At 40.2% G+C, this 576,716-nt stretch overlaps 12 protein-coding genes and 1 pseudogene across 22 annotated transcripts; 7 read left to right on the plus strand and 6 right to left on the minus strand.

Moving 5' to 3' along the window:
- The first annotated feature begins 4,309 nt into the window (after positions 1-4,309).
- LOC131592692 (retinal cone rhodopsin-sensitive cGMP 3',5'-cyclic phosphodiesterase subunit gamma-like) lies at positions 4,310-5,735 on the plus strand. The gene is made up of 3 exons (XM_058864375.1): positions 4,310-4,496; positions 4,739-4,779; positions 5,659-5,735. The coding sequence occupies exons 1-3, from the start codon at positions 4,357-4,359 to the stop codon at positions 5,733-5,735; spliced, it is 258 nt and encodes an 85-aa protein (XP_058720358.1). The 5' UTR covers positions 4,310-4,356.
- An 18,754-nt stretch (positions 5,736-24,489) lies between these two features.
- LOC131572560 (cytosolic carboxypeptidase 3-like) lies at positions 24,490-33,515 on the plus strand (annotated as a pseudogene).
- Positions 33,516-37,213: 3,698 nt separating this feature from the next.
- LOC131592689 (transmembrane protein 140-like) lies at positions 37,214-42,800 on the plus strand. Of its 2 annotated transcripts, XM_058864371.1 has the most exons (4): positions 37,214-37,367; positions 39,640-39,762; positions 40,314-40,469; positions 41,226-42,800. In XM_058864371.1, exons 3-4 carry the CDS (start codon positions 40,447-40,449, stop codon positions 41,809-41,811), a joined length of 609 nt encoding a protein of 202 aa, XP_058720354.1. In that variant the 5' UTR covers positions 37,214-37,367; positions 39,640-39,762; positions 40,314-40,446; the 3' UTR covers positions 41,812-42,800. The 2 variants fall into 2 exon arrangements, with proteins under 2 accessions (XP_058720354.1, XP_058720355.1); XM_058864372.1 differs by lacking the exons at positions 39,640-39,762; positions 40,314-40,469 and having other exon boundaries at positions 37,217-37,367.
- A 137-nt stretch (positions 42,801-42,937) lies between these two features.
- On the minus strand, positions 42,938-44,651 carry LOC131592690 (cell cycle regulator of non-homologous end joining-like). Of its 2 annotated transcripts, XM_058864374.1 has the most exons (3): positions 44,279-44,648; positions 44,118-44,184; positions 42,938-43,812 (listed from the first exon to the last, which is right to left on the minus strand). In XM_058864374.1, exons 1-3 carry the CDS (start codon positions 44,395-44,397, stop codon positions 43,588-43,590), a joined length of 411 nt encoding a protein of 136 aa, XP_058720357.1. In that variant the 5' UTR covers positions 44,398-44,648; the 3' UTR covers positions 42,938-43,587. The 2 variants fall into 2 exon arrangements, with proteins under 2 accessions (XP_058720357.1, XP_058720356.1); XM_058864373.1 differs by having other exon boundaries at positions 43,690-44,184; positions 44,279-44,651.
- Positions 44,652-46,132: 1,481 nt separating this feature from the next.
- LOC131592693 (WD repeat-containing protein 91) lies at positions 46,133-64,578 on the minus strand. Its single transcript, XM_058864376.1, has 15 exons — positions 64,397-64,578; positions 62,586-62,765; positions 61,397-61,604; positions 60,506-60,588; positions 58,240-58,364; positions 56,286-56,463; positions 55,859-56,017; positions 53,613-53,812; positions 53,025-53,175; positions 51,473-51,567; positions 50,981-51,149; positions 50,167-50,275; positions 48,636-48,748; positions 47,704-47,901; positions 46,133-46,770 (listed from the first exon to the last, which is right to left on the minus strand). Exons 1-15 carry the CDS (start codon positions 64,517-64,519, stop codon positions 46,606-46,608), a joined length of 2,256 nt encoding a protein of 751 aa, XP_058720359.1. The 5' UTR covers positions 64,520-64,578; the 3' UTR covers positions 46,133-46,605.
- Positions 64,579-64,864: 286 nt separating this feature from the next.
- On the plus strand, positions 64,865-80,167 carry LOC131572995 (stimulated by retinoic acid gene 8 protein homolog). The gene is made up of 8 exons (XM_058826486.1): positions 64,865-65,115; positions 66,679-66,773; positions 68,916-69,000; positions 69,398-69,550; positions 72,434-72,716; positions 73,984-74,060; positions 75,725-75,836; positions 79,363-80,167. The coding sequence occupies exons 2-8, from the start codon at positions 66,758-66,760 to the stop codon at positions 79,435-79,437; spliced, it is 801 nt and encodes a 266-aa protein (XP_058682469.1). The 5' UTR covers positions 64,865-65,115; positions 66,679-66,757; the 3' UTR covers positions 79,438-80,167.
- A 626-nt stretch (positions 80,168-80,793) lies between these two features.
- Positions 80,794-114,857, minus strand: LOC131573682 (solute carrier family 23 member 1-like). 4 transcript variants are annotated; one of them, XM_058827872.1, is made up of 13 exons: positions 114,202-114,857; positions 102,556-102,689; positions 98,861-99,010; positions 97,424-97,581; positions 94,367-94,526; positions 92,873-93,054; positions 89,405-89,525; positions 88,923-89,079; positions 88,484-88,737; positions 85,353-85,517; positions 84,413-84,521; positions 83,272-83,367; positions 80,794-82,135 (listed from the first exon to the last, which is right to left on the minus strand). In XM_058827872.1, the coding sequence occupies exons 2-13, from the start codon at positions 102,607-102,609 to the stop codon at positions 81,867-81,869; spliced, it is 1,875 nt and encodes a 624-aa protein (XP_058683855.1). In that variant the 5' UTR covers positions 102,610-102,689; positions 114,202-114,857; the 3' UTR covers positions 80,794-81,866. The 4 variants fall into 4 exon arrangements, with proteins under 4 accessions (XP_058683855.1, XP_058683854.1, XP_058683858.1 ...); XM_058827871.1 differs by lacking the exon at positions 114,202-114,857 and adding an exon at positions 113,308-113,413; XM_058827875.1 differs by lacking the exon at positions 102,556-102,689.
- A 7,823-nt stretch (positions 114,858-122,680) lies between these two features.
- LOC131573131 (CCR4-NOT transcription complex subunit 4) lies at positions 122,681-198,374 on the minus strand. Of its 6 annotated transcripts, none has more exons than XM_058826762.1 (13): positions 198,163-198,374; positions 165,283-165,526; positions 157,629-157,826; positions 154,817-154,903; positions 154,180-154,281; positions 153,309-153,434; positions 148,567-148,691; positions 144,347-144,502; positions 141,693-141,750; positions 141,008-141,257; positions 138,663-139,160; positions 123,773-123,985; positions 122,681-122,990 (listed from the first exon to the last, which is right to left on the minus strand). In XM_058826762.1, the coding sequence occupies exons 2-13, from the start codon at positions 165,454-165,456 to the stop codon at positions 122,689-122,691; spliced, it is 2,289 nt and encodes a 762-aa protein (XP_058682745.1). In that variant the 5' UTR covers positions 165,457-165,526; positions 198,163-198,374; the 3' UTR covers positions 122,681-122,688. The 6 variants fall into 6 exon arrangements, with proteins under 6 accessions (XP_058682745.1, XP_058682741.1, XP_058682742.1 ...); XM_058826758.1 differs by having other exon boundaries at positions 197,966-198,316; XM_058826759.1 differs by lacking the exon at positions 198,163-198,374 and adding an exon at positions 197,317-197,413.
- Positions 198,375-214,978: 16,604 nt separating this feature from the next.
- Positions 214,979-261,060, plus strand: LOC131592752 (nuclear pore complex protein Nup205). The gene is made up of 43 exons (XM_058864496.1): positions 214,979-215,109; positions 218,090-218,232; positions 219,260-219,431; positions 220,368-220,512; positions 221,376-221,535; positions 222,469-222,697; positions 222,852-223,016; positions 223,788-223,963; positions 225,944-226,060; positions 227,252-227,389; positions 228,455-228,605; positions 229,379-229,584; positions 230,938-231,120; positions 231,755-231,805; positions 232,352-232,561; positions 233,378-233,477; positions 234,961-235,098; positions 235,349-235,538; positions 236,215-236,335; positions 236,827-236,908; positions 237,344-237,508; positions 239,588-239,712; positions 240,639-240,753; positions 241,736-241,885; positions 242,882-242,956; positions 243,680-243,837; positions 244,820-244,900; positions 245,698-245,889; positions 247,512-247,782; positions 248,239-248,337; positions 249,486-249,634; positions 250,364-250,555; positions 251,312-251,433; positions 252,499-252,640; positions 252,847-252,973; positions 253,890-253,966; positions 254,785-254,913; positions 255,452-255,578; positions 256,315-256,481; positions 256,887-257,010; positions 257,832-257,960; positions 258,672-258,745; positions 259,772-261,060. The coding sequence occupies exons 1-43, from the start codon at positions 215,082-215,084 to the stop codon at positions 259,922-259,924; spliced, it is 6,048 nt and encodes a 2,015-aa protein (XP_058720479.1). The 5' UTR covers positions 214,979-215,081; the 3' UTR covers positions 259,925-261,060.
- Positions 261,061-261,224: 164 nt separating this feature from the next.
- On the plus strand, positions 261,225-267,201 carry LOC131592753 (ADP-ribosylation factor-like protein 1). The gene is made up of 6 exons (XM_058864497.1): positions 261,225-261,485; positions 263,285-263,422; positions 264,526-264,607; positions 265,628-265,739; positions 266,457-266,635; positions 266,824-267,201. The coding sequence occupies exons 1-6, from the start codon at positions 261,482-261,484 to the stop codon at positions 266,852-266,854; spliced, it is 546 nt and encodes a 181-aa protein (XP_058720480.1). The 5' UTR covers positions 261,225-261,481; the 3' UTR covers positions 266,855-267,201.
- Positions 267,202-267,660: 459 nt separating this feature from the next.
- On the minus strand, positions 267,661-331,779 carry LOC131592751 (small subunit processome component 20 homolog). The gene is made up of 62 exons (XM_058864495.1): positions 331,659-331,779; positions 330,983-331,063; positions 329,827-329,893; positions 329,502-329,634; positions 328,835-329,023; positions 327,766-327,847; positions 326,527-326,664; positions 325,995-326,150; positions 324,225-324,371; positions 323,581-323,715; positions 322,087-322,164; positions 321,248-321,426; positions 319,146-319,301; positions 318,514-318,602; positions 312,819-312,924; positions 311,486-311,636; positions 311,017-311,079; positions 310,547-310,705; positions 309,263-309,339; positions 308,341-308,420; positions 307,430-307,673; positions 306,636-306,851; positions 304,859-304,949; positions 303,055-303,140; positions 302,392-302,517; positions 301,684-301,850; positions 300,954-301,162; positions 298,075-298,218; positions 295,660-295,739; positions 294,484-294,710; positions 293,393-293,537; positions 292,860-292,947; positions 291,645-291,788; positions 290,984-291,034; positions 290,742-290,894; positions 290,062-290,217; positions 289,539-289,679; positions 288,615-288,752; positions 287,246-287,385; positions 286,649-286,728; positions 285,536-285,825; positions 284,915-285,054; positions 284,297-284,453; positions 283,419-283,517; positions 282,662-282,829; positions 281,783-281,949; positions 280,756-280,897; positions 280,355-280,471; positions 279,388-279,558; positions 278,755-278,883; positions 278,155-278,265; positions 276,828-276,907; positions 276,009-276,078; positions 274,803-274,985; positions 273,857-273,988; positions 272,580-272,712; positions 271,323-271,522; positions 270,884-270,955; positions 270,237-270,503; positions 269,400-269,526; positions 268,416-268,561; positions 267,661-268,064 (listed from the first exon to the last, which is right to left on the minus strand). Exons 1-62 carry the CDS (start codon positions 331,701-331,703, stop codon positions 267,909-267,911), a joined length of 8,394 nt encoding a protein of 2,797 aa, XP_058720478.1. The 5' UTR covers positions 331,704-331,779; the 3' UTR covers positions 267,661-267,908.
- Positions 331,780-344,175: 12,396 nt separating this feature from the next.
- LOC131573508 (sodium-coupled monocarboxylate transporter 1-like) lies at positions 344,176-374,185 on the plus strand. Its single transcript, XM_058827517.1, has 15 exons — positions 344,176-344,906; positions 346,931-346,996; positions 350,902-350,953; positions 352,463-352,530; positions 353,397-353,551; positions 354,948-355,088; positions 359,089-359,218; positions 360,721-360,809; positions 362,149-362,261; positions 363,554-363,621; positions 363,912-363,998; positions 365,014-365,207; positions 366,414-366,517; positions 368,232-368,317; positions 369,796-374,185. The coding sequence occupies exons 1-15, from the start codon at positions 344,574-344,576 to the stop codon at positions 369,925-369,927; spliced, it is 1,818 nt and encodes a 605-aa protein (XP_058683500.1). The 5' UTR covers positions 344,176-344,573; the 3' UTR covers positions 369,928-374,185.
- A 2,727-nt stretch (positions 374,186-376,912) lies between these two features.
- Positions 376,913-477,977, minus strand: LOC131572561 (anoctamin-4-like). Its single transcript, XM_058825809.1, has 27 exons — positions 477,848-477,977; positions 477,596-477,706; positions 471,950-472,086; positions 467,336-467,494; positions 443,120-443,220; positions 442,762-442,863; positions 440,008-440,052; positions 435,253-435,384; positions 425,604-425,710; positions 423,648-423,703; positions 422,991-423,112; positions 416,527-416,661; positions 415,682-415,778; positions 415,103-415,163; positions 408,325-408,407; positions 402,968-403,108; positions 400,745-400,909; positions 397,130-397,166; positions 394,605-394,716; positions 393,540-393,597; positions 390,647-390,744; positions 388,096-388,238; positions 386,941-387,093; positions 385,556-385,703; positions 382,990-383,109; positions 379,917-380,022; positions 376,913-377,104 (listed from the first exon to the last, which is right to left on the minus strand). The coding sequence occupies exons 1-27, from the start codon at positions 477,975-477,977 to the stop codon at positions 376,913-376,915; spliced, it is 3,051 nt and encodes a 1,016-aa protein (XP_058681792.1).
- Between the last annotated feature and the right edge of the window lie 98,739 nt (positions 477,978-576,716).

Consider the following 576,716-nt stretch of genomic DNA (forward strand, 5'->3'; position numbering starts at 1 on the left):
AGCACCCATCCACACAGGCTGGGCACATCAATGAGGAGTTTATAAAACGATGCTGTACCTCTGCTGTTACTGAATCCTTTCTTTCAACTGGGATAGTCTTTCCAGTGATCCCCATTTGGGAATCTGAGTATTCAGAGGAATACTTTTCAGGGAAAATTCAGGGAAACTGAGGAATACAGTTCTACTGTAAATGAGTTTCTGTGTCTTAGAGTTCACCCTCTTTCACCTGTTCTTGGTCTCAAAACTGCTGCTAGAATGAAGGGTTTGAAATCCTGTGTAAGACACAGGAGCAGAAAGGGCTGAACCTGCAGGGACTTTGTCCCATCACTATGATTAGCTACCTCAAGCAATTGAGACTGGAGCTGTGAGACTCCTCAAAGGCACTGGATTCAATACACCCTGACAAAAACCTGAAAGGATGATGCTGGTGGCTCTCCCGAGGCCACAATCTGAGCGTGCAAGAAACCCGTAAAAAGAACACTAGCACAAGGATGTCTCCTCTGGTTTCTCTCTACTCATGGAAGAGTATCTGCATGGAGGGCCATGGCTTATGGAGGTTCTGTGTCTGGCACCCTGAGGCAGCTTAAGACAAGTGCACACGAAGGAATCTATATTTTTGAAGGCTTTGGACAGGGGAAGATGAGTTCCTACACCGAAACAGTCTGAAGAAGATCAAGTGAGGCATCTACATTATCTTCCAGGGACATTTTCCACAGAGAGTCAGAGATTAAGGATGGGGCAGATTAAAGAGTCAGAATTTGTCAGTAATATTCAAGCCCCTTTAAATTTAAATGAAACTAAAAGAAGGATGCTTAACCTGGCCAACAACCCCGAGGTGGGATTTCTGACGCAACTGAGATAAGCCCATTAATGCGTATTAGGTATAATTAGCACTCAGATGCAAGCAAAGCTCTTACCTAGAGTATTAAGCCCTTGACTGAGCAGAAATGCTGTCAGGGGCAATTAGGTAACACCTCATCAGAAAGAGTGAGCAGAGGAAGTGCATGGCAGAGGATCTTATGCCTCAACAGTCTTTGCACCCACAGCCATCAGCTCTTGCCCAGGAGCTGCATGCTGGTGCTGGCAGCAGAAAAACAGCTCTGGCAGACCAGGAAACACTGGGAGAAGGCAGCATAGCACTTGCAGAGATCTAGAGGAGACTCAAAACGTTTGTCAAGCCACCTGACTGATCTGGTATCAAGGACTATCCAAGTAACCAGGTACAGTAAAACAAAAGGCTGTGAAATTCCCATGGGACGAAGCTGCTGTTGCCATTTCTCTCATATCTGTGATCCTGGGGTGTTTGTCTGGCTGTGTGTAGGGGCAGTTCGTTCCCAAGGTGTGGGAACTGGGGCAGGTTCTATGCTGTGGGGCAGGGCCCACTCCAACATAAACGGAGAATTCTTTGACTCTAAGGATGGCAGGCAAGTCCCACCAGCTCTGTGGGGAGAAGGCAGCTTGATTTCAGCGGCAAGAGGAAAGCTGTTATGTGGCATTAACGTTGCTTTCCATCCTCTGTCATTTTTTTAGTGATGCATGGAGAGAATAGAAGTAGAGGGAGATTAGTATGGAAGAAGTTAGAATTGTCCCTAATGTTAGAAATGTCGCTAACAAAAAGTTTCATTGAGTGTTCTTTATTGAATTCATGCAGATGAGAGAGGATGAAGTGTGATTTGGGCAGATCCTTTTTCCTACCAAATCCTGCATTATTGAATATCTGGTTGATGGATACAACTACTTCAGATTGGGGCGAAAATAAATTTCAAGGGCTGAATCTTTTCATCAGCTATTCCTCTACTGAGTGACATCAGGGACAAATTGTGGACTCAAGGATTTCAAAAGTTTTGACCCTCAAAGACATATTTGTGGTTAAGGTAACATGCCAGTGCACAACAGAGGTTATTGAAGCAGGGTAGGAATTGGAGATAGAACTCAAATGCATCTTTCAAGTTTTGGATGTCAGTCCTAAGGGATGGAAATCTGTTAACTGGTTTGCTTTTTCTGTTGTCCTTTTGGGAGTAGCCTTTGAGAAGGGGACCAAGTAACTTGGATGTCACATTAACACGGTGCTTAGAGTGGATGAGTGTTCCTATTAGTTCAAGAGTGGGGTCTAGCACTGGGACAGACAACATATGATGAGAATTGCACCTGAGGCAGAGACATAATAATAGACTTTGGTGCATTATCAAACATGCTATGGAGCAGCTTTCTGATGCAAAGCATTTTGTTGTAGGGCAGTATCATCTGAATTCCTCCCATCCTGAGTAAGAGACAGGGACCAAATTCTGTCCTTGTTTTGGAGGCAAAATGCCTTGATCTCCCGGTTTGACCCTAAAAATCTGTGGGTCAAAAGATTTCATCTCTCCTCCTAGCAGTGCAGTCCAGGTCATACCTATCACTGCACTTCCATTCTCATTCTGTAAAAGAAGGTGTCAGTGTTTGCCTGTCCTGCCACCATTCTGTGAGGAAAAAGAAAAAGCTGTAAATACTGGGCAACTGTTCAGGCGCTGCAGAGATGGCAGCCAAATAAGTAACTTCCACAGTTTGAGCTGATCTCTGTGTTTGTGGGCACAGTGTGTGCTTAGGAAGCGTTGTGTTACACGCGGGGGAATAGCATCTGTGCATGCTTCAGCTTCAGACACAACCATCTGCTGCTCCATTTGGGGCTGCTGGAACCTGTCCAGTCTCCTGCTTGGGATATTACAGCTGAGACAGAAGCCTGACCACAAGCGACAGAAGAACAAGCCTGCCTCTGGGTGCTATCATTTGGAGCCATCCTACTGCCACCACAGATGGAAAGATGTCCTGGGTGAAGTATTTCCAGACTGCCACAGATACAGAAATATGGCTCTTCACCTTGCATAGATGTGGAAGTGACACAGGAGGATTGCTCAGATTGTCTTTCTCCTTGTATATAAGGATTACTTTCCAACACTGGCTATTTCAGGAAAAAAGGAATGAACTTTCTTTAGACTAAGGAAAAAATCTTTGATGACATTTATAGTTCTGAGATTAAAAGTCCAGAGTGTCACGGCAGGTGATGTTGGGGATTAAGCCAGAGTACTATGGTGACCTAATGAGATTAGTCTTTAGAACCAAATCCTGAAGTTAATTCCATCAGCGATTACATCAGCCTGGATGAACAGGGACAAACACCTGGAGATAAGAGATATATAACAGTCATGGGGAAGAACGTGACTTCAAGGAAGAAAGAAAAAAGCTGCATTTATTTTTATCCAAAAATGCACTTGTTCAGACCATTCTGGCATAAAAACTAGCACAAAATTTGATGAAGGGCTGGGAGCTTCCATTTGGGCACTGGTGAGAGTTATTGCTGTCCTCTCTGGGAAGGAAGCAAAAGGCTCAGAGTGCAGCAGTTCTGTCATCTAAGAAAGGAGACATGTCTCCCGAACAGAAATTGCTCCCTGATAACTATTTATCCCCTGTGGAGTTTGGCTCATGTACAGTGTGGTGAAGAGGGATCAGCACATGTAATATAATGCTCAAAAATACCAAAATGGGCACATCCTGAGGAAAGTTACAGGCTTTACTCCTCTGAATCCCGAGGAATTTGCAAAATTAACTTCTGCCTAAAAGATAGTCTCCAGTGCATTGCCTCAGCCTTCTGGATAATCTTGCAACAATCTTGTGCTATTTGCTGTAAGTTTGGTATTGACAAATGTTGGGCCCTAATTGCAGCTCCACCCAGACAAAGGACCCATCCAGCCCAGCATCCCATGTCCATCAGTGTTCTAAAGGAAATGCTTAGGCACGAGTATGAGAACAGGTGGAGTAAGTATATCATGGTGATTCCCAAGGAGAGGATATTTCTCAAAGCCATACATGTGTCTTCATGGCTCCTGTAGTAGTCAGATCCTGAACCAGTAAACAAAAACCTCAGCAATCCTATTCCAAGGCTAGCTAGAAAAAAACCCCAGCACTGCAATTTAACTTCCTATTTTACCTAAATTGTTGGACAAGCTTCTGCAGCAACCTGCTCCAAGAGTGTGACTGTGTTTGAGACAAAAGAAGATGTTTGTCTCCATGACTCTGCAAGACGTTGCATCATGGGGTAAATGTCTTTTTGGCCTTAGCTCAGGTGTTCTTTGTTTGGGATCTTAATTCTAGCATACCAGGTGAAAGGCAGCGCTACCCTGCTTAATTTGTACACGTTACAATCTTTCTTTATCTTTAATACTATTATCTTTTATCCTGCCACAATTTTATTTTCCATAATTCTGTCAGCTGACTACTGATACCTAGAAAAGACAATCAGAGTGTTGTGTCAGTCCTTGCTGTTATCTTGCAGACAGAGGGATCTGAGAGAGGCACGTGCCTGCCACACACAGCCCAGCGATGAGTGAGACCCCGGCTGCCAACCTCAACACTGGAGATGCCCCAGCTGGTCCCACCACACCGCGTAAGGGGCCTCCCAAGTTCAAGCAGAGACAGACAAGGCAGTTCAAGAGCAAGCCCCCCAAAAAAGGAGTAAGAGGGTAAGGGAATTTCAGAAAGAAAAGAAACTGTGCTAGTTGGGTAAATTCCCACTGCTGCATTGTGCTTCTGTGCATCTTCCCTTGGGCAAGGAGCCCCCAGGTGCCATCGGCTCTCCAACCTGGAGCTGCTTCTCTTCTGCTCCCTACTCACAATTCTTCTTCCTTGGCTGGTGGTTTAGGACATCTCCTCTTTCCTTGCTGGTGCCCCAAACTCACTCCTTACCTTCTCTTTTCTCTCCTAGGTTTGGAGATGACATCCCAGGCATGGAGGGGCTGGGCACAGGTAAGCTCTGCAGGATGTTGTTGTCATGCTCTGCTTTAGCACTAGAGCAGACAAACTTGGTCATGGGAAAGGGGTGGCCTCTGTTTCTCTGGCCTGTCTGCAGCTCTCAGGGTCACCAGAAAAGACTTGTTCTGCCTCCCCAAGCTGCCACATTCATGCTTATGCTTATATACACTACGTGAAGGAAAGGCCATTTATGTATGCTTCAGCTTCAGACTATTTACATTGGGCTGCAGAAGTGCTTGTTTGTTTTCTGCTAATACTCTGGCTAAGAATTTCAGCAGCATGAGATTTTCAAAGAAATGCTAAATGCTAAGCTATTAATACCAAAAAATCACAGAAATTAAATCCCAGATGGTTAAGTATTTGTGTTGTCATCAGAATCCTAATTTTAAGAATTTTATGTACCCATCTGGGATTGAGAAACATGCATTGGATGAGCTGTAGCCAGTCAGAACTTTGAAGTATTATAAATACTGATAAAGCTGATAGAGTTATAGATCCTGAATATTGTAGGCCAAATTATTCAGCAACTGATCTAAAATTGTACATGTCTTTGAGGAGATCACAGTTTGGCTACGGTTAATTTATAAGAACAGGAGAAACCACATAACTGGAATGAATTTTTACATCAGTTTACACAGCCACTAAAGAGACTTGTAACTGTTGGCTTGCTTTTGCTCACAGAGAGAAAGTACACTAATCTGGTTTGGTCTGACAGGTAGTACCAGATTTGAAATGCTCACCTACCCATTTAACCTTCAAACGGAATCCCATTCTTGTTAATGCTTTCTGTGTAAATCAGCCTTTCCATTAATGAAAGATAAATCTGAGGAGTGCATTGACAAGAACACATTTGTCATTTTCTCTCTTTTGCAGATATTACCGTGATTTGCCCATGGGAAGCTTTCAGCCATCTGGAACTGCACGAGCTGGCCCAGTTTGGGATCATCTAAGGTGTCAGCATCTCTACTGGTGTCACCTGGTGACTCCACAGATTCCAACATGGTCTTTACCACCTTTGACACTTACTTTTGGCCCTTGCATCCACTTGCTTATGGGCAGGGTGGTTTTGTAAGAGCTAGTTATGAGAAACTTAACTTTGCAGATTAATTTGGCAAAGAAGTTATTTGGGACCCTGAGCAGACGTCATGTTCCATGTGATGAAATTACTGAAAAATGTCTTAATGTCTCCCTGCACCATATTCTTTCTTATCTCACTGTCATAGATCTTCAATGTTTATGGTGATATGGGGAGGCTGCATTCGAACTTTTTTCCTGATTAGCTGAGATATTGTGTGCATGTATGTCCAGACCTAATTAAATCAGCCTATTCTATTTTCTTCCTTCCCTCCCTTTCTTCAGCTTTCTGTATAGAATTTCCATGGGTAGGTCCCCTTGTTATTTGGGCCACCAATTATTTGCTCCGAGTACATCTGTAGAGAACAGCATTAGAGTCACCAGTCCAGACATTAGGCTGTTTTCCATAGGAGATCCTTCCCCAGCGGCTCACCATAAGGAACGTGCTGCTAAGATTTACCTCATCAGCAAATAGGGAAAAGGGCTTGAAAATGCTGTCTGTGCTGTACTGCCCACAGGCTATGAACCATGAGAGTCTGGCTGTTCTCATAATGTTAAATGAAAATGTGTGTGTCTGAGATCAATAGCTAAGTGAATTAATCCTATTATTCATTCCTTTGCGGTTGCAGTTCCAAAGAAGCAACACTCCAAATGATGCTGCGTCTCCTCTCCTTTGATGGGAGGCCCTGTGTGACACTTGTCCCCATGCCCATACACATTTACATGAGACATTTGCTCCCCAGGACACTCTTGCTGCTCATTAAGATAGAGAATCCTTATGGTCTGTCACCAGCCTGTGCCAGCGGTCCTGCCACATCCAGCAGAAAATGATCCTGCAGTAATTGCTCCCTCCTCTCTGTATTTAGCATAGGGTGAGCCTCCCCTCACCCTGCCCCTCATAAGCAGGAAGGTTTTTCTCTCTTCACTCCCTGGCAATTTCGAGCTCTGGAGCTTGTTTGGACAAGCAGGCAAATGGTGTCCCCAGAGAGAAGTAACAGCAGAGCAGGTGGGCAGGCAGGGGAAGGGTAAGATGTGTCCATGCAGGCAAGCACAGAGTGAATCCACTTAACCCCATCGACCTGTGTCTGCTGGTCTCTGGCAGCCTGAGTGCTGCAGAGCAGTGAGGCATCCCTAACCATTTAAAGGTCCAGGGAAGGCACCGATATTCCCTATGGCCCCTGCACTAAGGAAGGGCTTTTGGCTTGTTTGCAGGCAAGGAGCAAGATTTATTGTAGCTACATAGTATTCATAAGAGGAGGCGGAATTTTTAATCATTGCCTGCAGCTTAAGGAGCTTCATCACATAAGAACTGCCTCCCCCTATCTTATCTTTCCTATGCTGAACATGTTCACAGGAGCAAGGATTGTGGAGAGGAGAGCAAACCCTGTCTAAACGATCGATCCCCCCACATAAAGCATTGCTATAAATCCATGGTGGTGCCATAGTTTTCTGCTACTGTTATTCCAGAAATAAAAGCTAGCAGTTTGCAGTTAAAATATAGCTTGAGCACCAAAAACTAAAGGAAATTAATTCCTGTTGGCAGTCCAGAGTACAGCTTTTATTATTCAGCACTACTGCCATTAGGCGCAGCAGTAAACCACGGAGTGGTTCAGAAGCGCAGCACTATTGCAGCGCAGAAGTCCTGTACCATTTAGCTAATTGCAGCCCACAGCTATTTCCTTGGGCAGAGGCAGTCTGTCCTTTCCACTTACTTCCAATTTCTCCTGCCTTTCTCACCTTTTAATGCTTTTCTTCTTTCCCTAAGTGTTCTTTATGTAAATGACGTCTTATTTAGCTTTTACTATAGGGAACTGATTTGATTTTCTTTCAAGCTCATGTACTAGCCCTCTCCTTCTGCAGTTAAATGTGAATGTTCCTATGGCAATACTCTGATATTCTCTCTCCCATTATGCCATCCTGTTACATATGATCCTTATTCCACCTTCTCAGTCTGTCCTCTTCTCTCTGGGAAAAGACCCATTAGACCCAGTTTTGAATCCTTCAAGCTGGCTGCCTCTATTGTAATTGAGTTTTCCCTTTTTCTAAGCTTTTTTAAGCAGGACAAAAACAAGAGAAGGAAATTTTAATTAGTCCTTTTGCTCCCTCTTCATCCCAGACCTCGGGAAAACAGTCCACAGACAGTGAGATACTTTACCAGAAAATACTGTGGTAAAAGCAAAATTCTCCTTAGTCCAGGAACTGAAGTTTTAGCAAATTAGAAGGTCCTGATGTAGTTCCACATCTGATTGCCATAGTCCCAGTTCCCATCAGAGAACTACTCCATTCTCCTTCCTAGAGGAGTCCAGGAATGCACACATAACCCAGCTCTCATGCCCAGCTGATGAGCTGTATCAGAAGATGGATGTTTTGAGCCAACACAGTTTGTTAGTTATTTTAAAAATAATTTCTATTCATTAATAGGGATTACATTCATTCCTTGTAAGGAATTTTGAGGCTTAGAAGAAGAGTCTTAAAACACACTCACGGTTGTTTTGTCAGAGGTTCTAAGTTTTTTCTAATGCACCATAATTCCTGAAACTTCCATTTTTCAGTGAGAGATGGCCGTGGTGCAAGAAAGAAAATGTGTTAAAGTAGCTTGTTGAAGGGCTTCGGTCTATATACATTGTAATATGTTATTCTCTGTTATTTTACTATAAAAACATGTCAAAAGGTATAAAAAATAATAAAAATTGTTTTAAAAATCTTAAGAATGTAGTCTGACTTGCTTACAAAATATAGCCAGGAAAGACTTAACTTTTCCTTCTGAAATCCTTTCCTTTCCTGGGGAAAGCCCTGAAAGTCACTTATCACTTCTCATTAGAGAAAAACGGCTATGCAACAAACAATAGGCAATAAAGACTGACTGTAATATCATCTGAGAAGCAGTTTTTTCCTGAGTGATGACTGGCATATTCTCCCAAAAGTGTTGCACATCGTTTCCTTCAGGCTGAAATCTTTTGGCCAGTTACATTTTCCATGACTCTGTGAAAATGAATGGCAGTGTGTTTTCTACCCCATAGCAAAAAAAAAAAAAAAAAAAAAAATTCTGAGATGTGAATGCCACTTAGATCCTTCTCACTGCCATGACTGCAGGACAGAGCTGCAAACACTCATCTCCTCTTGCTTCTTTCTGTTGCTGAACTTTCTAGGTGTTCATAGGGGTTTCAAGATGGTCAGGTGCAATTGCCTTCTTGTGTTATGCTGTCAAATCTCAGCCTTAGAAGTGTTTTCCTTCCTCATCACTGAGTGGCCAATTAAAAGTCTTTTGTCTTTGAATGTTCTTTATCTTGTGAGATATGAGTATGAGTTGTCCAGGACTCCCTTTTTGAGGGCTTTTTATAAACCCCTTCACAACCACATTTTGAAGGCCAGGAAAATATCTTCTCACATAGTTATGTCTGCTTAAAGCTGTAAACAACTTTTGAGTCCCATCTTCACTGACCCCGGTTTCTGACTCTAATGAGAAAATTAATTAAAACCAAATCTCCGCAAGAAAAGAAGAACAAACCTTGGGAAAAGTGAGAAGCACTCATCTTGCTTCCCTCTCCACCCACCCCCTCAATATCTAAATCACCTCAGGAATCTCTGTTAAAAATAAATAAAAATAAAATAATAATAACAAAATAAAAAATAAACCCCCAAACTCTCAGTGTAAGTTGGATTCTTCAGGAGACCTGAAGAGCACCAGTGTAAAATTACCATCCTCCAACAGTTTTCAAATCAGCACCTCACTCAGTATCAAGCCACTGTCACATTTTCCTATGGTATTGATCAATAAGGTGTAGGCTAAAGAATGTACCCTGACAATATCACTCTGTGTTTTGTGGGGCACTTTTCAATTTTATAAATGGGATTTTGAGAGTTAGGTACACTAAGAGTACCCACCACCTTTAGGTCTTCAATACTTGATTTTTCAGAGTACTTAACATTTTCTCTTGAAGTTTAAAATGCAGCTGTCATGATCTGTGGTTGCAGCTGTAAGTACTCATTAGAGAATCTCATTCTCTCTGAGTCAAATCTCACTCAGACAGTATGATCCAGGGCCTCAGCTTGGAGATCTGAGGAACAAGAAGTCTGTATTTTTGAGAGAATTTATTTAATGCTCCATAGGGTAGGCAGGTTATTCCAGCCAAGTCTGTTTCCCCACACCATGTGATGCAAATCTAGACAGATTTGAAAAAAAAAATTAAAAAAAAATAAAAAAAGAACATAAGATTATGCAATTAAAATAAAAGATAGTATCACATGTTATAAATGTGCTCAACTCTGGAATTTCCTCATACCAGACTGCTTAACATTGAAACTTTATTCCTAGTGCTGTCAGGGCTGTTGAAGCTGCCATCAGCTTAGTACCCTAATGTTAGGCACCTGCACCTCTGAGGTTTGCCCTGACAGCCCAAGGCAAGGAGCATTTATGGCTTTGAGCTTTTTCCACACCAACTGTGATCTGCCTGGAGGGAATGGGATGGCTGAAGTCTCTGGGCTGGGGGTGCATAACAGTTGAATTCTGCCAGTTGCAACTTCCAATTTACCTTTAACATGTGCTCTCACATTTTATGTTGCTCCTCTTCTCGAAGTTTAGCACAACTATGGTGAGAATTTTGGTCGTTGCTGCTCCTGCTGGGGGACAATAATACCTTCTCTATCAAGGCCTTCTGGAACTTTCAAACGCTTTCTTGCCTCTGGCATTTTTCTGAGGGCCTCTCACATTCCTGAGGCTGTAAATGAAGTGTCTGAGCATAGCAATCAGCAGCACATACTCAACATACAACAGACTGTCCAGATGTCAGAGCAGACAGGGTATATGACAGAAATAGATGAACTACACTACCCTGTGAAGAGCAGGACTTTAGACAGGGAGGCACTGGACATGAAGAAAGCTTCTGGTACCCTGAGACCTTGGTCAGGACGGTGGTCAGCACAGGAAAAGTCCACAGGAAGGAAAGATGCCTTCAAAAACAGGGAGAACACAGAGAAGGAATGCAGTGAATAGCCAGAAAGCTGCTTGCCAAAGCTGTAACACTGGGCTTTGCCCTGTGGTCTGTGCCAGACAGGGAGGGTATAGCAGCTGGCCAAGGAGCACTTGCAGAAATTCTGAGCCTGTTATGATACTGAAGAAGAGCATCCTCACAGGGCACAAATAATTTACAAAGCACTGAGCAAGCTGAACTTGGTCCCTTACAAGAGACCTTGCTCCCTCTGGGAGGCAGTGGCTGAACAACCATCAAGGAAGGAAGAGAGCTTGGAGAAAAACACATCAAAGTGTGGGAGCTCCAGACTACCACCACGCTGACCTTGTAATCATTGGTGACAGAGTAGGTAAGCAGGAATAACACCAGTGGGAGAATCTATGTCTTGTGCTATTAGAACTCAATAAACCCATGTTTTACTTCCCCTCACCCCTGGACAGGACACCAAAAGGAGCAACAGATAGAAATCTCGGGATCATTAAAACCCCCACCACTGAGGGCTGCTGGAACACATCTCTTGAAAGTATGGCCTAGGCAGGTTTACAGGGGCTGTAGAGGGGGAAACAGGCAGATGGAAGGCAAGGCCAGTTCCTCAGCCATACACAGGTTTCTGCCCCACCAGTGACCTGAGGCACAACTCTCACTGCTTGATCAAAACCCCACATTGGTTTCTCTAGGCTCAAGGAGAAGGCAAACTCATTTGCCCATCTCACAAGAGATATCTGGATTTAAGCCAGCTCAAATCTGTATCATCCAGACAGCTGCTGGCATGGGCATAGCAATCTTGCATCTGTCTGTACCAGGGAACTGGCTGCAGGTCTGAAAGTAAGGGAAGAAAAATAACAGAAGTTCAACCACGTAGAAAATAAGTTGTATTAGATCTGGCTTTAGCAACTGCAGTTTTACCAGAAACATTCTCTGGGATCAAGGTCTTTCCATGCTAGGCACTTTCTAAGTAAATCACTGTGAACTAATGAATTAGTTATCACTCTGGTCTCCAAGCAAGTGTATTACTCCAGCCTGTGGATACTGAACTTCACTAAAAAGGGGCCACTGCAGAGATGCAGCACAGTCAGTCTTGAAAATGTCAGTACATGGCCAGGTCACCTTTAGACAGCTGGGATGAGGAACACACAGATGGAGGCATTGGGGAAAGTCCTTTCAAACACAAACCTTAAGCTAGATGAGCTGGTAAGCACCAGCCTCAGACAAGAGCAAAGGGAAAGCAAGACAACAATTACATTGGAATGAAATACGGTCAGCAAAGGAGGCAATTTTGAACTAAAGTTGCCTGTATGGAAAGAGTACCACAAGGAGCTATATATTGTTATAAATCTGAGAGGATCTTGACACCATTGCATCCTCATCCAAAAGGCTCCATTCAGTCCTAGGAGTTTTGAGGACAGAAGCTGATAAACTGTTCCATATTTTGAGCTCATGTAGAAGGGGGATGAAGAGTAAACAAAAATGAGGACAGGAGGAATAAGGAGTCCACAGGCATCAGGGAAGTTGTTCTACAATGCACAGCCCTCTGAAACAGTCAAATGGAGTTATGATTCCCACCTGGAGGTAGCTGTAGCTGTAGGGTATAGATATTAGGGAGGATGAAACAAGGAAAAACTATCTGAAAGTAACATCAAAATATTAAGTAGCTGTTATCAAGAAGTCTTGACAAATACCTTGGGAAAACATGGGCCCCATGGGGACTGGGAAGGCTCTGATACTCAGTATATTTGTGACTGTGTTGTAGAAAGCATCCAAGAATCCCCTGCAGAAAACATCTGGTACAGAGCAGGCGTAGTTCCTGCAGGAGTCAGGGCAGTCACACCGGGCCATTTCCATTGCTGCAGTCTCTCAAGTTATACACTAGTTATGCACAGAAAGTAAGTTTGCTTCTTGTATGAAATTCATGCTTAGCCATTATAATATCAAAGCTAAATACACAGAAAGCTCTGTTTAGCAGCCATCTGTAAGCTTCTGATAATGAGACACAAAGTAAGATGCCAGGTTCTCAGCTGCTGAAAAATAATATGGAAAAAACTGCAAAAATCTCAAGCTCAAAACAAAGAGCATGGAAGCACATGAGACATCTTCATTTCACTCTTCAGTGAGAACTGCTTCTTTGGAAAATACAGTAAGATTTTCATTCTACATCCTACCATTAGTGCCAGATTTCTCACTTTGGAAGGCACAACATGCTCCTCGTTGTGTGTAATGCTATCATAAGTAATTTTTTTTTTATTTTTTTTTTATTTGCTTCAGTTCTGAACCTTTTCTCTGAAATGTGGAATAAAGCTTTGAAGCTTTATCCCCACCATGTAAACTTTCTGCATTCATTCATAGTAATGCCTAATCCCACTTTAATCTTAATAAGCTCTTTAGTGCAATAATATCCTATGGAATTAAGACATAGTACTTAATTCCTTGAATTAAAGCCAGGATTCTGTTTGGAGTTTTTGCACTACCTTCCATAAGCCTTGGATCAGGTCAACATCCAAAAAAAAACCCCAACCTGCTGCAAACCATTGAACTAGCTGATTGAAAAAACTTTATTATTTTATTTTCTCTTACAATAGCTTTTCTATGTATATAAAACCTGCACTCATAAGAATTCCAGAACTCCAAGCAGCATTTAACCAAAATAATTAGCTACCCTAATGCCAAGATGCTGTTGATAAACTCTTCAGGAAGAAATATTTCCTTATCCTCACTACCCCGGCCCAGAGCTGATACTGTGATCGAGCATGAGAAGCTTGAAGCCTTTGGGTGCCTACTCTCAGAAAAATATTATTTCTTGATCTCTCCACATGAGCCAGTTATGAACTGGATTCACAAGTTCCTTCAGACAAAAATGATAGAGACAAATTTAATATGAACTAAATTGCAAACAGGAGGAAGTTGTTGCTAGTTATAATTATTTAGTTACAGAGGAAATTTTAAATCACCTCTTTCTGAGGTGATATGTCTGAGAAAAGTCATATTGTGGGAACCACCTGGAATTTCTCTCTGAACCTCAAATAAATGTCCCAAGTGTTCCCAACAGTACAAATCCTCTGGCTTGTTTTCAAACTGTAATTGTGGCTGGGAGCTACACAACAGTGCAAAATCCATTCTCTGCCCTTCCCATGTCTTCACTTTGACTTTACTTAAAAATGAGAAATCTGTATCATAGCCCCTTCAGTCCCTTGAGCTTTGTGACAAGGCACTGAATGTACACAGAGAGGATAAATCAGTCCAAAGCTCGGACACAAATCCAGGTTAAGGGGGTTGCTGCTCACTGACTGGGTTAGAGAAGGTGACCTCTTTGGCTGCTCCAATTGTCAAATAAAATGCACTTCACGGTGACTGAGGCTTGCACATACCGTCTCTGCTTGCAGCAAGCTCGGAGCAAAAGGGCAACTCACTGCTGCAGCTCAGCTGCTGAACAGTACTCAGTAACTCAAAACAGCTTTGTTATTTTTCATCAGAGGTCCTTAACCCCTGTTTAGTTTGCTAAAGAGATGGCCAAAATGCCATTTGATCAGACCCAGAAAAGTCTTCATGGGAGGGTATTTCTGATAGGAGATGAGTCTTTCTTATATGTAGCAGGAAAGTGAAATCATATCTGGTGGCTGGTTTGTCAAATTCAGATAAGAGCCACATTGCTAATTTCTCAGAGGCAATAATGAAACTCAGAAACAACTTTCCACATGATGTGTGCCCTGTAGGTCTTCAAACCAAGAGTGTGTGACAGGAAGGTGGATAGATATGTTGAGGGTAACTTCTGTGACTCAAGCATTTATTTCAGAGCTCTTGTGCAGGACCACTGGAGAAGCTTTCAAGTCAGAACTGTACAGGATGTCATTAGGATGATACCAGCTGTATTTGACAGTCTAATACCCATGCTTACCCACTGGTGCACAGGTGGGATTCCATGAGCAAGAACTGTATTTGAATGCAATAACCTGTATACTCATCCAAAAGCATTTGGAAGCATGGAGATTAACATGTATGTTAAGCTAATGCCACTGAGCCTGACACAGGCACTACAAAATTTCTAGCCTATTGCTATAGAACAGGCAAAATAGGTCTTCATTGCTGCCTGCAGTATGTCTAACTTAAATGAGAAATGTGCAGAAAAGCACAAGAGTTAAAAGTCTCTACCAAATCAGAAAAAAAGTCCCTCAGACCCAGTACTTTGTCTCCAGCTGTAGCCAGTAATTGCATATATAACAGCACACCACTAACATGCCTAGTAGCTTCCAGTGATTTGCACTCAAGGACATCCTAAGCCAGAGATGATGGCTTTGTGTACAACAGCACTTGGTAAATTTTTCCTTCATGATGCAGCAGAGACACTTTCTGAACTTATAGAGACCTTTACTATCTATGGTACCCCTGTTTAAGGAGTTCTCACAATAAATCCTCATACCTAAAAAAAAAAAAAAAAAAAAAAAGATCTGTGGCCTTTCTCTCTCAGAATGCATAAAAACCCCCATACCTCATTTTACTTGATGCTACCTTCAAGTTTCCTCAGAAGTTTCCTCAGTGTTCCCCACTTTTACTGTAGAAAAGCAATGTATTCCTATCACTTTTGGTGCTCCCAGGAAGAAGATGTCGTGGTCATTCATTTTTTGGCCAGTGGTAATCAGCTGCAAATGCTGGGTTCCAATTTAGAGTATTGTTACTTGAAAACTATTAAAACCCCATATTATTTCTTACCTAGAGGGGTTGGGACACCTTCTGTATTTAAATACAGTTACAAAATTCAGGGGGAGGGTGGTTTTTCTTTTAAGTCAGTGTTACTTACGAGCAGCATTTAAAGAATTCAGATAGAACACGGTGAAGATAAAGTAGAAGTTAGTGGAAGTTGGTGAAGCAAATTTCCTATGGGCAGATAAAATAATCTTTACAATTACTGCGTTCTAGCAGCAGTTTCAAGATTAAAAAAAATACACTTTGCAGCCATTCTCTGCACACAGGATCAGAACCACAGCTGCTGAAAATTGACCTTGTTCCCATAAGTCACCATACATTTACTGCAGCTGGTCACAAGACCAGATTTTTGGGTCCTTCTGAGATGCTCTGGTGGTCTTGTGTGTGCTGTTTCAAGGAACTGTGTTTTCTTCCAGCAAGTAGTCTCTTTCCACATTTTACTGTGGAAAGAGACATAAAATCCTTAGCCTTCATTAAATAATTAGCAAGAAGGAACACTTTAAAGAAGAAGAGGTAGCTGTTGGTTTAATACTTAAGCCATCTGTAGCAAACCAGAGGAGACTGCCTCAAGCTCATTAATATCTTAACTGAGCATATTACATTTTATGGGTTACTCAAAGCAAAGTTAAGGTGGGGAATTACTGCCTCAGAAAAGCTGGCAGAACACACCTAGGACAGAAACTGGGTGATTAACCCAGCAGGTGCTGTGCCCAGCAGGTAGGGTCCACACTGGATATAGCAGAGGGAGAACTGCAGAGTCCCAAGGGATTCAAAGCACAGATGCGCTACTAATTTATTCATCACAAATAAGGTTTCATTAACAAGAGGGTATCCAGGACACCCCTATTCCCTCAGAGCAAAGTCCAGCTGCAGAAGCAAGGCCATGTCTTGGATTTGCAGTCAGTAGTAGCATGCACAGACTGTGACAGGAGCTCTTGTTCCAGTGCTAGAGGCTGCAGGTGCTGCTCCTTCCCCAGACCCTGTTCCCAGCTGCCTCCCTTAAGCTCCCTTTGGAGGATGGTGACAGTGGCTGCCAAACATGTCCTGCTCTCCTGGGGCTGCTGATGTGCTTGTACTGGTTCTGCCTGCTGCTCCTCCAAGGGTTACTGTGCCTGGCTTCCCCTCTGCGCACAGTGCTGGCCGCTCAGCTCCTGGCCATGCCAGACTCCAGGAGATCTCAGCACAGATGTCCTTATTGAGGATGAAGCCTTGTATGGTTAGACAGTAATGTCTGTGGTGTATTGTGAGAACTGGAGCTATAAATACAAAAAATAAGGGTGACTTTGGTATGTTTTCCCACATAATTTTTATTGGACTTTTTAGAGCCAGAAATATCAGAAAGCTCCTTTAATGACAATGGCATTCTTTAAGAGTCCCTGCAAAAACTGAGCCCTAAAATCTCTGCCGTACTAGCTCATGCTTCTCTGGCCTTAAGGCAAAATCATTCTGAGTGAGGCAGTGCCAAGTGATGACCCTTCTGAGCTTCCCATTTCTGACTCTGAAACACATGGAAGTTCTCCATCCATAGAAACATTTAGGAGCTTTTCCAAAGCTGATGGAACAGGAATCTTAGGATTAGTAGTACTTGACATCTGATTGCAGAGCATAAGGAAGTCCAGCTGCCTCCCCAAACCACCCTGTCATGCAGGAGAGGAGCAGTACCATAGGACCTGGGGCCAGGAGCAGCACAGAGGGGTCCAGGATGCTCATCTACAGTGATGTCTTTGTATCTCAGGATAAATTCTCCCTACATGGGTACTAAGCCCCTCCTCAGCTGCTGGGATGGGGTTGCTTGGAAAAACACAGTGTTATGAGTTTCAGCTTTTGGCTGTTGCATAAATAAGAACTTTCTCTTACTGGAAGCAAAGACAATGAGGTTTTTTGAAAATACTTTGTACCTTTAACACCGTCAAGTATTATCCGAGTTCTCCACAGCTGCAGAAGAAAACAGCTGCTGGGTCCTGGTTTTGACCAGAGAAAGTCATAGTCATGACATTGAATTATACAGAGATACAAATAGCTTGTTTTTATTTATTTTGTTTTCTGAAATCTATAAAAATAAACATCTTCAAAACTATGAGACTTTGCCAAAAGTTAAAAATATAACTGAAGAATAAAGTAACAGCCACAGACTGTTCTTAACCCAAATTTAACATTAAAAAGCCCCAACCTAGCCACAGCAGAAGAACTCTAACCAGTGTTTTCCACTCATAAAAACTCATTTACCTCTCACCTCATAAAGAAAATTTTTGAATGTAAAAGGGAAATAATAACATAATTCATTATCATACTCTAAATGTCACTTAGCCGTTTTGTTGTCTATCAGGTTCTTTTTGCCATACACACTCCTCTGTGACCTAAAAAACACACCTTCTCTCTCAAATAACCTATTAAAGCATTTGTGAGGCATCACCCTGATTTTTCTGCTGAAGGGAATGCTATGTCCCAGGAATCTGCAAGGCACATGCAAAGAGAATTATTAAATGATTTTCAGTCTGTGGTCTACAGTCTGCAGAGACTTCATGAACTATTTCTAAAGACTTCAGGAAAAACAACCAAGGCAAGCAAGATGCTTGTCACTGTTCTTTGATTTCCTGGTCAGTCCATTAGGAAAAAAATTTAAATGTTTAGGGAGAAGATAGAACAAATCATCCAAGGTTGGATGCAGTCTAGAAAAGTCCATGAAGCCACCTGAAGAGCAGGAACTTGTTTCATATATACTAGTTTCTTGACTATAAGTGTTTCAACTGTCTGAAATGTGAACCTATGGTGATTTTATATAGCTTCTCAGCAGCATTTTGCAGTCCATGCAGAATTCTTACTGCTTCACCAATTTTCTCAGCAGCATCCATGGCAGATAGCTTAAAGCTAGTGCATTGGTTTCATTACTTTTTCAGTGCTACTCTATTTGAGCTGTTGTCATTTCAGTGAGCCAAGAGGCTTTGCTTTTATCTTAAAAGTAAGAACATTATTGAATTTTTTGGTTTTTGCCTTATAGATCTGCTATGCCAATTTACACAGCCAGTCCCAGATCTTCTTGACTTATTAAGCATCACCAGATCTACTCCATGTTGTCCTAATCTGGGTACAGCTATCTTGCAACAGAGAGATTAAAATAAACTCAGCTGCGTTAGTTTTTGTCATGTTGTCTGTTATATCAGAGCTCTGCTTGGTGCAGAAACAGGCAATAGAGCCTGGTGCAAAGGTTGCAGAGTTAATGCCCAGCAAAATAGTTCTGCCTTTGGGAACACCTCAGCACAGCAGCCTGGTCAGCTAATTTTCCTGCAGGGAAAAGGAGTCACCAGGGAAACTGCTGCGCTGTTCTCTACGTTCAGACTGCTATCTCAGCACAGCACTGCTCAGGTATTGCAGCTCTAACTGGAGCTAGCTCAGTACATCCGAGCTGTGAAATACAGACAGGACACCCATGAAATCTCTGAAGACATGTGGAGTATTTTACACAGACCACATCACCTCTAGACAACGATTCCAGAAAGAAGTAAATGAGAAAATAACAAAATATGTTTCCATCTCTTGTGCTGTGGAAATGTTAATCCAAGTTCATGATGTTTAACAGGCTACACAATTAGGATAGCTGATCTCTAAATGCTCCTGCTTATTGATGCAGTGCTGTAGCATCAGAGTTTGCCATCAGTAGGCATATGCTGTCTGCTCACCTTCTTTTTTGTAAAACAAAACTTTTCATGCCCAAAGCATCTTCCCCATCAGCTCTTCTCACTTCCCCCTCATTTCTGTGCCATTCTGGAAAGCTGGTCACTATTCCTCCCAGCACTGGTGTCATATTGCTGCTCATAATCTGCCTGCATTCTACAATTTTGGGGCATAATCTCTGAGCTAAAAAAGACTTCTGGCTGCACTGTATCTTACAGAAGCCTTTCTAAGAGACAAGACCCTTCACAGCCTGGTTATCCCAGGGCATCCACGTGGATCACTCATCCTGGATGGCTGAATAATAAATCAGAGACAATCTTTACTGCAACTCACAAACTCAGACTTTGTACCAACACTGAAATTCATCAGCCCTGCTACCAGTGTCTTCCACCAGCCCCTGACCACCCAGATGGCTATTGGCACAAGGATAGCACTGGGAACAGCAGCAGGGATTAGCCAAAGGGGAGGACAGGGCAGGGGGAGAAGAGGTGGCAGAGGGGGAAAAGGGAGATAAATTGTCATCTGGAGCACATGTTTTGCCCTAGATGTGGCCAGCTCTGTGGACATGGATTCACAGAAGAGAAAAAATCGAGAGGAGACCCTTTGCTGGGCAGGGGGACAGTCCCTGCAGCCCCCAGCCCTCTGATGGGGATTGTGTTAAGAACACTCCACACATCATCTTCCTATGCTTAGTTACACAGGCAGCATGGCACCTGTCCCTTAGGATGGGTTTCATCTCTCCTGGCTATAGGTATCTACAGCAGGACTGCCAAGGGGGATCTGGTCAAAAAAACCGCTGGAGCTGAAGGATGTATTCATCTAACCAAACACAGGCATCTGTTCAGCATGAGATGAGTTGTGCTCTAGTCTCAGCTACCCTGATTAACTCTTCACAGACAAGGGAAAGACGCTAAGGTGCCTAGCTCAGACAGGGATGTTTGCATTTGGTTAGAGGTCAGTGCCATACTCAGAATCCAAAAATAAAGTAGACTAGAATGTAGTGAGGACCAATCCTGGCAAAACAATGACAGTGACAGTCACACCAACACATAGCTGAGGAATGTGGATAAAAATAAAACCTGTGGGAACAAAACAAATTCTGAAAGCATTACAATAACCATCGGTTAAATAGCACAATATTTACTAGCATTGCCATAACATCCAAAAACTTTTAGCAGGGTTCAAAGCTTTGCTGTGCTAAGCACTGCACAACCATATAAATAAAAAGACACTGCCCATCTCTCGAGATCATGTGCAGGAGGAGTAAGACCCATGTGTGGTCACCATCCATTTTCTGTGACTCTGTTTTTCCCCAACCATTTCCAAAAGTTTCTCAGCATTGCCCATTTCTCTCAAGGGATTGTGCTGGAATACAGTAACATGATTTGGGCAAGCATTTGCGTTCAAAGAGCATTGCCTCAGAAAAAGGCACACATTGTTGCATGCAAACTTTCTGACATTGCAAGGCCAGGTTTGAACCATGGCATTTCAGATTTCCTTTCAGGTGATCTCAGGTTGTTTCAACATGCCGCAAGAACTTCAGTCAAGACTTTAAAACAGATTGAAGTGATAAAGAAAAGTATTAGAATTATTCCCCAAGTACATGAATAAACTTCTCTGTATATACAAGAACCAGAACATTTGGAGGAAAATAGGAAAGAAACTTATTTACAGACCTCCATTATATCTCAGTGAACACAGGAAGGAATTTAAACATTACAACGGGCTCAAAGCAACCTGTTAAAGAAAGCAAAAAATATTTTATACATTTTTTACTTTTTCTGTGTACCAGGTTTGAGTTCAGGTGTGTGTCAAGTACCCAGCTCCATGTATCTTCAAGAACTCTTATGTTCAGTCATTAAAATAAAGCCTTTTAAAACATTTTTAATCCACATAGAAGACTTGTAATACACAAGGGTTTCTTTGCTGCTGCAGATGAAATCTTCAAAGAAAGCCCAGGAGGCTTATTGAAGTTGGAACATGAAAAAAAAAAACCAAAAACAAAAACAAAAAACCTAAGCATGGACACAAGAATCAGTATTGGCTGCTAGGGATGTGACGCTGTGAGATGGCCTGAGAGAATAAAATGTCTGCAAAGATCAGAAAATAACAAAGCAGAAATAACTGAATTTAAAGGAGATTTCTTGACTTGGAGCTTCTCAAATACCTGTAAAATTCATAGAGATTTACCAAATCCCCTAAGTGAGCCAGTTGTATAAGTATCCAGAGAGTATATTATTTTTATTTAGCTAGAAGTATCTGGAATATATGTATATTCTTAAACAGTTTGCTTTCTGTAAAACGGGGGATGCACCTTCGAGAATTGTGCAATCAAAGGAAAACATGGAAATTTAGTCAGAAATTGGAAAATGTGTCAACAGTTGCATCAGAGCTAAACTGTTACTTTCAGTGCAGCATTTTATCCCCTTGTGAGCTATATTATAGCCAAAGGAAAACAGCAAAGAAGAGAATCAGGTCAATTCCAGACACGGTTTATTTTGAACCTTCTCTGTAGCATGTTTAACATAACCACGTTTCACTGTGCTGCTAAGAATAGTCCTATAGAAACCAAGAGAAATCTAAAGCATGTGTGCATGTTTGCACTGGGCAAAAGGCACCTCGTACAAACCAAGTCTTCATTTTTGTGACATAAAGTGACATTTAGACTCCTCCTTTGCCTCGAGGGACAGAGTCTCACTGAGTAATGAACGGGTATTTAAATCATTAGCACTGAGGAAAAGGCTGTTCAGACTGTTGGTTATGGCTCTCAGTAAGCAAATGATCATGACATTTGGTTCCATACAAATACTGATACCATTTTGCTGGCTTTGAACTTTTAAACTGCATATGCTGGAAGGTGTTTAAGTATTCACATCTGAGCACTGTGCCTAAATGAAACTGCTGCTGTTTGCAGCACAACCAGCATTTGTACACAGAAGTGCAACAAGAAGAGCAGGCCTCATCTTCCCTGCAGAGTTAAATTAACTTTGTAATGTTGTAAATTGAATGTTGCCTTTAAGTCCTGCTGCCACACAATAACCTCACTCAAGCATGATGTAGAATAGATACAAGATAGATAAGTGTTGCCAGCCTTCACACAGCTTCCCATAAATTCCATGCATCAAAAAAGGATGAAACGCTGCCAGAATTCACAGTAGTTTACAGAACAATCTCTTGTATCTTTTCTGGTAATTGCAATCCAGACCAAAATTATCCCTGCAGTTCTCTCCCCCAGCAGTCTGTTAGAAGTTCCCCTTTTTCTTTTATCTTTCAGCAGAAGCAGCAGAAGTAAAATCTATTTTTTCCCCAATAAACTGTGTGTTTGGGCACATTAATAGGGGTTTGCACATTGCCAGATCACTCTGCAGCACGAGTTTAATCTTGATCACATGTGGGCATATGACTGCATTTCTGTCAAACCAGACAGGGCACATGATGGAGTTTTCACTGTCTCTTTCTGTTAACATGAAGTTTATGTCAGCCAGGGGAGAGCAGATGACACCTGATCTCTCACAAGGCCAAGCTGTAAGAAATTAACCCCTTGTATTACTCTGAGTGGATCCGAGAGGGCAGAAGGGGTTTATTGCAGGTCAGAACTCTGCAGCCTGGGGCTGTGCGATCCTGGATGCCACGACAGCCCAAAAAGGAGGACTGAAGGAGCCAGCCAAGGCCTCACAGCAGGACACAATCCCAGATGTCAGCTTATGCTGGCAATTTGTAAATGGATTTGCACTTGGCATCCTTGCTTGAGTCACGGCGCACCAGCCTATGGTGCTACTCTTAATTGCTTTACCTCAAAGTGAAATAATTCCAAAAATTAGTTCTAAAATAGCTCTGCTTGCACACTGCAAATGTTCCACTGTAAGGTACAAGACACACAGGGCACATTTGCCTCTCTGGATCAAGAAGAGAAGCTCAGCTCCATCTCCTGGCCTTCTCTGACAGACTGCTACCATCTCGTGGCCGTTCTTGTTCTCTCTGTTGGCAATAGAACCTGACCTCTTTAAAAGCCAGTTCTGTTTTTCCCTGCCCTCCTAGCTGTTCCACTAGAAATAAACGATTCCTTGGGAAAGAAGTAGCAAACCCAAAGGGCTTTAGTGCACTGTGACACTGTAAAAGGAACAGTATTAAAGAAAAACATGTCAAAAACATTTTTCACAAAGTTTACACAAGGATCTGAAAATAGCACCTATCTCTTCATTTTGCAAGAGTAAATAAAACTCCTTTAAGGAAATATAACACAGATCCTTTAAAAACAAATTAATAATTTGTGAAGGACAATTTCTTCGATATCAAACAAAGCTTTAGTGCATTCATCCTGAATTCCTGTCATCCTTGATTCACTTAAAAATAAATTAAGACTTAGAGAGAAAAACAGTTAGCAATATAAAGCTTAAAGAAAACATTTTAAATCAAGCTGCTACCAACATAAGATTTTTTTTTTCCCAAGAAATAATACAAAAACTCTCACCAGAGGTACCCAAACTTCCTGGGGATCCCAGACTAAAGTTTAGGCTGTGAAGTTGCCCCTGTCAGCAGCAAACTTAAGAGCTCATGTAAGGGATAATGCTGCCCAGTGGACAAGACAGATTTATGGCACAATTTTCATCAGCAGTTCTTCCACTCCAAACTCTGGGCAGTCGCTCCTGCCTTCTATCCCTGCCCTCTCTGCCCCTCCTGGTCACTTCTCTAAATGAAGGGTGGACTCTTACCAAAACACTGCTTACACATGATTCTGATTGATATGATGATTTTTTTTTTTAGTATGATGACAATAGAAACAAAACTGGATAATTGAAATAAGACCATATGACTGAGTTTATTTGTTTTGTGATTAGGTTACAGAAATTACTGTTTATACAAGGGAAGTAAATCTGATCATTCAACTGGCATTTTGGGAAAAGAAAAAAAGTAACTCTGAAAATCACAGGATATTTATCATTTAATATTATTTTTCATCCTGTAAAATAGAATAATTTTAAGGTCAGTATTGTGATTTTTTTCCCACTATTTGCTCATATTACAAGGATTTTCTTGCAGCACACACTAGTACTGTACATACATATTAAACACACAATTTTATCTTACTATAAGTAGGGAAATCTTATGGTTCAAATTTATTTTCTCAGAGATATAATTTATTTCAAATAGTAGCATGGCCCAGATGTTCCACACCTGCTTGCCTCTCAGGACCACCTTCTCTACAGAGACAAACACATCCATTGCTTTCCAGAGCTGAAGGTTCAGAGTTGGACTCTAGAGGGGGTTGTGTAACCATACCTGGAGTGTGGTTATGACCACAGGGAGGAAGAAACTTTCTGGTATGTATGAGGAACCAGTGTCCTTGTGTCATGTACAAACTGATACAACCACAACAAATATTGCTGATACAGAGGTCAAGGTGTTCATCTTGTGGCAGCAAACAGCAGAATTCCCATGACTGTTCAGCCCCAGAGACTCTTTGTGGAGCTCATAGGTTTTCTGTTATATCCATGATCAAGAGCACACATTATCATGCTGAGCACTCTAAGAAGAAGGTTTGAATTCTTCCTTTTCTGCTCAGTAAAGAACACACCACCCACAGCCCCTTCTGTGGCCATGTACCCCCTTTGTGACTTGCTTTGGGCAAGGTCTAGGGGCTTGACAGTCATGCCTACCTGCAATTCAGAGAAATCCTGGGGATGTGTATTCCCACATAACCAACTTGGACTCCTGTGTTAGCCAAGGAACTCATCACTGGTGCCTCTATAACCAGTCTTCCAGGAAAAACAGGTCTTCCAGAGAGCAAACCCAAGCAGATCCAAAACTGTGTGCTCTGAATTGTTCCTCATGAGTACATGCCTTCCATGACAACAGAGGAAGCTGGAAGAGTCCAGCCAATTTGCTTAGGTGGCTGTGACCTCCAACACCGCAGTTATTCCTCAATGCCTGTGCAAATTGACCTTTCTGTTGGGCCTTCACCACATAACCCACCAGACTTTCCTGCTCATGCCTCCTCAAACAGCTGAAAAGCAGCTCGTCTCAGTTATACAGGGGCAGGAGTATAGTCCAGGCATGGGATAGTGGTGGAGTACACAGTTTACAGACACTAGGTCTAATTCTTCTGCAGGCCATAAAACAGAAGAGGCAGCTATTCTCTGAAAATAAACAAAACCAAACTGTCCTACTATGTACTTTCAATTCTATTTAAGTATTTTAATTTAATTGGTTTAGGATGAAGACCTGACCCCCCTGCACCCCAGTTAATCTGTGACTGAAGAGAGTCAGCACTGTTCTTACATACTAAGACCCTTTAAATTATTCCCCTACATTTTCCCTGTAAAACCTCAGGGTGAAAGATTAGGCAAGGGAAAATATATTAGTGATCATATTACTGTGAAGCTCTAAACAAAATTGGAAATCATTCTACTCATACTTAACAGTTCATGGCCTAGGTGAGTATTTATCTCGGTCTCACCTTGCAGCTCACCCTTAACCACCAGGTACTGAGCCAGGCATCCCTTAGAGTTAGGTATCCACTGCATTTAAAAATGGGTTCATCTGTTCTGTGTTTAATTCCTTTACTTCTCATATATGGTGTCATCTACACTTGAAACCATATCCTTCAGATGAAAATCTTTTATTTATTATGGGGTTTTGTCTCTTGTGAAGAGAATTAAATCTAGAAACCAGGCCTAAAGCAATGAGAAGTGTTTTTTCTAGTAAGAAATAAGTAATAGTGGTGCTGGTATCTGATTCACACCCAAAGCAAATACAAAGTCACATGAAACCAAATTTCTGTCTCTTGGCCTGATATAAGGAGATGTAGGAAGGATAGGGAATGCTTTGAAAGGGGATCCTTTCATATCTATGATCCTATGACAAGTAATTAACTCTGAGCAGTGTTGCAGTCAATGCACAATACCAGCAGTCCTGATCATCCAATTAAGAGATTTTTTTCAAAGTCTTTTCTCTGCCTATCATGTTTTCATTTGAGTGGCTTTTCCCAGCTTTGAAGAATTCCTTGCTGTCAAGCAAGTAACCCCCATTGACTTCAGATGTATCTTTGTTACCCCTAAAACATGGTTTGTCCAGCTGTAGGCCTGCATTTCCACACAGAACTCCTCCTTGTTACTGCTGTCTGTATAAGCCTATGTGTGTACCACACAAAGGCAAACGAAATAAAATACCCATATATGTCAATTAAAGAATTGCTGTCACAGCTAAATTAAGTGAAACAAAGCTGTGAAGAGATAAAGTTCAGACTTTAGTCTTGAGGTCTTACAGATTCAGCACAAATCTCATGTCTGGTTATTAGCAATGTCAATACTGTACTTCAGGGCTACAGGGTTAAATACAAATGTCAGCTAATAATAGATTTTATGCAGTCTGTACAGATGTCCTAGTGCAAGCCTATATTGAGATAGTGAAGACTAAGGCAGTTTTTGTGCTTTATATATACAACAAATTGCAATTCAGAAATAATTTAAAAATTGGAAATGCGTAGAGGTGGGACATCTATGCCCTTATTCTGCTACCTTTTTCAGAGTGGATACTCAGTACACCTGAATCATTGTACACTACAACAGGTTTGGACACAATGCTGCCATAGCAAACTCCTGACAAAGGAGTTGTCATCTGGAAGTGATTTATCTAGGAGAAGATGGGGACATCCTAAGAAATCTTGCTGTCAGATGTTGGTAGATGAAGCACTTACAAATATAATTCAAAGCCCGATGAAGCAATGTGATTTTCCTTGTAATTTTAAAGCACTTGGGAATAAATTATTTTCCCATAGATGGGGGAGGAAACTAGTCACATAGTTACACATCTGCCTCAACTTCTTTAAATTCTCCTTGTTCTGTTACTTATTTCAGAAGTCCAGCTCGGCTCAAGCCATTGTTCTCAGTGAAAAACAATATGAACCAGCTTAAAATTAGTTTGTTGAGAAAATACGAGCAAAGAAAGATAAAAGCCAAAAGAGAAAGTGAAAAATATGAGAGCTGTGTAACAACATCAACACTCAAGTCTGTGCTGGAAGGATATTTTGTTTTTGCCAAAATGTATAAACAAAACCTGGTCAGATTGGATCAGTTCTTGAATACAGGCTTCTCATCCTGGCAAAGATTCATTGGACAGAATTAAAGGAAGTTAGTTGCCTTATTCCATTGTCACTGGTTGAATACAAGTTTTGAATATTTATTCTTTCCTGTGTTTGCTAAGCTCATCCAGTTGCCTTGGATGAACTTGGAACATGTGTCAATTGTTGATTTTGGTCCTGGGATACTTTTACATGGATAAGAAAGGATTATAACAGTTTTGTAATCCTAGGAGAACTAGCTGTGGCCACAGAAGCACAAAACTGAAAGGGATTTAGTACCTTTCTTGAGGCAAATACAGTTAGTAAAGGCTTGTAATACACAGAAAGGCACTGGTACTCTTTGACATGAGTTCATTTAGAAATCAGCTACTTCTGTAGTATGGGTATATTACCTGTCACAAGTAGGTTGCTATGCTTGGTGGCCAGAACTGGTAAACTGCCGTGTAGGAAGGAACAGGTGTCCTTTGCAACTGGATGTGCTAATTTACTGCAAGGGATGTGGAGGAACACTCGGAATCTCAGCTCCCTGTCCTTTTACAAACAAGGGCAGGGCTTTCTCTTACAGTCTTTTAGTTGCTGTTCTTCAAAAATGCAACTTTCCAAGTTTTTATTACTGACTTGAACCTCACACACAGGCAACTGGAAGTGATACTTATTTCAGCCTGAACAGCTCTCCAGCAAAGTGGGTGTTGTGGTATCGTGATTCTCAGCCTTCATTGATGAAACTTGACAACCAAGAAGAAATCTGCTGCCTTTAAATGTGGCCAGTTGGCCCTGCTGCTCCTGAGGAATGGCATGCAGGCACTTACAAGCAATTCCTGGGACAGCAAGCATCTAGCTGCAGTAGGACATGAGTGCTGGCTTGGCACTGAATGTGTTCTCTAGGTGATAATCTAACACACAAACTCAACACATTTCCTAAGCACCTCCTTTTATAGTGTGGAGATTGTTTTATGATGCTCTAGTTATTACTAAGAGTTCTAATCAAGATTCCAGTTGCGTTACTGACATGCTTGGTGACATTAGGCACCTTTTCCCGGCAGCTGCTTAGACTTTGATTTATAACACTGTGAACCAGATTTGCACCTGATTCACTGCAGGGTGCTTTTTCATGGCCTTGCACATTATTTGACAGTACTCCATGCTACAGTGCTAATCAGCATCACACTGTTTGTCTGCTCTTTGCCTACTAATTCTGTATTTGAGTACTGGCTGACCCCTCACCGACCTCCACACAAAGCACAGACACACACAGTGTACTGCTTCCAAGCAAGCAATACACAGGCAGGGATGCCTTAGTGCTTCACTACTGACAACTTTAGCAAGTAAACAGCCTGTACAAACATGGCTTGTGGCCACTGTTGTACTCAAAACCCAGCACTAAGGAACAGCACAAGAAATGGCTGGTAAAGGACTGGAAATAAATCAAGTATTACGAAAATACCATGGGGCAAGACAGACATAATTTTTTCTCACTGACTTGGATCTTCCAGTTCCCTGACCAAGTCACCTGCTACATTGCCCACTACTATCCTTACACCTACAACAACCTGCAGGAGTACCCAGTGGCCATCTCTTAAGGCCCAGTGTCTAAATTCTGCAAGATTCACATCTTATGCCATTCACTGTGAAACACAGTGTATGATTTAACTATCACCACCACTACCCCTCTCCAAAAGTGGCAAGGGCACTGAGCAGAAGACTGCAATGCTGATACTGAGGGTGCATCCAGGAGAAACTAAGAATTCCTGGATAACAAAGGGCTTTATGGATTTCATTATTGGTGACTCAAGCAAAGCTCAACTCCTGCAGACAATTTTGTCTTGAAAGCCGTACCTATGTTGAATCCACATGGTTTGATTGTGGGAAATCACCACTGCATTTTAACAAGCCAGGAGCTCTACTTCAAAAACAGATCTATCATGAAGAAATGTTTCCCTTCCGTCTTGTATAATCAAAGCATGGCCAAAAAGTAATCTCATTTTCTTTCCCTTTAGAATACCCTATTCTCCTTTACACTATATCTTTGTTAATTTGTTGTTTCTATGACCCTTATTGTTTTGGTTTGTTTACATCTTTGCACCGTACCCAAGCCTTTCCGACTGCTTTTTTTAGGTTAAGCTACTTTTCAGAGTGGGTTGTTTTGTTCTTCAGTATTGTGCAGGTTTTCACTTAATATATTTTTTCCTTTCTGGTAATATCTTCAAAGTAAAAGAGTTTTCTTCAAGACAGTTTCAGCATATTTCTCCCCATGTCCTCTGCAAAAAAATTATTTATCAAATTCCTTATTTCTTTCATTTTTTTCTTTTCTGGCATACAACCACTTTCAAGAATGAAGTTTGGTTCAAAATAGATCCCAGATGTCCTTTTGACAGCAAAGATTGCCAAGTTTGCTGTATGTTTTTCTACAAATGGCTCTGATTTCTTGTGCAGACTTCCACTCACAAAGACATTGATACACTGGATATAAAATTAAACCTTCAGGTACTAAACTAAACTTTAAACCAGTAAATTAAATCCCTCTAGTCTAACTTCTATAACAAATTAACACAAAATTACTCTTGTGCAGGAAGCCAGTGTCAGTATATTTAATGTTTTTTATCTTGTTACAGCCTGTCTTAAATAATGTTTGTGTTCTTTCAAATTAATGTTTTGCCCTGTAAATCCCTAACTTACAGGAGACTGATGCTTCAGGCTGCAGACAAAACACTCCTTTCAATATGAAAGACTTAGAGTCCATAGGACAGTATTTCCACAATGTATTCTTGGACTACTGTGTAAATAACAAACAGGTAAAGGAAGCTTCCCCTAGGCCTTTTCTCCTGCCTCATTAATCCAGCTGTGAAAAACATAATTGCCTGTAGGTTTATTGCAATAATAAATTTGATAATGGCTTTCTCTAAGCAATACACTAAATTTGTGGTATCTCTTATTATTATCTATGTCTGAAGGAACATGAGAAGGTAGTGAAACTGCAAGCCAGGGTGAATTCCAAGGTCCTGAATTCTGATGTGTTAAACTGGAATTCCAGGTAACTTAGAACTACTCAGATATGCCACCGTCTATTATATCTTCTCTGTATCTCATAAAGAATGAGGGAGTAAATGTTAGAAATGTTACTAAACTAGACTTTGGAAAGTCACACTATTTAACACTTTTAAAAAGATTGCACATAAACCTTATAGTCAAATGTTAATAGGCAGTTCACTGGAAGAGGCAAAGCACTGTATCTGTGCCAGGTGGCCTTTCTGAGGAGAAAAAAACTGTGATGATACAGAGCTTTAATCTAAACCAATACACTTTTTTTTTCTGCAGCCTTACATTTTGCAGATCAGTCTAGGCACAACAGGTGCATTATTTGGTTTTGTGTAAACCTTATGTCATTAACCATGGAAGACACTATTTTGATTGCTTAGCAAAGTGGTTAAGTTCAGGGTAACTGACAGCAGAGCAAGGATCTGTACTCTGACCAAATGACACACCTATTAAACACGATCAGCTCCTCCTATATAGACTGTGAGTACTGGGAGATCAGAGGTGCACGTGATTTTAGAGAGGTGAGCATCGTGTGTTATGAAGAGCTATGGCCCTAACATGGTCATTTATTAGGGAATAAAACTTTTGTATGTTTCTTTTTTATGGAAACATTAATAGGTTGGATCTACCTCATCAAATTTAAGATGTCCATAGTACAGGAATCAAGATCCGATCTACACAACTGGTGATGAAATGTAAATTAATAAAAAGACATGTGCATAAATTTACATTAGATATTAGGAAAAAATTCTTCACTATGAGGGTGAAGACTCACAGAACAGTTTGGCCAGAGAAGCTGTTGATGCTTTATCCCTGGAAGTGCTCAAGGCAGGTTGGATGGGACTTGGAGCAAACTGGTCTAGTAGAATGTATCCCTGCCCATGGCAGGAGAGTTAGAACTAGGTGATCTTTAAGGTCACTTCCAACCCAAAATGCTCTGTGATTCTGTGATAGTTCTATGCTCTTGATGCATTGTCAAAGAACTAGGTCAAATGAGCAGTGCAGACCAGGAGTATTCATTTTCCCTGTAGCTTAACCCTGACCATCCAGAAGGCAGTTGTTATTCTGAAGAAGGTGGCCTTCACCTGTCAGCTTCTGCAGCACAGCTGAGTAAGCAGTCACAGGGTCAGGATGGGGAGGGCTCTGGCATTAAGCACAAGAAGTATCATGTTCATGTACTTTGGTGCCAGTCATATTTTGCAACACCAGTTCAGAGTGTTCAGGAGCTGTGTCCTCCTCTCACACATGCAGAAGTCATCACAGTGTCACTAAAGGCCCATTGACTACATCTAATCTAAGCTCACAGACAAATGTTGCCTCAGATTTAAAAGAGTGATTTCAAAGGAGGACAAAGAGACATTTTATTTTCCTGTAACCTAGATTTACTTGTTTTGCTGAGGCAAACAATGTTGAAGCATGTTTTTCTCCTTGTTTTCTTGGTGTTCGTTTCTTTGGTGCCTGTGATTGACATTATATTACTCAAGAGGTTTCCCATAGATATGCAAAGCAAACTCTTGTGAGTGAATTACTTTTAGAAAGCTTGGGGATGAAATTTAGCCAACAAAAATAGTTCCTGGAAGTTGCTGGTTCCTGCTTGTGACATGAATACTGTAAATAAACAACAGAAAAAGAGAAAATTTAGCAGAGGAGGAGATGTTCAGGACTGAACACCATTTAGGCCCCCTAAGAGCCTGACCCTGTAATGCTATGCTTGCCAAGACCTATAAGCACCAGTATACATTGCAAAACTGTTTGTCAGGTCGAGTTTCACTAGGTGCTGTTCTGTCATTTTGGTGCTAAAATATAAGTGAACACATCTTTCATGCAATGAAATTGTATTGATTGCATTCATACACCTTTCGTGCAATGAATAAAGTTCTTTTGCTGGATATGTACCAGAAGCAAAACATGTCAGGGTGATGCTGTTACTATGTAAAGTAAATAACAACAGTTTATCAAATAGATCACAATCCTTTCAAGAAACTTCTTAATTCTCTTCCTCTCATGATTATGTTCATTTTCCCATGTGGATCTACCTCAGTGACTAAGTAAGTTTATTAGATCAAAAGACTTAACAAAGTTTTTGCTGTTGATCTTAATGAAAGTTGTTAAAAGCATTTGAAAAAAGGTGAACAGCAAGGAATATCACAGTTGCAGTAGAATTTTTGACATCATTCTGGAGCTGTATGTAGCCCTCTACAACATTTTGCTGATATTCAGCCTAGAAAACTATATGGCCCCAAGATGTAAAATAGGACTCTTATTGTTAGCTAGAGAAAGCAAACTGTTCTTTGTAAAGAAGTCACATTGATATTTCAATGGGTAATATTTTTTTTTATGTACATAAACTTTATAATGCTGACTGATTTATTAATGCTGGTTCATTAATTAATATTGGTTCAAGAGGTAGACCAGCATTTCTTGAGCTTTTTGCATTTCATGTCAATTCTTGTTTTTGGAAGCCCAAACATATGAAAAACAGAGCAGTGGCAATTAATACTACTGAGAAAGAATAGCTGTCCAGGTTCCCAGACTGAAAATAAACAAACCATTCTGAGTAGGAAGTGAACTGCCTTGTCAATAAATGTTTGTATCCAGGTTCATAAATATTTAAAAAGAACAGATAAGGGATTCAACCTTGAGCAGCTTTCTTATGTGTACTCCGTCTGGCATTGTGGTTATTATGTTTATTTGCAATTGTTGGTTTGGTTTGTTGGGGCTTTTCAATTTGTAACTGTAATATTCCCTTATGAATCACAATGGTTACCAAGACACACAAAAAAGAAGTCCCTAAAATATTAGAATATTTTCACAGCATTGCTAAGAACAGAAGTCATAAAAGCAAAAATACCTGTATTTTTTTGTCCTAGAAGGAATATGCTGTAGCTATATGGGTATTTTGCTGACCAGAGACAGATATATGACAATTTAATTTAATCACTGTAACTCTACACAAATAATTTTATCACCAAAAGCAAAATACCAGTCTTTACATGATAACTGTTTCCCATTAGTTATTGAACTCCTACCAAAATTGCACTGTCCCAGCCTGGGACACTCCCTGAACAGCCCCTAAGTGCTGACTGATAGATAATACCTTTTTGTCAACCAATCTTTTGGAACTTGTTAGTAGTAATAATTCATTCCTGTTTCTATTCTTTTTCAGGCACTACTCAAGGCACTACTTTGTTTCAGAGACTTGAGGCACTGATACTCAACCTAAGATATTTCAAGTACCTGAGCCAGTGAAAAAAAATAAGTGTTACAGGTTTGTTTAATTCTTTAAATATCAATAAGCCTTTTTTTTTTTTCCATAATCTCAAGCCTCAGTACAGAGTATGTTCCACAAAGATAAGTACAGAGTTCTTTGGCTGGGATTTCCCTCAATCTCAGCATTTGGAAGAGCTCATTTTTCTGTAATTTAAACTGTCTTCATCACATTACTACACCATGATTTACTGATTGACAGCAGTCTCACTGGAGAAAAAATAAACCCAAGGCAAGTCCCAGAGAGCTTAAAAAATATTTTCCCCTATTGGCAGTAGGGTACATGCATTTGTAATAATGTGCTCATTGGGTTGAATATTAAAATTCATTATCAGCTGTAAAAGCCACCTCTTTGCCTAGAATAAAAGGTGTTTAAAAATGTATAGATTCTTTGTTTCTCACACCACTCCGTACACTGTCAGACCTGCTTCATCTACCTGTTGATCATGGACCTCACCCAGCGGTTCTGTGAGGTGAGGTACATGCAGTGCAGCACTAAAGCCAACTGCAGCTAACCTGGCCCATGTCCAGCTGGTGAGACACATCTGCTGGGTCAGGTCATGCTGAGAGAGAGAGCCCAGGGGCCCGGCCTGCAGCACAGATTTGGGCACTTGAGGACATGGTGCTCACCTGCCATCCCTGCAGGGGCTGTGCCTGTCACACCAGCCAAGGTTCTGGAGATCCAGATCTTGAGAAAACAGACTTATCAGCCACCCACAGTATGGAGGGAGAGATGAAGTTAAAAGGGAGACCACTTCTCCCAGCCTCTAAGTCTGGGCACAGGTCATTACAGATGTAATTGTCTTCCGTGGGACAGGCAGCCCAGCTGAGTTCAAGTACAGGTTAAGTATTGTACAGTTGAGTACATTGCAGTGTTATGATCAGTAAGAGCTTGCCTGCCAAAGAGGAGATTAATACAGAATGTCTCTTTAAATGTTTTTGCAGGCTTGACACTTCCTTCCCCAGCTGCAGATTTCATTCCTAGATATTGTGTACCATACCCAAGGGTAGAAATGTAACATATCACATTCTTCTAGGCTTTCCCAGAATTGGCATCACTTAGAGGAAATTTAACAAACAAATAAATTAATATCCTGGCTTTTAATATTTTGTTTCTGTGTTTTATAGACAGACTGGAGTATTATCCCACAAAATCATATATGGGATAAGGTGTTGTAGTTTATTTTAAAAACAGAAGGGTAAAATAAGCAGAAAATTTTGGAAAGTCCCACTTCATCTCATGCTTTCCTTGTGATTGCTAATATTACTAAACTGCTGAGTGTTTGCTTTAACTGCACAATGAGAAATCAAGAACTGCAGAGCAGTTAATTCCACTTTTAAGTCACATAAACCTTCTTAATGCACACCAAAAAATGGCATCTATTTCAAGAAACAATTCCAGGAAGCAATGCTCACACAGGAATTTAGTAGAAGCTGGCTCCTGAAACATGCTGTCCTTTCCCACCCACAGAAAACAGGACCCAGCAGCCCAAATATTCCATCCAATCTCTCCTACCTCCAGGCACACACAAATAGAAGCCCTGCTCTCATTCTCCTCTCCCTTCCCATTCTTTCTCCATGAGACATGTAGATGATCATTCCCCTGCTCACCCCAACCCCATCAGACTTATCTTTCCCAACCACTCCATCATCAGATGGACTTCGGCACTGGAAGCCCATGAGGCAGTCAGAGCATTCCTGTGAAATGTCCCTAGGAAGGAGAATGGAAAGGCATACTGCACCCTGCCCAGCCTTTGGGCACAATGTTCCTTGCCCAAACACCTGGAAGGAGAAGGCAGGGGAACTACCAGCTAGAGGGGCAGCCAAAGGTGTGGAAGGAAGCCTCCAGAATCAGAAGGTCAGCTGGGACCAAGGGCAAGTCTTGAGTCAAATTTTGACTGGACTTCTCCCATTTGGCAGCTATGGCATCCCAGGAGGCATTAAAAGCAGCAGAGACTGAGACCCTGCTGGGGAGGAGACATGGGGCTCCTCAGGCAACCAGCTCTGGCCAGTGAGATGCCACACTCCAAGAGTAACATTCCCAAATGGTGTATTGCACACATTTAAGCTTTTTAAACATCACCTCCTAAGGGCACAGTAGCCAGCAATTCCAAAATGTTGGAAATCAAGCAGATGAGGCAGCAGACCAGCTTGGCTGAACAGGGATCTTCTCTTGGGGAAAAAGGCCAAAAGAGAAAGGTGTGTGCCCAGTAGAAGCAATGTCAGGTTACATGGTGTATGGTGTTGGAACAGCCATCCCTCTAGGGGGACAGTGGCTCCAGGGAGAAATACTCTGGCATGATGAAGCAGACCCACTGTGGCAGTCATCCTGATTATCCCAGCAAACAGGTCCCCAGTGTAAAAGTGAGGACATTTTTGAAGGATCTACTTGTGCCTTCTGCCCATGGCAGTGAAACAGCAGCTTCACTTGTGGTGCTAAGATCAGCTAAGGAGTTGGTTGATCACCAGATCAAAATTATAAACCCTTTTTCATCCTGAATGACAGAAAAAATGAACAGCACGTTGCTAAACTGTGTGACCCTGCTTCTTGGAAGCACAAACATGTCTCCTGCCAAAGCATGTCACTTCACTGGAACAGAGGTCTTGCCTCAGAAATCTCTTATTCCTCAGTTTCCCAGCCATCAGCTTCAATGCTAGAAGATGGCCCCAAAGCTTCCTTCTCCACTTTCAGCTCAGCAGCTCTGGACTGCTGGGCTTCATTTGCAGCAGGATTTCTGTCCTCACCCACCAGAACCCATGCCTAACCCCTGCCATGATCTGAACTCCTTTGATCCAAACCCTTGTACCTCTCCACACTCAAGTTATTCCACACACAAAGGTACACAGGAAGGCATCCCCCCACCACTTGCACCTCTCTGTTCACCGAGCTTCTCTTAGGACTTCCATATTTCTCTTCACTTTGTGCTCTTGGATGTGAGTGCCGGTATTACAGGCTCAAAACGTGTGTACCACATGGAGATTTCTACACTGTGCCTAAACATGGAATCACTGGGTGAAAATCTGTGAACAGTTTCATGGCTAGGTGTCCCACATGCAGCAACCCCCAACACACAGCCCTCCCTACAGACCCACCACAAGACTGCTAGTAGGACAAACAGTTCCAGATCTGCCCAGGAGGACTGAAGGAAGTTTTGTCCCTAACATAACTCGAGGTTTCAGTGTTTCCCTGCAGCAGCAGGCACCTTGACACCTTGCACTGTGCCTGTGTAAGCACGGTGGCTGCAGGCGAGGGAACTTGAGCCACACTGTGTCTGGGAAGCAGAGGTGAGGATCAGTGTCCAAAGTGCAGGAAGGGCTGTGTTGGCAGTGAACTCCGGCAGTGCTGAAGGACTGAGGTCCATGCTGTGATAGTCAGTCACCTCTAAAGAAGTGTCAAAAAAACTAAACAAATTCATCTAAGGCTTCATGGACACCCATGCTACTCTAATAGCACAACAGTCTGGGTGAGCTTAGCCCAGTCAGTTATTCATGCTGGTCAGCACAGCCGGGAGAGGGAAAGGAAATGCAAGCTTGACCCTGGCTGATTGAGGAGCTGGGCTTGGCTTGTTTTCTTGGTCACATGCAACTGACTCGGTATCAGGAAAGAGCACGGCCCTCAGAACTGAAAGAGAAAGCAGATAACTATCTGCATGTGATAAAACAGGCTGTGGTGACAGCAAACAGCCAGAACAGGACTGGCAGCAGCTGCAAACCCACTTGGCTCCTAGAACAGCAGCACAGCCCTCTCCAGCGTGGTTCAGCTCCACACCCAGCCAAATGGGCAGCCTGTAAGTATCCTCCACTGCGATCCTCACTTTTTTAATGTCGCTGGCACTGGGGAGAACTGCCAGGAGAAGTGGTGTTGCAAGGTGCAGATGTCTTGGAGGCTTCTTCACCTGCTGTAAGACGCTTTAAGGGCAGTTCCCCTGCAGTCTGTTCCATTTGCCACTGGTTGGTTTCTGCTTACCAGCAATCCTTAGCTTGTCAGTGGCCTTTCTTCACCCATGGTTTCTCTGCAGCTAATCCTGCCTGAGGAGGAAAGATGATCCGGATAGCTGGGGTGGGGAGGTGCTGAAGGGACAGGACCGATGTCTTGAAGGAAAAGCATCACATCTAAAGCTTGACACTTTCCCATCACTCTTGTACAGCATTTCTCCCCTCAGCAGCCAGGGAGAGGGGATGCGGGAATGTCATCTGCAGGGCTCTTCAGTGCAAAAGGAAATGCCCCTTCCCTTGCCCCTTTGCACTCAGTCCCACTGCAGTGGCATCCCAGAGAGGCGCTTGTCCCTGCACAGAGTCCAGACCCTGTGACAGAGCTCTGCCTTCCTGTGCCACTGTCATACACAAAATGATTCACATGGACAAAACTCGAGGTGTGGTGAAAGAAGAAAACACATTTATTTGTTCTTTCAGTATTTATAGGTTTTTCACAATGACCAGGGATTGGATAGTCAGGTTACCACTTTCTTAACCGCACTGGTCATGAGAGACGTTCATCAAAAGGTATATCTTTAATGGAATGTATAAACACCTATATTTATAGTTACTTTCCTGGGAAAAGGGATAGAAATTATGAAAACAATATAGAAAGGTCTGATTCTCAGGGCGACACTCCTGTCCCCTTACCCAGGCACTCCACCAGCTGCTTTCTGGAGGAAAGCACAGCCTCAGCCTGGGAAGGTTGCCCATCTGCCTGTGAGCAGCAGAGGAAAGGGCTGTGCAGTCCCAAAAGCACAGAGGGTGCCTAGGAGCCTTATCTCCCATACAAAGACCTCAGTTTGCTCCTGAGCCATTCACATGGGGCCTCTCTCTGCCGGGGACACAGAGCTCTGATGGTGAAACCAGTGTTTCCATCAATGCCAATCCAGGAACAAGGAGGATTAATCCAGGCTGGGGCTCGCTGTGTCATGTTCAGGTTCCTCTTTCTTGCACCTTTGAGGAAGAGCCACAGAGTCTCCCATCCAAAGGCACAGATACCTCCTTAGAAGCAGAAAGGCTGTTGCTGTCTGGGAAAAACCCAAGCTGTACACTGAGTACTGTCACTGGGTGAGAGCTCTTTCCTGTTTGTCCCTTGCTTCTCATCCAGGCTGCTGTCAAACCTGCCTCAGGGATGAGCTGCAGAGCTCACAAATGTCCTATCTGTGGCTGCACTGTGGCAGGGCGCCAGGTCTCAGCCATCACTGCCTCCAGGCCAGTCGCGAGTTCTCTATCCAGTTGGCACAGGGCCATCCCAGGCATGTTTCTGGTCACACATAGGGACAGGGATTTACCTACTGGGTTGGGCTGGGCAGGGGAGGCAGCAGGAGGCAAAGATGCCAGCAATTTGGCAGTAAAGAGGATGACATCACTGGGAAAATATGTCCTTACACATATGGGTCTCAAAGCAGAGTAGAGGGCAGAGATATCATGGGCTTTCTCCAGATCCTCCTGCATGCAGAAACCACACAGCAGCACAGGGTCTCTGAGGTGGCTGTCCTCCATCCCTGCCATATGTTACCACAAACCTGATAGGAATTTAATTCTTTGTCTCCTCTCTAGCAAACATGTGCAACTAGGACAATTTTTAATAGCTTTTATATTTCATGGACACCAAGGGAGTGTGTGAGATTATTGAACAAAAAGCCACATTTCTACAAGCCTGCCTTCCTTAATAACTGGTCTAAATAAATACGACAGCGAGGGTGGGTGGGTGGCTGGGTGTGTGGAAAGGGCCAAGAGCTGGCTGGGCTGTTGTGGTCCCAACCCTGAGGTCTAACAGAAATCCCTGGAGACCTGGTCAGCCAGCCAAGAGCTCCCTCCAAGTGCAGCTTGTTCTTCCTCTGAGGGTTTTGAGGCAGGACAGTAGGGAGAACAAAGAGTGGTGTGAGCCCTTGCGGAACAGGGAGAGGAGGAACAGCAAAGCCTGGGTGCAGGAGACCATGCGTAAGACAGGCAAACCAAGGGGATATACTACAGGCAAGACAAACCATGGTGAAATTACATCTGCTGGAGGTCTCATTCTGCAGCACACTCTGTGCCCAAACACAGATATTCTCCTGGTTGCTTGTGTCTTCCTTGCAGATTCAGAACAATGGGCATGTGACCTCCATGTGACCTTCCAGTCTCTCCAGAAGCCTATTGTGAAGAAACCTCCCAAGAGATCCTACAAGAAGTGAGGGAAAAGTGACCAAAGGAAGTGGACAGGTTGGTGTCTGATGCTGTGACACCCACCCCCCTTCCATATATATGTTGCTCCAGGGAGTTTAGGACTGAGAAGCTTCATCTCTGTGCTCATTTAACAGAGGTGCCCCACTTCCAAGTTTCCAGGGAGAGAAGGAGCAGGAGGGGGATGATGAAAGGTCACCAGTCACCAGCAATACCACCAGGTGCCGAGTACAGATTGAGTGGAGTCTCTCCTGGCACTTTAAAAACTCATAGGCTGTACCAAATTCACAATCAGCTTTGGGTGATGGTCTAGGAGGACATCCAGGATATCACAGATTAGTAGACTAGTCGGAACTGGAAGGGACTCAGAGTCAAATTCTTAAGTAAATGGCCCACACAGGATTGAAGAATGATATACTATTGGGTAATAGGTAGTGGTAGGCCATGTGAACTTCTTGAAGGAAAGTGGGAAATGATTCTCAGCAGATAAAGCTTGTCAAAAGGAGGAAGAGCTATTTGCAAAGCCTCAAGCCTGAGGCTGAGCTTGAAGCCAAGGATACCCTTTCCCAGTGCCCTTCCCTGTTTTTCAGTGTGAAGCAGAAGCCTTCAAGAGGGCACTGAGGACAGTACACATTCCAGGGAAAGGAGCAGAGTCAGGTTTGCCAGGCAGTCTGAGAGAGAAGCAAGGTAGATGGCAATCACAGGTGTTTCTCAGTAGCACCCATGTCCCTGGGCCTCAGAGGAAGGTGAGTGGCTGCAGGTGGATCCAGGGTGCCTCTCTGAGCTGGGCACCTGTCTGTCTGTGTAGGGGACTGGTCCCCAGGCAACCAAGACAGGAGCAGCACCATGTCTGCCAGCCTCAGTGGGTAGCAGAGCTGAAGGTATTCACTTCTGCTGTGCTCAGAAATCTACAGGCGTGCAAGGACCTGCATGTGGAGCTCAGATGCTGGAAATGGCTGGTATCAATGGCACAGGGTGTCCCAGAGCTAGAGGACAAGAGCAGGGAGGCAAGGGGAGCCCTGCAGCTCAGATGCTGTCATGTCTGCACTTTACTCAGTAGTCCAAAGATCACAAGGGATGTCCTTGTCTGATAAAAACTGAGAGGCATTATCCCAGAATAGCTCTTATCCTATCTCTTATCTTATCCTGCGTCTTACCAGACAGCAGTTTTTCTCTCCTCCTGTCCCTGCAGTTTGCTGGTAAATGCCTTTTCCAGTGAGACCATGGTGCAAAGGGCATGTGTGGGCCAGAGTCATACACTCCTCCCTGTACTGGTCCACGCACAGGACATCATTAAGCCATGTTTGCTGTGACCAGAAGTGCACCAAATGCACCTTTGCATTAACCCACTAACATATATGCAACGCAGTCCTAGGCAGGACTGAGACACTCCTATTTGCAAGGGAGTCCCTAGACCCCAGCTCTAAGGCTCAGAACCCATCTTGGGAAGGGTGCCATAAAGGGCATCAACTGAGGGGTCCCCCTTTCGTGTTTTGCAACAGGCATCCCCACACTATGGTAGCAAGAAACGATGCAGGCAGCAGGATGGGTCTGCTGCAACAGAGGTGTAACAAGAACCTGTTCAGTGTGCTGACTTTACTGGAGATGGTTGGGACCTCGGCCTTGATGACCTACGCACTGCTGTATGAAGCTGGAAACCTGGTGAACCTCCCTGACAAACGGATTGGCTTTTACAACTTCTGCCTGTGGAATGATTCAGCTGGGAAGCTGCAGTGCCTGGACAGCAACCATCTACAGGCAATGTACATCAGTCTACATGGAATGGCACTAGCCACAGTTTGTGTGTATGCCTGCCTGCTCGCCATCCTCTTCCACATCCTTTATCTTTTACTTACGAATTGCCCATGGCAGAGAGGGGAATGGAAGTGGATCCGCATCATAGCCTTCATCGAGATGATAATCTTGTCTGGAGGCCTGGCTATATTTCTTTTACAAACCTCACAGTGGATTCATCCCTCTGATTTCACTGGAGGCTTCCTGGCACTGCTTGTGACTCTGGTTCTGCTACTGCTCCAGATTCTCACTGCCACTGTGTACCTCAGGTGGGGCAAGGAAAAGACTGCCTAAGCCACCTAACTGAGGAGGCCCTGCCCACTAAGATTTGACAGTGAATGCAAGAGCTATTGGTAACATGATTTAAAATAGTCATCCAAATACAGATTTGCTTCCTAGAAAAAATCTGATTCCCAGTCCAAAGGCTCATGTCAAGCCATGTTCTGGCACATTGCTGTGTGCAGCACTCCTGCATCAAGCTGGTAGCAGACACCAGCAGCCAGAGCACAGAAACTTCTGAGGTAAAACAGTGCGTAAAAAAACTCAGTTTGGGGCACAGCATCAAAGTGACAGCACTTCTGGCCCCAAAGAGCAGTGAAGGTAGCAGAACCAGCACACAATGGACACAGCTCTCAGACCATGCCTAGTCTAAGGTAAAAACGTTGCTAGTATCTCATAGGATCACATAGGATGAGATATCTGTAACTAACAAAATGCTTTTAACACCTTTTGCCCTACCATGTAACAAAGATAAAGGGAGTTTAAAAACAGGATCTGTAGATTATGTTTAACTAGGAACTAACAAATGTTCAGGAAAATGTAACCAAATAGGTAATTTCTTTGTAAGCAGACAGGATATATCACTTAAAATAAATAAGCAGCCAACCAACCTTCAAATCTGTGAAGAAAGCTACTAGGACAACACAGAAATAACACCAGAAAGATCCAGTTTTGTAGTTTGAAAAGATAACAGACTGAGCATGCACCAATTAAGAAAGTGCAATAAAAGGACAAGTGAGGAAGACGATTGAACGACCACCAAAACCCCCAAAGGGGTTGTAACAACCTCTAAAAGACACTAGATGTAGTGTCCTTTAAAGGACACTAGATGGCAGAAAAGGCTGAAATAGTTAACTTGATATAATATTTTTTCAAAATAGGCATTTTATGTTACTGATTGGTCTGTGCAGTAAATATGTAACAGCCTTGTAAATATAAACTGCATGAATTCATCCAGTGGCTGGGAGAACTTATGTAAATAAAGAACACCTCCTTAACAGTGATATCCTTTGTTATTGAATGAATTTGTTTCAAGGGACATGAGGGTCTGTTTTCATGTTTCAGCCTTCGTGAGGATGAGGCTGGTGATGCTGATTTGACCAATTCTTCATTTCAATACATGCTCTCACACCTGGCCTCAGGTGGTTGGTTTGTCCCCTTTTTGGATTGGGAAGAGGATACTGAGCCATCTTCATCCCTTCCTACACACCCATGCACTTTGCCATGGGGTCAGCTTCCTCAGGGCAGTGCCGGCCCCTGCCAGGCTGCTCCTGCACGTCTTCCTCAGCATTGGGAGGACTGCAGGAGACTGGAGGCAAATTCAGCAGCAGGCCCAATGGGAACAGCCTGCCAGGACCCACTGCAGCTGTGACAGGAACCACAAGGACAAGGGAGCCCCCAAGACTGAACCAGGACCATGTTGCTCTGCCAGCAAAGGTCTTCCAGGTCAGCAACTCCCTGCTCCCCTCCATGCCCAACACCAACCCACCAAAGGGATACTCACAGAAATCCAAATGTCCTCTTTAATCTGTCCATGCTCTGAAATGTGGAACAGAAACTAACACACCTGGACCCAAAAATCCCCCTGAGCCCAGCACAGGGTGGGAGAACTGTGTACCTCCTTCCTTTGTCCCTGTGGCTTGCATGGGTATCCTACCAGCTACACAGGGCACCAACACAGTAGATGGATGCACAGCCCCCCCCAGTCCCTCCTCCCACCGCTCTCAGGGCCGCGGGAGGAGACACGCTCCCCATTGTGCCCTCTTCTCCTGGGAATTCAGAGAGAAGCTGTTAGCTGAAAAAGATCTCCCTGACGTATTTCAGGACATCGTCCTCAGAGTCCTTCCCGCCTGTCCTCTCTGCGTCAGCACCAGCACCAGGAGGGGATGGAAGTGCCGGACCGTGCTCACTGCCTTCATCCGTGTTGGCCGTGCTTCCAGGAGCCTCGTCAGGTGCTGGTGGGAGCTCCTGCTCTTCTTCGCTCCTGGACCGGGCCTTCTCTTCACTTTCCTCGCACTGTGGATTCCGACCAGAGGGAAAACAACAGGCCGGCCGTGCGTGACTTCAGGCCGCGAGCACCCCAAGAACTAGGAGGGCAGCCCACCATGCCCTGAGCCGCGCCTCGCCAGGCCCGCCGGCTGGGACAGGAGAGGCCCGGGAGAGCCATGAGGCACCCGGCAGCGCCCTCCGACCCGCCTGGAGCGGGGCCTGCAGGGAGCCGCGGGCAGCAGCGCTCCCTGCCCATCCTCCGGAGCCCTGCCGCCCGGCCGTGCTCGGGTACGGCCAGGGCCGCGTCCCCACCCGCGGAGGTCCCGGCTCACCTCGGCCAGGACGGCCAGGGCCACCTCCACCAGCTCCGCCTCGTTCATGCAGTACAGCGCCGCCGGCCTGGGCAATGCACAGGGGACGCTCAGCGCGGGCGGCGCCCGGGCTCGCCCTCCCGCCCGCCGCCCCAGCCGCTCCCCCGCCCCAGCGGCGCTACCTGCGCCCCGCCGCCGCCCGCCGCCGCACGGCCTTGGGGGCCGGGGCCGCCGCCGCCCGCTCGTCCCCCGCCGCTCCCATCCAGGCCGGGAGCTGCCGCCGCCGCGCTCCCGCCGCCATGGCCGCGCGGGGCGGGGCCGCCCTAAAACCCAAGTCACGACAGAGCCCCGTGGTTGATCAGGCAGGCGGGCGGTCAGTGAGGCCCGGAGTCCCTCGATATTCCGTCAAGAAGTAAACGTGGCTCAGGGCCAGCTGCCGAGCAGACGGCACGTTTGGAACGACGCGAGGACGCCCGGCGCCACCCCCGAGCGCTGCGGGACGGGCCCGCGGTGCCGCCCCGGGGCCCCGGCTGTGCCGATCCGCTGGAGCGGGGGATAGAGCCGGCAAGCGAGGCCAGGGATGGAATAAAGGCTCCTCCGGGAATGGAGCATGTTGAGCATTGTTCTAGCAAAACAACGTCTTCATTCCTTCTCTCCAGGCTTCTTGCACAGTATCAATGTTGTGATAATGCATCATTTTGGAAAGCAGCTTTGGGCTGGCACGTGTTTTTAAACTTTCTTTCCCTCTTTGGCGGTTTTTGTTTTGCTTTTAGTCCTACTGATGATGTAAACCTTAAAGTAGTTTCTCTCCAGAAATCTCAGCTGACCCTCTGTGCGGGCTGGAAGATAACATGTGGAAGAAAGTAACATCCGTGGTGGTAGTGTTCAAGGCCACGCTGAATGAGGCTTTGGAAAACCTGGTCTAGTGGAAGGTAGCCATGCCCATGGCAGAGAGTTGGAACTAGAAGAGGTTTAGGTCCCTTCCAACCCAGACCGTTCTATAATTTTGTAATTCTAAATCCTAAAACAACTGTGCAATGTAGTCAACCCTGCAGGACTTAGAGTACAACAACAATCTCTCTTGGTCTTTTGAGAGGCCGACAAGGGCTCTCATTTGAGAGCTCTCTCAACTCTTGGACTAACCCTCGGAGTTCCTGAAGCCAGTTTGAAGTCAGCACTGGCTTTGAGGAGACATTAGCTCACACTGGCATGAAGAGGAGCTGCACCATTAGTATCACACAGCACTGAGGTGGAAACCCTGTATTTAGATGTCAATCTGGCACAGGACCTGTTAATCTTGGAGGCCTTTGACACGGAAGGTGGGGTTACGTGAGTGTAGTCAGCAGGAGCAAGTTGCTCCATGGACAACAGATACCTGTAGCATGAATAAGCCTGTAGTGAGGATTTCAGCATCCAGCAGTGTTGCCCTTGAACAGCTGTCCATGAGGATGGCTATCCATATGGTTCATGAATGGCTGTTCATTTTCCAGCAGTGTGTGCTCTGCCAAGGAACAACAGTACCATAAGCTCCCAAAACAGGCCAAGGACATAAGCAGCAGAAAGCTCCATGGCAATGTATAAGCAGATGAAATGTATCTGCTGAGTCCATTCAAAGACTATGCAATACCTGAGCACAGCACTTGCCCTGGTGATTGGGGCCTTAGGGGGAGAAACAGCTCCAGTGACAAGAGAGCCCTATACAGGGCCAGACTGGTCTTGGTCTCCCTCCCCCTATCCACCATCAGGTAGCTGCTAGACGTTATGTAGCTTCTGAACTCCAGCACAAGTATTTCAAAGACTGATTCAGGATTTCTGCTCTGGCTGCTAGCAGATACCTATGGCAAGGTAACACAATACATCAAAGTAAATGCAGTTGTTTTTGTTCCTGGATGTCTGGTTCACCCTGGTGTGTATGTCTAGTGCTGGAAGCACCTGGTGAAAACATAAGGGCTTTTTTGCATGCAGGAGATTTGGCATATCACTGCACTCACCACCGTCCATGTTTTGCAGCAACTGCTTAACAAAGCATAGAGTTCAAATGCAAGGGAATATTTTCTTTTTATGGAAAAAACAAATAAAAACAAACTAACAAAATCATAACAACAAATGTTATACCCAAAGAGCACTCTGGTTTCTTATCAGCCTTTCCAGTTTGAGTCATCATCATGCACTGTGCTGCCTCATGCTTGCTTCCTCCAGCCTCACCTTCTTCTGCAGAACCCTGACGTGACCACAGCCTTTTAGCCACGTGCTACTCAAGACTCCCTAACAGAGGGAAGTCCAGCTGCCACAATGGATTAGTGGAGACTTATTTTTCAGTGCTGCCACTGATCCAGTTCCATACTGGCATTCTGTTGCACAGTGGTTTGGCAAACATATTTATCAAGAGGCAAAAGCTACAATGAGAAGAGGGACTTTGCTTTGCCTTCTCTCCCATGCAGTTTGTTCCTGTGAGTTAACACTGGTTTTGTCAAGTCTATTGCGCTTTCCCCCTTCAGTGGTGTCCAGGTTAAGACTTTTGAGCCAGTAAGGTTGTTAATTTAATTTTCCCATCCATAGAAGCAGTGAGGCAGGTCCCGCAGTCCATGGCAGTGCTCCAATCCACTGTGACAACAGGAGCTCGGTGTCCTCCCAGGGAAAGGCAGCTCTCCAGAACCTTTTCCTCACCATTTAACTAAAAAGAAGGAAAGTGTAAGACTTTAAGGAAGTATGTTTCTGCAGCGGGGGCAATGCACCAAACAAGACAAGCCAAAGCCTGATAAAGACTCTGTATCTCTAAGAGCATGCATAAGTAAGCAGAAAATCAGAGAGATACTGAGATGTGTGTAGCACAGACAAGAAAGGGAGCTTCCAGTCTCACTACAGAAGCACGTGTTCTCAAGCAGCTCAACTTTTGACATCAGCTGAACTGCAGTAATTGAACAAGGCAGGCTAAGAGCATAGTGCTCTTAGCTTCTGATGAGAAGCACATGAGCCTAAACTATAGCTCATTCTTAGTTCAGGTGCTCTACAGTGCCCCAGATGCAAAGTAAAAATTCCATCTAACCTGCCTTGCAAAAGCATGGACATGTGATCAGTAACACTTGTTACTGAAGCACAGAAATTTGGGCACTCAGAACCATTGAGCCTTACCCTTCGTTTGATTTTAGTACAGAGTAAGGGAAGAGAATCAGGCTGGGTCTAACAGAGAATCTAGCAGGTATCTATCTATCTATCTATCTAGAGAATCTAGAGAATTCTAGCAGGTACAGAGGGCAGATTGAACATGAGCACCAGTCAACAACCATACATTTTACATTGAACTGGCATGCATCCATATATTAGAAAACTAATTAAAACTTTATCCGAGGCACTTGGACACTAAAAACTAAGCTTTAAGAAGGAGCACAAATACTCCAGCTATAGGACCCAAACACTTGCTGTACACCACACACTGCCGTACACCACACACTGCTAAAATGCACAGTGTGAAACTGAGCAGTAACTTTGACAGAGCAAGGATGGGTACCTGCTGCTTAAGAACTTCCAGAGGCTGCTGTTGCACCCTTGTAATCAACAGGAGCCATATGGATACTTAAGAGTACTCCCCTCCACTTCTCAGACTTACCTTAAAAATTACTCCCCCAGTAGAAGAACACGTCAACATGTAATTGCCCTCAGAGTCAAAAGCAAAAAGCCGTCCTCGTGGGAACTGGACTTGCTTGTAGCCACTGTACCCAGACAGAATAAAAGGACCTGTAGCTTCTCTGGGAAGGTCATACTCAGACACCTTCAATCCGCTTTTATGGATATTCCACTGAATAAACTAGAATGAGAAAAAGAGATGACAAAAGTCTAAAATGAAATTAACTGGGATGCAAATAGAGTTGCCTTTTTTTGCTTTTAAGCAAAAAAGTGGGTATTCCTCACAAACAGAAGATGGCATTTTAGCATCTATATCTAAGTGGCTATATTAATAAAACACAGGCTGCAAAGGCTGTAAGAGTGCCTTCTATCCAGACTAAGATATGCCCTGCCTTCCTCAAGCACTACTACCTATGTGTCCTTCCATACTGCATGCAGTATGCTGGTGAGAACTTGCTCAACTCCTCAGCCAAGGTCTCTCTCTGAGCCACACTTCTACTGCTGAAAACTGAGGAACTGCAGAAATTGAAGTGTTTATTATAAACAACAGGGAGCTGCTGACAAGATTTATGCAAAGTGGTCAAGGATGTGCTTCCCTGTGAATTCCAGATCTCAAATGTAGTGATCTCAGAGGCAGAGAAAGGTCATCCTTACATGGACTATCTAGGAAAGGGATGTCACAAACAGTAGGATTCGCACACAAGGTCCACGACAGCTCCAACTATTGACACATTTTTTCAGCCACTCTCTCTGCAGATTGTATGGAGCACAGTGGTACCGCACACCTAAGATGGCAGTTAGCAGTCCACATTTCCAGAATCTGAGAGTATTTTTACAATTGTTTCCACCATATGGAGAAGACTCCAGAAGTGATCTCTCTGCCAGTTGACCAGCAGGAGGTCATCCACAGCCTACCTTGCCATCCTCGCCTATGCTGTAGACTGTGTTCTCATCATAGCTGAACTCGACGGAGTAGACTTCCCCATCATGTGCCTTCCAGCTCATGGCGCACTCATGCTGCTGCATATCTGAGGGGAGAACCAGTACCGAACACTCCTCATACTCACACAGAGCTCAGGTGAAGAGAGGGAGGCCTTTTATGTTCCTGAGGTCTCGGTGACAGCCCTCCAAACCAGCCAGGGGGAGCCCAATCCAGTCCCAGCACCCTGTGCCTATACTCCCGCTTTCACTTTGGCCACAAAAATCATTGTCTATAACTATTCGACTTCACAGGGCTGCTCGCATGCTCACTGTCAACTGCAGGCATTCTGCATCCAAGCACCACTGGCACTCCTCCTCCCTCCCTTGTTATCCTACCCATCCTCCAAGCTGCTGACAGCTCTGTCCTCCCAAAGACCTGGGACTGCTGCCTGCACCTGTGCCAGAAGCAGATTCCCCATTCAAAGGTAGGAGGCCTGAACTGCCTTTATTGCAAGGACAGGCTGAAGAGGACAAAAACATGAGAAACAGAAATTGTTCCAAGGAGGGGGACTGATGTGAAGCCCTTGCATTTAAATGGATGGTCTCACATTAATTGCTTTCCTCACAACTCAGCTGCTACTTGGCACAGCACAAGACCACTTGGCTTAAGGGGAAATTCACTCTCCTCTTCAGCAGAAGAGAAACAACAAATCCAGCAGCATTACCAGGGTCTCCAGCCAATGTCTTCCAGAAAAAGGCTATGTCAATTCACTCCTGAGAGCTCCTGTGGAGACAATAGCTTCCACCTTGGTCTCCAAGCCTATCCTACAGCTGCCTCCCTGCTAAGGGCATCCAGATGAGGACTAGTGGCCACCTCACTACTCAGTTTCACAGGAACATTTAAGTTAGAAAAGACCTCCAAAATAATCAAGCCCAGCTGTTACTTTAACACTGCCAAGTGTACCACTAAACTATATTCATAAGTGCCAAATCTGTAACATCTTTTAAATACTTCCAAGGATGATGACTCCAGCACTTTCCCAGGCAGCCTGCTCCAGTGCTTGACAATCCATTTGAGGACAGAAGTTTCCCTAATATCCATTCTAAATCTCCCCTGATTCAGCTTGAGACTGTTTCCTCCTGTCTGATCCCTTGTTACCTGGGAGAAGAGACTGACCACCACCTGGCTACAACTTCCTTCCAGGAAATTGTGGAAAGAGTAAGGTGTCCCCTCAGTCTCCTGTTCCCTAAGTTAAAGAACCCCAGCTCCTGCAGCCGTTCCTCACGTGCTCCACACCCTTCACCAGCTTTGGTTCTGTTCTTTGGATACACTCCAGCCCCTCAGTGTCTTTCACATAGTGGGGGCCCAAAAGTGAACAAAGTTTGAGGTGCAACCTCAGCAGTGCCAGGTGCAGGGGGACAATCACTTCCCTCGTCCTGCTGGCCACACCACTTGTGACACAAGCCCAGATGCCAGTCCTGGCATCACAGCTGGCTATCAACCCCAGGTCCCCTTCCACCGTACCAAAGAGACGAACAATCCCATCTGCAGCCCCGGTGACCAGAAGGTTGCCATTGTGGTTGAAGGCTGTGCAGTTAATAGCAATGGGCTCAGGCTCCAGGGAGAACTGCAGCTGGAAGGGAAAATCTGCATTAATGCTGAGAAATGGACCTCGGGGTGCTGAAAAGATGAACTCCAGGGGAGGGAAGAAAGAAAGGAAGAAAGAAAGAAAGAAAGATGGTATTTAGTAACAAGAACTCTGGTTTGGAGCCCTACACCTTTAATGACTACAGACTTCAAGGTCTGGCAGCAGCATTTTACTGTCACACTAAACCAGCAATTCACCTCAGCCAAGCTTTCTTGGCCATAGCCTCAAGGTTGCAAAACCAGCTTCTGGCAGGCATTAGCTTGAGTATGTTGCTTTCTCCTACATATCAGGGACAGCACTTCACTTAAAAACATGGAAGGCAAGGGCAAGAGCAGCAACAAAAACCCTTCAGTACAGCTCAACTGGAGAAAGCTTAAGCAAAGCATCATTCAATTCATTTGGGATATTTCCAGTCACAAACTGTGCAGCCAGGATAAAAACAAGGCCATGGACTATTCTGAAGATTTCCTCAGAAAAACCCCAACACACCAATAAAACAAAAAAACTTCACCCAATCCAGCAGCTACTTATATAATTTATTTTTATCCTGACAGAGGGGAAAGGAGGAAGGAGGAAAAAGAAGGGTGTTGAAAAGAAAATCAGCAATATTTAGAAAGAGGGCTCCTACACATTGAAACAGAAGACATTCTCAGCAAGCACACTGAGAAAGGAAAGAAACCCAGCAAGTACCTGCTGCTTCATTGTCTTAGTGTCCCACAGTAGCAGCTTCCCAGGAACTTGGTTCATGCTTTTGCCCCCAGAGTTGATTGCTGAGAAGTCAATGTGGGAGACGAGGCTCTGGGCTGCTGCAGAGCAGACAAAGGAGGCGCCACTTGGGCTGCAGGCAAGCGAGAGGATCCTGAAACACAGGCACATGGTCTGAACCTCTCTCTTGCAGATGCTTCAAGCAAAACACTCACCTACGAGCTCTCCCATTAAGACCCCACAAGACAGGGCACTCTGTGAAAGAGGGCAGGATTCATGTGCTTAGTTTTTGAGTGCCTCCCATTTAACTGGGCAGTTTTGTTTTATGCTCAGGCAAGGACTGCCCTCTAGATGAAGACTGGATAGTCCTGCAGTTGCAGAAAAGCAGCGGCAACATTGAGATATTCACTATTAAAATCAACACCATTGATTTACATTTATTTACATTACTTCTAAAAATCAGTATTCCAGAGTTACCTGGGCATGTCTTCATCAATGCTGATTTCGCAGAGATTCTTCTTTGCTTCTGTGTCATAAAGACGAACCGTCCCAACCCCACTGCCAAGCAATAGCTTGAAACCAGCAAGGAAATAGATTGAAAGAGTGTGAGTGAGCAGTACAATGATGCTGGCCAACAACCACCAAGACTTAGTAATTTTTTTTTTCTATTTATGCATTCAGACTAAATATTGCTCCATTATGGTACATCCTGTCTTCCTGTGCAATCACACCGAGAAGGACTACCTCAAAGCCACAGAAGTCAGAGTAAAAACCCTGCTTCCCAGAAAGAAAAAGATCTAATAGGCCCCAAGGTGGGATGAACACCGCCTTCCAGGTCATGGCTCAACCCTATAGGATGCAAAACATGTATGGAGTCTCAATATCTAGGGGTCCAAGGAAAGAGAAGCTTACGATTGTTAACTGTGTGCTAAAGAGAAATATCAAGCCAACTCCTTTCACCCCAAAGAGCTCACACGTGCTTTATCAGTGGTGTTACACTTCCAATTAAAATTTAAGTCATGGAGAGATGCATTATAAAAGAAAATTGAGCAAGCCAGATCTTTGTCACTTCAGTGCCTAATTTGCTGGTGAATCCTACATGTATTTCAGAATGAAGAATCTTTCTGTTAGCAAGAAGGAAATAAATTCCACAAAGCAGAAGAAACATCAACACAACAAACAAAGCACAACAACTGCATCAACAACTTGCTTTCTAAAAGCAAAAGAAGATACAAGCTGTAGCACCAGCTCTTCACAGGTGGCATTTTGGGGTTAGCAAGCCACACACTGTCAGTGCCAAAATTCAAAAAATACTGCCTCATTTGCAGGCCAGCCTTCTCATACAGCCCTGTATCTGCCAAGGGAGGGCATGGAACACTAGCAACAGTTTTAGGACTCAAAGGAATGCATATATTTTAAGGTTCCTCTCTAGTAACAGAACTAGAGAAAAAGGGATATAGGAAACATTTAAACTGCCGTGTTATTTAAACAAGCTCCAAGCTCCTTATGCACACACAAACCCTCAGCTCCTACGACACCAGTCTAAAAGTGGCCATGGAGCTTTTTTCACACCTGCACAAGTAAAATGCCACCCCTGCAACCCTGTTTACCCTCCTCTGTTGCTGGCTCAGGGTATGAGTAAAGCTCCACAGCTCTCTGCTGCAGGCCTCCCACAGGCTGTTGTACTCAGTTGCCTCTGCCTGTCTTTACAAGTTGCTCTGTGATCTGTGTGGAGACAGGCATTTCTCTCAAAGGCACTACTTCTATCCAGCAGCTGTACCCACACTGCAGCTTGGGAATTTCCGTTTCAAGGCAAGTGGTGGTGAACTCCTTGCTCAATACAGAGTGTACATTCCCCACTCTAGTTCTTCCTAGACCCTAGAGGCTTTGGTTCCCTGTTTCCCACTAAAAGTGGAAACTAACTGCTGCCCCAGTCTTATCCACAGCACAGCTGTCTAGAAGTGAATGTGCAACACGTAGCAACACAGCCCCAAATCATCTGCTGTGCTTCCACACGCGGACTACTCACCAGCCGATCGCGCTTGGTGGCCCATTCCAGGGACAGCAATGGAGATTTGGAAATGGATGAAGCTTTTGTTTGCATTATGGGGTTAAAAGACCAGACTTTGATGACCCCATCCACATCCAAGCTGGCCACCCTCCGTCCAGAACAATCAACCCTGTGTGTAGAATGAAACTGATGGGATATTTTTCTCCCTCAAATTCTCAGATGCAACCCACTAATCCTTCCTTTCCTGGCCACACACCAGTTCCTTCTGCAGAAATTAGAACTTCTTTGCACCGCTTCCTGCTCCCTTCACAGTAATTGGCACAACGAACTGCACTAAGCCCCAGACACAAAGCATAATGCCCTTAAGCAATACCTGCTTTCCAAGGGAGTTTCTTCCTGGCTAGCATTGCCCAGTCACAAAAATCTCTGTCCATTCTCACTGCACAAGCTACATGCTATTTTCAGTCACACTGACTAGACTGCCCTACAACTGAGAGTACATGTCCACTGTGCTGGACAGAATAGAGGCTGGGAGAAAGAGGTCAGACACAGCTGATCCTGCTGCAGAGGCCTCTACAAGACAGCTCTCTTCTGCCAGTGCATTACCTGCAGTACATGATGGATGAATGGTGCTCCCCATACTCCTCCTGGCTCAGGACGATGAAAGGCTGTTCCTGCCGAACCCCCACAGCCTCTGCACTGCTGCCAGGCATTTTGGTTGAAGTCTCTGTTTGCTCAGCATGCAGCTCTGAGCATGGTTCTGCCTCAGCTATGTTAGTATCTGTTTTCTTCTCAGCACTTTGGCCCTGAAGGAAGAAATCCTGTGTGAAATACAAGGAAGCAGCTCCATATCAAGCTCCTCAGCTACCCCAGCCTGCTGGGAGAAAAAAAAAAAAAAAAAAAGAAGCTGCAACAAAATAGAAGCATTGTCAGCCCACTGTTCTGCCAGGGACCTTTCTGAGTACAAGGACCATGTGTTGCACAATTGCACTATTTAATATGACCTGCTTAGTTGTCATGGGTGGGATGACAGTCCCTTACATCCCACTCCATGTGCCCAGCTCTACACTTTTCTGTAAGAATTAAAATAACCACAACATTTCTAGCATACCTCAGCCAATATCAGAGGCCCATTTACATGCCATTAGAGCACAGATTCACAAGTAAATTAACATATTTCAAGAAATTCCTGCATTCAGCAATATAAGTTAAGTCTGTATAATATGCAGCTCAGCAAACTTGCACAAAAACTTGGCTCTCAAGCCCCAGTGTATGGATTATTTTCATTTGCCAGAGATTTAGATTGTGCACACTGAAGCCACCACTGCAGCCAACTGACTGATGACAACAGTAGAGCTGACACATGAGTCCAAAAGCTTAAAACCCTATTTGACAGGGCAAACAGAACAAATGGAGTGTTAGAAGGTGACAGTATCTGGATGAGACAAGAGCTACACTGCAGAAATATTTGGAAGCAGCTTAGCCTTCCCTTGCCACCAGAAGTTGAACAAGAAGCAGATACAGCACATAAGGTGGTAAATCATCTGCAAGCATTCTTTTGATAAACCATCCTCTGAACATTAAGTGTCCCCAAAACGGTACTGGTGGTTATGAATTCCTGTTCTGTCCAGCACATGCTTGACTAATGTACAGTAGCTTATCATCAGGACCAATGGATCAAGCACTGCATAATCAAATCATCTGAAATCAGAGCTGGAAAAGATTGGGAAATAAATACAAGAATTATTCTGCTGGTTAATGTGGGGAGGCAACAACCAGTGAGTAACACCAGTGTGAAAGAAACAGTGCCACCTTTCAGTTTCCTTTTTTCTCATATGCTTAATACAAAAGAAAGTTAAGAGTATCAAGCTTCCCCAAGAGCACAAGGACCAATCTTTAGACAGCCCAAAAATCACTGCCCTAACCTGGGATAATGTAGAAAAATTAAAGTCAAATGAAACTTACTGGGAAATCAGGCTTTGCAATTTTCCAACCAATGCTGAAAGTGTTTTAGATGAACCATGAATAAAAAGTCCTCTCAAGGCCTTGAATGATGAGTGATAGAGGAACATCTCTTTAACCTCCCACACACAGAACTGTCACACACTGACCAATGGGCAACAGTCCCTCAGCACTGTCTCTCCACAAGGCACAATGTCTCATGCAGACAAAACAACAGCAGCTGAGATGCTGCCTGTGCTCTGTATTTTTTGACAACATGGCTTCTGAAAGCCAGACAACACACAGGTGAACAGAAATAGTGTGGTGACCTTCTGCAGTTAAAATCCAGGACACAGTTTTATTCTTTCATTAGATTTTAAAGCAGGGCATACCACCAGGCAAAACTGTGACAATAAAGTACAAAAAGCTCCAAAAAGCAAATGTTGCTAGGAAAGCAACTTCCATTCCTATCAAGGAAAGTTTTCTATTAGTTTTCACTGCCCCACACAAAGCCTGCAAAAATCAACATAAGAACCTACAGGAAGAGAATTCACTTTGGCTGGATGAGTGAGCCAAGTTCATTACCACTGAGGAATGGGGATTTTAACAAGGTAGTTGAACACAACCATTAAAAGCAAATGCAACGTTAATGAAGCCTCAGCAGCAGGCTGCTGAAAAACATGGAGACAAAAGACAGCTCTTCTTCCATTTGAAATGCCAATACTGATTAACTTGCCGGGACACAGAAATAAACCAAGTGCAGAAGGAGCTGATTATCTACAGACCTTCACCTTTGATACAGTTATTTCTGCCCAGCAATTCCAAAGCCTAAAGGAAACACTTGCATTTGTTTTACCACTTAGTTTTACAGCTATACAAGCCTTCTGCTTCCCAGCCTTGCAGTGCAGTACCTGGAAGGTCCCTTTTGACAACAGTTCCTTCCTTTCTTTCCCATGCTCTTGCAAGCGCTTCTGCCGCTGCTGCAGGGAACTGGACTCGCCCGCCCCCAAACCACTGAAGTGGCTCTTCCCGTCCTTACAGCTCACTGTTCCTTCTTTTCCTTTGGCACTCTGGAAGGCAGAGAAGTGATTGGGCAAAGTTATGCTTCCAGTAGGGTGCAGAACAAATAGCAAAAGAAGGAGAAAAGCAACCAAGCACCTGCACGGGCTCCACAAGCTCTTAGAAGATAATAGCTGTTCTTGTGCTACATTCAAGCCCAGCATACATTTGCAAGGCAGGAAAGGACTTTTAATTTTTCAGGTGGAAGCAAAAGCTTGGAGCAGTGCCATGCTGCAAGTTAACTCCTTGGAGACTGAGCAGCTTTCAGTCAAGAATTACCTGGTGATTTGTGGGCTCTTTCTTCCCTAGCAGCATACTGCCAGTCTGCACTGAAGAAGCCCCACTTGAATGGGTTGGTCTGGAAGGGCCCTTTTTACTTTGGGAGAGAAAAGAGGACAGAAAGCCTCCCCGGGACTGAAGAGAATGTGCTGTACTCCTCTGATTGCAGGTCATATCACTAATGAAAAAAACAAAACACCACCAAATAGAGTATGCAAATGTAGTGAGGCAACTTGATCAAAGACCACCCAGTTAGTGAAGTGGCAGTTGTCTGAACAACTAGAAGACGGATGTTCGTTTCCAAGCCAGTGCACCACTACTGTGTAGTAAAAAACTACTGGAAAATATCCTGTTAGTGCCTAGAGCAGGTCATTATAGTCACTGTAACCAAAATCTCACTTCTCAAAAATGCCACTGAGATAGTGAGCTCAAACTGTTGCTGAATCCCCTTGTAGCCTTAAACTCCTTCCACTGCATCTGGTTTGTTTAGAAAAAACCCTAACGGAAAGGCAGGGGAATTCAGAATTCTGTAGAACTTACTTAGATGTGACTCCTAATTCAAAGCATAAAACAGAACTACTTTGAGAGACATTCAGCATCCAATATTTCACTGAACACCATTTGATAATCAACAAATCATGTTTAACAATTATACAGCACAGGCCCTCAATATCTCAAAATTCAGACCCAAAGAAAATAAGAGAGCTACAGCCCATTTCTATGATTATAAACACCTCCCTTCTCAGTCCACATTGCCAAGAGCAGCAGCTGCTTCCCAGAACATAACTGTCTGACCTCACTCTGCTACAGCTTCCTCTGAGAGCAGAGTGGCAGCAAGGGCAAGGAGAATACAATAATCCTCACTATCTCTATCCACTCTTCAACGATGGAACTGGTCTGCCAAAGATGGGCTTTGGCTTAAGCAGAGACATGAAAATAAGCAACCAGAACTGGCCCCCAGACTAAGAGACAAGTTGCACATGCAAGAAAGGCCACTTCTTAGGCAAGCTTTTCTAATTTAAATGGACAAAAATAAATACAAACAATTTTGTCAAACATTTTGTCAAATGGACAAAAATAACTAAATTACCTCATCCCTCATATCACACTCCTCCATACACACAGATAGCATCAGGGCTTTCCACACAGTTAAAAAAAACATATCACAAACTAAACTCTGTAGCCTGTCCTGTGCAAAGACTGCAAAGCACTTATCAAGGTAGTTGAATAGACACTTAAGTCTATTTAATCAGTCAAAATTTAGGTTAGAACATTTTGTGTGTGGTACCTGCAACAACTTCTATCTGTCACTGGATAATTTAATCAATCCTATTCCTGTCCTGGGATAAAAAATAACAGTTAAAGAGGTTGTCTCAACTGTGTATGTTGCCTAATTTCCAGAGACAGGCACAAAGTACAGGTAGCTATAAAATGCACATTTAACTGCAGCAAATTCATGGGGAATTCTGTGCATAACTGAACCTCACAGAAGAGAAGCTCCTCTTCCCTTGACTTTGCAAAAGCAAGAAAACATCCCTGTGTAACAAGAATCCCTTTGGGTCATACAGTAACAGTATCTACAAAACAACACAGGGCATTCACCTATGGCACTGCAGGCACTCAAGTAAATTGGAATCAAGAGACAATCCATTTCATTTGAGCAATACTGCAGGTACTGCATTGCTACAGTGCCCTAGATGCCCAGAACACCTTGGTGCAATGCTGACAGCAGAGCAGAATCACTTCCATGTGTGCTTGGGATCTCACTGGTTTGCAAGAACCTCCCAAATGACGGGAGAGTCACCCGTCATGAATTCTATTACACCTACTTAGCTCACCATAATTTCTGCACTGAATCCCAGGGCAAGGGGCTTGGAAATGACCCTCCAGGAACCTCTCTGACCCAACAAAAGCAGCAGAGCCTGTCCCCAGCTCTTCTCCTGAAGGCACTCACAGTTCAGAGTCCCCTAGTCGATCCATGTTGGCCACATATGCAGGCAACTTGTGATGCATAACTGTTTGTTCCACCTCCAGTTCCTCTTTCTTCACGCGGGAGGACTCAGCCTGCAGAGCAAACAGCTACAACAGGAGAAGAGAGCCAAGTGAACACAGGGTCACTGAGATTCACCTCCTTCCCACTCACTGAAGCTGTTTACTCCTTTTATTTCAACAGCTCTAGAAGGGTGGAGAAGGAAAAAAGTTGCTCTGACCAGCCTAGCACCACATTAGCCCAATTAGTCAAAACAATCAGTACCTTACACACATGAAACTGGAGCCTACTTAAAACCCTTCACGCCTCTCCTGGGCTGTCACTGTGGGGACATTAGTGGTGCTGGGAAACAAGAGCTGGGCAGGGCAGAGCTTACCAGTCCCTCTCCATGCTGGCGGTTTGAGGCCAGGGCACTGCAGGCACGGAGCCCACAAGGTAATCTTCTTCCCACAGCCAAGGGTTTGCTGAACTGGCAGGGTACACCAAGATCAGTGAAACCAGGTCACCCTGAAATCCAGCTCCATACTCTGTGCAACTCCTTCCCAAGCATGACAGTGAGATTAATCCCCACATTATGGAGAAAGAAAACCCATCTTTTTTTCCCTTTAGCAGAGAGGAACCTCAGGATGCAGCTTTCTGGAACATATGTGGTTTATGCCTGTGACTCTTACTCACACAAAGAGTTCCTCAGGCTTTTCTGTTTCTGTGCATTTGTTTTTCAGATATATTTATTTTTCTTTTTAACACAGTATTTAAGGAAAGAAAATACAGGAAGAAATATGAGCTTTAGAAATCTACCTTTCTATTTATGTATTTGCATTGTTTCAGCAACATAAAACAAAATCACTAGTTAATTTCAGCTAGCGTAAAATTCAATACTTATTGGCATCCTTTTTTAAAACCTGTATTCTAGAGGTAGCTGGTTCCCCCTCTGACCTGACAAGTTGACTAAAAGGGAAAGTCTAGTTTTACTTCTGTTGATTTGCCAGAAAACTCTTACCCAGTCTGCAAATTATATCAGCCAATGTGCAAAACACAAACCATAGCTTTAGTATGACAAAGTAGAGAATACAAAACTTGAGTAAATAATAGAGCTCTATTTCAAAACATACCTTATCCTCTGTCCCTATTCACTGACCATCTTTGCAGAACCCTCCTGTCAATGTTGACCCACTAACTCCATACACAGTGACAAATCTTGGGTTTTTTCCCCAAGAATTACCTCCTTTTTGAAATAAATTATTTTATTTTACTTAAATTTTTAGGACAGTGTTGAACAGCTATTAAAACAGTACAAACAGGAAACACAACATACAACAATGTTTTGTAACACAGGAGATAAAGCACAAACTTTACTGAAGTATTTATACAGAAAGAGCTTTTCTTGGTATGTTTGAGGAAGTGAAATTAAAGTTCTGCTTGCATGAATAAGCCTTCCTACTCGTATGTGATCAACCACATGTGATCTATAGTTCAGAAAGTTCTTAAACTGCAGATTTTACAAATTTCTCTACTAGAAGTTATACTTGGAAATGACTGACCTGTGTTACACCCTTTCCCTAAGTATCTGCTGATGATACTGTCAAACAAGACATCGAGCTGGGCAACATTTTGAACCAAAAGACCCTTTTAGGTTTAGGGTAAGATCTAGAGCTGAGAAACAGACATTCTCAACATTTCCATCAGCTGATCTAAACTGCTTTAAGTGCACATCAAACATGGTTGAAGGGGCCATGTCAGAAGTAGCAGTTTCTGTCTCTTTGCCAGAATTTACTGCCTGTTTCTATTGCTTCTATTGCTCTATCAGCTAAAATCTGGAAGTGACCAAATAGTATTCACAAAATCATCCATACATCCCTTCCAACCCATTGCATAACTACAACATACACCCTTAACCTGCCACCAGTTTCACCCTGTTTTGACTTCGCAGTGTAACAGAAAAAGAGTTTGTATAGTATTCAATCACCTGTCAGACAGCACAAGGAGGGGAGACAATCACCTCCAGCAGAGGGACAGGAATATCCTAAACACACATTTCACCATATGATCACAACCCAAAGGTTGCTGGAGACAATTGAAAAAGAAATCAAAATAAAACAAAATACTTAAACAATCTGCCTTAGAGTAACTGCACCAAGCAGAACAGTTACAATGTTCTCAGATGGATGGAATCAATCTTACAAAGCTCACATCACACAGTCAGCAGTTCAAGAGCGATCTCAGTTCTGACCTTATGCCGCAACGATTCATTTTCCTCTTGTATGAGACTGCTCCTGAGACATTCAGCTTCAAAGTTCAGTATGACTGGAACTGGTAAGCAATGTTAAAGAAAATCAAGACAGTAACTTGTGTGCACCTGGCTTAATTCTAAAAGCCATAACTCCATACCAGCCATTTATCTGCAAAAATAAAGCTGCCCAGTCCATACAATTAGCAAAAAGCATGTGCATGACCAGAAGATTAGCAACAGCTTAATTACTTAAGTCAATTTTTTGCTTTGCTCTTGCACCAACTATTTTATGTGGACTTTGCAAGGATCTTTAGATTATTTCTTTTCAGAGTCAGAAGTGGAGGGCAAGACAGTACTGCTTTACTGCACCCTTTACTGTACCCCAAAGAAACAGGTCAAGATGAGTTGTATTCCAGCTACAGCATAAGCCTGCCCATCACCAAACAAGTAAGACAGAACTCTGTAGTGTGGGGAAAAAGAAAGTGTTTCTGCCAACAATCAACTGCTCAATTAGAATGAGTTCCAAAGGTAGAAGATGCCAGTACAGTTATGGATTATGACCCAAGGTTGTATGCCTGTTTTGTACTATGTCAAGCAAAAGTAAAACCATTTCAGAACAAGATGTGCACAACATTTTTGGTCACTAGCATCAGGATGATACAGCATCAGCAATGACCACAATTGTTTTCCCCTGGGAATACAATATATTGTCAGATAATTGAGCAGTAACTATTCCAACATCCTCTGGTAAACACTAACTTTCTATTAAGTCTTGGCTGTAAAAAGTCACCTGAAAGCAGGGAGTTCTACAGTACTATATCCTTGGCATGACTGTTGAAAGTGTAACACCAGGGCAAGGGAGATTTAACTATTAGTTGCAAAAAAGGATATGCATGCACTGAAATAAGACGCTCAGGAAGTTGTGCAGAGACACAATGAATGTATCTGCCCACTGGCGTGAGAAATAGGTAGCAAAGGTGGGGTTGGAGTCTGGAGCAGGGAGGAAGGGCAGGACAAACCAATCCTTCCACTCTGCCTGGTTCTGGAGCTCGGAGGCCTGCTTGAGGAAAAACTCTTGCGCCTTGTCATTGCGGCCATTCTGAAACACAGCAAAAAGAACAGGGCTCACACTTCCATTAACGCCACCACGTTAGGTCTAGGAACATTTGCTTTTTCTTATGAACACAACAATTATTTTCACCACCTTGACAAAACAAGTGGATATTTACAGATTCATCAGGAAACAAAAGAATCCCAAATACGCTAGAAGCTTACAAATGCACTTAATCCAACCTTCTTTCTGGTCACCACAATCTTGTTTAAAGGCTGAGACCAGTTGAACCAAACACACTGATTTCCAGTTAAACCAATGCAGAGTGCATTGATATGAGCATTCATACACAGGACCAAAGCACAATCCAAATTACTCAAGTCCACAGCAGATGTAGCTTGAAAATGTTTCCATCTGACACATTATTCAGACAGGACTGTCATACCTCAGGGTAAGCAATGGCAAAATAAACCATGAAAAAACACACTTCTGGAAAGATGCATTCGATTTTGACTCCTCCACCAACACCCAGATCTTCAGTCGGGGAAGAGAACCAAGAAGAATCAAGGGGAGAATATAATCCATTGACTTTCCAGGTTTTGAACAGAAAAATCTCTGTTCCATTTTAAGCTCATTATTTTCTGTTCTATTCGAAGCAAGCAAAAAGGCATTCATTTTCTCTCCCACATTTCTGGTCTGTTCTGGTTTGAACCTCGTGTTCTCTGCCAGTATCTAAGTTAACTGAGCAGGACTGAGCTAGTCCTATCCTTTCTGAGGGAAACCTGTCTTTATATGACTGTATCCTGCACCCAGCTATCCCATGTCTCCCTCTTGCCTGAGTTTCCCTATCCCACACACAAGCTTGTCATGTGAGTCTGCACAAAACTCCACACTACACTCCTGATCACGACACACGAATTGCTTGTTCCTGATCCAGCAGGCCTGGCAGAGGCTCACAAGAGCAGCTTATTCCTTTGCTTTCAGAAACCAGGATCTTTATAAAGTAGAAGCCTAAAAATCAAACACTACCTGAATAGCATGGACAAGGTAGTAGCGGAATAAGCTGGTTTTGAGCTTGTTCACTGTTGGCCGATACACGTCTTCCAAACGGCTGAAAAGGCGTCGGTCCAGATAACTCCAGTAATCCCGCAGGGCAGCCAGATCGTAGCTCTGAACAAACTGCTGCAGCTGGTCCACTATCTTATCCACCTAAAGAGGGCAAAACAGAGAATACTTCAGCCACGTGAGGGCTCTTGAGGCACAAGACTTATTGTAACCTAGTGCTGAGAAGCTTTAACTTCGGAAGTAGTATGGTACAATCCTTATCCATTAGCTGTTTTCTAATCCTGGAAACATTCTGCATTTTGTATTAGCATTCTTCCACTCTGCAGCACATTGCAAATGAAGGAAAAAGAAATATGACAGAGCATAGCCAAACAGCTTTTGACGGAAATATCACATTTTGTTGAACCCAACTGATGTGTTTTTTTGCAAGTAGGCAAAACTTTCTACCTCTTTCAAAAGTCAGTTTATAATAATAATAATAAAAAAGTATTATTTTTAGACTAAAAGGAAAAATACCTGCATTTAGCCAACAGAAAGAACTCAGTTCCGCTCCACTGCAATCTTTGAAATGTGTTTATCTTTAGTAACATCATCTACTAACAGGGCAGGCATAAAATTTTGCAAAAGGATTTTTCTTTTTTGTCATTATGTCTCTTTGGAAATTTTTTCTGCAACATGAATAAGGTGGAATGGTGGTGTGGGAATAGATTTTTTGTTCAGTGGTTTGTGATGGCCAAGACAGTCATAAAAAAAAGAAAAATCTCCATCCTGTATAAAATTAAACTAAGGTTGTTTAATATCTGGTTTACTCTCCCCTCATGAGCCAGTATCTTCGGACATACCCAACTTTTATCTCTGTGGCTTCCTACAGATATAGAAAACTGAAGTTTGTGACCCCAGCAGACCATTCTTGGACAATTCCGATTAAGTCAGCTGTTTGCCGACCTCTACGCATTAGCAAAAGTGCTTTTAAAAAATAAAAGCAACATGCTTTATTAATGATAAAAGTAGTGCTTATATTGCCGGTCAAAGAAAAATCTGACTGCTCAAAGCACTACATTCGGTGCCTAAAACTGTTGCTACAGGAATACAAGCTCACGCGAAGGACTGAAACTCTGTTTTTGAGACTGGCAAATTTTGTGCCTATTTCCACACGTTAGTCAAGGCAGCCGGTACTCAAGACATACAAACTAAAGAGCGGAGCTGCAAAGCTGCCGGATGAAAATCTCATGACCGAGAAAAGATGCAGGCAAAGAAATGCCTTCCTGCCCTCTCGGTCCACGGTTCTCCTCCATTCTTCTCGTCTCGCAGCCGAGAATCCGCTGGCGGGATTCGGACGCAGTGTCCGCGGAGGGCCGGGCTCGCCAGCGGCGCGGGCCGCCTGCCGGGAGCTGCAGCCCCTGGCTCGGAAGGCAGGCGAGGGGATGGAGCCCCCTGTCCTGCGCCGCCGGCGCTCCGGAGCCCAGCGGGAGGGGAGCCTTCATCCGGCTACGGCCCCCGCCCGGAGGCTGCCCGTCCCAGAGCGGCGGCAGAGCGGGCCGGGCGCCCCCGGGACGCGGGGGTCCCGCCTGTGCGGCCGGCCGGGCCCCGGCGCCCAGCCCAGCCCAGCGCACTGGGCCGGGGCTCCAAGGGCTCCCCCCGCCGCCAGGCCCGCTCCCCTCGCCCAGCCCCTGGAGCGCGGAGAGACGCCCGCGGCCCGCCCGGGAACCGCGTCCTCCCCGGGGGGCACCCGCGCCCAGCGCCCCGCCGGGAACGGGGACGCGGTCGCCGCTCACCCGGAAACCCTTCTCCCGGTCCGCCTTGATTTCGGCGTCCAGCTGCTTCAGGGCGGCGGTGAAGCCGCGGAAGAGCAGGTACTCCCGCACCAGCTCGTCCGTGCGCTCCGCTGCCGCCGCCATGGGTGCCCCGCGGCGCCGCCGGCTCCGCCCGCCCACGGGCGGGGAGGGGACGGCCCGGCCCTGCCCAGCGCCAGGGGGACTACAGCTCCCAGCGTGCCATGCGTGCCCTGCCGGCCTCTTGCCCGCCTCATTCCCCCCTCCGCCGGCGCGTCCGGCCCGCCTTTTTCCCTCCTTCTGATTGGCCGCGGCCGGGCGCCGGCTGCGTGCCGATTGGCCGGCCGCCACGTGCGGCCGGTGTTGCTTGGCGCGGGCGGCAGAGGCGCGGCGGCGGCGGCGCGGGCGGGGTCCGGGCGGCGCGAATTGATTGACTGATAGATTGATAGACAGACCCAGCCGTCCCAGAGGCTCCCGGCGCGGCCCCTCACGGGATTTCCCCCGGCCGGCCTGTCCCTCCCGACCTCAGAAGGAGCAGCAGGGGCGGGCACTCTTGCTTCTAGGCTGTGCTTGCGGTCGGTAGCGAGGCAGGGGGCATTAATCCAGGGGAAGGCCGGGAAGGGCTTTCCAGGCGGGCGCCTCAGGCTTTGTCAGGCCGGCGGGGCAGCTCCAGCAGGCCCGTCTGGGCCTGGATCTGGCTCTCTCGTGCAAGAGTATGCCTGGTATCGTTGCCCACACCAATGTGTCACAGTTTATTGGGGAAAAAAAACAATCAGTGTTATAAAAAAGTCTGTCATTTAGCAACATCGGTGGGAGCAGAGGAGTTTCAGTGCTTTGTGAAGCCAAGCCCTGGATATTCCATGGAAATGAAACAGATCCAGTGTAGGGAAGGTTGCAGGAGATGGGAGGCTGGCTTCAGCTCGGTTGCTGTTAATTATTAGTGGCGAATTAAGTTTTAGTAAGTACTGAATAGGCAGGTGTCTCTCAGGCAAAGAGAATATTTCAAATTCCCATGATTTTCTAAGCCAGATAAACCAGATTTTTTCTTTTTGTCTATCCACTATGCAGGCTGTAAGATTTCTTTCTCTTCACTTACATATTTATTCAGTATAAATAAATGTTGCATTGCAGCTTTCAACAGGCACAGCTGGAGACTGTAGGAAGACACATGCCAAAGTGAGTGTCAATCCCCTGAGACACCTGCAAGAGGTAGAACACTGCATGGCAAAGCAGCACTTGCCACAGGTACACCACTGGGTTCCTCTGGCAAGACTCTTCAGCAGCTTGCGGGGAAGAGTTTTATCCCAGTCAGACAACTGTGCCTCAAAGGTGCGGAACAGTGACTATTTCTCTCTGCATCATTCTGATACATGAGTATGTTCAGATTTAACTAGGTTTAGGTTCAATCTGTGAGGATGTGTCTTTATGGGTGCCAGCATGTGTGTAATTTCACTGTATGCACCTTTTCTGGATCTCTTTAAAGCTGCCAACTCAGCCTAAGCGAGTTGTCCAGTTTGTAGTTGCTGGGTCATGGGTTTATCATGTGCCTTATCTGTACTTTCCTTGCAGGCTTTTTTATGGCTTTGCATTTACTTTTATAGTATTTTGGAAACAAACCAAGAGATCCCATGATGAGGCTGATGGCACAGCATTTTGTTCTGAAATCAGAACAGTGAGTTTAGAAGGAGTTAGAGGGGAAGGAGCAATTCATTCAGCTTTATGAGGTTCACTTTGTCTTCAAGACACTGGAAAAATAAGTTCAGGAATAAAAACAAGCACTGCTGCTGTTTCTTGGCATCTACTAAAGGAAGAAACTATTAAACCAAAATTGTTTATAAAGATTTTTTATAAAGAAATTTACTCAAAATACTACTGAAAAGACTGAAATTACCATGCTCCAGGGAGAAGAGTAAACATCATTTGAGTATTTCCCCAACTCTGCCACTGATTCGTTTAGTTACATTGGTTACCTTGGGTTTTTCAGTTTGTAAAGTAGAGGGAGTAATGATTGTTTAGGACAGGAATTGTCCCTCAAATATGCTAAGTACCACTAAATGTGGCCTGTGCCTGCTGAGTCCCTTAGCCCTTGTGTAGGCTAAGGTAAGAGTTCAGTTTGCCATATTCTGAGCAAGATACAAGTTAACCTGAAGTCAGCAGGATGTCAGAAGCCAAGCCTAAACATCCACTTCCTTTGCCTGGTCTAAGGGGACGGTGTTCACATGCCAGTTCTTGAAATATCTTTTTCATAGTGTCTTATGCCCCTTGTGTGACTCTTGGGAGCCAAGGAAGTTTGATATCTTAAAAAACCTTAATACAAAAGGTTGGTTGTAACCCCAGTTCTTCGTGCCTGGCGAAATATCCAGCATGAAAGCTCTGCAAGGTAAATATGGATGGTCTCACCACGCACAAAAATCTTGAAATATTTTGGAGATGTGTATGTTTAAATGCACTGGCCATATGTTTTCAGTTGTGCTTGGTATAGATGATGAAGGGATGATGTGCACCACTGATGTTAATCCTGTTAATCCAGACTTTTGCTAGGAGAAGCCTTTGCCATGTTCTATGCTGCTGTAATGCAGGTTACAGCAATGTAGAACATGGCAAAGGCTTCTCCTAGCAAAAATCTCATGGAAAATCATTAGTAAAGTCTTATGCCTTAAGTTGGTAGGCATCCAACAAGACTTCACAGCATGGTATTTCTGGACATGCTCCAAGAAGAGAACAATCCAAATAAGACCATTTGCTGATGACAAAAGATCAGAGTAAAGTAGCAAATGTCTGTGTGACTGGGTGTTATGTGTATGTATTGCATAATATATCTCCAAAATATTTATATTCTATATATATTTACTCTCCTATTAATTCTTCCCCCTTTTCATATGTGTAAGGGTAGCTATTAAAACAACACAGAGACATGGAAATTACTGAAGGTAAACATGAAGGAAAAGCAAAGCAACGAAGGCATGTTAAAACATGAATCTAGTTAGAGCAGAGAACAATCAGTTCTGTTTTCTTCTTATGTTTAGTATCAGGTTTTGCGTAAGGCTAAGACATCTATCCAGAAGCTGGAGCAAACCTTGTGTTCTTTGCTGAAGATGAAAGGTAACTATGCAAGTATTTTCTTGACAGAGAGCCTGGATTTGTTTTTTATGTATTTGTTAAATAGAGACAGAGGTACACAGCTGAGCCCATTAAAGCCTTGCAGCCAGCTTTAGTTTTTAGGCTTTAGTTGTAGCAATAAGTAAGGGATAGTGAGAAGTCTGTCAATCCACTGGGCACTGTATCTCAGAAATCCCCCTCTGACTCAGTCTTTCCTACCCCCTCCCCAGCCTAGGTGAAGGAAGGAAACAAGCAATCCCTGCTATCCCATGGCAGCAGGCCATTCAGGCTGAGTACCCTTGGCTGCTTCACCCCAGCAGGTGTGGGGCTGGCATGTGTCCCCAGGCTGGATCCTTAGGCTTCCACTCAGAGCCTGCAGGAGCTGTGTGCTCCTCCTGGCCACAGCAGAGTGGCACGGAGCGAGCCACAGCTGCCACCAGCCCTGCCAGAGCTTAGACTGCACAACAGCACCCTGCAGTGTGAGGTAAAAGGATTTCCTAGGGTAGGAAATGGAAGCCTCTGGTTAAGAATGTACTCTGATATAAATGGTTAAAAGAGATGATACAGTTTTGTTTTCTTTCAGCTTGGCGGGCCATCCTCACACCCTGCTCTTGTGTCCGTTCTGCACTTGTGGCAGCTCCTGCTGTGGAGCCTCATGCCCAAAAAAACTTGCCTTCTGTTTAGTGCTGCTGGCCACAGCCTCTGCTGGCAGCAAGCAAGACTAGGGGCTGATAGGATAGAGGCTTTGGTCATATTTTTTTGTCCCTTCAAGTGTCCAAATTCCTGTTAGCTAGAAAAAAAATTGCTATTCATGTGACTTGCACCTCCAATAATTTGTATCAATTAGAAGTGTCAGTGCTTAAAATTAACAATCTCATCTGAACCCATATCCTTGGATAACCCACAAAAATGAGTCACAGGTAGAAAGAATAGTTTGAATGGGCAAAATTGAAAGGATAACAAGCAGTGAGGCTGGTTGAGCAGAGTTTGAGGCAAGCTTCCCCTTCTATGTATTTGCATATATGTAAAATCCATAGTGGTAGTGAATCACAGGTTGGATGTCAGGGTTTTTCACATGCAATTTGTTCATCATAAGGTACACAAAAAATATTGCATTGACTAGTGTGTGCCAGGAGTTTGATTTGTAGGTTGTTTTCACCATCAGTTCTATAAAATCAGTGTTGGGAAGAAGGCATTGATTCTAAGCTCCTCATTGTTCATAAACTCCCTGTAAACTAACTGTAGTGCTAGTTATGTTGTAGGAGTTATGTTGTAGGAGAGACAGATGCTTCTTCTTTCACATAATTTTTTGCCTAATGAAAAGCTCTGGATTGTGAAGTAGCATTTTGCTTGGTTGGGGCTGAGGATGAGAGAGAAACCAAAAGTGCCATTGATGTGACAGTAATCTTTCTGCTGACAACAGCGAGCTGCAGTCTGGAGGAGGGGAGCCCATCCAGCTTGGAGGAAGTCAGGGAGGAATATGTCAGGAGGCAATTCGGCAGTCCCAGGTAAGGGCTTATACCAGTCAAGAAAAGATTATAATATTTTGCACTTGCTTTCATCCCAGCATCTCTGAAACTCTTTGTCATTGCTACTGTATTTCCAAACAGAGGTTTTTCATCATGTGGAAAGGACAAAGAGTTTTCACCTGGACCGCTGTAATCCCATGGAGTGCACAAACATTCTAAGCATGTTGTTGGTCTCATTTCCAGTCAGTGGTTGTATTTCTTTTCCCTTCTATGTAGCTGATCTCTGGCAAGGATTTCTGATTGACTGAAAAGCAAAAGAAGGAGGAAAACCTGACTTGGGAAGAATGGCCCTAGGCTCTGGAGTGACATGACAAGGGCATTATCAATCCAGTTGAGAAGTTATTCATGTGTCTTTTTCCCCTTGTGCTCTTTCCAGCACTACATCAGCCTCAGAAGATATGAGTGAAAGTGACTCTGCCATCTGGTATTTGCTTCAAGAATGTGAAAAACAAACACTGGAAGAATATGGGAAGCCAGAACTGACCCAGTTTTCAGACACTGGATCCCCAGATCTAGTGGAATTTGAACGGTAGGTGCACCCCATGTTGCCTACAGGTTTTTAACTTGTTTGCATTATCACTATGCATCCAGGCATTGCCGTTCATGCAGCCCTGCTGGAGCCTGCATCTGCCTCACAGAAGCCTTGTGCCAGCAACTTTGGCCCTGCTGGTGATGAAGCTGATGACTTCCTAAGTCCCTGCAACTTGCACATGAATGAACTCTTACAGTTGTGGCAGTCCCCAGCTTTTCAGGCCTTGGTAAATCCCTGAGGATTTTTCACTGCTTAAGAAAAAGAAGAAAATTTTTTTCAAGTGTGTCCGTCCCTGTGTTGCCACGCTTTACCACTGTATCCCTGCCATGGGGCTAGATTTTAGGAGGGTAAGGATTGCTGCACCAGATGAATTTGCCAAGAGTCTAGGTGTATGTGTTCCAGGGAGGTGCAGGAACCAGAGGTGGGCACATTATTTTCCTCACGCCACATTGCTCATCCTTCCTCTAATGCCATTGTTATGAGGAGCTTGAACACTGTTGCCCCTTCCAGAAGCAGACCCTTATCTCCTGACACTTCAGAGTACTTTTTTAGTGGGATCAGAGTAGGGTAAGACTGGATCCAGCCAAGGAAGTTCTTGTAGTCCTCAGCCTCTGGGCTGCAGAATAGTGGTTGTCTGGAAAGTACCAGGAGGCATTCTGCAACAATGCAAAACTGCAACACTGGGGAGGGGGGAGGAACCTGAACACTTGTGTAACACAAGTGTGTTACACTTGGAGCTAGTGGATGTGAGTCTGTAAACCCTTTAAGCTCCTAAATACCTGGTGTGGGTCCTAAAAGTCAAAGACCACTGTTCTCATGTCAGTTGTCCATGTATTTTATTTGGAAGTCATAATGGTAAAATTACTGTTTTTTTCGAAAGTTACTGGTATCTTAAAACTGAGTATTATACTCCATGTTCTCCCCCTTCCTGTCAGACAGCACTAGGAGGTACTTAGAGGTTTTACCCTGAATTTCCAACAGGATAAACGATTAGATTGCCAAGATATGAGAAATCAATGCATGTATAATTGATCATGTACCATCAAGCAGTCAATTTCACCCTAACCATTCCACAGTTAACAACAATCAGTGCAGGAGAATCTAGAGCTGCAGCTGGCATCCTCTTCCATGGCATCACCACTGTAACCAAAAACTTCTGCAGTTCCTTCTTTTCTTTTCTTTTGCTCTGAGCTGCTGTGCATTTCCAAAACCCCCTTCGATCACCGGGTTTTTCCTCAAAAGGAGACTGCAGCTGGACCAGCAGATGGCACCAGCTTCCCACTCCTGCTCCTGCTTTTGCTCCTGTTAGAATTGGCGGTGGCTGTAGTTAAGCTGTCGTTTAGAAGACCTTGAAATGTGCTGAATCCAGATTTTCAGGATTAGAAAAATCTGCATCATCAAAGACAGCACGACTGAGCCATGTTTATGGCTTACATGTTCTTTACTGACGAGGTAGACCAGTGCCTGTACTGTGTAGACTCTGGCGCTTACCCTGTTGTCCTAGATTGCATTTGGTTTATAGCTAATTCTTGTCAAAAAATTACCTTTCATAACAGGCATAAAACGACAAGGACTCTTCAGCAAAGAAAGGAACAGCCTTTTGGTGATCATTTAATCACATTATTTGGGAAGCATCAGAAGTGCTTTGAGCTTAAACTGTCTAGATTTTTTTCCCATGCCCAGCAGCAGGAGATACATTGGTAGGACCTCACAGTACTCTGTCCCCTGCAAAATGTGATTGTCTCCTTCCAGCTGGGAAGGAAGTAGCTGAGTCATGCTTCAAGCTTAATTTCTATAGCAGATCAGTCTAATGGTGGTTCATGTTCTTCTGCTTGAGAAATTCCAGGTCGTTTGTTTGGAGCTGGACATCCAGAAAGCTTAGTAAGTGCATTACCTTACATGATAACACTTATTTCCCTTCCAGTATTTTGTCTCCAGCAGTGGTGGAAAATACTCCAGAGTGTGGAAACTGGGGTTTTAACAGCTTGCTTACAAAATTACATTTTCAATATTGGTTTGCTGGAACAAATATTTACAAATAAAAAAGAAAAGAATGACCTCTTTTGAGTTACTTTCTCATGCAATACTGTTCAGTTAATCAGGAAATGTGCTCATTTGGGACATCTTCCAAGGAATCATTTTGAGCCCAAACATAGTAACAAAGACTGCTGCTTATAGAACTCTTGGTTTATACTCCTTTGATCTTTTTATTTTCATCTGAGACTCTCTAAGCATATAATTAACGTTAAATAACCTTCGGTGCAGCTTTTTGGAGTTAACATTATTATCCTTGGTTCACTGTGCCACACAGCGCTAACAGAAGAAGCAGGCTTGTTCTGAGATTTAGTCACTGGGTTGAAATTATGACCCCCTATGTTCCACCACCAGTTTCACTACAGACTGCATAGAAGTCAGTCTTGGGGATGTGTTTCCTTAGATATAAAATGGAGGAAGTGGAACTCCCATTATGTCAGAGCATCCAGACCTGGGCTGGTGTCTTTCTGTCTGCATGTACAGTGCCTAATGCATCAGGAGATGACCTCAGCCAGGGCTTTAAAGGGTATGCCAGTAAATGTATAAAAAGTGACTTGCAGTGCAAAAGGTTCAGGATACAAAGGCAAGTAACTGAAAATTTATTAAATTCCAGAGTAAGGTTTGCCCATGCAACCCATACAGCCTGCAGTGCCTGGAGCTTCTGCTGTGAGGCAGTCCTGCTGAGGCTGAAGCTGGAGCCTGCTTTTGTGTTGGGCATCATTCAGTAATTGTATGGTGTCTTGGAGCAGAGTCAGTGAAGTAGCTATGGATCCCAGTAGCTGATTTTCAGTAGATGGCTGCCTTATAGCCTGCTCTTAAGAGATACTTCCTTTCCTTTCCTTCCAGATACCTGTATTTTTATAAGCACACAGTGGACCTGCTGATAGAGCATGGAGTTGTTTGCACTGGAGAGGTGCCTCTTCCTGAGGTCTCCACAGCTATTTCCCATCTCTGGCAAGAGCTTTCTGAAGAGAGCAGGGACAGCATCTTGCAGTACTGTAGCCAGAGAGATTTCCTCATGGATCCCAAGGCTGCTTGCCCAGAGCCTGCTTGCACTGAAGGTAGTGTGAGGGACAGCGGAGGTAACAGTGAGGAAGCCAGTGGTTCCTCAGTCTCCACACCAGAGGAAGTAAGTGCTCAGCAACATTCATAGTCTGCCTCTGAAACTCCAAGCCTTCAGATGACAATTGGCTCTGCAGCTTTTAATTGCAAACATACAGTAATTGTAACTAAGCTTCCTCAAGATCACTTGAATACGTAAGTGGAGACAATAAGCAGTCTGAGTAAATGCACCAAATTTTCTCTTGGTAGGATACCTAGCAAGCTACAGTAGTGCAGTGGTAGTAATCCTGCTAGTCTCCACTGGCTTGTGGAGTTCCTGTGCTAAGCAACAGTTAAATTTTCTCCTACCTTGCTCTAGGGACAGGGAGCAAGAACAAGAATTATACAGTTACTGTGCTCTGCACACTCTCCAAAGAGCGTAGATGATATAAATCCAGAAGGGATACCTAGTTTGCCAAAAGCCTGCTGTGTTTTGGGTTGGGTGGGGTTTTTTCATCCAAACACTGGGTAGCAAAGAGAAAATATTTTTAGACCAGTCCCAGTGGTACAGGGGCCAATGACTGCCTGTACCATGCACCTCTGCAGAGCCAAGAAGTCAGTGACTGAGTAGACATGGGCATTTATTAGTAAGAGATTGATTAAATAACAGCCAGTTCTAGAAATGGTTCCTGGAGCACTGATTACTGAAGTAACTAGCTGCTGGAAGAGGTATGTGTAATTTCATTAGCTGCAAGGAAGGGACAGATGTTTACCTTTAGCATGTAAGTCAGTTGCATTGGCAAGTTCTTTTTGAGTCACAGGACACAACTCATATTGCTCGTTGCCTTAGGAAGTGTGGTGGGAATGTTCCCTGTACGGTATTTCTGGCACAGAAAGTGTGTGAACTGCATTATGGCAGGGTGAACTAATGAGTTTAGTGGTCTGGCATAAGGAGCATCCAATCTCCTTCGTAAAGTCAGTTTTGGAGAGACTGGCTGGTACAGCTGAGATCTCCAGCCATAAGCAGCAGTCCACAGTCAAATCTCTAAAGCACTGATACAATTCACAGTTTTTATTGATTTTTTGGGAGATGTAATGTGAAGTCTAATTCCTAGAGGCTGAAGCACACAGGCTTAAGGGAGTGGACTGACCTTGTGTTCCTAGCCATGAAATACAGTTATTCCGCATTATTCCTGTCTCCACAAAACCTCTTGGTTTACTCCAGCTGTAACCATACCTGTTAAATGTAAAGAGAGAATATAACACTTTTAAAGACTTCATTATTAAGAATTATGCCCTAGATAAAACTTTTAGTTGGCTGGATATGCTGACTTCTGAAATTATTTCTCTGCTAGGTGATGTTTGAAGATGCATTTGACGTTGCTGCTGGTTTCCTTGACAGAAGCAAGGCTCAGGGAATGTCCAGCCAGAGGTAAATTACAAACACTCCCCATTTGGAGTATTAGCACAGTATGTCAATAACCCACTGTCAGAACTCCATGACAAGTGCTCTGTGGAGTAAGACAACAGCTCTCTTTTGTAATAAATGGTCAGAATAGCAGCCTCCAGCAACTGGGCTCACAATAATACTTCTTTTTAAGAGGAAAAAGTGAACAACTAATGGTCATTTACAGCAGAATCAGTAAGAATCACTTATTAAGAGCAGCCCATCACTTCAGGATAACTGGGGTCCTGATTTTCTTTGCCACTCTGCACAGCTTTCTGTCTTTACAATTTACAATACTCGTAATGTTTTCCTTTTCTCTCTGTCACTTACCAGGCCTGTGAGGACCAAGAGGCATTCCCTGATAAATCAGCTCATCATAAACCATACTCTTATTTAATGAGACAAATATGATAATTTTGCAACATTTTCTCCCTTGTCTTACCCTAATTCAGTCGCATGGAGGTGATCAGGTTAAAGTGTGGTTGACCTGAACAGTAACACCAAAGAACCACAGGACCTTTTAAATAATAACATCTCTTTCCTCTTCAGTTCAGATGAGTTACCTAGAAGAGAACATGTCAGATACAAAGCTGGCACTTCTTTTGATTTTTCCCAGTAAACCAAAGAAAGAAAAGCATTGTTTTCTTCAAGAGGAAAATCACATTATGATTAATCTTTTATGTATTCTTTCTACTTATTCTTTGTTAGGATTGTTTCTCTTTGCAAATAGTGTTTTTAATCTGTGGGGATTTTATCACATTTTCTGCTTATTTTTCAACACTTAGAGTGATCTTTAATGTGAATCTCTTCCTTTCACCACCACTCCAGGTTGTACTTCCAGAAGAGAATAAATTAAAATAAGGTTGTTTTGGCTGATGATCAGAATATACTGGAATGGATGAAAAAGCTTAACAAATATTTATTTATTAAATAGCATTTATTAGGTCACAATTTCCATTTTATTTTAAAATAAGATTAAGTAGTCCTTAATACAGCAAAGTATTACTATAATCTTTAAAGTCTGTTTTAGGTACCAAATTAGTTTGCTGTTTCAATAGTCAACATTTATTGTGTTCTCTTTCTTGCCTGTTGTTCTGCCCATTGTAATGTAATGAGGTGTGATGGCAGAACTTTGTAAAATAAGAAGAAAGAGGTGAGGTCCAGAATGAAAAGCTTAGCTTTGTGCCACAGTTACCTGAGAACAAACCTGCCAGTTATAGCTAACACATCAGTTCATGACCACAGGTTATTGCATTCACTCCAAAACTTTACAGAGGAACTCAAAGCTGTTCTCCTGAACAACTCTACCAAATACACTCCCAAATAACCATTGCTGCTGTCTGTTTTAATGGATATTTACTTTTCCCCAAAACAGTGTCACTATGCTGTAATGTATCAGCAGATCTCCTTGTGACACCAGTTTCTTGTATTTCTGTTCTCTGTTCTTACATATCTACCTTGCTCTTGGCAAAGAGTTATCAATACATCCATCACAACTCCTCCCTGTCTTGCTTGGCTATTGTCTTTAATATCAGAGCCATCTTGAAAACAATTTGAATTTTTTTTTTAATTTACAATAAAAATGTAGAGGAGAGAAAGTAAGGAGAACAGAACAGAAAATTAAATACAGTATCTGATTCCATTTTCAGTTCAGCATTTGCAAGCTGCACTTCTGAAAATCCAGAGGATCACCAGAGACTCTATCTGCAGGTCACTGACTTCCTAAAACACCTCTTCTTCACTAATGCACAGTTTTCCCAGGTAAGCCTTGCCAAAGGATTTCTTATAGAAGGAACAATGTATTTCAGAGCAATGTCAGGAAGGGATTTTTGTATTCAAACTTCTGATCATATTGTCCAGAATGATTACGAATAAGAACTTGGGGTTCATCATTTTAGATGTGTCATTCCAAAAGGCCAATAGGATTGCCTTTGTAAGAGGTTAAGTGTGAGCAAACACTGCTTTGAATATTATTCAAAATGGCAAATGACATGAGGAATTGTAAAAAAAAAAAAAAAAGTATTATTATTGTTTGCATGAAAGTTCTTTGTGGAAAAGCTTTAGTGATCTCCTCTGAGGAGGTAAATCTCACTTTCCAGTTCTCCATCAACCCCCAGCTGCTTCATTCTGACCATTCAACCACCTTCTGCTTGTCTGGGTACCAGGTTCCCTGCCCTGAGCCCTCCACTGGCAGGCTCTAGAAGCAGGACATTCGTGTTCTTGAAAGAGCTGGTGAAAAGTACCTGACCTTCCTCTTCAGCCTGCTGTTGCAGTTTTGCTGAGCCAGAAGTCTTTGTGTTTGCATTGTTCTTCCTCTCCTTCCTGTCTCCCTGCCATGGAGGTGGCTCAGAGCTTGCACGTGGGTGCAGAACCGAAAGGGACATACCCCTCAAGCAGAGCGTGCTTGTATTGGTTCAGAGTCAGTGGTGCCTCCACAGTAGCCCCTGGTTTGCTGGTTTCTATTGCCTAGCTCCCTCCTGGTCTTTGAGCAGATGTTCCTTTGAAGGCAAATAGAAGGTTTGTGATGAGGGGTAGTTGTGACAGAAAACAAAGCAGAAACTAGTGTTGCACCACTATTGGAATCCATCACAGAGAGACTGCTGAGTGCCATTTAGTTCCCCCATCCTGGAGAGAGTAGCACTAGAGAGGTGCAGAAAATGGGAGCAAGCACAGGAAAAGGCATTGAATAGAAACTGTTAATAGTAGGACTTTTCTACAAAAAAAAAAAAAAAGACTGAGAGGCAATGTAAGAGCATTTTATTTGTACATGGTGGGGATTTGGTACACAGAATGATTACTCATTGTGTCTAACACCGGAAGAACTAGAAAGCACTAAATAAAATTTAAAAAACAACATATTAAAAATATTTGCATATACAGATTACCACATTTAGACTCCAGGGTCATCAGTCCATGTGCAATTACTAAATCTGAAGGTCCAGATTAAATTTCCAGTGCAGGAAGGCCTCACAGCCCAGTTTGCCATAATGTACGAGCATTTATTGTAAAACAGAGCACACTGTGTGCACAATTCTTGCACTTTTTTCTAATCTTCCCCTGCTGACTGTTGTCAGAGACCAAGCACTGACCTACACAGCCCTTTGGTCTGTGAATAGCTATGTTGTGTGTAAGAGCAGGGTTCTTCTTGTGTTTAAGTGAATTACTATGAACTCAACAGGCCTAGAAAAGAAAGAAAAGCTTTAGGCAAGATACAGCATTTCTGGTTTTAAATTTCTTTTGTGAGTGTCATGCCTGGCATGGTCTCATCTTGTCCTTCTGCTTGGGGCTGCCTCATTATGTGTGAGCCCAAGTCTATCTCACAGATGAGGTGGTATGGGAAGAGGTAGTGTCTCTTTCAAGGTTTAAAGAGGCACATTTAAAGTAAGACTAGAAGAATGGGAGTGATGGGAAGACAAGCAGAAAAAGAGCCCAAAGTACTGCAAATTGGCAGTTGACTGTACTGTGTGGATCCACAAGGAAATAAAAAGCTGCACAGGTTTCTTTTATGCAGGAACTTTTAGTTATCTGTGATAAGACAATACAAAGGGAGTTTGAGCAGAAATCACCCAGGCTAGATAATATGGAGGTTACAGTCTGTTTTGATTTAGAGTGCAGAACAGCACAGTGCTACCAAGAGGCAAAAAAGTAGAAGAAAGGAAATATGACTGACAAGATATTTTTTGTTTTGAGAGCAGAAGTTCGGATCCATCTCAAAGCAAACAGATTGAGACAGTTATGAAAGTGGTTGCAGAGCAGGGATAGAAGATGTTCCAGCTAGCTTGAAACACACCAACTCAGGCAGCAGCAGAGAGATCAGTATAGGCTACTCACCTTATCCCAGAAATTGGGCTACTCAGAACATCAGAGACTTCTGGACTTGACAGGGAAAGGAACCCATCCTGCTTACTTTATGGGTATGACTGAACCTCTGCAGACCATTCCCCTTCCCCTGATGTGGTACCTGTGCTGGTGCTGTGCTAGCACAGGAGTTTGGGCAGTGCTGGCATAAATTATCTCAAGGATAAAGCAGTGTCCCAGTACACTGTGCACACACCCTGTAGAAGATACAGAGGTGGGTAGCAAGTACAGTAAGTACCAAGGTAAGGCATGCACCCCACTGAAATACAAAAGGCAGCCCATGGTCTCCTTTCCTTTCACCTGCAGAGCTGACGAGGTGATGGATTTTGTTGCTGGTCATTCATGCCACTGCCATGTTCTGTCATTTCTGGTTAACTGTCCAGGTACAACTACAACTACTGCTGTTGGATTGTGGATGGTCACTGTTTCACAGTCACAGAGCTACTGAGCACAGCTCCTCTTGAGCCGCTGCCCTGGCTCTCAAGGCTGCCAAGGGCATGCACTCCACTGGAATAAAAAGCTTCAGAAAGATTCGCACGAGAGGAGGGGGGAAATAATTTGGACGAGGAAAGGAAGAGGTCTTAAAAGGGCAGGGACTCCAAAATGAGAACAGGAGCATGCTTCTACAGTATGTGATAGAGAAATATTTCTAAGCATGAGATCAGTTATGCAGTCCTGTAATTTTTCAAGAGCTGTTGTCTTAAGATCATATCATGTGAGAAGCATAGCAGCAAAGGCAGGAAAGAGTTAATTTAGACTGAGATCCAAAGGTTTTACCTGAAAGAAACTCAGTGGGTTTTTTTTTCCTAAATAGTACTGAGCACCTTTGTGTCTTCAAAGGCACGCTTTCTTTTAAAATTATGGATTTTAGATGAATCACTTGACAAGCAAGTGGTATTTAGTGCTCCTTAAGCTATACATTTTTAAACAGCACCTATTTTTAAAAGCAGTATTTTATTGAAGATTCTTGCATCAATGCAGAGACGGACTAGATGGACTGCAGACATGAACACTTTTATCTTCCAGACTTTGATTTTCAAGAGCCACTTTTTCTCTGTAAACTGGTGAAAGAGAAGACCATTTCATTCTGTTGCTGTAAGTGGAGAAAAGCCTGAAGTTGGTAGAACTCAAGGCCTCAAGGAGCCTGTTATATGACATACTTGCTACCACAGTCAGTAACAGCTGTCTAGATGATGTAAATAGACACAGGGTGAAGCCCTGTGATTTTAGGAGGAAATTGGCAGAAAATTTGAGCCATTCTTCATCAGGCACCTCAGGAACTCACCAAGTGCTGGTGGCTGATTCAGAGAGGAGGGAGGGCTCATGCTGCATTTGCTGGTACATCAGTTTTTGACCAAGTCACTGTATATTTGAAATCCAATGAACTCCTCTGGTTTTTAATCCTGCTTGACTTTGGGTGGGCTTTCAGGAAGAAGATCTTCCCTATGATCATGAGACAGTGATGCTACGGTGCACTGAGACCTTCGATGATGAAGATTTCTAAACAGTATCTCCACTAATGTTTTGCCAAGCACTGCCAGGTACACCAGGCATGTGAGGAGGCTTCACCTCTTTCAGTGAGCTGCCTCTCTAAGCAGTGTGGAGACACTGTGTTGAAGTGGTTTGTTACCATTGATTTCTCCTTCCCTCTTTAGTACTTCTTGATATATCAGTTGAGTAATTTATACTTTTTAAAGTTTTTAAAGGTCTTAGCTATTTATTAATAAATGTTTTTACCCATTGCTATTTAATGTTTAGCCTTGCTTCACAAAGAAACTGAGGCATGTACAGTTAAGTGACCTTGCCTAGCATAAGGTGTGGGAAGAGCAGCAGGGAGGCCAGATCAGTGGCAGTCTGCACACTCCCACAGGATGCAGTCTCAAACTGCAACCTGCAAAAGCCTCCTCCTGACAGTGATTACTTTTCTAGTGCAATTTTTCATCTTGGGCTGACAAGGAAAGAGGGATTTCCTCACAGAGAGTGGGATGAGGCTCTTCTATCTCCTTTTGAGGACAGCAGCAGTGAGCACCCACTCCCCAGTCACCCAGAAAAGTGCAGGCACAGTAGTACACTTTGGATTATTTACCTTTGTGAAGTGTGTAAAGCCAAATGATCTGGCCCTCTGCTCTTCTTCCACATCTAATTCTTGGATTAGCAGTGCTGCTCAGATAGTGTCTTGGAATTAAAAATGCTGTGAAATTGAATAAAGTCCTTCACATCTCTGAGTTATCATTAAAGGCTCTCTGCAGACTTGAACAAACTGTGTTCTGATAGTGATTATGTTGAGGTCATGCTACCAGCCATCACAAACTGAAAGGATGGAAGTTTTATTTTAAAACCTAAACTAAAGCTGGCATGCCTAGCTATCCAGCTCAGCAGCCAGCTTTTAAATTGAGTCCAAGAGGCCTGGACTGTGGCCCAGCATTGCCTTGGTGCATAAAAGCATGACACATTCAGGCAAAAACACGTGGAGCTGAGTACTGAAGTACAAGGGAAGAGTAAACACTACAGAGCCCTTTCTGTTCCTGCACTTGAGACTGTGGTAACACCCCAGATGAATGTTTGCCATGCTGCCGTGTTTGAAAGTGGGGGTGCAGGGGTCCTGTTTGGGTTTAAGAGCTCTTCAGAGCTCTCCAGGGTGCGGCCTTGCCATTCCCTGGCCTTTCCAGTGTGCTTCATTTATGTAGGCAGGCATTGCTTTGAGGCTAGAAGCATTGTCATGACGTTAAGGAGACGATGAAGAATCCATTACTGTGGTGCCTCCTCTTGCATGACCATAGTTTACAAGAGTGCAGGCCTGCAAGTGACTCTGAATGCCACTTGCCACCCTGAGAAATACCATTACAGAGTTCACTCCATTGTTTATTATTTATTATTTATTATACATACAAAAAGCAAGTATTAATCTCAGTGAAGGAAACACAAGCTTATCCTACAGCAACAATGTTATTACATTTAGCAACCAGCTATTACATTATTATTACACCAGTTACTACATTACAGCAACCAGGACCACATGTGATGCACACCTGTTTTCCAGAGTGACAGAGCTTGTCACCACCCAATCACCATACCAGAGCAAACAGGTACAGCAAGGGCACACAGGACATAGCAGTAGCACAGGGATGCGTACGATTGTGAGCAGAAGTGTTTTCTTCTTTATATTTGATGAGGATTCCTTCATCTTTGTAGGGCAGGGTGCCCTACAGCAAACTGGTTCATCTGAGACTCTTCCCAGCACTCCAAAGGTGGGATACATTTCAGTGAAGCTGTTCTTTTTTGTTAGGTCAAGAACCTAACTAAGGTCTCTAGAGTCCCTTTGTGGTCTGAGGCAGAAGAGACAGGTTCAGAAGACAATCCATCTCATTAACTTTAGATGCCTCTCTTACAGCAACACTCACTTAGCTGGCTAAATGATGGGAATATGGAATGAGAATGAATCATGACTTAGGAGCACCTGCTCCTTCCCCTTGGCCAAGGTGAGAGGTGAGTGTTGCTTTAGGGTGCTGGGGATTGACTTCAACCCAAGGGATGCCTGAGAGTGGTACAGGGCTCACATCAGGGATGCTTTCTCCATTGCCTCCTTCAGCTGCTACATCAGGGCACAGGAAGCCTTTCTGCTTCAGCTGACCAGCTGCCCCTTAGGGTGCCCAAGGGTCACTGAAAGGAAGGAAACAGAACATCTTTCCTAGGCATTTCTTGGGCTTTGGTGTTCCCCAAGGAGGGATTAGGCTCTTCCTAGAAGTGAGCAGGCAGGAAGAGAGAAAGAAAAAATTACTTCTTCAAGACTATCAGTGGTGCAGTCAGCAGAGCTGGGAAGAGGAAGACATTGTCCTTCTCCTGCTCCCCCCTCTAACAGCTGCCAGCTCATGCTCAGATGATGGGGGCTGCAGACCTCTGCTTCTGAGATGAGTTCATTTGCAGGCCAGGTGTTTATATCCTTGTATCAGCACCAATCTCAGAGTTTCTTTCTAAGCTTGCTTTAATACTTTTTTTCTGCTCAGCAGCCTTCAGTTCATCCATTCTCTTGTCACAAGACAGTCTTTTGGGGCAAGCAGGGAGATAGTGAAACCAAGAGACATTGCAATATTTGGTGCCTATGCCAAACGGAAGATCATAGACCTTGGAAACGAGCTGAGAGCTCTCCGTCCCTCCCTCATGGCTTTGCTTCCATGCCAGGAGCCCCCGCTCCTCCTGTGTTCCTGCAACAGCAAAGTGAGATTGTTGTGTTTAAAACAGCAGGTGTTAGAGCATAGGGCTGCTTTTTGTGCCTCACCCACTGCTCAAATCCCAGCAGATCCAGTACAAAATACAAATCCCTTCTACTTGAACCCTTCCAGCTCCAAAGAGCTCTACAAATATTTACTAACAAGCTTCCAGACAACACCCTTTCTCCTGCAACAGCTTCCAGATAAGCAGCCTTCTCCACTTTTTCCATGGGAATCATGTATACCAAGTTTTCACCTGTCATAGAAGATCCAAAAACTGTTCAAAGAGGTTAGTGCAGGGTGTTACTGCCCAAACACTTCAGGGAGGATTTAGCTAGCAGTTACTAGTCAGTCACAGGTATTTACCCTATCCAAAGGAATTCCTAAGTGCCTGTAACTGCTGTGGCAGCAAAGTATCTCTTGGGAAAGTGAGTGAGCATACCTGTCAATTCTGCCCAGAGGAGCTGACAGTCGAAGGCTAGAGGAAAATTAATGAGCCAAAGGGAGATTGGCTTTCCAAGAAGCCTCAGACAGTAACAAACAGTGTTCTGTAAACAGTGTTCTTCCTTCCTGCTCTTTTCCTGCAGCAGAAAAGAGGGTTTCCTCTCCTATTCTTATGCCCTCCCTCCCCATGCTAGATGGAAACCCAAGGCTCTTTGCTGCCTGTGAGAGCCAGCTGTAGGTGGCCTGTCTTTCATCACCAGTCTTTCCTACTGCTTTCCACTGCTGTGGCTTTAGTTCAGCCTCAGTTTTAGCAGCTCCCATACAGGCACACGTTGGCTACTTCCTGTTCTTATAGCTGCTTTCCTCTCTCTTTTAACCAGCAACATCGTTTTAGGTTGGCATTTTCCCTGAAAGACCTATTTGCCAAACAAACCTTTTCTTCAGCCTGGGTTGTTCCTGACAAATTATTTAATTTTTGACAAGCTGCTGCTGTTTTCCAGACAAGGACCATTTCAGTGATGTTTCTCATCCTGTTCCTCACGCCTCTCTGGGAGGAGTGCAGTCACACAGTGTTTCATGGCTGCTAGCACAACTCCTATCCATAGAACAGGAGTCACGAAGATGAAAATACCAGGAACAAGCCCTAGGACAGGCACAAACTAGCAGCTCATTTCAGCAAATCCTACCTGGAATGGTATTATCCAGGATAAAGCCCAGAAGTCCACCCACAAACATGCCAGTGGTGAGAAGCACCAGGATCACTTGGTCAAGCTGGATGGTTCCTAGCAGAAAAAAAGCCTTAGATCATGGTGCAGGAAGATGCATTTTACCTGTTTTACCAGCAACATTTCTGGTGCCAAGAAGCTACAAGCTGCATGCTTGCTTGGACAAGACTTGCAAATCCAAAGCTGAGTGTAAGATTTGGCAGTGGAAGGGAGAATGATCTCACAGCCAGTTTCAGACCTACAGTTTTGTTCTACATGATTATGCACAGACCCACAGTGGGCAGGAGATGGCTCATAAATACATTAAGAGCCTATTAACACAGCAGACCCCAGCACTGTCCGAGAAAAAGCCACCTTTTGCTCCAAACACATTCAGCACCTCCACAATGTAACACCCAACAGCTCCCCACAGGAGCATGAGCTTTAGTTCCCAAAGAAATATGAGTATATTTAGCATGGGATTTCACCACAAGTTCATCAGGTGTGATGTTTCCCCTGGAGGGCTGATGGCCATGGGCAAAGCCCAGTGGCACTGAGCATCTGATAGAGCATCTGTAGAGCATGTGGTTTGTGGGCCCAGCTCTTTAATCAGCCCACCCAGCAGACCACATATGCTTTAAGAAAGGACACTCTGGCCTTTGTGATGTAGACATTAGTCACACAAGGCCAGCTGTTGGAGAACTGAAAATTTCAATAAAGTGATCTTGATGGAATTTAGTAGAGGAGTATGCTCTTGCATTTTGAAAGCACAGCATTTTTATTGTGTATGAGCACATTAGAAAGCCTCATTCACTGAGAACCTTGATCAAGATTCAGCCCCGGAGTATTCTCTTGCCCTGCCCCAGGAATGTGTCCCAGGGAAGTGCTCTGCAATCCTTAGCCCAAGAAGAATCTGATGAGGTGCAGTCATTGACAAAAAGCAGAGATTTCTGTACCACGGCTGTGCATGAGAGCAAAAGGCAAAAACAGCCCTCACACAACAGGCAACAGTCAAAGCACAGGTTTCAGCATTTTATCAGGAAAAACTATTTTAAGAGATTTATCTGATCAGCATTTCCTTCAGTATTATGCTACAGAAAATGTTTCTGATGTCACTTCTTACCTGTTTCCAGCAGCGTACTATTTTTGCTTGCCCAGCTGGGAATTGTGAGGCCAGCAAAGAGAGAAAATCCAAAGATAAAGATGTTTCTTGAGGAATTCATATCTGTATACTGCACAGAGAAATTTCATACATTACATGCATAAAACTGTGGGTTACTGTTGTGTTCATGAGACATGGTGGGATGCAAACACTGGAATTGGGAATGGACCCAGTCCTGGTGCTGCTGGAGCATTTATGATCCTGCAGCCCCCAGTCCCAGCCAGCCCTGCCCTTACCAGGGAGCCCTCTGTGATTTAGCCCCTCTGGGTTCAGCCCCTTATTTTTACCTGAGGAATTGCCAACATAAATGTTTACATTTGCTGCAGTGTAGTTATAGCTGACTTAAAACTGGGGGTCCTGTGTGCAGTTTTGGGCACCACAATATAAGATATAAAGCTATTAGTGAGTGTCCAGAGGAGGGCCACAAGGATGGTGAAGGGTCTGGAGGGGAAGCCATATGAGGACCAGATGAGGTCACTTGGCTTGTTCAGCCTGGAGAGAAGACTGAGGGGACTGCAGTCTGCAGCTTCCTCAAGAGGGGAAAAGGAAGGAAAGGTACTGATCTCTTAACCCTCATAACCTGTGACAGCAAATGGCATGAAGCTGAGTCAGGGGAGGTTTAGGCTGGATATCAGGAAAAAGCTTTTCACCCAGAGAGTGTTTGGGCACTGAACAGGCTCCCCAGGGCAGTGGTCACAGCACCAGCCTGACAGAGCTCAAGAAGCGTTGAACAATGTTCTGAGGCACATGGTGTAACTCTTGGGGTGTCCTGCACATGGCCAGCAGTTGGACTCAATGGTCCTGATGGGTCCCTTCCAACTCAGCTTTTTCTGTGATTCTCTGTCTCAATGAAATTAAGTCCCCTTCAGCAGGGATGAAGCAGTGCTCACACAGCTATTACCTGTAAATTGGAAATCCCCACTGCCGTGATAACTCCGAACATCACAAGGAACATGCCTCCAATGACAGGGATGGGAATGCTGGCAAGCATTGCCCCAACCTTCCCAAAGATGCCGCTCAGGAGCATGGCACAGGCACCAGCAATGATCACCATTCGACTCCCTACCTGGGGCAAGAGGAAGAGGAGGCAGTCATGCATTGACCAGCAGGGAAAGGCGAGGGGTAGCAGGCTCCAGCACCAGCCTGTCAGACAGGTGTGGCAGCTCTGGCCCCAGCACTCCATGGCATGTTCAGGAACAGGTTTGGATACAGCTGCTGGTGAGCTGGGATACTGACACTGAATAGGAAGCATCAGTATTTGTGCACCATAAATATTTATCATGAAATGCACTCTGAGAGCACCAGACCTATTTACTCAGTGTTATCCTCTCCCTACTATTGACAGAACTTCAACAGTTTGCTATTAAACTGAAATAAAAACAATTAAATTAAGAGCACAGTAATCCCCACTTGTTCTTGCTTGTTCCTGGCATTGCAAACCCCCAGTCAATTCACTGGACAATCCTTCCACCAGGGTTTGGATTGCCATCCAGAAATGACTTCCAGTGAGGTGTCCCACAATGATCCCTCCATTCCCTGGAGACCAAGATTTCAGAGACCAGAGCTGGCTGGCTACTCCATCCTGAGCTCTGGGTTCTGATATATCCTTTCTATGGTCAAGCAATAAGAGTAAGAAGTGAGGAAGTCTCTTGATCTGTCCCTATCTCTCATCACCCGTCTGTCTTCAGTAAAACCATTTTTCTCTCATTTCTTCCCCTAGGAAGAGTCAGGGTGGCCTTTCCTTGGTTGAGCACTACAACAAAGATGGGATGAAGCACCAAGCCATGTCCTTCATTCAGATCTGCTAGAGCATATGAATAGGAAAGAAAAAGAGTATCTGCCAAACAAAGGGTTGAAAGAGACATTTATATGGAAAGTGAAAAGGAAAGCAGTAATATTTATTAAACTTCCTAGTCAAGATGTGTCTTGCTCACACCAAAACTTGGACTGCCTAAAGAATCATGCTAAACTTACAATATTTGTGTCAGGGAAACTCTATAATCCTCTGCAAACATTTTCTAATTCAATTAAATATTTTAATCCCTCCCTTTAAATATCTGAAGAATGTCTAATTACAGGACAGGCTTTTTTTGAATCCTTTCAACGAAAGCATTCTCAGTAACTAATAGTGTCTCTTTTAAAATATTTCTTAAACACGTCCCTTTAAAATATTTTAAGTCTTTCTTGCTTTTGAAAGATAAATGAAAATTATTCGGTGTGGAGTTTCCAAATAAAATCATGCATTGCCTTCAGGTCTTTTTTGTACTCTTTGCCTTAAAACCTTGTGACACTATTACGATCTAAATGTTAATTAATAAAAACCAACTGATCTATTTGTTCCAGGATTAGAACAAAGATTCAGTCTCAATTTGCTAAAATGTTGAATTACCATGTATATGGAGTTGGCCTTAAGGGCAAAAGACCTAATCCAGTGATAGCACTGTGACAATATTCTGCTAAAGCCACTAGTTTGGAGTTTGTTTCAATTATGTCAGGAAAACAATCAAATCAAATCAGTACTCTTTCTTAAGGCTGAAGAAACTACAAGGTTCCTGACAATATGTGGTCACTCTGAGGCCTTTACCTCTCTTTAAAATTCTCCTTTTCTTGGAAAGGAGTTCTCAGTACTGGCATACTGGGCCTGATCAAGCAGTTTAAATGTTGGTGCCTGGTGTCACGTAAGATGTTGCATCTTACAACAGGCAGCTTCTAGCAGCTTCTCCTCGCCTTCTCTGTCAGCCCCTGTATGTATCTGAGATCTCCAAAAATTTCTCAGGTGGTGCTGAACTTCTCTGTTTAAGTAGAGGAAACAAGTCCCTTGTGTTTCCACTTGTTACGGAAAAATGTGTTTCCCATGTTAAAAAAGAAATTAAATCTGCCTTGTGCTCTCGGCATCCCCATCTGTCCCCAGCCAGAGTGTTTACACTGATTTAAATTGACTGAGATGACACTATTTTCAGCTCTTTCAAGTGTGGACAGAGTGAGCAGAGGTGGGATCCAACGGAAATATCTCTCCTGAATCAGCAAGTATGGCAAGTCCTCCTGGAGCATACATTGTGAGAATATATGTCCTATAATCTAGTAATTATGAATTTGGGCAGCATCCCATACATACAATGCATGCAGCAAACTACCCATCAGGAAAGAACTAGCTCAGGTAGATGGTTATTATGCATAGACTTCCTAGTGACAATGCACACGTGGTGATAGACTAAACTGGGCTCCATGCAGACATCCAGACAGCCCTTGGTGCTCTAGGGCAGCCACCTCAAACGCTAACACTGCAATGAGTGAAAAATGGTTATTGTGAGTGACGTTTATAAAATCCAGTAAAATAAGCATTATAGAGTGAAAGCTGTAAGGAAAGTGCATTTATTTATTGAACTCACAGCTCTTCTGACACGAAATCACTTATTTGGTAATGATTTGAAAATGTCCAGTTAGCAGCTAGACGTCTGTCAGCCTATCCTCTGGCTGCAAAGCTTAGTGAAAATCTATGATCTGATTATCAAGCTTATCTCTGGAAATTTCTTTCCCTGATAAGTGCAATTAATATACTCAAGGGGCTCACAAAACTTTATAGAGACATAAAAACACAAACCTTTGCTCTCACATTTTATAACCCTGAAGAAACAGTCTACCTTTCACGTGATTGCCATCCTCGGGTTATAGAAGTTGTGGAATTTGAAGGCCTATTAAATATTCACCCTCTCCTCTCCCTCTCCACACCTGTCCAGGTTAGCTCAGATGTAGCATCCCTTCAGCCTTACCCAGGCCAGGTGCCACGAGTGAGTGCACTAGTTCCCTATGCAGGCCAGAAGCAGAGAAAGGGAAGCATTGCCCACCTCCATTAAGTCATTTGTAGCGCTGCGGTGCTGGTCAGCAGCGTGCCAAGGCACGATTTTCCAGAGCGCCTTTCGGGAGGTGTGCTGAGATCACTGCCCAGCTCCCGCACACGCTCTCCTGTACACACACACCCGCGGGGGAGCCCTCCGGGAGGCACCAGGGCCACCCCGCTGCAGCGAGGCTCACCTTGGTGATGCCCAGGGCCCCCACGTTCTCGCTGTAGGAGGTGGTGCCGCTGCCCGTGCCCCAGGCCCCAGCCAGCAGGCAGCCGATGCCCTCCACGCCGATGCCGCGGCTGATGGCGTGCTGCGGCGGCGGCGGGGCCCCGCACAGCCGGGCACAGGCGTAGTAATCCCCCACGGACTCCAGCATGGAGGAAATCACCCCGGCTAGGATGCCAAAGATCCCGGCCGGGCTCACCGTTGGCGTTCCCCATTGGCCTGGAAGCAAAAAGCTCGGTTTAAGTGAGTGGGGCACTTTTGCCTTGAAATCTGCCCCGGGGGAGGAAGGGCAGCAGGAATGCTGTGGGTGTTCGCCTGATTTCTGACATTTCATCTCCACCTGATCGTCATCAGTGGAGGTGCAAGCAGGAGCAGGCAGGATGGGGAAGAGGAGGCAGCGGTACCTGGGTAGGGCAGCCGAAACCAGGGAGCCTGTGACAGGGCGTCCCCACGGCTGTCTGTCCGGGCCAGGTGGCCGTAGGCAGTGGGGGCCGCAGGGAGGACGCTGGTCACTGTCAGCACGTGGCAGAGCAGCCAGCTCAGCGAGAGCCCCAGCAGCACCTGGCCAGCACAAGCAGCGGTGAGGGCTGGTTAGGGTATGGCTGCATCTTCAGCAGTTTTCACAGCTAGGGTACCCCCGCCCGACCCTTTTCCCTGCACGTGGAATGAGGCAAAGAGGCAGCAGAACCTCCTGGTGGCCCTCCCTCCTTCTCTCCCTCCCTCCCTCCCAATGATCAGGGCCGTGCGGAGCTTTTCCCCCTCTGCCCCTTGCCACACAGGCTCAGCTGGGAAGCACTAACACGAGTGGAAAGAGTCCAGGCAGCCCGGGGTGAGTGAGGCCAGTCCTTCTGTCACAATTCCCTGGTATCCAGGAACCCCAACGTACCGGAAAGATCTGGAAGAGGTAGATTGGAGAGAAGTGGCACTTCTTGCCTCTCTTGTAAGATGGCAGCGGCACAGTAACATCTTTCAAGTACTGAGAGAACAGAACTATGAAAAAAATAGTCCTAGAAGGAGGGAAAATGAGACCATAAACAAAGTGGGTGCCCAGCTGCCCACCTGTCCCCACATTAAGTGAACACTTGTTACCCAAGAACCCAGGACTCCAGAGGACCTATAAAAACAGGCTCTCAGCATTAGAGGGTAGCTCCCCACTCCACCAAGCCAGACATGGAACAAGCTTTCCATCATAATCTCCTGATAGCTCCACATATTTGCAAATAACTCTTTTATCCTTATTGTTTCACAACTGACAACCCAGGTAGTGCATCTATATGACACAGTTGCAGAAAGGTTAAAAATGCCTCCTAAGTAAAAGAAAGACCTGACAGACACGCAAGGTTCAGGTTCTGCCTGTGTAATTCAGATGTACTAGAAATAAAGGATTTACTGTTTCCTGATTTCAGGTTTACCTGTGCTGTTCTTCAAGGGGCAAAAAGCTCCTGTAACACAGAGTAAAAGAAGAGGATTTGGTTTGGCTGTGCAAATCCCTGTTTTGAAAGAAAAAAAAAACATGGTGGGACTGTGGGGCTGCACATGGTGCCCACAGAGCCCTCCCAGCCAGCCAGGAAGGGCAGAGCACGGCTCTCTGTCTGCGAGGGCTGCGCGATGGACGGGCCCTCTCCGGCAGGGGTGTTCCCGTGTGTTCCTGGCAGCACCTGGGGCTCGTGCTGGTGGAAGCAACTGCTGGTTCAGCTCTTCTCCCATCCCTTGTGTAGTGAACATCTGTGAACAGCAGCACAGCCTGCCCCCCATGTGCCTTTTGCCCAGAAAGGCCAACCAGATAAAGCTGGAGGCTACCACACATGGGGAGAGGGCAGGGACTGGGCATCCCACTTTGACTGCTGAGCTGGTGGAAGAGCATGGACATTTCCTGTGTCAGCCAGGCCTCTGAAGGCCCCCTCATTATTTTATAACAAATGTAAATTTTATACATTGAATGAATTCATCTGGATAGTATTTGGTGAGAAATCAGTTGCACCAGCTGAAGTGCACTGACTTCACTGGAAAACTGGTAGTTTTCCCCATGTGAAAAGGTGATGAACTGTAGGTGCAATAGTCAGGGACAGGCAGAATTCCAACAGTGCAAAGAAAACTCTATCCTCACTTCTTTGCAAAGGCACTCCATGACATACACAATTCAAAGCACTGGATGACTGGAGGGAAAAGGTCTGAGGAGGAGCTGGTTTCCATTTGTGGTTTCTAATGCTACAGAGTCCAGACGGACTGTGAGAGTGCACATTTTGTGCATCTGCATGAACAAAGGTGCTCAGCAGCCCTTATGACTCACCACAGAACCCTCATCTGTCTTAGGGAAGTTTCACTGCTCATTATTCAGGTTGCCTGACACATTCTATTAACAAACTCTATTTTCAATTGCTTATAGTTTTACATAACTTTACCCATCCAGGATGAAAATTTCTGTGGAAAAATGCCTGCCTCAGGGCAAATATTTTTTGAAAAATATGTATCAAACCTATTTCAAAGAGTGACATTCAGGAAATAGACATAGCATGTAGCCTGCATTCAAAAGGTCATTTTGCCTTAGGCAATAACAGGATCTTTTTATGACCTGAAGCAGAAATTTGAGATTTAGTAGAACCTGTTCTCTGGGGCAAGGGATATTGTTGTTTCTCACAAAAATCTGCTCAGGTATGCTCAGTCTGCAACAATGACTCCAGGTTCCAGGTCAGCAGAAACATCTCAGGTTTTCACATTTGCAGACCATAAAGATTCTGAATCTTCTGAGTATATCCAGGCCTTGCCCAGTGATTAACTGTATGTGCATCATCACCAGAGAGTAAGTCACCACACACTAGAGAAGTTTCTTGAGGCAGTAGTGGGGATCTTCCATCACAAGAGCTCTGGGATGTGGTGGGGGTGAACAGCAGCCCTGAGAGCACATGGCTCATGTCTTCTTCTTTCTCCATCCCTGCTTTCCCTCTTTCACTAACAACACCCATGGAGTATGGAGAAGGCAGCAAAAGAGGCCACAGCTGGGATGGCTCAGAGCACAGTGATCAGGCTGGGGCTAAGGTGTCTGAGTCAGGAAAGAAAGGAATTGGATTACCATGGGTGGAAGATGGGACAGAACTGAACAGGACAGAAAGGTGATTTGGGCTGAGAACAGGCTGAAGGACTGGGACCCCATTAATGCGGGGGCACAGTTGGGCAAAGAGGTCAAGTGTGAGTCTGAGGTTGGGAGCTAGTGGCTGGAGAAGAGCAGCAGAGAAAGGAGATATAGAAACATACAGTTTGAGAAGGAAAATTCACATTTGCTAAGATAAGGAGTTAGGACAAATCACTAGAGCTGGAGAACAGGACAACAAGCCAGGAATATGATGGAACAATGGTGAAAAGACAGCTGGGTTTTGGGCAGGGTTTGGAATTGTATGAGGTGCTGATGAAAGAGACTAGTTGGGTGAGGAGCTGGTGAAGGAGAAGTGGCTTTAGGGTACTGGGAGGGCAGGTGCAGGGAGGAGAAGAGACCAGGAGAGAAGTGTACTGGAGCATGTCCTCACAACAATGTGCTGTCTTCCAAGGGCTACAGTCAAGCCTGTGTCCCAAGTCTCCAAAATCAGCTCTGAAAGCAGCGGCAAATAACAGGATAGTAACCCATAGAAAGGTTAACAACCTACTCTTGTTGCATGCTATCCCATGCTGAAGTCTACATTAGGGAGCTGAAGGTGCTAAGTCTGCAAGGCAACCATGCAGTGGCATTTCTCCTTTTCTAATTCATTTCTGAAATACCAAGGAAATTTTGCCACAGTCTGCAGTCATGCACAGGGGCAAGCACACAAATATCCCTAAAAGAGCACTCACTGCTACAAAGCTACATATGTAAATAGGCCTTTCCAGACCCCCTTAGGTCCTCTCTGGAGGGAACAATTCCTCCTACTCATGTGAAGACAATACATAAAGCACCAGCTATTTCAACATAGACACCTAACTCTGAGTGCTCAGCTTTGTCATTTTAGGAATGTCTTTAAAACTTAAATAATGGGTGTGTAAGACAGTGTGTGCAGACAACTATGACAGAGACTACACACACACACACACACACACACACATGGAAAAGGCTTGTATCTCTACTGACCTTTGAACTTTGGATTTTTACAAAAATCAGGGTTTTTAAACTCACTTTTGGGCTTTGCTTTGTTGCTGAGGGATTTAGCCTCCTGGGGGTTGGAGGAGAATGACTGTCACATGGCTGTCTTGCACAAGCCTGTCACATGTTGGTGCTCAACAAATAAACCTGAACCCAGGGGAACTCTGCTACAGACTGTGTCGGTTGGTTTCATATTAGAGGCAGGTGATTTGTGTACTCAGTTTCCCACAGAGATGTGAGACTTACATGAATGCTATGCCCCAGTGCTGCCCAGCCATATCCCCAGCCGGCTCAAACAGAGGTAGTGCAACCAAGGTGATGGTGGGGGCAATTGTCAGGGGGCCGATGAACCTCATCAGAAATCCAATCAGGCCAGAAAATCCAACGAAGATTTGAAAGCAAGAAGCTACAATGATAGTTCCTTGCACCTGGAAAAATGGAAGATGAAAACTGAGGTTGGAAGAAGCTCCAGCTGTTGAGCCTTTTCTTTATATCAGTGCAAATCCAGCGTGAGAGCCAGGCTCAGTCTCCAGTGACAGACTGGCATAGAGGCCTCCTGCTGACAACAGTAAAACCCGGCTGAGAATTACATGTGGGAAGGACTACCAAAGCAGCAACACAGCAGCTGCCCGCTTGGCTGATGGATTAAGTCCTCACCAGGGCTAATTTTGTTCCAGAGATCACCTCCTCCCAGTCCTCTTGAGCCACCCAAGCATGCGTCACCTGCCTGTACTCTCCTGCCTGCTGCCACAAGACAGGGGAAAAGCTCTTGCCCCAAAAACAGGAGCAGGGCCATGGTATCTACTGATCTCCCTTTTGGGAAGGGCTTGGCTCTCTTCAGCACGCTGATGGGGGAGGCAACTCATCACAGCCTCTTTTTTTTCCTGAGTATCAGTTTCACTCTGGGAACACATTCCTCACCCTGAACTTGCCAGTGTTTGACAATCACTGCCAAGGAGGCAGCAATTACATTCTGAAATGCTGCTGGCTTCAGTGTCAGCTTCAGGCAGGGGTGTGGCTGCTCTCTGCCTTCGAAGATTTGGTGACAAGCCCAGGTTGGGACCTCTGTGGTGCTGAGCACCTTCCTTTCCCCAGCTTCAAAGGGAAGAGAAACACAGGGTGAATGACCCAGGTTGAAAGGAGATTTCAGCGGTGCCCTTGTGATAGATTTATGTGCATCGCAGAGAGCAGCCTGTGCTGCTCAGCAAATGAGCTTTCAACACTTCCCAAGTGATTTGGAAAGCACACCAACAAATGGATCAACAGAGGCAAATTCAGTCACTTGCTCTGATAAAGGCAATCGATATAGAATAAGGCAGTGAGACCCCTGACATTTCCTCTTCCTTTTTTATTACCTAAGAATGCCCTTTTCCTTAATATTTAAAGTAGGTTTTGCCTTGCATTTTTTTTACTACGTTTCCTGTGCTTAGATAGGGCTCTTTCCTTGAAAATATTTTCCCTCCCTTTCTTCTTCTAGGCTAACCATGCTCTATGGAGAAGGGATTTGACTGGACCAGTGGAGACTTTGCAAGGACATAAATCACATGAGGAGATCTGCATGTCCCCCATTCAGCAGCAGTTTTGATAGAGAATAGATGATCAGGAAACTACAACAGCATGAGGGCCAAGGTTCATTTGGAATAGAAGTTTCTCCAGCTGTGATGGCCACTACATGGTCAGGCACTTTACTGAAAGCAACAGCCCTGATACAGAGCAGGTGCCACTGAAAATGTAATATACCTCTCGCATCCGTGTCTGCCAGACTTGGATGAATTCTGGTGAAGAGGCATCCACCAGGGTGGCGTTCTGTGTCCAGGCAGGGCACTTCCAAGTGGGGAGAGACAGCATTGCCAAGGTGGGGGTCAGGAATGTGAAAGTCCCTCCTTGAATAATAGGCAGCCTGGAAGAAAAGCAGAGGGAAAAAATGGCAAGTGAAAATGCTAGAAACTCCGCTCCATAAGGGTGAGAGAAAGGAAAGCAAAAATGAATTTAAAAATCAGTCTGCCTGTGGCATCTGACAGTATCTTTTGAATTGTTGTGGCAGGTCACTCTCACTGACCATGGTTAGGAATTGCTGCCCATTGCATGCAGGAGCAATGACATGGGGCAAGAGCTGAGGTTCAAATAGCAGCAATGGAGGGGCACATTGGTGCTGCAGTCCAACCCTGTAACCCCATATTAAGGAAAAAATAGTACTTTCAATGGCTGATGAGACCACAGACCTGCACAGAGTAGGAAAAACCTGATGGAAGGGAGAAGACCAAGGAAGAAAGATGGTGAGATGCTGAAGAAAAGCTTAGCATCAGTATTGCCAATATCCAGTTGCTTCCTCTGTCCTCTTTGGCTGCTTTGGTTTTCTTCACAACTCTTTACATGCTCATGCACACAAGGACATGCACTAACTACTCTCCAATGTCACAACAATCCTCAGTCTGAGGGTGACAGAAAATGTGACTTGACTTTCAGTACACCAGGTTTTAATGCAAATTCCTCTTCTGCATTTCCACTGAAACTAGGAAGGAAACCTGCACGGAAGGGTCTGTGGGCACTGACTGGGTGAGACCTTGGCTCTCCTCCCACACCACATGTCTCCTGGCTTAGACTATCTCTCCCTCTGGGAATCCCTCGGGCTAGCAAGGAGCTTTCATCTCCCAAGGAGTTCAGCTCTGGCTTCATGCAGAGATTTATACAGCAGAGCAATGCCCTTTTGAGCTACACCAGCCTCTTTTGCCATGCATGAAAGAAACAAAGAAAGACCTAAAAGGCCTAACTCAAAGCCCCACACAAGCCTCCACTGAAGTGCAAGTTTTTTTAACCACTCTTCTAGTATGCTTTAAAAATCCTAAGCTGTCTGAGGGTGGGTACAGCATCCCTGAAACAGCCAAAGGAAATCTTCAAGGTGCCTCTGTTGAAACAGAGGCATTTCTACCATTCTTGAAATAAGAGATGTTGTAACTGCAACAGACCATGTCTCTGTCACCTAAACCAAATATTTATACTAGTCATGCATAACTGAAGCACTGTCAAAGCTTTGAAACAATTTTGCTGGGCAAGGCACAAAAAAACAAACAAAAAGAAAGAGAAGGCCCAGGGCCATGCCTTAGAATCTAACAATAGATTTATAGTTCCTGCTGTGTTGGTCCTTAGGACATTTCACAGCCAGTGTTGGAATGGGTGGGCTCAGAGGAGAATGGGGTGCCAAGGTAATGCTTATGTGGCACACTGGACTCTTTCCTGTGGGGTTTGCAAGAGGGAAAGCTACAGAAATAGGGAAGGCAATATTATATTCTGATAATCAGTATATGATGTCCAAGCATTTACTAAGAAGGGCTCATCATAACATCAAATGACCTGTGTGTCCCCTCAGGAGCCTCTGATAGTGTCTCCAGTGACTGTCTAGGACCCACTGCTGCTTTTTCACACTGTGTAACATGACTGAGCTGCAGGGTGCAGTGGGTCAGCTTTTCCCTTGATTATTGCTTTATGAATGTCCTCATGTCTTACAGCTGGGGTCAGCAGCAAGGCAATTGCACCCTCAGCACAGTAAAAGCCATTCAAGTTTATCCCATGGGAACAACTCCTTACCACTTAATTTGATCTGTTGTACCTCAATTAGCTATTCAGCCATGGGAGAGAGAGAGAGGCTCTCTGCTACTCTTTCATCTCCAGCTAACAGAGAGCAGGGAACATTACAGCTCTCAGGAATTCACAGAGGCATGTTTTGGAGAGTGCCTGGGAGAACTCAGAATGCCTGAATTGCACCAGCAGTGATGGTCATGCACTCCAGGCTGAATTTGGATGAAGAACCAGTTTCTCTGTTTTTTGTGGTCAAGGTGCTCCACTCCTCCTTCCTCCACTAATCCTGTAACAAGGTAGGAAGTTTGTCTACAGACACCTCTTAAGACTTAGAGAGAAAGAAAAATTACAATACTGAATGAAGCAGGAGGAAGAAAAACATTTTGTAGAGCTAGCAGTTGATGAGTGATTTGATGGCAGGAGTTTTAAGCAGAGTCCCTCAGATTCATAAGCCAAAGAATGTGTAACTTTTGTCTTTGAAGCAAGAAACACAGGTTCCCACCATGCTGGAGAAAAAAACAGCCTGTGGAAAGAGAGAGAGACAGCCCAGAGTTACGACAAGGGGAAGAGAAGAAATTTTTCAAGGTCAGCAAAGATATAGGGTCTGTCTGGAAAAGGGGAGTACTTGCATTCATCTCTCTCATTAAATACTTCTTTTTCTGGGTACTGAATGGCAACTCCATGCTCATCTCACTGCTGGCTGCTCATCAGCAAAGAATTTACCTTTTATGCCACAAATCCCTGAGCATGGGAAACGGCATCACTTAACAGGACATGCTGCTGAACTCTTCCCTGAGTCCCTAAGTGGTAGCAGATGGACTTCAATTTCATCTAATTATCCCCTCCCCTAGAGTTTCCTGTAGAATCTGTGCTCTCTTGACCCCAGGTACAAATCAGAAGGCTCCTGCCTCAGCTGGAGGATCCCTGGAGTAAGGAGCAAGCAGGTACATTTCCTGCATGTTGCAATGCTTTATTATTTTGAGGAAGATTCCTTGTAAGCCAAACAAAAGGTATATGAAGTATCAGAGATATAAAATTTGGGACAGCAAGGTAGCCCGGTAAAGCTGTCAGCAGTTTCAGGGTGCTTTGGCATGGACCCTGATTGCCCAAGGGTAACAAACGACTCATTGATAAACTCTATAACAGGGTGGTGGCCTAGCACACAGTAATTTATTTAAGTGAGTATTTAAGTGACATTCCCACTTCTTGCATTTGGCCTACCTGACTCCAAAGAGGACTTGCAGAAGGGTGCAAATTCCTGAGACAAAGAAGATGGTGCTGATCAGGTGGCTCTGGGTCAGTAGGTCATGCTGGAGGCAAAGCCCTTTGGAGAGGATCAGCGGGATGGCTACAAGACCTCCCATGGCTGTCAAGAAGTGCTAGGAGCCACAGAGAAAGACTGGGTGAAGAAGGACACAGGACTGGCTCTATGTTATTACCATGTTGTTGAGAGAACTCACAGATTTGTGCTTGGGTGACACTTGCATTTCCCATTCTCTCTCCTTTTTTTTGGGGAGCTTTAATGCTCAGTTAGGGGCTATTCCAAAGCACCTACAAGAATTTCAATGCACCCACTGAAAAGTCTCCTCCTTTACAAGTCCAAAGACCTTTCCTAGTGCTCTGGACTTCCCAGGCCACTGTCAGACACAACCAGCTTATCTTCAACACCTGCAGACAAAGCTGTTGGACATACTTTTCCAGGAAGCTGGGGACCTCCCCAGGTACAGGGAGAGAGCAGTCAGGCAAAGTGAATGCAAATATTTCAGTCCATCTTATTTGCACCACAAAGGATGACAGAAGAAGGTGGCACTTTGGAGCTACATGATTTTTGCCATCAGTAGCTTTTCTCACACAGTGCAATTATGGATTAATCATAAAAAAGTGAGTGCCAAAGAATGGAAGAATTGGGCATTGTATTTGTCAGAAGAGTCACAGACATATTTCTACAGTGACCTGTAGTTAATGACTAAATCTGAAAATAATTTTTAAAACATTTTTGTTTTAATTATTAACCTTTGTTGTTTGCTCTCACTTTGTAGCACAGAACTGCAGTGGTGGAACTGGTGGCACTCAGAAACACACTTTATTCATTTCAGGCATGTTATATTAAAAGTATGATGCAGATGTGTTAAGTTGATACACTCTAAATTTCCATTTAAGGAAACGAAGTACAGAATTCCACCAACCTCCAGGCACAGTCTGTCATTATCTTAATGACTCTGAGGTCTCTTTTCCCTCAGGCTTCCTACCCAGCACAGCATTGGTGGCACTGGGTCATTTAACACACCTGGGCAAAGACCAGCCAAAGCTCTGTGTGCCCTGCTGCTGAGTTTTTGGTGCCATGGGAAGGCAGAAGAAATTAGTTTGGCTACTTTCAGCCAAGGTACCCAACATGTTCTTATTAACTATCTGACCCCAGTCCCAGCACTCTGACTGACCATTTGCACTTCAGAGGGTGCAATGTAGCCATGGGCATGATGATAATAGTCAGTGCTCAGGATGTGGACCAAAGGACTTGAGCCAAGATCCAGCCTCAGAGCTCCACTCAAGCCCTGTGAAAGTAAAGCACTCCCAAATTCAGGTTTCACCCCAATTAACTGGCTGAACAGCCATGTAACTTTCACCTACTCCCAGCCTCTACCTGCTTTCCTGTCTCACCTGAATGCCCAGCAGGATGCACAGATACCAGGGAGGCACATCTGTGACAGTGTAGGCAAGCTTGGTCCCACTGTGGCCAGTGCCCCCACCTTCCTCTGGGCCCCAGGCAGCATGAGCTGGTGAGGAATGGCAGTGGCTCCCATGTTCACCCTAGACAACAGGAGAGACACTTTGTTAGCCACAGCCTGGCCGTGCAGCCACCCAGCAGCCACCTTTCTTGCAGCCACGCTCCACGTCTGGCAGGAATACCTCCTGTGTAGCTTTCAACAATGCCACGATATTAAAAGAAAGAAAAAAAGAAAAAAAAAAAAATACCAAGGAGGGGAAATTAAAACAGAGGTTCAAAACACATCTGGAATTTTTTTGTATGTGCTGGTGTGTCTAGGCCTGAAGAAACATTAGAGGGTGTCTCAATCTCAAAGGGACATCCAGACAAAGTGTGTTAATGTCATTAAAATCTAGTTAAGGATGAAGATACTGCAACCAGAAGCAAGGAAGAATGTGCAGTGGGCTTGTCAGTGAAAGCTGCATTGTCCTCTGGTCTCTGTACCTCCTGGCAATTCCACCCAACCGACATATTTTATAAAATATGCCTAAAACACCCGGCTGCCACTAATTACTGAGTAGAAGCATGTTTTATATTTCATTTCCTTGGTCTTTTCTTTCAATCTCCTTATGGTCACCTGTACCAGTGTTCTGCCTTGATAAAGACACCTGCCTTTTGTCTTACTAGAAAACCCTGCTCCTACAGAGGAGCTGTATGAAACACAGGGACACCAGTAGATGGGAAATCCCAGCATCCATGCTGAAGGAGCTGGCTGAAACTGCTACCCAGGAAGGCTCAGGTCTGTTCCCAGGCATCCAGAAGCCCCAGGGCTTCCCAGGGAGCTGTACACCTTTCAGAGTTTATTTATATAAAGATGCATTTTGCCAAGAAAAGCAAAGTAGTGCTTTGCTTCATTTGCCACAGCTTTTAAGTTGAGCACATTCTCCTTGTTGTTTGTGCCTCCTTCCAGCCCACTCTCACCCCTGTGCGTACACACACGCACACATGCAAGGTGGAGGGAGGCTGCCTGGGAAACCACAACATGTAGAGCCAGATGCAAAAGCTAATTAAGATCCCAAAGTATTTGTTTCATTGACCCATCTCCAACCAGCAAGTTCTCAGCATCCTGGAAGCAGAGAGCTTTTCTGAGCTGAGGTGCCCAGCTCTATCAGGCAGGAACAGAAACCTGCTGTCTGGAGAAGCTTAACCAGTTTGTCTGCACCAAACTTCTTTTTGTTTTTTTATCCTCCAAGTTCTGCAGGAACCTGAAGACACCAAAATACCCAACACAACAGCAAAGTGTCTGCAGTAATTCCCCCAGCCTACCTACTGATGGAGGCAAACAGGTAGTGCTGTGGTCAGGAACAGAGACATGAAATTATTGTTGCATTCTTTTGTAAATTTTGCAGGTGTGGCAGATATCACTGAATTCATTTGCCTGGAACTTCCAGGTTTGCATTCTCTTGGCTGAGTCTCTGAAGTCCCATTTTAGGTCACACTGTTGATAACAGGCCATGTAATCCCTAAGACCCCAGATCCTAATATTGTTATTGATCTGAATGGTTGTGTGAGGGGTAGGGAACTCAGGTTGTAAGAGTACAATTGCCCATTAATTTCTTTGTTCAAGATCCCTCCCCAGCATCACCCAGGTTGAGCTGTTTCTACTGGAGTACCACTCAAATAAACTACCTTAACAACTTAAAGCCTGAGACTTTGCTACAGGATAGCTATGATGGAGAAGCCTCTTTAACAAACACAGTGTTATTTATCCAGCCTAGGCAAACTGGGAGCATTACAGATACTTCAAAATAGATAGGTGAAGGCAGAGTTAATTCAAACTGGACTCAGGCATGAACTTCAAGACCAAAAGGTGTTCCTTAATAACTCCCTGTGCAGACATTTTCATTTCAGAACAAGAGAGCCTGAGCCATGGATTAACAAATGTACACCAAAGTACTTAAGACTGCCCATGCATGGAGTTATTTGGGGACAACTACTCCTGAATAACACCACGGGTAGACAAATGCTAAGCTAGGCAGACAGCAGTAAGCTCCTTTCTTTTCATTGCAATTTTCCCCATATTAACCAGGAGGCATATTCCAGCCAGGCAGAGCCAGTAACAGCCCCGCATGACCATCACATGAGTGCCTGGTTCTCCCCAGGAGCTGGAGGGGAGTGAGCAGGGATCATCAGGAAAAGGATGGAGTGGAGATAACAGGATGAAATAGGAGCAGAGGCACTGGACTGAAACTGAAATGCAGGAGGTACCATCTTAAAATCTGAAAACATTTTTTGCTGTAAGTGACCAAGCACTGCACAGGCTGCCAAGAGAGGTTCTAGATTCTCTGTCCTTAGAGATACTAAAAAACTGTCTAGACACAGTTCTAGGCAGCTGGCTCTAGGCAACCCTGCTTGAACAAGAGTTTGGAGAAGGTGACCTCCAAAGTTTCATTCCAACCTCAGCCAGCCTGTGAGGCTGAGATACTGGCAGGAGGACGAGGCAGGAGCAGTCTGGAGCAGGGAATGGAAACCAGTGTTAGGGGTTCTCATCCCAGCTGCTCCCATGAATGCAGGGAACTAGTACACCTTCCATGTGCCAGTCACAGCACAAGGGTCCTCAATCATGTCTTAAAGAAGTGCATCAGGAAGTCAGTGAGGAGCTGAACTGCTTGAACCACAGGTAAAAGACCTTTGTCTTCTACCTTCTTTAGGGTAATTCAAACCATAAGAATTCACAAATCTGGTATGTGTTATGGCAGAACAAGTTAAAATGGAGAGCTTGTTAAAAAAAATGAAAGAAAACTGATTGAGCACTTTCCTGAGGCTCTGGCCACAGCACCCCCACTGCACAAAGCAAGCTCATCCAGAGCTACCCAAGAAATGTGGGACTTGTACACTAGGAGGTTAAATGCTTCCTCCACGGTAGCACAGGCAGCTGGTCTGTACCAAGGTAGCAAGATGTTTGCAGGACCCCACTCCTTCACACCTGCTGACAGAAAATAAGCAGTTTTTTGTTTCTAACAGAGGTGATCCCTGCTTTGGGATAGGAAAGGGGCTTCCATGTCCCAGGACCTTGCCCATGGCTGTTATAGCTAGCAGCATTCTCAGTGTACCACACACCCCTGGACTGGCACATCATTTACAGCTTTTACTACATTTCTATAATTCTACAGGGTGTCCTCCTCAGATAACACCCAAATCCCTTCCTCACCCACCTTTCTAACAATTCATCTCACTAGAAATAAGTCCAAAAGCCAAAGAAACACAGTCTTAACCAGGCTAAATTTCTATTTTAATTTTTCTAATTAATACATAAGATGCTTTACCCAGGAACACAGCCACAAACTCACTTGCTTTTCAGTACAGATACACTTGTGCTGACATTCATCTACATTATCATTTTAGAAATAGTGGAGAGAAAAGAAGTTAAAAGGGTGCCAGAGAGCAGAAAGCATGCTGAGTCTGCAGCAGCAGCAGGGGCTGTAGTGAGGAAATCATTCTTTGGATTTGTGTCGGTAAGAGCTGAGACAGAAGTTTACCACACAGCAAAATCACTGCAGCAGCCTGAGCCCCTCGCTTTCCCGTTCTCCTCCTGCCACAGGGTTTGCACCTGTTTATGCAAGAATTACCCTTCAGAGAGCAGACTCACCACAAAGCTGGGTTTATCTAGCCCGTTGAGATCTTTGTCTGAAGATGGAGTCATGCCTTCACCGACTGCCTTGAAAAAAGCCAGTCAGAAGAGGAAAGCCTCCCAAATTCCCACTCCTTCCAGTCAAAACAGCCCTAAAGAAATGGGGTGAGAAGATGCAGAAGCTGGATTTCAGGAGCCAAACAGCACTCAGCCCTAGCTATTCATGTGAGCTGTACTGCAGAAGCATTTCCTTTTCTTTGGCTTATATAAGTGACTCCTTTTCTCCAGCTGATTAGAGGATCAGCATTCAAATCAAAATGGAAAACAGCCCTTCCCTGGAATGAGACAATCAGTAACTGATAACAGAAAAATCTTCATCCATAGGTAAGGATGCTGGAGGATATCAGAGAGGCATCCCACACAGCCTTGTAACTTGTTGCTTCATTACTATTTCAACAGCAACTTGCATTTTTTTGTGTGGGTTGGGCCTGTTTGAAGATCTTTGTCGTCATCTTTGCGACATTCAATTACTAAATAGTTTCACTTGTTTCATATGTAAACTACTGTGTATTTTTGCTTAGGTACAAACATTGTCTTCTTGTAGGATACTCCTATTACAGCCTGAAAAGAATGAAGCCTTTACTGTGAATTTATTTATGGCAGCAATCAATAACTAATTGTTGATATATATTAGTTGTTTAGCTTAAATAAATTTTTAATAGAATGAGTCATGGTTGAAATATTGTGTGATTTAGAATACTGTTTGCTTGGCTTTACTTTCTTAGCAGGAGTAGCTGGGTTTCCTGAAGCCTTGGGCCACAAGCTGTGGACTTTCACAGAGATATGCTTTTGGCTGAAATAAAGTTAATTTTCCTAGTAACTGGCACAGTGCTATGTTTTATCTTTAGTATGAAAAAAATACTGATAATACACTGATGATTTAGTTGTAATATTTATCCTGAGTCTAACACTTTTTTAGTTTCCCATGTTCTGCCAGTGAACAGGTGCACAAGAAGTGCAAAACAGAAGATGAGGATGCTACAACCATCAACTCAATAAAATAAGGCAATGGCCTGTTTACATGAAGACAGAGAAAAAGTCCAATAATACATTAGAAGACCCAGACCAAAAATCACCATTGGACTAAAAAACTGCATTAAGAGCACATGAAGGTCAGGTGTGTGATCTTAAGCATATAAATGCCTGGGAATTTCTTTGTTCGTGGTCCCTCTCCTAAGGCATCCAGCTCAAGCTGATGTGCTGCTGAATTTCTCTATTAAATTCTTTATTTTTATAAATTCTGATGCTAGAGACTTGTAGGAAACCTATGGTTGAGCCTGGCTCATGGAACTGCTCACTGTGAAGGGATTTTGGTCTCTGTTGTTATAGTCTTGGGGGGGGGGGGGGCGCTGTTTGTGACTCCTGGAACAATCAGGCAGCAGCTTCTCATTTCACACAAGTCATCAGAACGCCACACTAAAGAGGTCTAGAAAACATAAGACTGAAAGACAATGACTTTGAGTCATCTGATTATCCTCATGCAGCTAAGGATCCTAGCTCAGGACCATCAGATGGCCCAAAGCATAGATACCCTTTTCTTAACAAGTGGCAAATTGTGTTAATGCCCCATCAAACCATTCCAGCCACCCCACCCCTACTTAGATTAATTTCTGTTTAATTTAATGGCTTTCTAAGGCAGTGAGCTTCCCAGACCAGTTGCAAAGAACTCCTTCAGCAAGGAGCATGTTATCACCTACACTTAGTGATCAGCCATTGGCAATATCTCCTGGTTTCCATGAAGGATGCAGTGGAACTGAAATAAACTCCAGTCCCTATTCCTTCGGTAGAGCTTTGTTATTCTCAGATCTTCTCTTGAGATTGAGACTTCATTACAGGATAGGACAACATCTCCCTAAACATTGAGTGAAGTTACGACCTGCTGGACAGATAAATTCTAAGACATCAAAATCATTGAATCATAGGTTGGTTTGCATTAGAAGAGACCTGAGAAGGTCATAGAATCATAGACTTAGAATGGGCTGGGTTGGAAGGGACCTTTAAGATCATCTAGCTCTAAACTAGAATGCTACAATATTCCTCTGGGGCTAGTCTATCTTCCCAGTAAATTTTTATTTTTATAAAACAAATCTCCTACCTCCTAATTTGAGCCCAGCATCTGTTCAATGACTTCTCAGTCCTGCCATAACCTTGTTTTCAGATGAGACCCAGGCATTCAGTAACCAGAGCTTCTTAAACAACTTGTATAAACTTGTGTAACATCCAAAAGGCATGGGTGCACAACAACACCTGTGTCACCTAGACTAGCATGTGAAACTGCCCACACCATTGCCCACTTTCTGCAAGCAAAGAGGATTACCCATGGTCACTGACTTGAAGCTAGTACCTGTGTGTTCACTGAATCATAGAGTAGTTTGAGTTGGAAGGGACCTTAAGTGTCACCTAGTTCCAAGCCCCCTGCCATGGACAGGGACACCTTTCACTAGACCAGGCTGCTTCAACCCCCATAGAACCTGGCCTTGAACACTTCCTGGGATGGGGCATTCACAATTTCTCTGGGCATCCACAACTCCTCTGTAGTTCAGAATTCAGTAGTGGGAGTGTGGGAGAAGGACACTTTCGCAGAGGGAAGATTTAAAAGGTTCAAAGAGGCACAAGAGAAGGTAGGGAGAAATGCCACTGTGGCTCAGGAAAGCTTTACCCCTCAGTGCATCCCCATCAGCCAGCAGGGAGATCTGTGTGAAAACACAAGAGACACTTGAGCCAGCATTGAAAACCATCAGCTGAGCATTGCCTTGAAGGCTGCTGTGATGGAGAAGCAGCCCTTGAAGGAGATCACCCACAAGGAGTATACCACAAAGGTGGACAACCCCAGTCAAGACTGTTGAGCTAGGAGAGCTGCAGCCTCATGGCCATGACAGCTTCCCCACTAGCTTCTCCTTCCTCTTAGCACTCCTCACAAGGAAAGGACTTGCTGACCTAGGGCATGGACATGGTCCTCTCCTGAGCCCAGGGTCGCTCCCTGCAGGAACAGCCTGGTGCCCTGCTCTGGTGCCCAGCTCTCCTGCTTAATGCAGATGTCTGCCTCTGGAAAGCAGGAACTGGGAACTGCATGGAAATCCCACTCCAGCAGGATATTGATTTTGTAATAATAAGCCCCTTTATCTCCCTCAGCCACAGGCCAGCTTTTAAGAGCATTAGCAAAGGGTTAATCCATGTCATCTACTCAGCATTTTGAGCATAAGCATGGTTATTGTGCCACAGGGGTTTTGCTGAGCCTGTTCATTCCCTGGCATGCGTGACAAGACTTACTGCTGCTGACCCTGTGCTGAAGGCCATGCTTTTGGCATGTGCTCAGTCCGCAGCTATTTCACATCGGGACACATCCAGCTGCAGGGAGGGGCACTGCCTTAGGTTCTTCCCACTGTCCTCCAGCCATCGGCAGCAGAGGGACCAGCTCATAAGCGCCAGCAGGAGAAGATTCCAGGCTCAGGTTCAATAGAGAGACCACTTCAGGGTCAGTCCTGTCCTGACAGATGTATTTCCAGATGTATTTTCCAGACTGCCTGCACTCCAGCTTCTGCTGCCAGGAGATGTGCACCCTGGGCATGCCCCAAGGCAGGCTCCTCTGCCATCAGTGTTGCAGTGTCACACAGTCCAGCCTGCCTCAAAACTTACACCTTCATTGCACGAGCGAAAAACAGCAAAATCCCTGCAGTCAGACTGAGAAAAGAAAAAAGAAAAAAAAACCAAAAACTCCCAAGAAACCAGCAATATTCACTGAGACAGGGAGGAACACACCTCCTTGGTCTGTTCTCCAGGGGGAGCCAAGGAAAGGTCACTGTTTAAGAAGGATTAACCAGAAAAGTAAAGAAATGAAAGTAGTTTCTGAGCAAGATCATTATGAGTCATGGGAGCTTGAAACAGGTTTTTCTGAGAAATCAAGTAAATCCCTTGGAGAGAAGCCCAGAAGTATCAGCCCAGCCAAAACAAAAAAAGGACTGAGATGGATGGACAGAGCAGGATTAAGGCGTTCCCACATCTAAAGTCCCATGGAGGTGACAAGAAACCTCTCTGCAAGTGCAAGGAGGGCCAGAGTACTGCTGAACTACCCCAAGTGGGAGCAAGAGCAAGCCCCAGTGCTGGGGAGGAAGGCAAGCAAGGACCAGCCAATGCCTGACGCCACAACTCCCTTCTGCTCTGCGGACACCCTCATCTGCACCCGTGTTGGGACAAGATGTAACAAGAGTTTGATCCTGTCTGACGTTTTCATTTCTTCTTTGTGCACTACAGTAAATCACACTTAAGATTGTAAGACCACTGTTGGGTTTTAGAAATAGAAGCAGCTCACACATCCAAGGCAACATTCCCCCCCACAGAACCAACTTGGGCAGCCATAGGCAGCCAAGCATACTGGCTACAGCTAAAGGCCACAGATATAAAAAGAGAAATGAACAAAAACTGACCCATCTCCATACAGAGTTGTATTTGTTCCAATGCTGCTAATGAATAACAGCCTCTAACACTCATATCTGCAGTAAGTCCCAGGACAGGCAAGGATGCAGTATAGAAGAGGCATAGGGGACCCACAGGGCTGGGGAAGCTCCAAGGGATGCAAGGAGGGGAGAAGAGAGCCACAGCAGGGGATGCTCCAAAAATCACCTCACAGTCTTGCTGGTCACACAGCTGGTGTACTGGCTGCTGGGGATTGCCTGCTCCAAAACATCTGGCTCTCAAGCACTCAGGCAACATGGAGCATCTTTTCTCTTCGTGGGTGTACACAAGTGACCAGGCAGGAGTAGGTAAGAGCAACATACATTCCAGGAGGCAAGAGCTGGTTGCTACTGCAGCCCCTCCAGCTACAAAACATCACAGCCTGAAATGACAGGCAGAGAGATGCCAAGCAGAGAAAAGGAAAAGGAAAAAGAGATTTCTCTGCAGCTCCCATAGTGGCAAAGCCAGTGGAATTGCTGCTATGAAACCCTTTTGATTCCCACGGTTCATATCCTACTCGACTGCTGTTGACAGAAAATGAGCCCCAGCTTCTTGCAGGAAGAAAGAGACGGGCACAGGAGGGTCTGCAGCTCAAGAGTCGAGCATGGATTTTGGCAGGTAGAGGAGGAGAAGGAGTAGGGTGCCCGATGTGCAGCTCCAGCACCTGGACAGATGCTAACAGCCAGTCTCTGCAGATGGGGGCTGTAAAGGATGGATCCTAGGGGTTTGCTCTTTCTCACTCCCTTTCCCACGCCTGTTTTCTTTCTCTGCGGGGCTCTGGAGCCGAGTGGCCAGAGCAGGGCTGGGAGCAGGGACACAGGGCTTGTGCCGACGCGGAGGAGAGGCAAGCCCCGGGGGAAGAGCGGCTGCTAGCTTTGCTGCTCAGGGCTTAATGCACTAAGAGCCCAGCTGATTCCTGCTCAGACGCAAAGGGAAACCGCAGGCACTCGGGGCGGCCAGGCACCCAATGGTGCTGCGTTTCCCCAAACCATGACGGGACAAAAGTTCGGGAAATGCATCGTCCTTTGCCTGCTGCCCTGGAGCTGCCTGAGCTTTGCCTGGAGCGATGCTGCTGGGCCCGGGACCGCCTCACTCGGTGCAGGACACGTCAGAAAGGGGCTGCCCAGAGACGCCGCCAACGGGACCGATGTGCAGAGCAACATCTCAGGTACGAAATGAGCGCTCGCCCGGCTCTCCCTCGGCGGGCTGCCTCGGGCCCCTCGTGCAGGCACACGGGGGAAGGGTGCAGGGACGAGGTGATGGAGGCACGATGGTGCTTCTCTCGTCGGACACAGCGGCACTCCCAGGGCATGCGCAGGCTTTGTATGGTGGCCACAGCAGCTTCTGTGACATGGGAGAGATGCGTCCCATCAGAAGCAGTCAGGAGGCGCAGGGAGGAAACTCGACAGTGGATATTTTCCTTTGAGAGTAAAGTCCTTCTCCACGTTACCATCTATGCACATCATGATGGACCAGCTGTCTGCTCAGGGTGTGGGTGCACTGAACATCCCTATCCCCATCCCCAGAAGCTGAGCTGGGACCCTTGGGAAGAAATGGAGATTTTTTTCTTTAAAAAAATCCACAAATAATCTCCAGCTGCTGAGGGTGATTATTTTTCTTTAATCCACTTTCTAGGGTAAAGCACGTGCCACAGTGAGACACAGCCTCAGAGCTGCTGTGGGGTGACCTGGGGCTGGCAGCAGCTCAGAGAGCCCATGTTATACTCCAAATCATGGTGACTATTGGCAGAGGTCATGACAACCAGTGCTGGACAATGCAATCTTACAAGAGATCCAATCCAGGCATTCAGCAGCTTCCCTGGCACTGCTGAATTAACTCATATAGACATCTGCACTACCTGATAACAGCCCTGCTGAAATTAGAGAAAGTCTGATCTGACTTAACCTGATTTGTTTCTAAGCAGCCCCACTGGACTAGAAGCCTATGTCACCTCAGTAAAAGTAGAGGGAAACCAGACCTCTCTCTCACATTAGCTTTACTATTCCACTTGGAATTCCCCACAAAAGTTCCTCCTGAGCTAGATAATGCACATTTCTGCTTGCAGGTTTTAAGCTTGGTTAAATTAGAGTTGATCAAAGTGTTTTCCTTTTATTTAGGATATTGATATCCATAATACCTGTTACCACAATTTCTTGGTCTTGTGGTAGAATATCTGTGCAGGGGGTTTGCAAACACATGGTCAGACTGCCATTCTTTTTGGAGCCCACCTCACTTTTGGCTCTCCTTAGGTATCAGTGCAATGCAGAAGAGATGGTCTAACCAGGATAACTAAGTAGCTCTGAATAGCTGTGAGTTACAAACCAGTTAAAAAATTAAAGTCTGGAATGAAAAAAGCCTCTCTCTCTAGCAGAGAGTAATACTTCTTTGTTTTGAGTTCCAACCAACAGTATTCTCCCAGAATGTTGTGTTATTTAAAAAAAAAAATTATTTTCCTTTCTCTCCTAAAAATTGCTCTCTGCATACTCTTCCCCAGCCTGCACCTTTCCAGTCTCACTTCTGCTGTTCCGTAGCTGCCCACACTGGAGAGTCTGCAACTGAAAAAACTTGTTTTCCAGATAAAGCTGCTAGACTTTCTAATGTATTTCCTTTGGACTATACAAAACAACACACACAAACAAAAAACAAACAAAAATGGACAAAAAAAATCCTATAGACTTACAGGTCCCGCAGGACTGACACAGCGGCCTGGCAGCCCTTCGACAGCGTCCATGGGGGGGCTTTGTCATCACCTACACTTAACATGTCCCCTTCTCCCCCCCAGTGCCATGTACAGCTCTCCCCCCGCCACGCTATGGATACTACTACGTGGACAGAGGCTCAGGCATCTCCTTGGGCTCGGTGCTCGTGTACTGGTGCCAGGAGGGATACCAGCTGGTGGGCAGCGAGAGGCTCACCTGCCTCCGCCAGGAGAGCACTTCATCCTGGAGCCACCCGCCACCCCAGTGCCAGGGTAAGGAGCCCTCGGGGGCAGCGCTATCTCGGGTGGGGAGGAGCAGCCACCAGCCCTCACACAGGCACTTCCTCACTCTGACCAAGCCAGAGGGCAGCAGGAGGTGGGGACACCCGGCCGCCCTGAACGGGGACAAGGAAGGTCCTGTTCAACCCAGTCGGTTGTGGGTCAGCACCACTGAAATGCCTGCTCCAGCAGCAGCCCTGCAACAGCATTTCAGGAGCTGCAGAAGGCAGGGGGTGCCAGGGGGTGAATTCACCTGAGACCAGCTCAGCAGATATCCAGACCTTCCCTCATTCCCAGTAACTGCTGCTCAAGTCATCAGGCTGGGGCGTCAAAACCAGGTATTGGCTGACACCTGACTCCTGGTGCCAGGCACAGGGAGTCCAGGGCACTGCCAAAAGCTTTCCCAACAGGAGGAAAACTGAACTTCACAGTAACCCGGTACATGATCAGCATGTGCCAGTTGCAAGTGGCCCTCCTTAATACTTTTCAAATTTTTTTTTTTTTTTTAACATTTTAACTCTTCCCCCTTTTTAGCTGCTTTCTTTTGCCCTTTTACATTTTTTCTTTTTTACATTTTTTCAACGTTTTTTCCTTTTCAACTCCTCTCCCTTTTAAACATTTTTCCCTTTTAAACTTTATTACATTTTAATTTTTTTCTCTTTTTCCTGTTTATACTTTTTCCTTTCTATTCTTTAGGACCTAATTTCTACTACCTTCATGCTTTATTGAAGACACATCAAATACTTTATATTTTCCACCCCGTGTGATTATTTTATATTATCAGAAGAAAATATGTTAATATGGGTTTTTTTCATTAACTTTCCAGTGTATTGAGCCGGCGTGGCATCAGCCACGTTCACCATTAGCTTTTAATATGGTTATTAATAAAAAGTCTCTGGAACTTTGGGGTTACCTGCAAGGGGGACGGCGGCCGGGAGCAAGGGGGGTCCCTTTCCCCGGCCCCGCTCACCGCCCCTTGCCCGCAGCCGCCCCGCAGCCCTCGGGCACCGGGTCCCGCATCGCAGTGGCCGCCTCGCTGCTGAGCGGAGCCGTCATCCTGGCACTGTCCGTCTCCTTCGCCGTGTGCTGCTGGCGGGACAGGGCGAGGAAGAGCCGCGGGGGGTGAGTATGGAGGTGGTGAGGGGAGCTGGGGGGTGGGTTCGGCAGGAGTGAGGAGCAGCGGCGGGAGCTGAAGGAGTGTCGCTGCTGCCATCTGCTGAGACACGCGGGTTGCACCCACTCGGGACACTTGCGACCCACCTGTGCCCTCCTGCTCACACAACTGGAACTATCAAGCATAAAAAAACACTGCTCTAAAGCCAAGGTATGTTTGACTGTGGAAAGGGTTCCCATCAGTGGGAATGCTGCTGCTGATTGCAGAGGGTTCTGGACAAGCTCAAGAAGTGAGACCATGAGGTTTAACAAGACCAAGTGCAAGATGCTGCACCTGGGTCAGGGCAATCCCTGATATCAACACAGACTGAGGATGCACAGATGGAGAGCAGCCCCACTGAGAAGGACTTGGGGGTTCTGGCGGATGACGAGCTGGACATGACCCAGCAATGTGCACTCAGCTCAGAAAGCTGATTGTACCCTGGGCTGTATCCAAAGGAGTGTGGGCAGCAGGGCGAGGTAGGGATTCTACCCCTCTGCTCTGGTGGGACCCCACCTGCAGTGCTGCATCCAGCTCTGGGGTCCCACAAAGATGATCAGAGGGCTGGAGCACTTCTCCTATGAGAAAGGCTGTGAGAGTTGGCATTCAGGCTGCAGAGAAGGCTCCAGTATTTGATGGGACCCTACAAGAAAGGGGGATACAAGCTTTTTAACAGGGCCTGTTATGATAGGACAAAGGGCAATTATTTTAAAGTGAAAGAGGGTTGGCTAAGGTTGAATATAAGGAAGACGGGTTTTATAAGGAGGGTGGTAAAACACTGGAACAAGTTGCCCAGAGAGGCTATAGATGCCCCATCCCTGAAAATATTCAAGGTCAGACTGAATGAAGCTCGGAGCAACCTGATCTAGTTGAAGGTGTCCCTGCTCATTGCAGTGGGGTCACTTTAAAGGGTCACTTCCAACCCAAATTATTCTATGATTCTGTTAGCTTGGTGATTTACACAAAGCTCTCCATTATCAGACAAAGAAGGAACAGACAATACATGGAAGATAGTTGATAGGAATATCGCTTTTCTGAGGCTAAGTTCAGTGCAACTGTCTGCACACAGCCCAGGGCGGGGGAGGGAAAGGAAGAGCATTATTCTCTGGAAAGGACTGGGAGAAAAGTCATGGTGAGAAGCAGGACTGGACAAGCAGGGTAACAGGACCACAGTTACAGAGCATCATCTCTGCAGCAGCACTTCCCAGTTTTCCTGGCCTACACTACAGTCCAGCAGGGCCTCTTTTGTACCCTGGGCAAAGGATTACAGTAACAGGGACCATGCATCCTAGGAATGCACCTTTAACCAAGAGCCTAACTCATTATCAGAAGTGCACAAGGACAAGGAGGAGGAAAAAAAAAAAAAAAAAAAAAAAGGAAAAAAAAGGAAAAAACCCCACAAGCAAGAGAAAGCATCTCAGTCTTTCAACAGGCACCAACCATACCCCTCCCCACGGGCCTGCTCTTCCCTAGGTGATGCAACCCTTTTCTACAGGGCTGAAACAGTGCCAGTCCTTTCCTCTGGGAACAGAGGAAGGGGACAAAAACCATTGGGTGACAGCGTTGCCTTAGGATACAAACATGCCAGATCTTTCCAGGGGTGTGAGTAAATAAAAGCCAGACCACAAAGCACAAAGCAAACATCTGTATGGGCATCTCTCTCCCACCACCCTGCAGGCAGCAGCAGCAGCACAGAAGGAAAGGCAGAGGACGGAAGCGCGACCCCTCCACCCCCGAGAGGGGCAGGAATGCTTTTGGAAGACTCAAACACTACCACCGGCGCGATTACCACCTCTCGGCTGTCTCCAGCTCTGTGTTCCCAGGGGCATTCGCAGGCTGCAGTAACCTGGCTTTCCAAAGGTACCGCTCAGCACCCCCCCCTGCCGCTGTCCTCCCAAGCTCCCCACACAGGGCCCAGAGCTGCTCCCAGACCGCCCGGAAGCAGGAGCTGTAAAAAAGCTCCAATTGCTTGGGCAGTCAATCCCCGGTTTCACCCTCGGACGTGCTCCCCACCTAGCAGCAGTGAAACCCTTGCACCCGCTGTGTTTCGAGAGGGAGGGAAGCCAGAGGCGCAGGGCTCCGCTTTGCCCTGCCTCAGCATCGCCTGCGTGGGCTGCAGCCCCCTTACCATGCCCTGTCCCGCTTGCCTTTCCCAGCAGCCCTGCCCAGCAGCCGAAGGTGCCCTTGGAAAGATGGCGCTCCGGGGCCCCGGCCTTACCCGGGCTGGTGCTGCCGCCCGGCCCGGCCCCGGCCGGCGGCCTGCCCGGCCTCCTGCCCCGCGACGCCCTGCTGCCGGCCCACCTCCACAGCGACCTGCTGCCCCTCTACTGCAGAGGCCTGGAGGAACACAAGGTCTTCAGCAAGTTTGGAAAGCCGGTTTGAGAATTTAAACTGCCATTCCACTTTCCTTCCTTTTCTTCTTTTAACTCTGATCAACTCCTTGAGCTCAGGGATTTCAGAAGAGCCAATTAATGCACCTGCGTTTTCAAATGGAGAAAATCTGATACTTCATGCTGAAAGACATTTTTTTATGTAACTCTTTTATTTCTCTCCCCTGTCCAGCAGTGCACATTTCAAACAGGAGTTTCTGGGTTTTAAACTTAATTGATCATTTCTGCATAAAGCATAAAGCCAAGTCTGAGCAGCCCCAGTTTAACCTGCAGTCTGTGTGTAGGCTTCTAGGTTTTGAACGAGTCTGATTTTCTGTTTAGGGCTCTTCTAAAGGCCAAAAGTGAAAATAGTTACCAGGAACAAATAATGAGATTAAGTATCTGGAAGAATTTACAATTAATTGCACTTGAGTACAGATGGAGACTTCAAGAGTTTTTTTGCTGGCATTTAGAACTCACCGTATCCTCCCATTTGTATATGGACAATGTTAGACTTGGAAGATGTATTGACAAGAGTGCAAAGCTATCCAGTCAAGGGGAAAACATGAATTTATCTTTAATACAAAGAACTGAGCACATCTGAAAACAAACAAGCAAAAACCATCCCGTCAAAAAGGAAAAAAGCCACCAACCTCTTGAGGGTTTTTCATCCCTTCTCTCCAGCATTAGAAATTCAAATCACATGTACCAGGTCCCACAGCAGGACTCAAAGAGCTAACCTAAGTGCCATCAATTGCATTCAGAAAGCAACGACCCTATATTTCTGTCAAACATTTCCTGGGTGGCAGTCCAGGGGCATGTTCCAGGCAGCACATGCAGAGCCTGCCAGGCAGCTTCAGGACACCTCAGCCCGTTTGCACCCCAGGACAGAGCTCTGCCTGCACAGCACGCCCGAGGCACTCTGGGCACATGGGGTTTGTTGAGTAAAGTGGCAGCAGGTGTGCACAGAGATGCTGCTGGTATCTCGGGCGATGCTGTTAGGCAGAGGAGGGACGAGCAGCCCCAAGAACTGTTGCATGCACGGGGCTGGGAATAAGAACGAGCACCCCCAGCAGGCCCGGCTTGCTCCAAGCTGCGATACTCAAACAATCCTGCTACAAAGGCTGGGAATCTTAGTCTGCTGACTTAATTTCTGCCAACATTTGCATTACATTTGAAGGAAAGAAGCCTTAAAAAGATGCAAGGTAGCATTTCCTTGTGATAAGACAAGGTTTGATAGCAGATGTTGATACCACTGCCATTTTTCCCTGGAGTGAGGGCTAGGGACACTGTTTTTTCTATTTCTAATAAAAATAAAGGAATCAATCTCAATTTCAAATCCTATGTCTTTTTTTTTCACATGACCAAGCTGTGAGAAGTCTGGAAGCAGGTGGTAAACCTTTTACAGATCCCTGGAAAATGATGATGTTGTACTGCACCAGAAGGAAGAAAAATCTTTCATTTTCCTAAGGCAACTGATGCCTTAGGACAGGGAACACAAGACCTGCTCTGAGCTTCCCTTCAGCTCACGTCCTAACCTTATCTTCTCCAACCTCTTTTTCCAGCCAAGTCTAATGCACAGGGAGGGGAATAATCCTGCTTCAAGGTAAGCTGTTCAAAAGAAAAATTGAATAGGATGGGAATGAGACTTTTCCTATCCATTTCTTTCTCTGTTCCTCTCCCTTGTTATGTTTTAATGAATCCAAAAAACCTCACTACAATCTCCTCTCTCTCTAAAGAGATTTTTGTTCAAAAAAATATATTTGGGACTTAGTTTGTTCTTCCTTGGAACTGAGTGAGGCTTTAAAACAAAAAGTGGGATTTTTTTTACTACATAATCTTAGAGATTGATACCTGCTTTCACTACAAACTGAAACTGCACATTTCAGATATAAAAATCTCTTGCCACATGTCCAGAAAGTTGCTGATTTTGAAGTGTCATGACAAAAAATTAGCATGTTCAATAGAAAACTGACACTAGTTTTTTTGTACTGTCAATTTGAAACAAGCATTTTATGCAATTTTATATAGTTGATATTAAAAAAAATTATTTACTTGACAAAATTGAAGTTTCCTTGGAGTAACATTTTCCTGACTTTTTTTTTTTTCCTGCATGTAATGCAAATCTCAGCTTAACAAAACTATTTGATCCCAAAACATTGTCTTGTCTTCCAGCAAGGAACAGTACACAGCCAGGTCTTCCTCAAAAGTCATCAAAAGTAGCAGGAGAACCAAGTGAAGAAATGTGGGTTAAGGGCAGGAAGGTCAGCTCTACTACAAGTTTCCCTAGCTACCCTTTAGTCTTTGCCTCCTCAGTTCCTTGGACCAGTGCAGCAAAGAGCTGAGTTCAAGTGTGAAGAGCCACGCTCAGCTTCAACTCAGGAAGGCACCATCAGTGAGGCAACAAGAAGCACACTTTGCATTTACTTACCAAATGAGGAGGGAGGAGGAAGGCAACTTTAAGTAATTTGTAAAATGGAAGAAGCTAACCTCATAGACTATGATCCCATGCATTCTTGCCATGTTACTCAGAGGTTCCTGTTGGAGCCAGCATCCACTGGACCACATATATATATATATTTTTTTTTTTAATTTGAATTATATATATTCAATATTCTGCAGAGAGGTGGACCTTGGAACTGAAGGAAATCACCTGAAGAGGGATGGAGCTGCAAGGCCAGCTCATTGCCCATTCTGTCCCAGGCAAACCTCACAAGCAGTAGCTTTCTGCTGAGTGTCTGAACAAAGCACCCTTCTTTTTTTAAACAGGATTTTAAGCAACACTGTAAACCTCAGCCTGCATGCTTATCTCAAAAGAGCTAAACAAGTTTTGGTCACACAGCTTTAAATTCTCCAGTGAAGGTTGGTGTACCAGCCTCCTGTGACTGTTTAGCACTGGCAGAAGAGGTCTCATACTCTCTGGAGATCTGGCCAAGATTAATGCTGGGACCTGTAACATCCAAATGCTGAAGCCATGAAATTCTAAAAAGATACTCATGAGCTTGAAAAGAACAGCCACCTTCTGGCAGTACAAGCTTTCCAGAGTAACATATCAAGTGCTGGTAGGAAGAGGAAAGAGCTGAGCAAGTCTCATTCTCTCTCCATGCACCTCAAAACCACACATTATTTGTCTTTTTTTTAAGTCTGAGGACTGGGAAAAAGAAATAGCAATCTAGCAAGATTTCACAGCAGACAACAGCAGTAACTTTGTGATGCCTGTATTCCACTGAAAGACTCATCTGTGTTGCAGGAGGTGGAACCTCCTGACATCAGATGTCAGGCAGATCACTCTCGCATAGATTTTAGATTAAAAAGGACTTTTCTGTACTGTTTTCCTCTGCAGTGACACCAACCTCTGTTCAAATTACTTCCACACCTAATCGCTGCATTAGACCACCTTAGACCTCTACTTTGCATCAGCAAAGCCAATAACAAATCTGCAGCTGCCAGGTCACCCAACTCACCTCAAACCTTCACAATGCAGCCATTCGGAGTCCCACAAGCCACTCTAGCTCCCTGGACTTGTATGGCAACAACTTCATATGGCCATTTACATCTCCAGAGCCTTCAATTTGCCACAGAAACATAACAGCAGTATGTCTAGGGCAAAGGCAAAGCCCAGAAAGTAGGGAAGATGAACATCTCGCTCTCATTTACAGTACTCTTGTGTGTAGATCACAGCATTCTGAGGCTATGCCTTTTCTTACACTGCAACCCAAAGCTATGATACTTCACTTTTTTACTCTTTACAAGCTTTGCTTATGGTCTCAACTAGTAAGAGAACTCAAGAGCTCCTTCCTATTGTTGCCTAGAATCAAAAGACAAAAACTTTCCAAACAATATTAAAAGTGGTTAGATAAAAAGCAATCCTTTAATGAAAGCTTTCGGGTGCACAGATATGGCAATATACGCCCCCGTGATAAAGGATTTCTACAATTTTTATAAGGTTAATTACTTAGTGTATCTAGCAGGTATGTTCAATAGGAGATCAGCTGCCCCAGTAACCCACCCTTAGGTCAGACCCTTGGAGTTGGTCCAGGGGTTTCTTTGCCCTATTTCTTGTTATGTCTGCAGCTCTGGTGGAAAACAAGATGTTCTTGTCAAAAATTCTCTTTTTAAGAATAAGACTAAACAGAATTTCAAGAATGTGTTAGGAAGGTTTAGCTTGTTATTCTAAAATGTGAGAAAGGGCAGGAAAAGTACTAGAAACAATACAACTGTATCTTAAAAAGCTACAAATATATGAAAAAGCTAAGAACTTTTTAGGCATGACTATCAGTTGAACATCCCAAAGAAGGAAAAAAATGCTGGGAAAAGAGGAAGGAGCACAAGCTCTTACAGTTCCTGCATCTTCATTCAGCTTGAAGAGATGGCCATACACCAGTGAAATGGAAAGCACATCCACAGCTGGCCGTGCAGCCACACACTGCTGGAGATGTAAAGCAACAAGCACTCAAAGCACAGATTTCATGCTGAACAACACTTTACAGTACATGCTCTGGCCACACTGAAAACTCACATCACCAACAGCTGGACTGGAGGAGAGAATCTCCCTCAAGAAGTTACAAATACCTACAAACCCTTCAAGTAGGGCTGGTGACAACCCCAGTCCCCCAACCCTTCAAGCACTCTGCCCGCCACCTCTCAGTTTCTTGACACACCTCAGGTTCTGAACAGTGAGTTTTTATTCCAGCACAACAGCTTTCCCCAGAGGGAATTAGTCCCAGGCAATGCAACACCTGCCATGCACTGGATTTATGTCTGCTAAAGTGCCAAGTTCCTTTGCAACTAAGGCAACTTCCACATGTTCTGAGGGATGAACAGTAAGCACCCAGAATTCCAAGCTTTTCAAGTGTATTTTTCTAAACTCCCTTGCAAACATAAGGATGGAAACTGATGTGTGATCCTTTCCCTCCCACCAGAAGGAAAAAAGCCAGAAATCTCCACAGCAGCATGACCAGCTCTACCAAACTATAAAAAACTCTGAACTAAAATAGAACAAACAAAAACACAAAGCCAAAACCATCCCACATTTTCCCTAAAACACATAATCTTCAATATTTATGATTAAATGAGCATCTCAGGGGAAAAAAGCAACTTACTGGACAACAGTCTGTGATGGATGACAAGAAAAACAAAAGTTGAGCTCAGCAGATTCCCAAATGGGGACAAGGAAGGTCCTGCTCAACCCAGTTGGTTGTGGGTCAGCACCACTGAAATGCCTGCTCCAGCAGCAGCCCTGCAACAGCATTTCAGGAGCTGCAGAAGGCAGGGGGTGCCAGGGGGTGAATTCACCTGAGATCAGCTCAGCAGATATCCAGACCTTCCCTCATTCCCAGTAACTGCTGCTCAAGTCATCAGGCTGGGGCGTCAAAACCTGGTATTGGCTGACACATGTGCCAGTTGCAAGTGGCCCTCCTTAATACTTTTTTAACTTTTCTTTTTTCAACATTTTACCTTTTTTTCCCCTTTTTAAGCTGTTTTTCTTCTCCCTTTTATTTTTTTTTCCTAATTGTGATTAAATCAGCTCTGTCAAGACACTGCATTTACAATGCCACATACCTGCTGCCACTTGATTTCCAACTAGTCAGTGAAAGTTATTAAAGAAAATTATTAAAGAAAAAATAATTCATGCAATGGCTCTTCACCTCAGCCAGAAGGTGACATTTTATTCCTTCTTGTGATCTATAAAAACAGCATTCTCTTGATAGATATTAAAAAGATGGGGGGGCGGGGGGAAGCCATAGGGCAGGAACCTTTACTATCAATCCAGGGCTGCTCACCCTCAAATTACTACACTCAAATCATAAATTTGTTGAAAATGCCACACAGCTTCTTTTACCAACACATTTATGGCAAACAATTCCCTTCCTTCCCTCAGCATACACTCATACACATTTTAGAAGAGGAGTCTGGCTCATCCTTTATCTTCACCAGACATTATCTACCAAATGCATTGCTAGTCCTGGGTCACCAGCCTATCAGTCAAGCACTGTTCTTTGCTTAATACATGAAAGAGCTGCAAGTATCCATACACTGTAAGAAAGAACAGACCATGAACTAAGATGATCACATGGATGTTCTCTTTTCAATAAATGTTTCTGTACAGAACTTCTTGTTATAGGAAAACTCCATCAATTAAAAAAAAAAAAAATCAAAACAAAACCACACCAAAACCAAACCCCTAAAACCCCCAACAATACAAAACAAAACCCCACCTTCCTCCCTGCCACCAATAAACCCAAAACTTCGGGAGAAAAAAAGCAGGTAAACTCCACACAGTTGAACAGAGTGCAACACCAGGTTGGTTCCCAACTGAGGGGATGCAGATCAAGACAGTATACAAAACCAGGCTAAATGTGACAAAAGCTGCACCCTACACACATCAGTCTGATTGCTGATACACTTCACTGTTGTAATGCCAATGTTACCCACCAAAAAGTCTTTCTTGGGAAAGCAGGACCACAAGGAGAAAAAGTCACTGTAGCTGCAAACTTTCTTCTGAAGGCTAAGGGTTTGTTGGCAGGCCAACTACACAAACTGCTGCATGGCAGCAGAGAGTAAGCATCTCCCAAGCAGCTAAAGCCTGGTTTCCAGAGGCAGCAGACCATGGGCACAGGGTTGCCACAGCACCTCCTAAACTGCAACAAAGGGACAAGTAACATACTGAAAAAGGCAGCAGCTTCAGGAATTGCTGTGGTACATAGACAGCTGGAGCTGCTTTGGGAGCCTTGCTAATTTTCAGAGTCAGGAAAGGCATCCTTCAAAAACAAAATGTTAAAGGTGGAAAAACATCTAGCAACTGTGGAAGGAGACACAAAAAAATCCCAAACCAATACATCTTCACCAGCACCTTCAGCAGACAGTTCCTGCTGGGTTGCAGCCCCAGTTCAGGGGCAGCAGTAGGCACTGCCACAGATGAGGCCATTCCAGCCCACAGCACTTCTCTTTCCACCACCAGCAGTTACAGGAGATGGCTGGGTGACAAAAATATAGTTTGCTTTTTGGGGAGCACTGGCATCAAAGGTTGTGCACATTCCTCCAAGTAACCAGGGCACATGACTCATCTGCAGCAAGGCTGCCAGTTCAGAAACAACACATACATAATACAGAGTAATAAATACAGCACTAAAATGGCAACACAGGTGAGACAAGAGCAAAAGCATGTAGTCACCAAGTGATATTCTGTGTAACAGGTTATTTAGAAGCACTTTGTACAGATTCAAGACTTGGCTCTTCTGCCCAGTGACTGATTCAGGATTTGTTCCCACTTCCTGAAAGGACAGTTCCTCACCCCACCCCATCCCCATTTAGGTGTTCACAGTTCATCAGTGGAAATTCCCTTCCTTACCCCTGCCAGCAGCAAAAATTTTCAGAAGGCTGCCAGCCTGAAGCAAACAGCTTGCACCAGGTGAGAAACCCTTCTGCACAGGCATCTTTAGAATTTCAGGCTCTCTGCCACCCTCATAAACTACATCAATCAGCAGCAGCACCACAAGGCTGCAGGTTTTCAATATGTCTGCTTGCAAGTATAAAAGCTTATTGGAGGCCTTCTGTCCATTAAGAGCTCTTCATCCCATTGTGCAGTGACAGTATTTTACACTTTTTTATGCAAGGCTGCTGATGAACACAGGGAGTCATAACAAATTCTCTGCCGTATCTTCACACATATTATTGCATGCCATCTATCTACCCTGAGTGCCATGGAATTTAATTCAGAAAATATAAAGATTCTCATGCTTCAGATTTAAAAGGATACCACCAAAAACATTTAGAGACTGCCTCTAGCTATTGCCATGAGCGAAGACAAGAGAATCCCTTTAAAAGATTTAAAGTGTTATGCTTTTTCTACCCTTCAATACAGAAGTTACCATACAAAGCAGTATTTCCAATGATAAAGTAGTTCTGGTTTAGATGAGTAAGAAGAAAACCCCAAACATGCAATGGCATACACTTTTTACCAGGTGTAGTAATTAAAAATCCAAGGTTAAAAAAACCAAAAAGCAAACATGAAGTCATCATCAAGTTTTCTGTTTTATTTAAGATTTTAGTTTTAATTTTGAAGAAAGAGGTACATTTCCTTGGTTTTAGTTTTAGCGTCAGGTTATAACCATGTTTATTTATCTGTTTTCTTTTTTCCTGTCTTTTCAATACTGCACAAACGTCCAGAAACTACAGGGTTAAGTAAAAGCTGCAGGCAGAGGAGGTCAGAGGTTGCTCCTGATGGTGATCATGTGGCCCCAATGCAGTGCTATCCCAGAGTGCCCTAAACAGGTGAATCTTTTTTTTTCTTAAAAAAAAAAAGAGAGACTGACAGAGGAGACAGAAAGACTGAAGTAAATATCACTCGTGTTTCAGCTGCTTATATTATGTATACGCTAGGTATTAAATCTGTGAATACTTTTAAAACATTAAAGTTTACTTGAAATCTAAAGCCAAAATTAAAGAAAAATCTTATTCTCCCCTCTTTAAACCACTCTTTAGCAACATGCCAGTTACTCATACCTATAAGTGTTTTGTCTTTCAACACACTTCATGTCAAACTCTGACTGATGCAATAAAATCCCCTGCTCAAAAAAAAAAAAAAAACCAAAAAAAAAAAAAACCAACCAAAAACCAACCAACCCCAACATAGCAATTTCCCTGTGTAGTGCCACACTGAATGCAAAATAAATGCTGGGCCACTGCTTGCCCCACATGTTTAGTAACTTCATTTAAATTAAATATCTTTTTTATGTTCTTGCATTTGATTCTGCATTGCACTTTTCCCCCTACTGCAGATTGACACTTTTCCACTAGGCAGAAATACTCATGTGCAAAAGACATAAGACACTAATATTCTCCTTAAGCATTGAGACTTGCATTTTGATTTCTCTCTTTTTTTTTTCTTAGAATGGTTAGAAAGTATTTCAAACAGTGTATTTCAAACACTGGTTCTGCAGAAACTTAACAAAAAGAATGGTCATGACCCTGTGATGGCATTGCATTTGGGGGGGGAAGTTTGATCAGGAACTGGATTCTTCAGAAAGAAAGATATGACAGGGAACAGTAGGTGGGCATGGGGAGGAGTCAGGGTGGGACACTTCCTGCATTTCTAACGTTTTGGGTCTTATTTTTCTTTTTTTCTTTTTCCTCCTTTCCTAATGACGATCCAGCGCTGAGCTCTGTAGTAGATCTGTGGGGGTTTTACTGGGGGGTCTGAAGGCTGTCTGAAAGCCTGGAGGTGGGGAATGGAAGCTGGTGGGGTTTGAAGGAGGAGAGTAGGGATTCCAACTGGCTCTGTGCAGAGGGATCTGTGTGCCGAAGGGGTTACTGTGGTGCGTCTGTGATGGTGCTGCACTGGGGCCGTCCACCTCTGTGAGGGCCTGAAGAGATTTTAGCCAATGTGGAGGATTGTCATCTTGAAGGGTGTCTAAACTGTTTCCTGTGGAGGCTGGGATACCTAAGAAAAGAAGAAAAAAACAGGGATACAGGCAAGTCAGAGGAGAAGCAATAAATCGACCATGAAGGAGGTCAATTTAACCTAGCAAAAAGCAACAATGAAAAAACATGATTAGTTTGTACAGAAAATGCATTTTACATTATTACTAACCTGGCCGCAAAAACACATAACATTAAATCGAGATAAGAGAAAGTTCACCCTCAGAGCACTTCTTCATAAAACACACATTTTTCTACCAAACATTCTGCTCGAAAACTACATCCCTGTCAACATGACCTTACCACACCAAGCTGCCAGTATGTTGGCACGTACATGCTTCACCTTTTACTCTGCCTACTTGAATCATGCTTCAGCCTCTCTAACAGGGAAACACAACCAGACAGCCTTATAAAAGAGAGCTTTATAAACAAGTGGAGTACGTCCCTTTTTAAATAACAATAGTCCAGTGATTGCCTTCAGTGCCTCAGGACCAGCGACGCACATACCGGACATGCCATCCAGCAGAAGGGACACCTTATAGATTGACCCTATAGGAAAGCACTGACCCACCTGACTGCCTGTAAAGGTCCTGGGCATGCATTGCAAAGGCCTAAGTGACGCTCTGTTATACCTAGAGGTTCCACAAAAATTCCTGCACCCTTGAGGTTTTGTGGATGGAAGCTGGAAGAGACCACCGCATACTGACTTTTTCTTTTTTCTTTTTTTTCCAGATGTAAATCAGTTTGTGCCAAATACCCATTTGATGGTTTGCCAGTGGAGCTGAAGGAGTGAGAAACGGTTACCTGTGATGATTGCGGGGTCCATCCAGCTGCCAGGGCTGTCCCAATTCAGGCTGTCGGTGGTGGCAGTGTTGGACGTTGGTACACTGTGGTTGGCGTTGGAGGGGGAAGAAGCATTGGGCAGTCCACCAAAGTTGATGTTAATGTTCGGTAGAAGTGCCCTTAGCCCGTCCTGCCATTCCTTCATATTTAAACTCTCTACAGAACTGCTGTTGTCTGGGAGATTTACCAACAAAAAAAATGAAAGATAAAAAAATAAAAAGCTGAAGTTAGAAACAGATGTCCTTCTTTGGTGGGGTATGGGATTTTGCTTTTACTTTTTAAGCTAAGCATTTAATATTTTCCCTATCCAAAACCTAGGGTCAATGCTTCCAAGATTGATGAATTACTCAGAGGGGCTGGCAGGTTTTAAACAAAGTATAAAGGAATGGGAGAAAGATATAACTCCTCCCCCAATATCTATCTCCCCATTTTGATTGAGAGACTCAAATAATCAAGGACACAGTGGCTCTCCTCTATTACTAACGGGAAAATCTACCAGGTACTTGATGAGAATACCTCTGCTGCAATTTGGCTGCTTTATTGATGGGCAGCAGGCTCAAAAGGGTTGTTTGTTTGATGTATATCAAAATGAAGAAAGGCTAGGTAGGGCTTTGCAATAGAAATGGAACGTGAGAAACCAGGGAGGCTGAGGAAAATCACAGATGTCTTTTGTTTTGTTATAGCTGGCTCATTCACAGCCCTATAGATGTTCTTCCGAAGGAAATGGTAATGAAGTTGGAGGGAGTGAAATTTCCTCTTGCAGTTGAAGAACAGTAGTGAAAATTCTTTCAAGACCTTTCAGAATAACTTCCGACACAGCAATATCCTCAAAATTTTGGTAAGAAGCAAACCAGCTGGACACCAAACCAGTCTCAACTACTTGCCTGAACATTTCAAGACATATCGCTAAAGGACAACAGAATAATGTGGCTATCAGCACTACAGCAAACGATCCCTCAACACAGAAGTTACACCATGCTATCTAGAACAGACTATCCGGTTCTGTGATCCATCTCTCACTTCAAGTATCTTAAAGCAGGACAAACCAGACATGAACATTCCGGTATTTATCATTCAATACAGGAAGTCATCCTTTATTAGCTTGTGGTCAGTTGTATTTTGAACAGAAGTTTTAGGCAGTGTGTTGGCTCATGGTTGTCTTTTTGACAAATATCTAGAATACAATCTTTTTTTAAAAGATCTCTGCCCATGCTGATTGAAGAAAGGACCTTGATCTCCATCAGAATTGTTATAAAGAGATACTTTCACAATACTGCTACTTTATCAACAACATAAGAGATTTAAGTCTTCCTGGAAAATTAGAGGATAACTCACAACCTTATGTTGGAGAGTAAAGAAAGCAGTCAATTGCTATCAAAACCTGCCCTGGCAGTTTTTGTAAAGCTGAATGTTTCAGAAAAAGTGGTGTCTTGAGCAATTACCTTTTTGTAACCAGAGGGAGGGGAAGAAAACCTCCAAAACAAACAAAAAAAACCTACTTCTTGAAACCTTGTCCTTTCACAGCTCCTCCTTTTTCCTTTGCAATACTAATGCACAAAATAAATGTTTTTAAAGAATTCGGAGCCATACGTTTTTCATTGAAACTTACCATCTTGATATTAAAATTAATAAATCAAAATTAAAATTTGAGAAAGTATTAATGGAAAATGTCCTCAAGAGATATCTGTTCACAACCCTCTTGAACATCCATAAGCCCATTCAAGACAAGTTCTAAATTAACTTTTTGTACCAAGAGTAGCAAGCTCACCATCACAGAAATAACTGCACCAAATTCTGTGTTATACACCATTAGTTTCCACTTTTTTTTCCTCACTGCTGCTTCAAAAAGCTTGTGTGAAGAAACACAGCTCTGTTTAATTATTCATTCCTACTGCAATGCAAAAAGCACACGAAGATGATTACTGGGTCCCTGCATGAGTGAACATACTCATCTCAACACCTGTGAGCTAGGGATCTGCAAGGGTCTCAGTCACCAACTTCACTAACGCCCAACACACCCTTTTCTTGTGTAAGAAAAATTAAAGTGTAGTACACTACAAGCAACATGTCTTGGAGGAAGAGTAAGACAAAGCCTGCAGGCTGTTATAAGGAAGAGGATAGGAAAATTAATACCACAGGGCATTAGGCTTCCTTGTATGTTTTTGTCGTGTTATTCTCCATTTAAAAAAGACATAATACAACACACATAAGGGTCAAGAAAGGTAGCAAGTGTTTAGATACATGACTCTCATGGAATGGAAAAGGCTGGCACTTTCTGGTGAGGAGACATTGCTGTCTGAGGCAGGCATAGTGCACCACTGCTGTGTACCCTCTCTAACACAAAACAACAGGAAATAAGAAACTGAGGGACACTGCTCTTTACCTCAACTGTCTGAACAAAAATCAAGAAGTCAAGAGATGAAAGGCCTAAAATGAATCAGTATCTACCAAAACATTGTTGTTTGCCATCAATAGGAAAGTTACTTTAATAAAATCTTGCGCTCCTAGGTATGAAAGTGACAAAATGGAGAATTACAAAATTTTATTGTCTTTCCCAAACAGGCGTATTTGTGAGGCTGCAAGGCAAGCCAGGATAAAAATATTGTCCCCTGATACAAAAAAAAACCCCAAGCAGCACATGTCTTTGCTGGAATCTGGCAAGTTTAAACAGCCTAAGTGAAAATGCAACTCCACCCCAGAGACAAAAGTTACTTCTACTAGGTAGAAAGGAAATTAATTTCTTCAGAAATCATTACTCATCCCTCAGCTAGTTTATTTTTCCTGTTAAATAAGTCTATGATTCATGATGAAGCTAGGACCGCAGTTAAAAATGAGAAAAAGCTAGCTGTCAGTTAATACAGACCTATTAAAAAGGGCACTTGCCTATTACCTTTCCCTACTTCTAAAGTTAACAGGTTGGAAGGAGTAATTTTCTGACTATTAGCAGACTTCTCAGTTGGACATTACAACCTAGGGGTGTGAGAACAACACCATTTCCCTCTCTCAAGAACTGAAAATGCTGTCTCCTTCATAGGCTAATCTTAAAAAGGCTTAAAGCAGCATGCCCACTGACAGTGGGAAAACACAGAAGACAACAAGGTAAAATCCAGATGACTGCAAGAAAAGTATTTATATACCAAGATAAATATGAGATTCCTCCCCTCATGCCCTAGCTTTGTCTCCCAGAAGAGAGAATAACCTGGTGAAGCACCACTGAAAGCACCACTATTGCCATGAAAAACATTCTCAAACACACACCCTGAACTCTGGTCTTCCCTTGATATACATGTCATAATCCTGTCTGGTCTAGTGGAAACTTGGGTTTACAGGGGTCAAGAGATCCCACAGTTCTAGCACTGAAATTTTCCTGTGTTCTGAGGCAGTATGTCAATGTGAAATAAAAGCACTTGCATGTAAAATTTGCAAAGTCAACCACTGTCTTCGAATGAGAAAAAGGAAAGAATAAAAAGCATTATCACAAATGCAACTTGTCCATCCAATCTAAATAAAAAAAAAAAAACAAAACAAAAAAAAATCTGAATCTCACTTAAGAAAAAGACTATATCTGAGAAGCCTGAACATAAATTTGTATAAAACTAGTCATTTAATGAATTTCTAAATAAAATCACTTCCCCATTATCACATCCTACCAGACCGTCAAATAGTTTTACCTCTACCTGCAATGTCTTAACACTATTTCTTCAAATCAGGCTAAGCAGTGTGTATTTGGGGGAGAGGCCACGAAGAGGATTAATGGCCTAGCCAGAATACTGTTCTGTTGCACATAATCAGTACTTTTGAAGATGTTTGCACAATTGTCTGCTGCACTGATACAGGCTGTTCTGTGACTTCCAGAATTCTGACAATGACACTGCAATAGAAACCCAAATGATGTTTCAAATTTGGCTCTATCACTTCGGTGACATTGATGCACTTGATCTTTTATACTGGTGCGATAGCAGAGCTTCCAGTTTTCTTGGTGTGAGACAAGCCCACTAAAATGAATATTCCACAGTGACTAGACCATTTCAAATCATTGCCCCCAGTCTGATATAAGCCTATGGTAAAATCCAAAGCAAAATTCAGCCAGTACATGCTTAAGTAAATACAACCAATAGGAAAGATCATGAGACTGTTCCATTAAGTGCAAAGCAAGTGTTAGCTCCTTGCTCTATCAAACTTACATTTCAAGCCATTACAGAAGCCTATTTTCATGCTAATTAAGTAAAAACATTAAATACCTTTACTCCAAGTCTTAAATATTCTAGTCCCACTGAAAAGCAAAAAGTCCTGCAAATCTAGGTTGCAATTATTTATTTTTAAAGAACCCATCAGTATGTGTGACCTAGACACACAACAGTGTGTCAACTACAGAAAAGCTTCAAATAAGCAAAATAAAATCAGAGGAAAAACATCATGAGAGACAGCCGATGCCACATACCTGACTGCAAAGAGAGGCAACAAAAGAAGCCAAGAGATATTAAGGTGTATTCAGTAATGGAATAGCTATTTCAACAACCTGCCTGTAAAAAGGCCCTTGTGAAATCTTCAAGGACACTGTTCAACAAATTTTGAAGCCAGAGAAAAATGAGAGAAAAAAAGAACAGGAAAGACTACCAGGAGTTCACCAAGAGTCTTTCAGCTCAATTATAAACAATTGGGGCTACCAGAGAAGCACACCCTTTCAAGTTACATCTCTGGTCCCACTCTCTGCTTTGTGCTACCATGTTCACAGAGAGCACAAATTGTACATGCTTTCCCTGAAACAGCCCTATTCTGAGAAGCAACTGAAGCTTCTCTATTTTAATCTCAAAATGACTTTTCACTATTGGTATTTCTGTTTTGAAAACAGTTGTCCAGAACTTTCCTTCCTTTGAGGGGGAAAGAGAAGGAAAGGACAATTTGTTGCATCCAAAAAAGAAATTACGACCATCACATTACATCAACTCAAAAGCTTTTCACCCAGAGCATACTTAAACATCAACAAAACAGTTATAAGAACTATACCTGTTTCACTTTAGTATGAGTAATAAGTTTGTTTGCTCATGATTTTTTTTAAGCATGAATAAAATCCCATTTAAACTTCTATGACCTGAAGGATTTCTCTCTGTTTCATTGACTCTCTACATCTACAATTCCTAGTAATCCTACAGTGTTTAAACCAAACAATTTAGTTTCATCCGTTCACAGAGGCCTAAGAGTGTAACTGGCAGATTAGAGAAGATGGAAACTGTCCACATTTGAAAAGAAGTGCTGCCCATCAGGAATACAAGTAGCTACTTCATCATATTAGGGAGACATCAAGTGACAGGAGCACTAGAAGGTAAAGCTGTTTGCAGTGAACCTTTAAAAGCCTCACAAACATTATTTATACATGGGAAACAAATTGACAATTTACAAAACTCAGCTTTATAAGTGTCATTTCACAGTGTGAATTTCAAATAAAAGTCTTACAGTCATTAGAACTGGGGAAACAAAAGATGCACACCTACAATTTATGTACATACACACACCTACAAAATAGGCTTTGGTAGACAAGAGACATCAGTCTGCCCTCAGCTTTAAAGTACTGCAAATAAAGCACATTTTATCTCTATTCCGTATCAATTTCCACAGTTATAGTAATTCCACTCAATTTGAAAGACAGCCATGTAAACAGAAAAAAACTATTCTTCAATGCCAAATAAATCCAACTGCAATTTATTTTGTCAGTTCGCCCAACTATCAAGTAGAATATATTAATTCTAAAGTATACATTTAAAGGGTGGAAAACATGATTTTCTAAATGAACTTCCTTTTTGATGATGATCTGACAGTATAACTTTCAAGCTTTCTGTGACTAAGTAAGTGTTATGAGTAAGAAAATGTCATTTACTTTCAGGGGGAATCCCTTCTACAGCATTAGCACAGGGACAGTAAGAACACTCATATCTGCTTGCATGTACAGTGACAGAATTTTATTAGGCTTGAGAAAAGCAGTTTTACATCAAGTATTCTGGAGAGTTCTTGTGATTGACTTACACTTACCACAGCTCAAGAGACCAAGCCATAATTATAGAAGCCAGCAGCCCAATTTTAATCTATAAGCAAATTTCAAATTGAGATTCCAAGTTGCTTTGAAAAACACGCTTGACTTCCTACAAAACCTTTTCAGAGAATCCCACTTTTTTATTACTGACTCTGTAAGAAAATACATTTTGGTGCTTAATCTATAATAGATAATAATCTGATAACCTTTAATATTACCATAAATCTAAACCAAGGGCACAAAGACTTAAGATACTGAAACAAATGAAAGAGATACTTCCTACATACAGAATCCTACACACAGAACAGTTTGATTAAAAAGCTCAGAAAGCATGCAATTCCATTCATCTGAGAAATAAAGTTCATTTTCACCTAAACTGCTTCCTCTTGCATCATGCATCAGGGTTCAATCTCACCAGATTACCCTGTCTGTCAACAGAAAAAACTTTGACTTCAAATGAAAAGCCCATGTGTACAAATGTACTGTGGGTACTTGGATAGATACATGCATAAATAAAAACAAAACATTTGAAATTTGTCCTATAAGGCAATGCAATAACTAGAAATAGCAAAGAAAAAAAAAAAATTAGATCTTCAAAGCTATGGTAACAATCAGCAAGAGCCTCTCTTGTTAGACAGATTCTCGATTCCAGAAATATCAAACCAATCAACCAACCCTCTGAGTTCAGACTGCGAGACCAGCATTAGCACAATGAAAGCATACTCTGGCAAAAGTTAAACTCATTTTTAACCTTCCCACATCTGCAAACAATTAAGGCTGATATATATTTATAGACTATTTCAATAATTCTGTGGGAAAATTAGATAAAATTTCAAGAAAGCCAAGTTTTCACCTTCCATGACATGAAATTCATTCTGATTACCAGATGCTGTCTTCTAATGGAAGTGACCAATTTTTTACATAAATAGATTATTAAAATTAATTCCTCTGAGGACAAAATTAAGTTCAAACGAGGCTGTGTAGAAGAAACCAAGAGATAGCAAGGGATTTTTTTTTTCTTTTCCCTGAAACGTAATTTGGCAGTAATGGGAGGAGAAACACTATTTGCAAAGCTGCTCTTCCAGTTGCTGCTATTCCTTTGGGATTCATTTATGCTCCTCCCCCAGTACAATTTTAAAAAAGATTATGTTTGTGCTCTCAGTTGTTTTTCAAGCTGGAGCACTTAAAAAGAAGTTAATGCAGAAAGCCTTTGAATCACTTGTACTTTTTGCTGAAATGCACCAGACATTATTGGCATTTTCTTAAATGGACTTAGAGTCAAAGTTTCAGGTCCATGCCAAGGCACAGCTTTTTGTTAGACACTGAGGTGGCAATGCCAAGTGCACTCACTTTCCAGTCTTCAGAAGTAAAATGCCATGTTTTAACAACAGTAAGACAGTTGCACCTTGTAACTCATGCCAGTGACCTATTGCATATTTTGAAGTGACTTCAGAAAAGCATCCAAGAGAACACAGCATCCCAAGGCTAAGCGTCTGCTGCCTGGAGGAAGGAGACACATCACGTAAGACAACAGAACTTACACCTCTTACACCACTGCAGGGCCATCCTAAGATCTTACCCGTGAAAGGAAACAATCTTTCTAAGTTTTGGTGAACCAGTCCTAAAGAGCTTCTATTAACAATAAATGTAGTCTTCCATCCCTAAAACCTTGGCAAAAGCCAATATTTAGTGTAGCTGAAGCTCCTTTGGTGATGCTACTACAGACACAAAGTCTTGAAATTTGATGTGAAAAACCTCCTGTCTGCTTGTTTCTCCCTGTTTCTGGAAAGTTATCAAAAAAAGCTGTCAGGACTAACAGTCCAGAACACAGACTGGGTCAGCTACTCAGGACACCTATTTCAGCCAGCCCCATGGTTATTTTAAATGTAGTAGAGTTAATGTGATTAGTCACTCCTCTGATACACTGCAGCCAAGTTGAAGGATTTTTTTTCCCCCATTTTTTCCTTTGTCACATACATATTCTTCCAAAATAAAGTTACACATTTAAAAATAGGCATCTTGCTACCCAGAAAAGGAGGATGCCTGTGTTTTACTGTCATGCCTAAAAATCTTGCAATCAAAGATTAAAAAAAAATCTAAGAGCTTAAAACCAAGCTAGAGAGACGAAGACAGATATTTATGTATCAAGCCTTATTTGAAACAGTATCACCTATATAATCATAGGAAAAAAATTCAACAGGATTTAGAAAACAGTTGCAGTACTAGCACTGAAAAGGCACTGGAAGGAAAGGTGGGCGTGCAGGATAAGATTTTGAAACAGAGAAGTAGCAGGACTTAAAGGACAGGTGCTGTGGATGACATTCTTCCAGAGATCATGATAAGATGAAGATTATACCAAAGAAGCCAGGCCTTTGTAGTAAATGTTGGCAATGTTTGGGAGTTAAGGGACAAGACACCAGAGCTAAAAAAAGGAATATCCACAGCGGATTTAAATCTTGACACTTATTCAATATTTTGGAAATTAATCTGAAATCCCACTTTCATTTAATTTAGTTTAAACCTGGATGCATAAAAAACCCCACTAAACTCCTCCAGAGAAACAGAAATGAGCAAGCCAAAAGTTTTCAAAATGGATTAATTCCATATTGTGCTTAACACTACTTCTCTACCAGTGAAACAGAAAATTAGTTATGATGGAAAATAAAAGAATTAATTTCAAGGTGGGGATACACACAGACACAAAGCATCTCCTTGAAGAGGAAGGTAAGAACCTCCATGGAAAAAATGGGGTGCTGTGAGCAAAAGGACTGATGAGAATAACAAAATGTTCAATGGCAAAGGCTGTACAAACAGTCATCTTTGTTGAGGAAACCAGGATATACAAGAATCAGTAGAAGCAATAATGGAAACACCTGAGGGTTGTTTAGAGAAGGTATTTTTCATTTTACAATTTCAAAGCAGCTTCAAATGAGGAGTGACCCTATTATCAGGGCAACACATCCATTTCTGAGAGCAGCTGCTCTGCACTCTGGAAAAGATACAAACCTTTGGAAATGCCATACGTGGCACCTACAACTATCAGTTGTATCAACCAAGGTGTTCACCAGATTCCCCATTTTCAATATTTATCCCTAACCAGAGAAAGACTTCAGACAGGCATAGATCTAACCAGGGTGCACAGAAATCATATCCAGCTGCCGTGCTTTCTGCCCAGCTGCTGTTGGAAAGCCAAATATCAAGGAAGACCACCAAGTGAGCAAGGACAGAAAATTGACTAATGTCTCTCTTACTGCTAAGTATGGAAACCAATACTTAAAATAGGCATTAAAACTTTCATATACTGTCAGGTCAAGAGGAAAAGTATTGGAAAATGTTCGACCATGGCATCCAAATAAAGGGATGTGAGGCACCACTGTTTAAGTCACATTCTTGTTGCTACGGTATGGGATTAAATGCCTTTTTTACACAGCACCTGGAGAATTTTTACAGCACGCTGACCTCAACACCCATACCCACATGGCCCAAAGCCTCTTTTAAAAAGGCACAGTAACAGAAAACACACAATACTCCATATCAAATTATTATCCTGAGACCACAAGAAAATGTCAGCTGCTACACCACAAATTCTCTGTTTCCTTCCAAGAATGTATAAAACAAGGCATGGGGTATGTGTTTGTTTGTTTGTTTTCAGGAGATAGAAACAACCCAGAAAGACCAAATGAATATCACAAATGGAAATGCAATTATGTTATGGGAAAACAGCAAGTCAGACAAGGAAACTTAGTATTAAAGGGGAAAACATGTTAACCCTTATTCTGATATCTCATCCTTTTCTGTGCTGCAAACAGTCTTTAAATAATATGACCACAGCCAACATAAAGGGATCTTCCCTTGTTTTACTAAATCTTGTCCAAAAGGTAGCATGAGACAAGAAAGGATTTGGTGTTCAAGACAAGTTCAATGGCTGGGGGCATAGAGGCCAGAAAACTTAAAGAAGCAGAAAATGCAACACCATAAATTGTTCAGAAATGGAAGAGCTCAGTCCTTAAAATAAGAGGGAAGATGTTGGACCTTCTTAATAAAACTGTCATTGCTTTGTCCTCTCTGCTACCAGCTACTGCTTCACAAAAACCTAAATGCAGCCAAGACATGAAAACATGCATGCTAGTCTGTCTGGATAAGGAATGCAACACCACTACCACTGACACTGCTGGGGGATACCCAAAATTAATAGAGCTGTCTACCCATTTATTGTCTCACCTTTAAATGTATATAATATCATCAATAAGGATGCACATTTTCAACAGAAGTAAGCCACAACATCAAAACTAAAAGGTCTTGAAAGAATGAAATTTTGATTCTCCATTATATTCTATTACACAGACTTATTACATTCAACCCCATGTTTTGAAATATCAGGAACAGCTCACAGAAACCTACAGCAGCTCTGTATCAGTCAGCTGAATGGTTAAAATATCTCAAACTTCACAATGGTTATCTACAAAGACGATGAATAAAACATTTTTTTCCCAACCTAAATAGGGTTTAATTCTTTACAGTTCATATCTGTGTCCACTTGATTCTTACCTCTATTTAGATTTTTAATATATATACATGAGATATACATAAATCACCTCTGTTCAACAAGGATTTGGACAATGCTTTGAGACATGATTTAATTTTTAGGCTGCCCTGTGCAGAGTCAGAAATTGGACTTGATGATCCTTGTGGGTCCCCTCCAAATGAGGGGTTTCAATTATTTCTTTGGGAAGAACATATTGTGTAGGAGTAGTCTTGGTAGAGTTTGAACTACCTCATTATTATGGACTACAGAGAGCTTACAATTAAGTTTTACATTCAGGGTAATTATGAAATTAATAAATGAAGTAATAGCCAGTGTTTCAAAATGCCTTCAAAATGAACTCATGGGGAAAGTGGAGTAACCATTTTCAACTTTTTCCTAATAGTTTTAACAATGTGAGTTCGTTACTATATTTCTATGTAACAAAATCAACGACTACCAACCGCTCAGTAAATTCAAGAAACAAAACTATGTATTTGTATTTTCAAATTAATATGCTTACATCTCATTTGGTAAGCATCTGTCTCCAAACACTGGTAATCTGAATCCTACCTTCACAGATCTCATACTATACCTATTATTTCTGAATACACCACCAGGCAGTAGGGTAGCAAAGATGATAGTGTACTAGCTATCAAATAACAAAGAGTTTCCTGTTATCCTATAGTAAAATAAAAATAAAGGCACACACCCACCCACACTGCTGTCAGTACATCAACCTTTCTCTCTGCAGAACAAAGCATAGTTACTGGCCAATATTCTTAAGATAGCTTGCTAACAATCTAGGGTAAGATTGCTAGAAGCAACAATTACACTGTCCATAAAGAAGTCACTGAACTTTACTCCTGAAGCACTGTTATACATTTATAATTTCACAGCAAACCATCTAATCAAGCCCACTCCAGAGAGCAGCAGTAAGCTTAAATTGTCCCTGAAAATGACAACGTGAAATATCTGCTACAGTTTGAAAAATGATACAGTGGGGGAAGGAAAAAAAAAGTTACTTTGGTAATCAATCAATCAAAAAGTTCATTTAAATACAGGTTGGGGACAAATGTATGCCTGATGAATATGACACATTTCAAGTACATGCATAATAAATCTATGAAGTCAATGATGTGCCATTGTGTCATTTCACTGGAAACTGTACAATTAGTTAATAAATAATACTTCCTCTGAGAAATAAGCAACCAAATTCCACATAGAAATTATTTTTTAAGTGAGAACTTAATTATAAATAAATAAATGTAGGTAGTGCCTGTGTTCCTCCGTTTAAATTGAGTACACATCACAGAACAGCCCTGCCTGAAGCTGTGAGCTTACAGCACAGCTCTGATTCTCAAATAAACAAAAGGCAGTTCCAGCAAATCACATTTAACATGTCACACATGAGCATTTCAAATTCATGTGAATAATAATGCCTAAAGCATAAACAGCAGCAGTTTGAAAGATACCATTTTCTTAATACAAGCTTCCATACCACAAATACACCTAGTGAATTGAGAAAGCCTAGAAAATACTATACTAACATATGAATTTATACAAGTTATCAGATCTGCTTGTTTTGACATAAATAAAAAGCTTCAAAAGGGTTGATTAAATAGAGCAGGCAGACAGACTAATGTGCCTCTTCTCATATTAATTTTGTTTTTCACCAGTAACTGGTCCAGTATTAGCTACTTTAGGAATTCATAATCCTGTAAAAAACTGGGATCAAAGACTGTAAGAAACATGCAGCTTTTACCACAGTAGAGGGTCTCTGCTACAAGACAGAAAGTCAAGTTTCACCTGCACTGGTTTCTTTTCCTGTTACATCTGAACCAGCCAAGTTGGTAACATTTACTAAAACACCTGAATATAGACTAACAAGAGCCAAGAAAAAGGAGCTTCAGGTGTACTACAGCTAACTTCCATACTGCTAAACAGCTGTTATGATATGCACTGCCTTTCTAGAAGGTCAGCTAGGGTATTTATAAGCTACTGTAAATAAAGTCTTAAACACGTGAGTTCCCTATACTTGCACACCACTTTCTTCCCCCAGCCCCACCAGACAGATGTATCTGTAAATTACATGATGAAACTAGGAAATTCTGTAATTAAATACTTGCTTCCGATAGATTAAAAGCAAATATAGAACAGGAAATAGTTTTTCAAACAGAATATAAAAGGGATTAACTGAGAGATTGGTACTGTAGATGCAGATAAAAAAAAAAAAATCATTATATTGGAAACTATTAAGTCAGCACACAAGAAAAGAGCTATGAGGTCATCTCCTGACATTCAAATTATTTGTACGTCAGAAGCAGTTAGAATACTAAAATAAATATAAATAATACAAACCCATAACCCAACAAACTAAAGCAGAACTGAGACTTCAGCTGATTTCTGGCAGCAAGAAAAGAAAAAGGAGCAATCTGTCCTTGTACAAATTACTCTTATTTCAAGACATATCAAAGCTGATGTACATCAGCTGAGAAGTGTTTGCACTGCAGCAACTGCTATCTAATTGTCAGCCAGTCAACTAACAATGTTTTCTATTACAAGAGATTAAAACCAATGCAAAGGAACTTTCCACAGTTACTACAGCAGATGTTTATTTTGGTTTTAAGATGGTATTTGCCAAAAACATTTTTAGAGTAATTGGTTATAGCAGTTGCATACAAAAAAAGGACACAAATATCAATTCTGTTACCTTAAAACATATGGGGAACTACATGGCCTGGGCTGTGCATCAACAAGTACCACACAACCTGCTCGTCAGAAATTGAAAGATCTACAAGTCTTCTACAAACACAAAAAGTTCCACTTCCAACCTGCTAACTAAAATTAAAATAATGCAGTACTTTTGCAAACCTAGAATCAGCCTGCATTATGAACAGATCTTTTTCAACACTAAAGGATTTTTCTGGTCCCCCAGGCCATAAAATAGCCTTATTACTGACCCCTCCAAGTAGAAGTTTTACAATTGAGTGGTAGAGTTGAAAAGTGATGTCCTGTTGTTTTTCTGCAAGTTCTACATAGTTTAGGGGAAAGGGAGCAACAAGGCAACTGTGGATGCTGTACTTTGTTACTTCATGCCAGAAACAATTTGTGCAACCAGTATCAGTCATTTTAGGCTTAAAACTTTTCAACTGCCAATATAAAGAGCTTTGAACTAACATTTGTAGTATGGACCATGTTTATACTTGAATCAGTTTATACTTGAAACACCTTACAGCAGTACGACAGCTGCAAAAAGCCTTCAAAGAGGACAAAGTAGAGCAAAATAACAGCCAAAATTAGTTCTTGTACTAGAGCATCAAAAAACCACTAATTTTTCCTAGGTCACTTATAGTAAAGCTAGTCCATCTAAAACCCATGAAAAGAAAATGCTGGCAACATCTCAAGGAGCAGTTTTCTCCACCTCAAGGCTACAAAGAACTAACAGTGACTTTCTACCTGCAGTTCATTATCCATATACAATATTTTATATTGTATATCCAATACAATATTTTCCCCTGTTACAAGAAGAGAATTTGTTTGGGACAAGCTAAATTGGAAGTATGGAAGGACTTCAAACCCCAGAAGTGAATTTTTAATCAAGACAATTATTATTACAATTAGCTCCTTAGTCGTAATGTTTGATGCAAGAGCCTATTAATCCTCTCAAGGCAGCCCAAACTGGCCTGACTGCACATTTCTTTTTCTCCACCATCACAATTCTCAGAATCAGGATGAATCCTCTTACACACATTGCAAGCATCCATTCAGTGAAGATTAGCATAATATTAAGGCCATCTGAAGTACAGAAATGAACAGCACTGAATGTTTTATCGTGTAGCCATTCGGTTATGCGCAAGAGGGAACAATCCAGCCAAGACACATGGCACAAATTACCATCATTACAATTTTTTGCATGACTTTAAGAACTGTGGTCAACACCTGCATGCCAACATGAAAGTCACAATGCACTTCCAGGGCCTATTCTTAAGTAAAGCCAGTCTGGCAAGACTGAAGAACCAAAATACCAATCTGCTTTGGCACAAAATTAAGCGGGCACATAATACTCCACCTTCCTTATAAAGCTCAATATTTACAAGGCTAAATATCCAGTTACTTTAAATTTTTTTAATACAAAGGACCTATTTAAAACAATATTCCTCCATCTATTCATAACCTAGTATGACAGTCAAGAAATAACAGTCTACTGCTTGTTGCTGGCTATTTCCTTTTCCTGTTCTGACTCAGAGAAGCTGAGAGCATGAATTAAGTCATATTCACTTCCGTCCCTATTCACCTACCTGATATAGGGATCCCTCCCAGACCTGTGCTGTGTTGTGGTGGGAGATTCAAGTCCAAGAAATTACTATTTGAGGTGGGATTTGCTGTGTGGTTCAAGTGCATGATGCTATTGCGTGGGAAGGCCATCCAAGGATAGCGAGCTGCTTGGCCTGGAAAACTGAAGGAGTTGTAAACTGCTCGATGCTGTTGAAACTGTGGAAACCTCTGTGGCATGACTGGAAAGGTGCTACTGAGAGAGTTGGCATTTGTGGGTGCAGCAGGATGCAGGAATCCAGAACCTGGCCCTTTGGCAGTTGTAGTGTGTGGGGTAGGGTTCTGAAGAGATGTGGGCGAAAGGGAAGGTTGGTCTTGGACTGACAGTTCCTTCTCAATCAGGTCTGCTAAGGCTTTGCGGGTGATGTCAAAGGGATCAAACCCTAAGTCGTCCTCTTGCTGTTTGGAGGAACCAAACCCAAAAGCTGCTTGCCAGTCTGTGGAGGAGGATACTGGTATAGTTTCTGTTGGAAGAAGAAAGGAACAGGATTTAGAACAAGAATTAGAAATCATCTTCGCATATAAGAATTTCAGCCTGTGGTCTTTTATCTTTCATATAACACTACTTTATACGTTCCCCAAAGACACCTTATTCATCAGCTTAGAATGCCATTTTCAGATCAAACTGTCATAGACTTCTACTAAAGGTGAAGTACTAGAAGTAGCAAATAACATTTTTACTGCACAGTTGCTCTGTTCCTGAACTACAGAAAAGCCTTATCCAGAAAGTATTTTCAGGAGTAGTCCTACTTGCCTAGAACCTTCTTTACCCCATATTACTTCATGCAAGTGTGAACAAGCAGAGTTTAAATAAGGTTGTTACTCAGTTCAATATTTTGATTTCACTATTAATATTGTGCAAAAAAGATAAGCAGGATGCTCCCTCTCAAAAGATAGAACCTCAGAGCAGTAGTTCAAAAAACAAAACTAAAATCAACAAAGAAATAAAAACCACCAAAAAATCGCCTACTGTCTACCATTATGAAGAGGAAAAAGTCGAATTCTTGAGGAGATACAATGATAAAAAAAGGGAACTGCATTACAAGATATTGTTAAATATTTTGAGGCAGTGTTGCAAAAATAGTTATCAGAATTTCTCTTCATTTTCAGTTACTACTTCTTTTCATTATTTTGTCAAGTTTGTTATTTATGGTCAGTGAATACCAGTCTATCTTCACATTATTTTTCTTCAAAATTGTGGTCAAATAAGCTGCTAAATTCAGGCTAGCATCACTTGCAACATTAACTCCCTCTGCTGGTAGGGACCTGGTCTGCAGCTTTAAGAAGGTTCAGTATCCTCTCAGAGTAGAAATCTATGCTTTATTTTCACTCTAAAATCCATGATGATAGATAAAGAGTTGCTACGCCAACAAGAACTTGTCCTTTGCATTCTCATTTAAACAGCAACAATATACTTCATGTTAACTATGATCTCTACTGCCTGGAAATTCTCTCACTGCTACTTAATCCTCACAAAATTGGTGCATCAAGTGCCTTAGCAGAAAGGAATTTCCTTGGCAATAAATATTGTTTACAAACAGAATTATGATATTCAGGAGAAAGATCAACATCAGAAGATGAATAATCACTAAGTAAACCAACTATATCATAACGTATTATTTACATTCAATTTTTTACTGGTATTTCTTCATTTAGTTTTCTAACAATTTCCTCAGACTTAAAATTTGTGAGCTCTTAAATACCGTTAACCATTCCCAAGACTATGTAATTACAACGAAAACTACGATTCATGCATATGACAAGGTGTTTCATAGGGGAGTAACTGAAAAATACAGGTATCTTTCAGCTGATGAAATTAAACATAACTTGTCTGAATTTATAGAATCTCATCTCAGAAAGATTAGATGCTTTCAGGTAACTACGCAGGATACTAAGAAAATTCTGAATTCTACAGAACAGCTTCTGATATTAGCATTACAAATTATCACACCAATATATACTAATACCATGTATTTTCCCCACTCTCAATAAAAACCTTTAACACTAAATATTAAAGTATACATATCACATCCTATGCATGTTTATAAGAAAAACTAAAATAAGCACTCTGATAATTTAGCCATGCAGCTTGAAAGCTCTGCGAAGTTTCTTTAAGAAACAACCCTTTGGTCAGTGCAATTCATCTGCAGTTAAGTGACAAATTTTAACTATTTGCAAGGGGGAAAAACACAGTATGGAACAAATCCTAGAGTTTTAGGTTCTACAGAGTTTTAAGCTCTGTACAACTCTGTACAAGTTTTTAGCAACTACAAAAGCAAGCAACACCCAGCCATGTAAGCTGTGGATGTACCTGATGTGAAGAGGCTCTGTGGTTCTGGTGCTGTGGGCCAGTCACTTGAAGTCTGTGGAGAGCTGGGGAATGGAGGAAGCCCACTAGGGATGGGGTTGGGGTGTCGGAAGTTGTCAGAGAAGAGTGACTGTGATTCTGTTACAGCCCCTTCAAAAGGAGACCGTGCACTGTGATTAGATGAACTGATGGGTATAACTGGATTGGGTTTTGTTAAACCAGGTGGTGGTGAAGGTGTGTCACTGTTTGTTATCTACAAGCAAGAGAGAAAGAGAAAAATTAGGACATGAGTTGATATATTAAATATTCTTCACTAACTCAGATGAAAAGTTTCCTCAAAACTTCTGTCCACAATTAGGTTTGTTAATATATAGCTCAGCACAAGGTCAAACAAAAAATCAACTTAGCAATAGCATTTCTAAATTTTGTTTAAAATCATCACAGAATCAACCAGAGTGGAAAAAGACCTTGGAAATCATGACGTTCAACCTATGACTAAACACAACCTTGTCAACCAGACCATGGCACTAAGTGCCTCATCCAGTCTTTTCTTAAACACCTCTTGGGACAGCCCATCCCAATGCCCAATTATGATACACTTCAGAAAATGCTTGCTTCTCCAACTGAAAGTTGCACTAAGTCCTCAAACCCACTTGCTACTTTCAGAGTACCTATCTTTGTGCCTTACCTGTTGAGAGCTGTCACCATTTCCTATACTGAGGGAATCTGAAGGTTTATCGATAGGGCTGCAAAAGTGGGAGGGAAAAAGACAGTAAGAGACCCAAGTACTTAACATGAAAAATCAACATTTGCTTTTGTAGTGGAAGAAAAGCCTTAAAATAAAGACAAAAATTAAGAAGTAGGAATTAAGAAGGAAAAAAGTGCACTTATTTTTTATGAGACTGCTATTTTAATCATAAGCATTCCAATCATTTGTCATATTCTGTAATACTTTTCACCATTCTCTGTTCTGCTTGCTGACCACCTAAGGAACAAAAGAAAAGTTTTGAACATGCTCATAACAACTCTATGCCATACAAAACCCCAGAACTCTATACTATGACAGCATTCTATAACAGTCAGTTCCATCTACTTTACTACTGCAAAGAAACTTCAAAAGATTTATTTTCCAAACACAACTTTTCAGTTTCTGTACACATCCTAAATAAATCTGGGAGAGATAAAACCTTAAATTAACATTTTAGTCTTGGTGGCAAGTTAAGCTTCCCACCAGCCTTTAAGATTTTAACTGGAAAATATTAGTCCCAAGTTAAAAAAATTGAGGTTTGAGATGACAGAAGGGGGGAAAAAAACATAGCATAAGAATCTGCCAAAAATGAGAATAATACAAGATACTGCAAAAAAACACCTCAGAAAACCATTCTCTGCAAATTATTGTGATTTGGCTGAAATAGCCCATCTCAGGTTTCAAGATTCTTATGGGCATTTGTGAGTTGCCTCAATCATGGTAAATACAGCACTAATGAAATGGCATTATTGAAGTTCACACTAAAATCTTTGCTTTAAAACTTCAAGGTACTCATTTTCATCTACCAATGAGAAAAGATGCAGAAGCATCAGGCTGCACAGGCCAGTACACAGATTTTACAAACAAGCATCAGAAGTAAGAACATGAACTTCAGTTCCACTATGAGGCCACAATGTGATACAAGTCAAATTATAGTCATGATGCTGAAAGATATATGTAACCATTTTCTTTCAACTGGGTGCAGACTTCAGATTCTAGATACACCTTGTTTTTGAACAGCCCCTGCTGCTGCAAAGTTTAATTACTGCATATAGCCATAAAAAAGATCCATATATAAGATTTGTTCCACGTGCAATTTTTCCCCTCACCCCAAAATGACTAATTGAAACCCAGCAAAATTACTTCTCCATTCTAAAAGAAACTGTGTAAGAGTAATCATCAATACATTCTTTTTGTGAAAAAGAGCACTGATTGAGTCAGTATCTCAAACAGATAAATTAAGCTGAAATATTTATGACTATAAAAGAAAAATCACTGTGTTATTCCAGTGAACATTTACAACTACTTAGTGATCCAACAGCGTGAATAAATCTCTTCCATTTGAAACATACTGCTTTTGGTTAGTAATTTCTAAATACCTATAGCACAGAAGTTTGCTGTAGACTCTTCATTACACAATCAATTCTGATTGAAGAGCTGATATTCCAGTTAAATTCTTTTCCTACAGGGCTAACAGTCACAATACTGCAGTTTAAAAAGGTATGAGCAAGACAACTTTTATTGACAATCTAAATGATGAAAATGTTTATTATACTTGAACCTGCCTAAGGAGTCTTTATTTGAAAGACAGAGTTCCAGCCATCAGGAATGAATAAGGCTTATTATCTATTGACTACAATATTTTTATTTACATTAAATACGTTCTTTTTAGAAAAAAGAAGAATTGCACATCACTACTGAGATGCAATTCACAGACTCTGATTGCTCCCCAATGGGACTGCTGTTTAGCCTAACAAGAAGGTACGACTTTCAACAACACTCTCCATTTTAATGCATTGGTTCAATATTGATTTAAAATGAAGATTGGCTGCCTAATCAGCAGCAACACTGCTTGAAATATTAGTGTTTACCTTGCTTTTTTCCCCATCCAACCTCTGAATGACCCTAACGTTTATTACCTAAAGTGGTCCGTAAAGAACAAACTAGACTACAGACTAAGACTGTAAGTGATGCATAAGGTGGAAGAGGACACCAGTTCTATTAAAGAAGGGCATCAAAAAAAAAAAAAAAGTTGTCTGGCAATAAGCAATTATTGTAAGCAGATTAATTACTTCCTCTACACAAAGAAGCCTCAGTTGAATCTGCTGCCCTGTTGTCCTGAGTAGTAACTGGGGAACCCTTTCCTCTGTGCCGCGCTTCTGGAACACAGCACTGGAAGGAAATGACAGGTATTTTAGCCCTAACATTTAACTTCCCTCTACTGAAGCCTTTCCAAGTGACAAGCCTCCTGATGTACAGCAAATAGCATGTTAGTTTTGTGGAAGCTTCTATACAGAAAAAAAGGAAGGGCTCAGCTCTGACTGGGACTGTGCAGCTGTACAAGCTGTTGATCCCCTGATTTTTCTGTTCCACTCAGCCATTAGCTGTACTGTCACTTACAAACTTCAAGTTTGACTCCTGCAGAGTCTGCCAATCAGTGTTTTTAACATGGGCTAGACTAAGCCCAGCTTTTTGTGACCTGATCAAGGTTTGTATCCAGCTCTCCATCCAGAGAGACTGAAGAATCATTCCCTCCACACCAATCAGTGAGAGAGAAAGCAAGCTATCTGAAGTATAAAAGGCAGCACAATTACCCGAAATCTGAGTCTGCACCATCTGGAGTCATGTGTTCTGGGTCTGTGCCATTTTCTAATATAGGAGGCGTTTTCCTGTGTTCCATTGTTAAACCGTTGGCTGATTTACTTGAACTCTGTAATGATGGCCAGGCATCTTTGTTATTACTGTTGGGTCTGGAAAAAGGCAAGAGTAAAATAAAGAAAAAAATAAAAATAGAAGAGTTCAAGTTATGAAGAAAGTGTTTTAAAAATTGTAAACACTGGGGAAATAAATCCTTGTGCCAGACAATCCATAAGAATAGATTTATCTGGATATTATTTTTCAGATTTAAATGGTGATGACTTAAAAAAAATAATTAGTGGGATAGGCAGGGTAGAGAGAAAACCAGAGGTAATTCTGTTTTCTTTCCTGAATAGACAGCTGCTTTGCCAGTCCTAAAGTCCAAACTTGCCCATTTGAGGGAGAGTAAAAAAAGTAAATAAAAATTAAAAATGCCATCAACAGTTCAGGTGTCCAGACCTCTGCGTACCTCATTTAGAATTACTTTCTATAGCCCAGAACTATTTTTAAGTTCTGTAAGTCATGAGCTAAGTCATTCTTTTTTTAATGCATATTTTATACTCCAGGTTCTATCAAGCCTGGCCACAACAGATGAAGTTTTATGTTTTACATCTACACAGGAGTCCACAGCTTTACTAACAGACCATGAGATCAGCCAGACAAACACACTGTTCAAGTTACTGCTCCCCTCATTTCTAGTTTAAAGCCATAATTACTTCCCTTTTATAAAGTAATGTTAAATTTCATTTTAGAGTGCACATTAGAACGCAAAAAAGTTCAAGAGAGGACTCAAAGCCCAAGATTTTGTTGTAAATAGTTACGTTCTGTACTAATTTAAGCAAAACGGAATACAGTCTATAACCAAACAGATTCAAATACAGTGTTGTCTGCTAACCCTGCAATCTTATTATAGAAGATCTGCTTTTGTGTTCTCAAGTTCTTCTACATTACCTGTAGCTTTTTATTTGCTTCTATTAAGAGAAGTTTTAGTGTCCAAGACCTGTCTTCGTAAGGAAGCAGCTTTCACCAATAAAACTTTTTAACATATGTCCTTCCTGCTGTTCCCCTACGTTAGTATGTTCCTATTACATGGTCCAACACTTACTCTGCATCTTTAGGTCAATTTTCTAACTTCACAGTCACAATCTGGAAATTTCAGTAACTGCTTATAGCAACACAAACGTTTCCTAGTTCTGTTCAGATAAAATTAGCAACAGTAGCTCCACTCAAATCTCAGTATTTTAAGATTTGTTTTTCTGTATCCATCTTTACACTCAAATACCTATACAATATGTACATAGATGGGTACTTGATCCGATTTACAGATCTCATCTTGGCTTCGCTCACATTCAGATTAAGTTAGAGCTGGTGAGTTGATTAGATACAGAACATCAGGGAAACGAAGAGACAGCAGCAGCATATCTGGCATTTAATAGTCTCACTTGTACAAAAATGAACTGAAATCCAGATATATCAAAATTGTCATTCCATTAACAGATTTATTATAAATATCTAAATTTATGTTCACTACACAGCAAAGCCATCTCTATACCAAAACTGACTTTAAAATGCCAGTTAAAAGTCAGTTTTGCATCCAAGGAGAAAGGGAAAGAGAAACAGATTAGTTTATGTTTTCAGGTGGGGGGTTTTGAGTGTGTGGGGTGGGTTTTTTTGTTTCAGTTAAGTTCAGGCTGCATGTCTCTGAAGGGCTGTTCTCTAAAAGATCAGCACATGCTTAATAATTGGCTCTTCTTGTAGCGTAAGAAAACTTAGTTTTCTTCCAGTTTCTGAAGAAACTTTCAGTTCTTCAGAAAAATGTCATCAAGAAAATAAAAAAAGCTTCATCCATTTTAAATGTGGAAAAATCTCCAATTTTAAGAGAACATAGTCACCATGATTATCAAGTAACATACCAAGAGATGAGCACACAAACTGGCCCCAGGGGATTTTAAGAGTTGTCTTCAGCAAGAATAAAAGGTCTGCAAGTAGGACCTTTCAAATTAAAACAATTGTAGAAAAACACTTACCAGAGTTTAACAAACTGTTTTCTACTACTGGGTATTTCTAATTAAGCACCTACTACACTTAGAACTCAACTTCTGTTCCATTCCATTATGAAACAGAAATTCTGCACCCCAGAAACACAAGAAGCATTTCAGAATTGCCAGAAGTTGTGACAAACTGCTAAAAATATGAATATTGTATCAATGAATCCTATGAAAAAAAATCTTACAAGAACCCAGCTGGGTAGAAACTGTGAAAGAACAATGTGCATTCACTGGTGTAAAAGCTACATTTTGTACTGATGAGATGGGTCATGATGAAACATGTCAAAATCCCAGCTGCAAGAAATGCACTCTGCAACCCTAAAGGTGGTACCTAGGCATTAACAAAGAACAGAGTCCAAGCTGTGATTAAGCTGTTCAACTGACAAGAGAAATTACCTCCAAAAATTACCACTTGCTGCCATTAGAGTAACATGCCATTTTTTCCGTAAGTGTTAAATGTTAGCACCACAGACTGGCCAAGCTCCAACTCCTAATTGCTTCTAAAAGGCTTAAAAGTTTGGTGCAGTTTCAGATAGCGCATTCTTCCCGTGCTGGTATAAGTTGTTTGCTAGGATCTAATACGGTTTCAAATTAAAATTAGTTCAAATTTCAAACATAAAATAATCAATACCAAATTCAAGAAGTGGTGTATTTGTTTTGCTTGCTGTACTTTACCTTTGAAGTCAATATTGAACCAGTGCCTGAGAAATAAGAAGCAACTCTGTCCTTAAGAAAAAAAAGATCCCTCTGGAAGCCCTGGCCACTTGCAGTCAAAGTGCATATGAAACTGCCTCCAGAAATTAAAGAAAATAGTCCCAGTATACCACCTGGAATACCAGTTCTCAGAATTGTATTCTGCTCATTCAAGATACATTGACAGTATTTTAGATACAGAACCCACTTTCTTGCTTAGAGGGCTGTGCAGTGATACTGCCACCAGCAAACTACTGTCTGAAAAATCCCGTAGTGCGTGAACTGGCACACAACATAAACCCTGAATACAAGGCCAAGGTACATATGAAGTGCAATCTAACTTTCACATTTTGCTCTGCCCATCTCCTTTATCAAACTCCTACAAAAAGGAGTGGAAGAAATTGTAAACAGTTTTTATTTCTTTATCTTAAATATGACATTTGAATGAGTAATTAAGGACTGGTATCCACAGACTTTCATTTATCGTTGTGTGACTATATACTCATATGGATAGAAACATTTTCACAACTTATTGAACAAACCAACTCAACAGAACATTATTTTAGCAAGCCATAGTAAGTGATATTTGCAATTACAATATAGTAAAGAATATATGGACAGCACTATAAATTATGATGTAAAAAACCGTATTAAGGTCGTGAGGTTTCTCAGTAATAAAAATAGAGACTGCAGTTATAATGACACCATACCAAGAAGTAGACATCTGGTCTTTAAAAAATACATTTGGTTTTGCAAATATAAAATACAAGGTGTGCTTTCAGAAGACCTTCTTCCAAGCTACTGATTCAAATGCAGAAACACATTCCTAAGACACACACTGTTTTGGAACCAAGTGGTGCATGTGTCCTGGTTCCAACCAGGACAGTGTTAATTTTTGCACTGGACAGGAAGGGGCATAGCTAGGACAAAGAGGTATCAATCCTATACCACCTTAAGTTATTTTCTGGGGACTGGGGAAGGACTCTCTTATGGGTCAGCATAGCCTAGCAGAAAAAGTGGTCAGGACTGCTGGGGGCTCACCCTTCACTGTGGGGTGAGAAATCACTTGTGAATCATTTGACTCTTATACCCAGTGTCATTTGTATTGTTGCTGTTACTGTTTGTTTTCTTATTTCACTGCTGTTTCCAGTAAATTGTTCTGATCTTTACCTTCTGTGCCTCCAATTCTCCTCTCCTGCCTGATACAGGGGAGGGCAAGGGGGAGGAGTGTGGAGTGGCTTCAGAGGGAACATTAAATTGGAGAATATTGCTCCTGACCAATATGTCTCTCCACACAGAAAACCTATCAGATTTTATCATATAATAGGTACTAAAAACAGTAGGCAATTTGGGGAATCAAATAGGAATAAAAGTTTCCTTTGGAATAACCAGAAAGAATAACCAGGCAGTCCAGCATCAGTACTTATGCATCCTACCTCTGCAGTGCTGTCACTTTGTTCTTATTCTTGTCAACTGTACCCGTAGATAATTGGAGAAAGTTGGGGTTTAGTTTGTATAATTCTTGCAGTAGTTTCTGTTCGTATTCCTGGTGCTTACCCGCCTAAGGAAAGAGAAACCCACAATGAATGGTGGTTTAATATATATATTTATAGTTACATATTTTTATATATATATTTAATATGCCCGTATATATATATATGGTATGTCCCAAAGCTTAGTAATTTAGCATTTACAACTTATCAGATCACCCTGTCAAACTCAAAACAGTGCTTCTCACCCTCAGTATAGATGTAATCTCAATGGCTCTAAAACTTGCGTAGAAATCATTTGGATGTACCTACCTATTTATAATTTTTTGAGACCTCTAAAGCAGAAAAGCACCAATAACCCTATTATAACTTGGTCCTCAGTTCTAATCAAGAGCTTCACAAATACACCACTAGAAACCAGAGATATCTCTGAAGGCAGTCTGCATTTCATATTTCAACCATACTAAGCTTTTCAGCAATGGGAAGGAACAAAAAGTTCCGTTTAAACAAGAAGTTCTTCCAAAATGAAAGTAATCTTATATTGGCTTAATAAAACAGCTGAGGTGTATGACACAACAAGCAGTATATTCTAAGCAATAACTGATAAATCATTCTTTTTAATAACTAAAAAATTGAAATATTCTTTCAGCTAATTAAATTGATTGAGAACAACTTCTTGCTTTCAGAAATTGTGGAGGTCCAATCCAACTCCAGAGTACTAGAATTTGGCAAATGAAGGAAGAGTATTTTTCAGTCTAGCTTGCAGATAACATTGTGGCTTAATTTATAAAAAAAGCCCAGCAAGATCTACTCCTACCCCCAACATTTAAGGTAACATCTGAAATTCAAGATGAGGATTCATAGATTTTGTAGGCTGTTATGACACTCCAACCTAAGAATTACTACTTGCAAGTTAAGTATTATGAGCTGAATCAAGATATAAAATAAAACAGTGAATTTGAAGTGGTCAGTAGCTTTTCTCTACAGATTCCAAATACTAGAAGATGTCTAGCAAAGGAAACAAGTGCCAAGATTTATGGTCCGGTCTTCTAAATCTTAAATCTCAAACACCAAATTTATTATCTATCACATCTTCATTATTGATTCAGAAGCTCTCACACTACTTGTACACACAAAATTTAACTTTTTTCTTACATTAATTAATTCCTTAATGTTTTGTTGGAACAAGAATGGAATTAGTGCACAGGCAATGTGGACATACCCCTAGAAAAATTTTACAACCTGAAAGAAAAATGTGACTTGTTTCTTCAAGAAAATATTACACATGAATAGACAAAACACAAAAAAATAGTACTTCGATAAACTACAATCCCTTATGCATACCTGTAGAAGGCCAACTGCATATCTCACTGGAATACTTCAGGTCAAACCCTATTAATGCCTCCATTATTCTCCTATTAAATTCTCCAGTTCTCCATTGCTGTTTGATTCTGAACATGTCCTTATGTAGTCAACTTATACCACCTCCCATGAAGGACTGAAACATCCGGTGTATGCATCATCTTACTCACTTTGTCAGTGTCTACACCCAAGCTGCTACCTGTAGTAGGAAAAAGTGTGGTTCTACAGTATGGCTCACCTAAATGCAAACCTTGAGATACTCTGCACCCTGGAAATGCTTCTTTCACCATCCAACTATGACTGTAGCAACTACGTTGATGCACAGATTTGCACAAGTAATGATTTTCAAACATTAAGCAGCTAAGTAAGAAGAAACCTCTCTGGATCTTTCAACTTGCTTCAGTGACTAAAGACTGAATATCATGGCCAGGTACATCGGGGTCAGTCTTAAGTTCATTTACTTGCCACACAAATGCAAGAAAGAAACAAGATTAAAATCCTATAAGGGAGCTTGCAGTAATTGTGTTTTATTTATAACAGACAAACCAGAGGCCAAACTCAGCATCTCCAACCCACCTTGAATTCTCAGTTTCACTTTCTGAGACTTCCTGGAGTTCTATTAATTCTTTTTAGTTTGCCACAACATTTATATCTATTAATCATTTAACCTAGAATGCAAATTCATCCATTGACATTTTTTTTTTTAAATACAGAGTCCAAGTCTGCAACCATGAACATTCAATCTCATTAAATGGACCTGGAAATTCACTGACACTAACCCTATTGCAGGAAAGCTGGCACACTGAAAGAACAACGTACCTAACAGGTGCATAATTTTCAATTATGTTTAGGAAAGCAATGAGAAATTCAAAAAAAGTTTAAGCAATATAACAAGGAACAGGGAAGGAAGATTCATGTAAGTCACCAAGATGATGTAAAATCTACTCAAGACTTCTGAAGAAACTCATACATGAAAATTAAATCCAACCAAGGTATGTAGCCTATCAATTTTAACTAGCAGTCAAGCCAGAGGACTGACAGTTTGCCACTGACTTCTCCAAAAAGGGCTGCAGAAAAGGTTCTGTGAACTACAGCTGCTAAGTAAACCTCCATCCTTCCAAAGATTACAGGGTAGCAAAAATAATAATAACGGTAACGATTTTTAACAATAGAAATTCACGGATAAACACAAAGCACTGGGATTGAATCTTGAGTATCTTTTATAAAGGGAAACTCTGCCTCACTAACATCAATTCTTTATAGAGTCAATAAGCATAAATAAAGAGGCTCCACAAAATTTTAAAAGAAGTTATTAATCTGCCATGGAAGAGAGTGTGAATTGAAGATAGTTCAAAGTATAACTTTAAGGGTGCAGAAGCAAGCAATGAGAACTGACGACTAGCATCAGTTCTATGCAACACCATCAGCATGCACGAGGAAAGACTGAGGACCAAGTTCCTTGCTGACAATAATAAGTTTTTTGGGTAATAAACTGCCACGTTGATAATAAGGAGCTCCAAAAGAATCTCAGAGAAATAGACGAACAAGCAAATGGTGGAAAATAAGCTTCAACACGGACATGTCAGATGACATAGGAAGGAAAAAGCAGTCTAGACGATAGTAACCTACTCCTTATCTGTGAACTGGCTGTTAGGACTCAGAAAAAAGATGCTGAGGTTACTGCCAGCAGACCTCTGAAACTGTTAGTTGATTATGCACTAGCCACAAATGATGTGCTGGCCATCACTAAGAATGCCACTTCAAATAAACTAAAACAAAATGAAAAAAAAGCACATATGGCACAACATATAACACACTGAGAACCGATAAATTAAACTTGGCTTCCCTCATATCATGCATCTGAGCTCTGCATCTCAAGGAGGACGCAGCTAGAAAATATAGAGAAGGGCAACATATTACCACAGAAATGGAGCAACTGCTTTAAAAAGAAGTTTAAAAGACCAGAAACTATGATTTGGAGAGAAAGCCAGGAGAGACTAGATCAAGCTTTGCCACCTCACAAATGCAATGAATAAGGTGAGTAAGGGGTTTTGCTTTAAGCAAGCACTACAAAGCTAAGATTAAGGCGTACTTGACAAAACTAACTGGTTAGCAGTTTAACACATGCAAAAGAAAGCACTTGACAAAACAGTTAGTGAATTTCTGGGGCTTTCTGCCACAAAAGACTAAGGGGTTGGCAGTATCGACAGGCTCAAAATGGATTAAATAAATTAATGGCTGACAGGCTTATAAAAAACTAAAAAGACTAGACAGGAACGTATCATCAAACATGTATATGTAACGGATCTAGATGGTGGGAGAAATACAGGGAAACAAACAGGGAAAGCGGACTGGTTTGCAACTTGTCCTGGAATTTCTCCTTCTATTGCAGTTAACTACTGAAATCCTTAGAAATAATTTGTGGAAAGCATTTAGTAATAGAAAGTAATAGATACGGGTGTTCTTTATTCTCTGACTTACATCAGCCTAACACATAAAAAAAATTTTACTAGAGCAACATTTGTGCTGGCACTGAGGGTGGGGACCCTCTGCTTCATGGACAGACCACATGCAAAAATTGCAGCATGGATGCAAGGCTGGCATACTTGAGTTTAAAAGCTTTACCATACCTCATGTAGAAGGAGGAAGGCAGACCAAAAAACCTCAGAATGCATCCATTTGAGACAGTAAAGCTATCCATTTACTTGGTTCCCTGTCCTAGACAATAAGCATTTTGATGTTGAGATAGTAAAAAAAAATAAATCTCAGCATCGTTTTTCATGTGCTATTATAGTTACCCTCAACATTTTATTTGCAAATGGTTTCTAAACGCTTCACAGGCTGGAAGAGTTATCAGGGTTCAGACACCATGGTCAGTCACAAGCACGAGAGCCAATCCTCAATAACTGTCCACATCCACCAATTTGACAGAAAAACCCAGATCTGCACTGACTTTGTTCACAGAAATCTAAAATGACACTACCTTACTTTATTTTACTAGTATGAAAAAAGGGAAAGTAGTTAGCTCAGGTTGTTTGAATTCTCGGCTAAGAGTTTATCTCCATCTTTTTGGATCCATCTTTTTTATCTCCATCTTATCTCCATCTCATCTCCATCTCATCTCCATCTCAGACTTTAAAAACCACATGCAATGAAAAAAATTGAACTAAATGTTCTTTGCAATATCCAACTGGTTAACCACCTTTCAAATTTCAAAATTCATCACTGCCATAACATTCAGCAAACACATTACACATACTAGACTAAATCATAGACATTAAGACATACATGCCACATTTCATGTGTTTCCCATTCATTACACTTACCTGCATTTCTTCTTTTGTGAAACTGGCTGCTTCATCACCTAGTTCATGTAGATACATGCAGTCTGGTTTTGGACACTGCATATTTTTTAGAAAATAACTGCAGTATTTTGTTGTACCTAATGATGCCTGAAGGAAAAAAAAATAAAGTACTGGAGGTTAAGAGTGCCTTTAACCATATAAAATAAAAAAAAGTTTTATTTTTAAAAAATTACCTCAAGATTTGAAATTCCATCATAATGCATTTTTGATGCAGATGGAATAAAAAGTACATTTGTGAGAGATCTATATATTCTTGGGGATTAGATAATTAGGATGCATTCTTATTTTCACCCAATCTAAATAAATGCCTAAGTAAGAGCCTCAGTAAATATCTGCATAATCATAAGGAGGATAAGTGGCAGGGTCAGGAAATTAATACTAACTAGATCTTCTATAGCCACCAATTTGGTCAAATCAGCCTGAACGCCTGTTTACACAGGCACCAAAAGGAAAATTTTCTAATTTCCCAGAGAGCTTTTGAGAGGTGTGGCATATGGACTACAGAAATGTTCTGTAAAAGCAAACAGTGGGTTTTCACACTGTACTATTATGCTATACAACAGAAAAGCCACTCTGAGCACAGGGAGGAGGTAGATACCTTTGACTCAAAGTTTATCTTAAAGAGTCATCTGCTAACCCACCAAAACACTGCCTGCTGGATGCTCACTGAACTTCCATTTTGAGATTAATAGCAGGAAAAGAAGTCAAAAGCCAATGAACTGGACATTCTTGTTCAGCAATACAAGCATACCCATTACAACAAAACTGTATACTAATTCCTGATATTAGTGATCTAGAACATATCTGCAAGAACATAAAACTATTACCCCACCTTAAGTGTTCTGCCATCTACCACCACATTATTGACACACTGTATGGCTCTGAGGGCATCTTCTGACCGGATGTAGGTTACATATGCGCTGGCACTTGGACCCTAGGAAGAAAACATACACTATTTACTTATTTTTCTTTCCCCAGACAGATCTGATCATTAAGTCACCTTTTTAGCTGCTCACTTCATAAACTGGTATATTCAAGAGCTTAACATTTTTAACAAGCAACTGCCAAAAAAAGGCAGAAGCCATAAAAACTCATGTGAGTGATGCATAAAGAATGAAGAAAAGAGGAAATGCATCAGTATGTTGCATGAATGTTCTAAAAATACTTAAAAGGCATCTTATCCCCAAAATACCGATTAGTGACTAAATGCCATATTGCTGTTTCTTTAAAGTTTCTCATCCTGTCTCCCAATTTTCAATCTTTCTACATTGCATTTTACATCTAGCTTTGAGAGTCTGGTTGGAAAATGCCTCAGTAACTTAACAGTAATTTGGTTCTTACAAGGCCTTTTTTCCTTTTTACACTCTTACCTGTTGCTTAATCAGAAATAGGGAGCCCTAGATTCACTCTGCACACATGTATTCTCTAAAGGAATTGAAATAAAGAAATTACAAAGACCTCTGACTTACCTGTGAGCCTGCATATGATGTGCTGTTATTAATGACAACTTTATGTATTTTACCAAACTTCCCAAAATATTCTGGTCGTTTCAAAACCTACAAGAAAACAAAGTTCAAGTGGTGTACTTATAATTCATACAGGTGTACTTATTCTTCTGTAAAACTATGCAGCTAAAGCCTTTAACTAATAAAAACCAGGTCTCTCCTAAAAGAGCACAAGGATTTAGATTTGTTTTCCCACATAAAAACATTGTTACTTGCAATACAAAGTATGTTGTCACTGCAGAACATTAATGACAAATACCCTGCATTTCATGTTGTATTTTAAAAAATTCTTTCAGTACTCTGATTACCCAAATCCCACCCTGGCAAAAAATATCCCATTCAGCAGAAAACGTTCCTGTATATATCTGTTTTATAATTTGATTTAAAAAATAAAAATCATATTCATTCTCATTCCCAAATAACCATACACTTTAAACTTGAATTCAGCTATATTAATTACTATGTACAAAAAGCTGAATCCTGACTGCCATGCCCCACACTCCAAAGAAAAAGGGAGTAAACCAATCAGCTCAAGATAATCTCAAGTTTTCCAAAGAACAGACTAAGTAAAGGAAAACAATAAAGGAAAATTTCCAAGGACAACAAAAAACATTTTGGAATTGACATCATGTTGAAATGAATGAGTGACTATCACATCTGGAAAGGAGGAAAAATACTCATCTTGCCCTTGCTGGAATCAGTTAGTACTAACACATCATTTAGGGACCCTGTGCAAAGCAAGAACATCACCAGCATATTAAACAACTCTGCTGAATAACTATTACCTGTGTACCAATTAAATTGGCAACATATTTGACACATTTATACCAAAAGACTTTTTTCTCCATCCATTTCTGTGATGGAAGATGGTGCAAAAGTACTGACTACTGAAGCTACACAAAATAGGGGCATTTCTGGTTCTAGATAATAACCTGAGAGGTTATAAAGGAAGATTTGTTTCCCCTGCTCCATCTTCATAGTAGCATTGACAGTGCAGTTAAACTGTACTGATCCAAGAAGTGAAGTACCCCTTCTCCCTTCCCAAGTGAACAACAATGCCTTCAAGAACTAACAGCATCACACCTGGAAAATCCCAAAGAACTACAGGGTGTGTTGTATAGAGAACCAGTCATTCACCGGTCTCTTCTGACTGCTCTTCACTTGGTCTACATCCCCTCTTGAAACATACTACACCCACCCTCCAGGCATCATTACAGAAGAGAGAGACAAACCTAAAGAAACTTCCCTTTTACCCAAGCATACTGCAGATTATACTCCTGGGTACAATATGACAGCATAACCTTCACAACTCTAAGAGCATGTCAACAGAAGAGGATCCACCTGTACAACATTATGATCCACAGACCTATTTCCAGAAACAGCACATAGCAGCCAAACTCTCATTCCAAATAATCTCAATTTATGAAGAAGTTTTTTGCCTGCTTAAGTAGAAAGCTTGAATGCATTGTATACTTTTTTAACTCATCTCTCCCAGGCTAGGTTCTTAATCAAGTCACCTTGTGCTATATGTAACATTCAGTAAGTACACATTATTTTCTGGTATGTCATTGAGAATACTGCTACCAGTACACCTAGTGCATCACATCCTCACCCACCAAACAAACCCATTCCTAGTTACTTCAAGTATTCAGTGTAAAATTATATGAGGTTTTTAAATAAATAAATAAACTGTATTTACTACTATTTCTCTTAATTACAAATCCTCCATCTGGTCAAAGAAATAAAATTTCAGTAATAAATTCATATTGCATTCTTCAATGATAAATAGCCCCAAGCCAGTACTGACAGCTGCTTGCAAATACTTGCTGCTATACTTTACTACATACTGAAGTGTTATACACCAGTTCAGTTTTAACTTGATTTTTTTCTCTTCCCTTCTTATCCTTCTGTTTTTTCTCCTTCACTAAAAGCAGCTTTTCACAATTGTTCTTTACCAGTCTACCAAAATACTGACCATACTCTGGGACTTCAGAAACGGCCACTTCTGTTTGAGACTTCTTTGGATAATGTAGTCTGATAAAGTGAATTTAATCTGGCACTGTAATTTTGAAGACATCTACCTTATCCTGTAGTACATTTCCTCCATATTCTAATTAAAGATACTTTCGTGCATTAGCACTTACTCCATTGGCCACCTGCAGCTACAACTGATGATGGAAGTAAATAAAGCATTTTAAACATAATCAGTTTTCTCAAATGAAAACCTTATTCTTGATGATGTAGAGTTGTAAGTCAACTTTTTCCAGGGTCTTCCTCTTACTAACTTTTTCCCCACAACTTCTTAAGGACAATCCTTATCCTAGTATATACTTCCAAGTGTTGGCTTTTTTCTTCTGATCTGAAATCTACAGATTTGTTGATACTATATATCAGTCCTTTGTAATCCAACCAAGCTCCCATTTTAGAATTGGTGATTCATGACATAACTGTGTAGTGCCAGCAGATCCAGCCTAGGAAAATGAGTACCTGAGAAGTCCTTATGCTTATTTTTAGCTTAAAACAAAACTCCCTTTATTAAACAAAGAACAACTTCCCCCCACCCCAAAAAAACCATGGAGCATCTGTACTCCCTAAAACAGAGACAAACACTTATTGAGGTTATTATGGAGGAGGAAGCTAAGGTCCCTTAAGAGGGGGGCCTCATGGCAGCAAACCTTTCACTGCTTCATTTTGTACCCTGCAGGGAGACGCAAGGGTATTTCAATGTTTCATGGCAGCGAGTTAAAAGCAAGATCTGCAAGTGTGGACTACTCACCTCTGGATCTGCTAGGCGTTGAGATAGCCCTACCACGAAGACAAGGTTCTTCTGTACAACCCGTACACTGGCCAAATGTTTGCGATTCTCTGATATCTTCTGTTTCCTCTCATTTTGTTTCTGTTTCTTTTCATTTTTTATCCTCTGCAGCTCTTCCTGGGAGAGTGGTTTGTACACTGCTGGATCTTCTGGATATGGCTAAACATAACAAACAGCATTAAAATCAACCCATGTAAGAAACAACACCTTTGAAAAACCATTAATCGCCATGTTTTAATGCAAAAAATGATTTTTTATACTAATCTGATTATTATGGCCACCCACATTATAGAGGCATATTCAGTCTTTTGGGAAAGGTAAACATCTTGCTTATTTTCATGGAATTCTTCTATTTATAGACATAATACTGATTTGGGCAACAACCACATTCTAACCAAGCTGCTTAGTCAATTTGGTAACATTATAAGCAGCTGCAACATGACAGCCAACACACTGTGTTATAGATTTCACTAAAAAGAGCTTTGTGTAAGTAGGATGAAAGCACATACTTGATACATATTGTGATACAGATCTGGGTACTTAAATGTACTCAAGACTGAGATAAGAAATCAAAATACAAATGTAGTTTCAGTGGTCCACTACGTTCAAGACAATAACACCATGATACTACTCAAACTTTACATGGTTAATTTCTAGACAGATTTCAACACAATTAATGCATGCTGATTTAACAGTATTCTTGCCATGCTTATGTATCAGCTTGAAATTTGGTCTCTCCCTCCTACAGGTAACTCCTCAAGCACAGATATAACACTGTATATTTCATCTCAAAAGTATATACCAGAAGTACAAGTATCTGCAGAGTTACCTAGAAGGACTGCTCTATTCATGCTATAAAGGCACTGTTCTAGCTGGGTCTTGCAGACTACAGTGCACTGTTCTCTGCCCCAGATTACTCCTTAAAGCAGTCCCACATTCCTTACCTGTCCCAGTTTTTTCAGACTGAAAAGTCAGATTTCACACTGTACACAGAAAGCAATGCTAAGCACAAAAACAAGCCAACAAAACATATCACAAACAAAAAGAAGAATTTGCAAACATCAAGAAGTAAAAAATGAGAAGAACACAGAAAATGTGAATTAAGACAAAGACAGAAGCTAAGCTCAAGCTCACCAGTATGCTGAGCTAAGATCCTTGCTTGTACTACCGTAACCAAAGGTTTCAGTGTGAAAGTCCAACAAAAAAATATTTAACTTTTTCCTGACTGTCCTGTGTTAATGACAAGAGTACAAAACTAGTTGTCATACTAAATAACCTGAGAAAAATCTACAGCAGATGAAAATGCTTAGGTTAAAACCGTATCTTCCTCATAGCTGCATGTTACTCAAAGAGCCACCATGTGCTCAGACTTGATTATCTCCTGAGTACATCCCCAAACAAATCAAGATCCATTTTTCAGTTTAAAGTTCAGCATCGTTATGCTACAAGTGAAGTATCTTCTGAAAATATGCTACAGTTTACTTGAGCAGATGGCATCTCACAGTCAAACATCAAGTCCTCTGGAACATGTTTTAGTATCACAAGGGAATTTAAATGTGTAAGATACTTTAGCAGTAGCCAAAGACGTCCTTAACATGAAAACACAACAAGGACTCAAGTTACCCTTGAAGAGCAGTCAAAACCATAACATTTATCAAAAAAGATGTATTACTCAGAGTTAACACTGAATATGACATACAGATTTTAGAATGTACTCGAAGAACACCAATGACCAACTAGTAAGGTCACTGGAGATTTGCTATAGCAAATTATTATCGTGTATTTTAACACATCTACATACGAGGGCTTCTGAGATGCAGAATAATTTTACACTTAATGAGCTTCTCAAAATCTGTATTAGTCAATCATGTAAACTAAAGAATAAAACTGTTTGTTTTTTATAGGAAAGAAAGACTTGTCAGGGAAAAGAGTGAGTTAACTCAATTCAGTGAGTTCAGGCAGGAATGGGAAGAAAAGTGCACCAGTATAACAGATATAGTTCCAAATATATGGCTTGCCCTACATCAGATGAAGTCCTATCATATCTACAATCCATTCTTTCAAACATTAATTCTTACTCCACATCCCATACTACACAAGGAAGAACTTGCAAGAGTGCTGCTCTCTGGTACTGTGCAAGAAATGCATTAATGGTTTTCAATAGGTTCAGTAAGGCTCCTGAAGGCCCAAGGAAAGTACAGCAAACTGCCAAAATTCATCAGCTTCTTTCTTGCCAAGTAGAGCCACATTCAGAGCATATTCTCAAGTAAGTAGCAAGTCAGACGGGATATTTCCTCTCTGTACAGCTATTTGCTGCTGGACGTCCTGTACATGAATCAGGAAACATCCTGGGTATCTCAAGTATAACCCTGAACAGAATATTTTATATTTGGACATATAAATATATGTCCAAAGAGTAGTTTGCATTTCTACAGGAAAACATAAAAACTTCTAGTAGGAACACAACTAGGCAGCAGCTTTAGAATCAGCGGAAGACAAATTTCTCCATCTCAGCAGAAAGCTTGAAGCTAGCCAAATAGGCATTTCAATCATTAAGTAGCAGCAGTAATTGGTCTGCCACCGTGGATACCCACACTTGTTTGAGCAATCAAATCTTCCAGAGCTCTCACTAGATACTGTAGATCTCTATTAAATACATGTTTTGTATATATATCACTCATATGACATGCTTATAATGCTCCCAAGGAATAGAACTAGTTTGATATCCAGATTTGTAGGACCTGTAAATGACTCTGCACACATCTCTTGAATCCCAAGAATTTCCCAAACACAACTAGGTAGGCAGATGATTTTCCTATCTATTTATCTTGTGTGGCATAATAACAAATTAGGAGATATTGCACATTTGAAGAAGGTGGAATGCAAATCAGCACAGCATCAACATTTCAGAAACTAATTCTAAAAAAATAGTATTAGAAATACTTTTCCTTTCAAATAAAGGACAAAATTAGTCTACAGATAGGAAAATAAATTATTTCATCTTCAGAGTCATTGCTTCCCACAGTGCTGAAGTTCATGAACTTGGATGATGGTTCAACTACAAACAGGCATGTGCACTGAAGACTGCTGGAACAAGTCTCTGAAAGCCAAGCAAGGTGGACTGACAGCTGGTGTACCTCAGTAGTATCTGGTACATTGTTTACACTGTCCACAAATCAGAAGAAGAGAAAGGACTACACACATCAGCAGCTCTCAGGTCTTGCAACAACTGAAGTGGAAATGCTACTGACATGCCCACATCTTACTGTTTTTTAAACAGTACACCTGCTCTAGTGCCTCAGCTGACAAAGGATTTGAGATCCAAGCAAAGTAGGTACCAAAAGTGTTATCAGCATTGATATATTTTCAGATGCAAGACATTAGGAGATGTCAACATCATTGATTCACTGACCAAGTTTAGCAGACACCTTTCACTTAAGTTACATCAAAACTTTTCAGAAAAAAACATTGAGGTTCCCCAAACAAGTGTGCCATCATGGAATATGACCAAATTTTCTTTACACTAAGCACAAGGTAGTCCCTAAAAGAACTTCAGCAAAAGTTTGAACGTCTCTTTTGAAGTCTTTGTTTCTCTAATCAGAGATGGCCCTTGATGAATTCTCAGTCTTCCTGACTAATTTTGTCTTGTTATTTAAGGTGTGTTTTCTTTCAGACTTTTTTCCCCCATTTCCCAATAGTTGAAAGCTGAGCTGATCTATCAAGCACTTTGCTTTTGTCATTCCCAGATGGGTCACATTCCTTCCACACAATGGATGCACCAGCATTTCCCACTTGCTGTCTTGCTACCACCATAGGTCCTGAAACAAGAAATACAAAGGAAGTCAATAAGGTTTATGTACAGTATACATCATTATACTTCTATTTTAAAAAAAGGGGATTTCCTATCTATTTCAAAATATCAATTATTGCACCAAACTACTCAGTTGTGGAATTAAAAGCATAGGAGGAAACACTGATATTTGGAGACTGCATTAAGTCTAAGTCTTCCTTTTACACAGAAGTAATAGGAGAAACATGGACAAAAACATGCTTAAAGTATGTTAATTTCTTGATCATACATGTCACAGTATACTATTTCCCTCCACCTCTAATACAAGGTGCTAGGAGAAATAAAGGTCATTGAAGTCAAGGAACTGGAGAAAAAGCCAAAGCCACACTACAGGAACAACTGTGTATCAAGTTATATTATTTGGTGGAAGAGCAAAGTCATTACGAACATGAACAAGTTAGGCTTTTTTGTTGCTGGACTTAAAAAGTGCAGGAACTGACACTAAGAGCTGAGAGTGGCATGTTCTAATTAAGCAGTTGAGATGGTATGTATTATTCACATGGCGAACAGGACCTAGACTGGTGAATTTCACAGAAAGGAAAACAGAAATATCACTGCAAAGATAAAAATCACTGGTGTTACAATCACAGCCAGCAAGTCTGCTGGCCTGTAATCCAGCTTTTGGCCACAGAGATCTCTTCTGAAGACAGCATACATTAATTCTAATTTGACTAGTTGGCAGCTATTTCGCTCACAGTTAAGAAGTAAGCTTTGCTTAGTATCTTCCAGTTGGCTATACCTAGTTCTGAAGGACATCAGGAACCCAAAGCAAGACAGTTCCATTTTTTCAAGATTAGATTTTTTTTCAGTTAATGAATTGAATAGAAACAGTTTCTATTTCTTTAGAAATAGATTTTCCGAGTCTATTTCAGAAGATCTGAACGAAGTTTTTAAAGTTTTTAATATGTTAATACTAAGAAGTACCAGTTTCCGACATTTAATTCACACTAGCACCTTACTAAAGCAAATGTTTGTGTACTATTCTTCATAGGAGGAAATTCAAGGCAGACTAAATCAACTGACTGTAAACACATGAACATATTCTGCATGTGCAGATGTTAAGCTATATAACAGTTCAAACATGCAGAAGTACTCTCTCCAAGGTAGAAGAAACCACAAGCTAACATCTTTTCGGTTAGAAGTGAATTAAAGAAGCGTAGGAAGATATGCAATGCACAGTTATGATCTAATGGCATAGGTGGCACTGTAGCATTTAGCCAAGCTATTTTATTACAGACTTCTCCAAAATCTCCCCCGAACACTTCAAAACCTCTGGAGAGGGAACTTGTTCACTCCTCCTCTCCATCGATTAGTACTCAAACTACTGGTTAAGTCACACTGCATTCAATAATATTGGCACAAATAGCAGATTTCTATTATCCAATTGTAAATAACATACTTGTCCTTGTTTTAAGATATGTTTATCCACAGTCCATTTCACAGTAAGTATCCTCCACTGGTATACTCTTTATATTTTTATACTCTTTATATTTTATATGTTGAAACAGGTGTTTTCTTTTTTGTGGAAAAAATTTTTTACAGAGAGGGTGATAAAGTACTGGAATAGTCTGCCTGGGGAAGTGGTGGAGTCACCATCCCTGGACCCTGGACAAAGCATCCCTGTGTTTAAAAAGCCCAGATGTGGCACTCAGTGCCATGGTTTAGTTGAGTTGTTAGGGCTGGGTTGAATTCAATGATCTTGAAGGTCTCTTCCAACCTTGTGATTCTGAAACCATTGTACCTACTATGAATATTCCTGCTAAAATTTTGTTGTTTTGCCATGTTCTGTCTGTGCTTCAGCGCTTTAAGTGGCCACAATCAATGTAGACCATAGTAGTTATGAATAGAAAAATGCTCAGATCTTTTCCCAGAAGCCTTATGCACAGACAGGGACTACTGAGACACACTGAACACAAATATACATACCTGGTTCCTTCCGTCCACCACCCTTCGAAAGATGGCTTCTTCAATTATTTAATGCTGCAACTCTATAGCTCAAGATGATTTATTCCCAAGATTCTGGCATGGTCTCTGGAACACAAATGTCTTTGTCTATGCCACGGAAAAAATGTCCTCCTCAGCCAGCCTTCTTCATGCCAACCTCTTACAATCCAGCCATATAGCTCCAAATCCACACAAGAGTATCTTGCAGTCCATGGATGGAGAATGTATCAACATAATCCTGATGCATTACAAATGATGGTGTCGTCTCCTTTCTCTCCAGGAATGGCATATGTTTCATTCCAATAGTAGTACTTATTCAAGGTTTCCTCATTAAACAGTTTTTCTGCACAAACTGTATCCAATCAGGCAAAATATTTGCACATCCAATCATAGGACAGAGTATTCCACATTTAAGAGTTCAGCATATTTCAAAGAATTCAGATACCCAAAGACAGGAATAGCACACTGCTTCTGTGATTCTTCAAATAGAATTCACAAACTTCCAATAACCAACAGGTAAAAAGTAGTGTAGCAAATCCAGGAAAACGAAGTGACAAGGAAGTCTCAGAAATCTCATGTTGTATCAGGAAGAGTAGAATTTTCTTGTACTATGGGAAATTACTATACAGCATGTGTCATCTACAGCAGGTATCCCATGTGGAGAGTGATTTGTGGATCTTCCTTTTAGAACACGGAGCTCAAATACTGCGGCAAATTTGCAGAATTTTTAAACAAACATGTTGCTGTGGGAGAGCCTTCAGGCTTGCAGAGGCATCCCAACACAGGTGAACAGTAACAGCTCTAGTGTAGCCAAAGCCCAAAAGAGCAGCAAGAAAATATGACTGAAAGTGCTTATAAAATACTGTGGCAGTGAATAAAGATAGTGAGACCAAGTAAGATTACTTGGGGTCTGAAAAGGAAGCTGTAACATGAGACAGGAAGACAAGAGAGGCATAAACTAGGGACAGGATCATGTTTAAATAGTAGGAGAACAAGAAGACAGAAGTAGCTGCAGCTACAAGAAGAAAAGGACCAGCCAAGGAAGTTACAGTCAAGGGAAGTCATTGAAGACAAGAAGATACTGACAAAGAATTCTATTAAACACTAAAGGAAATAATGAGTTTAAGAAAAACACTAGAAGGAGAAATAAAATAATACAAACAAAATAACAGGCAACTTAGTGAAGCTGAGGTTTACAGTTGTGGCCAACCAAATCAGCCAGACATCAAGACACAGGGAGATATCAAGTACTACCTTGAAGCATTTGGCAATTAGATCAGAATATTAGACTCTAATTTTTGAATTGCTGCAAAATTTAACACCACTGGATATTTTCCCAGAGGTTTTATACATTTAGTATCCACTAAAATATGGATTAAAAGCTCCAGTGCCACAAACAAAACAAGCAGGTGCTTTATAAACTTGCGTCTCAGTCAGCTCTATCAGTTTAGCTGAACCTTAGCTCTCAGCAAACCCTGATGCTGGAATCCTCACTGTTCTTTCTGAAAAGACTTTGTTAATGCATGAGCACCCTAGCTCAAAGGATTTTTATATTTGGCCATTCTCACAGCATCAGCATGCCTTGTTTCTTATCCACAGCTTCCCCTATCCATCCAGTTCTGAACTTAATAAACCAAGACCAGCTGCTTCATAACAGCTTCAATACATATGCAGACAGAATCTCAAAGATCCAACACCTCGCCCTTGATCTAGGCCATGACTAGATGATTGTTTCCCTCAAGGAAAAGAATGTCTTTGGTACCAACACAATGCAAGAGCCTTGTGAAATATGCAAGACAAGCCGCTGTTCCAGGGATTTACCTTTCTGCAAGCAGGACAAAGTCCATTCTCATCAGTGCGAATACGATGCCAACAGAAACGACAGATTTGGTAGCCACAGGTGCAAGGGAAGAAATTGATGTCATCAATTTCCAGAGGCTCCATGCAAAGAGGGCATTCCACAGGGTCTTCCTTAGCGTCAGGGCTGCGAGACATCTTTATATGTTCGCAGAGCAGCAAAAGTTTATAATAACTTAATAGACCAAGCAGGTCAGCACTTGAAGGTCTGCAAGAGGAAAAAAAAGGAAAAAATATTATTAAAACTGTTGACAACTTTTCTTTCGTACCTTTAAATATTTCAGTTTTTCATCACTTTTCCTCTCCCCACACAAGTTACATACTAAAACATAAGTTTCTGCCATATCAACTTGATTGTTTTTTCCTTCTTATGAGCCTCACAAATAATACAAAAGATAGTGCTGGTGACGCACCCTCCCCACCTGGACAGACAAGCACTTTGGCAATTCACTAGCCAGTTTGGGTTTCAAAATGTAGATTGCAAAGAAATCAGTGTACACCATACACTGCTGTATGCTATGTATGTTAACCTCCTTTAATTATTGCTTTCTTGAAGTCCTTTACAAATCCAAAGTCAAATCCTTGAATGCAGGACTTAACCATTAAGATCAATTTATTCCTTTGCTCAGAGACTTGGAACAATGAGATTTGCAGTAACATTTAGGTCATCCATTCAGACTTTTGAGTATGTTACAGAATTAACAAACAAAAACAAGGAACGCTTCTTACTCAGGACAATTTGTTTCTTTTGTCTATCTCATTGTTTTGGTCCAGAGACTAATCTGAGACCAGCCTTAGGACTACTTCATCAGCCATGATTTTTCAGGCATACATCTTTCTACACGTGTCAAACTTTCATCCAAGTTAGTTAGGGTTTCCATCAGCACTCAGTTCACACCAAAGCCAAAATACATGCAATGTGGTTGAAAAAACTTAAATTACAATTTGGTGTGCAGCAACAAAAAGGTGTTTCTGAACCAGAATTTTGAAGAAGGCCAATGTTCAAATCATCATTTTCTTAATTTATTTCCTGAATTCAGTCATTTGAGTATACTTTTATTCTCAGTTTAAGGATGAAGCACAGGAAATTTACTTTCAGACTCAAAACAAGACACTTGGAATCACCACTGAGATAATTAAATTGGGTGTTTTCTTCTTTCTTATTTAAGTAACACTCTGAATATGGGAAATTGCATCTAATCTCAACAAGCTGTCTCCATCTGTTGCATGACACAGGCATGTAGATGGGGCAGAAGTCAAGGGCAATGTAGAATTTTCAGGTACACCTTTGGGAAAAAAAATAAAAAGGAAAAATTAAGAAAACCTAAAAACGCATTGAAAAATACTGAAAAGATGTGACCAGAAGTGATAGCTGGATGGTCATACTAGCACTACACCACCTTCTTCAGAAATAAGTGAACTCTAAATTTTTTTAAAAATCCAGAATTCTTTTTTCTATCATGTTTTTCCCAAAACATCAGTAATTGAATTATACTTGAACCACACACACAATCTGGAGTCCCCCTCTACTTTCTCAAAAAGTTTTCTGCTTCATTTCTAACCAAAAGCTACAAGATTGTGTACTACCCAGTATTTCTCCAGGCTTTTAGGAACAAATCCAGAAACCAATTCTCACACCCATCTATCTGAAGAAGAGTGACATTTAATTGTGTCCCTGGAAATTAGATGAATGAATGTCGTGAGATCAAACCCTTGCTCATAGATTTCAGTATGGTCTGATACCATAGCATTGATTTGATACTTTCACCAACCCCCCAAAAAAGAAAAGCCAAACAACTGGTTGTATTTTGATCTTCCTCACCCCATATCATACTTCCTTGCATGAAGTCTATCTTAAAAAGACCAAGAGATTCCAGCTCAAGTTGGGATGCCCCCCCACCATACAGGACCAGATCCATTTAGCGTCAGTCTGCAATACTTGTCCCTGTCTGCACACCACTTCAAGGACAGAAATTCCTCTACAGGCAGTCAGGAAAGAATCCTCAGGAGGAAAAACACAAGCATGCAACCAAAGTACCATCCAAATACACAGCAGAGAGCATATAGCTTTATATGGAAATGGCTGCATTGTCCCCAGATTAACCTGTAATCACAGGCTCATACCAGAAGCCCAGACTACCTGCAATTCCAACTTGTTTGGTAGGGAGTACATCCACTAAGCATAAAGTATAGTTCTGGCAAACATATACCACTGCCTTTGAGAGAAAAAGGTCCACTGGATGATCACAAAAAAGTAAGGATGAGAGAACAACTTTGAGATGCTGCAACCATAACTTTTCTATATAGTACGCACTAGCAACAACACTATCCTCTTTCTGACCCTCACAATGACTAAAATCAAAAAGTTAAACTTCCATTATAATACAGCAGCTTTCATTTCATTATCTACATTTTCATTCATGCTATAGTCACAATCATTTTGACCATCTCAAAACCAGGTTCTGTAAGTTTACCAGTGTTTTCTACAAAGAACACTAGCAGAATCTGACCTGAAGGGAAAAAAGGATTACTTTGCTTGGGAGCTTTATTTTTAAGAACACATCCCCACTGGCTGAAGAGTGGGAGGGACTGTTAAAAGGTCCCAAAATATCATTTAAGTAGTTACTACGCAGATAATACACATTTTTACAGTAACCTGTAAACATTTCCTGTAAACTCTTCACACTCGTATAGCAGTGAAACCATAACAATATGAAAATAACTTTAAGCCAATACATGGGATAACAGATTTTTTTCAGTTTGGCTTTGGATTAACTTTGTCACAAAACTCCCAACAACAGGTCAGTAAGCACCCAGCATATTCCCTTCTACTGCATTCTCATTCCACCACATGCTCAGCAGCTCTGAGCCTACTGAAACACATTTAAGTAAAGCTATACCAGTACTAGTGAAACTGTAGTTAAAAGAGCAGATTTGAAGAAACTTTGACCCCAACAGTAAAATTACTGAACTTAGGAAGTTATTATTTGGAATCTCCACTAAGAAATGTCATCAGTTCATGTGGGGAAAAAAGCATGACATATTAGCTAGTGCCTCTGGGATATGCAGATGAGCTCTAACAAAACTGCAACATAATTAACATTTATTAGCTGTTTAAGTTAACACTAAGAGTTCAGCAGCTGCTAGCAATAATGTCAATAGCTTGCTCCAGTCAGCAAATGGCCCATTATTTTGCAACAAGGAGGGAGGAGCAGCTGTGTGCAGTGTTTCTTGAAACTGAGGAAGTATTTATTTACTTGGCCACAGACCATTCAAGCATCCCATTTAGAGATTCTCCACTGAAGTGTGTCTCCATTACAGAAGGGTTTATATATTGGGATTTGAGTCTGAAATCTGCATCGGAACAGTGCTTGTTTTTTTCAAAACTGAAATAACATGCACAGTAAGGTATCAAAAATGTGTTCTGCAGACACATGCAGACCAAGCAGCACAGAGTAACTAGTTAGCTCTAAGGCTACTCCAAACAATTCCAGATTAACAGCACGGGAAAAGTATGCAGCAATAGCAAAAAACAAAAGGCAGTATTACATGTTGTGCTTAATCCAGAGTATTTGGTCTTTGGGATCAAGTTCAAAGAGATTAAACTAATCGTGTCTCAGGAGAAGAAAAGGAGGAAGATTGTGCACATGTACCCATGCTTCACGACCAGCTAGATTTTGTACGTAACACGTCCAAAACTCCAATAACTGAAGTCTAACATGGCTCCGACAGTTCCACATCCTGTTTACAGGACACTGCCAAAATATTCACACAGGGATGGAGCAGAAGTGGACAGTGTCCAGCAGCATGCTTTAGGTGCAGTGGTTTTGTAAAAGGTAATACCCAAACTACAGAAGTTGTGTGCTTTATCCCTTCTACTGTACCAGCTAATAAGTTCTTTTTCAAACAAGTACAGAATGGAAAAAAAGTAGAAATTTTTATTAACTTTAAGTGCTTATTTAGCAGATGACAGATGTGTCTAATCAGCTTCACCGAACAACTGTTACTCCTGATAAAATCCTCTGGATTTCGCAGTCAAGGAAAAAGTGATCTTAGTATATGAAGGTATTCACCTAAACACAACTTAACTTCTAATATACCTAGTGATTCCAGTCCATTTAGGATGCAGATGCTTGTTGCCTTTCCCTTTAGCACCTGAGAAGAACGAGTATAACTTCCAGCAGTTCATCTTCCCTATTTAATTTTAAAAGGGGTCATAAAAAAGGAGGGGGGGGCAGGGAAAAAAAAATAGCTTTTTATGCCCTCTTTTTCCTCAGCAGCTTGAGACTTGACACACACTCCCCATCTCTCCAAAGCAGACACAAGAATACCTCCACTTGCCAGCAGTTCATTTTAGTAAACATATCCCTTAAAGTTCTCCTCCAGAAGGGCAGCTAGCTCCAGGGAATACAGACCCATTCTTCTTCTAACACAATGGACTGAATCCAGCCTTGCTACTTACTTTAAGAAAATACGAGTGTCGCAGACAAAAAGTTCTCAAAATCTAGTAATGAAAAACTTCAGTTAAGTCTCACATCCCAGAAAGTATTTGGAGACTCAGGGCCTCTTGAAGGAAAAAATCCAGACATGCATTAGCTAATGTTTCACTTAAAGTTCATACATACCTGACACTTGAAGTGAAACAGGTCGGAGTCTACGCAGTGAACCTTCAGTAAGGACTCATTAAACTTATGCAAACAGAAACCCATGCTTTTTTTCATGGCCTTGTATCTCTTGAAATTCATCAGCCATGAGAAGTCCCAAAACCTCAGTGTATGCAGATGCTTGCCCACATAATGCCACTGGGAAGGCAGCTCCACCTGCCAAGACCCCTGCTCCCACTCTGCTGAAGGATCATTTCCCTTTCTACACTTCACCTCTGTGGTGATCCACACACAAGCTGGAGGGAGAAAACTAAGTAGACTACATACAGCAGCTATAATGGGTTATTCCCTTGTGAATCAGGGGAGAATCAGCAGCTCTGTCAGCACAGCACTCTCCTTCTGGCCAGCATAGGGGCAACAGTGGCTGAAGCACGTTTAAGACTACCTGCTCCTGCTAGTGATTGCTGGAAGGAAAACACCACCCATCTTCTTCAGACCGCACGTGAGAAAGGCTATCACTTCATTGCATTGCAGTGACCACTGGAAGCTTTACAATACAACCTTTCATAGGCACACTACAAAGAAAAGCCCATTTTTACTGATTTAAGCACACAGAACTGAGGGAGATTCAGCAAGTTACTTGATAACCTTTATGGCAGAAAGTTCACATATGTACATACCGAATCCTTGTAACAGACACAAGACTAGATGTTTTCATGAAATTGTCCACACAACTCAAAAGAAATCTATGAAATTTCCACAGAATTTTCCATCTCTTTGACATGCTACCCTGTATTTGCCTGTCATTTTTTTGAGCCCTGCTGAAGAAGAGGTGTCCCTTTCCCCCACCAGCCTTTCACTCACATCAAAATACAGTGATTGCACCTGGTTAGCAACACTGACATGAGACAGCCAAAATTTTCAGGAGTACTGAAAAAGGGCTATGCTTTTCTGACTTTTATGGCTCTGCTACTGACTGTGAACAAAGACATTTCAGTAGCAAGCAAGGAAGTTCCTGAATTCATCCAAGTTAATTTTCATTTGAGATCGATGAAAAGTTCACTTCCTACTTCTATTCCTTGACGGTGCTGAATATTTAAAGCAAAATGTACTACTGATTGTAAAATCATGCCCAGTAATTACAAAGTCCATTCTCCCCCAGTCGTCTTTCTGGGATGTTTATTACTCTGTTTGTGATCTGAAACTACATTTTGATCACAGTACAAACAACATCTAAGAAAAGTTAAGACCTTGACCAAGTCCCTAATGTTTGGAAAGTATGACCAGGAATCAGGCAGTCATCTCAGTATTTCTAAAAACACTGTTATGCTGGCTAGGATTATCCCCAAGTTATTTAGCTCAGAGGTCAAAACCAAAGCCTCTAGACATTCCTCTGCTTTGTGTCTCCCTACAGGTGGCTAGGGAGCTCACTCTTAGGGTCTCAGACTTTAAATTCTGCCAGCGTAAGCAGTTGTACCATCACCTGAACCAAAAGACCAAAACATAACTATCTTTGCATGGTCATATTTAACTAAATCAATCCTCAATCTCCTTCATCACACAGCCATACAGAGGCTTGCTCGAGTATTGTGAAAGGACAGAAAAAAGCATCTAGAGGTAGCAACTGCTCAAGTAGCATATTCAGCAGAAGTGCAAAATTCAGCTAAAGAAATCACCTGAGAAGTTTCTACTTAATGCCTTCAAGGCAGCTAATAACAAATAGTCAGATGACATCTGCTAAATGAAAAGGGAACTAATCATTCTTCATAAACCCAATGTGAACATGAATTATTTCAAGACAGTTATACGGCAAAGAAAAAGAAGTAATAGACCACAAAAAGATACTTTTCTCTCATTTAAACTAAGCCAAGCATCAGTCATTACTGGCTTGTTGCTACAGCACCCAGAACACTGCATAAAGGGCTATATACTATCAGTGACGCATGAATGCCAAGAAAATATTACTCAGATAACTGACTTTCTTACAAGTCATGAACAGAATCAGGACATATTTTATTGAGAAAGAAAAAGGCCAAATAAGACTGACAAATTCACCCATAAGCTCATAAAGGTCTGGACATAATTATACAGGACAACACTATCTCAGCATGTAGGTCATCTCAGTGAAATAAAAGCATAATATTGCTCTCTAACAGTAAAAATTAATTTCCCACATTCATTCACGTTCAGTTCTAGGATTCCTTTTTTTCCACTTTCTGCATGCCCCCATTTCTTTTTTGTACTTACAGCACCATTATATATAGATATGATATGTCTAAAGCAGTTGGATAATGAATTAGAAACGGGCCATAAAATTATTAGTTTATATATTTTAAGTCTCCGTAATGCACAGAGACCATGTGATATTGGCATACATATTCCAGCATGATTATTTCCTCCTGACAATGCAGATACTCAAGCAACATGTGAAGCAAAATAGCTATACCTGTACACATTTGTATACAGCAAATCATATATCACAAATTGTCAAAGGATGTTGCAGAGATCATGCATGTAATACTAAAAAAAAAAAATCTGTCAGCTCCTGTTAAATATGAAATACATTCCATCTAAGCTATTCTGAATTCCCTAAACCTCTAATTACTGGGAAAAAGGATACTACTCTATTCCTTGCACCTTTTCTTCAGAGCATCTGCTACCAGTCACTGTCAGAAATACGATCTAGATAGACTGACTTGCCAATCATGCAGCAACCACAGGTGGCTATTAAACAGGCTGCTTGGGGAATGGAGTGTCTTTACGGTGCTCACACTGCACTCTACCTAGCATGAAACACTTGCTTGCACTTGGGGTATCGACACACCAGTGTACCATAGCTCAATTTCTCCACAATGCTGTGTTCTATCTGGTCCCTACTATGGTGCTACATACTCTTACACATGATCTACAGATCTATTTAGAACTTAAGCTCCAAAATTCACAAAAACTCAACATGCCACCCCAAGTCACCACACCACCAATACCCTTCCCCTCTGCACTGCCATTCAGGATATTCTTCCATATCCCATGACACGGCTCAGCTCTCTGTCTCCTAGGTAGTCCTGTCACCATCTCCCGTTTTCAATTGATCTCCTGGCACCATTCAGGCTATTCACATTTCTGTAGGATGCCTTCACCCAAAAGGTGAAAAAACAGCATTTGTTCCAGGCTTCCAGGTATCAGTTTTTATCAGTCCATCTCTTTCTTCACAGAAGAGGTGAGAACATGCCATTCTATAATAAGTTTCTTGTGTGAGTTTGTATTAGATTGCATACTTAATAATAATGGCAAATACCCTCAGATCCAATTAGAAAGAACAGCTCAGGTCTGAAGAACTTCACATCCTTTAAAGAGCAATGACCCAGAAATTCTTACACACACACGAAAAATCAGCCCACTTGAGGCTGTAAGACTGTATTCGAATATAACCCATTTGCATAACCCTGCCTGCAGCCATCACCTTCTGGATAATTTTCCAGAAGGATTTACTTTTGACCTGTTGCTCCAGCTGCATTAGTTCACACAAACTTAATATTCCAGCTGGTCTGATCTGAAAGTCATGCCATCACTGAAGAACAATCTGGCACAGAACACCATCAATACAGTATGCTCAGAACGAAGCATATGATTTATTTTTTTTAACTTGCATTCAAGAACAGCTCAGCTTTTACATTATAAAAACTCCTGATTTGCATTTTCACAGTGCAGCATGAACAAGAGCACTGTACCATCTTCAGAAGTCCTAGCCTGCCTATCCAGATATACTCTCTAAAACTACAGCAGTTATACTGTCAAGTGCAAAAAACCTGTAAGCAGTATTCTTATTAATTCCTGGGCATTTGTTTTCCAAATGAAGGAAAAAGAATATTCAGTTAAACCTCCTGCAAACAGATCTCCAGAAATTTAAGTATCTATTAGATAACTGCCTTCCTCCATACCAGAAGAATTATCTCTTATTTGCCCCTGAAGACACAGGTACAGAAACATTACCACACAAAATGTAACTAAAGAAACTAACTTGCCACTAGAGCAAAAGCACACTATACATGAAATTTTTCTTGGGATTTTTTACAAAAATGCTAAGATCTTTACTCATTAACAGACAGCACTTTTGCTCTTGGGGGAGTAGTATCCAGCAGCTAACACACACACTTCTGAAATCGTCTTGGGAATAATACTTGGAAAGTTAGAGCTGCTAGGGGCAGGGGGGAAGAAGCACAGAAAAGGGGGATAGAAGCTTATCACACTGAAGAGATGCATACTCTTATTTGTAGCATCATCAATTATAAAGACACACATATATTCCTTTAGCCACTAAGAATTACCAAAATGGCTTGTAGAATATTAGCGATGAAACCCAAATCAGCATGACCACAGCTTATGGCTTCTCTCAATCTAAGTGTATCAGGAACCTTCCAAATTCTTTTAACTCGCCTTATGAAGTGCCAAGTTGTCACAGCAATATCAAGTGATAACAAACCAGGGAAGTTTAGCAGCCACATATTAGTATCAAAAATCCCTCACAAAAGACACAAGGCAAGTAGTAAATTTTCTGTTTACGCCTAAATGGGGGGATTGACCACCCCACATGCCTTGACTCTAGTCAAGAGCCCCCTTGAACATTGTGATTTCACAGACTGAGATGCTTTTCTTAAATAGAAAGAGTCTAAATCAATGTACGAGATAACCTTTCTTCCTTGTTACTGAGACATGAATAAAACTAAGAATTATTCTCTCTGAAGCTTAATAACACAGCTGAATACACATCAGATCTAGGGTATGGGAGATCCAGCTGCGGTTAGTAACTACTCCTCAATTCCCTTCCATATCATCCTTGGAATTAGGAAAGCAAAATAAGACACCAGAAAATCTGAGACAGAGGAAATTTTAAGTAATTCCCAAAGTTTTTTACGTATGTGTTGAAAATTTATTTAGAACAACCTTCAAAAAACAAGTAACAGAATATTTAATGTTTATTTGTTTCCTCTCCACCTTCTCAATTAAAATGTTTTTATTAGCCTTCAACTCATGCAGTTGTCCAATATTTTCAAATAACTTGACCTTTACAGAGCAACAGAGTTATTATGTAACTTTCAAGTCATTTTACACAGCAAACATGAACATACTATCAGCCTAATTACTGATTTCTGAGCAACAACAGTATTAAATCTCTCATGCTTTTCCATAGTCCATGAAAGCAAAAAGACTTTTTAGTTGGGTTGGAAGGGGAGAAAAGCACCAAAACAAGTTTAAGACAGAGAAGGAAAGCCTTATACAGCTCATGTATAGGTTCTGGATGAGCAGTGATTCCAGCTTGAGTGATTCTGCTAATCAAGTAAAAATGCAAAGCATTGAGCTCAGAAGAATAAAAACTCTTTGTCAAAGTCCATGCACTTCTCAGTGCACACAACTCCATCTTGAAACTCACCGGCAGCTAATGCCAGAAATTAGAAGACTAGCATAAAGTATGCTATGTGACACATTGATTGACAAGTCAACAGCCACACAGAGTACTACACTGGAGATGCTGTCTTATACTAGTATGAAACAAACTACTACTGCATCACTTCCCTGGTCACAAACTGTGAAGCACCTACGTCAATGCCTCCCCTAGCAGTTTTTATTTTATGTCTAACATTAACTTAGGGAAAAAAATAATCATTTCACTCTGAAATTATGTGGATGCTTAGAAAGCATCCAAATCAACACTTGATTCACCAGACTGTAGCTTTATTCCTCACAATAAATCCAGTGTCCTACTGGATGCCATGAAGCAATGGAGCCTTCACAGGTCTTTTGAAGTATGAACTGAGATAATCAGAATAGTTTGAGTAACATAGATACAGTATCAGCTTTAGCTGAAGAAGAGCACAAGAGATTAAGTAGTGAGAATGATCAACCCCCCCACCCAGTAATCACCATACAAGCCATTCTGAAAAAGGTCAAGATGAAGTAGAGACAGTAAAATTATTTACTTAAAGACTATTAAACACTTTATACTTCTGGACCTAGTAGAGACGGTATAAGAGCAATAGACAGTTGCTGTCACTCCTTTACACAGGACAGAACTCAAGGAAAATTGTTGGAGCAGTAACAGATTGTGAGAGACTAACAGATTTTTTGCACTATACCATTTAAAGTATTTCCAAGTCTGAACCAAGTATTTTGCCTTTTAGTGACTCTGATTACATATGGTCAGACCAAGATGAAGAGTTCGGGGTTTTTTTAAAACAGGTATCTCAGCAGTAACTTCTCTTCATATAACTCACATTTTTTGAATATGCTGTGGTCTACAGCTCACTTAGAAAAGAAAGAAAGAGAAGGAGAAAGAAAAGAAAAAAAAAAAATCAAACAGATCTCCTCACTGTGTTCCTGATTCAGCACATGAAGAACAATGCCAGAATTTTCTCTTTAGGAGCATCAAACCAAAGTTAATGAAGTTGCATTTTGAATTTTCAAGAAAAATACACCTTTTGGGAAAGAGAATGACAATCAGCAATCAGTTACAGAATGCTGACATGTGAATTGACATTCCCAATCACTAAATATTACAGAGTTCTTGAATATACTAACCCATAGTCTAGAACTGCGATTTCTTGCCTCCATCGATAATTACAGAAGCTCTAATGTGTTAGTACACATGACCTGAAAAGTTGGCAGAAGTTTCTCCCTCCATACATGCACATTCATTCTTTATCCAGTACTTTTCCAATACAATTTCTACTTCCTACAAATAAGGAGCAAAAATTTATAAAATCAAACAATTGCTTGATCTATTTTGAAACAAACTTCAATGAGGTAAAGAATACATCTCTTCACAAACTTTTTATGCAAAAGAGCTATAAATTCTAGTTAATATTTATTTTAAGAGCCATTTTGCTTAAGAGTTTCACTGTGTTTGTCTCTACAAGTTTGTAACTTATTTCCAGGTTTACTTTTACAAAGTCCTGTGAGTGACATATGTTGATCAGGCAACTGGGGAGGAGTCTAGCTCTTAACTGCTGAGCCTGTACTTCACACAGAAAACATAGGGAAAGCATAAAGATTTTCATGTTTAACTTAAATAGAGAAAAGCTCTCCCACCATAATTTCATTAAAAGTCCTGAAGATGGTTACCAGGAGTTAGTCAGGCGACATATATATACTCCACGAAATTTCACAGCTCTTTGTAGAAGTACATCAGGAGATTATGTTGGATTTTATGAATTAAATTTCTGACCAACAAAACCTACAAGAAGCTAATTTAATTTTACAAACTGCTGAATCAGCCGCGTAACCACACTCATACTACTTGCGCAGAATTGCGGCTGCATTGCTTTTATTTTCACATTACAGGTACTACTACTACCTGACATTCCCAGAATTCACTGTTGTATCATAGTGCTTTCATTTACAAGACTTTAAAAGACACCATAAGCAAATCTACAACAAAAAGCATTTCTGTGTCCAGCAATACCAGATACTATTCTGGATAAACATTTACCCATAGCACTGAGATACTGTCCATAAGTATGCTTTTCTAGTCACTAGGAATTAAGAAAAATTTGAGGAAGATATTAGTTACATCAAGATTGCTTTGATCTATTCGTAAACTGGAAGGATAGATGTTTCTCTAGTATTACTTGAACATCATTACACAAAAAAACCAAAACACTTATAACCCAGCCCCAAAACTTCGGCATTCACAGAAGAGACTAACTACTAGATCTACTGCTAGTATCACTCGGAACAAGCTGCTTGTGACCATAGTGCTTTGTGACCAAGTGCTTTGTTTGCCTGTTATTATAAATAAAACTTTTCTTGGCACAGCACTATCTCAAATAACCAGATTCAAACACCTCCTAATATATTGCAACTTCATACATAATCTGTACAGACAGCCACATTTGAAATCTTAAACATTTGAAGAAAAAAGAACCAACCTGTGTACAGTCAGTAAATTACATGTCCTCATACTGCCTAATTAAGAAGAACTCTCCTCTAATGTTTTTCATGCTGGTACTGTTAATTCTTATTAGCATTTGGCTTTCAACAGCCAAGAAGGCACTTTTAACCTAAAGAGCAACAGAAGTAAATTCTGGATAGAAGCAGCATCAAAACACACAGAGCTCACAGTCGTGAAGAACTACAGGTACTGCTACATGTAAAATGTGCAGGGACGAAAAAAAAATAGAGAGGCTATAGGAGCCCAGTTTGAGCAGTGTCCATGAGGGTCCATATTTATCACCTGGCAGCAGCCTATGATCAACACCTTATCATGATCTTTCTCCACCTAGAGGCAATCTTGACAATCTTCAAGCATTTTCTGCTTGAATGCTCTTAGCTGGACAATATAATCAAGAGTTCAAATCCATGCATTTTTACTTTGCCTTGGATAAAGTTTCTGGGAAGAAAATTAGTTAATAATTTATTTGTTCAGATTAAGAGTTTGAGCCCACGTCTGCCAATAATTTATGGCTAAACTTTACATTAATGCTGTATTTATGATAAGGTAAGTCAGAGTCAAGTCACATGAGCCTGTATCCCAGTGTTCTTTCCAGTTAGCTGCCAAAGTAAGCTTGTTGTCATTTTATTCTGCCTTGATAGGTACAAAATAGAGGAAAAGAAGGCTGGTATGGATCAAAATAACATATCATTAGGATAGAAGGCATGAGGATCCACAATGAATCAAAAAGCCAGAGTTCTTCAGTAATGAGGAGGATGGCAGGAGTGCAGGGAACATCCTGCAACCAGTGTCAGTGAGCATAAACAAATCATCACATGTAGCCTGGGCAGGTTCAGAGAAACCCCAAGCCCCCTCAAGGGCAAGCACCCCAGAGAGATCAGTACCACAATCAAGCTGCTCTTCACTTTTTCTGGTGATCAAACATACAACACCAACAAACAGGAATGAGAGACAAGTCCCTAGGTAGGCATTCATACAACCAGCATACAAGCATCTACTCATCTTTACAAAACTGGCACTATCAAAGGAACTTGAGAAAAGCCTAAATCACTTCTTGGGAAAAAAAAAAAACTCCAAACCAATCACAGCCCAGTCATGGTTCTAAGAATTAATTCAATTCAAAACTTTGGATTTACAAGATAATCACACTGACAAGTATCAAAGAATTGCAACAAAGGAGGTCAATATACAAGAATTTTGTTTTAAGAGGCTACTGTTAGTCTCTTAAGAGTAGTTAATCAAGGTGAGGTCTTTTTCTTGCCCCTCCACAAAGCACCTATACTGTGAAATAGCAACATTAAACCTTGAAAGTCTAGCATCTTAACCCAAGCTGCAAGCTTCTTAGCACCGTTTGTTTTACAGAAGAATCACTCATTTCTAAACAAGGTCCATTATGCTCAACCATTGCACTAGACATAAAGGAGACATCATACATTACATGTACAGAACCTCTCTTGCAGAAGGGGAATTCAGAGGGCTGGTGCTAACAAAGCTGAGATGATTGTAGTAACACCACCTTCACAAGAAAACACTCAGATTCTCCCCAACATAGGACTACACAAGATTTCAAGAGCTAAGGAGAACTCATAAGAACATAGTATTATCTGTGGATTAGGTTGCTATTGAAACAATCAATGTTTGAAACTCTAACAGAAAACTCATACCATTGTTAAGTGTCACATCCCTTATGTTCAGGACCAGCTTTCAGAATACATCAGCAAGTATGCTGCACTCCTGGAAAATCTACAACTTATTCCTTAATTGTATTAGAGACTAATGAAAATAGACTTAGGCAGCTGAATGTTTAGATCTCAGTAAAATCTGAAAGCACTTGTAAAATGTTTCTTACCTTTCTACAAAACAAGCTGAATGAGCTTGCTTTGTAGCCTTCCACAGCAGCTGAGATCCCTGCCTTTATGAAAGGTAGTTTACCACACTACAGCTTCACACCATCCAACCTAGTATGGTTAAAAGACCGTGGAAGCATCAAAAAGAGCAAGTGGGGAAAAAAAGTTAGTATGCCATCACGACTTCCCAAAAAGCTGTAGCTTCCCTGAAAATCCTTAGCTTGATCACCAATGCCCCAGAAACACTAGCAGAAAGTTGTCTTGCATCAGTAACCATGCAAACATTTTTTGTTTGGGGCAGAGATGTGAGTGTCAGGAAGACAGTTTTTTGGACTCTATGCCTATATTGGCTACACATTATTCTCAGGGACAACTAAAAAGCTCTGTTTATTGTGGTCTATTACAGTGCCAGACTCTGCATGGCCAGCACCGTGACAATCACCAAAAGTTCTCATGGCTGAACAGTGCCAAAGGCTACACAGGTCTCTCTAGATAAAATGTCAGGAACAGAGATTCTAGGGAGGTCTCAAGGCAGTAGGTCTAGAATATTAAATACAGAGAGAATATCTTTGATTCTTGATCAGTACTGCAATCCATCATAAGTCTTTCAGCAGAAAGACTTTTTCTTTCAAGACAGCGGTCATGAAAGAGGCATCTACAGGCTCAGAAATGCTTTCTTAGTGTTTCCTTTAGAGAAGTTAAACCCATACAAAAGTGTATCAAAGCAGGCCACCAAGAAATAAAGTTACAAGCTGCAGGGACTTCTTCAAAAAACAAAGAGGACCTAGTATTTTATTCAGAAAGTAATTAGTACCAAACAGCAATTTGAAAAGAGCAACAGATTCCAAACAAGCCTAACACTACAAGCAGCCATATAATCAATCTATCACACACACCAATTTAGGATTGGTAATTCCTAAATTGAAGTGAATCAGAATCAAGAGGTGTCTGCACCCTTACTTCTCCTTATTCTTCCAGCGAACTGGGCCAAGTACAACAGCTACTCAGGACAGATTTGTTCAGTGTGTCCAGACTGGCATACAGACCCCTGAGAACAGAATCCAGTGAGCAGCAAAACAACAGTCTCTTCCCTTGCTATGACCACATGTTTGAGATGTGTTGTTAAAGACTCTTGTGTTTTGGTTTTCAGTGCTCAGCAATTTCTGACTACTCTTCCGACAATGTCAGTCTCTTTTCATTACGACATTCCATTTACAAAGATTTATGATATTTGAGTCTTGGACATCACTACAGCATTACTCACACATAGGCTAAAAATTGATTCTCTAAAAAAACAACTGATGCTCTGAGTTTGGAGGAAAATAATTTGCAAATCTTTTAAAAAGGGAAAATGGCTAACCTACATAGCTGTTATAAACAGCCATAAACCCCTGCTAATCAAGGTATTTGAAAAATTAATATTCAATAAACCTAAATCAGCCCAGTTGTGTTCTATAATAAAAATGACCCACTCACTCTGTTTTACTGTTCAGAATTTCTAGGGTCTTGGCATCAGGGGGCCAAATAATGAACCAGAATGAAGTACAAATGTGTGCTTTTTACATTTATGCTTACTAAGGGTACTTACTACAGGACAGACAGCACTGCCCGTATCTGACATGCAATATACTTCAGGAAAAGTTAAGCACAGAGTGTAATTTGATAATTAAAAGTCTTTCAAAATTAGTCTTAAAGACACAGATACTCCATGTGAAAAATATGTGCAGAAGTAAGAAAATAAAACCAAGGGTCATATTGCACTGCTACTTTTGTGTGGGTTAGTGTGTCTGTGATTCCAAACATATAACAGAAACTTCACAGCGTGGTATAGTCTTCATCTGCAAGGTGCTGAATAGTAATTAAGTGTTTTAAAGAGCAACCCAAAACCTATATTACTGTTTCTACATCTGAGTGGAGTGTTTGCTGCTGTCCCTAACAGCAATGTCCACTTTCAAAATGAAAGCACTAGATTTACTCCCCGAGTTACACAAAGATATTTCTCAACATTTTTTTCTGAGGACTTGGGAGAGACAGCAGGGGAGTATCATATTATTCAGGGATATGGCACCCAGGTTATCTGCTTCCTGACAAGGAATAGTTTACACATTCCAGGTTCTTTTAATACCCATCGGCATAAGGGCCAGATCCATACAATAATGAAGAGAGGATAAAGTAATCTGTACAGACCGTAAGACCACATTACAGTTATCTCTTGCTCCTCTGACTTCATAAAGTTACAGATTTTTATCTGATTTTTAAGACTGGACACTTGTCTTTGGAAGAGGTTAGTGCTTTATCCTTACCTACTGTAACAGAAAAGGTTCATGACCAGTATTGCGTATACAGATTGGTAAATGAGATGCTATTGAGAGCTTACATGATAATGCACATGGAAAGATGCTGGTATCTCAGACTGTCTATAGAGCATTACTGTGGCTGTAGATAGCTGACAATAAATAGTCAGGGTGAATAAAGGCACCTTCAGCTTTGTGGTGTTCTCCTGCCATTTTGTTTCCATTCTGTTTATTAATATCTGGTTATGTATGCAGGTTTCAACTACATTACTATTCCCAAATTTATACTAGAATGTCAGTCAGATAAATTCCCACCTCTTATATAAACAGCAAACCTTTGGAGAGGGATAAAGTATTCTTGCTACTGCTGGAACGTCAGCAACTCAATTCCCTGACCTTGTGGAAGGAAACGCTCGTTGGGTGGAGTAGGTAGTGCAGAGAAGAAATCCAGTTATAGAGTAATAGAAAAATAACATCCTCTCCCAGGCAGAGGAAAGCATGCTGACATCAGTCAGTGGCAAGGACATGCTTCCCACTGCCCCATTCCTTAGGGTAACAGATTACAACAGCTGCCAGGTTAGCTGCTTTCTCTGCAAGGCAAGAGCTCCAAACCAACCACACACAATTTACATTATTTCTCCTCCACAAGGAATCTCAAGGTAAGGAACTACGTTCCCAGTAACTATCTTTCAATGAAAACTCCAGTTTAGTTTTTGAACTTTCATATGAAAATAATTTCTATGAAAGACTAAAAATTGCTCTGAACACGTTTAAAAGGGCATTAATAGTCACAGGGGTTTTTAAGTCCTTGAAAAACAAGGCTATGCATAAGACTAAGAATGCTAGAGCACACAGAATATTCCCTCTAGATTAAATTCACAGATGGCATATAAAATAGCACATCACTATGCAGAATAAAGGTTTTCGACATGAAGTCACAAGTCACTTTACTACACCTGAACACAGAGGTACCAAAGACAAAGCATGTGCCCACAGCAGTTTTCCTTCAGCAGGACAGGGATCAAGCACAGCCACAAGAGATGAATGTGAACATGAAGGGAAACACAGCTTGTCTCCTAGCACAGCACACCTCTGCAGAGTCCTGAGACTGCCAAAGATGAAGAAGCCACATCGTTGTGCCTTGCATACACTCCTACATTCATCCCACTCTAAAAAAGCCACAGGGTTTGTAGGTTGAGATTGCATCTTTTATTAAACCAACACATACAATGAACTAGCATATTGGTCTAACACAATGTACTATCTCTGCATCCAACAAGACGCTACTTCTGCAGCCCTCATCTTGGACAGGGGAACAGGATGACAAAGCTGGACACTTTAAAAATTCACTAATTACTGACTGATATATTAAAGGTCCTATTTATAACTTATATTCAGCACTTGATACAAAGCTACTGTCCCAAATTTTTATCACCATTAAAGATAAATTTATCTTAGAGTCTGCATAAGAATTAAAATTAATAGTAATTTACCTTGTTACTCTCAGTGAACAGCAAAAGGAGAAACGTTGTTATTTGGAAAGTAAATGGATTAAAATCAACTACATCATGACAGAGAAAACAAATAGCTACACTCAGGAGGTGGGAAGGGTAAAAGGAATCCTTAGGATACTCTTGGAAAATACACATTGTAAGTTATCCACTATAGCAAAGTCTTTTCAGATGAGGTAAAAGGAAAAAACTAGCGCCTTCAGCGTATTTTAACTGAGCAGTAAAATAAGCATCTTGCATCAGTTTAAATGGGATCAAAAAATCCCTGTAATATCTATTATACATTAGACAGTCACTAGACAGTGTCTGTAATAGGCAGAATTATCATTGTGAACATCTCAAGTACATCTGCTTTCTATTTAAACATGTTTACAAATCTCGCATTTGCTCTTTTCCCACAGATCAACACAAATTTGGGGTATAGGTGGCAAAATTCATTACATACAGGTTTGTAAATAATGCCAAGTATTCTACACAGAACTGCAGCAGCATACTGTTAGAATTTCTTATCACCATGCACAGAAAAAAACCTTAACTTAGAACAGCTTAAACTGAAAAGTTCACTTTACTGCTCTCCACAAAACAGAGGATCTGCTTCTCAACTTCCATCAACCTTTAAAAGCCATTTTGTCCTTCAGAATCATTTTCTTATACTAATTATCTATAAAAGGACTATGATGTAGAATTGAACATATATAAGTAGCCTTCCTCCCTACCTTTCAAAAAAGCTTACACACTTGTTACAAATGTTACACTTCCATTTTTAGACAAAGACAATTATTACAGATGTAATCCACAGATGAATTATATAGGAGGGAAATAAACAACCTGCAACAGAAAACACCTTTTTATGTTCAACAGTTCCAAGAAAAAAAGAAACGAAGAATAGTACTAGACACACAAAAAGCTCACTCAAACACTTCCTTTACAGCATTCTATACAAACTCATGTATTCATTATCAATCCCTAATTAGTTTTACTTTGCAAGTGCCATTAAACCCCTCCAAGTCTTAAGAGCCAAAGAGTGATAATTACGGTCCAGTGCTTTGTTTTTAAAGGAAATACAAGTCCTAATGCACTAAAAAATTACATATCCTTCAGATTTCATCTAAGAGCAATACTAACATAATAATGGGTTAGTTTAAAAACACTTTTCTAATTACTCAAATAAAATTCCCAAGCCTGAAAAAGAATACCTGCAAAATCTGGAATAACTAGTGGAAAGGACATCACCTATTGGTACAATGCAAAGATGAAGATAATTGCTAGGACCAGATTTTCCTTCATTCTCCCAAGAGACTCTGCAGAAGATATCAAACACCATTACGATGTTCAACACCTAATTTTATCTTTCATTAGGGGCCCTATTCATAGTCCAGATCATCACACTGAAGCTACCTAAAGGTCTCAGACTGAATTCTGCCATAAGATAAATCATAGTGTACTTGCAGTTACAAATTGGAGAAATTACTCTGGATTATCAAAATTGTGCTTTTTAGCCAACAGAAGTAAAGTATGTTTCTCCTGCTTTCTACACAGACACAACTACAGAAACAAACGTTTAACCAAATACAGCGCTATTGCTACTCCTGGGGCTTTGGACAAAGTACCTAACCTGAAGGACAAACAAGAAAAACCTTACAAGGGAGACTGGAATAAAAACACCCGCAACCACCACACACACATACAATCCAGCCCAACTTCAATATTAAATCACTTTTATTCCAACAGACTCTTAGCCTGACTACAGCTGAGATAGGGAAATGTCTGCAACTGCAGTACCATGGACAGTGTACGGAAAAGTTGATAGAATCATAGAATAAGCTGAGTTGGAAGGGACCCACCAGGATCATTGACTCCAACTCCTGACCCAGTGCAGGACACCTCAAGAGTCACACTATTTTCCTAAGAACATTGTCCAAATGCTTCTTGAATATGTCACCTACAACTTTACACTCCAAAGATTCTATCCTTTCCATTTAAAAAAATGCCACCCTCACTCGCCCAACCCCTCTCATCCCCCCACACCTCTTCTGCCCTGCCTACCCCTCCTAAAGAGCCTGCAACCATCCGACAGGGTACTTCAATCACAAGACTCCTCCCACCCAGTTTCACTTACACCAATATCAAATTTCTGGGACTGGGCCAAAGTGTGGAGCTAGTCTTGCTTGTTCCTCATGATACCTGCATTGGTGTAGAGACATTTCAGGTGTGGTACTTTGTAGCCAAACAACTCCTGAAGCACTTAGAGGGATCCTATTAGCACTCATTTTCTCAAGTTTTAAGCACATCATCCCACTGCTCATCACTGGCAAGCCTGGTATTTTCCCATTCCCTTTCAATCATTTTATCAATTGAGATTTTAACCAACCACCTGGAACTTTAGGAAGATTGACATCCTGTGTCAGTGCAAGAGATTCAGAGATTCTGCATTACATCCATGAGATTCAGTATTTACATCAAAGACTACCTTTAACTTTAAATATACCTAAATAAGCATTTCCACTGAAGCCACAATATCTGCTTTAAGCCTACTAACACAGAATCACAGAATGGCCTGGATTGGAAGGGACCTTAAAGATCATCTCGTTCCAACATCCCTGCCAAGAGCAGCGACACCTTTCACAATAGACCAGGTTGCTCAGAGCTCCATCCCTCCTGTCCTTAAGTACTTCTAGGGATGGGGCATCCACAGCTTCCCTGGGCAACCTGTGCCAATGCCTTACCACCCTCACAGTAAAGAATTTTTTCTAATATCTAAGCTAAACCCACTCTTAGTCTGTCACTACGTGATGCTGTAGAACGCCCCTCTCCATCTGTTTTCTAGGCTCCCTTCAGGTACCGTAAGGCTGCAACCACGTCACCCCAAAGCCTTCTCTTTACTGGGCTGAATAATCCCGGTTCTTTCAGCCTGTACTCAAAGAGGAGGTGCTTCATCCCTCTTAACCTCTTGGTGGCCTCCTCTGGACATGCTCTTACAGATCCCTGTCCTTCCTGTGCTGGGGACCCCAGAGCTGGATGCAGCACTGCAGGTGGGGTCCCACCAGAGCAGAGGGGTAGAATCCCTACCTCGCCCTGCTGCCCACACTCCTTTGGATACAGCCCAGGGTACAATCGGCTTTCTGAGCTGAGTGCACATTGCTGGGTCATGTCCAGCTCCTCATCCACCAGAACCCCCAAGTCCTTCTCAGTGGGGCTGCTCTCCATCTGTGCATCCTCACTCTGTGTTGATATCAGGGATTGCAGCATCTTGCACTTGGTCTTGTTAAACCTCATGTGAGTTTATAGGATCATCATTGATTTTTAGTTTCAAGCTTTAACATGGACAATTTTATATTCATGAAGTTGAGACTGTTTCAGCTTTTGCTACAGATTCACAGAATAATTCCAGTTGGAAAGGATCTCTAGGGCTCTCTATTCAATTTCCTTCTCAAATCAAAATTAGCAACTTAAGTCTGTATTACACTGTGCTGTATCAAGCTGGGCATCAAAACATTCAAAGCTGGACACTGCAGAACCTCTTTCACCTGTCCCAATAATTGTCCCACTCCATATGGAAACATATTCATCTTAGATGAAGTTATTTTAATTCTTGCCTGCTGTCTCTTGCCTGACTTCCACACACACTTGGCTCAGTATTCTCAACAGCAAGCCCATTCGTACTCCAACCATTAGTTCCTCCTTTCCCGAAGTCTTTTCTGCAGCCAGGGGATGCACTTCCCTAACAGCAGACAGAATTTTAGCAAACTGTTACTTCTTATACACATCTGCTAGATTTAAAGTCTTCCAACACAACACAAAGTTTTGATTCAAAGCAGCTGTTATCTTTATACCTGCACTTCCCCAGATACAACTGCAGGAACTAAGACCTCATACTAAAGTATGCTCTAGTACAAGCTAAAATGAGTTATACATTGCCTTCCTGGGCTCACTATAACCCTTCTCTACAATGTACAGCGACTCTAAAGAGAACATATTCTGTTCAACCTCTTTTTCTAAACTAGAATTAAAAATTATGGATGAATTTCTAAAATAAAAATCATAGTTGAATGATGAGTTGTAATTTTCACAAGCTCACATTTATACACATACAGAGATACTTACACAGAAAAAAAGATGCCCAAACTGAAGGGGAAAGGAAAGACCAAACCAACAACTAAGCCTCAAAGATCAGAAATATATCAAGGAGGAGAATAAGAGTACATTATTAGGGCTGTTGTCCTACCATTGTTGGTTTAGACAAAAGCCAACAACAAAAAAATAAAGACATTAACAAAAACACCACAAGTATTCCAGCACCTGGAACAAATTCCTGGTAAGGTATAGTACCCTATCAATAATTACACGCACAAGTTCCTGTATCAGTCTTCCCAATCCTCCAAAGCTACTTATCAGACAACAGTAAGATATTTTACGACAGTAACAGCTCTTCAGAAAAAGTCCCACGGTCTGACAAAGCAAATAACATCAGGAGCTATTAACCACTGGAAAATTCACAGTATGACTAGTCAGTCAAGAAATCCCAGAGATAGGGGAGGGAGAAAAGAAAAAGAAATGTATCCAAAGCTTTATCTCATACCTCCTATCAGTGAGTTGTGCTCTAGCACTTCTCAGAAGAAAAGGCTGCAGGGAAGCTACATATACTGGAAGAAACAGTGATGCTTCCTTAACAGGAAAAAAGGAATCTTCTCCACAGGCCTTCATATTTCTCTGGAAAACCCACATGCTGTATTTCATTCACAACTGAAGGGGATTGAATATATCAGAAAAAGGTCTGTACTCCTCATCCAGCCTATTAAAAAAAATCCATACAAATAAAAAAAACAAACCAAAAACAAAACCCTTGCACAGACTTAAAATCATTCTTCAGAATCCTTGAGAAACTATCTAGCAATACAGGGAACAAGGAGGATTTGGTCAGCCTCTTCAATCTCATCCTAAAACTTGTGAGACAGCAACCACCACCCCCAGGTTCACTCTCAGCCATTTACACTCAGTATCTTTAGTCACAAGTGGAAAAAAGCAAACTTGACTTTTGCAAAATGTGACAATGTTTGCCCCTCACTACAGAGTCAGGAGAGGCAAGTCAGTTTAAGCCACAGCTAAACGAACAGTGGACAACTGGGAGACAGAACATTACTCCTTGAATAACAAACTGGGCCTCCAGCACAATAAAGAGAGGAAACTGCTTCAGCAGATGCAGGGAAGGGCCAGAGATGAGCAGAGGGCCACTGTATTTCTCCTATGAGGCTGAGGTTGTTCAGCCTGCAGAAGAGAAGGTCCAGGGAGATTTGGATAGCAGCCTTTCGATATGTAACAGGGGGCCTACAAGAAGTTTGGAGAGACTTTCAGGAAGTGAAGCGATAGGACAAAGGGTAAAAGTTTTGAACTGAAAGAGGGTAGATTTAAATTTGAAGTTAGGAAGAAATTCTTCACTACAAGGGTGGGGAGGCACTGGAACAGGCTGTCCAGAGATGCTATGGATGTCCCATCCCTGGAAGTGTTCAAGGCCAGGCTGGATAGGGCTTTGAGCAACCCAAATGAGTGAAAGGTGTCCATGCCCATAGCAGGGATGTTGGAGTAAGATGATCTTTTATGGTCCTTTCCAAACCAAACCATTCTGTGATTCTATGAACTTGTCTATACTTTCCCCTTTAAACCCAAGTCAACACAGAAATGCATTAGAACTTAATTGTATTTAGGCAGTGCTCAAGGCAGGAAACCAAAATACTACAAATTAAGGCTGTGATCCTACAAACATTTAAGTAGTAAATTTTACTAAATGGAATAGATCTATTAATGAAGTAAGAGAACACGTTTGAAACAGAGAAACACTGCCCACATTTGCAATATTAGCTTCAAAAATACAAGTTTTATTATGACAATTCCCTACCATGAGCACTACTGTTACACAATATAACAGTCTTAATACGTAAATACACAAGGCACAATGGAACTGTAAAGATACAACGGAAGTTTAACACATACAAACCCCCTTCCACTTTATAGAGACTACAGTTACACCAACGTACCTACACTTAGAATTTTTCAAGAATGAAGTAAGTAAAGCATTAGGCCCTGTAGCTAGTAACTGCAAAGCCTCGTGGAAAAAAAATAAATGAGTGAACCATTTCAGTTTTTTCTTGATGTGTATCTGGCAGGTAAAGTCAACTCCAAATAGAGCACACATTCTGTGATCAAATTCATGGCACTATCTGAAAGTAGGTGGAAATGAGGCCTGTGGCTTTTTTCTTGATTCATGCTGAAAATGACAAAAGGTGAAGCTTCTCTAAAATCTGAAATTCTCTAGCACATAATTCAAGGCAATAAGGTATCTCTTCTAGTAATTTATAAAACAGCTGGATAACATAAAAGGTACATCTAATTAAAATGCAAGAGCAAATAAATCCAATGAACTATCAGTTCTATTAGCTGAAGAAAGAGATCATCTTGTAATTCAGTATGAAAAATAAGAATACTACGCTTAAGACATCTGCTTCAGACAAGAGCAGGACGCTGTTTCAATAACATGTACTGACATCTGAGTCAACAGAAAATGGTAACAACATCTACCGTGTCACAGTCACACTCAATCCTAGTTTGGAGGTGGTTTGGCTTCTACAGAGAATACTTAGAATTTTACTTTCCATTCTGTAATTTAAAAAATGAGATTTATTTCAAAAAGCAAACAATTAATTTAATGAGAAGCACAGAAAAGCTTCAGAGAGTGGAAGAACCCTCTTATCACTCATACTCCACCTACCTGCTAGAAATCTAGAAAGGTAGTTGCTTTGTACAATATTCACCCACATCGTAAATACCCATTCCCACATATCTGATACACAAGCTACAATTGCCTACTTCTGCTTTTCAGGGAAATACATATTTGTTACTAAAAAAATAAAGTTGAGAAAGATCAAGACCTGCATTGAAGGAAGCACCCTGAACCCAGTGAGGATACATAGAGAACTGCATGAAGATAATCCATATTTTGTATAAACTAGTTTTAGAGAGAGACATATAAAGCAACTTCTCAGAAGAAGAAAGGGAGGACAATGAGAAGTAACAGTATCAGCTTCCACAAATTTAAGCAGGATGCGTAGTATTGGATTTATATCAATTCCTTCTGCTGCTACCTTCACTACTTAGAGCTGCATTCACTCAGGGAGGTGAAGTTAAGGAGACACTTGCTGAATGAAATCCCGACCAATTTGTCAGACTGCAACAAATATAGGTTATAAAACCCACAAAAATTCAAGTTGACTGCAAATACACTTGCCCAACATATCCTTTAAATGCTGTGAATTTTTTAATACTAAGAGACAGGTCTGAGGTTTTACCAACCAAGACCAGCTGAATACAGTTCCTTTGGAGAAGCCTAAGCCCATATAAGATGCAAACCAAAACCTGTAAGAAAATCAAACAACCGCCTTAAAAGAACAGAGAACTGGCTGATAGATTTTCTTTTAAAACCAGAAGAAACAAAATACAAAATGAAGACATTAAGGATCCCTCAGAAACATTTATGCTGATGTCAGCTTTGAGAAGATGCTCTTTGATATCTGACTTGATATTTAGTAAATAAAAAAGTAAAACAAACCCAAATAAAGCACAGAGTGACACTGAGTCCATCTCCTTCCTTATACTTTCATATACTATGGTATATGAAACACAAGTCTCAAGAAAAAACAGTACCATCAAAAGATGCTGCACTGCACCTCTGCAGAAGTTACCTTCACCATGCTTTCAGAAGTGGCACACACTGAATACAGCAGAAACAGCAGCTGGTACTAAGTGGCTCATTTGTTAAGAGTGGATGACTACAGCATTGCAAATGGCAAAAGGAACCTGACCCTCCCTCTCACCTCATTACGCCAAATTACATATGTTTGAAAACAAAGTTCGCTTCACCTCTGGTCAATAGTTCAATAGATATGTGCAAAGAATTTTTATTCTTTTTTTTCAAATTATTTCAATTATTTTTATTCAACCCTCATGGTAACTGGTATTAATTATGAGGAGAGGCAAAATAACCATTTTACTCCAAAACTGCCTGTTTTCTGACTCTTCACTTTACTTATACTCTATACAAACTATGCTCAAAGAACAAAAACCATGTGCCACTGCAGGTTGCCTTACAAAGACGGCTGCATAGTGTTCTCTTTTTGGACACTGAAGTCAAAAACAAATAGCTAGTTTCCCAGGAAGAGATACTACAGAACCAATTCTAAGCATTTTCTGCCCAAGGTATGGTGTTTTTGTCAGAATGTCAGTCATGTGGTCACACAACATAACTGGCTCTCACCAAGTCTCACCGTGCTCTGTATTTATACTGTAGTAACCAGAGGAATAGTTCTCATACACGGTAAGCCCCTGCCCCACCCCCAGAGAATCACAAGCCTAAAGTTAAATCAGAATGAGACCAGGAGCAAAAAATTTAAGAAATTACTATCTCTAAAATTACTATCTCTAATTCTCTTTAAGAATTTACTATCTCAATGAGAAGAGGAAGCCATTACACTGGTGAAAACATGAATCTTGGCATAACTTGAAGCATGCTTACAATTATAACTACAATTCAAGACTCAAATGAAACTGTAATCCAGTCAGATGATAACACTACCTGTGTGCAGAAGATAGCCTGATATAAGAGCTGCTATTTCCTTAAACTTCCCAGCTGTTCTTCCATATTTTCAATGTACACTAACAGTTATGTAAAGGAAAACCAGTGATTGTCTTCTAGCTTCAGATTTTCCACCTATGTTCTAGAACCAGTTTTCCACTAACTGTGAAACCACATTAATATGTTAAATATATGTTTTACTAAATGAAAGGATTAGCAAAGGAGCTTTCAAAGATGGGAAGAAGCTCTAACTTCTCTAACATGGTTCCTGAGTTATAAATTACTTGACCCTTAACCTAGGATGAAGTTTCATAAAAGGGAAGATTACCTTCTTAGGAAAAGGGATTTAACATGCTAAATGATCAACAGAAACACATGCAAGAAGGCCCGTTGAGAGGAGCAACAGTTACATGATAAATGGCAGTAAGATTAAGTCACTAGACAAATTGGATTAATGCTACTGGGCCTCTCTCATTCAGACTGGTGTGTTTAACATAACTTCAGGAGTTTAGTCCACACTGATTGAAGGAAATGCATTCAAATTAACTATTGGGCATGCTGACCTATAAACAATAATTTTGACCTAGCAAGTTTTGGCCTCTTATTTTATGCTAGTTTAAGAGCTCTCAGGGGACAGACTCATTTTATGAATGAGATACTGAAGACTAATTCTAAATTTCATTCAATGAAAAAAAATCACGTCATGAAAGCAGGAGCTCTTCAAAGACAGGGAATAGTTTCTATTTTTGCAATGTCCAACAGCCCAAGGTAATATCTACAGATCATAGAGAAGCTTTAGGTCTTTAACTGACAAGCACAGCTATAGCTACACATACCTATCTTCATTCATTATATTTGGAGAGAAGACAGAGAAAGACAAAAAAGTAGCTGAATACATTCTCCCCACATCTAGTGATTATTGCTGCATACTTCTTCCCTATCCTGTTTTTCTGTAATTCTAGGCTGTAGTAGAAAACAAATTCTGAACAACAGCCACCACATGCTTACCTATCTGGGACATAACCTTCATCAAAACTTCTATCACAAACTCCCTCAGGTAGGCAGTTCCAAAGTACATACAAATATAATTATTTCCTCCCAGTCCTGCACTCAGATTCTGGGTTTTTTTTTAAGACAGCAACTTACTGTAAGAAGCAATAAGAGACAGGTTTAGAAATAAAAAAAAACTACTCCTGCAAGTACAGTATTTCACACTCAAGGTGTCTTAGCTCATATATCTTGCAATTTAAAATTAATATACACTATTCAAGCAGGATCCACATTAAATCTATACTGGTGAAAGAAACTTTAAACCAAAATACAACATGAAGCCTGCATGCAAATAAATCTCATCTGTTGAATTCAGTGTTCCTCAAACAAATTAACCTGAAAAATTGTTAGCAAGTCCTCCTATGCAGTGTATTTTATCCTACAAGGAGTAAGATTGCTACCCTTTTAGTTACTACTTTTGTGTATCGAATCTTATATGGAAGAAAATGTTTAAGAACATTCACACTGGGAAAAAATAAATGCCCCTTCTGTTAAGCAAGGAAAAGATTAGGCCTCAGCAGTCTGAAACATAAGCACTTAACCGCAAAAAAGGCCTAAAAATGGGCCAAAGTAAAACCTGGGATGAAGCACTACTTGCAAATCACAGTAGACACGCCTATGACATTTCTTGGCCATCCCTACAAAGCTCATGTGATCCTGTTCCAAATTTGAAGAACTCATTAGAAGTGAAGACAGTGTGCTGCCACTTTTGCAGGTTTTTTCACCTAATTTGTTTTGAAAAAAGAAAACAAGAAAACCAAACCCTAACAACACGAAAACACCACCCCAAATTTCTAGTACTAATAATTGATACTTGCAATCAAATGTAATATATTGCAATATCACCTTCCAGCAATGAAAGGCTGCTAAACTGAGAAAAGTAAAATATTCAAAGCCCAGAAAGGGACAGAACAAGAACCTGCACTACAACAAGGGACCCTCCATCTCACAAACAAGACATGCAGAAGTACAATTACTTTACATCAGACTTCGTAGTCAGTTGAAACCCACCTTGTATTAGGCATCTATTGCTCTCAAGACAACAGTGAGCTAGAAGAAACAGATGCTGGGATCACAGCATGTTAGAAAGCTACTCACAGACAGATGAGATTTTCCCTTCTTCCCTTTCAAGAGAACAGAACCAGCTCAAAATCAGACAGCACTGATCAGACAACAAGCCTTAGCAAAGATCCAAGCTCCCTTTCCACCAAGTTCAGTAACATGCTTGATCTCTACATCCACCTTTATTTTAACTCAGTGACTAAAGGATAAAAAAATTCCCCTTATACTGATCCCAACCTATTTTTCCCCAATTTGAAAACCAGCAACAGATGAAATACTTTAATAAAAATATACTAATGACTGGTTAATCACTATGAAATCAACACTAATATATTCTGCTCCAGAATAAAAACACAGTACATAGCTTTCAGGATACACAGGGAAGGATGAGAAGTCTCATTCCCTTGGCCTGTATTTGTCTCAATAGCTTTGGATGCAGGCTTCCTCAAGTTATTAAAGCATATGCATGAGATTTATGAAAACTTTATTTTGTGCCTATGTGTTTAGAAAACACTTGCAAGCTGCATTTAAATGATGGTAGACTCCTACTAGAAATACCTGGGAGTTGTCAAGTTCCCAGAACAGCCAAGTGGAAGGAAAGAATAAAAAACATATCACCACAAAACTTACTTGATCTTAGTACTATGTGGAAATCACTAGTTTAAACACCAATTCTTCCCTTTGAGCTGATGCAGCCATTCTAATAACAGCTAAGCAGAAGCCAAAACGATGTATTCTGAATATTCACTAAATTTGTATAACCTTGAATACAATTTTGAAATAAGGAAACCATGAAGATTCCTTTTACAAACACATGCAAGAAAAACACCATCTGACATAACCAAGCACACCAAAGTTTCTGGTGTGACAGAAAAAAACCTCAGTTTGGTAAAGTAATGCACCTAACTTATCCAAACAGTATAATGCAAAAACACACACATGCTTTTACTTAGAGATGTTATATTCATATTTCCTACTAGACACCTGCACTGCCCTCCCAGTTTACTTACAGGAAGAACCAGAAGGTCTGAGCAGCAGCTCAAGCCATACCAAACCATTTGCTGCTATACTTAATTTTCCAAGTCTGGAAAGTGTTTACAGTTGTTAAAATATTAAAAAATGTTAACCAACCTTCTGAAAGGAATAAATTTATAGACTATTCTCCAAGAAACAGAAGAGGGCAGCCCAGAGGGATGGGGACTCTATTTATTCATAAAGCTCTAGCTCCTCACACAGTTACTATCCAATAAAAAGGGGACTAAGCAAGTAGAAAGATAAACACAGGAAAAAAAAAAAAAAGCAATCATGAACATCTTTGAAGAGAGAAATCATTCAGCAGGACATTGAAGTAAGGTAAGTTATGCAGTCTTTCACATATGCACTTACTCAAGTTATCTCAGCAATACAGCGTAACTGCAAGAGGGACAAGAGGTGGTTTGTACAACCTAAGGCACTATTCTCCATGTGAAAGTTTAGGAACCGTTGACCCTAGCAGTCTTGCTGAGCAAGTAATTTCTGTTCAGCATGTATTAAGGCCTATAGATCAGCCTCATCTTACCAGAGCAACCAAGGCCCAAGATGCAATCTGTGATCAGCCACTTAACAGTTACCTGTGCTTACACATCAGTCTATTTGAAATAATCTCTTTTTTCAGAGAGGCAGGTGAGATTTTGAGAAATAGCTGCCAGAGTTAAGCCTTCAGGGCCCATACTTAGGATCTCAGTCAGAGCTATTTTAAAAACATTTAAATCACAAATAATATCCTAACTTCTATAAACAACAGCCATGAAAGAAAACATGTATTTCTACATAAAGACTATTTTTAATTAAATAAAAAAAGCCACATACTTGTGTACACTCTCTCACCAGCCTTTTTTATCCAAGATTTTTATTTAGTGGGCACTCTAAGGATGCTCTTAAACTTTTTGAGTTACCAAGAAACTAGTAGAGCACTATTCCTGACAGACACCACCTTTTCTCTGTAAAGAAAAAAACTGTTAGGATCCTCCAACACTCCTAATTTTAAAAGCTAACAAAAAGGCACCTGAAGAAACATGCAAATCAAAAGAAGACATAATTTCTTCACTGTATTCCCCCTTTCCAAAACAATATTTTCCCCTAAAATGAACTCAGTTTACAATTCAGCCAAGTTTAACTGCCAAGCATTTCTAAACACTTGCATGTGTTCATCTTGTTTATAAAATGGAAACTCTATCTCAGAATTCCAAAAGCCTAAGGTGCAGCACAGCTGAATCCTAGACCACAAGTTAGATCACTACATTATTACAGAGGTGCTAAGAAACTAGCAGTATATTTGACTATTTGTAGGCCATCTGAAACTAATTCACTCTCTTGAGTCAAACAGCTGTTTTATTCCCTGCTCTTCATAAGCCTGTATTTTATTTTTTTCTCTTTCCCTTTTAAGCAGTGAAAGGGGCTAGAAAAAATTTCATTCTTCTACATACTCATCTTTCAGTATGTGTGCTCTTCTGTTAGTGCCAGACACCATGTTTACATGAATATGAAGTCAAAGTACAGGGATGTTCAAATCAAGACATTTCAAAACTAAAGCCAAATACAGACAGTTAAAACAGAGAGTTAGAAACCTGTACAGGCTCAGTAAACGTGTGACCGGCCAACATTAACTTCTAAAACTTTTGGACAGGAGTAAGTCAACATCTGCAGGTCTAGAATTTCCACAGCTTTAACCAGCTGATACGTTTTGCTTACATTAACACAGGCTCTGGAGAGAATTGCTTCTCCTGTGAACGGCATACTTGGTATTACCACACTGACAGAAGCATACAAGCCATGGACAATTAAATCCTTTCTGGTATGGTAGCAAAGCATTTTAAGATAATTATCTAGTGTATTTTCCCTCCCCTTTCCTGTACATACAAAGGCACTGGCTTTTCACTTTTAAACTGGCAGGTAGAGCTGTAGGACTGTCGCTAGAAGCAGGACAAGCACTCATACACACAACCTTGTCATTTGCTTCTGCTAATGCACAAAATGGAAAGAGCTTCTAGGATTTTGCAAGCATGAGACAGAAAGTTACATACCGGTTATTTTACTGACAGACAAATCTCAGGAGGGGTTGCACGGACTGTCCAAAATAACACCAAAATTAAGAGGCTGCCATTCACCATCTGTTTGCCTCTCCCTCAGGAAAAAAGTGCATATCACAAGAAGAAATGGAGCCTGGCTCCAGGGAAGAGGAAGAAGGGGAGAGAGGAAATTTCCACGCAAATTCTAAGTGAATCACGCCGCGATGCCCGCGCCCGGCCGCGCCGGCCTGCCCCGGCAAATGCGAGCGGTTCCGGGGCCACCGTCCCTCCGCCACCCCGGCCGGTGGCCCGGCCTGGCCCAAGGGCTTCTCCGCACCGGAGGCGGGGGACGAGGAGGAAATAAATACAGCCTCCTCCGGGCAGCGACACGGAGGGAGCCCCTTCCCCGGCGCCCCCGGGGAGGAGGAGCCGCCCGCTCGCCCCCGCGCCCTCTCCTCACGGCCCGGTGCCCTCGGCGCCCGGCAGCAGCCCGGCGCGTCCTCCCGTCGCCGGGGCTGCACCGGCGGGTGGGCTGCGGCCTGCGCCGTCCCAGCGAAGCCTCGGCGCTCTCGTAGTCAGAGCGGCCCGGCTCCCCCCCGCCTCCTCCTCGTCTCTCCTTCCGTCCCTCCTTCCCTCCCCGGCCCGGCCTTCAGCTCACACTCACCCGCCTTCCTCTTGCCTGCCCGGCCCGCGGTGCGTGTGCGCGGCTCTCCCTCTCAGGCTGCCCGGCGCGGCGGGGGCGGCCGGGCGGGTGGGTGAGTGAGTGAGCGTGCGGGAAAGGAGGCGAGGGGAAAAGGAGAAGGGTGGGGAGGGAAGGAGAGAGGCGGCGAGGAAAGAGAGAAGCGGAGGGGAGAAACCCACAGCGGCGCTCCTGGGGCGGGACGTGCGGCGGCGGCCGGTCGGGCGCTCGGGCGGCTGCTCCGACGACCTTTACGCGAGGGACGGACGATCTCCGAGCTCGGGGCGCTCCGCTGCCAGCCCGGCCACCATCTTACATTGGGGAGACTTGCCCCGGACGCCGCCCCCGCTGCGCGTGCGCTGCCGGCAGTGGGCGGGGAGCGGCGCGGGAGGGGGGACGGGGCGCGACGGCAGCGGCCGCGACGGCGCGGGGCGTGACGGGACTTGTAGGCGGCGGCCGTGGTGGCCGCCCGGGCAGCGCGGGAGGAGGAGGAGGTGCCGGCGGCGGCCGTAGCACGGTTCTGGTCCTCTTCGGCCAGGCCGGGGATCCGGAGCTCTCCATCTAGCAGGGCCGTCCCACGGCCCTGCCTCGGGGAGTCCCCGTCTGTAAACTCCCTGCAGCTTCAGGCACCTGTTGCTGGGCATTAAACCGCGCGGTTTTCAAGCACTGGGTTGATTTATTTAAAAATATTTTTTTTTCCTGTCATTGGTGTTGCTTTGTTGTTTTTTTTTTTCCCTGCCGGGTCGAAGCGATACGGAAGTACCCCGTGGGACTTTGCCGGTTGCTGGCTACAACATCAGGGGATGTGCTGTGCTGTTCCCCCAGGAGCAGCTGACGGGGCTGTCAGCGGCTCGCTCGGCGCCGGACGCGGCTCCCGCGGAAGCCGCCGCGGGCAGCTCCGCCTCAGGCGCGCCCGGCCCTGGCCCGCCGGCAGAGCGGGACTGCGCCCTGCCACCGCCCCGGCCTGCCAGCCAGCCGCCTCCCGCCTCACCCTGCTCTTCCTTCGCTTTAATCTCACTTGTTATTTGGTAGAAACTCAGAGAAATTATATTGCTTCTATCCCCTCTTTGTACCACAGACGCCCTGGGCCATGGACCTGTTCACATCGCACCCATACACCTCTCTTTTTCCTGTGATCCCCAGTACTGCACAAAAGACCTTATCACCTCAGCTAACAGTGCTTTTACTCATCGCCTTTATAGCTCTCTTGTGGCTTTCATGCCCTGGCATCCTTAGCTCTCCAGACAGCCAGCCTCATCCTAGGTGATTAATTATATGTTATCTCCTCCAGTGCACGAACTATTACAACTTTTGCCGTGACAATATTCACTCGAGAATTTTACTTATTTCAACAATTGACAGGGCAAAGAGGTGTTCATCACCGAATGCACTGACACAACTATTACATTTAATGGCATGGTTTTTTTTTTTCTTTTTTCTTAGTTTGAGCTATTATACTAGTACAGCTTTGTACAATATGCCTGTTCTAACAGTGGAGCTTGTGTTGACATAGCTTATCTCCTTCCTAAAACAAGTTAATGTTACCTTGTGCATATTAAATTTTAGACTGATATATGTATCTCCCCCACAGGAAAGCTCTATAAATTAACTTTACTGCTTCTTGCTGTAGGCAAGACCCAGGTCTGCAAAAAAAGATATGCTGTTCTCAGCAGTAGTCTTGACATGTGAACTAAAACACAATGTTATTCAGAAAAAAACACATAAAATAGAACGTAAACACCAATATATGTGAGAAATTCTGTATTTCTCTGCATATATCTTAGACTGTAACACATGCTAAATACATTAATGTAAAATGAACTAGTTAGTATATATTATTCAAATTCAGGTGAATGTATGTATATAACAGTGTCTTTCTCAAAATCTTCATTATTTTCACATTTTGTCTATCAACTGATATACAAACTATTAGGATTCCAGAAGTACCCATTATGTAAGTAACTTATATAAGTAATGTAATTGTTGACACACCTAATGCCCAGCAACATTTCCTGTTGAATAAAAGTAAGTGCTCTGATTTGGAAAGAAAGGTGAAAAATAATATAACTAAAAGCTGTGATTTTGAGTCAGAATCGAGGCTGTTAATATTAAGTGAATTCTATGATTTCTTTTAATTCAGAATTGAGGAGTCTTTCCCAAAGTAAAAGTCTGTTCAAATCACTTTGCTGATACCTGCATGAACAGCTAGCAGCAGCATTCAGTAATAATGTAGGAAAAAATCTACATAGCTGAAGACCACTCTGGCTGATGTTACCAAAAGATATCCATAGCCCTGCTTCCACCTCTTCTTTAGTCTGGTAAGATTAAAACCATCATGTGGCCATTTTAAAGTTTTAGGATAGCCTTAAATTATTTTTTTATTACTTTTAATTAATTGTAATTGCTTTCATAAGGTTACTTAACCACATGTTGACATCTTATTTAGTTTTGAAAATGTTTGTTTTTAATTTGTTTTGAATGGGTCTGATAACTCAGTGTCTTGGTTTGAAAGGACAGGTGTTTGCTAAGGAAGACAGCCTCCCTTGAAATGGAAAAAATGTAACCCCCCCTCCCTCCAAATTATTATAATTTTGAAATTAAGGAGCTCTCAGGCAAAGATCTGGGAATAGGAATAACAGTTTTTTACTAGGAAAATTAAAATAAAAATGTAATAGTACAAAAATCCTCTGACAGAGTCGGAATACAACCTGACACCCTGTTGGTCAGTGTTGGTATCAGTCTGATTCAATGGTGGCTGCAGTCCTCCTGGAGTGACACATGTGGATCTGTTGAAGCAGTGATCCTGTAGAAGGGTGTAGTTTTCCTCTGAAGGTCCAGTGGTGGTGTAGATGGGTCCGGTCTTCTTCTGGGAATCCAGTGGAGGACGGCTGACTGCAGTGTTCTAAGTCTCAGATTCTATCCAGGTAGGAATGCTTGGCTCCTCCCCTGGGTGACCCTCTCACAATGGGATGATGTACTTTTATCAGTCATGCAGTGAGACTCAATGGCCCATTAACAGAAGATATCCCCCTGAAGTTATGAGGGATGGGTCGTGGAAGAGATAAAGAACACTGCCTCACCTGGTTTTAGCAGATGGTAATAGAATACATGCTTTTGGTTACATCTTACATTGCAACTCAGCAGGACTGTTTGTAAGAAATAATTTCCATGTTTATAAAGAAAAGCTTTTGGAATACATTTTATTGGAAATAACCAATATGTACTAGCTAGAGTAAAAATTTCTATTCATATGATTTATGTATTGTGGTTTAACCCCCACTTCCTGACATTTGTTGCATATGCACTGTCGTGTGTTGATTCTCACCATGTTGTGGGAAATGGCTCTCCTGGGCAATGATCCACAGTCACTGTCTTGTGGAACAAATATAGGAACTTACTAGGATTCTACAGTTTGGCGTGAGGCCAAGCTATTTTCAGGATTCCTCCAGCTACCACCATTTCAAATGGCTGCCAATCTGTTTGGAGGAAACAATGGAGGGTCCAGAGAACGGACTAGAGAAAGACATGATGGTGGTGAACTGATACTGGAAGGAAAGGAGGAGGTGGAGATGGAGTAATTCCATGCCTGGGTGTGATAGAGAGTATTTATGCTAGGACTTTAGGATGATAGAGGTTGCAAAGCATCTGTTCAGACCGCAGTCTGAATATTCAGCAACAAAGAAATAATACAGCAGCACCTCTACATGTGGACTTTCTGCTCACTGGGATTGATAATTGTCTACCAGTATGTACTAGAAATATTTATCAGATGTATATTTCACTGTGCTGGTACTGAGAAAATACTTCCAGTTTATATAAAGTCCATCACCCCAAGATGGTAACAGTGGCTGAATGTATGTGTCTGTATTTCAGATGTGAAAGTTGGGTTTCATAAACAGAAAAAAAAATCTTTCTCTCAAGCTTCTGCAAAGCCTCATGAATTGCTACAGGAAGTTCACAGATATTATTACAGAAAGACATACAATGGTTAATAACAGGTATTTTAGAAATTCAGCCTTATTTACAGAAAGAGAAATGAGAATTGCTCTGCAATGGATGTTATTGATGTGTCCACTCCTTTTCTCACTGTTGGACATCTTTCTGCTTCTCTGACTAATGATGCTTTTTACTTGGCAAATGCACTGGAGAAAGGAACTGCATGACTGTTCTGACTAACTGTAGAATAATAATGAAGGGCTTTGTTGGGAAATTAAGGGCAGGTGGAGGAGCCTTACAAACGCTCTGATCAATATTTGCTACAAGTGGCAGATGTTCACTATGTCTTGTTGGAAATCCACGAGAGAAGGAGATCTCCATGCTGCTCATGGGAAACAGGATGATGGAATTGTCCTGCTCTTTCTTAAATGAGAGACTAGAGTGGTGACAAAATGAATGTATTATAGTCAAAGGTATAAGACAGATAGATGTATATTTGTTACGTTTTTGAATTATTAGGGGGAAATGAGAACCTCAATGGGATGCTTCAGACAATTTTTTCATTACAACCTTATTTATTCAGCATAACTCTGGCACAGCACACCTTATCTGCTAAGTGCACCTATCCTTGCAAATGAAAACAAAAATCACTCATATTTTTGGAAAGGGTGTAGTGGGGACCTCCAGGAAGCTCCCACTATTTGTTAACCTCAGAGTGCACTTGAACTAGTGGCATAGCATCCTAATATTGTTGAGAGGACTGTTTTTTTTCACAATTTACAGCAAATCTTCCTGCGTGATTTTTTTTTCCTTGTCCCAAATTCCTCTGAATCTAGACACTCATGTCAAAGTTAACACAAGTTATCATAAGCATCCTTCCAGCTCTTTTTTTGCCTTCTGGCTCTTGTGCTGAAATCCATTCACAGAATCCTTAAACTTCACTTTCTTATCTTCCTTCTCCTTTCTGAAGTATTTTTTATTACTTGAGTAACCTGTTATGCTAAAGTTCCTCATAATAATGGGGCCTTTGTTGTCAGAGATAAATTGCAATTATTTATTATTTTTGCAATGAATTCGGTGCCAATTATCATAGGTTTCTTTTTTTTTTTAATCAATTTTGGACAGTCATTCCAATCTCTTTTTCCAGTTTTGGCTTCCCTAGGAAGTGGTTGTTCTCAGGGAACCCCATAGTGTGTAAAAAATAAGAAGCCTCTCTCTCTACATCTCTTTTCTGTAGAAATCCTGTGCTGGTCTTGGAATGGGAAGGAGAGAAGAAGATGATGGGCTAATGAGAGAGTATCCTTCTACTGAATAGTAACAGGACTTGAGTTTACAGTTTTATGTGCACCTCTGTAGCAATGTTACCTTGAAGTATGTTTCCAAGAGAGAAAAAGTCTTACAGCAAAAGGCAATGGGTAAATCAGAAGGATGTCTAGCATTGCACAGAAGGGTACTGAAATATATTCAATCGCAGAAGTGAGAGAGACCATACAGATAAGAAACCAAGAGGGCTGCACTGCTTTGCTCTGTGTATAAAAATGGAGCACAGCCTTTGCCCTAAGATCTCCTGTAACATATGCAGGTCAGCATCATGTGCACTAGAAGGGAACAGACTGTAGAGTGATTGGCCTCAATTCAAGCATTTTATATTGCTAAAGGTTTGATTACAAGTGTTTTATAATCTCAGCATTTTGAAATGTTTAATTTTGGTAATTCATCTCATAAAATGTGAAAGGAAGCTAAAGAATGCTGATCAAATTATAAGCCAAAGTATATTTGCTATTGCTTTTTTTTTTTTTTTCCCCCTGCATTTGCTGTTGCAATAAATATGCCTGTTCTGCAATCTGTATTCCTTTTAACTCATGGGATGCTGCCATGCTATTAGAGTGGCAGGAAGAGCAGCAGTGAACCCAGATGCATAGCAAGCAGCACAAGGTGGAAACACAAGATTGGGTTCTTTTTTGTGGAGCACCACAATGACCACAGTAGAAAAGGTGGAACTAAACAGATGGAAAGAGGCTCATGGTTCATACAGCTCATTTTCCCCTGCCAGTGATGGCATCCAGATACCACCTGGCTTAGAGTTGCGCAGCTATGACATAGTATAGGACGTGATAGGAATACTTTCCTCAGCAGCATTTTCAGGCTAACCACCTTTCTGAATTTCAAACAGCTTTTTTGTAACCTCTTTGCATTTCAGTTCAGTGGTTTGAAAAAAATATTAGCTCTACAACTCCATATTTGAAGTGGAATAATTTGACAGCTGTGGTAAGTCACCTGGGTCCATTACAGGGGTTCAGCAGTTGACTTCCCATGGATACATTTTTCACAGTTTATCCTATTCTGGCCCGTTAGAAGTCCTAGAGGTCATGTTCACATCCCTTCAATTCTTGTAGAAAAACCAGCGTTATTTTGCTTTATTGGCAACACTGGTCCATTTCTCAGGAATGTCCCTCTCTTGCATTCAGCTTGACCAATAGTCATAAATAGCAATATTTGAGGCAGTGCCATAAAGTTGAGGCTGGATGTGCTGATACATATAACCCATGAGACAATATCAGGGAGGGAAAGAGGTAGTGCTCAGAAAAAAGTTTGCATCTGGAGGAACACACACATACTGGAATTGCAATGGAAGCCATCAGCATTCAGCGGGAAAGATTAAAATACTTGATCCAGATGATCTTGTAACAGAAGAGGGCACTCAGGGACCAGACAGCAAATAAACCTTATCACGTTATACAATGACAGAAAATTATTCAAAAATGGGCAGAATCCTCTCATAAACTGCATGCAGCTCATAGCTGAGGGCTGGTGAGCCTGGGCTTCATTCATGCAAAAAAGAAAGTCCAGCCACTTTACAACAATCATTCCAAATATGCTCAAGCCAACTCATCTGAAATATTTGAAGTAACATGCCTGTGTAGACAGGACTTCATTACATTACTTATTATTGTTTTCAGGAAGTCATCACCTGCTCTTTAAAGCAAAACATACATTACGAGACAGAATGATTGCTCATTATTGTCATATTTCTTAATTGCTTTCTATATTAGTGCATTCAAAGGAATGTATTTTTCCTCTTCTGCCCTTCTCTGCCTTCATCCAACAGCACTCAGCATTTTCCACAGAGCTCAAAATTGCTCACATTCTTACAAAAATGCCACAGCCGTATGGGATTTGCTGAGATGAAATAAAAAGTGCACAACTTGAGAAAATGCAATACTTAATCCTGCATATTGATTCCATGGCTGCTGTATAAACAGGAACTGTCCGTTACAAGAACTTCCACTGACTTTTTCTTGTGTGGGAATTCATGTTCTGCATAAGCCAGGTGTGACAGGAGCTCACCTGTCAAGAAAGTACGACATAGCATTAAGGGTTGACATGAACTTTGATGCTTATAAATATATCTCATCAGCCAAGCTCCAGGTGCAACGTTGCAATTTTCCAGACAGAGATATTTCCTTTTGCCAAAAGGAATGTGAGCTACTGCAGCAAATTTGATCCTATATAAATAATGCTGATAGAAAGACAAGCCTGAGATTAGATAGGTTAGATAGGCAAAATAATAGATTAAGTAGGAAAGTCAAAGCATTTATTAATCAGAAATATGAACATGTTCCTTTAAGGAGCTGCAGGAAACCAGCTGTAATGATGACAAATGAGAGATCCCAGAATAATTAGATCAGTTTTGCATATAGGCAACCCTGTAACTGAGACTCTCTATGCTTGTTGTACAGAGAAATTTGGCTCTTATATTCTGATAGAAAACATTTCCGCTTCTTAGCCTGTGCTTGACAGGCCGACAGAGAGAAGATTGTGCTGTGTGCCTTGTGCTGCTCTGCCCTCCTTCCCTGCTGCTCCATCTTTCCCTTGGCACTCTGCACTGTTGCTGTTGGACATGAAATATGTCACACAGACGTAGCTCAAGGTGTGATGAAGGAAAGAGAAACTTTATTTCTTCTCTCAGAATTTATAGGTTTCTGACCACGGCCAGGGATTGGATGGTCAGGATAACGCTTTCCCAACTGCACTGACTGTGAGAGATGTCCATCAAAAGACTTGTAACAGAAGGAATGTACACATATCTATGTTTACAGTTACTGTCCTGGGAAAGTCTTTAGAAATTATGTCAACAAGCTCAAAAGCTGAGTTTTCAGGGCGACACTGCACCATGATGTGCAGGGGACCAGGCCAAGAGCTACTATAGGTCAGGAACATATCCAGAGGGAGCAGAGACCAAGCTGGTATCCTGACCATATTTTATAGATTAACCAAGACACATAAAGCATGGTAGATACTTTTATATTTTAATATACAGTATTTTATACTTCCATATGAATTTTAAAATTGCAGTATGCTTTCCTCAGCAACATTTTAAAATCTGTGGTACATCAGTGTATGAATATGAGAATTTTCTGCTAACAGGCCAGACATGGAATTAAAGCCCTGAGTAGACCCAGTTTGTTTTATTCCTAATAATCCAGCATTTGTGGGGTTTTAAGGAATGATAAATTGCCTCTTCTTAAATAGGTTATATTAATCAGTAGCCAGTCAGCCTCTGGTAGCTGCCATATTTTGCTAGAGCAAGTAAATAAGGTACTGATTTTTATTTTAACCTGCTTTCATTTTGTTTTCTCCTGTTTACTTTATTTATGTTGCTACCATACTTGAGAACCCAAAATTAATTTTTGCACGAAAAGCTTCAGAACAGGTGTGCCCCAAACATTTCCACTTATAGTGTATTGGGTCATGCTTGCCTGCAGTGTTTATACTTTGTTCTATGGAAACTTTTATCCTGGGCCTTGAAATGTACTGTGCAGTTGTCAGATTGTCATGGGGAGAAGGTAGAATATGTTCAATGTTTTGTGTGGTTTTAGTCTGTGCCTAGCAGTATTTCTCCTGACTAGTACACAAACCAGTGTAATGTCTAAAAGCCACAAAATTTGAAACTTTAAGGCATTTATATTTGCATGGGATCCCATGAAAGTAGCCTGATTTCAAACTACTAAGCATTTGCCACTTCTCCTGAGGTCAGTGAAAACCCATCTTCTCTGAAAGACAGTTTCATTCTCAAAGTTTCCACACAGGATTTCTATGTTGAGTATTAGACCTACACTGTGGAAAACACTATGTACAATATTATGAGCATTAAGATTAGGTGAGTAGCCAGCTGCTTCCCATTTGTGTAAAAAGATTTTGCCAAAATCAGGGACAAGAGAAAATGAGTTGCTGGTTGCTTGCTTCTTCACTTCTCTTTGCAGAAAGGAACCTAGACATTGGACTTCCTTCCTTCTGCATAATATATACCTTTCGTCATTCTTCTGAGCAGCATATACTTTGACTCATCTCAGGCCTACTTCAAAGACACAGAAATCAGAGGGAACACTCTCAGACCTTTCCTACTAGAGTGAAGTAATACATTCTCACCTCAGGACAGGTAAACAGTGAGTTATCTCAGCTGAGATCTTAGTGAAGACAAGGGAGTTAATTTTTCATCTTCAAGATCTCATTAAAATTCAAATTTATTTAAATTTAATAATTTAAGTGAAAATGCCACTATGGATTTTATTTAAAAATAGTTTAAAAAGTAAAGTATCTATTTTTTGAGGTACATCTACTTTCATGCACAAAAAAAAAAGTGCTCAGGTCTCAAAACATGCAAACTGCTGAAAGAATAATGGTTCTGTTGTACTCCTATAAAAAGCAGGACCAGGTGGCCTAATCGAATTTTATTAGGCATTGCTTTCTAATTGTTGACATGACTGAACCATCAAAGCTGTAAAAGGTGCTTGTCTAATATTCTGAGCAGTATACTTCCTTAATAAAACTTAGCTCTGGTACAGTATTCACCTTTAATTGGTACCTTTCCTCTCAGATAATGGTGGAATTAAGATGACAAATAGAGTCAAATTAGTTTTTCATGGCTCATCTTCATCTTACATAGAGTTTTAAAATTTAGAGCACGGTATGTCCTCCTTACAGGAGGTCTGCATGTCTCAGACTGCAGAGGGCTGACAACTGCCATGGAGCAGACTGACAGCACAATCACCTGCAAGGTGTGCCCTACTGGGAAAAGGCAGAGCTTCAGCAGTTTGGTCATGTCACAGCATGCGACAAAATGTTACCAAAGAGGTGATTACTCCTGTCCTACCACAGCAGTCCTTGTGTCAATTTGTTCCAGCAATGGCAGCCATGCTTGAACTGAAGAACTTCTTTCTAAGCTATCTGTGGCTGCCTCCAGCCATGATTTGGATGAGAAAACTCGGGATGTGGGCAGAGAAGCATCATGAGAATAACACACACTGCCCTGGGTGACAGTAGAGCTGAGTGTGCACTGTCTGTACTGCATTTTATTCTTCCCCCCAATTTTAAATACCAGCAATTAATAACTATCCTCTTACTGTTGTCCAAATTTGCGTTTGCATAGTATTTAAAGAGGAGGTAAGTTGCGTACAGGCAGGGATTACTAGAAATGAAGTAGGCTGTTAATTCTAGAGGCATACTAGCTCCTCAAAAAGTTCTTTTTTCATGTTATGCATGAAAGTTTGTGCGAGGCAAGACTTGCAGTTGGATCATTATTTCATGGAGCCATGGATAGAGAGAAAAGACACAACTTTCAAACAAGAAATCCGTTTATTGAGAGCACTGGGACTATATGACTCACTGATTTATCTGAGTAGGCAAACAAACCAGAAAGTATTGAAAGAATAGCTGTGATCAATGAAAATAAAAACATGATTTTGTTCTTGCTGAGATCAGAAAAAAAAAAAAATCCACTCTATGAATACAGATTGCCTAGGCTGGAATATCTGTACAGGAAAAGATTATAACTGGTCAGGTTGACAGAGCTGATAGTTTGCTTTCACATATGGCTCAAGCTTTCAAGAACTCTCCAAAGTAGTTAACACATAAGTTACATTTTTTTGTGAAAAGAAAATGAATTAGTATTTGAGTCAAGCACATGCTGATGTGTTTGCCAAAAAGACTTGATCACTGAGACAAATCACAATAGAAATATTCTTCACCTGGTAGTCAGATTAGCCTTTTGAATGGTGGGATTTTCTCTGCCCTGTTCCCTGGTTCCAGTTGCATATCTGTCACACTACATTAGGAATGGCAAAGTATGACACAGATTCTCTTAGCTGGGTTGCACAAGAGAGCAAGTTTTATTATTCCTGATCGTCATTTATAGACAGGTCCGAGAAAGCACAAGGGGTAAAACTCTCATTGGTCATTAAACCAACACATCACCATCATTGGTCAAGTGGAACATCACCCTTTGACTGTTTCTTACAAGTAAACAACAAGGATCCTAAATAACACCTGCAAAGATTGTTGTCTTACTCCAAGGACTGTTTGGATTCCTTCTTATGCTTTCTCAGGACAGAGTGAGAACCTTGTGTGACTTAGTTTCACACAGGCTATGTGTTCCCTGTCTGCTTTCAGCATCCATACATATCTGGTGGAAGTTTAATTATTTTCACAAAATTAAGTGCCACTAACAAGAGACTGAGAGCATAGAATGCCAAAGAGCCCTCCAGCATTCATGGGAGGGAGTAGTTGTAAATTAAATTGGGAGGGAAGAATTTAGCAAGCCTTTCACAGCCTGAACAAGTAATCTGAGCTCCTCCAGTGAAAGGGAGCATCAGTCTTCCCTATAATGCTATTTGGATCTCACCTCAAAACTGACATTGGACTCTCTGAGTTGTTCTGGGAAAACATACTTTGAAAGATATCATCATCCAATATAAAACAATGTCAAACTTAGACACCCAAAAGGCATAATCAAATCCTCATTAAAAATATGGCCACCTAATTTTTAGGGGTTTCTCATAGCTTAGTGTCCTTGTGTAGTTATAGTCTAAATATACCTGCAAGCAAACCTTTCCCTCAGTGTTTCAGAATGAGTCAGTACCTCAAGCTTCTCCTGGGCTGGACCTCACAATAACTACTTGGTTCTGCAGACAGACTGCTCATTAAAGAGGACTCAGAGTGATGCATAAGAAAAACAAAATTATGTTGTTAATAGACAGATGCCTAGGAATGCAGCTGAGTGAAGCAAATACAGCAGGAAGAAACTTTAACAGACATGTGACTTCCACTCAAATATTTTGACATCAGAACCAATTAATACAGTTTCTTGTTCCAGAAATTGAATTTGTTCAGTCCATGTCCTTTAGATTCTTGCTCCTGAACATAATTTTTCCTGATTCTCAGCAAACTTAAATGAAACAAAAAAAAATGGACTGGAGCAGAAAGCAAGTCCTTTGTCATGCTACCTATTTAAACAGGGTTTTTTTCAAATAAGTTATCTCAGAGCATCACAACAGGGAAAGTATTTCAGCAGCAAATTTTCATAAGTGTACAAGCTATATTTTGCAAAGATCTTTTGCGTGCAGGATGCTTCTTGTGTTCTGCCCAGAGAACTCCAAAGAAGTGGACAGAGCTGGGCAGACAATTAGCAAAATGGAAGCATAATTTGTGAAGCAATTTTACATTGCAGTAGAGATGGCATTGCAAGATACTCTTTTCCTGAGGCTCATTTGTTCCTATATCAATTTCACTCAGTTTGTAAGTATAATGATTTATTTCAATTTAGCTTAAATTGACTCCCTCTCCCATTTCTTGTATTATATTTAGTTATAGAAACCCTCTGCTTTACATTAATAGTACAGAGATTTTTGTGCAACTTTTCACATTTTCACTGTTGCCCAAGTGAACTCAATATATTCTCGTAGCTTTGCACCTATTCTAACCCACCCATTCTTGGATGGGAACCCAAAAGGATGATAGAAGTATGTAAATCAGCTGCACAATATATACAACATGCTTTAGAAAGTGATGAGTGAATTAAAGGATAAAGCCTGAATTTGCAAAACTGGCAACTTGCAAAAGCATCAACTCTCCTTAAATCTGATATGTAAATCCCTGAACAGAATGAATATCAATAAGGCAGTTAATGTGCCAGGACTTCTATTTACTATATCAAATATCTCCACTTTGCTTATGCTTTGTTTTTCCAGCACTTTCTTGGTTGTAGGTTTCTGCACCTCTTGTTGTCAATTACTAGCAGCTACATCATTACACTAATCAGATCACCTTCTGGGCTAATAACTGCCTCATTGCCCTCACTAGCAGAATGGAGAAATTATTAAAAAAAAAAAAAAAAAAAAAAAAAAGAAAGGCTATTCTTCATTCCTTTAAGAGCCCCAAAGCAGGAATTAGGGAAAAAAATAACTAACAATACATCACAGAATTTTCATTTTACCCCTGAAGCCTGAACAAGGATCATAAAGACCAAATTGACAAGCAGGATATTGCTTATCAAGGCATTCATTTCTGGTCAGATGCATATAGTCACTAATTGCTCACCTACACAGGAAGGGCAGTGCTTGCTGTTGCTCATCTCCCCCTGCTCCCTACCCCAAGGAAGGTGTTAATATAACTTCGAGAACATTTAGCTCATTGTTGCTTTTCACTAGATAAACCACTTACACAAGCTAGCAACAACCTCACACAGTTTCTTTGATAAGCTTAGATACCACGGTGACACAAGAAATATCTAGGATGGAAGACAGGGAAATTACGAAGTTGTTTCCTTGAGAAATGCTGCAAGGAAAGGTCTCAGACCTTTTTCTAAGATTTGATGTCAAGCTAACTGCCTCCATGTATAAAGCATACTTTTTGCAGCAAAGACAGAATTATTGCCTCTTCAGAAGTTTCTAGGAAATTTAGCCAGCACAGTAAGACAATTCAGGTGATTTTACTCCACCAACTAACATAACACAAAAATACATTATTTTTCCTCTGTTCAGATGATGGAGCCAGGCTGAAGATCCATTCAATCGGCATTCCAGGCCTGCTGTGAGATGCTATACCCATTTTTACAGAACAGTAAGCTGAGATGCACAGAGTTAGTGTCAGTCAAAACAAGAGCTCCAGGAAGTTTTATGCTCTAATCAGTAGCCAGAAATGTTTTTGGCTTTTTTGGGAAAGAAGCATATTTCATAATGCAAGGACTGGTCTATTTATGTGATGCACTTCTACAAGGCAACTTTTTCTGTTTCAGCTGCAATGCAGAAAAGCCTTTTTTCATTTTTCTCCATCATATGATGGAGATGTGAAGGATGTGATTATAATTACACTGAAGATTAGAGGTAGGAAATTAAGCAGGGCCTCTTAGGCATTTGAACAATACCCCTTTTTTTGGGCTAATAATTATTCTTCCTGGTAATAATAACATGTAAAGAGAGTAAATTATATCATCATCATTATCTTTGTATCTTGATGTATGATTTGACTATGAACCACTAAATACAGGACTATCAAAATTAAGAATGTTACACCTGTAGTACATCACAAACCACCTACAAGTTACAAAGAGTAGGTTTCCACTGTGCAGCTCATTTTAATTGTTACTAAGAGTTATTTCCACCTATAGAAATTAATGCAGGTCTCTCACCACACAAGCTGAATTTGCTACCCTACAGGAAATTCAGAACCTCCTTTCCCTGAAATCTAGGGGAATTAATATCCATCTCAGGTATTTAGTGTCAGCCTACCTTTGATACTTCACAGATTTCTGTCTAGTAATTATGGATGAAAGACATCGGTGTCCCTTCTTGAACCCAGCTGTGTTGCAGAACTTGCCGAGAGCTATTGTTAGGGAAAGGAATGAGGTATTTTTTCCCTATAGGGACATGTCAAAAACAGACTGCCAAACCAGCCAGTGATCCTGCATAAACAATGAGAACTTAAATTAAAGGACAGCAAATAAAGTGAGAATAAGCAAGAATTACTATTCATGGGCTTCCCTACTCATTAAAGCATGGATGGATGGATGGAGTTATGCCAATAAAAATATGTGCAGAATGTATGGTATGGTGTATCTATCTGCTTCTCTTACTTCACCCATACTAGGAGCTGAACTGTCACAACTATTTTGCATTAAAATATCACATTGCTGACAGAGAAAGAATATAATAAATGCTGTGCAGCTGGAGCTAAGTGTGGTGTTTTTTCTTCTGAAGTTCAGCTGCCCAATGACCTATCCCTTGCCATCCACTATTTCAGGCTGACTTTTTTTTCTTGTTGCTATGTGACCCTAGGTCAATTGGCAAGGAGAGGAAAGAATTATCTGGAAATTTAAAATACTAAATCTGCAGTGGTTAGAAAAGATTTTTCCCCTCAATAGAGTTAAAAAAAAAGTGGATATACTTCTTTTGGCTGTATCTGAATGCCAAAAGAAGTGTGACAGATCTTAATGCCTGGGAAAGGCTTTTTTTAAAAAAAAAAAAAATTTATTTCTCTCTCTTCTTTAAAACTTCATGGTTCTTAAGGAAACACAGCTTAGGAAATCACACTGTAAGCCAAACTTTTTCAGTAACTTTTGAACCTAATGCAATTTCTGTGTCAATTCCAATCTGATCTGATCAAAGGCTAGAGGGCTCATAAACTTAGTGAAAATCAGGGAATGTATAAAGGAAGAAGATCAAAATTACAGTCTCTGTGGAAGGAAAACTGAAGCAAAACCTCAACCTATCCATTACATTTGCTTTGGCCAGTTGATCTATCAAGTCTATCAAGTCTATCATGAGACTTGCCTTTCACAGTCATGGGTCTTGGGGTGGCACGTGGGCAGCACAGGAGCAGAACTACGGCTCAGGTACCAAGGCTGCTTTAGTTCAGCTGCTTGGGGAATAACTTGACTTATTTTCTACTTTTACCTCTTGCCTGGCATTCTTCATTTCCTAGAATAAAATGAACAATTCACTATCATTCTCATCATTACAGGTCTAGTCTGTCCATGGCTAAGACCAGGAAAAGGTAAATCTCAAAGAAATATGGGGCCTTTGACCAAATCAACAAATTAGGCCAAACTATTGAGGACAGATTCATCTACTGAATGCTGAGAAATTGCCCCCTTTCTAAAATGTCCATTTCTCTCTCCTCTTCTGACCAAGTGAAACAGTTTCCCTGTCTTTGTCTTACAGCTGCCTTGCCAATTCATTCTCACCCCAGGAGCACTGCTCTCTCTCTCTATTACCCTTTCTGTCATCCCATTATAGGGGAGATCTACAGAAGCAAAGATAGTTATTTTGGCGATTTCCCATGTGTCTAGTTCATTGGACATGGTTTTGCAACCATGAAATACTGGTCTAATAAAGTTCAAGAGGGGAAACTATTGGAACTAAAAATGAGTACTTTTGGAGGAATCGTTTATCCTAAAGGTAATAAGGAAAAGGTAAAGAGGGAATTTCTGTTAGGATGTTGATTACTGCTGGGACAGAGAATGGTAAATTGACTTCAGACAGACTATTTCTAAGATACTGATATTTATTCTTCAGCTCCAGATATTTAAGTATATAACCAGGCTTTTTGTTTTCTTCATGCCTTTTTTTTCTTTCTTGCACATACTTTGAATTTAGATGCATATTTCTTCACAGGGTAACTCCTATCAGAGCTGGCGTTTTGGGTTTTTTTTTCCCCCCATACAAGATCATAAACCCTAGTTCGCATTCAAAATTTATTTCTTATCTCTATTTTTTTAAGACTTCAGTCAGAAACCAGACAAGCTGGAGTCATCCTGATGGTTTTTTTTTTTTTCAGGTAAAAGATAAATTAAAATATTCTAATAAATGTCTTTCCTAGTGCAGTGTCTGAATTCAGGTATTTAGCCATATTCAGTGAAAACGGCTTATAGGGCAGGGCTTGGAAGGACAGACTCACTTGAGCGTGGCATGGAACTGAAAAGGGAAAGAAAAACTGAACGGCACGGAATCGATGTATTATTTACATCAGAGGAGCGACGGAGGGAATGCAGAAGCCCGGCGCGCTCCCTTTCCCGCAGCCGCCTGGAGGGAACACGAAGGCGAGCGGAACGATGAGCCATTACCCTGCTACTACAGCTCCCATCAGCCCGCTCGCGGGGCTGCCCCGCTGCCGCCGGCGCCGCTGCCCCTGCCCGAGCCGCAGCCCCTGCCGGAGCCGCCGTGGCTGCGGCAGCCTGTGGCTGTGCCCGGCTGCGCTGTTCCGCGGCAGCAAGGCCGGGACCGAGGGGGGACTGAGGGCCGCCTGGCCCGGCCCAGCGCGGCCGGGCTGGCTGGAGTTGGCCGGGCCTTCCTCGGGCGCCGGCGCTTCGGCGCGCCTCCCTCTCCCCAAGATGGCGGCTCCGTTGGCGGTAAATTCGGGTAAGAACAATCTGAGCGTGGGGCTGCGGCTTCCCCTCCGCGTCTCCCCGCGGCCGCCCCGCTCCCCGGCCGCCGCCGGCCCTGCGCCTCTCCTCCAAGCCGGCGGAACCGGGGGCGGCCGCCCTGGGAAGGCCGGGCGTGGCAGGCGGCGAGGCAAGGCCCGGGCGGGCAGCGGGGAAAGGCTGCGGAGCGCGGTGTGCGGGCAGGCACTGGGGGAGCGGCCTCCCGTGCGGCGGTACCCGGGCTCAGGCCCCGCAGAGCTGCCCGGAGATGGAGCTCCGCGGTCAGAGCTGCCGCCGTGCCCGGCTGGTCCTGGCGGGGAGTCACGTCGGGCAGCCAAGGCCTCCTTGTTTAGAGAGGACTGTGGTAACTCTGTGTACACGTGGTTACGCATCTCTTCGGTATTATACTCATCAGTGTGATGGTGTGGTGTAAGAAGCAAAAGAGGAATATATCCAGAATTTTGCCCTGCTTTCTATGTATAGTGCCATTCAGTAGTTAGAAAAAGCAAAGCCCCTATCCCTCTTGAGCCTCCTTTTTGTAAGACTGAACCAGGTCAGTTCTTGCACCCTCTCGTTCATCCTGTTCCCTGGCTCACTATTTCAGTGTCTAGCTCTGAGGATCCCAAAACTAGACACAGTATGGGAGTGAAGGACTCTGAGATGCCTAAATAATCACTTGTATCTGCCGGCTACAGCTGTTAATGCAGCCTGGAGCCTGTAGACAGCCTTTGCTATGAGCCTGTGCTGCTGGCTGGTGTTCACCTTCCTGTCTGCCAGGACACTTGGGTGGCTGTCTGTAAAGCTGCTCTCCAGCAGCTCCCTTGGTCCCCAGCCTGTGCAGTGATTCTGTGTTGGGTGCAAGATGTTGCATTTACTCTTGAGCTTCGTTAAGTTAAGAGAGGGAGAATGGACACCCTGTGAAAAACAGTTATCACTGGAATATAAGCCAAAATGTTTGTAAATAAAGTTTTGTATGTCAATAGTGACAATTAATAGTCATTATGCATTCCAGCTAATAGAATTAAAACCTCCATTCCTGTGGCAAGCAAGGAACAAATTTTGCAGAGATATTTTGATCTCACTGGATGGATTGCATCCTTGTAGCCTCACAGAAAAGCAGTAAAAAAGCAAAGACTCTTTGTAAAAAACTATGCCTTTGTTGAAATGAAAATTGGAGTAGTTCCAGTGAGACTATTTTATGAATGATATGGCAAGAGGGTCTACAGTCTTATAATTAAAAAAAATCTGGGGGAAGAAGGAATTTTTTGCAGGAAGTATGAGAAAAATTAAAAGATGTGGCACTAGAACTACTGAAGAGTTAGTCTTAGGTTCCAGTGTATTTGAGGGAACAGTCATGATGTTGACATGGTTGAGTATCACTTGGTAAAATGTTCTGGCATATAATCGTCAACTGCTACTGTTGCCAAGAGAAGCAACTCAGCCTGTCCTTACTTGCTGTCCCTGATGGGATGGTCAGCCTTTCTAAAACTAATAATAATAGAACAGCTTAAGTGGGAAAAAGTCAGCATGGTTGCTGAAGTCCAACCTCTTCTATCCCAGGTGCCTATTCCTTTCTCTGCAATAATCCATCTTTGTGCCATTGCAGAGCAAACTGGGTTGTTGACGTGATCCTGCTGAAAATAGACTCCTTTTTGGATTATATTTTGGTTAGAGAAGTTAGATTCTTAATTTTTTCTAATTCCGTACAGTACATGCGTTTGGGCTGGTACAAAGCAATTATGTGGTAGGGACGAGAGCAAACAAATGGGCCAGGGAAGTTGTTGAACAGCTTTTGGCAGGCGCTGTGGTTTGCTACTGGTGTTTCTTGGACTTGGTAATGTAGTAAGAGTGAAAAGACAATTTCAAGTGGAAATAAATCTCTGAATTCTGAAGTTCTGTGGGACAGCCAGTTACAGCTGAGTGTGAAATTACTGCTATTTCTAGGCAGGGGTAATGTTGTATGAGTTGTATGTTGTATGAGTTAAAACACTGATGCTCAGAAAAGGCAAATTTGTCCGTTTTTCACAGGTTGCCCTGACACAGCCATACTGGCACTGCTAAATGTGTTGTCTCAGTCATTTGTAAATTCACATGTAGCTACTCAGTGTGAATGGCTTCACCATTTAAGTGTGTAGACTTCACCATTTGAGTATTGACAGTCTTTGATCTGACCTTCTAGAGGTGCTTTGAAGTTTAGGAGATTTGCATTTTGATTACTGGGAGGGATATCAATTTTAGTTTGAGTAATCAAAGGAGTTTGTGCTCTCTCAACAGAGAATGTTTTCCTCTGATTAGCGAAGCAGGATTTTACATCCCTTCCAGATGACTAGCTCAGTACGCACTGGTTCATCTCTGACAATGTAGGAGCAGTAAGGGTCATTTAAATAGCTTGCTTTTGCTTCAGCTGCTTTTTGGTTTTCCCAACTTGCTCACTCAAGTAGTAATCTTTGGAAATGATTGAAACTATTTTTCTTTAGTCATCTGCTGTAATGCAAGAGTATCGTATATTTTGATTTGATGGGTTGTTTAGCTAATAGTGAAGGTAGTCCTTCTCTGGAGTGTTCTGTAGAAGTGGTAGAGTCACAGTCCTGGAGGGATTTGAAAGACATGTAGATGTGGCACTTGGGAGTGCCAGATTAATGCTTAAACTCAAAGACCTTAAAGATCTTTTCCAACCTAATACCTGTATTGTAAGTATTCTTGTAAGATGACTTTCAGCACCAGAATTTAGGTGCTTACATCATCTTTTTTTGGTTCTTTACTTCCCAAAATACAATTAAGTTTTATATCAGACCATTGTTGGTTTTTTTTCTATGCCTTTGGAAAGGAAAATATACTTTTCTTGATGGGTGTAAGAGTATACTGTCATGCCAAGAGTAACAGTAAACTAAAAAAAGGAGTCTACTTATTGAAAACAATTTATAAAGAATTTGTTTTCTTCCTTTATTTCAAATACATTGTTTTATCTCTTCTTTTAGCTGCAAGCTTGTGGGGTCCATATAAGGACATATGGCAGACTGTAATGAATGCCATTTGGAAAAGGCAACCTGAAGCTGTTCATCGTCTCGATCAAGTCTTAAAGAAGCACAAATCTGACTTCATTTCTCTCTTCAGAAATCCGGTACTGGATTAATGCTCTCTTTTGGAATGAACTGGAGAGTTGATGATTTACTCTGTCTTATATTCTTGTCTGACATGCTATTTTAGACCCTGACCATTCTTTTTATGTGTTAAAAACACATAACGTATAACACAGATGTGTTATACCAGTCTTGGTCTGCTGTAAGAATACAAAGAGTATTAAGTGGGAAAAAATAATACATACATATTGTTTTGTATCTTCTACAGGGTAATTTTATCTGTGATGTATTTTTTTCTGACATTATTTGAGTACTATTTTGAAAGGAATAGTAAAAGTATCTGATGATCAATCAGTCATGTATTAACTTTTGTTGTTACGCTTGTGTGTATGAAATAAAGCACAAAGCTATTTTGTCTGTTTTTACTCATGTTTCAGTCAGATTAACAAACACACAAAACGGGTGAACACATGAACTTAAAAAATACAGAATGTGTCTTGTTTGGAACACCAGACAATGTGAAAAAACTCCGTGTTTCTTGGCTGGTGGATTGTAAGGTAGTAACTAGAAATATACTTTCAGTGGTGTTATTTCTCCAGTAGTTTTTTAAAATGATAGGTCAGAAAATTTAACAGTCAGCTATAGAGTTTTCATCAGTATATTTTAGCATCTCAATTTAATGAAAAAAGAATGATGTAGAGAATAGTAGGGAGTAACACAGCAGTTCGTATCAACAACCCAGGTGTCTTTCACTGAGTTGATACCAATTCCTGTTGAGAAGTGTATCAAAGTTTACTCTCAACCACTAGTATTTTGAGTAAACTAAATGTCAGCAACGATTGTATAAGATTATTTTTTTTATGTTCCCACAAAGAGACCACTGCAGTCCAAGCATGAAGCATTTTTAGGATGCCTTTACTATCTCTGCTTAAAAACACTGCCTTTGTTTTTATGATGACAACCTGACCTGACAGAACTGTATTTTTGAGGAAGGATTAACGTGTAAAGCTTTATTCAGTATTTGATCTTGCCATTTTGAATAACTTCCGATGCTTGTTTCTCTTGCAGCCAAAAAATGTTCAGCAGCATGAGAAAATTCAGAAAGCAAGTACAGAAGGAGTTGCTATCCAGGGTCAGCAGGGAACTAGGCTTTTGCCGGAGCAACTCATCAGAGAAGCCTTTATCCTCAGTGACCTCTTTGATATTGGAGAGTTGGCAGCTGTTGAGCTCCTTCTAGCTGGTGAGAAGGGAAAATATTTAAGATCTGAAGAAATACAGCTTAAATAGAACCTTCTTATTTAAGTGTATATTTAAGGTGAATGCATGATCCTGTGAAGGCCTTAGCTGCCTAACACAGAATGTTCTCAAAAAGAAGTTCTCACTGTAATATCATATAATAGCAGTGTTCTGAACCCTAATGTTTGAACACTCAGCTATTGCAAAGGGGGGAATATACTGAGGAGGTTTTTTGATTTACCTTCTTTATCATTGAATTTAAACATAATTAAAACATGATTGAGAATTTTTCCATAAACTAGTGTAATGGATACTGATTCTTCAAATTATGTATTAGTTATATATTGCTGTGTGACACTGTAATCTAATAACTGATTATTAAGAGAAGTATTCTGGAGAGTGACACATTGTTTGTGTGGAAGATTGATTTTAGAATCGTTACGTTAAAATTGTTGTTGTTACTAGCTACTGTTCATTAACTTGAAAAATTCGTTCAAGAGGTAGATTGCAAATTTGTTGCCTTTGGAAAGCCATCTTCAAGTCAGGCTCACTTTCTATTTTGAACTTGAATTTTCAATATCATTTCCAATAGAAAATTTAATTTTGAATAAAAAGATATTTCTATGATAATGATCTTGAATTGATTATTAAGATGGGTACATATCAGTGGAAAATACCATTTGGACTAGGAAATTTATGGACTAGCACTTTAAAAAAAAATTTATATGATTTAATAGTTGAACTTTAATTTTACCAATAGCACTCAAAATATATGGGATTTCTTTTAAGTGTGTGAAACAAATCTAAGTGTTAGTGAAAAATATCAATTACTTGGAATACAATATTTGTATTTAAATTTGAAATACAAAGATACAGAGCTGTTATCAAGGCATGTACGTTCAACTTGCTTTGGCTATTTCTGTGTGTTTTCATTCACTAGGAGAACACCAGCAGCCTCATTTTCCTGGCCTTACAAGAGGTCTAGTGGCGGTTCTGTTGTACTGGGATGGGAAAAGATGCATTGCCAATTCATTGCGAGCCCTCATCCAGTCACGGCAAGGCAAGACGTGGACATTGGAACTCAGGTCTGTATCAGGGCAATGAGCTGATCAAAGCTCTTTGTTTTGAGTGCTTTTAGAACTGATTAGACTAAAGGGAATATGTATAGTCTTGAATTTGCTTTTTTTCTCATAACCTGATGCAGCTGCTTTCATGTTTGTTTCTTAAGCATGAACATTTTTTGCACGTATTTTTGTTGGATTATAGGGATATCTATTTTACTTTCAGTTATTTCAGGCTACTTCACCTTTTGGCAGTATTTTACTTCAGACACTCTCCCAGTCATTGTTGCTCTAACTAGTGCTGATTGCTCAGTATTTGAGAGCCCTGCTGTGTTCTGACTTTCTGTGTGCTGTAAAAGGGAATTGTTCTCCTGCCTTTACTTAAAAGGAATGTACTATCTACTGGTGAACATCATATGCTAGGTATTTTTTTTTGCCTTGAAAAAGAAAGCAGTGCATACTGCTTGCATCCAAGTTGAAAGCAGGGAAAGATGAAAAAATATATTCTAGTGTAAATATAAATTCTGTGTGCAGTATCTGGACAATTGCATTTACTAGTAAGAAAGAGCCCGTGAGCTTGTGAGTTACGTAGGTCTTGGATATAATACTTACTCCTTTTAATAGAAATCTTACTGAGCTTATCCCTGTTGTATTCTCATATTTTATGTTCTTGAACCTACAGCTACCTAAAGACTGTATCCATTCAGCATCATGTTTTGAGAGGGCAGTACTTACTGATTAGTGATGCACATTTAGTTGCTCTCTGTATATAATTTATTTGTATGTTTTGTTGTAATCAAATACATTTTATGAGATTCATTATTTTAGACATGTTTGTGACTGGAAAACTATGATTAATTGTTAAATTTATATTCTTTCCATTATAGTCAAGAGTTAATTTCCATGACAACACGCTTTACAGATGACCTAATGGAGCAGGGTTTGACTCAGAAGATCCTTACACTTGTGTCTCACATTGATTTGAACAATGAATTTGATAAACTCCAGAGAGAGCGAGGATTGGGCAGTGAGAAGCATCGCAAAGAGGTAACATTCACCGAGCATGGATATTCTTCTATGTTACTGAACACATTAGGATAGAGTTAGACTGCAAAGTGTCCTTTGCCTTTGCACAAAGTCTGCTACTGTCTGAGATCACTGTGCCACAAATTCACAAAGTACTAAAACAGATTGAAACCAAATTGAGTCAGGTGAATAATTCTCTTAATAATCCAATTGTTTTAATAGGAACAGAAGCATTTCTAATAGTAAAGTGAAAATTGCTTGAAAATACATTGTAATCTTTGTCATTCTTGAACTTAATTGACACTGTGACTAACTGCAGCGTAATTTTTCTAACAGAAAGATTTTAAACATTATTGTTTCAATTTTTGAACTCCTTTCTAATCGGTGATCTGCCTAAAAATCATTCTGTGTAATAATAAATCAATTTATTTTCCACTGAATAAAGAACTAGTCTTACACTTCTGCTATGAATCTAGAAACTATGGAAGGAATATCTTTTTCATTTATCTTAAATTACCTTAATTTACCTTAGTTTCACCTTAAGATTCATTTTTTGTGGTAAGGAGGAGGCTGATTGTATCTGGGGTAACTGCCAGTGCAGTTGTGTAATCAGAGACAGGGAATGTGACTTCTGTGTGATACATTTACAGCTGTGTAAATTTTATGTAGATTGATATCTCCTGACCTTGACAGGGATGCTGGTTTGTGTCTAGTCATATTCCCAGGTATCTACTCACACCTCTCATCAAATACATGGGAATATAAATGCAATTAACAAGCAGAAGTGTCCTTTTGTTGTTTAGCAAATAAACCAAACATTTTCTGTAGCTGCTGTCTTTAGAGTGATTTTTAGTTTAAGCCAGTCATCATGATTGACTGACAAGGGCAAGTTGAACATGTTACCAGAATATGTATATTCACTGGGTTGTTTTTTTTTTTGTTTGTCTTGTAAAGGTTTCTGATCTCATTAAAGAATGCCGACAGTCCTTGGCTGAAAGTCTCTTTGTCTGGACCTGTCAGTCCCCCCTGAGCAAGGATGACACTCTAATCCTCATAAGTTACCTGGAGAAGGTAACAGTGGAAGCTGATGGCTCGTTGGATGGCGTGAACTTGTCTCTTCTCATGGCTCTCCTCTACTGCTTTGATGTCAGCTTTCTGGAACAAGGGGCAGAGGATCGTGAAGGTAATGCTGGCAGCTTTCCCAGAAGTTTTATCGTACAGATGGATAAACTGTTGTTTAAGCAATTTTGTTATTGATCAGTAACAATTTGGCAGGATTTTGCATGCACTTTTTCACGTTTGTTTACTGAGTATTGGTTTTGTTATTGTTGTTAAAGACTTGATGCACCGGCTCCCTCTGCTAGCAGAAAGACAGTACATAGCAACGATCCACACTCGTCTTCAGGAGTCTCAGCCCTGGAAATTACCAGGCCTGCAAGCTACTGTTAGATTAGCCTGGGCACTGACACTGCGAGGAATATCCCAGTTCTCTGATGTGACAGGTAAATTACCCTGAAGTTCACTAGCTGCATATTAGTATTCAGAGCTTGCAAGTGGTGTAAGTCAAAGGATCTATTACCTTTCTGAAGTGTTGTTATTTTCCTTTGTGATAAAATTACCATTAACACTTCCCTAAAACTTTTTCTGTGTGGGTTTGGTTGTAGTGAATTGAATTGCTCTGAAATGTACACAGGTGTAGAAGTAATTATTTACTAGACAGTAGTAGTTGTCTCATTGAAGTGAAAGAGATTTTGATGTACTGGAAAACTCAAGGGTTTAGTTTTCAGCTTTAGTATCATTTGAATGCTTAAATCCAGAATAGATTTTTGATTGTGTTTTTTTAGATCTGTAGATATTGGACCTCAGTGTCTTGAGATGATGAATCTATTCATAATTTTCTATTTTCCTCTCCGAACCTCACAAACCTTCTAGCTTTCTACTATGTCAAAATTGAGTCTGCTCCAAAATATCTAATAAAGAAAATGCAAACATTATAATTAATGTTTAATTAAGGTTGATTTGTGATTCTTGGTTGACTGCCTTGGTTTTTTTTGGGGTAAATAGATATTCACTGTAACATTAATTAAAACAGAAAGCTGAGGTTGTCATCTGCCATTAATTTATCTTTTTTTCCGTCTAATTCTCCTGTGCAGTAGAAAAAACAGAATTGATAGAAGCATGGAAATTTGCATGTCAGCTGTGTATCCTGAAATACATTTATTTGTTAGCAGATTGTTATTTAGTTCTTCCCTTTTGTGAATTTTGTTGCCCAGCTCTAGCAGAATTCACTGAGGCAGACGAGGCAATGGCAGAGCTAGCGATCGCTGATTATGTTTTCCTGTTCCTGACTGAATCTGTTGTGGCATCTGAAAATTTCTACCAAGAGGAATTTTACATTCGCAAAATCCATAACCTTGTCACGGACTTCCTTGCGCTCATGCCAATGAAAGTAAGTTGTTTGTGTGAATAGCACATGCTGAGAAATGTGGGCAGCTCTTCTGTATTTCTGTTACTTGGATGAGGTAGCACTGAGATTCAGACGTGATGCTCAGCTTGAGGTCCTGCACTTCAGAAAACTTGTTCGCTTTATAGAAGCCATAATGTTCAGGGTTTGTTTTCTACACTGAAGTAGAAGGTGGTTTTTAAAACACTTCAGTGTGGTGGGATTTGCAAAACCAGCTTTTATGGTGGTATAGTGTTTGTTTTACGTGATTAAAATTTAAATGAATGCTGAAATTCCATTTTGCGTTGGGTTTGTGGTGGTTTTTGAGGTTTTTTGTGTTTTGGTTTTTTTTTGTTGATTTTGGTTTGGGTTTTTTTTTGGGTTATTTTTTGTTTTGTTTTGTTTTTTGTTTTTTTTGCTTTGGCTCAGATTTCCAGTTGGTTGTAGCTAATGCCTGAAGACAAAGAGAGGTGTTCATTACAAGCAGGATTTTGTAATACAGGATGTAAGACAAAATCAGACCATTGACTTGTATTCTAGTTTGATGTAGGCCAGTACTAGTTGTTTCACAGGAAATTGTTAGTAGACAATTGGGCTATAGCCCTACAAGGCAACTTTTTGTCTTAACTGCTGATGTAGTGGTTGGCTTATGTCCTCAGCTATTTCTACTGAATCTCAGAGTTTAGGTAAAAAGAAGTGTATGTTTGCAGGATCTTTGTTTTGCTTTAGGTATATATCCTTAGTTCAGTTTTATTTAAATCTCAAAGTCAGCATTTTAATTAATTCTTCTGCATAGTTTTAGCATTTATGCTGCTTGCCAGTGATGATTTGGGTAAATCTTTTGGTTGCCTGCATTATATTTGTTCAGAACTTGAGAATTAGCTTTAGTACCTCAAATAATTATTTAATTTATAAACATCCAGGTTTTTTCTTGTTCAGTTTGATTTAGCTAGTTTGCTTTGACCCTTTCCACAGTTATTTCTAGCTTTTAATAATTTTTTCTTGTTATTATTTTTAAACTATTTTTTCTCAATGAGACACAATTTTTCTGCTCATTCAGATTTGCACATTGAAATATATTATAGACCATGAACTAGTCTCTATTGACTGTCAACATGTTTTATTTTTTTATGAGTTGAATTGATTGCTTACTTCTGTTTCTTGTTCTTCAATGTCTCCTTAATATTTAACAAGACCTTTAATCTCATGTCTGTTTGCTTTCTATAAGCCTCTGTTGTGGTCTCATGTCAAAAGCTTTTTGAATTTAAAATTAAATGTCAGCTGTTTTTTGTTTAGTAATTAGCTTTTTCAACACAAAGATGTTTAGGATGTTGATTAAATGGCTAATTTTTTTAAAAAATTGCTGCCGTTCTTCTTGCTCTTCCCTCTTGTTTTTCCTGTGGTATTTCTTGACATGTGATAATGCTTCTGGCTGAGACAGGGTAACTGCAAAGCTGCATCAGTTCAGAACTTTCCAAGTCATAAAGGAGCTGCAAGTAGAAGTAGTCTTAAATGGTGAAGAAAGGTACAATCCAGGGATCTGTGTATAGGAAGCCATATTTTGCATTCATGGTTGCATTTGCGTTACATGTTTCTTTTCACTCCTTGTGAATAATGGTCTAGCATTCTCTGAAACTAAGCTGTCTAGCTTTTAAGTTAAAAGGAGGAAAAGGATCCACCTTTTGGAGCCAAACCAGAATATCTGGTGCAGTCGGGAAAAACTCCCATGATGTAAATTCAGGGCTTTTGCTATGCACTGAGGGCTTTAGCAGTAAACAAGTGATTGACTATAACTTTGAGTGCAAGCTCTTGAAGGGGAGAGAGGTTTGAAAAAATAGAAAATTTAATATTCTTGTCATGTTTGTGCGAGTACATTTGCTTTCTTAGTTTTAATATGCCATATAGACAATTCCATTATTTCTGTTCTATTTTGTTCTTAGCTAAATATAGACCACTGTTTCTTTTTCCACTCCATAAATCCTGCAGGTGAAACAACTGAGAAATCGTGCTGATGAAGATGCTCGCATGATCCACATGAGTATTCAGATGGGTAATGAGCCACCTATTTCCCTTCGAAGAGATCTGGAGCATTTAATGCTTCTAGTAAGCCTTATTTTCTTGTAAATTACTGTGACAAATAATGATTGTGACTTTTGTTTGTCATCTGAAAACCCGTATCTGAATGATTCCATATGGTGCTGGATCTTTCTCTTTTGGGATGATTTTTTTTTTTTCCCTTAAGTACAAACGCTTTTCTATAATTTTTTTATATAAAGGAATTAATTTACTGCCTTGGTTTCTGATGTTAATGTCATGGTACTTTTTATTTCTTAGTAAGCAAATACTGCATTGCTTCTTATGTTTGAAGCTTTTAGAGGTTTTACCCCACTGTTGACAAATACTCTGATAAATAATTTAAATGTTTAAATAATTCTCATGCTGATATATTTGCAATGAGAGTTGTGGAAGACTGTTTTGTATTTGCTGTAGATTAGGCTCGGTAAAGTTACTCCATCAAGGCTGGTGGGAATTACAAATTCCCTTATTTCAGTAGAGTTTTAACCGTAAGTGTACATTTTAAAGAAAGCTTTTTCTGTCATATTTCTAATAAAATAAAGAAAATCCAAATAAAATAAAATGGAAATAAACGTAATTATATTTATTTAAATATTAGTTATTACTGTTACTTAACTGCACTTTCAGAAAAATCCATGTTGAAAAACAGATTTGCATATTGAACTGAAGTGTTTTATATTTTCTGGTAAATTAAAAAATTGTAGTACTAGTCTTTCGCAAAGATACTCCTTTAAGTTATAGGACATTAGCAGGAAAATTTGCAGTGAAATGTTTTCTTAAGCAGCTCAGATAGATCTAGTAAATGAGGAACTAGAAATAAAAATTTGCTGTGAGAAATTTGTATGTTCAGGAAGCAGGTAAGATTTCTAATTATGATACCAGCTAACTTGTAAAATTAATATATAAATGTAGGCATATGGTTGTTTGAGGAGAAATGACATAGGGTTTTTTAGCAGTGATTTAATCCATAATAATTAAATAGAAAGTTACTACATTTTCACTGATATGTGCATTTTGAATTTTGCTGGCTGTCACTAGTTCAAATACTATTATTTAGAAGCTGTAATTTTCAGGAAGTTTTAAGAACTAGAACACCAGCCCTGCAATGTTTCGCCTCTCAGATGTGTTTAGCTAATCTAGAAGCAGTGCTTATTCTTGAAGTAATTGTTTTTTATTCCTGGAGTTGATACTTTTCTAGCATCTTCCTTTTTCTGACAGATTGCTGAGTTGTACAGGAAAGACCCCTTTAATCTGGAACTTGCCCATGAGTATTGGTGTCCGTCGGAGCCGCTGCAGACATCCACCATCATGGGCTCCTACCTTGGAGTAGCTCACCAGCGACCTCCTCAGCGCCAGGTTATCTTGATTTTCTTGAGTAATTACTAGTAATTGGAACCAAAATAACAGAAAAACCTTAAGCAACAATTTTTTTTGTATCCATACTACAGATAGCCTCTAAGAATACCGTACCTTCTTTCAATGACTGATTTGCATGTATTCTGCTCTGCATGGCATGTTTTTTGTTGCTTGCCCTAAAATGAGCTACTGCCAGCCGTTCATGGTTGTCAATAAACTTACCAAGAAGGAGTACTGACAAACCTCTGTGAAAATGTTGTTTAGGTTTAATTTGTTACAGTTGCTAAATGGATTCTGATAGCTCTCTTGTGTTTTTTGTCTGATGACTTCTGCATGCCTTTTTCATGTAACTGAGAAGTTAGATTGCTTAACAGTAAAAAAACCCAACTTTATTAACTGCAGTTGATAGTATTTTAGGGGTAAAAAGTCCTGAGAATTCTTTAACTATTTGAAGTCCAAAAATTATAGTCTATAAAAGACAGAACTTAAAACTGGAATGAAGAAACAATCTAAGCAGATAAAGCAGACATTCCAAAAACTCTTTGGATACCTGGGGTGCTGTCAGCCCTCAATGCTTCTTGAAGGACTGTGCAGTGCTAGGCAAAACCTTGAATGAGACAAATCAGACATATCCCAAGACCCACCCAGAATACTGGCAACTTAAATTAGGGCCGGGTGCAATCTGCAAGCAGCCTAATATGACCCTGAAAGGAACCACTGTGTGTGTGAGTCACTGTTCAGGTATATGACAAGCACATTGAATTCTTTACTTGCACTGTGAAATGTGCTAATAATCCTCCTGTGGAACATTTGGGAGCTGAAGTAAATTTTATCCCTAGAAATACAAGATTGGAAAATTAATGCATTTTGCAGTTACATGAGTTATTTAGTTTCTCTTTCAAACACGTCTGACTGAATAGGCCAGTCTACAAAGGAACTTGTCCACCCCACCCTGATTACCTTAGAATCTGTTTTCTAACTTTTATTGCCTAATGTTTTCCTAATAATACTCAGATTTACCTTTTTTTTTTTTTTTTTTAAAACACTGATCTTTATTTGTTCTAGGTTGTCTTGTCAAAGTTTGTTAGGCAAATGGGAGATCTACTTCCTTCCACAATTTACATCCCATATTTGAAAATGCTGCGGGGACTGGCTAGTGGGCCTCAGTGTGCTCATTACTGCTTTAGTTTGCTAAAAGTCAATGGCAGTAGTCATGGTAAGAGAAGTGACACTTCAGCTCTTTCTCAACTCCTTTTCTTTCGAAAAGTGTGAGGACTCATTTGAGATGAATTGTGGTTTCATACTTTTAAGATTTCATTATTAGTATAAAGATGAAATTAGAAGGCTTTACTTGAAACTGTAATCTGAAAAAAAAACCCTGACCTGACAGATAATTAGATGTTTGAGCACCTTAGCAAGCAATTCACTTAGTGAAATTATGTTTGTTTTTAAAGAAATAAAACCTGTTTTAACACCATAAGAAGTGCAGATTGTCAGTGTTGCTTATTATAAAACAAAAAATGAGTAATGTCTTAAAATTAGCTGTATTTACATAATATACAATGTAACTTTCCTGAGCTAACTTTGTTGAGAAGAACTTTGTTCAGTTAGAATTTTTTGATACATGTAATATAATAGCACATTCTCAAAGTAAGAGATGCTGGCCAGTCCTGTGTTTTGCATTCATTTTGCATTGGTCAAATTATAGAAAAAAAACCCCTACTTCAAAGATACAAATACTGCTGCAAAGATTCCAATTCATAAAACTTTATACTAGTTCTTTGTACTGGCACCTTTCTGTCTCAAAAAAAAACATAAACAAGCAAAAATTCCCAAACCCAAGTGATTAATTTTGGATACAATAACTTTCCTTTGAACTTTACTTTTTCCTTTACATAGGAATGTTTTCCTTTTAGTTTTAGCTACCCTGCTTTTCACCCTGTGAAAGAGTAGAAAGAAAATTTTGTCACCTGTTTATCATTTTTCTAGCGGAAAACATCCAAGGAGCAGGTGGCAGTCCTGTCTCCTGGGAGCACTTCTTCCACTCTCTGATGCTTTATCATGAGCACTTAAGGAAAGACTTGCCAAGTGCAGACAGTGTCCAGTACCGTCACCTGCCTCTCCGAGGCATCACGCAGAAAGAACAGGATGGATTAATTGCGTTTTTACAGCTGACCACTGTTATTGTCAATTGGGTAAGTAACCTTTTATTTGGTTTTCTTTGTTAATACCTTTTTTCCTTTCAAATCATCATTCAGCTCTGAAGTTCTTGACCAAAAAAGTATATAAGGAAAATTTACCTAGCAGTGGTCATTTTATTAGTGAACTCCAAAAGTATGGAAAGCATCAGGAGTAACTGTAATGACCAAACACTGAAGGTGTAGGTGAAGCAGAAAGAGACAATGTCTTTTCCTGTGTTGTTGGTATTGCTGATTTTCTTGCTTCCTTAACTCTGGTGGTGGTAATGGAGATGTCTTTCAGAAGTGTGAGGTATATTCACAATAAATCACTATGGAGTAGGAAAGTTCTCTGCCTTTATTTATGAGTTTGAAAAAGCAAAAGTAATAGTTGAATTCAAAAGGAATGTGATCAGCTGTGAAACTTGCCTCCAGGGTTATGATTTAAAATGTCCCTAAACCAAAGGTGTAAAATGTTTTGAATGAATTGACTGGAAGACAATTCCAAAAGAATAAATTTGCAGTGCTTAATTTTGTATTTTGAATTGTTTGTGTAATTCTGAATAGTGTAGAATTCTGCTCTTAAGTACCCACCAGACTTTGCAGCCTAAAAGTTCTGTAATACAGCGAGATAGCCTTGATTTTGCTGACACAAACACAACACAGATCAGTGAAACTAAAAGTCATCTTTGGTGGTAATGATAATGGGGTGATCCTATTTTGACTGTAATGTCAGCATTGGATGTGCATGGAGAAAAAGGGAACTCTTAAAACTAATATTTCGTGGCATCATCAAATCACAATCTGGGATGAAGATAAATTTGTTCTAAGGATTCAGGGAATTACCATTTGATGAGACTAGAGGTTTGTTCCTGTCAGTGGTTCATCTCAGAGTCCTTAGTGAGCTTACATGAATGATGACCCTGTTCTTAGACTGAAACAAATTGATGTAAGTTCTTAGTAAATGTCCAAATGCAGTGTGAGTTCATAGAAATATATAGATAGGAATATATAGGATGTATGTAATAGAAATGCTAATAAAAGTCCCTCTACCTACCCATGCTTGAAGGAGCTGCTAGAGTGTAAGTAGTTAAACACTAATTCTGTGAATGTGTGTGTAGTAAAAAAAAAGTGGTCTGTTATAAGAAGCTTATATTATCCAAAGAATTTTTCTGTGTGGATAGGCACAATTTTGGTGCTTGTAAGTCTTTATACTCGGCTTTTTGTTTAACAAAAATTAATGGCTTTGGAATTGTCTACTATTCTTTTGATATTTTGCATACCTTCAAGTACAAAGCAGAGTCTTTGATACTGAACTGTGAATTAGAGATTATTGCAATGTGCAGTTCTGTTTTTTGTTGAACTCTGTAGAGTGAGAATGCTCGCTTGGCTCTTTGTGAGCACCCACAGTGGACACCAGTAGTGGTCATCTTGGGACTCCTGCAGTGCAGCATTCCTCCTGTTTTGAAAGCAGAGCTATTAGAAACTCTTACTGCTTTTGGAAGGTCTCCTGAAATAGCTGCTTCACTCTGGCAATCCCTGGAATATACACAGGTATTTTAGGATTTTCAGTCCTTGGAACTGTAGCATCCTAGTTTGTTGAAATTGCCAGTAGTGCATATGAAATAGTATTGCATTTCCTCCTGAATTTTCTTTTTGCCATTGTTGAATATATTTTTTTTCACTTAGTTCATGTTTTGGACCAATTTTGAGAATGACAGTACTGCCTCAGAAATGTCATTGGCTGTGCTTATTTTACATCAATATAAGTTTCCTAACAGTCCTAGTAACAGTGTAATTGCTCCCTTATTTTTAGTTGCTAATAAGAGACCCTGACAATAATGACATCTTATCACCTTTGCTTCCTAATTTATGATATTTCTTAAAATATACTGTTGTAAGAGATAATGAAGGAAGTGTCTTTCCCGTACCCAATGTAAGATAAAAATAATTTATATAAAAAGGTGATACAGATCTTGGAGGATGTAAAGCTGGAAGCATGCAAGTGTCAAACATAATCCAGCCTCACAGACAGAGGCTTTTTATCCTTTAAAAGGATTTAGAAAAACCTCTTCTTAGATCTAAAATGTGATGAATATCTTTTTTTGCTCCTGATAAAAATGATGAAGATGCACTTTGATTATCTGAAATGTGTTGGTCTGTTTTCATTTCTCTTTCTGTTATGAAGATATTACAAACTGTGAGAAGTCCAGGCCAGAGACAAGCAATTGGTATTGAGGTAAGAGTCTCTGTACCTAGGCAGCCTCTCTGTATGCATTTGGGAAGTACTTGCAGAGACTGCCTCTCCTTCTGTGTCCATGGGAAACTTTTCTAATAGACACTGTTGTTTCACTGCTTTGTAATTTATTTTCAAGCCTGCTTGTAATTTCTGGAAAATTTTATCTGTATTTGCATTTAGTTCAGCTTTATACTAGTAACAGAACAGCATCAAAACCCTCAAATTCCTCATGAGTGCTTCATACTAAGATTTGCCTAAATTGGACTCACTTTGCTTCTAACAACAGTAAAAGCAAAGTAGGTAAATGTTGAGGCATATCTTCTAATAGCTCAGAAAGGAATGAATGTGTGCTGCTGAACTGAAATAACAATACTGATGCTTTGTTGCTTTTGCTCTGTTTGTACTGTACTGTAGACAGAAATGCTGCTAAGTTGATTCACTGTGAAGTAATCCACAGATGATGCTATGATATTATTTCTAACATGTTTCTTCCTCCCCCAAAATCTGTGATTTGTCTCCTTCTGTTTTTGCTGACCTCCTGGGAAGGTTGAATTGAATGAGATCGAGTCCCGATGTGAGGAATATCCTTTAACTCGAGCCTTCTGTCGACTCATCAGCACACTGGTGGAGAGTTCATTCCCAGCTAACTTGGGAGCAGGTCTCCGCCCTCCAGGCTTTGATCCCTATCTCCAGTTCCTCAGGGATTCTGTGTTTCTCCGATTCCGCACCAGAGCTTACCGGAGAGCTGCTGAAAAGGTAATTTTTGTTTGAAAATACATTTTTTCTTAGGATATAGTTGTTGATATGGCTTAGATCTGTTTGACAAAGCTGTGCAAGTTTGATGCAGCAAAAGTAACCTAGAGCGCTTGATAGTGTTTTGATTATGTTAACAGGTGATATTTCAACTCATGGGTCAGGATCAGGAGCCTGTATCAAGTATCTTTTAAAAATGAAGATTTTATTCCTAAATTTCAAATTACTGTACAGGATTCTGCAAGTTTACTACATGGCTAGTGACTTCTGAACACGACATGCCCAAATCTACAAGTCAGATTTGTCCTTTTCTCAATGTTACCTCAGGAAATGTTTCTGACTTGCTGAACTAAGGAATTTGGCTTTATTTTACAATACTTCTGGATGAAAGCATGTGCTAAACTGTATCCTGGAAGCTGGTTATTCCTGGTCTATTCTTAGCTGTGTACCTAATAAAGACTATTTATGCTTATAATTAAATAAATAATAAATTATTATTTTAATTAATAAATTAATTAATAAAAACTATTTATTGTTTACAGTTACAATATCCTAACATGTATATTGTATAATAGAGCCTAAAACAGGTAATGAATCTGTTTCAGTGTTCCCTTTCACTTCAGAAAGAAAGCTTGGACTTTCAAATGATTTGATATGATGAAGTATAGTGTTGTTGGCATGACTATCTAATTTTGAAATACTAACTCTGATTCTGATCAAGTATATCGCTGCACTGTGTGTTGAGTTCTTTGTCATCTTGGCCTTGTTGCTTCAGTACCAGTCTGAATCTGTGTATGATTTGTTTTTCATTATCTGCAGTGGGAAGTAGCTGAGGTAGTTCTGGAAGTGTTTTACAAATTATTGCGGGACTACGAACCTCAACTTGAAGATTTTGTGGACCAATATGTGGAGTTACAAGGTTAACTTATTCACTTATTCGTTGACAAGAATTGTAGCTTGTTTTGCTCTGTTGCCTCTATCATGGGATTTTGTTTAATATTGCAAATAACCTGGTGGAAAGCTAAAACAAGACTTTAAAATAGGAAAATGTAAAAAAAAATTCCACGTATCAAGATCTGCATTACTGACTTAGTAGGTTTTCATGTACACTATTTTCTACTTCCCTATCTCTGCAAGGAGAATAACTTCTGTCTCTTTCATTTCTGATTTGGTTGAAGAGCAACATTTGATACTTGAACAGCACCTCGGTTTTGGCTTTTTCCTCTGGACTTCTTTGGTCTATTTCTGAATTACCACTATTTGTAGGGTTAATTTAAAGGTGTCATTGTATTTGAGATAACCTTTACTATTAGTATTACTGATACATGAATTATTGAAAGCAGACACTAGCAGCGAAATTGTGACCTGAAGTAATTTAATTCTGAACAACTATTCTTTAAAAGGCTCAAGTAGATTACAGTTGCATCATTATAGGAAATCTAAGGCTTATTTGGGCTCTAAATTTTTTTTCTTGAAACAAAGTTTCCTATCATGAATTCCATCCTGATGCCTGTGGATTTTCTTGTAGCAATGCTGTGAGAGTTGTTTTCTAATTAGAGTTGGAAGGCCTCTGCACCTCATACTTTGACAAAGGGTACTTGGCAGCATAACTAGCTCAGAGAATTTGTTACCTTCAGCCCGTCCTCAGCTATCCTTCAACTTGTATGATTATTTGTGGGTTCCATGATGAGTTAAGAAGTGGGTTAATCTAGTTTTGAGTAGATGCATCTTTTTAATAGATTCAGTGTGTGGCTCCACACTGTTGGTGTGTGATGGAGCGGCACACATGGAATCAATGGAAGAAGGGCATTTTTAAAGCTGATGCCAAAAGAAACTGTACCCTTGTTCTCACTTGAATGTTAAAAAAGATTCTTACTGTTTTCCTTCTTTCATCTACCACAGTTTATGAAGAGCCTAGATAAATTAGAAGCATTAGTCTTCTTTTATTTCATATCATGAAGGTCTTTGAATTTTAGGCTAGTAGTTTCATTTTTGCAAACGTTGTTACAATCTTGGAGTTTATCCCTACTCTGTGAGGATCAGGGGTTTGGTGGACATTCTCTTTGACTTCTGGAAATGCTTTTTCCTTCATTCAGGATCTTTGTGCATGTTTGGGAGGGATGTAGACTTTTTCCAGTTTCTTTATGATCAGATCTGCTTGGGGTTAAATTTGAAATTGTGCTATTAGATACTGGAAAGTAATGGCAATTGCCTTTACAACTCTTCCCAAACTTAAAATTTCCTCAATGGCTTCTGTATAAAGAAAATCTCTGAAGACTTTGTACAAAGAATTTTTATTAGAATCATGGGGCCTGTTATGTTTTGTAGCTTATGCTAACTTGACTAATAGAAGGGGTTTTTATTAGAGGTTGTATTTTTTTTTTCACTCCTTCTGTCTTTAGGAGAAGAAATAATAGCGTATAAACCACCTGGATTCAATTTGATGTATCATCTGTTGAATGAGTCCCCAATGCTGGAACTTTGCCTTAGTTTGCTAGAAGAAGGGGTTAAGCAGCTTGATACTTATGCTCCATTTCCTGGTATGTGCCTAGAATTGATTTTTCATGTGAAGTTGAAATGTATAGTAAGTAGGATTTAAAGCTGATATTGCATATCTGTGGCTTGATGTTGTATCTCTTGTATACAAAAATTGTATTTTGGGGGAAGTTTTCCTACTAGTAAACAACTGACAGTTTTTTTTTTCTTGGTGAAAGGCTTGATGAATGACATTTATGAAAGTGGTTTATTTAGCTGCTCTTTTTTATTTCTCATGTTCTTTGTGCATTGCAGGGAAGAAGCATTTAGAGAAAGCTGTACAGTATTGCCTTGCACTTCTAAACTTAACCCTACAGAAGGAAAATATTTTTATGGATCTGTTGCGGGAGAGCCACCTTTCCCTTATTGTCACACCACTGGAGCAGCTGCTTCAAGGAATCAATCCTCGCACAAAAAAGGCAGATCATGTGGTGAATATTGCTAGGTATGTACAAAGTTCTGAGAAAGGAGGAGTTTTGAAGACACAGAAGTGTTTGGATCCTGGATCTTTTCACTGGTTTCACTAGCCAGTCCTCCTCTTTACATAGAGCATCTCATGAAACTTTTTTTGGTGAGGGAAGATGTCTTCACAGGTGGTATGATCTGTGATTGAATAGTGCAAGATTGGGATCTGTATTTATAGTTTCTCTTTCTGAATTTCCCCCCTCTCATGATTTCTTTCTGTCTACCTTATGATCAATGATTCCCTTGCATATAATTTTGTTTTGCCCCAGACTTTGGTAGTCACAGAGTGGGAAAGTTAAATGAATTTGGTTATTGGCCATGTTTTACAGTATTGTCCATCATTTACTGTATTAAATGCCTACTAGCAGTTGTTTTAACTTATGCAGAAGCGTTTAATGTAGATTGTGGATAAAAAGAATGATAAAAATTCCAGGAAAGGTTGTTATCCCTACTCAGCCTACTCATCTCTCCCATTGGAGGACCATTAGGTGTTTCACATGGAGTGAAATTTTGTTTGAAGCAGTAATGTTATCTCATGTAATTTGATTTGTAAATATTTTAGTTGTAAATGTTGTTCAATGTCTTATCTGTGCATTACCATCTTGAAAAAGTTAAATTCTCAACAACTTTGTTGCTATAATCTTGTGTCTTTAAAGGTATCTTTACCATGGAAACAGCAATCCTGAACTCGCTTTTGAAAGTGCCAAGATTTTGTGCTGTATTTCTGATAATTCCAACATCCAGATAAAACTAGTTGGTGATTTCACACACGATCAGGTAAGTCTCTGTTTCTTTGAAACTGGAAAGAGAAACCAATGGAGAAGTACTGGGGCTTCATAATGTTTATTTAAAGGATAGGTTTCTAGGTCAACTACATTAAGACTGTGTTTTGTTTTATCTCTACCCACATATAAAACATCTTTCACTGTGCCATTGGAAAAACAATTACTTCATTAATTGAAAAAAACAAAATCATGAATGTTTTCAAGAAGAAAAAGGGCAGTATTCTTTGAGATAGGGACTTCATAGTCTTCAATCTGTGAGAATAATTTAGCGTATGTAACAGCAGTAGATTTTTCTTTTCTGTTCTTTGGCTAATTGCTAACCTGCTCATAGAACAGCTGTGACTCTTAACTCTTGCTTATTAAGTAGGCTATATAATTTTTGTCTAGAAGCTCTGTCAACTTACATGAAGGGAATTATGAAAAATGTTTGGTTTAGTACTCTTAAAATTGGCTTCATTTCTATCCTTCTATTGTTGAATACAGAGTGTTAGCCAGAAGCTGATGGCTGGATTTGTGGAATGTTTAGACAATGAAGACGCAGAAGAATTAATTAATCCAGATGAGGGTATGTATAAGGCTTCTTAAAATGGCTTGAACAGTTGTCTTCTGCATGGAATCAAATTAATGAAAGAAGTGTAAAAATGCTTTTAAGTCAGGAAACAATCTTCCTCTGTTTTCTGTGGAATTGGACCTTTAACAGAATGAAAAGCACCTGTTTTCGTAAAATATGTCCACAGTTTGATGAGCCAAATCCAAACTAAGTCTGTTTTCAGAAGACAAGTATTTAACATTGCTTTGGATATATTATTTACAGCTGTATTAACAGTAATTTGGAATTTTGTTTTTGTATCTCTTTGTAGTAATATAAATTGATCCCTCAACATCCTTGTATTTAACTAGAAGACGCTAAAGATTATTCTATTAGATGGATTTTTTTACTTAATTAGTCACCATGTCTGCTTTTTCTCCTTTTTCTTTTTTTTTTTTTTTTCTAATCAAGAGCTGGAGCCAGAAAAGAAGCGGGCACAAATCCATCATGAAACAAGGATCCATATTCTGAATCTCCTTATCACCTCTCTTGAGTGCAGTCCTCCCAGCCTAGCTCTGTATCTCTTGGGATTTGAACTGAAGAAACCTGTCAGCACCACAAATTTGCAAGATCCAGGTATTAAGAGGAGAGGTTGATCTGCCATTTAATCAGTTCTGTTAACAACACGGAGAATATTTATTGGGAAATTCATGGGGCAAAGCAGTTCCTCTTCAATTTAAGAATAAAACAACAGGCCTTGTTCAAATCCTCAAAAGCTACATGAAAAGATGTATTAATATTCAAATGCAGCATTTAAACGACTTTAGGATTTGATTCTTTGATTCTTTGTTTAAGTTGGATTTTGGAACAGACTTGAAATTAGAATTGTGGGGGCAAATGATAATTTAGAAGTGAAACATTAATTTATTTACTGTTTAATACAGCGTAGTTGTGTCTCTAGTACAAAGAAGTTTATTTGATGATCTAAATAGCACCTACATATGACAGCATGTGAACCTGCAAAACAGATAATCGCTTTGAACTAGTTCTACTTCTTGGCTATTGTTCTGTCCTTCCTCAAAATCCTGTTTAAAATTATTTATAGGAAAGAAAACCAGTTTTGTTCTTGAATGTTGTAGAAGAAAACCTTTCAGAACATGTATACTTTCATTCTAGTGCTAGAAATATATAAATATATTAATTATGTATGTATGTATATATTTGCAAACTTTAGAAATATCACTCCTGCTGCTTCAAAGTTGAATTGGTGAGAATAATAGTGTGTTAGTATGTGTCTTGTTTGCCTCCTCAGTTTCTAATTGGTATTTTACAGAACAGACTGAGCAAGTCCAGCAGAGATGCTCAGGAGCTGGATTACTCAGCCTTTGAGGAGAAGCTGAGGGAAGTCTGGAAAAGAGAAAGGCTTTGAGGGGACCTAATAGAAATCTTTGAAAACCTGCAAAGACATAAATGACAGGATAAAACCAGACTCTTCAGAGGAGTGTGGCAGGAAGATGAGAGGCAATGGGCATAAAAATGAAACAAGAGAGGCTCAATTTGGATAGAGGAGAAATTTTCTTGCCAGAGAACAGTGAAGCAGGTTGGCTATAGAGGTCATGCAGTCTTCATGTTTGGAAATTTTCAAGACCAAACTGTCTAAAGGCATGAACAGTAGTCTGATACCATAGCTAGCAGTAGTTTGGTGTTGAGATGTTGTGGTGTCCCTTCCAGTCTGAAATACAAGGTTATTTCTCAACTGTTTTGAAGGATGTTTTATATAAACAAGTTTGAAGAAACATTCAGTAATTTGATTTTAATTTTTTGAGAAGAATATTTCTCATTATCTTTAGGTTTGTACTGGACACTATGGCTTAGCAGTTTTTAGTTCTCCATAGTTCTAAATGAAGGGTAGATAGGACCTGAATTTTACTTCTTCAGATATTGTGAAATTCAGTACTTACACAATACAGGTAACTAATCTGCACCCACACAATTTTACTGGGTATCATATGTTAGGTCGGTGATGAGGAAATCTGTCTCAAAGGTGTGACAGACCGTGCCCACATCTTTCAATTATCTTGTTAATAATGTGAAGAAATAATGACCCTAAGACATTTACCTCAAGATAATAATTTCCTGCTAAAGCATAAATTATACATGTTGGAACAGAGAAGATTATTTCCCCTGTAAGAACTCTGGTTATTGATGCTTTTACTGCTTCAGGACCTCTTCCTGGGTCGATTTAATTGGCTAAAGGAAGAATGCAAAAAGATAGGATTTTAACTTCAGTATTAAAACCTCTTCCCTATTCCCCTTGGTCACAGTATCAGGTGCCTTTAGGAGAATTAGTCATATAATGGTTGTATTTGTAAAATAAGACAGAAATTTTTACATTTTTTAAAGCTGTTCTTTGAAATTGTCAAATGGCTCTTTGCTTAAAAGTGTAAAAGCAAGAATTCATATTGATTCACTAGCATCTCAAAAGCCCACAGACTAACTATAAATATTTTCATTAGGTTTTTGCTGAGACATGGTTCCTGCTTTGAAATTAAGTAATGGCGATAAAACTTTGCCAGATGTTTTTGCTGCAGCTCTGTGGAGTAGGATTGTGTAGCACAGGGTATCTGAACAATTTAGTTGTTTCTGTGTACTTGACCTATATTGGCTATGGAGGAAAGTAAGATTAAGAATGTCAAGTTATTTTTCTCTTTTCAGGTGTCTTGGGTTGCCCACGGACTTGCCTTCATGCTATTTTGAACATTCTGGAGAAGGGTACCGAAACAAGGAATGGGCCTACAGCAGTTCGGGAATCTCCCCATCTTGCAGAGCTCTGTTACCAGGTATTCACCATATTCTCTGTTGGCATATACTGAAAGTGGACTCTAAGTAAAATTAGCTACTTCTTGGTTGGTGAGCACAGATGGTTGATGACTCTGATAATGGTTTCATTTTTGAAATGAATATGCCAGTTTTTTACAGACATTGAATTCTTTCTATTTTACCTTCTTCTGTTTAAAATAATATATTGTAGCATCAAAGGATCTGCACTCATGTCAGAAACTTGGAATTAGGACATACTTATAAAAATAAATCTAAGTATTTTTGCTCAGCCTTTAAGTCCATTGCCAGTTAAGTCCATATGCCAATTTTTAATTATTTTAAAAAATTTTGAAAGTGTAGTATGACAGCAAATAACATAAAATTCCAACTAAGCCAATGAAATTCTCTTCTGCTTTTTTCTGTAGCCATGAGTGTATGTGTGGCAGAGAGGGTCATGTGGGGAGACAGCTGAGTTAGAGAGACATGCAAAGTAGCTGATGTGTGTGCACTTAAATCGTAGAATCATATGATTACACACTTGTATCTTGCTGGAAATCCATGGGCTCTAGAAAGGATTTTAAATATTATTAAAAGCAAAAGGCAATTCTGTAGAAGCAGGGAAAATGTTTTACATTTCCTGTCTTGCTGGACGTGCAGACAGAAAAAGACTCATTTTTAAGTGAGCTGAACAAACAGGCTCATTTATTGTCATGTTGTGAACAAATAGCCATTGTGGTCATCCACATGCTGGTTGTCCTTTAGTATCATAATTCAATATCTGTTACAAATAATATGTTCAACTTTGAAGAAAGCTGACAGAAAACTTACTGTAAATACTGGTAATATTGTTTGAGCAGTAGAACAGTATTATGCTTCTTTTGATTTGGTGGTTGGTTTGTTTTAAAAATAAACTCATACATGGATATCTACTGTTTTTGATTGTCAGGTGATCTATCAGTTGTGTGCATGCTCGGACACTTCAGGTCCAACAATGAGATATCTGAGGACCAGTCAGGATTTCTTATTCACTCAGCTTCAGTACTTGCCATTTTCTATCAAAGGTAATTTTTATTCTATTATAAGATTGTGCATGGTTAAATTCAATGCATTTTTTGACTCGCTAGGAGTGAAAGAAGAAACACAGGTAGCATTATTAAATGGAATTGATTGCAGGCTCTGCTAATAGTTTAATTCTGCAAAAATTGAACTCGCCCTACTTAAGAAGTTCAGATTATTGGTGCTGAACTTTTGGGAAAGAGTGTTAGCTTTGGAATGCACCAAGTCTCCAGAACCACATCCTAATCTATATTGCAACTATTGTAGTCTTGTTAGATCATGGTACAGAAAAAAAAAATATTGAAAAGTAAGAGTGTTATAAAAAAGTGAGGGAATAATAAAGCTCATGGTTGTAACTGCCCATCAACCCTTTCTTTAAGTAAAGTGCTTTTAAGCAAGTAGGTATGTTTTATATTTCAAATCAATATTTTTCAAGTGTCTTAAACTGCATAAATGTACTTTATCAGAGGCTTGACCATCAGTCATTTGTTCAATGACAGTAAACTTAGCATTCAAGTACATGTGTCTAGCATGTATAAAGTGCTTTAGATGATTCTTGTATGGCTTAGGAATCCAAATTAGATGGATTTAGGAAGATTCTAGGAGACCCGTGTTCCAGTCTCAGCAATTTTGATTAAAGCTGCGGTTCACGTGGGTAAATGTCTGGTTATTTTCACTGAAATTGTAACTGACCCTATTAGCTCATGAAGCACTGCATTCTTCAAAATGACTGTTCTAACAGGTTGTGTCCAGTTCTGTTGTGTATGTGTATATGCTTATTGCAGGTATGTGTATGATTTGTTTTCAAAATAACCACATGTTCATTGTCTTTTGTCAGATCTCAGTCTTTAGGTCCCATAAACAATTGGCAAGCAAGTAACAACTAATGACATCCTCTTAAAGCTTTCTCAAGTGAAAAATGCTTTCCCTGGAGTAAGTAATATTATTTATGCTCAGTTTTATAATCATTGCCTTATCCCCATCCAGAGCATGAGATTTCAACACTCAACCAGATGTCTTGGCTAATGAAGACTGCAGCTATAGAAATGCGAGTGACATCGCTGAACCGCCAGCGCTCCCACACACAGAGACTGTTGCATCTGCTGCTCGATGACATGCCTGTGAAGCCATACCTGGGTAAGAGGAACTTATGGTGAGGGTAAATAGGCTGGAATAAATGGAGAATCAGAGACTTCATTTGAATTCTTTTCCTCATAACCTTGTGACATTTGTGGTATCAGGTGTGGAATTGCCACTGGAGATATGGGAAGAAAGATGATGGTGGTTGTAGACTCCAAAGTGAATGAAATCATGGCATCATTTTGTTCATTGCTGATAGAAAAATTAAAAACAGTTTATGAGATAGGAGGGGGAATATTGAAAAAAATAATTAAACTGTAGAATAATTTATTTTGAGCTGCCATTCAGAATCATTGCAATACGGAGAAGGTGGAGGGTCTTCCATGATAAACAGTTTTAGACAAAGTTCTCAGTATTAATGTCTGTCACAAGCTCGCAACCCTCTCTCACAGAAGATAGTAGCTACAGGTAAACTTTACTTTTAATATTATAACATCACAAAAGTGGTATTTCATCCCAATATGGTGTAAAATGCAATGTTAAATAAAAAGACAAGATTTCAGAGTTTTAGAACAGGCTAGAAGTAAATCAAGAAAAACAGAAACAGATGTCAATAAAACTTTTTACATGGAGAAAGTAGAATAAATGGAAGATACTTTAACAGGCTACTGCAGCGTGGTGTTTTCCCTTACGTTTATCAGCCTGAACACTCTCTTCATCCTTGCGGAGATCTGACTGGGAAACTGTGTTCAGAAACACTACTCATTTCATGGTGTCCATTCAGCTGCATTATTCATACTGGAAAGTGGGATATCAATTTAGGCATTTCTAGTATTTTCTGATCTGTATATAATAATTGGATAGCTTTTTTCAGATAAGTATTGTTTTAATTTGATTAACAGTTCAAGTCTATATTATTATATTAGAAGACTTTAATGTGAAAGGTTTATTGGTTTATCACTGTCCTCTATCTTTAACTATTAATGGAGTAAGTCATATTTGTCACTTAGATTAGTTCTTTGTAATTTATTTAGTATGTTTTATTACCTTCAGCTGATGGTGAAGGAGGGATGGAAGATGAAAGTCGATCAGTCAGTGGATTTCTCCACTTTGACACTGCTTCCAAAGGTAAGTGTTACAACTGTTGATTATTTATCAGTAAAGTGTACCTGCTTCTGAACAGTCAGGATAGCCATCTCCAGAGAGGACACTTTGGAAAAGAAAGTAGTAGGTGTTCTAAACAGCAGCAGTATATGAAATAATTTTATTTAGTGTGGGGAAAAAAATAAAGAACCTTGATACAGATGCTTGGAGTGAGTGAAAATCACTGAACTGGAAAGGCAGTTTAAAGAGTGTGTTTGAGTATCTGAGCAAGGATGAAATGAGAGAGTGGCAGTCTATCAAATTTATTGCTAACAGTAGAAACAGTGAGACTGTTGTTAAGGCTGAACACATTTGTATTTTCATGGCAAAGAATAGTCCCACATAAATAAACAAATTCAAATTCCTTATGGTTTCTCAACAAAAGACTGCAATGGTTATAATTGAAAACCAGCCTGGTTTAATTTAGGAGAAGAAATTAGTCTTGTGTTTGTAAATATTGGATGACATGCATGTATAACAGGGGAACTATACAATATAAGGCATCTTTAGAATGTAAGGCCTTAAAAAATGTTTTTAAACCTGTTATATAGATTGATAGCACTTTCTGAAGATTTAATGCTTTCTTTTGAAACTTTGCACATTAAGATGAAGATTTAGATTTACAAAGGTAAATTAGGCTCTTTTTGTTAATTTTTTGAGTTCCCCTTGATACTTCTGAATACAATTTGAATTGATTTGCATTTCCAGTACGCAGAAAGATCTTAAATATCCTGGATTCAATTGACTTCAGTCAGGACATTCCAGAGCCTTTACAACTGGATTTTTTTGACTGGGCTCAAATTGAGCAAGTCATTGCTAATTGCGAGCACAAAAATGCACGTGGACAAGTGGTCTGCAACGTCAAGGTTAGTATTGGTCTTTGTTTTCAAGTATACATGTGCTATTTTATCTTAATAATAATAATAATAATAAAAAAGTCAGTTTGTTAATACTACTTTGAAACTTGCTTTTACATTAAAGGTGTATGTTTCAGATATATATTTCTTTGGTTGCCAGTACATAACTACCTAGCACTACATATGTGTACACGATTACATGTGCAACGTTGTGTAATACAGGAGTTCTTGGAGGCTTTACTTAAGATTGTGTCACATTGTAATGAGTATTTGACAAGTGTATTATAAATAGTCCTGAAAAAATTGTGACCCTTAAAAGTGAGTAAAACTTGTTTGAATCCCAGTCCATCTGTTGCATCTGTCACTATGTAGCCATGTCCTAAATTCTTTTAGGAGGTCCAAATACATCTCCTTTGTCACTTGTCCTAGTTTTGGCTCAAATACCATTAATTTTCTTTATAGTAGCTGGTATAGTATAGTGTTTTGGATTTAGGCTGAGAATAATGTTCCTAACACTTTGATCCTTTAGTTGTTCCTAAGCAATATTTATACAGAGAAGGACTTCGCAGCTTCTCAAACCACCCACCAGTGAGTAGGGTGTGGGCACAGGAAGCTGGGAAGAGACGCAGCCAGGACAGCTGACCCAAAACTTGCCAAAGTTCCATACCATATGATATCATGCTCAGTGTATAAACTGAGAGGGGAGCTGGCTGTGGGCTGCTGCTCAGGAGCTGGCTGAGAAGTGGTTGGCAGGTAGTGAGCAATTGCATTTGTGCATCCCTTGTTTGTATTATTTTAAATATTGTATTAATCCCCCCGCTTTCCTTTACTGTCCTATTAAACTGTCTTTAACTCAAGCCACAAATTTTACATTATTTTTCCACCAATTCTGTCCCTTACCCCACTGGGGCAGGGAGTGACTTGCTGTGTTGTCTTTATCTATCTGCTAGGTTAAACCATATCATCATTAAAGTTTCATTTTCAATTTCAGTATGTTCACAGAGTTTTGGTTGCAGAAGTCAATGCCCTTCAAGGAATGGCAGCAATAGGCCAGAGACCTTTACTTATGGAGGTAAGTACAGAAAAAGTTAACTACTGTTTGTTGTTGCTCTTGGTGGATTTCATACCCTGTCGAGCAGTAAGCTTTACTACAAAAGATTGTGGATTTGAGTGAGCAATTCCTGAAGACAAAAACCCCAAAACTGTACTTCTTACCATACTATTCTCTAAACAACTGGCCTGGAATCTGTTTTTTTTCTTTAACCTCTTCCCTCCCCATTAGTGATAACAATTGCAGCTCCCACTCCACCGTACAGAAAGCAGTTACACACTGATGTCAAGATTGGCTGTTGACAAGTACAGTGTTCATCTTACAGCCAAGATCATTTTGCCTTTCACAGGGGATGCTGATTTATTTCTACTTTTTTCTACACAGATGTAGTTTCAGTGAACTTGAAGATTGGTTATTTTCTGAGTTTCCTGCCATCTTTTAAATTAAGTTGAAATTGGTTAAATGGATGCAAAGGTTAAAGGAGAAATTACTCAGGTGAAACAGGAAAAAAGGCACGAATAGATTTTTCATAGTTGTTTTTGTTTCGATTTTAAAATGCTAGAAAAGAATTTTCCTGGTCAATTTTTTTTCTTATGATATGTAGACATTCATGATGTCTGCCCTGTGAAAAGCAGCTCAGAAATGGAATGGGCTACTTTGTTAAAGCAGCAATAGCAGCTTGTTTCTAGTAGGCTGAAGACTTAACATTTTATTCTGAAGACTACTACTAATAGATAAAATTTTCATCTTGAAGTCTGTCTTTGCCATGAATTTCTTTTAGCACATTGTAATTGAGTTTCTTTGTGGTGGGTTTTCAGGAGATCAATACTATCCTGCAGTATGTAGTGGAGCGGAACAAGATGCTGCAATGCCTCCATGCCAAGAAGCATGCTCTGGAGTCGTGGAGACAGCTGGTGGAAATCATACTCACTGCCTGCCCCCAGGATCTCATACAGGCTGAGGACAGGCAACTGATTATCCGGGATCTGCTGCAGGATGTGCATGACAAGGTAGTGTTCTGCTGGAAATCAACCCTCTCCTTGAACTTTGTTGCTGCATCTTTTTATGTGAAAGTGCTGCAATTTTGATTGTAATCCAAAAGGACTTTGTCTGCCATTAGTATTCTTTTTAGTTTTTTGATTGCTGCTATGCTGAAGTTGAATGCACTGTGGACAGAGGGGATACTCTGTATTATTACATAGCTACCGTTCAACTGTGAGCCATATATTGACAGATTTCAGAGGCATTTCAGTATTATCCAGCATGATGGTAGTCTGGAAAAGGCACGTGAAAAAGAAACAACCTGCTTTGATGGGAAACAAGAAGAACTTATTGAAGGCTGAAGGCAAACTGCTGCGTTGGCTAATTTACTGTGTTTAGACATCTCACTACAAATCCTACTGCTGCTGCTTTTGAAAAACTAAAGAGCTGAATAAAGCTTCATGGTAGAAAAATGAAAGATTCTACAATTAGAAAAGCTTTTGGAAGTGTGAAAGTTTGTCTTGAAAGTATAGGTGTTTTACTGCTGAACTTTAGTAATAATTTTTGAGACAGACTAGGCAGTTACTACTGACCCATCTATTCTAAAAGGCAAAATTTAATGATGGGTGATTGAATTTTTTAATAAGCTGGGACATTATTATTTTTTTGCTTTTTGTGAGAGTTACATGATTTGTAGTTCTGATTAAAAGAGTTTTGTTCTGAGGAATATATATATATATATATAAATGTTATATATTTTCAAGAAAAAAAGTAACACTTTTGATTTTTTTTTGTTACTTCCATTATTTTTTTCTGTAGGAATTACCTAAAACTTACCTATTTTTTAGTGGAATGCTGGTTTTGATTTTATTTTAACTAAATTTAAAAAAAAACAGGGAACAAGGAAGGCCTTCACTAGCTGAAGAAATTTCTTTCCTAAAATCTTTACAAAGAGGAAATTCCAAGCTTAATTTTTCTGTGACACCTTGGTGAAGACTTTTGTGAAGTTGAGGAAAAAAATTGTTACTGTCTATTGAAAATAATTGAACTACTGTTCAAAATTACTGTATTGCTTAAAAGGAAAGCTCCTTCATTATTAGTGATAAAGACACCAGATTTACTTTCTAAATAATAGTGAACAAAAACAATACATGCAAATTTCTTGTTAGTGTTTTTACACATTGTCTTAATGCTTCTTTGATGCTCAACCCTTTGGGTTTTTTAAATAGTACCTTCACATTTTTAATGGTAATAAAATAGCTGTATAGCAAAGAAGGTACCAGTTGTTCTTTCCCTAACTTAGACTTAGATATTTTACTAATACAGCATCTCAAATGTCAACAGATTTCTTCCCTTTCTGCCATCCAGATTTGATTATCAGCCTGCCCATGATTTGTGTAAAAAAAACCCCAGAAGGCTAATGGTCTTCTCAATTAAAATATGTTCAACTCGGGTTTCTAAACAAGTTTCTGACATTACTGATTTTAACGTGTTTTAATTACTGTCATGTTAATGAAATCTTTATGCATACATAAATTAAATAGTTGTGAGAGGCTAACTTAATTGCTTTAATAACTCCTGAAATCAGACACTTTTAAACATTTTTTTTTCTTTTGCCTTTTTTTTTTCTTCTTTCTACTTCTGTATTAAGATCCTTGATGATGATGCAGCTCAGGAGTTGATGCCAGTGGTGGCAGGGGCTGTGTTCACCCTGACTGCCCACCTGAGCCAGTCTGTGAAAACGGAACAGAAACAGCCACTTGCACTCCCTATGGCAGGACAGTCCCAATACATCTTGATGCTGGATAGTTCTTTTACCTCATCACCTGGCTCTCAGAGCATATCCATGGGTTTTGCTTCCATTGGTGACTCCTCCCTCCACATCATCTTAAGAAAGCTGCTGGATTTCATTTTGAAAACAGGTGTGTTAACTTTTGTGGGGTGTGTGTACATGAATTCCAACTGCAAAGAATAAAAAGATGGGCTGAGCTGCTTTCAGATACTGCTGAGTAGTAGAGAAGATTTTTGTTACAGTCAGGTGGATCTTACACGATTAGTATAGGTGTAAGTGATGTTATAACAAAAAGAAATTAGCGAACACTTTTTTAAAAAAAATCTGAAAAACAAATAGAAGAGAGCTATGGTGATGACTGTAAAGAGAATTTAATATTGGCATTCTTTTGGCACAGCATAAACTTGCTGAATGTACTCATAAATACACTTTTATGCAAACAGTAGAACTTCACCTTAAGGAATCCAGTTGTTTTATTTATTTCTGCCAGCACTGCCATGGGAAAGTTAAATTAAGTGCCAGTGGAAGATGGTGTTTTGGAATTCACATTTGTTTGATTTTAATTACGAATGTTTTTTGTTAACAGGTGGAGGCTTCCAGAGAGTGAGGACGCACCTTTATGGATCACTGCTGTATTATTTGCAGATTGCCCAGAGACCAGATGAACCAGACACTTTAGAAGCAGGTATAGTTCAACTGTATTTGGAAAAGAGAAAAAAATAAGTTGTTATTAAACCCTGGTGGGTACAGTTTTTGTAAGCTGAGTTGTCTTCTGGAAATAGATGAAAAACATCTTGCTCCAAAAACCTCTCAAATAAATTGCTTATGCCTTCACATCTTTATGTACACTCATACCATAGTAATCCTATTTTAAAAAAAACCAACTAACTCAAAACAGCAAAACAAATTCCAAAGCAAAAAAAGCACAAAACACCAACCATACAAAGAAACCTCAAAACAAACCCCAGGGATTTCATAGAACCCTTTCTGTTCCTTTGTCTGAAGATCCCCAAAACAAACACAAAAGCCTCACACACACCCCACCGCCTCCTAAAAAAATAAGCAAAAAATAAGCAAACCAAAGCTGCTATTTATCTGACAGTGCTTATGGTAAATATCACATTATCTCTGTGAATGGTTAAAATACATGAATTGTTAATGGTTCTAATAATTATTTAGAGCTCAGACAAGGATTGAGAAAAAATCCTGGGTCTAGTACCTGCATGCAGACTTACTTGGTCTGTGTTTTGAGCTACAGTAGTAAAAGAAAAAAGACAAACTATGAATTTGTTATGACCCCTTTGAAGTGTATGACTGACTTTGTTTTCATTCTCTCCCGTTTAAGTCACCTTGTTAATTTAGCTCAGTCTGAATGCTTTGGTCCCAGTGAAAGTTCATAGAACCCTAGGACGGTTTGGGTTGGAAGGGACCTTTAAAATCATCTCATTCTAACCCCCTGCTGTGGGCAGGGACACCAGGCCAGATTGTTCAAAGCCTCATCCAACCTGGCCTTGAACAGTTCCAGTTTTAGGCCTATTAGTTTATAACAAGTACTGAACATTTGAATTATTTTAAGCAGACTGTTTACAAGTGTGATGTATGTATACAGGCCCACACTTCTTGCTCTGGCTAGTCTGTGTGATATTCAAGGGAGGGTGGATTTGTAGAACATTGGAAGTTCACTTAAAAATCCTTGACCATTGTACGGGGCATTTCTGTTGCAAGGTGTAGAGAGAATGCTCTGAACAATGTAGCATCAGCTGTACCTAAGGTAATGCTAAGGTGTGCCTATCTTTGAATATTTTAATTTTTTGTTTTATTTGCTTTTTACAGCTAAAAAAACTATGTGGGAACATTTGACAGCTCCTGAAGATATGTTTAGTAAATTGCAACGGGAAAACATGGCAACTATTGAGAGTTATGGGGCAGCTCTGATGGAGGTGGTCTGTCGTGATGCTTGTGATGGCCATGAGATAGGCCGGGTAAATGAATCTATTCTTTTAAAATTACTGTTCTGTTTGTTTTAAAGAACATCATCTGTGCAGAGATGGGAAGTTTCATGAGGTAGAACTAGAACATTTCTGTAGATACTGGATCAATTTCATGTTTCTGTCCTCCCACTCCTCCTTCAAGCTGCTGAAAGTAGAGCCATACATGCACATTTATTTTTTTCTTGACAAGACTATGTGTCCTATTGTTTAAAAGTAAGGGTAGAAAGCTATACTGCAAAAGATGTAGGCAGGGACCTCTCTGACAGTTATTTGTTAGTATTTTTAAGTCACAGGCTTACCTTGGGAAGATGTTACTTCATGACAAAGTAATTTCTGATAGTAGCCAGTAGCTGAGAATCTAGTCAAAAGGCAAAGTAGTTTTAAATCATAATTGTGTTTGAGGCAGTACTTCATTAAAATATTTTGCCTTAGTTATTGGTTAACAATATCTATAATTTTTTTAGAAGAATAGTAGAGAAAGGTAACTGGCTCTACAGTTACTACAATACTATACTATAGATACGATACTAGCATCAAGAAATCTTAAAATATTTTTCACATAAATGCTTGTAATTGTAGTGAAGAAATGCATTCTGCTTATAAGAAGCTATTAGAAGAAACTTCTTAGCATTTCACATATCTAGGTATTTATTAAAAATCTCATTGGTCTTATAGGTTTAATTCTGTTTTGATTTGTTTGTTTTTCTTCCCTCATTCTAGATGCTGGCATTGGCTTTACTCGATCACATTGTTTCAGTAGATAAGCAGCAGCAGTGGCTGTTGTATCTCTCGAATAGTGGCTACCTGAAGGTGCTTGTGGATAGCCTGGCTGATGATGATCTGGCTCTTCAGAGCTTGCTCACACCTCAGCCCCCTTTGCTTAAGGCGCTGTACACCTATGAGTCCAAAATGGTAACAGTACTTTAGAAATTATTTTGTATTACGGTGTTTATTTTTTAATTTTACTTTTTAGCAAAAGTTGTTTGTCTACACTTTGCATTGATTGTACTCAGAGATATTGTTAAGGAATCTTTCCTGTCTGACCATTCAAGAGCACTCTAGCAGTCACACTTGCACCACCAGAGATTTTAAGCACTGGGACCAAAGTCCCTTCGCACTAGCACACTGATGGGTGCCCCATTCGACTTCCTACCCTCACCACACTCATACAGAGAGACCAGGTTTCCTTACTGGTTTGACCCAGGTTTCCCAGGGCAGTCTGAAATATCTGGATCTTTAAAATTATTTAATCATGGTGCAACAACAGAATAAGAGCTTGAGCTGGTGCCTCTGAGGAGGGACCCTGAACAAAGGAACCCCTGGGGTTTTATACCCTCAGCAGTCTCTGAGTCAGTCTGGGGTCTTCCAGCTGAGAGTCTCCTGCATGTCTCTGAGCGTCAGGTCCCCTGGCTAGTGCCCCGTCCCTCATGCCCTTTGTTTTGCAAAAGATGGGCAGTTCACAGGCTCTTGCCCTGGGGCTCCAGCCACCCAGAGCTAAATCTTCATCTGGACCGCAGCTGCACACTGAGCTACCTGCACTGAAGGTATTCCTTAAGGATATTTTACTAAAATAATATATTTGAAATGATGCTAAAATCGAGTGAGAAAGTAGACATAATAAGTTTCATTGTGCATCTCCAAAACCTAATCTTCTCTACTCTTGTGTAGGCGTTCCTCACTCGAGTAGCCAAAAGTCAGCAAGGTGCATTAGAGCTGTTGCGGTCTGGCGTGATTGTGCGGCTGGCACAGTGCCAAGTGTATGACATGAGACCCGAAACAGACCATCAGGGGTAAGTGTTGCTTCCCTGCCTGATGGTGAAACCATAATACAGTCTTCCTGGAAGTACATCACATCCTTTTATAGCCTCATGATTTTTGAGTAATGATTTGTGAGTTTATTCTTTGTGTGCATGTTTATTAAACTTATCGGTTCAGTTTAAAGGTACCTTTCATTGAGAGGAAAATTTCAGATGTGGGTGTGAAGTTTTACTTTCATGATAAGTACTTAGACTACCTAAAAATTTATTTGATACCTCAGATAAAAATTATTAACGTGTTATTATTAAATAATTTATAATGTAATATTTGAAAACCAGCTTACACTGTAAACTTATTTCAGAAGCTTTGCAACTGGTGAAGTGCAAAGTTTGTCCTCCATCATAAAGCATTGAGAGAGCAGTGAATTAAATGCTATTTCAAGAATATTTTATGACATGTTTTAAAAAATTATTCAGAGTTATATAGTGCTTGGCAAGTTTCTTGATGTGTTGCCACATTAGTCATTGTGAGGTGACTGAGAGAAGGTCTCAGAGAAGGAAATTACATATTTAGGGAAAATTACCTGGGTTGATTTCAAGCCTTGGTCCCTGTTTTAAACTTACAGTTCTTAGTGGCACACTGGGAATTTAAACTCTTTGGAAAAATTCAAGATTTAGACAAGGTGAACTATTTGAAAGCTCCAATTAGGCATAATAAGATTGTATAAAACCTACAGGACATTTGTGGAAGACTGTATTTAACAGTTGCTTTAGAATTAAGCACAACTCTTCCTAAAATATTTGAGAATACCTAATTTTGTAGATCAGTAACCAGGTATCATATTTCTGCAACAAAGTTATCTGGTTTAGTGTAGCATAATACAAAGAAGTAATTTTCTCTGCTTAAATAAAATGTCTGGCAACAGCTGTGTATCATAAATGTGTTGTTTTTCCAATATAAACTCAGTTCAGATCCAGCCCTCTTATTGAAATATGGATGTTTTTAGGTTCTTGAGTGATTGTAGGCTGAGGCTCAGCCTCACTAGTGGACTTCTTGCACTCTTGATCTTTTTTTTCTCCCTTCTTTTTAAACCTCAGAAGAATGTATGCAATGAGAGATCCCCCAGTCTTCATTCCTGCTCCAGTGGAACGTTATCGCCAGATTCTTCTTCCAGCTCTTCAGCTGTGCCAAGTGATCCTCACATCCAGCATGGCACAACACTTGCAAGCAGCAGGACAGGTAAGTTCCAAAGCAAATAGTATCATTACTATTGCTCATTCAAAGAAATTATATATGCCTTTTCTCTAAGTTGTGGGGTTGGTTTTTTTTTTTCCATCCTCACTGGTACACAAAGTCTTTTAAAATTCTTCAGAAGCATTGCTTCCTCTCTGCTCACCATTAAATTCTGAGTCATTCATATTTTCTCTTTCTTTCTCGTGGTGCAGGTTTTGCAGTTCCTAATTTCCCATTCAGATACTATCCAGGCGATCCTGAGGTGTCAAGATGTAGGTGTTGGATCTCTCCAGGAGCTGGCCTTCCTGACAGGAATAATCAGCAAGGCAGCATTGCCTGGTAGGAACTGCAGTTTTGAAGTCTCAGCCCTATCTCAGGCTTTGTTTTCTGTAAAGAAACAGTAAGACAGAAGAGAATATCCATGACAGATTTTTTTTCTTCTGACTTGCAGAGCTCTGAGGAAAACAAAGAAATGCTAAATAATTTTTCTTGAAGTAAATATGGTGGATTTGCAGTAGACATAGTGCTCTTTCCCATGTGTATCTGACTTTCCATTTTATTTTCATCATGCTACCTCACACTAAGTACTTTTTGTCTCGGAGGTAATTTGCAAACAGAAATGTTCAAAGTATCTGTGGTATCTTCAAAAAACAATTTTTATTCAATAAGTTCTGTAAATGAGGAAATTAAGATAGAAAATTGTTTGCATACCCATTTTTTAAAATGTCTTCTCTGTTTTTATTGATTTAAAATATAAAGTTTCCCCGAGGGGGAAGCACTACAGATTAGCATATTTCCATTTCTCTTGGGTGACTTACCTTCACAAAAGGCTAATAATGATTGTGATAGATACAGTGGTTTCTTCTGCATGCTTACCAGTTCAGAATAACTTCTCTATTTTGATTTAATGGTTTTCTTTGTTCAGGAGTGATGTCTGACTACAGTAGAAAGGAGTGCAGAGCTGTAGGTTAAACCAAGGTGCTTCTTTGCTTCCAGTATACAGAGCTTTGTAAAACAGCTGTAACTTCCATGCCAGCCTCTCTTCCTCCTTGCCCCGTCTTAGAACACTAAGCTATATGCTCTCATGTATCACCTGGTAGTTGCATTCATATCTGAATGTTTTGCTCAAAAAATATGCAAAATACAAGTTGAATGCTTGACTGAAGTATTTCTGATCAATGCTTGTATTTAAATGCTGCATAAATTTGTTAAAAAGAAAACCAAACAGTTATTTAATGGCTGTATCTTTTATCAGGAGTGTTAAATGAGCTGGACATGGATGTTAATGAAGGGACACAGATGGAGCTACAAGGACACATAGGGCGATTTCAGGTAATACATTCATCTATTTGTATATATATGAACCCATGTCCTTTTAGAATTGGCTATTTAGATGTGTTTCTTCCTGTTTTCTCACTTTGAATAGTAGCAGCTGGGAAAGAGAGATTTTCCAGCATCAAGAAGAATGTGTGGTAGTTTGAGGTTCTTTTTTGTGGGAGTGGGATGGGGTTTTGGTGGTCTGTTTTTTTGGTGTTTCCCCACACTTCCCTGTCCAGTAGAAGAGAGAACACGTGGCAACATCAGGGTTGCATCAGGGACTTTGTTTCCCTTCCTGGCTTAGGACTTATGTGAAGAGAAAAATTTGAAGCCAACACCAAAGCATGAAAAGTAACGCAGAAACAGTCTGTTACCACTTTGGCCACAAGCCTATCTCCAGCTCAACAATTTGGAGTATCAGACATGCTAGTGGTTCTTTTATTTGTTACTGAATTAGTTTTTGTACTCTACTTTTACCGTAATTATCTTTAGATTTTGTTTGTCTCTATAGGTAAAGGTGTTCTTGGTGTGGGAATGGGTAAACCTAAACTATCATTGATAGTATTCTGTATAATAGTCTGCAAGAGACACAGGAGAAGTTGTGCACTTGTGAATTGCACTCATTTCTCATTGGCAGTGATTTAAGGTGCCAATAATTTCTAAATTAAATCAAGATAAGTTAAAACTAAAAACTTAAATTTTGTTTTCAAAGTGCTAAAAATCTGCATTGCTTTATTAATACTGTGTTTTAAGGGACATATAGCACTTAAGTGAAAAGAAATATGCACTTCATTTGTTGAGATGGTAATTTAGATGTTCATTTCTTATGGCAGCGCCAGTGCTTAGGACTGCTGAGTCGGTTTGGAGGATCAGAGAGGCTACGTCAGTTCAAGCTGCAAGATGATAACGCAGCAGGAGACAGAGTGAACAAGAGGGATGAAATTGAGTTGGCCATGCAACAGGTAAGGATACAAGATGCCAGAACTTTCAGTCTCAACATTTTACCCGCTGTGCAGATTTTTTTAGTTATCATAATTTCATATGATAGTGGTAATGCTCTACACTGTGTGGTATAGGAGTCCACATTTTATTTAAAGTAACCCTTGAAAATGTATTTACTTACATTTGCATTAGAAACAGGCTAGAAACCTGATTTTGTGTACAAACTCTGTGAATTTTGAAGGCTTAAATTGATGAGAAATTTTCAAAATGAAAGCTGTGTATAGAGGGCAATGGCTAACACTAACTTAGAGCCAAAGGGGACTTAAAATTATCCAGAAATTTTAGCTAGCAGGTTTTGGGAAAGAGGCAAAGTTGCAAGTCTTAGACTTGCAGTAGAAGAGAGTCTGATAAGAAAATAGAATCATCATGTTCTGGTGAGAAGAGAGGTGCAAAGCGTGTTGTTCACTGACATTTGTCCATGTAAAATTTAATGCTCCAAAGCTTGTAGCTACTGTAATTGATATGCTGTCTTTTTTTTTTTTTTCCCTTTGTTGGCAGATCTGTGCAAATGTGATGGAATACTGTGAGTCACTGATGTTGCAAAGCGCTCCCAGTTTCCAGCACACTGTTTGTCTGTTTACTCCGAGCCTGTCAGAGTCAACCAACCGAGATGGGCCTCGGCAGGGTGAGATTTTTGACTTGCTGTTGCATGAACCTACACAATGTGACATTTGGGCTACTAGAAAATAACAAACTGAAGGCTGTAGTTTCACCTACTCTTTAAGTCACTTTATGCCAATCCTGTAGCTGCTCACTCTCTCATTCTAAAATCCATGTTTGTTCAACCTTGCACTAAAGCCAAATCAGGAAACTAATCCTAGTTAAAACAAACAAATTGTTTTTTCATTCAGAATATATGTCAGTAAAGACAGAATATATGTCAGAATATATGTCAGTAAAGAAATGTGTGTATGTAAATAAATAGCACAAGACAGGGGAAGGTCAAGATTTCTTTTTTTTTTCAGCATCTGCTGGATTGCATTATTTTAAACTAGGACCTCATTTATGACATGTAAGATGTGTTTTGATGCTGGTTGGAGCTCTATTACAACACATGGCAAGAGTTTACACTGTGTTATTATGCAGTTGAATGGCTAAAATATGTAAATAGTAAGTCTTCTAGTTACATTTCATAAGTAGTACTCAGTACTGCACTAGTAATAGTGTACTAGTACTGCCTTTTAATACTGCAGTCACAGAACTTTTTGCCTAGACTTACATTTATGTTACTTCTAGCACAAGTGCAAAATATACTTGTCAGTGCTTTCCTGTCTTTCACTAGGTTATTGACAGAGAGCATAGCTTATTGATTTCTTGGGGTTTTTTTATTTTTGTTTTCTTATCTTCAACATCTTGTCTAGATACACAAGCACCAGTGATCCCATATTGGCACTTGCCTGGCCTGGGCATTATTGTTTACCTGCTGAAACAGAGCACTAATGATTTCTTCAGTTACTATGACAGCCATCGTCAGAGTGTTAACAAGCTGCAAAATGTGGAGCAACTGCCACCAGATGAAATAAAAGAGGTAATTGTTCTTCTGACTCCATAGTTTCTGTATTGTAGTAACTTGGACACAGCTGTAACAAAGGCTCCAAAGCATCTTTGATGAGCATGTAGTTCCACTTCTTCTGCATATTCTTTTCTACTGTTGGTGAAGGGGGTCCATATAACCAGTGATCTCAAACTTTAGGGAAAATACTTGGCTTAACTTTGTAAAAATTGTGATTTTAATTGTAGTTGCTTGGAAATGGGTTTAATTTTTCCATTTTTTTATCAGCAAGGTTATGCAAATTAAAAATAGCGAGCAAGATTTTAAAAAAATAAGACCTTACAAGAAAGTTCTAGAAATTAATAAGTAATCTTATTTGCTTATTTCTCTTGATGTTCTGTGATTTGCTACAGTCTTTCTGTTTCTCTCTTCCTGTAACAGTTGTGTCAGTCAGTTATGCCAGCTGGGGTTGACAAGATTTCCACTTCCCAAAAATATGTATTGGCAAGGCGGCGCCTGGTGAAACTAATAAATAACCGAGCCAAGTTGCTCTCCCTCTGTTCCTGTATCCTTCGGAAATTGAAATGACCCTCAAGGTGATGATGCAGAAAAGCAGAGATAGAAACAGATTTTTTACCTGGATTTCTGACCACTTTGAACAAAAAATTTTTGCAAAAAGTAAATTTGAAATACTGAGAATTTAGGAGGTTATTGCTCTGCTATTGCCAGAATGTAAGGATTTTCAAGTTAGTAATTCCCATTTTGAACCCAGCTAGGACGTTCTGCAACATGCTAATAAAGGAATTGTTACAGCCCAGCTCAATTTTAGTGTCCAGACCCCATAAACATTCACACATGTCCAGGTGTGGTGGAAGAAATACTTTGAAAAATAATTTTGATGTGCCTGTCATAATAGGGTTTTCTAGTCTTACAGCCAACCGTGCATAAACCTGAATCTCATAAACACCAGTAAATCTATGGAAATAACCAGTCATGCACAAACAAATTGTCTTCAACAGATCAGAATTTTCCTCTGCAACCACCCTTAGGAAAGTGTGCTCTTGCACACTTTGCTGTTGTCACCTGAAGTGTTATTGCCATCCCCAGCTTTATAACCTCAGCTTTAATTTACTGTGGTGCAGCTGAGGTACCTTTTGCAAACCACATGAGCACTCCAGCTCTCCTCCTGAGGGCTGAATTGAGGCTCTGCAGGGTGATGAGGACAGTGAGTGTGAGCCATCCATTACTGGGCTGTGGCAGTGGAGGAGGTGACAGATGGTTGAGCTGACATTTTCAGCTGTTTCCAAGTGTGTAAATATGCTCATACAGTAAATGTACAATCCAAATACAACCAGATTGGGGTCCTTCACTGGGATGTATCTGCAGATATCATAGAAATATGTCTCTTCATTCTTTGGCGCCATCTGGAACACTACCTACTGCACTGCACACCCACTGACTCCCAAGACCCGCTGCTGTCCTCTAGGATGTCATTTAAGAAAGGAAGGCTGCAAGGTAAAATTTCTCAAACATCAGAACGCCTTTGAATAACTTCTGATGGGTAGCTTTAAAACTGATTTCCTACTATTAGTATCTTGCCTTTTATATTTAATAAAAGAGATTTTGTTTGGATTTGGCACACCTTTGGATATTCCACTGGAGAATTGGCAATAGTGATATTGTTTACTCACAGACTTCTGGGTTTTGTGTATTACACATAACCTCCAAAGGAAAGTAAAAGTAACTGGTTTTTTATTTCTGCTCTTCAGACTAACTGAAGTTCAGCTAATACAATCAGATAAGTGATCCAAAATAGCTTATAGGAAAATATTTCAATATAATCTAAGATGAAATTAAGAAATAAAGTTAATATTGGTGGTTTTAAAAATATTTTTTGAATTATAGCCACCATTGATTCACCAGAGGATTTTAAGTTTGTTGAACTTTGTCTTTTAAAAGAAGAAAGAAATGGAAGGAAATCAGGGAGAGTGGATTTGTGGAAGAGTCTTTTGCTTTAAAGTGCCATGTTATGTGATTAAAATATTTATGACTCACTCTTTATGTATTTTCTCTAAATCATTTAAGTAAAAAAATAGTGTAATTTCTAATGCACAAGTTTACTTTCAGATCAAATTGGAACACTGTTTTAAATTTGTTATATGACTTGATACAGAGATAAGTGTGGAGCAGCCAACATAATTTTAACATCTTGTTTTTTATTGCCAGATTCCTTTGGTTCAGAGCCAAGCTTGGATTTCAGTAGTGGACTGAATCGAGTGAGCCAGCACGATATAGAACAGGTGAGATGTGACAGTCTGCTGCAGGGTACAGAATGCTCCTGGCTACCATGCAGCTATTGGGAGCAGTCTGACTGTTGTTTTCCCACTTCTGAACAACCTGCAGTAACACCAAGAGCATAGAACTTAATTTAGGATTAGTGAAGCATTACAAAATTGTTTTGGAAAATACTGTGCTACAGATGGCACTTTTGCTGCTGTGCATGTATCTTTGAATCTTAATATGAAGAGTTAAGTAAAATACGAGCTATACTTACAAAACAGAGTAATCATTCTTTTTCTCTTACCAACCAGTCAGTGTTTTTAATAACAGCTTTCCAAAAACACCAGATATCCTTGAAAGACCTGCAATATGAGGGCATGTTTCTCAGTTTTCTGTGATCCAACTGTTCACTACAGGTCAGCTTCAGCTAGGCTATAGAGAAATGAGATTAAAAGGGTAACAGGAACTGAAGAGACTATAAAATGTGAATGGTAGAAGTAATTTCCACTTACACAGAAATTTAATAGTTTATGTAAATTTGATGCAGAGGTGTCAGTAAAAAAAAAATTATTAGTAAATCCCACTGGCATTTCTATGACTCTGCAGAAAAAACCTGTTCTTCAAAACAGCAGTCTCAAGTACCTTTATAAGATCTAGAATTGTAAGAAAAGTTGCTGTGTGTTCTTTGATGAGGCATCTGTCATTTATTTTATTTGTTCAAAAGTAAAGTGACAGTATCATCTTGGTAAAATGCTTAAAATGTAGTTAATTCAGTGACTCTTTACCTATGCATTAATTTTAAAATGTTGTGGGTGCACAGAGGCTCTTTATCGAAAGAGTCCTTAAAGGAAAATTTTAATTGGAAGATGTGTTTGTATGACTCTGAATGAAGAAGCTGAATTGTAACCAATAATTCTTAAAACAGAGTAAGTAGTACTTATTAGATAAGTCAGAAAAACCCATTCTTTGGAAAGCAGGTCAGAGAATAAATCATTGTGAAGGGTTTAACAGGCAGTGGATGATAAGCTGGCATTTCTCTTTCTCAGCTTCAGATTGAAGCCACAAACAGCTTTGGTGAATCTCTGCAGAAGAAGCTCCTGGACATCGAAGGTTTATATTCCAAGGTTCGCTCACGGTACACGTTTATTCAAGCTCTTGTTAGACGTATCCGTGGTCTCCTAAGGATATCAAGGACCTAAAAGACACTTGGTACATGCTGCTTGCCCTGTGAAGCAGTGTACTAGGGCAGGCCTTCTGGATCATTGCATTTTATAGATCAAACATTTTCTAAATACTGTCAAAATTATTTTGTTACTTTTTTTTATCCCTGTGGATGAGTTTTGTGTATTCTTTCCTACTGCTCCCAACTTGACATAAAAAAATAAAGGATTGTTTTCGACTGAGTTATGAATAATATGAAATTTCAAGCAAGACAGAATTCTAATGGAGGACCTCAAACAGGAAGTTCTGCAGCTGTGATACCACATTTGTTGATGCTTTCAGAGAAAATGAAAACATCTTTGTCTGTGATTGTTCCTGTTTCACACACAGATTTAATGAAACCACAGTGTTCACCTTTCATCACTTGCAGACTGATTACTGTTGTGTGGATTTTATATTCATTTTGCACTGTGAGCTGCTAATTTCTGCTCCCCCTTGTCCTGCCTTCTTTTCAGCTGAAAGAAGTACAAGCTGCTTCTCTTAAAATAAGTTTAAATGAGAAAAGTGATAAAAGTCATGGAAAGTAACTCCTATAGGTTTGGTTCTTATGGCTGGGGGAGTAAAGGTTTCTGTGCTCTTCTTGCTGCAGTACAAGTATAAGGACAGAATAAAGTGCATGGGGAGGAAGCCAGTAATCATTAAAGGTAGGTAGGCTGGTAATGTAGTTAGATTGCTCTCCTCGAAGATATTTATATATCCTTGTATCTTCTGTAAAAAAGCGATTAAAAGAAGTGTAATCGTTGAATATTGACATGAGATCTGTTGCACTTCTCCCTTAACTCAGTCTGAGCTTAGAGCCCACTTCACGTGTGCCTCGTACATTATGTCTTCCTCTGAGTTTTTTGTTACATAATAGTTCACATTTTTTCTGATTGTATATTTACCTATTTGCACATCCTAATTACATGGATGACATCATTTCCATGCGGGGACGATGACAGTGAGACATGTTAGCTAATCCCTAGGAGCAGCTTGCTGTCGACGTTTTACACAGCTGGACTTTGTTAACAGACTTCCACCCGGGGTTTTTCTCGTTTCGCAGCCGCTTTGGAGAACAGCAAGCCCTAACCCTCGAAGTGTGCTGGCTGCCAGGGTTCCCCGGCACTTTGGGAAGGAGGCCGTGCCTCCCAGCCGGCCGTTCTGCGGCCGGGGGTTCCCGTTCGCCGCCCGCTCTCGGGGCCGCGGGGAGGCCCCGGGCCGGTGACGCCGCCGCGCCCCGCCCGCCGCGCGCTCCCGCCGCGCGCTCTCCCCGCCGCAGATTCGTCACGCGCTGGTCCCGGGCCGCGGATTTTATTCTCCAGACCTTTCTGCCCGCTCTGCTTCCCGCCCGGGCGTGTCCGGGAAGGGCCCCGCTCTCAGTCCGTTCGCTCCGCGCTGCGGGCGCTGCCGGGCTCCGTGTGTCGAAACGGCGGCGGGCGCGGAGCGCTTTGTTTACTCGCCGCGGCGTTCGACGTGGAGCCGGGCGGCGGCGGCAGGGCCAGCGCGGCGAGGGCAGCGGAGCGGGGCGGGCCGGAGCGCCGGCGAAGCGGCTCGACATGGGTGAGGAGCGGGCAGGAAGCGGCCGCCCGAGGGGACCCGTCCATCACGAGCCTTCGAGGGGGGGCGGCGGGGAGGGCAGACGGGTCGGTGTTGAGCCCTCCCGTGAGGAGGCACGGTCTCCTGCCCGCCGGCGGCGGGAGGCCGAGGCTGAGGGCCGCGCTTGGGCGATGCCCCCTGCCCTCAGGGCAGGCCTTGCCCGCGGGCCGGTTCCCGGGCAGCCGCCGCAGCGCCCGGAGGCCGCGTTAGAGCTGCCTCGCCATGGCGAATCGTCCGAGCAGCGGCAGGAGGGTGTGTTCGGTGATATCCTCAGGCTTCTGTCCTCCTGACACCTGGCAAAATTAAACTCTGAATCGAGTCTGTGATGGGCTGCTAATAGGGAGTGGATTAGGAGAGGAGGTCTTGCAGACTAGTAAATGAAGTAGAGGGAATATTAAAGGGAGGCCCTGAATCTGAGGGTTGAGAGATTGAGGTGAACCTGTCCTACTGCAGATGGTGTTTGAGCAGTGTTTTAGTGTGGGAAAAGCAAACACAGTAGCATATAAAAAGAGGGAGTGAGAGGTGTCTGGCAGCTAGCAAAATTACTGACTGAAAGAATTTTCAAATCTTAGGCCTCCATGTAGCCAGTGGTAACCTTCTACTTGGGGTGTTTCTATTGAAATAACCTTTTTCAGCTCACTTCTCTTAAAATTATTTGCCTCTCTGGCAGTCAGAGGTGTCATGAGCAGTACTATGCAGGCTGGCAACTGATGGTCCCTTATACCTTCTTGTTTTCCAGGTCTGTAGCGTTTATGGCTTCTGTGGTGGGATGGGCTTAGAAGAAATAGAGCAACCTTTTATCAGTTGAAGTTCCTTCTGAAGCATAAACTTGTTGCTCCCTCTTTTCCCTGGAAAGGCAGAGGCCTAGACAGGCAAATATAGAAAATAATTTTTATCAAATCATCTTTCAATGAGATTTTGGTTGCAAATCTTCTTTTATTTGTTTCTGATATATTTATCAGTGTTGTCACTGATTCTGGCTTATTGAATGTTTCATTACCCTTTGCAGGCTTTAAGTGTATTTACAAAGTTATGATTTAACATTAGATATGTTTATTATAAAAAATCTTTCGAAAAAAATTGGTACTGGCTTAGAACATTAGTATTCTTTTTATGATTAAAAATCTAGTAGGCATAAATCAGATATTAGCCTGGCCACAAGTTCTCTTGCATGCATTTAGCGAATAAATGAGATGCTGAGGCAAGCGAGTTTTGAAAAGAACAAGGACATTTAAAATCAGCTCCTAGACTTCTCTGTAGCGTTAGTGTACTTGATTTGGTGCAGCTTTGCTGTTTGTAATGAATTGATTTAATATGTACCTACTGATTTATACCTAGTTTTAAGAAAAAAAGAAGTGGGTGGTCCTTTGGAAGACCATAAACATCTTCTGATGATGAATTCTTTCAGACTTCTTTTGGTCCTTGTATAGTCGCTGGCACTGAAAAGGTAGAGTCTGATAAAAGCCAAAAAGATGACTCAGATTTTGGCAAATGAGAGAAAAGGAAAAAATAAAATTGTAACTGCAGTGAGAAAGCTTGGTGCTGCTGCAATGTGATTTGCTGGAGTGAGCTACCATAAAATCATAAAATGGTATGGCAATATGAACCAGGAGGACATCTGGGCAACAACCTGGACTTGTCTTTTTTCACTGGGGGAAACAAACGACTTGTAGGCCAGTAAGAAATGAGGTTGGTCTGTCTGCCTTTGCATATCCTCCACAGAGCTGGCTGACATTGAAATGTCTTTCTTCTGGTTTTTGCAGGGGGCTTTTTCTCCACCATCTTTTCCAGTTTGTTTGGAACTCGAGAGATGAGGATTCTTATCTTGGGGCTGGATGGAGCGGGAAAAACAACCATTCTCTACAGGTTGCAAGTTGGAGAAGTTGTTACCACCATTCCAAGTAAGTGATCTGCCCATAGGGAGAATATTTGCCTGTGGCCTGTGATTTGTCTGTAGCTCTGACACATAAACTTTGCCAGCTGAACACTATATGCTTCCTTCCTAACCAAAAGGACCTTATGTTGTGGGAGACTTACACTGTTGTATCTTCTTGGATAAAAGTATTACAAAGGAGTATTTTATGCTGCCCTGCAAAATGCAAAAAGCATTTGACCTCAAGATTATTAGCATGGTTTCACAGGCTATTCATGATAGGTCAGCATTCTGTAGAAAATGTAACAAAACTCAATGTGAGGTCTCAAGGGAGAAGATGATGTTTATTTAAAGAAATGCAACTGATTTCACCGCTTGTCTTGGCATTCATGCAGCCACACCCACCCAGTGTGTGTGCTCAAGTGTTCTGGCCATGATTGCTCTGTGTAACATGAAGGAGAAGGGATGTTTGACTTTTTTATGTCCCTGCCATGTCTGTTGTGTTCCTCTATTCCCTCTATGATCTTTTAGAAGCCAGCAGTTTGCTGGGCCATAATCTTTTTGCCTGAGGGTTTTGCTTACTTCAGCCTCCATAAATTTTAAGCAGACTGTGCCCACTGTTCACTTCCCTGTGCTGTGTTTCTCTGGGCTGGCAGGAAAAGGAATGACATATGTGATAACTGCAGCATTGCTGCCATCTTCCAGACAGCAGTATTGAGTCGTCTTCTGAGAAGTTGGTGTTTTAAGAGCTGTGGCTCTTAAAAGAGTGCAGACCTTATGTGGACAGAAGGACACATTCCTTAGTGCTCTCTTGCTGACAGTTGTGTACTTGGTTATCACAGCAGGCCAGTTCTTTAACCCTTGCTCTGTTTCTTTTGGTGATTTCAGACACTACTGTCAATTTTTAACAACCTTAGCATTTGTTACAAATCTCTACAATATGTTTATAGTGTGGTTTTATTAGTTCGAAAGAAATATTTCTGCATTATTTTGAGTCATGTTTGTTGGGGTAGCTTTAGTTATGCAGCTACTGGCAATTTTCAGGTCTGAAAATCTTAAACTGAGTGCTGACATACTCTTTAGAAAAACAGGAAAATCACTAACGGTGAAATTGTTATAACTTTGTTTCAGCCATTGGCTTCAATGTTGAGACAGTGACCTACAAGAATCTGAAATTTCAAGTCTGGGACTTAGGAGGACAGACAAGCATAAGGTAATAGATTTCTTAAAGTCAATGAACTTCCTCTAGAAAGTGCCAGGTTCTTGGAATTCTCATAGCAGGCATTGGAATTCTCATAGCAGGCACTTCTGAAAATTGATTAAGTTTTAAAAAGAACCCATTCTCAGGAGAGCATTTTCATCTGATGGAATTCAGTTTGTAAAATCTGTGATGCAGGAATTGGAAATCTACAGATTGGAAAAAAACAAGACAGTGTTTTCATTTGCATTTGGCTTTGCTTTGAAAAACAAACCGTTAGTATAGTGAGCAATTGAGGAACATTCTGAGAAAGAGTGGATGTGGTGATTAAAAACCCAAAAAGATACTGCCTAGCTTTGCATTCTTCAAAATAGTCAAGTTGGATTTAGGTATAGACAGTAATTTTTTAGCAAGCATCACAAGTTTTGTAAAGAGTCATTAAGAGTACCCCTGTATGATCCTCTTGTGATTCCTTTTTCAGTGCTCAGTAGCAAGGTGCAGTGTAGTTAGTAAGGAAGGTGCAGTTAGTGAGATAAAGGTTCCTTCCTTTTTAGTTTCAGTACAGTAATTCTAAAAAAGGTGGTTTGTTTTGATCTTTGTTAATTACTTGCCTGTGTTAATTAGTAATTTAAGATTTCTCTGGTGATACTTCTTTGGTGACTGTAATGAAGATGCTTATGTCTTTAAACATTCCTTGCTTTCCTGTCCCTCAGTTATGGACCTGATGTCCTGTAGTCTTATTCCCAAATAAATCTGTCCCCAGCATTTCTGTTCTTCCCTTGTTTTCAGGTTGCTTCTATATTTGCTTTGTGTTGGGTTGGGGTTTTTTGGGTTTTTTTTTTGTTCTGCCTCCGAGAGTATTTGTACTGTCTGTTCATTTTTGTAGCTTCTTGAAGAAATCTTCTGATTACCTCATGGGGCCTTTCACCCCAGAGACAATTTTTACTTCCTCTGGGTGATCTGTCTTTAGTTATCTAGCTAAAAAGAACTGCTAACATGCAAATGACGTGACTGGAACGTCTCTCTCCTCTGCAGGCCCTACTGGCGGTGTTACTATTCAAACACAGACGCCGTCATTTATGTAGTGGACAGCTGTGATCGAGACAGAATTGGCACTTCAAAATCAGAGCTTGTTGCTATGTTAGAGGTAAGAAAACAAGGATCACAGTCATTATCAGTAAAATAAATTGAGAAATTAGAACTTTTTTTTTTTTTGAGTAAATATGAAATTTGATTCAGTGAACCAAGTGAAGCTCAACTTCACTTGTGAAACTTCAGCCCTCAGCATAGCCCGTGCAGCACTTCTGACTGAAAAAGCACTGAATACTCTGCAGGTATTTCATGGGTTTGTGCAGCATTATCTGGACAGTTTATTTCATGTAGCTTTGTGGTGACATGAAAATTTACCCACCAGCCAGGACTGCTGCTCAGTACTGCAGCGTGGCAAAATCAAACGCTGAAGGATTGACAGTAATTAGAATCCTACTATGTTTTCAAGCTGAAGAACAAATGTTGAACAAGGTAATGCAAGTAAGATGAGTTGAGCAACACTTCCTTTCTCTCTCTTGCCTTGTCCCCCAACATACCTGCAAGCTCATTTAATGTGCCTTGTTAAATCCAACTACCAGATTGTTTCATAACTTGGATTGGCCATGTTTTGAAACTGCTCCTGTAGGGTATCATACGGGAATTGAAAATAAACACCATTCTTTCACTGAAGAATTTTCTGCAGAACAGAAATCAGCAAACAAAATAACTGAAAACTGCTGAAGATTTATTTTATTACATAAGTTTTTCTCTCTTTAAATGAATTCTGTAGAAGTCTCTGCAACAGCTTCCACAATTTCCCTTTTTTTTTTTTTAGGAAGAAGAGCTGAAGAAAGCCATTTTGGTGGTGTTTGCAAATAAACAGGACATGGAACAGGCCATGACTCCCACAGAAATGGCAAATGCCCTTGGCTTACCAGCTTTGAAGGACCGAAAATGGCAGATATTCAAAACCTCTGCAACTAAAGGCACAGGGCTTGATGAAGCAATGGAATGGTGAGTACCAGTCTAATTATGCTTCATTCATATGCCTAATTTTACACATTGGAGGATTTTTTGTAAGACTGGATTTGGGGATAGTTTGACATAAAAGTCCATATTAGAAGAATGACTGGTTTTCTGCTGCAAGTATTTCAGCAGAATTGAAATGACTTTTCAGTAAATTGACTTAACCTTTTTCCTAGGTTGGTGGAGGCCTTGAAGAGCAGGCAGTGATACAAAACTGACCAGTGCAAAGAAGCATCAGCTATAGCCAGCATCCTCCTTTCTGCAGTTAAGTATTTTCAGGCCACAGATACTTGTAAATAGGACAGATTTGAATTTGACTTCTGTAATGTGGATGCCTCTCTTCAATTGTAAAACTGAAATAAGTGAATGTGTACATTATGATACTCCATTTCTTTCTTTTTGTTTAAAGAATGTACTTATGTTAATTTGTATGAAAGTCTTACTGGCTGAGAAAGTTGGTGGTTTTTTTGTCATCCCCCCTTCCTTTGGTCGTTTTGGTGGCCAGCATACTGGTGTAGATAGAACACTAATAAAATCTGGAACTGTCAGCTATACCCAGGGGTGTGTTGCTTGCTAGAGGCTGCTTGCTTTACAGAAACAAGTCCTAGTGCTGCCAGCTCCAGCAGCCATGCAGCTGAACACCTGCAGAAGTTCCCTTAAGCTAGTATTGTTCTACTTCATGACCCTTCAGTGCAGACACACTGTTAGAGTGAAGTACAGCAAGAGAGCACAAGTAGCACACCTCTGGCTGCCAACATGGCATTCAGTGAGTGTCTGAAAGGAAAATCAGTGTCCTCAGCACACACTACTGCCCTGATGTGCCAGGGCAGTAACTGGAGTTTAACTTCCACCTTCATGAGCTGTTGTTCCTGCACTCTCACCTTAGCCAGAAGTGACAGGTAAGTAGCTCAGTATAGCTGCAGAAACTGAAGGCCAAATCAAAGTCAGGAAGCAGACTTTTCTCTCCTAGACCAGTGTGTTCACAGGCAGGAATGCAGTCATCACAGAACCCATTTCTTACAAATGAAGTAAAATTTAATATAAATACCATAGTTGTTGCCCTTTCAACTGTACATGCTCCAGTAAATATACAGGTTTGGAAAAAATTTAGAAGTGTTTATTTAAGATCCTCAATGAAAAAGGACATAAAAAAATACTAATAAATACAATTGAAATATGCAAGTATATTTTAAAGCAGTAATTAGTTCTTTAGCTTGGTATTAATTTTTATAAATTAATCTTCCAGGAATGAAAAGCCTTTTCATTCCACCATTGCTAAATCTTTCAGTGCGTGACTTCGATGTCGCTTAGCCTTGTACATAGGGCGCAGGGATTCCATTTTTCTCTTCCTGGTTTCTGCTTTATTCTTGTGTCTCTTCAGCTTCCTCCTTGCAGCAATGTCAGGATTTGCTACAGTCTAAGGAAAAACAGTACACTGTTAGTTCACTGACAACTAACAACAGCAGTCCCTGTGAACATCATGAATGTCCTAAGAAACTGGTGGCTGCTAAGACAACACATGGGCATTGCTAGGTTCCTCAAAACGGAGGGAATTCAGGCTGCTTTGCCCTTAGGTAAGCAGGAAACCATTCCTGTCAGCCAGAACCTGCACAAGAGGCTGATCACACACAGCTTCTTGCAAGTTTTGTAAAGAGACTGATAAAACTGTCCTAATAAAGGATTAAGTTCTTTCTCCCCTTCCTGGGCAGATCTCAAGCCTTTAGAGAAGCCCTATTTCTTTTACTCTCAAGAGAAAGTGGAATCTTACCTGCAAAGCCCTCTGCTTTTTCCTCATTGCTCTTTTTTGATTGGCCTGTTTCTGCACAGAAGAAAAGGCCAGTGAAAAGGCTTCCAGCCCCACTAACTTCTTGAGAAGTTCTATGATTTCTTGGGAAAGGTTCTTCAGTGTTGGATCTATTAAAACAAAATTAAATTGATCTTTTCAGCACATGGAACGAAAGCCAGGAGCACAGTATGGATTCCTCTTCCTTTAATAAAGAACAGCTGCACTGCTAAACCTTGCCCAGACTAGCACCTGTGAAATCTGCTGGAGCTTCACCAGCTTTCCCAGATTGTGGCTTTTCAACCAGCAAACAAACAAACAAAAATGCTTCTGAGAAGCAATTTTTTTAGAAGGGTAAAGTCGTCCCAAAGGTAATGACAAGTGGCTTTCTATATACAGCCACTAGGCTTCTGGTGAAATAGGCTTTGTTGGAAGTAAAGATGATTCCAGCCTTGTCAGTCAGCATCTTTGATAAGCAAAACAAGGGCTGGCTTAATTGTTGAAATCACTAGTTAGTGGCAATATATTAATTACAATCATTGAAGGAAAAAAAGATAATGAGGGTGAAAAAAAAACCTCCAAAGAGGTGCTAAGGGAAAACTGAGAGCAGGGCAAATGTTTCCCTCGGTCTCTCAAATGGTTTTTACAAGTTCCTCTCAGCAAGGATTCTGTAAGTCTTGCCACCTTGAGCCCATCCTTGAGTACATTTTTCCTGCTACACCACATGTTCAAGCTTTACCCGCTTGGACACAGGAGCATGCTTAACTTCATTCCAGTCTCTGAACATGCAGGTTTCTATTTCAGTTGACATGCACTCTCCTCCCTTCCTGGTATTTTGGTTAGACAGTAAGCAGGTGAAATTCACTGATTAAAATATGAGTGCCTCAACAGACAAAAGGAATGGCAGGTGGTGTTTGAACTGGAGCATAGCTGTGATGCACATTCCTGTTTGTGAGGGAAATCCCTTACCTTGCTCTGCATAGTTGCTGTTCAGCTCCCTGTACAGAGGGGTGAGAATTGTTGGAAGGTAGGGCTTGATCCTGTCTTGCCCCAGATCCACCGAGATTGCTCCAAGGAACTTAAAGATGCAGCTTCTCTGAAAAGAAGTGTGTGGGACATGAAGTAAGGAAAGGTGGAAGGAAACTTCCTAACTGAACCAGAGGGCCATCATAGTTCAACACAGCAGGTGTTGTTTTAGACACCTGAGTCACAAACTGCTGTTTCAAGGTCTTACTGCATCCAAGTACAGCCTTTAGAGAGACATAACCCCTGTTGTGTGAGCTGGGACTGGGTTGGCAGCTGTTGACACTTTGAACAACAGGCTTGTTCTCACTGCCCTCAACTGCAGCAGCTGAGGACACAAAAGCTCAACCTAACTAAACCATGGGGACCCACAGTGCTTCTCGTAATTGTTCCCCCCCACATCCCCTCCCCTTCTCCTAGCAAGTTACTCCATACTGCCATTCCCCTGCCTGCATGAGCCTAGCACTCTTGGGCATTCAAAGGAACTGTTCTGTCCCCTTCAGCCTTGAGGTTTACCACTCTTCCACCACTCCCCAGGAGGCTGGAAGCATCAGCAAGAACCAGACTGGCACAAGCCTTTCCTGAAAACCCCAAAATGAAAGGCTTGTTTCTTCAGCTTTAACTTAACCCTTGCTTCAGTGCCAGCTCACAGCACCCTTTGCACCTTTGTCCCAGCGCACAGCACCCTCTGCACCTTGTCCCCTGAAAGCAAAGAGCCAGAGCAACAGTACCCTGCAGAAGTGCCAACCTCATCAAAAGCAGTGGGACTAACACTGTTCTTACCTTTAAAGGGACCTTAGGGGAATATGCTGCTTCTCTCTTCGCCATGACAGAGAGCTTCTTCATTAGCCACAGCAGTGTGGCTGGCTGGCCTTTCTCTTGTGTGTCCTCTCTTTCTTCCTCTCCTTGAGCAAAAGTATCTCTCTCATCCTCTGAGACTTCCTGCTCTTCCACTTCACACCTCAGTTCTCCATCTGCCTCTTTACCTTCTTCTGAGGCAGGGGCTAGCAAGTAAATAACTTTGGCCACAAAAAGTAAATTCTTTATAACCTGAAGTGTGGAAACGGAGTCAGTCACTGTGGGTTACCTCTGTAAGCACCATGTAAGAGCCAAAACTTGATCTGACAGAGGAACTTGCCAACCTAGGAGTCTGCAATGGCAGAGACCCCAGTCCTGACCTGCATAGTGTTCCCCCTTTCTGTCCCGGGCACTCCCCAGTAGGCTGACACCACACTGGAGACTTTCTGGGCCCCCAAGAGGCTCACAGCTGTTCAGATGCCCTGAGCAGAGAGCAGCTAGCCCCAAACTGTGTATCTGCCCTGAGCCAACACCAGACAGCAGCAGTGCTGTCCTGACTAGGACACAATATCCCTCACATGCCAGGGCCTGCTCTGTCCCCTCCTGCAGCCCCAGACAGGCTCCTGCCTTACCTGCTCACTTAGAGACATGTCCAGGAACTTGGACTGCAGCTGATGGCAGAATGCAAACGCGAGATCCTTCATCTGGGGAAATGAAAAAGGAAAAAGGAATGACTCCATTGAGGAGAGCTGGTAGCAGAGACTCAAAGCAGTATTTTGTAGTCACCAAAGGTAGTTCCCAGGGGAGACCAAAGGATCAGCTCCACACAACTTCTGCCTCCATCTTACAATCTAAAAGGGTATTTTTGTGCTGCTGAGAATAAGACCCTAGAGAAACCCCCTCTCAGCAGCAGACACCTCCTCAAATGCTTTAGGTGATGAGGATTAGACAGCAGACAAGTGACTAAAAGAGGAACGTGCATGCCAAAGTATGAATCTGTTTTTATGTCCTAATCAGGGAATAGGCATGAGCAGAGCAAACAGTATGAAGGAGTGGTACAGACATCATTACCTTTTTGTCCAATTCAGCAGTCAAGAAGACTATGGATGCAGACAGCTCTGCCGGTGTCTTTTTTCTCTTCCCTGACTTTCTTTCCTTCCATTTGTTGACAAGATCTTCTGGCTTATAAGATGCAAACAACAAGCCAAAGATCTCAGTGGCTGTTAGCCAGACCCAGCTATGAGGATACCACAGGTGAGACTGGACATGATCTGGGGAAAAGAAAACCTCTTTCAGCTAAGGAGATGGTCCATTGAGAGCAAAAATAGAACCAGGTCACTCCCAACAATTACCATAGCATATGCTGCAATAAAAAGATGAATGAAATGAAATGAACTGTGCTCATCTGCTCAAAACATAGTAAAAGACTTTCTAGCAACTCAATATAGCCAAAGTGGAGACAGCAAAAACCTACAGGTAACCAAATGTCCCCACAGTGATCAGGCAAGTCATGTTTCTGCAACAACTATGGTCCCCTCAGGGACTCAGTGCCACAGCTCATCTGCCCATGTTATCTGGGGACTGGCTGCTGTGAGATTTGTGTCAGCTGGCCCTGCTGCTGATGGTCAAATGCTGAGAATGCTTCAGAGAAGAAATGGAACTGCCCTCCTGTCTCGCCTCTGTCCAAGCTGCCCATCACCAAAATCCAGAATAACAATGGTTCTCTGCTATGTCACTAAAGGCACCTGGCAGGTTGGACTCTTCAAAGTCACTAACCAACCACTTCAGGTCTTCTGATTGCAGCAAATGAAGCAGTTAAAGTAAGGGCAACAAAATGCCAGTAAATAGCCTGATATTATATAATCTCACGTACAGCGAAATTGCTTGAATCAAGTAACTTCCAAGTCTTCACATCCTGACAGATATACAGTATTTAGGGCACTATTACCATGTGTCATCATTTTTTGGCTGGTATGTATGATCAAGGCTTGTATGCATGATCAATGAAAACTCATCTTCTCAGGAGAGCTCAATGTTTTCATCCAAGAGAATGTAATTACAGTGAAACATGTAATAGTTTCCAACTGTTTGCCCTGGGGATAATAGAAAGTACTTCCCAGCACTTGAGACAGGGGATGTGTTGTTTTCATCAACCTTTTTCATTAGCAACTTCTCTTTCATTGCCCAGTAACTGCTGTGTGTTAGCATTTTGCAGAACAGAAACCTTGCAGAATAAAGTTCAGTCATTTATATTAGTGTGTGAAAAACTACAAGGCACACAAAGAATCTTTCTTGTAACAGCTGTAATAATTCCTTAATGACACTTACCCCAGATACTGCTCACAACATCTCCGTTCTTGGTGAATTCAATCAAGTTGCACTCTGTGATTAGCTTTTTTATCAGCACAAGAAAGCTGAATAGCAGCCTATCTGCAGCCTTCTCCTCTTCCTCTTCAGTTATCTAATAAAATCAGCAAGTCAAGAAATATAACTTATGAGAACCTGAAGACAATGCTGATTAATCCTCACTAAATAAATTTCAGATCAACCATGCAAAAAACCAGAAGACTGACTTGTACCCAATTCCCAATATAAACAGAACAGAAACACCTCCATCGAAGCATTTCCTCTGGAGACAATCTCTGCAGGAGATTTTATTAGAATCGTTCTTCTTTTTTTCCACACAGACATTACTGTAACAAACCACTGGATTTCTAAATGCAGGAAATTACACACATTATGTCTGTGCATGTATTTATGTGGATTTGATTCTCATAACTAGAGCCCAGCTGCGTGCAGATTTGCCTGTATCACCTGGGAAGCCCTGAGTTGTTATGACAACACTGTGTGTGCTGCCTGTGGGCCTCACCCTGCCTGCAACCACCAGCTGGCTTGATGTAAATCGTGAGTACATGTCACAGCACAGGGTGTGATTACACCAAATTTCTCCTCACTGCAGGTATTTTATTTTCATCTCTTGCCAATTTACAGATCCTGAGGTTCTTTTCTCTCTTGTGCAAGGGCAGCATGCTGAACATTAGTAACATTCATGGCCACTCCCCAGGCACGGTAACTGGGATCCCGTTGGGATTATCACATGCCAAGAAGAATCTCAGGCAGCCTTGTTATTCTGAGTCAATCATGTGCACTAAAAAGATTTTCCATACAACAAAACCATGGTACAGAAAGGGAACCTCTCTGAAAGTTGAAGCTGTAGGTAACACTGGACAAAGCAGACAGTCACAAGCCATGCACTCCTGACAAGCAATGCTTACACAAATCTCTACAGCTAGCAGACGTGTTTCCCACATTGCAAGGAGCAACGTATCTGCTGGTTACACTGTACAGCCGCAGGCTCAGGCCAGGTGCCTTTGCAAAGTTTCTCTTTCCCTAGTGCTGTGACATATGACATCAAATTTGGGCTTACAGGCAAAAAAATATGGTCCTAGGTCAGTGAGGTCCTCTTCAGAACAAATGTATGTGTTTTGTGTCTCCTCAGTCCTGAACATTAAGCCCAACTGTTAAATCTTTCCTATGCTTCTTCCCGTTTTCCATTTTCTTAATTCTCTTTCCTTGAGCTTCATGCATGGAGAAAAGTTACTTACATTTTCGAATTGACTTGGGTTGATTTCCTTCTCAATCAAAGTGAGGACTGCCGCAAGCCGCCGTTCAAACATTACTCCATCCACTTCAACAAACAAACCACATGCCTGGGCAGCCAACCTCCTGTGTAAGCTCTGACACACAAAAAGTAATGCCTCTTGTTAACTCTGATAATCAAATCCTGCAGCTCCCAAGTGCAGGAGCTGGTAGCAACCCTTACTTTCTGCCTGTAGCAATGGCACCTTAAGAGAAGCTGGCTTTCAGAGTATATTGAAAAAGATGCTGCACCTGGCAGCACAAGTTATCCCTGGGAATTCACCCTAAAACTGAATGCCAGAAGACCTTTTCCAGCCTGGTTCCCAACTGCAGATCTGGGAGCTACTTTGCAATTCTTCACAATGTAACAAGCAGCTTACAGTTACAAACCAAAACCGAACATATCAGGATGGAAACAATGAAATGATGAAGAATGCTAACTCCACTAGTCTAGAGGCACAGAATCTGGGTTCAGCTAGAGGACAGCTCATCACCCAAGCACTCAGATCAAACAGCAGATCTGGAAGACCAAGTTTGCTACCTTCCAGTTGCCAGCAACATAATGAAGCATGTCTGAGATAAAGTCAGCACAAAATGCTGGGATCAGAAGGGCTTAAAGGATTTTGCTCAATTCTCTAACCTGAGCAAAGACTACACTGTGAAATAGCTGAGCCAAAAGTGGAACTGTTAGGAAGCTGCAAAATGCAGCTGGGAAGACTCTACAAGCTGACCCACAGCATCAGCAGCTATATTTGTGCAATTTTATGAAGCTGTACCATTTCTTGCTCTCTAAGTCAGGAACAACTAATCCACAACCCACCGGATCTGGTACTAGCAATCTCTCCCTTGCCTTAATCTTACTCAGCCCTCCAAAAGAGTTCAGACCTGGCCAGTGAAAAGACAAAAGAGTACCTTTTTGCTGTGAAACCACTCTGTGACCAGTGAAAACATCAGGTCTTGTTTTTCATTGCTGATCTTACGGAGAAGAGATTTGCACGTCAAAGCTGCCATCTTTTTGCATTTGGCTGAGTCATCATTTATCATCATCATACAAAGAGAGAGAAAAAACAGTCCACAGTATTTGTGCAGGAGATCCTAGAAAAAAAACAACCATTATCAACCACAAATACCCAAGGAGCTTCTGGCATTTAAAGAGAAAAACAGGGGTATTTGCTGCACTATATTCAGAAGCAGTGTTAGCCCAGGGCGGGCTTCATGCCAAGGCAGCTGAACTGCTAAAATGGGATGGCCCTGTTGTTGGAGCATACTGGGAGTGTACAGCAGCCCCAGCCCTGCTGTGACTTGCTACCATATCTCTGGGTCAGCAAACTGAGTGTGAAGCCTTAAAGGACATTTTTATGCCCAACTCTCACTGAAACAGGCTTAAGTCCTCAGCATGGCAGCAGTATCCCAAATGCACTTCTCTCAGAGATTGCAGCTCTTTGCCACTTTGAAGAGTTCCTAGGAACCAATCTAAAATACTAAATAATCAGGCAGTGCTGACACAGCTTACTGTGCAGAATTTCTCTTCCTTCCAAATTCTCGCTTGATTGCACTTCTTCCAGTGTCCTGGATGCACAGTTAAGCTCCAGCTGCAGAGCTTCAAGGCAGCTTAAGATTTTGCATATGCGATCCTGTACAGACGTACAGTTATTTTTTGGCTCTCATTTTGATCCACCCCACTGAGAAGCCCTTCCTCTCCAGTCAGGCCAACCAAACAGAACACACCAGTTCAGTCAACAATCCCTCATGAATATTGAAAAACCCTTACAGTTTTTCAGTAGAAAACACTAGACTTCACTTTCTAGTCCGACCCCATTTCCTAAAGTGGTTGTTTCTTTCTGGCATAAATCACGACTGAGTTTATCTAAACTCCAGCTGACACAGCTTTATTTTCCTTGCAAACAGAGCACATTAGGCAAAGAAGTACTGCGGACTTTCCAGCATGTCATTTCTCTCTTGGGGAAAAGCCAGGTTCTTTGGAGATAAGTGCATGTTCTGCTCATGATAAGATAATAGGAACTAGCAAGTGCTTCCAGAATAAACTGCTCGGAAAATGCTGCTACTGCGAACCACAGTAACTGCTTGATTCTTGGAACACCAGGGGGTGCTCGTTACCTGTGGGAACATGTCGAGGAGGTACACAATCATCTCCAATGCAGACTCCCTCCCAGTTTCATACTCGTACCTGTGAAGAAATGAAGGATTAACTGTTCCGGATCCTCCTATGAAGTTGCCAACAATTTACAATTGTTGAACAACCAATTCCAGAAACATGCACTGATAGGGATCCTTCTACAACAGGCACCAGACCTGGCCTGAAAATGTGGACAGAGAAGCAGCAGGCCCATCAGCTCTGTCTGTCAGAGAATGAGCACAGGGACACAAACAGGCCATGTTCCAGCCCATTTGAGTCAGCACAGCCACACTGTGCTGGGGAACCTGGTAAACTGCTGTCACCTTGAGCAAGAGAGGGGTGAAGCTCAGGAGGAGGTTGGAGGCACAACACTCCTGTGGAATTGATACAGTTGTGTTAACTGTGCCTGCAATTACACTTGAGACACTGCCATGGGATAGCAGTCACTTATAAATGCACCTTCCCTTATTCCAGGAAAATCCCTGGATTTTCCACTTCACCTGTGTCCTAGGGCAACTTTATAGTGATTCACAATCAGTGGTGGTGGTTAACCACTAAGCAAACAACAGAACCTTCGTTTACAAACAGATAAAGAACAAAATCAGCTGTGAAACAGGGACAAGAAAAAAGGATTTGCGTCATCAAACAGCCTGTCTTGGGAAAAGGGAAGTGTTTTAGAAGTAGGAAAATGAAGACTTCAGTTGTGCCTTCTGCTCATTACAAAGAGCATTTTGGCACACTGGAGTCATACATAAAAGCAAAGTTCTGTTCTCACAGAGATGTCAGGAATATAAACTCACTCCAGCTGTGCAAGCATGAAGTCCAAATTGGGTTTCAGTTTGTCACCAAGGGGGTAATCCAGAATGTATTTTAAGTAAATCTGAAAAGAAAAAACAACAATAGAGAGAGGAGTTAAAATAAACACTCAGGTAAGCTTGTAAAAAGGTTATGAAGAAAATCTAGTGATGGAGCAGCAAGCTTATGAGAATCATTCCTCTCATCCCATTTCTATTACACAAAGGGTCAACAACTGCTGCCAAGCTCTGTGCCTGGAACAGGACCTGTTTTTAAAGTACTACTGTGATTTGCACAGGCATATGTGAAGAGACCCTGCATCCTTCAAAATCCATCCCGTAACTATGAAAGCTGCTTTTCATGCTCCTACTGCACCTGTATCCCAATGCTTGAGACAAAGTAACTCATTCAGTCTTTTGGTTGGTTTTACCTTGGAAAAAATGAGGAAGTTGAGGAAAGCAATCATGGATTTGTGGCAAATTTGCTTATCCTGGGGTTTAAAAAAGAGCAAAGCTTAGTTACATAGGCTAAAAAGCCTCCAGAGGAGGGACCATGTCACTGCTGCTAAGCAGCTCTCCTGTACTTGGCACTGGTGAGGTTGCACCTCAGGTACTGTGTTCAGTTTTGGGCTTCTCACAGCAAGAAAGACATTGAGGTGCTGAGCAGGAGAAGGGGCTGGAGCACAAGTCTTATGAAGAGTGGCTGAGGGACTGGGGTTGTTTGGCTTGGAAAAAAGGAGGTTTAGGGGAGACCTTACCACTCTCTACAACTGCCTAGAAGGAGGCTGTAGCCAGGTAGGGGTTGGTCTCTTTTCCCATGTGACAAGTAACAGGAAAAGAGGAAATGGCCTCAAGTTGAACCAGGGGAAGTTTAGATTGGATATTAGGAAAAAATTCTGCACTGAAAGGGTGGTTAAGCAGTGGAACTGGCTGCCCTGGGAAGTGGTGGACTATTTAAAACAGGCTGGAGGTATTTAAAAGTATAGATGTGCCACTCGGGGACATGGCTTAGTGGTGGACAGGGCAGTGCTGGGTTAAGGGTCAGACTCAACGACCTTAAAGGAACTTTCCAACCTAAACAGTTTTACAGTTCTGTGAAGGCATGCCACACTCCCACTATACACAAAGAGTCTGTGATGCTGCTATGCACCAGTCTCAAGAACTGAAGCCAGATAACAAGAGGAATAAAGATCAGTAAAGAAGGGGAAATGGAGTTCAGGGCTCAGCAGGGCCAAGGCACATGTCTGTGAGTGCTAGGATGGCCCACATCTAGCACTCACAGACCTCTAGCCTGTTAGACAGCTGTAAGTAAAGTGAGAGACTCTTCACCAACCTGCCTGCACTGGACTCGTACTGGCTCACTCTGACCTGTGATGGCCAGCTGGGCAACCTTCTTCAGCACATCATCAATTTCAGGGACAATCAGCTTCCTGGATAAAATAGCCTGAAAATGTGAAAGCACAGTTGGAGTCACATCATTTTGCTTACACAGATGAGATGCAGTACTACAACCCGGATTACACTGGTTCCAGGGGGTACCTTAACACTGACTTTCTCACACACACACACAGAGCAACTCAAAGGAAAAAAAAAAAAAAAGGAAGGATGGCTTACATATCCATGTCTGTTTCTTCTGGGCAACACAGAATACCTGATCTAATGATCACAGATGTTGATTCTTTAGCAAAAACATACTCTGATCCAAATACATCCTCATATGCATTGTGTATAAAACAGCCTCCCAAACAATTTTAAACAGCGATGACAAGTCAAACAGTAAAGCTTTGTTGATTTTTCCTCTCTTATAACAGAGAGCTTTAACAGTGTTCTATAGCCTGTTCCTGGTATGAGAATGCACAGCCTTTCACCAGGAAGCAGAATCACTGCTATTCCAGTGGGTCACAGAATGCCCATGACTACTGCACAAAAATACCTTGAGAAGGCCAAAGGCAGTGGCCTGGCGTGATGAATCATAAATGTCTTCTTCAGCAAAGCCAAGCAACACTTGGAGCTGCTTGCTTGTTATCTGACTCTTTGCATTCTTCACGAGTATTGTAACGCACTACGAAATCAAATTGCACATTGTCAATACACACACAGTGCCATAAAATAAAGGTCCACGCCAAAGTCTGACTTGATTTATACCACTTCAGCTTGAAAAGACAAACTGCTGCCCTAGAACATGTGGCCAGCACTATTAGCATCACATTTTGCTTTCAGATGGCAATTTTGAAACAAAAGTAAACAAGTGAATTTCCCCCTTCCCATGTCTCACTTCAGCTACCAGGATTTACTCAGGTGGAACAAGATACTACTACAATGAAGAAAGATGGCAAACATGTTTCTATAAAGGTATTTCTTCAGATCCAAGCTGTGCATTTTTAGGGGGCAACTATCTTTAAATTTGTACTTGGGAAAGAATCAGCAAGGCCACATATTCCTCACTAGCTTCTGATCTCCAGACTACCTGTCTGGGGACAGCTGAGGGAGGGATCTGTAGCTGGAAGAGTCTCACTCTAGAAAGTTAATCCTAAAACAGAAATGAGCAGAGCTAGGTCTGACTTACTTTGAAACAGCTCACAACCAGGTGGAAGTTCTGGCCTTTGGCTATTCCTGTCTTGGCAAACTCTTTCAGCAAGAGGAAAAGCTGCTTGATCAGTGACTCCATATTCGTATTGACAGAAGGCAAAGGGAACTTTAAAATCCATACCAAGGACTGCAGAGCACCAGTTATCACCTGGAAGAGAGAGCCAAAGGACATCAGGTGGGTACAGTGACACTGAGAGGACTCTTCTCACTCTTTTATGGACACGGCCGGGCTATCTACAACTGTGGTAAAAGACAATTAGCTAACAAACTGAACCTCTTTGAAACCATTTTTTAGCTGAACCTCTTTCAAACTATTGAACTAACACAAAGGGCTTCTCAGTTCTAAAAGCACTACCTGTGATTCAAATATTTTATAACTTTGATCTACCAGGTAAGGATATTAACACAGCATTGTTTCAGCAGATGGCAAGAATGCTTTCTGAAGCAGAGCTGCCTTCAAAACACAGAAAGACCCACTCCAAGTATCTGACAGGGTATGAGGTATGCCTTCCACTCTTGGGAAACTCGAAGTTCAACAGATTCTCTAGGCTCATTCAAACCAAAAGCACCAAAAAGTGACTGCCTACAGTGCTAGGAATTAAGACTTTGGAGTTGGATCAAAAGAAACCACAGTTGTGACAACACTGCTCCTAGCAGCTACAGGATCTCATGAATGTCCTCATAGATAGTCTGTAAATTCCTTGTATGAACATTCTCTAGAAGGTGCCCACAGTTAAACCTGCAACATGGAGCAGGGCATTCAGTCCTCCATCAGCCACAAGCCTCCCTTGCCTTCATGCCCTCAAACAACTTAATCTCTGCACACTTGTTAAAGCAGGTTTGAAAAACTGGTGGCTTTCTCTTCTCTTGCAAGTCAACTGCAAGATGCTATTTGTGGTCAGGACTCCTAGTACAGCACACAGAACTTCAGCTCAGAACTGTACCTTGACATCCATAGATTTCAGGCAGTCTATAAGCAGCTGAACAAAAGGGTCTAACATTTCCAAAACATGTTCCTCAGAAGAATTTACTTTGGATCTCTTCAGGCTCATGTGCAGGAGCTGTTATAGAAAGATCAGGATATTCATCTCAAAATCAGAATGCAGAAGAGTCAAGTAAGGTCCCACCACTCTTTCAGGTTATAGTAGAATTTATGCCATATCCCAGATATTTCAACAGGCTGAGCACTTTTTATAGCTCTCTAAGAAGCACCACTGGAGTTAAAATATACAAAGTGAAGTTAAGGCTAATGGCTGTGCTATTAAAACAATATATCCAGAATACTTTCCTTTGCATATTCTTAACAAAATTTTGAATTCAAAGTTTTTATCTGAGGAGAACTTACCCGAAGTCCTGAATCAACCAGGATGTATGTGTTAGTCCTGCTGCTGACACGTGCTTTCTGCCCTCCTCTTGTGGGAGTGGGCTGGAGCAGCAGGCAGCTCTCTGGTTGCAGCCGAGGATCTGGAGGAGGGGTAGCTTTTTTCCTGAAAAGTAGTGTAGGTATGGCAAAGGAAAATATTCAGATATGAACCCTCTCCACAACAATCCTGCAGTTGGGAGTAAAAAGAGCTGAACTGTGCTCAGCTGCTCCCCACACAGCACACAAATGCAGGTCCCAGATGGACCACAATGAAATAAAACAAATTTGAAAGCAGCATGACAGACGGTACTCAGACTTGAGAACAATGCTACTATTCCAGAGATAACAAACACACAATCATTTGTGTAACATCCTCACTTTTTTCTTAGTGAACAAATCAACTTTGGAAGTTCCTTCAAGCAAATACACTTCCTGCCACTGCTCACTGCTCTCCTTTACTGATACTTCAGTTACTGATGGCCTACAAACACTGCTCCAAGAAGTCTGCAAACAGCTGTCAGATCCTAAGGAAAGCCAGCCTATGTAATAGCAAATGCAGGACACCCAAACCCAGCTCTGAGCAGCAACACCACCAGATGGAGAGAAAATCTGATTGGTTCTCCTCATCTTCTGCCCCAGCAGCAAAGCAATAAAGTGAAAGCCCATGTTTTTCCTTGGCCCCATGGAAATGTTTGCAGCCTGCTTCTAAACACTGTCCCTCGTCCCTTCCTCCTAACATCCAAATGCGTGTTATCAACTCATGAGACAGTGAAAAAGCCTTGCTGAAGGTCCTGAGCACTTGCAAGAGTAGACTCCCATGAGTTCAACAAATGCTAACTCCCATTACTAAGCTTTCTCCTTGCTCTCTGACTGCCCAAATGATTCAGTTACATAGAAAACAAAAGGGGAATGAAAGCAAGGAAACTCTCATGCATTTCTTTGCTTGTATTTGAGAAGTACCATTTCTGCAAGCAATACCAGAGCATCTGAATAACATCCTGGTACTCACTTGGCCTTCTCAGTGAGCAGAGGCAAATTTTCACTTATGAGACCATGACTGAGGAGGAGAAGGGATTCTGCATTCATGTCTGAGTTGAAGATCAGCCCTGCCATGATGTGACGCAGTGCCTCATGTACCTTCCGGACTATCTTCAAGCTCGTAGTGCTCTCCAGAGTCTGCAATGGTAAAACCATGAGAATTTCAGAGGACAGCCTGATGGCAATTATCTTTTATCTGTATTCAGAAATCATGGCAAAAACTAGAGCAATTTCTCTCTCTCATCATGTTGTCATAGTCCCCAGCTCTTTATGTGAACAGCATCCCATGGCCTCAGCTCTGCACCAACATCCTTCCTTCCTCTCCAGCCTCTTGTCAGTGTCCAGCCAGTTCACCTACTGCCACCAGGACACAAGATCTAACGAGCAAACCAGGGTTCCATTCCTGTGTGAGCTTGCTTGAGTTTTCTGCTGAAACATATGCATCTTTGAAAAGGCAATTATTACATGTGGATAGACCCTGGACACATTTTGTTGACATTTCCCCCATGCACAAGAGATTAAACCACAGAGCAGCCTTGCAGGACTTCTTTCCAGAGGAAACAAGAGTGGCCAGTAGAAACAAGAAGAAGAGTGCATGGGGAACTCGAAGTGGCATGTTTCCACTCCAGCAGCAGTAAAAAGCTTCCCAGAATGCCACTCCCTGCCCTGGACATCAACAGTAAAGTTTCACTTTTGAGCTGGTCGCACACTGCTTTCCCAAAGGAAAATGTGAAGCCAAAGCAAGATTCCATAGGTGATTTCAAAGTAGCCACCCAGAAGCTCTAGAATCATCTTACAGAATTGAGAGTGCACCAAGTTAATAGGAGAGACTCTGATTGACTTTTCTTACCTCTTTCAGTGGCAGAATAAGTTTTGTCACCTGGCCCCTTCCTATGAACTTTCCAAGAATTTCATAGGAATCGTAACTCTTGTTTTTGCGTGCTTCCATGATCTTGGAGACAATTCCTTTCACTTCTTTCTCTTCAGCTACATTCCCAAACAATTCCTGGTTGAAAATCTTTGGAAAACAGGCAAGAGAAGTGAATGAGAGAAGAAAAGCAGGTTCCTGCAGTAGCAACAGAACAACACTATTTTTCCCCAGTCACAGAAAAAACAATTCTCCGGGTTTCCTACAAATCATGTCTGTCTTTCCTTTGTCAATAAGAACATCCTAGTTTAAGCACACCAGATGAAAACACCCTTCTCACACTCCTCTGTGGTGTTGCAATACAAGGAATGGGACTGCAGTCAGATCAATACACCCCAATATACCCCATCTGTGTGGCCAGCTGAGCTCCTGGGCTCTGTGGGCACTGAGTCTGCTGACTTCCTCAGCCATTTAGAATACGGGAAAACATAGTTAGGTGTCTTAATCTTGAATCCATCCCCTCCTCTCAGGATGCAGGGCTCAGAATACAGCCCCAGAGATATGTGACTTCTCTATTCTCCTGATTACCCTCTACAAAGGGGTTTACTGATGCCTCCTTCCTTGGCAGTACACACACAATAGCCTGGTTTGCCACCACGTCAGAGACAAAACCTTCCCCCCCAGAATATGTCCCAAGCACTTCATGATGCTTTTTCTTTCAGTCTTGAATAGCTTTTACCTCAATCAGGATATCTAAGCAGGGGTCCAAATCACCAGCACTGAGCTTGGTAGCAAGGCCCTTCAGTAACAGGTTCACAGTGAAAGTCAGCACATGGAGCTGAAGAAAAAGAGAAGAGATCATGTTTCCAACCTTCTGCACTGACTTCTTCAATCATACTGGATGGGGACACTCCCACACCAGAGACATCACAAGCCACATACTGCACTTCAGCTCTCATTAAGAAAAAGAAATGCTGGGAGCATGAGAATCCATGTAGTGGCAACAGGAAAAGGATCCCTGTCCTACCACATAGTGATAAGAGGACTGGAATTTCCTATATCCCCAGTACTCTTACTGGTGTGTTTAGGCTGCTCTAATTGGTGCTTTCACTGTTACAGCAGCTAGAAGCTCATGCTCCTCCACTGTGGTAATTCACATGAAAAATGATTCTTAACCCAAACCACGTGAAGAGGAAAGATGAATTAATAGTCAGAGCCTTGGCTCTGAATCGAGGAAGCAAGCCTTCAATTAGCATCACCACACACTGTGCAGTCTCTGTAGCAACTCCCCTCAGATACTGCTTAGCCCTCATGACCTTGCTGAATGATTTCCTCTAATCTTACTGGAACCAGAAATTCATCCTTCCCATTCATACCTCAACTCTTCACTAGGAAAATGGCTTAGATTCTCAGTTCTTTGAGGGTACAGAACCTTATTTGACACTTGGCAGGGCATAACAAAGACTGATGTAGGCATTAGCAACAGTATTTACTTGCATTATACCAAGCTATTCTGCCAGTGCAAAACAATTTCAATAGCAACTTCCCTTTGGATTCTCCTCCCAGTACATTAAAAAAAGCCTACAGAGAGCAGAAGAGGAAGAATTTCAGCATTACCTGGTACCCATGGATGAGTGCAGACCGCATCTCCTTTAAGATATACAGAAGGTAGTGCACTCCCAACACTTCCATGATTTTAATGAGGGTGTTACGGGCAATGTCCCGTATTTCCTGAAATCTGTTTCTCAGAAACGTGCAGACTTTCAGTAGGATGCTGGAAACAAAGACAGACAGCTTTGTTCATCTCCAAGCAGAGCAGAACTAATTACACTGCCAAGGAGGCTGCTTTTCAGCCTTGTTTCACAACCACAGCTGTACTCACAGCCAGCCTCACAGAGAGGTTTTATAGGCATACACACACCTACTGTCCTTCAGGATGTTTTAATGATTGCCTTTTCTTTCTGTACATTATTCTTTCACCAGCACAACCAGCCCTGCCTCTGCACCTTGATTTACAGCTCTGCTCTTAGGTAAGGATTTACAGAAAGCAAATGCTGAGGTGCAGAGGTGCACGTCACTAGGAATAGGAATTTCCAAAATAAGTATTTATGGATTGTTAGCATGTCCCTCTTGACTTTAGCTGTGTATGTAACCACAGCTTGAGAAAGGTGCCTGCATTCATTCCCTGCACAATGAACAGCCCCCTGGGATTTAAGGAGCCCCACTGGGATTTACCTTGGTAGGTTAGCTTCCATCACTTCCTGGGGAAGACACTGCATCATTCTGACCATTGCAAAAGCTAATGGAACACGAACCACCTCATCATCATTCACAACATTGGATTTCACAAGCTTGTGCTCCTCGTCTCTTTTAACCTTTTTAAGAGAGCAAAACACAATGCACTTTTAATATACAGAAACAAATCCTACTTTTTCTCAGCAAATCCTAGAAGAGGCCAGTATAGCAGGCTCATATCTTCTGGTGACTGCAGGAAAAACCCAGACAGCTAAAGGACAGGTGAGATAAATCCCTGTGTTCTCAATACAGAAACTAGGCTGGTGCTAGCAAGTGGCTGATAACTCTTCAAGAGGTTGGACAAAGTGAATCATTTCACTTGTGTAGGTTGAGACAGTTCTCAGCAGGGAGGTTAAGACACCACATCCACACTGACCAGAGGGTCTGTCAGTAATCTCCATGACTCAGCAAAGGGCATGAAGCCTTTTCTGTGCTTTCAGATGGTCTCTCTCCAGTTGCATCTATTTTTTTTAATGTGTTACATTTTCACTGGCTCTGAAGTAGTATCCTAATCCTTAAAGCACCAGCCTACAAAAGACCTTTCAAATGTCAACTCCTTACCTTTGCAACAATACACCTGTGCAATTTAGGCAAGATGTTGACCGTAACTGTTTCTTGAATGTGTTTGATCAGACACTGAAGCTCCTCTTTATTTCGGGGTAAGAACGAAACAGGCTTGGGCACTTGTTCAGCATTTTCAGATGGCTCAGCTGCTTGCTCAGGTTCCACTGGCTTCTCAGTGAGATTCTTCCCATTCTTTTCTTCAACTTCCTCCTCTTCCCCTTCACTCTGCTCCAGCTCCATGGCTTCTTCAGCCTCCACCACTGGCTCAAGGTCCATGGCAGCAGCTTCTATCAAGTAATTGCCAAAAGTACAGGTAAATACAGGAGAACACAAAACTTGAGCCCTTAATTGAGACTCTTGTAACAGCTTAGTTCTAGATAAAGCTCCTACCTATCACCAGTGACAGCAAACCACCAATAAGCATCAGGCTTCTTCTACTGGGTAAAGAAGCTTTGGCTTGCTGGTTTTTGATAATTACTCCTTAGAGCCAGGTTTGAAGCAAAGACAATGTCACTCTGTGCTCTGTGTCTGTACCCCGTAGTCAGCTTAGCAAAGGTTAATGTGCTTGAACTCTAGAGAACTGCCATTCACTTAAAACTGAGGATTTCACAGGGCAAGAGGTATTGACAAGCAGAGCTGTGATGTATCCTCCTCCTTCACCCAAAGGTCCCAACATAGGTAACCACAATAGTGAAGAAGCTAAAGATATGACTTCATCCTGTGAAATGGTGAGCGAAGCAAGGTGAGGACATCTTGGCTGCAGATAACCATGAGAGCAGCCAACACCAAAGATAAAAAACTCAGCTGTGTCAGCAACCACATGGCTGGCTGCAGACTTTGAGAACCACACAGGTTCTGGGCTATTTTGGTTTACAGATGCCTGGGATGGAGTGGTAACGTGGAGATGATTCCTTACACCTCTCCTGACTTTGTCAACACACAGGAGGAAAATCTGTACTGCTCCTGAGGAGAAAAGTCAACACTAGCTTCCAGTATGCCCATTCTAAAAAGACAGGAGTAGCTGTTGTCAACAGTAAAACACAAAACTTTGATTAGCTGCATTTCAGCAGTTTGAGGTAGTGTTTTTACAAGCAGACACAAAAAGCTTACCTTGGCTGTCAATGGTCACAAGCTGTTTTTCAAGTGTTTCATGGTCAAAGTGAAAGGCTTCCAGCACTGTCTCTAACAAGCTGCAGAAGGAAAACATGAAGAAAGATCAGCTCTCTGCACAAAAAGAAGAGGATGTATATTCACACACAACAGAAAAATCTTACAAGTACTTTTTGGAAAATATCATATTCAGTGACATTGCACCGTAATGAGGTTTATCCTGAAAACCCCCAGAAAATAAAAACTGGTTACTTCTCAGCTGCCTGAACTCTGTGACCTTGCTCACTGTGAAGCCTCACAGAGAGTGGTACTGGAGCAATGGAGGTGTTCCAGGAGCAGGCATAGCCTGACAGAACCACTGCCATGCATTCAGTGAGACATGGTGTTAAAATTCCTGATATTTTGATGAGTGATATTTTATTTTAATAGTTGAAGGCTGCAAGCCATGCCCACCTTCACTTGCCTAGGTCCATCTCAAAGTCAGCAATCTCTCATCTCAGGGAAGAGGCTAAAATCCATGTGATGCTCCTAAAAACACTGAATTGTGCCTAAGCAGTCTTTGGAGAAAACCAGAGCAGCACTGCTCACAGTACCCACCTGACTCCCAGCTTCGTACCGATCTGTCCTGTTTGCAAGACATGGATGAAATGCTTTAGGTGGTACAAATATGCTGACCATGAAAGATGCCGGCAGACAGCTCCAATAGCTTCGACTGAGGCTGTTACCATATTTTCATGCTGCTCAAAAGAGAGAAATTCAGTTAGCACTCACAATGGTCGTGTGTCTAAAGCATCCTTTACTCAAAGCAACAAGAGATCTGTCTAGTGGGGATGCTTGGGATTCAGTATTTTTAGATGTCCATCTGAGCACCATGTTAGGAAAAAAAACCCCAAAAATCACAGTCCATCAGGCAGATCTCCAGACCCACTTTCTCCAAATTTTTCTGCACACATTTCATTTTTCTCACATATTTCAACCTATGGGCTCGCTTGCATTAAGAACTAAGAACAGGAACCAGTCAAGGCATCCAACCACAAACACATGGCACATTGCTGGGCTATGCTGATCAACTATAAACCCATTTAAAGTGTGACATAAAATATGTCTATTTCTTCAACAAAATTTCAATCAACACATTTTACTGTCCTCTGGTTGAAGAGCTACTCAGTCACTCTACTGAGGGGCACAGCCTGCACTGCTGCAGGGGATCGGTCCAGTGCCTGACTCTAATTGTTTCAGCTTCAGAAAAGTATTTCTGACAGTAAGCAAATTAGACATTTACTTGGCTTGACAGAAGCAGGTCTGCTGTTCTTCTGATAGTGTGCAGGGAACTACAGAAGTATGAAACCTTGCTTTTCAAAGCCACAGGAGGAAAGTCTATCCACACTGACTGACATTACAAGTAATTTCACTGAAAGTGACTAACAAACGTCCCTCTTCAAATTTTAATTACAAAGCTGCTGTTGATTTCAATGTTTTCTGCCAATTCCTGCAGTTTCTCTCTAAATCCAGAGAAAACCGTATTTATTCCCACCTCTGTTACTAGGCACAGATTATATTCCCACAGTCTGGGGAATACTGTCAAAGAGTAACTAATCTCACAACTAAACAGGAAGACAGAAGTTTGGAGGCAGAGGCAAAAAATAAGAAGCTGATTACCAAAGACAAATAAAACCCCAAGTAAAAAACTACAACAACAACAAAAAAACCCCTAACCCAAACAGTTTTCTGAGATCAACTTTTGAGAAGCAGGGTAAGTTTAGCAGATATAGGATTGGGCCCAGACTGCATTTGTACTTTCCAAACTCTCCTTCTGCCACCAAAACCAGCACAGCACTTTTGTCTACAATGGAGACATTCACTTCACAAACATATCAGCTACCTATAGAGGTTAGGTTTTTAAGGCAAATGGTATATAAGAAAGGTGAAAATATTCAAGTGGATGCATTCAATTAAAAGAGCCTACCTTAAGCATTTTTTCACTGAAAATTGCAGTGGTAGCATAAGGCATGATGTAGTTCTGGAGGGATTTAGAAGACAGCACAAGCTTTTCTTCAGTGAGCTGCTTTGCCAGTTTCCTCAGAGCTCGTGCCCTCCTATGGATCTGAGTCAGACATGGGAGACAGTGAATGAGGTGGTGCTTGAGTCACAGCTAGCACAAGAGAGCATGTACATCCAGCAGTTCTGAAAATGTCCCAGTTTTAGGTAATGGCATAAACATATTAGTCATTTCCAAGGCATGCCCTTTTCCTTAAATCTCTGGGTTTTCACTTTTCCCTCAATAGATATTCCAAGCCAATGGCATTGTGGATTCACAATCATAAGACTGTGCTATCTTCAGTTAGACAAGGGAGGCAACTGCACACAGCAGCTGCTGCAATGAGATGCAAAGACCAGAGAAAATTACAAGTTAAAAACTTACAACTTCGCATATAACTACAGAAGCAGCAAAGACTCTCTCAGATTACATCTCTGAAAGTAGAAGAAATGTATTTTCACACTGCAAGAAAAACCAGGAGACCAGGCTTCGTGTAACATTTATATTGCAAAGGTTTGTGAATGGGAAAAGGCTGCAGAGCCTCCAGACAGAGAGCAGCAGGGAACAGGCAAGAAAAAACAGAGACCCATTTCATGCCTGTGTCAGAGAAATCTTCAGGATACTGCTGACTGTGTGTTGTCATAAACCCAAGACATTTCTAGATAGAAACATGACTTTGATTCTCAGTTAGTCCTGATGTTGTCCACATCCCTCTTTTGTAATGATATCTAATGACACAAGTTCAACTTCTCTGCAGACAACACACAGATGCTTTGCAAAACATACCCTCACAGTAAGATGCCTTTGCTTGGCAGGTGGGGAGAGGCATTAAGAAATGCCTGCTGGTTTTACCTGCATGTGTTTCATGTTCTCAAAGAAGTCCATGTCAGGATCATGGCGGTTGGTCAGCTGGACCAAATCCTGGAATTCAGGATTTGTTGGGAATGTCTGAATGAGGCAGGAAAGCAGTGATGTGTAGTCCTGCTGGATGCTCTACAAATAGCAAACAGTGAATGTTAAGTATTCCTTGTAGAGGCTGGTACACGCTCCTGAGAACAGCAGTGCTGCCATTTGTAAGTGTTTCAGTCAAATGTCCTAATTCTTGCTAACAACAAATGAACCTTTTATGGACTGCATATAAATTAAAGCCTCCCCTCCAAAGAACAAGTTACAACTAAGAAAAGCTGAACAACAGCAGAGAAACACAGCTAATTTCTATAATTTTTTAGGCTTTTGTAAAATTTCAAATGAAGGGTAAGTTTATAGTGGGTACCTGGACTTCTTATCCCAGTAGAGGACTTTGAGAACTCACCCAAAAAACTCCTTATTACCCTGAAGATGTCTGGAAATGTGTCATCAGATACCAGTGCCTTACCTCAGTCTTACTCTTCAGACCCCTTCTCACAGACTCCAGGAGAGTGTGCTGGATTAGCTCCTTGTACTCATCTTCTGTGTGGCTGATTTCTGACAGTCGGTGGATGAAACTGGTCAAGCAAAGGCTTGCGTTGTCACTAAGAGCCATATCCCCGAGCTGAGTGGATGAAGAAACAGCACCACATGAGTCTGGCTATGACACCTTTCTCTTCCCAAAAGCCTGGACAGAACAGTACCACTGGACACAACATATCAAGTCCTGTAGAGACTTAAAAACTCATGAGAGCTTTCCTACAGAAGTTCTAGTCCCAAATTAATAATGCCCATCCTACCCAGGAGGAAAAAATCTTTTAGATTCATCAGCAGGCCCACACAACCAGAACATGCTGTAACAAATAGAAAATCAGCCTTTCAGGGCTGTAATGTGCCTTTTATCCAGTACAAATGACCAAACAGTTCCAGGGCTCAGTGACAGAAAGTTGTGCTGCACTGTATTTTCCTTTTGGGACACAGAGATGAAAAGGTAAACAGATAAAACTTCAAAAACGTGTTCGCAAGAATACCTAAAGATACTTTCTGCATGTTACATGATGTCAAAAAACAGCCAATGGAAGTAAGTTGAAAGTTAGATTCATCATAGATACATGGTGCATACAGCAAGAGAAGGAATATTCAGCCAACCTGGATAGTATAGAAGCAGTTGTGCATAACAGGGATGAGAAAGTCAGTATCCACTGTCTGCATTTCCTTGATGTGGGCTGTGATTGACTGAAATGCTGATAGACGCACATCGAAGTTGATATCATCCAGATGTCGCTGATCAAAGGCATTCAGCTAAGGCAGAGCAACAAGTCGTTAATGAAAAGTGACAGAAACCTGATCGTACTATACTGGGGGGAAAAGGGAGCAAAGGAACTACATACCTTAACAACATCAGTAATATACACCAACTTAGTGTCTAAGTCAGATAAAGTCTAAAAAGAAACATAAAAAACCCAGTTAACTCTTTTAGTTGTCAAAAATTTGGATAACTCAAGACTTTACCACTCGAGACAAAGAACAAATAAAGCAGCATTAGTCTTTCTCATGTTAGAACCTCCGTAAGAGCCTTTCTTATGGAAGTTGGAGGATAAGTGTTTTAAGTTCCTAAGTTCCTATATATCTACACTGAATGTTTCTTGTGTTTCACTGCTAAGAAGTTATGTAAGTCACTTGAAAGTAATACAGAACAGCCTAGTATAAACTGTGAGAGAAGAATATGAACAAAAATTATCTTCAGGATACTGAAATCCATTCTTATTTCATCAGCATACAGGATCTGTTGTGGTTGAAGTGCTTTACTTGGCTCCTCTTACACTAAAGATCCCTGGTGAGGCTCACATCAACGAGGCTGTAAGCCAAAACTTTTACAAATCTTTGTGCAGCTCATTAATTTCTATCACATAGAATTCTGTTACTTTCACTTCACACAAGAAGTAGATAAAAAAGGTTTTTAAGTCATGTATACTGCTGTTACTTTGTTCTTGATCTCTTAGAACAAATTCTAAAAAAAAAAAAGCATAAGAAGATGTAGAAATGCAATACCTGAAATACCAAGCACAACTTATTCCGAGACAGTTTGTTCTGGATGACAGAAAAAAGCTTTGCCAGTGGTTTGAGAAAGCTGGTGGGGTTTGAGCAATGCCTCAGCAAGTTCTGCACTGTCTCCAGAATGTCAATTTGTGTACCCTGAAAGAGACACATAACTCTCAGTAAGTACTGAAACCTAACAAGATTATTTCATTTCCTTGGGACATATTTCAAGACACAAAGTGAACACAGCTGTACTTTATTCAGACCAGAGATACTGAATGATAACAAAAAATTAGAAGGCAACAATGCAATCATAAAACCTCTCAGAGGTACTTGCAACCTTTCAATTAGAAACAAAACAGTGTTAAGAGATGACTGTCAGCACAAAAATTACTTCTTTTATGTGTCTTTCCCTGCAACTCAAAGGTCAGGAGAACTAATAGAGCTTTAAAAACTAGACTTGAATATGTGAGATGAACATTAACAGCACCATATACTTCACTGAATCACAGAATGGGTCAGGTTGGAAAGGACCACGGGGGATCAATTTGGTCCAATCTCCCTGCTCAAGCAGGCTCATCCCAGAGCACATGGCACAGGATTGCATCCAGACAGTTCTCGAGTATCTCCAATGAGGGAGACTCCAATGACTCTCTGGGCAATGTGTTCCAGTGCCTGGCCACTGCACAGTAAAGAAGCTCTTGTATGATCTCCCTCAACAGAAATCACATGTGGTCCCCTACGGATAGTACTGTATACAGCTTGCTTTTGCCTTTCATCTTGCAGCAGACTAGTGCAGCACTGCATACCACACATCCTACATCCCCAACCACATGTATTCACATTGCTGTCCAGACGCTGTGGCTTTGGGGTGTATAAAATCCACAGTGAAGAAGAGCAATTATTTCAAACACCGCAAGTAATTTGGTGGCTTGACTACAGTGACAAAGAAAGTAAAGACTGCATTATAACTTCTGCAGACTTTCTATGTGAAAAGGAGAAACAGAATCAGTCTGGGCACTGGCACCTCTGGGTGAATAGTGCACATCAACACGCAGTGGCAGCATGTTCAGAGCAGACTACAAACACATGAAGACTTACTGCAGGCTAATAATGAGAAATGGCATGTGATCAGTAAGACTTTTAACTGTATCTTAAACAAACAAATATACTCTATTAAAAGAAAAACGTATGTTTAGTAGGGGGGAGGAAATAATTTTTACCTACCTGCTCCATGTTACTCTGATAAAGGAAAGGGAGGAGAAGGCTCACAAGCACTGAATTCTGGCTCTTCTCTTGTATGAATTTGCTGATCCTGCAAAATTGAACAAGGTAATTTACTCTTTTATATCATTTCAATCACCAGTAGAGAACAAAGAAGTCTGTCAGCACTAGTGCAATTTCACAAGGCTTTGTCAGCCTATCCAGGCTAACAGAGCATACCCACCAAATTCACAGTCCCAACCTAAGCATCCAGTTCCACATGACTGCAGGCATTTCTGCATCTTCTTCTAGTCTCAAGAGACATCAGGTTTGAGTACCAGTAACAAAACCAGCTAGATTCAACTCCTGAAAACTTACCACCTCAGTAACCAGCAAATTGCAAGGTCAATGACAGATACAGGTATTTGCAACTGTTGCAAATTTAAAAAGTTTGAGACATACTGTTTTTTAATCTGGAAACTATTACAATAAGCCTATTTCTTCCTCCCTCCCTCCTTCTAGCTTTCTAACCATTTCAGGCTCTAAGAATTACTTACTTGGAAAGTATACTCAGCTCTTTGCTGACTTGAGCTCTGTACTTCTTCTTTTTCACCTTCTCCACATTTAACATTGTTTTACTGAAGTACTGAAGTATGGCAGGAACATGAGGCAGAACCAACCGGCAGCCTAAGCTGAGGGGCTCTGTAAGACATATGACAGTTAGCAACACCCAAGAAACTACTGCAAGAAACAAAAGTGAGATCCAACCCTATACAAAGGGGAAATCAAGATAAACGAGGCTTCATTAGTGGAAGAATAAGTAAATCGGACCTATAAACGTGCAGGGCAGCTGGTGGCTGGGAAGAAGCACCAGCACTTGCTGAGACCAAGTCTAACATGTCTGAGTTAAGAAAGCAAAAAAAGAAAGCAAAGAAAGCACACACCACTCTCCTCACAGATTTCAGTAACAGCCCTCGTAAGTGTAGGATTATCAGAAGGTACCAAGGACATTCCTCAAAAGTAGTAACATCTCCTAAAAAGACTGAAGCATTTGTAGATGTGGTTTTCTTTATTCCACCACTGACCTCTTGTGTAAAATCAAAGCTGCCATAACAAGGGCACACCCTCCTTTCCACTAGCTTTGAGTGTTGCAGGTGAAAGATGTCTCCACAGCATCAAACACAGCACACTACTGTTCTGTCTCCTAACTCTCAAAAAGGCCAGGTCTTTCCTGTCAGGGAGCACAGACTAAACATCAAAGTGATACAGGATCATGTGCATACAGGAGGGGGGCTTTTATATAAAACGTGGTGTTAGGCGCAGAACCAAGTCAGCAATGCAGTTCTTGAACTTGTATCAGTCAAAGCTTCACAGACAGAACATTTGAAGAGGTCAACATTTCCCTCTTCATAAGGAATCTCTCAGTGCTCAGGACCCTGACACTCAAATGAGGATCTCATCAGTCATCAAGCAAGCAGGACTTTACAGTTCTTGGGCACAACAAGGCAAATTTGTACATTGACGTTTGCATTTCTGCTGGGAGGTCCTCTTCCCCAGTATTCTTAGCCAGCCTAGATAACCTCACCATAATCTAACACCTGCATCTAAAGCACCCGACAGGTCTCTCAGAACTCTCAGGCAGGCATACCTTCTGTCACGTCTCCAGCGGCCACGACAACACAGTCAGTCACGCTCAAACTGGAAACCTGCTCCGTGGGTTCAAAATCTGGGCTGTTGAGAAGGCTATCAGCAATGTCCATCACAAGGTTGGATGTGGCCTCAGACAGATTCTTGGCCGACAGCACGGCAAACACATTTGTCAGTATATCACTCTCTGGATGATCTGGCTGCTGTTTGGCCAGCAGAGGGAAATACCTGAGAGAATTATAAATTCCAAATTTATAATTCAGAGATTATAAAAAGGTTCACTGAAAATTAGATTCAGAATTTTCAGCTTACATTTCTTTTGTGTGAGAAGCCACACAAAAAATAATGACTGTCTTCCACTTCGACCAAGAAAGAAGTGCACAAAAACCAGAAAAGTGTCATGAAAAATACAATGAACAATGTATTGTATGAACAATATTGTTCATACAATATATTGTATGAACAATACAATGAGGTTATCAAGTCCCTTTTCTAATCCTTTCTCCACAGCCTGAGTCTCCTCTTAGTCTGCTCCTAACACAGTGATCCAACACCATTTTCAACAGAAGTTTGTACATAAGGTCTTCATGCCTACCAATGAGGTGTCTCAAAAGAAACATCAGGTACTTTAGCAAAAGAAAAATAGTGAGTCTGTGGAAAAGGCAAAAATCACTCAAGACAGTTGAGCTGGAACTTCTCACAGTGTCTGAATCAAAGAAAGCTCTTTTACAATGTTCAGTAACAGACTATCAGCCACAGATTCTACGCTGAACTTGCCCATACTGTTTCATAAAAGAGAAATAGAGACTCACAAAAAATTAATGAAATTATATATTGCAAAACTGACTTCCCGTCTCACAAGACTAAGAAGTCATTGGTCAAGATGGACATATTCTAAGAAGTCAGACCTCCTCCTCACCTATGAGTTGGTTTGGGCTGCATATGTGCTTAATATAGATGCATTAATATATGGAAAAAGCAGCCTATTAAAAAGTGAGTTCTTGCATAAACTGGAAAGCTTCCCAGCTGCTTTGACTGCTATCAAAAGAATAAGAGTCTAACAGAAAAAGAAAGTATGGTTTTGGACACAATTATTCACAGCCTGTTAGTGTGCTCTTCTTCCTTGTGTTTTATGTATTCAGATGTACTTAGGCTTCTTTGCCAGAAGAACACTTACCTGGGGTTCTTACTCCAGGTGTGAATGAGTTTGAGCAGGAAAGTTGGAGAATACTGACTCTCTGAAGCCAATCTGCAGACCTAAAGGAGAGAAAAATCATACACCAATGCAACACATTTAAGTAAAGCCACTTTAAAACCTCATCTCAAACAAAGACCTCACATTCTATAGTTTACCATTTTTATAAAGTAATTTCAACCTTTTATAAAATTATTTCCCAACTTCCTCAATAATTGTCAAATGACTCTTAGATCATCGCACTTCTGTTTATATAGTATTCCAGCTACCATTTTTGTCCTCCCCTTGAAAGTGGATTCCCATGATGCCTCACATTTGCCACAGAGACTTAGCAACCTCTCCCAGACACACCTATGAAATCTCAAGTACAGCACCCAAAACTCATTCCTCCCACACTTCCTATGTCCTGACTGCAGCACCTGGTCTGTATCTCCATGGCCTCACTGGAGAGGCTGGAACACTGTACTGCATCCCATGAATGGGACCTTCTAACAGGGTTCTGTGTCCAAAACAACCCCACCTCAGAGGTGCCTAGCCTGAGCCACACAGGATAGCTGCTGATCCTTCACCACTGGACACAGGCTAAGGTAACCCAGCGCACCCTCCTCTCTGCCACTCCACAACCCAACAGGCTCCACCCAAGTCACACAGGTGGGTTTCCACCGTGACCACCGCTGGACTGTCACCAGGGCACCACTACTGAGCACACAGGCAGAGCAGGCTCCAGTGCACCCAGGGGTGGTAGGCAGAATGGTGCATGTGGGGTTCGGACTAGATCAGTTTGCTCAAGACCTGAGTATAACAGAAAAGAAGGGAAATCTGACCATCAGAGCCAGGTTCTTAGAAATCTTCTTCTCCTGTCTCAAAAGCTGGTAATACTACTGCCCTGCATAAAACAGAGATTTCCTGGATGATATACAATGGAGAGTAAACCATTAATCCAATCCCACAGGAATGCTGCTGTGCAGGCTAAGAAGCCTCAGCATCAAAATCCTGGGCTATGAACAACAGCTAACTCCAACTGCAGGTTCAACAGGCGTAAAACAATTTGTCCTCTCCATGGGTTTTTACACACCTCAGTTCTAGTTCTAAAAAAGGAAAGCACACAAGTCAAAACGATACTTTTGCCAAAACCAAATCTTCATGAAGTTCACCAGAAAAGACTCCAGAGGGAGCTTCTGGATCATACTACCATTCAAGCTTCAAAACCATTCGTCTTCCTGACATACAAGAGGCATTCTAACTATTTTGTGACAATAGTACATCTTGTTCAGAGTTACTCAGAATTTGCAAACACTGTGCTCCCTGAAAGCTTTAAGTGTTTTGCTGATTTAAAGCCTGGACTGCTCTGGAACGGCAATAAATGTTCACTGCTTTTCCCACGTAGTACCCTCGCTATAAGAAGACTCCATGGACAAAACAGGAACATGCACTTCCCTGCTGCTCAGCCCAGTGCAATACAGAGCTATATGCACTGCCTGGTTCTCTTTTGTCTACTGTTTGTCCACACAACCATACTACGCATCACATATTGCTACTGGTAGAGCAGAGAAACAATGTAGGAGTAAACAAACACAATGTCTAGAGAAGCAGCTCTGCAGTTTCACAGACTATACCAGTGCTCTTTAGCAGGCTTGCTTTTCTGCTCCAAGGAAGTTGGACATTTGGATACCTCAAAAGCCTCTGTAGAAGAGCACTCCTGGAGTAAGCCCCTCTTACTCAGTTAACCTCTTCATGGACACAACTGCTTTTAGAGCAGAGACAACCCAGCAGCTGGTACAGGCACTCCCTGACAAACCCAGAGCCACTGCACTGACAAAGACAACACAGTTTAATTTTAAATTCTGTGTTCTCTCTCTATCTCACAGCAGTGCATTTTCCAAGCTCAGAGGTGATCTGAATTTCTCTTGTAAAAGCCACAAGCCTGTGCTTTGTCACTGTGCTCACATGGAACTCTTGGAAGTAGGCACAAGACCACATAGCCCACAGACTGCTGGGTCCTTCCTTTCCTGCAGCAGCATTTGTTTCTGCAGTCCCTACCCAACAACTATCACACAGAAAAGCAGCAAAGTGCACCTAGAAATGACTCATATTATTTAGCTTCCCTGAAGCATCTAGGGAAGAAGTCTGCTTCTGTGGTTAAAGAACAAAGAAATGGCATCCATCTTATTCAGATTAATTAATTTGTACTTTAATTTGTGACTTGCTTATTCCAGGACTAATCAGACATGAGCCAAGAAACTGGCCTTGCACAGACACACTGAGATGCCAGAATCTGTCCAAGGCCACATCAGTCTAGTGATGGACGTAGCAGACATGATTGACTCCAGCACAGCAGGATTTTTCTGCATGGTACATGTTTCAAACAAGTTATTTGGAAAAACAAGAAATGCTTACCTGAGGCCATACCACAGCATGGAAAACTGCATCAATCTCTTCTACACTAAAGCTGTAGGTCTCATGATCAGAAAAAAACTCTGCCACAAGCTTGAGACCAAGACGTCTCAAATTCTTCAGTGGATTAATCAACCTAGGTTGGACCTATAAAAAAAACCAAACAAACAAAAAACCCAACCCAGTAAGACCTTGGCACAACAACTACTAACTACTTGCTCTGAAATTAAATCCAGCAATTCATTGACCACATCCAGATACAGTCTTTGCAGGAACTTCTGTTTTCTCTTGTAATTTGTTCACAGTAGCAATCCACATCTCAGAGTTGACTGAAATTTTTCTAAAAGGGGCCTGCCTGTTCCTGCATTGAGTCACACAGGACTCCTTCAGCTCATAAAAAATCTACGCTGATAGGTTTAACCCAGTAGCATCTGCCCCTTCTGGACACAATGCAGAAAGCTACACCACAGTAAATTAGATTTCCAACTTTGATACTTAAACAATTCTGTTCTACACATGAAAGGACCCAAATCAGCTCTCCAAAGTGAAGTTGTACTTGGAACACCAAGATCTTCTGGGAAGAAAATAAATCAACAGATGAAGAGAAGCGGGGAGGAACAGAGAAGGGAAGAATTATGTCTTCAGCAGAGTAGAGTGGGTGCTATAGCATTTGGTTACAGGAAGGTGCTTCCTGTACCCATTTAGTGGTTATGTTCCATAGCGTTTCTTGCAAAAACATTTAAATGAAGAAATTCATGCACTGCTGCATTCTGACTCTCCTCCCTGAGAGGAATCTTGACCTGAGTAATCTAAATTATCTCCATACTGTGCAAAGCAGCTCACAGCACAAGCACATGAAGTAGCTCCACAGTGCAAGAGGTAATGAACTTCAGCCTCAGAAACAACAGAGCCACACGAGAGCAAATAAAAGCCACTGTCTAATACTGGAGCTCTTCTGGGTCTCCAGTTCATACCATGATCCACTACACACAATCCAAAATCACAGGTAAAAAACACAAAGAGGAGGAGGTGGAAAAGGAACTGATCAAGCTCTTGCAACAGGACCTCCCAAGCTATGCTGAATGTTTACTAATAGAGCGCAATCAGCTTCCAGGTGGCAAATTAACTGTTTGAAAGCCCAAAGAAAGGACAAACCAGGATACTATTGGTGACCTCCAAGAAAAGTAATTTTGGGTTTCCCACTGTTTGATCATCATAAGAGTTCTCTGAGATCAAGCCTTTGAGAGGAAGAAACTTGATAGTGAACACAACCAGTAAGAAATGGTAAATTAATAACTTGTCTTAAAGTGGTCAAAGCTGATGTTTAACTCTCCAGGCAGTATCACTCTGCAATAAATTACTCTCAAACTCCAAGAATGTCTTCTAATTATTAGTCAAGATAAACAGATTTCTCACACTCTTCCTTGAGCTTTTAACAGCCTCTGGGCTAATGAAGTGCTAAATTAAGTTCAGACAAACAACAGACTGTCACTCCTGACATTACACAACCATGACAGGATTACTGTAGCAACTGCGGCAAAATGTGGCTTTCCTAGCACTTAATGAAGCAGCTTTCAGAACTCCTGTCTCCTGACCGCATTGAAAACATGTAGGCATATGCAATGCACTGCTGAAGTCAGACTGTGGGCTGCTGATGTCCTCAAATTTGCTCATCCTCTTCATAAATTAAGACAGTTGCAAGGTTCTGTGTAGCCCACAGGAAACTATGAGACCCTGGATACTGCCTACTGCAAAGACTTGCTTTGTTGGTTGGATTTTTTCCTAAGCAAGTTCTAACCTCAAATGCTCACAGCTGGATCCTGGTAAGAAGATGCTCATGGTAACAAAACATCCATTCCCACTTGTTCAGTCCATCATCTCCTAATTCCTTTCAGCATCACAGTGATGATGACAACTGTGCAGTTTGCTTGTTTCCCACCTAAAATATGAGCAGGCTCTGCACCAGGAAGACAGAAAAGCCTGGCTCAGTGTTACAGTTTCTGAGCAGCTGGCACCAGACCCCAAGCAGCTGGACTAGATCTCAGGGATGTCTGTGCCACCTCCCTGCATACAGGGCAGCAATAAGCCAGCACGCCCCACCTTTAGGTGCAACCAATTTTTAACAGGACATTTTCCTCACCTGACCCCTTCTGCATGTACAGCCATTGCTCAGCAAGGGAAAAAAACATTTGCAATGCTCTGCAGATACCTGGCTAAGACCCAGATGGTAAGACTGGATTAGTATGACTACTGGTACAGAGCTGAAGATGCTTCTAGTGCGCTGAAAGCATGGCTGGTGCCACGTCCTTCCTGTGTCCCTTGACAGGAGACACTCAGAGTAGATAATCACTGTGATCACCACAATGCTGAGCTCCCCTGAGGTCTAGCACTGCAACAAAACACCTCAAAGACAGGGTTTGCTCTAACGTCTTCAGGCAAGGAACTTTAAACCTCTCCTTCCCCTGCTCAGATGTTTTATCCTTGCAGCCAAGAAACTCCATCTATAAGGCAAATTTCAACTTCCAGTCATAAAATCTTGTTACGTGCTTACAACAGAATATTTATCTCTCCCTCATGCCCATCTCTCCACACAACAGGTAGGAACAATGCACAGAGACCACCTCCAACTCTCTCTTCAGTAACTCAAACAAAAACACAGTTCAAATCAGTTTTCTAAACACATTAACTCTGCCTGCACTGCTTGAGCCACCTTCAGATAAGCATCACTGGCCTCTATTTTGACAGACTACTCATTGATAAGCTTCACTCCACAATCTTTACCTGAATCAGTAAAGCTCTGTTCCTACGTGTAAGCTCAGAGGAGGAGGAGGAGAGAAAGGAACTTAATTTACATGTTTATATATCGTTTGCATATACTGTACCTTCTCTCTCTGTTGGAGGATGCAGGATACCACAGCAGTCATGCAGAGAATAATCTGTAGAATTTCAGGCAGGTATTGCTGGATCAAATGTCCCATATTTTTCAACACAACTTCTAGACTGTTGAAGAGGCTATGCTGACGCCCAAGAGGCAGGACTTTAGCTAAATCCAGCTCTGACATACTTTGAAGGACTGCAGTCTGGCAAGGCCCTGTGATAGGCAAAGGAGCAACAAATTATCTAGGGAGGCACCATGAAGGCACCCACTACCAAGAATAATTTTTCAGTGAAAAATAGTGGAATTTGGCCCTAAATTACAGATCCTCACAGTCAGATTTTTAAATAAGAACAGCTCTGTGTTTCCATCTCTCTGACACTCAGATGTCTCACAACTGCTACAGAATCAGAGCACTTTACAAGCTCTCTTTACTGCCATGATACTCAGGCTAGCCTATAATGCCAGCCACTACCCACTCCTGGCCTGCTACAGCTTACTTGCATAGCTGTGGCAAGTTGTTCAGTTTTTCTGACCTTGGACATATAAAACAGAGCAACTGTGTTTTGTTAGGAGAAACTCAGGGAAAACCTAGTCCTTACCATAGGTTTACTTTTGTCCTTTCAAGGCATGGTTAAGAGACAAGCTGAAGCACATAACAGCACTAAGCATATTTATCCTCCCACATCTCTACAGGTCAGGAAATATCACACCCTCAGTTTCTATGGCCTACCTACCATTACTGAATTGCTTCACAGCTTCAAAGAGTAGATCCAAGAACATCCGAATCTCTTCTGGCAGAGAGCCGGCCAGAAATCGCAGAACGATTGACATGCGAATGCTTGCTGAAGATTTGCCCTGCGTTTTGCTCCCTGTTTTGTTTCTCATTCTGCCATAGAGAATTCTTCAAGAATCAAAAAGAGGTTTCATTAGCTTTCAGCAAGCCATCTGTTTTTCCAGCCTCTTATTCTGCAGGAGAAACTCAGTTTAAAAATATTCTCTAGTGAAAGGGCTCCCTCCCTTCAGGGTCTCCACTGAACTACTACATATTGTCCAAAAACATCTTAGTGAAAGATCAGCTTCTGCTACTACCATGGAAGCTCTGCTGGAAACTTCAGTTACAAAAATGGTTACCTTGCAGGACAATTTGCACCACTGCAAATAGCTGGCATTACTCAGCGAACTGAAAAGTCCTCACAGTTCTCTGTAATCCTTAGTAGAAACAGTATGTACCAAAATGCTGCTTTTAAAGAAAACACCATTTGCATAACACATGACATAAATGTGTTAATAAGCAAACCATACAGAATAACACAAAATGAAATCAAACTATACCACTAACCATGGGTTATCTCAACTGTTCAAAATGAGAAGCAGCTTTATTTCTCTCTGCTTGCTCATGGTAGTTTGCCATGAAGCTTCTGAACTCACACTTCAGAACACACCTCATAAGAACAGGGATGAGATCCGGTCGATGCTCTGTTTTTACTACTGTGGTCTCCTCAGAAATGCTGAAATGGACTATCTCTTCTTTAAAGCTCTTGTCCTCCAGTAGCCTTTGCAAGTTCTCCCTGAGAGTAATAAACATTATTTTGTTAAAATAAAGAGCAGGTAGGGTTATAAAAATAGACAGATAGACACACAGATGCATCTATATCTAATTACCTATTTATCTATCCTTGCCATATACAAAATATTAAAGTATCACTCTTTTATAAAAAAATATTTTAAAAGCCAGCAAGTTGAAGCTAATTATGTAGACAAGTAAGTCCTAGACATATTCCAAAGAAATTATTTAACCACAAACTACAGTTTTATGTTGTCACTTTCTTTGGGTGGTTATAAATCATCAGTACAAAAGACATCTTTGAAAATGATGGAACTAATAACACTACTGACACTATTCTGGGACAGAATGGAAGTGTTGCTATTTTTCTCTAAACAAAAAAGAGGCACTGATCAGCCTGATTTCCTCTCTTAGATACAAAACATACAGCTGGCTAAAATTAAACTTTACGTATATGTGTTCAACAAATACAGGACCCCAAATAAAACTGACCCTGAAGCAGGCTCATTCATGAACACTAAAATAATATAAAAGCTTTTACCTGTATGGCAGTAGATGAGGATGCTTATATGTCATTATACAGTCAAGAGCTATTCTCTGTACATTCTGGTCTTGATGAGACAGTAACTGCAAATAACAAAACAAAGAAAATGAGTCCCTATCTAGGAGACAGAAGTGCTTACTGAAAACAGTGAAAACAACCCAGAGGCTACCAGCTCAAGCAGGTTTTGGACTAAATTATTCAAATGGAAGCAGAACATATGTGTTGCCAGCAAAAAACCAAGATGTACATGCACAACTGCCACTCATAAAAAGGGGCATGGCTGCTGATAGTTCATATATACTTTTCCTTCCTATCTACACAGGACAGTTATATTTGTTTTTTCGTAGCTGTCTTTTGAACCACTCTGAGTTTGCATTTATCATCAAAACCAGTTATCAGCTGTGTATCTAAGAAGACTGGATCAAAAAGGACCCAAACCATTCCAAGATACCTGTATTTCTTTCCTGTGACAAACACAAACTATTCGGAAGACTTGGTATGCAAAGTCTCACTGAGATTCACCTTCTCTTGAAGACAACTTCATAACCTAGGCACTAAACAACATGAAGTAGTGGTCACGGCACCAAGACTATCTGAGTTAGTGTTTGCACAATGCACTCAGGCACATGGTTTGATTCTTGGGGTGTCCTGTGCAGGGCCAGAAACTGGACTCAATGGTCCTGATGGGTCCCTTCCAACTCAGCATATTCTGTGATCCTGAGATTCATTAGGACAGGGAAAAGAAGTTGAGAAATACAGATAATTTCTTTATCAGTCCTTCAGTCTCACACTAAATAGCACAGGCAAGTGTCATCCAAGGTCGCTTTGCCATGATGTCTCTATGCCAGATGGACACACCAGCCGTGACAATGCATATACTAAGACACAGAAATGCAAACAGTAAGTGATGAAGTAATCTTTCTTCTTGTGCCAGGCTGTTCTTCCCAAAGTGATTTGACCTTTACACAACTGTCCAATATTTTGCTAAGAACACAGACAAGCAAACACATGGATCAACTGTTTTTCTAAGCAATACTTTGAGATAGACTGAAACAGAGTGAATGTCTAATAGAGATTCTCAAATTCTAAGGGACTAAGGAATTGAGCTATCAACACCCACAGACTCAGAAAACACAAACTGGGAACAGTGAGAGCAAACCCTAATGACCTGAACAAATCCACATCTGGTAACCAACACAACCCTGTAAAATTTAAAACCAAAACCGTTTTAAGGATTGTAAAATAAATACTCAGAATCCCCCTTCAAAGTCATACTTTCTGCAATTCTTTCAGGGAAATCCCTCAGAGAAGAATCAAGCAAATTGAATATTTTTTAAGAAGAAAATCCTTTTTTGATGCTTGATGATCTCTTGTACATACTGGCCATACTCTTAGTACACAAAATACTATAGGACAAATACAAACCTCAGATCTTCCCCAAGCTTTGGATTTTAAATACTCCTCCAGATCCTACAGGAAGTGAAACAGATATCCTCTGCAGCCACTCTTCCAAAGACTTGGAAGAACTTCCACTCTCCTTGCCAAAGACTACTTCTTGTCTGCTGTCAGATCTGTTTGCAAGTGCCACTCCTGTCAAACTGAGCTAAGTATCTTAAAGCAGGTCTTTGCCTAAGGGGCTCATTTCGAGTGATGCCTGTTAGGAAGTCCTCTGAAGGACAGCTCCTTTTCCAGCTATCATAGCTGAGCTCAGAAAATGACAAGTTTAGCTAGTATTAGACACTGCACTCAAGTAAGAGTTAATTTATTAGTAACAATTCCAAAAGTAATCAAATAGCCTCACCTGGGTATACAAGGCATTCAACTTCTGCTCCAGATACAATGCACGAGGATTTGAGAATTTTGAGAAAACTTGTAAGTGGGCTATTAGTTGCCTGCAAAACAAAACAATTATTTTTTTTTTTTAAATATCCAGGAGACAAACAAACAGAGAACTTTAATTAAAATTCATAAACAAGAAAACAAAAAACAACAGAAGAGGATCCCAAGTCCTCAGCACTATTTCAGACATAGCAAGATGTGTCCTGTTCTCTAAGCAGCTCCTTCCAGCTGTCACTTCACTGCACAGAGAATGCCTTTACTTCAGTAGCACTGGGTAGGCTCAGTTTTTTCATGAGAAAGGGGTACAGTCAGGATGCAGCTTACTTCTCTCTGCCAGCCCAGCCTAGAAAACCAAAATTCTGTATTTATCTCTTTGTTTGTTCACTTGTCCCTAACTGGTGCCCATGTTGCTCCTACCAGTGTGATGGGTTGCATTCAGCCATAGACTGTACTGGACTTAACACTGGGCTGCAAGGACAGATGGGAGTCAGTTCCTCTAGGGCTGGCAGGGTCACCTCACATCTGCCCCACCTCCTCTTCATGGAAAGGGACAGAAAAGACCAGGATAAGGAAGGTGTGAGATCTCCTCTACCATGTGTACTGTGGGACTGGTAGAAGCTGTCCTCATTCAACTGCTCCCCCTGCTAATTTACACTGAACCCTCCAGACACTTGACCTTTCTCCATGGCTGGGCACAGACAAGGGAGGAAGGAGTAGGACACCTTCCAGGAACCCCACAGGGAGCCCAGGGCAGGTGTGCACCCTCCCTGCTTCAGCCAGGCCTCCCAGGACACGAGGGAGTCCCCCCGGCACAGGCCTCACCCGGGAAGGGAGGTCACTCCACAACTCATTAACACACCTCTGGTAAATCTTTTATGCCTTTGTTACAGCTACCGGGAGCTAATGTTTCCACTGCACTTCATGGATGTTTTGACATGGAGGTTGGGAAAACAACAAAATATCTTGGACTGTCACTGTATTTTAATTGCTGATAACTTGCAGATAGAAGCCAGAATCTGGGAAAATAATTAAATACTCATAGGACACCTGGGATGAAATGACACTTTAGGTCACATATCAAATACTTGTCTTGTCCCAATATATAAGGGGATATTTTGGAATTCTCTGTCATTACAAGGGCCATCCTTTGCAAAATCGTTGTGCTGTATTTGTAAGGGGTATTTGAAAGAGGTCATCACTAGGGAGAATTCAAACAAAGAGCAACTTTCTCCACGTATTCAGCACTGCAACAATGACATTCAGCAATATGCACCTTTAGTCTACCAAATAAAAACCTTGATCCCTACGAAGACAAGACTTATAATGGGCAGGAAATGGCAGTATTCCAATATCAGAATACTTAAAAAAATAGTCTGATTTTTTGAAGTCTTTGGCAATGCCCACAGTTTTCAAAGACTAACAGATATACACAGAGAAACCAGGGAATTCAGGTACAAGAGTCTCTGAAAACTTCAGAATACTACACTTTTTTTGCCTAAAGTAAAATACACCATAGACTGGTAAGCAGGTAACAAGATAATGATAAAACCTGGGCGATATATTTAGATTTTTAGTACTGTACAGGCAGAATTTCTGATTTGTAATCCACCGAGAAACAATGAAGCACAAGCAAAAGAAAAAAATAATATATACAAAAACACAACTTGTATCTCAACGTGAGATGCTGAACCTGCCTTTCCATGAAAGCACTAGCAAAAGGGAAAACTAAAAATACTTACTTAGCAGCAGCTCTTCTTGTTTTCTTTTTCAGTACTCCTACACTAATTGGTTCCCCTTCTTCCTTTTCCTCTTCCTCCACCTCCTCTTCCTCCTCTTCCATAGCAACATCATTCACCTCTTCAGTTGGTATTTGTTTTGCTGCTATGGTGCCACTAATTTTCCTTCTGAGATCCTGAGATGGAGCCACTAAGGAATCTGCTGGGTAGTACTCATTTCTGTATTTTAAAAAAAGAAGGAAGGAATTAAGAAGCATAACATTTTTCTAGGTTTCAGGGCAACAACAACAACTAAAAACCTCACCATTCTTATTATAACGTCTTATTGTTCATCATACTCTCTGATATGTGCACACATATGCAAGCACACCACTGCTTTCCCTCCAGGGGCAGGAATTTGAATCAGCCTCTAACAAAATCAGTATTTTCCCCATCCTGGGGGGAAACACTGGTATTATGCAATTCCAAATTAAAGCATGATTCCAAATTAAAGCATGTTTTCATGAAAGGGGAACTTTTTTTCCACTGAAATCACTCTGTGACTGAGTAACAAGACTGTGATAATGGCAAGTCAATGAACAAGAGACTGAGCAGCAGAGACATACTTTAAGTTTCATTTCAGCCTGCTTAGTTTCTAACAGAATCCACATTCCAATTAAAAGGTTATCTCAACTGGAAACAGACATGTCATCAGCCATGCATTCACAAAATAGTCTGTAATGGGACAGCCAATCTTAAAGCTCAGCAACACATTGAAAGCAATGTGTCCACTCAACTGAAAAGTAAATCTTACTTACCGAATGAATCTCAAAAGAAGCGGGGAAAGTTCCCTCGACCGAGGCTCCACTCTGTCTGGAAACTTATCCAGCGCTTTCCACAGTAGGAAACGGTAATTTGTGTGGTCCAGCCGCTCACTGCAATCTGTTCTACTCCTCAGCTGCTCCAGAAAGACAGTCCCCACCTCTCCTTCTGGCATCTTCTCACTTTCTGTTTCAGCAATGCTCTCCTCCTGTTCATCTAGCTCATTTTGTAGCTCCATTTCTACAGAAGAGTTAGGAACATCTTTTCAGGTTCCTTCATAATCACCAGTAGCAAGGAATCCATACCTCCTTACAAAAGTAGTTCATTTGGTGACATGCACCTGTTTAGACACAACTGTGTTTAACATTGATCTGAAAGACACACATTGCTTAGATAGCCTTCTAGGATACCTTGCAACCCTGGCACTTCTCAGCTGGGCTCAGTTCCCTTCAGTAACAGGGAAGTTCACAAACGGCTGCATACTTCTGACTCTGTATTGAAATACTAGATTGCATATGCCCTTAGGTAAACCTCAAGAGCACACACAAGGACGGTCTGCAGAAATTCCACAGAGAAGGAAGATGGTCTGCATCATTACACAGGTTTTGTCACTGTTCCTGACCAGTCTGAGCAGCACCAACCTTAAGCAAAGATGAAACTGCTGCATGGCTTCCCACAACCTGCAACTCCCTCCCCTAATGCAGGTGGCCTTTTCCATCTACTGCTTGGTGTTTAAGACAGGAGATACAGCTTCCTCCCAAGCCTCTCCACTCCTGCCCTGGACATGACAGTAGTACTGGTTCTGAATTCCCCCATCACACATAAATTTGGGGCACATGAAAAACAGCCACATAATTCACCATTAGATGGTTTACTACGATAACCATGCTTAGGAAAGGTGACTTACCAGCATAGGTAGCAGCCCTCTCCAAATGTTCATACAGGACCTTCCAGAACTGTTTATTCTCCATTTCCTTTGCATGAGAACTAACAAAGCAGAATACAGCATGAAATTAGAAGAAAGATAAGAAAAGGCAAGCGTCATTCAGCTAGTTAACAACTACCGCAATCAAAGGCTTTGATCACTGCTTTAATGTGGCTGTCCAGGGACAGGACATCTGCACAATGCAGCTGTAGCACTTCCTTGCCTTTTCTCATGGATCCCAAATGTCAATTGTTATTAAAATAATCTGGTTGTATCCCATGACTTCAAATGAACTCAAATTGAGTAAAAATGTTCTTGAGCTTTCTACTGACTTCTGTACAGCAAATCATATAGAATCAAAGGAAGAATCACCATGGACATATCTTTTGAAGAGCTGGTTCAATTTTTTTTAAATTAATTCACTGAAGAGGAAAATCCCATCCTTTTTAATCGTACAACAGAGGGAGGAATAAAAAAGAAGATAAAGTCATGCTGAAAGAAGTCACTAATTTTTTCACCATGGTAAGACTTCCCTACTCTTTAGTAGGATTTAGAGGTTTTCCAGTAAGGACAAAAAAGTTGGCAGATGAGGAAACAGAGAGACTTCTTGTTCCTTTAAGCATTTGTGAAACATTAATCAAATCCTGCTACCTCTGACTAAAAACTCTGATGTTATTTGACTGTATTTGCAGCAAGTTCCCTTTAAAGTAAGAAAAATCAGGAAGTGTCTATATAGGTTGAGATTTGAGAGATCAAATTTATTTCAGAAGATCTCACATGAAGGTTCTCATGCACTAATCTCTCCAAACCGGACATTTTTTACCTCAGCTTGTGTTCACAGAAGAATGAAAGGAATGTCCTGAGAGACAACTACAGATTGCAGCAACCAACTGCATATACTCACGTTATAAGTTCAATTACAGGATCCCAGAGAGGGTTGAAGTTAATGTAAAGCATTCCTAGTAAATACCGAAGAGGCACCTAAAACAACATACAATACCATCTTGTTGAGACGCAATAAACAGAAAAGACCAACCAACTCCTCTAACTTTTCTTCCTCTCAAAGAGGAAACTTTATCAAAGAAGTTTTCAGGGGTGCTACAAAAGATGAAGGAAGTCACACACATGATTATTCCTTGTCTCATAGCTTCATGTGGAAATCTAGAACCCATTTACTGTAAGCTACACTGAGACCTCATAACTATACCAAAATAACGTGAATATGAAAAAAACAGTTCAGCACAGATGATCTGGACTGTCTCTCTCTCTACAACTTCAGTGCTGCCACAGCAAAATGAGGGACCTCAGAAAAATTAAAGTTTGTCCAGAGAAGTATTCACTGCACTAGGCCTAATAGCTTGTCTTCTAGACTGGCTCCTTGCTGAGCCATGTGGAGGAGTGACCTACAATCTTTCCTCATGGATGTGAGGCCCCCTTCAGCTCAGCAGCAGAGGACATTCAACAGTCACAGGCATAAAAGACTTTCCTGTTGAAGCAAGATCCAGAAGTGAGGTCACCCACGGCCAGTGGGAGTCCTACCAATGTTCAACCACACTGAGGACATGGCAAGGTCATGAGTTTAAATTTGCTCACAACTTGCTTCTCCCTGGATTCATCTGCCTTCCTTTCCATGACATCAAACCCAGAGCAATCTGACTGCGGGCCATTTATTTAGATGACACTGTTTGTCACCCTGAAAAACTCAGCTTTGGAGCTTGTTAATATAGTTTCTAAAGAACTTTCCCAGGACAGTAACTATAAACATAGATATGTATGCATTCCTTCTGTTACATGTCTTTTGATGGACATCTCTTACGGCCAGTGTGGTTAGAAAGGTGTTATCCTGACTACCCGATCCCTGACCATGGTCAGAAAGCAATAAATTGTGAGAGAAGAAATAAAGTTTGCTTCTTCTTCACCATCTCTTGAGCTGTGTCCGTGTGACTTGTTTTGTGTCTGACAGCGACAACTGTTGTTCTACTAAACACAGTACTCCTGAGGACAATGGGAGCTGTGATCCCTACTAACAAGCTACTAACTAACAAGCAAGTTTTCTAAAACCTAATTTGGAAGTTAACTGATTTTTTGATGCACTCTCATTAAAAACTTCACAATCCATGTGATGGAATAAGAACATTCTCTTAGAATAAAGGAATGTGACAACTGCTTTTTGACAATAAATCCTTACCTCCTGCAAAGATCCACTTGGTATTGCAGGCCGCACTATGTCACATCTTAGTTTCCTCAAATGGAGAAGTTTCTCTCTGTAATCATTCACTGTTGCTGGCACAAGTTCTGCTTGGAGCAATATGGCAAATACTGGCTGGAATTCCCCTGTGCCATCACCCTGAACAAACAAGTGACATGAATTCTGTTAGAGTTCCTTTATCTCACTGAAAAGTACTTAAATTATACAGACTCACGGCCATTCTGGAAAAAAGAACAAAGTCTAAGGACTTGTTCTAGTTTCCACCATTTAGACACACATCTGAAAACACCAGGAGGTGGGGGACAAAGAAATAGAACTGGAATTTTAAAGCACAAAAGCAGAGGACCACCTCTGCCTCCACATTTTGTTTCTGCAAAGTGAACAACATTTCACACAAAACATGAAACACAGATAGCTTTGAAATGTTAAATGAAAAGTTTTAGCCTTACCTCAATTTGTGCAGAAGGTGGACTATCAAAATGGTTTAGAATTCGAACTGTCAACAGCCGGACCTATTCCAAGCAGAAACATATGTCAGGCAATATAAATTGACACATACACACCTACAGAGAGGTTAATGTCTGGTACAGCACACTGGTTTCACCAGGTTCATCTTGGAGCTGAGAAACAGATTAATTCCTGTAGTCTAGAAGGCAGTTAAAAGTGAATGCATTATGCTCCTGCCCTAATTTAAATCTAGGGAAGAGGTAAGGCCGACAGGGATAACAGTTAACCTCTGTTAACTCATGCCCCATTGACACAGGTCTAAGCAGACACTATGGAAGTGATAGCTTTATACAGTCTCATGCTTCTCCTTTCAGATTTTATCATTTCACTAAGTTTACTTATATTTTACTGTTAAAATACAAATGATTTTTCATTTCAAAATGATTTTTCATGTTCAAAACAGCATATTACCTTGGAAACACCAGTGGAAATATTAGGATGCAACTTCTCAAACAAGTCCATTAGGTTTCCTTGGGAAAGGGGTTCCTGGCAGCCACATAATGCCAGCCTCGTGTAATACAGATCAGCCAACAGCAAGGCAGAGGGGTCTGAAGGGAAAGTGCTAAAACAATGGATGATTTTATTAGCATACAGAAAGCACTGCACAACACTGGTATTTAAAAATAAGGCAGCAGTGATAACTACAACATTAAGGGAAAATTCCACAATTTCAGACTCTGCTTGCAGCAGCAGGCCAGTGAAGTCAGATTTCACCAGCACAATGACCTGCAGCTGCAAAACATATGACAGCCCAAGAGGCATGAGATCCCTCTTTTGTGTTAATCAGGCTTGTCAAGCTGAGACTTGCATGCTGGACACACAGCTGCAGAAAATAAACCTGCATAGGTCTCATGAGGGCTTCTGCTACTGCCCAGGTGCTCTGTCAGTGATCAACAGAAGAGAAATAATCCAGACTTAGGTGAGACCCCAGGAATTCTGTCTGCTCACAGAAAAACTTCCTTCTGCTACCTTATATCCCTTGCTCCAAGCAGGTCTCACATCCCCTGCCCAGAGCTGGAAGGAAAGCATTAGGCTAAAGCTCACTGCCAGTACTTCCTGCCTGATCTGGGCAAGTTGTTTTCTCTCCATCATGCCTCAGACATGAGCATCATAACTTCCTAAATGAACAGGATGTTTTGAAGCTCAAGCCACCAAAGACTTGGAGATGATAGAAATTAATGGTTTTCCTAAATCCCTTCAGCCAGGCAGTTTTCTATGCTAAGTATAAGCTAAATAGAGTCAAAATAATGGAGTATACAAAAAATGGAGTATACAAAATCTCTTCCATTGTGGAGCAAGCACAAACATGGATATGTAAGGACATGATGGAATCCCAGCACCACCAGCAAACTCAGGTTTTTGACACAGTTCAGAAAGTGCTGTTCCTGTCTCTTTTATTATTATAATGTAACACAAAACTACTAAGCGTAGCATTCCAAAGTAAAACTAGAATCAGTGTAGCACTCCAATGTAAAACTAGAACCAACTTATTTGACACACTATCCTGCAGCTAAGAAAGCATCAGTTTGCAGAGAAAATGTCACTGAACAGGAACTACATCTACATGATTGTCCAAAAAAAGTGCCTACAATTTTGCTCCATTACATAACCACAATACTGAAGTGATGCAGAATGGGGAGCACACAAAGAAGCATTTAACTAGCTCCTATATAAAGGCAAAATCAAATTTTTGCTCTACCAAGGAAAACCATGAAGCACCACAGAACAGGCAGAGTTTACTTACGTCACCAAGCTCTTGACACGCTCCACAGGTAACAAATGGAGTACTTCAGCAGACTCCACCAAATTAAGTAGAGTACTTACAGCTTGGCAGGCCACAAACAGGCTTCCTGGAGCAGAGAAAGAACAAGAACATCTTGTAAATTTACTCAGCTCTCAGTGACTTGTACTTGTATGGTGCTTGCCCATCCTGAAAAGGCTGGAGCCAGAGAAATAAGGTAGCATATGGATCCCAGAACTGGCATGTGTATTTTCTAACCATAACACATAATCATAACACATAAAAGAAGTGCTTCCCTGGCTATCAAAGCAAGTGTCTCCTCCAGCAAACCAGCACTGAAAGCTGTGACAGCTCCCAGTTTGCCTATTTCCATCACATCCACATGTGCAGAAAGCAGGGATCTGGAACTAAGCACTGTAGAAGGAGCTGCAGACAGCACTCTGCTAAAAAAGGAAGATATGCTGCCAAATTGATATGAACGTAGCAAGAACAAAGCAAAAATACATACTGATGCTACCACCAGACAGGTGCCTATAAACTCTGGAACTTTGGCAATGCACTACTGTATAAGACCTTCAAAGCTGTGCCATGCACCTAAAGACTGAGTATATATTAGTGAATGGCAGGTGGGTTTGCTGAATTCTGTCTCCTTCTGAAACCTCTCAGACTCCTTTAGGGATGGAGGGTTTCCCAGAAGCACATGATAGCAAATGTCCTGCCAGGCACAAAAAGGCAATTCCTTTCCCCTCACACTTCTAAGACAGCAAATAAGTTGCTTAAAAAAAATAAAAAAATAATTCCCCTCCTTCGTCTCTTCCCGGGTTGAAGAAATACTGTTCCTAAACCAGGCAAACTAAAGAAAGTTTTTAAAAGATGTAACTGTCTTACATGCTGCCAATGGAAAAGAAAGGGAAGTGTGCCATCCATATCCTATTTATTCTTCTGAAAACATTCCTCTATTCTAAGTTGCTTAATTCCCCAGATATGTGCCAGATCCTGCTAACCATTAACCTCCATAAGGAGCTCAAAGAGAGAAGAAACATCAAGTAAAGACAGGAGGAAACTTCTTGCATCTACAATGTAAGGACAGCTCCCAAATCTGCATGCCCTATGGTAGCAGTGTTCCTATGCTGGACAAAGATAGCAGCTTCCACCTCACTACAGACACACCTGTGTGATCAATAAGGGAAGCACTGACAACTTGCTTTTGCTCTGACTCCGTTTTCAAGCCTGTTTCCTTGCACTCCACAGCAACCAGAACACCAAAAACACCCAGTTCTGGAACGTGCACTTTGCCTTAGGGCTGAGGCCAGGAAGGTCAAATGGAGCACAGGGCTGGGAGCCTTGCAGAGGCAGTGAGAGGAGACTGGAGTCCTAGCAGAAGGTGAAGGAATTGCAGGTATCATGGAGGTGGGAAGAATGCCAGAGGATAAAAAAAAAAAGCATCCAGGAATCCTAGTTTGGGAGAAGAGTGAAGAAAACCAAGCAAATAAGTGTAATACAGGAGGCATGAGAATAGGACTGAGGACGAATTCATTTTCTTTTCCCTTACTGACAAAGGAAGAAAGAGCAATGTGCCTCTGGCACGCACACAGAGCCTGAGCAGAGCTTCTACTACCCAGCAAAGATGAGGCCCAAGAAAAGAATTTTTACATATTCCTTGTTTAGGCTATGTACATTACCAATAAAACAATCATGACAGCATGAAAAACCCGCAAATATGAAAAAAGAAAGACCTAAATCAAAAAGGGCCATGATTGACAAACCTTCTTTAAAGAAGAAAAGGCAACGGAGCTGACTGGTGGATATGTTTAGGAATATTAAGATATTATAAATGGAAAATGACAGACAACCCTTATAAACAAAGGAACAACAAACACTCAACCTGGGGCATTCCAAAACTTGTTTATGGTTTGTCACAAGGCCAAATACTTTATTGCTCTCTCAGTAACAACTGCCCTGCTCTATGCAGGCTCAGTTAATTTTTTTTTTACCTGGCCAAAGAGGGAAGACAACCAGTGACCATCTATTCCTGGAGAAAAGATGCAGGATTAAGAATTGGTGGTGTCACTTGGGTCAGAGATGGTGTGCTGGTTTTGGCAGGGATAGAGGCAATTTTCTTCATAGTAGCTAGTACGGAGCTATGTTTTAGATTTGTGCTGGGAACTATTGATAACAGGATGTTTCTGTTACTGATGAGCAGCACTCACACAGCACTCAGGGCTTTCCTGCTCCTTTCCTGCTTCTCATCCCATTCCACCAGTGGGGAGGCTGGGGGTACACAAGGCACTGGGAGGGGTGCTGTCATTTAACTCCAGCCAGCCTCCAAACCCCCTGCAGCTGCCTGCCCACTCCCCCACCAGCAGGATCAGGGAGCAAATCAGAAGGGCAAAAGCTAGAAAACTTGTGGGTTAAGATAAAGCAAAAAAGCCATGCATACAAGCAAAACAGAACAAGGACCTGCTTCCCATGGGCAGGCAGGTGTTCATCCATCTCCAGGAGAGCAGGACCCCATCACATAGAGTGGTGACTTGGGAAGACAAATGCCATCACTTCAAACATCCCCTCCCTTCCTCCTTCTTCCCCAAAATTTATATACTGAGCATGAAGTGGCAAGTTCTGGAATGTCCCTTTCATCAGCTGGGGTCACCTGTCCTGACTATGCCTCCTCCCAGCCTGCCATGTACCCTTAGCCTCCTTGTCAGCATGGCAGCACAAAAAGCAGAAAAGGCCTTGGCAGCAGCAGTAGGCTTAGCAGTAACAAAAATATCTCTGTATTATCTAGCTTGTATTCAGCACAAATCCAGAACACAGCCCCATACCAGTCACTGTGATGAAAACTAACTCTACCCCAGCCAAAACCAGTGGAACACAGCTGGGACTGCTGACCCCACTGATCAAAGAGATATCCTGTATCATAAGGCACCATGCTCAGCATTTAAAACAGAGAAAATAAGAAGACATGGCATTTGCCTTTCCGAGTAACCGTTATCAGTGATGGAGCCCTGCTTTCCTGGGGATAGCTGAACATGTGCCTGCCCTCAGAAAGTGGCGAATGAATTCTTTGTTTTGCTTCACTTGCATGCATGGCTTTTGCTTTACCTCTTAAAGTATCTGTATCTCAACCCATGGGTTTTTCTCCCTTTTACGCTGCTGATGCTCCCCTCATCCCTGCTGAGTAAGCAAGCAGCTATGTGAGGCTTAGTTGCTGGCTGAGGTTAAGATACAACAGTCCTTTCTAGCACTCAACATGTGGCTCACAAGGTTAGAGATAATGACAGATTTGATTGCAATGTGCTAGATTGAACCCTGATTAATAGCTGTTATTGCTGTTTAGCTATTAATTGGCAATCTTCTGTGCCTGCCATTGGGCTTGCTTGTCTTACTGTATATTAGTAGCCACTCATCATTCCTGACTGCTTTTTGCTTTCACAGCTGTAGTGCTGTACTGCTTATCATCCTTCTCTGCTGTACCTGGGAACATTTTGATAACAGCCATGGAAATGCACCCAGGTGGGCAGGTGGCCAGGGCAGTGCTGCTCTTTTTGTCCTGTTGTACCAGCCAGGCTGGAACTCCAGTGCAAACTTGAGTCAATTGGACTGTGACCTGTGGAAGAGTCCGCACAGGAGCAGGATACCCCAAAGCATCTGTGGCTGTGGATAAGTTCATCTCAAAGCTACTGTGGCTTTAGTTACATCTATGCTGCAGCAGGTGTAACTCAGAAGGAACTGTGACCCAAGGGTAAGTCCATGCTGGATAAAGTACACCTGAAGCATCTGTGCCTGTGGGTAAGTCCATGCTGCAGCAGGTACACCATGAATCATCAGCAGCTATGCACGAGGTCATGCTGCAGCACCTCAATGTGTGTGGCCACAGCCAAGTCCAGAACAGAGTAGGTACACTCCTGAGGGAGAACAGTCATGTGTAAGGCCACATTTGGAGCAGGTATATCTCTGAAGGCACTGTGGCCCATAGATAAGGCTGCCCTGGAACAGGTGCACCCCAAAGCACCTGTGGTAATGGGTAAGTCTACACCACAGCTGGTATACTCCAGGAGAAACTAGGACTCATAGGTAAAACTCCACTTGGAGCAGGAACTGCCCTAACGAGGCTGTGGGTAAGCCCAAACCCAAGCAGGGGCAAGGGGAGGAGCTCATTTCAATGTTAAGCCCCCTGGCCTGGACCAAAGGCACTGGGGTGGAGATTGTAACAAGTATAACTTTAAATTGTTGTAACCCATTTCAATTGCATGCTGTAGGTTTAAGTTGCATGTTGTAGGAATTACTATAGCAGGATCCACCCAAACCAGCAGAGGATAAGCTTTACAAGAAGCAGTGCAAGCGCAGCAGTGAATTAACATGACCTGACTCTGGTGGCAAACAATTCCACACAAGACACCAACTCTCCTGTTCTGAGTGACTGTAACACTGTAAGAGATGGAGCCCAGATTCATGGACTAAACGAACACAGTGGATACTGAACATCATAAAAGTGCACATTTCACAGGGGTGGTCCACAGACTAAGGGAATGATATTGTATCAAAGGATAGGAGGGGAATGGGTGGATAATGAGGTTGTATTGGAGAGTGTGGTACCTGAGCACAACATAAATGGTATTGAATAAAAAGCAGAGAATGTGCTGGTTTTGGCTGAGATAGAACTGAGTTTCTGCCAGAAGTTGGTATGAGGCTCTGCCTTGGGTGTCCTGAAAATAGTGTTGACAACACAGGGATGTTTTTGTTATCAGTGTGCAGCACTCACAAAGCATCAAGGCCTTTTCTGCTTTTCACACCAGCCCACTAGTGAATGGGCTCTGGGTACTCAAAGGAGTTGGGAGGGAACACATCCAGGACAGCTGACTCCAACTGACCAAAGGGATATTTCAGACCAAGTGTCATGTTCAGCAGACAAAAATGGGGAATGTTCAGAGTGATGGTGTTTGTCTTCCCAAGTCACCATTAAGCATAGCTGAGCTCTGTTTCCCTGGAGGTTTCCCACCCACACATTGGAAGTGGTAAATGAATTCCTTGTTTTGCTTTGCTTCTGTGTATGGCTTTTGCTTTACTTATTAAGCTGCCTTCATTTCAGTCCACAAAGTTTCCCACTTTTGCTATTCTGATTCTCTGCCCCATCCCACTGGGCAAGTATGAGCAGGTGAGCAGCTGTGTGGGGCTTAGTTGCCAGCTGGGGTTAAACCACAACAGTCTTTTTTGGCACGCAACATGGAGCTCAAAAGGTTTGAGATAATGGCATTTAATTGGAGTGTGCTAGATTGAGTTTACAGCTGCTATTGATGTGTAGCTATTTAGTGACAGATGGTAATGTCCTAAACTTTGCACTATAGGCTTGGAGCTTATGAGTCAATAGTCTCTCCTTCACTTGACAGCTTCAGCTTGCATTTGGTTTAGGCAGATGTCCTTCCTCTTTTTTTCTCATTTTCTTCTTTTCCTTCCCCATTACCTCTGTCTTCCTCTATGCAGGACATCTGTCACCCCACCATTATTATGAACAGCAAAAGCAGATATGTTTCCTGGAAGTTGTTTCCTCCCAAGCTTTGCTCTTCTAGTTTTTGTCAAGCTAGTAAGTAATTTTGGATACAATGCTATTCATTTTCATGCTTTGTGCAATCAGAAAAACTGCTTTTATTTTTTTATATATCAACAAAAACCAAATAAACAGGAAGGAACTGTAACTGACCTTTGCAGAGGCTTCCTTTGTCAATGGATGTGAAGAGAGAATCTATAAAACTTGTCACATGAGGCAGAATGTGGTCCTTGTTCATTGGTCTGTTCAAAATAAATGTGAGGAAAAAAAAATTTATTTCTGTTTACACTGTTACACTGACACCTATGTAAAAAAGCTTTCTATCACATTTATCTCTATTAAATTACAGGCAGCTCATTCCAAGTTTGAAAACAGCACCAAAATGTATTTGCTATTTCTGCTTCACAATTTAAGTTGTAGCATTCACTGCATCTTCTTTCCAACTAGTCCTTCAATAATTACTGAAAAAATACTGTTGAGAGAGGATAGTACTTAAAACACACAAACTGAAATGTGTCAAGAACATCTCTATATACTAAAGCACCAAATTTAGTGAGTAGGCAATCAAGAAGCTGATATTCTATTCCTGTCTTTACTGTTGACTCATGGTATTTTCATGCAGCACTTGTTTTTGTCTTCTAACCCCAGTTTCCTGAGCCTAGCACTAGCAATTACTGTCCTTTCCTTAGTAAAGTGATTTCTTACAGAAAGAGAGCTAATAGGCAGTAAGAAAGTAGACAGTATTACTGAAATACATGACAAGAGTACCTTAGAATATCCCTTACCTAATATGTGGCAGTACAACCAAGGCAACCCAAGACTGTGAAAGGTCAGTGATGTCCTCCTTCTCTGGTAAATGCATTAAAGACAGTACATGATCCAACACTGGAATTTCTGCCTTTTCTCCTTGTCTTCTACTTGTTTGTTGCCTTGTATTAGAGCTAAAAATAAAACCAAACTTTTTAGTAGTCCACCACTGCATATATTGTTCCTTTTGCTCCTATGATATTCAAAATCATGTTGTCTACTTCTAGCAAAAAGGGCTTGCACAAAACAAGGGATTTTTTTCTTTTCAGTGTCCTCTACTGCACAAAACATCATCTAGTTATGCTGAAGAGCACAAAACGTAGCCCACAAGAAACGTCAGCTCTTTATTTCAAGTTCAAATAATATTTCTAGAAGAAAAGACACTAGCTCTCAGTTGGACACCCACACAATTGGGACATACAGACTCTAGGAACACCTGAGAGTCATCCCTACAACTGTTGTTAATAAACCATGATAACATCAATATAGATGGATGACATAAAACAATCAGTGAGGCAAAAGTTTTGGGACTTAAATGGAATCACAAGGTGAGCCCAAATCAACTAGCCTATTTACAGGCAGAAAGGGTTGACACCATACTGGAACATATCAACAGGAGTCCCTCACACTGCGCACAGCAATCTTTCCATTCCACCCAGTGCTTCCAAGATCACAGTCAGAAGGCTGTATTGGCTTCACCCTTCAAGAAATATAGAAGCTCATAAAAAGCAACAGTAAGAATCATTAGAGGCTTCAGAAAAAACTTTTATGAAATAAACTTCAAGGAATTAGGACTGTCGGTCCAGAGAAAGATGATCTCAGACATGTCTGATGATGAAAGCCTGCTATTTGCAAAAGCTTGATGCTAAGAGTAAGAATGTTCTGCTCTTTATGTTTCCAGCAGATAAGATAAGCAGCAAGGGACTTAAACTGCCATAAAGAAGGTTTAAGTTATACACTGAGGACCAGGGAAAAAGCCCCTAACAACCCAACAAAAAAAACGAAAAGCCAAAAAGCCCAAATAAATCAAAAACCACCTGTATAAGTATAAAGATAAAGTACTGGCACAGAATGCCAGAGGCAGCTCAGATATCTCCAGAACTGGAGTATTTAAAAACTAGGTAGGAGATGGGGTATGCAATTCTTGAGATGTCTCCTGGCCATAATTTACACTACTGACATTGCAAGAGCACAAAAGAAAGGCCAAGCAGGACCAAGGTCCTTGCAGCTCTGTACTCCAAACCACTGAAAAAATAGACCAAGAAACAAAGAAAACAAGGAAAGAAAACCAAATCTAATCGTTTTGACTCAACCTTTTGTTTGCAAAACCTTAATGCTTCCACTATTATTTAATAAAAATAAGGAAAAGGCCACACAAAGTAGACTCCTTTAAGGAAAAATAAAATGTTACATAAAAGGCAATACAAAGTCAAAAGTTTTGAACTAGCTGAGTTAGAATTACTAGAAAAATCACTATCATTAGATTAGCAATGGGTCATTCTGTGCTTCAGTGGTTACCCCTAATTTTTCCAAAGAGGCTCTGGGGAAAGCAACCACTTCACTGCAACCAAGCTAGGTTTGCAACTAAAAGCACTCAAGCTGTGCCAGCACAGAGCTGCTTCTGGATTAATTACACGTCCTTTGATATCCAGCTGTGCTCTATGGCAAGACTTTAGTACTGCTGCCAAGAAAGCTCCTGGACAAGACATATGCATACAGGGAAAAAAGCTGGAGCACAGGCAGGAGGTTAGTAATGGTGAGAAGCTGAACTGCTGCACTCACTACAAAGATTAACTGCCATGGGATGCAGTTTGCATGATGGTGTGACAGATCCCCATCACACATGCACCACAACACTGTGCGTATTAGCAACCATCATTCCAAAGCAGCATCTCTTCTCACATAATTTCAAAAAGGAAACTGATATCCTACTATACCACTTGCTTTGCAAATCTGCCAGCAATGCTGACATTTACGCAACTCCAGCAAATACTGGAGGGCAACTTTTATTGAAGGCACTGCCTTCGTGCCAAGAGCCACACAGACATATCTAGTGTTAGCTAAACTTGAAAAGTCTCACCTGACAGATACTCCGGTGAAAACAAGAGGATACTTTTCAAATGCCATTGAACCAATGGTAGGAGGCTCTGCTTTCACCAAAATGAGTTTAGCCAGAATTGCCACAGCCTCGTCCTTTGTGACAGCATCTGTGCCAGAGAAGCAATGTTCAATGTATTCTAGAAAGCATGGGAGAAAATGCTGGAAACAAAAAAAAAAAAAAAAAAAAAAAAAAAAAGTAACAAGTCAAAGATTGGCAAGTCTCTTTAATCATCATCAAATCCACAAAAAAACCTACAACACCAACCACAGGGAAATCCAAATACTCACAAATAAGCTAGCAAAGCATTGGACTTATCAGTTCTGGTGCCCCTACACATCATCACACAGACATTTTCCTATCCCAGCAGAGAAGGTAATTTAATGCAAAAGCTCATTTTCTACCAAATCCAGTCTTATCAGGATATTCCAGATCCTTGACTTGGCTTTCACCTCTCACTCCATTTAATTAACTTGATTCCTCCCAAGTTATAGGGCTTATTCTTCACTTCCACTTAGTTTCTCCAGAACTAATTCTCCTCCTCCCATCCATAACACAACCTCTTAAGTCCCCACAGACAAGCTTCTTTTTGTGAACAGATACCTATCACCCTCTCCAACTATGAGAACCCTTACATAACTTTAACACAATAGCACAAGTAACCTCTTTCCTTCTTATCAGATCATGCCAGAAGTTTAAATAAACATCATGTCAATACACAACAATCCTTCAGCATACAAGGCAGGTGAATACACTGTAGATTATCTAGTTGTTCCCTTTAGCAACAGAAATAAACATAACGCACAATCACTTCCACCTACCCTCTCAAATTGCTTCATTGTGAACATTGCTTCAGAGAAGTCCAAAAGAAAACGCCGTTCAAATCTACTTGCAAACACCTGCAAGATACAAGTGAAAGGTTGCAGAATGAGTGACATTTCATAGTCAGCTTTTCACTACCCATGGGACATTTTTTCTGGTAAACAAATCAAGCATGCTTTGAACACTGAGATACTCTGCCTGGCACTTTTCCTAATTCCAGCACAGAGCAGCATTGTTTCCAAGTGACAATTCAGGTACAGGAATGCACAGTCCTTTTTAACAAACCCTACTGACACAACCCTTTTTGACAAACACTGCTGGATCCTCTGTACAAACACAACTGAGATATCTCTTCAGGGTGGTATGGAAAATATAAGTTGAAAGTTCTAGGACTGCAGCACGGACACACTAACTGATAGGAAAAAGCTTAGGCCCAAAGTATATTTCAACTCAGCTTTTTTTCTATGTACCAGGTTGCAAAGTTTACTACCTCGCAGGCACAGCAAACTTCTGTGCTTTTGAAGGATCCAAAACAGGAACAGGCCTTTGAGATACTCAGGATCAGTACTCCTCAATGCCAAGACAAACTACACACCCAGATCTCTGTTTCCCAGACCCTTCAGAACGAAAGGACAGCTTTAAGCCTCCTCCAGTTCAACAAAAGCCCACACAAATATCCTCAAATGTTTGAAGAAGTCTCCTGAGCAAAACTGGCCTCATGCCACAGGCTGAACCAATCTTACTTCAGCACAAGTCAACACTGAAGACCAGATGAAATCTGATCTTTTTTAAACAATTGCAAGTCTTGCTTTCCCACTGTAAATCGCGTGGCATTTTTATTTCAAATATTTTTTTCACACACACACACTATAACTATGGTCCACACTGTTAATTGCAAAATTATAATATACTGTAACAGGAAAACTAAAGAATAAGACTCCATAGTATAATCTCCCATTAATCTTTGCAACACTACCTTAGATAGGAATGTATGCAGCTAATCGTGTCAATGTTCCAGGAGCAAAGGCAGTACTGAAATATGCTTACCCCTGTACTTTCTGAATCAAAACTGCAATTGTGTGAACCTTGTTCATAAGGTTAAGGCATGCTTATTAAATGCTTTGGAACTTAATGAAAAATGTATTTTTTTTCACTAAGTTTGACTCAATGATCTGTTTTATCACCATAGGCAGGACGTATTCCTTCACTGTTCACCTTTCTTTCTCTACAAGAGCTATAGATGTTTGATCAGAGCCTGGATTTCATTGCAATGGTGGCACTGCTATACTGACAGCCTGTGCTAGACTGTCAGGTAATCCCAAGACTTCATTAGACTTTATTTAAGGCATTGGGCAACTTCTTCATTATCTGTGTAAAAGGCTAAAGGAAACCTTATGGCATATTTTCCAGGCTGAAATAGAACGTCCAGAAATCACCCTGCTCTAGAATATTTGAAGTCTGGGATTTCTAGCATAAGCAGCAATCCTTGTTACCTTCTGAATAGCTTCCTTGGTCAAAGAATCTGGCAACAAAACATTTTCAGCCAGCAGGAATGCAGAAATGGTGTTTAGCAGCATCTTGCAGCAAGATGATGAGAGATACGGTGTTTGTAACATTTTTATTAAAACCTGAAATGAAAAAGAGAGAACTCATATTTGTCCATGAAGATAATGATTATATGGTCTGAATGGCCTGGGCAGTCCCTGGACCAGGAGGACACAGAGCTCTAAGCTTCAGCCCACAGAAACAAATCCTAATAATCACACTGAAGTTTGAAGGCCCTAAATCTACCTTAATGGGGTCAAATGTATGTGAATCTGGCAGGACTGCTCTATACCACTGATATGGGGTGGTAGGGGAGTCTCCTGCACAGTGAGTGGCAGGAACAGACTCTAGAAGCAATAGCCCATTTTCCTCATTGCTCAATTAAAGTTGGGCTATGCTAGCATTACAATACAGAGGTAAAATGCCACAGAATCAGAGAGGTAGCAATACTCAAAATATGTACCTCTGTTCACTCAACTCAAATCCTAAGCCCAGTGATGCATCAGAAATGTGTATGAATGCTTTGGCTGACCACGCCTCTTCCATATTCAACAGATACTTCTCTGACACATCTAATGACAGTCTGACCTACCTGACAGACATCTTCAGGAAGTGAGATTTTAGATCCATTTGCATGTTCCACTAAGATCAGATAAGCTTGCAGAATTCTTTCCACCTGCTCTGAAGCCGCAGAGCAGTTGTCCTTAGATATTTTCTTCTGCAAATCTAAGAGTGATTCCTGTTTAAATAAAATAGGGAAATTAAATGTTTCAGATAATTGAACAGACTGTTTCACTTATTGCTATCTGAGGGACATTCTAAAGAATCAGTATCTCAGCTGCCCAACAAACTATTGTTGGCTCTGTCATATATATTCCACAAATTAAACCCTGCAGAAACACTGTGAAATTTCCCTTAGGTAAAAACATATCCCAGATTCCTTGGACAGAAACACAAGGAACTCCTAAAAATGAGCGTCTCCAGAAAGGCCAACACTTGACATACGAAGTAGGAAAGAGAAATACTGGGCTCCACACCCACAATGGTTTGGAAGCAACTAGCTTTCACTGAAATTATCAGAATTTAGGTACTTTTACACTTGATACATCATTTTACTAATGTGGATGCTGAGAGATTACTCATATAATGTACATTCTACATTAATGTTTTTCTGCCCAGAAGATATAAACCCCTACCCTTAATCCAACAAATTTAACCCAATTTAGACAGCTATCACAGACTATGTGAATACTTCCCTCTAAGCAAGATATCCCCATGCCTCCACCAGTTCCTACAGTAAAAGAAAAAGCCTCATTAAAAACAAAAGGAAATATGTCACCCAAGATTTCATAAATTCCCAAGATTTCCTAACAACTGCAGATGCTGAGTCAAAGAAACCTCAGGGATACAAAACATTCACTGATAAACAAATCCATAGCTAATGACAGTCAGGTGAAAACTGCTTATCATATTGGATGAGGCCAGAGGAACAGGACAGGATTTTCTAGGAAACTGGTTAGTCACAGGAAAGCAGTCTCAAGAAGGAACCAATAGGAATTATTTACCCATGCTGGAAGGACTACCCTTAAAAAGCTCATGTGAACAATTTCCCTGCAGTTTCCCATTTCATTCCTCTGGGGAGCACAACTGACAGTCTGCTGTCAGTTGCAAAAGGCTTCAATCCCCCTTAGCAAACCCCCATTAGATGTTTGCAAATTTTTAAATATTCGTCAGGAAAGTAAAACACACTGCCAGGTTGTGTCATTGCTGATTATTCTACATCATCTTGATCCAACACAGCACAGCCCACAGCATGCAGCTGTGCTCCTTCAAACCGGAGTGTAACCCCCAAGCAACAATGCAGGAACACCAAGACTGAAAACATTCTGATTTTCAGTACTTGGCTGCAAGGTTCAAACTTGGATTTTCAGGTTTAACCCAACTCTTTCCTTTAAAAAGACCTGTATGGTAAAAAGCTTTCCTTTTACTGTCATAAAGTGGTTTTGAACCACCAGTAGTTCAGCAACACAAAAAAAGCACTACATTCCAGCAAGGGTTCTGCAATGTGTGCAAAGGCAGACTGTACAAAAAAAACATCCTTGCCAAGCCATAGGACTGAATTCCAAGTCCTACTCACCTACAGTAATTCCTTTCTCACTCACAAAACAGCCACCAGGGTAACTCTAAAGTTAGAAAAGAAGGGTGAAGTTTCTCCCATGACTCTGCATTTTATGCTTCCAAAGCAGAAAAAAACCCATTTCTGGTCCAATAAAATACATATACTTTCCTCAATAAGTGCTGAATTTTTTCTCAAGTCACTCATGAAAAAAAATAACAGTAAGAAGAAAAATAGTCAGTGTACCTCCAGGCACTTAAAGACAGTATCAAAATGCTCCTTATGGATATGCACTGCAGCTGATCTGATCATTTGAGCAAAGGCTTCTCCAACAGCTACCCATGGTAGTTCAATTTTTTCTTCAGTCATAGGCCCCAGCTTCAACAGAATTAACTTCATAGCCTGCACAGGAAAAGAGCATATTGTGTTCTTACACTTAGAAAATAAATCTAGCAATCCTAAAACTAATTAGTGCAATGTATTCATAAAATATTCCAGTGATCTCAATTCTTCCTAGAATGATTACAGGGAAAAAAAAGGATATCATCTAAAATCTGAAATATCAGCAAGAAGTACGATTCAGCATACAGGAATATTGAAAAGGAATTATTTAAAACAACCTTCCTGTCTCAAAAAATATTCTTAGAAGGTTGTCAAGTAATTACCAACATGCTTATCACCAAGGATCCAGAGGTGAATGAGGAAACACTCCATGGTTTCAGTGAGCCCTGCCTAGGGCCCATTACAGTAACAGTTAAAGGAGCAATCTTGTCTTTACCGTCTCTGCACAAGAGTGGAACATATTTCGAACACCCTTGCACATCTCAAAAAGCAGCTGTCCTACACCTTCCACCTTTTCAGGGTGCTCTCCCAGGTCACGAAGCATTAAATTGAAGAGTTCATTTTTATCAGAAACCTACAAAACATAAGGAGAAAAAAATGTTATCTTCTATTCAGAGCTGCCAGATGGACAGAGTCAATCAAAAGGCTCCACAGCACCATGTTCTCCTAATCCTGCCTTCCCACAACAGTTCAAACTCATTATTTCTATGACCACATGAAGAAATTCAAAGAAGAAATTTGATCAGCCATTCAATTACTACAGCTCCCACAGCCCCAGAATGTACACAGCTCTGCTGAGGTCACTGCAGCAGAAATACATGGGTTTGATTCTTCTCATGATTTTAAACACGTGCATAAATGCACTGTTAAACTGGTCACAACTGAAACGAAAAGTCCCTGACCTGATGAGAAAGAGACGTGTATCACCTGAACACAGAATCCAGTCATCCAAAACTAGAACCACACCTGAGAACACTGCAGGGACTTCTAGTCCAGTATTTTAAACACCTCAGTTTCTGAGGATTTGAACTTTAGAAATCTAAAAATTTGAAAATTTAGAAATTTCCAAAAACTATCAATCAAATGAACATGCTTTATTAAGGTCTCTCAACTTAGGACAAAAATGAGGATATTCAAACTTGCTAGCCAGTCTAAGGAATCCTGGCTTTTGCATGTTTTGAATGAAGAAAACCCACTCTCCTTCCTAGCTCCATGATAGGCTGATGTCTGCTTTTGGCTGATCTGCCTGCGAATGTTACATACAGTGATCTTCAGGAGTGCAAAAACATCACAAGACTTTCAGCTCTACAAAGGCCTGTAAGTATCTGTGAAAAGGCCAGTGGGCAAATGTGCATATACAAATTCAAGCCTCCTCTCTGAAGGATCACCTTATTATTTCTAGATATTTTAGACAAATCAACCACAGACATTTAGTTTAACATCTCTAAACAGAGAGTGCCAAGGCCTCTATTTGCCACTACTGACATAGAATGCATGACAATCTCAGTATGACAAAAAAACTCCAACAAAATGGCAAAAAAAATGACAACTTGGGACATGCTGCATGACAGTTCAGGCCCTGTTAACCCTTCTCTGGAGAAAACCTGATATTGCACATTGAATCCAAAAACCACCTCAAAATGAAGATAGCACCAAAGTAAAGCATCCCACTTACCTTTCTCATGAGAAAGACAAAACTTTCAGCAGCAAAGTTTCTGATGTGGAGTTTGTGGTGAGCCAGCAGGGTGCTGTACAGGCTACAAAGACACAAAATAATCCATTTTATTAGCGGCAATGCAAGAATTGCCATCAGCTGGTTAAAAAAAATGTTTCCAGTTTACATTACCACTTTTTACAAACACTAAGAACCTGTCCTAGAGAGGGCCAATACCTTCCCTCATCTAGTTTCCCTTCCACTCTCCCTGCATAAAGAACAAGAGTTTTGCAAAGAAGGTCAAATGACAGTGCCAGGCAAATTAAGTCACAATCAGAAACACCTTTCAAATCTGCGGATCCACACAGATTCAACTGCAGCATCAAGATTTTCAAGAAATATATTTGGCATCAATAAATAAAATGGAAGTTGATTTATATGCCAGATTTGTATTTCAATTGAGCCAACAGGCTCTCCTGTACACTTAAAAGTTTTGAAACATTCAGTTTGTAAGGCTAATAAATATTTGCAGTTTGCTGGTATCAGTAACAGAGGCAGGTGGCTTATCACAGGTTCATTGCAGAGAGAGTGGTGCCTCAGGTTCCCCCAAATTGAGCAGATCATTTCTCAATATGTTCAACAGCTTAGCCTGGGCTGGGGAGAAAATCTGTAACAAGTTTTTTGCTCCATCTGTTCCAAACTGAAATTAAGAGGAAGAAACATGGAAATGCTTCCATGTCAAAAGGAAGAGCTCAGCTACATCAGCAATTTAAGCCTGAACAAGTGGTCACACTGGGTCAGGCCACATGCTCAGTCAGTCTACAGCAGCTGCCAAAAGCAGATACCTGGGAAACGTTTAAAGCAAGCACATATGAAATCAGCCTTCAAGCACCTGCAGCTCAGGAACTCCCCAAGCCCAAAAGTCCTTGCATTTGGTAACTCCCTGGAGCTTGGCCAGTTTCTCTGAGAAAAGTTGAGAAAGCATGCCAGAAAGTATACTGAAGCATTAAGCCATGTATTCATGTGGCATTCACATTTTTACAGCATCTAGTAACTGCTGATCAAGACAGACACTAAATATGGTTTTTACCTGTATATGTTGTCTATGTCCTTCACCATCAATCTCCACAAATACTTGTAGAGATAGGAAAGAGAGGTAAAAGCCCATTCTAGCAGTTCAGTATCCTGTGTATCCAGTAATTTGGTGATGGCCAGGAAAAAGTCATGAAAGTGAGGATAGAAATCAGCCTGAAGATCTCGAGCCAGCTGCACCACTAGACTGTGTTTCAGAAAATACATCAGTGTTAGTGCATTTCAAAAACAAACCAATAAAAACCTAGTCAAACATTGAATAATCCAGCGAAGTCTCTTTGGAAAGAAAGGCAGCATCACTTTTACTTCTCACTTTTAAAAAAATATTACCTATTAGGCAGCGGTGGATGGCAAGAATCTTAAGATTTCCAAAAAATCAAGCTGACATCAGTAAACAAGGAAACAAATTATTAACATCAGACAAAGCACATTAATATAATATCTGACATTCAGTAAGCACTCCAGCTAATTTGTTTGCCTTGTCATAACTATATTTTTTTAAGACTTAGAACCATAAAGCTCTACCAGGGTAATATGACCACTTTGGGCATCTCATTGCTTATTTTCTTCAGGCATAATAATGATAAAGAACACTTACAATAGGACTTATACTTACTTGTAATACAAACAAGGCATATGACTACTTTTTGTGACCATATACTTACTTTAATAGGGGTTGGTAAGCAAGACTGCCTTCGACTTGCAAATGTGTCTTCAAGCTCTGCACAACAGCATTTTGGTAATAAACCAGCTGGTTGAAGGATTGGCATTTGTTGGCCACTTCATTGTAGAATTGCACTGTTCAAACAACAAAAGAGAAGCCCTGAAAACCAGTCCAATCCCTGGTAAACATGTAGGGTGTTAAAGAATAACGGTGCTCCAGAGCCCAGTCCAAAAACCAGTCAATAATTTCCCACTGGGCTCTGGATGAAGAAAAAACATATTTTAGCAGTCTAAGGAAAGCAGGAAACATAAATATAAATGACATACCAAAATGCTGAGTGAGGTTCAGCTCCTTCCATTTCCGCAATCCTTCGAAAAAGTAGGTTTCAACCTCCTGCCAAAACAAAGATGATAATAAATAGCTACCAGCCCTAATGAATGTGTTCTGTAAAGATGAGAGGTTCGAATGAAGACAACTATCAAGTGCCTTAAACATTTAAAGAATATTCTAAGAAATCTCAATGACTAACTTCAACAGGTATTGTGGAGCTTCAGTGAAAATAAGTCTTTTTTTCAATATTTAAAATACATTTGAAAATATTTTCTGGTGACAGGACTTGTTTACATAACTGCTTTTTATACCTCTGTTGACTGGCTTTGATAATCTAAGATGCTAAGCTATAGTTCACCCAGTACAATGCCTTTTGGCATCCTCACAGCTATTGAGTGGGAAGTTCAGAAGAACAATCCAGTAGGCCAGGTGGCAATAACCAGCAGAATGCTATAATTGTAATGATGATTTATACGACACATAGAAATGATCCTTGTGATCCATAAAGACACATGCTCATGCTTTACACACATGCTGCCAGTATGTGGGTGTTGATCTCTTCTCCCAGGTAACAAGTGATAGGACAAGGAAATGGCCTGAAGTTGTGCTAGAGAAGGTTTAGACTGGATATTAGGGAAAATGTCTTTACTGAAAGGGTGGTCAGGCATTAGGTTCCAGAGAAGTGGTTGAGTAATCCCTGGAAATATTTAAAAGACATGTAGATGTGGCAGTTAGGGACAAGGTTTAATGATGAACTTGACAGTGTTAGACAGTCAGACTCAATAATCTTAGAGGTCTTTTCCAACTTATGATTTTCAAACTTCTGATTCTATTGCAACTATTCAGCACCTGCAAGTATTTCCAAGTCTGGTCCTAGGACTGCTAAATGGCACAGCAGCATCTTTCATGTTCAGAAACAGGCCCACCAGCCACATGGAAGAAATCAGGGTGGTACTGTCAAAGTGCCTCTATGGCAATACTGCAAACCAGGTAAAAAAGTAAAAGGAAACAAAGCATGAAATGAGGCTCCAGAAAAGGCAGCTCTTGCAGGAACTTCTTCCCTATTTCCTCCTAAATTAATTTCTTAAGTGACACTTTCATGGAGTATATCTACTTGTTATTTCAGAAAATAATCACAATTGCTGCTCTCACCTCAGCATAGCTCCCAGTTCTGTCAATCCGATGAATAATATCAATATTAATGTTGCTTAGGCGCTCCGAAAAGGTAAGAAACTGGGAAAAAAAAAGGACACATTTCTTGCTCAGTTCTTAGCACATCCTTTCTAAACCTCTCTCGATAGCATGCACACTGCAAACAGAAACCCCACTTCTAAAGACAGGCTGCCAGATAATACCCCCCAATATCAGCCCTACAAAAAGATCAAGGCAAAACGCCCAGGACTGACCCTCTTCCCCCTGCCCCGACCTGAAAAGCTGAGGCTCGCAGCCCACACGTCTGCACAACACGATGAAAGAGACGCAGAGAAATCTACCTAGACCTCAGCAAACTGCCCCGCTCTCAGCCTTGCTGAAACAACGCCCTGGTTAATTCCATTGAATTATGTCAGCCTGCTACACGAGGCCTGCTGCCTGCCAGGGACGGCGACCCGGCTGACGGAGAGCCGGGTACGGGGCAGCAGCCGCACTCCGGCCCCGCTGTGTCGGCCGGGACCCTGGCAGCGCAGAGCGGACCCTGCCCGCCGCCCGCCCTCACGCCTCCCACCGCCCTGCCGCTTCGGCAGCCGGGCACGGCCACTGAACTAACACCGACGGCAGCAGCCTGAGCTCCCTCCCCCCGGCCAGCAGCCGCGTCCGGGCGGGCGCTCACCCGGTGCGTGTTCCCCGACTTGTGGGACGAGGGCTTGCTCTTCATGGTGGCGGCGGCTGCGGCCCCACAGCGGGTCCCTCACGTGCGGCCCTACGCGCCGGGCGCCGCCATGCCGGGCACGGGCTGCCGGGAGCAGGGGCGGGACCGCCGGCGGAAGGGGCGGTGTGCGCCCGGAGCCGGGGAACGTCCTGTTCCCGTCTCACCTGGGCAGCCAGCCGCCGTGCCCTGGGAGCTGCGGGCAGAGCAGCCCCGCTCCGCTCTTGTCTGTGCGCTCTGGGGCGCCTCGGTAGCAGGGGGAGGCCGCCACGGTGCGCAGGGAGGGGCAGTTTGAGCTATGGCGAAAGCGTGGTGTGGCGGAGCGCAGCCCACAGCCTAGCATTGATGGCTCGTCCCGAAACACTGCCCCGCTCCCTGATCTTAGTAGAGATTTTTGTCCGGACCTCAACAATTTAAACAAAAATGTTCATCGCAGACAAAGTACATGCAAACCAAATCCTCGCTAAAGAGCAAAGGGTTGCGGGTTGGTCGTCCCTTGCAGTATCACGGCTTGTCGGAGCTTCTGCCTGCGGCTGCAGCTGCGGGAGGGGAAGGACGTATGAGTGAGGTGGGAGAGGAACTTAAGGCTGGAAGGAGCTTTGGCGTGGGCAGGTGCAGCACAAGGAGTTCAGAACCATGCGACCATTCAAGGTTGGGTCCTGCGCAGCTTGAGAATTTGGCCCTGCCGAGGCTGCCTGTCCTGCCTGCTGCAGGCAGCTCAAGGCCACTTGCAGAAACCAGGCTTGCAGGTTACTCAGACGGAGAGACGTAAAGGTAGATGTGAGCACGGCTGAAGTTCACGATTAGGAGCACGTAGGAACCTACAACTTCGAACAGACCCAACAGGTTAAACACTGCCAGGTGCATCCAGAAAGGCTGCCCACAGGCAGGCGGTAAGCCATTAACATGATAGTCATCTGGACAGGGCAGGCAGGGGAGCGTGCTTGCTTCAGCATCTGTGGAGTTAGAGCTACTGAGACAGCTATTGGCTTTAAATCTCGCTCTTCTGCTGTAGGAATAGAAAAGACTTCTGGTGTTTCCATTAGGTGGGAAGAGAATGCCTAATTAGGCATTTAAGTTTGAAAAGGCTGGCTAAAGTGATTTCAAAGCCAAATATCTCCACTGAAAGCGCAGCTAAAAGCATGTTGAGAGGTCTAGATCCACAGGAGCTTAGGCACCAATATGCAGCTGTTTGAGAGCACAAATAACCCTCCAGAAGTGGTTAGTAAATTCACTTACTATGTCTCATGCATATTGTATACTTGTGGGAAACAGTCTACAAGATCTTTTTTTTCCCATTATGAATAGCATTTATAGCAGAGCTGTAGAACTTTGTGGGATGCACGCAGTACAAAATCATCCAAGGAAATGAGCAAAATCTAACATTCATGTAATGGGGAGAAGAGCTCAGGTGTCCTCTGGCTGTTCCAAAAGTCATCATCAGCAAAAATAAAAGACATTAGAGGAAGTTTTTAAAAGGCTAAAAATGTTTTTTTTTATGTTTGTAAACTGGCAATTTCTCAGAAGGTTGAGACAGGGTCGACCTGCAGCTGCTGACGTTCCTGAGTTTCTCGCTGCAAGAGCTACTCACGGGCTTCACTTCAGCCAGCACTGAATACTGCACTTGGAGGTATATCCGAGTGAGCCTCAGGCTAGCAGCCCCAGTTTCAACACCAGTATGGCCAGGACAGTAGATCTGGTGCCTCGGCTGGCAAGGTTCAGTGACCCAGAAGGGCCCTTCCCCACTTACGTATGAGCTGCAGCTATGTTAACAATATCTTCACTACATACACTCCCCTTTGACTGCAATGCCTCAGGCCTTATTCTTTTACTTTTCCAGTAAGAGATGTGTTTTTCCCATCTCTTCCAGGCCCCAGCTCCAGCACCCTGTGATTATCTGATGGTCCCAGCCAGCAATTTTCCTTCAGAAACCTATGCTAAAGGCATTAAAAATTAAAAGCAGATAGCTTTCTGAAGAGCAATGGCTTATTGGTAGTAAAACTTGTAGAGGCACGTAGAGGAAACCTTTGTAACATAGTGCACGCATGTCTACCAAAGCAGTCACTGATGCAGATCTGACTTCTTCAAAAACCCAGTGTGGGCTACAGCCACCAGTCCCTGACTCTAATCCATCAGCACTTCTGAAACAGGTCTAAGATTCCTATGTCTCCTCCATTCCTGGGCTTTTTAGTCCTGCAGTTCAAGATCTACTTGCTGGATTCAACAAGAGTTACTTTATGTAGAAGCAAAGCAGGCTTGCCTTCTGGTAATGTGTAGTTTAGCCTAATAATAGTACTAACTGGGTTGAAATACCTCAGTATTTAACCCAGGATGGTCTCACAGGGATATATAACCTACATGTTTACAATGTGTGTGTCTCCTTTGAGCATCAACTTCAGGCTCCTTTTATATTCATGGAAGATCTAGACACATTCTTGTACTTGAAACATCTGTGTTAGAATAGAGTTAATCCTAGAATTGGTAGTCTCAGAAAGTCTGGAATACCCCATTATATGTGCATATCTACAATTGCCCCTGTGGATGCCCCCCACATAGCTCTATAACTACAGAAATATACAGTATCCAAACTGTAACTGAGTTGGCCTACTTCTGTCATATTTTTATGTGTATTAATCACAAGCACAGCACACAGTCCTGAAGCCAGCATGACACTGAGTTTCTGACTTAAGAGACACATTACCTGACACAAGACAATGAGCAGCCAGCTCAGCCTATTTTTAACCAGAGGATGTTGTAGATTGCATAGGTGCACAGGTATAAGATCAAATTTTCATTTTCCTACCATATTCATAGAGGCATGGTGGATTGCATAGGTAATTATATTGTGAGAGGATTTTCCCTTATATAATATATAAGGGAAATAGAATAAATATAATATAATATAATATAATATAATATAATATAATATAATATAATATAATATAATATAATATAATATAATATAATATAATATAATATAATATAATATAATATAATATAATATAATAGGCTAATAGGAGGAGATGAGATGAGATGAGATGAGGAGAAACAACTCTGAATTAGACCAAAGAACTTCCAATCTTGGATGCCCAAAGCTAGATTGCTCAATCAATATTAAAGACACTAAACAGTTATCTGAGCTGGTTGTGAATCCAGAAGCCCTTCCCCTTGCCTGTCTTGTGGGGTGCAGGGGTTGGGTAGATGTGGCTGTAAACCTACTACATCACAGGAGCTCTTCAAAATCCCCCTGTAGGGGGAAGCTGTCATGAGTTGAAGGCAGGTTATACGAGTGTATCCTGCAGTTTGGTGTATTCTTTAAACTGAAGCAAACAGATTAATATTCTTTTAATTTGTCTGCAAAGTAAGATGAGTGCTTTGTAACACAATGACATATTTTCACTGCCAGTTTTCTCCTCAGCTTCTAGCTGGCACTTTGCCTTGCCTTGCGGGAGAAAACCCACAAGATTATGTAGGATGTTGCTGAGAGCACTTCAAAATCAAAGCAGACAAGATACTGGAATCCTGTTCTGCAATCTGGTGGAACAGTTTGGCCACATTTTTTCTAATATGCCTGAAGCATAGAGATTCTGCAAATAATGCAACTCCAGGTCGATGCTAGCTGAGTCATGAGGGAGAATTTAATCTACCCTTGGGTTTGCTGATCAAAGAGGGCTGGAACAACAGGCTGGAATATAGATCCCAGATGTTCTTTCTGAAATATCCTGAAATATTAGGGACTTCACAGAAAGGGGCACTGACAACCTGGTTCAACCCTTGACATACCTAGGCCAGTGACTTACCTATTTCAAGCTCTGCTGCAGAGCTGAAATAGTTGGGCTGCACTAGCTCCATCTCCTGAAGTAAACTGAACAGTGCACAGAGATCGTCCACACCAATAAATCATCAACACAATCCCTGGCACAATTTTGATTCATGCCAGTTTTCTGCCCAGTAGGAACCCACACCTGGGTTTTTTTTTATTTGTGGTTTTTTGTTTGTTTTTTTTGTTGTTGTTGTTGCTGCTGTTGTTGTTGTTTGGGATGGTGTTTTTTGTTTTTTTGTTTTGTTTTGTTGGGTTTTTGTTTGGTTTGGTTTGGTTTGGTTTTTCTTTTTGGTGGAGAAGAAAGTTTTAGAATTTGTGTTAGAAAGAAAAAGGGTCTGATTTCTGCACAAACCAAATGTATACAGATAGCCCCAGGACAGGAGAGGTTTGCAGTGGTGGCTATTGCTGCTTTTTGTCATCTGCTGCTCTGCAGCAGCAGAACTGGCTACAGCCTTGTTGAAAGCAACAGTAATAGAAGCAGCAGGAGGAGGATTCACAGAGGAATCATAGTGGATGGAAAGGAAAATGAAAGGGCAGGATGGAGTCTTGCTCCCCAAAAGAGATGTGAATGCTCTCCTGCATTTCATGCTTGCTGTTAAAATGAGGGGCACTTGGATTTGACAGAAACCGTCTGGATTTCAGGCTGTCTGTCATGTCTGGGACTACTAAGTCTGTTTACAGCATGTCATTCAGGGGAAAATAAGGCCAGGCTCACTGAAATGGTATGTTCCTGGCATGGAATAGAAGGTAATGTACAAAGCAATTGGTACTGTTCTTCATATCTCTGCATCCATCTCATTCATGCAACAAAAGTTAGGTTTGATGTTTTGGCTAATTAATTTGCTTTCTTTTTTTTTTTTTTCTTATTTGAAGCTTGAACTGTCATAGTATTCATGCAGCTCTAACTTGGCGCTCAGGTTCCAATAGAGCTAGTACTTCAGTTATCCATTCTTGATCTCATAGATCCAAGAGACATAGTGTACAAAAACTGAAGAAAAGGTCTAATAATCTCAGCTCTGCAGTGTACTGTGAGGAAAAAGCATTTAAACATACATACCCTTAAGCTGAAGCTGCTAGGAAGAAGTCTAATTTTGATGTATACTGTTAAGTGAAATATTTGTGGGTACCTTAGAAAAGTGGAAGAACTTATACATCATCAAAAGACTGATGCTCAAAAGCAGCCCTTCTTGGCACTTCCACTGTGTCATAAGCTGCTGGTACCAGCTGCTAAATTATAGATATTCATGAGAATTTCCAATATTGGTCTATATAAAGCAGAAAAAACCCCAGCAAAACACCAAAAAAATCAAACCATACCAACCAACATACCAGCCAGCACACCAACCAACCAATCAAACAACCAATCAAAAAACCACCAAAAAATTTTATTGATGCTGTAACTGCAGAGAAGTTGCTAACACTAAGAAAAAAAAAAATAGAAGTGTCCATTATTACCATAAATTTAAGTAAGTTTTTGGACACCACTGCTGCTTTTAATACAGATTTGTGGGTCTAATTTATGTTTAGAAATAAGCCCCTTTAAAATTACAATCAGCTAATGGTACTGTAGAGATACAGAGCATCTCCTGTACCAAGAGATGGAGTCCCTTAAATCTAGCTGCAGCCAAAATGCTTCTCCTCGACTGCCATTTACTGCTGCACTTCCATATGCATCACCTCATTCATGAAGTTTGCAAAGTGCTAACCCTATCACATAGTATTAACCTGATATGCAAAAGCTGTGGAGGCTTTATGATGCTGGATCAATATAATTTTTTTTGCCTATTTAAAAAAGTATGTTAAAGTTATTATTTCTTCTCCATTGCCTTAGCCTCAAATCCACATTTTCAACAAACCCCACTCAATAGTCTATTTGATCATGTGCTAAAACTGGATAGCAATACACTGAAGCAACAGACATTAATTTTAAGAGTCACACTGTGCCTGGATTAATAAAGTCCCCCCTGCTATGGAGTTTGGGCATGGACATCCACATGACACGTGTACACAGTCCCCCACCCACCACAGATCACCCATCACTTCTTGGCATCCTACAACAGCCATAAGACTGCAGTACAAGAGGCCAAAAAAACCTATGGTGTGTCCCAGCAGCATATTGGGAGAGACCAAGGATGTTGGCATCCTTGAGTTTCCACTCTCCTGGAAAAAACAGGGATTTGCTACTTGAAATGTCCAGAGAGCATCAGAAATAGGTGCACCAAATCTCACATTATAGAGGAAATCTGAAGAAACAAATCAAGCCAAAGTCAACAGATTCAGATGGTTGAACCTGAGGGAAAAAACATCCTTCCTTACCTGCTTTTGGTGATGGATGTTACTTTGAGGATGTCTGACAAACAAAGCAATTAAACACATAGAGCTGGTGTAAATATGCATGACTGCCTTCAAACATTTCCAAGCAATGTATGCATCTGTGTGATCTCAGCATGGGCAGCTTTAACAGAAAGTAGAAGAACTGAAGACTATCAGAAAGGGGTTTAAAAGAGAGGCAAGGCAGTCAATTCCTAAAGACATTAAAGAATTGGAAGAATGAAGTGGATAGAAAACAGTAATTTTGGGGGAAATGCCTCATGGGGCTGTGGGTCTGGAAAGAAGAGGATTCTTGCAGAAGTGTGTGAGGAAGGAGAAAGAGAAAGTTTCTTTATGTGAAGAGATGGGGGCGGAGATGAAAGGATTGAGGGAGCACAGAGGATTTAGCAGTAGCAATTACAAAGAAGGATGGGAGGCAGACAACAAGGGAGATGTCAGAACTGGTGATAGACGCTCTGGATTATAAATGGAAAATAAATCAAAACAATCAAAAAGCTAGTTAGGTCACTGGGGTAGGGGCAGGCAACATTTTTCAGAGTATTTTGAAGCGGCAGAGTTAGCAGGCTCATTTCCAGAGGGTTCCTCTGTAGAAAATGCAGAGAGACAGGCTCCTCCAGGGAGCATACCAAAGCAAGTTTCTTTCTGAAGAGCCTGTCTCTCTCCTTCAGTAGGGAGCCAAGCTGCATAACTAAAGTACCTACACAGGACACCTAAAGCAAACACATATCAAAGTAGCATCAGCTAGAACATGTGAACTGAGATAGTTTGGATAGCAGGTAGTGAAAAAAAGAGGGAAACAACAGAAACAAAACACAGAAATTCAGAAAAATTTACTCAGAAAAAAAAAATCAATTTTTTGTTCATCATTCTGGTGAACATTTGACAGCCCTTTCTCATACATTAACTGCAAGTAAGCAAACTAGTTGAATTGTAATTCTCTTGATGCAGAATTGAACACCTTAAATAAACAAAAGATCCCAAAGCCATGGGAATAAAGTTCAAACGTGTAACTTATTTATCCATTTGAGTTAAAGAAGTGAAATCTGTACCACAATTTTATTCCCATACTAATTGTTCTCTTAAGTAAGTATTTATGTATGCTACATCTCACTGCATGGACAGTCCATAAATAAATTTTGAAATTTGTTCTTTTAGATGAAAGAGGAGAAATTTCCAGCAAATGCATTATAGACTCCTAATCATTCAGATTTAAATACTCAGTAGTCAAGGCTAACTTAAGTACTTTCTTCAGTCCTGGAGCACTCACTATTGATTTTAAAAGGTGTGTTGGTATTAGTGGGTTACACAATCTGAAGTTTTCTTCTCAAGATCATTAAGTACTCATATTTAAATTATTTTTCTTGCAAACTGCATTCATTCGAATTTCACTGGAATGTGAAAATAGGAAAAACAAACAACTAAGAACATTCACAATGTCAACATAAACCGTGACTTTTGTGACTCTTTGGCTCTTTTCTCTGTGTCGATCTTTTTCTTTGCAAGTCACTCTTGCTGTCCTTGCGTCCCAGACATGCTAAGCATGAGAGGACAAGCACTTCAAGCAAAGAAGTTGTTACCCTGAAAGACTTCCTTATGATTAGGGTCTGAAGGAAAGACCTTTCCCAAATCTACACCTCTTCAAATATAGGATTTGGATAGGATGAGGATTGGAAATGCTACAGATACAGAATTAGGAGCCATGCTTCTTGAAACATTTAACTTGTTATGTTTATGGTTTGTTTATAGTTTTTTAAGACATAAGACACTTGCAAATATCATTGCATCCTCATTATTGCCCACAAACGGAACACAGTCTGTGCAAGAGGTGTGACTATTTCTAAGAAACTCATTCTAACTTTCCAAGGAATATTGATGATGATGCTGCTCTTCTGAATATCTTTTCAGGGTAATTCTGTCATGTCCAAACACTAACAGAAAAAGGGCTGACAAAAAATAACTAAAAAGAAAGCTAAGAAAATCACTAAACAAGACTCTGGGAGATTTCTCTAAGATATCTGCCCTGGTTTTAGCTGGGATAGTTCATTTTCTTTTTAGTAGCCAGTACAGTGCTGCATTTTGAACGTAGTATGAGATGAGCGTTGCTAACACATGGATGTTTTTATTGTTGCTAAGCTGTGCTTACCCTAAGCTAAGATTTTCAGTTTCCCATGCTCTGCCAGTAAGCAGGTACACAAGAAACTGGGAGTAAGTATGGCCAGGACAGCTGAGCTGAACTAAACAAAGGTATATTCCATACCACAGAACATCATTCCCAGTATATAAACTGAGAGGAGTTGGCCAGGAGACGCTAATTGCTGCTCGGGTGTGAGCTGGGCATCAATCAGTGGGTGGGGAGCAATTGTATTGTGCATTGCTTGTTTCTTTTGGGTTCCTGCCACCCCCTTTAATTAAAATTATTATTATTGTCATTATTATAAATACTATTATTGTATTTTATTTTGCTTCACTTGTTAAACTGCTCTTATCTCAAGCCACTAGTTTTACTTTTCTTTTTTTTCCATTTCTCCTCTTCACTGCAAGGCGGGGGGCAGGCAGTGATTGAGTGGCTGTGTAGTACTTAGCTGCTGGCTAAGTAAACCACAACAGGAACATTACACCAGGAGAAGCAAAGCCAATGATGGTGGTAGTCAGGTAACTAGCTGTACTATGCCCAGCAATTCAAAACAGCAGTGTGTGGAAAAGCACAGCAAGTAGAAGAGATTAGGGTCTATCCGAACACCTTAACTGATGGTCAGAAATATGAACCATGATTAGCAATGAGCTTCCTTTACACCAAAATGCAACAGGCTTCTCAAAGTGACAAGGGATGCTGTACAGGAAGCAGTTGCTGCAATTAAAATCTTCCAAAAGTAAAAGCAGTGCATTTTTACTTGAAGTACTGCATTGTGAGAAAAATCAGATGGTCTAATTAGAAGTAAATGATTAATTTTGCTATGTTCTTCCTAACAAGAACTGTCATGTAAAGGGAATTTAAGAGGTAGCTCCATGAAGAGAGGAGTAAATGGAACCTAGATCCTCATATCACTGTGTCTTAGTGTTGGTTGGCTTGTGAACTTAAGCGGATGAAAAGTTGCTTGCAGTTTTGTGTTTTTAAGGTCTTTCAAATGGTTTCACCATTCCCTAATAGAGGTTCAGCAACAGTGTTCCTTTCAACAGGAACATTTATTGGATCCTGCATTTTTTTCCATCTACTTTAGTGCAACTGATAGCTCCTTAATCTTTCTGAGGCCCCAATCTCTCTAGATTTGGTGATGGTGTACTGTGGTCATTGCACAAAGTGCAAACACCTTCCACATGCATACTTGTATATATACATACATGGCATGATCTCACATCCCTGATTTCCTAACCAATCATCCATTTTTGCAGATTTTGTTTTGAAATTATTTGTTTGTTTGTTTGTTTGTTTGTTTTTGCCAACAGCCAGCCAGTTTCTGACAAGGTTTCCAAACTGATCCCCGTGTAAACGGCAGAGAACAGTGGCCAGTCCTGGCACTACACAGGAGTAAAATTGACCATGAACTGTTCTTCATCTGCAAACTCAGCTCAGCTGGTGTAGGTACAGCTGAACCCCACACAGTCTGAAACTTGACACTCAGGCGAAGAATTACTGGAAGCTGGAGAGCTCCCAGGCTGCCAAAGCGAAATACAAAAGGTCTTGCATCTCTGCTGAACAATGCTCACCAAGCCTCCAGTGCTCTCCTCCCTTGCTTACAGATGTTTCTGCCCATGCCCACATTTGTCTACAAGCAGGATAATAAATCTATTTTTCACAACTTAGTTCAGGGCTTAATATATTTGTCTTGTCTACAGGAGAAAATCCATCCCACTGATCTCCCAATGCAGGGGCCCAACCACATGAAAAATAACAGGAAAGGAATGTCTTTCTCTACAGACTTCCAGTAACACCTCACAGAGCCGTCCCAAGCCCAATACAAGGAAGGAACCATTTGGAACCCATAGGGCAGTCTGCGGTTTGTTTGGTCAGATCCATGGCCTTTTTAATTTGATGGTGCTGGAGAGATATGAATCTTTCTGCTTTTGCTATTAAACACTGAATCCCACTGATGTCAGTAGATCTTACAAAAAATAAAGTCACAGTGGCAGTGAGATATCACATAAGGCCCAGTGGAGATGGTGCAAAGTGTTAAAGAAGACAATGAAATATACTCTCTGAGTCTGGGAGACATTTACATATCTAAAAATCCAGGAAAACATTTAGTTCTAACATTTAGTTAGAACCAGTTCTCCAGGTTCACTTGCTGTGATTTAGAACGTGGCCATCATATAGATTTGTTGCTGGTTCCAAAAATGGAAACACCCACATGGGAGTATACAGCCTTTCAGGCCATATTGGTCATGATGACATTTGAAAGACAATTTACTTGACACTTCTGGTAAAAGAACCAAGGATGCCACCTGAAACCAGAGTGATGTGCATTTCCTCATAGCTGCTAGTGTTTCAGTTAAGAAACTATTTGTTTTCTAATGCATGTTATCACTTGCTGTGTTTACATTATGTCAAAAATTATAAAGAAGCATAATCAAAGTTGTATTAATCCTGTGTAATTAATATTTTAATTGCATGTTATTGTTTGAATGGTTTGAGCAACATAATTCCTGAAGGAGTGGAAACAAAGGACACTGAGATGAAGCTCTGAGCAGCACAAGCTGTAGGTCTGGGCCAGAGCCCATTTATATCTTTCCTGAGAAAAAGGGGTGATGCTTTTTGACAGCAAATACTTATGGACAACACCTGTTCATTGCACTGAGTGGGGTTGTGCTGGTTTTGACTGAAGTTTTGCTTGGAAAGTTTCTCATCTTTCATGTTGTCAAAGATTTATTAGGACAACCACTTCAGATGATCAATAAATAAATAGCCTAATTGGTAGGTATAGAGCATAAGTTTCTTTCTTGCTCTTCCTCAATAGGACATCTGGAAGCTCTTACTCAGTGTGTAAGTATTTAGAGAGTAATTGGGCTAGAGATGCCCTAACCTGCTGTGGTGAGATTAGGACATGCCACTTGCACACCTTGGCCAGCTTCTGTCTCTTCAGGGACATTCATACTCCCAGATAGGCATCTAGACACCAGACCAACAGACATGATTTCACAGCTCGACTTAATAATCCTGCCAGACCAGACTTCCACCCGCTCCCCCTTCCTTCCAATATGCACTCAGAAGTAACTCCAAAAGGCCTGCAATTCCAGAGCTCCCAAGGAGAGAGGAGTGTTTCATCATCTGTGCTTGGCTCTCAGGTGTCTGGTCATTTCAGTCTAAGATACAGAAGGCTGCTGAAAACCATGTTTCAAAATGATCAGATACAGGCAGGTCAGAGCGCCTTGAGCTGAGCCCAGAGCACTTGCAGCAGACTACTCCTAGCTTATCCAGCTGTGGATAAGAGCCAGAAGAGGCTGGACAGGAAGGAAAATTATCCTACCTTCCATGAAGGAAAACAGGGTAATTTTTAATCCTCAAGCTGTTTCTGACTTTTACTAGGTAATCACCTCCAGCATAGCACTTTACCAATGTACGGCTAAAGACGGAAAGCTACTGTGCAAAGCTTCTAAACTCTGCTGCAAGGTGTGCTGTGTGTGGCTGTGCTGCTGTCAAGCACACCTTAGCTTTGGCATCCTTTCATCTTCATTCCCTACCTGGAGTTGCTAATATATGGCAAAGTGGCCAAATGCTGTATTTGCTATGTTAGTCCTGTGTGTACTGCTACCTACAGAAACAGGCACACTTGACATGCGTGACCCTAAAATCCCATAGGTGTTTTTGATGTATTCCTCTTTGGCTAAGGTGTGTGAAGCTCCATTTGTGATATTCCTGTGCACTTTGACTCTTGAACCTGTGATTAGTTGAAGACTGTTAGTAAAAACTAAAGCACTGTGCAGGTAGCAGGGTTTCCCCGTTGCACAACTGCAGTGTTCAGCAACTCACCTTGGGAAATCTGATTCAGTGAGTTTCCTTCCAGATTGCACAACTCATGGAAATGTATATATTAAACAATATTTTCACCTCCGTTCTTTGGGGAGATGGTGGGATATGTTAATGAACGAGGGTAGGTTCCCCATCCTGTGGAACTCTCGTGTGAAAGGTCTTCCCTCCAAAAGCTCTGGACCGTGACCCAAGTTTGCGGTGTACCGCGTTCAGGCGGGGCTGTGCCGCGGCGCTGTCCCGCAGCCCGGAGGCGCGGGGCGGGCTGCCCGGGCCCGGGATCGCCGCCCCTTCTGGCTCCGCGGGGGCGCCCAGCGCCGCGGGGAGGAGCGGGCACCGGGACCGTATAAGGCCCGCCCGCTGTCCCGGCTGCGGCACTCGCTCCGCGGCTCCCGGCGCAGCCGCTCCCACCCCGGCGACACGCGGGGACCTGCCCAGGGCGCTCCGCAGCGCACCTGTCCCGGCGGGGGACACCGCGCCTGTCCCGGCGGGGGACACCGCGCCTGTCCCGGAGGGGGACACCGCGCCTGTCCCGGAGGGGGACACTGCATCGCAGCGCTCCGCACCTGGCCCATCCGCGGACACCGCATCGCATCTTTTTGCTTCTGTCCCGCTGGTGTCACCGCACCTGCCCCAGCACCGGTGGGGGTCACCTCCCCGGGGACCCGTTCCCATCTGCTTCCTCCTGCTTATGCCAGCCCTGCAGCAGTCCCTCTGATTTTGGAGAAGGTTCACGGTTCCAAGGGTGAGTTCCTCCGGTAGAATGGGGCGCTTCACCGTGTGGGACTATGTGGTCTTTGCGGCCATGCTGCTCATCTCAGCCATCATTGGTGTCTACTATGCCTTCGTGGGAGGGGGACAGAAGACATCGAAGGACTTCCTCATGGCAGGCCGGAGCATGAGTGCCCTCCCGGTTGCACTCTCCCTCACCGCCAGCTTCATGTCAGCCGTCACGGTGCTGGGCACCCCTGCTGAGATCTATCGCTACGGTGCCGTCTTCTGCATCTTTGCCATCACCTACGCCCTGGTGGTGCTGTGCAGTGCTGAGATCTTCCTGCCCGTCTTCTACAGGCTGGGCATTACCAGCACCTATGAGGTAAGGCAGAGTGGAAAGAATCTCTCCCCAGCTGGAAGGAGCTGGGAGGCTTCTCATGCCTACTTTCTACATGTCTGCCCTCCATATTCTCTTCCCCCAAATTCCCTGCACTCTTGGCTGTCCTGTATCACTTCACTCCTAAGAGCAGGCTACAACCCTCTCTGTCCTCAAGTCTGCCCACACTGTCTCTGCAGACAGGTGATGCTCAACCCAGCTGCCTTAGCTCAGGAGCTGTGTGTCATACCAGATTTGTTTCCTCATGCCAGACACTCAGTTCAGTAGGTGGATTAATCCTAGTGCAGCTTGGATGGTGACATGTCATTAATCATCCGTAATTAATATACCCAAACTAGAGCACAAAAGCATCTACTATAGGAACCAGAGTTTGGTTTCTAAGCTTAGGTGCAACCACAAAAGTCCTCCTTTTTCAGAATATGTATTTGTGCTGTTCCTAGAGATTTTCAAGAGACCCCTTGTCACCTGAAGTTGTTTACTGAGTGTCTTCTCTGTTACGATTATACAGGGAAGTCAGAAAATGCTTTCTTCCACCAAAATAAGACAGAGCTGGTCTTCAGCCCAGCATGCAAATTAAAGCTATAGCAATCAGCACAGAGACAGCTGGGGTAGTGGGATAATCACAGGTCGAGTCTGAGAGTTTTGGGGTGGGGAAGCACCTGGTCAGTGCTTTCTTCTGATTCAGAATGTTTATGTAACCTGTTTATCTTCCTGCATGGAGATAGTTCCTAGCTGCAGTTTTGGAAGGAAACTGCTCTTTTTGCAGAGGACTTTGGGAAAGGAGCATCAGTGCAGGTGAAAGTCCTTCACTGGCTACTTTGGTCTTTAGCATTTTATTACACTGAACAGAGACATTGCAGCACTGGAGGCTGCAAGCAAGATTTGTGTTGGTAGATTTAGATAAGAATTCAACAACATAACTCTCTGGTGTCTTCCAGTATATTTTAATCTATTAATCTTTGGACTGTCATGATGATACTTAAATAGAGCTCTTTTAAATACAGGCTTATGGTCATGACGGGAAACTCACTGGTTATCTTATCACTATTATTACTTGAATCAGTAATGCACCTATAAAAGATACATATTCTATTTGTGGACAGAGTTCAGATTTTTAACAACCTTTTGTGTCTGTCCAGGGGCTCAAGACTGCTTCCCTGTGTGGACATGTCCACAGATCACATTTTAAATGCTCAGCTCGTGAGTGAGCCCTTTGAGGTACTTCAGTGTTTATCTGTGTTGATTGAACAGATTCATCAGACAAATGAGATTTCTTCTGTACAACCACACACCAAGAGGGTTTTTAGGACAGACAGTGGTAAGAAATCTGCTCTACAGCATGACAGACTCATTTAGAGGCTTGATAGAAAGTGAGGGTTCCTGTTTCACAAAAGGCTAAATTTTGACTTACCAGTAGAATATAGCAGGCTGCCTTGGAGAGTGCAGAAGGTGAGATTAACATGGGGAGAAGCTGCTGACCACTGAAAATCATCTGCCCTCTCTTGCAGCATTTCAGATGGACACATATAATACCAGAGTTTCCAAACTGACTAAGATGTAGGAATAGTCACAATGTTTTCTTTTTCTCTCTGCTTTCACAAAACTAGCAGGTTCTATTTTCTGGCTGCTATGTCATTGTCAGCTTTTAGGTTACCCTGTGCAGTCAAGAGTTGGACTTGATGGTTCTTTTATGTCTTTGCTCCTTTCATCTCAGCATATTTAGTGATTCTGTGATAATATGTCTGGTCTTTTCTGTAGATTCCCTTGTATAGTGACTAGCTTATGTCTACTTCACTTGTTTGTGTGTTATTATGCAGTGGTGAGGTCTGTAAAGAAATATCAAACCAAGTTGAAAGAGATACCAAACAAGGGGAGTCTAGGAGTTTTAGTCATTCATGAAAATGTAAAACCTACTCTCTGCTCTTTCTGCATTGCTCATCTCATCACTCTAGTCCTATCAATAGTGCCAAATTCAATATAAGCATTTGTTTTTTCTTCTTTTTTTGCAGTATTTAGAACTTCGATTTAATAAATATCTACGCTTCTGTGGGACGGTCCTTTTCATAATACAAACGGCAAGTAAACTTCAAAGCTGTTCTGTGGTCCTCGGGGCCACCAGAATTATTTGGTTGGGTGTAACTGGCTGTTTTCTCTGAGCAGCTGATGAGGTTACCACAATGCCTGGGTGGCTGGGAGCAGGAGAAGCAAAGGTCTGCTCCACAGCAATGAGGTGGGGAGCAGGTGCTGGGCTGTCTGCCTGTTGGGTCTCTGTGGGCGCTATTGAATACCCAGAGCAGTCACTTGACACCAGCACCATGCCAAGAGATGAGCAACCCTTCACTACAGGACAGCAGCATGAAGAGGAGTCATTTGCCTGCCTGCTGGAGAAACCTGCAATGAGTTCAAAATATAAACATGCGCCAGTTATCTACAGTGGCAGTTTTCATCCTCTGGTGTGAGGATTCTCAGAGTCTGACTAATTCTCAAAGGTCAATGAGAAGTGATGAAACAGGTTGTCAGGAGCTGCCATTTACTCACTGCACAAGGGCTTGCACCACCACCACTGGAAAAACCTTAGGTGTCTTCAAATGGTGAAGTAGAAAATTCCTGCCCTGGGGAATGTTAAACTAAAGCAATCTCTGAAATTACTGTTGGTAGTTTGCTGTATTTGGCCTTTCCAAAGGGTCACTAAGGGACCACAACTTTTAAATGTCAGTGAGCATATGTCAAATGCACCAGAACAAAAATGTGTTCTTTTCACAGTTTTGAAGTGGGTTTTTGTGGTAATTCAAAGTAAGAATGACTATACAATCAGAAAACTTTCTAAGTTACATGCTTGTTCTTTGTCCATTTTTGTACTTTTTAAGGCACACCAAAATTTACAGGGCAGTCACACTTGGACCAGTAAGATGGTTCCCAATGCAGTGCTCATTACTTATTTGAGCAGTGCTGCTTAGCTTTTACAGGTTTTTTCAGATGTACAAGCTCATGGAAAAAGTAGAGTGCTGGCATGTGTGAAACCTGACATTGTTTCACCAGCACATATGAATACATCACAGTTGCATAAGTTGGAAGAGCTAAGCATAATCTTTGCCTGCAAAGATGATAAAAATAATTCTATACAACTTAAATATGTGCTCAAGAAAGTTAACCAAAGATCTGTATGTGTCTTTCTCTGCCAAACACTTGAAATTTAACCTGAATAAATTAAATACTAGTGAGGAAAGAAAACCTCCCAAGATTTCAATGGTGCAATTTTAACTCTTCTGTGAATATTAATACTTAAAAGAAAGTAAAGAAAAGGATATATAATAATGCAACCAAAAAAATCCTACTGAAGAAGTGGAAAGATTGTTACAGTTCTGTTTAAATTGACACAAAAATGTGATCATAATTGTGACAAATTTTAATTTCTGGTGGTTCAAAACTTCTGACACTTACTTGGTGTCTATGAGAAAGCTACAAGTTCTCATGCTGAATCCCTTGAATTAACAGGCTTGAAGAGGTATGAGTTTGACTGATGGTCTATTAGAAGGAGAAAGAATTAACTTGATGATTGCATCCAAACAGCTAAATATTCCAATGGAAACCAGTAATAAGTGCTGTATGTACTGGAACCAATACTATTTAATAGTATGTCATTAATACCTTCATTAATGACATAGCTAATGAGAATGAGTTTACCCTCAGGAAGTTTGTGGATGACACCATGCTCAGCGGTGCAGCTGATTTGCTAAAGGGAAAGGACACCATCCAGAGGGACTTTGACAGACTTGAGGAGTGGCCCCATAAAGTTCAACAAACCCGCGTGCAAGGTCCTGCGCATGGATAGGGGCAATCACAAATATCAGTAAGACTGAAGGATGAACTGATTTGGAGCAGCCTTGCAGAGTGGAACTTGGAGATAGTGGTGGATGAAAAATTTGACACAAGCCAAAAAGTCTGGCCACAACCAAGAAAGCCAATTCTATCCTTCACCAAAAGAAGTGTGGCCAGTAGGTTAAGGGAGGCAATTCTCCCTGTCTACTCCACTCTTGTGCGACCCACCTGAAGTACTGCATCTAGATATGGGGTCCCCAACACAAGAAAGACATGGACCTCATGGAGAGGGTCCAGAGGAGGACCACAAAAATGGTCTTGGGGGTAGAACACCTCTCCTGTGAAGAAAGGCTGAGAAAGTTGGGACTAATTATTAAACTTGGAGAAAAGAAGGCTGTGGGGAGACCTTATTGCAGCCTTCCAAAAGGGCTTATAAGAAAGGTAGAGAGAGACTTTTTACCAAGGCCTGTAGTGAAAGGACAAGGGATAATAGTTTTAAACGGAAAGAAGATAGATTTGGAGTGGATATAAAGAAGTTGCAAATAAATTATTTGCAACAAGGATAGTGGGATACTGGACCAGGTACCCTGGAGAAGAAGTGCAATGGCCTGGAAGTGTTCAGAGTCAGGCTGGATGGGGCTCTGAGCATTTTGATCTAGTAGAAGGTGTGCCTGTCCATGGCTGGAGCATTGGACTAGATGTTCTTTAAAGGACCGTTCCCACACAAACCAATCTATGATTCTATGTTTCAGCAGCGCATGCTGACAGTCACTGTATGGACAGCAAGTTAAACATTGGCTGGGCTAGACAAGTGTCAGGAGCTGGCTGGGAGGTGATGTGAGGAGACATTCACCAGGGGCTAGTCAGAACTGGCAGCTTTCATGTCATACAAGCTATATCTCAAAATCAAGAGAGGACTCATGGCACTGAGAGAAACAAGTATGCACACACATTGGCAGGGAGTAGCACACAGGTAGGAATAACTATTTCCCCAATGGCTGCCCTATCCCTTCTGGCACGTGCTTGTAGCAGGTGTGCAGCAGAGGGTAAGGGCAATTAGATTAGGCTGGGTGAAGCAGCTTCTCCATACTAATTTCCTCATACAGCAAGAGAACTGCTCACTCCCGTTACCTCTTGGCTATGTTCCCAGCACAGCCACTGGCCATGTAGTAGAGCTCCACCTCGGGGACTGGTTTTCATTTGCTCAAAAGCCATGGCAAGTAATTCAGTGGTTAGCTTCTCTGGTTTGCCACCTGTGCCTGGTGTGGACACTTGCAGGAAGGGCAGAAGCTGGCTGAATCTTGGATGACACCTGATTCTGCTGGTTTTCCATACCCAAATCACATCCCTGTAAAGTCAGGGGAGTCCAGCCATGGAAAGCTGATGCACGCCACTTCACAACATATTGGTCATCCAGATGCTTTGAATCAAGACCACTGACCTTCACAGAAGCCATCAGCACGTTGGAAACTGTATTCTCCTGACCCATGTCACAGCTGAACTTGTAGCAGTAATAACAGTGCTAAAAAAGCAAACAGGATTTAAAACCATATACAAAGAAATTAAGGATATCAGTGTATGGATCCCATTGTGCCCACAAAGGTAGATGGTGTAGCTCCTTGATTTGTCTGTACCTTTACTGTGGTTGAAAATACAGTCATGTATGGCTTCATTTTGAAAGCTGAAGGTTATAATTCCTTGTAACTCTATCTGTAATGACTAATTAATGTCATCTTTTGTGTTCTTACTCACACAAATTATAGCTGTATACTGAAAGGCATATTGATCTCAAGATTGAGAAAATGATAGTAATAGATTCCTTGACAAACCATGTGTAAACCTCATTAACTTCATTTTGCTCTTGTTTCCCTTGCAGTTTTAAAGGAATAGAATAAGTTAATTATAAAAGCCAGGAGAAGATGAGGATGGATTTTATATTTAAGAGTCCCTGGTATTTGTTTTAAGAACACTCGGCTGTGAGACTGCAGAGTTTCATAGCCTCAAATATTTGTGTTCTAATTGGAATTATTTGTCAACAGTTATGCATTTAGGAAATATAGACTACATAAATGCTTGAAAAGAAATAATCTCAGAAAGTTATCGCCTTTCCAGGAATTTAAATTTGTTTTGATATTTTTTTTATTTTTTTTCCCCGCTCTAGACTTTATACACTGGTATTGTCATTTATGCTCCAGCTTTAGCACTAAATCAAGGTAAGATGAATATACTGCAACTGTTCCTCTACTGATAAAATTTCTTCTGTATATAGTATTGGTATGGTGGGTTTTTTTTGGTAATGCAACACCTGAAAATATAGCTCAAGGCTTGACTGTGAAGTCTTTTAATGGGAATTCATAATCCTAGTCCCTTAATCCCTGCCTGTAAGGAATTACAGAAGAGATTTATGGGAAAACTGGCTCTTATTTACTTTACCTCTGATGCAATGCCTGTAGATAATGGCTTATTCAGAAAAGTTGAGAAGACTTAAGTAAATTTTGAAGGCAATGCAGGCACTAAAGACAAATTTAATTCCTCTGGTTAAGTGCTAATCTTCAAGATGAGAGCAAGGCAAAAGTTCTGTAAATATGATTTTGGGCTGCCTGGAACTGTTTAATATGGTCTGTTGTTTTCCCAGGAAAACCAAGTCAACAGCAAAGAGGTTGTTAACTTAAGATGTTTATTGTGATATTTACTGAGTTAAATATGTCCATTTTCTACTTCACAATGACTCTTTGATTTGAAAATGAGCCGCATTCATTTCTAAAAGGGCAAAAGCTTTTCTATGGAGCCAACTCAAACGTTTAATCTGACACCATTAATTTGTTCATTTGGCAAGAAAAGGGAATAACAAAATGCAAATAAAAAAATTAATCATTTTGGCTAGAATCAAGTCATAGTTTTTCTTTTTATTGAATTTTTTTTTCCCTGTTCATTGAACAAAAAGGAAGAAAAAACCCAACACTCTGTGTACTGATTTCCTCCAGGGTATAAGTCCTACGGGTTTTGGGTCTTTGATATTTATATTTGCCTGGCAAATAGATGCTAAACCAAGCTATGACTTAGCTGGGTCCTAACTAGAATAACTTATCTTTTTCACTAGTTTTGTTTCAGTGTTTCTCATTAGCCTGTGAATCTGGCTCTGTCAGGGAGCCCCCTGATGCCCTGCCTGGCAGCCGGTGAGCATGCCAAGCTAGGGCAGTGACAACCTGTGTGTCAACCACAGCTCAGTGCTGTATAGCAGAAACATATGAGCCTTAAGAGAAGGAAGAATAAAAGAAAGGCTTTTATTCTACTTCCAGACAATGCTTGAACAACCTTTTCTCTATGGGGAACCCCCATACTGTTTACTTGTTTAAATCCCTGCCTAAGGGCTTGGTAGCAACTACACAGGTGTTTCAAGGAAGGACAAGTATTATAAAACCTTCCTGAGTTGGGACATATTGGACATGTTGTTTGGCAGCTTTCACATTAAAGGCAAATAGCTTCCTACATCCTGAAGTAAATCTCAGCCTTTTAGCATTTTCCAAATCTGTAACAACTGTTTCAGTTTTAGAACTGGTTAGGGTGAATCCCATGGTTTAGGCACACTAATCTTTTCATTGCCATTTATTCCTCCTACTTTTGCATTTAATTTATTTCTAGCTTTTTCCAGTAATTGACCAATCTAAAGTGTTTTATCCCCAATGCCTCATTCACACTGGTGCTGTTTCCCTCTCTTTCAGTCACTGGCTTCGACTTGTGGGGTGCAGTGGTGGCGACTGGCGTGGTCTGCACATTCTACTGCACACTGGTACATGAGCCCTTCAATTGAGAAAAATCTGTTCCTTTCACCACTCTCATCAAATATGAAATTTATTAAAAAGTAGCCTAATAATCAGGTTACTCCATGGAATTAAATTTTACAGGTGTAGCCACAGGGTCTTATTCATCCAGGGACCTCTCTGAATGCATAGGCATGAAAATGAAATCTTTTTTGTTATGATACTTACTTGTTTGTTATTACTCAAACTTCTGTTGTTGCTGAAAGAATAGCAAAACAGATAGATTTCCCTTTCAAAAAATGCTCCCATGATTTTTCTTCAGAACTAGTAGGGTTTTGCTGCGCAATTTGTCAAACCTCAATGCAGCTGTAAGTCTTGGGTGTTGTTGAAGAGAGCCACTGAAAATAAATTGAACATGAACAGATTGGTCTTTAATTTACTGTTAATTGACCAAGTGTCTAGAAATGATGAAACAGAACCTCAGTGGCAAATTTATTTGCGTATGGTGAATTGAATAATGTTTATTTTTATTCAGATGAATGGTATACCTTCTGGAGTTAGTGGTACTATATAGAAGTAAGATGAGCACTGTCTGAAAATTTATCTTTTGATACCAACTTCTGAATTAGAGTATGTGGTGAAGGAAATACTGGATTAAACTATGTGTATGGCCAAAGTAAACTCCTATGCACTTCATAAAAGGGCCAGGATGTCCTGAATAGCTTCCATAATACAATTCCTAAAGACATTAGTACAGAATTAGTTCCATTAAAGATGAAGATGAAATTCATCTATTACACATTATACAGATGGTATTGTTTCTTTGGTTGAATGTGAGCACAAAGCAGGAGTGTTGATGCCTTGTTGTACCTGATACGTGCTGTTCCTCTTGCAGGGTGGTCTGAAGGCAGTGGTGTGGACAGACGTTTTCCAGGTTGGAATCATGGTTGCTGGATTTTCGTCTGTGATCATACGAGCTGTGGTGGTTCAGGAGGGAATTGGACGCATTGTAAATGATTCCTACCACGGAGGAAGATTAAACTTCTGGGAGTGAGTTTTTACTTGCAGAGGATGTGCCTCTCTAATCCTACAAATAGAGCTCATGTGACTAACTGTGAAATTAAACTGCTACTGAGGGAGGAGGAAGGCTGAAGTTGTGACCCAGTTTCTGTATATTTTTAAACAAGCTTACCTAGTTTGAGGGATATTTTTTAGGTTTTACACCATGCAAAATCTTGGAAAGAGAAAACCTTTTTATTTTGTCAAGTAGGTGTTTTAAGGATACATTTGGGATTCCACTGAAAGAGAATGGTGAATGAGAGAACACATTTGTATTATAATTACAATTTGCAAACAGCTGATTTGGCATTTCAGGGACTGGACCAAAACAAATGGGAAAATAATAATTTTTGCCTAATCTGAAAAAAGGAAATGTTTTTCTTTTCTTTGAAACAAAAAAAAAGTAGTTTTAATAGTATTTTACCCTCCATTATTGTAAGTAATCATAAGCTAAAAATATCACTTTACAAGTTCAAGAATATTCACTCTGACAATGTTGAATCAAAGACCATTTCAAGTAAAAAAGTTATTGAACCTTTGATGAATACAAGATTCTTCTGAGAACCTTCACCCAGTGCTTAGTGAAAGTTTAGTATGACAAGTATTGTGATTTGTCCTTTGTCTATCAGTTCACAATATTAATCAGGTTGTTCTGCAAAATTCTTCACCAAATTCTTCAGTAATTAGTCTGTGTGTATTTTTTTTTCTTCTTATGAGTAATAATTTATTTCAATCTGTTTGGCTCATTTGCAGTGGTTGTACTGCATTGATTCTTCTCCCAGTCACAGAGTTCACAGATGGAAAAAGAAAAGGAATAAAGGATGTAATAGGTGAAATAATACTACAATGTTCACCAAGATAAATATAATTTATTGCTATATTAAAGTTTGATTTAAAAATAATAATTGTTCATGGCCACTGAAAATCTGCTATTTACTTAAAGCTAAACCAGCAAAATGTTTTATAGAGTCTCTGTCCACAAAGGCTAGGATTGTAAACACACCTTTATACTGGTGTTAGACTGATGTCCCTCTAGATAAGCAGGCACATTACACTTTTTACTGCAGCATCATTTCATCACAACCATCACAGCTATCATACAACCTTACATAAGACTGTAGTTTATAGGCAAATAAAGCCCTCCAGCTTCACCTTTGGACAGTTTAGAGTGCTTCATTGGCTCAGGATATCAGCTTTGAGTTTTAAAATTTGCTTTCTGTGGCTTTACATAAAGTTAGAGTAACTTAATGTTCAAAATCTGGCCAAGTTAAGAACGTTTGTATTAGAACAAGCATGGAGAAATTATTTCCTCTAAGCATTAAGGTCTTTACATATTAAGAATACTTTCATGTTCTGAATTTGGTTTCTCTTTTTCCTCTCATTGTAGCTTTGATCCCAATCCTTTGCAAAGGCACACCTTCTGGACGATTGTTATAGGTGGGACTTTCACCTGGAGTGGTATATATGGGGTTAACCAGTCTCAAGTCCAGAGATACATTGCATGCAAAAGCAGATTCCACGCAAAATTGTAAGTTACTGTTTGCAGTAACTGTCTGAGTGTAGCAGTGGCTAATTCTTTATTATTCTTTATTATTATTCTTTATTATTATTTATTATTATTCTTTATTATCTTTATGTAAGTTCTTTATAGGAGTGACTTATTTAGAAGGAATGTGGAGGTATTTTTTCTGTATAAAATACATTTATAAAGGCTAACAACTTTTGCCTTTTGTTTTGTGGACCAGGTTGAAGAAATTTGTCACAATAAGTACTGGTATATGAATTACATGTGATTGCTGTTACATTGAACTTTGTGCCTGAATGTTTCACTGTGCCAGTATTCTCATATGGAAATAGCTGCATTAAGTTTATGCGCAACCCAAAGATCAAATATTATAGTACTTACACTGAAGCCATATCAAGTATCTTGAATTGCCGCTCTGTTAAACCTAAATCATTGTTTGGGAATTGTAGTAGTAAAGAATAAAAACTTTTTTCCATAACAATGAATATAGGTATGAGAAAATCCAGAAATTACTTATTCAGTGATAAAATTACTGAGTAATTGTGTATTTTGTGTTCATAATAATCATCAACATATTTTTTAAGGAATTAACTCTGGAAACTGGCAGAGGGTTATGTTTTCCTTGAATGTAAACATTTCTGATGAGCCTTTACTCTAGAATGGAGTATATTTACTAGCTCTATTATCTTATCTTTATCTTTAGTATCATTGCATTAGTTCACAGCTCAGGATTTAAGAATTACTAGTGATCTCATGAAGTTCATTTATAGAAGAAATATAGAAGCACACATCATAACCATAGTCCCTATACATTCTGTCATCCTATGGTACAGTGACCTACAGAGAAGATTTATGAAGTCTTTCCCTTCATAAAGCTAGCAAAATGCCACAAGATCACACACCATTTACAAGTGGAATATTTTGTTTATATCAGTAAAGAAAATCTGCTTTTCAGCCATTTGTGCCACAGACCGGAATGAGCTGATGCTTGTTATCTTCAGCGTTCCCTGCCACATCTCCAGCACACCAGATCTCTTCTCTGCAGTCTCTGGCACGTGGCTGGTTCTAGGTTCTCAACACTACAGAGACACATCCCACATCTCCCTGGAATGATTGTGTATGGGAGAACAGACACATACATTGTGCCAGATTTGTGTGCCAGTCAGGCCGTTCTTCCCATCACCTGCTCCGCTTGGGGCTGTGCCCTTCTCTTGCACCCTCCCTACCCTCTCTGAGAGCAGAGACAGCTCCAGAATGTCTCAGAGGCAGAGTGTGACCAAAGGGAATCTGACACCAGGGCAGCCTCAGGGTAGGTTTTCTGAGCTGTTGCAGAAGCTTTGGCCAGGGCTGGAAGCTGTCTGGTTCTGTAGGCTGTTGGATGGAATTTAGGCTCTCATGTTGATGGTTGTGGAGCCTTAATCAGTAGAACCCTGTCCTGCTGGCATGCGTGGTTGGACTCCATGGCATCTTACTTGTGCCTCACTTGTGCAAGATATTTGCTCTGCATGAAGAAATCATTTTGCATAATTGCTGCAGCTTGCCACAACTATAAACACTGCTATTCTGTGGTGACTATCTAGTTAATTTTCAAATGTAATTAAACACATTTGGCAGGTCATGTTGTTGGCCTGTACCTCTTATTGTCACTTAATCTGTGCACAGAAGTGCAAAATGTCATCAGGTCCAAGTAATAGGTTTTTGTTACCCCCATGCCATTTACTATAAGGCTTTTTAAGAGACAGCACAGTATCACATCAGAGCTCAGAAAATAATTCCTTCACAGATCCAAACTTGCAGGTTTTGGGAAGGCTTTTAACAGTGGCACAAGAACAGGAATTTTCTCAGGCTTTGGGAAAGGATTTCACCCCATTCAAGAAACACTGTTAGGTAGGAGCACATTCTGTCATCTTCGAATGTTCATTAGGCAAATTGAACATAATGCTTATATCTGAATGATAAGAGGCACTCAGAGCAGGAGAGCTACACCGTCAGAAAAATATGGGCTACTAACACATTTTTGCTACTTTCCTTCCAAGATCATCAGCTGGCATATTTCAGTGCTAAATTCTTAGAGCCAGACTGAAACAAACAATTGAAAATAAGCTTTCTGCAGTCAAAATGCCTACTTCACCCAAACTCCACCCCATGTTACTCATGCAGAATTAATGGAAACACCTTCCTCCAACAGTGCTACAATTATTGTTCTCCAGTGCTTAGTCATAGGGTGTTCCATGAGCTGGGATGTAAATGAGAAGGAAAAAAACCAGCTCTCTGTCAAACACTGACTCAGTTTAAAAACAAGAATTGCTTAAAAACAAGACAAACAAATTTTGCTTCTATGTGTTCTTCTTGACATTCTAATCTTCACTACAGTCTCTAGGCTAATTCTTCTATTACATCTGTTCAAAAGCGTTGGATTGATTTTAGTCATTGGTTAGATTTTGTGCTATATCAGTTTCTGGGTGCTGTATATCAACATAGATTATGCCAGTGCGGTGCAGTAACGGCTTCAGCTAAGTGGATTCAAGACATCCAATCAATATGTAAGCGTCTATGAGAAGAGGACTGCTTCATTTTTACTAAATTAGTTTAGAGAGAAATTTAAAGTCCTGTTGGCTCTGTGTTTAGACCACCCCTAATTGCAAAAACAAGGCAAAAATGCAGAGTTTCCCCTACTATTCATAAATCAGCTTTTATTTAAATAGGTCTTTTCTAAGAGTTTGTGCTTGCCAATAACTTTTCTATTGTATAAAACTGATAGTTCAGTTAGTTAATCTACATTATGCCTTTCTGAAAATCTCAATTTCAATGTAAACAAGGCTTATAAAGTTGGGTTTACTTCTTCATTCATCCTGCTGGTCCTCTACAGAAATACGAAGGCTGTAGACCCTTGCTTTCTTTGGAACAAAAAGCACTAAAAGGCCTCCTGAAGGATTGGAAGCATGGATATATTTGCACAGAAACCAAATGTCCTCCCAGAGGAGATCTTACAGATTGGCACAGGCCCAGAGTATGTGATCTGTCAGGAAGTTAAATCACTATCAGTGATACACAGATAACCAGGAGGCAACTGCTGGAAAGGAACGCTGTTTTTCAAGGCCTTGCTCCCAGTGGGTATGTTTGCTTGAAATGACCACCGTAGGCAAGAAGAACTTTGTGACCCAGGAGATTTCAAGAGCTTAGACACATTTGAGAAAACTAGAGACTTAAATGGAAAACAAAAGCCCTCACTGAGCAAGGAAAACTATGTGCTTTTTGCTGCCAATAGAAGCCACCTGTTGTGTGGCACAGGCAGCATTATTGCCTGATGAAAACACATTTCTGGTCTCACCATCAGCTGAAGCTGAAGCTTGCATCAGGACGTGGGGAGGTGATGGAGTTTCTGGATGATACAAGACTCATCATGAAGGGGAAGCCCTGGCTTCTTGAGAATCCCTGCTCTCTGGAAGTAGCAGCCGGAGGTAGCTCCAGACCAGTTCCCAGGCCCCAGTTTCTCACTGCTGCTTCCCACAGAGACTGTCTCAGGAGGAAATGGGGGATTTGTAGCTTTACAAGGGCAGCTCCAGCATTGTGTTAGCATGATCCTACAGCTCCAGAGGCAAAGGAGTGCTGGTGCTGACTATAACTCCACAGTTGGATCTGGGGCACCCTGCCTTACAAATCTGCTTGGCATTTGTCAAGGGGTGTGGCATGGGGGAGAGAGCATCCTCTGGCCTGCTGCCTGCAATGTACAACTTGTACACATGATGAAATGTGGGGATTGCTGTTTCACTCCCGTCAACTCCATTGTCAGGGGACAAGTGCTCAGACTGCGACACCAAAACCAGAAGTGTCATTTGTACATTTGGAAATGTGACCTCACTCCAGGTGGAGTGCTGGGAGTCATATGGTGATTGACCAGGGGTCTCCTCGGTGCAGGCGCGGGCACTTCCTTGCGTGGCCCTGGCAAGGTCTTTGTGGGATGTTGAGTTCTAACATAGCATTTCCATGTGTGTTGGTGCAGGTCCCTCTACATCAACCTGGTGGGACTCTGGGCGATCCTGGCCTGTGCTACACTGTGTGGGCTGTCCCTCTACTCCATCTACAAACACTGTGACCCTTGGACGTCCAACCAGGTGTCGGCACTCGACCAGGTAGGGCCCCACATTTCGGGGAAAGGTGGTGGAAGGGTATCCTTTCTCTGCAGCCATAATAACCAGACAAAGGCAGTTCAGGAGTCAGGGGGTTGGAAATAGTGACATGCTGGAATCCTGTGTCAGGCTGAGACCACAGTGTGAGGGAACACCCTGGAGAAAGCAGCAGACCCGTCCTTGGCACTGTTCAGTCCCTGCATTCCCCAGCTATCCTGGAGCTGCAAATCCCTCAGCACTTTGTAGGGCGGGCAGCAGGGAGAGCTGCAATGTAGAGAGTGCTCAGTCCACCCATCTCTGCAAATGTGTGGGTTTTTCACTCAAAATGGGTTCAGGAATGCCAGCATTGCATGAAACTGCTTTGAAAAGAAGTGAGGGGAAGAAAGCAGCAGTGCCCTTGTGAGTGACTGTGGGTCCTGGTGAGGTGCTTTGTGTCATCCAACCTAAATTCCTCTGGGCTGATGAAGGCAAAATCCTTTTCAGATTCAAAACATACTTATGCCCAAAGCATACACCTGGGGGAAGGCTATCAGAGGGCAGGTCTTTGCTAGTGATGGTGAATCCTTCCCTCCTTCAGAGGAGAGATGGGCTATCAAACTGTGCTGCAGAGAAACCACCTCACCACTGATGATAACTTCTCCCTAAAAAGAACTTGAGCAGCAGATTTACCTGAGGAACAAGAGTTCTGGCAGCCCATAGACTGTCCAGAGTCAGGGCCCAAAGAAATCAAATAAGTTCATTATTTTATTATATAAAAATATTTGCATTTTTAAGTCTAAGATAATCACAAGCTCTGGATAATGGTCCAATGGACAGTAGCTGGAAAGCCGGGAAAAGAGCACAGACAGTGGAGCACTGAGGCAGGATCACTTGGTCTTTAAGGGTAGAATAAAATAAGAGCCAAGGTGGAAACCAGAAGGAAATTAAGTTGTAGCTATCAGTGAAATTAATTTGATAGAGACTGAAAGCAAGATACTAAAAATATCATCTTGTCTGTGAAAATACAGAGTTTCATAGGAAGAAAATCTTCAAATTCCTCTCTCTTTCCAGCACTCAGATCTTGCAAATGCCATAAAATGGCAGACAGTTTCCAATAAGGAAATTGATCTCAGGTGCTAATATCTGAAATTATTGGACTGTATATAATCCCCTTTTTGTCGAGTCATGAGCAGAAAAAGCATCTGTGGCACCCAGCACCGTCAAGGGAATGATGTACAGTACAGACTACCTGCCACCCAGCCCTAGCTTCCTCTACAATTGTTGCTGGAAACCAAGGTCCTGATGACATGGCACCTCAGCTAGGTGGTCTCAACAGACTCTCTGTAACTCTAGTGGATGTTTTAGGATTGTTGTTTTCTGAAAAAAATCAATAAATAGGGTAAGATAGGGCATTAAAAATTAGAACAGCTGGACAGAATACTGGTGAGAAGGCTGTAAAATACAATACAGTGATAAAATGAAAAATTAGCACAAGATGGTAATACTTCTTAATCTGAACTTTTCAGCTAATGCCATTCCTAGTGCTGGATATCATGCGTGATTTTCCAGGAGTGCCGGGGCTTTTTGTGGCTAGTGCCTATAGTGGGACATTAAGGTAATTTAATAATCTGGAAACTACTTCCTCTTTTTCCCCTTTTTGGTTAGAGCTAAAGTCGCATTTGTACAATATTTATACTATATTTATACTATATTTATACTATAAACCATTTGTACTTATTTCTTTGTCTAGCTAATTTCTATTCTTTGAAAAAATCGCTATGACCTCTTTGATGATGTAGCTTAAAAATCCATGGTTTCCAATATTTGGGTCCTAGGACTCAAAGCTGTTTGGAGTTCCCTACTAACAACATGAGGAAACAGCTAGCCACGTGTCATATAAAACACTAAAAAATCCTTCTCTGTGCTTTTAAAGCTCATCTGCTACAGGAATTTTTTAGTATTGTAGATGGCTGGTTACACCAAATATCTACAGTTGGGGAAATTTCCTATTGCTCATCTAATTTTCCAGTTTCAAACCCGCATAACTTCAAAGCCATCTGCCTTTCCTTACCCCTGATCTTTAGAGACCTCTTTTCCAGGGTTCCTGGGCTTCCAATTGCCTTGAATGAATCCCATGAAACAACAATCACCATATATTTGTACTGTAGGAGACAGATTGATACCCTTCTATCCCATACTGGGGAGTGTTTTGTTCAGCTTTTCCAAGGAATATCTTTAAGAAACATTGTCTTTCTCAATGAAGGCTCTGAGCAATAGCAAGCAGATAGAAATGAAGAAACTTACAAATGTGACACCAGAATATTTATTTTTTTAAATTCTGAATATTTGTAGCTACATAAATAGAGGGAACAGCCAAAATATTTGTATCACCTGCTGAATAAAAGCTGGTGGCTTGCAAGAGCAAGAGGTACACACAGACAAAAGATCACCTGTTTTTTGCCTTAGGAGTGCTGGTTTCTCTGATCCCACAGGGAATCTACAGTAGTTCAGTTTGGACTAGATGCCTAATTTTTAGGTGACCATAATTAGATTATCTGAATCCTCCTCTGAGAGTGCATTAAAAGTAAACAGTGATGTGAGAATTTTTCCTATCCAGACATATACTGTAGATCATTTGTAAAGGTATCATGTATACTAGTAGTGTTTACAGCCTAGCTATATCTAATAGATATTTCTATTCAGTTCTCCAGGCCCAGCCCAACTTTTCATCAGTATGTGCCTTGAGTTTACCAAGGATAATTACTTCAAACATTTTTTCTAAGCTGTTAACTGCATTCTCTGGAATAATAAGTTATTTAGACCTATGCAGCAGTTACATTCGTTTTCTGACACTGTTCTAGACAGTGGCAGTTTCTCTGTATCAGTAACCTACCTGTTATGTATTATTTCAGTTTTTAATATATAAAAAATTGTATTAATCTTGCTTTCTGTAGTACGGTGTCCTCCAGCATCAATGCTCTGGCTGCTGTGACTGTTGAAGACCTCATTAAGCCCTACTTCAAATCTCTTTCTGAAAAGAAGCTGTCATGGATTTCCATGGGGATGAGTATGGAAAACATATTTTCTGCTTTTGCTTTACAAAGTGAAGGTTTGATTCAGATCTTGCTTATGATGGTGTATGTCTGGAGAAGTAATTCACACCAGTGGGACTATGTTGGTGGAACATTTGGGGGAGACAAGATCAGCTGTGTAGGTTTTACATAAATTGGGGGCAAGTGAGTTTAAGGAAAAAATGAAACCATCTTGTTTGGTCTTTAATAAGGAAAGATGCATCTGTGTTTGGTATCAACTCACAAATCTACAAAGCCAAATACCTCTGACTTAAACACCTGCTATTTTCCTTTTATCTGTCAAAAATGAGAAGCAAAGGAAGCTTTTTTGTAACAAGTTTTTTTTAAATTGCTATGCAAGCAATAGCATTGTATCCCAAAAATAGTACAGAGAACAAGAAATTTCACATCTTCTGTGACATACTCTCAGACTGTCATTCTGTTTAGCTCCTCTGCTTACTCAAAGAGAATCAGAACTAGACTGAGCAGATGGTTTAAATCTGTGAAGTGCACTTGCCATGTCTGCTACTTGTACTGTCTGTGACCAGCTGCAGGTGTAGCCCAAGAAAGTGTTTGTAGTAAGAATGAAAATACCTCAGTCCCAACATGGTGTCATAGCCCATACCAGGGAGCACAGCAGACTGGTGGGAGGGTAGCAAGTATTAAATATTTTCACCTGTTTCTTAAACATTGCAAACAATGCTTATGCCAAAAATGTTGTTTGTGGTGTCATGAGTTGCCTGATCACAATGAATAGTGAGATTAACCTCTTGCTAGAGCGGTGAAACTCATCAGGGTAGAGCTGGAAAAAAACAAGTAAGCCAGTGTTACGGCTCCTGGAAGGAGACACTATGTCATGGTGACCTGGGATGTTCTCTGTCACTGTGCCAGCTCCCAGGGATCTGCCAGCATTTACTCTTTTGCTTCCTAGACTTTAGACTAAGAAGTGAAAATCATTTCCTCAAAACAAGGACAATGACACAGGAGATTAGCTGAGAAATAAGAACAATAAGTGGGTTAATGCCACCATGACTAATCCATATGGCTGACATTTATTAGCTAATCTTTAGTAATACAAAGAAAGAAGATTTTGTCAAGTTTCCTTGATCTCTCCCTAATGTAAACAGAAACCTGACCTTTTGGCCATTTCAGGCTCTCTTAGAAAACTCCAGATGTTAGCACATTTATTTGGGAGATGTTGGGGCCATGTTGGGTTAGACAGAAACTTTTCCATTAGTGCTTTTCAAACTTTGGCAGATTTATACATTGTTCTGCCTTTCACACACAGGCCTGTTTTATGGTGGAGTCTGCATTGCTATGGCTGCAGTAGCATCTCTTCTGGGAGCCTTGTTGCAGGTAGGTGTCAGACAGCTTTTTCATGCCCATGTTGGATGACCCAGAATAAATTATGTAAGAAAATAATTGCTGAATACCATTATGAAATTAGTTTTTATTCTTTGTCGGGTACTGATGTGAAACTGCTCATGAATCAGCCTGTGTTTTAAGCATCCATATATCAAGGCCTGGCAGCTGTGTACGCACCAGTTAAAAAAGCCTCATAATAGCTTTCTGAAGATCTTCTCGTCACTTTGGAGGCTTTACCTTTCTTGTACAGCACCTGATAGCAGACTTTCTTCCTTCCTCAGGCAGCACTCAGCATTTTTGGCATGGTTGGTGGGCCCCTTCTAGGTCTGTTTGCCTTGGGAATCCTCTGCTCCTTTGCAAATGGAACTGTAAGTAGTAATTTAAAGACCTGTTCATCCAAAATTTATTGATAATTTTGGGCATCTCCTTCTCCCTCTCACACCAATAATTTGATGTTGGGCAGCAAGGGAGATGTCTTTGGTACATTTCCCCTTGCGCCCTTTCTTCCTCATCCCAAGGAAATGACAAAGAGAGCTGTACAGAAACTTGAATTTCCATCCCATGAAGAGATTTACACATCCAGACGGGGGAAAATAATCTGAATAAAAATGAAACTTTGACAAGGATTTCTTAAAACCAGTTTTAGAAGCAGGGACAATGCATCTTGAGATGTAGATGAACAACCGGTAGGCTTAGAGAATCCTGGCCTGTCTGAGCAAATGGGGATCAGGTCAGGAATATGGGGCCTAAGCACTTGCAGACCAAATTGGGGTATTCTCAGAGTGCTTCCATATGTAAAATTATCATTTCTAGAGGAAAAACCTTTTCCATCAAAAAAAGGATTTGACAAACTTTGTTAATATGGTTCATGGTTTAGTCTGGCAGGATTACCTAAACAATTATCTTGCCAGATTTACTAATCACTGATCTTTACCTCTTTGCTGTTGCAAATTATATACATATAGTAAAGTAAAAAAATAAATTACTAGCTCTCAGCCAAAACCCCACCTACCCCTGACATAGGAGAGACTTTTTTGCTAAAACTGGTCACATGAGAAAATTGACGAATTGTTTCTGTATTTGTTCAAGGAGGGCCTCAAATAAAGCAGGATTTTCCCATACACCATACAGGCCAAAGTTATCCTTCAGTTGTAAAGACAGTGGCCAAATAAAAAGTGGTATGCTCAGGAGGTGGGAGAAAACATTGTATTTCCCCAAAGGGGAGTGAAGTAAAGTCCCCAGCACTTCCCAGCTGTTTATTTAATTTCTGCTATGGAGATTACAGTTTAGATTATCTTGACTATTTCTTACTTGTCTGTTGTTGTTTCTTTCAAATATCTTTTGCTTTTCATGTGAATCCAAGTTTCAATTTTTGTTTTGCAGGGGGCATTTGTGGGTCTTGTCAGTGGCTTCGTTATTTCACTTTGGGTTGGAATTGGATCCCAGATTTATCCTCCACTTCCAGAGAGGACCAAGCCACTCGATCTCTCGATTGCAGGCTGTAATATATCCTCAGGAAATTTAACATCAACAGAAATTCCATTAACAACAGTTTTCAGCACACCAGGTGCAGAAAGGTATATGAGTTCATCAAGTGTAGTAACAAAGCATGTATGTTTTTTAAAGAAACACACACATCTGCAGAGTATTTTGGTTAATATAAGTATCCTTCTCTGGTTTATCTACCACACTGTTTGAGATGCAGAAGTTTTCTCCATTTTTATTTTTTTTTCCTATCAGACTGAAGTTTGTCTGAGTTATCCCACAACAGAAGTCAAAGTGAATCTTCATACTGATCTGAAAAGCTTCTGTTCAAATGAGTGCAAAGGCTTGGACATGCCTTACTGTGGACCACAGTTTTGAACAAAGATATCATTTATAGTTATTGGATTGACTTCCACAATCTGTCGCATGAAATCGAGTAATTGGCAGTTAAAGGGCAAAATGCCAGTTAGCAGCTCTACCTACAGCAGCTTGTCTGTGCAGAATAGTTCTATTCAGTACATTCAGAATGGGCACAATATAAGGGATTTCCTGCTCTCTGACACTGCCAAATGTCTTACTCTGGGTGATCACAATTAAATTTAACGTGAATGACAATACAGAGAACAGCAGGAACAGAAAGAAGCTGAAAAACCTCATTTCTAGGGTTTCCAGATCCTTACAGCTTAGAGCGTTGTACAATCAAGAGATACCCTGACACACACCTGGGTGCCCAGCATCCAGTTTTATAGACTACATCTCTCACATGAGCCCTTCAGCATTGCTCCTGGCTGCTGGGAAACACCTCTTGCAACAGAGCACATACTCAGGAAGAACAGAATGAGGTGTAAAGACAGTTGCTCTATTGTTTCTGGCTATTTAGAGCTTCATGGGGTTGATTTCCTTGTCTTTTTTTTTTTTTTTTTTTTTTTTTTTTTTTTTTTTGGTGTCCCTTCTTTTAAATAACATCACCCTTGCTAAAGAAATTAATCCCTTCATCCGGATAACCGGGGTGTTCAGTTGTGCACTAGATTTGTAGCAGAGACAGGACTGTCCTGTTTTACCTGCTCTGTCTCATGCATTGCCTCACTCTCACTGTACTGACTGGCCTTGTCTCATACAAAGGAACTTGTTCTGCAAATTTTGGAACAAATTTTCAGTGCACATATGATTGTATGGAGGTAGCTCAAGATTACCATGTTGCTTGGTTCAGAAGTATCTCTGTATTTTATACATCTGGAAACAAACATTTTCAAGTTGTTTGGAAAAGGAGAGATTAATACCTTTTTGCTTTATTTCAGGCCTGCCCTGGCAGACAACTGGTATTCCTTGTCTTACCTCTACTTCAGCACACTTGGGACACTTGTCACAGTAGTTGTGGGAATAATTATCAGTCTCCTAACAGGTACTAGTTTCAGAGTATTGAATGAAAGTTTCAGAGATTGAATGTATCTCAGATCTCTTTCAAACTGAGATGTCCTGAGAGCCACAGGAAGTGCCAGTAACCTATTGTAAACACTGTGTAAAGGTTACTATCCTAAATTGAATTTCCTCCCCTCGGTGCTTCTGCATCCCAATCCTGATCTTTGCTCACAGCAAGTTACTACAAGTCTCTAAGGAGGAAGAAGTTACAGCGTATTTTAAAACCTAAGGGGCAAAAAAAAAAAAAAAGAAGAAGAAAAAAAAAAGACATCTGTCTTTCCTGTTTTATTAGATGCCTGCAGGGGCTGGAGGTTTAAGACTGGTCCCTGAACATGGCAACAACTCCGAGCAAAGATATACACCTATGCTTCTAGAGGACAAAAGCAGTTTTACTTTGAGTGAGTTCAGAGCACTCGGGCTGTTGTCTGCATCCACAGAGTGCATGCTTTTCACCACATTCCTCAAGAACATGCCTAAGAACTGCAGATCTTCTGCATGGCTATTTTAGCTTCTTTCTCAGTTTCCTGGTACTTTTGTGCAAAGGGAAAAAGCAGCTTGCTATGGGTAGGAGTGGGGAGTTCAGTTCCAGCCCATGGTTTCACCACTTTTGCATCCAGGTCATTCACCTCATGCATGGCAGAAACAGCAAAAAAAGCAGGGTTCTCTCAGCTTTACCCCATATCCCCAGCCAGGTTCATAAAACAGCCCTCATCTTTGAGGCTGTTAGATTTCAAATTTTTAGACTGATACACAACAGCTCCAGGACTATGAAACTCCAAACTCAGTAGACAAAGTCACTTCCATTAACTTCCCTATGCCTTGCAACTAATAAGCACAAGTTACATTTATCTAATTTTCTTTTACTTCTCAGTTTTTAGAAGATTTCCTCCACACTTTCTTTCAAGCATATGCTCTTCCCACTGCTGTAGTGATGCTTGAACCCAAACATTGCTTTATACCAGGTAGGGATCAGGTTACCTATAGGCCATGAAACAAAGCATGAAAACTAGAAAACTCACTAAATCCAGATGAGAAATACTCGGCCCAAGAACAGAAGCACAAAAGAATTAACCCAGCCACAATGTCACCCTGCTTCTCATGGAGCAAGATTCCATTTAAGCCTCAGGTGGCAAGCAGAGCTAATTCCCAGCACCTACACCTCTTGTTTCTCTCCCAAGAACAGCTAATCTTCCATGCCTTAAAAATGCCCAGATATTCCATTAACCCTCATCTCCCCATCTTGGGCATGCCCTTAAATAATTTGCTATATAAATTGCTGGTGAGTTTGGAGACAGGAGTCTTGTTGACAGGAGCTGAGAACTGGAGCTCAGGGTTCAGGGTAGCACTTGGTGCCACAGCTCCTGGACTGGCAGAGTAGTCTCAGACATCACTGTATGTGATTCATTCTTTTCTGCTGATTTCCAGATTCAATTTTTTACAAAATAGGAAATCTGAGGAGGATCTAGGAGACTGGGAAATAGCTAATGCATTTCAAATAGACTTTGAGGGATCATTTTATATATTGAGAAGAGCAGGATATACATCTTTGTAAAGAAATGATCCTTAAGGTCTGTGACTGCTTGATGGCTTTTGCTGCATGACCGTGTCCTGCTTGCCTGGCCTGGTGCCCATAGCCGGGGTCTGACACAGGGTTTGCATGTGTAAAGCTGGCTGAATGAAACTTACCTATTTTTTAGGAGGACTAAAGCAGAACACGGATCGTAAATTCCTGCTGACCAAGGAAGATTTCCTGTCCAACTTCTCACGGTCTGAAACTGAGCAAGTAAGTGTAATTGTGCATCTCTGATTTAAATCAATCTTTCCTCTTGGGGACAAATGCAAGCAAATTTCCTGGTTTACATTTTGCCAATTAGGGTGAATAGCACCTGATGCTGCGTGATAGGACTATCTGCTTTAAGGCAGTAGCAGAGCACAAGGCAGGTGGGAATAAGGCAGCTGCCACAGGCAAGGAAGCAGTTTTGCCACAGCTTAACTTCAGTCAATAACAGAGAAGCAACTGAGAAAAGGGATAGGTTTATCCATGTTTCTGCTAAAATATTCCCTAACTGGCCTCTGGGAAGCTGCCCCAAGGCACGCCTTGGACTCAGCAAAGCTTCCTTTGTGAACATGTGTTCTCTACGGTTTGATTTTTTTTTGTAACTTTGGCTACTGTTTGAGAGAAAAACTTTCTAGTCAGTATATCTGTTTCCTAGCTCTCATCCTAAGAAAAAAAGGGGAAATATTGGGTAATAACATCCATTAGAAGGGAAAACACAGGGGATTTTTTTTTTTTTTTGAAGTAAACTACAGAATACTTTTCAATTAATATCATCAGCTGAACATTCAAGCTCAGCTTTGTTCAGTAGTTCAGACAATAATCATATCTTTAAGATGGTCTAGCTTGCAAAATGTTTTTCCTCAATACTGACAGCTTCTTCTAAAATGATCCTATGCATTTCAGCTTCTGGATAAGAACACCAGTGAAAAAAGGGATCTTTTACCATACAGCTTGCTACTAATTCTGCTTGCACAGTACTGGAGATCAACTATCCAGTTACTGTCATTCTCTAATGGGTCAACATCTATTTCCACTATCTGGGGATTTAATCCCTGAAGTCTTTTAAAAAAACCCAAAACAATCCACCACCCACATGGAAGTTAATGTCCACAGCCATACTTATTTTATGCCTGGAATCAGAAACAAGTATCTTATCTCTTATATGGCTAAGAGCTGAATAGCAAGTGCTGGCATCACAGATAATGCAGAAAGTTGATGAGATAAAAGAATTGGAGCTAACTAAGCAACTTTCTGCACATGAAGAGCTCAATATCTCATTCTATTTAACAGAAATGCAACATCAAGGCAATGATGCATGTTAATCTGCTCTTCCTGTCACAGACGGGGCAAGGATGAAGGGTTGGGAGTCAATAGCTCAAAGACCTAGTGATGACATATCGCTACACATGAAAACAGCAATTAGAACTTTGCACACACAAAACCACTTTAGACAATTTGCAGGATAAGAATATTTTGTGTGACAAGGACATTTTGCACAATTAGTACCTTATGCAATACAAAACTTTCCATGCCCCTAGAAAAATACCATCTACTGCAATGAGTATTTGTGCTGTCAGCAAGCAAACTGTTTTTCTGCAAGGCACCCTGTATGTCAGGCCTGACTCTGCTGGCCAAAAAGAGGTCAAAGAGAGGAAGACTGTTTCCTCTGTTTCACAGCATAGCTTTTGTCTTTTGTTTTTTAGCCAGAGAAAGTGGAAGTGTTGAACTGGAAACCATTTACCATGGCAGATGAAGGAACTGACAACCCTGCCTTCAGCCACATTGAAATGGATGTTGCAAGTGACAAGAACAAAGTCAATGGTCTTCATATATGACACAAGGCCATGTCAGACTGTGAGGACAGTTTTGTTCATGTAAAGCACTGTTGACATTCCTGTTCTGGGTCAGTTACCAGCTCTACTGGGGTCATGGGCAGGCATCTGCTGAGCTTTGTGGCACTATCACCTTTGCATGACCTTGACATTAGTCAAGAAAGGAATCAGGTTTTTCTTGCACTTCCTCACTCTCTCACTCTGGCTCTTAGTGACAGAACCTAAAGCAATGTTTCTATGTGAAATATTTGCCTGATGTTCTTGAGCCTCCTGGAAAAGATCTGCTTTTAATCTCATTTCATCGTCAGAGTGAATTTTTTATTTGGGAAGAGTACTGTTCACCCAGACATGGCTGCTTTTTCTGGCTTGTTTTTTTTCTTTTAAGGCATTGAAAGTATGAAGAGATTAGGGTGTGGGACCTTATCAGATTGCAAGAAACAGTGAGTCTTTTTTTTGTATGGGAGGTATATTTAGTGCTACATGGTTCCTCTGTAGAACTGATTGAGAGCATATTTATTTTGTTGGTTTTGTCGTCTGTGGTTTTTTTAACCCACTTGTTTCTTGGTTACCTGTACCTCTCCTCTGTGCTTACTGCTGGGAGCTGCAAGAGTGACTTTGGTGGTGGTAATAGAGGCAAGAGTCAGTGCTGTCTTTCCCTTCATGCCCCATCTCCGTCTTGTCCCCTGTCTTGCCCTTACAGAGCTGGTCCTCATGAAGGAAATAATCTATTTAAACTTTTTATTCAGTGCCATAGTCCAGAACCACAGTAGCCTTCTACTGCATGCCCAGCTTGCTGGCCTGGGCTTGCTTTTGCACTGGGCTGGGCACAGTGCAGCAGAGATATCAGTAAAGAGGATTCCCTTTTGGGTATACTGGACAGGAGTAAAGGCTGCATCTGCAGTTGCCACAGCAGTTCTCTCCAGAGCTATGAGCTGAAGCCTTAGCCCTCTTTGTTCTTGCTGTCCTTGTTTTCACTCTGGGGATTCATGTTCAAGGTTGGTTCAGATCAGGCAAGTGCACACTGTGTTTTGGCAGGCATGCAGAGCCCCCTGAACAATTCTCCAGGATGGAGAAGGGATCACAGAGGATGTCATATTCCGAAGGCTTCTCCAGGGCTGCAGGGCTTATGGAATGGCTTATCCTCTGGTGGGGCTGCCAAGAGAAGGTTAACAGCTTATCCATGTGAGACAATGCACTGTGCTGGTGTTTGGGAGGGTGAAAACCCCCATTATTTCTCCTGCCTCCTTTCGGGTACAGTGGGGAACAGACTCTGACCCACTGTGTTGTTTTTGTTCTTCAGACTTTTACTATGGCTGTACAAGAGTGTTTAAAACTCTCCTGTAGCAGCAGAATCAAGTTGGAAAATTAAAGCCATTGCCGGAAAGCTGAGCTATGAAGCTTAGAAGGCAGTCATGCTTGGGAATCAAGTGAAAAACTGACTGCATGCCTTAAATGCTTTCTGAAAGTTACAATGCATTTGTACCAAGTACTGAGCTGCTGTAACTTGGAATATGACACAGTGTTAGCTTAGCTACCTTGACTGAGGTCCTGTAGCATCTAAATCAATTTTTTTCTGTGCCTTTGTGACAGAGGGCACTTGATGATCTACTGCATAAGATGAACTATTAAGATCAGAAAACAAAGGTGAAAAAATGGACTCCAAGGATCAGACAGGAGAACAGGGCAGCCAGACTGGTGGGTGCCACCAAGGCCATGACTCTATTGGCTAATCCAGCACAAAAAACTATGTGATGGAGGCAGGTTTCATCCATGCCTCCTGAAGAACTTTTTTTGCATTATTCAGTGCAGAGTTTAGGTCCAGCCCCTTTTCTCACTGTCCTCTGCTGCAGGTTCAGGTCAGTGCCTGAAGAAGCCACTGTGTGGAAGGGAAGGGATATGATCAAGTGGGATAGATCCCATGAGTTAGGTCTTGTGTCCCTATATCTAAGATCTGAGTCAAACAATAGCATCCTGAATAAAGTCTTCTAGGATTCAGGACAGGAATATCTCTGTTTTGGGACTGAGTTACTCTGAGACAATTAGCTCATTGACTGAGTCAGCTGGCTGTGTTTCTCATGTCTCAGAAGGTAAGTGCAGCTCATTTAATCTTGTGCTTTGTCTTCATGACCCAGAAGCAGATACTGCATTCTGTGCTATGGAATACTTCTTCAGCCTTGGAATGTAATAATTCATACTTACCAGGTACTTTCAGCCCACATATCTGAAAGAGGGTAAGTAGTGCTCTCTCCACACTGCTCAAAGTGCTGAAGTGGGCTGCTGTGCCTCTGTGTACCTGTGCTTTGTGAGAGAGTAAGCTGTAACAGAGAACAGAAGCCTGCAGCAAGCCCTTGAGCTGTGTGCCTGCTGCTATGGCTACAACCCTCCCAATCCAAATGCCGAATTCCCATAAGGATGTGCTTTGCCAGAGGGTGACTGGTCACTGCTGTGTGATACAGCATCAGCATGTCCTTTCTGCATCACTCTGTGCTGAAATTACTGTGCTGTAGTTGATGCTGCCTTAGACTGTCTTAGATCATCTGTAACTTCTACCTGCTTTGTTCATGAAGACTAATCTTCCTGGTTATCATACTTAAAAAATGTAGTTTTCTCCTCCAAGCTTTGAATTCATTTAGTTGTTTGAAACAGAGGAAATGTGTAAATTACCATCTTACCTCACCTTTATTGCTGAAGTCACTATTTAAGCACTGAGCAGTCATTTAACTCAAATTATGGTTTGGAGTGAAGGTTTATATGAAGTGAAAGTATGGTATGAAGTGAAAGTGAAATATTTATTGGTCCACAATCATAACATCAAGATGGGTTTTCACTGGGAAGTATATCTTGCTGTAAGCAGTTTAGAGACAAACACCCTTACTCTTTGCAGGTGACCTCTGCAACTATCCCATTTCTTGCTATCTAACTGCCTGTGACTGCTGCAGAGCTATAAAGTGACTCTTTTGGCTCTATTTTTTTTTTTCTATATCCTTCTTAATTTGCTTCATTAATTAAAACAATTCACCGGTTTTCAATAGTATTTTCTCTGGGAAAATGTACTGTCCTCTGCTAGCTGAACACTAAGCCAATGTCTTCCTTGTCTGTGTAAAAGCAAGACAATTCTTGGACTCTCCACCATACTCCGGCTCCCTGATCCTTCATCTCTCCCAGTTAAAAATTCACCTGATTAAGAAATGTGGGATGCTCAAAACTGATTCATTTCACAGGAGTGGGAGCACTCCACAGTGTCCAAATTACATGCAGCATCTTGCAGGGTCATGAAACAAAACAATTAGGAACCTCTTTAAATAAAAACATTAAAAAATTCCAGCCCTAAAAAAACCCCACAACGGTAACAACATTTGACTCTGTGAATACACAACCACAGAGAGAAAACAGTGAAAGATTTTTTCTCTTTTTGGTCTGCATTTAAATTTTACTTCAATCTGACTGGTAAGTTTGCTTGCTGAACAAATAAGGTAAACAGGAAGAAACACATGAATTACAAGCGGTAAATATTTCATGTGCATAATTTATTTTTAAAGTTTATTACATCACATTATACAAGCATTAAACATGGCTTTATGTTGATGATTGTTTTTTAAAGTGTGAAAACTTGACATTCTTCTCCATAGAATTTTTCTATTTACAAATAAACAATCTCTCTATATACTTTATATATATATATATATATATATAATATATATGGTCAATAATGTAACTCCCCTCAGAAAGATTTAAAATAAAAAAGAACTGATTTGTAAACACGGTTTCTGTCATAGTATTTGGTGGCTTGAATGTAGATGATGTTCTAATCCTAGATTTTTCTTTTGTCAGAGTATCCAGGTTGTTCATTTACATTTTTTATTCTAAGATCTGTAAAACCAGCATGGGACAGAATGCAAAAAACTTAACAAACGGGCTGAAAAACAGTCCCAATATACATTTTTCCCTTGGTTTTAAAAACTGGTGTGTAACTGCTCATGAAGTACATGCTGCTGTCAAGAATGGCCTATAGAGAACAATCCTATGCTGATTGCAAGATGATTTCACAGTAAATCCTCTGTTGTGTGCTGTCCTGCTTGCTATGTAAAATGTCTGTGCCATGCACTGAGGTTGCATTTCTTTCTCATTCCCTTGAAGGTAGTGCTCTTGTGGAGCTGGAATAAGTAAACAACATACAGGACTGTCACATGGAGATCTAAACAAAACCCATCATCAGATCAGGAAGAGAACGGCATAAATTAGTTCTCTAGAGACTATTAAAATTCCATTTATTATTATACTATTATTTATATTTTATTTTTCTAATAAATAAAAAGGGGGCATATTTCCTGAGTGTTCTGCTATGTAGCTCTGAAGGACTCCAGGGAAATCTATTATCAGACCAGCAGCAGAGAAACCTTTACAGGTTGACTGGTCAATCTGAAGTGACAGAGATATACTCAGGATCTGCCAGGGAGGTCAGAGCCCCTTGCACCATGATACTGAGCACAAGCTTGGCAAGCAGCCAACCTATGGTCTCATTTAGAGCAGAGCAGGACACAATTTCTAGCAATGTGTTGTCAGGAAAATTCATCATAATGGAGCTATCTTGAAAACTACTCTCAAAAACAATTATTATCTACTGCATTTCTGCTGCGTGTTATTTGTTTTGGCACATTTTACTGCAGTGGTTTCTCTGGAGTGGAAATTAGTTTCTATTCTATTGTTCAGTTCAGTTCTCAGAAGTTATAGAGACCTAAATTGACAACGCAGCATCTTACTGCAGGGATTTGCAAAGGTCCATTTTGCTCATATGGGTGACACTGATTTTATGCATGGCTCATGTCTCACTTTACTACTTAGCAGTTTCTAAGCTCTGGTCATCTGTTGGCTTAGACATTAAACAGAGGGTATCCAAAATAATCCAGTTATTCATGAGAATTTGGTCTGAATATGATTTTGCCCAGCGATCCTGCCCCAAAGTCCCCAGGCTGCAACTGTTGGTGGTGGATGGTAAATACTAACCCATCTGGCATGTGTGTATTGGAGGTCAACATTGCCTGATCCCCACCCCCTATTTACAGAGATAGAAACACTCCTATTTCCCACTGTCCTGTGGGATGTGTCCACAGCTGCTGTAAGCAGAAGCAAGGATGAACAAGTTCACTTCCCCATTAATCAGGAATTTACCCCACAACTCCTAGTGGTGCTCCCCACTCAGTTTGGCACTGAGCCAACACAGAAAAGACTAATCCTAAAATTCCTTCAGTGCTCATGTCTCACAGGACTTTCAGGCTTGGGTCAGGAACAGCTGATAAAAGGGAACTGCTATGTCCTTTTTCCTCTTCAGGTGGGATGGTGGGTTGCTACTGGAGGAGATTCCTTGCTTTTTTGTGTAGGCAGGCAGTGTCTACAGAGAGGAGGGTGCTCACATTTTCTTTCATCCCTCTCTTTGCTCTAGTCATGTTGCTTTTCATTAAAGCTTCCCCCTCTCATGCAAATAGCACAGTTCTTAGTAGTGGAAAAAAGTTAATAGATCTAATTTGGTGATATTTGTCATGGTGCAAATGGTCCTGTTGTCATGTGGAGCTTGAGGTATCCATCCATAGAAGCTTGCATTCTGTGTGATCTGTCCAGAAGGGCGAATTCTACTCCTATCAAATTACTTCCAGAATAACTTGTGGAAACAACTGATAGAAGAGCTTTTACAACACTCAGTATTTTGATTCATGTCATTCCATCCAACAGGTGTGATGTCTTCAAAGCTACAAATCCACTCTTTTGGGTTAATAGTCTGGAATTTCTTAATTTCTTAATTAAATCAGAAATTTAAAATTTATCAATACTAAGGAATTTGCTAAACGATATTGACAGTGGCTTATTTCACCCAAGTCTAATTTGCAGCCTGTGTAGAATTGCTCAGCATTAAGGATTTCAAGCTGTTTCATGTCTGTTGTTTTGGTTTTTCCCTCCACCCCTTCATAGGTAATGGAATCATAAATACAGAAAGTGCTACAAGTGTAGATATTCTAGATGACTGTGTTTTATTCTGCTGACCTTGTTCATCTGTCTGGTTTTTTTTGTCTGTTTTACTTAGGCAGACAGGTCTTTAAGACACCATCTGACATCTGTTATGTGTGTAAGTACACCCTAATTCCTGACTAGGCCTCAACGTGATCTGGCAACACAAATACATGGGCAGTTCTGGGCAAGATGCCCTAACCTGATTTGATTCCTTCAGACACCAGACAGTCCTATAGCTGAAAAGGCACTGTTCAAATCTTTAACATATATTACCAACTTTTCACAGTGTCATTTCCAAATAAATGACCCTACAGCTAGATAACTCTGGCCATATTTAGATGCTCGGCTACCTGTCTGCACTTCTGATGCCTACATTTTTCAGCATTGTTAGAGCAGTTGATCAGACTCGTGATCATGCATTTCCTTCTAGATAATACTTCACTGTTGTTGAGTAATGGAAATGGTCCACCTATGTGACCTTAACTGGTGGCAAATGCAAACTAACGCATTGGGTCCACTGTGGAAGAGAGCAACGCTGCCATGCACGTGCTGCAGGTGGTGGCCACACACACGGACAAACACTGCCACGTTGCCAAGGCGCAGCCACTGCTTGTGAAGTAGCAACTTCATGAGAATGAGCCGTAAGATCACCAAGTTCTGTAAAGCACTGTAAGTTGGATAACTGCTTTGAAGTTCAGGGCCTCGAATTTTGGTCAGGGCCTTGGAGTTTCCTGGCAAGAGTGCAGTGATGTAGTATTGGTCTGATGTGCTCATGTTGACATCAGCTCTGGAGAAGACTTAGCCTTGGAAACACCTCTAATTTCAAAAGGCTTATGACAAAATCCACCCTATTGAACAGGGGCACACATGCACGAAGTGCACACAGCATTACTGACTATTCCTTTCAGTGCACTTTCTGCTGTAGAAAACCAGGATTTTTTTATAAACAAGAGTGCTTCTTTTAAGCAGTTTCTTCCTCATCCTGTCACGGCCACTCATTGTGATAAGATTTTCCATTCTTTTTTCTTTCCTTTCGCTCTTTTTGCAGACGTTCTAGTTCAGCTTCATACATCATTTCCTGAATCAGATACTTTTCTCGCCTCATTCTATCTCTCAGATCTTTTGGAAGATCTGGAATTAAGTAGGAGATCAGATTCTTTATGCAAAAGACAAGATGCTGTGAACACAAAAAAAGGAATGACAAATTTAAAACCCCAAGAAGAAAACAAGTACTTTTCATATCTTCTGAAAACCTTATCTTTCCAATTTGCAGACAGATACTGTGTTTTCCATTACTAAATTTTAAGAAAGCAAACCATGAAGTCTTTTCCCCCACAAAACCTCCAGTCAAAGTCAGTGGATTATGGGTCACAGCAGAAATTATGAGCAGGTGGGTTCAAATAAGGCTTCAAAACTGTTCTATGAGCTGTGTGTTCAAATCCCAGAGGTCATGATTTGCTGTAAGGTTGTTTGGATAGAGCCTGGTATTAGTAGTGGTATTAGTTCCTGCTCTGCAGGAAGAGGAGGCTTACATGATGTAACACTTTCCTGTTGCCATAAACACATCGAAATCTGAAGTAATGTACCTATACAAAAGTAGTAATGTATCTATATAAAATGAAATCTAAACATTTTTTCTTACACTGTGTCTCTTATCCAAAGATATATATTCCTGTTTAGCAAACACCACAATTAAATACAGGTTGACTGATCCTTTGGCCTTCCTATTCTATGCACGACACAGCAAAGCTTAAGTTTGATGCCCGAGGGTTGCTTGAGTGTTCTTTTCTGTTTGAACAAAAATGCTGCTTAGACATTTACTCACTTCACTTGAAAGGAGGAACATATAAATGGAAAAGTCCTCAATCTCAGAAAGGACATACATTCTAGATTGGGGAAATAAAGGTATTTCTTCTTCTTCAAGCAGAACCCTTCAGAAAACCCTTCAGAAACCCTTCACTGAAAAGAGAATGTAAAATGTTTTCCCATGTATTCTTCCCTCATGATAAATAAACTCACAATACTCTAATTGTTGGGGTTTGTTTTCCAAATCTAAAAACAGAAAAATAGCCTCTTCTGTGAGTTTAACCTGGACAAATAATTCCTTTTGCAGTGACAAAGGAGGTTAAGCTTCAAAACAAACCACACTCATAGTACCAAAAAGGGGTCTGAGCTTAGGTAGTTACTTAATTTATGAAAAAACCTACCTTGAATCCCCTGTCTCTTAGAGCAATATTTATTGTAAGGACTGTAGCATTCACAATACAGCCACTGGTGTTTTCAAAAAGAAAGCTCGTGGTTTCTGCTGCAATTACCTTTTTGATTTCATAGATATAGTTAAGGAGACAGTTTGCAGTGTCAATAAACAGAGTAGCTCATGTTGAGGGAGGCAAATATGAGCCAGCCTATGGCTTTGGTTGAGATAAAGCAAAGTCAAATCAGATGTGCTGGTAACAGGCAGACTCAAAAAGTTATTCCACAGCTGGTCACAAATTTGTCTGGACACTGAAACTTGAACAGGACTCATTTTTCTTGCCTCACTTCTCCTTATGTCTAAGCTGTACTGCCTTTATGTCAAGTGTGCATCGAGAGGCCAGACTCTCTTCAGTCTTTAAGATTCTTAGGCTGACCTGCCAAAACCATTCTTGTAGTCCTTTCTGGAGAAGCATACCCTGACCTTCAGTACTGGCAGCTTATGAAACTAGAAGACATTAAGCCCGGCAGGCCTCTATCAAATCTTTCCTTCTTTCCCTTAATGTTTCCCTGAGTGTGCAACAAATGATGGAAGAAATTATCTCCTTGGGAACCAACCGCTAATAAGTTACCTAGTGTAAAGGAGGAAGAGTGCCCAACCTGCAGTGCCATATTCCTTCACCTGGGAAGGTATGAAAATTACAATCATGGGGAATTTGCTGAAGCCCTCAGTCTTCTGCTGAGCCACGAAGAATAGAAATAATAATCTAGAAAATGCTTCTTCTCCACTTTTGCTGTACCACGAATGCTTCTGCTGCGTTATCCAAAGAGGTGTGTTGAAAGCTCAGTTCAGAATGAATTTACACTGTTCTGTGAGTCAGAATGCAAGAGGTGCTCATCAAGATTATGCCATATGCCTGTATGGTGACTACAGTTTCCATATCTGTGTTGAATTCCCTGTTGCTATGAATTCAGAGCAGAGGATTGAGTGAAGAGTCTTTTAAAATCATGTGTTGCTTCTTTGGTTTCTTCACAGTGCAAAAGGCATTTCAAACTTCTTGTGCTGGAGAGATATTGAGCTCCTGGATTATGGTGGGGATATTCATGCACTTGAAATTAGGACTTCAGTTTTTTGGTTTTTTTTTTTTGGTAAATCATCTCATCCTATTTTCCTACTCTTCTAGCTCAGTTTTTCAAAATCAGCATGGGAATACCAGTCATGTGAAGTTGGTATTACCTCCTTTGGTTTGCCTTAAAGACATCTGAGGTACTGACAGTAAATACTAATATTATGAAGGTAGACAAGGATATTGAATCCTTTTCACTGTCATCATCTTTTTGGTGCCAATCATTCTGAAGGAATGAAGGGCATAAAAAAAACAAACAAGAAAAATTGCTAGATGTGTAAATAGTGTAACTTTAACTGTCATTGTTTCTCCAATGCTCAGATTTAATATTTCTTCTCATGTTCCTTCACTCCTACCCTTACACAACAGTCAGCATATGGTTTCCCAACCTAGACAAGTTACTCAGAAAGTAAATAAAAGATTAATTTATTTCCCCCTCTTTGCAAGTCACTGCTATAGTTTTCAGTGTTACATTCCCTTTTCTGTGAGAACCTACATGGCTGTGACTGTTCAGAAAACAAAGCTGAGAATACAAAGCACAATATAAGTAGAAGAAACTAAGACAAAAAACACCTGAGCAGCTGCCATCATAGATCAGCCCAATGCAAAGCTTCAGAGGGAAATTTGTTTTCTTTTTGGCTTTGTTCTGCCATCTGAATGGTCACTGACCTCAAAGACAATGATGAAAGCCAAGCGCGCTGCTAAGACGTGCCAGAACTGCAGTGTGTAACCGTAGGGCACTGGGGAGTGAGGAGGGTCTCGGTAGTCCCTGTACCTGAAAGACAAGCACAGAGTGGTACTTAACAAGCTCTGCACTGCTGCCTGGGTGAAGGCAAAACCAAAACTCGCTTTCTCTTGATCATTACATTTTCTGCACCAAAAATGAGCTCAGTTCAAACTGTACAGGTTAACCTGATACTGCTTGCTTCTAAGGCTGGGTCTGTGCTAGCGTTTGATTTCAGGTCAAACTGAAACTCTGCTTTTGAAGCAAGAGTCTTGATCACCTGCACTTACCATGCTTTTCTTCATGCAAATGGATTTACTTTCAGCTGAAACACACTGGTAAAATGCACTCCAGGAGTGCTAATGGAAATTGGGTACAAAGGACACAAACCAGTGTCTGAAGAAAATCCCTGAAGCAAACACACAGGATGGTGGGTGCTTCGACCCTACATCTTCTTGGCAGCAAGACATGTTCCTTTCAGGCATCTCCTCAGAGCCTGGAGAAGGGTGGGATGCTCTGCTCTTTTAAGGGATGCTTTATTCCCACTTCAAGGACATTTTAAACCTATAAGTGTCCCCGGTTTTGTCAGCCTGATAGTTCTCCCAAAATCCATATAAAAATGCCCCATGGACTCCACCTGGCCCTTGATCAATTAGTTGGCCATCCCTGGTGTAAAACATGACTCATCCTGACTTCAGCAGATCCAGCACTGCACCTCTTGGTATATCAACAGGGTGAGGACCATGTGAGAAAGTCATCTAGTGTCTTTTCTCACAGGGTTTTTCTTGAAAGACTTTAGGTCTCCAAAATTTAACTGTAGATATCTATTGGGAAAGCTGGATCCAGCTCCAAGATTGTATTTACAAACCATGAATCTGTTTAAGTCACACATTCTGGAGTCCATTTTTACTAGCATTTTGTTAATTCTAAAATAATACTTATTTAAAAGTAGTGTAAAAATTGTTTGCTTCTTACTCTGTTTCCTAGATGGGACAGAAAATGCACTGTAAAAAAATATTGCAAAGACCATAGTAAATAATACAGGCTGATCACTAAGTTAGTTTTAAGAAACTAATGAAAATGCAGATGAATAAAAGAAATAAACAGTTATTTAATCTCTATGATAATTCATATTTCTCCATGAGGCTTCACTTTCTTAGATTGCAGAGGGTGCTATATAGTCTGAAATAAACTGTCCTGACATCTTAGTCAGCATCAAATCTCTCAGAAATTGCAGTATTTCTAGAATAAGTTCTTAAAACTGAGATGATCTTTCCTTGTGTAAGTAGCATTCTGAATTCATAGTTTAGGATGTTCTACAATATTCTGAGCATCCCAAAAAGAGAAATCCCTGGACCAAGCCCCAGTAGAGTATATCTCTTTTTTTTCCCTTGCTAGGAATCCATTGTTACACATGAAAAAGAAAAATTTGTTCAGACAAACTGCCTTCCTGGAAAAATGCCTACACTATTACACAGTAGAAGACAATATTTCTTTACCTCCCTGTCAATATCTGCCTTGAAGTGCAATTAAAATGACTGATGTTTTAGCCCAATGCAGGTGAGTAAGAACCTGAGAGATAAGCTCAGCTAAAGAAAATGTTAATTTTCTTTCAAGGGTAGATATACATAATAATTCTGTGTCTCCCAAAGGAGCATATATCTCTTTTGGAGATTTATCACACAATTTTAAAAGTGTTCTATTTCGGGGATACTGAGCAGACAATTTTTTATTATTTTTTTTTAAATTGTGGGATTTCCATCATCAGATTTAGGGAGCGGCAACTTCATGCTAAGAAGTTGGGGAAGAAAGGAATTAAAGCGGGGCGGGGTGGGGGGGAAGAGAATGGTCAGAATGACAAAAAATTATTAAATAATGCTATAGTAAACAATGTGGGATGGAATGTGGATTCTCACTGTAGTTCTGCTCCACAGGTGAATTCAACATTGGGATTCTCTTTCTTCCAAGTAAATTGCAACAGTTCTAAATATGTTAGCTAAATGAAAGCATTAATTCCACCCCTCCCCCCATTTATTATGCTATACCACTCAAAATTCTCCCTATTCATAAAAACATTACAATATGGCAAGTATCACTTATTTTTTCTGTATCACAGACCTCTGTGATATCACAGAGTATCTTTTGTTCTTTTGAGGCACTCATGAAAGGATATTTTAATTCCTCACAGTGAAAAATACTGGGACTAAGCGTATCTGCTAAAGGACTACGAGGTCTCATGCTTGTAAGGTAACATTGCAATTAAAAACTGGTAGCTGTATTTGTTTGGTATTTTTGTTTGAGACACCATTTAAGACCTTTATTGAGATCCTTGAGGTTTTTGGCCATTAAAATCACTCAGGTGCAAATCTTCCATTACAGACTTTACTCAGACTGCAATTTCTCCAATCTGTTGTTGAGAAGAAAGACATGCAGATAATTAACTGCTCATCTTCTTTGGATTCAAACCACAAGTATATGATTATTACTAATAATTACACCAGTAAGAAACAATGTCAACATATTAACAATTCAACAATTCGGAAATGCTGGATTTGAGGTTACGTAGAGACAGCTTATGACAGAGCCTGTTTATCCCTGTCAGACCTGTGAAATACCTCCGTGTGGCTGCTCCTGTGCAACCTTGACTTCCCTGTGCACGTCCTCTGATATAATTTCATCACAATTGGGTGTCACTGGCACCTAAGTAATCAGGCATTTATTACTGGCCTTTTGACACCACATTTATCCATGATGATTGTGTCTGAGTCAAGCTATGATGCCATAAAAAATCCTGCATTAGGAGCATCCTCCAGACACCAACTTCTCAGCTTCTCTTTTATCTGAGTAAGGAATCATGCAGGTAACAGCCAAGCAGTACCAAGAAGAGCATGACCTTGAACAGCACAGTTAAAACTTTCCATTTTTAACTTATAAAAATTAGCTTCAACTCCAGATTTATTATGATGCTTCTCCATTTCAATGTCCTAAAGCAGAGAAGTATGTTGACCAGAAACTTACCTGCAATATTTTAATGGTGAACCAGAGAATTCACTTCCATTCGATGTTGGCTCTGAACGATTTTCAAAGTCAGACACCAGAAATACTGACAAACTGGCATTAACATAGCCAACCATACACCTAGAGGGGACAAAATGCTGTCAGCAGGACACAACAAGGTTTTTCCATTAACTGTTGTACTCAAGAGGATGCTCTTTGGGTTTCATAAAAACCCGAAGTACAATTTTGGCGCTTATTAATATTTGAAAGGGATGTTGAGGCAATATAAAAGAAAGGCTAAAGTAGGTCAGATGAACAATAAAAGTGAAGCAGTGGTAGAATTCTATGGGAGAAGGAATGGTGAAGATTGGGACTGGTTACTTTTGAATAGTCTCCTAAATGGTGACACAATAGGGGCAGCGAAAATAATGAGGAGCGTTAGGAAGATAATCAAAATATTCCCACTGTTACACTCATGGTACTAGCACAAAGGGAGACTAAATCAGATGGAAAGATAATACACTTAAAACAACTTTTTAGAAAAAGTTAATCAGAGGAACTCCATTCTAGAAGATCCCAGGGTGACTAAGCACTGTGAGGGCCAGGCAAAATTTAGAGAACACTGAGTAGAAGTCCCCTGTTGAAGGGCTGTCGGTGTCAATAGAAGGGTCAAGTTTGGTGTTAGCAAAGATGAGGAGATCCAGCTAAAATGTGTTGTGATGTTCATGCTTCACTGCCCAAACACAGGCAAGTGTAGGCACACTACTCAGGTTGGTGCAGAATATAATGCTTAGTAAGGGTTGGGGGATTTTTGGTTTTGGTTTTTCTAAATATGGACTTTACAGTCTTTGAGAAATTATATTCAAATATCGTCTGGCTTTGCCTCCATACTGATTAGATTTAGAACTTAAATTAATTCCAGTATTTTTCTAGTATCATCGTGTGTCATATGGATCTAATACCTACAGATGTTTTTCAAAGAAAAGAGTACCTCTCTTTTAAGCTATTCAGATGGTCTTCACACCTTAATCTGAGAAATAACAGATGATAACAGATGGTCTTCAGACCTTAATTTGAGAAAACTCACTATTCCTGTGGATTTTTTAATATCTTCTTGCTTTAATAACTTATAACATTACTAAAACCATTATCCAGAATGCTGACATAAACAGTTTTAATACAGATCATCTCCTTCAAAGTATTACTACCTGATGGTTTCGTCTAGAAATTCACTCAAAAAAGCAGCAGAAGTGTGAAAACATTGTACTAGAGGTTTGTGAAAAGAAGAGCCAAACTGTGAGCCAAACTACTTCCCCTATGCAGATCTAGTTTCAAAGCCACTGAGTCATATTTGAATCTCGAGAAATATTTCTAAAGGTGCTGTTTTTTCATGCACAGTGGTGCTGAGAAAATCCTTGCTTTCCTTAGCAATGAGAGTTGCTTACAGTGCCACAATATCCTGTAGTTCTTTATAATGGCATGAGCAGAGGCACATGCTCAGGAACAACTGGCACCAGACCACTTTAGCCCGATAGGATTTTAACTCTTCATAAAAGTAAACAGACCATCTTCCCTAGCCCCAGCTAAAATGCCCAACTCCTTGTAGGATAGCAATTTGCTAATCGGGAGCTGCCACACCAGATGCCCTTCTTCCATCATATGATTAAATGTATTGACAGTCAAAAGACGCCAAAAAAAGCAGCAACAGATGAACTCAGTTTCTGCAGCAGGGAGTAAAGAAATCAATCTGCCATATGCCTAGTAGCAGAATGCATGCTCTCTGTCACCGTCTACTGTTTAGCTTGGGTTTCTTTGAACAGCAGCTTCCTTGCCAATGGCACTGCTAGAGTGTTTACAAACTGTGTCTGTGTTTGGCTGGGTTCACTGACCTTCCCAGAGCCCAATAGCTGAGATGTCACAAGTGGCCACACAGCAACTATCTCATACTTGTTGGGAGTGTGTGCATGTTAACATAATCTCAACACTGGAAGAAACACTAAAAGAAAATCCACTTAGGCAGCAGGGATTCAGATCACAAATGTCTCCTGCAAGATTTAATCTAAGAACTCTAGTTGTAGAAGAAAAACAAATTACTTTTCTCTTGTAAGTATATCTTGATGTATTAGTTGGAAATTTTTTCCTCTTGCTGGACACTACTTTTTTGAGTAATACAAACTGAATATTACATCAGGAAAAAAACCCAGTTTACAAGTTTAAAATGCTCAAAAAATTCTTTATTGATTAGCATCAGCATTGCTTCAGGAAAAAAAAAAAAAAAAAAAAAAAAGAGGATTATATCCATGTACTACCAGCTGGAAAGTACAGCTTAGGCAGCATCCTGTCACACACGCTAAACCTCTGAAATAGCTCTGCCACGTTTGCCTTGAATCACAGCAACTCATTCTGTGACTATGCAAAGCATCAGTACCCATGGCTGGTATCTGTTACCCAAACACAAACAATACTTTTGGTTCAGTGGAATCAGAACATACACAGACAGTAATACTGCATCTATTCAAGTATTAAGTTATTTTTGTGTACATCTGTTTCCCACCACCCCTCCAAAAAAAAAAGCCAAAAAACTTACTTTTGTCCTGCTTCTCCTTGGCCAGCACAAGGTCCGTATTTGTAAGCATAAACAAGGCGAGGGATGAAATCTGACGTCACTGCTATAACAAATGCATTTGTGATAACAGAAAGGATTCCAATGCCTTCCAGGATCCCGTACCAGATGCCTGTTCAACAAGGACAGTATGTTTGCTCCAGGAAAAACAAGAACCAAAGTGCCTGAAATACTGCATGATCTGAAGTAGTTTTCCCCACTGCACAAGGTGTTCTTATGCAGTTTTTATCCAAGAGTCACAGAGTAAAAATGAATTTTCTTATTGAACAGCAAGACCTAATCACTGTGAATCACACCAAATGAAGGTTAGACATACTCATTGATTTAATGAGGCATCAAACTGCCCCTGAAAACTTTGCTGAATGCAATTTATTTTGAGAAATCAGATCTGAATCAACATTAAAAAAATGCATTTTCCTATGCTTTTATTAATTACATTATATAACTGGTTTTTTTAGAAATTATGTCTTCGTGTCCAGGCTTGTGCCAAAACCTACAGATTCACACTGCTTGCATTCAAAGCTTTAATCAGACACGGACTTTAGGCACATGGTAGAGAGCTGTAAGAGCACAAAGCCTGAGCTTCTGCTCTTTCTTGGTGTGGGCTATGGATTTTTGCAATGCAGTTGGTTAGTGAGGTTTCCTATTTACCCCTCTGAAAACACCAGGGATTCAATGCTGGGGCAGATTACTTTATTTTAGAGTTCTTCCTAAAGGTGTTTTGCTTTTGAATACTGCAAGGACAGAAGAGATTTGTAGTCAAACTAAGTTCAGAGATCCTTTGCAACAGTGTGTGGCTGGATGACCTCAGAGTTACATGGACCTTGTGTTTAGCAATGCAGGTGTGACTCACTGAGAGCAAGTTGTCTGCTGGGATCCAGACCCACCCTGTCTGACCCACCAGAGACCTGGTGGGCATGGCCCCTGAGTCACAGGGGAGCTTGGTTTTGGCCAGGTAAACATAAAACATACAGGTCCCTTACAGGATGGTGGCCACTTCAACTTGGCTTTCATGTTTCGCCTGATCTGTCTGGTTATTATATTCAAGTTGAGCAGCAGCATGTTTTGCACAGTGTGTCTGCCACAGCACAGCACCTGCAGAGAACACTGATCACTTGATACCTTGGCTGTTAAGTCCCCCAGAAAATCATTAAAAAACATTTTCCAGTATAGACTATTAATTACATAAGTAGGTTGGCATCAGATATTTTAATGTTTTTTTGAACAATCAAGGGGTGTATTATTAACTGAGAAGATGACTGAAAATGTCTTAATCTGCTCTTACTTGAAGTGGTCAAAGCTTTGACAAAAAACACATATACATAACAAACACCATACAAAGAGCTCACCTATATCTTTGGCTCTTGAAGCTAAAGGTCTTCTCCACTGAGTAACAAATTTGTAAGCATCAAGCCGAATTTCAATAATATTGTTTAGTAAGGCCAGAAGTGGTGCCAGTGGAAAAGCTGCCACAAAAATGGTTGTGAACCCAAACTGGAGAACTGGGGGAAAAAAGGAAATATCACAGTATAATTGTTAGGATCTAATTCCAAGGTCTAAGATACCAAAGTGCATTCAAATAAACACTACGTTCAAAATATACAGACACTTCTTAATATGCCATACTATATACTGGTCTAGTGGCAGTTGTACAGAAAGTCCTTGTCAAAAGCTAGAAGAAAGAATGAAAAGAGAAAATGCACATCTGACCCTGGAATGGACAATATCTTCTAAATTTTGTAATTTGGAGTGAATTCAGTGGTGGACAAACTTTTAGAAAGGGACGTTTTTACTCCAGCATCAACTAGGATCTCTCAATACTTGCAAAGATTAGGAATGAATACATTCCTTTTAAGAGTTCAGATGGGAAGAAGTTTGAAATTCTGTTAAAGTTTCCAGAGGCAGGTCTTCAGACTATCAGATTTCCCATTAATTTGGGAAGAATTGTGTGAGGGAGAAAAGAAAAAAACCAATCATGACAAAAGCAGTTCAGTCACATAGGGCAAAAGTTTGTGTTTTTTTAGTATTTTTTTGAGCAGTTATCCTCCACTCTCCTTTGCACAGAGCAATGCCTTTTGGCAGTAAGGTACTTTGTAAATGTGAGGTAGTAAATGAGGGAGGATTTTAAACATAAACAAGCATGCAGATCTGTACCATGCAGTTCAAAGTAAAAGCACACGGCAACTTTCTTTAGAAAATAACAGCAAAGTTCTTCAGAAATGTATGCAGATAAAGAACTGGGCTCTGGTTTGGAAAAATAAATCCAGAATGGGGATGTTTCATAAATGGGAGGTTAGCAAACCATCAGCAGTGCGCTTAACTACATTGGTTTGGTTCTTAAAAACTTACTCCCATTCCTCACCTGACCTGTGAGAATGAAAACCTTTCTGCAGTCTCCTTAGCTTCATATAGTGATAATTAAAAGAATTCACAAGCCCACATCAACAAAAAAGCAACAACATTAAAATCTAGTGAAAGAGAGAGAATGAAAGTTAGAGCCATACTCATTTCTAGGTATTCATCAAAGAGTCCATAAGCATTCATAGGCTGCAGATTATAGTCCTTTTCCCACTGTGGGAAGCTTGTTTTTCCCTGTGTGCCATACTCTTGCCGTAGTTTTCTCCTGGTCCACCAGTTTTGAATTAGCCTACATTTTAAATTAAATTAAAGAAACAAAGTAAAGAATATTAATGGCTATTTATCACAAAATTGGAAGAGGTTAAGTGGGTACAACATATCTTGCAAAATTCATTGCCCAATGTACAAGAAGACAGAGCATTAGTAATACATGTGGCTGATGACACAGAAAACAGATACAGCTGATGAGCTGTAATCCCAGCCTAGATTTGTTAAAATGGTAAAAGGATTTGGACATAGCTTCATTATTTATTTACTTCTTTTTCTCTGCACAGAATGGCAAATCACTTCAAGGTCTGTTTATATGGCAGAATGCAATGCTGTGTGGAGATAGCTGAGCTCAGTAAATAAAGAGTGCTAATGCTGCTTGATTCTTTCCTCTGTGTGTGACCTGGCATTTCTGCATGTCTCTACCAGGTAGCAGTCTCTGGGAAATCCTGGAAGGGAAAAAGCAACCCTGAATGGTGTCTGCAGCCAAACTCTCAGAGGAGAAAGAGGCAGAAAGAAGTGCCCCTGAACTACAGACAGCACATTGTAGCTGAGAGATGGATGGCTGACATGTGACCTACCACCATCCCAAGAAATGGGAGATCTGTACTGGACATCAGGGGGAAAATGCTGTTCCCAAAGAAATGCATGTGTAAGACCACTGCAAAAGGCAGTGAGCCAAAAGTTAATGAATTCTCACCTCTGAAATAAACACCTTTTCAGGGAGGCGCACTGGTTTGGTCAACAAAGGGCACCAGTTAAGAGTTAGTATGGAGAGCAAAGAAAAAGCCCAAACCACAGTGACTGAGATTTTCTCTGAAGCTGAGGTTGGCCCCTTTGTCTCAGTAAGAAAAAACGTTATAGATCACCCAAATAATTCAGTCCTTTTCCTGACCATGCTTCACTTCTTGCCCTCACAGGGGGTGACAGCTGGTCTGTGAATGGTGCAAAGGGATTGCAAATAGTCATTGGATTTGGATAAGAGTTTGGACAGCTGCTTGTTTTCTTGAATCTTAGAGATTATTTTTCCATTTTCATAATTTATCAGAAAGGTTACAGCTTTTCCTGTCCTCCTTAAAGAAGTGTAGGTGCAACTGAGTGCAGTTCAACTAAATTCAGCTACAGTTTGCAGGGTTGCCTCCAAGTCCTCTGGCCATCCACATTGTGTTGGCTGCTGCCAAGTTCTTAGCAGAAAGGTGTTTTTCACACTAAAGGAAATACACCTGCTTGCAGCATTTCAGGGCTAGAAGGTGGACTGAAGGGTCTGAAGAGCAAACACATCTCTCATCAGAGTAAGCTGAAGCATTTGAGTGTTGTAACTGTGTCTTTTATGTTGTGACTTTCCTTGTGACTCTGAAGTGAAGATTCACTTCACCTGAAGAAGCAGTTTATTCCTATTAAACCACTCGTTCTTAAACAATCTCCTCCTATCTCTATCAATCACCATCCTTTTATTTCTCTTCTGTGCTCTTTGTTAAGTTTCAGGATCTGTATTACCAGAAAGCAGAGAGTTCTAATGAAAACTGGCAAGAGGTAGGGGATGGAAAGAGAAGGTTCAATGCTGCTGCTACTGTTCCCTCCTGCTCATCCCAACTAATCCCTGCAGCCCTAATAGCTGCAAAACACTGGCAAGGAGTGCTAGGCCCAGGAAAGATGGAGAAATATCAAATCTCTCTGAACTTTGCAAGGGCAAGCCTTCTGACAATGTCAGCTCTCTCTTAGATTTTCACACTTGCTAATTTCCCTTGATGACCATCCACACTGTATCTAGTAAGATCAACTACACTGATCTTATTAAACCTATATTAAACATATTAAACATGCTCATTAAATACTAATCAATAAGGAATGAACCAATTGGAAACGAATATTTGCCAATCTTTTAGCTAGGGCACAGCTTCGTGTTACCTTGAAGATCACAAGGGAACTTGTCTACTTACTAGTCAGTACATTTTTCTGTCTTTCAGAGTCCATGTGCCAGCAGTGCATTTTTTTAGCTCATACCTGCTTTTTCAGGCATCTTTTATCACCCAAAAAGAAACTGAATGTAGAACTTAGTAGCATAGCTAAGAAATGATACATGTAATTGTTTTCATGTAAGCAACACAATGGTCACACAGTTGTTTTTAAGAAGTTTTAGAACACAGAATACAATTTAACAATATCAAGTATTTCCCATGTATTACTTCTTTGCTAATATTTTAATATTAACTAATATTAATATTTGTTGATATTTTAATATTACACTTTCACTTTTGCAAACTGTGTCCAATGTGGAAAAGAGCCCCAAACATCATCTATATATCTGGAGTTCAGTATCCTGGGGGGGAATTTTCTGTTGTAATGGCTACTGCATCTTACTTTTATTAACTGGTGATAAGGAAAGCATCAACTTAGTATTCTGTGACCTACAGAAGCATAGGTACTTACGGATATCCCAATTCCATGAAATTATTCCATGTCTGCTTTAACACCATTATAATACCCATTTGCATACAGAGGTCAATAAGGCATCCACTAGGGTGGCACTACAGAAAAAAAAAGAAACAAAATGTTAAGCAGGAATAATACTGAGTTTTAAAGTGTTTCTTAAAGGCCATAAATGATGCTGGATCATTCATTTACTAAAAGGAAACTGAATGCATTCTCCTTATGTTTTAAAGGAGTGTAAACTCATGGGAACAGATGACACTGTATCATACTGTCAGCATTTTAAGCTAATCACCTAATTTTCTGCAGAGGTCAGAGTCAGCTGAAACCAATGCAGTTTTCACATACGTGCTTCTAACGTGCTGCTCTGCTGTGGGCAGAGCAGGGGCAAAGGCTACCGAGTTTTTCTATTGATTTCAATAGTTTCTGGGGAGAGTGACTGCAAAATCAAAGAATCAAGAGAAAATTCCTCCTGGCTGCACATAAAGTAAACACTATATGCCTAGAGGATAGACCTAGAACTATTAATTGGGTACTGTTTAACATCTATGGCTGAGTAGACCATGCAAAGCTATTCTCTTCTTAAAGAACTAAAAATCTCTAACTGCTGAGTAACAATTCTTAGTGTTTCTTGTTGAGTGCTTGCTTGCTTTAGCAGTGGCTCCAGATGTTGAAGCTGTGGTGCTGCTTTTGGGAGAGATGTTCGGCTAGTAAAAATTTAGGAAATTTTATACCTACCATTGGAAAAAACAGAAAGGGATCTAAAGCTTTCTACTCTCAAACAACACTTTGTGAAATTAGCTTTGCAGATCCAAACAGTGTAGTTCAAGCTGTATTTTAAAATTTTGGGTATTACAGATAAGTCCAAAAAATCACTGTCACAGAACTTGAATTATTTCTTTTTAACTTTTAGGGAGAAAAATTAGTTATGACCTGGAATAAAATAAAACATTAATTTCTTATACATATTGCTTTATCCAGGTCTCAGAACTTGGATCATTGCTTAGGTTTCTGTTGACCTAATTTAGCATGTTTTTAGATTAACGGGGTGACAAGTTGTTAGGGGTTTTTTTGCGTGTTTTTTTGTTTTTTGGTTTTTTTTTTTTTGTGGTGTGGTTTGTTTGTTTGTTTGTTTGACTTCTCTGTCATTATCACTAGATCATCATCCTCCTGTTTTTAGGAATTGGTCACATGACTGTATATAACCTGAGAGAGGCAGGTGCGCTGTTAATGAAGTAGCAGCAATGTTACAACCACAAGATCAATAATATGTAAACTGCGGTCTGAGCGTGCCCATGGACACTGGACTAGTGTTACTAAATGTCTTAGACTTGGCTAAATTCAACAGGTGAAGAGAGAAATATTGGAGGGATATCTGGACATGGTATTCTAAGGCAGGTTAGTTCTAGTAAGACCTAACTGATACAGTCAATAAGGTCAAGACTTTTTTTAATTAGACTTAAAAAAATTATTATTATTATTATTAATAATAATAATAGTAATAATAATAATAATATTCACTTTTTTCTCTGTGAAAAGCTAAAAAGGGACTACTAAGAGTGGCTTCCACCAGCAACTGACACAACCTGTAACACCTCATTTTTGCACTTTCCTCACAAACCTGGTTCTCCTTCCATCACTGCTCCTGCACAGAGATGAGGTTCTTTTCCTGTTCTCTGATCCCTCTGTGAAATGAATCAGCCCACTGAATCATCAGAAGCGTAATTCAGCCAGAAAAAGGAAGTTTACTGCTGATACAAGGAACTGAACAGGCTGCTCACAGGGCTGGACAGGTGAGAACCAATACAGAGGAAAAGGAAGGAACAAGCCTCAGGGGGAGGACTGAAAGGAAGAGCAGAACTGTTTTACTTTGACAGCAGCAAGTTCTGAGGTCAGCTCAGCCCCAGCCAGATTTTGGAGGGATGTTAAGCAATGTTCTGTCTTCCCATTTACCAAGTATTCTTCCCTTGAATGAACAGAATTCTCTACAAAATAAAGATGCTTTTATTCAAACTCAAATCCTTTTTTTGTTTATTTGTTTGTTTCTTTTGCTAATATTTGAATGGTCTTTACTAACCAAAATATTTATATATCCAGAAGTGTTTGAAAATTCAAGCTGGCAGACATTTTCTACTTACCATTTGCCATTTATCTGCAAAGTTGTTTCAATTATTCATCTGTGAAGCAGGAAAGAAACCACGGGATTTCAATGTGCCCAGAGCAGCACTGGAAAGTAAATGACTGGTCCAGAAACTGCTGCTGCTCATCTCCCATAACTGTCAAATGGGCTTTGAATTCTGAATGTATTTATTAAAACAAAATAAATAACATGGCATTGGTCCTTGAGTAACTTGCAAAGCCAAACTCTCATTGCTTTTCATATTAATTTGATTTTATAGACATGGGACATTATGCCAGTAGCTTGTTCAGGAAGTTCATTTGGTTGTTTTGGTCAAATTTCACATACATTTTATGTGTCTGAATTTTTAATTTGTTACTATATTATTTTAGCTCTCTAGTCCACAAGGCTAGAAAAACTGAGAAGAAAGGACTTTTTTGGAAGCAAAAAGTTGTCAGATTTGTATTCGACTTTGATTCATTCCAAGGATAAAATATTTCCAATGTAAATATGTGAGTAATCTTTAAACCATCTGATACCACTGTTCGATGGGTTGCAAACACTGGAACTGCTAGCACTGAAAAGGGAATATATATCTCAATATGTAGATGCTTTTGTAGCAGACGGCAGTGTCAATAGTGTGGAGTTAGACAGCAACTGAAAACCCAATAACGCTCTCAAAAATGCCTCGGCAGATTTATGTGTCTGCCTCTGCTTGTGTTCATGGCATCTGTGGGCAGCAGATAAATCCGTGTGCAGTTATCGAGCACTCACCTCTTCCAGCCTCCACCGGTTTATCAGCCTTAAGTAGGCACCAGGGTGTCCTGTAAATCTTCAACACAGGAATATGTTTCAGCTATGTTGTGTAAGCAGTCTGTTCACAGTAGTAAAAGAAAGCTCACACTCTTATTTTAATCTGGTGTTATCTTAATGCGACTGGTATAACTATAAAAGATGATACGCTGTAAAAAGTTTTATGGGTATTCCTGGAATAATCCCCATGAAGGACTACAGATATGTTTACTTTCAGTTTTATTTCAATACCAACACTCTGCTGTTGGATATTCAACAAACTGCTCGTGTCAGTTTGGAAAATGGCTTTCAACTGCCAGCCCATTTCCTTACACCATAAAATGCTCTGTGATGTCTGCCTTCCTGTGAAATCAGTGAAAATTTTAGTTTTCATTAAAACCCATAATTTTCTAACTATTCTCCCATATTTTCCCCCAAAATTATTCCCATATGCAAATAATCCATAATAATGGATTCTACTATTCAAAACTTCTCTGCTAAAAAGGTCCTTTTTTAGGAGACTGACAGAAAAAGATACACAAATAATATATATTTAGATAGATACATAGATATACATGAATACATATATATAAAATACACAATAAACATATATAATAAATACATATGTGGAAACCTCCTCCAAATGATAGCTCATAACTCTTAACAGTTCAGATCATGTAATAGGAGCAGATCTCTTCCAACTAAACTATCCTATCCTATCCTATCCTATCCTGTATTTATATGTACAAATAGCACACATAAAAACAGAGTGAAATGACCTGCAGGTACAGTACTATGAGATGCATCTGTTTCCAACAGTGAAATTGTTAAGTTAATATTGAGACCATGTGGTGACAGCAAATGAAAACTGCATCTTTTTCTGGGCTTTTGAAAGGAGTATAAAACTGCAATCTGTTCTGCTTTGCTAGTATGGAATTTGCATTTTAACATGTGTGATAATATGGTCCATTTTGTTTCATTACAAACAATTTTATTTCTTCTCTCTACTTCATTTTGCACATATGAGTGTGCAGACATCAATCCTACCTTCCAAGGAAGAATGCTATATAAAAGGTAGAGCTGTTCAGATTGACAAACTGAAAAAGAAACATTTTCAGAGTGAAGCTGTTCTCCCACTCCGATTCGGTGCGAGGCTGCTCTGTGAAGAAAATTATCAGAGTTTCAGAGGCTTATTCAGATTATCCATTTCCCTTGGCACAAGAGCTGCACACACCTGTAAGAACTGGCAATGCATTTGCAAATTTGCCTGCTGTTTTCAAATTATAACCTGGCAGAAGAAATTGCATCCAGAAGCAGCGCTCAGCAAGTGAGCTTGTAGAGATTTAGAAATCTGTTCTGATGTCCGTGTATGTATGTTCCCATGTGACTGTAAGAAAGTGGTTGAGGTAATGTGTACACTAAACATCTCTCCTGTATTTAAGTGGCCTTTACAGGCTCAGGCTCTTGTTTCTCTTGTTTCTTTTTCTGTATCCTACCATAATGACATTGCCACTCCACCAAAGCTATTTTTCTTAGAGATGCCACACTGAACTGAAGAAAATCCTTCTGGTAATTCTGTTTCATGGATTTTCCCATATGCCCAGTGGAGTGCCACTGCATGACTCCCCTTCCTTGTCCCAGGGAACTCACCACAGAAAACCAAGGAAAAATAATTTCCAGTGCTTTTTTGCTAAGCAAAAAATAATTTTTGCTAAGGCAAACAGGAAAGGGAAAGACATATCATTGCCTTTGGGTACTGTTCCTTTATTCTCCATCTCAAGGAATATCAAGACAGATGTTAACAAAACAATGTCCATGCCAACACACCAGTACCATATTCTGGAACTACTTTCCAGCTGGCAGGAGCTTGTTGTTAGCTGACCATTGCTGTGAACAGGAGTAATCAGAGAAGTGCAGATACTAATGGTGATTCTGAGTATCATAATGATAGTACTCAGATACTGCTTCCAAAGCAGCCTCCAGTAAAGTACTGTAAGAACAGAAAAAGCAATAAACTTGATTTTCTTTACTTGGATGCCAGTCTGCAGGAAGAACATGTTTGACCATAACAAGGCTGCTGCAGCTGAAGCTTTGGTCACATGCCCATCAGAGACAATGGTGATGCTCTGGGGGAACACAGATGTGAGTTCTGAAGAAGGTCATGTAAAAACTGAAGAAGGACATACTCAATGCCCTCAATGTAGTTTTGCTGCCAGTTCTACTTTGAGCTTATTACACTGATAAAGATAATTCAGATCAAATCAGTTCCTCAGGTCACCAGAGTAAAAATCACAAAACTGTCTGAACAGGATCGAAAAAACTTGACCCATGGAATTTTCATACAAGTGCTTTCTGCAAAAAGCAGTCCTACCTTGATGGCAACCTAACAGAAAGTAATCAAGCTTCAAGGTCTCTAGAATATATCTTACTGTCCCCAGGCTATCAGGACATAGCTTGTACAATTCACAGACTTGAAAGTCATATTTCTCAGCTGTGGCTAGCAGATATCTTCTTCATTGATATAGGATAGCAAAAATATTTTAAAACTATAAATACAAACGAGGACTCTCAGTTTACTAAGAATTAAAGGAATAAAATTCTATTGTATGCAGATACGTTTTGAACACATTACCAATGGCTCCTGGAATGTAGAAAAGTCCTGAGAATAGCTAAAATCAGTTGTTTGAGCAGACAAACATCAAAATCTGTCCATCTGGTCCAAAATAACGTACTGAACATCATCAATGTACACGGGTTTCCTGGAGCATTAAATAACCTCCTCAAACCACTCATATAAGTGCAATAATATGGTTTGCTTAATAGGCCTTCAGCCACGGTCTCACTTCAGGCTTACTGACACTAAAGAGCCCATGCCAATTGCCACCAACCATGACAGTCTTCCAAATATATCAGGATCTCCAGAGATCCTTTCTGAGCCATGGATATGTGGATGATAGCCTATTGCTACCCCATTGGTGGTAGATACTCTCCTTAGAAAACAGGTTTCCTTGCTCTAGCATAAAGACTGCCTTTATGAGTGAGCTGAAAGGATTACTGAAATTTAGAACATCATATAGTTTAGGTGTAGGTAGAGTTGATGATCCACATAGTCATTTTTCCTCCTTACTGCCCTTCTTAAAGGCAAATGTTTGATAGCAAACCAGCACATTAGTTTCAAGCTATGAATTTGTTTTCCAGAAGTTACTCCCCTTTTCCATGTTTGCAAACCCTGGAGGCTGTGAGTGCTGAGTCTGTTTGAAAACTCGTGTCTTTACCTCCAAGGTAAAAAATTTACATTTATTTATTGTAATGTAAACAATTTGTTTACATTCTTAGATGGTAGGTGGTTGAAACAAGAACAAAGGTGGATGATTGTTGTCACCACTGGTTGAATGGCACAGTAGTTTAGTTTATATACTTTCTTATTAGAAACTTAAGAAAAACATTTATTCCTATAGATTGCAAATTAATTAGGATTTTTCATATTTATGCAGACATTTTGAATTTTATCATGGTGCATGGACCAATAAATCAGTACAATATTATTCAATTTTATATTTAACATTACTTACCTAAATTTGTCAGGAAAAGAGCAACCTTTTCATACAGCTGTAACAGAGAAGAAACAGCCTCTTAGTTACATGGCTGGTTCAAAAATATGGAACTGCTTTATAGGGAGAGAACATGTTAAATCTGACACACAAATGATATCTGTGATGTTCTGATAATGACAATAAAACTATATAATGATACAGTAATGATACAATCAAACAAGAAAAGTAAAGTTTTCATATCTAATGCTCATCCAGAATATATGGAGAAGAAATGCTGTCACTGTCCCTATTCTATGCACAGAGTGAAAAAGGGTGAGAGAACTTTTCAAAAAGAAAAGCAGAAACAATAGCACAACTGAAATTTTTGTTTTAGTTACTTATGGAACAATCACCTCACAAGAAAAATAATCACCCTAGAAGAACTTGCTATAGTATGTTGGTTATTTGGGGCTTTTTGGTTTGGTTTGGCACTTTGGTGCTGAAATGAAAGACACAGGGGGGACAGGGTTACTTCAGAGAAAATCTTTAGTAATCCCCACCACCACACATATTTCTTACTCTGAGCCAGTGTCATTTTTCTAAATCCTAAGTGGTCCTTTCTGCACTTTCAGGTACCATGCTCTCAAACTCTCCAGGGGACTCCAAACTTCATAAAGATTACAAAACTAACTTGGAGGGTTTTCAAAATCAGTATTTGCAAGGGAGTTTTGAACCTATTACCTACATCACCAACACCATTGGTATTAGAGTAAATTAATGCTATGATTTTCATTTGCTTTAAATTAGTCTGGAGCCTGTTCCTACAAATTGCTAAATGTACTTAACTCTCACTGATGCCTACAGGAATACAAAGCTTCTCATATTTCAGACTCAAGAATTTACTTACTCCTACAGTGCGTATCAGCAGTGTTTCTTTTTATTTGCAGTTATCCTTAGAATCTCTTGCTTAAATTGAGTTATGTACTGTTTACAGAACAAACTCCCTGCTTAAGAACTGAAGTCATCCTGAAAGCTCTCATCCACGTTAACAACCACTTCATGCTTAGAATAGCTTTCCACTGCATTTGGAGTAAATGGTTTTGTTTCAAGTAATGAAAAAGGTAGTTTCTTATGGGTTTAAAAGCATCTCTTAAGGGCAACTGTAAATGTGCTAAATGTCTGGGTCATTTATATCTTGATCCCAGCAGGGAGTGTAGCTTTTTTACAAATATTCACTGCTCTACAGAAGGGTTTATCAAAACTTCAATTTGTTGCTATTCCATTTGGAACAGTAGAACTCTGCTAGAGATTCTGTTAACAATGTTTGGATCTAATTGTCTGCTACTGTAGTTTATCACTGCTACCCTCAAGGGACCCTGTTTGGGATCATATTCTGTTCTCTGTTTGCATTTTCCATGGGAAATATTACTGGAATTAACTGTTTTACACAGCCTAGGTAAAGCTGGCGATTGTTTTCAGGTCAGGCTGCAAGATTATCTGGGAGACATTATGCTTGAGGGTCATTTTGTTTTGCCATGACGGATGTGTCAGAATAGGTACCTAGTGACGTACCTCAGAATGTCTGGTCTGGAATTTACTTGTGGTCTAGACCTTTCTCCTGATGCTTGCAGAGGCTGTCAACTTGTATCAGAATCACTGCTGGCTTTCAAGGCTTCTAGCAGTGAATTCTCTACTGCTGTGCACATCTTGGTCCCTTCTGGTTTTATTACTGTATCTTTTCTTGCTCTTCTGACACTTTTTTTGAGTCACAGTTCATGCAGGATTCAACTACCCGAATTGCTTCTGGGGATTTTAATCCTCCCAAAAGAAATCCCACTATTGCCCTTCAGTAAACTCCATTAATCCATCATGGGAAGCAAGGGATTATGTTCCTAAAACCTTCCTTTGAAAAACTCCTGCAGTTTCATATTTTGTGGATCTTTTTCTTCCATGAGCTATATCCAGATCTAAGGTTGTGGTGTTTATTGAATGGTGATGAGTTTGAGGCTTAAGAAATCCATCTTTGCAGTCCTCCACTTATTTCATTATTTTAGGAAATAAAACAAAGTTTTTCAAAAGGCACCTTTAAGCAATCTTCAATTATTTAAAAGAAAAATCTCTGAGCTGTAAAACTCTTTGAGAATGAAAAAATTTAATTTGTGCAGCGTTTCTTTGTTGCTGCTTCACTGCATATACAATGACTTACACTGACAGCTTGAAAATGGATGTTGTACTGGCATAGATATATATAATTTTCTTTTTTTTTATGCTTATTGCGTGTTCTAGGTGGACTAAAGAAAACACCAAAAAACTGGAGAAAAAACCCAATAAAATAAAAATAACATAAAAGAGGAGAGCCCTCAGTAAAATCATAGACAGAAAACCAGCTTCTTCCTTTCTGCCTTTCTCAGCCTATAGTCCCACCTAAGGGAAAACATAGGAAAAACAACAGTTCTAGACAGACTGTCTTAGTCACTGATACAGTCTTGCCTATGCCAAAGGAAGAAGCAAAGTCCTGCAGCAAAGACTCTTGGAATTTCCTGCCATATAAAAAAGAAATTCAAAAATAATTCAAAAACAATTATTTATGCTTGGACATTGCATAGGAAAGAAAGAAGTCTCCAAGCCAGCCTTGGAAATGAGCAGACCTGAAATAATAGCTCATCTTTTCCCTCGGAAGTAAATCAGCGTATCTCCTGCAGTGAAGCCTAACGAGCTGTTTGCAGAAGATGCTTGCCATTGAGTAGGTAGAGATACTCCACCCTGGCTCCCCTACCCAGCTGGTTTGTAGGCTGAGCCCTTCTTCTCCCTAAAAGGCATTCTTATAACGTCAGCTGACAAAAATCTGATAGTGAAAGGCCATGCACCTCTTGCCAAGAGCAATAAAGAGCAGACACATTGCTGTCAGAGCAATATACAGGAGTATCAGCATCTCAGTGGAAGGAGGAAACTCATTCGCCATCTAATCTATGCTATACTGTCTTACTGGGACTGTTGCCACACAGAAATTCCATTTTTGTCTTTGCCCCAAGTCTGGTTTCAAAGCAGCTCACAACGATAATCTGCCAGCAGCCAGCCCCACTGCAGTGCACCCAGACCATGTCTCTGGTGCATGCTGGCAAAGGCTAGGGGCAGCTCTAGAGCATATCCGTGTCTGCTCAAGCCTTGTGAAGCTTTCAGCTCAAGAGAGTCCTGCTTATGGACATTAAACCTGTATATGCATATTCTCATTGGAAAACTACCATGAAAACTGAAATTGGAACTGCTGAAAATAGTGTAAATAAGAACTTAGCTTTGTCACTATATTAAAAAATAACATCAAAACACAATTAAAAAGAAGAATATTAATGAAGTGGACTGAAAACTGCAAACATATAAAAGGGAAAGTAGTGGCAGAGGATAAAGCAGGGGTATGATCATGTCTCCCTAAAATATTTTCAGAATATTCAAACATACTTTAAATAATATTTTGGATTTGGAATTGCACTTTATACAAGTACTGAATGATGTCCCTAACCAATAATTCCATGTCTGCCTTAGCAAGACCCTCCATTCCTGCTGAAAAAGAAGTGAAAGCATTTGGTTGTCTGCTGACTGAGATATCTACTGCTCCTGTGGCTTAGGTATAACTTTGGATATGTTAATTTTACTCACCACATTCAGTAGCATGATGATGCAAAAGTTGATGCACACTGCAGTCCCTGTAGTTGCAACCTGAGAGTTATTCCTGATTAAAGCCCACTTAAAGGCAGCAAAAGTGCTGACAGTCACAACACGGTAAATAACAATGCCAAAAACAGCAGCAATCACCACGCAGATCTAAAGGAAGAAAAAAATCAGTGAGAAGGACCTGAAAACTTCCAGTGGAACAGGAATTACCTTCTCCCTGAAACTCTGAAAATTTATTAAATGAAAGACTTTAAAAGGGAATTCCTTTGGATTCCAGAAAAAGGCTTCAACATCATGATTTTTCTTCTTATAAAGTTCTTTTTATTTCTTAGAACGAAAAATATCATTGAAATAATATTAAAATAATTTTTCATTTTAAACATTTTCTTGAAAATGGTCCGCTTCCTTAGCATTAATGTGGGAAACAGTATCACCAGTTCTGGGAATTAGAAATTTTCCTTATCTGTACATGATGTGCAAAGGGTAGTCTCAAGCTGATATTGCAGCTCGATGGTATCAAACTAGGGATGGATTTTGTGCTTTGATGGACTTCATGCTTCCCACAAATATCTCAATATATCACAAATTCCCTACAAAATATCTATTTGTAAGCACTGCCTCAAAAACAGCCCTGCCAAGCTAGCCTAGCTAGCTGTTTCTTCCTAGAGCTCTGGAAAGTTTCTGTCTGGAGAAGGTAACCAGTTCAATTGCCCTTGTGATTTCTTCTGTGACGAAACTTTCAGCAAATGTGACAGAATGAGAAAGCTGCAGCTGAACCAGGTTGCTTAGTCACTTAATGTTCCTTAAACAACAGTTGAGCTGTATTATTTAGTACACTGGGAGAGTCTATGCTGAAAAATTTTGAGAACTGCTCTGACTTAAAGTTGGGTAGGTGTATATATCTCCTGTTATAGGTGTAATTAAAAAAAAGATTCTTATCTAAACAGTCAAAAAAGGTGGAGTTTTTCTGACTTGCTGGAAGCCCATGTTATGCTAACAATAAAACTAATTTCAGTGAAAATAATTTTTGTCCTATTTCAAGGGCTGTTATGGGAACAGTAATTTGTGGTGCATGCAATTTAGAGCAAGGCTACTCTCTCTGTCACTTTGAGTAAGATGTGTCACTAGTCTAAGAAGATTAATGAATGAGTTTGCATAGGGTAAAATACTGCCACCCTTCAAGAAAAAAAAAAAAGGAAAATATACAAAATATGAGAGCTGTAGTATCAATTCTGAGCAGAGACTGCAGTCCAGAGTATGTGTACTCAAGGGTTGAGTCACGGTGTCCATCCACCTGATGTACCAGAGCACAGTTCATCTCAATAATGCTCTTGCCTTTCTTGACCTAGATGTTTTGGACAATTTTGAAGCCATCAGTTTCTTACTGTCCTCTGCCCTATTGCTGGGTTACTCACCCACCTGACTCTCCACAGCTCTTGAGCTGTACTCATCTATCATTTTCTTGTCTCCTGGAAAAGCCCTGGTAAATTCTGTGGCAGTCCGTTGATTCCAGACCAGCACTGTGTTTTCAAGACCAGCACTACCACGCCTGTTGTCATGTGAATGACAGCCCACTACTGCTCCACTGAAATTAAGAGGATGGGGGTGTTTCTGCAGAAGCTCTCTGTTAGGAAAGATTTTGCTACTCCTTTTAGTTTTGCACTTTGTAAAGGGGATAAATGCATCATTTTAGTCAAGGAACATTGGTTTCTCCATTTCAACTGCACTAGGAATATGAACTCTCCTCATCTCTTCAGTACACTGTGAAACTAGGTTGTATTAACATCATTAAACACCCTAGGCATCTTATTTAGGTTCTCTATGAAGCTTACAAAGAACAACTGCTTCTCCAATGGCAACTTTCCCCATCGCTCTGCACTGTCTACACAGGGAGAACTACCAGTGAGCTAATTCAGTCAACTGAAGTTGGTGCCTGGATGTGATAGTGTCACTCTTCTGGCATGTGTCACTACATACAGTGCCACAGGTGTAGCCTTGAAGGAAGGAATTAGCTATCTGTGAGACTCAGTGAAGAGTGAACCACTGTAGCACTTGACAGAAACTCAGGTGATTTGCTATATAGATTTTCAACATGCATAGAGCTTATTTCACTTTCAAGCAATCATACCCAATATTTACCTACTCTACTAGCAGAGATAATGATATTTTGTTCTTTTTCAACTAGTTAATAAGTAAAAATGCTCAAACCATAAAAAATATTCCAGATGCAGAAACGATGAGTCTGCTGCATTTATCTGCAAATGCTTGATAAGGCTCTGGCTTCCCAGATATGGGGTTCATTCGTTCTTTCTTGGAGTATTTGGCTTCGAACTGTGGACGTATTTCCTCCTAAAGAGCAGACAGATAAAGTTCACATACAGCACAGCTAGGAAAAACTCTGTAGGAAACTTCAGATCTTTTATCAGATCACTGTTTTGGGGAATTACATCTTTGAATTCAGCAGCTGGCACAGCTACTATAAAAGCTGAGCTGGGAAATCAGGTCTCCTTCACGAGAACTAGAATAAATCACTGTACCCATAAAAGTAAGTACTGGAAGTATTTAGTAAAATCCCCAATTAGCTATTCCTCTAAATAATGCTCTTTCAAAACTATGTGGCTGCAAGACAAATCGTTTTAAGGTTGATACCAAAGAATTTTTCAGTCTGTAATTATCCTATTGATACTGGAAATTTACAACTAAGCAAAAAAAAACCACCCTAACAACCAAACCTCCTTTTTCCAAACCTAATTGCTGTTAGGCATTTGGTTACATTTCCATTACCAGAAAAGGCTTGTCAGCATTTGAAGAACAACCCATGCCATCTAACATCTAACTGCTCAGTTACATCTTAACTAGGACAATATTACTAGCAGGAACAACTTTCAGCAGCAGAAATGTCAAAGGCTGCTTTGCCATTAAGAACCCTCTTGTGAAATGAAACCTGGGGATTACTTGGGAGAGATTTGGTTGCATCTGTTCACAGCATTGCCAGAAGACAGGGTTCACCCTTGGTGCAGGTGACACCTGCAGCAGTGCTACCCTGCCACCCTGCCACGCAGACGTTCACCAAGAGCCACGTGTCCTGTGCCACCTCCTTCCAGTCTGGCATCCAGGACACTGTCAGAGGCAAGATAAAGCACCAGGCTGGGAGGAAGGACTCTCACAAATGTTGGCAGATATTAGAGCACTGTTTGTAGTACTCTACTGTATTCTGGAGAGCTGGTCCATGGTACAACTGCCTACAAGGGAGCAGACAAGAACTAGCTTCCAGTCGCTTCCAGCCCTTCAGCTGCATGTGACTGAACTCTGACTAAACCTGGAAATGCCCAGACCTTAAATGACTATTGAAATAGGCGAATGTTAACTGCTCACACAAGTCTTCAGAATGTGACTAAAGGTGAGATATCCTAAAAGCCTACATACTTTTTTCAGAATTCCCCTGAAGAGGGGGTTTGGGGCAGGGGTGGAAAGAAGTCATGTCTTATTCTCCTTCTTCCAAGTTTTGAAGATGCTTTCTCAACACAGTTAACTTCCAAATTCACGCAGCAACCTGGTAACAAGTTATAAAAACAAATGAAGTGGCAGGCTAGCTGCAATGCCTCTGTAACTAAGAATATGCTTGAGGGAACCAGCCCTACATCAAGTATACAAAAAGGTGAAATATGTTTCTGTAGAGGCAGGGTAATACCTTGCTCTTATTCTATTTTGCTCAGGCTGTTCCTGCTGTATCAGGGCCAAAAGAAGTTGAGCAGACCACAATCTGGCAAAAGGAACAATGTAAACAGTATTCCTGTGTGCCCAGGGGCATGAAAAAGTACAGAGTGTAATAGCAGTGAAGCAAGGTTCCTGAGAATTTCGCCCTGCAGATTGTTCCAGGACTCTGCCAGCTGGCTTGTCATGGACAAGAAACTTTTACTTCTCTGCATCCCTCTCTGAGCCAAGGTTTGATTAGCTTTTACAGTCTGTGGTGTAGGGAAGTTCTTATCATATCCACATGTCCTGTGATCTCCAGTTGATGCAAATAATGCAAATGCTATTTTTACAGATATTCTCAAAAAAAATTGGAAATCTAGCATGACACTTTGTCCCTGTTTAATGATACTCCACAATGCTTGGGCAACTAAACTGTATTGTGTCTGGCTGAGGTTAATGATAGAAAGAAGGTGATGCTGAAGAAAAATAAAAAATATGCTACAAATAGAAGCAGAAGGCAGGATTTCATCCGGGAGGAAGCCAGGAACTGCATGCAGTTGGTTTCTTGTGGCGTGCCCACCCAAGATGCAGTTGCTCTTCATGTCTCCCACCTTGCACCTGGTTTACATGAACAGGAAATCCAGATATGTAGGGTTGAAAGTGCCAAAACACACTCAGTTCATATCCCCAGGCTGAGAGGCCTGAACATTGCAGGAGTTGTTGTCTGCCTTTCTTGGATGAGAATCTAAAGTGCTGAGGAATTCACAAGGTTCTATATCTGAATAAGTGCAATTCTTCTTTCCATCGTCTTCATTGTTTCTTTTATTTGTCTCTTCATTTAGAACAGGAAGGTGATAACAAAGAGATAGGAAGCCTTATAAATGGTGTCTTTTCAGTGTATTGTTGCTAAGAATTAATAAATTTTACTCTGTAAAAAAACCTTATTTTTCAATTTGACAATGAAAATTAAAGCAAGCAAAGGCTGGACACTTATCTTCATTATCAAAAGCTTGAGATTCAAAATGGTAATTAGAACTGTTTAATCGATGTCTGAAATAACTAATACAAGCAATCAGCTGATTTTGACTAGTGATAACTGAATGGAAAGCAGAAAGGAAATTTAATTAGCAGTGATTCTATTAGAAAGTAGCACTTTTAGGGGAAAAATTCTCACGTTATGGAGTCAAAATTCTCATTGACTTCACACTGACACACAACTTCCCAATGAAACTCCACAGGATGAATCTTTTCCAATCTACATAAAACAGACTGTTTTCCTTCCTATTTCTCGCACATGGATAATTCCAACCTTTTCATAAGAGAAACCATATTGACTTCTGGAGTACGAAATATGGATTAATGTGGATTGTCTTAGACAAGGCATTTATGCTCTAGAAGAGCTACTCTAAATTTCTTTGCAAAATATCTCTTTTCCTCAAGATTTTTTTGATCCTTCAACAGGTAAGTTATTGAAATAGTCCCATCTTTCTGAGTCCAAGCATATTGTCCTCTATAGCCCTGATATAGAAAAAGAATTTGTAGATTGAAAATTTGAATGACCAGTACAAGTATAATATTCCCAGAAGTAAGCCTCCAAGCAAAGCCTGTGGTTTGCAGGTGAAGATAATGGCAAAGTGAAGAGGTGGGCTTTGAACCAGAGCAGGGAAATGATCTCCACACTGCTTCATCTGGAGCACCTGCTTCCAAACTGTGTCTTTCTCAGGGGAAAGTGCAGTTCCAATGGAAAAGTGCAGCATTAGATACTCCAGCAGAGGTGGCAGTGGACCATTGGGCTGGCCCTGAAGCAGAGACACGCTTGAGCTGTGCTGTAGGTATGGGCACTGGGGGCTGTAGATCTTCAGAGAAGATCCCTCTAGGAGGCAATCAGCTCCTGCTCTTTGGATCCTACTGAATGCTGAATAAAGGAGGAAGTGATGCCTCAAATGCCAACAAGCCACTGATGTTCTAATTGGTAGACACACAAATCTTCGAGAAGTAGCCTGCTGAGTCCTCTAATTTGAGAAAGGTACAATTTGGCACACTGCTTCTGAAAAAACTTCTACCTCCTGCTGTAGAAACTTGTAAGATTCCCTCTAGAACTGTAAGGAGGTACACTGAATAGCTCTGGAGCAGGTACAATCCCCACTACTCCTGAGAGGTCTTGTTGATGCAGCTTACTGTAAAAACTCTGGTGTGAGAATAAAAGATCAGCTGACATCAACAGAAAGCATGTATCCTCTGAAAATTACCAACATGCAAATATCATCCTGCAGGCCAAACTGAAATAATCTGCCAGAAGAATAAAACTATATCTTATTTAAAAAAAAAAAAAAAAAGCGAACTGTCGCTTAAGATCAACCTTACCAGGAAATTCAATATTTTTAAATGAACTGATCATAGAAGATTCAGGTGGATGGCTTTATAAATCAGCATAATCCCAAATCCAGGTAGGTTAGATGGTGAAAGATGAAGATATATAACATCCCAAACTATAAACATCTGCAAGACCAGGCTTCCTGGGGAAAACATAAAGAGGGTCCCATACTGTACTTACTTTTGTATTTTATTAGTTTAAAGGCTCCTTCTCATTCCAGAGACTCAGAGGAAGGCATAACTGTCACTTGGAAATTGCAATTTGGTAAAGCTTTTTCTTAGTTGTCAGCATGGACAGCATTTTTTGCAACTAGCCATGAGAAGACATGATCCCTGCAGGCCAATCCTGACCACTGTGTGAACCTCAGGCAGGACTATCTCAATCCCTTTGTGGCTTGCCAGCATTGGCAAGAGCAACTTGCTAATCTCAGAAGAGTTGAATCAGTATTAGAGTATTTCCTATATATATGAAGATAGGCCTGAGGTATCACCCAGAACTGACTGCATATGTGCACAGATAACTGTTATAAAGAGATTGATTTCCAGTTGCGCAAGTTATTTCATGCTACGTTCTTGGGTTATTTTCTTAGTAATTAAGCATTTAAAAAAAAAAAAATCCTACCAGCAATTCCACCATTTCATGGCCTCATTGAACTACTTTGCCTCATACAGACAAAAATCCCATAACTCAGAAGTCTGTTTCTCTGCTGGCAAGATTGATAAAAAATAAAATCTTCCACCAAAACAGCAATGTAGAGGTTCAACTTCACTCAGACCACCACAGCAGCCTCTTACCATCACTCCCACAGCTTCTGTAGAGTAAGGAGAGCAGATTTGTAGACACCATATGTACAAATCCCACTTGAGGAGCACTTTTTCTTCAACACACACTGAATCTTGCTTTTCTCCTGCATACTAAAACCTTCTAGTTCTATTTAGACCTGAGTTCTCAGTCCCAAGAGCATGTTGTTTCTTTCTGGTGACCACCAGAGGAAAAGATTAAAGATATTTTCTGCAGTTTACTTTCTTCCCTAAGGGGATTTCCTCTACCAACACAGAACAAATTAAGCTTTCTCTCTCTCAGATGACCAGTGTCTGAATGTTCAGAAGCTGGTACAAGCCTCACAAGACTTTCTTTTCATCAATACTCTCAGTGACGAACTAAAAGAACAGATAAAAGCTCATTTGCCAAATTCACAGTATCCTGGGTTGCCAAGAATTTCCAGCTTTCAAAATAAAATGCATTTCTCCCACAGTGCATTTCTCCCTGAAATCTCTCAAATTAATTTAGATTTGCAAAAGTGTGAAAAAAGACAACAAATTTGCCTGGAGAAAGTTTCTTTACATTCCAAAGGAAACATCTGAGGAGAAAAATGCTTATTTCATAGTTTATAAAGATTTAAAGAATGAACTGAAATAAATGCAAAATAAAACCTTACATTTTCAACCAAGTAAATTTGTATTAAAGATTAAGGAGTACATGTTTTTATACAAACCTCTTCTTCTTCCCAGTCTATCAAGTCCCAATCATAAGCAATTACTGCTCGCCTTCTTTTCCAAAATTCCAGAAAAACAGTGGCTAGAGCAAGTAGAAAAAGAGATGCAAAATTGTTTTTAAGTCAAGAAAATGTTAATGACTATCACAAACTGTTGAATGAAGCTGTTACATTATTTTAAGTTTTTGCATAAATGGGTTCCTTTGAACAGCAAATCATGCTGATGATCAAAGCTGCTTTCAAAAAGCGTTGCTTTCTAAGGATTAGCTTGCTTGCTTCAAGTATGATTGAGGCTTTAGAGATTTCATTTAGTGCTAAATGAGAATGTTTAATTTCTAACCAACCAAGGGAGGGCTCTCAAAGAATAAAATTGTTCCTGTGAGTCATCACTGCTAGATAAAGCAGATTTCTGATGAAGCTAAAGGTTTCTTGGGGCCATTGCACATAAAGGAGTAACTTTGCTTCTTTGAAGACCATTTATGTTACACAGAAACCATCACCCAGAGGAAGCCCAGTCCAGTGCATTTGAAAATCTGTGGAGTACTACTGGGGAAAGGGGAACTTCCAGTTCACACCTTTTTAATCCAACCCTTTTTTTTTTTTACACTATGTGAGTTCGTAAAGGGTGTGTGGTATTAAAAAATTGTATAGTACAGCCCTTATTGATAGAGTTCAAGATGGAGTAACAGGCCTACTCATGACTGCTATGGGAAGATGACTGGGAGTAAAATTAGAGAAAGCAAGGAGGTTATGTTCATATTCTGAACAGAAGTTTGAACAGTATGGAAATTACAGGGTAAAATACAGTTGCTGCTCCCTGGATGGAATGCGGGTGGCATGCCTGAAACCTATTCCACCATGACTACCCATATACCCATATAATCTGCAAATTTAAGTATGTGCTAAGGGGAATGGAATGGAGGGTGGAGCAGAATGGAGACACAGAGATCAGGCTTTCACATAATCGTTGCAGGGAGGGGAACTTTGATGGCACTTTGCAGCTGATAAACACATAGCACCTGTCAGCCAGGGGAGGTAGGAGAAGGTGTCTTGTTGCTGAGCCAGCAACTGTGGTGAAATTGTTGTCCCTGGATGAACTGGGTTCATTAAAACCTAACTAATATTAACACACACCTCCATCCCAAAGTCACCCTCCCCCCCCTCACAGGCCTTCACTCCATATTTAATTTTTTTAAGAGAGAAGTGAGAGAATTTTTACACCTATCAATAACAAAGGTGTGTATCACTAGAGCCACTCAAGCTCCACCTAAATGTAAACAAAGAGTATAAAAGTAAGTTAATGGGGAAAAGTTAGAGAAGACTCCATCATAACTTGTGGGGTCAGGGGACGGGTTGAACTTGTCTCCTCTTCCCAAGGAGCTGGGTAATAACTGTACTCTGTTCTTGCTGAATGATCTTGAGCTAGGTTTGATTGATGATTAGAGCTTGTCCGGACATTGCTTTGAATAAATTTTTTGATGTCAGCTACTGTCACTGTCAATCGTCGAACTTTCACCTGTCACAATTTCCACTCACAATGTGTATATTAATAAAGAGTGTTGTCCCCTAAACTGTTGGTGTGACTCCTTCAAGGGCACTGGCAGTTGCCAGCAGTGGGAAACACACTTGAATAAAAGTGTGAAGACCTGAGAAGAGTCTTTCTTCTGCTGTTGGTGTGTGTCCCTGAACATGTCAGTCAAACCATCCTCTGACCCAGAGGGCAGCTCAGTGGAGAGTCACCAGGTCAGTGGTAACAGAGTGTTACCTGATAACAGGACAGTGCTCAGACACAGAGGTATTGGCTTTCCTGGAGCACTGACAGACCAATCAAATAAAAAGGATTTGAGGAAATCCCCCCCTTTAATGTGACAACTGTGCTTCCATTTTTTGATGGAAAGAACAATCAGGAAAACAGTAAAAACATAATATGCTCATAATCCAAAGATTAATACTTAGCCTGGTTAAAGTTACAGGGGTTTTAAACATTTATTTTGTGTAAACAATGTAGAAACTACCTAAAGCTAACACAAATCAATGGGCAGGCTTCCACTCCCCACTGTGAAGTTTATCTCTTTCCTTTATTGCTCACTGAGAAGAAGCAGATTGATAAACAGAGAACATAAACCTCTTTGTTCATGAGCTAGCACAGTATCAGCTGTAACAGTGTCACAATAGTCTGGCAGTATATTTCAGTCATAAAAGCATCTCCTTAAAGGTCTGTTTGCCCTACTGCAGCATACTGATAAAAATGGGACCTGATATTAAGTACTGGTATCAGTTTGGCAAAAGTTAATTTTTAGACAGTAAGAATTATGTTTTATTGTACTAGCCAGTGCAGTGAAAGTATGCTGAGGAAATGAACACTACAAGCAGACAAGGTAAGGTATCAAAATCACATGTAAGGAAGCAGATATTTTGTTTGAAGACATTTTCATATATCATGTAATTATTTTTCTGGAAGCTGGAATTATGTTACACCAAGAAACAATCACTTTGATTTTAGTCTAATAGAGAGTCATGAGCCCAATGTTTCTATAAATGTTTGTAATAATTGCAGTATGATTGGTTGTGATCAGCAAAACTAGTAAGTGCTAATGAGGCTCCACTGCTGCTGAACCACACCATGGTTCATTCCTTGTTTTTTTTCCTGGTAGAACTGCTTCTCTCCTATCAGCTCATATTGAATTATTTTGTTCAAGCTAAACAAGTAGTCCTGCACAGTTTGGAAACCTAGGAGAAAGAAGCCTGATTGATTTCCACCACTTTGTTCCCATTCAAAAAGCTGCTGGTAGCAGAACTCCAGTAGATGTTTGAGTCCCAGCCCTGAACCTCTCAGATATGTCTTTGTTGAACAATGCTTCTTTTCTTTCTTGTTTTTCCCACACCTGGAGTGAGGAATTTATACATACTATGTTTAGCACATTTAGCACCTGTCAGAGTAAGTATGTGAAGTTCCCGAAGCTTCTTTAGAAAGTTATTTTCTAACAGTTAAGTAGAAAATATGATGTTCTGTACAGTGCTGTTTAAGCTTTCACTGTGTTACACTTTTCTGCCTTTATTCAGGTCAGTATACAGTTTTCCCTTGCTAGATATTTTAAAATGTGCTATAAATAACCATCTTTGATTGATTCACTGTGCTGCTGAGGTCTTCTAAAAGTACTGCCTTTTCAAATTTCTCTGCTTATTTTCTAATTTTAATTTCAACTACAAATACCCCATACAAACTTCAGCATTCTTTTCTGACTTTGACATTCAATAGAACAGAGTTGTATTTTCCCACTTGTGTGTTTTCCCATTTGTATAAACCAGATGTTGAGTTTTCTCAAAAATTCCTGCTTGGAATTTTGCATTTCTCATTTGTCTTAGCTCCCAGATCTTTTCCTATATTATGTTTGTCCTGCTTCAGAACTCAACCTTGCAGCTGGGTCCTCAATATCCACTTGTACAAAAAGCTGTCAACATCATTTCCTCAGATGCTTTTGTAGCAAGTTGTGATCTTATCTCGTAATGCAAATGGCCTCTTGTTGGAAATAGCTTCACCCTGACCTTCTCTCAGAAATCCTTTCTCTATTGTATTTCAGAGCACCATTTAATATATCCATCCTGACTCCTAGAATATATTCTATATACCAGCAGTATTGCTGAAGAACATCCTTAAATTCTATCTCCTCGGAGAGCAGATCAATGTCAATGTTTTATGTTAGAGGCAAGCATTGTAGGAAAGTAATTTTTTTTTATTAGACTAACAGATACATACAGAAAAATTGTTTTATGTTGGCATTCCTTATTGCTTGAAAAAAGTGTTAAGTTCTTCATGCCAGTCCTTTCTTTCTCCTCTCAATTTTGCCTTTCAGTGAGTGTTCTGAAGCTACTTCCTTTATCAAAGGAAACATGCTACACAGGAAGAAATTTCAAAAAGGATTTTTCTTGCATCCCTTGGTCCCCCAAAGATGTGCACAGAGAGAGAAACTACTGTCAGCCTATCCTGTCTTCAGCACAGTTTTAGAAATGATAAATTGCTGGACTTCCCTATTGAACAGTTACAGAATTTTGCTATAGAGCTTCAGGAAACACCTTGGCAATAATAGCTTTGCAATAGGTTTCCCCAGTTCTTCAACTGGAAAAGCAAAATCTACAATTCCATCTGGCTTTACTGAACATACTGAAGTCAACTGAGTGCCAAATTTACCTAGATTTCTTTAATGAGAATTACTTTTCTCTTCACTTTAAATGTCAACATTTTTTTGAATTAACATCTTTCTCTCACTTTCTGTCTTTGTCTAGTGGTTTAGATTTGTTAATTTTTTTTCTGGCAAAAGTGGTAACACAGTTCTAGCTGCCTTTTTTTGTTTTTGCTTTTGTTCTCTTCTTATGAAAGAACTGCCATAATTATTTAATATATCAGTGTCTGTCAAACTGGATCATCTGGAAGGCTGAACTTTTCACAGCCAATATTTTATGTGTTTGCCAGTTGTTTCATGCTGACAGAAGAAACATTTCCACAATCAAACTGCTGCCATTGATTCTTCTCTTCCTCTATGATTTACTGTGATGATGGCAATGCCTGCAGCTGCCAATAGGCCTACTGCAGACTGAAAACCCATTTAACACAGGCAGTAAGCCAACTCCTAAATACAGTACCAGAAAATCCCTGGAAAGCGTGACTTCCCCTATTAGACGTTGCTTTAGCCCTATCTGCATGGAAAATACCTCCACAATATCACTGTTTCTCTGCAAAGCCTTCTTTAAGGAAGTATGGTTTGTGTAGAGTCGGAGGATTGCTCCATTCCCCAAACCAAACCCTACACTCAGAGCTCTTGCTGGGGCTGCCCCTCTGTCCCTCTTGGCAGTCAGCTCACAATCACAGTAAGCCAAAAAAAGTGATGAGGAGAGCTCTCTCCCCAGCTGCTGTCCTATAGTCTCTTCTCCAGAAGCCAAATCATCCAGGGGGCAGCTTCTATTTGTATTTTTTTCTTATCTCACTGTGGACTTAGGTGCTGCATGGGTGGGCAGTGCACTGCTCAGTCCTGGCAGGCTGGTGTGGAGATTCCCAGAGGGAACTGGGTCTGGGAGTCTGACAGTGATGCTGAAGGAAGGGGAGGAAGGAGAGGCTAACCAGAGTGAGATGTGGCTCCTGCCAGCTAAAGAGAGGGAAGAGGGAGGGTGTACAACATGGTGTAGGCAGCCGTGTTCAGCCTCCTCAGCCTTCTCAAAGGCAGCAACCACAAGGCAGGACTGGGCACGGTCACCTCTGTGAGGGACTCCCCTTATCTAGAGCTGCTTTTCCTACAGCCCTGGATCTAAAGTAAGACACAGAAGCCGTGCTGTGAGCACAGCTGTTTTCTGAAAGCACTGTTATTGTTAAGGAGGAACAAAAGCAGTAGTGGAAAACTCTGCACTCCAAAGACGTGCTCACCAGCAGTTAGGAACGCTGCCATAAATGTTCAGCAATGTTAACCCATCAGTTTTCCTAGCTAGAGAGGTCTCTGCCTTGGAAATAGAGATGTCCTTGTCTTGGAAATTATCAACTTCAGTGAATACATGGAGAAAGAGTCTGGAAAAACTGAGTAAGCATCTAAAAGTAATCTTTAAGGCATAGAAATTTTTGTTGATTCTTAGCTCTCTGTAGCTCTAAAACAAAGATGAGGTATGAAAGAGAAGCATAAAATTTGTATGATTTGTGGACTTTTCTTAAATGGGATTTGTAATATTTTAATATTGTCAGTATTACATGAAATGGAATAAATAGGTTTGATTGGTATATCACCTAATTTAATTGGTTAACTAAGACAAAACTGGAGTTTTGGAGGTAGGAATTGAGGTAGACAGGCTAATCTCTGTTGTCCTGCTGTCTCTCATGTCACTTCCTGGATATTTCTGTGGTTCAGTAAAGAGATTTGCAGTTTAAAATTAAGAATATAAGAATTACTTGGACACCACAGCTGGAGATGTGTGAATAAGAGCAGGAGAACAATGACTAAATCCGGATAGCTCAAGGACTTGGATGCTGTTTTTGAGTCACCTTGTTGAGCCATTTTCTATGTTAACTTTCTCTCAGAATGGCTTGGTAGCAGCTAAGAGCCTGGGTGTGTTTAGGGTTGTTTGAAACAATCTCTGTGTTGTCAGAAATTACTGATTCCTCTTGCCTTGAATTCTGCCTACATGACATAGTAGGAAAAAGAGTTGACCCAAAAATAGAACATTTCTATGGGCAAAATTCAGCCTCCATGGCAACAGTTAGACCACACTCAGATCAATTTGACATTCAGTGAAATATTTTATTTATTTTATTGGTGTTTGGCTTTAACTGCAACCAGCTTACATAGATTTAAGTTTTACTGCCTTTCTGCAAGGTGGGGAAAAACTACATTACCTCATTTTAATACTGACACTAAACTGAGCTGCCCTAAGCTAGGAGAAGCCCTGAGCAGTAATAGAGAGAAGGCCTTAGTACCAATGGATTTAAAATGGTTAGAAATCCCACAGAATTACATATATCTATAAACTACATAACTGCATTCACAGTTTTGTTTTAATTAAAATTATTATCAAATATTTATATATATAAATATATATATATAATATATAAAAAATTATTATAAAATAAAAACTAATTAAACTAATTCCATTTTCCTTCTTCAGAAACAGAAATGTCTCAAGCCTATAGTCTTTTTCTTAGTATCAGAAAAAGAGTGTGTTGGAAAACAAAAAGGCCTATGTTGCATCACATTCTCAAAGAAAAAGATGGTGCAATTAAAATATCAAAATGAAAACTTACCCCACACTGCCATGAAAACAGCAAAAAAGACAGTAGCTCCATTGTCAAAAAGGTGGGTTACCTGAGAGAGATATTAAAATTATCAATTTGTGAAAATAAGCCTTTATTTTCTATTTCCACTTATGAAAATTAATGTGATAATGAGTTTAGCTGGTCTGACAATCCTGAATAACCTTCCCTTGACACACGAAATCCACCTGTGAATTTGCAGGACTGTTTGACAGCCTGGCCTGGGACTGACCCCTGCCAACACCAGATGTGAGCAACATTTCAGACCCAAAGCATTAATATTTTGGAGCCATGTAGAGAGGATGGATGAGGAGATAAAGGCTGATGTCAAGGACACCACAACACACAGCTTGAGGGCAAGACCTCTGAGACTCCTGAATCTCCAAGTGCAGATTGCATTCAAATGTTTTACAACTCAAACTAAGTATTGGTGAAAAACCAATGTTAATGTTGGCTGAACTTGATCTGTCCCTTCAAGATTTTATCTACCCAAGCTCACTAAGGACAAATTCAAAAGGCAGAATTCATGCTTTTACCAGGAAACATCTATTTGCATAGCCTGAAACATACCTTGGCATAAATGCAGCTGTCTGACAACCTCATGAAGGGGCAGTATTTATCACATATAGGACACATAATGATATCTGTAGCTTGGCAGACTTCTTTACTGGAAAAATAGAGGAGATGAAAATTAATAGCTTCTTAACTACAACAATCTGCACGACAATCTGTCTGGATTGATAGGCTTTGCTAATACAATTTACATATTGAACAAAATTGGTCTGTAACCGAAGCCAAGATGTTCATAACTGCATGTGCATAATTAATATTTGTTGACTATCTAAGACTACAGAGTTTACAGTCATAACTGCAGAGTGCAGTTCTCCAGGGACAACCTAGCAGTATCTCTTCACCATTTCCAGCTTCTCCTTGAGTCAGAGTGACCTTTGCTAGGAGGAGGGTGAGGGTAACTTCAGACAAAGTTATTCTTGTGACTTAAGTGCCCAAAAACTTAGAGATGCATCACTCAGGAGAAGGTCCAGTATTCTCTTCACCTGAGGAATGTCTCTCTGTGGTGGATCTTTGGGAAAGGCCTTACAGAGAGTGAAAATTCCCCATTCTTGTGCTGGCCTCTTAAAGAGTAATGAAGGAGTCTACTTTTTCCCTACTTCGTTCTGACTTGCCAGCACCATTACCAACTGGAACTGGGCAGAAGCATTTCCTTTCATCCCAATTCAGGAGCATAAAACATGGGAAGTTTGATATCATACCATATCTTATGACAACTAAGCAATCTTTTCTTGGCTGTTCATTCAACAGTTCAAAATAAAATAATTAACAGCTTGTGGGAAGATCTCTTAAATTATTCATAATAACCCACAGCTGCAACTTCTTTATAAAAGTTCCCACATTACCTGACTTGGCAGTGGTTCAAAGTGGTGACTCCATACAAAAAGACAAACAATCCAATGAAGGCAGCTGGGAAGAGCATCCCTGTGTACCAGCCTAACCAGGCAAAGTACAGCCCAATTTTCTCACCAAAGTACCGTCTGTTTTAAAACAAAACACAGCAAAGTTACCTGCTAATTAGAATAATCTACTTAATCTTGCTCATTAGTAGAAAAAATAAAATTCTATCATATCTAAAAAGTAGATTAAAGAGGAGAAAAAGCCTTCAGCTAAGCTTCTAAATACACACTGAGGGACCTGCTTCAGGAATGAACTTAAAACATTAATTAAAAATTTCAAGAACTCCAGTCTACAGTTAGATAAGTGGAGACCTCATGAAGGAAACACTGGGAGGAAACTTTACTTTTAGAAAGCTAGTTCTTTGTATTTGGGAAATTGATGGTGTGCTTTGATTTTTGCTGTTGGACTTTACTGCCCAAATAATTGCATTGAAATAAATTTTATCCCTAAAGCTTGTTTAACAGCAAAAATTATTTGAGCTCAAATTAGTTCTAAGAATTCAATTAACAAGAGCCCATTCTCCAATACAGTTTATTTCCATTTGATTATTCATTTTCTTAGCTCAGTTCCTGGAAAACTAATTTCATTATTCTACTGCAGTGGAAAGTGAGGTGCAAGTGGGGTCCATCATCTTGCAATGGATTGAGGAAAGAAGTCTGAATTGATCCTAATTTATTAGATATATTGCTTAAAAACATGCAGCAAAGTAGCCACAAAGAAATGTGTTGCTACATATTCATTAGCAAATTTCTTCCTCCCAAACACAGCCAAGCCTTTATTTTTGTGTTAGGGAACACATCAGGCACACAAAAACCTGCTGAGCTCATCAGCAAAGAAGCAGGCTGATGTATTGTCCTGTGTCTGACTTGTGCACAGGAGGCTGAGATTTTAGGGGATTATTTACAAGACTGGTTTTAAAGAATGAGGCAAGATGATATATTTGTGTTTCAGAGACTTTGCAGGAAACTTTAACTTGCATGTCCACTCAGTTTGAAAACAGCTGCTGCTGGAAACTGGCTTTCACCTTAATGATGCAACTTCTGATCTATCCAGAGAGTAAGTGCAGTGACCCAGCACTACTGTCTCTTCTGTGCTACCAGAAAACATCATGGGCCAAATCTTCTCAGTGAGAATGGAAAGGCCTAGGACTGTCTCTAGTGCTGTGTGCCCTGGAGGACACTTGATCTGGACTGCTCAAAATTAGCAGTTTTTAAGTTGTTATTAAAAATTCACAGTGTGAGAAATATCTCTCTGGCCTGAGCTCATGCTCAGCTGAAAGATACTGACCTGCAGTGACTATTTTCATTTGAGTTTGCCAGCTCTGTATAAGAACACAAACATTGCCATTTTGTTTTTATTCTTTTGTCATTCAACAGAGACTCAAATTCACAGGCTAAAGAGAAGGGAAGCTAATGCTAACATGCTCAGTTCTGACAAGGGTCAGGGTCTGACTGTAAAAAAACACACTGCAAACTGCTTTTTAAGACCTGACTTAAGAGTGTAAATGAAACCTTTGGCCTAATTGCTTTCCTTACCTCGGATGTCAGTCTGTGCCTGCACCTCCAGAAATACAAACTCACATCTGAGCTTACTTCTACTAAAGATGGATAACCTATTTTTTTCCACATATACAGTTTGAAGTAGTGAAGCCCACCTAATCCTCATCAAGCTTTATTTTTCACTTCATACTTCCTTGTTCCAATCCTCTAGCTGACAAGCATGAGTGGCAAAAATAGTCTCCTATACTGTTGGGCCATTCAATCTAACAGTGCAAATCATAGTATTCTTTTTGATCTAGAAGTCAAACATCTTCATCCTAGATGAAGACACAAGCAAAGTTTGGTGTGTGCATAAAGAAGACTGTCCATGATGGGAATCAACCCTTCCCTGAAAAGTAAGGAAAAGGCATCTGAGCCAGGTTTTAAAAATAAATGAAGGATGTTGACATTACTGTGGTACGTATCGGTTTAAATATGGAGAAACAGCCTTGGGGTTCCATTACTGCCCTTTGCAGCACAGCTGATACTCCACAGGCACAGGCTGTACTACTGTAAACTGCATCAGGATCAATTTGACATAACATGTCTTCTGGCCCCATAGTTTGCATATTTCTCCTTTCAGTCCCTGCTCAGATACCACTCAGTCAAATGCTATGGAAACTAACTATGCCAGTAAGAAGGTCTTTGGAGGCCTTCCTAGGTGTCATATTCAGAGCAGTTCCACATTTATTCCAGTATGTAATTCAGCTAGTCTGGACCATCGTGACCCTCAGGAGGTGAAAAATGTGTAGAGATACCTTTGTCATTCCCTTTAATTTTCCCCAAATATCTGTTTGAAGAACACATTTGTTTCTTCTCTTCTTCTGTCACTATGTAAAGAGCATAAATTTCATATAGCTAGCCTCAGTGCGGGCAGTTCTCTCTGAGCCAGTGCTCAGCAATGTACACAAAGAATTCTAGAGGATTTTTTCCAGAATGCATCACTGCACCTTTCTTATACCTAAATTTCACCTGTTATCATTCTGCTCATTTCAAGGCCACTTTGAAATTTTCTGGTGTTGACAATATCTTTGTGTTCTTGCAAACTTCGCTAATTTATTACAATCCAATTTTTCAGATTATTAATATGGACAGAAAAAAAAATGTTTGAGTCTTTAATGGTTCTCCCACAGAAAATTTTTCTCCACAAAAAGCAGAGACATAAAAGACCCCCAAGCACCTAATAGAATAATCCATCTGTCCCATCCTTATATGTGCTGTACCATCAAAATAATAATAAAAATGTAATTTCAGCTTCTCAGTTGTAAGCTAGCCTGTATACTATCCCTTCAACATCAGTTACCTTAATGGTGAGTCTTGTACCCCCTCAACCCATTTCCAGTAGTAGAGCTATGACTTAATTGGGTCAAGATTTCAATATCAATATTTATCAATAAGGCACATTTTTTAAAAGTATTAAGCTACAAAGTCTAATTTTAGACCTATGAAATATGATATTGGGATATCCTATGTTTAATGACCTTCATTATAGAATATTTTGCTTTCAGCATGCCTAGAAGGAAGTTGTGGGTCTAGAATATAGACAGATCAGGGCTCAAGCCAAGAACCTATCTATTTTCATTTATTGTTTTGCAGGTAAGAATGAAATTTTATACAGAACTTTCTACATCACAGAAACTAGAGCTTTCCAGCAGGTGTTTTGGGCATATGAAGTTCTCATGACAGAAGCGATGGGGTGGGTAGGAAGGCTTAACAGAAGACTGAAAGGGAGTAGTCAGCAGTCAAGACATTTAATGGAAACCTGGAGTAAAATGCAGGTTACTCAAGCATCAGTTTTTGCTTCCAGGTTCATTTAGATAGCTTCACAATGGCTTAAAAAACCATTGTTTTCTCCCTGTGTTTTTGTCCTGTGAGTTATATGCACAAGTAGCAGCAGGAGCAATTTGTGCACAATTAAGAGGGAAGCTGCTATGCACAGAAGTGTGAAGGAGGTGATCCAAAGTCCACAGGAATCACTGAAGCTGCTTCTGTTGATTTACATGGTCCCAGAGCATATAAATATAACGAGTCCTGTTTCTTTCCAATTATAATCAATTCTAAGGATCATAAATTGTTCTTGTAAAGTATCTGTGAACACTAAATTCCAAGAGATGTGTAATTAAAGTCATGGTGCCACATCTGTTGACTAATAGGAGTAGATTTGTAAGCTACACCAAGTCTGGGCCACCGCACTGCCACATGTTTCAAAGCAGAGTAGAAGCAGAATCACACAATTTCGCTCAAATTACTTTTTCCTCATTTATTTTTAGTGACTAGTATCTCTGTAACAGCCAGCTGATGAGATTAAATGATATTTGGGAGTTGCCAAATTGGCAGCACAGGAGATGGAAACCTCCTTTTAACATCTAAGGAAAAAATAAAACAGCACAGAAGTATGAACATTTTCACTTATCATTGTGGTAACTTGACTTTAAGGTAGAAATAGCACTTCTAGTAATGACATAATTGTACTATCTGCATCTAATTTACTTAGCCTTTCTAAAGCATAATATCAACTAGCAGCATAAGTTCTGGTCAGATGTCTGTGGAAGAATCAATGTCCAGCCACTCCTTTTGTACAGATGACAACACTACACCCTTCAAGCATGATCCCACATAATGCCTTTTATGGGAGGAAAAAAAATAAAATCCTGCTGTAGAACTGGTGCTGAAAAAAGCTTCTTTTTAAAGTGTGCCTGCTGAGACACTTCCAAGTGAAATGAACAGCAGGTCTTGCTGGTGTCATCAGCTCTTCAAGGAAAAGTCTCCCGTTCAATAGACATGTGAACTGCTAAGAGTGGCAGGAGACATGGCAGATTGATTCACGGCTGCTGGATTACTCACATTTGCTTAGCTCCTCCCAAATCTTCAAATCCTCTGAAAACTCAGCAGGAGCTGAGGAAATGTGAATAATCCAGCATCTGTGAAGTGAGAAGAAAAAGGCATCCCCTTCTCTTTTTTGCCACCCTCCTTCAGTGAATTCATTACAGCTGTGGATGTGTTGCAGGTGGCAAATGGCAGGCTGGGCTGGGGCTGCAGCTTTGGAGCTGCTGAGTTTGGTGGCTTGTGACTCAGTCTGCTGCCAGTGCTCAGGGAATCTCACAGCTCCCCCTGCCCCTCTCCTCCCTGGGTAAACACCAACAACAAAAACTCTCAACAACAGCAGGACACTTCTGACCTCAGCTAGGGGGTCTATAGGCTTTTTTTCTTTTTTTTTTTAATAGATTTTGGAAACTCTATTTGATGAAAAAGTTAAGCTTCTTAAAATATCATAAACTTTAAAACCAGGCTATGCAAGAAGGTTGCTATCAAGGTCTAGAATAATCATATCTCTAACATTGCTTATTCTGTAACCATTTATTCTCATATTTAAAAAATTCTTTCAGATGTCTGATCATCAAATTAAACCAAACACCAGATATTGCCTCAAGAGCACTTTCACGAACAAGAAGTGATGACGAACAGTAGCCTTGACCACTATGGACAAATGTTATAAAACTCTATAGAAATAAGTTGTTTGTAGTGTAATAATAATATCTTTTTTGTGTACTAGGATATTGAAAGCAAAAACCTCTTCAGTTTAACTGTTGGATCCTCCATAAATCAACAATTTCTCTTGTATAATTTGACAAAAATTTCATATTTCTATCCAGAGTATTAAAAAAGAAATAAAAACCTTTTTGGATTAAATGATGAGATTTAATAAATTATTTTGTAAAGCATTAAAAGGATTAAATGACTCAGTAAAATTTTTTATTGTATTTCTTGGTTAACTTTTTATTCATGGAAATGAAACTCTCTGTTTTACGAAATGGATAGGTTTTATATGGCCTTAATCAATAACACTGTTAGTCTCCAGGGCTACCCTCTACAAATCTTTCATCTGGAAACAATTTTGAGAATAAATAAGAGCAAAGTTTTCTATTAGTTGCAGGACTTATGAAAGAGGAAATTAATAAGCTGGACCAATTGCATGTTGCGGATGACCCTTCCTGATGGCCAATGTATCTTCAGTGCTTGTGATACATCTGAAGACTTTATTAATAGGTTCTTGTAGTTCCATATTCCTCTCTTCAAGTAGAAAAAGCCCATTACTGTCCAATAATTGTTCTGCCAACATGATCAGTAAAGGCTCTGGTCTCTCTGTATGTAAGAGAGACCAGATGTATGCAAGAAATATGTAATCCTCTATTAGTGCATGCAAGGCTATTTGAAAACATTATTTAAATGGATTGTAAGAACTTGGAGTCACATCTCAGCTTTCTCAGTGTTTTTTTCTTTGCAGACTGCATTCCAAGATAAATAAACATCCAGACAGTGGTGACAGGTCTGAGTTAAAGGGCAGTGGTACAGAGGAGACTTCCACCACTAGTGTTGCTGAGCACGGTAGCACACTCAGTAACTGCAAGCTCTGCTCTGTCCCAATTGTAAGCATCATGAAAATTCATCCAGAACTCATTCTGTGGCTGCTTTTTGGAAAAAGATCTAGCTGGTGAGAGCCTATCTTTTACCAAAGATGTGCTCCGAGGAGGAGGAACTCTTCCTGTGGTCAGACAAGTCTATCCAGCCTTCACAGATTTCTCTCTTCCTTTCTTTTCTCTCTTAAATATCCTGTAAACACTTAATTACAAATTACTGTTTCAGGAAACTCTGGAAGGAAACGTCTTTCTCTTTCAATTCCTTCTACAAACTCCTCTATAAATATTTCTTTGGATGTAGTGTCACCATGAACTAAATGGTTTCCCATGACTTCAGGGTCAGTGTTTAAAAAACACATGAATTAACTAAGCTTTTCATGGTTTTTTCAGAAGTGAAACAACCTATGCTCAAAGTATCTATAATGTGACACAGCAAAATCAGGTAAGTCTTACCTTACGAGATCCAATGGCTGGTATTTATACCACACTCCCCAGGAAGCCCAGCACTCATAGAGCAGGTGTCTGTGGTTTTCTGCTCCATGGGTTTTTATTGAATTCTTACTTCTGTAACTTCCCTAAAATACAAATCTGGGCATTAATGAATAACAGCAACAAAAAAGAATATTTAAGAAATCTCTCTTACTAGCGGTATGGATAACACAATTTATGCAAATTCCATGCTTGTGCTCCAAAAGCTAAATATGGCATTAAAAAAAAAAATCAACAGATGTCACTAAGGTTTGAGATTATTCTTCCTAAGAAATTTATAATAAATTAAATTCAAGTGATAGCCTATAAAAGCAGAGAAAATATTTGGAGAATATATAAAAAAACCCCCATAATGTGATGCTTTTCCTCTCTGAAAACATACTGATAAATCAACTCAAACAGTTTTTACAGAACAGATCCAGAACAACTCTCTTTACTCATCTCTTTTTGCAAGAGAACACCCCTTATTTTTCCCCAAGGAAAAAAGCATTGCTAAATGGAAGCATGTCAGCGGCAAACATTAGTAAGATTGAGGATAAATAATTACACAATTAATAATTCATTTTGAGGGAAATGTCTGTTCAAAATAAAAATAAAAAAAAAAAAAAAAGAGCAAAATACCTCATGAAGAGGAAATGCAGCTTCATAGGAGCCATTACTGAGCAATCGATTCAGACCTAAGAATCAAAAGTATTCAATTATTTACCAATAGGAGCAGAAAAATTGCTAAGTAAAAAGCAAAATACATTTTTATCAACTGGCTAAATGAAGATTGAAGCAAATTAACAGTACATGATACCTGTAGAGAAATGAATCTTCTATAGATTTTGATAACTAAGACATAACACAAAGACTTGTTCAAATATTAATGAGAATCTATAATTTATTATGCTAGAGGCTTAAAGGTTCATTTGCCAAATCTATCTTTAGTGTAACTTCAGTGCAATTGAAGACCTCACACCAGGTTTAAAGTTCAACCTTATAAAATATGGTCTAACAAAACTATTTGGATGAAAGACTGCATATCTTGGGAGCTAAAAACTTCAGGGAAGGTCTTGACACTTTTGAATTTCAGATGAATAAAGCAACAGAAACTCTTTATTTCCATATGATAACAACTTTCTAAAATGCATTCAACTTACGTCTTATGAAAGTTGCTGGACAGACAGAAAGGAAGAAGGCAAGCTGCAGCAGTACAAGACCAGAAAGAAAACCAGGAACCTGAACCAAAATCATTCCTATGTGGCACAAAGAAGTAACCATACAACCCACTCACTCAGGCCTTGTCCCTCTTTAATGAGAGCCTTGAGAAATAATGCTTGCTGAGATATTGGTGCTTTTCTCTTGAAAAGTCATCAAAATAGGACTGAACTGTTACCAGGCAATGCAAAATAAAACATCCACACTAACAACCTGGAGGTATGTAAACCCTATTGACCAAAAGACATAGAGTCTTGATTCCTTTCCTCATTCACAGGGGACAGACAGCAGCAAGAACACAGCAGTGAGAAGTATTAAGTCAATATGAATAACACTTTCAGCGGTAACATCAGTATCTGCCTGGCAGAATATGCTTTCTTCCAGTGTCACTGTGAGAAAAGTAAAACTTGTACAGCTGAGCCGGGCTTTGCTCTGCCCAGTGATCAATGCAAGGTTGTGTTCTTTATAGGTACAGCACAAGTTGATATGTGAGGGAAATTGGGATCTTGAGGTAGGCAGGGATTGCTGGTGTTTGGGTTAGATGCAACATCACCTCTGCTCAGGGCTATTGCTGCCCTCATCCCAGCAGCTGAGAAAGAAAAAAAAAAGTGAAGTTCTGGGATATTTCTCTTCCTCTTCAGGAAAGGTGAGGTTTAAACAGCAGGGAAATTAAACAGACTGCAGAATTTTATGGAGATTGTCTCTATATTTGTCTCTGTGTGGTACTCGAGCAGTATGTGCTCTGTATGACTGGACAGAAGGTGGGCCACTGTTTCATGTTCTATCCCTCCTCTGTCACTGACTGCTCTCCTGGACCTGCATGTGGGCCACTCCAAATTTCCCCTCCACTCACTAATTGAAAATGAAGCCACAGCTATGCATAGCATTCTTTGCACTGAGGACATCAATGGTGAACTCCATTTTGACTTACACCAACAACAGAGATACAGTCTTCCATCTCCCTCAGGTATGGGTAGGTATCCAGGGAGAAGCCCTGTAGCCTGAGATGCAGAGGCTCAGAGCAGCACAAATCTTGCCATCCTTCCAAGCACATTTTTATGAAAGAATAAAGGTTTTCCTACATGAGTCTCTCTGCTTCTCCACTGCTCGTAATCTGTTCATATTTCATGTTTAAATCAGCCTCTTCCCTTGCAGAGGTGATAAATCCCATGTGGTGACATGTGCCTGTGAAAGCTGACTGATATTACAGGGGGATGATCACATCTTCCAGGCAAAGCCCATACAACAGCAGTGGGTGAGATGTAAACAGTCAAAACTGAGGTGGTTAAAAAGGAAGGAAAAGAGTCTGTTATGAGGCCAGGCGGGTTTCTTTCTTATTTTAAACACACATTTAAAAGCACATTTCTCAGTACTTACCAATTTTGTTTTTCCCTTCTTCATATTTCAGTCTTTGTAAGATATGGTGTACAATTCTACTTCTTGTAGCATTATTGAAGAAAGTATCTTTGTTGTGTATTATGAAGCTACATGAAAATAAAAACCAAGGGTATCTCAGAAATATGTAATAACACGTTTAGGCAAATATTTAGTTCCATTAATTTCTGTAGCACTCTAAAAATCTACAGCACGAGGCAAGTGCAAGGAGAACTAAAGACACTTGATTAAGAGATGATTAGCCAGGTGAGATTCTGTCAGTAACAGTATTCATGCTCTAACAAAGAATTACATGGAGAAGTCTGGAGAAAGATAGAAGATATTTAAGTATTCATTATGATAAGCATCACTTTTAGATAATTCACTGAAAACTACTAAATTCTTCACGAAAATTTGCAAAAGGGTATCTTTGCAAGTGCAGCAGTAGAAGTTCACATCTGTTCCAGGCTTTTTTGTTATGCTTTACCATTAAGAGTCAGTTGGAAACATCTACTTGGTAAACCACTCTTACTGAAAACTATTACTGAATACTATGTTAGAAATTGAAAGTATCATATACTCCTACATTTGGTCCTGGAAGCTAAAATACTGTAGAAAATTAGCTCTCAGAATTCACTTATTAAGTATGAATACAGGTTCTATGTTTAACAGGTTAGACAGAATTGTGGTGAGTCCAAATAAATTTAAAAAAACCCAACAAATCCTGTGGATAGGAGGCAATATTGGTTTCCTCATCTGTGGTTTTGAAGAGCTGTAGAATTGAATAAACTGATAAATAAAATGTTAAGGTCATAGAGGTGTCATAGAGAGATGAGTCTGTAGGACAGCACACTAGACAAATATGATCTTAAATGAGATCATAATCAGGAGCTTGGCGTGGATTCACGTTACCTTCTCTTTTGCACGATGTGAAATTCACTGCTCAGTTTTCCCCCCAGGTAATTTTACCCAAATGAAAATTTGTTTTTTTTTCAGAATGAATCTTTACCCCTGGGAAATAATATACGGCTTTGCACCTCCACAGTAATTTTGAAAAATGAGGAGTCCAACTTCTGGACTTTGGGAACTTCATCTGATCCCTCTTTATTATCAAAATTCTCAGCTGAATTTTGAATACAATACAGTGTGTACATAAGTTCCTTATGGTCTGCTTCAAAGGCCAACAGTTAAAAAAAAAATAAAATCCTAAAGGTATGTAAGACAAGTTGTTCCAAGTGTGCCAGAAGTAATGAAACCTGGTTTTCTAGAGGTAACTATCTCACGTCTCCTTTGCCACTCCACCCCAGATACTCACAGGCCATTTCTCTGTCTACAGTCCATTCACTACTGCACTCAGTACTTCTGGCTTCCTCCCATTTCCCTGCAATCCCCAAAGTCCTACTCATGCCCTACAGTATCTACCAAAAGGAATTTGATTTATGCATATTGGCTGACCACCAGTAGGCTGGTACCAAACAGCAAATGCTGTTGGTGTCCACCAGCCACTGCCTTTTCTGCATAGGAACAGTTTTGGGCCACCATCCCATTCCAAGCTGCTATTACACAGAAGGTATGCAAGACTGAGCTTATCCTTCAGATACAAAAGACATGTGGATATAAAGATATATCTTTAATGCTACACCTGTATCAAATTCAGTTTAAAGTAATCAGTATGTAAGATAATAACTATTAAAAGTGTTTTGAGAAAAAAAGAAATACTGTCATCATGTGATATTAATGCTGACAATGCTGAAAATCATATATGCTGAAATTATATATAAAAAAAAAATTAAAGTCTGAATCTGTTAGAACAATTGCTTTCAGCTGAAGCTGGAACTCTGTACTAGGCAGTTTTCACAGCAGCAGAAACAATTTAAAAGGCAGGAGTAAAACAGAAATGAACGATTAGAGATTTTTGCTGTTTATTTAATTTTCTTTTACTGTCTGCCTATCCAAGACCTCACCTCCCAGACAGCACTATATGTTAAAGAACTGTGAAGATAATTTCACAGATATCAAGACAGCATACTCATTTTCATTCTGATTTAGCTACAAGTTCTTGTAGGATTCAACTGTGAATTAAATCACTGCATATGGGAAAACTGCAACATGGAACCAGATAACACCTTAATCTATTTTCCTTGTAATACAAGGTTATTTTGCCCATCTGTTATCACAACTGTCTCATACTGCAACCAGAGGTAGCCATTTCAACATATTTTCTGAAGAACTTGTTTCATAGTTGTATTAGTATTTAAGCATTTCTATTTTCATGAGTCATGAATGCAAAAAGGCAAAAATCAAGAATTATGCAAACTCTAAAAAACAAAAGAAATAATCACTTGTTTAAAGAAACACTTAAGTCATTTGCATTCATTTGCAAATTTAGCAATTGTATTATTATATCTTTCACTCTCATATGGGCAAGAAGAAATAACCAGATGTGTCAGTGAAGCAGATGCAAACACCTCAGCATAATAACTGCCATGAAGAACTCTGCCTATTCCAGAATAGCTGAAGCAGTCCTGAAACACCTGTGAGAATATGAGCTGCAGAGATCCTGCCCTGCCCAATCTTGTGCCAGTAAAAGGCATCTGAGGGCAGGAGGGGAAGAGGAGAGGAAGAACTCACCATGATCAGAGTGGGCCAAAAACATGCCCTTGGAGTGTTTTCCAAAGTTATTAATGAAGACATGGATGAAGAAGAGATGCTAGAGTTCAGAGAAGGTGAAAAAGGGGTGCCAAAAATGAGTCATCTGGATATCCTGGACCATCCCTAACAACATCATTATTTTGGGATAGAATTGCATGTGGTAACACCTAAAAAATAATCCTCACTTATTTTTGAACATAAAAATCATAGGGCTTTTAAAATTTTCTTAACTCAGATACTCTGGCTTTTTTTCTGTGAAATTGTCTGTAGATCCAGAAAGAGCAGCATCACCATAATCAATGGGGCAGGGACCTCTGGCACAGGAAACAAAAAGAGGCAGACATGAGTGGAAAGGTCAAGAATATCTCAGGTGGTTGTATCTGTGTTACAACATCCCAGTTAGACATTGAAATAAATTAAGACAATGTCAGGGAGGTTTCAATTTATCTCAAAAGTCACAGGAGTTGTTCTTGTCAGAGGAGAATCAGGCAGCTCAGTGTAGGACTTACCCCTTTCAACCACCACCCCTTCTTCCCATGCTTCATGGCTGTCTCTTCCCCCCAAATTTTTGTGCTTCAGTTTGTCTTATTTCTGAATGTGGGTGGTATATCCTTATTCACAGAATAACGATCAAAGCTATTCCATATTCTACAGCATCCAGTGAAGAATTCAGAGGAGAAAGATTTTCTCAGTCTGTGAAGAATCTCACACTTCAAATTTCAGTTCACAGGGGCCAGAGCTAAAACAATCTCAAACTAGGTACAGATAAACATTTATCAGACATTACTGAGCTATAAACTGTATAAAGCAGAGGCTTTCTAGCAAGTGTTTTAATCCTTGTTGCTTTTAGGTGGAAGAATTTCCTCAGCTGTTCTGTTTCTGCTGCCCTTGTTAGATTTTCACCATGCACAAGGACTTGAATATTCATAAGAGCAATACTGCTTGTCTTCAGGCTCAATAAGGGTTTAGACTTTATTTATGAGACTCTTCACTGAAGGTTTTGATCATTTTGTTGCTTCATTTGTAAGACAAAAAATAAGTAAGGATTAATACATTACAATTTTAATTACCTGTGAAGTTAATGTATAGGTAGATAAAGCCAGTGATTAGTTCCACAACAGCTATAATCATTAATTTGGTCCTGTAAATCTTATTTGTGTGAGCTGTCCTTACTCAAAAGGAAAATCCCAAAAAAGATAATGGGAGTACTTTTGGAAGGAAAGGTTCCAGAGCTGATCCTTAATTAAAACTCCTTTCAAAAACGTCATTCTGGAAATACTGCTCTTACACTCATGCTGTAAGAGACATGAAGAGTCAGTGAAGGTTAATTGCTTTCAAACTATATTTGTAGCCTTCATAACTAAACTGTTAACTGGAAATTTCAAACTATCTGTGGATAGAAGCAAAGCACAGCAAAGCTGTTGTCTAAAGAAAGGCCTCAGATTAGTGCAAATTCAACCAAGAAAAAATTTCCTATGAATTCCTGCTCATACGTTCTCTTTGGTAATTTTGCAGGCTGTACAAACCCTTACAGGGTAAATATAGCTCTTGAACCTTTGAATACACATTCGAAAAAAAGTGGGTTCACTTTTCTTGCTTTATTTTAATTTATACATTTTGGGAAAGCAAAAGACAGGAAAAGGCTATTTTCTGCTTTACTGGCAAGATAAACAAGCTGCAAGCTGAACACCTGTGGTCTGGTGACACAGGTCTGAAGGATGGATGCGTGCACAGATCCATGTGTATCTTTGCACTGCGGGATCCACAGACACTGAAACATTTGACATCTGGCACTCACCGTATCTAAAATTACCTTCTGCTGGAAGCAGTACAAACCAAGAGCACAGATGTTTTTGGAAATAGTGATCACTATGTGAGCAGTGTATTCTTTAGCACAGGAGAAATGCCCAGCCTTCTGTACTCCCAGGTAAATCACTGAGCCAACAGCCAGCCTGTTGTTGGCTGAGATAATAGCGGGTTTTTAGCTCATTTAACATAGACAAAGTAAATCACCAGCTATAGCAGCAGCAACAATGTGAGTCTGCACTATTCCCCTGAGAATAATACCCCACATTTCTCTACTTTATTTGTTTGAAAATGGCTGTATTATTAGCACTTGCTAATTTTCTTTTTGCTTGACTTTTAAGGCTGCAGCTGACTGTTCTGCTCATGTAAAAGGACATTTTATTAATGGGGGTTTTCATATCATATGCCTAAAACAGGGTCATTTTGGGATGAGGAATGTTGTAGTGGCTCTCTCTGTTTCCAATTTGTCACCATGGCCTCAAAACTGCTGAAGTAAAACAGAACGTCATGAAAGTGCTGAATCTCTTCTCCACCTTCCTCTGCCCTTCCCCCAGATCACTTCTTAATTTAAATTAGTTCACTCAGAAATATTCATCTGAGATAGAAGGAGCCTTTCATATTTTTCAGGGATGCTCTGTTTTGTTCTATTTGTCAGACAATTAAAACTTCCAGAATCAGAGGGAATTTAAATAACCTGTTGCAGGGCATGTCCAAGTTTGGTAGCACAAGGATTTGTTTGAGAGAGAACAGGATTTACAAAACCATGATTCCTCATTTATAAAAAGCCATTTATAAATGTGTAGTTATTATACTGTAGATGTATTTAAACACCAGAATGACCATCCTCATTCAAAACAAGTAAGTGTCCATGCAGCCCTGTGCCATGTCTCCAGTTGCAGCAGCTCCCTGATCTATCCATGATTTTGGGGTAAGGAGGCTCAAGAGAACATGGGCACAGATCATCTTGGTAGTGATGGGGTTTGTTAAGATCAATTTGAACATCAGAAAAAGCTTGAAAATTATCTCCATCCTGAGAGACACATATCTTGGAAATGTGGAGAAAATACAAGACTCATGTACCACAGGGTGACAAATACAAATGTATATAATACAAATGTATAATACAAATGAGAAGAACTCCATTAACCTCTGGTATGCAGGGTCACTTTTGCTTAAATAATCAAGTTACTATCTTAGTCCTCCTAAATGAGTAAATTTTTAATCTTTTTTTTTTCACTAAGTAATAAATATTTATTTTAAGTGGTTATTCAATTATATATTAGATTAATATTTAATCAGAGAATTTATCGCTTTTGAAAGAAAAAAACAAAGAGGAAAATAGCTCCTGGTATAGAGTTCAAAATCTCTAAACAGCAATTAACATATTTTGCTAGCAAGTGTACAGTTATCTTAAAAATTGCAGCTAATTGCTAGTTTTACTATTCCCAAGTGACTAGCAGCTGACTACATGAAATAGCTAAGATGTAGTAGAAGAACTACTAAGTGTGTCTAATTGTAAACATTTTTTACATATTACGCATTCTTGTAACTGATAATTTTCAGAAGAAATACTTTGGTATAAACATGGCCTTTTCCAAACTGTGGTTGCAGAAAAGAGATACTACTCAGAAGCCTATCTTGAAAATTATCATTTTGTATTCCACACAATTAAAAAAAGGAAAAAGCGTTTTGTGGAACTTCTTCCCTCCAAAAAGATATTTTCTATTACTAAAGAAATAAGATGAATTTTGGTCTTCTCTTGTACAGACAATTTTTTGATATACACTATGAAGAAGGCTATAATTCCTTCAATAGAAAACCTGAGCCATGCTGCAAAAGTTACAGGCACATCTCGCAAATGTCATTCTTGTGTTTTCTTCTTTGCCTGTTTTGGAGGAAGGACAGATGGCTAGCTGTGCCTCTTCAAACAAACTTATTTTTTTTTTTTTGCAAGCTGAATTTCTCCACATCTGGCTTTTTTCCTTCTGAATGGGAAAGAAAAATGCAAGAAACAAGAAGTCTATTGATATGATCTACTAAAATTTACCACACTCAATGTAAATCAATATTTAAAAAATACTAATTCCTATGGAAATAAGTTCTGATCAGGTTTTTCTTTTAATTAATTTCCTCCCCAGACATTGAATTGTAAGTATTGTCAATTGTTGTCTTTCGAAGCTTTTAAAAGAAACTACTACAAATGAAGTCTCTAGTCAGATCATGTTATAAAATATGCATCAGACTGGAGCCCTTTATTTGGAAACTGTGGCTAGATCCCAAAAGATAAACTGGCAGTTCTTTGATGACATGAAAGGCATCTGAAGCTAAGAAGGAAGGAAGAAATAAGCAATTTTAGACCCCAATTGCAATATTTGGACAAAGTCAAATGCAGCGAAGCTCTTATAAATATTTAAGGCATAGTATTTTAGAAAACAAAAAGCACAGAAAACTGGGAAAAAAGGAAGAATTTGGCAGCATCCAGGTAGGGTATATGGCAAAATCTACTGTAAGACCATGAAGATCTTATTTGAAAACTAAGGATATGGAGTTTTATACATCCAAGATGGTTGTGAGTGATTTACTTCATGGTCATTAAGCATGTCATGGATAAACAATGATTTATGGCAACACAGAAATCTAAAATATTTTCAACTGCCAAAAGTACACATCTGGCTTTCCAGAAATACTTGTACAATAGCCAGAAAAATCCTCATTAGTGTAATTAAAAGACTGATTATATATTTTGGGTTCCTGTGGGTATTGCTCAAAGAACAGTTTGAATGTACTTCCCACTCATCTCTTCTTCTCACTTAGGATTCTAGATTTGCAGGAAAATCTAATGGCTTCTACTATAAACTTAAAACCCATAATCTGTACATAAGTTCTGACAAAAAGCAGACACTAGTGGCATTTTTCAGCTACTACCTTAATACACTGCAAAAGGACTAAAAGCCTTGCATTTATTCTGCATTCTCTGAGGACTTCAAGGACTGAATGAGTTACAAACATTTTCTTTGCTCAAAAAATGGCCATATGTTCAATGAAGTCTTAAACAGCACTGAGGTCAGCCAGCTGAGCACTGGTGCAGTACTGGGATTCCTCCTGTCCTGTACCTGTTCTCTCTGAATCAGTTTTGGCACAACTATGTGGTGGAAGAGGAGGCAGAGTCACAGCTAAAAGCCCAAGAGTAGGAAAGAGATTGTCACTGTTCTTCTAGCATACAGGATGATGTGCTTGTGGAAGACTGAACTCCACAGGCAATTTTTTCCCATGACAATTTTGTAGCCTCCAGTATAATTACATTGTATTGGTAATATGGTATGGTGAGAGTGCTCTAGCAAAACCTCAACTGTCCCAAATATCAAAATGTATGGACTTTTCATACCACTGACAAAACAAAAGCTAAATTATCATAGCATTACTGTAGATGGAAATTCTTCTTTTCAGCATCTCAAGAATTTCAGTGATTATTTATCTTCACATTCCTAAAACAATATTGTGGGTCTCTGGATTAAAAACTAGAAATACCTGCATGCAACTCACAAGAAAAATACTGAACAAGTCAAATTGTATTTCAAAATTTGAGTGAAAAAAAAAAATCCCAACACAGGAAGCAGGCTGGAGATTGAGAGGAACACCACTGCTGTCAGAGCCAGCATCATTTGGGAGAAGGAGACCAGCTCAGCCAACGTTTTATAAGCCCCCACACAAAAGGTAAGGAAGACTACATACAGAAAGCTAAGCAGAAAATGTCAGGCCTGCCAGGGAGTAAAGTTTCCAAGCCTGCAATGATTCAGACTGAACTCTGAAAAGAAGCGCCAAGCAACAGCAGGAGTGTTAATGAAACTAGCACTACTTAATAAACTCTCCTGCCAATTTACCAACATGAATATGAGCAAGACAGAAGAATGAAAAAAAAGATCTAGTTCATATATGTCAATTCCCCTTTCAGCCACAAAAAAAAAAAATCTCTCAAAACAAACTACCAACATCTTTCCTAAGTGCAGTAATTTTAAGGGAAGCTAGCAGTTAATATTACTGGTAATAAAAACATTAATGCCGACATCCCAATTTATTATTTTTTTAGTATCATTGGTCTATTCTCAAATTAATTTGCACCTACTCTTCCTCTTGCAGGGCACGATAACTGACCCATCTCTGTATCAAACAGACTTCTATTGAAATTTCCCTGGAGTTTTGCACCTGTTCTTGTTTTTGTGCTGTACTTGGAAAGATGCCATTTGTGGCAGAGGTTTATTTTACTGGTTTTTATTGCAGCTAGTCAATCAAATCCCCAAAAAACTATTAATTCAAAATGAGGCACTTCAGAACTTTATCAACCTGGCTTCTCCCTGAATAAAACCACATATTTCAAAATTTTGAGCAACCTGTAATTAATTCATTCTGCGTCTTCTTTTAGTATCTTCAACAGAGCTGCCTAATCTTTGTGGTTTTCCTCTCAGTCAATGACTGTTTCCCATATCACAAACATTGTAACTACCCTTAAGACATCCAAAATTTGACACCCCTTAAATTCCATATGAGTTGTGAATGTTATCTGGGGTTTTTCTGCTCTACATTTTGCAAGTGAATAAAGGCTTTTTGTACCCAAATGATTTCTCTGACATCTGTGCAGCTCTGGTGCTATTGGCAGAAAAGGGCCACTGCTAGGTCTAAAAACTGTCTAAACACTGCCAATTTGCAAGAAGTTTTGTTTCCATAATATTGAAAGAGAAATGCAATCAAATTGACATTGTCTGTTTTCTTTAGAGTTTTGTTTGTTCTACAGTTATAACTAGGAATGAAATGCAAGTATCAGTAGTTCAGACATCAGTGATGAAGGACTAGGTTTGACTGTGCTAAAGACAAAGGAATGCTGAGAAAAGTTTAAATCACATCTTATAGTGAAAAAGAACAACTACAATTCTGACCTGAGAGAAAATAGCCATTTGACCCCTTTAAGGATGTAATTGAAATTCCAGTGAATTAAAAGGAACTTTCCCATTGATTTCCTTCGCTTTGACCTAGACCTTTAATTAATAGAAATGTAGATTTGCTATCTCTCCCTCTTAGTGAAAAAGGACTAACATGAAGGCACTGGTCCTTAAGACATGAACAAAGAAATCAATTTTTCCAAGGTGAATTCAGAAGGAAAAGTTTTCACCATGCAGCAGAGATATGATAGAATACTCACTGATGGATCCTTTGTTGGCTGAATGGAGCAGTATAGCAGTCATTCTCCTCCAGATCTGGCAGTGTTTCCTTATCCAGTTTCATTGGCTTTCTGGGTAACCATCCTCGGAACCTGCTTATCTGTTTCTCGATCCTGCAGCACATGATAAGTATGAGCATTTGTGATAATTGGTTTTTTAACTACATTATGAAGCACAGGTTGTCAAACTAGGACACTTAATATTTGCAGCTAGGAAAGGTGCAATGTCTTTTGACTTTTTTTGAGGCAGACCAAATTACATATGCTGAACTTGATTACTAATAACCAGCTTTCTGCAGAGGAGCATTTATTTTGTCTCAACAGAAAAGGCAATGCTGATGGTACATGCTGCCATAAATCTTACTAAGCCCAGTGAGTGCTCAGCATGTCTCTAAACCTTTATTTCTCAGATTTTCAGTTAGTTTAAAATTCAGGCTTAACCAACATTGGATTTTGGCCATATAAATGTTAGAACATTGGAGATTGTGACAAAGATCTTTGGCAGCTAAACCTCAGCAAGTTACATCCCATTCTTGCTCTCTGTATGGGCTCTTACCTTGCAATTGAAGCTATTAAAAAATAGGCTACTTTGTTAATTTTGTTCAACTGAAGTTTCTTGCAACACTACAACCTCCATGAAACCAGAACTCTGGGTGTTAAGGCTAAGAGGTGACTGCTATGCAGATTCTTACATTTAGAAGGTGAAAACAAACAACAATTGAGCTGAAGAAAGGGCAAATTTAACCACAGGTGTGCTCATGCAAAGATACGCAGTGAAACGAAGGGAAGAATCAGAGCTCATTGGAGAAGATAATCTAAACCAAATTGAAATCCATACTAGAATGTTATAATGAAAAACACTTAAGAAAGCTATGTTTAGCACAGTGAGCTCTACTCCAAGTTCTAACCACTGATCCCTGCAAAAATCCCGGACTACAAATTACTGAGTGTGTCCATTCTTCAGACACTGGATGAATGCTTCCAGAAGTGGAACTAAAGGACAAGAATTTACTTCCTTTGAACTTAAAGCTTAGTTCTGAAAGAAGCTCAAGGACTGGAAATATGGTTGCGGAGGCTGTTTGTTTGGGGTTTTGGGGGTTTTTTTGTTTTCGTTTGTTTCTGTTTTTTTTTTATGGTTGTTGTTTTGGTTTTTTTTGTTTTTTTGACAGAGCCAACATAAGAACATTAAGACAAGCAAATGCTGGTACCTCTGCACAGTCAGTTTGAGAGAGGACAACTCATATCCAGGCAGCTGAATATATGGGGAAGTGATGTGAAAATGTTACATATTTTCATTTAAAATTAATATAGTTTTTCCTGGAATATTCAGCCTTCTTCCACCAGGAACTTTTATCTTGGATAAGGAAGTTAATGTTCATTTTTAAACATGAGCACATTTCAAATTTGTAAATAAATCAGCTGTAACTGTTTTGGTCCCATTTGTGCACTCTCAATCTGGAATGTGAGGTGAGGGGTGTCAGATGTTACATATGTATGCAAATTTATCATCAGGACTATTTGGAAAAACTGGAATATGTATGCAAACTTTGTATAAGATTTACACTTAATTAATCATAACCTCTCCATGGGCAGTGTTTGCACTGACCCAGCAGTTTGGAGCAAAGGAGAAGGTAGTTTGCAAATGTCTGTGCTGAATGCAGGTGAGACGTCAGATCCCAGGGCACAAAAGGGCCTGACCAATTGTAACTTTCCAGCTGCAGCATCCAGCATGACAGCCTTGAGCTACTCTGTGTAGCCACTGATAGAAATGCCAAGGGAAAGTAAATTCTCGACGGGGGAAATCCCTGTCTTTTGGCCTCTGGTTTTTCCTCTGTAAATTCAGTAAACCCTGTGTTACCGTATATTCGACAGGCTTAGTGTGTCTAGGTATGGAAAAGGGAGGGGGAATTAGGAAGAGGGTTTTTCTAAATATCTTGTTCCATTCTTGTTAATTAAACTTGTTTGAATTCTCTGAGCTATTAGCACCCCTGCCCATCTGCAATCCTTTCCCATTCATGCTGCAAGTCAATGTGCATATTTGAGATACTGCCTACTGCAGGTTTATCTCACCACACAAGCAGAGCACAAAGGGACTGAGTGCTTTCCCCACTTAGCAGCGATGCATTATTCATGCTGGCTTCTCAGTGAGTGTACCCAGAATTCGAGCGGTTTGCCATTCCCAAAACTCAGATTACTTGGCATGCTCAGTCAGCCTGCTGGCAAGCGGGTCTGAGAAGGTTGCAAAATCTTACTGCAAAGCACAGAACATGCAGTACAGCCTTCTGCAGGGAAAGCAAGCCCCCCTAGTTATCTCCTTGGAAAAGAAAAATGACCAAAGGTTTGAATTTCTTCCGGCTCATTCCAACAGTGCCGTCAGTCAGCAGTGCAGGTTTTGTACTCTACAGGAGCATCTCGCAAAAGGAAAAAGCTGAATGAATGGTGTTGGTCCTAACAAATACAGACACACAGTGCTAAAAATTAATTTTTTAAAATCATTTCTTCAAGGCTAATCCATGCCTCATTTTCCCCATACTCAGCGGAATAGGGGAGTGTTGTTTGGAAAGCAGTGTGACCTATCCAGGAGAGATGGGATGATAAAGGTAGCTGCTTCACACAGTGCCTCAAAGACAGAGGCTCTCCCACTTCAATCCTGCCCCTGCTCTCCAAGTCTAGGCTTTACTCGGCGCCTCTTTCTAAAGATACAGATTGTGTTTAACTCACACAAAGACTTTCTCAAATAATTTTAAAGAAACTGTTTTCTCACCATGAAGTGGGGTAGGGATAGAACCATTTTTCAAAGGAAAGTTAGTAAAATAAGGAAAGGTTTTGAATTGAGACTGATTTTTATGAGTGGGTCGGCTTTCATAGAACTTTATGCATATTGTGGTGCTAGCTATTTTATTAGTTTAGTTTTTAACCATGATGCAGGTGCTATAAGGTGTCTGATACTCCGTCTTTCCTTTAAAGTAGAGAAGTTTTGAGAACACTAGAATTTTTCAGAGAGAAAATTCGAGTCAGGCTCGAAAGTTGCAAGAGACCTGCTCTGGCTTTTGTCTTGTGATGAAACTCCTCTCTAAAATAAATTTTACCCAAACGTCAGCATAATATTTGTATTAACTCAAAAAACAGACAAAGGCTTTGGGTACTTGTAATCTACACTGAACTAGGACTAGAGAAATAGAGGTTTTAATTGAAGACATATATCTAAGTTTCACATAAGTGAAAATAAAGCTGAATATTTTTTCTTTTTTTCCCCTCTGGGGCGATCCATTTACAGCTTTTCTTCCTCAAGCAACTATTTATAGACCTGAACATAAAAACTGAATTTATCCAAGTGTTCTCATCATTCAGGAGCTAAATACCAGATAAAGATCATACCTCTTCCCATACTGACTTCAAATTGCATCCTAACTCATAAGAAAATGAACGTGAAGCAAAACTTCATATAACACACATAAATGATGCAACCTTCACCTTCTTCTTCCAATCTATTGCTTTAGTCAAAGCAGCCATGTCTTCTTTAAAGTTAAGACCAATTCCAAAGCTAACAGCTGCAATAGTATCTATTGTAAGGCGGGAATGGAAAGTGCAGCAGCATCAACAAGTTTTAAAATATTTATGTGCATCTTTTACCCTGTGCCAAAGAGGGATAAAATATCTCAACTCCATGAAGTGCTCTTCTGATGAGCACTACTATGAAAAGGCAAATTCTATAATGTGATATCAATGCTGGTGCTGTCAACTTACCAACACACTGTGGCATAATTTCATATCCAAAATGCTCTTTAATATGTTCATATTGCAGAGTGATCATCCCATGGATGTAAATGTATCAAAATGGTATGGCTGTTTACTTTGAAATGCAGATTCTTCAAATTTAATTTTTCTGTCTTAGAGGTTCTTGGGAATATTTCTATTGACCTCAATAAAACAGTAGGTCAGGGGCTAGACCCCTTTGAAAAGTGCATCAGCAGTCCCGTGGCATACACATATGCTACATACAGTGAGAGAGATAATTGTAGATAGATAAATGTAGATATATAAATGATCTGGTTTTTGCCAAGCCTGTATCATTTTTAGGCATTTTGGAGATATTTTCATTTAATTTTCCAAGGCATCAAAAAGCAAATGAAAACTGCTGCAGGGAAAGGGTTTCGTTGCATCAAGTCAGACATAAACTGGGAATGAAGCACACATAACCTTAAAGGTATTTAATAATTGAGTGAAAATACTTCAAAGATTCTTGGAAAATACACATCTCTCAAGCTTGGTTCATTGGCTTCCTATCTACCAACAAAGAACTAAACATCCCCACAAAGGAAGCAATAAATAAATAATGGCATCACAATTACAAGTAAGCAAGGTTCATGGAAATGAAAAAAACCCTGTAACTGTGGTACTCTAACCCCAAGAAACTCCCTAATGAGCTACACGGAAAGGATGAGATACATCATTTGCACTAGCATACTTCTATTTCTTTAAAGACTCCATCAGTTGAAAAATATTTTCTTATTCCTAAAAAAGGCAAAACTGATAAAATTAATTGCTTCTTTCACAATGCAAATGCCTTAAAAATGCAACTTCTGTTTGGTTTTTTTTGCAGATGTCCTAGTATGTAACTTCGTCATTTCTACAAACACAACTGATAAACTTTTCCTTCCAGCATGACTTCAACCATTATTTTTGTTTTTGGGTTCAAATGACCATACACTGGGCTGGCATGAGAATTGTACTCACCTATTCATGAACTTGTATCGGCGATGCAGGTAATAGATTTTTCTCCTGGAAGAACAGCAAAAATGAAGCCAGTCGAGAAGAAAACCCATCGTCAGTTACAGTATGAACTAGCAAGGAAGGAAAGGAGATTGAAGACAGAAGCCTGTAAGAGGTGGAGGAAGAGACTAAAAGAGAGATTAACAGAACTGTCACAGGAAGCCACACATACACTGGTGGCACTCGAATTGCCAGGTCATCATTTTCCCATTGTTTCCTCCTTTTCTGCTATTTGTCATGTGTGAAAGATGGGGATCCAAAGACGTTTCTATTTCAGATTTCATAAACTGTTGCAGGAATTCTATAGGAGTGACACAAATATGGAAAAATTATATGACGTCTACTAGCGATGACTTATTAGAGCTGTGTTTGGTGAAACACAAGGGGGAATTGCTTAGAAAAGCCAGGAAAGCTGTACCTTGTGCTGCAATATGCTGTAACACATGCAGTACCAAGCAGGGTCGGTGACTGTGTTGGGATAACATCCCTTGAAACAGAATATAGGCTACAGAAGCAAATGCACATGTGCTCAGCACCCCACCAAGTGTGCAGCCGCTCCCTCTGCCCCTCAGACAGGCTGGTTTCTGCTGTCAGTGCAATAAGCTGTGTGAGAGCAAATGAGCAAGTGAGCAGACAAGGGGACACGAGCAGACACATGCTGAACCCACTCCCAGCCTGCCTCCTGCCCAGCCCTGCAGCGCAGAGCAGCCCCTAACCATCATGTGTAGATCCAGGACAGAGAGTCCACCTCCCGTGCCACTCCCCTGCTGGCAGCTCTTGTTCTTCTCATAGATGCCTATCATACCACAGCTATCAGGATTTGACACATTGCCTTCAGCACAGAGATCGCATCTTCATGAGAGTTAAGAAAATCTGAGGGTTTTTGACTATGGATTTGGGATTCATACTCCTTACTGGAAGATGTGGGCGCCTTAGCAAACTCTGAATTCCTCCTCCAGAGGCTGACTTTGTCATCCACTGAAGGTCATTGCTAAATCAAGGGGGTTTCTGTGTATTCTGAGAGGTTCCATTTGTGAACTATACCACTTCTGGAAAATGAAGGCTTACACCACTCACATTCTAAATATTGTAGTAGAGGTAGTGTAGGAATGCTGTTAGTGCCTTGGAAGTAAGTCCTCTAAAATAAGACAGCACTAATGCTTTATAAATGATAAAAAAAACTGGTTAGTATTCCAGGTTAATTTTCAGAACCTTTGGACATTTTTGTTTTCAGAGTCCATATCATGCTGGTGAAGTAAAATTTTTTAAACTATTTTATATTGGCCAGTCTTCTTTGGAAAGTGATTTTTATCTTGCTCTCCTCAATAGGAACAGAGAAAGGTCAAAGCTAAGTGTTTTTGAAGATGCCATCCACTTCTTGATTTTGCTTCCAATATTCAGTGGTATCCACCACTTTTTTGCTCCTGCTTTGAAACAACAAGGATTTCTTTCAGTCATGCATGGACCTTGCACAATTCCAGCCTGAATAATCAGGAGCAATAAGCAATCATCAGCTCTTAAAACAAGGGCTTAGACAAAGGCATCTGGAAACACACCATCTAGACTTGTGGACATTTTGCAAAATTTTTTTGAAATGGTAAACCGTATTGTTGTTTTTAAGATAAAATTGAAGAGCCTGCCCAGCAGTCACTAGTGAATTGTCATGATTTCCTCTTAACAATGCTGTAGTAATTCTCTCTCTGTGGATGTAGAAAGAATGAAGCCATGATCCTGAAGCAGGTCAAGAAAACCTCATTATTTTCAAAGCTTACTATATAATCTGTATGACACCTACTTCGCTATCTTCTGAGGGATCAGGAAAGAACAAGGTGCTCCATGACTAAATTCAGAGTTTCTGGTGTATTTCTGAATCATGAGACTGCACTGTATTGCCAGAGCAGGTCCATCTCAAGGAATGCCACAGAAGTCAAAGAAGGCACACTTTTGGCCTAATCCATTGTTTCTATGGCTAGAACACTTATAAAAAAGAATATTACTATGCTTCAATGACTTGTGATTACTTTTAGAATTTTCTCTTTAGCAATTAAAGCATAAGAAAGAACAGTTGAAGAGTTGCTGTGAATATGAAAACAAAATAAATACAAAATAAGCCTGCAATTTTCTCCTTCATACATATCCATTTTTCCTTATGAGTTCTCCACCACTACAGGGTCTCTCATACCCAGAGACATTTTTCATACTTATGTAAGAAACAAGAGAAGGAATCCTACAAAGGCAACAGCTCACTAGTTGCATATTCTGGGTCTCATTCTTTTCTTGTTCAGGAGTAGTTACATTAAAATCAATGGAGCTTTATACTGAAAACCCTGCTAATTGAAAGAAGAATCAAGGCCTCTCAGTTCATGGGCTGTGGTCAGTTCCAGTGAAAGTCTTTGTGGGACTTTAAAAGTTCTGATAACCAGAAGAGTAAAAGCAATATTTTACATAGAAAATTTCATAGCCTAACATGCAAATTTAATAAATTATAAAAATTACCTGAATTTCAATGTGGAATTAATCTGGTTATCAGTAGTGTTTAATGTAAGTTCTCTATTTTCTCCACAGAAAAAAGCATTTATAGCTTAAAGTGTTTTCCTATTAGATGAGATACTTATTTATACTTATTTATGGGATACTAATTACATACTACACAAGCAATTTACAGGTGCATACCAGATACGTCAAACAGACATGCACTTTCTGTGCTGCCTTACGTACCTGGATCTTCTTGACCTCCCATTGATTTCAATGAAATGTCCATTTAAAAAACAGCACCGCACAAGTATGCAGGGGGCTCCAGCATTGAAGGGGTTAAAGGGCCTGAGGACAGAATACCCCATGAAAACAGCTGCACTGCTACAGCCCATCTTAATCTCAAACCAGTATTGTACTGAAATTGTAGGCTTTAACAAGAAACAGCAATGCATGTGGTATCTAAGGAACTCCATTTATATTTTCTAAAGGTGTGTGGAATCTTATAGAAGAGCTTTTCTATAGGCATTTTGGTGTTATTATCACATTAACTTTACAGTTCAGTGTGGCTTTGGATGTTGAGACAAAATACAACTACACCTACCTGAAAGGCATTCTTACATTCATTAGTTCAGCATATTTGCCCAGGACCTCCCAAGGGGCATGCAGTTTCACAAAGATGATGTCACTGTTTGTTAGGGATGACTGCAAAAGAGAAACAAAACAGCCACCAGAGCTTACTTTCTCAAGTGAAAAACAAAGAAACCATAGTCAGAGGTCAATGTGTCCCTCTGCAATTCCTTATTCTTCTTGAAAGGTTGTATCAGTATTTTGTCAACTCATTTTTCTTCTGCTGTCCTGAAAGCCATGCTGTGACTCCCTTCTGGCCAGCATGTGTCCCTCCTTTGCATGGAAAAGAGGACATGGAGGGCAGACCGGTGCACCTATGGGTTATCTGAGTCTACACAACATGAAGAGAACTTTATGCAGGGCATGCACATCAGCATGGCTGCTCCTTAACAGAAAGCTGTCTGGCAAAGACCAGAGGATGTGCAGAAAAGAGGAGAAGAGGAGGAATTTAGCTCTGTTTGCACTCAGGAGGACACACAGTGCTCTACAAGAAAGCTACAGCAGGTTTAGTGGAAGCTGATGTGAAAACACAGAGAGCCACATGATAATACTGGAAGACGAAATGTTCAAATTCTAATGAATATTAATTAAATTTTCATGAAGTTACATACAACACAATTTTAGACAATCAAGTGGATGGCATTCCAAGAAATATGTAAAGATGTACTTAGTATGAGAAAAGGAAATTAAGATGACAGAAAACTAGGCAAGAAAATTGTTAGTTAGTTTGGGGATGATTTCCCAGCTTTTTGGATGTTGTCCTATATTCAATGTTTCTTTGTTGACACAACTTACTAGGGGTTCTTAAATCTAGTATTTTTTATCTGGAAACTACTGTGACTATATGGGTGGGAGGCTGACATTTATATTTGTTACACTCTCCCTCCACTGTCCTGATAGAGGCTGGAATTATTGAATTTGCATGTCCTTGTCCTTAGAGTAGTTAAAGCATTATTACTAGTTTGTGACATGATAGAAATGAAAACTCCAACATTTAAGGAACATATATATGACTTCTGCACATCAAAAACTCCAACAAACAAACAAACAAACAAGCAACCAAAACAAAAGGAAAAAAAAGCCCAAAACCCATCCAACCTCAAATCCCAACCCAGTCATGATAGACTTAACATTTCATAAACAAATATAATATTTGTTGACACAGAGAAATATTTGTACTCAAAATATTACTGGGGTGCAAATATGGATTTAACATACAAAGGAATGAGTGACTTTCTGGTGCTAAAACCTGCAGAAAAAAAAAATCTTTCATCTTTGCTGATGAATTTCTGAAAAATATTTAAATACAAAATGATACAACAACAACAAAATGCCCCCGAGAGACATACTTCAGAGACAATGAATTCACTTGCACTCTTTCCCTGACTTTTATGGATTCTAAATCAGGCTTTAATTATGTTTTTCTTTATAGGTACATTTCATAAATTAGCTTTTATTTTTCCCATGAGAATCTAGCAAGGAGATGCCACAAAACCAAAACTAAATTCTGCCACTCTAAAAATCTCCTGCAAACTGCTTTCTCAAAGCTGAGGTTAAGTCAGCAGTGGATTGACAATTTTTGTCATTAACAGCTTGGATTAAAAAACAAAACAGAACAAAATCCACCAAAACTCAAAAGAACCATCTAAGATACAGAAAGAAACTACAGTACTGCCACACCAATAAAAACTGAGAAATGGAGGAAATTTATTAAAATCAGTTTCTAAACTTAGTGATGGCTGTTAAACAGGAAGTTTATAGGTATTTTCCGGCATAGCGTAATTTAAGCCATACTAGATGTGGGAGCCAAACATGACTTGTGAAGATGCTGTTTCACAAGTGAACACTATCTAAATTTGGTATCTTATGTGTTACATGTTTTCATGCAGAAACATGAAAACCTTTCAAACAGCTATCACAATACAGATGTTTAAAGGATATTTTTTACTCTGTATCTTGCAATGCTGCCATATCAAAATTTTTTCAATATGTCAATCAGCTTTGCCAACAGAAGATCTAACCAATGGAAAATCTAATCAAAATACACTTAGCAGGTTCAGTTATATTCAGAAAAAAAAGAAACAAAAATGCTAAATTATTAATATAAAAATCCATTTCTCTTGGGTCAGTGTTCATAAAGGAAAGCACTAAGCAAGGCTGAGATAAGCAAGGCTGGAAAAAACAAGACTGGAAAGAGAATAACAAACCCAGATGGAGGACAAATTGAATGAGATGTCACACTCACGTAATCTAAGGAGTAAATAGCTAACCAAATATCTGGAAAAATAATATAATGAAGACCGTCTTTATTACAAAAATACTTTAGTGAATGGAATCTACTAAACTCTCTTGGTTAGATTAGTATTTAGACTCAGTATCATTCATCTTATAAATGTCCCAACTGAGAATAGAGGAACATTAATCTGCTGTCATTGACTTTCAAGGGCTGGCTCGTTAAATGATTTGGAGAAGTAAACTCAATTTCACATTATGGGAACGTGCAAACAAAAATCAATGTAACGTTATTCCCCTTGGAAACTTAAATAAGACAATTGTTGACATGAGGAAGCTGCTATGAAGTGATGTACAGATGATGAAGAAAGAAAAGCAGAGCAATTAAGGGGGCAGACCAATGAGATTAAACACTTAGCAAACACAGAAATGGAAAAAAATGTTTGGAATTTATCTGTAGCACCAGTGGCTATAGTTATCACCATCCAATAAGCTTCAGGCCACCAGTGTTCAAATAAATTGGTTGTTTTGAATGAATTTATTGAGGAGGAATATCCATAAAAAACCTGATTTTCTTCTGGTCACTAACAAACATTCTCGGCATCCTTCAGAGCAGTGTAAAGCCAGGGTGACAAGAGACTTACCAGAGTCAGACAACTGTAGATTCATCTAGGGTGGAAGGGACTTCTAGGGCTCATCTGGGCTAAGCCTCTAGCTAAGGCAGGGCTAATTTAGATCAGCCTGCTTGGACAGGAGCTTGTCCCATTGAGTACTAAATATCTCTACAGGCAGAGATTTCACTGCTTTAGGGCAACCCACTGACTGAAACTGGCTGGAGAAAAGAATATTTTCTGTGGAAGAACTGCTCTCTTCCATAGAAAAATGCTAGCTTAAAACTACTGCTTTCCAGATTTGTTTTCCTTTAAAAACACCCTTATTTATCACAAGAACTGCATTTAATTGTTATTCTCATTGAGAAGCAGTAGCAAGGTATATTTAGTTTAATTGACCTGATCTTCAAAATAGGTTTGTATGGTAGAATTCAGATCACCAGAGTCTGGGTTACAAATAGTCAATATACATTTTGGCTTCACTGACAAACATCATTAGTATCGTATCATTGCTGCCAGTCCCAGTACACAGGGAGTTCTATAGGTCCACATATCATAGACTTGCCCTGCTGGCAAGGCCACCTTTCTATTTGACCCTTAAATTTATAAAGACATTGCTATTTCCCCAAAGAAATTCAATCAACTGCAAACACATTTAAAAACAAAACACATTTTCTTCTCCAGTATCACCATGCAGTAAGTGAAAGAAACTAAAGCCATTTATGAGCCATTTATATAACTCCAAAAGCAGAAACACCTGCTGTGGTGAGTTACAGTCATCAGCTAGGTAGAGGAAAGTTTGTAAAGGTTATGTTTTTTCTCTCCTTCTAAAGCAGGCACTGAGAGGTGCTAACTGCTGGTTAAGTCCTGGCTACTAACTCCCATGTATTCCTGCAAGCTTTCTAATGTCTTTGGATGGCAGGATTTAAATATATATGTATTCACTATTGACCTGACTCTGCTAATTCTGAACTTATCATTGCTAGTCTGAATAGAAGCAGAGTTATGCTGACATGGACTGTCTCTTGAAAAGCCTGTATTTTGCTGTATTTGCAGGCTGCCTTCCAGGATCAAGGCTAAAGATTACTATCTTTTGTTAAATATTCTCTTGAACATTCTCCTCCTCCTTGCTAATTTTAGCTCATTATCAATAATATTTTCAAGTAATTTTAAGACAAAAGTAGCTGTAGGTACTCACCTTGAAATAAACATGTCTTGAGTCTAAAAGTTAAGATAATGAGAAAACCTATTCACAGCATATAACCTTGGAGAAAGATAAAATTACAGAGTCTCCAACTGAACGGTGTCATTGTATATTTGCCTTGAGGCGACTAGGCAGGTTTTCATTCATGTATGCAAAACAATGGGGCAAAAAAGTCAGGATTTACCGTTAAGGTGTTTTCCCTACTATCATTTAAGAGAAAATTTCTCAAGGCTGAGTCTCTTTTCACCCTTAAAAGCCTTCCTCATAAAAGTAAAATGAGATAAGTAAGACTTTGAAACAGATTCAACAATATAATTAATGTCACCTATTTTAGAAAGATCCTACAAGGCAAGTTAAAAAGCCAGAACAGAAACAGTTCTTTACATTTTGGCAAATCTAACTAATTTCTGGTAAGATCATTATGCAAGGAAAAGCATAAAAGGAGACAAAATCAACATACTCCCTCTAGTAACAATTCTCTCTGCAATCTAGCTCTGCATGATGTCTTAGCGCAGAGTAGTAAATAGTAACTACTACATGTTCCACTGTTTTTGAGAATTACTTAACAGCACAGATTGATTTGCCATGTGGAGTGAATTAAGTGGAAAAAAAAAAAAACCCAGCAAATTTTAGTTGATTAAACTGTTCTTCCTTGGCAAAACCAAAGTAAATGTAAATTCATGTGGGTAACTCCACAGATCTGGAAAAAGAGAAGGTCTATTCTGCCAAGATTTTTCCAGTGCATACATTACCACTGGGCAATTATTTAGATACTGTCAATATCTGGTTTCAATCTGGTTTCAGGGAAAGTATTGCATACTCACAAACATCAGCCTCCACGTTCATGCTTCTGAAGAACCTAATGAATAACAGCGCCAATATCTTTCACACACGTACTTACAGTCAAAGCACGGGTTTAGTGAAAAAGGGGAATATATTGTTCACATTTTAATTAGGATATTAAGAAGCCTTTAACTTGCAAGAAACTTTAGGGCAGAAGGAGTAAGGATGAAAATAAGAATAAAAAAGATAGCCCTATGTAAAAAATAGGAAGCCGTTGATAAAAGCAATTTTGACCTAAGGACACTGACTGTGAAATGTAGAATAACTTGGTGTAAGGAGACAGAGGCATATGATTACAATTTAGAATGATTTTTATATGAAATCTCATGACAAAATGTGATGATGGAGTAGAGATTTTTTTTTTTACTTTGCAAAGTACTTGCAGTGGTTCTGCTCCAGTGGAGTTAGTAATGCAGGCAGGTGGCTGCTTCCTGCCAGCATTCAGGCAATGTGTTGTCTAATCCAGCTCAGAGCAGGTGTCATTGTTACAGTGCTTAATTTCTGGTAGCATTTGACATGATCTCAATTCTGGAACAGAAAAAGGGAAAATGCTTGCAGTGTCCTTCTGTGTAGACAAAAATGTGTGAGTGGGAGCACATCTTTAAGAGCAGGGTAGGTTACTTGAGTAGAAGTAAAATGCAAATACTATCTCACTGTTCAGTAAATTTACTGTGCTATGATGAACTCACAATCTGCAGTAGAGAAATACAAATTCCTGTAAGATAAGAAATGACATCAGAAGGAAGTCTTTAATTCCAACAAATCATCTAAATCCCCAGAATGGATCTTACAGTAAGGTAACTTAGATGTAGTAAATCAACCATGGAAACAATATCCTCTGGCTTGGACTGCACTTCGGAGAGGAAAGAATTAGAAATATCTGCAGCATGACCATCTTAATGGAAAAGGTTGTTAGGACTGTGAGGTAATGATAAAACTTTTCTTGATAATTCCATCAGCAAATACTGAATGAATACAGTTTAGACCCATCTGGGTAAGATCTCTGTGACAAAATAGCTAATAATATGGATTTTATCTGACAAATATCTTTTAATTCCTCTGGACTGGAAAATTGCTATAAACATGTGAAATAGATAGCTAAAATCTCTGGGCAGAATAATGCATTTTTACTTATGAAAACTGTATTTCACATTGTCTCTTTACATGAAACATCAGTTATGGGCTCAAATTTTAGATTAAAAAATTAATGCTTCATACACTGATAGTTAACATCATCAAATCTTTTTGACTATTCTATGGGACAAAGAAAGGCCTCTTAAGTACATTATTTTACTTTTGACATCACAGGCCATTAAAAATACATCACACAATTGAACTACATTTTATAAGGCAGCTTCCTTCGTGATTTATCCCAAGTGTAAAATATAAAACTGATATTTTTCCAATATGGATTTATTTCTCATTAATAATTTTTTGAAGTAGAAAATACTTACATTTAATGAGTTGTCCATTAAATATTCATGTTTGCTTTTAGGGGCTTATTGGAGAAACAGTGCTTTGGTAAAGAAAAAGGCACTTTATTTTTTGACCAACAGTTAATTTCACAAACATGATAATTAATCAAACAGAAAATGCAGGCACACTTACAGTTTTTTCATACAAATAACCTAGAGAAAACAGAATAAGCTGTTTATTTCACCATAGAATAATATAGGCCATTGGTCAAATCTCCTGCTCTAAGCAGGGACAACTAGAGTGCTTTGTGAGGTCTTAAATATCTCTGTGGCTGAAGACTTTGCAACCTCTCTGGGCACCAGAGTGTCTCTGGACAGAAAGGTCACAGCTGAACTTCCACGTGGATGCAGAAGTGTTGGTAGCAGCCCAGCTGTTCTGAGCACCTGCCCATGCTCCAGCAGTGTGAAGCTCTTTGGCTGCTCAACTCCCTCTTCAGGGTCCTGTTTCTCAGCTCATACAATCAAGGAAGACAAGAAATATGTATATGACTATCAATCCGGACTCCAAAGTCTTTTCAGCACCCACTCTTTCCAGGATACAGTGAACTGCCCTGCAGCTCTCTCTGTATACCTCTGTATTTGATGGTGCAACTCAAAATTTCTTCTAAAGGGAGACATGCATGAGCTCAACAGGAACACAGCTGAGGAAGAGACTACTCTTAAGGTCACTGTCAGTTCAGTTCAGTCCACATGACACAAGCCCCAAGTTCTTCAAGCCAGCTACACACCCACCACATGAGTAGTTACAGGCAGAGGTGTTAGCCCCTGCCTGGGGGAAGCAGTGGGGTAATGCACATGCTTGTTAGCACAGCTTGTTACCTCAGGTGCTGTCCCATGCTGGCAGGACTGGGATAACTACATCGACTGGCAATACCTGGCTGGGTTTCTGCACCATTCCTGGCTATGCAGAACCCGCATGTGCCTCTGCAAGAAAGTCACAGAAGCTCACTCTGACTGCTCCTTCTCAGACTTAATGCAGCTTCTCATTTTCCAGGGGGAAAAAATCACCAAAGAAAAACCAAGATCCAGTTAAATGAAGGAGAAAGATGCATGTGAAGAATGTGAATCACTCACAACTCTACTAGTTACAATTACCCATAAATTCTGCTAATCTGGGTGACTCAAATGCTTGTTCACTTGACTAATATTTCAGTTTTCTGTGCCTTACTTATCTTACTGCAAGGATTATCAGAATTGGAAAGAGTTTGAGGAGCCATCTAATAATTAATTTAACATTTTTCAAATCATTGCTGCAAAACTTTCCTGCCATCCTCATTTAGGCAGAGACATGAACAAGCCATTTTCCCTTTCTTCTTCCCCTATATACAAACTATTATACAGTTATTATACAGTTATTATACAGTTGTTATATTTCTTTAATAAGATGGACAAAATGAATTTCTGAGCAACAGCATTCTGTGGTCTTACTAAGATAAGATCAAGAGATCTGATACACTAAAAGTGTGTAAACAAAATTTTACAAGGAAAGTTGTCTTGTAAATATGCCAAAGCATATGGTAGAGTAGCCATCTCTTCAGATACACCACCATTACTACATGAAAGGGAAGTTCTTTCCAAAGCAAAATGTGATGGTGAGAATATGCTATTCAGTTCACAATTCATATTGAAATAATTAGATAGAACGACCTTCTTTTAAATCCCAAACCATGCTCAGACTGTACACAAAAAATTAAATACAAAGCCCCAAGAGATAAAGGCAAACTCATCTTAATGTGTTGTCTTCAGCAAACCACAGCTTCATGTTGATCATAAAAATAAATCTTACAGTTTAGTGCAGAGCGGAAATTTCTAATAATTCATGGTGTACAAGATTTTTCACCTGTCTGCTCAGCTAAGCTCGAAGTAATTTGACCTCTCTATGTAACTGGATCATCTGATGTTAAAAACTCACACATCAGAAACAGAAGAAAAACTCCACTTTCTTAAGCAAAGATAGAGTAATTAGAATTTAACTGGAGACAAGGTGAAATTGAAATACATAATGTCTAAACTAGGAAGGCAAATTCTGGATCCTTTGTGCATCTGTGTATAAATCCCCTCATTTGTTAGGCATGCTTTAAACAAAACAAGGTCGAGTTATGACAAGGGCAAATTAAGAACTGGCTTCAGACTGTTCTAATTTATTGTGATGAAGCAATGCCCATACATGGCACAATGGTTTGTCAAGGCAGACACCTAAACATGAGCTCTACTGTTGATCAATTATTGCTGTTCCCAGTGTGCCTACTGACATAAGGTGCTGGATGAAAACACCTCCTGTATGACACACAAGAGCAGAGCAGCACCAGATGGAGCTCAGTATTTTAATGGTTCAGATAAATGTTATAGAGCACAGAGATGATTTTCTCTGCTAGTTTAGAGCTCTTACATGCAGATTTAATGAGGAGTTGCAGAAAACAAACAAGTCCTCATTTTCTTGAAAGACATCACTATCACATGAGCTAACATTAGTTTTGATCTGATTGCATGTGTTGCAAAGTGGTGGTACTAATCCTGAAATTGTTTGCAGAGAAATTTTGGATTTTGGGATCCCTATGATGCTGTAAAATGAAGGCCACAAGTAACACATACACTGACAAAGAATCCCCCTCTCCAAATTCACTTGTACCATGGAAACTGCTGTAATGAAGATTCTTTGCTTAATGGACAATACTGTCCTTCTTTAGAGATAAAAAAATATTATTGTCTTTAAGAAGTCCCCAGCTAACAAAAAGTAGCTTGTTCAGCTTAGGAAAATATAAATGTCTCTTCTGTCTATTGACAGATAAATCTTTCTAGATGTTTTTTATTATTTTGCCCATTTTCTATACGGGCTGTGCCTCTCAGAGCTGCAGCAGAGAATTCACAGTCCAAAAGTGAAACAAGTTACAAAACAGAAGTTACACCTCTGTGGTACTATTCAGATCCTTTTGTTCAGTGTAAAATTTTGGAGTAGAATTGAAATTCTCATCTATTGTACCTCTGGAACAAACATGCTTACAGCAATCTGTTTTGTTCTCTTCTACAGAGAAGTATAGAAATGTAACATGTAAACAAAATTAAGATCTCACTTCACTTAATAATCCCAGTTTTTCAAGCTCTTTATAGATGCATTTTTATAGACATTTTCTTTTATTACAAAGATTTCCTGACAGGAAAATTATAATTCCACTAGATAATTTTTGACATAGATGAATATGGCTAATACACCAATAGGTCTATAGATAATAATAATTTTGTTGAAAGGAATTTTCTCAAAACCACAGCATTTTTGGCTTAATGAATATCACAAAAGATATTTTAAAACTGGGGGGAAATTCCATTACTGTCACATCACTAGACAATGGGCAAAATTTTGCAAATTGCAGAGCACTATCTCGACAAACCACCTCTTAGAGTATTATAATTGCACATACACTGCAGGCTGTTGCTCCTGACAAGTATTTAAAATATAACATCCAACATGCCCAAGAAGTGTAGTGTAGAAATGTGCTTTGCATCATTTGATGCAACTTTGCAGAGTAACTATAATTACTTGTGCTGTACAAACACACCTACACCATTGTGCATAACCTCTTTAGAATGTCAGAGCAGAGTGGTGAATTAGTCAGGGAAGAAATGATATTAAAATTGTATGGCCTCCCCTAGTCCTTGGTACTAGGGACTGAGAGCTTTGAACTGAATTGTTATCATCACAGTAGCACAGCTTGTGAATTTCTTTTCTAAAATAATGTTATTGCCCTACTGTCCACAGTTGTCATATTGCTCTTCAGAAAAGGAAAGATTACAAAATTACACAAATTAACTAATTTCTGCAGGACAATACTTCAAAGCAACTCCCCCTCCCTCTTTCTGTGTGTCACACATATCCAGAAACACAACTGACAAATACTTCTCTCAGTGGTATATTTGCTTCCTCCTCCATAATCCCATCTTTATCTTGCTTGCTTATCTCCTAATCAAAGTCACATTTTTCTTATCAGGTTCCTCTCACCACCACAGAAGACAACCAGTGCTGTCCATCGCTCTGGCTGTGTGTGATGTACCATGGAGGCAGCTCCAATATCAGATCTCTGTCAACGGCAGCTTCTGGAGCACAGCAGATTAGAGATCTCTATTTTTTAAGATTTCAGTTTGAAAAAGTTACAGGAAGCCATCTTAACTTTCAAAATGGAGGAATCTTGTATAAAATATACATATACTGAATTTTCCAAACTGCCAAGGGAACAAGAATGTGGGGATTCTTGCTTTGTCCAGATGGTATTTAAGCCCAAAATGGGAGAAAACTGAAAGCTTTAAAATATTTTTTTTTCTGGAAGATTTTAAGTGAAGAGCTCATTTAACACAGATGCCATCTCCCCTTTAAAACATGAAAGGTTAACAGAAAAATATCAAAATACTAATAATAAAGAGCTCTAGGTAACAACTGAGCAATCATCACCACTGTACATCGTTGGTGGAAAGTGCAGTGGCAGCAACACTGACAAACAAATAGAAAGTCTAATGTTGGAAATGTCACCAAGTGCCTAAAGTGATGCACTCATCTAACATATGAATATTTTTAATGTATAACAAAGAGCAAAGGAAAATGGGGGAGGGGGAAACCATGCTCTGTGTTTAGGTAAATGACGTCTCATGTTACACTCTAGTGTTTGACAAACAGAGCACAGAAGATAGAGAGGTGGCTGAGAGTTAGATGCAGAGAAGATGAACACATAAAATATCACTGTTAGAATCAAGAAGAGAAGCCAGCAACAGAAGCCAGACTAGGGTAAACTGCATGAAGATTAAAAAAAAATAATCAAGTCAAGAGCATACAGTACTCAAATCCCTAGCCCTTTATTTTGTACAGCTATTCAGCAGAGGGTAAAGTACAGCCTGAGTAAGAAATAGATGGATTAATTAAAGAAAGATCAGAGCAGGACAATAAGAATAATAAAGAGTTTTGGGAAACTTGACCTAGGGGAAAAAGATTGTTCAAAACACAGTGGAATTCAAAACACCAAAGAAAATGCTAAGCAGAGACCACAGTAACATTTTAAAAATAAGTAACAAATAGTTACGAATAGGAAGGGAATGAACTGCACTCTGTTTTCCTTCTCAATCAGGCAAGAAACAACTGGATTAAATTGTAGAAAAAGAGGTTTAGGTCAGATCCTATCTAACACCAGCCAAGAATTTCTAGGACTTGGCATGTAAGGCTGTAAGGAATATATGAGAGGCTGAGAGTGCTTAGCCTGGGATAAAAGGAGAAGCCCTATATTATGCTCTCATGTGGATATTGCTGTAATAAACCCTGTCAAGAAGGCAGAAATGGTTCTTTACTTAAACTCTGTCCACATCCACACACGTATTTTGCTTTCACTGTAGGAAAATCAATAAAGAGCTATTTGATAAAATCACAGAGGACTCAAGCAAAAGTGGTATTAAAAGCATAAGTTTCTTCAAACACATCCGATATCCTTCAGAGTTTTAACAGTATCTGTGTGTTATACTTACTGTGGAATATGTTATTATTTTACTTAAAATTGCTTTCTAAGAGCTTCAGTTTTTGCAGGCTTCAAGATCAAAATTTAGCTGTTGAGGGCACCAGGAACATACCTTCTCTTTGTTAGAGGTATACACTTAACTCAATCTACAAGTGGCTAGGAACTCGGGAATAACACAATGAGAGCGATCAGGGCTTTTGGATATTGATAATAGTTTGTTGACAGTGCTCCAGGACTTCGCTGTAGAGTTACAATGTCTGACAGGTTTTTAGAGAGGTGCATATGCACTGTTTAGAAAATACAAATTCTAGGTGTTCAAGAAAACCTGACACATACTCATGTTCCCATGTTAGTTTTCAGAGTTCTAGGAACTGACTATAATAATCTCTGAACACAGGATAAGGAATGCAAATGCAAATGATCCATTCATGTCCACATACATCCTGATGAGACCTGAACCAAATTGTGGCCCAGCACTACATCCCAGTCTGTTAAACCAAATTTACTTTTCTATAAAGTCACATGAAATGAAGTGCTGGTCCAGAGACCCTATTGCAAAGGTTTCTGTTAGATTGTTTCTGCATCAAGAATCTAGTAATGAGTTTAGGAAATGAGGTTTTCTTTTATGTAACATATTGTCTAATGGAAAATATTCTTTGTGCCCTACAAATAATCTATGAAATGAATTAAGAAGATAGCATATAAAAACTTTTGCTAGCGAAGCATGGTTAGTCCTGTATGAACATTTCAGTGATCAGCAGTGATGCCATATAAGAGAGAAAAGTATTTTGCTGCAACACCAACGTGAATACATTTTATGAAAATGCAGCGAATTGGACAAGGCTTCTAAAAATTTATCAGGAAACACGGGCACATTTTCACTTTGATTTAGTTTAAAAAACTATCCATACAAAATAGCATGTTATGGTATTTCACTGGATTATATCTGTCTTCTCTTCTGTAAAGATAGCCTTTTAACAACTAGAATGACATTTTAATATCAGGTGTTTAATACTGAATCTGTTTAAATGAAATATTTTCATGTATTCAAAATGTTTCCCTTCCCTCAGCTAAAACTCTTTCCTGGGTCTAATCATACTAGTGATTATTAATTCCTTGCCTTCCTCCTTTGTTGCATTCTGTTAAGACAGCCTTCATAAATACAAAACAATTGCTTCAAGATGTTAACGGCCTGTGTTGTATTTCCAAACAGATTTTACACTCACATTTTTACAGTGGGAATTATAAAATGAGAAGGGGGCTTTTCTTACATATTTGCCATGGTTTAATGTGGATATACCTGCACATTTTTATTCTAGTGTCCTCTTATGCTTTTTCACCATCATTCTAAATTCCCCCCTTTCCCAAAACTCTAATGCGCTCACCTTTCCCAAATCTTTTTTGTGTTGTGCCTTTTGGCTGGAATAATACATTAGTAGGAGACATAAATTGTGTTTTCTTTCATAAGACAGACGAAAAGCCAGCCTGAGATGGAAATGTAAATGGGCATGGCAAGTACTCATCCATTTCCAGTCAAAACATCAAAGAACAAAAAATAAGAACAAATAATGGAAAAACTGCAGAAACATGAATCCATTCCATAGCTTGGGGATTTTGGAAAGGAAATTTTCAGTTTACATGCAATTCCATTAGCTGTATACTTTACATTATACCAGTGCTGGGGATGATCTTGCGATCCACGGATCTATTAATATAAAACTAGAGATAACACTTGGACAGAGGGCAAACAAAAAGGCTTATCTTGAGTAGTTCATAGATATGGTGTGTGACAGGTGTCTGACCCAGTTTCCCCAGCTGGATACTGGCAGGCCACTATATTTGTATCAAAACACTGGCACTATCATGTCTCTAAGTCCACTGATCCTGAGAAGTTCCCTGAAGGCTTACTCCCAAGGAGCAGACACCACAGGTGTGATTCAGGGCAACTAAGTTTAGATATCTGCAATGGAGAGGAACAGGCACCTTCAAGGTGTAATTCATTTGTTCTACTTTCCTCAGAATGAGATGAACTGATGCATATTAAGGACTTGTTCCTACCTGTCCAGATTATGTACATTGTCAACAGCTACAGTCAAAATGTTTTTGGATTTTTCCTCTTGGGGCTCTGCAGTACAACTGCATTTGTACATAAGTACATTTATTTATTTTCCCTGGGCTCCGGTTACCTTCCTCACCACCCACATCAACTTCTGCAGCAGCAGAGGCCACGTTTCTTCCTAAAACTGCACCTTCATGGGTGCCTCTAGTGCACTGCTCAGCTGTGTCTGGGAGACATCACAGTGGCAGCATTTGATTTAGAACATTTTACAAGGCCTTGGCTGCCATCCATTTCCCCCATCCCACCCTATTCATTCTTCCCACAGAGAAGACATAGGGAAATGCAGATCTTTAAATAACAAAGCCTCCCATCAGTGTCCTCTGTACTTAAAAAGGCCTCTTGAATTTGGTCAGTACTTTCTGTATTTCATTACTGGAATTCTTCTCTCCTGTGAATTTCTGAAGCTAATGATAAAATCCATAAATTTGCACAAGAACATTGACCTGGAATGTACTAAAAATCACAGCTTCTATCCTCTCAACTGCCGTTTCAGGACATTTTTTTAATTAAATCTTGTCTCAGAAAGTCACAGTTTCCAATAGCAGTAACACTCACAGTACAACTTCAAGAACTCTGGTGATGAAGAGCCAGGCTATAATCTATAGAAAATCCATAGAATTCTATAGAAAAAAGCCATGGCCATCCTGATCTAGCATTGGTGACAGCTCTGCTTCACAAAGTTGATCTTCAGACATGCCCTCCTGCCAGCACTCTGGAGCTTCTCCAGATTCCCCAGAAAATGAGGTCATAGAATAGATTATTAACCTATAAGGCACAAAAAGATGCAGAAGTATAAATATGAAAAGACAAATTTCTTGAAGAGAAGAAGATGAATTTTGCATATTGCAAGACAAAGTATTGAGTGATGGTTTCCAGATGTACATGTCTCCATTTTGTTCTCCTATCTACATTTTCACTGTGGAGGTTTAATTCTTTCTTAAAAAAAATTGAAGTTTAAAAAGGTGTAAAAGATGGCTTTTAGATAAAAAAAGTAAGCACAAAACTCTTATATTTTAAGAAAAGGGAGTCAATCTTGTTATAATTGGAAATGTCTATTTGAGTCTATTAACAAAAACAAGCTGTACCTAAAAGGAGCAGTAAGTAGAGTACCATGAAGACCTCCAAGAGGAAAAAAAAAGGTTTTCACACTGTCGAAAATGTACTTCTACAGATTCTTTCAAGAGGTTTCAGATAACAAAATGAAAGATATTTTTTGCACAAGAGAGAGTTTTGTAAACCAGATAAGACTTTAAACAGGAGGACATGACTAACTGGCTGACAGAAGTTTCAGTTAGTATGGCTATCTCAGAAGCATTTTTCCCTCAGGTCAGGCTTTTTTAAACTTGAACTGTCTTCTCAAAACAAGTTTAACACCAAAATGATTAATATAAAATGAGACCACAAAGCCTACTGCTGGGTTTCTATATACTCTGTCCTTCTAGAGACAACTTTAGATTTTTGATTATTAAGCCTTTACTATAAGGGAGAGTTGCAACAAACTAGCCATGTCACCTTTGGGCAATGAAAACTCTCACTGTGCATTAAGTGGTTGTAGCCTTGTGCATTGTGCTTATTCCTGATGTTTCTGGCAGGTGAAACAGCACCTCAAAAATAACTGCAGTTTAAGACCAGTTACTTTAAAGGGAAAAATTACTTCTGACATATAGAGGCATCTCATATATAACCATGATTTTTTTTCTTAATCTGTTGCCTATCTGGTTTTTTTCCTTCAAAATATTTTTTATGTTCTGATTTGTGGATGTTGATGACAGTAAATCCTTTGACAAGAAATTTTGCCTTTTCCTGAAAGAAGTATGTCAGAAGCTTTTAAATTCCTGTTCAGTTATCTATGTATTTTCTGTATTACCTCCCTACTCTTTGAAAAATACATTTTTTTAAAAAGTGGATCCAGTTTTCAGCAACATTTGCTTAGCCTACTAGTTTTACAAATCCCTGTTAAAGGCTGGCACTTGTCAACTGAGAAACATATTCATTTATGGTCTCCCTCAGATATCAAGAAACTTATCTTTAAGAATTGCATTTTGAAATTTGAATTCGCACCATACCTATCCAGACTTTAATTTATCTCCTCAAACTTTTCTTCTAAACTGCCATTGTGCTGTACAGTAGACAAGGCATCTGAAATCTAAAACTTTTCCCTCAGAAGTTCAGGAAGTTGGAAACTTCTCCACTCTTTAGTGACCACAGTTTTTTTGTACAGAACACTCCCTGGGAAAGCACATTGTTCTGCTTGTACCAACACATTTTTCTTTGAAACATTGCTGAAAAGAGACTCTTTTTGCTATGTGCATTAGATAATAAGACCAGTCTGATTTCCACTTGCTCTGGCTGAATTGGGATGAAATGAACAGCCCAATGTTTAAAATTAAATAGCTGGAAGCACTTTCATTTATAATGCTTGTGCTAAGGTTCGCTTTTCAGTCTGGTTCCCTTTTTGCAGGCATAGTTTATGTCATGTTGATGCCCCATCCATGATTTGTGGATGCAGTCAGATGAAGTTCTTAAAACATTAAATAACAAACTGCACCTGCTAATAATAATATATTATGCTGCTCATGAAAATACAGAGCCTTCAAGCTGCATAATTTGTACTGTAAATTCATTAGCTGTAGACATTTACATATTGAATAATAGTATCAGAAAAGAGAGACTGAAAGGAATTACTAGAGTCCATGAAAGCTCAGAGTTTTTTATACTGGTTACAGTAGTAGAGTAACATTGAACTACACCTGTGGTGGGTTGACCCTGGCTGCATGCCAGCTACCCTCTAAAGGCACTCCATCACTCCCTTTTTCATCAGGACAGGGGCGAAAATAGAAGAAGAAGCTCACGGGTCTAGATAAGGACAAAGAAAAATCACCCACCATGATGTTACCATCATGGGCCAAACAGACTTGACTTGGAGAAATTAGTTTCATTTATTATCAATCAAATTAGAATAGGATAGTGAGAAATAAAACCTCTATTTTTTTAGAGAGGTTTTAGAGAACCATAAAACCTTCCTCCATCCTTTCCCTCTTTCCAGGCTCAGCTTCACTCCAACATTTCTCTACCTCCTCCTACCCAATGGTATGTAGGGACAGGGAATGAGGGCTGCAGTCAATTCATTACATGTTGTCTCTGCTACCCCTTCCTCCTCTCACACTCTTCCCTTGATCCATTGTGGGGTCCCTTCCACAGGAAACAGTGCTCCACTGACTTTTCGAACTTGGGTCCTACCCACAAGCAGCAGTTCTCCACAACCTTCTCCAACATTTGTCTCTTCCATGGGATTCAGTCTGTCAGGAACAGATTGTTCCAGTGTGGGTCTTTTGTGGGTCACAAGTCCTACCAACCAATCTGCTCCAGTATGGGCTCTTTTCTCCAAGAGGCCAGAGGTCCTGCCAGGAGCCTGCTCCAGTGTGGGCTTCCCACAGGTTACAGTTGGATACCTGCTCTCCTGTGGACCTACATGGGCTGCAGGGGCACAGCTCCCTCACCTTGGTGGGCACCACAGGCTGCAGAGGAATCTCAGCTCCAGCAGCTAGAGAAGCTCCTCTCCTCCCTTCTTCATTGACCTTGGTGTCTGCAGAGTTGTTCTTCTCACATGAATCATTCCTCTCTTTTGGCTGCTGTTCTGCAGCAGGCTTTTCCCTCTTTTTAAATACTTTATCACAGAGGTGCTACCATTGTTGTTGACAGGCTCAGTCTTGGCCAACAGCAGGTTCATCTTGGAGCTGTGTGGCACTGGCTCTGATAGACGCGAGGGAAACTTCTAACAGCTTTTCACAGAAGCCATCCCTGTAGCCCCACTTACCACCAAAACCTGGCCATACAAACCCAATACAAGGCCTCATCTTCTCCAAAAATAAAGCCTATTTTTGTCCAAACTCCAGTTTGGCCTAAAGGAAACCTCTTAGTCATGGGTGACATCCTGCATGTTGCTTGACCTACCATGCATGCTCAGTAGATAATCACCACTCTCACCGTTGTCCCAGTGCCTCCTAGAACATAGCTCACATAGGCATGCTCATAGTGATCTTTCTGGCTGTCAAAAAGCTCAGAGGACAGCTGATATAATTTCAGTGGTGGAAGATTTCCTTAGCTATCCTTTTCTCTAGTGGATGGGTGCTTTTGATACGTGCAGAGCAAGCTCAACACGACAGGGAAAGGATATGATCAGCAAATAAAAACTAGCAGCCAGGAAAAGATTTTCCAGCTCACCTACAGTTTTTGCTCCTGGCTACCACTCAAACTCTCCTGGCAAGTTGTAAAAAATCAGTTGGCCGTAGACTAAGCACTCTGGATTAAACTGTATGCCTGGTTGATTAAACTAACCTCTATAGGAGCAATAAACTACAAAAAAAGTTATTGTTCTTTCAATAACTGGATAAACTAAAGTCATAACAGGAAAATAAACTTGGAATCAACTATAAAGGCACAGAGATTTTATTGTGCACCACTCAGAGAACTAAATTACATAAGCTACATTTATAAAACACCTTTTCTAACTCAGATCTGCAAGCACCACTTGGGGTCTGGAAGTCAGCTTAATTCTTTTCTACCCATGAATCACAATCAGAAAAAGCATTTATGTAACAGGAATCTCATGAACAATTGCAGTGATGACGCACAAACCAGAAAAAAGCAGATCAGTCTCTCATAACAGTTTTGGCTCTGCAGCACTAACAACAATAACAAAAAGGAGTAGATGTCATGCTTTTTCCAGAAAGATGATGGTAATTGATTATGTTCAGAAGAAATAGCTGTCAATTATAATATCTCTTTCACATCATCACTTTTTGAACACAGTTAGCACTCAGAAGTTTCAGTCCTTGAAGTTCTTAGCTTTTTCATGTTCTTTATTTCCAAGTTTTACCTTACTTTGACATGGTCATAAGTTGATTTTCCTTTTACACTCAGGGATGTGCTAAAAGTCACGGAGATACTCTGCGTGCTCTTTCTGTCATCTGTAATTTCTCTCAACATTCATCATCTTGAAAACAGACTCCAACTTGATGCTAAATATAAGTATCTTACTGAATACATGTTTCTGGCTTCTAATGTCCTGCCCCACTAGCAAGGAGCCACATTTAAAGAAACTGCTGTACACAACTATTACTAGCTCTTCAGTAATCTACCTACGTCTGCTTTGAAAAGCCATGAAATGATAGTACTTTGCAATTATATTGCATCAACTACTGAAAAAGATTTCAAAAGTTAACATCCAGGGTCATGTTAACATAACTTAAGACTCAGAGTATACTCAATAGTAGATATTTGGTCATACAACGCAACTAAAGCTTATACTGTGCTTTTCTTTCTTGTCCTTTTGGGTTTTCCCCAGAGAACACCTATTATATATTTCTACTGCCTATTGTATACACCAGCTGTGTTTTTGCTGCCAGATGTTGTACCAGAAATGTCAGCTGCTGCTTGAGGCAGGGAGTGAATGCAATTAGAGGTGCCCTGGTGACAGCTTGACACTTCTGGTGGCAAAGTTTAAATTTTTAATCAGGCATGTAAAACAAAAACCCACATAGCTTGGATTCTTCTGGAAACTGGACCAGCACTACATTGACGTCTTTTATCAGGGAGATGCAAAGATCAATGTGTTGGCAGAAGTCCAAACGGATTGGCTGTTACTTGTAAAGTATCTGAAGCTAGTTTTTGAAGCACATTCTGCATGCAGTAGCTGTGAGGAGACCTGTTTTCCAGGGCAGTAAGGAATGCTGTGGGTTTAAAGTAGTTACTTGCTTTTATACCGAGACAATAGTTACCATAAATATACAAAATATATAAAATAAAAGGCCTGAATACTATTTTCACTATTTTATGTGGTTAGTTCCCATTTACTACATTTCTGTCGCTCGCTTTCTACTTGTCTGTCAATTGCTTTTTCAAGTAAACTGCATGATATCAATTTATAATCTATAAATTGAAAGCTTTGGACACAATCATTATGCATAATGATCAAGTACATTTAGTAGTAGAAATAATCTGTATGACTTAGTTTAGCATAGTCATGAGCAGCAGAAATACCAAAAAAAATCATGCCAAGCTCAAATTAAACGTGGTCCATTCCTAGGGCTACATGATCAAATCCTAACCCAACATCACATTAATTCTGGATACACTGTTTTTGGTTAAATGCAAGATGACCTTCTTCTCTGGTACAAATTACACATGCAAGTGTGGTCTGTGTTCATATAAATTCAGTATAAATTTCTTGCCTCTGTCCTGCACTTGCATTACTTTACAGTGCAGCTTAAAAAGTTTGCAAGTGAATGAGTAATACAAGTTAGCTGCTGCATGCTGGGTACCTCAGTTCCTGATCTATTATCATAGTATAGTTTAAAGTATCTTACTGAAAGTCATCTAAAATACTGTATTAACGTACCAGAACTGAGTGGATGCTCTTGACAGCAACTTAGTTCTACCTGGTAATTTAGGACAGGTAAAGAGTAATTCATGCTGCAGGAATAATTTGGGAAAAGCATAGTTCTCCAGATTTTGGCCAAGAGGTTAAATTTATAAATATTTAGTCTTGTGAAAAAAAATCATGGGCTCAAAGTAATTCTGACTCTTCATTCTCTCTTGAAAAGACAGGTTTTCCAGAAATTGCTGGGCCACAGAGATGAACATTTAATTTGGAATGACAGACACTATCTATATTTTCTCTTCACATAAAAGTGATCACAAGTAATTCTCTTCAGCATGCCAGTGGGTTGATGTAAATCTCAGGTTTATCTTGTATTTAGATAAATTTAAAATGTACCATCAGAATGTGGACAGTAGCACCCTGATAACCTTTTGCCTGTCAGCTCTGGAAGGGATGAGTCTCATGTGATATTTGGAGATGGTATCAGTGCAAACGTACAGTGTGATTGGTACCTCATCTCCCATAAGAACTTGCTCCACTTGGAGACTGTCCTCTCCACCTTCCCCACACATATGTCTTTTTCAAGGAGTATTGAAAAATGAGAGCAGCAGGGTCATCAAGGATCTCAGAGTCAGGATATCTTAGTTACTTATCTCACTTGTGAGACATTGGAAAAGAGGATAAATCAACCGAGGAAATTTTACACCTGGCTAAAAAGAAAATACAGTTTCTTTTCCAGGAGTGACCTAAATTTTTTATTACCTTTTTTAAGCATCTCTGGATGTGATCACATACAGATCTGTATGTGATCTGGAAATGTCTGACTCTGATAGTGTCAACACACTCATCTTATCCAGAACCAATATACACAGAAAAGCAGGGGGATAAAATAAAATAAAAATAAAAAAGTCATAAAATGACTTGTGCTGTACCACTCAATTAGGATTCACTCTTAGAGTGCCACTTTCAATTCAGAACCTTTACTATTTAATTTTTTCAATTTATTTTTACTATTTAATTTTATTTTCATTATTTTAATTTTTTTCACTCTTTAAAAATCATTATTTTAATTATTTTTATTTTTTTTGTTAAAATTTTCATTATTTTCATTATCTGTTCCTTGGTCTGGGATCCCCTCATTCTTTACTACTGCATGTACTGAGCACCAAATCTGGCAGAACTTCCAAGGCAGAGTGGTGTGGTACAGCTGATGACTGTGAGTGTGAATTCATTGGAGAATATCTGCAAAACATTATCACCTTTTCCTAGAGTCAGAAACATACACCTGTTCAGACCTTTCTCAGCTACATGATCTTGACATTGTACCTGAAGTTATCTCAACTGCTGTGAATTTGCTTCAGATTGACTTTCTCATTTCATGCTAAGCGAACACTCTGCTCCCTGCACTCACCACTTGCTGGGAATTTCCCTGTGCTGTACTTGTCAGAGGCACTGCAGTGCATTTCTCCCTCCCTGCAGTGAGGTGTGTGGGTTTGAAATTGCAGTGTGGATAGATAGCTCTGTAAGTTTTCCTCTCTGCCAATGGTTTCACATTAAAAGTATGGGGCTAACACAATCGAATACCAAGATATGAACAGTCAAAGGAGAATGAACCAACAACAAAATTCACAGAAGGCAAAAAGCTTCTTTCAGTCCAGCAGTTACCACCTATAACCTCTGGATATGTTCTGTGGCCAATGCCACAGATAGTTTTCTCATTTCATCTGGAAGCAAGCTTTTTTCAGTGGAAGCAGTATATTGCATGTAAATAAAGAACTCGAAATAAACCCTGAGGTTAAGATTTTCCAGAATTAACACTCAAAATGGTGTGTAGTCTCAAAAAAAGGAGAAGTAAAAATAATGAGAAATAATCTAGACACTAGGTGATCACTCAGTTTAAAGCTAAGTGTTAATCAGCACTGTTCTTAGTCTCTGGGGATGGGGGAGGGAGTGTTCTAAGAATGTACATATTTCCTTCAGGATTATATTTAAATTTAGAAAAAAATGTGATCATAAAATGTACATGCTAGGGTTTAATTTTAGGTCAGAGTCATATATTAAAAAAGATTTCTACCCTAGATTTTAAAACATTAGCCTGAGCCATGTAGCACAACCTCATTTTGATCATTTGGAGTTTAGAAAATGTACAATTACTGATGTTGGCAAGAAGGCACACCAAGGGCAAATGAGATTAGTAAGAAATAAAACTGCATGTCAGTAGCAAAATAGAAACTGAAATGAATAATCAGATTGGCAGATCATTCATGCAGCCTAGCAGCAAAGTCCAAATAAACTATCTCGAAATCCAAAAAAACCTCTATAGGAAGCACTTAAATCATCAATTTGAAAAAGTTTTCAGCAGAGAATGTTGCAATAAGTTTCATAATACTTCAAATATAAAGCAATTTCATAGTTTTCACTGCTGACCTTAGCACAGTAATAAATCTGCAAAAACCACAAAGTAGGAAAAAATTTATTTGAAACCATTTGACATATGTATTAATAGGGAGGATTCATTCCCCATTCATTTTCTATACTGCTCAAATTTCAGAGACTTTGTCAGCATCTCTCCTGGTGGAAGCAGGGCAGAATTCTTGGATGTGAAGGTGAATAGCTGCAGCAACACTCTCATGTTCATGGATGTTGGGTTACAATTCCTATAGACAGTAGCACGTACACAGGAAATGTAATAATGAACAACCTCTGGCACTGAAAACATCTATCAATTACTGCAGCACTGTATGACTCACAGATGATGATTTCCAGCTTATTTGACGGAATAGTTTATGGTAACTTTCAGGGTAACTTTTTGTGTAACCAGTAAAACACTCCTAATACACTTACATACACCAGTACCCATGTTCAATCAAAAACATTTAAAGAAAAGAAACATTTTCATTTTTCTGTAAAGGCTTTCCTTTATTCCTCCCCAGTGTTCTCCAAAGAAGGGTGCATTTCCAGCACACATACAGAATATTTACACATGTATCAAGAATTCAGTGAAAGGGAGGGAAACAATGTGCAACACCTACTTAATTGATCAAGGCCTATGTCCTGAAAATTCCTCTTCTGTTTCCATCAGTGGCAGCGCAACTGCATACTAGCATGAGTGTCAGTCCACCACCACAAATAGAAGTAAACACTCAGCAATAGCTGTTCTGGATGGAAGTGAGGCTTAAGCCCAGATAAGCACATTATCGAAGTTTAAGGAAGATCATAGGCTAGGCAAAAGAGATATGGTCTCTCTAAACCTTGTTCCTGCTACCTAACATATCAGTACATTTTAGACACTTTGCATTAATTTCTATACTCCATAAAAGACCTACTGACTTAGGTCTTTTATTATTTCAATGCTTGGGGTTAAGACAGAAGGAGAAACTTCAAGCTGTTTTCAAACTACTAAAATACTTTTCACTTTTCGCTGTGCCTAGGCTGATAGGTAAAGGAAGGCAGGGATCTAGTTAGGTCTCTGGAAAGAGTACCATAGTGAAGCATGTAGCTAGAAGAAAATCTAGGTGCAGAAATATGCATTGCACTCAGTAGAATTTAGGCCATTCAAACCCAGCACTTGGTTTTTTGTATTGCACAGCACACTGGATGAAATTCTGTGCATAACGTTGAAAAAGATGATTGTAATGGCCTGTTTTGGCCTTTAATCCCTGTGCCTGATTTTTCTTTAGGCTACACTTTTGCACTGCTCTGGCCTATATTTAGGCATGCTTAAAAGCATTTTTCTACTGCTACAACAGAGTGAAGGAGTTTCAGAGTAAACAAACCATACCCCCAGATTCTCTATAGCTTCAACATGAGAGTTTTTATAAGGAAGATCTCTTACTTCTTTTTCCATTTGAAGTCCTTCTGCTCTGATATTTCTTTCAAATACTTCCCTCTTCTCTGTCTGTGGATTGGATTTTCTATACACAAGGATGTAGTCAATCCGACATTTCCCATCTCTAAAATATAGTCCATTGGTTTTGTTCTTATCAGGTACTTCCTGTAAAGAGAAAATTAAGCAATTCGGTAATGCTAATTTGCCTTGATAATTGCTGCATTGCTGTTTGCATCATCAGTTTTCCATAATACTCAACAGGAAAAATAAGGAATCACAACAAGATGTTCAAGTTTTAGGCTCTTCACATACAGTGCTTCCGACTTCATCTGAGAGGAGCGCAGACTTCCCTACTTAAAGGGATCTTAAGGGGCATCAGGAGGTCTTAGGAAAATGCTTGGATATATGGGGATGGGATAAGAGAGAACAGAAAACACAAGCAAACCTCTCTCTCCCACCACCCTTCATAAGGTTAGGAATAATTTCTTAATTATAAAATAGAGCAGAGAGTAGTGTTACTGAAATGTGAATTTAGAATTAGTAACTTAATATGGCTGAATGTCTTTGTACATGTGAAAAGGAAACATTGTCATTAAGATTTACTGTAGGGAGAAACACTAAAACCAGAGATTTTCATTACTTTGCCTCATAGGACACAGACAACAATATGAAGGTTCTGTACTGACCTTGCCATACCTCATCAAACTAACTACAGACTATCCCTCACTTAAGGAATAGCTGAGGATGGATTTATTTGGAGATAATTCCTGGTGTTAGGCATAGCAGTACATAAAAACAATAAAAGCAATAAATACTGTCTCTTTTCTTAAAAACTACTTCTACATTATACAAGTCCTGCCCAGGGTTTAAACTTTCACTTTCAGACAAGTTGGAAATGCATGGCAGTTTGCAATGGTTGGAGTGTTTCTTACAGGAAATGTACATTGTGAAGGATACGTGGGAGCAAACAGCACTCCCTCTGAGCAGTATAAAGGGCAAGGACCTTCAGGAACCTCGAGATCAGTCCAGGTCTAAGCTGAAGGGAAGGATAAGCTAATTTACTTCTGCCGTTCCAAAACTTACTCTGCTATTCTTGCCAAAAATAGCCCTGCCCTGTAATATACAATCAAGTCTCTGAAAAAAAAAAACCAACAAACCCACAAAAAAAAAAAAAGAATATTTTGCCTTTCATATCTGGGGGAAGCAGGGAATTTTCAAAATACTTTCTCCATGAGGGAATTGCTTCTGAATTTAAATCATGAAGTGAAGATTATCATAGTAAAAAATATTTTTACAGGAAAGCCTCCTCAAAACAATTTTCCCCATTCAAAGAGCTATCTTTCTGATTCTCATCAGGCATTTTGATTAAATGGGAAAACCAATGAAAGCACCCAAAATGTCCCATCCCCTTGGTACATTCAGTTCACTAAAGGAAGAAGGGAATTTTCTATCATTCTTTCATTATAGTGCCTAACTCCTGACACAACTTAGGGCAGACTTGATAGAGTGGAACAGTTCTTAGAGCCCAAAAAGAAAGCAAGAAAAAAGATTTAATCTCTAAGGAAGAAACAGTTGCAAACTATTTATATCTATACTGCATATCATGTTGATAAATGATATTATCAAGATATGAGAAGTATTTTTCATAAAACATTAAATGTGAAAACAACTCAGGAGGCACATTTTATCTTTTCCCATTAAAATCTTTGTTGAGAAGACATAAAAAAAGCCCCAACAGCCCAAAGGGTATTTAAGGTTATTTAAATAAAGGAGGGGTGTAGCAGGAGATCTAGAAGCTGTGGGTCAGCTTGGTGGTCCTATTGCGATTTCTAATCCTCCTGACAAGCCTCCTGTTCAGTAGTCAGGGTCAACATGTATTTTTGGCGTAATAGGAATGGAACTGTAGGGTAAAACAGCCCATGCTGAGGACCTGCTGTGAGGCTTAAGGGCTCACTTTGGGCCCTGTGTAGTCTGGTCCAAAAGACTCACTGGACTTACATCCATAAGGAATACAAGTTTAAAATCCAACACTGCTCTGGACTGCAAAGAAATCATGGGTAGAAGTAATTGAGAGATCCACTTCAAATGTACACTCCTCATCTGAACTCAGACCCATCCTGAGAGTACCATGAGGAATGTGTCCTCTGCAGGCAGTAGTGACTTCACTGGAAAAATTGATTTGCCTGTTCCTTTGTTTCTTCTTTCTCTGAAGAAAATTGGTTTGCCCTGTACTGACTCATCAGGGAATGCAGAACCTTATATTAAAGAGTATCTATGAGATTTAGCCAAGGTATTTGACTTGTTAGACTTCCTCCACTACAAATATGACTCCCTGGGACAATTACTTCTCTTGAATTTGAGAAAAACTACCAAATACAATATTTTAGTTTTTCACTCAGAAAGGTAGCTTGGACACCCTTATTTGTACTTTTCATTTTAGGAACACTGCATGTCAAATCCAGACTGATAAACCCTATTAGACTGTTACGGCCTCTGAGAAGGAACCCTTTCTCTGGCCCTCTGTCACAGACTCTAAGGCAACTTTACAGATTGAGTCTAGACTTGCAAGAACTCTTGAGGATCTAACATGATACAGAGACAGTCAGGGCTGGCTCAGCAGCGTCAGCTCCAGGACTTCTGCATCATCCAAGTATTACAGGCTTATGCTGACAGAAGTTTGTCCTATCTTCCTCCAGGTATTTCATCTTCCTTACCCGTGTTACGACATCAAAATATCAGTTTTCCTAAACTGATGAAGAAAGAATATGTAGCACTAGGTCTGACTGCTGTTTTTTGGTGAAAAAGTGGTGTAGTGGATATGTCAAACCTCCATTCTTTCGTCTAAAAAAGGATGCTGGAAGAAAGTAGAACAGTGAAGACTTCACTCTAACAGGAAGCTTATAATTTCAGTCTAGCTTTATGACTGTATTGTAATATGTGTTATATAATTTGGACTTGTTTTCCAAGGAATACAGTAGTTTTTATATTCTCAGGTGCTCAGCTGGGAGCCATCAGCATTCAGACATGACTCATATACATGCATATGTTAGGAGAGCTTTAGGCTAAAGGGCTTAACCACACATACCCATATAAACCATACAACATCTGAACAGTGTATCGTCTCCTTCTAGAGTTTAGCAGGGACCAAGTACTTTGAAACTTTTTTTGGTTGTCTGCAGAATCCCTGAAGTCCTATTAAGACTTTCAATTTTCATCCATCTTTTAGCTACATGTGACTTACATTGCTATTTTCCTCAGTTATGGTTACAAAATGACCCCTTAAATCTGTTCATATCCCTCAAAGGTTTTCCCTTTCCATTTAAAAAAACTAAAAAGAACACATCTAAGAGAAAGAAAGAAAGGTTTTGAGGTATTGTTTTTTCAATATTATTACATTAACAGCAGCATGTCCTTCTGACCATTTTCTGTTATTTTTTTCCTCTTTAACTTACAAAAATCATGTGCCTTTCACCTGCTCCTTCTTGCTAAAGACCATGTCCCAAAATGCAACATGGGAATATCATGTTAGATTAACCTATTATGGTGCAAGCAGCCAAAGAGTCCTTTGTATGTTGTATGGGAAGCTAGGGAAGAGCTACAATTAAGGAAGATGAAACTGTGAGCAAGGTCAAACATATTCAGGGTGCCCTGAATTTTGTTGCTTTAATTATCTGTCTAAACATTCGAGGAGTGAAGCTCTCTATGGGCTGAATTTCTAGAACAAAGAAAATGTCTGGCTCTCCCCTCAGCAGTGTGGCACAAAAGATCTTGCACCACAAAACCCTCTAGCTCCTGAAAGAGATAATCTCTAATTGCCTCTTCTAAACTCTATCAAAACTAGTGAACAAAAGAGGGTCAGGGTAGGGCCCTCAGCAATGTCCTGTGGTTTTCCACTCTTTTTAATTACTAGCACGATCCTTGCCAGTTCTGGTCTGTTCCAGTCAGCCCTCTGCCAAAAGCACCTCGGGCACAACTTGCAGGTAAAGTCAGTCCAGTCCAGTAAGAAGTCTTGATGTAGCCCCATTCCTGAGGTGGTGGAAAGGAGAGAAGTCTCTTCACTCACTGAGGAAACAACCCTAATGTCCATGAGTGACAGGACAGTGGGAGGTAAAGGTCATAATTTTCTTTCTTTGCAAAAGACACAGGAAGGAATTAAGGCCCAGATTTTCATCATGGGTCCATGAGCCTGTTTGAAGACAGATTTTAAAAGGGACTATGTGCAGAATGTTCCCTCCCTGGTATGTTCCCTGAATCACCATTATGCACCATCATGTCATAATTGTTCTTCATGGAAAGGGATTGGATCTCATAACTGACACCCATGTTTCTCAAGGGACTTGTAGATAAATCCCCTTCATACTCTTTCCCCTTAAAGAATGAATATAGGAAAAACTTTTCCAGCATTTTCAGAAGCACTGAAGCCTTAGATTTGTATAGCTGGTTTGAATTTGAGATATTTTATATTTCAGCATTATAATCTTAGAATGGAAAACCAGTTCTCATGGGAAAGATTAGACACAATTTGATGGTAGAGAATGAGATTGTAAATCAAATTACATTTATTACATCTTTATAATAGACATGAATAAATATAGTATTAATAATTCTGCATATCCTTACCTCTCCCACAACTTCCAGCCTGCTGGCATCATCAGAAGTACTGGTCAAGTTACCATGGTGAAGCAGGGAATCATCATCTTTGGAAGGGCTGTTCACACCTTCTAACTCATCAAAAAAAATGTTGACATCCTTAGCTACTAAAAAACAAAAAATAAAAATATACATTCAAATCACCACTGAACCAAATGAATACAGCAAGTATAACCCAGTATAACCCATTAATCACTTCACTTTTTAGCTCTGGTCTAAGTATATACCATGGTAGTTTTAAAATCTGATGAGCATTGTTGGAATGCTTTCTTCTTCAATGAGCCACATAAAGATTTAGGACACCACAACACCTCTCTCATGAAAAAGAAACAATCTGCTGTCACAATAAAACAGATGTGAGCTACCTTCACAGCTTTTTTTGGGGCAAATGGTTTAAATGACTGCCTTCTGGATTAGTATTGTCTCTGAAAGTTTCTTATAAGGAGGCAGAATTTTAACCTACTATACAAAGTATGAAGTTCAAAGTTGTACAGACCTACAGGGTAGCCAGAGGCAGAAGGCCTTAAATAAAAGCTGTTTCTTGAAAGGCATTGAGTAAATGAACCCAGGCAGATATTTCTCTTTTCACAGTTTGGCATGTTTTGATGCATATAAATCTGACACTTTCAGATCCACCTACCACACAGCCCTCAGTCTTGCATGAAGCAATTGCTTACATCTACAGATTTAAGCTGTGGTAAACCAACCCTGAAAAAAGGTATAGATATTAAGGTCTGGAGTGACTGCCAGATGGGAGGAGCAGGGCAGGTGAGTTCACTCTGCACTCCATGTGCTACAGGTCTGGTGAAAAACATGATGAAGAGATGTGTTCCAGGAGAAGAAAAATGCCTCAGCTGAGGATCATGCTTCAGCTGTGGATGGACTTCAGCTCTCTAATCTCGTGCCTCACAGGCAAAATCCAAAATTATGCAAGTAGAGTTATAGCTGTTAGAAGGGACCCCCAAAAGGTCCCAGCTTCTGAGCCTCTTCCACTGACTACAGTGGGAGCAAATATCTAATAGTCTTGACAGAAATTAGTCTAACTCCCTATCCCTATTCACATTTCTTGCAAGCTTGAATGACTTTTGGAATAATTATTTTTTTGTGCAATAAACTGTTGTTGTTTTTGCTTGTCCTCAGCTCCCCTAATTTAGTGACAGGCAATTGTAATTCCTGTTGGTGAGAATCTATATTAACAGCCAAAAATCTCTAATTGCTGGTGGCAACTTAGTTCCATTTCTATCTACTGGCTGCAGATATAAAAATCCATTCCTCCACCGTGGAGAGACTGGATAGATGCCAGAAATTAACAGCCACTAACTGTTCCCAGCCATCATGAGCATTTTGTGACCTCCTTTTCACCTTTCCCTTCTTCAGGGGTCATAGCCCAGTTTCAGACTTCTTTCAAAAAATTGCTGATGATACCAACTCCCCAGTCTCTGCAGGTGGCCTATTTTTCATGCTCACAAGCAGGAGAGTCTTATCCATAATATTCATCCTTAAAACAGACATATGTTGCAATTTAAATATACTACTCTTTCCTTGTCAATCATGAGCATGGAGAAAATTTTTCCTCCCTTTTTGTGTGTGTTTTTTATATCATCTGAAATCTATTATTACATCTGTAGATAATAAAAAAAGAAAACGCAATCAAAATATTCAAGAATCCTTCATCTTCATTTTCATGCATAAAATAAGGACAAGGTTAATGAAAGACATTGTATTTTTAATTACAAGAGTTTTGTTTGGAAAACAACTACAAGTTTCAGAGACAACAGAGAAAACCTCATGTCTGAATTAATCCACTCTAAATACTAGGTTAATGTGCTAACCTAACCTAAGCAGCATAGTTTGTAAGAGAGATTCTGAGTTTCTGGTGTTGTTTAGTTATATGTGAAGAGAGCATGCAGCTCCTCAGTGTCACTGTGGCTGCCTCCAACTTGTCCTAGAGGAAACCACAGAGGCTCTAGGAGTCTTAAAAGGCAATAAACAGATTTGTTTATTATAATCCAATTTGTTGCAGTAATATTACAGATTTTTTTCGCCACCTTCATTAATTTCAATCCACAAAAAATCATACTAGACATACTTATAAAAGAAAAGAGAATATATATATAAAAAAAGAGAAACAACAAAGCACAGCACAGCCTAACGTTGTGTCCTTCACTGTCCCTGCTCTTTCAAAAGTCAAGACTAGAAATATTCTACCCCATCAGATAATAATTTGGATGTAGATCATGACCAGATATTGCACATGTTCGTATGAGAATTCATCTCAATATTCAACAGAAAGAACAACTGAAAGAGAAAACATTTTGAATGACTTGAACTTCACTGAATTGAAACCCATCAGTGCCTCCATGACAATGACACATGAATCTTTATATGATTAAAACTTCAACATAATCTGAAAACAACTGTGGAAAAAATCCCAAAATAATTAAATAGTGAAGCTTTCTGAAGATTATTCAAGATACATATATCTGTTGCAGGCAGCATCAATGAAAGCTGTAAAATGAAAGTTTTGTCTGTTTGTTATACTTGAGGGAATTTAAACTAACTTTGTTTTGACATTAAGACTGCCTTGGTATAAAAGAGGAGGCTTCTGAGATACTAGAATTTCTGCCTCTTGAAGTGCTGGTAATGCTTTGGGTTGCAAAATACATAGTTTTTAAGTGGATGTTTTGAGATACAGAACTGGGTGCATAAGACAATGAATGTGTCTGGAGGCTTGAAACACAGAATTACTGAATGTTCCTGAAGAAGCCAAAAAAACAATCTTATTTTAAGGTCATTTTAAAATACAGTCCATCTCAGCAGTGAAGATGTTGTGGAAGCAACTCTCAGCTGCTTAGTGAAATTAGCTACCAGGACTCTTCCAAATTGCCTGCAGTGGAAAATTGTTTATATCAGAAATACACGGGTAACTGGCATGCCAGTTGGTCACTACAGAAAATACGGGCCCCCAACATTTGCTGAAATAATTTTTCTACCCCAAGACTCATTATATATTTAAAAAGCAATTAACAAAATACTGTTCTACAAAACCAAGTGGATAATTTATATAGCAATTCCTGTTTGCTTTAGATTAGTAATGGTGATGGTACTTCCGAGATAACTCTTCTGCTGCCTGTAGGTAGCTCAGCCCTTCCACTCCAATGGACTGAACACCTACATGGCCAAATGCTGCAGAAAAGGATAATCAGGGCTCCACCTTTCTTGTTCCCTTCAGACCCTGATGTGCATATACCCACAAATGTCCTTAACAGAATGATATGTAATGGCTTTATTATATATATAAATACCATTTGGGAGACAGGCTGGTGCTACTGCAAAGTCATGTATTTTTAAGCAGTGAAATTTAACAGGAATACAGAGCAGCAAACGCACTGCTACAGGAGATAATAAGAATTCTCCCTCTGGTTTTAGATCAGCATAAATATGCAATCTCTTTTCTCCCCCTCCTGTTCTCTTTTGCAGGAAAAAAAATCAAAATTACTTTATAAGTCAGAATCCCTTGAAGAATAAAAGGAAAAAAAAGTGGGTATAAAAATATTTTTATCCCAAATATAGTAAAACTACATATTCTAAAAACTGGACACTGATAAATTCTGAGCAGGAATCCATGCACAATCTCAGTGGGTCAAGTCACTTCAGATTAAGATGCTGATATAAGGTAGGACTCAAAAACAAGATAACTCCTCTAACATTCTGAAGGAGGATGCTGAAACGGAAGTGCCTAAAAATAAGAACTTTCATTAAAAAATGGGACCTATGTTATTTTGTGAGAAGATGGAAACATGCTCAGATATCATGTTTCTGCTGTTATTTTATTAACAAAAGTCCCACCAAGCCATCAAGTATACTCTCACTTTGGAAAATGCTAGCTGACGATCAATATTCCAAAGCTTATCTTAGCAAGAAAAATAATTTGGTTTCTAGAAGTACCATTAGCCTGTTTTTAAATTATCATTCAATGCTAAAGCAAAAGGGAATAAAAGTAACATTTACTGTTCAGAGCAACTACCCTAGAAAGAATATTTAGACATGTTTTAGACATGTTTCTCCCAATTAGGTGTTTGCAACAGACTGCAGGTGACAACACCCTCCTGGACACACAATGAGCCACTGGAAAGTGGGTTCTACAAATTCCTTTTGTCTTTGAGGAAGAAGATGTAGCTAAAGGACATGGAGGTTAACTTCCCAACAGCACCTGTGTCTGGGCTGGATAAAGGAAAGACACTCCTTTCCTTTTCCTAAATGAAAAACCCTTCCAAGGCTGTAAAAACTGCATCCTTCTCAAATGGCTTGTGACTAATCCATAAATCAAAATGTTAATTCTTGAAATAGCGCAGATTAAATTGCTTATCCGTGTTTAGCTATCTTGTCTATTCACCTCTGGAAGACCCTACAGTGGCTTTTCAGCCTCTCCAGTCTGCATCCCAATTGCTCCTAGGCCTTTATCTGGGCTGTGCTGGTGTGGAGAAGGGAGAAGACAAAACCTCACACTAAGATTTCATGATGGAAAAAGCTTTTTAAATCAGAAAACATGGAATTCATCCTAAACCTGTAGCTTAAGTAATAAGGTGATTCAATTTCAAATTATTCATTTTCAAATTATTACCCCCATCATCATACTAACCTAAGCATTTTCCTTCCACCCCCAACTAATACCACCATTAAACAGCTTGATTCTGTGTGGTTCCTTATTCAAGTGGCAAAAAACAGGCAGAGTCTGGGGTTTTTTCTCATTCATCCTTTATCACTCTAAAATGCAAGCTGCTGTTTCGCACTCTGGAAAATTCTTATGCCAAACACCCAGTTTAAAATCAAACTGGAAAATAAGGAAGCCAGGAAGCCATGCCTTGCATTTTGATTCTCACCCTGCATAAGAATTTCAAACTCCTATGAAAAATTCTCACTGAAATTCCAGATCCTATTGGATTCCAGAATTGCATCAGTTTTGGGTTAGGGGGGCATGACTTCCACTGTTATTAACAAGAGTTGCACTACTTCCAGCACAAGCGTTGAGACCATTCTGCAGTTGGATTTAAAAAGGGTAAACCAATTAATTCTTAGTCCACAGTCCATTACATATAAAACCAGAAAATTTTGTGCAGTATCTAAGACACATGGACCTTCACTTGTTGTAACAACTTCATGACTTCTCCCAAATAATACCAGCTGCAAAAATGTGAATATAGCCCAACACTTTGGAACAACTGGAACTTCAAATCCGGTCTTCAAATCCAGACTTCAGCATTTTAATGTCATTATTAACACATTATTAACATATTAACTGCTCACACAGCCCCTCAGGAGTGCAAAGAATTTATTAAACTATCAGGAATCTTACTATTTCTGATTATGTCTGCATAGAAAATATATACTGCTGGAATCCTATGGCACACAGCAATTCAAATCTTTCTATGACTTCTCTGATAGTAAAAGATTTCTTACTAGCCTTCAATTATCCACTGAATATCCTGAGAGATTTTAATAATGGATACTTATCATTCAGTTCATCACTTTGTGTGTGCCTTCAGTTATAATTTCAATACATCTCAATTGAATCTTCTACCATAAACACAATTTTGCATCCAAGGAAGAACTTACTTTCTTGTATTGCATTAAGAATTTCTGAAAAGTCCACATCTGTCTTCTGTATTTCTGGTTTTATCCATATTTGCGTTTCCAGCTGGTTAACCTGCAAATCCTCTCTTCCTTCTGAAGAAATTGAAGAGATTGATGGGGTTTGTGACAGTGCAGTACAAAATCCAGCCAAGGGGCTTCAGGTGAGGAAACATACACATTGAATGAAGATATTTCCATTTTTTCCTCCTTAGCAGAATCAAATTTTCTTCAAACCAAGGAACTTCACATAGAACATGGACTGATTTAAAGCTAAATAGAATGAAGCAACAACATTCTCTGCTATCAGCAATGATGCAGAGTCGCCACTGGCATGTCCCTTGTTCAAGCGACCATATGCTGCCATGTCATGAGCGTCACCTCACCATACCATCTACAAAACTAGCTCCCAAATGTGAAAACAAACAAGAGATGTTGTTACAAATAACAGAGGAACAAGCAGACTAAAAAAAGCCACACACACAAAGTTGCAAGACAGAAGACAGCCTTTAGGACAAAAAGAGCATGGACAGCGTGTTTCAGATGCAGGGCACTGTAAGTTCTCATATGCCAACCTGATGGCATGACATAGTCTAGGAAGAAGTCCAGCACTGGAATCCATTTCAAATGGATTCACACTGGTATATAATGGTTGTTGTTTAAAAGCATTGCAGAATAAAAACTTATTCTGGCTGGTTACAGTTTCAAACCTATTTACACAAAAAAATAGACACAGGATTTGCCCATTTCAATGCTCTTTCAACATGAACAAAGAAAGCAGAAAGTTTTGAAATAGACACTTTCCATGCACAGAAGGGTGGCTGCATATCAAGAGTAGACAGAAAACGGGCAAAAGGCTACAGAGTATTTGGATACAGACAGAGGGAGGGAACTACTGGGAGTACCTCTGGTAACTGGTTTTCAAAGGGTAGCAGGAAAACCTTTCACAAAGGCATCTGTTAGAGATGATGCTCTTGACTACCTAATGCACAGAATTAGCAGAGACCTTCAGTGGTCAGCGAGATATCTGGGAAAGGAGTTCATGACAAAAAGGTCAAGGTGGAAGAACAAACTTTCAGGTCATTTAGATTACTGTGCTTCACTAGATGCTATCACTTATGCTTTAGAAAGAAGCATTTTTCCTTCATTTTCCTTTCATCTGCCTTCATCATTTCCCTTCATCATTCAATCTGCCTATAGCAAGCTGCTCTTATTTTGAATTCTGGGCTAGTCCACTGTATTTTCCCCTTCTCCTTGCCAAATTATGATCTCACTACTGCCTTGATGGGAGCAAGAAATAATATTCCTAGGCACAAAATTACTCAAAAGTATTTTAAAGGCCCTTCTTCACTTTTTGGAAATACAGATCTCAAAATGGGTACACTTTGACCAGCTTAATCCTTTATTATTTTTCAGTGATAAAATATTATAAATTCAAATTGTCTCATGCTTGCTTCAGCGTATTCTTTTGTTCCACAGCAAAGATTCACTGTTAACATCAGAGATAACTCCCCTTGTAGATTCCTGCAAAGCGATCTATCATAGCAGCAGCAGGAGTCAGCATTTAATGATGTAGAACAAAGAGAATTTCTTAAGTGAGATAACTGATTATTCATACAATAGTAGCCTAGGGAAATCTGCAGATGGCCTCAGAGATGAGAGGCTAAGATTTGCCCCAAAAGAGATTTCTGAGGCCCAAGAAAAAAATACTCCAGCTGCTGAAACATACATACAAACAATATGATGGAAGTAGAAAAGAAATCAGTGGACAGCAATTCAGTTAAGGAGCTTTGAAATTATGTTTCTTCTTAAATACTCAGCTACCACTTTTAACATATACCATTTCATACTTGCATCTTCACCTCCAACAGCCTTTGTCCTGCATTTCAACCCTAGTTAGAGCAAATTAATGACAATACGGACAAATACAAAATACCCTTTCTTCCTCCAAACCCTCCATCCTTGTTACATTTAAGTTGCCGTTCCTCAGAAGAGATGAAGGTTGCAGGATCCCTGCAGCATCTCCAGCAGACCTGAAGTAATTGGGCCAGGGAGAAAGAAAGTGGCAGTCAGCTATGGAGGTCCCAAAGTGCTGATATCTGATGCACTATCTAACCATAGACCTTTAATAAGATTAAACTCTTGGAGAAGGTGCATAGCTGACTTCAAAGCCCCTCTTTAAATAACAAAAACCGAAATGCCTAGGAAGTGGTCATAAAATGACCAGCCTAAACCTGACTGTAGTTCAGACAATGAAGTCAAGACAATTTTGCTGCATTTGAATTTCCTCTCCTGTATTTGATCCTCTTGCAGTATAGGGAGATTTCAGCAATCCACAGAAATGACAGTGTTCTATGCTGGTCTGATTCACAGTAGCCTTAATACCTGGCCTCACTGCACAAGTATCAGAATAAGCATCTGGATGCATAGTCCTATTTCAGTAAAAATTGCAGCCATAATCTTCTACCAATCATTTATGATAAAACACATGGCTAATTACAAACTTGCCTTCACCAACACAAGGGAAAAAAATGTATCTACCAACAATGTAGCTTTTAAATTAGGGATTGCAGGAATGCTTTCTTCTCCCATGATCTTTATCATGTCAGTAAAGACTTGAATTTAGGCACTTGGGCTTCTATCCTCCTCCCCCTCTGCCAGCATCTACTTTTCAGGAGGGGCTACTGCATTTTTTTACCTGAGAGAAACATCACCCATGTGATGGGTTGTGGACTGGCCAAATGAATGATTTCTGGCTTGTTGTCAGACAGAGGTTTTAAACTAGCAGCTCTTTGGAAAAAGCCACAATGACCTCATCCATGTTCCAGAAATTTATTTTCTTTACCTTACCACAGATCTCCAATACTACATGCAAAGACAGTATCTGATGTCACTGTTGCTATTGATGGATCACTAACCTGCCTTTAGCATTTCCTTCTTGCTTTAGCAGCTGCTGATTTATGCTTTATCAATGACATATCCCACTGAGTAAAATCTAAGCAATATTGTCTGAGAAGATAATTTCCACTGAAGTATGAGAAATAAACACATATAAAAATGAAGTAAATATTAGATTTTTTTAAAAAATATGACTTTTTTTGTAAAGATCAGTCTGAGATTTTTATCATCTTACTGAGACTTTCTAGTTCAACTGAAATAACATTTTAAATTACCTCATGGCACTCCATCTGATTTACTCATTGATACATAAAGTTGTGCATAAAACAACATATTTTTTCCTTTATTTGTCTTGAAGGGTCCCAATGACTTATGTTAGGAAAACAAATGAAATTTTTAAAAGACTTAATTTTTAGAGGCTAAATGAGATGGCTTGTCCTAAGTCAGAATTTTAACATACTTCTAAATATAAAAATGACCAAATGTATCAGAGAAGCAATTTGTGTACCAACGTAGTTAATATGGTACTGATGTTAAACAAGTTCCAACTTGTAGTGAAAGAGATTTTGCCGTGTGGGTGGATGCTTCTGTCACAGGGCCATCTACCTCTAAGAGGGTGATACTTAGCAAGAAAAATACAATTCTAAGATGAGCAGGTTTGTTTAGCTGCACTAAGTATTGAATACAAGTTCTACAGAGAAGTTGTTCCTTCTTAGCAGACCCACTTCTTTGAAGGAAGTAGAAAGCTGCTATGCATGGTGTCCCTCAAGGCAAACCCATGTCAACAAAGGATAAAGAATCATCCCTTCAGGCACATTTTCTATTGACTTCTTCCTGTTCGTTTTTGGCAGGTCATCTGTTGGAGTCTGGAATACAGAGTGTGTGCCCTTGTTTCTGATACTTAGTTATAAGATCTAGAAAAACACTGAATTTCATATAATATTAAATTCATGAGCATGTTTTCATGGTGATACATGAAAACAAATGTTAAAGGTAGATGAAAAAAGCTAAAAGCGTAAGTGTGTAGATTAGAAAGTTTTTTTAAATCACTGGGTGAAAAAGTTAGTTTAGAGAACAGGAGACAAGATGGAGGATTTAGGGTGTTGTCCCTTGCCTCCTCTTCTTTCTTCTTTATGTTCTTCTCCTAGAGGTTTTTGGGTAATAGTTAGTGATTGGGTAGAAAATGCCGTAGTGCATCACAGAGGTGATGGGTCATTGGGTCATTAAGAAAAATAATATACGTGGCTATTGTTAATTGGATAAAAATAGGTATAAAGATAAAAGAACTGCGTAGTTCGGGGCCATTTTGTGCATCAGACACGAAGTGTGCCACAAGGCCTTGTTTGTACCATCAGAAGAAAGAAATGTGCCAAACTGCAAAGATTAACCTTGTGTAACCAGCCTGGAGAGACCTGTTAAGTTAATCTGTTAACTGGTAAGTTAAGATCACCTGTTAATAAACACGAGAAACAAGATTCTAACGAGCTCGGGAGTTTTCTTTGAATCATAAGAACTGAGATAAGCAGGGCCCCCCACGAGGGAGGATCCCAAAAGAATTCAGTCCAAAGGAGGCTGAGAAATCCAAGAATAAAAAGAAAAATACAGAAGAGATGCAGCAAAAACAGAGAAACAGAAAAAGGACTTTTTAGAGAAAAGTTACATCATCTGCATTAAAAGCAGAGTTACTTAATAAGGCATCAAACTGTAGTGCCATCTCCCTTTTTCTATTTTAACCACCAGTAATGAAGAAGACCTCAAAAAGTCATATGGTTTGTGCTCCACTGGACCTCTAAAGCATAAAACAGTACAGAACTGCATTCCCAAGGATGGGAGTAGGAAATATTGTGCCTCTGTGAAGATCCCAGCACGGAGCGGACACATTTCCTTTCCTGAGACATCCACCCACACATGGCACAGGAGCAGTCAGTGGTCTGTGTGACCCAAAGGAAGTTCTCAGACACAAAGGACGGAGAAGTTATGTCACCTTTTTGCTTTGCTGCTGCCCTTATACCTGGTCTAAGCTGTGATGAGTTTTATGCAACTCTTAAGGGTTTTTGAGCTTTTTTGGCACCATAGTACATTGGTTGAGATTTCTAGTGGATCCATTAGAACCCTAGAAGCACTTACCTGTAGCATATCTACTCATCCAAGGAATAAGCCTGCCTCCTGATTTGTTTCATTTTGCTTTAGGTTGGGCTTTTTGTTGGTTGGTTGGTTTTGGGTTGCTTTTGGTGTCCTTTGTTTTTTGTTTGGAGTTTTGTGTTTTGTTTTGTTTTGTTTTTTACTTATAAAGGAAGGACTGGCCTCATTTTGAGATATCAGAATGAACCAGCAGGCTTGGTGTTAGGAAAGAGGTCTTGCTATCTTTTGGAATGATACAAACCTTTTGTAGAAATTAGTAACACTATGCAACCCTATTTTAGCCAAATCCCTTTTCTGACTTTAAAAGCATTTCTGCCAAAGAAGCAGCTAGTTTGTTCCATCTTTTGACAGTCTTCCCGCAAGAATCTTTCTTTGGAATATATGTAATATATTTAACATAGAAATAGAGTCTTGCATAACACTAAACCCCTTTAAGCAAGAACTATAGAGCTAAGAAAAAGCCCCATTTTCCAGTCAAGCATTACAAGAACATAATAACTGATTATTCAAAGTCTCTCTCACTGTTCCTTGAATTATAAGTTATTTTTCAGATTAAATGTGTCGTTACTTTCCCAGAAACTTTGCAAAATTTTATATATTGTATATTTTCTTCAGAATAGAATGGTCAGGTTGTTTTAAGACAGCTATATTACACTGGTCTCAGGACATTATAACCTTGTTCTAAGATCAGTGAGTTTAGTCCTAAGCCTTTTCCTGTTTTTCCCCCTTGAAAGGAAACTCTGATGGTAGAACAATTAGGAATATCCACGGAGAGCAGCATTTTGCAGCCTTTGTGAGGTGACTACATATTGTAAACTAACAACAGCCAGGAGAGCTGAAATCTGAGGGTGAACTGTACTGATTTTAAAGTAACCATGCATAATTGATTGCAGGGCTGAATGAAAGATTTTTTTATAACTGCAAACAGGAGAGTGATCAAAGAAGAAAGGAAATAAAATAAGTCTCTGAAAAGAGTTAATTTTAAAAACACATAGGCCCCAGAGAAGCAAAACACCCTCAAAGACACCACTTAAAATTATTAATATTAATTTTGAAGCCCGTTATTGAGGGCATGCACAAGCCCCTCTCAGATAGATTCAGTATTTGTGTGTGTCACATGCAGCACAAATTGATACAGCGGGATGCAATTTCTGCCTGCATCAAATACATTTAAATTAAACAAAAGAGATAGCATTGAAAAACAGTGCTTTTTCTGCTAGCATTTTTCTTTTTTTGTTAGCATGCTGTTGCGAAAGTCTTCTCCAAAGTGCTAGAATGAACATTACAGGAGACTTGATACCTTAAGACCAGGAATTTTTAAATAAGTCACTTTTGTGATAGAAAAGTAAAAGGCTGAATGAAATAGGCTGAATGACTAAGCAAAGTGATAGAAGATTTCAAGGTCTGCATTGTCTGTGAGCTACTTCAGCTCTTAATTTCCAAGTACTGCATAATCACCACATGGTGTCCTGCCACTCACCCCGGTGGCAAAAGGTCCTCATGGTGATTGAGGCAAACTGTTCTCCTCGTTAGGAGCTTTGCAGAGGCTGCAGAGAGAATTCCGGGAGAATTCAGGAGAATGAACGAGCTATGTTCAGCAGGGAGGTGCTTACAGATCACGCTTGAAGTACCAACATGGGAGAAATTCTGCTCCATGTGTCTAACTTACAGTGTTTTGAACACAGACTGTAGATAAAGGGAAAAGTTAAATATGCAGGCTGGTTTCTTTGACATTAATGTCCCTTCTGCATAGGGATGGTTCTTGCAAACGTGGGGTTTTAATATGAAAATTAGCTTAACAAGGGGAATACTGAACTTTTTTGAAATCTGCTTGCATTTTCTATGCTTCATTCCATATGAGAGAGAGTTCTATGTACACCCAGTAGAAGGCATACTGAAAGAGATTGTTCTCCTAATAATGTTAGACAAGTAAGATAACAGCATTACTATTAGTGCAAATTCAAATTTCTAGATGAATTGACATCAGCCATCCCCATGCCACGCATGCATTTGCTGCCAAGAAATACTTGCATGACAGAGCTTCCTGGCAGAATTATTTGCAGGGTTTTAGTCTTTTAATCTAGGAAAGATGCATGCCACACATCCTGCCAGTCAGCAAAGAAAAGAAAATGTGATTTAACCAGCAAGTCACATCAAACTAACGCAGATCTTCAAAAGACCATTTACAATCAAATGTAAATGCTAACAAGCATATACGTATTTTGTGATGAGAAAAAGATATATTTTACACAGTAAATTACCATTGTTGAAGGCTTCAGTCCTAAATTTTTTGATAATTCAAAGTTAATTAATTTGTGACTAAGGTTATTAAACACGTTTCCTTTTTTCCTTTAATTTTGGTTGCTAGTTTCAAGAACCATGCTTTTTTATTCGCCTGCCAAGTCAGTTTTTCTGTTGGGCAATCCCCCTAGTTCTTTATTCTTATTTACAAGCTCAGTAAGTACAGTCATCAATAAAAATACTATAGCTTGATAAGCAGTAAAAAAAAGAGGACCCAAATATAAAGAAAAACCTGTCCAAGGCAAACATACCTTCTTTTAAACTTGTAATTTATCAAATACTTCTTTCTTATCACAAAAAGCAAGAGAGTGCAAGAAAAGTTTCTCAGTGAATTCCAATGAGAATTCCAGTAGACTTTCACCATAATGCCAGAAACCAGTCCTTTCAGCACACAAAGTTCTTTCAAGTATCATGGACATGCCTATACAATTTCAGGTAGAAAGGAATGTCCTTTCCAAAATGTACAGTTCTTTGGCTTTGAAAGGGGTCTTTTTGAACAGCAAATTCTTGAAAGCAAAATTTTCTAGAATATTTTTATATGCTCCCCAGAGTGATGAATGTTAACTAAATTTTATGTTAATGTTAACATGTTAACTAAATTTTGGAAATAAATTATTTCAAAGACAACCCTTCCTTCAGGGTTTTGTAGATTGCCTGCAGCACTGATTTCACTGTATAAGTGATATAAATTACAATATACATTACTGCATATACAGTAATATATCTAAACCTCAAAATGCATTAAGGTTTTACCAGAAGCACAGAGAGAGAGAAAATCTTGCCAGGGAACCTCTGAATTCCTGTCGTTACAAAATGGATAACAAGTGTTAGGAAATGTTGCAAGTAGAGAATAACTAAGAAGATTCCAGAGTTTCACACACTGAAATTATTTCCTTTACTGTGGCTTAGACATATTAAATAAGACATTTTTCCACAGCCTGTAAATTTAGGGAGTCCTAGAAAAATTAGGTTTGACAAGTCGTGCAGAATCTGAAGAAAAAGGAATTTGTCACCAAGAGAATGAAGGAATGTAACATTGTCCTGATTATGAATAGATTAACAATGGGAAGAGCAGACAGAAGCCCAGAAACCAAAGCACTGCTTGCTGCACAGCAAAGACACAATGCCATCAGAAGGGAGGCAAGGGATATTTTGTCCCCAGGTTTGTCTAACACTGACACTGAGGAAATGGACTGGGATGACAGCTTAACCCCCACTAGGCTAGTTTCATACTTCATTCTGTTGCTGTTACAGAGACCCTAAATGATGATACCATTGCTTTCAAAATGAGCCTCCTGTGAGCAGCACAGACATGACTATTCTACACTGTCTTCAGGAGGAATTGTGCCAATTCCCTGCAGCCAACAGTCTGCCCCAGTGGCTTTGGGCTCTCGATTTCAGTAGCCTTGTGTTCCTCTAGCCACAACACACCACAACTGCTCATATAGATGGAAGATGATAACTGAGGTTTCTCAAAACTGAAAACATGCTGGCCCTGATTTTGGAAAGAAATGCATGTTTGCCTTAATGTCAGTACAACTAAATTGATCTGATTGCTTGTACTTGTCTTTGCTTTCCTTCTTTCTAAGAGAAAGTTCCCTCATATGGGTGCACCTGCAAAGGTGCCAGGAGTCTTCCCTTCCCTGTTAACAGCCTTTTTCTTCCACTTGTTTCTCCATTTTCCTCTGTTTTGTTCCAGTTACTTGATCCCTTTGTATCTGCTTAAAATCTAAGCTTGGAAGTTGTAGTTCTGCTCATGGCTGAGCAGGACCTCTGCAAGCTTGCACAAAACAAGTTTAAAAACTTTATTTATTTTTAAATAAGGTACAGTACAGACAATCCACTGCTCCCTAATCACTCTAACACCCAGATTAGTAATAGAAGTCATGAGCCTCAGGCTCCTTACTAGTTACAAATAAAACTGGCAGGGAAGTAACTGGAAAGAAATGCTGGAACAATGAACAGTATCTATTGTTTCTTGTCCTTAGCATACAGCTACCTATGAACTTCATTCAAAGGAAACTGCTGTCAAATAAATAATGAGAGATAATAAAAGTTGTCATTCTTGAAAGAAGAAGTGGTGCAAAGGGTAAAAAATTGTTGTGAAGAAAATAGAAGTAGAGTGCTATCAAAGAAAAAAATACTCTCAACCTGCACTTTATCAAGGATTATTTCTTTTCATGGTCCTAGTTTCTTTTACTGATAAGAATTTAAATGCCATTTTAAGTCCTAAAAATGCATTCTGTTATGCTAGACTGCCTTCATGTTTGGAGTATTTGCTAAGTGGACAAAGAAAATTTAAAAGTGAGTATAGCACACACTACTCCAACTGTGAGAGCTACTTGATAGTGATAACAGCAGTCCAATAGAAGGAAAAACCCAAATTGAATGAATTATTTAAAATTAGAAGGAACAAAATCCTACAAACTTACTGCATGCTGTAGCAGGATGATAGCTTAGAAAAGAATGCTCTAACATCTGCTATCTGAGTAATTAATATACATAAGAACGTAGTCTTTCTGAAATATCAAGATGCTTATGATATCTTAGATAAGGTACTACCACTGGACAACTGATGTCTTAAACCTATTATGTAGCTACAGCTGTTAATTTGTGACTGAGTGAGGAATGTAGGATTTTTTGTTTAAATTAGAATTTCCTCTTAGGAGTGCTATTCATTGCTGTTGCTGCTGATCATAATCTTTCTTAGATCTATTTGCATACAGCTCAAATGCAGTTTAACCTGGACACGAACACAAATATAGTGGTCTCAAATAGAATTGAAAAGACAGACACAAATCATAGAAATGACTTCATTTCAGATGAAGATATATAAGTTAGAGAAGACTCCTGTCACACAAAAAATGTTCTCCATAGATCATAGATGCTCTTACTGTCCTAAGAGGAGAACGTGACAGATAAAACTAATCTCATATACTGAATGATAATCATTATCCAATGGTCACTAATGAGCTTCATTTTAGGAAACCTCTGGGGTCCACATAAAAAGGGATCTTTTTCTCAATCAGAGGCCTGAATTTGCTGCTTACACATCATTTAATATTTGCATACATCATTATATATCTTTAGCAACAGCAACATTTCAGTAGTAGTAATTTCTGTACTTCAACAAAAAAAGACAGAAGCTGAAGAAACAGGACAAACAAGTGAACAGAAGAACTAAAATAAACAAAACATATGGTTATGAGTCACTCTAAATTCTTTAATCTGTGTTGACTAAGATTATGATGACTAAATACTATGAGTCCATGAAACTCATGGCAATAGACCCGTATAGCAATTTACAGTAGATATTCTAAAATTTTAACTTCTATGAAAATTAAGCCATTTACTAGATCTGGAAATTAAGAGGGGTGCACTAAGAATTTGCAGGCAGAACTGTCTTTCTCACGCAAACAGACTGCCTCCCAGCACCCAAGTAGCTAAATACATCATATATCATGCTCTTTTTTGGGCAGCAACACTGGAACATTACTGAGACACTCCAATAAATATGCTACAAAATTGACTTCACGGGCAGCTTTAATTTGCTCTGCTCAGGAAAGAAATTTGGAGTTTAATTTTCACTGTGAAGAATGACGGAGCATGGCCAGTACAAATGTACTCCCCTGCTATAAGAAAAGAGATTTCTAAAATAGCACTGGCAATTATCATAACAAGGAATGAACTCATGATGCCAGCTAGAATTTGATGGTTCCCTAGAGATTCTGACTTTCTTTTGAAAAGTTTCATTTTGTTAATCAGTTAACCTAAGTTGTAAGATCTTGTGCAGATCCACAGGTTTTATTAGTGTTATAGCAAGAAAGAGTTTGATCTACACCCTGGATTGAGTATTTGGTCAAAACCAATTTTAGTGTCAATTATTGAATACTATGGGGGATGTCTGTAGCCTCTAGAGCAATTAGCTCAAGGCATATCAAAATTAACTATATATAAGGGAAGCAGTATTAAAAAGCAATATCCCAAATCTCTCTGCCTTAACATTTTGGACACCACTATACATTGTAGGGGTTTTTATGATTAAAATTACATTTTTATTTCCTCCTTTCAGCTGTTAATCCCTATAATCTATAATCAACAAAAACATCGAATGGGAACAAGACATCAATCGGTAATTCTGACAATCTACAGATTGATCTCCACACAAGCATGACCTTGTGTTATTAACACCAGCTTTGCCATGTCATAGCACATCACACGTGAAATGGGACTGGAAAAGGTATCGAGGCAAATCTGTTACCTGGCTGATGGATTTTTGCTTTTCCACCAGTGACTGATGAAATCGTAGATCCAGAAGATGAGGCTTCCATTTTTACTGACCCTCTGGCTTGTGGGATCGAGGGATGCCCATCCACAGGTGGATGCTGTGACACTGGGTAGCTTGCTGCAGTTCTCCTCTGACAGACTTGCACACGCTTTTCAGCCCCATGAATAGATAAATTTATACCTGACAGGAATAAGAATTAGTTCTGTTAGATACAAGAGATCAACATGGAATAATTGAAGTATAAAATGTTGAAATGTTGGGCTTTAAAATGGAGCAGAAACCATCTTCTTAAAGGAAAAAAAAAAAGAGAACTCTAAAATATTAATTTTCTTTGAAAATTAAAGATGGGAACACCTTTTCTGCTCAGTGTAGACACCAGATTCAGTCACAGTAATAGATATTTAAATTAATACACTGTCATGGTTTACCATTTTACTGGTCTACAGGAGGAAATATCTTCCATTCCTTCAAAATATCCACACAGCTGACAAAGGACAATATTAATGATGGAGCTATCACAGAGTTTATTAAATGACAGTTTTCTGATTGATGAATTAGAACTTGTCAAAAATTATTTCTTTTCTTCTGAGGCTTTACCTGTACTAGGAATTCTCATATGGAAAGGATGCTACAAGTGAGGTATTAAGTAGCTTTTAAGGAAAAAAATAAAGGTCTGTTTTAAGGAAAGCAGTAAGGCTACACATGGCGATAAAAAGACCTTAAGCTTGGAAAAAAAATCCACTTTCTCTTGTCTTGTGAAATCTTATCATCAATACTGGAAATCGTCTTTCACACCAAAATTCTCAAATTTATCACTTAATCATTTTTTGGACTGAAATTGTGATTAAAAACCAGGCTTTATTTTTCCAAAGAGAAAAGCAAAGATGAAATTTCCTATGTTGGTAATGCACAGTCTTAGAAAGATATGCTATCTTACAGTAAATTGCTGATTCTGGCTTCCTCTTGTTCATATTGATGCAATTGCTCCAACTCTACTTGAATTGCTTTCAGCATACTCTGGATGAAAATCATCAGACAATCTCTTTTGGGCAAGAAAGCTGAATGATAGTTCTACACTACTGGTTTTTTTGCTTAATTTACTTGTGACTCTTATTGCCTCTGTCAGCAAACTAATTTTGTTTTTAAAAAGAACAAATGAAACACCCTAACCAGATAAAAATAAGCAAACTAAAAAGCATATGGAAAAGCAGACCCTGACAACTGAAAATGTGGATATTGCAAGCACATTGTAAAGAGCAGTCACCCAAAATCGTTGGATATTATTGATTAGATTGCTCAGTTTTGTGAACTGAAATATCCAAGAATGCATTAATGACTCTGCTTTTCCAGCTCCCTTGGAAGTCAATGTATGTGAACCTCCAGGTCACGGAAGAGGTTTAGAATCTCTGCAATATTAATACACTTTGATCGATAATATACTACCAAGGGGAAGAGAGCTACCACTTCCATAGGCAATTTGTGAAAAGAGTGGGGTTTCAGACAGGACCAAAGGCTGTGCAAACTGCTTTCTTTTACAATTGCTTTGTGCATTCAGAATCGAAGCTGTGCACTCAATACTTGCCTGTGCTTGTTGACTCCAGAGCTGATCTGCAAAAAATGTGAAAGCATGAGGAGTTTCCTGCAGCAGCTGCTCACCTACTTCCTGGTTTTAGGGCGAATGCAACTGCCAGCTTCTGAAGACTGTTGAAATCACATCCTTAGGATACAGAGCAAATCCCAATCACCTTATTCTTGAGAAAGGCAGCATACCAATCCATGTGAACAGAATGACAATGAGCTTGCCTTCTTTGACCATGCTAACTGTACGGGGATTCAAAGAGTGAGAAGCTAAGCCACAACTGTAAAATGGGTTCCTTACTTCTTTTGCAGTCACTAGGACATTGTGATGGCCAAAATACTGGGCAATTATCCCTAAGGTATCAAAAAATTAACTAGAACCATTTTCTTTAAGCATCAGCACAGGTTGCTGCCTCGTTTAAAGCAATCATCCCTCTGAAGTTTACGGTGGAGTCAGCCAGCGCTCAGCACTAAACTTGAGCCTGTCATCAACACACACTTTCTAGCTGGATCTCAGTAAGGCTGTGCTTTCACTTGGTCATGAAAATAGGGATCTATTTTAGGAACTGGTTCCAAACATAAACTGACTGCTACATTACTTGGAGGTTCAAGTTAAGTTGCTTCTTCACATTCTGAAAATGGTCTATAAACTCTTGTGCAGCTGTGACTGAGCTTCCTAAACTATTTCTGCAGCACGTGTTTTGGTTTTTTTTTCAGACATCAAAATAAAAGATACTGCTTCCAGATTGCTATTCCTGAGAACTGCAGAATTTGCAGATTGATCACATCCAAAATTAGGTTCCATCAACAACTTGCTGCTGGTTATATACAATGTTTTGCTTCTTCTACTAAAGAAGGATGATAAATCATACTTCCAAACTACATGAGAAAGAATGTTCCAGCATCACTGAAAACTTTACATTTAAAATTTTCTTTAGACATATTTAAAAGTGCCCAAAACCAACCACACAAAGGGTGTTACAAATGTATACAATATATTTGGAAATTATTCACTCCAATCTTATTGGTGCTGCAGTTATTTTTTTCACAGAAGATATCCTTTTATTAGGAGAATTAATTTCCATTATTTTCCCAAGAACAGGTACAGGACAAAGATGCAAGTGTCCTTTTTTAATTATAATTTCAGGTTTTTCCAGAGAAAGATCAGGTCTTGCTTTTCTATGTGTGCTTCTTTTGCTAAACTACAAGTCTAAAAAGATGTAAGACAGTAATACTGCAGCAAGCTGCAGCATTACCTTGTTTTCATGTGGGCGAAAGTTCTTTTAAAAGAGATATTGGCAGCTGAAGATACATCCCCACATAACGTGCAGAAAAGCACAGACAAAGGGCAGGGGAATCAGAAGTAGAAAAGAGATTGGGAACAATGCATGTAGCTTATGGCAGATGAAAACACGGTGAACTATTGGCACTAAGCAGACTCTAGAGTAAACTCTCCCTATTCTTCCTGCAAATAACCCACGCTGCTGATTAATCCCAGGGTTTGTGTATCAGAGATGTGAGAAAACAGCAAAGAGATCTCTGAAGAGTAGATGTTAAAAGTTAACATCAGCTACTCTTTTGCAGCGTGACAATACCCACACAAGACATCTAGAAAGAAAGAGAAGTTCTCCAGCAGCACACTGTAGTCTGGGTCTGCGACAAACTGTATTCGGTGGAGTTTTTCTCCTCCCTTTAGGCTTGGCCATATAGGTGCTGACACCAAAATCCCCCTATCATTGCATGCCTGGCTGTATGGCCTTTGGTTGTACCTGTCCCTGCAGCAGGGTGATTTTAAGTGAGCTTGGCATTCATATTCAGTAGCTGGGTACAAGCACACTGATACGCTCTGACAAGTAACATAGATGTTAAAAATATCAGGAGATTCTCCTGCCTTGCCCTCTGGCTCAATGTAATGGCTCATGAGCACTACTTTGAGTCAGGGCTTCTGTGCAAATGCAAGTGAAAGACTTAAATACTGTCCTGCATCCACAGCTAACCTTTCAATTTGAGGACTGGCTTCTGGACAGGGCTCAGCTATCTGCACCTGGCTGGCTGCAGTAAGAATGGGAAGTAGTTCAGTGTTTTGAAGCTGGATGAGATTTGAACTTCTAAGTATTATACACATCACTCTGCTCTCTTCTTTTCCTGCATGTAGCAAAAATCCTTCCCTTTATTTTCAAATCCTAATGTGCCTTTCTCTTCCTTATCCATATTTTTATTTTTCTCATACAATCTTTTTGACTCCATGAGGAGCTGCTCTTCTTACTCACCTTTTGTTCTCTCATGACTCTGAGCTTGGAGGTTCATGTGAGAAAAAGACCTTAACTACCTTCCTGCCAATACATCTCATCTGAGCACTTTGTCAGCATAGAAAGGCAGCTTCTATCCCGCTTCTGGATAACTTCTATTATAGATTTTTTCAAACGATCAATCCTTCCTTTGATCATTTTCAAATGATCAATTGAGCATATTTTTCTCTTATAAAGTGGTGATACACTTATGGCACTTAGGGATATATAATGCTCCAGATAAAACCTGCATATGAGAGCACTAAAAGGGAGCCATTAAGTACTTCCAAGTCATGAAGCAATAAAATCATAACATAAAGAAGAAAAAGGAAGGAGAAATTATTAAAGTTCAAAACACTACAGTATGCCCCCATGCAAAGTTCTGTGTGATGGATATTTGTTTTGTTGGCTCATCAGATGCTACAAAGATGAACAACATCCTGCATTACTCAGAAATCATTCTGCCAATGCATCTGATGGACATCTGCTTTGGTTGTGCACCATGCACCTCTTCTATGTGACAGAGCACAGTGGCATGGCTCTGGTGCTAGTGGAGAAGACTCTTGCACTTGAATTTGGGTCAGAGAGGCCATGTGTCCAAATTATACTGGGCAGGGATTGAGACATCTCTCCACCTGAGAAGGCATCACCATAGTGACTGTCAGGATGGTGTCAGCCCCAGTTTTTTTCCATCTTGTACCACTTTGGGTTACAGGCATTTATTTATAGGTTCCTTTCTGAAATTTTTGTCTCTAGACAGAGATTACATGAACATGAATAGGCAATAATACAGTGCAGAGTTACAAAGTTGTACAAACAATCCATTAGCTAACAGTGCTTGATTAGCCTCAAGTGATCTGACCTGCTTTGTAGATCTTCCCTGGGATAACAAAGTAGTTCTGGCAGGAAGTCCTTTCAGTTTTTGTACCATTAGCGTCAGTGCTCCTGTTGGAGACCAATTACTCCTCTACTTCTCTTTTCTATGTGTGTCTTTTACTTTGTTTAAGCCCTATGTGGAGGGCTTTAGGAGCAGATTGAGGAAGGCCCTTTTTTCAAGGCCCTTTTCACATCAGAACAAGTACAGGGGAGCACAGAGAAAGAAGTGAGGAAGAGAATCTCAGGTGCTATATCATGTAGGGCCACAGAAATCTGGAAAGTCTGCAGTCATCAAGGCAAAGATAAGCAAGATGATAAGGAAGCACTTTGTAAGCATGAGCAGAGAGCAGAAAATGAGGCTTTAAGGAGCAGTATATAAATGGAAAAATGAGATATTCAGTTACTTTCAACTTTTACACACAGGAAAGGAGAAAGTGAGCTAATTTGTCCACCTTAATAAGCTAAGTGCTCTTTCCTCACCTTGTACAAACTGCCACATTTCCCATTAAAGTCAATGATGCTCTGCAGACAGCTTCAGCTTTTTCACAATTTAAAGATAGCCTTGATAAAGGGGATCTCAGAAATGACAGCAATGTAAAAGGTTTCTCATGTAAACTCAGTTTAATTTGAGATTCAGCAGAGAAACAGCTGTGCTTGATACCATGATGGACTCTTCTGTTTGCTCTGAATCCTAGGTGGAAATGCAGGAACATGAGAAAAAAATTCTCCTGCTGTCCTCTGTGCACATGCCTGAAAGCATAGTCTAAAAGCATTTCCCTTTTCTTTTCTCACCCTATGTATTACTTACGTATAAAATACATCCAGAAAGCATCCTTAACTTGGTGAAAAATGTTACAACATCATTAGGATTTCCATATTAGATTAAATCAGTTCTCAAAAGTTTAAATATCATCTCTTTAATGCAGCATCAAGTCCCTTGCCACCGATAACATGTGATTATGAAATCATATCTAAGATTGGATTATGCTTCAAGTATAGCTTTGGAAATGTTGAAATACTTGTGACTACATTAGATGTAAAAAACACCTCACAACTTCAAGCCTTCAGGTAAGCAAATAGAAAAGCTACTACTTACAGAATTTCCCAGGAACTGCACTGACTGGAGAGAAAGACTAATACTGTACATCTTGACAAGCTGCATGTATTCAGTTTTCTGAGATTCTGCATGATTGCTCCTCCCACCCTGCTTCCTCCCAAATATTGGAGACATTACAGGATTTCCAAAATCTGTAGTAGCTTCAGATGATGTTCCCTGAATGTTACTCCTTTCATTATTCTTTTTTTTTTTTTTTTTTCAGTTGGCTTCTGAATTTACATCCATTTTTAGCATATATAATTTTCCATGGAAAGAAACCACACGGTTTTGGTGCTGGTGGAGGAATAACTTTTTTTTTTTTTTGTCTGAAACATGTTATCCATGGAAATATTGTATTGAAAGGGATCATGAATGACCTCTTTCCTTTCCCACTCATGATACTACAGAGCTCTATCATACCCCCTGCTTTATTGTCTCTATGCCTTAGTTCAGGAGACTTAGCTTAAACTGTTGCTCCTTACTAATTGTTGTATATCTCCAGTCATCCCTGGTCACCCTTCTGTTCCTTGCCTTTTTCAAAGGATGAAGACCTGAAATGCACACTAAGAAAAATTCAACAAGCAACATCAGAAATGCCCATGATGTTCCAACTGTGCTCTCACCAAGGATTTACGCAGTAACGCAATGAAATTTCCAGTTTTATTCTTTCTCTTGTCATTTCATTTGCCCCAAGATACTTGTAGATGGATTCTGCCTCCATGTCATATTTGGCAGCTCTTTGGGCAACTTTTCAGTGACTCAGGACTCTTTCTTCTAACTATTTTCTTGAGGTCCCTATGTCGAGCAAAGGCTGTGTGAAACAATGCTGCATTATTTTTTTCATTCCTATGTTGCATTTTTTCCACATCAGTTGCTTTCTAGGACTCATGTTTGTTACTTGTCTATGAGCTGTACAGCCTTTTCTATCAGTGAAACTAACCTTCACAAAGGTGTATTACTTGCCAGTGCATTACCTTTCTTTTCCATTATCTGCCTTTCAGGGGAGGAGGTTAGCATCATCCCAAGCCTGCAAGTCACCGGTGATGTTAAGATCTGCATTTTGAAGTGGGATCAAAAGCACATCTGAACTATAACCAGGACTCCAGAAAGAAGGGGCTTGTGGACAAACTGGGATTTATTCAGTTTTATCTTCAATGATTTAGAAATGAACTGCTAAAGGGCCGCAGATTCCAGGGGAATATAGGTTTTGCTTACGGGCTTTAGATCAGAATAGCTTATTCTTCCCTACAAAAGTGGCTACATTACCTGTGGTTAAACTGCATCCAGAGCCAGTGTTAACTTAAGTCTGTCATAATCCTCATGAATAAAAAGATCATGCCCACCTTAGGCCGGCCATCAAAAGGGTTGTTTTCACAACCCTGAAGGTGGTTTATCAAATTACAACCAGTTAACATTCAACGGTGATTATTTAGCATAACTGAAGGACTCCCATAGTGCTCCCTGAGAGGCAAGATAACAGCACAAAGTCATGAAAATGTCTTGAAGAGAGTCATAACAGTCCTACTTTAATGGTCTACATGACACTCTGATAAACCACTTGTCTTCCTTTGGTATAAATAAAAAGTTTGGCTAAATGAATATAATGCTCTTTAGAACTGCTGTTGAACTAATGGTGATTGTTGCAGGCACGTTGCAGGGCCATGGTGCTGAACACCATGCCTATGCAAGTTGTATGAACACAGGTGAATAAACGGAATTTTTTTCACCCCCGATGTGCCTAATTTGATTAAGTTTTAAGTCTTGTACTTTTATATCTGTCTGACAATTATTCTTTAGTTCCTCTATACAAAGAAACAAACACACTGTAGAGGGCGTGTATGTCATATTTACTGGGCTACTGGAATAAATGCCTAACAATTATGTGTAAATTATACCTCACTTCACCCAGCAACCCTAAACCAGTGGCATTTGTCACCATCTCAGATGCCTGAACTCTTCTGGAGATTGTCTGCATTTTTATTGTTGTAGTTTTTACTGCTCTCCTTCTGTTTGTTTACTGTTTGTTTCGATTTACTTTATTCTTCCTATTGGACTTCCACTAGTGTTAGAATCACATGCATGCTGAAGAGTAATTGGAAAAAAAAAAAATTTAAAAAGTTCCTTTACTTGCCCCAGTATGAAAATTGCAGTGAGGAAAAATACCATGCCTTGAAATCTGATAAAGACAATAGAAATCAAAAACTGAGACTGATAAAACATTTTCAGTGAAGTGTTTTTCTATCAAAAAATTGACATTTTCTTCAGGAAAAGAAAGCCCCAAAGTCAAGAATTGCTGTCAAAAATTTTGTTTAGAAACTGATTCAGAACTTATTTGGACTGGAATATATTGCCTTTTTTTTTTTTTTTTTTGAAACAACTTGATGCTTTGGAAGCTGTAATCTAGCAAATTGAGTAGAATACAAATTATAACATAGAATACCACTTACCTCTGAGCAAGCTAAAGAAACAATTATCATTTCAATTACTGAAACACTATCTGTATTCCACTATCTGCCAATCATCAATTAATGTTGCTTTAATATACAAATAGTAAGAAATAATTAAAACCATAAACATTCAAAGCGAAGAGCAAAACAAATCAAAATAATATAACAAAATACAATGAACACAAGAAGTCCAACCAAGATGAAATGTTTCAACAGTCCAGAAGCAAATTCTGATGGAAATATTTTCAGTATTATGTAGAAATGTGCTCAAAATAAATTCAAATGGGGACATGGCAAGCAAGTATATTAGAATTTCTGTGGATTGGATATTGTAGATTTTGACTCACTGCTTCTATAATCAAGTAGAAGAGACTTGCATTAGAAGAATGTAGGATCATACAAAAAACAATAGATACATATTTCAGTTTCTGTCACAACAAAAAACATCACGTCAACACTTCTTTCTTATACACAGTTTTTCCTAAAAAAAATAAATAACTGAAGATTGAATCTGTCTCCTTAAGTGCCTCGTATTGATTTGGAAACTCTAAGAGGCAGTTAATCTTGTCTTATTCGTTTTATTATATATGCACAGCATTTACTAGCTGAAAATAGGCTCAACACTGAGATGATTTAAAACTTACTTTCACCTGTGGTAAGCACTGCATTTAAAATAATTTTCTTTCTTTGCAAGTAGCTGTTATTTTGTTCTTCAAAATCAAGAGCATTCTCATTAAACCTGTTTGCACTGATTTTGAGCTTTTTACCCATAGAACAAAAGGTAAATGCACACACAGCAGTAACAAATGGTAGAGACACTGGGGCAAACCACAGTGCTCTGTGAAACAAAGCACCAAGTCAAGTCTCAGATGCTTTTTACTGGCCAAGGAATGAAAAGGAGCACATCCATGCAGATGTATTCTAAGTGTAGGTAGATTTAACAGCAGAGAATTCTCTTTTTTCCATTGTAATTTCCTGCCTGAATGTCAACTGCTACATTGCAAATACCACAAGTCTCATTTTATCTGATTTAATCAGATATTCTCCATGATGCAGAACAGTGGAATCTGAGACATCATCTATGAAACAGGGAAAAAACCTCAGGAGACTTCACAGATGGGCAAAGAAGACATCTCTTTGGTAAGAGGTAAGTCTGAATGTGTATGCTCCATGGCACAGACAGTAATGATTTTGAGCACAGCAACTAGGCTTAATTTAACGTTCTCTTTTTGCATCCCATTCCAGGGGACTGATCTGTCATCAGTGCCCTCTTGCTGTTCCAGAGCCAGGCCCTGGTCATGCTCTCTGGGACACCCTCCAGCAGCATATCAAGTGCACTTTCCTGCCGGCACCTAGCCAGTGCTATAGCCCCAGATACTGGCCCTTGTGCAGGCTGGGTGTCTAAATCCTCCATGCTCACAGCCAGCTTTGTCAGCCATCAGCTAACTTTTACTTTCGATGATCTACTACCACAGCCAATGTCTTCAGGGGCAGGCCTTAAGACAATGAAATTCACTTCTCTCTCTGCCAAACAGGAAAAATATCTTACAGATAATGTTGCAACAATATATAAACTTTACTAAAATGTTTTTAAAGTAAACATGCATCTGGAGAGGTATGAATCTGGATAGGTATGTATCTGAGTAAACAGGTCATGTCCTGAAACAACTGTCTATTGTGGGCATGTCCCAGGCTTTAGCATCTCACATGTGCAGGATTTGACGCTGGATCTCCAGTGGGTGGAGGCCCAGAAGTCCTCCTGCCCTCCTGGGGAAGGTTCTTGTATGGGTTGGAAGGACGTGCTGTGGTCAGTACCAGCAGAGCCTGGATGGGCATTGCTCTGCAAGGAGGAAGCACCGGCATGCACAGCCCCGCTTGCTGCAGCACCTATGCTTGGATCAGACTCTTCCATGGCAGACATATTAACAAGGGCCAGTTTTACCAGAAATGTTGGGCCATGCGTGCTACTTGTCTTTCTTTAGTGCACCGCTAGTTTTCAGCACGCTCCCTCCTGGCAAGTAATGATTTTGGTTGTAATAAAGCCTACGGTGCCAAGCTTTCTAAATGGCCATAAAGTGAAGGTGATTCCCAGAAGATATGGCAGATGTAGTGTGCAGCAGATGCCAATGAGCATCTGTGTCCATCTGCCACCTCATCTTTCTGGCAGTACTTCAGACCATTAACAGTAACAAAACAGCATTGAAAAGAACACGTAAACCTGCCATGTTTATGCATATGTTCCTCACAGGCATCCAGCAGATTGTTCTCAGCTTACGCTTATCTGGATAGAACAAAGCACAGGTCTGGCTTATTCTTCTGAGCTAGACTGTACTTCTGATGGAAGACTAATAAACCCTGAAAGACAGCAGTAGCAACATAGTGATTGTCTGAATTTGGCAGATTCCATAGAGATGGAAAAAAGCTCTCTTCTCATGAATACCATTTGAATTTCTTGAGCTCTTTATAGCAGAATGAAGAAGAAACGGTAGAACACTATAAAAATGCAGTAGCTGCATTTTAGGATGTAAGGCCTCTAACAGATTTGTACTGGAAAGGACAGTCCATGTTTTAACGCCTTTACTGAATAACAGCCTTGTTCAAGGGCAAGGCCTACTGTTCCTTCATAAATATTTTTCTGATATGTTAGCAATTCAGAAAAACATGCAAAATACACAAGATAGACCTTCAGGTATGTTTGATGCACTACATAAAACACTGGCTATTCATTTGATGTTCCTACTTTTTAAGAGGTGGCACAGAAGAGACACAAATTTTCTAAATCGACCCAAACCAGCTTGATTATAGAAAGAACCTATAATAAAAGAAACCTGTGCCTAAATTTAGCTCCTGTGATTGATGTCGTCTCAGCAAAAGGGCATTCATGAATATTCTTTCATAAAACATTTCCTTTCTTCACTCATAACCCTGACACTCAATGTCCCATTACTGTTCATTCATTTTAAAAACCACCAAGTGAAAATAAAAAAGAATATTTTAAAAAAATCTCACTGAATATGTAAAAAATATTAAAAATACCTCTAAGTTACACTTGCAATTATTGCAAGTATACTGAAAATTATATTTTTAAGACCATTCCAGTCTGACAATGATGCTGAATTTGTTCTGAAATGGTTTTGAATGGTTTCTGAAGTGGTTTTGAGGATTCAAAGAGTCAATTTCTCTTCACAAGTACCATTTTGTCCATGGTTGAGTAGCTCCACCAAAAGATGTGTAGAATCTTTATGAACAAATCTTAAACTGAAATTTCATCACCAAAACTGCTTATAAAATTCTGAAGTGATTTTGGGAAGATCTTAGCATGTTATAACTGGGTCTGTCTTTGATCAATATGCAGTATCTGAACAATTAAAAGTGGTTGTGTGCTCTGCTCTGGTGATGATACAACATCCACAAAAATAAAACTCAAATGCACGGGCAGGAGTCTATTGAGAAACTAAGAGAACAGCCTACTAGGAGGGCAATTAAACTTCAGGAAACTGATGGGCAGATGGTCAGTGAAAAAAAAAAAAAAACCCTAAACAAATATAACATCAAGCCTTCTACATGCAAAAGGCATTTTTGATATAAAAAAACCCACCCAAGTCCCATCAACATAAAAACAACCAATCTACCTGTCTCATTCCTTCTCAGAGGAGATGCCTGGTTAGACATAACTCTATAAAGCTGTGCTATATACTCCCTGGAAGAAAGAGCCAAGAGTACCTCTTCACATTACATCTTATCTACAGAATCAAAATGGCACTGAAAACCATGGGTCCCACTGGATTCACCTCTTCCTTCTAATCCTTTATGAATACAGTTCTAAATCCTGAAAAGTCTGGGTTTAGAAACAATACTCTTGTTAAATTTCTGTGAGTAGTTAACCATCAACCAGAAATATTTTTCTTCATTTACAAAGCAGTGTGAGCCAGCTAACAAGAGGCTTTTGATGAATCACAGCAGTTGTAATTACAATTACATGAACAGAAATCTGGGAATAAATTTCCATATATGATTTTAATGCTTCAATCAATAAAGTATACTGTCTGTCTAGAAGTCAAATATGTAGATGAGTTAGAACTGAAGTGGATGAATGTGTGAGAAAATTAATATTAGATAAGAATATGATCTGTTAGCATTTTCTGTAATTCCAGATAATATTCCTGATGTTTTCCATCTCCTTATGTGACACCTCTCCTTTTTAAAACTGGGCATGGTCTTCATTTAATAACTTCTGACAACAGGACCTTCAGTGATCAAGCCACGGCAAGTAACTGATTGTGACACATTCTCTTTTTCAAAAATTGTTTGGGTTTTGGGTTTGCTTCTGCCTTTGCAACTCTGAAAACTTATTCCTCTCAACATACATTTTTCCATTACAGGACTTTTAAAAAGTAAATCTAAGTCAGTCAAGATAAAAACAGTTTCATCACTGACAATACTGAGCCTTTCTTTATTTTTCTTTCAAGTCTCCAGTTAGAAATCCATTTCACAGAATGAAAACATGAGGCCAAATACAAGGAGGATGCATAAATATTCATAAGTCCTAAAAATTGTTGTCCAAATACGCTTGAGATATTTGGTGCCCCTATCAGTTCCATAACTGTTTTTTCCTTCTTAGAATTTCATAGTAAATTTCAAAATATTTTCTATATTACCTTCAATCAAAAGAAAATATCTCAATCTTCAATCCAGTCTCTGAATATCTGCAATTTAGAATTCAGTGATAATTTTCACTGACTCTAAACTCACATTCAGTGAATAGAAAGACCATATATGTTCTTAATTCATGCAAAGTGATAAATCCCTCTCTGCTTTCTTCCTCATTTTTACAAGTGCAAGATACTATAAATGAATGAAAATTATTTTTTTTTCTCTCTTATTGTGCTAGGGCACAGCTCATTTCATATCATCTCCTTTATTCTAAAACTGTAATTGTTATTTATGATGTACAAAATCTACCGTTCATCCTTTCAAGAGGAATGAATGTTTGGTCTGTTAATGCAGGACTACATGACTTTCTCAGTGAAAATGATTATGCGCTAGGTTTTACTATGTGCTGACGGATGGTATGAGAAAGATTGTGAGCCAGCTATAATCCCATCTATCAGAAGGGTTGGGGAAGGAGAATATCTGCCAAACTGCATACACTCAATCCATCAGCCAATTTTTCAGAAACTTAGCCACAGTAATTCACAACAGCCACTTCTATTTTGAAAGATTCTTGTTCAGCTTGCAGTCACTTGGAATGACCCATTCCCAGCTTTCCTGCAGACACCATCCCATGCCTCAATGGTATTTTGCAAATGTATTGCTTGCTGACCTAACACTTTGTCAAGCTTCAGCTGACTTTGGAATTGAATATGAAACTCTTCACAGGACCTTGCACCCTTCAGATTACACTGATTCTACCCTCCATTACAAAAGCACAAAAGGCAATCTTTTACTTACCCACATTTTACATGGAATAAAAATACCACTGCATGATGGCAGAAATATCTCAAAAAAGCACGCATTTCAGACAAGTGTTAATAACTTCATCGTTAAGTTTGCTCTAAAAGTTAAACTTTTCTGAAGATATTACATAACATGAGTAATGCAGTAATTGAGCTTATTTTTAACTGCGCTTATTTTTAATTGAGCAACTCAGGTACTGAACTTAAGGCTGTCACCTTTACATGACTTGCTACATTAATGTAATAAATTTTTAAAAAGCTTTCTAAAACTTACACCTGCTTAGAGGTGCTTCATAATCTGTTTCTTCCAGATATGCAGTGCTTGGAGAAGTACTGGAGTGTTTACAGCATCAGCTAGCCCTAATCCCAGCAGAACCAGGTTGCTTTTTTCCAAGCAGGGAACAAGACTAGTGAATTACAACTGTGGCTATATAGCTAAATAAACAAACCTGGGTGGTGTGCTCATGGATGAAGCCCACCATGCCCACTGCAGACTCTGGCCGTGGCAGCCTCCTGTGGGCACCTCAAGACCTCACAATTAGAGATTGCATGAAAGGAGAAAAAAAGTCCTTTTCTGACCTGCCCTCCTGCTTCCTACACGCAGTGTGGGAACACTCCCACACACCCTGGTACGCTTTTGGATCATTATATTCAACCTGGGTAGAACCAACCGGATGGCTTTTTTTTTTTTAGTTTTCCATGGTATTTTTGCAATTTGATAAAAAGTGGCTTTCTCTTGCCAGTACATCAGCCTCCTACCTGAAAATCTGAAATCTACCCAGCAACTGAAGTTCTCTGGATGTAAGCTCCTTCTCCCAGTCTTACAACTACTTCGGACACAGAAAGTTTAATTCTAAAATGCTCTTATTTTGATTATTTCAGAACCACACACCAGAGCTACCATTTCAGGGAAAATGTTAAGATTCCATCTGATGTACAATATGTTCACTGGGGAAATTCCAGTGGGAAAATAAATTACATATTCTTTGGATCTAACCAAAAATAGGATATAAGATAACCCAGCTGAGTACTGAGAGAAATATGAGATGATTGTTAAAGATACATTTCACTGAACTCTAATGTGTGAAGGATTTTCTTCTTTTAATGCATAAACAACTTGCTTTCTCCCGCTCTATTCTGTTACCTCACTTTCTGATTTTAAAAATATTTCTCACTGAGATTCTGAATATGCATGAAAAGGCAGTCCAGAAGTAGAAAAAAGAAAAAATAATATTTTAAATATGAGAGAAATGTTGGCAAATTGTTAACTAAATATCTACTTAGATGAAATCTAGTGATACCACAAGTATTGCCACCAGGCTCTATCTAGTTCTCCAAGTCTATTTTAAGCCAGCATTATGATGAGACTAGTTAGCATGCAGCATAAAAATTAAAATCACCAGGATAATTTAACTTCCTTTTTTGCATATAAAAGTCCCTCTAACCGATTCTTGTAAAACCTTATATTCTATGGGAACATTGCTAGAAGCTGTAAAAACTCACCTTTCTCTTAGCTGAGGATGCTTCTTAAAGGCAACTTCCTATGTTTGGAAACTCACTGCAAAGGTTGCCATGGTGATTAATTTTAAAAGTGAAATTCTCCCTTTTTAAAGTTTTTTTCTTTAAAGAAGAAATGTGCTAGGGTTCAGTTCTCAGCAAGACAAATGGGAATGAAAATTCCACCTTAATCCTGAAGATTAAAGAACATAACCTCTGTGTAATTGCAACTTCAGCTCCAGAGATATTTTCAGAAAAATTTTGGAAACATCTATTTTTACCTAAAAATTAAAGAGAAAATACATCCCTAGGCAAAAGAATTGAAGGAAAAAGCAACATTTTCCAGTGATCAGACTGCAGTCAGCAGGGTAGGTAGGTTATACTAGTGATAGGATGGAGGAAAGGCAAGGAAGGAATGGTTGGGGTAGCTGAAGCTCAATAGAAAAACCAGCAGAGGGAATCAGCTAGGGAGAGTGACATTGTGTGGCAAGAGAAAGAAGTGAAATGCATTCCTGAAGAAAAAGCCTAGAAACCAAAGGTCACTACTGAAAAGCTCTTTACCTAAGGCATTGTCCATTTTATTTCCATGGCTCAAGATATAATTTCACATGGGTGTTTCCATCTATTGACTTCTCCTCTCCCCAGTGATGTGCAGAGCTACCTTAAACCTTGGCTGTCCACACAGCTGTGTTAGCTGCCAGGGAACAGGCAACTGTGCAGCTCTGTTCCTGCACTGGAAGATGGAAAAGTACCATTTCTTCTCTAAAAACCATACAATTTTCAACATTATGTCATCCAACTTGCCCCTGAATAAAATGTCACTGCAGAAATCACTGGCAAATTAAACTGGGAAATGTTGTGCCAATTCAATACGCAAGAAATTTATGGCTTCTTTATTCACACAAAGACCACAGTTCTGTGAGACAGCTGCATTATTCATTATGTGTTTAATAATTCATCTCTCTAGGCAAAAGTATCTGTACATGCACAATTAAAATGTCTGACCTAGACAGAGTTGATTTTAATACAAAGAATTAAATTTGTTTCAGAGACCTGCTTGACCTTAAAGCTCTATGGCTTAAACCAATAGAAGGAAAATGAGGCTGAGACTTATGTAGTGCAGTGCCTGGGCATTATTCACTCTACTTTGAATGACTACCCAAGAAAGCCTCTTTACTTGATCTTACCGCATTAGTTGTGGTAAATGCAAGATATCCTAAATTATATGGAATTATTTTACACTCGACACACATGGTCATGATGATAACGAAAGAAAACACCTTTTTAAAAATGGCAGAACACACAAATAATTACTATTGCGTCTTTGCTATTATTATAAAGTTTAGTAAATCCATGTGCTTTGTAATCACCTATTAGAACTTCTAGGAAAAAAAAACATTATCTGCATGGCATCAGAGTTTCAGGTATGAACACAATGCAAATAGATCAGGAAACAGTCACCATTGCATTTCCCAGAGCCCAGAGCAGCAATGCTACTCTTAAAGTAGTGATCCCCATGTCTTTTTGCCTCCTCTTGAAGGGACAGATCTCACCTATTGGCAGCTGAACACTCCCTAAAGAAAATCCAGTTTGTTTTTACTGTCCCACAGACCTGGTCTTTTCAGCACATAGAGTTTAAGCAAAGAAAAATACATTTTCTGAGCAAGGGGAAGACTGGAGTTCAATGTGCAAACAGCTAGATTGGTACAAATATTTCAAAGCTGTCATCTCTATAATTACCAGGTATGTTCATTCTTTTACCCACTAACCTTTATAGAGACTGTAGTTAGGTTAAACTGCAACTATTCTCCATACTCTCTCTTGAGTAAGGGTCTTTGTAAGAATTATGGAGACAAGCCACACTCCAGAAATCCATCCTTAGGAGTTTCAATCTCCTTATGTACTCATAGCAGAGAAGTTGCTGAAGGTCTCCACAGAGCACCTTATAGCTCAGAACAAAATGAGATCGACCACACTTGAAGCGCTCCGTGATGTGTCTGAAGGCTGAGGCTAATTTTGCGTTCAGGCATAAGTTAAGTTACAAAGAATACTGAAGTATTCACGTGCTCTGTATCTGTATTTTTTTCACCTGTATTTTCCTTTACTTTTCCTGTGACTCTGTCCTTTCTTGTGACTGGCATTTCCTTTAGGCCAGAATTCTCATTTACTCAATATGAGCAAGTTGCAGAACAGTAAAGTGATCTTAAATAGAGCAGTTGTGAATTTTTTTGGAGCCTGAAGTTGGAAGTATATTTCTTTCATCTAATAAAAGACTAAATGAACCAAATAAGCCAAAAGTAAATGTAGTGGGTTTAGCTGAACTTAATCTTTTTGTCACCCTTGCTCAAGCTGATGATGTTTCCCAAATGACATCACCAATATGTTAGCACCAGCTCCTTGCACTAAAACCAAAAGCAATTCAAGGAAGCCCAGCACACAGAGGGAGAATGGCACTGGGGGCAGGTGGCTGGAGAACCAGCTTGAGAAATCCCTGGGCTAACACAGGCAGACACATATACCAGCTCAGCATCATATTGTGATTTACCTTTCCTCCTTAATATGTATCTGCTGTCTTCCCAGAAGCTTGCCCACCCAGACATGAAGGTAAAAAGCAAATGAGGACACTAGCTGAATACAGTGAACAGTATACACTGAATACAGAATAGGACAGTAGCTGAATACAGTGTCTGAAACATTTGAACACACAGTAGAAGTTCTGGACAATTTTTGTTCTTGCACAGAATGGGACTAAACACAGATACTGGATTATTTCACCTTACTCTCAAAAAAGGGAGACTCAGCACAAAAAATAAATACTTGCATTATAAACTTGGAAGCTCCATGCTATAGATAACCTTGGAAAAATAAAGGAATCATTTAATCAGAGACAAAACTTTTGTGGATGTTTCCAGCTAACAAGGCAGCACTGCAGAGACACAATCCGAACATACATAAGTATTTCCAGGTAGGAAGGCCACTCTGGGACTAACTCAAAATGAGGTGTGTTAATGGTACCAGATGAGGAGATTAGGCTTAAACTGAGAGAACCCAGAAAAGGGAAAAGAGGAATGAATTTGCCTGTCAAGGGGGAAGATACAGCTTATACCCTCCTGACAGTGTTTCCTCATTAGCACTGGGCAGTGTGACTGTCCAACCTCTTCCTTTCAAATCCAGACCACAGTTGGACCTACCTCATCATTTCCAGATGGAAGTGACCTGCAGCATGAATGTAGCAAGTAACAAAGTATTCAGCACTATCAGAACAAGCTGCCCACAATTCAGCTGTTAAATTTGCAAATTTTACTATTAGACCAGTATGATAAATTAGTTTTCTAGCTGGATGGGGGCATCGCTGAAATGTAATCTCCTGCAGCACTTCTAAGTGGTACGATTAGCCTGAAGAATGGTGGCCAAGAATTATTAATATGTCCCGGAGGCAATCTGTGACTGCTACACAAAAATACGGCCCCTAGGATAGCCATGAAAGAGCAGACTGCCTCTCAGTGTCTGCAGAGGTAGAGGGACATCCTCCACACTGCATGGCAGAAGTGCAGGACAAGCCAAGGTCTGAGAACAGCTTTGGCAGAAGACAGCAAGATGGTGCCCTCAAGGTGCTGGGTGATTAGAGCTCAAGAAATAAGTCTTCTGCTTTCTCTCTGTGCAGACCAAGCTTCCTGAAACACTTGATTGTGTTAACCACAGAGGGGTCATTAAGACTGGTCTGACAGTAATGCAATCACACCTGCTGACAGTCAACAGCCTGCTTTCAGGAACGAGATCCTCTGGGTGGAAGGCTTCACAGTCCTAAAATCAGGGACCAAAGTTCTGTATATAAATTCCTATTTAGTAGGAATTATCCTATCTAGAACATGTCAAAAACACAACACCCTGTTTACCCTAGGACAAAATTATCACTTCCTGTGGCACTGAGAAGCCCCATCATATCAAGAGAGTCAATGACGCTCAGCAGTATATTTGATTGATACTTCATAAGTACTGCTGATCTGTTTTAAACACCAGCCAGGGTCTAGAGGTGAAGTTTAAACTGAACCAAGTGTCAAAGCTTCAGCAAGGACACTTGCAGGAGAAATAGAGCTGAGGTAGAGACAATCCAGGAACATGATCTTAAGTTACATTCAATTCTTTACGAGTGTTTGGAGAAGAACACCGAGGGAGGTAGGTCTGTCTGTCTATCAGGTAACACAGGTAAACATCAGGTATCTGAGGACATGTGAAAGATGCCAGCCAGGTCATCCAGGAAACACTCAGACTAGTGAGACAAAAGGACTCAAATAACAATCAGTTACACCTCCATATCCTTCACATAGCTTAGCAGACTCTGAGGGTGCTCAAGGCAGCTAGCACATGCCAGTGAACACTGGGGATGGTCCAAGACCTGGTACCAGATGTTTGTCTGGGTTTGTAAGGCACTGAGCAATCCAGCAATCCTATGATATTATTTTGTGATTAATACTAGTGAAGAGCTCACCCATGAACTATCCAGTACTGAACCACTATGCCAGAGGGGCCAGCCATGGCAGCCTTAGCCCAGAGCCACTAGCTCAGCACACGTGATAGCAGCCCTGATGAAACAGAAGGCTTTATACAGAAACTGAAGCCTCTTGCTCGTTGCTGGCAGTAGAAATACCAAGCAGCATGTACTTTCTACAGTGCCACAATGTTTATCCTTGGAACAGAAGAGAAAGACTTGAGCCTCTGTCAATAATTTATCGTGCCTTGCTGAAGGCTAAAGGTAATTCGGGGAAATGACAAAAAATAAGTGCTCTTACAGGTACTCAAAAATTTTCACTGCATGGCTATGCAGATTGCAAGAGACGAAATCTACGTCCTGTAATCTATTTTCACCTGCTGAGAGATGAGACCTCCCTGCAAGACTGGATTTTGTCTGAGGGGACTTGAGCACTGTCCCAGCAGATGTATGGAATGACATCCTGAGATGAACAGCATCTCATGAGAAAGGACAGGGAAAAGCAAAGTAGTATACCAGTTTACCCACCCTAGGGCATCATACAGTGCCAATGAGGAACAGAGCAGAGGGGGGGATTCATGAGTCTGAGAAAAAACAGAGAGGGTCTCTTCACTTTCAGTGGCAGAAGGCATGTAACACAGCAGGTGACTCCTTCACATTCTAAGACCTGGCCTATGCAAATGCATTTTGATCCTTTGGCTAGAAATATCATGTGTAAACAGAACTTTTTTCTAATACACAAATTAAACCTCCCCTGACACAGCTTCAGGCTATTCCCTTGGGCCCTGTCACTGGTCAGAAGAAGAGATCAGTGTTTGCCCCTCCTCTTCTCTTGTCAAGGAAGTTGAAACAAGAGCAGTGAGGTCTCCTCTCAGTCTCCTCCAGGCAAAACAGACCAAGTGATCTCAGCCACTCCTCGTTCAGAACCCTCGAGGTTCTTTACCATCTCTGTTGCTCTCCTTTAGATGTTCTCTAATTTAGCCCCATGGAGGGCCAGTGGAAAGTTCCCCAATTCCATTCAACCCAGCAGATAAACTTTAAGATCATAGAAGGAATTTTACTACTATCTCTCAAAAATATGAACTTGAAGTGGTAGGTTATTGAGAACTCATTTAGAGGAATTTGAAGCCTAGCAGTTTGTCTGGGTTGATCTGTGAAGCTTTAGCAACTTTTGGCCTCAACAAATGTTTGAACAACATTTTCCAAAAAACCCCACCCATCCATCCGGCAAAGACAAAAATGAAAATAGAAACCTGTAGCAACCTGCATACCACTTGAAGGGAGAAATAAATCTTATAGAAAAAGTAGGTTGAGCACTGACCAGTCTATGTAGGTCTCAGTGGATGGCACTGCACTTATGCATCTGCAAACGGCTAATGCAGGGGCACATGGTTACATGACTCACAAGAAATAGTGATTTTCTTTTCATTGCTGGGAAAGATGAAAACATTATTTCCACGTATACAATACAAGGAGTTTTGAAGTTATTAAAAGAAAAGCGAGCTTAAATTTTCACTTGCTGTGTTCCACTTCTGTAATTAGTTATTCTTAGTTCTCTCTAGTTCTCATTTTTCTTCCTCAAGTTTTTAGTAAAAGAAAAATTCTCATTTCCTGCTTTTATATTTGCTAATGAATTATCAAGGACAATAGAAAGTATGTAACCTCTAAAATTCAGTCATAAACCTACCAGTTCCAGAGTGTCAGAGAGAGTAAGAATAAACATTTTTATATAAAATATTAAAATTATTATTAATATTAATACACATATAGAAGCAAGGGTGAGAAAAGATGCAGAATCCATTCACCACAGATTCTCTTAACCAGGTTTACCTGGAATCATGAGAAACAGAAAACTCACTGCAAGGCAACTTAGGAAACAACACAAGAATAAACAACAGTGAAGGTGATGACTAGTCTGTCTTACACATCACCCTGTGAAAGTCACCCACCTTCAAAGGTGAGAGGGGCAGACCCCTGCCTCACAAACAGAGGGAAAATGCAAAGAAAAAGAAAGAAAAGCAAAGTCCCTGCCCATTATTATGTATGTTTTATTAAGAGACTTGTTTGGGAGCTTATTAATAATTTTTCATACCCGAAGAGTCATTTTACCTCAGCAGAATTACACCCTAAGCAATGTCACATTGTAAAAGACCATGTAGCACCACTGACATGCTATAATTTTCTCTGAATGCAGACATTTATGGTTTCATACTAACATACCTCATGCTGATGGTATAATAATCTTGACCTGCAGTTTTTACAAGGAAAAAAGAAAGTAATAAATCACTGACAAGTGACCATAATAGAAAGTATCCCTGTTTCCCAGAGAGGCTCTGCTCTTGTTGTTAATGACATATCCTGCTAACCAGCTCAGTTCAAAATGACATGTATAAAATGTGAAGTTGGCAGTGTCATCCTGGAGGTCTCTGCCCACTACCCAGAAGAAACATGTCATCACACTCAGTGAAGACCTTGCAAGGACCTGCTGACAGGAGGGGACAGCCCTGATTCAGGCTGATGCCAGCAGTGTTGTGACCTTGGGCCGAGACAACAGAGGGCCAAATCAGTCCCAAAATGGGGGGAGTTGGAGTCTGCTGCTCTGCCCAGGGGATGAAGGGCTGGAGTGCAACCTTTTTTCTGAGAATACCTCTCAATCTGAAATGGTGCTGCTTCACATCCCCTTGTCTTGTCCACAGGCTCCCTTTAAGGGCTTGGGCAGAGCAGAGAAAACAGAACTGACTGCTCCCTCCTGCAGTCCTCTGTGACTGTCCAAGGTACCTCTGTCAGGAGCCAGCACTGTCCTCCTGGCACTCTGTCCCTCCCTGGCTTTGCTCAGTTCTAGCCCAAGCTGCATCGCCTCTGGGGCTACTTTGGCTTCCTGGGCCACTCTACTTCTTGGGAGCCCAATACCCTTTTGCCACTCAGCCTCATCTATCACTCAAAGGTTTTTCTTCTTTCAAAAAAGTCTTCCATTTCACTTGCTCTCTGTCTCATTTCAGATCCCTTAAAACGTGCATTCCTCCATTTCCTCTATCTTTGATCTTTTAATTAATCTGGTTGCCTTTGTTCAAGTGCAGTACAATGTCTTTGCAGCACTATTTTTTTACTGTATATTGCCTTGTTTATTTAATTCTCTAAAGCCTTCTGGAGACAGCTTATTTACAGGACATCATGTAATTATGGGAAGGTTTTTAAATTGTGCTGGAAATGAAGTTGTCATTGCAAAAGTAGCTTTGAAATATGCTGTGGATTTAATCCAGTGTTTCAAGTCTTACATCCAGATACAAACACCTAAATGCCAAAACATGAATGTAAATTTCACAGTAAAAATAATTTACTCCCAAAAAGAACAAAAACATCATCATATTATTGCCTTCACTGAAAGTATCTATTAATTACAATTTAAAATCAGAACTTGGAAAACACTATTTCTAGCAGGTCCTAAACTTTGTGTTATTCACAAATATTTCAGTATGCTGAGTATTACTTAGGTATAGTATTTAATGAAAGCAAATGCCTGCTTCTCCTCTAACAGCTGGGAAATACCACTGCTCAGACTAGTATGACAGGACAAATCTGTTCTGAAGCCTCTGTGGCCCACTTCTCTCCTGATATGCAAAGGGAAATCCTTAGGTACCAAATCCATATACAACATATTTCTACCTCAGGCTGCCTGGCTTCCAGAAAAAACTCAGCTTTCTTTAAATGAAAAAAAATGAATAAGCATAATAAACACCCCCCCTCCCCTGCAACCCAGCCAACAAACAAACAACTCCCCCAAAAACTAAACCAACAACAAAAAAACAAACCTAGAGAATAAAAGCAGTCTATTTTAAGCCTCTGTTCTACCCATGGGAAATTAATCAGAAAGCTAAACCAAAGAGAATATGCAAAACAAGGATGTTTCTGCCTCTCTCCTTCTGTGTATACACTCTAACACATATTTGAAAAAAAACCCATTTCAAATAATTTGAAAAAATATATATATTGAACAAGTTATCAGTCATCATAGGTATTACTACAGTAGCAGTCTTACTTGCCATCTCTACAAAATACAGTCATGATGACATTCTAAACCTCACAACATTAACATTCCTGATTTCCCTAGGGAACACTATGGCAAGAAGGAAGATCTGCCAGTCTACAGCAAAATGTAGAACACTGAGCAATTCCCTTGGGGTAATCTGTTTCAAACAAAGCTGCAAAAATAATGGCAAGAAAGGTAGAGCAACACTTCCAAACAAAACTACAGAGCATCCCAGAGCTGAAGGTTACCCATGAGGTTGTTAGCTTGCATGGCCCTTGGCAAAGCAGACCATTTCTAGTAACATGGGTTCATTCAACATAGAGCTTTTGAGCAACTGACTTCAACAAAAGTCATTTCAAGGCTGAAAAATACGCAGTGTGTAAATAAGCTCACATAAGCTAATAAGAAAGTATAAAGACCAAGAGAAGTCAGGGAGGAGATGTGCAGGATGGGTCTCTTGCCAACACTAGGAGCCTTCCCACAAATGCAGGATTTGAAAAGACATAAAAAGCCATTAATTTTGTACTAGGGAATCTGACAAAAACAATCATTTTTTCATGACATCCTTCCTTGAACATGAGCATTCTCTAGCACGATTGTATTTCCTGCAAATAAGAGTAAAAATTGCTATTCCCAAACCCTTTGCAACAAAGTTCAAATTTCCTTGTGGAAAATTCTTCTACCTGTCGGCTATGAAATACAATGAACTAATGGAGCCTTCTTCACTCATAAGTTGCCTCACAGAGGAAGATTCATTTTCATTTGACTGGAATGATTTTTGACTACATAATTACCACCTGGGATGCCTCTAGGATGATTTTGCCATACAGTTCTTAAAAATGTCAGTGCATTGCTTATCCAATTCTACACATGTTATAAAACTTTTCTTCAGATTCACAATAGCAAGGCAGAGGTAATAGTAGATACTGAGCCTATACAAAAGCTGAAGGCAGATAAAAGATGCCAAGTGAACTAACTCTTTTTTCGTCAACACAGATCTGAATTAAAATGCCATCAGAAGTTCCTTGCCAACATAAAACAAAGTTTATGTCATTTACCACCTTATACCCTTAGAATCCACCCCTTTTCTTGTTTAAAGCACGTAAGCATTGCTAATAATTTTACCTAAACCTATTCCATTTTACTGAGTTGTCACCGGCTCTTATTGGACAAACATCTTTTTGAAGTAATCAGTTAAAATGTGATCACTCTATACCTTGCAAGCCCCTTTGAAATGTTGGGTGATATTTGCTCAGATGATGGCAGATGTTGTACAGTGCTGTAGTGACAGCCTGTGAGTGACTCCAGATGCAGCCAAACTCTTACAGAGATGTTACAGACTGTAACCTTTCAGGAAGACATGATTTCTGAACCCACAGCTGTTCTCAGATGTAGCAAGGGATATTTAAAAAGTAAGACATAATAAAGATAAAACTCATTATATGAAATGAGGTTATATAGTAACTAAGGGTCTTTTAAAGTACTATCTGGAGACACGAGGCACCCTAAAGAAGCCTCACACCTTGCAAACTAGAAACATTAGCAAGTGTTATAGTACTAATGCTAACAGACAGAAAGCACCCACAAGGACCACAGATATGAAAGCACACCTAGCTCAGAGCCTGACAGCTTGCCTGGATCCAAAAGGTCAGAGCCTAGTCTGATGTAAAGCTCTGCAGCACCACAAAAGATACTCTGAGACCTTGTTTGTTTAACAGGAGCAGGTAATGCCTATAATGATATTAAAATGGTGCCCAAAATCTGGTGCTGTAATGGTGCCCCAACAGCGCCAGGTGGGTGATGCTTGTGTTGAGGTGTCTTGCTGTGGAGTTTAGCAGGTGACAGCTTTTCAGAGAAATACAAATCCTGCTTTGCCAGAGCTAGGGCCAGAGCAACACAGGAAACAGGAGGAAAGGAGCTTGCAAGATCACCCAGCTTCTGCTCTACATTCACTATTGAGGAACCAAACTCATGAAGCTACTTTAACCCACCCTGGAAATCTTCCAGGAGAGATGGCACAGGCCCCTGCCTGTTCCCAGGCAGTCTTCTCTAGCATCTCACTCTCCTCATGATTAGAAGGTTTTCCTTAACTTCTGAAGCTCCTTTACTGCAGGTTAAGGTCACTTCTTCTCCATCTGCTCGCTGTGGACAGAGAGATCAGACTACTCCTTTCCTGTCTGCCACCAGACAGTCATGCCTTTGATGTAACACAGCTGAAGGGACAAACACGCTCTCACTCTTGACTCTGCCAGACTGAGCACCAGCAGCTCCTTGGCTGAACTCCTGCACACCTTGTTTTACAGCTGCTCTTGCTGCTCTCTCTCCCAAAATTTCTTCCACTGGTTTTTCCACCTCCTCCTAGTAGGGGACTGCCTCAAAATAGGCAAAATACTACAGCTGAGATCTTCTGTGTGCCAGCAACAGAAGGAGGATTTCTCCAGGTATCTTCCACACAGCTATCCTCCTCCTACACCCCAGTATGTTGCCTGTTTGCAGCAGTACAGCATTACTGGCTCATACTCAGTTTTTGTATCACTGTAACTCCCCCACCCCCAGACCTTTTTCCAGAAAGCAGTCACTTCTTATTCCCCATCCTCCACACTTGCAGTTGATTTTTTTTTTGCCTAAATGTGGTCCTCCCAACTGAATAGCATCCAACTTTTTTCCCCAGACCATTTTTACAGTTTTTTATGGCTATTTAGGGTTGACCCCTGCCCTTCAACATTGCTGCAGCATATCTAACAGGTTTGTGCAATGTGTAAATGTACTTAGAATTGTATAGATATAAAATCTATAATGGAATATAATATTACATATGTCACAGATTGTGCTGTTCTATCAATAATTGTATAGTACCAAACTCCAGGTGACCTCCGTAACAAGTCCTGTGCTACTCAGCATTTCAGGGCAACTGGTTTGACGTCTGTTCTGTGCCTGTTCTTTTTCAGAACAATGCAGTACAATATTACACCTTGTAAAAGTTTCATGAGCATCAGGCTTCAGTAGTTTGCAAATGAGTGTCATGAAAGACTCTGTGAAAACCTCTACTGAAGCCAAGAAATATGTCAACTATTATTTCTCCCACATCCAGTAAACATTAGCCTCTCTCACATGAGAAAATCAGATGGCTTCCATGCAATTTCTGTTTGACATAATCTAGGGACTGCTGCTTATCTCCTTGTTACCATCTAAATATGAATCCACAGCTTACTTGCTAAGTAACTTTTCCTGTTTTTTTCTTTTCAGGGATTAATCTCAAACTAACTAGTTAACAAATTCCAGGCTTCTCTTTTTCTTCCTTCATAAAGGTGCTATTTATTTTCCTCTTTTTTTTTTTTCTTTATCAGTATAACAATCCTGTACTGTATCAATGGATCAGTAATTTTTTAACATATTAAGATCAAATTAGCTCCTCTGCCTGCACAGTAGAACAAGCAAGCTGCCTTGGCAGTATTGCGTTTTCCCTCTCATAACATTAAATACCACTTTTTAAATCAGTCTCTCCTCTTCCTCTTCTTTCTGCCTTTGAATGTATCTTTCTCTTAGTTTTTAAAATGTACTCATTTTCTACTAGGTCTCCAAATTAGAAATCACTTGGTTTGAAACATCTAAAAAGCCATTTTAGCCTGTCTTAGAAGTGTTTTCTCAGCTGGGTCTTTACACAATTTACATACAAGTCTTGCCCACAGCCCTTACCTCGGAAGTGCCAGAGTATTGAGACTCTGGAATCTTACACAGTTGTTTCCTTTGAATATTGGATTGCCCTCCAATGTAACCTTACTTTGCAAGTGCCAGAATTTGAGATGTGGGGGAGGGAAGAGTTTCAAAATTATCTTTGTTCTGCCAGAGAACACAGCAACATTTTGCTGCTGAAGTGAATGAGGACAGGCTTCTGGGCCTCACTTCTGTTGAAACAAGATCTTAAGAAACTGTCATCTCCTCAATTATTTTCTATTTGTTTCATGAGGCTCTAACTACTGAATTGGACCTGAATTCATAAATAATTTATATAATATTACATATGCTGTCATTTATTTTTGGGCAAATAAATTCTGAAATATTTGCTTTGTGCCTCTTTTTCCTATCTTGAAGCACAATTTTATAACTTTTCCTTTGCCTATGAATTAATTCCGATTTTCTAAGATTTTTTGTCTTAGCAAAACATGGATAGTTTTTCATCAAAGCAGCAAAGACATACCAACCTGTCAAAAAGCATTTGTTATAAACCAAAAATTTGCTAAAAAAAAAAAGATTCTCAAAAACAATTCAACAGAATTTATATTAAGATCTTGTTAACATAAGTGAAACAACAGTTCTATAATGTCATAAAAAATAACTAAACACTTTAGCAGATGCTTCAGAGAGGCAAAAATATCTGGCAAAAACAATCTGAGTGATTTTTTTTATGTAATCTGCCCTGTTCCTTCACCCTCACTTTGCTGCTGCCACTCACATATAAAATAACAAAAAGCCCAGCTACTCACAGATGCACAGATGAGTTTTGCCCAGAGGAACAGCTGTTCAGTGCCATCTCTGGCACTTACTCATCTGCAGCTTTTCAAGGCACCAGGCTAGCACTGTTCTGTTGTTCCCAACACAGAAGAGACAGGAGCTGTAAGAGGCATGGTTTGGGTTTTTTTTTACATAAAGAATATGGGGCTTAAGTAACTGTATGAGAGTGAGAAAGGTAGGTATGGAAACAAGGTTATCAGTAGAGAACAAAAAGCACTAATCCCAGGTTTGACCTGAATTTTCCTAATGTTGGATTAGCTTAGATATTTTGCATTAATCTTTTCCACCAGACATTTTCATTCTGTGATCTGAAAGTGCCTGGTTTTGCACAGCTTCTATCCTCATCCTCATTACCTTATACTAACTTAAAATTATATTTATCTATTGCCAAAGAGATAATGGTTTTCTCTATATACCTATTTTACTTCTAACTAAATTTGAATCTGCTTGCCTTCTGAAATGTTGTATGTAAACTTCTATTTATTTACAGCCAAGCTGCCTGAGGGAATAAATTCTTGTTCCTCCCAGGAAGATACCTGTGCTCCCTGCTGTTCATGGCCCGTTTAATGAAAAAAAATAAAAAATCCTCCTATAATTACAAGTTTTCAGGACTTTGTGAAAATCCTATAAATGTTTTCTTTGGGCATTCACAATGAATAATTTAATAATTTCTAAGTATTCCCCAATTATTTCCTTGGAACAGCTCATAGGAGAACATATTATTTTGTGTCAATTCATAAAACTAATACAGAAAATGTTATTTCAGGAGATGTAGACTTGGCTGATATTCAGCCTTGTTGTCAAAAATCTTCATGAATGGATTGCAGTACAGCCAGTATATTATGAACCTTATATGCCTTATGTTGATAATGGATAACTCCTTGCATGGGAGTTTGGGGAGGCCAAACTGAAGGTGAATGGGAAAAAAAGTAGGAGAGTAGATGAAGCATTTGCCAGACAAGAAAGAAATAACAGAAATACAGTGTAACAGGAATATTATTACCTTTGTGATAGTCTGAGAATACAGCATTTAGTTAAATGAAAAAAAAAAAAAAAGTCAATTAAGAGGATATATACTGTAATGGAAAATTGGAGTTTCAGAGGCATGATGCTATTTTTCAACAGTTACACTTGCACAAAGAAATCTGGAGGTTTTTTTAAGCAGAGAAATAAAATATTTGCAAAAGTGCCTGAATTTTCAATACAAGTTTTGACAGTCAGAGGGAAAAATGAAAGATCAGCTGGTAGAGGGTGTAAGAGGAACTTCAGCAGTGCCAAGCTTTCCCTGGCTTCTCTCCCCTATAACCTGTGGCCTTTCTCTGCAAGCACTGTTCTCCCTTGCCAAATGGTGTTACCCACCAAAGCAAGTTGTAAATTTTAGAAGGAAAAAAACAAAAAGGCAATGTCAGGAAGCACTTACAGTAAACAAAAGTGGAGGAAGCAGCAAGGTAAGTCCCTACTGCTGTAGTTGGGGAGCATCAGGACAACACAGTGATGAAACAACTCTCTTTCCACTGTATTTAGCACATGTCACATATTGGCATTTGTTTTGCTATGGAGTAGCGGTGAGAGGGAGCTCTGCTGAATTATGATGCCACTGCTTTAAATTCCAAAGAGATAAATGTATTAATGCTCTAAATAAATATTTAAATTTATTTCAGTTTCCAGTTGATTCAAGTTGCCACTAGTTTTCCTCAACGCTGCCACAGCCCTGTAATTTGTTGAGGTCTCTCTGCAGGGCCTCCCTGCCCTCAAGGGAATCAACTGCTCTTCCCAGTTTTGTATCTGTTTGCTTATAGAGATGAGTTTTGGATGTGCTGAGTTTACTCGCCAAAACAAACTTTAAATTAAGAGGCGGAAAAACCAAAAATACAAATGTGCTTTTTGTTTGGCTGTTCCTGCTGCAAGGAGCTGCAGGCCTAGGTAGTTGGAAAATTCCTGCTGCTTTTTGTACCAAATATTCATTATGTCCTTTGTCCTTGCTCACCCATACTTGTGTGAGCTGACCTGATGCCCAAAACAGATCTCCAGGAGACAAAATCAGCAGTAGCTGGGACACCACAGGAGATGGAATTTCCTTAGCCCTCTCTAGCAAATGCTGTTAGGACAACATTCTGAAAGTCCTATCTCTTACGTTAACAACAAAATACTTTCAGGTCTTGGCTTTGAGGGTCCAAGAGTGGCAGCTGCTGTCAGCAAGTGGCCTGTGACTCGGGCAGCTGACAGTCCCACCAGTGAAGGTGGAAACAGGGCTGTTCCCAGGTGCCACAGGAGCGTTCCCAGGTGTCCCCCAAGAGAAGGGCAGTGCATCAGCTGCTGCGTCTATTGACAGAACCCTGGATTGTAGACTGGGTTTCTACCTTCCCCCGTATTTTGGTTATCCTGTACTGCTCCAAAATGCCTTCTCAACTCTATAGTCTTCTAGCAATTTACTTTATCTGGATGTTGGACTCAGAAGAAAGCCCCAAACTAAAAGGACATTTGGATTAAGAGAGAAAGGATTCCAGTAAAAATTGCAGGCAAGCTACAAATAAACACTAAGAATACTTGTGCTATTGTTGATATTGAATATACTACTCGGTGCAGAAGTTCACACAGCTGGAAAGACATTTAGATAGTAGTCATGGAGGTACTTAAAATGATGTTATTATGAGTAGCTTAGCAGCAACTACTGGAAGAGAGAGGTTTTTTCTTAACGCATAAGAAATTATTAGATTTTGATACTGCTTATATTCTATTCTATTCAGTATTCTTTTCTGGCTGGGCAATCACCAACTATATAAAGTCCAACAAGGGGAAGTGCTGGATTCTGCAAGTGGGATGGGACAACCCTGTTGGTATGGTACAGACAGACTGGGGAATGAGAAGCTGGAGAGCAGTGCCATGGTACTGGTCCAGCAGGGACCTGGGTATCCTGGTCGATGGCAAGTTGAACATGAGCCAGCAGTGCCCTGGAAGCCAGGAGGGCCAATCCTGTCCTGGGGAGCATCAGGCACAGCATCACCAGCTGGGCAAGGGAGGGGATTGTCCCCTCTGCTGTGCACTGGTTGGCCTCACCGCAAGAGCTGTGCACAGTTTTGGGCACCACAATAAAAAAATACTAAGAGATCATCCAAACGAGGACAGCCAAAATGGTGAAGAACCTTAAGGGGAAGCTGTGTGAAGAGCAGCTGAGGTCACTTGGCCTGTTCAGCCTGGAGGAGACTGAGGAAAGACCTCATTGCAGTTACAACTTCTTGTGAGGGGAAAAACAGTGGCACACACTGATCTCTGTGGTGACACTTGTGACAGGACACAAGGGAATAGCCTGAAGCTGTGTCAGGGGAAGTTTAGGTTGGGTATTAGAAACAGGTTCTTCCCCCAGAGGGTGTTTGGGCACTGAACAGGCTCCCCAGGGCAGTGGTCACAGCACCAGCCTGACAGAGCTCAAAAAGGGTTTGGACAATATTTTCAAACACGCAGTATGACATCCTGATCTAAGGATGGTCCTGTGCAGGGCCAGGAGTTGGCCTCAATGATCCTTGTGGGTCCATTCCAACTTAGTGTATTCTGTGATTCTGTGAACATGGATCTGCTACACCAATCCCTGAAACTGACAGCAAAGTTGCAAAGCAAATAAAAAAATGCTTCCAGAAGGATTCCTTGCCTGGGAGAGGAATTGATGCTGCTCTCCCAATATGTGCTGCAGACTAGACAGGTGGGTATTAGCCTCACAGTGACCTTGCTGTTTGCATTGAAGACAATGGTCCATTTCCCCTAAGACCCCATGAATCTCTAGCCTTGTGGACTTTCCATATACATTCCTAAGTCAAATTTTTCTTTCTTAGAAACTGACTCTGATAATGCCTTGGATAACCTCTTCCTGCACATTAACTCCCCACAGGAGTGTTGCCTTCACACATGGAGCAGGACAGACCAAAGCCCACAGCATAAGAGGCACCATAACAAAAAGCAGAAACCCAGAATTCCCATTCACAGTGCCAGGCAACAAGGGTTCTGTGTGTTATCTCCCATCACGTTCATCTTTTGAATAGACTTGGTCTTGCAAACTCAAAGGCACATCAGTAATCTTGGCTAACAAAAAAACAGAGAAAATAGTCACATGGAGAGGAAATTGCAAGCTCAAGCCCATTATTTACCAGAGTACACAGCTGGTAACAAAATCAGTCATTTTTACATTCATGAGTAAGGCCCTTAGGCACCAAGCCTGCTCTTATTAATTTTTTTTTTTTTTTTAATTTTCATGGACTCAGTTTATTTCTTTGAATCGCTTAGCTTTTGAGACTAATTAAATAATAAAAATGTTCTGTTTGCAAAATTGCAGCATGCTGCTCTCACACAATGTGAACAACCAAATGGGTATTTGTTTGGCTGCTAAAGCCAGTGGTTGTTTTTTGTCTTGCTCAAAAAAATGTTAAAATTTTGGGCACAGTTTTGTCAGACTAAATTTGCATGAGTACTTTTTTTCAGACTACAAACTAGGTTTTTGATACCCTCAGTACAGAGTTAACCTTTCTCTTGCAGGATTCTGTGGACAACTCTTAGTGCTTATCTCTCTTGGGAATCCGATAATTTACTTAATTTCCAAAGATACAGACCAGAGGGTTTTCTTTTTCTAGAATGATGTCTTAATCAAACATTAAGAGAATGCTTCTTAAACATAAGAAAGACACCTCTGCTGTTTTCAAAGGTATTTACCAAAGTAATCATTTATGCACTTGTTTTTCGTCCTATAATTTTTACAGTGCTATAATACCAGTGCATTGAGAGGAAAAAAAACCCTGAAGTGTGATGGTGATCCTTTTGCTGGAAGTATAATGAAAATTAGTACTTTCAAATCAGTATTTGGCATCTGGCATTTGTTGACCAGAGAGTGCTAAAAAAAAAAAACTTACTCCTGTGAAAAGTTGAAAATACTTCACCAACAACATAATACATGGGTAATGTGAACATAAGAATATATGAATCGGTGAGATACCTTGTGGGCATTCTAATAACCAATGGTAATCAAATTTTTTAAAAGGCGTCAAAGAATTTCTTCAACCTCATGAAATGATGCCATAGAAAGACATACAGTTTTTGTTCCTAGCATTAATCAGTCTTAGAGAGAGGTATTTAATTCAGCCCCCACAGGAACTGAATATCTTAGAGTCTTTAATGGGTTTACCCTCATAAAGAAAACATGAGACAGAAAAGTTCCTGGCCTTACCCTGCTAAATGCACACAACCTCGGTGATACCCCTTTGGCCACCGTAGAAGACAGTCCAGAAACATCTACTGTGAAGACCTGTCCATGTAACTTTGTTAAATGTATCACTTTCAACCTATAGACATTGCAAGTGAAAATAGGTATACTCAGAAAAGTAGAAAAATTCAACGTTGCCATGCTAGTAGCTCATCTACCACAAGAGTCAATGACAGACCCACCAACAAAATTAAAGCAGTTCTTGACTCTCAGTTGTAGTGTTATCAAAATGCTAACAAACAAGTACTTGGTCTCACTAGAAATACTTAGTTAATTCTCTGGAATTCACTAAATTTATTGGTGCTTCTGTTCAAATAATCCATGGGTACACGTGTTTGTACGTCTGTGTGTGTGAAACTCCACTTCCATTTTTGATCACTGTCTTTCAAAAACTGTCCTGTATTTCACATTTTTCTTCAACTGGAACCAGTATATTTCCTGAGAAGCCAGGTGGTTTCCTTGAGAACACACTACCTGTCAGGGATGCAACTGTTGAAAGGACTTGCAGCCACCACTTGAAAGTCTGCAGAGAAATTCTCTGTCCGTACACATTTTAACTGTGTTTCTTCTGCTTCTTCTGACCTTATAGGTACTTCTGGATTCAGGTGTAGTTTGAAGGATCAATATCAGTGACAAAATTGCTACATGATGTTTATGTGTTTGGTATACAAAGCTCGTTTTTTGACAGCTCCTTCACTGTGATCACTGAACATTTAAATGAAATGTGATTAGACCCACAAAAGTAAGAAACGTTGGGTGACACTCCTAAAAAAGAACCATAAATGGCACAAAATCAAGGCTTAGACAAGAGTCCAAATGCAAAGTAAAAGATTGCTAGCAAATTCAATAGGATCACAGCTTCCCGAGTTTTGCTTGTGCATGTAACTGTGTAGATCCCCACTAGACATTTAGATTGGGAAACAGATTAAAATATGGATTGGTTTGCTTTGGGTACCCCTGGTATCTACCTTTTAGGATCATTACCTTATCAGTCTGCATGTATACTCAGCAAGAAAAGCCATGTCCAGTGTCTCAATCTTACAGGTATTTAATCTTAAAGCCAAGTAGAAACTCAATATTTTCTGAGAAGCTCACAGTACATTGCCAACAGGACTCTTGTTACATCAATAATGGATGTAATCCAGGTTCAACCCATCTTCTCTTTTTGTTATCTTAATGAAATTCTAAATTCACAAGGCATACTCCCATTAAGAAAGTAAAGAAATCCTCGATTTTCTTTTCTGGGCTCCATTTCAGAAAACAGGAACACAGAGAAGATCCAAATTTTGTTATCTCTCTATTTTCTTTGAGCCTTGGCCCTCCATTTGGTGATGTATCAGCAATTAGCATTTTGGGAAAAAGGAGTAAAAAGAAGGAAAAGACATCTTTTGAATTGCTCGATGTTTTCATTATGTTCTGCAGTCTAGTAGCTCTTCAGAAGTAGTAAATTAGCCTGCAGCACTGATTTTTCCCAAGACACCTCTATTACTTTGAATTTGCATCCTTATCATGTATATTATGTATGCCTGTGCGTCACTGTGCCTGAATTAGACTACAAGTTCCTTGCTACAGAATACCTTATTCTGTTCACAGCACTACATTCAGTTTTGATGCTCAAAAAATAAGGCTGACATAAGGAATATAATGGCAAGTAAAATCGACCAAAATATGTCTAATGCAAGACTGACTACAGGTCTAAGAGGTACTAGACAAAAGTGAATAGACAGCACAGCCTAAAGGTCCCTAAAAGTACCCCTACAGGCTTTGGATGATCATTTCCACAAACACACATTGCTGGAGCTCTTCTACCAATGGAGAGCAGCTCTTCCTAAAATAACTTCCTGCATACAACTACTTAATCTGAGCTCCTACTCGTTAACTACTGTCTCCCCACTTTCCTGGCTCTCTGCAAGGCTGATGTGGGGGGAAGGGTCACATTTTACCTTGTGGCTGGTTTTCAGAGGAAAGGAATACGCCTTTGTCTCTCACTCAGGAGTTTGTGTCTCACCACTTTCAGTTCAGTGCAAGGTAGCAGGAAGGAAATATCCCAAAGCTAAGACTCCAGGTAAAGAGTCCTTCAAGCTTATGCAAATATAGGTCAGTTCATAGGAGCTCTGTTATTTGTTCTACTTCCTCTGTCTTGATTCCTGCCCTTCTGACATTACGAACTGCTGGTTTGAAGCCGCTGGATCAATAACAGGGTTTTAGCTCATTTTAGATCCATTACATGGACAATATTCTGAGAAACAAACGCCAACAATGCCAACAGCACAAAATGATTCCTACATGTCCTGGATCAACAGGATAATTAGCAATTTTACAAGTTCTGACACATGGGATAATACACCTTGTCTTTCACAGAAATAAACTACTCATCTCAAAGAGTAAAAAAGGCCTAATTTTCCCAAGTATCACCATAGTATTATGCTAATCATACTACTTATTATATAACCATAATTTATTCTGAAGAAGCTTTACTCTTCTTTATAGGATTAAGAGCAGTCCATTGCCAACCACAATGATGTAGATGAAGAAATAATCTGATTTAGCAGGTTCTGCTCCACTTTGTAGCATTCACAGATTTGCTTTATCTACAGTGCTGACTTGATACTCTCAAATTTTCCATAAGGATTGTGTTATTTCAAGGTAAAGAGACATTCTGTAACTACATTGCTGTGTATTAAATTGGCATTACCCCAAGCAGTGCCTGGGATTACTGAAAATGTGCAGGATTAGAGGAAGGAAATGGTATTTTCTGACTAGTGAGTAATTTTATTCTATTTGCACTGGACAGCCCTCCACATGTAGTTTGTATCCCAGTGGTGCTGACTCCTTTTTTTCATTAAGTGTTCTCCTGCATGAATATCTTGCAAGCTCTGCCTTCCCGGCACAGCTGTGGCTGTCCTGTCTACAACAGAACTGGATGCAGCCTTCTCATTTAGCAAAATTATTTTTTAAATTTATGCCTGCGTAACATTTTTGTGCATGTTTCAATACTTATGGAGCAAGCGCAAGCTGTGTTACATGGAAGTGATTCCTTGCACCTCGCCAAACAGAGAGCATCAGGAATTTAATTAGCTGGGAGGATGAATTCTCATTTTCCCGCAATGTTTCCTGCTCTCTCTTCAGCTGCTCCTGTGGTTTGCCTGCTTGAAGCTGAGCAGAGCACAGGGACAGTAGAAGGGGCTATGTCAGCTGCGAGGGGATTGATACAGCAGTTGTTCCAATGACAGCAACCCTTTCAAAATGGAGATCAGAGCTTAATCAGCACATAGCTAGTGACCTGGAAAGGCAGGTAATTTAGTGCTTGGCTGAAAGACGAACACTTCATTGAAGTTTTATCAAGTCATTGCAGAACTTACTCCCAGAGCTTACAAGCAGGCTCAAATGTCCTGTGAAGCAAAAGGGATTGTTGTTATCTTACACCATCCAAACCAGTTGACTTGCATTTCTGAAGAGCCAAACAATCCAGATGGAAATAGATGGGGCTTCCTCACACTTTACTGCTTCCTCCTGCTGTCAGAATTTCCAGTGATATCAGACTTGTCACAGACTAAGCACTGCAACATACGCACCAAAGCTAGACTTGAACAATGTTCTAGAGATATGCCAATATCCATGCAGCTTGTTCTTGGTTTAGACATGGCTGCAGCAGATTAAAAACCATCAGTCTATTTCTCTTTCAGTGCTAGGAAGGTGACCTCCAGCCTTGGGCATGCTTCAATGCACAATCAAGCAGCAAAAATATAATAATTCAAAAACCAGTAGACATGTGCCAATAAATGTTACCTACTCTGTTAGACCTACTCACTCACGTGGACTGGTTTAGAAAACTGGTCTTTGCACTGTGGATGCTTTCATAGGTACTGCTGTAGTATCTCCAACTATCCTTGCCTCTAGGATAACACATTAAAACCTCCAAATCAGAAAAAGCAAGAGGATAAAAATATTGTACCATTTTTCCTGGAGCTTCAAGACAGGTTTTTTTGCCACAAATAAACGTGGGGGCAAAAGATTTAAAGCACAACCAAGTAAATGTCTCCTTACTTTACTGCCCATAACTCACTTTCCTTGATGCCTTGTCAATGTTTGACACAAGAGGAATCATTTCCCAGGGAAGATGCTTTGTTTGGAAATTTTGTCAGTTTTTCTTTGCTGAGCAGCAAGGCTTCAGAAACATGAATACGATCACCAAGTCTTATCCAAAACTGAAACATATGTTTATCACATGTGCTATACTCATCTAGAAGCTGAAGATGTGATCCTTTGTTCGCTCACCCTTGTAAATATATAAAGAGAAATCAGCTAGCAGTTAACTGTGACATGTTTGAAGCAATTTTATTTTTGTCTGTGTGCATGCACTGATAAGAGTAATGAATTTAATTCTTTCATTGACTTTGGGAACGAATAAGAAACGCTTTGAATTATCCCCTAGGGTAGCAGCACTCCCCTGTGGAATAAAGCCCTGTCATCAGTGGTGTAGACCAGAAATGCCAAATGTCACCTAACAGAAATGCCAGGCTTTGCAGTGGTCTTGACCAAAGTAATCATAAATCGGCAGTGTCAGTTCTTTCACCTCTACATCATCTGAAAAGTACAAATAGGACATAACTTGGCAATGGCTGCCAAATGGAGATCAGCAGTGATGGAGGGGAACACTGATCAGGCAGGAAAGCAGCCAGTGCTGTGCCCTGCAGAGTGGGCAGAGGCAGTGGGTTAAAGCAGAAGGCAGAAATCCTTGCTTGTGCTTTGCTGGTGCTGACCAAGCAGAGGCATCTGCTAAGTCAGGTATCAAGATGGTAGTACAAGAACTGGGAACTGTTGCTCTGACTGTTTTTACCCTTCTTACAAGAAAGGACGGCATTTGAGAAAATCTGGATCAATACTTTGAATATTTTTCCTTATACAGACAGGAATCCATTTACAATTTAGCAATAGGCTTCAGCTATAAAAGACTTGTTTTGTGCATGACCCTGGATATATTCTCCAGAATACAACAGTATGATGAAGCTTTAAATATCTTCTTCAGGAAGAATAGTGTAGTAATGGAGATCTTAGCAACAATAGGGACATTAGGGACATGAACACCACCTGACTGAGCTTGTCAGAAATACTCAGAGATTAAGTCAAAAATCAAAACAAAACCACATTCTCTGGAGGTTCATCAGTTTTAAGACATCATTAAAATCTTACGGCCTTTCCTTATGATTCACTCAAATCTGAATTATTGTAACAATGGATGAGGCACTCCAGCTCTTCTGAAACTTCTGCTGTTGTTGCAAAATACACAGTCAATTTAGTTTACTGCACTGGATTAGAGATAAACCTGCTGATCTTAAGAAATGACCTTCAATTTCCTTTTATCAGAAGCTCAGGAAGTCTTGGATGTCATTGGTTTGACAGCATGGCAGAGCATTTCTCTAAATCACTTGCAAACGTAAGTAAAAATACACTAAAAGTGAGGTGATAAACTCCAGTTTAATTCAAGGACTGTGCTCAACACAGCATCCAGTGCTGAATCTGCACCCTACATATTGCTGTATCACCAGTGACCTTCTTCCAACTCTCATTCCCATCACCCACTGCAGATGCTAAAATCTCATCAGGTACAGCTATTACAGATAAACATGCCTGTAGGCAGATAATTAAATTAAGCAAATTTATGCTATTTCCCGTGCAATATAGACCCAAGTTCTTTTCAATAGAAATTTACAACTTCAAATTTAGACATTTATCCTCTATTTGCAAACTTTGGCTGATCCATCCTTCGAACCTCTCCCACAAGAAGAAAAGACATGAAGAGCTGTCTATGCTCCAGTCATCAGTGCAGCATCATTAGCTGTGAATGTGATCTTCTTGTGATTCCACACAAGAAGAAGAAAAGTTGCATCTCTCCTGCCTGAGGTGCTCATTTCCATATGGATCTGGTGCAGCTATAGCAGCGTCTGTTACCAAGCCTAACCAGCAAAGTCATTTGACCAAAACTCAAAAAGTAAAATATTGGCAGAATTGGACAGAAGGTTCCCATCTTCTAGATATGCTATGCTGAGATCAGCCCCCTACCTAATTTCCTGCTTCTCTTCAGAAAAAAAAAAAAAAATAAAATAAATGAGCCATTAAATAATTAAGGAGAACCTCAGTGATTCGCTTAATTTTCAAATACTGATCTCATTGTAATACTGATCTCATTGTAATGGAAAATTGATTTAAAGAACTCTACCACCAATGCAGTTTGCTGAAAAGGTAGCCCAAAGAAGCACATATTTAAAATTAACAGATCTTCTTGTATCTACTGTAATATTAGGATGGTTTTATCGTCATCATCCTGCAACTGGCAGTTTCATGCTGTTTAGTATGACTGCGGTATTAGTGAAGAAGTTTTGTTCAAGTTGATGATGAGACCAACAGCAGTGTAGACTGTCTCTGTGTTCATTCATTATTTCTGGGAAACAGGACTCAGATAAATTATCCCTACACGACACAAGTTAGCCAAAGTGAACAGATGTCCACCAAGCTAGTGCTTTTCTCCCCTAGTCAGCAGCCTGTGCAGTGTCCCTGCAGCTCCTCTGGATCTGGGTATCAAGGGCAGGGTAAGGAGTCTGGCTGCTTTGCTCTGCAGCTTTTCAGAAGCAAATACACACTGCAAAATCCATTCAATCTGATTCATATCGTAGTAATTTCTAGGGGTGGATTTCTGAACAAGAGATGATCTACTGTACCTATTGTTGGACCTCCCTGGTGAGAATCCTTGATTGTTCCATATATCACATCCTAATGGGTTTAGGATTTCCCTCTAAAATCCTATACATCCATGTATGTCCCCCATGAAATTGCATTATGTAGTTCAAAAATTCTTTCACTACTACTTATATTCCTTTCCTAAATCTCAATATTTTGTTTCCTCTTTCTTTCAAAAGTTGCGAAACAGGATCATATACATGGCAATTTTGTCTTAAAATTATTGTCTCAAATTATTTCTTGAAGTCAAAAAGATATCTGAAAAAAAACCCAGTTTCTGTCAGGAGTGCCCTGTGAAAAGGTAGAGAAATACAATTTAATCTAGATTTTCAAGAACACCCACTTAAAAATTTGTAAGATCCTTCATCTTTAAGCTAGCACTCATATTTTATGTTTCATATACTGTCTTGTTATGATTGTGAAAAGGTCACTGTGTGGGAACTGCAGTATTTTTAAAAACTCTATAATTTTCTTCTACTTTTCTCCTTATTTTTGTTCATTCACTGCATAAGGGAGATATAAAAATGTGTAAGTACTGTCCAGATACTTTAAGATGTTTATGGCAAAAAAAAAAGTTTTTTATTTACTAGCTTTATTATGATTTTTTTAGTGTCAGGTTTGCCCCTATGTATTTATTTTCACACCAGTATAAAATAAACTGAGAGGCAATCCATACCTTGTTTAGGTTGAAAAATGACTATAGGAAAAAAAAAATAAATTAAAAGAGCTTAGCTTCCTTATGATAGTACTTCTATTATGTTCAGGTTAATTCTATTCAAATTGAACCTGCAAGTTTTGTGCAGGTTTACAAAGGAACTGCACTGAGCCTGCCCAGTTTGAGTGGTGCTTTTGCCCATGCTAAGGTAGTTTCCCCTCTGGGCTGCCTGCAAATGTTAGGAGTCCCAGCTAAGCATGGTCAGCATCAGTAGATGCTGATGTAGATATGGAAGTCTTTCTTCCCAGTTTCATGCTGTGGTAGAATCATCTCTTTTTTTCCCTTCCAATGTCCTCACAAAGGCTCCTCAGAGACCCCACTGTTACAAGCTCACAGATACAACCACGGCAAGAAGCACTCTCCACTTCAGTCTTGAATTAAGCAACATCTCATGTTCACCTCTGGAAACTGCAGAATGGATGACTATGGGCTAAATCAGATCATCTCTGAACATAAATTGTCACACCTGAGGTTTCTGCAGTAGAAGCATGTTGAATTAAGCCCAAGATTGTGTCCCTTCTGGTTGGGAAAGTGCACAAGGCTAAGATTGCATGAAAACTTTTAAGGTTAGTTTTCTTTAGGAATCTGAAAGCATGTAAGTTTTAGTCCAGAGAAAACATAATAATTGCTCTTCTCCATCAAAAATAATAGCATAGGGTGTACACTGCAGCACAGAGGACAACACCAATAAAGTTAGTAGTGTGTGAACAAAATTGTCAGGGTCTTTATCTCCAATGACCAGAACATACATCCAGCGATTCTCCTAGCTAGAACAAAGGCACTCTCTCTGTCTGCAAGTGAATGGCTCACAATAAAAATGAATTATCAAATTAAACTGTTGATTAATTCATGGCTATTTCTATCCAATGATCCTGAAATAATACTATTAAGGCAGAAAAGCTTTTTTTTTTTCTTTTCTTAGTAGATTATTCAATAGACTTTAAGCAAGGAATTGTTAATTTCTCACAATTTAGATCTCAAACTCAATGTAGAATTTAGAGCCCATAAAATCCATGGGTCATCTGTGATTATGACATGAAGATTTAGACCATTTATTTGACTAATTACCTAATTTTTTTTTGTGCTGACTTGAGTATAGCTCTGAAAGAAAGAAATGTACATCAATAAAAAGTTAAAGCAGTGAACAATGCAATTTTCATTACATTGTATCTTATCCTCATTCACACATTCCACAATTTTTATGTGCAAATGTTATATCTAAAATATACTTCCTACCCTTGTTCATTATTCTTTACCTTCAATTGCCTTTTAAAACAAAACAGATTTTTTCCTAAAGGAAGAGAGGGAGGAAAAAAACCTCCCCTCTCACCTTTTCTATTTGTTTTTCAACCCCATGGAATATAAAATCTATTTAAACACAAAATGACACAGCACTGATTTTTATAGCCTTATACACTGTTCCTACAGCAGGAAACTGCTCCATGCAGACTAGCCTTGTGCAGGAGGCTGATCTATGCAGGGTGACTAAATCATTACCACAAATAACTGCTAATTAACATCACTAAGTGACCTTTCTGATGTGGGCAAGAGAAACCTCAAAGAAGCAAACTCTGCTGCTTGTTTCCCAGGTACCTGACTTCTTGAATGCCCACAGAAAATCCACAGAGATCCAAATTCAAGTTTTCCACATCTGTGCTGCTCACAAACTGCAAATTGTGCTGAGAAAACTCCTGACCCTGCTATTCCTCATCGTCCACACTTCCACTTGTTACTGCCATTCACTTCTGCTGCATTAGCAGCATTATTCCTCTTCAAACACCAGAAATTAGAATTAGGCAAAAAACTGCATAGAAATTAAAAGATATTTCACGTCTCAGCTCCACAAAGAATTTCTACTCAAGACAACCATTAATTGTCCAAACCAGACACAGAGTTGCTCAGTCCTTGTCCTCACTGTACCAGTTGCTGGGTTGACTTCAGGATTTTATGGGACTTTCTGTAAGGAATGGAGATTTCTCGGTCAGGACTATGACATTACCCAAAACAGACAAAAGAATGTTAGGAGCTTAGAAATCTGTACAAGGCACAAAAACTATTAAGTTTCCAACAGGGTTCAAGATCCCACAATCTCAGGTACTGGACATCATATGCTCTTAAAAAACCTTGAAAAGCAAAAAACTTTTTTTAAAAAATCTGTTGTCTCAAGTGCTTACTGTCTTTGTATGTAAGGGACAAACTGAGCAAAAGAATGAAACCAGGGTGTACTTAATGTGCCAAGCAGGAATGAGACAAAGCTCATTTGCTGTTAATTGTATGGATCATTTACTAAAACTCCCAAAATAATATGCTATGCTTTATAAAAACTGATACCCATATAGCACCAAGCTAGCTTTTAATTTTTTTTTTTTTTTTTTTTTTTTTTTTTTTTTTTTTGTAATTTATTGTTAAGTTAACCAGACAGGTATTGCTGTATGCTGCAAACTTCAGCTACTGGGGTGCTGTTGACTACAGATCAGCAGCAGCTTCTGCCTCAGCCAAGCAATACTTCTGCAGGAATGAAAATGGCAAGCATGCATTTTCACTTGCAATTTCCCAACAAACTGGATTCTCTCCCAGTTTTTCAAAGAATTTCAATTATATAAATTCCTATTGACACATAGAAGATCTGAAATGTGTCTTGCATGACTCCATTTTTTTGAAAGCACCTGCGTCTGAATTATTTTATCTCACTTGAAGTTGGAGCTTGCTCAGCAAAATGGCAACACTAGACCCAGAGGATTAACATTGCATCAAAGTGCTCAGCATCTGGCAGTTAACAGGGTATAATATTATTGGTGTGTCAGGCTTTTCATATGAAGAGTAAGGAAAAATTTCTCCAGACTTTCACAAAGCATGAAATTCAACACAGAGGTGACCCTTGGCTTAGTTATTGAAGGTTGCAAGCCTGGTTTGTCCTAAATCAACTATTAAATGCCTGCTTATGCTGAAAGGAAATGGTCTGTGTGGGGAAATGAGTATTTTATGTATATTCTTTAGAGGAAATCAATAAGTCTCTAATTTCCTTGACACAGAATTAGGTGCTTAGTACCTTAAAACTGCTATGCAGGGTAACTAAACCTACCATCTTGCTCTGCATGCTTCTATTTGTCCAAATGGCTCCCTCCACCTCCTGAGAATTAGTATTTTTAGCATACAATTGTTAGTGTGATTACATGTGAAAACATTTAAATAATGTATTCAATTGCACTCCTAAGTGATAAACAATGATTGGAGGAACATCCTTAGTACTGTTTCCTGAGTTCCCCAATTCTCTGGTTTTGGCTTCAAAGTATATTCAGCCCATGATATTCCCCCTAACATATCACAATCCCTAAATAATTAAAATAAATTATTGTAAAGCATGAAAAATTAGGTGATGATTTTCCTTCAGCTGAAGCCAGAGTAAGGTATATACTGAACCCCAACAGAGAGACAGGTTCAGGCCCTTTCCTGGGATTATGCATTAAATAGAATTCTTGTTCTTGCCCTGGGACAGCAAAATGCAGGTGACAAAACACCATGATGCCATGCTGTGATATCTTCCTGCCAACAACACTCCAGCAGCATTTAGTAGGCAATTGCTGATTCAAAATTTGCATTCCTGTAACCTTGGCTCACTGGCCAGATGCTGGCAAAGCTTCTGAAACAGGACAGTGACCGTGCTGTTTTCAAGGGTACATGAGCAAAGTATTAGTTGCCTTACTCATAGCACTTAAAACAATTTTATTTCTTTTTTTTCTTTTTTTTTTTTTTATTTGATCAATTGCAATTTTACCACTTGTGTAAAGTCCTTTGCTAAAACTATGTTAATGAGAAGGAATGAAAACACTTCCACAATTTAACTGGATTTACTTATAACACTGAAACTGTACAGATAGAACTTGTGCTCACATAATAGCTAATCAACATCATTTTTTTATTTTAAAAAGCAGCTTTAAAGTATTAACCACATCAATGAATATACTATAAAATCACTAACCATGCACATACAAACACAGATGCCTCAAGATTTAAAATGCCAATTCTGACTTGGGAAATCTGCTCTGGCAAACTTAAAAGCAAATTTACTATTCCAGAGGGAGAAAATTAGGTTTAGGATGGACGTTATGAAAAGGTTCTTCAAAGAAAGCATAATTAGGCATTGGAATGGGCTGCCCACTGAGGTAGAGGTGTCACAGCTGCTGGTGGGAGCTGTTGAAGAAAAGACTGGATGTGACACTCAGTCCCATGGTCTGGTTGACAAGGTGGTGATAGGTCACAGGTTGGACTTGATGGTCTGAAAGGTCTTTTCCAACCTAATTGATTCTGTGAATATCTATCCATATATCCATGCTCTATGCATCCTCTATCTCTGAGAAATAATTATTGTAAAAAATTTTTTAAAAAATTATTTTTTTTTAAAAAAATGATTAAAGTTATAGGCCGCCTAATTTCTTTTTCTGTCAGCAACAGATGTGGTGTACATTTTCCCCTCTTACAGCTCAAGGGCACCACTGTAATGGTAGAAGAGTAGAGAGCTTCTCTCCCAGGATCTCATGGCTAGCAGTCACATCACATCATGAAGGAGGAAGAATTATCCTAATGTCAAGATAAAAAGGTCTGTAGAGGACCTCAAGTGCCATCAACAGGGAGCTTTGTAGCAAAAGCTGTACTTCCCTCTTCTGACAGTTCTACCAGACCTGGAATTCCAACCATTGCTACCAAGTTCATCCCTCACTATGCTCAAGACAAGGAAGTAGAAAATATAGGCTCTCAAATAGCTTACATATACAGCCAACATTTTTCTCAACATCAGAGGATGAAAATTCTGGATTTTATGAAGTATTTTAAAAATATTTAAGTGTTGACACATAGTACAACTATACCAGAAGGCTGTTGAGTTTGCAGTATCAAGTACCCAAGAAGTGCCAGGATGAAGGCTGCATCTGTGAAATGCACTCAGCACTTCTGTGCTTATGCAACACGATGTGGGTTTTAATTTCACACAGGAATTTTTATCCTCAGTGTGCACTTAGGATGGACACTTCCATGATAAGCACCAGCTCGACCTGGCCTCTGCCCATTCTCTGTGCATAGGAAAAGCCGTACAGAAACACACACTGAAACTGCATGAGGCCAAAGGTTCATCTCAGGATCAAAGATTTTGGGTTTTGAGGTACTCAACTCTATACCCTCCTCTGCTTTCTATGCTACTAAGGAAGTGACTTCAGAGGGGATATGTCACTGCTCAAGCACCCAGCAGAAAACACCAAAGTTGTGGCACTCACAGCTACAGTCAGGGTCCACTGAAGCCAAATTTTTATAATATAAAATGCTATAATGTGATTAAAACATAAAAAAAAATCATGCTCTTGATGCTTCATGTTCAGGACCCTAAGCTAATGAACACTTCTCCCTTTCACATCAAAAACCTCAGCTCCTTATCTATGAAGTAATAAGAATAGATGACACCAAGAACAGAAATATCTTCTTACATCATAGTTTCCATGAAGGATAATTATTTGCCATTAGATATTAGCAGAAATTGTGGTGATTGCAATAAAAATACAAATATCAGGAAATACTTGTTTGGGTTTTGTCTGGAGCCAGGTTTGGATCATAGAATAAAACATTTCACAAGGAAAATAAAAAGAAACAAAGACTACTCAAGGAAAACACTGCATGTGAGCATGTGACTGAAGTCTCCAGGATATCGCATAAATACTGCCAACCAATATTCCAGTATTTATTAAGTCTTAAATGCTGCCTTCTCCTATGGTATTCAGTAAAATAAAACTAGCAGTGCTAGTATCCAAGAGTGCAATGAAGCACTCACAAAGCCATGCCCAAGTTTTAAAACTGTTTGACGGGCTTACAGTTGTTTCTAAAAATGCAGTTCAAAAGATGTAAGCGCTAACAGCACGGCCTCAGAACACGTTTTCCCCTGGACTCCATCCAGCAAAGATGACACATGTTTGACAACAGCAAAAGAGAAACACACCAATTACAAGTTACTTAGCCTGGAGTGCAGTGTAATCACAGCACGACAAAAACTAACCAGGTGTCATGGTATGCCCTGGAAACAAACAACTGGAATTTTTAGACAGGCAGTGACAAGCTGCAATGTTATCAAAGTTATTTAGCAAATAACCTAAACATTTCTCCATACTCTGTAACAATATGATTTTGTCTTTTAAAAAAAAACTTTTATTTAAAAAAAAACCCCACACTTTTATTTTTTAAAAGCTACTCTGAGGTCCTTTACTTGTTTTAGAAACTAGAAGATTAAAAGGTTTTTCTTTACCTTGTGTGTTTGAATGTAGCATATTTAGAATTATCTGCTAGTATTAAAATTTCCACTTCCCCTATACTGTCACTCTGGGAAAACAGGCTAGCCTGGCGTGGGCAGGGTACTGGCACAGGTTTCAAGAGTCCTGGGTTGAACCAAGACCTGTATTTCTGTGTGATCATGAGCGAGACACTTAAATCTTTGACAATGAACAAGTCCCTGTGCGGTAATTGCCATGCTATCACATGGTAGCTTAAAGCACATAGAAATTCCAAGAGGCACAGTTTTTTTAATCACAATCTGATCCTGAAGCAAAATGTCAAAAATACAAAAACACCAAAAAATACCAACAAAAAAACCAACCAGAAACAAAACAAAACAAAAAAACAAACAAAAAAACCAAAACCAAACAAAGGAAAAAACCCCTCAAAAAGAAAAACAAACAACCAAAAACCCCAGTGGATATATGCCACACCCATCTCTCTTCTTTCTCCCTTGTCCCTCTTGGAAGTGCAAGGAAGTACATGTCCTATCTCCCTTCTCAATTTACAGAGGTGATACCCTTTAGCAACCAATCTCACACAAGGAGAATCAGGACAAGCACAGACCTATTATCCCTTCCTCAGTGGAACATATATTAAATTTCAATTCAAGCAGTGTACCTTAAGGTAAGGAAATGGCTTAATCATATTGAAATCTGAGCTCCCACTTCATGCATTGTAATGTCACCTTTAACACCCATTGCACTGTTTCACAAACAATTCATAGAAAGTTTTGGTTGCTGTTGCAAAGAACGGTGACCTGCACAGCAAGGAATGCTGAAGTACCACAGCTCAGTGGTCTGAGTTCATATTTTCATTAAGGCTCAAAACTTTAAGCAAAAAACAAGCACTAGTAAATGAGCAGGACACCTGGACACAGTAATGAGAGCTGGTAAAGAACAGAAGGAGCAGAGAAATGCTGGAGGGGCAATGGAGCAGAGCTTGGAAGAGGGTCAAAGGACAGGAAGTCCAGCAAGAAGCAGAAGCACAAAATGCAGAATTGTAAGAAATAAGATCAGGCACAGAAGTTGAAATAGACAGAATTAAAACCACAGAAAGATAGTTACCTGAATGCTGATCTGACTGAGCTTTACAGGAAGCATCTGGATAATTTAGACCTAAATTTTGTCACAAAAGTTGTGGTATATTAATATAATGTACTAATCACAAAACAATTGAATCATGTTAGTTTTTAGGTAAAAAAGGAAAAGAAAGTAGTATTTTTCTTACATTAGAATGCATACATTATTTGCAGAAATGTTCCAGGTGACAATAATGCAATGAAAACTTGCAGTAGCAACTTCATTATGGGACACTGAATACCGACAGAAACTTGTTTGTATTATCAGAATTATATCATAATATATTAATCAGAATAGTTCAGAGTCTATTATTATTAGAAATATAAACTAAGTAAACTTCATGAAGCGTGCTGAAGTAGAAGGTCATCCAATCTTTTGCCAAGGCATTTCTGAAATCCAAATCACAAATCCCACATTATAAAGGAAAATAAGGAAATTCTGACTATGGCTCAACATCAATTTCAGTGTGACCAGTTAGAAAGAACTTCTTAGGTTTAGGCTCATCTGGTGGTTATCATAAAGAGGCAGAGAATAGAAAAACTATTAGCAACACTCAGCATCATTCAAAACTGAAAGAAATCTGTGGGTAGAAACTTGACTACCCTACATTTAGTTTAAATGTGATCAGGAATCTTCACCAGTCTGGAAGAATTTATTTAAATTACATAGTCTAGAAAATCAAATGCTGCAGATTTTTCCCTGGGAACAAAGGACAACAAGAAATTAGAAGAGGTAATGCTTTTCCTTCTCCTGAGAGCAGATCAGCATTCAACTTAATTAATTTTCTCCCCCTCATCTAAAATAGAGAATTTTTATGGCAATAGCCTCAAAAACACTACACATAAACCAAAGCAGTGTTGCCTGCATGAAACTGCAGAGAGGTTGAAATAACTCAGACCAGTATGACCTGCTTACTTCCTCTTTGCTATGGTTCTTTGATCTCAAATTCCACAGCTACAAAATATATTATTTCCTATATGCTAGATTAAGGAAAAGAATATTCATGTTAACAAGGCTGGCATTTTACTTGACTTGAGTTCCAGTCCTTTTGTCCTGCCAAACCTGTTTGTCATTGCCTCTTGTTCTGTATTTTCCTATGCATGCTTCTCTATATATTGGGGCTGCAGACCAAGCTCTTAGAAGACACTGTCTTTAGAAAGAACAATATTTCCTTTTCCCTAGGCACTGAATCAGAGCAGTGTTCTGCCTAGATGAAACTCAGCATTGGATGGCAACTAGTATGGTTATAACCACCCACCCCACCCCCTCAAATACAAAAGAAAACCAAACTTTGAAAAATGTGAAGACAAATCAATATGTAAAAAGATAAAAAAGTACATACCAAGGGAAAACAATGGAGAGAGAGTGACACAGAGCACAAACAAGAATTGAATTGAGGCTGGGGGATAGATGAACAACATGTAGAGAGGTTGTGTGCCTGCCAGGATACATGGACAAATACCAATGGACTTCACAAAGCTCTGGATTTTAACTGGCATTTTACAGGGAGTGGCTTCCCAAGAAGTATCAAGCCCATTTAGAAAAAGTCTCTGGTGGTCTAATAGATCATGTATAAAGTATTATGCTTAATTTTAATGAAAACCAGTTTCTTCAAAGAAAATTATCTGAAATGGGGATATATCTCCTGCTGATCCAAAACAGCTAATCACCAAGCCAGCTAATCACCACCTTTTCCATGCAGCAAACTGGCTCAGAGGAGATTCTGCCTTCCTCTTCTCAAGTGATTTTGTTAATTAATTTCCTCATCCAAAAATGAAGGGAGGCAGGAAATTTTTTTCCGTATTTGAAGGCTGTAAGCAGTATATAAAACAAGAAATTAATGTTAATACTGCAGGGGGTTGCAACAAGGCCAAATGGACAAAGGTAGAAAAGCTGTTTTGATGTGGGCTCTCTTCTAATAATCTCCCCGTACTAATGACATAAACCCTACAGATAAATTATACAGAAACCTTACTCTTCCTAGCTTCATATTAAAAAGTAATAATTTTTTAAAGAAGATTAGGACATCTCTTTTAGGCATATTTTCAACCACCCTCTGGAAGTGCAAACTTCTGTAAGTAACCTCTATATAGAGCATGAGAATCTCATCTCCTATGATCATCATTAACACCTACATAATCCTGGCATCTTAGAACTCATGTCCATAGAACCCATTCAGAAGATTTGTTTATCATTTAAAAAATATTTATCTATGGTAGTATGGGCTTTTGAGGGACCAAGTTGCCCAAAATCCTCGGAGAGCAAGCCTCCTTTGGACAATTAGCTTGCAAATGCTGAGTCTGGAAATATCTGGATTTATGTTCAAAGGCCATCATCTGGTGGGAACTAGTGTTCTCTCAGAGCTGAATTTGGAGGTGAGACTGCAGTAACTCCTCCTGAGGTCATAAAGGGATACTGTTTTGAAGGATTGGTATTGCAGCATTATTCATATCTACATACAGCTCTTAGAAATATGAGGTTTTCCTGAAAACATTCTCTCAGGTCTGTGCTTTCCTAGAGTAAAATTCGTGCAGAGAGCTGTACACCACTAGGTCCCTTATTTGGGGACCTAATTGCAGCCTTAGTGATAGTCATCCTGGTCTGGGTTTTATTCATAACTATTAGAACAGTTGCATTGCCTGCTCCAGTGCCAAGATCCCTTCTACAGGAATACTGAAGAACTAACCCATAGCTCCTAACAAAACTGTTATTTCTCCCTATATTATACAATGAGGAGTTCCCAATGCTGAAACAGCCTCACGTTACTAAAATGTGAACACTTAACGTTGGTCAAGTCAAACAGGCCTGGTGCTGCCCCATTGTTACCACATTGAGTCTGGAACAACACAATGGTGACTTTTGCTATGCAGGAGAAAGTTCTGTAGCACACAGAACACCTCTCACTTGGTTGTCCAGTGTTTCCTGTGCAGGAGTTACATAAGAAACAAACCTGCACGACATGAAGTGAAAGACCACGGTTTCCATGAAGAATCAGGCAGACCTGCACAAAGCACTATGCACTTGTACAACAGCAGAAAATGCAATCCCCTCCTGAGATATGACAGGCACAGAATGCAGGCACTTATCAAGAAGGCAGGATATGCACAGGAGACACAGGACACACCTTACAATGCCTGAAAGCTAATCCTTCCCCACACACACAGAGAAAGCAAGTAGCACACACACACCCTGCCTAGTACTTCCCCAAAGCACTAAACTTCTGACAGATTATGCAGCACAGTGTTCACACACAGGATTTCCAGACATCCATGAACTGCAGAAGTAGCAACTGCACTGAAGAGATCTCACCTGTTAAAGCTGTGAAACATATAGAGACAGGTTTGTAATATCTGTGACGTTAGAGTTACAAAGTCCTTGAAATCATCCTGGATAAAATCTGCAGACTAAGTGGGATAATATGTCCAGGAACACATTAGAAGTTAGCTCTATGAATAAGGAACAAAGCCTAGAAGGTGCAGTTGGCTTTTGATTATTCATGTGGGCTCATTAGTGGGTCAGGAAGGATGAAGAAACAGCCAGATAAAAGCACAACTGATACAGCATGAAAAAAATCACTAGCCAGAGTGCTGCCTGGTGCTGATGACTTCAGCTCTGCAACATGAATATCTCAGTATTACTTTCCAGTCTGGGGCAGAGGGGGAAGTTGGAGCATGGCTAATTCACTGCCTGATTTCTTCATCCAGTGATAATCAATAGCTGTCTGCATAGGTTTTGTCAGAAAGGATATGAGCAGATGGAAAGCATAAAATTACTGAAGCAGTATGGATAAGTGAATGAGCATTCTGTAAAAACATACCCATTTCGATTCACAACATAAATGTATATTTTTGAATATTTGTGGAGTAAAAAGCTTTAAAAAACTTGCTTCTATAGACAAGTGGACTGAAGAATGCATATTGATCATACACAAGAAAAAAAATGCGATGACTTCATCAAGCCATTGGGTGATTTTGGCTGGCTAAGGAACAGAGCTCTTTTTTTTTTTTTCCCTGCAGTTGTTTTCTATGCAGTCTTCAGCCACCCTGCAAAGGAATTAACATGACACCATGCTGTGAAACAAGGAAGTACTATGCATGCATTCCCTATTAGAGCATTCATAGATTTCCCAAGAAATGAACAGCACATTTACCTCTTGAATTTTATGTAATTTGAGGAATTTCACTCTTCTCTATACCTCTCAAGACTGTTATAGAGAATTGCATCTTTATTTTTCAAGCCTTTAGCCTGCAACAAGATGTGCTGGCAAGGATTTTAGATGCACAGACTTCTCTGTTGCAGTACACAGATGTTAGGTTCCAAATTCAAACATCTCATTGCAAGGTCTATAGTTTAAACTGGAGAAAATACTTCAGAATAATCTTCCTCTCTTCCTTTTGCCTCAAGGTTACTGAAAAAGCACATTACTTTATGCACTTTGGCTTTTAAACTTTTATTGGCAATGACAGATATGATTATGCACTTATGTTCAAAATTAGCTTTTACAAGACAATTTTACTTCAACATTAATAATTTTTGAGTGACAACCACACTTCTGATTGTTAATCCTTGAGGGCATAGGAATATCTGAATTTACAATAATATTTTAAAAAATAATAGCATGAAGGGCCGTAATTAACTGTGAGATCTTCAGAATATTTTAAGTGGTGCATGTATTTTGCAAAACCTATTGTTTTTAAGGAAAAAAATAGTTCCAAGTTTAGTCCAAGTTGAAATGCACGCACACAATCACTTTTTACTTTTAATCAAGAAAAGCCTAAGCCTAATTCCTCCAAGGCAATATCACAACCTGCAGGTTGTGCAGGGTCTCAGGACAGCTTCTCTGTGTGTGTTACCAGGAGCCCTGCACATCTTCTGCAGCAAAAAGTTTCTTTGCTGCTGTCATCGTGTCTGCACTCTGAAACAGGAAGAGAACAAACTCAGGCACCTTCATTACTAATATAAAAGGGTTAAGTAACACACAGACCAGTAGTGCCAAAGCCTTTCTGTAGCAGACAGTGGGAAGGCTGCTCTGGAGGTAAATGTTTTTAGGCAGTTCCTTGAGCTGCACAATTGTCAAAGCTGGCCTGTTCCCTACCAGAGCTGGAAGTTTGCAGCGTGCCCTCACTGCATCAGTGAGAAGGGAAAGCAGGGTCAGGATCAGCTGCACCAGTGGGCTCTACGTGATGCCAAAACACAAGATCTGGTGGGGAGATGACTTGGACCACTGAGACCTGGGCTGCTGAGTGCTGGGCACTGCTGCCTGCTCTGAGGGCAATGCAGCAGGTACCTCACTGCAGCATGAAGTCCTCTACCTGCAGATCTGGGTAAGCCTCCTCCTCCCCACTGTGCCTCTTGTCTAACCTGGGCTTCCCTCCCCCCCCACCACACACATACGTGCTTACGATACAACGGGACATCACCTCCAAGTACAGAAAATAAATTATGGGTATTGAAAATAACAGCAGTGTTCTAAAGTTTTTACTCATTAGGGAGGGAAAAGGAAGTACATAAACTCTGTTCAACTAATTAGCTCATGTGAAGCAAAACTCCCCAAATTAAAGGGTAAATCAGGAATGAAATTGTTTTATTAAGTCACAATGTAAGCTACATTAAACAAAGAAAAAAATTCCCAGACCCCAGCATATTTCATGTTAAACCCAGAAAAGGCAACGCAGAGACAGAATAAAAGCTTTATTCTTATCCTACCTCAGTAAAACAAAGGTATAAAAACACATCTCTTTGCCCTGCTTGAAGTCAGACCACCCTGTGACAAGTCTGAGCCAGTGTTATAACTATGCCTTCAGTGGACCTTTGAAGATGTAGCAGAGACTTTATTATTCCTGCAGTCTGTAAGGGCTATGCATAGTCAATTCACATAATGAATCCACAGCATGAAACACATTTAAGTTAAAATAAATACTTTTGTAGCTCTCTCATACTAAAAGCAAAGGAAAACACCTAACTACCAGAATCCGGATATTTGTTTTACTTTAAATCTCATGCAACAAACAAGAAAAAATAAACAAAACCTAAACCAAAACTAAGGACACAGTTTACTGTGGTCTAAATAAGAAACTTTCCTTTTTATAAAATCAGAGCTGTTAAAATAGCTTAGAGCACAAATTAAGCCAGAACAGATTTTCCAACATTTAAAAGCAGAGATGTAAAAACACTTAAAAGACCTAAGAATTTGCAATCATAAGGACTAGATAGGGATGAGGATTATCAGGTTGCCTATTCTTTAACTTCTTGTCCCAGCTAGTCTGCACTTGTGAGATGCAAAAGGTCCAACTTAAAAACACCTGATGCCACAGGCTTATATCGAAAATGCTGGAGGAGCCCATCTGTCCCATGCCAACGACAGCAAATACCAGTCCAAACCACATGTGTGCTCACACTTGAACACTGAGAGGCTTCAGAGTTCTCTACGTGGCTGGTCAAGCAGGGGATATCTGTGCCCTCGGAGCAAGGGTACAGACCTAGGGAAATGAGTCGGTCACTTTGCCCAGTCTGTATTGCAGCTCCCCAGAGCCGTACCCCGCTGCTGCCACAGGCAATCGGGAGCAATGCTCAAAGCTCCCGTTTCAAGGACAAAGAGGCAGTACCCAGCTTGCAGTCAATACTTCAGAGCTCTGGGTCAGAGGAGGGAAAGAGCAAAATAAAGAGAAAACTTGTATTTTACTTATCTGCTATGGAGATGCTGAAAATTATGACGAGATATTAAGTGAAGGTCACGAGGCTTATCTAAGACTACAGGGGGAGAAAAACAGATGGGGAAGGGGGAGGGAGAGAGGGAGAGAGCACGAGCACTGCAGCAGAGAAGCTACGCTCAGCCGATATATGCTGGCACTTACCATAAAAATAGAAAGATCCAAAGAGAATCAGATTAAGGAGCCTTTTTATCTCTCTTCAACAGAAAGATTTCCACATGAAGCTCTGAACACAGCTGTCCAGGGAAAAAGCAAGGTAATACGATGATACACAGAAAACACTAACACACAAACGGGAAGTCCTTTCACAGCCTTCGGAAACCTGCAAGCAGTTGTGCAGTTTGTGCCGAAAAACCAAAGGTAAGAAGTCTGAAGACGACACCTACACAACACTGCAGCTAAACCAGACCGCTGGATTTCCAGTCACTCACACCGCACTGTTTTCATCTTCATCTTCTCACCATTACTTACATCCTAGAGGTGGGCTCGGGGGTGGGGATAAGAGGTTTCTCCTCCAAGTGGAAAGGATCACAGAAGCGGCATCAGCATTTGTAATCAGCCGCTGGCAGCACCCAATCAGAGGAGCCGAGGGCTGGCAGCTGCCCAGGGCAGGGCAAGGCACGGCAGCACGGCGGGGCTCATGTGGCTGGCGGCGGCGGCAGGGGCTCCTGCGGGCACGGCATCCCGCCCCAGCCTGCCCGCCCCTCCCAGCAGCAGCGCCCCGAAAGACACAGCCTCCTCTGGGCTGCTGCTCTCACAGGCTGCCTGCTGCTCCTCTGCGGTCCTACAGAGGCAAGAAAAGTTTGGAGGTTTGAGTATCAGCGTCGCTAACCTCGTCATTTTATCATCCCGTACCTCCCCTATATAAAGCATACATTAATCATTGCTTCCTCTTCAAAGGTATCTTTTAGAAGAAAGAAAGAAGTCTGTAAGAGATTTCACGGCATGTTGTGAATGGCCTTGTTAGAGCCGGGGCTGGTTTTTGACATGACATCACAGACCCCAGACAGCATCAAATCCACAGAAAACACACGACCAAAGTTCTTCTCCCTGCACCTGCCAAGATGACAGCTGGATTAAAAGCTCTACTGCTTTCTACCATACTATTTGACACCAAAAAAAGATTTAAAAAAACAAACACAAAACCAAAACAGACCTCTATTTAATTTTCAATAAGGATATCCAGGATCTGGAGAGAAATATTCCTGTGGTATTTAAGCCATTGAACCAAGTCACACAGTAAAGTGATGCAGTCAGATTTAAAGCTGCCAAGCACTGTGACTTTCAAGGGATGTTCCTGATTCTAAGATACAAATGGCTGTATTTGGCTATGGGGGAGAAACTATTCTGATCATACTTACAATTCAGTCCATAGTGTAAGGAACCTAAACACAGCATGGAAATCTGTGTTTACTTAAAGCTGACACTCTGCCAATAGAAAAAGTTAGATGCTTACATTTTCAAAACATTTTTAGAACAGTCAGTCCTGAATTTTTGCTGTATCACAAAATAATCATGAATATCATACATCTGATATTCACATTTCAGAAGATGAAAAGGCCATGCAGTGTCAGGGGGGAGCATGGGGAAAACAGACATCAAAGCATCCCCAGCAGTGGTACCCATATTACTTGATCAGTATCGAGTATTTGTAGCTCACATCAGGCAACAACACAGGAGAACAGCTCAGGGAAAGAGGAGGCTTAACACAACAACAACATTAAAAAAAAAAAAAGTAAATCAGTTTCTACATCTTGAAGCACAGACTAAAATCTAAAGGCCAATTTAATGCATCTAATCTGTTCCAAAATTTTTGAAAGTGTAAATATAATGCAAAAGTATACAAATTCCAGTAGCAACAACAGCAGAACACTAGGCTGCCATCCCATATTGCTCAGAAGATATTATTTTAATGTATTTTTTTTTCTCTTTTGTTTTGGTTTAGTTTTAGCTCTTTTAATAAAAAAAAAATTCCCCTCAGATGGCAGGACATTAGAAGGCCCATTACTTTCTTGCATTTTATTTAGGCTTTAATTAGCTGATTTCATACTGTCAACAAGACATGCATGATATTTATTCTTCCCTTATCATAAACATAATTAGTCCAAAAAACACGAGAACTCCTCCTGAGGGAGTAGGCACAGGTGAAGGCAGATCAAAAGAATAAATGACAAAGGAAGGCAATTACCATTTACAACTAGTGCAGGTAAGATATATGCAGATAATAACGCATATATAGATAACCAAAATTAAAAATACAGCATATACAGGAGTGAATATGAGAAAAGAAGGAAGCAGCAGAAGAAAATACATTTAAACTTTGCAATAAGCTTTCAAAACAGACTGCAATGCCAAGAGAAAGATTACTACTTGACACCTGTGAGTGTTTCCAAGCCCAGCTCCTGTGTCTGGTATTGAGGAGGGTGATGAGAGCAACAATTTTATCTCTCTGCTAACTTTATCTTGCCTGAAAGTGACTTAGGAAAATCAGCACTTGGTACTGCTTGACTTGACCATCCTTCAACTTTCTGATTTTTCTATTTTTATTATGCATTAGATGGAAGTGCTTTCAGTTATCAGATTTTAAACCTCTACATTGATCTATTGAGAACTGGCAAAAATCCCTGCTTAGTTGTCATATTGGTAAATGTAGATGTTTTCTGATATTTTCCTCTGTCATGTGGCTCCTTTGCAATTTTCCAGGGCCTTTTCTTTTTTAGCTCAATTAGGAATTACAACAATTCTTTAAAAGTACTACAAAAGTAGTTATCTTTCTACTTATTCTAAAATAATTGGTGGTTTCTACTTAGAAACTATTGAGTGAGTATTACAATGAGGTATTTCAGGTTATGCTATCAGTTTTCCCCTTAAATACAGAACAGAAATATTTACTGAATATTTCTGCTTTTAACAGTGTGGATCAGAATGGAAAATTCTGATTTTCTACAATCAGAACTCTAACAGACCAACATGTTTTGAGTAAAAAATCAATTCCTAAAATACTGTTATTTCTGGAAAGAAACCTTACTTATTTTCTACTGAATTAAACATGCATTAATATTCATGTCTGTCAATACAGCAAATATTTTTCCTATTTTATAATTTTTATCTTACAGTTATGAAATTAATATAATTTTATTAAGACATCATGCTTCAAAATGTCATTTCCTTTGAAAATATAAAATGTTCTTAAATTACTTCCAGATAAATAAAAAATCCATAATTATAAAAAAGTGACTTAATTTTTCAAATCTCTTAGCCATGAAACAGGAATTATCAATGTCAATTCAAGCAGAAATTTTATCAACCTCATTTTCAAGAAAAGTGGGTGGTCCACAAGATCATGTTGCTGCTGCATCATTTTAAATTGCATAATGGAGGTTCTGAACAACACATGCATATGGAAAGGAAGCTAAAAAGTATGATAGACTTCGAGAAAAAGGTATCAGTTAAGCAAAATCAAAATGACCATTAAAAAAAATAAAAAAAAAATCTATACATCCATTTGTGAAGTACTAAAAATATCAAAATAGAGGAAAAGAGAATAAGTAACCATCTAGAGACATTTCCATTTCTGCAGAGTAAGTTTAGACCTAATGCAGGTGGGAAGCTCTACAGAACTGACAAGACTGCATGGAGAGAAACTGAGGCATCTTTCATTCTGTGTTAGGAGAGCTTCCACGACTTTTGCTCTAACACCTAAAAAAAAAAAAAAAAAAGGAAAAATCCAAAAAAGCTTTTCAATGATGAAGCCAAAGCCCCTGTTAGAAAAGCTGTTCATAAGAAACCCCCAAAACCTCAACCCCTCCCCACCCAAACTGATGTCTCTTAGCCATCTTTTGTCTGAAAAATCAGTAATGGGCCTGTATGCATTCCAGAGACTTTATCTAAAAAGAATTCATCTAGGAAATAGTAGCAAGACGATATTTAGGGATTGTTTCACTTATGGAGAGTTTTCCTGGTTGTTTTATATAAGAGAAATAGCTTCATTGTTGTTATCCATGTACCTGCATTTATCGAACAAAAAAAGAACCAAATAGAAAGATCCACACCAAACACCTCAAAATTCTACAATTTTGGCACAAATAGACAATGAGAATGTTCTCCCCACCTTCTCTTCACCTTCCTAAAGGAACAGTAAAATCAGTGCCATACAGAGAGGTAGCTGAGGAACACAGCTCATACCAAGACAACCATTACCAGTTCCAGTATCTACAATACCATTTGTCTTCAACTGAGGACCTCACAGTAAGACTTTCCATAAATCAAATAAGAAAATTATAGACAGGTAGTATTTCTTAAAGCATAATGAACATGTTTTGTTAAAGCAAATTCAAGGGGCCTCTAACAAATTGATTGCTGTTTGAAGCCCAAGCTTGTAGGTATAAGCTGAAAACATGCATAGACCAACAAACAGAAGTTTTGATTTAAAGTTGTTCTTCATAAAAGGGAAAAAATATTAAATATTAAATGGTTAAATGTTTTAAAACTCAAAAAACATCATAATCATCATCAGTTATGCTACTGCTACATAACTTCATATTAACTTTATTTTGTACCATGCACCTTAACAAGAAACAAGTGTCATAACATATGAAGCATTTAAAGCACTCTTAACAGATTGTAATTTAATGGTACAGAATATTCAATTTATTTCTAGCTATTTCCTTAACTAAGTAAATTAAACTCATAACAGCAAAACAAGTTTTATGATAGCTCAAAGAAAACTACCTTTGTGAAAGTCTTTAAGCACTGACCTACCAGCAGTAGAAGATGGTGAGATAAAAAAGTTGGTGAAGATTCAGAAATAACAACAACCCTTTAACAAAGCAAGTAAAAAAAGCTTTTTACAAATATATATTTTTATATATATATAAATATATATATTCTTCACATATAAGAGATCATGCAGATCCCTTTCAGACTGTAGACTAGAGAGGAGCTGGTAGGACTTTTGTAACCTGCAAGGAGAAAGGCAGGTTACATCATGTCACACAGGATGGAGAGGTTATACTGAGGTCCTGAAAGGAAAAAGGGGAAAGATGACATCTAGAATGCAGGTACCACCTTCCAGGAACAGACAGGCCCTCAGACACTTACGAGGGCTTTCCAGCCCACTCTTAAAGCAGGTGTCTTAGAGCTGTGTCAGACCTCTGGTCAAATTGCAGGTGACCATGTATTAATCCCTCAGCTTCATGGAAGCAAAACATGACCTGAAGTTAATGCTGAAGAAGAGAGGAAGGACCCAGAAGGGGTAAATGATCAGAGCAGCCCCAATAGAGCATCCCCTGGTAATTTGTGCCCTGTGTCCAGGTGTACTGCTGCTTCTGCAATACTATTTCATAGCTGCATCCAGACCTACTCCTAGTACCATTTGTAAAATAGATGGTGAGAGGATTTGCAAACAAAACATTAAGAATGTAGCACAGGGGTTTGGGGGAAAGCGTTAGATGCCTTGAACAGGCCATTGAGATTTGAAGGGCCTTTAGGGACAGACACCCCAACATGACGCATGCACATGTGACAAACATTTGAGAGCTTACAACAGTTGAGAGTGTTGCTGAGCATTTAAATACTTGACATGTTCACTGCTGACCTTTAAGAGGTTTAAACAAAGAATAATTTAAAATTAAACGTAATATTTAAAAATGCATGATGTCTATGAAGAGACAAAGTATTTTATTAACTTCTGATTTGAGGTTTACCATTCCTTTATTAAATAGTAAGAATAAATCTGTTTGAAAACAATAAAAATCTAAAGTGATCTAAGCTGTTCCTGTTTCCAGTGTGGGAACTGGACAAGATGATTTCAAGATGCTTTCTAACTTAAATTACTCTACAACTCTAAAATACCCCACCAGACTTCAAGAACAATCAACTAAGGAAATCTCTCAAATAGAAACAAACAGCAGCAAAACTGTTAGTGATAACCACTAAATAATAATAGCCAGTGATGAACATGCACACACATATGCGCATCATAATCAAGGAGCCTGAATTCCTTTAACAGGTATTTCAGGCAGAATCAAGAAATGAAGAGATTTTTTTTACTGGGTTCCTTCTCCCAGCAAGAACCTACATAAAAGATCTCATACTGAGAAGTTTCAAAAGTATCAGACTCTGAAAAGTGACTCTGTTTGATGATGACCTTTTAAATACCACCACACCTACCGAGGCTGGGGTGAGTTCCCCATATCTTAGTTCTTTATAGAAGTTTAAAGGAGTTTTTCTTCTATAGAAATATTTTAAGCACTTTAGAAATAGTAATGGGAATATTAACTGTTCTTTCAGAAAGTGAAGTTACTTTTTAAATTAACTTACTACCTAATTAGCTGGTTCAATATATCAGCTCATTCAGAAGCACAGACCATTTTCAGGCATTCAACCATTAAAATGTTGTGTATGAAACAGAAATAAAATAACCATAAAATTTATAATTTATTTGTGCTTTCTAGATTTTAATGGAATTTTAATGTAAGAAAAAGAAATTTTAGAGATGTCACTGTCAATAATCCTGTTGGATCTCTGTAATACCAAAAGCAAGAGGAAATTAAAATAGAAATCCTTAAGTAGTGTATATAATTGAAACTACACTTGTAAATGCATCTCTTCAGGACACATTCATAAATACTGCCAGACACTGACAATAGTAATTAAAAAAAACCCTTTTAATAACACCTTGCATGCCCCTGCAAAATACCTTATAAAAGGCGCTCAAAAGAACTGGGTTTCCACCAAGAGATAAATCTTATCTCATGGGACTTAGGACCTAATGCAATGGACAAAATGCAATAAAATTAGGATCTATTTGTGACAAATTTGATATTTTGTGTGTATTTACCAATTTCTATCTCTGTCTATGCTATGGTGATACATAAAACCTGTGGATTAAAATACACAGTATTTTTAGACCACTGTTAATTCTCCAGTGTAGAAAGAGCCTAAAAATGTCAGCACGACAGTTTCTTCAGCTTGGCAGGTAAACTGAAGTTATAGTGAGGAAAAGAAGACAAAGGTTTTCTGCAATATTTTTACAGATTCTTCTGGCTTAGTTAAGTGGAGAACCTTTATGGGACAATGTAAGCTATTTTGACTGAAATCAACAGAAATGCTTTATTTAGTTCTTGCCTTATGAAACCCTTGCATTGATTTCCTCCCTTCCCTGTTAATTTAGATGCATTTCCTTTTCTAAAAAAATTAATTCTTTTTTATAAAAAAATTATTTTTATTTTTATTTTTTTAATTTTACATTTTAATTGTTTGTAAATAAAAATAAACTGAAAAATGTAATTTCAATACTGTTTTTCAAATTTTGTAAGAGAGACATTGTAAAAACACATTTTTAGTGTGCTCTGCCATCCAATTTCATCCAGCTTCAACACTTATACTGGAAGCTCAGTGGGAAATTGGTAACCTCAGGACACCTAGAAGTTAAAGGTGCAGAACAATAGTTCCTGCATGTAACCACAGATCTGCTGCTTAGACACACAGGACTAGTCTAGAAAGTTTTGGGAGATCTGTCACCTCTCTAAATTTTAATCTAGGGTGAAAAAAGCACCCAAAATACCAAAAGTTTGTGAAACATCAGTATTTGCCAAGTGGAACACCTCAGTCTGAAAGCACAAGAAGCAAAAAGGCACTAACATTGCAATGGTTCTGCTTGAATAAGATCATTCACTAAATTTCATATCATATTCATTAATATTCACTGTTTTAGTTTCTATATCCCTTCTGCATACACACACACATATCCAAAATCCTTCTAGTGGAGAACTTGTAATTTACTATTTTCTTATTATTTTCATTGTAACTGCTGTCATGTTTAATTTAAAAATATTTCACCCACTCTGGAGTGCTTTCTCCTTTGTGATGAAGAAAATGAAGAAGCGCTTGCTGGCAAAATGGAAAACACCTACACACTGATGTGCCAGCCCTGGAAGATAGAAAAAGCACCAAGTCCTACACAGTTCAACAGAAACATTCATGAAGAAAATCCACATGTAACCCAATAAAGCTGTTCCTGTAAGGGCCTACAAAGAATTGATATTGATATCAGGAGCTAATGTTGCTTTAGGTCTTAAGCAAGAGTTGCCTGAGGCCCCCATAAATTATATGCAAGGAAAGAAGTTTCAAGGGACTTGAACATCCCCGTGGAAAAAGCTGTTGTGTTACTTAGATATTTGATAACTGCTGCTATGACATGAAACTAGGACTGGATGGAAAGATTGCTGACTTAGGTGCTGATTACTCTGCTGTTAAAGCATCGTGCAAGCAGCAGTGTCCAGCTGGCACTAATGATACATCACAACACTCCATCTGCAGCTCCCCATGCACGCTGTGGGGGGAATGTCCTGTGCAAAGTACAGCAGGTAATTAGACAAGGGAGGCTAGAAATACAAAGCAAACACTACTTGCTTATTGTGATACATCCTCAGCCTCCCCAATACTACCCAAGAATGATGAATGACCAGGGCACACATGGAAGTATTAACTGCCATTTATTATTATGTTTTTTCAACTTAAATATTTCTATCATCTGAAGTAAAACTCTATTTGAAGACATTTCTGAAAGTGGGAGTAGGTTCCCTTTTTTTGTCATATTTGTCATATTTTTCTTGTCATACCAAAAATTCTCCATATTGATATGCTCCATGCTTCCTAGGGACACAGATTCAGAACAGCAATTTTTAAATATTACTTTGTTTCCCCTTAATTTTTATATGTAAGAGGTAGGATTTGAGTGTTATTGTGGCCCTGAAAGAAGTAATAGTTTGGTTATTCAGATTAATCTCTGTTTCCACACTAAACAAAGACCATCAGGAAGAAAATGACTTAAGAAAATATGATCATCACAAGTAGCTGTAGAGCAAGAAGTAATGAAAAGCCAGAAAAGAGATATTTTTTTCACCTACATATATGGAACACCAAATGAGACTGATCAATCGGCTGAAATAATCTATGACATGCAGAAAATAAAGCAAACAAATTATTAATATCAACTTTTGAGATAAAGCTGTTTTTCTTCCCTTTCACCTTTCTTCCTCACATTTCTGTCACTTTGTTGCCTGGGGCTCAAAAAGGAAGATTTTGTTAAATTTCCATAATGCTGCAGAACCATTAGTCTCATAGCCATAGACTTGGGAAAAAAAATTGTTAAGGTAAAACTCAGTGTACAGTTAAATTCAGAAAAACAATTTACATTTATAATTCCATATGACCCCAGGACAATGAGGGGGTCAAGCTGTCCTGATTGCTGCCACTATAGAGTGGGCCTCAAGAAAGTGAGATGGGTTTTGCTCCCCTTTATCTTCCAATTTACCTTTGGTTTCCCTTTGGCGAGCTAGATCAGATGATAAATTCCTGACCAGATCAAACACCTCAGTTTTCCTGTCCCAGCAGGGATTTGACCAAAGCAGTAACAAAGCACTCCTCCATTATCAAGTCAGGTGGGTGAGGAAGGTGACTGGGAGACCACCACCACCATGGGCAGGCCCCAATGTTCTGCTCCTTGGCTGAGCTGAGCGTTCTGCCCCTTCCACGTGCTTGCATCCAGCACTGTGCTTTTTGTCACTTCCATCTGGGCACTGGTGGAGTGAGCTGAAGGAGACTGGCATGGATCAGCCTGCAGATTTCATCACAGCAGTTCCAGGCTCAGCTCACCTCAAAAAGTGCTGCTGCTCCTTCTCCTGCCATGCACGGTCCATCCTGCCATGCCTGCCGCCACATTCCCGAGGCAGCAGCACATTCCCGAGGGGAAGGGGCTGCAAACACAAACCCCGCTGATGGCATCAAAATGGCTGTGCCAGAGCAGCACAAGTGAATCCTTGGTGCAAAAATCAAATCCACTCAAGACACCAGCATGGAAGCAAAACAATTACAGCTTCTACACCACCCTTTGCAAACATGGCATGAGGCACCCAAGAAAGGATTGAACTGGTTTTCCACAACCTCTGCTTGTGAGGACACACTAATCTCTGCAAGACCAGATTTCTCCCTGTAACTTGGCTCCTCACAATACCAGTCCTTAAACTGTCCTTGCAGCTTGGCAGGAAGTGTCCTTTTTACCTCCCAAGTGGCTGCCTATACATACTGACTGTAACTGGAGGAGTAACGTACATTAAGTTTGCCAGCTTCATTGGGATTCATTTTTAATAACGAGATTGAAAAGGTGAAAGCAGTACAATTCTATTCTGTCAGCCAAAAGCTTGCTTCTGGTGACGAAGTTGCAGAGGAGAACAAAAGAACCAAAACCTATTTTATAAGATGACAGAATCTTCCTTGAGCTATCACTTGAAACTCCTGAAGCACCTTTTTTGCTGTAGGGGGAAAGAAATGGGGCAGCTGAATTCCCCCAGAGCCCTGTGGGCATTCCAGGGGCTGCATCAAACCACTTACCTCCTGGCCAAGCAGAGCCTCCTAGCTCCCATATCCACATTTACTGGCAGCTTCCTGATCTTCTGTTTTTTTCTCATCTGCTTTTTAATAAGCAGCAAAACCACTCCTGGTTTCTTGTTTCTTAACAAATAGAGCTACCATTTCCCAAGTTTTATCCCCAGACACTAGAATATGAAAGCATAGGAGTGAGATCCCTCTTGGCCCTCCAGGCCCTCTGATCACAGAGTGCCATCATGCTCTCTAATATACTTCTCCAAGCTTAGGTAACTTTTGAGGTATTTCAGTCCCCTCAGGACCATCTCACTTTTTCATGAATACCAAACCATCTGGAATATTTGTAGCATGCTTACCTTACAAAAGTTTCCATTTTTAGTCTGCTTTCAGCCCTCCACTGGGATCAACCACATTGCAGCAAAAAAGCATAGGAGACAAGTCTGGCCTGCAAAAGAAGCCTTCCAGGTGTCCCTTTGACTCCCAGTTCAGAGAAATTTGTACTCTTAGTAGAGACTAACTTCCTCAGCACATCTACCTTCACACACACAGTGGGGTCAACCACAGAGTTTCTCAGCTGAAAATTATAAACTAAAATAAGGAGGGACAACCCTTCTGAAGCTTCAAAGTGGATGTCAACCATCAGAAGACTTGAAGATTTTTTAAACACATGTGTTTCTGCAGTAGCATTGCAGAATGTCAAAGTTTCTCAAGAATAAATCTATGGGACTGCTAAGTCCAACCTCTTGGCAAAAAGTTGTAGAATCAGTAAAAGGACTTTATTTCTATTTCAATGCTGACTAAATTCTTTCATTACTTCAGCTGCCAAAGCAGTTTTTATAAAGAAAACCTCACAGAAGGCTCTAGATGGCAAGTTTCCTTACAAATGGTAAAGGTGCACTCTGAGGTCATTTGCACAGAGAACCAAACCCTGTCGCTGGGGTGGCATCAACCACTCTGAGCATTCAAGACTTAATTGATCAAAACATTTGAATGTCAAACCTAAAGAACATGAAAGCACCACTAAAGTAAAAAGATTGCTTCTATGCTAAAATATACACATTAGCTAAAGTATTTTGCTAGGTCATCCATCATGGTCTCAGCAGTACTTATGATTAATTAGCTTAGAAAATGGAGGGCCTTTACAGAGGACTGACCAGAAGGTCTAGACCTTAAAAATATGCCTGTGTTTTAATTCAGTTACAAAAGTAAAAACAACTATTTAAATAACTTAAGGTAATGTAAATGTGAATGATCAGATATTTGTATTTTCAGACTGGTTTACTAATGCATTTGCACTGATTAACTATTTACTTTTACCAGAAGTGCTCTGAATAAAGATATATTAATACAAAAATTTATCCCAGCTTATTAAATTAATATATTTGTTACCATAATAGAAAATTCCAGAATTATTAAGCAGAAGCTTTTTTGCTTTGTATAAGCAAGGAACAGAGTGAAAGAAATGCATGAACTTAACACAAAAATCAGTCTTATATGCATCAAAACAAATATTTTTGAAAAGCAACCTATTGCATATTAAGCTGGAGGGTTTTTTTGTTTTTTTAAAGACAGCCATGCACAGGATCTGCAGAGTCAAATATCTATTTTTCATATAAATGTTGAAACAAGAATAATCATATTTTTAAATGAAATACCAAAACATCAAAACTGCCACTAATCATGTATGCAAACAATTTCTAGACATTGACATGCTTGAAGTGTTATGCACTGTTAAGTTGCTTCAAAATGAAACGTAAATCAATGTAAAACAACATTAAGAATAAAATACTTTTACTAAGCCACTCAAGTCTGTGTCAAGTCTCCTCAGTTGCCAAAGAAAATTTTAAACAGTATGCCTGAAAGAAAAAATGAGGCTTTTTCTCTGAGCCAAACTCTCCTCTGTATATGCTATATTTTGAAGAATTAGGAAACATGGTTCTATAGCCTTCCACTAAAAAATATTCTATCAATAAAACTTAAAACATGTCTGACAGGGCCAAGTCATTCCACAGAACCTCAACAAACCCTGTCAGCTCCAAAAGAGTAATGTGGCAAAATCTTGGGAGTACTTTCCACAGCTAAAGAAGGAAGATGAGACTTGGAAAGTCCACAAGATATAATGAATGTAGATGAGGTTTTGAACTGCAATATTAGCACCTGACCAGAAAATAATACACTAAAAAACATTATATTAAATTAAAAGTAGTAAAACATAGAATTAAAACTTAAAAAATATATAAATTCAATAAATTTTGGTAAGGGAATAATTGTTGATAACAAAAATTCCTTATTTAAAGAAAAATGTATTATCAGTCACATTTATGTGTATGAACATTTAGATTTAATTTTTTTCACAGTTGGTTTTACTATTACTTTAGTATTCAGTTAAGTTGCTCAAAATAAGAATGAACAATGTGTTCATGCTGCAAGAACATTATCACTTGTTTGTGAGTCTGAGGGCAATATAATGACTGCATCTGAAAATATGCACTGAAACTACCTCAGACCTGGATCAGCTCTCCTCTGTACATAAGCCCATTAAATGAGAATTTCCCACTCCTATGAAGATGACCTCACATGATGTTATTCTGAAGTGTCTCAGAAGCTGTTGTACTGAAGTTTATGTCAGTCAATCCTCAGATTTCTGCGTAAAACCATTTTTATTCAGTCATTACAGGTTCTTCTGGTTCAGCTTGCAAATGTTCACTGCCTGATTCATATACCTGAGCTCAGAAAAACATAGACTGAAAAACTTCAACAATATTTTTAATAAAAGCTTTTAGCATAGCACAAAATTCAGGGTTGCTAAGTTATACAAGGTAGTGTTTCTGGACTAAGAGCCCACAGTGTGCATGAATAACTTCAGTGAGATCATGAGACTGTGCTGGATGTCTGGATGTTTATGAATGCAGAGGCATTTCTGCAAATGTCTGGTTTTAGGCACTGCTTTATTTACAGAATTTTCTGCATATTCTTTGAAGCAATTAGCCTTTAAGCTTGATGCATGTCCAAAGAGTTGTTAAGCCTTAAATTCCTTTGCCATCACTTCCATTTGTATGTTCTAGCCTTATATAAAAACCTTGTTTCAGCAAAATGGATTCCTATTTTGCTGAAATAAGTATTTTTCTGTACTTAAAAAGCAAATATCTTATTTTGCAGCTTCTTTCTTTCTACCTTCTAAAAAGTAAACTCTGGAGCAGAAGAGGATGTGAAAGAATTAAAAAAAAAAAGTAGATTTTTTTGTTGTAATCAGAACTCAGTACAAAGTATTACTAGATATACAACCTCTTCATCAAAAGCCTGGTTTCCACGGTGACCAGCACATCGTCTCCTGGTTTGTTTTAGTTTTTAAAAAAACTTGCTTTTTAATGTCACCCATCCCCAAAATTAGGATAGAAAATAAGCTTAGAGAAATGTGATTTTTTTTTCCCTACAGAATCTAAACCAAATTGAGGACTTAGATGCCTACACAGTACCAGCATAATGCATCATTCTTTTTATCTAAAGCTTGCTCATCTGACACAGTTACTATTGATGCCTTAAGTTATGCCAGTTAGGTTTATCATTTAGCATGCATTTATTATTAGATATTTATCTAGTGTTAGATATTTATTATGGTTAGACAATTATCTTATCTTAGACATTTATCTTAAAATTAAATACTTATTATCAGTAAATATTTAGAGTAGAGACTCGACAAGGTAGAGGCCTTGTTGAGCCTCTAAAGGGGGGAAACTGATGCCTTAAGTTTTCAGTTTTTCTGTTCTTTGGTGTGTGGCTTTTTATTCAGAATAACTAGGATCTTTTCACAGGGTGATGAAGACACAACAATCCTGTTCCAGTTGGGAACTCAAGGATAATTTTTTTCAAACTTCAGGCTCAAAGTATAAACAACATGAAAAGAAGGGCAGGCAAACAGGACTCCTGTATGCAAATGGACTGAAACATATAAAAATATGAGATCTCGTGACTAGATTCTCCTTTTCCTTCCATCTTGGAGCCATCCAGGCAGAGCCCCGATTGTAGCACTGGTACTGCCAGGGTGTGGCATCTGCATACAATATGTGCATCTCAATAAATATCCTTTATTCCTCTTAACTCCATCTAGCCTCTGTTCCAGCTCCTCAAGGTGTAACTATTAGCTACTCTATTTTGACAAAAATGTTCATCGAGGAATTTTTTAAAGCCATATGGATGACAGTGACAAGTAGGTGAACCACTGCTCAAGCTCAACATGCTCCTCCTTCAAACTGTGCAGGAACAAATCCTAAAATTTGGCATGCTGGATCAGGCTAGAAGTCTTCTAGTCCACTGGCTGAAGCACTGTGTTCCCAGTAATAGCCAGAGGTCATAATTTCTGCCACCTTTATTATGAAAGTGATCACTTCTTCCCTCACCCTGTAAACTGAACCACTGCATCCTCTGAGCCAGAGAGAAACACCATTCTAACCAGACATAACTTAAAACCAAGTCGAGTTCATGGTTTTCTATATATACCAAAATAGCTGATTTTTACTTTTGCTGTTTCCACTTGTCTTATACAGTCAGTTCCCCACTTGCTACTCATAGTATTCAATATAAAGAAAGACTAAAAAGCCTTGTGCCTCATCCCCCTGCCTGTGAAGAAACACCTATCACTGGACTGGTCAGATGCCTTTCTTGTCCCGGCAGTCCCTTTCTTTTCCCTTTCTTGTCCCTGTCCCTATGTGTTTATGTAGTAATCAACATTTATATTGTATAGACACAGTCTATTTCTCACTGCAAATTTCATCCTCTATTCAGCTGCCCAGCACACTCAACATTTAATTCAATCCCATATCCTATTTTTAACAATGACTCATTTAATTTCATCCTCACCCTCTTGCAGTTCAAGACTATTATATAACTCAAACCAGTAAAATATACAGCTAAAATTTTTTACTGTTACAGCTTCATTGCTTATAATTTCTGCCAAAGATGCCTTTTATTTTAATGCAACATTGGATGTTTACTAATACAGGTTCTCAACATTCAGCTGTACTGATAACAAGAGATAATACTTTGTTTAACCTGCTAACTTAAGGACTGCCTAGAGACATCTGATTTCTGCTTTGACTTGATAAACACTACCTTTGTGACCATGCAGAATAGTTGGATAATGGCTCCACCTTTCTGTTTCTTTCTCCCTTGCCTACTATACACAGTGTAATATCTGCCTAAGGGAAAAAAAATAATAAAAGCCTGTTTTCAGCAAGCCTGAGGTACAGCATGTTCTTATCTTTATGCATAGACCTGCATGAGCATTCTCCCTTCTCCCACAAAATTAATCTCCAATAATTTATTTCCACTCTTCAATATTTTCATCTTAAAAACTGAAATTCTTCAAGGATATGAATGACAGTATTTTTGGCAAGGGAGAAAGAGGCACCCAGGGGAAACACTTAGAAGAATAAGAAATAAGTATGTAGGTATTTCTGCATGAGGTGTGTTTGCAGGTTTTAGTCCTGATGTGGAAAAGATGATTGGGCTCTGAAAACTTGTCATTTGAAAAGCAGCAATTACTTCTGTAATCCTAGAGTGATGTCTGACATGCACATTATTTTTTTTCCTATGCAGACAACAGATAGTCAAGTACCCATTTCAGGAGATTACTGCAGCTTTATTTCCAGGATAGAAGGGAAAAATGAGGTAGGAAACAATGAACAAAAGGAAGCAGAGACAGAGAAAAGAGAGTGCAGTTGTATATTTGAACAGCAATTTTGTTTATCATAGGTTCAATTACCTTATGCTGCAGTGCAAGTGAGTCTTTCCATTGATTACAAAAGAGTTTAAACCAAGTCCTGACTTGCAAGATAAAACTCAGGATTAAGGGGTCTTCAACAGTTTGGTAATCTGGATTCAACTAGAAGCACGTCGGTAGATTTAGGGATTCTGTCCAAGGGTTTTTTGCCCTTTACAATGAATGTTACTCGGTCTTCTCAACCAAAAGACATGGCTTAGACATAAATGCCATCAAAAGCAATCAGACACAAACACTAAGGAGCAAATAATCTACTGGACAGCAGATCAGCACATGCCAAATAAGCCCTCTGCTTACCTCTTATAGGAATGAGCTCCCAGCTAGAAGCTGGCCACGGACCAGCTCGCCGGAGCGAGGCCATCCACTCCTCCCTTGGTGCTCAGCAGCAGCCTGCCACCTCCATGGGCATCCTCCATCCTGGCTGAATGAGAGGTACAGCCAACACAGTGGCTCACTGCGCTTATTGGTCTCAGTTTGAACCTTTCAATTTCCTAAAATCACGAGTGAAGCAAAGCACCTTGCCTGAGATCCAGGCAGGGGAATGCATAGGCAGTGTGAGAGGAAAACCTTCCTCCAGCCATCACCTCCTCAGAGCTGAGCAGAAGCAGGCTGAGGGCAAGCATAGCTGGAAGCTCCTTTTCCCTGGAAATGCTATAAATGAGGAATGCAAAAAAGGTAGAAAACGGGTAAACAATTCACAGTATGTACACAGAACAAACAGGTGGACAGGAACGAGAAGCAAAATAGGAATAAATTTTCAGAGGTATAAAACTAGGGAAATGACTGAAGAGGAAAAAATGTAAAAATTAATGTTAAAAATGAGCAAAAATAAGGAAATACAGTAGTTGAAAGGGTAGGCAGGATTGCATTTTTCAAATTGGTAACTCCAGGTTTTTTTCTCAAACTTGATTACTCTTCTTTCAATGTGGGGAGCGATGGAGTACAAAGCTTGGTTACCTTAAACCAAGCTGTAAAGACAGAGGAGAAAAATAAGTAAGGGCTTTACTGGAACTGTTGTGCATGGTTCATTCCATTTCAGTTATACAGCTCTTGCTCTCTGGCTCAGTCTAGTACTGCAGTGCTACACATGAACGCTTCCCACTTGACATCTGAAACTCTTGACATGTCCTTTCTTTTTTAAAGAATCAAGGCTTTATTATCCACAGAAAAATGAAACAGCTCATTAAAAAATTATTGGAAAAAAATAAAGAAAATACATTAGATATTTGGTTTTTTCTTTTTTTGTGGTTCATGCTCTTTAACATGACTATCAAAAGTGTTTTTATTATAAACCTGGGGGTTTTTTTTATAGTTTTCCTGCTCAAGGAGGAGCAGGAAAGTTATTTACATATAGATCATTTCAAGGTATAACTGTGTCATATACTCTAATGAGAAACAAAATAAAACTGTTAGACCCTTTATTTCTCTGGAAGTAAAGTTGGAAAGGTCCTATTTTGATTCTCTAAAGTTAACAAGCTAAATAATAACTAAATAATAATATTATACTTATCTTTTCGTAGTGTTCTGGTTATAAAATATGCAAGATAAGTACACTGCTCACAGAGAAAGGCATGTCATTGACAAGAGAATGAAACAGAATGCTGTTTCACACAGCATCAGCAAACCCTTCTTTGATTTAAAGAACTAATTAAACATTCCCTTCTTGCACTAAGCCTTGAAGATCCTCCAGCACTAGAAGGCTGCAATTGGAAGAGCAGTACAAAGACATTTATCCTTAGGTAAAAAGCAATTCTTCAATTACTGATTCAAAATCCATTCAAAATCCATCCTTTTCTTCATTAATTGACATTTTCTTCATTAATTGACAGAACCAAAATATTGCTCAGAGAAAAAGAGTCTCCATGAAATCTGATGTTCAAAATAATTCTCATTGCCCCAACTGTTCTCAATGGACAGTGCAGAAATATATTCAAGAAAAAAATAAGGCAATCAAAAAGAATTAAATCTTATAAATCTGTGTTATCTAAGTGGTGATGTGAAGAGGAGATTGTGTGCTACAGTCCCTCCTGAGTTTAAGCTCACACAAAACACCTGCAGTAAGCAAACAGGGATAACATCAGATTCCTGCTTAAACTTGTGCAATGATGTGCCAGCCTCAGATCAGCAAAAAGGGAAAATATCCATACTGTAAATAAACAGGAAGGCCAGGCCTTGCAGTTATTTCAAAATTAGCACAAAGAGAATGCAGGAGAGTAAATGCATTTCCAGCTCTAGGGATGCTCTCAGAGGACAAGTTTGAAGCACACTGGTACAATAGTACAGGAGGCATGTTCTGACATTGCCAGTCTTACATGCCTTGAACCAACAGCATGATCAGTACTGGCTGGCATTGCCAAGTACATTTTTACAGGAACTACCAGCTCATTGTATTTAGCAGATTTTAGTTTCTCATTCATAAGTGATAAGAATTATTAGAGAAGCAGATAAATTGATCTCCATGGCACAACTCTCAAGTTCATTAAACATCCAACCACATTGCTTTGCTGGATCAGAATCAGGAAATTCAGCAGCTTCTAGACTTGATCCTACAATAAGGTCAGAAAGGTACAAAAGTGTTCAGAAGTTTCACAGTTTTTATTTCCTCCCTTTTAAACATGAGTGTTTTAGAATGATCTGTGCAATTAATGTCAGCCAGAGTTTTGAGTAAATAATATTACACCTCTTTGAATCATAAAAGCAATTCTACTGGTAGCCATAGTCTTGAAACTGATTAAGTACATGCATTTAGATATTTGGAAATACAGATTTAATGGCACACGCTGTCCCAAGAGTCAGCAAGGACATTCTTTGTAAGATCCTAATTTATCATACTTATTGAATGCAGTATGCATTTCAGCCGTCTCAGGTTTAAACTTAAACACATTTAGGTCCCTTTTTGAAGAGTAAAAATGCATATACTGCACTTCAGGAGCAAAAGATGACAGCACTGGAAAAAAGGCATTCTGTAAAAAGTGCATTCCCCTCATTTTTGAGAAAAGTAGTGAACTGTAGCCTTTCATAACAGTGGAAGATTCTGCTGGTGGCTGAATGAAAGAATTGAGAACGATAAGCCTCCCCTCTTCATGGCCACAATTAATGAACAGAGACATGATGCTTTTGCTGGCAGACAGAACAAGAGGGTAGTGAGATAAGTTTATGTAGTTGTCAGCTGGACTTCATTGTTTCTCAGGTTCAGCTGACTACAGAGTTCCCAAGGAATATTTTTGCTAACAGTGCTTTTCCTCTTTATAAACCCCACCAGGAGCTCTCTATTAGACAGTCATATACTGCAGAAACCTGTCTCACTTTCACTCCTTTTAAGATGCTGTACAGAGAATACCAAACCAGTCTCCCAAAACAGTTCCTCACTTGATGCAAGCACAAAAAGAAAGCAGGCAGAGAAGCACAAGCAGTCAGCAACACTGTGGGCACAGCAGATTTTGACCCTGGCGTTTAAAAAGCATGGGAATTTTAGTGAGGATTCTAATCAGAGATAACGAAGCTGTGTTTTCTTTCTACTTCTCCATTTTATCATTTCATCAATTCCTCTGCAACTGAAAGCCAAGCAAAAATGGGTTACAGCCTCAGAAATAACCATCACCTTTCTAATTCCCTTCAATCCCTCTTTCCCTTCAACATACTAAGAATGCATTCAGACTTTTTAACAATAATCAATGCTTAACCATAAACCGCAGCCTGAAGCAATCCACCGACTTTATTACTTGTTTGCAGGTTAATACACACAAAATTCCACGGAAATTTGGTCTGGTTGCACCCAGGCCACTGCATACTCTGCTAAATCTCTCACAAAGCCTTCAACCACAGTAAGGAGTGTCAGCACCACCTTGTGGCTTTCAGTTTTGTACAGAATCCCCAGGAGATGGTCAGTTTATGACCCCTCCATATTAAGACTTGCAACTGGAACACAAACTGGAAGAGTTAAAATGAGGGTCACTTAGCATTTTCCTCAGACTCTGAAGGCTGCTGGTCAGGATAAATGGATGGATCACATGCCTGTTCTTCAGACTCAGCTATTTCCCCAAACTTTACAAACATTAGATTATTAAGCAAACAGAAACAGAAACCTACTGTGTTGGTTTTTCTTTCTTTAAATGGCTTTTGTTTTGATAGTCTAAACTTAGTAAACTTTTTTTACTCTCTTCTCCCGTATTGTTCTGCTAGTTTTTCCTTTGCTTAAGCTCCAGTAAATCTCTACTCTCTTTGAAAAGAATCAGTAAGAAGATTTTTACCTAAACTATCTCTCCCTCTGTAGCAAATACTTCACCTGAAACATCCCAGGCTTCCATTTACTTTTTTCATAGCTGCAGCCCACCCCCAAGTAGTAGCTGAATTTACCTTCCTCTATTATTTCTAGCTGAAGACTTACAGCTTATTGGAGAAAAAGAAAAAATCCTTCTATGCACAGTAGGAAAACCATTGCATTCCATCACTTTTCCCTTATTCTGCTCCCAAAAGCCATTTCTTCCTACCTGATATTCCAAATATCCTTTGTAGTGATGATGTCTTCCACCTTAGACTCATCTGCACATCTCATCAATGCACTCCTTCTTTCCAGGCAGAAGTCACCCATAAAAATATTAACCTTGTTTCCAAACCAGTACTGGGAAAACTCCATCATTCATCTTTCTCCTGTTTAGCACTCCCCCTCCCAAGACTGTTGTCATGTCCCTCTCAATCATCTCCTTACTCACACTGTAATTCTTCTAAGTATCATTTTTCTTCAGGGGAACAAATAAATTCCTAGGCAGGCCAATATTATTCCTTTTACAGAATCCAGTTAACATTGGATCTACTTCTTTTACATCTAACTTATCAAATAGATTTAACTGTAATCCTATACCCCACTACAAAGTGGCAATTGTGGCAATGCCACAATTATTTCTTTATATAGGTTTTTACTATCATGGCACAATTTAAAACTTAAAAGCTGCACAAGATAAAAGAGCTGCAGAATCAAGGAATACATATATGTATGCACTTACCTACAAATCAAGAAATACATATAAAATAATTTTATTTTTGTCTATGTCAAATACAGCATTCACAGCAGGTGCAGTGTCTTACAGTGTAGCAACAAAAGACAAAGATTTCATGCCACAATTGCACATGCAAATTAAAATGAAGAGGTCACAGGAATTTATGTAAATAAAAGAGGGGACATGAGCTGCAGCCAGACTCCCAATAGATTTGAGGACTAAACCTGGGACACTCTTTCAGGTTTACTTATGGTTGCAAAAGTTGCGTACTACATTCATAATATTATTTTTTTCCAAAGTGTGTGTTTCTGTCTAACTGCAAGACAGGCTCAAATGCATCCCTGAAGAGGGTCCATCTTGAGTCTCTGCATTTTCCCTGTCTCTGCTGTGAAGTACAAGCTCCCCTGAAATAGCTCTGTTCTGGACATTCACACACCAGGGACCAGGCACAAACCACGGAAAATAATGCAGCTGCCAACTTTACCTTTCAGTTGCTCTGCTGGGATTTGGCAGCCTAAATGCATTTTTGAGATTATTCCATTGAAGTAAAGATAGATTAAAGTCCCGTAAGAGTGAAGAAGAGCAAATAAAGTAGTTCAGGTAATTACAGCCCAGTCAGAAAAACATCAATATTTGAAAAGAGATAGTGACAAATTAGTGAGTAAGCAATAAATCAAGCTTCCTTTAACTACCTTGAAGAAAACACGATGATAACAAAGAGTTGACATATTTGTCAGGAGCAATTCATGGCAAATCAATATAATTGCTTTCAAAACAGCTGATCTAGCATACAAGGGGACAGGTCCCTGTAATGAACAAACAAGAGAAATACAGTCTAAATGAAGGGGCACTAATATCAGGTCAGAAGCAGTTGAATGAAATTAGTCAGATTATTGGAAGAACTGGAATACATTTCAAAAAGGCACAGATTTCTTGTTATATCCAGTATTTTAATAAATTACGGTATTTTGTATTTCTTTAAAATTTGCACCTGACACAAATTTGACAGGTACTGTTCAGCTCCTGATTAATTTCTACCTGGTGCAAATCTATCCATCTCAATCCAGCTGGTGCTGTCTAGCAAATCTTCTGGATACTCTGGAATACAGTGTTCAATGTAATTAAGCATTGAATAATGATCATAAGTTAACCAACAGGAACTCTTCATGACTCACCTGAAAACCAACATGCAGTTATGAAATATTTACCACAATGGCCTTTTTCTATGATAGTCCCTCACAAAGTTTCCAGGTTAGAAAATGAGCAAAGAACAACTCATGGTTTTTTTCGCATTCTAAGCAGAAGCCTGGCTTTTATTGACCAGAGCAATCCTCTCAAAAAGCCATTATTTCAAATCATAGTTAATACTATAAATTTATGAATTCCCATCCACAGTCCATGAAATTGATTAATTCTGGTGTCTATTATAATCCTGTATCCAAGGAAAAAATTTTGACACTAATCTGTAAGTTATCTAGCATTGAAAAATGCTACAAAGCAACAAAAGCACTATATTGAGACTAATGTTCCAAGTAGGGGGCAAAGCGCCCACTAAAACCAGCTGCAGACTTATCTCTTTCATACTTTGTATCAGAATACACAGAGGTTTTTGTGTGGATACCTTATTTTCTGCATCACTATCTTCTGAACATTGAAATCCAGCTCAGACATCGCCATGCACAGTTTATTACAAGGTCCCAAACATGCCCTGCTCAGATGGAAGCAGACAGAATTTTTCCATCATTTTTTTTAGCTAAGAAAAGAATTCTTTTGATCTATAATGTGTGTTGCATGCATTATATACTGGTGGTTTAGCACAGTTTGTCTTTCAGAGAACTTGCTACCAAAATTTTATAGACAGTTTAATTGTAAAGGCACAGAGGAGAAGCAGCACAGTAAGCCCGTGGCATGGTATTCTTCTGCATTTCAAGTTCCTGTAAATGATCTGACCAAGTAGTCTTGTACATAAAGGCGCCGGGATATAACTTTAAGGTTTACCCTGCCCCATTAATCTAACTTAATGTCTGTCTTTTCAAGAGCTCCCCCATTTCAGCTGACACTGTGACCTGAGCTTCCACAGACCTGCTGTATGCTGCAAACAAGCTTTTCAATCATGGCAAGACATGAAAACTGATATAGTTTAGAAAATTTGAAGAATCTTTACAGTACAAGTGTATAATGAATCCCGGGGATAGGGTTTAACACTGGAGTTGCAGACGTGACGTCAGCCTTAGGGAGTAGCTGCTGGCACAATATCACTTTACCCCTGAGCAATAATGGTGAAACACCTTGGTTGTATGCAGCACCCTCTACTCTGCTGCAGACTGGATTTAAAAATTAGATTTAAAAAAATCCCATGGATTATAAATTGCTTCATTGGATGCAGAAATTAGTATATTAACTACCAGGATGAAGAATGTACTTTCTTGTGCTAGAAGTCATAATTTTAACCCTGCCCTGCTGAAAATGGACATTACTTCAGTGTTAACCTGACACCAATCTGCCACGCTGCTTTCCAGTATGTCATTTTCATAAATATCTCAGTGTGAACTCTACAAAGACCTTCTAGTTTCTTAAATTAGGGTGAAAATTAAGGCATTTGTATTTGGCTTGCTAATATAATACCCTAATGGCATCTTTGGCTATATGCATCCATACTTTAGAATTGGGAAATTGTTATGCAATGCTCCTTATCAAGTTTTATTACTGTTTTATTATACTACTACAATTTTATTTTAAATTAACATTTCTTCCCTTCTCCACAACATCACCTCTAGGTGTCAAGTGCCTCCTTACTGTCCCAAAACCACTTCAAATGAAAACCAGAACTGTCACTCATAACGTGGGAAAAATATTAAGTGCCTCACAGCAGTACAGTATTTGTATCAATAAAACAGATGGTAATGTAAACCAAGATGCAAATTAAGCCCACAGAATATAGTGACAGAGTTCATACAACCAACACTGCATTGAAGAAGGAGGTGCATATTTACACAGCTCCTAACTGGAAGCAGAAAAAAGATAAATGAAAGTCACAGCATTTAAGCTTCCTGATGCTGCTCAGCATTTGTCCTAATGCTCCTGCTTAGCAAGTATCACCATCAAAGCAGATATTAGGAATGCTGCTTGAAGTGCTGGAGCCTGGGATTTCCAGCTGTCAAGAGCATCCTGTCATGTTCAGAGGATGAGCCATTAGATCAGAAAGTTCTGGGAAGGGAGAAATGGGTTTTGATTTGATTTCAGCACCACCACAGAATTTCAGGCCCATTATTTTTTGGCAACATGAAGGAATTTCTTCATCAGTTACACTGAATTACATTAATGTCCTGGAAAACTTAAAATTAAAAGAGCAGTAATACAAAACACAGTAATACACATATTTGACTATCACTTTTACTACAGATTATATTTGTCCCCTGTTGCCAGCAATTATTACAATTTTGAACATGGTCAGCACTAGGTATTCATATCAGCTGTAGGTATTTAGTCTTTTCCAGCATTATGCCTTTCAATACTGGATCTACTAATACCTCACTCTCCATATATACACCATTCGTTCTTTCACCTGGCACCTAGGCAGGACCTTCTCATTCCTCCCACTTAGCAACACAACATATGTGGCAGGAATTAAAATCCTTTTACAGGGCTTCAGTTAGGAAGCATATAGATGAGACATTGACAGCCAGATAATGTCACTGAGATCATGACCCACTTCCTATCATCATTGTCATAAAGAACTCTCAGACTGTGGGTCAAGTGATTTGTCCTAACACCACAACTCTCCACCAGCTGTCATCTTTCCATCAGACCCTGAGACCTCCAAACCTCAGTAGGAAAGAACACCACCAGTGATCAGCATGCTGCTGTTGCCTCTGGTAGCTTCTGGTTGATGTCAACCTTTTAACAGGATGGGAGCACAACTACATTCCCATGGAAGTAATTGGATGCTCCTTGTACACCCTCTTTTGTGATTAGCCAGGTGCTAGTAGCATTTTGATCATGACAGACATATAAGGGTATCCTCCATCACATCAAGTTTTACGAGAGGCACAAAAGAGCCTGTCCTCAAATGCCTCCATGTGCCAACATGGATGCACCTCCACCAAACAGTTGGCCCACCAGTTTTAAAGAAAACATGCACTAATGGTATTTTTGGCTGCTGAGAACATCTTTGTTTCTGATACTTTTAAGCCATGAGGGAAATTGTTAGATTAAGGATCACTTTGTATAACCATAAACCCTTTCATGATGTTTCTGTGGTCTGATCCCTATTTAGGAGCAGTCAAAGTACTCTGGCAGCAGAAACAGCTGTTTATATTGACCACTAAAATTGCCAATCAAACTGGGCTTAGACATGTGAAAAACAAATAATCACTTACCTGTGGAGTCTTGACTCAAAGTTTCTTGACTGCTACTGTTGTAAGAAGGCACTGGAGTGATTGAAAGTGATGCTGGACAGGACAGTGGACATGAGAAATCATTTTGTGTAGCAAAACATTGACACACGGGAACACAGGCATCTTCAGGGGCTGTGAGACCGAGGGGAAGTTTCCCATACACACACAGGTTTTTCCAGCGAAGCAGTCCTATTGCAAGTGGGCCAACAGCTTCAGAACCTGACAACAAACACCTGGAGTTAAAACCTGTGTCCTTGTATTGTACAGCTTGTCATTTTGGACAAGGAAGCTATGGCAAGGTAATACTAATTCCTATTTTGAACATTAATTTTTTTCTGTCCCCAGGAAAAGAATGCCATATTTTATTCTGGTGCCCTATCAGTAATGTTAAATGCTGGTGTAATGCTGAAAGAATACTTTCAGTATGTGTTCTCCTTGTTCTCTCCTTGTACTGAACAAAATACATTTAACATTAAATAAACTTTCTAATTTCAATGTGAATTCACAGATTGTGGCAGTCTTGCTTATACCTGGATTTCTGCAGAAATTCACTCATACATTACAATCTGAAGGTTTCTTAAGTAAAAGTGGAAAGCCAGTGTTGAATTTTTCATTTTTCTTTTAATCACCAACTTGCTGCAATTTTTTGACCCCTGTGAGGTTCAGACCTCAGTGGAAATCAGGAAGTCAGAAACAGCCATCCCGCTGTCACAATGCACTTCTCTGTTCTTATGCCACGGTTCTCAGCAATTCTCTTATCCACCAATCACTGATTTAGGATTTCTTCTGTTTCTTTCAGATTTTCTTTTTGCGCTTTCTGAGGATTCATATTCAACCTTACTAAAAGCTCAACTGTGTATGACATTGTGACACAAAACCATAGGGCTTATTATGACACTGTACCACAAGACTGTGGAGGAGAGATATCCTGAAGAGCTTATTCTGCTGTACACAATATTATCTCTGCTACTTCACCAGCATCCCATCCCAAAACACAGAAAAAGAAAAAAATATTACCTATAACTGCAAAATAAAGGGACTTCTATGTGTGTCTCCTGCAAGCAGTTTCTTACTTTTTAGCTGTCATATCTGTGATACTTACAAGACTAGGAGCATCTGAATACAGAATGTCCCATCAAAGTGGATAAAACTGGACTCTGAAATGCAGACAAATCAAACCTGTGATGGTCACACAAGCAGCCTCAGGCTATTATGGCAACACTCTCAAGAAGACTACAAGTCTGATCTAGTCTTGGCTGCTGCATCAAGCCAGGACTGAAATACAACACAGAAACTCAGACCTCAGACATGATCATGCAATGAATTCCTGAATTCACCTGCAGAAAACCAAGTATAGAACAGCAGAGCAGGCCTGAATAGAAGTGGTCACTCAGAACTGGCTCATAAGTTCTGCAAGAGCAATATGAGAGTATCTAATGTAAGAGACATTTCAGTTGCTCTACCATGTTTCTGTCACTTACTGTAACTAAACATCAAACTAAGCACCTGAAGAGCAGCAAATGTCTAATGTAGATCCCTTAAAAGGGAACAAAAGAACAGAGATTTTTCATCAGTTGTCTCAGAAGAGGAGCCTCTAGGGGTTAGGAAATAATCCCCTTTAAATAAGTGTGTGTGTCCTCAGAGCTATTTGAGTTTCCCACTAGACAGACAGACCCATACATCAAGGGCTTTCCACTCCAGAGAAGGACATCAGTGTCACTGCAGAAAGTTCAGTGAACTGTAGTAAAATAACATTGAGTATTAGCCAGTATTGCAGTAGACATCATGTTTAACAGAAAACCTCCATCCTCCCTACTTTCATCTCTTCTTTTATACAAAATTTTGGCTCATAGGTTTTATTAAACATAAACTGATGGATTTTCTAGGGAGTTAGCTGCCAATATATTGTTCTATTTCTCTTGCAAACATTCAGCACATTTGAGATCATCAATTTTACTGAATGGCTTTGCCTGATTAACTTAAAAGGACACAGGTTTTATTCAACTTTCCTAGCTGTAATTTGGGTTTATTTTAATACAGATACCCATTGTATAATCAGACTAAAGACTGATTATCCCATGGTGCTTGAGTGCTTTATCATGAAGGCTCAGGAAAATGGTCACATTAAAATATATCTGTGTATACAGGATATGAAATTTATGTCTGCTTTTAACAGTCGATATATTAATGAAAAAATCCATAAAGATTTATGTTCAGATTGTTAAAAAACTCTTGCAGTGCAGTATAATTTCCTGTATACATCGATTTTCACTCTTACCAATGAAGTCATCCCATAAACTCATTTGCAAGCACATGGAATTGATAATTTCTGAGGGAAAAAACCCAAAACACAAACAACAACACAGATACATTACACCAAAGAGACTTTTAGTTGTCTTATTTATCCATTCACCACTGCAAGGCCATTTTGCCTATACTAAAATCATCAGCTTAATTTTAATTTTTATCTGTAAGAGAGCATATGCTGCAGCTGTAAGCATATTACACATAGAATCTGATGCTGAAAAACTAAGCTAGACTATAAAAAGTTCATAAATAGAACTACTCAGCATTCTTGGGTGAAGACAAGCTATCCAAGTTTTTTACTTTGGTTAATCTCATTAGTTGCATCAGTTAGGAACAGCTTTCACCATAACCACTTTGAGTAGCCACATTAAAATAAACATATAATTAAAGCAGCACATCTAGAAATGTGCATATATCAGTGATATATATAAATAACTAGATATGAAAATATATATCAACATACACATACCCATGAAAGAGTGGAGGTGTATGTATGAGAAGTGAATGCAGAAGTTTTAAATTCTTGAATTGCAAAGCCGTAACTGTGTCATTTGCAGATAATTTTAGTTTCAGTTGGGGGTTTTTTGGGAGGGGGGGAAAGCTAAGTGAAAATTTTTCACTCAAAACAAAAAGAGCCACTTGAAAAAGCTGTCAAAGACATGCCTTTCAAGGTAAGTGCAACACCAGGGATCATTGCAAAATGCAAGGAATGCAGGCTAACCCTTCAGCAGTACAGACAGATGTGTTTAACTGCATGATCCATGCACAGGCTGTTTCTGCCTGTTTGTTCAACTGACAGCAAAGCAGCAGCTGAACCACAAGGATCCAAAAAAGAGACTTTTGCAGTGGTTGCATACCTTTTCAGTCGTACCAAAAAGTTCAATCTTATAACAGCAAATGAAAGCAGTATATAGCTCTCAACAGAGCGGCACGTCAAGGGAGGGAATGGGTTGCCTGAGATGTGCTGCAGAAGGCTTTTCAGCAGCCTAATAGAATCGAGGTTGGAAACAAGAGGAATCTATGAATCCACAGACAACGTCCCAGCCACAAGCTTAATGCCATTCCCAGGTTTTAAGATATGCTTGGCAGAAAAATAAACACATGCACCCTCTATTAGTAATATAAAAATTAAATTAAATTGTATACCTTGGAATAATTTTTCCGAGTGAAGAGGACAGAAAGAGACTTGATAGTCCCTCAGAGCATTGCAGAGGCAATTCACTGAAGAGTAAACCTTAAAGCTTGAGCATGGATACAAACCTGGCTACACTAGAACCCCAGGTTTTCCTGTCAGGCATCCACTTTTTATGCATTTGTTTCACTGTTAGACAGGTTTCCCATTCTCTCTGCAGTTTTTCTGAAGAGGTGGATTTGCATCTCTGAGTTTTCTCTCTGCTGGATTGCCCCCAGCCTTGTTCTCTCACAGACAACACCACGCTCAATTCTCCCTAAAAACCTAAACTTCTGTAAAATCCTCCTGAAGCAGTAATACTCAAAAACAATCCCCTAATGCTCCTCTTACCCCATAAATGCAGCAATGCTATACAGAAAACACATAACTCGGTAAACTCCTGCTTCTGCCTTATAACATCACAAGCCGAAACTGAGAGAGATGAAAAAATACCATACCTTGCACATTCCATGCATTTGCCCTACCTGGGCTCCAGGCTGAGTTTGCTGCAGAGTGCCAGCGGACTGTCTGTCGTGGCCTGTGCCCCTCCAGGCCTCCCTTGTTTCCTGGTGTCCTGGAATCCCTCATCCTGCTACGATGCTTCTTTCTGCTGCTGCTGCTGCTGCTGAACAGGCAGCGCCTCTCACCTGTGCTCCTGCTGCCTCCTGAAGCCCGTATGGCACACGCTGGCCATATGTTAGAAGTGCAGTCTTGCCATTCAAAGGCTTGGGGTTTTTTTTCTTTTCTTTTCCCCTCCCTCCTCTCCTCTCTTCTCCCACTTCTCCAGCGAATCCTGATCTTCACAATCAGACACACCTTTCCCCTTCTGCAGCTGAAGTGGAGCAGGAGCTGCTGTCCTTTCACATGGCTGCTGCTCCAGCCAGGCTGCTCCATAGGGAAACAGTCTCCCTCAGCGAGGTGGAAACAGAAAAAGGCACAAACGCATTTGCAAAAACACACATATATTTATTCACTTAACTCCTTCTCGCTGCTAAACCCTCCCTGAGCTGTGGTGGTAAAACCAGACACAGCCCTTGCATAGAGAAATGAGTGCTGCAGGATGGGCCAAATACATCTGCACAAAAGATTGGACATTAAAAGGAAGTGTTTATATGGGAAGAATATACACACTATAACAAAACAAATCGAAGTCCAAGAGACCTCAGTGGCAAGTTTTACTGCTACCTTTCCACCTGAGATCCTGTCCCATTTCACCTGCTCCTGTTCAGAGCAAGAGGCAGAAAGCCCAACAGATTACCTAGGCCTGACTGCAGGTCAGGACCCAGCCAGCCCCTCTCCTTCACCAAAGCCCTGGGAGGCAGACTGTGGCCACCTGACACTTTCCTCCAAAGGCTTAAGCTGTGAGTGGCCAGCATGCAACTTGCTGCAATCTCCTAAAGCTCCCAGACCACCCCACTTAACCCCTGCAACAATAACCTGAAGTGCTTCAACATGCTGGGGAGGCAAAGCAGGACATCCCTTTTCTCTCAGGGTAAAACTCCCCCAGTTGCATGAACTGCTCTTTTTATCGCAGAAGTCTGATTAAAAGCTCTGCAGTGCAGGGATGGAGGGCAGAAGAGAGATGCCAGGACCAATCCTGGCATCAGAGCCTGCCTTGCCACCTGCTCTGCCCGCTTATCTGGCCTGAAATACTGCATAGGGCTACCTGCTCTGAAAAAGGTTCTCCAAGTTCTCTGACCCTTTGAAGCAGTTAAAGGATTGAGACATCTCATTCCCAAATTTTGTTTCCTTTTTTGAAATAATCTGTTCTGAATAAACCACTTTATTAATTTATTTCCACTTGAAATATACATATTGGGAATAGATGACATATAGCTAACATGGCAAAAATATTCACAATAACAGACTAAGAGTACCAGTTCTTAAATAACCCTACTCCCTCAAAAACTATAAAGTCTATGTCAGCATTTTCTAGTCTTTCATACTTCTGGTATGTTCATAGGTATATTTAGCCAAATGGGACAACAATAATTGCTTTCAAGAAATTCTGTTCCAGCTAAGCATATTTGACTTTCACACACAGCATAAAACTGAAAGTGCATACGTGGGATTTTTTCAAAGTTTAGGTTAAGCAGAAAAACAACTTTTAGCTTTTTATTATCTGTGTGTGCCCCAATTCAAACTTCAGCTTAACCTCTCCTTGTCCAGCTTTCAAACACTTGTGTTAGCTGGTAGACTGGCTAACACATAATCAGAAACAAGGAGCATGTTATATTAACAGGGATTTGACATGACTAAATTATTTTACATTTTAGCAATCACTCTATCCTTTCCCCTTTGTAGAAAGGGAATAATCCTTTAGCTGCCTCTCCTTGGAGGAGATGTGCTGCCACAGGTGAGCCAGATCTCCCACGGCTGTTATTATTTCATATGTGGGTTCAACAAGAACTAATATTTATATGAGCTTTTAGTAGAAAATAAAAGCTAATATATTCTAAATAATTATTGTATTATGAGCAGTGTGTACTAAGGTTGCATCTGCTGACACGTGAGTAATTTCCTTTACTTCATGTCAAGACACATCCAAGGACAGAGTTTTGCACTCAGCCACAGAAAAGATGTGCAGCCGACCGTGTAGCATAGCAGGACATATTCTCACTGCTCAGCCTCACTTAGCTGCTTTAGGAAGCGAGCCTCCCTAAGTTTCTTCCATAAATGAAGAGAGAAGGATCGACTGGAGTAAACTGTAGTAAGATCAAAACTCTAGTCTGTGAATAATTCTTAATAAGAATTATTACTCCTATTTATTATTAAGTAATGATACATAACAAGGAAACTAGCTACCTTATTTAGCTGGCTAAATTAGTTTCCTGAAAAAGGAAGTGTAAACCATGGCTCACTGTATCAATTTTGTCATTCAGTCTCCTTCCAATTCTTTCTGGATTTGATAAGCACTTAAGAGTTTATTCTGGGGAGGCAATTCCACAAGTGTGTTGTCTACTTCTGTGGGAAAGAGCAGTACCAGCCTCCACTATCACAGTTTGTCTTCCACACAGGGAATGCATCAAGATCAGGACAGATTGCAAATCATAGGCAAATGATCACACCGTCTCTACAGGTCAAGGCAAAAATAATAAATTGAGGACAAGGTGTTGCTTCCACTTGTCTCGCTGCAGAGCAGTGGGCAGAACACCTGGCAGAGGCAGAACACATGAAGCACTAAAAACATCAAAGGGTTTCCTTGTCTTCTTACCTAAGGATTTTGAGACTGCTTCCTGTGGAAGGCGAGAGTGTAAATAACAGTTTCGGAAATATCTAAAAGAAAACAACACAAAAGACTTCTGCTCTGCTTGTGCACAGAAGGATCTACGTCACTAACAAAAGCCTTGATCTTCTGCTAGCTAGTCACCT

The sequence above is a fragment of the Poecile atricapillus genome, chromosome Z, assembly GCF_030490865.1.
Source record: "Poecile atricapillus isolate bPoeAtr1 chromosome Z, bPoeAtr1.hap1, whole genome shotgun sequence".
Taxonomy (NCBI): domain Eukaryota; kingdom Metazoa; phylum Chordata; class Aves; order Passeriformes; family Paridae; genus Poecile; species Poecile atricapillus.

Coding starts and splice junctions, on each gene's coding strand:
- LOC131573131 (XM_058826762.1), bottom strand. CDS start 165,456: ATGTCTCGCAGCCCTGACGCTAAGGAAGACCCTGTGGAATGCCCTCTT. Junction 154,282..154,816: donor CATCATATGCAGGCTCACAG/GTAAGTCAGAGG, acceptor TTTTCTTCCTAG/GGTCCAAGTGCCAGCGCATA. Junction 148,692..153,308: donor TCACAAAAGAAGAAATGCAG/GTAAGTGTAATG, acceptor CTCTTTCCTTAG/GCGGGTAAGCACCAGGAATA.
- LOC131573682 (XM_058827872.1), bottom strand. CDS start 102,609: ATGACTCCATCTTCAGACAAAGATCTCAACGGGCTAGATAAACCCAGC. Junction 89,080..89,404: donor ACCTCTTCCAGATCTTTCCG/GTACGTTGGGGT, acceptor TGTGCTGGCCAG/GTGCTGCTGGGGCTCTCGCT. Junction 83,368..84,412: donor TAGTACGCTGCTGGAAACAG/GTAAGAAGTGAC, acceptor TTTTTCTGCTAG/GAACCATCCAGCTTGACCAA.
- LOC131592752 (XM_058864496.1), top strand. CDS start 215,082: ATGGCGGCTCCGTTGGCGGTAAATTCGG. Junction 221,536..222,468: donor GTGAGAAGCATCGCAAAGAG/GTAACATTCACC, acceptor TGTCTTGTAAAG/GTTTCTGATCTCATTAAAGA. Junction 247,783..248,238: donor GGATTTCATTTTGAAAACAG/GTGTGTTAACTT, acceptor TTTTGTTAACAG/GTGGAGGCTTCCAGAGAGTG.
- LOC131592692 (XM_058864375.1), top strand. CDS start 4,357: ATGAGTGAGACCCCGGCTGCCAACCTCAACACTGGAGATGCCCCAGCT. Junction 4,497..4,738: donor CCCAAAAAAGGAGTAAGAGG/GTAAGGGAATTT, acceptor TTTCTCTCCTAG/GTTTGGAGATGACATCCCAG. Junction 4,780..5,658: donor CATGGAGGGGCTGGGCACAG/GTAAGCTCTGCA, acceptor TCTCTTTTGCAG/ATATTACCGTGATTTGCCCA.
- LOC131573508 (XM_058827517.1), top strand. CDS start 344,574: ATGGGGCGCTTCACCGTGTGGGACTATGTGGTCTTTGCGGCCATGCTG. Junction 352,531..353,396: donor GCACATTCTACTGCACACTG/GTACATGAGCCC, acceptor TTCCTCTTGCAG/GGTGGTCTGAAGGCAGTGGT. Junction 355,089..359,088: donor AGCAGATTCCACGCAAAATT/GTAAGTTACTGT, acceptor GTGTTGGTGCAG/GTCCCTCTACATCAACCTGG.
- LOC131592689 (XM_058864371.1), top strand. CDS start 40,447: ATGTCCCTGGGCCTCAGAGGAAG. Junction 40,470..41,225: donor TCCCTGGGCCTCAGAGGAAG/GTGAGTGGCTGC, acceptor GTTTTGCAACAG/GCATCCCCACACTATGGTAG.
- LOC131592690 (XM_058864373.1), bottom strand. CDS start 44,397: ATGGCGGCGGGAGCGCGGCGGCGGCAGCTCCCGGCCTGGATGGGAGCG. Junction 44,185..44,278: donor CGGGCGGCGGCGGGGCGCAG/GTAGCGCCGCTG, acceptor TGCATTGCCCAG/GCCGGCGGCGCTGTACTGCA.
- LOC131592753 (XM_058864497.1), top strand. Junction 263,423..264,525: donor AGTTGTTACCACCATTCCAA/GTAAGTGATCTG, acceptor ACTTTGTTTCAG/CCATTGGCTTCAATGTTGAG. Junction 264,608..265,627: donor GGAGGACAGACAAGCATAAG/GTAATAGATTTC, acceptor TCTCCTCTGCAG/GCCCTACTGGCGGTGTTACT.
- LOC131592751 (XM_058864495.1), bottom strand. CDS start 331,703: ATGAAGAGCAAGCCCTCGTCCCACAAGTCGGGGAACACGCACCGG. Junction 329,894..330,982: donor GAACTGGGAGCTATGCTGAG/GTGAGAGCAGCA, acceptor TTGTTTTGGCAG/GAGGTTGAAACCTACTTTTT. Junction 298,219..300,953: donor TCCTCCAACAGAGAGAGAAG/GTACAGTATATG, acceptor TTTTTTTTATAG/GTCCAACCTAGGTTGATTAA.
- LOC131592693 (XM_058864376.1), bottom strand. CDS start 64,519: ATGGCGGCGGCAGCGGAGCGCACGGACGAGCTGGTGCGGGAGTACCTG. Junction 53,813..55,858: donor TGTCAAAAGGGACCTTCCAG/GTACTGCACTGC, acceptor TTCTTCCTTCAG/GGCCAAAGTGCTGAGAAGAA. Junction 51,568..53,024: donor CCACCAAGCGCGATCGGCTG/GTGAGTAGTCCG, acceptor GCTGGTTTCAAG/CTATTGCTTGGCAGTGGGGT.
- LOC131572561 (XM_058825809.1), bottom strand. CDS start 477,977: ATGGCAGCATATGGTCGCTTGAACAAGGGACATGCCAGTGGCGACTCT. Junction 440,053..442,761: donor GGGAGGTCAAGAAGATCCAG/GTACGTAAGGCA, acceptor CTGTTCTTCCAG/GAGAAAAATCTATTACCTGC. Junction 385,704..386,940: donor TTCAAGAGCCAAAGATATAG/GTGAGCTCTTTG, acceptor CTTGTTGAACAG/GCATCTGGTACGGGATCCTG.
- LOC131572995 (XM_058826486.1), top strand. Junction 69,001..69,397: donor AGGCAATTCGGCAGTCCCAG/GTAAGGGCTTAT, acceptor TGCTCTTTCCAG/CACTACATCAGCCTCAGAAG. Junction 75,837..79,362: donor CTAATGCACAGTTTTCCCAG/GTAAGCCTTGCC, acceptor GTGGGCTTTCAG/GAAGAAGATCTTCCCTATGA.